At 39.6% G+C, this 576,716-nt stretch overlaps 1 protein-coding gene, 1 non-coding gene and 1 pseudogene across 3 annotated transcripts; 1 reads left to right on the forward strand and 2 right to left on the reverse strand.

The window, feature by feature from the left end:
- Window positions 1-2,463: 2,463 nt before the first annotated feature.
- Vwa8 (von Willebrand factor A domain containing 8) lies at window positions 2,464-465,705 on the reverse strand. Of its 2 annotated transcripts, XR_006636125.1 has the most exons (46): window positions 465,543-465,705; window positions 451,208-451,285; window positions 386,842-386,972; window positions 382,951-383,061; window positions 361,771-361,938; window positions 357,687-357,851; window positions 357,295-357,344; window positions 355,412-355,520; window positions 352,712-352,816; window positions 329,373-329,504; window positions 327,565-327,699; window positions 327,401-327,478; window positions 289,211-289,371; window positions 286,538-286,651; window positions 279,586-279,754; window positions 277,617-277,694; window positions 261,729-261,844; window positions 250,886-250,992; window positions 247,989-248,095; window positions 241,022-241,093; window positions 217,108-217,184; window positions 195,386-195,461; window positions 193,057-193,192; window positions 192,029-192,148; window positions 178,035-178,240; window positions 175,425-175,576; window positions 152,638-152,746; window positions 150,844-150,982; window positions 147,349-147,548; window positions 136,931-137,038; window positions 135,409-135,473; window positions 134,577-134,702; window positions 132,921-133,030; window positions 131,044-131,198; window positions 126,609-126,804; window positions 121,433-121,514; window positions 116,404-116,608; window positions 53,760-53,868; window positions 50,420-50,576; window positions 45,813-45,921; window positions 26,805-26,930; window positions 24,667-24,825; window positions 8,127-8,225; window positions 7,172-7,410; window positions 4,908-5,080; window positions 2,464-4,875 (listed from the first exon to the last, which is right to left on the reverse strand). XR_006636125.1 is itself a non-coding variant. In XM_004650767.3 (45 exons), the coding sequence occupies exons 1-45, from the start codon at window positions 465,703-465,705 to the stop codon at window positions 4,972-4,974; spliced, it is 5,718 nt and encodes a 1,905-aa protein (XP_004650824.2). In that variant the 3' UTR covers window positions 2,464-4,971. The 2 variants fall into 2 exon arrangements, 1 of the variants encoding a protein (XP_004650824.2); XM_004650767.3 differs by having other exon boundaries at window positions 2,464-5,080.
- On the reverse strand, window positions 109,547-109,653 carry LOC123459718. The gene has a single exon (XR_006636472.1). It is a non-coding gene; the product is annotated as a U6 spliceosomal RNA (small nuclear RNA).
- Window positions 344,164-344,667, forward strand: LOC105944513 (annotated as a pseudogene).
- Window positions 465,706-576,716: the final 111,011 nt, after the last annotated feature.

Genomic DNA, 576,716 nt, shown 5'->3' on the forward strand with positions numbered 1-576,716 from the left:
GTGTCACATGATTTTCAACCCAAGATGCTTGTTTGGCAAGCACATGGCCACATGCATCACTGCTCTCCATGGCACAGAGGTCAGGTTTCTGGGCATAGTAGTTTTCCATTTCCTGTTCCTTTTGATTCTCACTGTGATTGGCAGAAACATGATTTTTTTCTTCAAGGCAGCAAAAGCCAAGAATGAGACAATAGGTAGCAATCTTGTATCTGTTCAGTTTTAAGGGCAAGCCCCCTTTGTGTGATTCTAATGATGCTTACATAACTTTGGTATTCATATTCAGTCAGCAACATAATCAGGGAGGGGCACCTGACATAGGTGGCATGATCCTGTGTACCAGGAGATGGGCTACATTTGCTAAAATGGGGTTTTAAAGACACAAGTTACCCTGAAATAATGTGCCTCTTACAAGATACAACAGGGACCAAGTCACTTCCTATATGAAAGAGACACCAGAACATATTACTTGGTATTAAGTATCATTTTCCCCAGTCACTTTAATTCATTAGTTTAATTTGAATTAGTCCCAGTGAGTAGCTCGTGTGCATAGGTTAAAGCTGAACAGTATCTAGAGCCTCTCTGTACAGACTAATTGTACCTAGAGTTATACATTCTACTATCAGATGGAAAATTGGACTCCTTCCCAGTACCAGCAGTAGTTTTGCCATAACAAATCTTAGAAAAAGATAAAGGCAATTGGTGAACTTTACGACACAAACCCAGAAATTGAACTTCTCTTCCAGTTTTTAAAAAGCTATCTGGATTACTGGTTAGATTTAAAGTGGCCATTTTATTTCTTAATGAGAAGCTATGTAAATTTTCTACTAGCAGACATGATTACTGCAGAGATGCAATTCTACAAGCTGTCTAAGCAGGAGGGGCTGGCTTAGAATTTGTGAACTTTCTTCTGTAATTGCAATTGCTGAAAACAAATAGAAATGTAGCACGTAAGCAAAGCATTCATGGTGCTTCCCTCTCATGTGCCATATTGACTGAGAGGTTCCATTTCAGCTGACCAGACAGGCACAGGAGGGAGCCAGGTACGGAGAGTGTGAAAGCCTTTGGAGCTGGCCTTTTAGGAACTCTGACCACGCTGTGTTCAGCAAACCACTTCTAAATGGCCTTCAAAGCCTCAGAGTTTATATAGAGAAAAATTTGCTGGCATTGGTGGATTTCTTCTCCTCTGAGGGTTCCCAAGAAAGGGAGTGAAGAATTAAGCAATTCATTCCCAATCATCTGATGGACTCCCTTCAAGTCTTTCCTTGCTTGGACCCACTTTTGTGGCTGCACTCAAGCTGCCCCATCTGCGATGAGGTCATCTTGTTGGGGGTACACAAAAGATTCCAGGGGGAACACACATCATATACTGCAGCTATTCACAACATTCATTCCTCCTGGCTGCTCAGGGATAACAATGAGCCTTCTTAGTATTACATGTGCTCACTACGGAGACAGGGGTTAGATGCCTTTCAATGCACCAACCCTCCAGGCACACAGTGCATTTATTATAATGTCTTGGCCCTTAGAAGGGCCTGGGAACAGCTTGAAGTGGCCTATAATTAAGTGCATTTAATAATAAATGTGCATACTTCTTAGGTACTGTGAGAAGTGAAAATAAAACATTTTTTTACTCTCTCGTCTCCTCCCTCATCTCCTTTCTCTTTTACAAATAAGAAAAGTCAGGAGTTCTATTTTTTAAAATAACAATTGCAAAGGATGTCTGACTAGCCAGGAAAAGGAAATTAACTTACTTGAGAGCATTCTTTCCACATTAAAAAAAAAATGGCTTCTGGGACAGGAGAGATGGCTTAGCGGTTAAGGGACTTGCCTGCAAAGTCAAAGGACCTTGGTTTGATTCCCCAGTACCCATGTAAGCCAGATGCACAAGGTGGTACATGCATCTGGAGTTTGTTTGCAGTGGCTGGAAGCCCTGGCATGCCTATTCTCTCTCTCTCTTTCTTCCTCCTTCCCTCTCTCAAACAAATAAATAAAAATAAAATATTTTAAAAAATGGCTTCTGCCTATTCATGTAGTTATGTACGTGGAGGGTTTGTTAAAAGCCCACTCCTTTAATCACAAGTGGACTTCACTCCATAAACTTTCAGTGGCAGTAGCTACACCTTGGGGTTAAGTTTTCACTTGGTGGGCAGTGTTACTTAAATGGATGAGTGCACTGCTATACCCAGGAAGGAAGGAAAAGAAGTCACCCTAGACGTGCCCCATGTCCTGGTCCCCACACCTCTGAGTACCGGGATGTATATAGTATGGTTTCTGAGGACAAAGTAGAGACAGAGAGCTCTGTGAAATGTGGAAGACTGCAGAAGATGCCGAACTAGAAGTGAGGATGATGTCATCCAAGTTCAACAGAGGGGCAGTGTGAGCAGCACTTGCAATGTGGCTAAGGGGGCCCAGGCAGGCATCTGCAGACTGAGTAGTCTAGCCCAGAGACTATGGAGAACTGTCTTGAGCTTCTCCAAGGCTATGTGCATTTATTTGTAAATGAGATTTAATATAACAAATACAGTTACTCAAAAGTCTAAGATTAGGAATCAGTAAAGAGACAAGTTCTCTGATTCACATTTTACCTGTTAACACAAGGTAAAAAATGACTATCTTACATGCCTTTGCTGTGAAGACTCAATATAAGGCAAGAAATCATTTTTCATATCCCTGGTACACAGTAAATAATCAGCAAGAGCAAGTCATTATTATTAATACTATAATTACATTTTAAAGGCACTCAATGTATTGAATTATTTGCTTCATTGGATGAACTAGTTTAAAGTATGATGAAAACCATGGGTAGTACTACACTGGAGTCTGATTAGTTTTATTTCTTTGACAGTTGATGAGTAGGAGATGGGGTGATGGAACAGATAAGTGCTCCTTCCTCTTGTCCTATAATTAATAAAATTATGAACCTGTACATTTCCAATATATATATGTAAGGTAACATTATTAGGAAGTTAGGTTTCTTTTTCCAATTTACACTAAAAAAGTACACACATAATAGTATTCCCAGAATTCCTGACTTTAGCATCAACTGTAAAGAGAAGGCTGGATGTTGAAGAAAACCTGGCTTTTGTTGAAGTAGTCAATTTAAAAAATGTGAGGGGTGGGAATAATGTACACTTTGAAAGAAAAAAATGGGCTTGAAATAAAAGTAATCTTTTCTTTTCTTTTCTTTTTTTTAACAGCTTATAGAAATCTCCAATTAACATTTGATTCAGACATGCTGCTTTTAACTTTAATCTTTTCCCTTGAGAATTTCTTTTTATATTTCTATTAATTTGTATACATGTATTATGTATGTGCACATGCACACATGTGTGACTGCAGGCACACGTGGGTGTCAGAGACAACTTTTGGGTACATCTCACCTCCCATCTTGTTTGGAGGCAGCCAGCATCTCTCACTATTGATTACTATTCTGCCTGCAAACTTTCAGGAGAGTCTCTTGTCTCCACCTTCCTTCTTGTGTGGGGTTACAGAAGCCCGCTACAGCTTCCTGTTTTTTATGTGGGGTTGGAGATCTAACTTAAAGTACTAACTTAAGGTGTTATGCACAAATCACTTCATCCACTGAGCCATCGTTTTAGTTTCAACTTTAAGTAATTTTCATATGAATTTAGTCAAAAATAATCTTATGAACATTTGCTATTTTGAGCACTATATGTTGGACCCCAAAGTGGAGAAGCATTATGAAAGCAAAAAACCAGGAACCATACCAGGCAACACCATTAATCCCAGCACTCGGGAGGCAGAGGTAGGAGAATCACTGTGAGTTTGAAGCCACCCTGAGACTACATAGTGAATTCCAGGCAGGTCAGCCTGGGCTAGAGTGAGACCCTACCTCAAAAAAACAGAAATCAATCAAACAAACAAAAAACCCAGGAACCTTGAGGCAAAATATCTTGTTATTTTCTATGTATGAATGACATGTGTGTTATGCGTATGTGTGTGTTCACGTGTGAATGCAGCAGGTGCACATCTGCCAACACGTATACGGATGTCGGAGGCACCTTTTAGTTGTCGGTCCTTAGTCCTAGCCTTCCTTGTTGTTTACAGCAGGGCTTTTCACTGTTCACTGCTGCGTCCTCCAGGCTAGCTGGCCTGTGAGCTGCTGGGGACTCTCCTGTCTTCACCTCCCGTCTGTTGTAGTGCACGGAGGCTGCAGGTGCCTGCGCTGCAGGATGCGGCTCTGTGTGGGTTCTGAAGTCAGGTCTTCATGCTTGCACAGCAAGCACTTTCTCCATGGAGTCACCGCCCAGCCTAGGCAGAGTATCTTTATCTTTCAACTTAGGGATAGCAGGACATATGCTCATTATTTTTTTTTAAAGACCTTTTTAAAAAGACACAGGAAAGATCAAAAAGATTTTCTGATTCTTTTGGCTTGATCAAGAAAATGGAATCACTGAAAAAAAATCACAAAATACTATTGTTGAAAGTATTTTTCAGTGGGTTAAATGTTATAAAAGTGATGTTTGCTGGGCGACAGGTTGGGAGAAATCATTGCAGACAGGAATATGTTGGGTGGGGCTTGCAGACTTGCTCCTCAGGGTCAAAATATGGCCTCAGAGGCTCAGTTTGCTGGGGATGCTTTTCTTATCTTAGGTGACAGATGACACGCTAAGCCAAGAGCAGGGTCTTAATCCTCCTCGTTGTGGAAACAGGCTAAGCCCCACAGTCCTTCCACCACCTTCCTTTAACCCGACCTTTACAAAATGCAGGTCAACCCATTTCCTCCATCATGGGAGTAGATTTCCATTTTCTAGTCTCCTGGCTATTCTCAATTCTGAGCATGGAGTAAGTGTTTTCTACCCAGGAATGCTGGCATTTTCCAGCCATTGCATAGGTTTGTTTTGTTGATGTTTTCTCTTCAGAATTCTCTTTGTTCCTCTTTTAATCTCTTCAGAATTCTCTTTGTTCCTCTTTTAAGTCCTGGGACATCGTGGAGCTGCAATATACTTCTTAAACACTGGACAGCAGGGTAGAGGTGAAGATCTGTTGTAAAATCTGAGGGATGTCCTTGGTGTCCATAGCAATGAAAGACCTGCCAGCTGGTAACGTCTTCTGGAGCCTGCCAGGAGGGAACAGGAAAGATATCACCACTGCAAGTCAAGGCCCCCTCTCACCCTCACTCTTGCCCTTGCCCTTGGTAAGCCACTGCATTTAAATGGTTTCTTAGGAAAGGACATTTTTACTTTCTGATACCTTGCCCAGTGCCTGCAGTTGAATTGGCTGTCACTAAGCAATGAAAAGCCTGGAAAAGCATCAGGGAGAGACCCAAGTGAAAGCAGTGAACCACACAGAAGATCTTTGTAGGAAGAACGTTACTGAATATGAAACGAAAAAAACAAGTCTTCCTTTCATGAACATCATTTCCTAGTATTTTATATACCCTTAGTAGAAAAGGGCCCTAAGGACCCATCTAGAAATTTACTCACCTGAGTACAGCAAAATGTGCTGGCTTCATACTGTACTTCTAAATTCTTTTCCTTTCTTAGAGAACAGGCCTCCAAAATGTTACTCAGCCAAATCCCCAACAGGGTCTGTCTCTCGTCTCCTTCTTTCTCTCCACATCATATAATGTGAAACACGTCTGTCTTATCCAACTGCTGTTTTGACAATACTGAGGCTACACAAGCTTATGCTAATTTCTGAAATGCCAATTTATCATTTGGAACAAAAGGTAATTTTTAAAAGCAATAAAATTGCAAGACAGATGTACTCCAAAGAATGCCTCCTTTCATTGTGCCAACAAAGTTTGGTTTTGGAATGACATTTAATAAAAGTCAACCATCCTGTGTAGTATCAGACATTTGGCATGCTTAGTCGACAAGCTAATTCTGCAAGGTATCTTTTGCCAGTGGATGTTGGACTATTTCCCTAGGAAACCACAAGGGCATTATTGTGCTTCTTGAATATTCCAACAGGATCTGTTCACTAGAAAGACAGAAGAGCCGTTTCAACTCAAGCCATTTGTTGAGCTCACTGCCTGCCCAGTGCTGGGCTGGTGCAGAGACAATAAGGATAGCAAAGCCATGGCTTGCATTTGGAGAGAGGAAGATTCTAGAAGAGTAAGTGCTTACACATAAAACACAGAACAATGCAGTGAGTTGCAGTCAAGTGACTGTGAGTCTGTTCTTAATCTTACTCTACTCTGCAGCAAGGTAAGAAAATAGGAAGAGAAAAGGATGTCAGAAAAAAGGAGATGCTGAGATGTTCCCTGTGAATAGTGAGTCTGGCCCACAGTGTGTGGCATGTAGAAGAGGTAGGATAGCAAAGATAGGCCCTTGGCTTGTAGGGTAGAGTTTTTTTAAGGAGATATACTTTTAGGTTTTTTTTTTTTTGCTTTTTATGAGGATTTTAAGCATTGTCTGACAAAAGATTTCTCTAGTGAATATATAGCATATTCAGTGTAGCAGACAACCATATCTATTTTCTTTGTCTTCAAAGTGTTTCACTTAACCTGCCTGTCTCCCTAGTATGTATGTGTTTGTGTGTACAAGCATATGTATATGTAAACACACGCATGTGTACACATATATACTGTGTCTATACATGGGCATATACATGTATGCTTATACAGACACATATGTGTATACATATAAATATATGTATGTGTGTGTTTGTATGTGTATGTGTATGTGTGTGTATATAAAATCACTGTTGAAGAGGTAAATCTAGGGGAGATATATATATATATATATATATAAATTTATATGTGTTTACATATACTATATATAGACACATACATATAAATTAATATAGTTTTTATTATGCTAAGAAAATATAATGTGTTCACTAATTTGAATAAGATTTGATCATTAACTGATTGCATTGAGTTTGGGATCGTTATAACATTCCTATTGAATGTATAAAATATTGTTTCGTTTATTTGCAGAGAAGCCAATTTGGCATTATTTATTGTATTGTTGGGTTAAATAAAAACTGAAAAATAAATTAAAATTATGATTGCTTATTCAAGCAAGCTAAAATATTACATGAGCCTTCAACTACGTCATGAGTTCCTTGAGAGGAAAATCTCTAGATTCTGCTTCTTCCTCCATCCTCTGCCCCAACCTCTTATCATGTGAAACCCAACAAGCAATCCATGACACACCAGGTCATTACCTCTGCCCTTTGCTATGTTCTGTACAGCACTTACCTGGCTGCTTGATCCCCTAAAGATCCAATAAAAATGGCAAAGGCATTGACTTGAGGATCACTTGTTAGGGCCTGGGCAAACTTGGCAGGATGTATTCCATAGCGTGACAGATTTGCGTCACTTAAGACAATGACAAAGTACTCATCAGCTTCTTCCTTGACAATTTCCTTGATGGCATGTTTTGTCCCCTCTAGCGTGTTGTCCCCACTCATACAGAACTGAGAGTGGGCATGCATGGTCTAGGGGCAAGAGTGTACAAAAGCCATGGGTAAGAAACTGATTCTTAACAACCACAAAAGATTTGTTTTATTGACAGTGAGAATGCAGAAGTTCAGATTATTATAAGTGAGTATCTGAGTGAATTCCATTTGATTTATACATGGCAATGACAACAGGACACAGTGATATTTCTATTTAGTTAGAAACTTCTGTTAGAAACAGAAATACTCCAAAATTATCACAATTAACACTTTTAAAATCCAACCTTCTATTTAAAGTAAAACATGAAAGTGGTATCACCCTAAGGATGGATGAGATACAAGAGAAAAATAAGGAACGGATTGTGTTACTAGTAAACAAATTTATTCTACAGAACTAAATTGTACTCAGAAGCAATGGAAGAATCATATATGTGTTTCTACTAAATATTAAAATATGTGAAATTGAATTTATCACTCAAAAATACTAAGACACATAAAATTGGCAATATAGAATACTCTAGAAGGGGGCATTCTTTTCCAGGTTACCAAGTCCCAGTGAAACACTGAGTACTCTAAAATTACTCAGGGAAAAGTTCAAATTTGGGTAGCAGATAAAAGAATTTTGGGCACGATGACTATTTTCTATTTAATGCCCTACTATGAAATAGCAAAGTGTTTTTCTTTCCTGTTTCTATTTCTTTATGGACTCTTTATCCCATCTAATAGAATACAGAACTTACAATAAATTTACATACCTTCAGAATTTCTAGTCTCTGCTTATTGTCCTTGGGGATTTTGTTAATTGGAACTATGTCAATATTGTGGCTATCTCCAGAGTGTCCAGCGATATCATACTGTATGAAAGAGAGCCAGAGAATTAGAAAGTTTTGTACATTATAGGATGATCAATGGTCCTACAAATCTCTAACTCTTTGGACTGTTCCAGGGAAATCACACACCCAGTGATGGGCAGAATTCTCAGATGATTCTTAAGATTCTAGCCCTCACTGTGATGTTCTCTATATTCTACCCACAGATCCGGGCGAGAGCTGTAAATGTGATGGGATATCATTATTGGTTACATTAACTTATATGGCCAAAGGATTTTGCAGATGCAATTAAATTTTATGTTTATTTTTATTTATTTATTTGAGAGCGACAGACAGAGAAAGAAAGAGGGAGACAGTGAGAGAGAGAGATTGGGCACACCAGGGCCTCCAGCCACTGCAAACAAACTCCAGACATGTGTGTCCCCTAGTGCATCTGGCTAACATGGGTCCTGGGGAATCGAACGTCAAACCGGGGTCCTTAGGCTTCGCAGGCAAGTGCTTAACTGCTAAGCCATCTCTCCAGCCCCTGCAGATATAATTAAGTTTACATGACTCAGGGTTAATCAAAAGAGAGATTATCTGGTGGGCCAATCAAGAGATTTTAAAAGCAGAGAGTATTTTTCTTGACTTCTGATAGTCAGGGATGACATATTTGAAGCATGAGGGATATCTGACATTAGGAAGTTATCAATGGCTGAGATGGAGGGGACCACAAAGAGTCCAAGGGGCCTCCAGAAGTGGGGGTGGGTGGAGGATATCAGCAGGGAATTGGGAGCTTCTGCCCATGACTTTGGGATCTTTACCAAGCTCAGCCTGCAAGCAGATCCTTCCCCAGAGCCTCCAGGTAAGAACCAGCCTGCCTGACACCTAAACTTCCCTGAGCAGAGACCCCAGTTGGGCCAGCCTGGACTTCTGAACTATATAACTTTAACTTAACAGGAATTGCTGTAAGTTGCTGTGCTTATAGTAATTTGTAAGTAAAAGTATATGTGTATATTCCAAAAGTAAAACATACTCAATGTATAAATTATAGAAAAGCAATGAAAAAAGCAAAAATTATCCATAATTCCATTAAAAATAACTTCTGAAAATATTCTGTAACAAAAGATCTTAGGTTTTTACTTCCATCCAATTGTTCATGAAGAGATGGCCCATGCACATAAAAACACATCTGCAGGGACTTCTGGCCAAAATGGCAACCACCTAACTGCACTGCACATCCCCGGGAAAGAAAGGCAAGACATTAAGAGTTCACTGGGTCTTTTAGGGGAGAGCAATCTCCAACAGATTTTCAGTGGGAGGGCACAGAGGGGAAAAAATAGGGAATCGCAGATTCCCTCACTTGTGGGTAGCCCACCCCTCCCCCAAGCAGCCGCCTTACCAACAGTCCCAGCTTCAGGAAACTCCTGCACTTACTGTAGGAAAAGGGACCCAGGCCAACATGGTTCCACTTACCTCACTGCACAGGGGGGATCGCCCTGCTACCCCCGCCCACGAGTGACATTGGGCAGGCTCTGCCTGCTGGCCCGGAGCTCAGGCTCCTTTGATCAATTTGCCTGCCAAACGTTGCCAGCATGCTACCACTGATCCCTGCTTGTGCAAGCTTAGTGTGCTCGGCCCATTTGCTCACTTACTGCTCTGGCCACCACCACACATTCATGCATGAGCTCAGGCTGTCTCTCTGTCTCTTGCACCAGCTCAGGTGCCAGCCCCTCCCTGTCTGCCACGCTGGCCAACTGCCATTGACCTGTCGTGGGGGAGGGCAGACTGCTTCTGGGTTCCAGTGTTCCCCCATGCCAGAGTTCAGGCTGCTTCAGTGCTTGGTGCCTCAGTGTCCCTCCTAGCGTGAGTGCAGGCGCTTTGGTGCATTATTGCATGAGAGCTCAGGTAACTTTGGTGTCCCTGCCAGAAGGGAGCTCAGGCGGCTTTTGCAAGTGAGAGTCAAAGCCCAGGATGCTTGGCAACTGCCTCAGCGTCCCACTGTACTGGAGCCCAGGCTGCTCCACCCACCTATGTGCCCATACACTGTGATGGGCAGACCACAGCACGAAAGAAATAACATGAAAAATCAAATGCAAGAAAATCCAGTTAGCCTGCAAATATTTTCTCCCATTCTGTGGGTAATCTATTGGCTTTGCTTATTGTATGCTTGTCTGTAAAGAAACTCTTCAGCTTCATGTGCTCCTGGATGGATAGAATTAACATCATGAAGATGGCAATCCTACCAAAGGCAACTTACAGATTTAATGCAATTCCAATTAAAATTCCAACAGTGTTCTTCACAGAGATAGAAAAAAATGATCTCAAATTTCATATGGAAAGGCAGAAGGCCTCACATATCTAAACATATCCTCAGAAAAAGAAATACCTCTGGAGGCATCACCAAACCTGATCTAAAGCTATATTACAAAGCCTTGGTAATAATAAAAACAGCATGGTGCTGGCATAAAAACAGGAACATAGACCCATGGAATAGACTTGAGGACCTGGACTTTGGGTCAAGCAACTATAGCTACTTGATATTTCACAAAGGCCCTAACAATATAGGCTGGAAAAATGATAGCATCTTCAACAAATGGTGCTGGAAAAACTGAATAATCATATACAGGAAATTGAAACTTGATCGACACATTTTGCCATGTACTACACTCAAGTCCAAATGGATCAAAGACCTCAGTATAAGACCAGAAACCCAGCTACTGGAAGAAAATATAGGAAGAACTTTCCATAATATAGGAATGGAAAAAGACTTCCTGAACAAAACCCCAGTAGCTCACGAACTTAAACAGTCACTCAACCAATGGGATCACATGAAGCTGAAGAGTTTCTTTATAGACAAGCATACAATAAGCAAAGCCAATAGATTACCCACAGAATGGGAGAAAATATATGCTGGCTATCCAACTGACAGAGGCCTAATCTCTAGAATCTACAAAGACTTCAAAAACCTAAACAGAATATGAGTGATTTTGTTACTTGCTATTATTAAAGTTTTAATTCTTAAATACAGCTTCGTTTAATTCTTGAATGCGACTATATCAAGTCAAAAATGTTAGACAATTATTTCATAGGATAAATTTTGCCTAACTGACAATGTATGTAGTATACTGAAATTCCTTTCAGTAACATCATGAAAAAAAATTACTGTGGAGGAGACTATCATATGTTTTGTTAAATTTGTCTGAGCTCAGCACAATAAATATGATGAAAAACTTAGGCTAAGGTAAATATAATCCAGCATTAAAATGTCCAATAAGCTTTTATTTATTTATTTATTTAGTTATTTAAGAGTGAGAGAATGGGGATGCAAGGGCCTCTAGCCACTGCAAATGGACTCCAGATGCCTGTGCCACTTTGTGAATCTGGCTAATGTGGGTACTGGGGAACTAAACAAACTTGAGTCTTTAGGCTTCATAGGCGAGCACCTTTACTGCTAAGCCATCTCTCCAGCCCTAACTTTGTTTTTTAAATTTAATGTATACTTTTAATTTTTTAAATATTCTCCCTTAAATAGAAAAAATAAACTAAAAATCTCCAGCTTCAATTTTTAGAACATTTATGTTCTAATCAACACAAATTATTAATTTAAAATTAATTTTAATATCATGTTTGCAATTAAGATGAAATGCTACTACTTCTAATTATGTCAAAGCAATTCTGAACATTGTCACCACTGCTGTCATTAAATACTTGTTGTAAAGTGATTACCTAACTTTTTAATACAAAAACAATTGATTTTATCAAATAATTTCATATTAGAATGTTGTATGTTTTAAGTTTGTTTTTATTTTTTCCATTATAAATATAACTAAGCCATGTGTGGTGGATCACATATATAATTTAAACATGAATCATTGTGGTTTTGAGGCCAGCTTGCTCTGCAGAATTTCAGGTCACCTTAGGCTAGAAAAGTAGAAGAGTGATACAGCCTTAAAAAAATTATAAACTAATGAGCTCTTTGTGGATGTCCATTAATGTATCTGTGTGTGTTTGTGTGTGTGTGTGTGTGTGTGTGTGTATGCATGTGAGTGTGTACAAGCAGTTGCCACAATGACAAAGCTGTGGGAACCCTGCTGACTGATAGGCTCTGTGTGGAGGTACAGTTACCTCTTTAATCATTCTTGGACCATTTAGTCCACTAGTCTTAAAAAGAGTGAACATATCTGAGAAGTCAGAGATAGAAAATCAAAGGTAGGTCAACTCCTACCAAATCATAGAGCCAGAGCCTCAGAGGCCCCCAACACCTCATCACTGAAGCAGACCAAAAATGAACCCAACATGGCTCAGGGAAATTTTGCAGAAGAGGGGGCGGCAAGAATGTCAGAGCCACATGTTGGGTCAGGATATGCAGAGACATTTATCTTACCCATAACTGTGGGCTAACTCCACAATGCACAACCCACATACCTCAACAAGGAGGGGCCAATGGGGAGGGGGTAGGTCATGGATGAGCCTAATAATGGTACTAAACTGACTGTATCTGCTGAATACAAAACTAATTAATAAAAAATAAATTAAATAAAAAAACTCAATGTTAAAAAAAGAAAATCAAAGGTAGGATAAAAAAAAACAAAAACACCCTAAACAGTAAAAAGTCAAACAACCCACTCACAAAATGGGGCAAAGAGCTGAACAGGCAGTTCACAGAGGAAGAAATACAAATGGCAAACACACACTTAAGAACATGTTCATCATCCTTAATCATCAGGGAAATGCAAATTGAAACAACTATGAGATCCCACCTTACTCCAGTAAGGATAGCAAACATCAAAAAATCAGGTGAAAATAAATGCTGGCAAGGATGTGGAGAAGTAGGAACACTCATCCACTGTTGGTGGGAATGTAGGATGGTACAACTACTTTGGAATGCAATATGGAGACTCTGGAAAAAGCAGACTATAGAGATACCAACAGACCCAGTTATTCTCTTACTGGGAATCTACCCTAAAACCTTCAAACCACAGGCCAGAGAGGTTTGCTCAACCATGTTTGTAGCAGCTCAATTCGTAATAGCTAAGAGCTGGAATCAACCCAGATGTCCATCACTAGAAGAACGGATAAATAAGATATGGTATATCTACACAATGGAATTCTATATAGCAATAAGAAAAAATGACACAATGAAACTTGAGGAAAAATGGTCAAACCTGGAACAGATCATTCTCAGTGAACTTACCCAATCACAGAAAGAAAATCGCCACATAGTCTCACTCATCTACAGCACCTAATCTGAATCTACCCAAGATGCCTTACATACCCAGAAAGCATCTCATGGACTAGACACTGGGATGGATGGGGAGGGAGGGGAGGGCAAGGGAAGGGGTGGGAAACACAAACTGCAATGGTACCATAAAATTCTATATCCTAAAAGGCAGCCCAAATGGCTGAACCTTCACCAGGCCCTTAGACAAAACACCTGAGCCACAAGACACTGCAGAGGGTATGATAAAGACTGACCTTAATCTTCCTCAGCTTCTCTCTCTCCCTCCTCTCTCTCTTCTCTCTAACTCTTTTATATTAGTTATCTTTTTCTTCCTTTTCTTAGTGGGCATGGACCTGTAACTCCCAGTAGCAGCATGTGGCTATCATCCACAATGAGCTTTTGATCAGAGTTACCTACAATGTTTCCTAAAAGAAAGACAGATTTCTGTCAGAGTACTTGATGACCCACCAAAGGTTAGTGGTAAGACCCTACTGCTGAAGACACCTTATGCGGTTGAAATGTAACATGGGGTAACATGGCTGGAAGCTGGAAGAGAGTCTGTCCCCAGACAGTCAGCACATCTAGTGCCAGAAGGTGCTACATGGGTGACTGGGGGGAAAAGACCAATATCTGTCCAAGCAACTCATGGTCTAACCTACATAGCAGCAAATAACCTGTCATGATGCTCACACAAGTGCAACAGTGGCACACAGCCATGGTGGGAAAGTAGCTACTTTTGATTTGGCTAACTGATCCCCTCAGTGGTACGGGACTCATAGCTGGAGCTGGGAAACAAGTCAGAACCATATCCAAGCATAAGCCCGCTCTCCATTATCAAGCTACCAACAATTGTGGACTACAAGAGGGTCTACACCTGTTAAATTAAATTAAATTAAAGTAAGGGTTATCTCATTTGTCTTGTGCTAACTTACTCTCCATTGGAGAATCTACTTCCACTTTTCAGATAGATGTAGATCATAAGGAGAGAACCACCCCATCATACCTCAGATGGGCCCCGGCTGAAACTAAGAACAATTTGCGAAACAAGCAAGGGTGCTGTTTTCTTGGTGAACTGGGTACCAGAACAAGGGTGAAGGAGATCAACACAGAGAAAAATCAAATCCTACCAAATCAGAGATCCAGAGACCCAGCGGCCCCCAACACCTCATCACTAAAGCAGACCAAAAACGAACCCAACATGGCTCAGGGAAATTTTGCAGAAGAGGAGGTGGAAAGAATGTCAGAGCCATATGTTGGGTCATGATATGCAGAGACATCCTACCCATAACTTTGGGCTAACTCCAGAATGCATGACCCATATACCTCAAGGAGGGGCCAGGTGGAGGGGGTAGGACATGGATGAGCCTAACAATGGTACCAAATTGACTATATTCTCTGGGTACAAAACTAACATATGTATCTATATCGACATAATTTTCATTAAAATGGAAGACTGGCCATGTGACTGTGTAATATGCTTTCCACTTAATAGTGGATGACATATTTTTTCAATTTAGGAAGTACTTTTTCATTCCCTACTCACTGCATCCATGAAAAAGTGCTGACTATTATGAGAGGGACAGAGCGAGGAGTCAGGCCTAGCTCTTACAGGATCTGGAAAGACACTTGAGCTTCTTTCTGTGTTCTGGCAAAGGCCATTTCCTCCCATCATCCCAAGTTCCCTCTAACCCCACTAAAGCAACTTTGTGAGGCTGACAGGAAGGTTAGAGTAGATCTTAGGGCACCTGGACAATGGAGGCATCTGCAAAGGAAGTTCTAAGTGTGATTTGGGGATAAAGACTTTAAGATTTTGGGTACTTTGGATTATTTACCAACCCAATATCAATTAGCACCTATCCTCTGAACACATACCATGTAAAATACTACTTTAGTTGTTACAGGGAATGAAACCATTGGTTGGCATGTTTGTGCCTTTGAAAGGTCTTATTGGAGTCCTCTTTGCATTTTTAGTTATCTTCGACAGTATGCTTACTACGACAGGATGCTTACTGCAGAAATGCGTTGAGTTTGTAGTAATGTTGGAAAAATAAACCACTTTCCTTTTCTTGTGGCTATATTCTTTCACAAATAACCTATAAAAAGTCATATATCTTCCTAACTAGTAATCATGTGATAAATGGTAGCTAGCCTAAGACAGGTGACAAAAAGCAATCCATAACATAACTGAAATTGCTGCATTTGAAATGAAGAGTCAGAACCATATCCAAGCATAAGCCCGCTCTCCATTATCAAGCTACCAACAATCGTGGACTACAAGAAAAATTTCTGTTGAAATTGATACTGTGTCAAAATAAGAAGTGTGCTCTGCCAGGTGTATGCCTTTAATCCCAGTGCTCAGGAGGCTGAGGTAGGAGGACCGCTGTGGGTTCAAGGTTAGTCTGAGACTACATAGTGAATTCCAGTCAGCCTGAGCTGGAGCAGGACCCTACCTTGAAAAACAAAACCAAACTAACTACATAAATGGGAAGTGTGTGTGGGGAGGAGGGACAGTTATCTAGGAAGGAGGTGTGAGATGTGCACTGGGGAGAGACATGGCTGGAGATGAGACCTAGCCATCACCCCCAGGAAGGGGACATAACTGAAGGCCCATGTAGGATGTCTAAATCTTCAAGAGCTAGAAATATGGCAGCAAACTGTGAAATAAAACATGCTCATATCTCATACTTTGATAAAATATGCATCTTAATGACCTGAGAAACTGTCATCACAAAATGAATGCTTGGGTTCCTCAAAGCTCTATGCGGAACACAGCAGTGTGGAGAGTTCTTACCTTTGGCCCATCTGGCGCCCCAGGCCGTGATGTGCAATACTGCTAGACTATGAATTGATTTGGCTTTTTTTCCTCCCTTTTAAGTGATGGGTAGAATTCCTACTAATCAGGTAATGACAGATAAAATGATATAAATTTTTGATCATGTGATCTGTTCAAAGGGTCACCAAAATTGTCCCTTATAAGAGAAAAAGCCAATTACTAAACAGAAATCAGATGCACTGTTAGATATATGTTACTGCAACAAGACACTGGCTGATTAAAACCTTACAGCATCTTCCTTTGACTGGACTGTCTGACATGTCTATTTACCACTTACGTGTTGGAGGGCAAGGAAGCACACTGTACTTTTTCACTCAATGTGGTTATAAAAGTAAATTACAGATCTCCTTTTTTTCCCTTTCTCCCTTCTTCCTCCTTTTCTCATTTTCTATCTGTGGTAAGAGAAGTGCTATTTGCAGAAAGATCAGCTTTTGAGCCTAGGTTGTACTGTAGACTGCATAGACACTGTGCGGCAGGATGCAGCTCATAGAAGGGGTTGTAGGTCTAAGTTTCAAATCTTTCAGACAGGCTTGGGGATTATTCTGTGCCCAACACAAGTAAGGATCTCAAATGCATCCAAGTGTGAAGTGCTCTGGCATCTCTGTAGATCATTTTAAATTTTCATAAGAAACAATACTTCTTGCTGGGTGTGGTGGCACATACCTTTAATCCCAATGTGGAGAGGAGGCTAAGGTAGGAGGACTGCTAAGAATTTGAGGCCAGCCTGAGGCTACATAGAGAATTCCAGGACAGCCTGGGCTAGAGTGAGACTCTATCTCAAAAAACCAAAATAATAATAATAATAATAATAATAATAATAATAATACTTCTCTATCATAACTCTAGAATTTGCTATTCAAGGATCCTACTTTGTTTACAAATAGTAATCTTCTCAGCCTCAAAACTGTGTGGGTGGGCTGGATAGATAGCTTAGCAGTTCAGGAACTTGCCTGCAAAACCAAAGGACCCAGGTTCAATTTCCCAAGACCCACATAAACCAGATGTACAAGGTTGCACATGTTTGCAGTGACTGGATGCCTTGGCATGCCTATTCTGTCTCTCTCTCTTTTCTCTCTCCCTCTTTCTCTCTCTTTCAAACAGACAAATAAAAATTAAAAAATATTTTAAAAACTGTGTGGGTTCAAGGAAATGTATAAAACCTTAACCTTTTGGAGGAGGAGGGGGGGTAGGGTCTCACTATGTAGCCCAGGCTTGTCTTCAAACTTATGATTCTTTGTGTATACCACCATGTCTAGCTAAATTCATTAATTTCCATTTCACCCAGCCACCCAGCCTGGGCTCTGCCAGGACTCTCATGTAATCAGTCTGCACCTCATGTGTGCAGCCACAAAGCAGCCACAGAATTAGTAAAGAAGAGCCTCATTTAGGTCATACATTTTTCTAAGCAGCTCATCATTCTTATGATCATGATTTCCCTACTTTTCAAAGTATCCTGGATATGCTTGTGGAGTCTTGTTCTTAGCACTCACTGTAAATATTAATCCACAGCAGTTCAGAATTCCCCATGACAGTGGACTCCTTTTTAATGCTTCTTTGCTTTAGAAATTTGTTTAGATCCTTTTAGCTAGATTTGCTTGTGCAAATCTCATTACTTTGGAGAAAAGTATAACAAATAGAAACAAATACAGAGTTTTAGTCAAGGTGATTTGAAATACCCAAAATGCCAAGGGAGTACTTAAAGAACTATCAGCATTTTTATGAATGTGATTTAAATTTTTATCAAGAAGGTTAATCTGGTTTCAGAGAGGCCATGCTTTATTATATACCTGCTTTATGACTAGGTGTGACACAATCACAGGAGGCTATTTCTGAACACGGAGTGATGACATGTGAGAGTCCGTGTTCAAAAACCTAAACACAACATTCTAAAGTGGCGTTACTGACTGAGAGCAGCAGGGAATGGGAAGATGAATGAGGGGTGTAAAGGCTATGGGAAGTGCTCCCAATATCCTAAAATATCTTAGTTAATAACCTATAGTGTTACCTGGCTAACTTTTCTGCACATCATAGAAATCAATAGAAAAACAATAATGTTCTAAAAGGTCAAGATGCTAGACATGGCTTTGACATTAACAGGAATTTTGATTTAGAACAAGTTGCTTAACCTTTCCAAACCTCTTTTCCATCCTGTAAGTAAAGTTAGTTTAGGTGACCTCTACCACTGTGCACTTGTAAATCACCTGACCTCTATGAAAAATCAGAATAATCAATTCGACTTCCCAGAGTCGTTGAAGGTTAGGGCCATGCAGTGAAAGTGAAAGTGTTCAACACATGTGCAGTTCTCAGTGTGCACAGAGCCTTCAAATATCTCATCTAATTTCGATTCTTTGTAAACCTCTGTTGTAGGTGTCAACCTCATTTCATAAATGGAGACACTGATGCTGAGGACTAATGGACTTCCTAAGACAGACACAGTCTTGGTAAGGTGGAAGCCAAATTAATATGTCCTGATTAAGTTGAGTGTTATTACTATATAGACATAATATTTCCCAAGTCATTCCTTCACCTCTACTTAAACTTTGTGGCTGACCTAACCAATACTTCAACATCAATAATGTAGTTAATACTGAATATTCACTTAACTTTGCATCGACTTAGCAAAGTATGTATATCTCTTTGTTTTTGTCATATCTTTGGGTAACAATAAGCATATACGTGAGGGGCTGGAGACATGGCTCACTGGTTAAGGTGCTTGGATGTAAAGCTTAACACCTCGAGTTTGATTCCAGTACTCATGTAAAGCCATATGCACAAAGTGGCACATGTGTCTGAGTTCATCTGCAGTGGCTAGAGGTACTGTGTGCCCATTCTCTCTCTCTCTGCCTGGCTTGGTAGCACATGCCTTTAATTCTAGCACTTGGGAGGCTGAGGTGAGAAGATCACTGTTAGTTCAAGCCAGCCTCAGACTACATAGTAAATTCCAAATCAGCCTGGGTTGGAGTGAGACCCTACCTTGAAAAACCAAAATAAATAAATAAAATATATGATTATATTTGAGGGCTGGGAAGATATCTCACTTGGTAAAGTGCTTCCTGTACAAGCATGAGGACCTGAGTTTGATTCCTAGAACTCACATTTAAAAAAGTCAAGTAAAGTGGTGTGTGCTTGTAATCCCAGCACTGGGGAGATGGAGATAGGTCTCAATAGCTAGCCAGACTGGAGGTTCGAGGCCACTGAGAGATTGTTTCAAAAAATGATGGATGGAATTCCTGAGGAACAGCATCCAACGTTGTCTTCTGACCTCCACATGCACATGTATACATATAAACACAGCCACACACACACATGTTGCACTTTTACATACATGGATGGACAGATGGACGGACACACACACAAATAAACTTGAAGCCTGAGCCTGGCAGGATGACTGGTTTCCATGTCTAAACCCAAGAAACACTCATACAGCACTGGGAAAGAAATAACTGTAGATACTCCACTGAGTTTGTGATAGAATTTTCCTAGCAGTTGTTGGTTTGTGACTCACAATGTTCTATAACTTTCTTGGAATTAATCCAGGCTTTTCTGACCAAGATGTTTTTGAAGAAACCAGGTCTGTTACAATACCTCTCTATGGTGGAATGCAGAGAGTATGCAGAGATAAATATGGAAATGGCATCTTTACTCATGAATTAATTTTTACACAATACTCATTTGGCATGAATAAAATTGCTACAAGAAACAGGATGAAAACAACTAGGATTCCCAAAGTGGGACAAGTCCTTGCTTTTTATAGTCCATCTATGTGACCTTGGGGCAAGTATTTAGCCTCACTGACTCTTGGTTTTCTTATCTGTAGAAGAAAGGTTGGTGAAAATAATTCCCAAGGTAATTCCTACTCCCAGGGTTCTATGACCATTCAGTGGTATGCCTAAGAAATAGAATGACAATCTGGCTTTGTGTTTCCTTGTCAAGGGAGTAGTGAGTCATCCAAGTGAGAGTCAGTAGTACTTTTTAAGAAGAGAAACCCTCAGACTTGGCAAGAAATAATAATGTGTTATTAGTTCTAAAATGGCAGCCTTTTCCCTCTCCTCTCCTCTCCTCTCCTCTCCTCTCCTCTCCTCTCCTCTCCTCTCCTCTCCTCTCCTCTCCTCTCCTCTCCTCTCCTCTCTTTTCTCCTCTCCTCCCCTCCCCTTCTCTCCTTTCCTCTCTTCTCTTCTTTGTTTTCTTGCAGTGTTGGGATTAAACTCAAGGCCTTGCATATGCTAGGAAAGAAGTCTACCACTGAGCTACATTCCAAGTCCAAAGAATGGTTTTATAACTTTTTCTTACCTTAAAAAATATTTTTAGGGGCTGGAGAGATGGCTTAGAGGTTAAGCGCTTGCCTGTAAAGCCTAAGGACCCCGGTTCGAGGCTCGGTTCCCCAGGTCCCACGTTAGCCAGATGCACAAGGGGGTGCACGTGCCTGGAGTTCGTTTGCAGAGGCTGGAAGCCCTGGCGCGCCCATTCTCTCTCTCTCCCTCTATCTGTCTTTCTCTCTGTGTCTGTCGCTCTCAAATAAATAAATAAAAATTTTAAAAAAAAATCTTAAAAAAAATATTTTTAGGGACTGGAGCAATGGCTTAGTGGTTAAGGTACTTGCCTGCTAAGCCTAAGGAACTAGATTTGATTCCCCAGTGCCCACGTAAGCCAGATGCACATGGTAGTGTATGTGGGGGGAAAGAGAGACATTTTCTTCAGTGATGTAGCCACTAATAAGCTGGCCATGCTCCAGTAAAAATAGCCCTCCCCCACCACACATCATATTCAGGTAAGCAGCCCTAATTAAACTCATTTGTCAAAAAAGAGGAGGGAAAGCAGTTGCAAAGAGAATAGGGTTTGTGGTTCAGCAGAAGTAGGAAGGGGACAAGAAAGTAATGGGGATTGACTCTGATCAAAACACATTTTAGCTGGGTGTGGTAGTGTATGCCTTTAATCCCAGCACTGGGAAGGCAGAGGAGGATCACCATGAGTTCGAGGCCACTCTGAGACTACATAGTGAATTTCCTAGGTCAGCCTGGGTTACATTGAGACCCTACCTTTAAAAACCAAAAATAAAATTCATTATATATATGTATGAAATTATCAAAAAGTCAGTTAATTCAAAAAGGAAGTCCACCTTGCAAAATACCATGCAGTATCAATCCAAGTGGAATTGTTTCTACTGGACTAGATTGGAGGGGTTTGGGGGAAAAGTGCTGCCCATTCCTCTGCCCTCCAACAACTCCCTTCAGGGCCTCCTTTTATACTGTTGAAAAATGATGGCCTTGGAATACAGCTTACCTGCCTTCATTAAAAAGAATAATAATAATAATAATTGAGGCACTCTTTTGCCAAAGCTCAATTTATGAATAAGAGAATAAATTTATTTTATGGTGCCATCAGTATTTGAATGCTTAGTGGAAAACCAGTCACCAAACTTTTGGTGTGACTGAGTATTTTGAAAAAACAAATCAAGGCATTAAGAGCTTTTGCAAAGGTCTATTTTAAAATCACAGCAAAAACATCCCCAGGGGCCTGGCGAAATCATGAGGAACAAGTTGGAATTAAGATAAAGGGGAAAAATGCTTCCAGACTAAAAGATAATAGTTCATATAACCATTACCATTCCATCTTTAGCTGCACTGTTTAGATGCTGTAGGAAAAATAAAATTATACTAATTATCAGCCTAGAGGTGTCCATGCTGACAATAACCAAGTCATGTTGCTCTTGTCCTAAGCAACCTGTGAATGCTGTTCTGGGAGTAACTGGATTCACTTGATAGAACAATTATGACAAATTTTATTTAAAAAATCCAAATGGCTTAGCAATGTGCCTTGCCAGTGAATTACCTTGCTGTCTCAGTAATTCTTGCTCAAGGGTTCCTGTGGTTTGGCATGAGACATTCAAATGTGGAGGCAGACTTCAGGTGAGCCTCCCAAGTGCAGACTGTAATGACCCGGGATGCAGCACTGAGCCCCAGCCAAATACAACACAAGCAGATGCCAAGAGAGACCATCACACCAGCCCAGGCACTTCTGAGGATGGTAAAGCACAACAGATCAGATACTTTACAGACCAGGGTAACTGTGGGAAGACTACTTTAAGAATGGTCTGGAATTGGGGGTCTGTGGAATATAAAATTTTCACTGGGCTCCTCAAACCACACACACACACACACACACACACACACACATACACATATGTTTTGTGAGGTAGGGTCTCACTGTAGCCCAGGCTGACCTTGAATTCCCTATGTAGTCTCAGGGTGGCTTCAAACTCACAGCAATTCTCCTACCAGAGGCCTCCTGAGTGCTGGGATTAAGGGTGTGTGCCACCACAGTCAGATTTCATTTTTATATTTGAAGTAAAATATGTTATTTTGTGTGTGTGTGTGTTATATGAATGCATGTATGCATGTTGGTATGTGTGCTGATCTGGAAGCTAGAGGTTGACATTGGTGATTTTCCTCAGTCATTTTTCCATTTTATTTTTGAGATGGGGTCTCTTCCTGAACCTGGGACTCATTGATTAGCTAGCAAGCAAGTTACAGGACCCTTCTGTCTCTGCCTCCACAGGACTGGGATTTCTGGCAGGGAATAGGCAAAGACTTAACCTTTCCCCCTTCCCCTTCTACAACCTTACATTTAGACCATGGGCGACCATTACTTACACTCAAAAACATTTAATTTGAGACAGGAAAAGCTCTCACAGAATATAAGTAGCCCATCCTATCTCCTTCCTACCCTCTCCAGAGGCAACCAGGAAAGCCCCAGCAGAAAGTAGGTGGCCTGTGGCCATTCAAATCTCAGATGGGTGGCAGGAATATGATACAAAGTCTCCAGTGTGCCAGTGGTGGAAGAGCTTGGGAAATGAAAGAAATGTTGGGGCAGGTAAAAACTCAAGGCTTTTAAACCTTAGGTGGGATGTGGTCAACTATATCAAAAAGATGGATGCTGAGCCACAACTGGTTGTCTGTGGGCCACATGATTTAAGAATTATACTGTATACTAGAAAGGATCTAATCTTTTTTTAAAAAAACTTTTTTTGTTTTTTTTTTTTTTCAAGGTTGGGTCTCACTCTGGCTCAGGCTGACCTGGAATTCACTATGTAGTTTCAGGGTGGCCTCGAACTCTCGGTGATCCTCCTACCTCTGCCTCACAAGTGCTGGGATTGGATCTAATCTTTAAAAATAAATCTTTTCTATGTTTCCCTTGACCCATAAAATATAAAAAAGTAAAAAAACACAAAGACAGACTTACATATGAGTTAAGTGAGAGTCAAGGGAAGGAAAAAGCCATAATATAAAAGTAAAGAAGTCAGAGTTGGTCCTTAGATTTTGGCTCTTAGATTCCTGGCAGCTAGAACCAAGAAGAAATCTTGAACAGTCCCACAGTTTTCACTGGTCACAAGGGACATAGAACTCCTCGTCATGGGAAGTACACGTGTTCTTTGTATTTGAACCCTGTACCTTGCAACCCCACAGTACTCACTACAGAAAGCTGCTCTTTCCTTACCACTCAGTTCTCAAAGGACTTTCCTATAGCCTCATACAAGTGACTCTGGGGGAGAGTCAGTGGACTGGATCCTTAATAATGAGCCTAAATTAAATAACAAATCAATTTGCTTCTGTATGCAGTGTAACAGAGCTCCAGGAAGCAATCCTGAGATGAGATACAGGTGATATGTCAGGATAAATAGCAACTGATCTGAAATTACCTCTTCCTGAAGGGTCTGTTTGGCGCAGAATAAAATGCAGAGTACCTAGGGGCAGACTGCATGTTCTTTATACACATCAGAACATGTACCACTTCTTTCCACAGAACTTCCTGTATAACTACATGGTGTGAAATGGAGCTCAGCATTATTGGCTGTGGAACAGGTCCTTTCTATGGCTAAGAGCAGACTAGTAGGGTTATATCAGGTGGCAACTGGCAGTATGAGGGGATCCCTTCTCTGTGATTAGACCTCTGAAATGAAGGGTATGCAGAAAACTGAGCAATAGCATGCTAGAAATGGTTTCAACATGAAGCTGCTTCTCACCTAGAGGAGCATCACATTGTCACTGTCAGCTGTCAAGACATATGTCACTGTACAGTTGTCCATGTGGGAAGGAAAGGAAAGCAGAGACAGCAAGCTCTGACAATGCACTCAGACTCTGGCTGGTGATGGGGCAATAGTGCTAAGGGACTTTAGGGTGAAAGCAGGGTGCTTGGAGAAATTATTAAAATACAGAGCAATCTTCAGCAGTAACCAGAAGTCCTTTAAATTATGCTACTATTAGAGCATAAGAAACAAAAGGCTCGCTTTCCCTGCCGAATGGGCTGGTGAGAGGATGACTGTGTGCTGTGGAAGGAGTCTGGACCTACCTGTCCCTCTATCACTGTGCCCTAACTCACATCTGGGCAGTCAGTCAATGACGTTTCACAGTATTCTCAGTTCATGCTATTACCTTAAATTTTTCCTCGTAGCTCTCAAAGGCTTCCATGACCATGCACACAGCTTCCATTGAGCGCTCCAGCCGGCCATCCACCCCATTGAAGCGATACATACTGCCAGAAACATCCACTACCAGACGGAGACGCTTGGGTTTCTGCTGTGGGCTGCCCACCTGAGGAAGAAAAGGGCAGAAAAGCATCAGTATCTATTGTCTTGGGACTCTCAATGGCCCCATGGTGCCTGCCCAGAGGCAGAAAGATCAGTAGTAGGTTCAGCTCTGCACAAGGCAGTCCAGGCAGATGGAAAGGCTGAAGGTTTGCACTTCAATAATTGGAATTTCAGATTTCTGTTGCTATCCAGGACCATATGGAAAAGCTTTTCCTTTTGAGTATAGTTCTTTCAAAGCCCAATCTAGGCTAGTAAAACTGCCTCTGGAGGCTGGTGACTTACAAATAATTACCTGGAAAGATGTAAACCCCAACATGTCATTTTCATTCCAAGCTTCAGAACCAGTAATTCTGGCAAGAGTTTATCTTGTTTCAGAGGGAAGCCCACATCAATTTTACTTGTACTTGTTAGGCAGTCATCACTTGAAAATCATTTTCCACTGAGGATGAATACATGTCAGATTTCTAAAACAAGGTTATGTGACAGGAATGTGGCAAGAAATTAAGGAGAGTATTTAAAAAATATCTTCTGTCTTTAGTAAGCTTTTGAGTTCTCTTTACTTTAGTTACTGGACTACTGCTTTACTGTCCTTTTGTCCTTTCCTGGCAGTGAAAGTGGCACTGAGATGCTGCCTAGCAACAACTATTAACTAAGATGTGTAACCTTATGAGATCATTTTGATTCTTGACTCATATCTGCCAATGTGAATTTTTTTTAAGTTTGTCAGCTTTACTGACAAAAAATGACAAATTCTAGATTATTCTGCTATTATAGACTTGCTGACATGCATGAAAACAAATGACCAGAGCCTTTAATTACAAGAAAATACTGTGGGCATTAAAGGATAATGGTTTGAAGCAAATGCAATATATTCCTTAAGGAATTGTCGAGTCTGCCCAAAGGAACAACAGTGCCACGCATGCTTCCACAACAACTCATATTTCAGATTTCTCCAAATACATGTGTTGACCACAGTGAGTCAGTAAAGAAAGTAGTTGTTGACTCATGGCAATGGCACAGAAGAACTTCCAAATTACCTCCAGATTCTCTCTGAGTAAGCAGCCAAGGAGAGGCACTCCCTGCCCTGACAGTCGCATCCCTGCTGCTCCCAGGTGCTGCTCAGCAATTCAGGGCTAGGGGAACCCAAAATTTACTAAGGGATTCAGTATTCCACCCTGCTGCCATTGTATGGTAACAATTATGGCTTCAAACTTCACCTACTACAATTAGAGTCATTTAAGGGAGAATTCCTTATTTCCTAAGAATTTCTGAAGTCATACGATGGTCACAGCTCCCTAAAGTTAGAGAGCAGTAGGCAGCAACTAACATGCCTCTGTTTTTCTCATGTGAATGCCCTGGATTGTCAGGCACCAGAGCACCTCACTTTCTCCTCCAGAACACTGCTCTATATCTGGGGTTTGGCTCTATAGGGACCACATAGGTGGATAGTCTTGCTGCTGACTTCCAGAGAGTTCTGCTGATGGAAGACTGGCAAGTCAAAGTAATGGGTTGCAGTATTTATTCCCTCAGTTGCTTCTCTGCTGGTGTCTAGAGGTGGGGGAGGGGGAAGCAGTAGGGATACTGGCTCTCTTTCTCTACTGAAGGCCACAGTACCATGACCTACCTTCAACAGATTCATGAACTAGCATCTTCAGGGTCTAATTAATATCTACTTTCTTGCTCTGTCCTGTTAGACCTCCAGGCACACTATCCCTAAAATGCTGCTCTGAGTCCTCTGGGTTTGCTTAACCTTACCTTTGTGTATGTCAACAGTCTTTGTATTGATTTAAATTACCATGTGTTTTCTGTCTTTATGAGACCTTACTTGTTAGTAAGTAGTATAAGGCTTATATTTTTCTCATTCTTATGTATCTGTTTTACATGATGCTTTCTGTAGTTGCCATATTTTGGGTTAATGGCACACAGCTCTCTCCAAAAGGCTTACACATTTGTATCAGAGGCTCCTAGATCTCCATTACTTACTTGAGGTTCCAGATCACCCCGACGTTTGTAGATGGCTTTTTCTCCAGTCAGCCCATCAATAATCTTGGCATCGTCTAGTTCCCCAGTAGCCTGATGTCTGAGCCACTGTCTTTCTTTTCCTTTAGCCTACAATGACACGTACAAATATATGCATAAATCTTTATTTTAATTAGTTCTTCAGGGTCTTTGACACAACTTTGTGCCTGGATTATAGGAAACACACCAGGGATCTTTTCAATAAGTAGTGGTTCTGCTATACATAGTCACATGGTTTCTCTTCTGCTGACAGAGAAATGCTCTTTGTGAGGATTTTGTCAGTTTTAATTGCTTTAACATATGGAACAATAAAATGAACTCACTTGGAGGACACATGAATGGGAAGATAGTATACAAATGAACCTCTGGAGAAAAGTTCAGTATCTAGAAATATGATGATGTATTTCTCATGGATTTTCTGTTACAGTGCACCAAGAAAATTTGTTAGGTAAGAAAATAATCAGCTTGAATTTGTTAACATTGTAGCAGACAGAGAAAACATGATCTTCAGACCTCTTCCTTTTGGTTAGGAATTTGCTACTCAAGTTCTCATGACTCATTGTGCAAATGAAAAAAAGCTGAGAAAGATAGTACATGAACAGCAGTTTGCCACTGCAATTGCATCCTCATTTATATTCTAGCACTTGCTTTCCCAGCTGACTGTTCTGTGAGTCAGTCCTCACCAATGAAGGGCAGCATAGCTTCGAGAGCCATAGAATGTCAAGATTGAAAGGTACCTAAATAATCATCATAACATTTCCCAGAATAAATTATCCTGGAAGCCAAAGGAATTTCCCATTTCAGATACCAGAACAAATAAAACAAGAATGGTAGCAGAGGCCATTAAGCTAGAAAAGGGCTATGAGGGAGGGAGGAGAGGGGAGGACTCAATGGGATGGTATTGTGTGTGTATATATATATATATATATATATATATATATATATGTATGTATGTATGTATGTATGTATGTATGTATGTATGTATATATATATACATACATAGAAGAACAGATTACTGGGATTGTAATAGCTTAAGTGAGGCCAGGGGAAGAGATTGAGTAAAAGAAGGGTAGGGTGTGGGGGAGGTTAATCAAAATTCAAGATATTGTGAATAAGCCATATGAAAACTTACTTTTCTGGATAATGGCACACCCAAAAGCCACAGACTATTATTAGAAAAATATCAATGCCAGGAATGGGATATCTTCCAGGGAGTTGTTGGCCAGAGAGGCCTCTGTTGTCCCCCAAACATTACAGGTTACTGCCAAGGTTCTTGGTTTCCCACCAGAAATAGATGGTAAGACCCTCTTGCTGAAGACTCCACATGCCTGGGCTGCAAGGTCACTGAGAAATCCTGCTGGAGCTAAGCTGAGAACCTCCTCCCTGTAGACCAGCTGACAGAAAGCTGGAAAAAGCTGCACTGTACGCAGCCCTATGGGAGACAGAAGCCATCAGTGGTGAACACAGTGAAACAGTAGACATTGGAAACCTCAAGTTTGTCCAGCCAGGCCAAATGAATCAATGGGTGCAATAGTGGCATGCCTGTTATGGGGGAAACCAACTGCTCTCTAATTGGACTTGAGGCCTGCTCTGTGGGAGGGAATACATGCCTGGTACTGAAAATCTAATCAAAAGCCTATAGTGTGGGAGGTCATGAGCCTTAGGAGTGTAGTGCCTGCTCTTGTCTGGCTAAATGCATATATTATGCCTACCACATGTCCTGTAAGCACTTTACTTAATGTTCATTCCCATATATTAATGCTACTCTCACTTTTGGGTTAAGGAAGCTTTGCTTTACAGATGGTGTTCACCTCTGGGATGACCCAAAAGGCACCATAGTGCTGAGAAGTGACAGAGGAGTGTTCAGCACTTACACTTTCTAAGGCTCAGATTCCATTGTGGAAGAGGTAACAGAAAGAATGTAAGAGCCAAAGGAAGGATAGGATTCATTACAATGCAATTGTCCAAACAGAAACTGGCCTTGATATCCATGACCTCACAGTGCCTAGCACTACCTTCACAAGGCACTTATAGTAGTAGGAAAATATGATGACATCAAAATAAAAGAAAGACTAACACAGTGAGGGAGGGGATACGATGGAGAGTGGATTTGTGAGGGGAAAATGGGGGAGGGGAGGGAATTATTATGGTTTATTGTAAGTATGGAAGTTGTCAATAAAAAAATGCCCCCCCCCCGCTGTAAAAAAAAAAAAAAAACAGGAAAAGAAAAAGAACAGGCAAGAATGAAGGTGAGATCTAATCACTGGTAGCGGGAAGGCAGCATCAGAAGGATGCCTCTGTGGGCTCAAGGTTGCCTGTCTTAAAGATTCCTAGAAGACTATGCTTGCTCCCTTCTCCTACTACAGATATGTACCACACTAAACTTTATATGATATGCTCCATTTCCCTGAGCTTATGGGGTTTTGGCCAAGAACACATCTGCAAAGAACAGACTTCTCAAGGGCATATACCAGGTATAGTAGTTCTAGAAATTAACTGCCCACCACAATTAAAATCTTCATGCTAGGGATCTGGAAGTTCCCTCACATTACTTTACGGTTACATTGGTATATCATTATTCAAATAAGAATGTGCCAGAAAATCTCTTAAAAATCAACAATTAAAAAACAACCAAAAGAGGCCAGGCATGATGGCACATGCCTTTAATCTCAGCACATGGGAGGATGAGGATCACTGTGAGTTCAAGGGCAGGCTGAGACAAAAACAAAAACAAAAACACCAAGCAAACAAACAAACAAAAAAAACCAGCACACAAAAATCTTAAATAAATACATACTTCATTAAAGAAGCAATGTTGAACTACAGAAGAAGTGATGGATTAAGTATGAGTGCTGCTTTCAGTGCTAGCCTGAGAACCTCCTCCAGGGAGAAGGCAGTAGACATGGAGGACACTCAAAACTTATCAAAGCAGAAAATCAGAGGCTCAGAGATCTCCACACTAAGGGAGAATTTTAACATACCTTTTAATGCTCAGGGAACACTGTGGAAGAAGGAGCACAAAGAATGTAAGAGCAATAGGGTGGGAAGACACAGTTTGAGACATTGTCCCCTCTGTCAGAGACTGGTACACCCATGACTCCATGGTGATTATTGATAACTCCACTGAGGGGGGACCTCAGTGGAATGGGGGCAGGAAAAAGGGGACATGAGAGTATAATCGGATGGGACTATGACCAATATGCAGTATATTCATTCAACAAAGTTCCCAAAAAAAATGATGTAGAACAGGAATTGCTTAAAAATATAAAGCCATTTTTTAAAATAAAAAAAGAAGACATGCTGATGGCAAATGTGTATGTGAAAAGATACTTAACATACATCATTAGGGAATTGCAAATTAAAACAACTATGAGGAAGAGCTCTTTAAAAAGTTACTAAGGGCTGACTAGAAATATGATTTTGAGCTATGACTGAAAAGGCACCTGCAATTTGTGGGAATCATTGAAATACTTGTTGAAATAATGCTTCTATTGTATTTAAGTATATGCTTTAATAGTAACAAGAAACAAACATATTCTTTGTATCAATCTTATTTCACAAAAATATCCCTGTAAATATGTCCATCTATTTTGTATTATATAATACATTCATAATAATGAAAACCTATGATACAGAGAGCTTGGGGATATTAAATGTCTAAATTATATACATTTTTCCTATGAAAAACATATTTTTGCTTTCACATAAGAACTTAGACTAACTATAATGCTCAGAGAATGATATATTCTGGTTAATTCATTATCTGGGAGATCAGAGAATTCATGAATACATATGTACACACATCACACACATACACACTAAGAGAAAATATAAGAATAGATAAATAAATAAACTTGACTAAAACTAATTAGCTTGTGCTTTGTGATAGTATCATGATTTTAGTATGGAAAGCTTTCAGATTAATCTCAAGTCTACTTTTTAAAATTATTTATATTTATTTATTAGAGACAGAGAGAAGGAGAGAAAGAGAGAGTGAGAGAGAGTGAGATCAAGTCTACTTTTAAAGGTTTGGTTTAGTAAGAGTGAGTACCTTTAATTTTTAGTGTCAAGACAATTTTCTATTATTTCTTTAGAAGAGACTAAAAAGACTGAAAGAGCTTGGCATGGTGGTGCATACCTTTAGTCTAGCATTTGGGAGTCTGAAGTAGGTGGATCCACCCCAAGTTTGAGGGCAGCTATAGAGTGATTTCCAGACCAGCCTGAACTAGAGTGACCCTGTCTTCAAATGACAACAAATACTTAAGCAGTAATTTTTGTAGAAGTATAAACACATTTTACAGAATAAGACATTTGGCTGTCCATCAATAAATACTTGGTGGGTGCAATATTAATGTAAATATTAACTATAAAGGCTATTCAAGGATACCTAGGAACAGTGATTCTCTTGGTTAAAGGAATATTTAAAAAATTATCAACAGCTGGATATGGTGGCACACGCCTTTAATCTCAGCACTTGGGAGGCAGAGGTAGGTGGATTGCCATGTGTTCAAGGCCAACCTGAGACTACACAGTGAATTCCAGGCTAGCCTGGGCTAGAGTAAGACCCTAGCTTGAAAAAACAATTAAAAAATTTAAAAGAAGGACTTATTCCAGGTAAGATGGCAATGTAGGAACTACACCAAAGTAGCCTAGGGAGGGAAGAGAAAGAAAAATCTATTCTTCTACTGAAAGGTGAAGGTGTATAAGAAATCATCAACCACAGCAGAGAAATAGGAGAGATCCAGAGCATCTAGAGACCACAGAAGCAGGCAGAAGTGGCTCTAGCAGCAGCAGCACAAGGTTCATGCAACCATGGTTGCCAGGCTCGGCCTAAGCAGCAGGAAAAGCCAGGTGAGGGGTTTAGTCCACTCACACCAGCCTCCTCGCAAACTTAAGAAACCTGAAGGGGAGGACAGCAGGGGCAAGCTGAGCAGCTGGTGAGGAAGAGGATTGCTTGGACCAGTGGTACAACTTCAGCCACCATGCACAGCCTCCCCTTCCCCCACCACCAGTGCAAGTGTCAGCAAGCATTAGAGACCTGGGGAAGGGAATTCACCTACACAGCTCACAGCAAAGGTTATCAGAGCAGCAATCCACCGACCCAGCCAGCCTACCTGAGCCCACAGCACAGCACAGAGGGACCCAAGCAGGTGTGTAGCATAGCTGAGACTAAAGTCATCCCAAAAGGTAACAGGGAATACTTATACCAGTTCAGTACCCGCCACAAAACCTGGGATATAGATCTGTGTTGTAAGTGCTAAGTCCACCTTCCATACCAGGGTAGTTTATGTGTTATATCTGATAGGTGGTCAGATTTGCCATCCTTAAATAAGCTATATTTTGGGGTTATTATTTGTTGCTTCCTGATTTATAGTTTCTTTGTCTCCTCTTCTATCATTCATGGGGACAGGGTGTCAGTCAGTCACAAGCTGACCTTGGGGCTACAGAATGAATTCCAGTTCAGCCTGGGCTAGAGTGCGACCCTATCTTGAAAAATAACTTATTTATTAATTTGTGTGTGTATTTAGGCACACCAAGGCCTCTTGACACCAACCACTTTTTGTGTCTGGCTTACTTGAGTAGCCAGCAGCTTTTACAAACAAGTACCTTTAACCACTGAGCCATTTTCTTAGTCCCAGTTCCCATTATCTTAATGAACATATATTTTTTATGATAGTACTTTGTACCATTCAAACAAAATTAAATCTCTAGATGAAGAAAACTTTTCTTCAGTATTTACAAAATGACAAGTTGCTGTTTAGTGGAAGTTACAAATTATAAATTTTTACTTTGTTTTATACACATTAAAATTTCTCACCTAGTAGACTTCAAACAGTGGAAAAGTATGACACAGAGAAGAGAAGATACATATTTTCTCCCTAAGAATTTCTTTTCAGGAAGTAACATCTTATTGCTGGGGAAAATAGTGACTCATGCACTTAACCAAGATGATTCTCTCTAGAAGGACTAACACCCTTGGGTGCTAATGAGCTTCATCACTACTCTGGATGACAGGTTCCATCACTACTGCTTAGTTTATATGAATAAAAACAATTTTAAGCCTTTTCTTCAAGCATTGACTGTGCTGTACCTCAAAGGAGCTAGGAAGTGTACAGAAACAGATGCACTTCCATAATAGGCACCTTAAACGGAACAAGTTCAAAACTCGGGATTCAGCAACAACCTGATCTCTCTTTGTCTTCCCCACTCTTTCAGTTGTTGAGACTATATGCATAGGAAGCATCCTTTCACCCATATCCAACCCCCTGGCAAATCCTCTTAACTCCTGGCTATAGCTGACCCCCACTGCTATCTCCATGTTAGTCCCTAGTGCCAACAGCATGCGTTCCCACCAGAATCACTACTGTCTGCCCACCCACATCCCACCCCTCATTCACAGAGCACAGAAAGGCATCTTCATATCAAATGTAAGATACACTTTGATTTGTAAGAAAACATTTAAAAAGTACTAACATGATTAACATTAAGTCTTAAAAAACCCAGACAGAGGGCTGAGGATGTAGCTCACTTGGTAGAGTGCTTGCCTAGCATACATGAAACTCTGGGTTCAATCTTAGAGGCTGGGTGGCTCACAACTGTAATCCTAGCACTTAGGAGATGGAGGTGGGTAGATCAGAAGTTCAAGGTCATCCTTGGTTACACAGAGCTTGAGGCCAGCCTGAAGCCTTATTTTCTTAAAAGCAATACCCATATAAGATTTACATTTTTCTAATCTTCTAACCATTTGCAAGAATGAAAGTCTGGCTTTCCCATATGTAACATGAATTATCACACTTCTTCCCTCTATTCCTCCTCTGTACCAACTTAATGAAGCAAGCAGAATTGACCAAAAATGTTGGTGATTTTTATTTAATTTCTAAAATAATGAGAATCTAGGCTCTGGCTACTATTAAATTTATAGATTTTAATATTATGTATCCTTTAAAAAGAATTACTCTTGATATCCGAGTTTCTTCTTAAACTTACCTACTACAATTATTTGTACTAGATCATGGGCTTAGAAGTGTATTCAATGATCATTGCTGGCCTTTTCTATCATGAAGTTTCCACTCTTCACTTTTAAGGTACACATCATCATGCCTAGCCTTATTCTTAAGGAATTCTGATTCTTGCCTGGCTGTCATATTTATGTATATGTGTGAATACATAAGCATATGTATTTATTTCAAAATGAATTTTAGAATGGTTAAGTGACATATTTTTAGTTTCTGAATATCACCTTTGTCCTTTGGCTGAGAGTAGGATTTTGGGGCACATCCCCCCCCCCCTCAAATCCTGCAGACAGCCCTGGACTACCTGCTATAGTCACTGTTTTGTGGAGAACTGACATAGGGTTATTTTTTTTTTTCTTTCCGTGACAGTGGCTTGTTTTTATCTGCTTGTGTGTTTTCAGGACTTGCTTTTGATGCTTGAGATGTTCACTGCAAGAAGCTCTGGTGAGGTGCTTATCTCTGTATTATTTTCCCCTGGCAGTAATGTCTTGCTTGTGCGCACAGGCCAGTACAGGTTGCTATTACTTTATTATTTATGTGTCTCTTTGGTGGACACTCCTTTGGAACTATTTGTTCACTGAGCATGTGTTTACTGAGCTCGTGTACTGTACTACATACTGGGATGGTTCTTGAGTCTCTGTGTGCAAGCTTTCTAATCTACCTGTCAGCTTTCTTACAGCTTTTACCTCTTTATTCCCTTGTAGTCTGGAATAACTTCTCAGCTTTTCATTCACGTTTGTATTTAAGACTGGATTGAATTTGTTCTACTTTTCATGTTGTTTAGGATTTGGCATTTTATTTTCAATTTTCTTAGCCTTTCCTTAGTTCTGCTTGCTTTATAGACAGGTCCCTTTCAATCTATGTCTTATTTCACATAGTACAAGTTTCTAAAGAGAACAAATAGATGTTTTCTGATATGCTTATGTTTTCTGAGGAACTATTCTAGCCAAGTAACCCCACTTATGTACTGAGTGCCTACTACTCCACCCCAGTGAGGCCTTCATTTACCCTATGGCCAATTATTATTATTTTTTTTTGTGCCCTCATCCTCAAATGATGAAATGTCTACACAAAATTGTTCAGACCAGTAGGTTCTCCTTGTTTGTATGTACCTTTTGCTTTGTTTACTCTCAGAATTCTTGAGGATGGTAAACTGGTATTAGTAGCTGAACTGAAGCTGTACTATCAGCTTAAGAATTCAAGAACCAAATCAAGAAAGGAGCTAGAAATGTAGACAGTTCCAGCATGAGAACTTCATCTCCACATTACCCCTTATTTTGTTTGGAAAAGCCACTGCAGTGGCACCAACTTTCAGTATTCAGCATTTGTTGATTTAGTCTTCAAGCCAAGCACATGTTGAAACTGGTCTGGCCTCTTTCCCAGCACTGTTTCCTTTTAGCTTCTGCTTCTTTCAGCCGACACCTAGACCTCCCCACTGTCCCTCCCCCATGCACACTGCTGCTTTTAAATGCTGCTGCTTAGTATGGACAAAACACAGGTCTAGTGATGCACTTCTCAGTTCCAGGGCTGATTTCTGTTCCCTGTGGCTCCAGATGTGTCATGTGGATGAAATGCTCTTAGATTGAACACACACTTTCTTGCTAGTAATGCTATTTCTCAAGAAGGTTTTCAGTTGTCTTTCACAGGGGTGCCTGTAGTGGTTTAAATGTATGGCCCCATAGTCTCAGGCTTGAATCTGGAGTCTTCAGTGGGTGGAGCCCCATTGGGAAAGAGGTATGTCACTGAGATGGATCTTGGAGTCCAGCCCTAAGAGCAGTTGGAGCTCTGGTGGTTTGTGCTTGCTGGTGTTGGTGTTTGATGATGGTGTTTCTCTGCTTATGGAAGCGAACCAGCTTCTTCTGCCATCCATGATGGTCCCTGGAATTTGTAAGCCTATAATAAAGTCTTCCTTTCCATAAATTGTGTTTACTTGTGTGTTTGTCCCAGCAATGCAAAGCTGACTCAAACATTCTACTGCATTATATTTGACAAAAATTCTCAAAGCTTCCTGCATGTCATTAGCATTCTTCCCTAATCCTACTGTCACAAAGGCTTCCAGAATTTGTAGCTTTTTAGTATTTTAACCATTTTAATGGTCACCTGAAAAATACCAGATTAGACACTTATGAATCTATAGCCTAGAAATAAGGACTCTATTTTCAGGGTGAACTGGTTAAAATTGTCCTCTAAAAACCACTCACACCACTTGCTAAGATGAGCCACCGATGTGCTAAGAAAGGGGAATGTGCACTTTGCCTCCTCTTTGACACCCATTGGCATGGCTGTCTTCATTCTCCCTCTCTGCACTTTATACTTTCTCCATAGTTGACATATCACTCTTGGCTTACTGCTCTGTGCACAGACACCAACTTTCCTGTAGTTTTGATGTAGACTTAATCTTACTCACTAACTCCAGATTTACATCTTAAAAACTGCAAATATTGGGTTGGGGAGGTTGATCACTAGATAAAATGCTTGTCTTGTAAGCATGAGGAGCTGATTCAGAAAACAAGTACTCCTGTAGAAGCCATGCATGGTGGTGTGCAGCTGTAATCCCAGATTGAGGAGATGGAGGTAGGGTCCCCTAGGATGTGTTGTTTAGCTAGTCAAACTAAGTTGGTGAACACCAGGTTCAGTGAAACCCTGTCTCAAAAATTAGGTTTGGAGAGTGAATGAGGAAGTCACTTGATGCTGACCTCTTACCTTAATAAGTATGTGTACACCCTGCCAAACTCTTCAAATGTCATGTTTGACATTGTTATGTAGGTATGTCAGTAGAGAGAAAACACAGTAACATACAAAGAAAACATGTGATTTATTCACAAGTGTTTCCCCTTCATGTGTTCCCTACTCCCGTGACCTAGGGCTTGAGGCACCCCAACCCCCACAACTCAATTTTGCCAGTCACTATCTCCATGTTCTACCTCCAAACTGCTTGCATTTGCCTCACTTCTCCCATCTTCATGTTCATGTTAACTCTGCTTCGGATCCCTATTACTTCTCATCAGAATTATTGAAATAATTTCATGATTTGATTTCTGGCTTCCGCCTTCCTCCTGTCTGACTCTTTCTCCCTAACAGCTATGTCACATGCTGAAGAAGAGAGAACTGTACCTCCTTTACTCAAGTGTCTTCCTGGATCCTCATAGGACATGGGCCTCAGTCAGCCTCCTCAGCTTGGTATTCAAGATGGTTCAGGACTCATGCTCTCTCACATTTGTTCCCACTGCCTCATACTATGAGCCCTAGTCATTCTGTACGGTTTGCTAGTCTCCACACACAGCTTGGTAGTCAGATCCTTGTCCTCTGTTCAGATGTTCCTTCTGTCTAGACAATTGCTTCACAAAGTACTTTCAGTATGCAGGCATTTGTGACTAATCAATGATGTGACAAGTGATAGGAAGCATTTACAAACTAGCATGGAATTTGACAAAGATATTTTATGTTTATGTTTTGCACTTAAGACTTGGGAGTCTGAAGCTGGGTGTGGTGTAACATGCCTGAAATACAAGTACTTAGGAGGTGGACGCAGGAGGATGGCAAGTATGTGGCCAGTCTGAGCTTCACTGACCTTGTTTCAAAAAAAAAAAAAAAAAAAAGGAACTGAGCACATTTGGCCATAGAAAAATCAAACTGGAAGAGACCTGAAAAACCTACCTCCCTATAAAAAAGTTAGAGAGGAGAGAGAGAGAGACTGTAGAAGATTGAGGTCAGTCGTCTTCATCATATTCTCTCCAGTGTCTTGTGGCTCAGGTGTTCCCTCTAAGGGCCTGGTGAAGGTTCAGCCATTTGGTATGCCTTTTAGGATATAGAATTTTATGGTACCATTGCTGGCTGTTTGGGTCTAGATTTGTGTTTCCCACCCCCTCCATTGCCATCCCCTCCCTCCCCACTCATCCTATTGTCTAGTCCATGAGATGCTTGCTGGGTATGTAAGGCATCTTGGGTAGATTCAGGTTAGGTGCTGTAGATGAGTGAGACTATGTGGAGATTATTTTTCTGTGATTGGGTAAGTTCACTGAGAATGATTTGTTCCAGGTTCAACCATTTTTCCTCAAATTTCATTGTGTCATGTTTTCTTATTGCTGTATAGAATTCCATTGTGTAGATATACCACATCTTAGTTATCCATTCTTCTAGTGATGGACATCTGGGTTGACTGCTTATTGGTCTCGACCTCTGTCCTCTCTTCTACACTGGATCTGCTGTGCTTCCAGTGTATAACATCATGATTTTTAATATTCTCCATAGCCCAAGGTGCTTGCTGGTGATGTTAAAATTATTCACATTGTTGTTTTAATATTTCTCCCTTTGAAGAATTCATTGTCATTATCAAATTGTCAAGAAACATTTGCCAGGGCCTTATAAAGGTTTATAGCTATTGTGTTTTCATTGTGTTTATCACAGAAAACAAATAACTATATTTATCAAGAGTATTCAAGTTATACAAAAAATAATAAAACTTAAAAGAAAAAAAAAAAAACTACCTCCCTGATGGCTAGCTTTCCTAGTGCTGGAAGGTATTATGCAGACTGTGGAGGAGAAAAGTCATTCACAGTCTTACCTAGCTGTGGGCTCTACATGTCAGTCTACAACTAATCTGCCAGGCAAGATGTGCCAACTGGTGCAAAAATGGCATGAATGGGTTTGAGGCCTGCTCCACAGGAGGGAATTCATGACTGATAGTGTAGACCTTATTGAAAGCTCAAGGCTAGAGAGGTCAGAATCAGTGGGAAAGCTACTACTATTGTTTGTCTAAATGGATAAGCTGTGCCTATCAAACTGCCTATAAATGTTTCTATGTGTGCCCACTGATTAGTGTCTCTCAGCTTTGGTCAGAAAAGCTTCTTTATGTACTGGGTGGTAGTTACTGAAGAGACTCATAACTAATCAAGGTGCTGAGAATAAGAGGCTATTGAGAGCTCAGCCCTAAATGGAACATCTATGTCACCCTCACTAAGGCTCAGGGAGCATGCAGAAGAGGGAGCAGGAATATTATAAGACTGAGAAGACAGGAGTGCGGTAGCATGTGTCTTCTAGCTATGACATGGCTAATGCACTTGAGAACTCACAGCAGCTGTGCCTACTTTCACAGGGTCTGCAAAAGGGCATCAGTTACCTTCTCCTGGCTGGGAGAAGACACATGAACAGAAGCAGCAAATGGACGAATAAGGGCTTAAGTTTTCTAGAGGAGGTTTCGTGATGTGAGGGGAGATACAAAAGGCAAGAGCTGGAAGCCCAAGTCACGTCTCACTGGAGTCGGGAAGCAGATAGAACAGCAAGTAGGGTTGGACTATAAAATGTTAAGGCCATACCACCAGTGTCAAATTCCTCCAGCAAGGTTCCACCTCCTCAGGCTTTTACAACCTCCCCAAACAGTGCCATCAGTTGTGGATTAAAATACATTTTATATTCAAACCACCACAAGAATGGGCCTGTCAACATTCAGTCTAAGGCAAGAGGCTCACAAGATCCAACCCTCCCTGAGATTTATAGGTAGTTAATGGTTGCCAGATGGGAGGGGCTTTTGAGACCAAGCCCCTTCCTAAGAACTACTGGCAGTTAACTGTTACAGGGGAGGAAGAGACATTTTCTTCGGTGGCATAACTGTTGATAAATTGCCTGTGCTGTGGTAAATAACTCCTCACCCCTGCTCATGTAAGCAACGTAGTGAAATTCATCCCATCACCACCACCAGTAAGTGAGACAGGAAAGGAGAAGACGGACTAGTTGGAATGAAGAAAGGGATCAGTGGAAGTGGGAGGGGACAAAATAGGGTAATGGTCAAAATATTTCATATATATGTATCAAACTGTCAAAAACTGTATCTATATTTTGTATCCTTTTTTCTTTTCTTAGAATGGTCAATGCTTTGCTATTATCATCCAATATGCCTTTTGTTCTTCATGATTATTAAAGTGATACTTGAATATTGCAAAAAATTTGGAGAAATAAGTCAGCAAAGGAAGAGAAATCAGCAAAATAAGTTAATTATAGCACACACATATATGTGTACATATATATTACTATTAGTTTTAAATAGAAATATGCAGGTGATACACGTGTGTGTGTGTGTGTGTGTGTGTGTGTGTATCCTACACTTGACTTCCATATCTGTGAGTTCTACATCTGAATAACCAACCACCCTGGATTGAAAATATTTGAGAAAGAGAATTATGTGCAAACTTGTTTTCCTTGTTCGTATCTTCCAAATAATATACTGCTAGAAAACCATTTTCATAGCATTTATACTGTATTAGGCATTAGAAATAATGCAGAGATGATTTAAGATATAGGAAAAGATGTATGTTAGTTGTATACAAATACAATTTTATATATACGATTTTATGTAAGTGAGTTGAACATGCACAGATTTTGGTATCTATGGTGGGTCTTGGAACCAATGCCCAAACATATCAAACAACTACATTTGAATTCTATTTTCATATTTTCCTCTACAATTCATTTCTCTTGTATTTTACAAGTATTAGTTCATGCTGGATGGAAACAAATCTTCTCCACAGAAGCTTTGAGAAGTCCTGGCAACATTGTCTGTCCATCTCTATCCTTTGAAAGTGTTACCAATGGAAACCAGGCCCTACCCTCTTGCTCTAGCTTAAATGAGACTTTCTCTGTAAGTTTTTCCCCAGCTCAGAAGTGACTCACACTTATGCCTGCATAACCATAGCACTTTATTTTCCTTTCTGTGGCATTTACCATATTACATTTTCCATTGCCACTGCCTATCTGTCTTCTTTCCTAGAAGGTTAGTCATTGAGGGCAATAATCCTTAGGCAGAACAGAAATCCAATGAATGAGACAGACTGAATAAAAGGAATGGGGAGCATTCCTTGTGAGCAGAGTGGTGCTCAGAGTGAAGTCTGAGTTTCTAACCTCCCATCTTTCAATCTCTGTCCTTGTTTGCATTTTATACTGGGTGGCATCCTTCCTGCAGAGGGCTCTCATGTCATGTCCTGGTCTATGCTATGCCCTCTGCGATGCCATTGCCTTCACCCTTTTTTGCCTGGTTGTTACTACTGTGTCCTTCAAGATTCAGTTCATAAATCTTTCCTTGATGTCCACCTCTGCCTCACTTTCCTCTGGACTTCTTCATCTCTCTATCTAGGAACTTATCATGATAAACATAAATGATAGTCTGTTGTGTCTGTTCCTCTAAACTAAGACCTTATTAGAATAGGGTACATTACCTTACCAATCTTTATGCTCCTCAGAGCCAAGTACAGGGCATGCCATATGGTCAATGATCAAAAATACTACTTAAATGGATAAAAGGTCATTTTGAAACACTAGAGGAGAAAAGTAACATAATTATTGGATCACAGAGGTATGCTGGCCAAGGTAATTACAGAAAGACTAATTTAGTTTAGACTTGAGGGTAAAATTATATAGATTGAGATTAGAAAAACATTAGAGAGAAGATATGATGAAAACGGTGCCTTTTTGTGGAATTGATATTTTGTTTCATTCAGGAATGTTGCAATCAGAGACTAGATCTGAACCAAAGTACAACTGAAGTACTTACAGAATTGACCACCTGATGAGAAAATTCATTCTGTGGACTCACAAAAGGGAAAACATCCTATAAGCAGGACTGTGATTGTCCAGTTAAGGGCCATGAAAGGTCCCTGGTAATTCATTTCTTGAGAGGTACGTACTGTGCCATGGGCATACGATGGAGCAGATGTTAACATGGGTAAAATGCAACAGTCCAGCCACCTGAATCAGCGCATTGGCTTGAAGCTAGGCTTTGGAAAATCATCTTGAATGATGATTTGCTAGTTTCTGGCCACACTGTACATTCACCAAGGAAACACCCATGGTTACTGGGATTACACAGCAACCTCAAAACAGCTGGAAGATTTTAGTCACTCAGAGGTACACATGACTGGCAGAAAATGGCAGGAAGGGGACAAATCAAAGCCTTGCTTTGGTTACAATCTGAAGTTTCATATTCTACACATGTGTCTGTCCATTCTTAGCTGTGTTTTTAAGCAGTCCTATGTCCCTAAATTGAGGACCCACCTGAAAACAATCCTCCTATGGAATACATAAAGATTCAGTAAGGGAAACATTTGAAAATACTATATGGACATTTGGATAATGATGGAAAATGTCTTATGAGTATATATAGGAATTACATTTAGGGTGGTTGGAGAGATGGCTCAGTTGGTAAAGTGCATGAGGACATGAAGTGAACCCAAGAGCCCACATTAAAAACAGCTGGGCACAAGGCTGAGGAGATGGATAAGTGGGTAAGAATACTTGCTCTGAAAGCAAGAGGACCTAAATTCAGTCCCAGTACCCACATAAAAAGCTGGGTGTGGTTCTACATGCCTATAATCCCATGCCTGGGGTGGGGGGGAACAGAGTCAAAAGGCTAGCTGGGACTGAACTAGTCAATTCTCCTTTTGTCTCTTCACACACACACACACACACACACTGGCACCTGTAATACCAGTGCTGGGAAGGCAGAGACAGGTGGATTACTGGGGCCTGCTTCCTGGCCAGTCTGGCCCACTTGATGAGTTCAATGTCACTGAGAGGCCCTGTGTCAAAAATAAAATAGATGGACAGTACCTGGGGAATGACACCTGAGATTGTCCTCTGACCTCTACATGTGCACGTGTATGCACACACACACACACACTTGCATGTGCTCCTACACACATACAGGTACTATACTCAAACACACACACACATATACACACAATAATTATTAAGATGGTATTATGGAATTGGAAGAAGATACCAGAGACCTGACAGGTAATAGGAACCTGAATTTTGGGCTCAGATTCCTGCTTCACTGGCTATATAACTCAGAAAGTTTTATATTGTATGTCTAACCTACAGTTTTTTTTTTTAATTTTTTTTGGTTTATTTTTATTTATTTATTTGAGAGCAACAGACAGAGAACGAGGCAGAGAGAGAGAGAGAGAGAGAGAGAGAGAGAGAGAAGGAGAGAGACAGAGAGAGAATGGGCGTGCCAGGGCTACCAGCCACTGCAAACGAACTCCAGACGCGTGCGCCCCCTTGTGCATCTGGCTAACGTGGGACCTGGGGAACCGAGCCTCGAACCGGGGTCCTTAGGCTTCACAGGCAAGCGCTTAACCACTAAGCCATCTCTCCAGCCCTAACCTACAGTTTTCATCATTTATAAAGTATGAGAAAAATATCTCTATTTTAAAGGCTTATGGAAAGTGAGATGACTATCTCAGTTTCCCATCTAAGTGTAGAAAACACATCCAAGGGTAGTCATGATCAGCATTCAGATTGAACAGCACAACAAGTGTACTGACTGGGTATTTGTTTTATAGTCCAGGTCAATGAATACAGTACAGTGACAGTAAGGATGACACTGATCCTTCTGGGAGAAAGCTATCTGCTAGGCACTGAGGGATATCGATTGCCTGTACCTTCTGGAGAATTCACCACCCTTCCTACCTTACAGACCTTGGCTATCTGGCTCCTCCCGAGCTCCAGGGCTAATCTCCCGTGAGCCACTAAATGATGCTGCTGCTGATGGAGGGTATCTGGGTAACAGTGTTGACAATGTAAAGCACCCAACAGGATGCCTGGCACAAGGCAGATGCTCAGCATATGCTTGCTATTATTATAGTTCTGGGTATTATTTGTAAAGATATTAAATTCTTGAGATTATTTAAACCTGTTTTTCCTTTTTAAAAATTTTTAGGGGAGGGGCTGGAAAGATGGCTCTGAAATAATTACTCTATTTGAGAATAGTAACTTACTAAATCCTGTCTCCTAAGAATTTTAAAAATAGGTGCCAATCTTGGTTTTCATCTGTTTAACTTCACTTTTTCCTTTTCCATGAATCCTTCACAATCTTCTTTCATTTTCTCTTTTCTGATACTGGTCTCATGGCTCCGGTGTCTGGCATGGTCTGTGGTGTCCTTATGCTAACCGAGATCTTAGTCTACATGCAGGGTGCTACTGTGGTCGGTAGTCCTACTTCTATCTTTTGGACTTATCATAGAAACATAATGAATGCCATTTATTTTAAAGGGTTGATACAAGAGACTAAATGCAATGGCATGTATAAATTTAACCATAGAATGGTGCCCAGTGAATACCAAACAGTATGTTAGCTAGTATCAAGTACGAAATATAATTTCTTTAATTAAAAATGCTTTCTGAATTCCTTGTTAGTTGCAGAGCCTCTACTGGTCTCTGTTTCTCCACAGAGTGAGTCCAGTATTGTTTCCATGCTCTCATGACACTCAGGGCTCTTCATGGCCCTATACCCCAAACCCTGCCAACCTCCTCTCTTGCTCTAGTCTGCCACCCATTCATGGTCTTATCTGCCATGCTGTGAACTCTCCCTGATCCTGATCCCATTGTACCTGTACTTGCAGTTTCCTGTACGGAGTGCTAAACTTCCCATCTATGGGAAATCCTCAGCACCTGTCCAGAGCAAACTCAGTAGTCATGCCATTCTCCATAAAGACTTTCCTCATCTGTCCAGAGCATCTCTTGCCAACTTCTCCAAAGAACTTAGAAGACTTTATTTCCTTGAGTTCTTCCTTTGAAGGCAGCTCTGTTTGATTTTAATCCCAATGCCTGGTGTACTTAAAAAACTCAAGGAATGAACACATGATTGATGTAGTCATTCTTTAGTCTTAGTACAAGCACCATCGCCCATCACCCTTGCTTTCTCTGAACCGCTCATTTCTAACCCTTTAGTCAAGTATCCTGTCCAAAAACTCAGAGTGCACCTGGCAGCTGCCCAGCTGTCCTCAATACTAGGAAAAGCACTTGCTGAGTGGATGGCTATAGAAGAAAAGTCAGCCATTCAGTGTCATGTTCTTTCCATAAAATCTCCAGGTGTTTTGTATTAAATAACAACACTTTTAATTAAATAACACTTTTAATTAAATAACAACAAATATCTGATTCTTACATTCAAAGGTTTTGAAATTAGGCATCTTGTTAATTATTTGTGAAGATCTGTCATCCTGGAAATAATAGGATTTTCCTAATATCTTGACACAGTTTGGATTTTTCGGCCTTCTCAGAGTTTTGGGTCAAGACAATGAACTACACTTCCAATACTTAGAAAAATGATAATACTTCAAAAACAATTACAAACAAAAACCTAAGGAGGAAAGAATAAACCTAAGGCAATCAACTCCAAGAACTCCATGGAGAGGAAACACAATTTTGGAGCAGAGTGGCGAAGCATATTGAGGCTGGGATCCCAGCCCCTCCCCTGAGCCCCTGAGATGAATGAAGCTTTGCTCTCTCTCTCTCAGGACAAAGCAATCTGACTCTATGTGCCTTTTAGGGAACATTCAGCCCTTCCTTAATTATGTGTGCAATTTGAACTGAAAGAAACAGTTTCTGCTTAGCAAATACTGAAATGTCAAAATCACTATTTTTAGGAGTCACAGTTATATTTATGGCATCAAGAGTTTCTGTAGCATCAGAGTTTTATGAAACTGCAAAAAGTCAGAGCAATGCAGGGCAAGGGGAGAGCAAGAGGAGGGCAAGAGGAGGCAGGGGCACAGAGGCGGCACACCCCGGATGTTCTGATGAGTTCCTCAGTGTCTTCAATAATAGTAAGATGATTTATAGGGAGAAAATTCTACTTGTGAATTTCCAGGAGATATAAGATGCACATATATCTTCCCTGAGGGATGGCAGGAAGCTGGTGTTTTTAAGGGTTGCTGATAAAATTACTGCTTCCTGGACAGGAGGAAAGATGAGGTCAAATAATATTCCTTGGAGAACTTTACAAAAGCCATGGAGTGAGTCCACAGTTTTATGCAGACACCTTGCAACTGACTTTTTCTGACTGGCTGGTTAGGGTTCACATAACTTTCTCCAGTAGTTTTGGAATGAATACAGAGCCCATATTATTTTTTTGGTCCACAAAAAAAAAGAAAAAAGAGAAAAAAAGAAAAAAGAAAAAATATATTACCTGTAAATTATCTAAGATGATCCGGAGGGAATGCACCTGTCGCCGAACAGCACCTGAAAACCTTTCATAGGTTGCAGCATCATATTCACTCATTCGGATCTCCTTCAGCCTGGAGTCAGAGGGATGCAAGAAGATGCCCATTACAGCATCACATCCAGTTCATGTAGGCCTTTCATTTCCACTCAACTATGGTTAGAACTGTGATAACTTCCTTGGGAACTAAATTATATTGACTTTGAGGAGGAAAGACAAGAGGTAATATTTCCAGTGATGTCCTTAGATTCAAAGAAGAAAAATGCCCAGTGGTATACTAGCTAATTATTCACAAACTGCACTTCAGGATGCAAATGAAATGAAACGAAACAAGAACAACAACAAAACTTGCCCTGGTTTGTACTGTATATTTGATGACTTCCCACCATAACCACTGATTAAAGGTGCAGACCTTTAATCCGAGCACTCAGGAGGCAGAGGTAGGAGGTTCGCTGTGAGTTCAAGGCCAGCCTGGAACTACAGAATGGGTTCCAGGTTATCCTGGGCTAGAGTAAGACCCCAGCTCCAAAAAATAAAACCCAAAAAGCACCTATCCCACACAATCTTCTAGAAGTGTTTTGTGTACGTATGTGTGCTTGTGTGTATTCAGATGTAGAATCAAGATATATAGAAACTCTCTTTAAAATTTTTATTTTTATTTTTTTAAATTTTTATTTATTTATTTATTTGAGAGCGACAGACATAGAGAGAAAGACAGATAGAGGGAGCGAGAAAGAATGGGTGAGCCAGGGCTTCCAGCCTCTGCAAAAGAACTCCAGACGCGTGTGCCCCCTTGTGCATCTGGCTAACGTGGGACCTTGGGAACTGAGCCTCGAACCGGGGTCCTTAGGCTTCACAGGCAAGCGCTTAACTGCTAAGCCATCTCTCCAGCCCTAAAATTTTTATTTTAGAGTGAGTGAGGAGAGAGAGAGAGAGAGAGAGAGAGAGAGAGAGAGAGAGAGAGAATTGCTCAGAGTACCAGGGCCACTCCAGACACTTTTGCCACCTACTGGACATGTGCAACCTTGTGCTTGCTTCACCTTTGTGCATCTGGCTTATGTGGGATCTGGACACTTGAACAAGGGTCCTTAGGCTTTGCAGGCAAGTGCCTTAAAAGTAAACCATCTCTCCAGCCCTAGATAAAACGTGTATCTAAGGTACATTTGTCACTTTGGGTTGGGGAGGGGAAGCTTGAATGCTAACTCACTTCTATTTGTCACTCTCAGGCCAAGAGCTGGGGAAGAATCTAATCAGTGTGGGAGCTTTGAACTCTACATATGTATTTATATAGTAAGATCACATCTTATTTTTTTTCTTTGTGTCTCCAATACTTATCACAGTGCCTAGCACACAGTGGAACTCACTAAATGCTTTAACACTTTAAAAATACTGGCTGTCAAAAGGTATAGACAAGATTGGTTTAATATCCAAATAGTTGTTTCTTGAGGTGGCATGCCAATATGCCCTTCTAAATTTTATTAACTCTCTGTTCTGAAGAGAAGAATGGAATATGTGTACAGGACTTCACCTCTTGACAACACCTCTCCTGTTTAGTTGTGGCAATCTCTGAATTCTCTACAAATTTTATTAGATTAAATTATATCTCAAGTGTTAGGGTTGACAGAATCTGAGCACAATAAGTACTACAACGTGTGCCACCTACCACTACATATCTAGGCAGTTGATAAGCTCTTTCTCAAACAAAGCAGATTAGTACTGGCTGTAAAAAGTGTGGAAAGAGCTGTCCTGGATGAGGAGGGAACACACACAGAGAAGGAAGGAGTCAGGCAGCTGGTAAGTTACTTGAGCACAGCTATCTTTGGAGAGATAGGAATTAGCTCTAGTTATATAGGGCTGCCACTGGCACAAGCATTTTCTACCCCGAAGCATATCACATGCTATTTTAACTAAAAAGAAATCTGGAAATCATTATGTCAACTTTCACAAAAATCCACTTACAAGAAATTTAAAATGGATAACAAATTCTGAAAGATGAGGAATGAAGAAATAAGGAAATGTCAGTAGCCTTTGGACAAACCTCCATTGCTCATATTCTCAAGCCCACAATGCCAGTTTAAAATGTATCTTTCTGCTTCTGTATCTTAGACCAAAGTTGCAGGCACCATAGCTGCTTCACAGTGCAGCCATCAATGTGGACAAATTCCACAGTGTAAAGGTTATATTTATTGTTACATAAGAATCTAGAAAGTTAGGAATTTTAGTTCTTACCTTACTTTTTCCTTTCCTTTCCTTTCCTTTCTTTCTTTCTTTTTTTTTTTTTTTTTTTTTTTTTTGATTTTTTGAGGTAGGGTCTCACACTAGCCCAGACTGACCTGGAATTCACTATGTAGTCTCAGGGTGGCCTTGACCTCATGCTCTGCCTCCCAAGTGCTGGGATTAAAGGTGTGTGCCACCACACCCAGCTTTATCTTTCTTTCTTTTTTTTTAGAGGTTAGAATTAAACACTGTAATTTTGAATCAATTATCAGATGCATGTGCCACCTTATGCATCTGACTTTATGTGAATACTGTGGAATCGAAATCTGGGTTCTTAGGCTTTGCAGGCAAATGCCTTAACCACTGAGGCAGCTCTCCAAGCCCCTTCTCTGTTTTTAAAGCACTTTATGGTATTTTCTTTTATTTTTATTTATTTATTTGACAGAGAGAAAGAGGGAGGGAGGGATAGAGAGAGAATGGGCATGCCAGGGCCTCCAGCCATTGTAAATGAACTCCAGATGCAAGTGCCACCTTGTGCATTTGGCTAATGTGGGTCCTGGGGAATCAAACCTGGGTCCCTTGGCTTTGCAAGCAAGTGCCTTAAACCCTAAGTCATTCCTCCAGCCCATGGCATTCTCGTTTAAACTGAGAATCTTCTCTGCAGAATTTAAGAGAGGGGTTTGGCTTCCTCATGCATTTTGTTATCCAATTCTTATTTTTGTCCTACATCCACTAACTTCAGTTGTCTTAGTATCACAGATGACTCATGGCCACTTGCTCTTGTAGGAAGTCAATCACCATAACATTCCTAGGATCCTAGTCTAGTGTTAATCAGAGAAGAGCTGCAAACTGATCCTAGGTGCTACATGGCCTTTCTGTCTCCTTGTGAACACTCATGTTTTAGGACACTCTGCTTGTCCATGAATGCAAAGCTTAGATTGGATAATTACTTATCAGCGCTTGAGCAGGGCAATAACATCAACTCATTAATTAGAGGAGAAGAATGCATGTCTAATTGTTAGTTTTCCTCAAAGGAAACCTTTATTATTTGTATGAAATGTAGAGCAATATATTTTTTTAAATATATGCATTTAAAAATATTTTATTTTTATTACTGATTTATTTGGCAGAGAAAGGGGGAGAGACACAGAGAGAGAATGGGCATACCAGGGCCTCCAGCCACTGCAGACGAACTCCAGATGTGAGTGCCCCCTTGTGCATCTGGCTAACATGGGTCCTGGGGAATCAAACCTGGGTCCTTTGGGTTTGCAGGCAAATGCCTTAACTGCCAAGCCATCCCTTCAGCCAAGAGCAATATTTTGATTTGAATAAGACTCTGATTATTGCATACTTTGCCTCCCACTTTTTTTTTTGAGTAATTACAACTAACTTAATCCTTATAACCTCTTACAAAAGTTACTCATCCCTATAACCTCTCTGAGAAGATGCGAGAGGGAAACCCCCATCTGTGACCAGCAAAGTCAGTCAGAGTAAGGACAGGGAAGCCAACAGTGCAGCTGAACGCCACGTGTTCTCTGATGCAGAGCAGGTTATTTACCTGCTGGGCCCATGTGGGTCCTTTCCTGAGGGCGCGTAGGCCGGACCTGCGTTTTTGTTCTCTATTGTTCTGTACTGTTTACTTGCAGGATGTGAAAGCACAGCCTGTAACGTAATACCAGATGTTCTACGTGGGAGGAATTTCATAGCTCACACTTGAGTATGCTTTTTTTTTTTTTTCCTTAACTGCCCCTAGCTCCTTTCAGTGAACACAAAAATGTAAATCTGCTTCCCAAACCACCACCCTGTCCCTCAGTCCCGCAGTCTGAAAGGAGCTGCTGATTCTTTGGTATTTCTCACATTTTGCTAAAAACACATGTGGATGTCTGGTGAAAGTAGCAGGGCAGAGTCTTCTTTTTATAGATGGGGCCAAAGTGGTCCAAAGCAGCAGTGGAATGTCTGAAGACCACAGACTCACTGGCTTGATTTCCTGGCCACCACTTGCTAACAAGGCCTCCCTGAAACCCAACTTCCCTGCCCACCTCTCTCCTGCTCCCTTTGTTCCTGGCAGGCAAGCTGGTGCTCTCCACTACTGCCACTGCTCATTCTGCCCTGGTGCCTCTGCTCACTGAGCTTCTTCTTTCTGAAGTATTCTAGTGCTTTCCTTCTCATCTCTATATCCTGGCTGAGTGTTGGAACTATCTCATGTTCGTCGACTGACTTTGCCTTCCTCTATAAGGTCCAAAGACACAGCCTTTGCATTCTGCAACTTTAGCACTTACTGTGACTGTGTGTGTGTGTGTGTGTGTGTGTGTGTGTGTGTGGTCACCAGCACTGCTAAATACACAGGGTGCACTTACCTCTGCTGAAACGCTTTCTGTCCCATCTCTCTTGCAGCTCTCTTGACCTCCTCAGGAACTGCATCTTTCTCAGCTTCGGAGACCTGGTACACTGTATGGCCTGCATCCAGACGATAAGGACCTCCTTTGCCTCCAAGACCTGCAGTGTCTCTTCCCCCTGGAAGGAAAACATGGGAATCCAGCTGGTAAGTCTGGAACTGACCACAAATGGCTTTAAGACAGTCCTGAGAGGTATATTCATTGTATGTAACAGTAATTAAAACTTCAAAAGTTCCTATTTTTGCATGGGCTTCCTTTCACTGCACCCCCTCTCCAAATCCTACTCATCTTTTAAGGTTCAGTCCAAATTCTTCTGACACCTTATCTGAAGTCTCTACTTCATAGGGATCAATACTCTCATGTACTATTTATAGCTCTTTAATACTTTTTTTCTTTCCTCATTGACTATGTGATGGCTGGTGTCATATTTTTGTACCTCTGTCCCTGCATAAGCCGTGTGAATGTTCACTAATTTAATGAGCAACTCTTTTCTCTCCTGTTACATATCCTCCCTTAAAATATCAAGACAATTAAGCTATAAATAAAATTTCTTTTGTTTTGAAAATAATACAGATGCTGGGTATGGTGGCACATGCCTTTAATCCCAGCACTCAGGAGGCAGAGGTAGAAGGATTACCATGAGTTTGAGGCTATCCTGAGACTACATAGTTAATTCCAGGTCAGTCTGGACCAGAGTGAGACTGTACCTCAAAAAACCAAAAACAAACAAACAAACAAACAACAAAAAACAAAAAATAAAATAATACAGATGTTACTAAGGTCAAGTGACCTTTGTGTGACTTCCTATCACCTACTAAGTCAAGATTTGAAGTCAATAACTATATGGACTTTAACACCTAGCTTTGGATAATGGACAGGATATAAATATTATCAACTTTAGAACTGTCCTCCAATATAAACCCAAGTTTACAAGCTTTTAAATATAAGTCATAGAACATTGTATGAGTCATTTGTTAAAGATGAAATTTAAATACCTATAATGTCAAGTAGGTACTATTATAAGAAGTGGTAGAGAATTGGCTAACTACAAAGGAATTGTACATTCAAATTTTAACTATTTTAAAATATATTGACCAAAGAAGATATATCCATCTACTGGTTAGATTTGGCCTTTGGGCTACTGATTTAGTACTTTTGTTTTATGATAATTAGAATGCTAGCAACCAGTGTCCTTTGTTCGCTCACATATAACTTGGGAACTTCAGTGAGAATCCACTATTGGAGGGACAGTGGCAGTAATGGACAGTCTAGCACAGTGCTTATACTAGTTGCATAGTTAAGCTAGATGGCTCAATTTTAATCTGGTCAAGTCACTAGCTACATCTTTGAGGAAATCATTGAACTTCCCTGTCTCTGTTTCCAAATCTATAAAACAAGGACAGAGGTCGATACTTCATGACACTGTCATGAAGCCTAGAAAAGTATCTGGCATGTAATAAAAGTTATACAAGTGATTGCTCTTGAGAAACTTATTTGATTACTAGTACACAGAGTACAGTAATTTCTAGATTCATGTCACTGAAAATTTGAAATTAAGATATGTTACTCTTTTCTTTTGGGAGGCTTTAATTGGTCTAATAAACTGAGAATTAGAACTCAGCATGAACTCTTAGCAAAGTCCAGGTAGGTCATTTCCTTTTGGGAAACACCATGAGAATAGCTATTAATTATACTACTTCAATCCTTTGACTAGAGCACATCTTATTTAATTTCTATTGAGAAATAGGTGGTGGAAAAATTCCTTCTATAACCTGTGTGATTCCTGGCTCCCGCTCTGTTAGTCTGTGGCAGAGGGAAGCAGTAATTACCACAAGCTGCCAGAGGCAGTGACAAGGAGCAAAGCGTGTGTGCATCTGATGCTCACCCTTCCCGAGATTCTCCTTGGGTATGGACTGAGCATGACTCGCACTTCATACCTCTTAGGTTCTCAGAGATGTCATTATTTTGGTGAAAAGAGGAAAATATCCATGCCTGTTAGAGACAGGTGGCCCCTTGGGAAAGTCACCTGGGGTGGAGAGTACATGAGGAAAGAGGTCTTCTCTCCATTCCCTAGAGTTTTAAATTCCCACTATTTAAATGAAAAATATTTATAGTTAAATGTGAGCATGCCAAACCAACTCAAAAAATGGGTTGGGAAGCAAGGGAGACACTTAGATGATGCAAAAGGAACCAAATGACTTGTTGGGCCAGAGCACCTAAGGTAGAGCATTGTGAGAGGAAAATGACAAGACATAAAAGGCAAGATGAAAGCCAGGGGCCTTGGTCAATGGAAGCAAAGGCTGGGGCTGGGTGTTTGGTCTCAACAGATACTAGAGTTAGTGGAGTTACATTTAATGACAAGTAAGAACTTTCACTCTGGCGTAGTCACTGCTGGAAGCTGACATCCGGCCAGCTAGTTCCACAACACATTCCATATGGATTAAATATTGCTGGCTTGACACTAACTTCCAGATCAAAGGACACTTCTAAAAATAGACTTTCTTTAAAGCTTATGCTTAATGAATAAACAGAGAAGATAAGAAGTACCAAGGCCTATTTGATATTACATTGTCTCAGCACAGAAATCCATTTCCTGCCAAGGTCTTCCAGGCCAAGAGGCACAGACTTCTAGGGGAAGGTGATGTGCAGAGCTGTGCCAACACTCCTCACGGCTGAGATAAGCCCAGACAGTGCAGAGTCTAGCCCTATTCCTGAGGTCTAGCAGATGTGTCTCTTACAGCTGCTGGGAAGAAAAAGGAAGACGGCAGTCTTGAGAACAATGGTCTGGTCAGGCAGCCAAGAGGAAGGGATGGAGTGCAGCCACCATGCAAACTGTCCCTTCTTATTTCAAAACCTTGTATCCTCCACACACTTCTGAAATGTGGAAGACAAGGACTAATTCTTCCCAAAGCCAGTTGTTTAAGAAGGAATTTGCTCTTATACTCAGTGCTTTTAAGTCATGTTCAATTCCCTAATACACACGTAACCCAAATTAACAAGGTACATCAGTGCTTTAAAATCATAATCTCATTTACTCTTCACCATGATCTGTGATAAAGCAACTATGAGAGGGGAAATGTTTTAGGTCATAGAATAGTAGAATCTGAGGGACTCCAAAGGCCAGGTACTCTTCATGTCTTCATGTCATGCAGGAGCTGAGGCCAAGAACACATTGAATGGAGTGATGGGGGAGGCTGAGAATGACGGCTGGCCCCTGAGCCTTCTTAGGAGCGATGTACTGGCCTGATGGCCTCAGGAAGCTCTGGGAAGCCCTATTCAGCAGAACACACATGCTACTAACCTGTTCCGCCAGCCCAGGTATTGCCGCCCACATGAGGCTGGTTGTCTGGATCCTCCTTGCCATGCTTGGGGGAGCTCACATCCTTACCACTATCTCTTTCTATGGTTATCTGAAAGCAAAGAGTGGAAATGTGGTTACTATCCTGTGAACATCAGGAACTGCTTGGCAGAAAGAATTACTTTTTTTTAAGACTTTAAAGTATCTTTGAATCACAGGTTATAGGACATGACAGTTTGGGTCTGGAAAAAACAGCATCAAATTTAACTGGAAAGGAAGTAAAGTTTTTAAAAGAAATTCTTGAAAAGAAATAAAAAATAAAAGGGCTGGGGTGGTTCTCTTGGTATGGAACATGCTGTGAGCATTTACACAAGGCACAGAAGCACCAAAAACAGGGTCCTGGTGGCCTAAATGGGTCATTGACTCAGTGATTCAGCTGAGTTAATACATATACATATACCCATTTCAAATAAATTCCAGCTCTTTGAGCAATTGTGCTTTATATAAAATGTACAGAAAATAAAATCGGAAATGTACTTACATGTATCAGTAACCAATTCATCTTCTATACACCCATATATACTAAAAAGTGATTTTTTTTTCAGATCCACTGAAATGTTATTAAATTTTTCAGCTTTCCTAGTTTATCTGTATTTCAACACTGGATTTCAATTCAAATGGAATGGTACTTAGCCATACCCTGTGAGAGCTTGACCTGTTGGGTTTTCATACCTCTCTCAAAGTTTTTTCACTTGTGTTACAGTCAGGCAAACACCTAATCAAGAGCAACTTGTGGGAAAAAAGTGGTTTATTTTGGCTTACAGACTCAAGGGGAAGCTCCATGATGGCAGGGGAAAACAATGGCAGGAGGAAATGATGGCATGAAGAAAGGGTAGACACCACCTCCTCACCAACATCAGGTGGACAACAGCAACAGGAGAGTGTGACAAACACTGGCAAGGGGAAGCTGGCTATAATACCCATAAGCCCTTTCCCAACAATACACTGCCTCCAGGGGGATTCAATTCCCAAATTGCCATCAACTAGGGAATCTAAGAATTCAGAACACCTAAGTTTATGGGGATACCTAAATCAAACCACCACAGCTTATTTTCAAACAACATACCAACACACACACACACACACACACACACACACACACACACACACACACACGAGGAATGGCATCAGAACAGTTCTAATAAAACTGTTTCTGCTCAGATCATTTTTGAAACTTCCATTGCCATCCTGCTCAGCATTGACATGTGTTTTAGCATAACTGTTGGAGAGGTTTGAAAAACAAACTACGTTTAATTTAATTTATTTATTTGAGAAAGAGAAAGAGGCAGGTGAGAGAGAAAGACAGAAAGATAGTGAGAGAATGGACATATTAGGGCCTCTAGCTACTGCAAATGAACTCAAGATGCATGCACCACCTTGTGCATCTGGGCAATGAAACCTGGATCCTTAGGCTTTGCAGGCAAATGCCTTAACTGCTAAGCCATCTCTCTAGCCCCCCAAAGCAAATTCTTATGTGACTAGTGTTTTTCTTTTAATCAAACATTATTATTTCCTGGAGACACCACACACAGTCCAGTTAGTCTGCAGTAAGAGAACCACCTTGTAAGAATATGTACTAAAAACAATGGCATGAGGCAGAAGAAGAGCCCTAGAAGAGGTGCTGCTCCACTTTCCACAGGCAGCCCCACACCAATCCCTACATGAGATGTTTCAAGAGAGACTAATTCTGGACAAAAACAATCATTGGCTAAACCCTGACTTACATTACAGAAACACATACCATAAAATTCTAAGAATACTTTATTAAGAACAAAGCATCTGGGGAATTTATGTAATTTTGTGTCATCTTCCAAATGCCAGTGTAGTCACTTACAAGAACATGTTTTCATACATGTAAGGGAGGAGTGCATCTGCCATGGGGTTTTCAAAACCATTTTAGACTGTCTCTTCCAGGAGTTGATAATGATTCACAGAAGGTGTAAACCAGAAAGATTCAGAGACTCCAATTCAGGACACCAGGGAAGGCCTGTCAGTTGAGGAGACTCTGCAAAACGAGGTATGTCAAGGAGGCACTAGCCTTTCTGAAAGCACCCACGCTGCTGTCTGCTTTCATCATGTGTTAAGACAAGCTGGAAGGCATTTCCCTTGAGAACTGGTTTCATCTCCAAAAATCTCAAGAAAGTCACTTTAGTGACTGAAATAGATCATGTAAGGGAATCAAAAGTTTCCCCTGACCACAAAAGAGTCCCTTATAATGTTTTTTGGCATGTGTGTAGAGAATTTGTGGTATGGTGTAGTATGTGAGGTGGCGTGTGCCTGTGTGTGTGTAGCTTGTGCATATGTCTGTACAAATACATGTGCCTCATGCACAGGCAAGTGGAGGCCTGAGAAGAACACTGGGTGTCTTCCTCTGTTGCTCATTCACGTGGTTCCCTGAGATGGGGTCTTTCACACAACCTGGAGCCTCCATGCCATATTTTAGTCAGCGAGCTCCACATCTACCCACTGTGGACTGGGGTTGCACCAGCTTCTTATGTGTGTGTTGAGCAATCAACTCAGGTATTTTCAAGCCCTCATGATTAAGCTGCAAGTGCTCTTACCTGCTAAGTAATTTCCTAAGCCTCCCTTTTGATTTTTTTTTTTACATAACCTGAAACACATGCCCCTTGATGTGTTTTTCACAACAGACATCTTTGCTTCCTGTCAGACCAGTGTGCCACAATACTAAGAATGATTATATTCTTACATACGAATTAAATAGGGAAAAATATGGATCTTGTCAATTATAACTCATAAAAATGTCCCAGAGTAAAACAAGGAAAAGCCAGGCCAGTGAAGGAACATGACTCACTGTAGCCCTATAATTCTGAGCAAGGCTCATATATTTTAGGCTCCTTGTGCTCATGATTTTTAAAACACCATCAGTAAAACGCTATAAATAGCCAGAATATAGTTCTGGGAGAAAAGTTAGCTCTATGTGACTACACAGTTGATTACAATTTTCCCGACAGAGACTAGGTGTGGCACGGCAGACATTCCTTGCTGCCTATCCAACATCCATTCTCTCTTCTTTCTTTTAAACAGAAGCCAGAAAAATCATGGAGTTAAGCACAACATTCCCATTTGACTTTGCTGTACATAATCTGAGATGTCAGAGAAAGTATGTCTGTAGATTATTGGGAAAGATTTTCCTCCCAGGTAAAGATGAAAGGGTTGTAAAGAAAGCTTCTCATTACTTAAATGCACTGTTCTCACTGACACATGGGCGCATGCACACGCACACACACTCCCTGCCTTCAGTCCCAGTCGAATTTTCAATGTTTATGGTGTATCTACTACTCACTAGGATAAAGAGATATGTGAAACAGTAGCTTTTGCTTCTCACAAGACTCTGGATAAAGGGAGCAAAGTTTCAGTTCAGGGTAACACAGCCTGCAATGAGGCACTGACCACATCTCCCTAAAATGTATTACTGTTTTAGCTCATTCTTATCCACAGGTTAGACAGTCCTTTCATAGATATTAATATGATGAAAGTCACATTTGTCCCTAAGAATTATGATCTTTCATATGATGTTAGCTGGCCACCATCAGTTTTTCTTTTTAATAAATAAACTGGTTCCTCTACACTGATAATACATGACAAAAATGCCTTTGTTACACAGGTAGCTTCTCTGTGTCCCCAAAGTATATCTCTGGCAAAGCCTTCCATGTGAAATTCATCCTCAGTTCATGTCTGGGTTAGAGGTAGCATTTACTTTCAAGTATGCAATGACTTTCTTCCCTCTTTAACCCCTCAGCATCCTGAAAAAGCAGACTCTAACTTTGATCACTGGTAGCATTAAATTACATTGCAGCTGATACTCATAGTAAATAATGCCAGAAGGCATTCATATTTTAGTACCTTTATTACTAACCGAGAATTCAAGTTTTGCCTTCTGTGGCAGGAAGCAGTGGCTGGTTCCTGGTCTGTCCTAAATTCCAGGGTAGGAACTGCTCCTTACCTTTCTTGTGGGCTTCTTCAAGTGAGCCAGCAGCCCCTCCCTTTAGATTCTGAGCTAGACCCCTTAAAACACCCACCCCCTGCTCACTCCCCAAACTCACTACCTTGGCCTTCTTTCACCATCCCACTTGTGTTCTTCGAGAAGTGTTTTCACATTTTGAGGTTTGGCCCAAGTGATGTGCTTGATACAGATTTTAAAAATATTTGAAATTCATTTTCAAACACTTCCCTTCCTCTCTCTAGGTGGAATACATCCATAAATGAAGGCTGTGTCATTTCTGTATCTTAAGTTTAAAGACCGACAAAGAACTTGCTCACGGGGGGGGGCTTTCTTCACCAGATGCCATTTCTATACAACAAAAATACTCAGTTTTAATTAAAATAAACAAAATTTTATGGCTCCCAACAGATGTGGGCTAAGTGACAGCCAAATATCAATTTGTTAATATGTTATTTTATCTTTCATTATCAATAGTAGTGGTTGGCAAAGTGGCTTTGCATATAGTAGATGTTTAATGAGCTTGTATCATATATAAACTTTAATCTTTTGCATACAATCTTCCCCAAAGCAAGCTGTCATCTGAGTGGCTGATAGGGCTTTCTAGCTGTCTGCCAGCCCACAGTCATCTAATAGTAGGCCTGCTGGTCAGCATACACACCTTCTAACAGAAGCATACATGCTTGTTGTATCTCAGTTGTCCTTAAATTCAGATCCCGCATCACCTTCAGTGGGACTCTGATCACCACCAGGGCTCCAGCCCATTTAGTTTCTGCTAGACCTCCCACTGGTGGAGCTCCCAGCCATAGTGTGGAAGCCCATGAAGATGGTCTCTCTTTTTGCTCCCAGGCCCAGACAGAGGTATTTGAATTGCTGTCTAAAATTATATTAGTGGGTTGCAAAATCCATCCAAAGCAACTTCTTACTTTAGAGTACCTTACTCATTCTGTTCCTTCCTTTTAAATTTGAATCAAAACAAAAGATGAAGATTTTTAGAAAATCTGGAAATAGAGAATGTGACATGACGGAGCCAAAGGAAGGTTTAGTGAGTTCAGAAGCTATACTTCTCTCTCCCTCTCTTTCATCTGCCTCTTTCTCTTAAATAAATAAATAAAATAAATATTTTAAAAAGGCTCTCTTTCTATCTGCCTCTTTATCTCTCTCAAATAAGTAATAAATAAAATATTTTAAAACATTTTTTTAATTTATTTTATTTGAGAGCGACAGACATAGAGAGAAAGACAGATAGAGGGAGAGGGAGAGAATGGGCGCGCCAGGGCTTCCAGCCTCTGCAAACGAACTCCAGATGCGTGCGCCCCCTTGTGCATCTGGCTAAAGTGGGACCTGGGGAACCGAGCCTCGAACCGGGGTCCTTAGGCCTCACAGGCAAGCGCTTAACCGCTAAGCCATCTCTCCAGCCCAATAAATAAAATATTTTAAAAAGAAGTTATAAACAGACCATCATAGGAAACTAAATACTGTCACCATTGAGTGTTGGTGTCAAAAGCAATGTTAAAAACCCACAAAAAAGTGATAAGGCTACAATTCACTGGCACTGAAATGCTCCCCCTCTCATTTGGTGCCACCTCATAGTCCAAACACCCTTGCAAAAACAACTGCTAATTAAATCCTAATACAACAGGGTGGGGCAACCCATCAGTCAGGTCTTTATCTATCCCACCTTTTCTTGTTTTGTTTGTTATTTTTAAGAGCCTTCAGAAAGCTCACATTCAACACTGTTGGCCTCCAAAGCCAAGGAAAAGGCTGGTCTTGAAAAGCACACTAAGGTATGATAAAAGCCTGATTTTTGTAATATACAAGTGACTCCACCAACAGACCTTTCACACCTGTTGTTGTTTTTGTTGAAGCTAAATGATCTCTTAAGGCATTTCCTTCTCAGATGATTTCAGTTTTATAATCAAGTTTTGAGGTTTCTCCAAAACAGCTTACTTAGCTATTTTTAAAGCTGTTCTACTTCCCATGGCAATAGAGTTCTCTCAGGTGTTAAAAGATAGCAAGGATAAGAATGGGTGGGTGGAAAAGCCATTTCTACCAATACCTTGGGTAGAATCAAAAAGGGTTTTAAAATGACCCAAGCTCCAAAAGTTCGTAGAAGCACCACCACTGAATTTGCACAACTCAGGAGAGCATGCTGCATGGCTCAGGAGCTGAGTGCATTTATGGTTTTGTGCTAGGCTGCTCATGGTGTGAAACAATCTTCCAGGCTGCTGTACTGGCGCAAGCCAGTACTCAGGGCACGAGCAAAAGTCACACATTAAGCAAATGTAGTATATTTTTTATTAGAGTACATTTATGCAAGTGTATATGCCCAGAACATATACCCGCATATGCACACGTTTCTAAAGAAACTATTTCAGTAATAACACAGTATTGCTATGAATCAGCACTATGTGGACACAGGATGATATGATTGTCCATCAACATACTTGGGTTCTAAAAGTGAGCAGCAGGTTCTGTGGGTCATCACTTAATGTATTCCCATGCCCGTGTAGCACAGACCCTCAGTGAACGTTGCTGAGTAAGCCAATGACTATGGGACTAGCATGCCATGAGGCAACATCAAAGCTGCAGAATGGCTTCACTGGTACACATGCCACCAAGAATATTCAGAAACATAATGGTTGCTCTCTTGGAACTCGAGGCAAGTTGGAAAGAAGAAATCTCAGGGTAGAATTAAAAAAACAAAACAAAACATAACTAGACCATACTCAGTGGAGCACACTCTTAATGTTTGCTTGTGAAGACCCTTACTATGTAAAGGGCTAATTTATTACACTAAATACCAGTGAGTAAAGCCCTCTAATTCAATTAGGTCAAAGCTAATGTACTACAAACTTATGTCATGTACCACTGATGTTGCACTCCCAGTGATCAAAAACAAAGTGTGTCAGGGCTGTAATTAACAGCAGTTCATATCATCAAACCTAGGTGAATGGATCATCTTCTCTCTTGTTCAGTACTGTAGTTTCTTTTTCTTTTAAGATTTATTTTTATTTTATTTATTACACACACACACAGAGCAAGAGAGAGAGAGAGAGAGAGAGAGAGAGAGAGAGAGAATAGGTACACCAGGGCTTCTAGCCACTGCAAGCGAACTCCAGATGCATGCCCCACCTTGTGCATCTGGCTTATGTGGGACCTGGAGAATTGAACCTGGATCCTTAGCCTTCACAGGCAAATGCCTTAACCGCTAAGCCATCTCTCCAGCCTAGTTCTGTCATTTTTTATATGTTATGAATCTGTCAGCTTTCTACTTATACCTGGAAACCACCCTTTCCTTCAAAGAAGACTGAAGCCCTCATGCCATTCCAACATGATCCCTTGCCATGTCTCCTGTGTATTCAATCCTGTCCTGTCTTCTTCCACATGCTATGCCATTCAGCTGTCTCTGTCTCAGGATTCCTTCACTGGTGCAAGTCTTGGGAGGCCTGGGAGACTGCAGGCTTCAGGCAGCATAGATTTTCAGACAGGAAACTGGACATGTTTGGTCAAGGGTGCCAGGGCATATACACTGGCAATGACTGAGCTGTTACTGGGGAAGAGAACGCAGTGTACAGATTCTTAACCCAGAGCCTTGGGGTTGAACTGGGGTGAGTAGGGAAATAGGGAGACCTTCCTCTGAATCTTCCCAGGAACTGTACTGTCCTATAATTCTTTTTTTTTTTTTTCAAGGTATAATTCTTTTTTTCCTCATTATACCTTAAGTATTATTATTATTATTATTATTATTATTATTTATATTTTTACTCAGTGAATACAGTCAAGTTGGCACCATTGTTATCCTCCTCCCTGTCCTCCCCCTCCACGGGGACTCTCCCTGTTGGGGTATGTGGGTCATGCATTGTGGGGTTAGACATCAGTTTTGGGTAGGAGGAAATATCTCTGTGTATCATGACCCAATGTGTAGCACTAAGAATTCTTATAACACTCTATGGACACCAATGTACCCCAATACCTAACACTCTATATTCTCACAGTTGTATATCCAGGTGAGGCAGCTTAACAGAAGCATACTTTACACCCTTTGTAGAAGACAGCTCCAGATTTGCTGAGATGAACTTCCAGACCAGGCATAGTTATGGAGAAAGGGATTTATTGAAGCTTACAGATCCAGGGGAAGTTCCATAATGGCAGAAGAAGCTGCCTGCTTTCACAGGACCAAAGAGAGAGAGAAGCACAAGCCTAAAAGCCAAAAGCCACACAGCACAGCACACTTCAGGAACTCCAGCTAGGCACACTTTGCATATTTGTACATTGGAATCTGAAACCCACCTCCACACCTTAAGATCCACCCAATGAGACTGCCTCCAGCCAGGTGGCTGCAGATGCAAACGAAAAGCTAATAAAACACTGAATATATTGGGGACTATCTATTCAAACTACCACACCCTGCTCTCATAGTTTGACATGATTTGATATCATTTTTTTAGGTTTGACATAGAGAATTAGGGTAGGTGTTTGTCAGACACAAATGTTAAATTAGGAAAGTGGATGGACGGTAGTCCTAGTGCTGGAGAGGAAGGCGCTATGGCAGAGACAGCACTGTGCTGCCAGGTGAAATCTGAACTTCACCCAACAGGGCCCCTAACTTTCTGGGCGACCCTGGGGAGTAATCTATCTGGACCTTAGTTTTCTCATCTTCCCAACAGAAATTCAGACTAAATCTTTTCTGGCTCCAAATTCTCTACTTAGGTTCATATCTACATTTCTTTTAGTTCTAGTTTACAAGTCACAAAGGGTCAATTTGAGTAAAATAAAGTGATATTTAAAGGATATTTTGAGATTATTATGTAAAACTTTAGCTTTGCTCCAAATTGGTTCACTCATATTTAAATTTGTTTTTTAAGTAATTTTTTTTTGAGTGGCAAGCAAGGTTGACGTCATGGCAAAAACAGTTTACTAGGCATTACAAAACTGGACTTTTAAAAACTTTTACAAGCCAGGCGTGGTGGCGCATGCCTTTAATCCCAGCACTCGGGAGGCAGAGGTAGGAGGATCGCCATGAGTTTGAGGCCACCCTGAGACTACAGAGTGAATTCTAGGTCAGCCTGGGCCTGAGTAGGACCCAAACTCAAAAAAACCAAACCAAACAAAATAAAAAATAAAAACAAAACTTTTACAAAATGTTTATTTTATTTTGTTTGTGTATGTGGGGGGAAAGCGGTGTGTTGTGTGTATGTTAGGTGTCTTCCTTAGTCATTCTCCACACCTTTTTTTTTTTTGAGGCAAGGTTTCACTCTAGACCAGACTGACCTGGAATTCACTTTTTAGTCTTATTTTGGCCACAAACTCATAGAGATCCTCCTCTTGAGTCCTGAGATTAAAGGTATACACCACCATGCCCAGCTTCACCATACTGAGAGAAGGTCTCTCAGTGAGCCTACAGCTTACCAGTTCTGTTAACCTAGCTAGCAAGCAAGTCCTAGGGATCCTCCAGTGTTGGGAGCCGCGCTGGCTTCGTGAGGCTTTGCTGTGTCAGCTTGTTTATTGCTTTTGCATCCTAATCGTTTGCACATGAGCATATGACGTTATCCTAACATGGCTGCTCACCTATCCCGATTGGGTGATGCAAAGTCGTCTGATAAGACTTAAGCCAATCAGACGACGCTTCACATCCACATGACCACAAGTATATAAGCTTGGCGCTCCGTAGGGTCGGGGTCCTTCTCTCTATCAGCTAGGAGCTCCCAATAAAGTGTGCTTGAGAAGAATCCTGTTGTTGTCGTTCTTCCTGCTGGCGGGAGGGGCGCAACAAGTGGTGCCGAACCCCGGGACTTGTCAACAAACGGCCAATTGAGAGGACCCCCGAGGATACTTCCGAGGGAGGATTCAGAACTCAACACACGGAGCGGCGGTACCGGTAAGTTCCCCTGGATGTGCTATATGCTAAGTTTTGGCTTGTAACTGATCTGTAAGTCTGATATACATAAGTTAGTTGAGTGTCTCAAACATATATAAGGTTGTAGAATGGGACACCTCTACTCCACCTTTTTGGAGCTGCTAGGTAGGGAGGACAAATGTTGTGAAGAGGTGATCAGGGAAGGTCAACGCATATTAGCACATCATCAAGATAGCATGTCAGAGTTTGAAGAAAATAAAAGGGGAAAACAAAAAAAGGTTAAAATAAAAAGAGAACCTAGGTTTCAGATAGAACAGAATAAAAGTGCACAGAATAAAAGTGAAATGCAAAAGGGAGGGCCAAATTCAGGTCCAAAGCTATATCCAGATTTGACGGAACTTGTATATATAGAAAGTTCTAGTGAATCTGAGGGAGAAGAATTAACTCCAGAGGAAGAACAGGATTTTGAGGAAGTAGAGGCCGAGTGTGGTCGGGAATGTTCTAGACCCAGAAAAGATGGTGTCTTTGCTCCTCTGCCACCTTATGCCTGTACGAGCAACAGGTGTAAACAACAAGATGGTCTACTTCCACCCAAGGTGTGTGCTTCATCCTGATGTAGTTTGATAAAACCAGATACTTGGAGAAAGCTGGCTAGTGCTTATCCAGTTTTTGAGACTCATGATACACATGTTAGATATCATGAACCTATAGGGTATAAGGAGCTCAAGGATCTTGCAGAAGCCGCTAGAACTTATGGGATAAATGCTTCTTTTACTATGGCATTGTTAGAACGTCTTACCAATAGAGCTTTGACTCCAGCAGATTGGTTTGGAGTCTCTAAGACTTGTCTAAGCCTAGGACAATATTTAGACTGGAAATCTTTATACACTGACGCTGCCCAAAGTCAAGCCAGAACTAATGCAGCAAATGGTCAGCCTGTATGGAATTTTGATATGCTTATGGGACAAGGACAATGGCTTAATAATCAGATTGCCTTTCCTCTTGAAGTTTATACACAAATAAATAACATCGCTCTTAGAGCCTGGAGGGCATTGCCGAATAAAGGGGAAGTATCAGGCAACCTTACTAAAATTATTCAGGGAGCTACTGAACCATTTTCAGACTTTGTAGCTCGCATGATGGAAGCAGCTGGTCGTATTTTTGGTGATGCTGACCAAGCCATGCCACTTGTGGAACAACTAATTTATGAGCAATGCACTAAAGACTGTAGGAGGGCAATTACGCCCTGGAAGGGAAAAGGACTTCAGGCTTGGATGAAAGCCTGCAGAGAAGTTGGCGGTCCACTATGTAATGCAGGGCTTGCTGCAGCAGTCTTGGCTGCCACTAGGGTGCACAGAGGAACGTCTTCATGCTTTAAATGTGGGAAGACTGGACATTTTAGTAAACAATGCCTTTAGAATAATTCTAGAGTGCAGGGTCAGGTGTGCTTGCCTGGCTTATGTCCTAAGTGTAAAAAGAAAACGGCTGAACCAGTTTGGGTACCTCAGTGGCCCCTGTCCTTAGAAAAACTCCTAGCAGCTATTTTATTGTGCATTCTTGCTACGTCAGAAACTCCTATAGGAGTCTTATGGCAACAAGGTCCCTTGCTTTGGATACATTCTCATTCTTCTCCTAAAAAATGCATAGAGCATTATCCTACTATGGTAGCCACCCTTGCTCTTCAAGGTATAAAGTCATCTTTGATGTACTTTGGTGTGGCACCTGATTCTTTGATTACCCCTTATAACTCTGAACAGGTACGTATTTTAGCTGCTACTACTGATGATTGGGCCATATTGATGTGTTCCTTCTCTGGAAAATTGGATAATCATCTACCCAAAGATCCTTTATTACATTTTGTCTCGCTACACCCCATTGTGTTCCCTAAGATTACCTCGCAGTCACCTATTGCTGAAGCTTTAGATATCTATACTGATGGCTCTAAGACAGGCCTTGGAGCCTATGTAATTCAGGGACAACAACCAGTTACTGTACAATTTGAACCAAATACTCCTCAAATAGTGGAATGCCAAATTGTATGTCATGTGTTTGAACTTTTCAGTGAATCTTTTAATCTCATTTCTGATTCTCAGTATGTAGTTAATGCTATTAAAAATCTAGAAGTAGCAGGCCTCATTAAAGATTCTAGTCCTGTTGCTGTATATTTATCTAAATTGCAACGTTTAATTTGGTCTCGAACCAATCCATTTTTTATTCAACATATTAGAGCTCATTCTATGCTTTCTGGTCCCATGGCTGTTGGCAATGATTTTGCTGATAAAGCCGTGCGGGTTTTTTTCTCCTGTCCTTGGATAACTTGTCTAAGGCTCGGGATTTCCACAAATTGTATCATGTGTCCTCTGCAGTGCTGCGTAAAAAATTTAATGTATCTCGGGCCATGGCACGTGATATAATTGTCAACTGCCCTGCCTGTGTCCCTTTCTTGCACTCTCCTCATATTGGCATTAATCCCCGGGGACTGCGTCCGGGAGAGATTTGGCAAATGGATGTTATGCATATCCCATCTTTTGGCAAGTTGCAATATGTACATGTGTCTATCGATACCTGTTCAGGAATTATTTATGCTTCTCCTTTTGTTGGTGAACGTACTCAGCATGTTATTACTCATTGTTTAGAGGCCTGGGCAGCTTGGGGTAAGCCCCGGGCGTTGAAGACAGACAATGGACCTGCTTATACTGCAAAAGGTTTTCGCCAGTTTTGTGATGCTGTGGGTGTCGCTCATACCACTGGCCTTCCTTATAACCCGCAAGGACAAGACACTGTTAAACGAGCCCATCGTTCTATTAAAGAATGCTTACAAAAACAAAAAGGGGGAATAGGCCAAGGCCACACCCCCAAGAATAAATTATCTCTAGTACTTTTTACTTTGAATTTTCTGACGATTGATGCTGCGGGTCTAACGGCAGCTGATCGCCAGATGACCCAATCCCCTTCTTGTTATGAAGATGTAAAATGGAAGGATGTACTTGAAAATGTCTGGAAAGGCCCGGATCTGGTTATAGCCAGATCCAGGGGAGCTGTTTGTGTTTTTCCACAGGGCCAAGCTGATCCTATCTGGGTGCCAGAGCGGTTGACTCGAATTGTACGTCATGAGAAGACAAGGAATGACAACCTTCTTACTACTACTGATGAACCTGAGCCTGCTCCTGCCGATGATGATAAAGGGAATTAAGATGCAATTTTGGGCTGTGGCCAGAACATGGCCTGTCCCTATGCCAGTTCAGTCCTATCTATCTTCTGCATTTTCTTTCTTTAAGGAAAGGGTGGGGGTGGCTATGTTCGGAGCAGCCCTTCTGTGTGGTATGGTGTTCTGTCTCTGGCTTATCTGTCGAATCAGACGACAACGTCAGCAGGATAACGTAAAGATTGTTCAGGTACTTATGGTTTTGGATCAAAGAGCATCTCCACAAGTGTGGCTGGCAAGCCTGCGAGATGGTTAGTTCCATCCTGCCTATTGTAAGGCCTTTGCACACCAAGTGACCTTGTTGTCATTGCACCTTGGAAGGCTTGCATCCCTGCATGAGCAGCCTTTGCACCCCGAAGGGATTTTTCCCCTTGCACTCGGGAAGGTGCTTAAGCAGGCTTTTGGTCTTGGGCTCTACCCTCGATCGGACTGGCCATCATGAGGGGGCTGGTCCTGGATCGGGTATCCTGAGGTTCAAAACAATTTTTATAAGGGGGAACTGTTGGGAGCCGCACTGGCTTCGTGAGGCTTTGCTGTGTCAGCTTGTTTATTGCTTTTGCATCCTAATCGTTTGCACATGAGCATATGACGTTATCCTAACATGGCTGCTCACCTATCCCGATTGGGTGATGCAAAGTCGTCTGATAAGACTTAAGCCAATCAGACAACACTTCACATCCACATGACCACAAGTATATAAGCTTGGCGCTCCGTAGGGTCAGGGTCCTTCTCTCTATCAGCTAGGAGCTCCCAATAAAGTGTGCTTGAGAAGAATCCTGTTGTTGTCATTCTTCCTGCTGGCAGGAGGGGCGCAACACTCCAGTTCTCTGCTTCCCCAGTGCTAGGATTGTAGGTGTGTGCCCACATGCCTGGGTTTCAAGTGGGTGCTGGAGATTCCAGCTCAGGTGCTCATGCTTGCACAGCAAGCACTTCAGCACTTTACCCACCAACCTCTCTCCACACCCCCCTCCAACTGCTTCTGATTTTATTTCTGGCACTGAAGTATTTTGGCAAAAGTTCCGTAAGCTTTTATTAATTTTCTTCACATAGAAATTGAGGAGGATGGATGCCAAAATGTAAATCAAGCATGCTACATGGATCTGCTGCTAACTGGTCATGTTTCACATAGTTATTGCAGTGTGAAACTCACACATGGCTGTGCCAATGCCAGTATAAATTTACCAGGGAAAGTGTGTATCTTACAGTAGGAGCAGGAAAGTGAAAAGTCAAACCCTGAACTTCATGAATAAAGTTAAAGATGATGTCTTACAGGCTGGAGAGATGATTCAGTAGTTAAAGGCACTTGCTTGTAAAGCTTAACAGCACAGGTTCAATTCCCCAGTTTTCACAGAAAGCTGGATGAACAAAGTAGCGCATGCATATGGAGTTCGTTTGCAGTGGCAGAAGACCTATCGTGCCCATTATCTCTTCTTTCTCAAGTGAATAAATTTATGTATGTATGTATATATGTATATAATGCCTTAAGGTGGAAGCATCATGATAATATATCAGTGCACAATATGAAGGTTTGGGAGTGAGACAGAATTCAGTGAAAAAAACTGGAAGTGTTTTCTTTTGAGCTATATTACATAACAAGCCCTGCAGATTTCATGTTTAAAACTATGTAATTTATGTGCCTGGCTAGCTCAGTCTGTAGAGACTCTTAAAACTATGTAACTTATTTATACTTAGAGAGGGTTTCAATTGTCTCACTTTTTGTGCCTATCACAGCAGTCTGTCTTGATCTGTAGGGCCTGTGTTCTAGACCCAAATGAATGCCTAGAATCACAGGAAGTACCAACCCCTACATTCACTGTGCTTTTGTGATATACAAATAATGAGAAAGTTTATAAACTAGTCACAGTAACCAATACAAAACAGCAACCGTAACAAGCCACTGTAATGAAACTGTCAAAACCACTACTCCTGCACATTGGGACCATTATATATATTTAGCAAAATAAGGGTTCCTTGAACATAAACACTGTGAAAATGAAAGTCTCTCTGACAGGCAAGATGGCTACTAAGTGGCTAATGGGCAGGTAGTATATGTAGCATGGATTCATGCATATGCTGAACCAGGGCATGTCTTCTGTCGGACAATATAAAATTTCATCATGCTGCTCAGAACGGTGCAACATTCAAAACTTATTTCTGGAATTTGCATCTAATATTTCTGGATCATTGAAAGCTATAAGAAATGAAACCATAATAAAGAGGCCAGGGGACTACTGTAGTCTGTTTAATAAACACTAGCTATGAGTCAGTCACTCTGCTAAGATGCCAAGGATGGATATAAAGCCAAATGTAAGACCTGGTTTTGTACTTCATGAAGTTTTCAGATGGAGTGGGAATGACCTCTACTCAAAATCAGTTCAGAGAATGGGGAAAGTAACAGACCAGTGGGCAGCATAATACAAAGTCAGTGGAGTTAACTGGCTGGGGGTCAGGACATGTGTTAGGGAAAGCTTCTTGGAAGAGGCAAAGCCCAAGGGGATTTTTTATGGAGGGTAGACAATCCCAGCAGAAGGAGCCATAATGGGGTGCAGAGATTACAGTGTGCAGGAGAGTCTTTTGTCTGGGTTAATCCTGACCTGCTGTAACAGCCAGCATAGTCTACCTGCATAATATGTGTCCACAGGGGTTCAGGGTGAGGAGATGCCTCATCCCAACATCCATTCTGTTGAGTCAAGGTAGAATAAACCACTGAGAGTACACAGAGGCTCGTCACATTAAGTTTATTCTTAAATGGAGACATTTGGGAGAAGCATTTTTGTTGCTGGGCCACTGCTTTGGCAGCAATTGTTCTATGTACACTTACAACCCAGCTCAGTCTACACATGCGTGTGTACATACACACATAAGGAAAATTTGTAGTTTATTTGCAACAGTTCTAAAGTTTCAGAGAAGCAGTATGTTGCATGCCAAAGCCCAGAAACCAGGTGACCCTTGACTTCTTGCTCATACTTAATGAGCTATGGAACCTTGTACAAGATTCAAGCCATCAAAAGCTCAGTTTTCTCATCATTCATTTTTTAACCTTTGTACAATACTTCTTAAAATTTGTATATATTAATTAAACAAAACAATGAGGTTCATCAGACAATTTTCATGCAGGTATATAATGTATTTTGATCATTATTTTCACCTATTCCACTGTCTTCTCCCCATTCGTGGTAGTAGTAACAAATATATATGTCCTCATGGAGTTGTAAGGTTGAACTAAGACACAAACTAGAAGCCTAACATGGTGGCACACGCCTTTAATCCCAGTACTTGGGAGGCGGAGGTAGGAGGATTGCCATGAGTTTGCGGTCACCTTGAGACTACACAGTGAATTCCAGGTCAACCTGGGCTAGAATGAGACCCTATATACAAAAAAAAAAAAAAAAAAAAAAAAAGACATAAACCAGTTGTGTGACTCTAGGAAAACACTTAATCTCTTTCAACCTCAGCTAAAGCATGTACAGAATGTATAGGTTGTACTCACACATGATTTCTACAGCATTTCCAGCTTGAAACCTGTTTATATCCATGTAAGGATGGTTTTAAAATATGCGAGTATGGAGCTGGAGAGCTATTTCAGTGGTTCAGGTACTTTCTTATAAAGCCTGATGGCCTGGGTTCAATTCCCCACCACCGATGTAAAGCCAGATGCACAACGTGGTACATGCATCTGGAGTTTGTTTGCAGTAGCTAGAGGACCTGGCATGTTTATTCTCTGTGTGTGTGTGTCTCCTCATCTCCCTCTCTCTTTCTCACACTTGCAACAAATACTTTAAAAATGCATAGTAGCTAAGTATGTTGGTGCATGCCTTTAATCCCAGCATCCATGATGCAGATATAGGAGGATAGCCATGAGTTTGAGTCCAGCCTGGGACTACAAAATGAGTTCCAGGTCATCCTGGGTTAGAGTGAGATCCTACCCTAAGAAAAAGAACAAAAAAAAAAAAAAAGAAAGAAAGAAAGAAAGAAAGAAAGAAAAGCAAGGTAACATTCAAATATATAATACATTAAAGATATGAAATACAGCAGGAGGGAGAACTCTTCTTTGGTTTTAGTATTTATTTTTATAAATTCCTACAGGTTCAATGATTATTTTTATTTGTTCATGCTTTTATGACCACCTGAAACCACAAAAATGAATAAGCTGCTTGGAAAGAGGGAGTAGGGTAACAGCCAAGGAGAGAAATGACCCTGTGAAGGAGCCCAAGAGGGAATGGGCAGGAAAGGCAGAGAGCTGGGGCTATCATGGAAGCTGACAGAAGGCTAGCTTGCTGCAGAGTGCTGAATTCGGTCTGGAGGAGATGACGACTGAGTGGCCTATTGAACTTTGAAGTTCTGCAGGGGAAGTGGGGATGCATTCATAGCACGAGAGGCAAAGGGATGGAGGCCTGGCAATAGAGGCTGAGCAGGCAGACAGTGGTTGTTTTCAGAGGTTTTGGGAAAGGGCTCAGAATTATATATAGTTAGAGTAATAGAAAGCTTGCTCTATGGGGTCCAGAAAACAAAGAGCATATGCCTGTGCTACTGGGAAGGATCAAGAAGAAGCAAGGAGAGAGAAGAAGAGACAGGAAAAAGAATCCCTGAATGAAGCACAGTGCCTATGAAGCTGGAGGAGGGAGGCCCTTGAGAGGAGATGCTAAGGCACACATCCAAGTGGACCTGGGACTGTAAGATGGGGAAGCTGAAGGATTTTTTTGGTAACTTCTATATTTTTTTTTGAGGGGGGGGGATACAATTAGAATAGTGTCTGAGAATTTGAGATAGTGGTCTGATGTTATGAAGACTTTATGACACTCTTTACAGATTCATTTCAAAATAATTTCTAGACATGTTCCTTTAAATGGAAGTTCTTTAGAGCCCAACCATCTGTTTAGAGGTTACTGAGTGTAGACAGATGTGCTGGGTGTGAGAAAGAGATAAAGAGGTTAGAGCAGTGAAACCTGAAGCTATATTCTGGACCAATGCCAAGTCTTTGTGGAGAGGAAAATCCGCCTGTCAAGGACCTCTCCTGGAAGGTGACCCTGAGCTTCCTAAGCAGAAGATACTTTCCAGCCTCTGCACTCTTCCAACTTACCCTTATCACTGTTGTTTGGGCTACAGCCGTCTTATCCATCCAGGTAGGCTTTATCCACGGCTAACACCTGGGCACTGTAAAGGCAACTGCCACAGTCCACAGCTCAGCTGTGCAGTGTGCATTTCATGATGTGCAACTTTTGAGGTGATTTAAATCAAAAAAGAAACATTGCTTCATTTATACAGATTGATTGTGTAGATGCAGAGGAAAGAGGTCATGACTCGGAGTGAGTTATTTCTGCCAGAATAAAGGGTGCCCCAAAACAGAACATCATAACAAAGGGGTAAGCCATGCTCGTAGGCAATGCTCAGGCCCTTCGTGCAGACTGCATGCACAGCCATGTTTTACAACTTCAAGAGAGCCCTGGGTAACAACCAAGTAAAGAAAATTCAAGGAAATGGAACAAACCCCTGCCCCTGCTCCTATTCTTTTTAGATACAAAGGACAGATAATTATCTAAAGTATTTCTCAATATGAGCAAAATGGAAAAGTGACCTTTGCATCTGTGACACAGTCTGTTCACGTCAGTGATTTCAGCAGGAGTGAAGCAATGGCTAGGCTCAGCCAGTGTTCAAAGGAACCAGCTCTCTCTCCCTTTCACTTTACAAATGCCATAAATAAAGAGAACTAGTTTAACAGGGAGCAGTTACCCCAGGGAGTGGTAAAATTCTCTTGCTGGTAGACTTACATAAACCAAGACACAATGAATTTTTTAAGGATGCTCTGTGCTCAAGAAACCTGAGTGCTTTAAATGTGAAGGATGGCTAGACTAAGAAGGAAATACATCAACCCGGCAAGAGAAAGCGTATCACTCAGAGTGCTGGTAGATGAACTCAAACATCCAGGGCCTCAAATTCAGTCATTTAAAAACCACATGCTTGCCAGTTCAAAACCTCCACTTCTATTTTTATACCCAATTAGAAAACACACTGGGGGATATGTGGTGGCCAGAGAGGGTATACTGAGTATATGTGAATGTGATCAAAGTGCAGAATGAAATATTAAAATGAAGCTCACTAACCTGTATAAGTAATATATGCTAATAATACATGAGAAGAGCTTTATTAGCAATTTGGCTACTTACTGCTAAAACACTGTTAAGTTTGCTTATATTCAAAATAGATTATAGAGTAAATTTCAGAGCCCTACTTTTTTATGGACTTATCTGGGGTTAGATGACAACAATAAAGAAAAGCTCCTCACCAGATCATAAATCATCCAGCTGGTAATGAAAACTCAAGGAGATCTTTTCGGAAGTGGCTTTTCTAATTTATTGAAGCAAAATACTCAAATAACTGTTTTCTCCTATTTAAAAAGAAAAATATTCAAAGGAGAAAAGATAGTCAGAACCAGGAGGGAAAGCAGACAGGGGAATCTTGTGAGAAGTCCTCTTGTGGTGATGACTTCTGATGGCTAACAGGCAACCATGTTCTTCTCTTCTGGACAACCTTGTTTTTCTTGTCCACCACATGCATGCAGACTCAGTCTTCAAGCATATGCATGAGTGGAGGACTGACAGGGAACTACACTGTTATTTGTGGGGAAGAAACAGGCAGAAAACAGGCCAAAGGCATTTTCTGGGGAAAAGAATCTACTAGAAAAAAATACCTATAGTAAAAATAGCAAGTTAAAAAATATGAATTAAATTTTTAAAATCTGTGTGCATGAGTAATGTATGTGCACATATGATTACATGTATGTGGGTTCACATGTGTGGGGAGGCCCAGAGTTAATGCCAGGTATCTTCCTTGATCACTTTCCACCTGATTTATTGAAGCAGGATTTCTTACCTGAACCCAGTGCTCAGTGATTTGGCTACTCTATCTAGATAGCTTGCCCCATGGGGAAGGGATTCCCTACCTCCTCATGCTGGGATTACAGGTGGCCATGATACCCACCCAGCACTTACATGGATGCTAGAGATGTGAACTCTGGTTCTCATGCTTGTGTAGCAAGTGATTTATCCACTGAGCCTGCTCCTTCACCTCAAAATAGCAGTTTTTATAGGGAAAGGTAGTATTAAAAATCAATGAAATAGGGGCAGACACAGTGGTATGGAGTAAGTAGGCTAGACCCCTGTTTCCTGGCTCTTCCCAGTACCCTGGTGTGGGTTCCCTGTGGGGACAATGGCAGGCAGGCACAGCAATGTGGAGTGAGTAGGCCAGACTCCTGACTCCCAGATCCTCCAAGCTCCTCCCAGTCCCCTGGTCCTGGTAGATACCATTGTGCCTTGCTTGGGGAGGCCTGCTCCCTGAGTGAGTTGTGGAATCAGGTTTTTTGCTCTGGTATCCTCACTGGCCATTGGGTGGCAACATTCTTATTCCCCCAAGTCAGAGGGTGCACTAGCCAAAGGACAAAAACTTGGTTCCTCCTCAATAGAATAAAGTCTCCCTAAAATGAGTATTCAATGCAAAAAAGCCAACATAAGTTAAAAAACAGCAATCTCCACCAAGTATGCCTAGTCCTACAATGGAAGCCTCTAATGAAATCATAGAGAAATCAACAGAGATTCATTCCCTAAATGAACACACAATAACTAATGAGACCCTGATCAAAAAAAATTGCTGAACTGGAAGCAAGCCATCAAACAACCAAAAATCGTATCAATGAAATTGAACAGAATCGTCTCCTAGAGCATTCAGCTATTGACAGTAGGCTGAACTTAATGGAAGAAAATGTTAGACCCCTCCAAAGAGATATGAATACATTAAAAGTGAGCCAAGAAATGGAAGATCTCAATGACCAGTTGATTAAACTTAATGAAGATTTGATCAAATGCAAGAATGAATTCCAGGAAGCATCAAGAAAATAAGAACTTGCTGGGCATGGTGACACACACCTTTAATCCCAGCACTTGGGAGACAGAGGTAGGAGGACTGCCGAGAGTTTAAGGCCACCCTGAGACTAGATAGTGAATTGCAGGTTGAATTGCAGGTCAGCTTGGACTAGAGTGAAACTCTACCTCAAAAAATAAAATAAAATAAAATAAAATAAAATAAAATAAAATAAAATAAAATAAAATAAAATAAAATAAAATAAAATAAAGAAAATCAGAACTCAAATTGAAGTTGTACCTCAAAAAAGAGATATACACAATGCAAAAATAACACAACAGAAAACAAAAATCAAATAGAAATTATAAAAACCTCTCCAGAACCACTCACAAACAGTTACTCATGTGGAAGACAGAACTTCTGTCCTAGAAGACAAGACAGAAGTTGATCGGGAGTCCAAAAGCTTTGCTACATTCAAAAAATAAGTGAACAGAATACAAGGAACAGTGGGGATACCCTGAAATGACTAAACATCTGGATCATGGGTATACCAGAAGGAGAAGAAATCCAGGCCAGAGGAATAGAGAACAAATTTAACAAAATTATTGAAGAAAAATTTCCAAATCTTGCAGAAGAGAGGCCCATCCAGATACAGGAAGCCCACAGAACATAAAACAGATAGGATCAAAGTAGAAACTCTCCAAGACACATCATAGTTAAAACTCTCAACAACAAAAACAGAGAGTGTTAAAAAGAGGAAGAGAGAAACAACTCACAAAATACAAAGTCAATTCCACCAGAATTACATCAGAATTTTCAATGGAAACATTGAAAGCCAGAAGGCCCTGGAATGGAACACTTCAAAGTCTGAAAAACTATGGCATCCAACCAAAGCTGCACTACCCAGAAAACGTATCCCTCATAATAAATGGTGAAAGAAAAACTTTTCATGAAAAAAAGTCAACTCTATGATTATATGAACACAAAGGCAAACCTACAGAGAATACTTGAGGGAATATTCCACGCAGAACAGTCGAGCAACCAACTTCAAGAGCTAATAAGAAAATCACAATAACCAAAATAGACCAGGCAAAAAATAGCATAAAACCCAAGAAATCACCAAATCCCATAAAATCCCTCATCATGGCAGGGATTAATTCAAACATCACAGTAGTAACATAAAATACTAATGGTCTTAACTCACTCATCAAAAGACACAGGTTATCAGGATGGATCAAAGATGGACCCTTCTATCTGCTGTCTTCAAGAAACCCACCTCACTATTAAAGATAAGATACCTCCTCAGGGTGAAAGGTTGGAAAACGATATTCAAACCAAATGGAAATTAAAAAAACAACAAGTGGGTGTTGCTATATTAATTATCTGATAAAATAGACTTCAGACCAAGAGTAATCAAAATGGACAAAGCAGGCTACTTCTTACTCATCAAGGGAATGATCCAACATGAGCACATCACAATCATAAATATATATGCATCCAACACAGGGGCAACACAGTTTATAAAACAAAATCTATTTAACAATAGAACAGAAATAAACACCAACACCATCATAGTCAGAGACTTCAGTGCTCCACTATCATCAATAGACAGATAATCCAAGCAGAAAATCAACAGGGAAATAATAGAGTTCAACAACATCATAAATCAACTAGACTTAACAGATGTCTACAGAACTTTCCATCCCAACTCTACAGAATATACATACTGCTCAGCAGCCCAGAAACATCTCCAAAATTGACCATATATTAAGCCATAAAGTGTACCTCCATAAAGTCAGGAAAATTGAAGTAACTTCCTGTATCATGTCAGATCACAATGTGTTTGAGCTAAGAAATTAACAAGAGAAATCAAGAACTCCACCAGGACCTGGAGACTAAATAACACACTTTGAAATAATGAATCGGTCATGAGCAAAATCAAATGATCATCTCAACTGATGCAGAGAAGGCCTTTGACAAAACACCACTTTATGATCAAAACACTGGAAAGAACAGGCATGGAAGGTTTATATCTCAACACAATAAAGGTTACATATAAAGCTCCTAAAGCCCAAATAATACTTAATTGGGAAAAACTCAAGGAGTTCCCCCTGAGATCAGGAACAAGACAGGGGTGCCCACTCTCACCACTGCTCTTCAACATAGTACTAGAAGTACTAGCCCAAGAAATAACATAGGATAGAGAAATAAAAGAGATTCAAATTGAAAGGAAGAAGTCAAGTTATCCCTATTTGCAGATGATAGATCATATATATAAGTGACATTTAAATTCTCCATCTCAAAACTTCTAAAGGTGATAAATTCCTTCAGAAAAGTACCAGGGTATAAAATCAATGCAAAAAATCAGTAGCTTTTACTACAAAGCCATAGTAATAAAAACAACATGGTACTGGCATGAAAATAGGAACACAGATGAGTATGGTGAAGCATGCCTTTAATCCCAGCACTTGAGAGGCAGAGGTAGGAAGATTGCCATTAGTTCAAGGCCACCCTGAGATTCTACAGTGAATTCCAGGTGGGCGTGAGCTAGAGTGAAACCCTACCTTAAAAAACCTCCAAGGCTCCCCCACCAAAACAACAACAACAAACAGGAACATAGACCAATGGAACAGAATCAATGACCCAAACTTTGGGTCGAGTAACTACAGCTACTTGATATTTTACAGCGGCCCTAACAATATAAACTGGAAAAAAGACAGTATCTTCAACAAATGTTGCTGGACAAACTGGATAACCATATGCAGAAAAATGAAACTTGATTTACACATTTTACCATGCACAAAAAACAAGTCCAAAGGATAAAATATAATACTGGAAACTCTGCTACTACTAGAAGAAAAAAATAGGAAGAGCTTTCCATGACATAGGACTGGGAAAAGACTTCCTGAACAAAACCCCAGTAGCTCAGGAAATTAAACAATTACTCAACCATTGGGATCTCAGGAAGCCAAAAAGCTTTTTCACAGACAAACAAACTATAAGCAGAACCAATAGATTTCCCACAGAATAGGAGAAAATCTTTGCTGGATACACATCGGACAGAGGCCTAATTTCTATAAACTACAAAAAACTACAAACAATAAAATGTCAAACAACCCACTCCCAAAATGGGGCAAAGAACTGCAGAGGGAGTTCTCAGAGGAAGAGATACAAATGGCAAACACACACTTAAGAAAATGTTCAACATCCCTAATCATGAGGGAAATGCAAATTAAAACAACTATAAGATTCCACCTTATCCCAGTAAGGATAGCAAACATTAAAAAATCTAATGACAACAAATGCTGGTGAGGTTGTGGAGAAATAGGGACCCTCCTTCACTGTTGGTGGGAATGCAAGCTGGTACAACCACTATGGAAAGAAATATGGAGACTCCTAAAAAGGGATGACTATAGAGGTATCAACAAACCCAGTTATTCCCTTACTGGGCATTTATCCTAAAAGCTCCAAACCTGAGCTTAGAGATATTTGCTCAACCATATTTCTAGCTGCTCAATTCACAATAAAAAAAGCTGGAATCAACCCAGATGTCCATCATTAGACGAATGGATAACCAGGACATGGCATATCTAAATGATGGAATTCTACACAGCAGTAAGGAAAAATGATACAATGAAATGTGAAGAAAAATGGTCAAATTGGAACAGCTCATTCTCAGAAAAATCACCCAATCACAGAAAGATATACTTCTCATGCTGTCACTCATCTGTGGCTCCTAACCTAAATTTGTCAATGATGCTGACATACCTAATAAAAATCTCGAGGATTGGACAATAGGGATGGTGGGGTAGGAGGGGGAGTAAGGACAGGGAGGGGATGAAAAGTTGTACCCAAATGGAAATGGTACCATAAAATCCTACATCCTGAAAGACATAGTAAAAAGTCGAACCTTCATCAGGTGCTCAGAGAGAATACCTGATTCACAGAGGCCTGAAGAGGGTATGATAAAGACTATCTTCAATCTCCTCCTGTTTTTCTCTCTCTTTTCTTTCTCTTTTATATTACCTATATTTTTCTTCCTTCTTCTCCCTTGGCACTGACCTTTAACTCCCAGTACCAGCATGTGGGTTATATCCACAATGACCTGTTGACAGAATTCTGTCAGAGTACTTGATGACCCACCAATGGTAAATGCTAAGACCCTACTGCCAAAAACATCCTATGCTGTTATGATGGAACATGGAGCAACCTGGCTGGAATCTGGAAGAGAGTCAATCCCCAGACAGCTTGTCTAGTGCCAGAAGGCATTACATGAGCAACTGGGGAAAATGACCAACATCTGTCTAAGCAAATTGTGGTCTAAGCTACTCAACAGCAATCAACCTGATGTGATGCTCACACAAGTGCAATAGTGGCACACAGCCATGGTAGGTTACCAAATCCTCTTGAGTTAGCTAACGGAAATGCTCGGTGGAAGGGAACCCACATCTGGAATGGGGAACCAAGTCAGAACCATATCCAAAAACAAGTGCGTTCTCCAATATCAAGCTCCCACCAATTGTGGGCTACAAGAAGGCCTACACCTATTAAATTCTCTCTAAAATAGTAATGGGTATCCATGTATCTTGAACTGACCTCACTCTTCATTGGAGAATTTGCTTCTCTTTTTCAGATGGACACAGAACCTAAGGAGAGTATCAGCCCATCACACCCCAGCAGGGCACCAGCTAAAGCCATAGAGTTAGTGGGGCAATGAGCAAGAGATGCTTTCTCTGTGAACCTGGTATCAGCACAAAGGTGAAGGACACAGACACAGAGAATACTCAAATCCTACAAAATCAGATATCCAGAGACACAAAGACTCCAAAGACCTTCCGTCTGAAACAGAGCTATAATGAACCCAATATGACACAGGGAAATTTGCGTAGGAGGGGGTGGAAAGATTGTTAGAGCCATAAGTTGGGCCATAATGCATAGAGACATTGCCTTGCTCCCATAACTGATGGCCACCCCCACAATGCAACACCCACAATCTGCAGGGGGAACAACAGGTCTTTCTTGGTTAGTGTTATTCCAAGGTATTTAATTTTTTTGTTGCTATTGAAAATGGAATGGCCTCACTGATCTCTTTCTCTGTATATTTGTCCTTTGCAAATAGAAAAACGCCCTATCACTGACTGCTGCTCCCATAGTTCTTGGCTCACAATCCCCATGGGGCTGATTGCATCCCCAGTGAGGAATGCCTCTTCAGAAAAGGGGCAGGGAGGAGGGAAAGGATGGTACCAACATGTGTTGTTTACATACTAAGTATATCCATATCTAATAAAAATAAAATTTCAAAAGTCAATGAAATGGGAGCTGGGAAGATGGCTCTGTGATTAAAGGCATTTGTCTGCAAAGCCTGCTGGCCCATGTTCACTGATCAACCAGATCACCAGAAGTAAACTACTACAAAGTAGTGCAAGTATGTGGCATTTGTTTGCAATGGAAAGAGGCTCTGGTATGCCCACACACATAGGTACCTACACATGTGCAAGTAAATTTTAAAAAAGCAATGAAACAAAATAACTAAAGACTCCATTCTTTACTGTAGAGACATTTGCTCAGCCATGTTTATAGCTGCTCAATCCAAAATAGCAAAGAACTGCAATCAACCCAGATGCCCATTGTTTGATGAATGGATAATGAAGATGTGGTACATTTACACAATGGAATTCTACTCAGCAGTAATGAAAAATGATTTAATGAAATTTGTAGGAGAATGGATGGATTTGGAACAGATCATACTAAGCAAATTCACATAAGTACAGAAAGACAAATGGCACATGTTCTTCCTCATCTGTGGCTCCTAACCTGGAACAGCTTGCGTTATAGGCATTCCTGACAGACAAGACAAGGGGCACACAATAGGGATGGAAGGGAGGGGGAATAGGAGACTGGGGATAGATACACACAAAACAAAATACAAAATAAATTGATACCACAGAAACATTCCTCCTGGATAGCAAACTAAAAGTTATAACCCTCAATAGAAGCATGGAGGCATCATTTGGTAAGATGGGCCTTGGAGATTGTGAGATGAAGCCTAACCCTAAAACATTTAGCACTGGCTTATAACTCCCACTACCTGAAATCAGTTATAACTCACATTGAGCTGTTGATTGGAGAGACCTATTCAGTCTCCAAAACAACACAGGTTTCTGTCAAAGCACTTGATTACCAGCCAGAGGTAAAAGGGAAGACCCTATTGCTGAAGGCACCACATGCTGCCAACACAGAACATTGAGAGAGATCCAGCTGAACCTGGAAGGCAGCCAGTTCCCAGGTGGTTAGCCTGTATGGTACTAGACAGTGCTACATGAGCTGCTGGGAAAGTGATCAACAACATTTTGAGCAGGTAGGAGCACTGATATATGAAAACAACTAACCTGACAAGACGTACACACTTGTGAAATAGCGGCACTCAGCCTAAGTGGGTAACCAATGGCTTTCTGATTGGCTATGAGATCCACTCAGTGGTAAGGAACCCATAGCTAGAACAGGGAACCAAGTCAGAAACCTTTGGAGACCAAAATTATGGTCTCCAATGACAAGCTCTCAATAGTTTGTGGCCAAAAGAGTGGCCACACCCATCAAAATCTCTCTAAATTAACAATGTATATCCCCGTTAACCTATCCTGACCTCACTTTCTATTGGAGAATCTGTTTTTCTTTCTCAGAAGCAAGAACTGAAGACAACCAAAATATATCAACAAGATAAGAATTGATAGCTAACTCCCTGGCAGGAGATGAACCCCTCTTCACACATCAGCTAGTACCCAGGTGAAATCACAGAGGAATTTGGGAGATGAGCAAGAGTGTTGCTTCCAAGGCAAGCCTGACAACCTGTACCAAGGTGATGGAGACAGACCCTGAGGATACTCAAAACAGAAATCCAGAAGCTGAAGACAGTTCAACACTAAAGTAGATTTAAAAACAAACCCACCATGGCTAGGGGAATTTTGCAGAATAGGGAGCAGAATGACCGTAAGAGCCACAGATTGGGAGGGAATATCCAGAGGCATTTCCCCCACCCGAATAACTGAATGCTGCTCTCATAACTCATAATCCACAACCTCATGGTGAATACCAGCAATCCCACTGAGGAGGGCTCTCTGTGGAATGGGAGCAAGGAGGAAGAAAATGACAGTACTAACACATGATGTGTCCTTTGAAGGTTCTACTTAATTTAAAAAAAAAAGCACTGAAACAAAATAATACTGAAATATTAATCCTTTGAAGATAAATTCCAAAGCATTTACAGACTCACTGGCTTTGAAAAAAAAGTATTATAGTAGATTATTTCACTTTCAAATCTCTTATATATATAGCCTATCTGGAGTAGTTTGGGATTCAGATCTCCATATATATACTGACTCAGGTTTTGACAAAGATTTATTGCAATGTCTGCTTACTGGTAAGGGGCCAGCATTATGGTGTGACTGAATATTGCTCTTAGGATGGCTGTTCTGCCCTTTCTTTATTAAACAGGAGCAATTTACATCAATCTAGAAGACTTTGACCATGAGAATAATGTCTCCCCTGGTAACTAGGCTCTTAGGTGGTGAGATTCCCATTTGTGTTTACACGGTGTGGTGTTCCAGAACACATTATAACTTTATAATACAAATACATGTTATAAGAAGTACATGGAGAAGCAGGGAATATTTCTTCAGCATACATATGTTTTTACTTAATGATTCATTCTGAATTTACATTTCCAAAACACCAATGGGACTCTATAAAATGATCTGCTAAGTAAAACAAAATAAACAGAGGTCAAATGATTAATAACCAGTTGATCCTGTGTCCTGCTGTGCCTGGGACAGTCCCAGTTAATGTCTGTTTACCAGTGTAATTATTAAAAGTACTGTTTTCAGTCTTATAATAAGTGCATGATCACCCTATAATAATGGATACAATGCAGGCCCCTGGAGAGACAGGATGGCATTTTGGTATTGAATTAAACCTTGTTTCTTGGCAGCAATTACCACAGGCAACACTAGGTGATACACACTTCTCACTTCATAGAAGAAATCATACAGGTTTGCTTAGAAAATATGATCATTTAAAGCCCATAACAACAGCAATTTCTTAAAAGCATAACCTTTTGAATTTTGCGATAAAAATGTCAAAACTTGTAGTTTTGATGCCAAAATTCAAATCTTTTTTTTCTAGAATCTTTTTTATGTGTAATATTTGTGGTGGTGGTTGTGTGTGTGGTATATGCATATATATGTGTAGATGTGTATGCCTCTTGCATGTGCAGAAGCCAAAGAATATTAGATGCTCATTTCCATCACTTATCTGCTTATTTCTGTGAGATGGGTCTGTGTCTGGTACTGGAGATGCAGTTTGGGGGAGTTCCCATGATTAGCTGGTGTTTGCTCCCCAAAGGACTGTGGTTACAGGCATGCATGGCCACACCAAGCTGTTTACATGAGTGCTGAAGAGTTGAACTCAAACAGTCTCAGGCCCTCTAGGGCCTTATTCTTGTATGGCAAGCACTCTTAGCCATTGAGCCATTCCCGGAATCTGTTTTTACAGTTAATCTTTATTAAAAGTTAGAACACATAGGCAGTTGTGAAGCTTTTATTTATTTTTTACTGTATGTATGTGTGGTGTGTGTGTGTCTACATGTGTAGCGGCTAGAGGTTGATGTTGAGTGCCTTCTTCAGTTGCTCTGGCACCTTATTATTTTTTAAAATTTTTATTTATTTGAGAGAAAGAAAAAGTGGCGGGGGAGAGGGTGTACCAGGGCCTTTAGTCATTGCAAGTAAACTCCAGACACATGTGCCACCTTGTGCATCTGTATTATGTGGGCACTAGTGAATTGAACCTGGGTCCTTATGCTTTACAGGCAGCCACTTTAACCATTAAGCCATCTCTCCAGCAGAGCTAAACCTCCATCTAATCCAGTTTCATCCAAGATAATTACAAGCAATTCCTTAGCACCAGTGCTTCTTGCTTCTTTCTCCCCTCCTGAGTCAGCCCCTTGAGACCACAAACCAATCAGGCCTGAGTATAGTGAAAAATCTCATCCTAATCAGATGTTTGACCCATGTAAGTAGGTCTTCCATGTGCGTAATTTGTCTCTTGTGTATTCATTCTCCTGGTCCCTGCTTTGGTAAGCTCTTCCCCCTTCCCAGCCAGGCTGGGGAATTTCTTCTCATCTGGGCACTTTCCTGCCTTGGTTTGGGGTGCTTTCTCACCTTGTTACATGTAGAATTTTCCTCTAAGCTCTGGGTGAAGGGCTTGTGCTCCCATGCTCCACTCCCTGTGTGTGTGTGTGTGTGTGTGTGTGTGTGTGTGTGTGTGTGTGCATGCGTGCGTGCGTGCGCACGTGAGTGGGCATGTGTATGTTTCTTCTGAGTCTTTTGGCCTGGGCATCTATGTTTTGCCTCCTTTGTGTATGGCTATAGGAGCCTTTCCATGGGCTTCTCCCTTGGTGATTTCTCTATCTTGCCATTCTCCCCTCTGTGTGTGTGTGTGTGTGTGTGTGTGTGTGTGTGCGCGCGCGCGCGCGCCAAATGCTTTTTCCAGGAGAGTTCTCTGTGAAGATCTTTTCCATCTCCCCTCCCCTTTTCCAGCCGGGCAATTCCCTTCTGGCCTGCATCTTTCTAGCCTTCCCCTGGATACTAATTCTTCCTAAAGTAAGTTTCATAATTCATAATCTACCCCTCTTGGAGTCCGTTTTCTCAATTCCTTGTTAAATGGATAAGAGCCTATAAGTTTGGGTCACAGGCCTAGGGGCCCTCCAGATCCCCCAAATCTTGCAGCACTTCTACCATAGCTCTGGCTATCAGTGGCAGGAGTGTGGTTGAAATCCATATAATGCCAGCATGACAACATTAGGCTTGGGTAGGCAGCCTGAAGAAAGTAGCTTTTATTTTCCCCTTCTAACTGGCGTGTCCAGAAAGGACAGAATTTATAATCAGTCTCCCATTTGAGGGAGTCTTTTTTTTTCTTTTGGCATATGTGTGCATGTACATATGTGTATGTATGTGCACACGCATGTGAAAGTCAGAAGACAACCTCAGATGTTGTTCCTCAGGCGTCATCCATATTTTTTGAGATAGGGCGTCTCACTGGCCAGAATATGCCTTCCCAGCACTGAAACTGCAAACATATACCACCATGCCTGGCTTTGGGAAAACCTTTTTCTAATTTAATGCAGTGTTTATATGCACAGGAAAAGGCCCTGGTAAGATTCACATCCCACAAGGATACACTGTGAGTGAATTCTTGGCAAATACAGTTTTTAAGGAATAAGCATTGGAAAAGAATAAATCTATTTTAATCTTTCCTGCTTCTTATCACATGTAAAACCCAATAAATAAATAAAAATAAAATAAAATAAAAGTTATTTGGAAGTAAAAACAAATTTAAATTGTCACCTTGGATATATTTGTACTTATTTTCACATATTCCCTTAATATATGTTTACTAGGTGCCCAGTCAGTTTAAGACATCGTACTACCACATATGATGGTGAATAAAATAGCAGCTTACTAATACAGAAATATTATTCAAGGATTTCAGAGTGGACTCACCGAAGCCTAAGCTCACTGTGAAACCAGTCGCCATCAAGATAGTAAACTAGACATGTTTTAGAGAATCTACGCAGTTAGCAGAGAAGAGCTTTCCCAACACAATAGAAAAATGCCTTTGCTATGTCTGTAGCACAAGTCATATGCAGTGTCACATTTCCTGAGCCTGATTACTACTAATTATAAAAATTTTTAAAAAAGCTCCCATTTTAGTCTTGGATGAAATCCTACCTAAATAATTTTTAGAAGCTTGAAACTATGATATTTATGTGGTTCAGCTTTGAAAAATATTTCAGATTTTTTTCTGCCAACAATCAAGACCTCTTTTCTCATGGACAACAATCTTGATTTCTGAAATAGTTCTTCCCTTGACATTACTGGGGAGGTGGGCATTATTTCCCCAGAAAAGTAAACAAGGGAATAAAAACAAGGTGACTCAAAGGATGAGGAAGTATGTTTTTCTGGAGAACAAAGGATTCTTTCATAGTATGTCAAAGACATAACAGTGAACTTTCCTGAATGTAAACAGTGTCCAAATGGCAAAAGGAATTTCATCTATGTCTATAAAAGGTCTCAAACAATAGCTCTTGCTTGAGGCTACATTTAGCAGGCAGTAAAATAACCTTTTTCCTCAAATACTTTGCCTACAAACCCACAAAGTTTTTATCATCTTAGGCAATATAATAATAATTACTTTCACAGCAGTAATATAATATAGATCTAAATACAGGCTAAAGTAGTCATAAATGATAAGATGCCTCACTTATTATACCTGTGGTCTTCAGGAATAAAGAGATGTTTTCTCGGATAGGTTAAGATAGAAAACTTATGCCTTCCATTTAGTGTAAGAGTTTAAACTCCACAGAACCAGGCTTTCTTCTTCTGCTCTGCCTCTTCTGTGTGTGCCTCTGAGAGGGGAGGTCAGGTGAGATCTTCAGAATTTATGGCTCAAAGACCAGAGAAAGGATGCTCCAAGCCCAGCTTTGCCCTCTTGGGCTAAGTTTTCTTTCTCTGTTTTTACCACTCTTACACTGACATAAAATGAGGATTGGTTCATTTGCTAATAAATAAATACAAATATGTTGACACTGCATTGCATTTGGTCAATCTTCCTAAAGTTCTCTTGCTTTAGAATCTTGAGGAGAGAGAATGTAAGTGATAGGTAAAGCATTTCTAATCCTAGTTTATGTCATCTGACATCCTCAACACCTCAAATTGCTTATGACAGGAGATGTGGACTAGGAAGTTAAAAACTATCCACAAGGCCAGTTTGTCTCACCTCTGAATCCTACCATTTAAGGAATTAACAACAATTCTTTATATAATGTTGCAAATAAATAAATAAATAAAGGGTTAACTCTTCAACTGATTCTATAATACTGGTATTAGTTTGATGCCTAAACGAGAAAAAGATATACTTAATGAAATAAGCCAATATCTGTTTTTGAGTACAGATGTAAAAGTCCTCAACAAAACAATAGCAAACTGGCCCAAGCAATATATATATTAATGATGAAGTAGACATAAACCCAGAGAGGCAAGGTTGAGTTTACATGAAAATCTATTAATAAAATTCACATGAATAGACTGAAGAGTAAAAAAGCCCACAAGATCATCTTAAATAGATACATACAATGTATGACAAAATTCAGCACTCCTTCATGATAAAAATACTCAATAAACTAGTAATGGAAAGGAATTCATAAATTTAATAAAAATTATCTACAAAAACTCCCCACAGCTAATACCATGCCTAACACTGACTGATAGCTCTCCATACTGATGAAGAATAAATTGAGGAAGCTCAAGCTACACTCATTCAACACTGTACTGGAGAATCTAGCTAGGATATTTAGGCAAGAATGTAAAATAAGGGCTGGGCAGATGGCTTTGCAGGTAAGGTGCATGCCTGCGAAGTCTGAGGACTCATGTTGAATTCTCCAGGTCCCAATAAACCAGATGCACAAGTTTATGTGAGTGAACAAGGTTGCCTATGAGCACAAGCGGGTGCACAAGTCTGGAATCCAACTGCAATAGCTGGAGGGCCAGGTGTGCCAGTTTTCTTGCTTTCTCTCTTGCTCTATTATTCATATATATGTGTATGTATGTATATGTACATGAAACAGTGAAATAAAAATGAAATTGCAAAATTTCTAAAAATGAATGACAATGAGAACACATCCTACCATCCTACCAAAACTTATGGGACACAATGAAGGTGATCCTCAGGGGAAAATTCACAGCAATAAATGCCTTTATAACAAAGACAGGGAGAGCCCAAATCAATAACCTAACCATCCACCTCAAGGCACTCGAAACATCAAAAGAATCCAATCCAAAAAGCTCCAGACAGAAAGAAATAATTAAGATCACAGCAGAAATTAATGAATTGGAAACTAAGAAAACATTAAGAAAATTGATGAAACAGAGCTGGTTCTTTGAAAAAAAATAAACAAGATTTATCAATCTGGCCAATATGATCAAGTGAAAAAAAAAAGAGACCCTTCAAATTAGCAAAATTAGAAATGAAAATGGAGAGACCACAACAGACATAAGTGAAATTGAGACAATCATTAGAACTAATTTCAAAAACCTCTACTCCACAAAACTGGATAATATGGAGGAAATGGATGAATTCCTGGACACATAACACTTACCACAGCTAAAGTTAGAGCAGATTAATCTCCTAAACAAAGCTATCACACCCATTGAGATTGAAAATGTAATCAAAAACCTCCCCCAAAGGGAGAGTCCAGGACCAGACGGCTTCTCAGATGAATTCTATCAAACCTTCATGGAAGAACTGAAACCAGTTTTTCTCAAACTGTGCCACACAATTGGAGAACAGAAAAAAACTCCCCAACTCCTTCTATGAAGCAACTATTACCCTAATGCCAAAACCAGGCAGAGACGCCACAAGAAAAGAAAAATATAGGCCTATTTCTGTAATGAACTTAGTCACAAAGCTCCTGAACAAAATCATTGCAAACTGAATTCAACAACACAGCAAAAGCATTATCCACTTTGATCAAGTAGCCTTCATCCTAGGAATGCAGGGGTGGTTCAACATATGGAAATCTGTCAATGTAATATACCACAGGTGGTGGTTTGAATAGATGACCCCCAGTATATTCAGTTTTTTTAAATTTGTTTGTAGTTTGCATCTGTAGCCACCTGGCTGGAGGCAGTGTCACTGGGTGGGTTTTAAGGTGTGGTGGTGGGTTTCAGATTTCAATATAAAGATACACAAAGTGTGCCTAGCTGGAGTTCCTGAAGTGTGGCTTTTGGCTTTAGGCTTTTACCTCTCTCTGTCTGCTTGATCCTGTGAAGGCAGGTCAGCTTCTGCCATTATGGAACTTCTCCTGGATCTGTAAGCTTCAATAAATGTACCTTCCTCCATAATTGTGTCTGGTCTGGAAGTTCATCTCAGAGAACCTGAAGCTGTCTATTACAGAAGTTGGTACTGAGGTATGGACTGAGATGAACCTGATCATGTGGATGTTGATCTTTTGGAACCTTTTTTTTTGAGGAATAGGCATGGATTTGGTGCTTGTAACTGAAGATGCCTTCTGGAGTGGTAAGCCAAATTTTATGGACTATTTTGATCAGGGTTTGAGAATACTAAGTGCAGACAGTATTGAACTTGTAGGCTTGGCTTATGAGCTTTCTAAGGGGAAGGAAAGACTGCAGGTCTTAATATATTAAATTGGTCAAGACTGTGGGGACCTTTGAAATTGAACTGAGTACAATTTACAATGTGTGATGGTTATAAATCTATTGGGGGCCAGAGGTGGAATGTGGTGGTTTGAATAGATGGCCCCCAATATATTCAGTTGTTTATTTGTTTGTAGTTTGCATCTGCAGCCACCTGGCTGGAGGCAATGTCAGTGGGTGGATCTTTAGGTGTGGTGGTGGGTTTCAGATTTCAATCTAAAGATATGCAAAGTGTGCCTAGCTGGAGTTCCTGAAGTGTGGCTTTTGCCTTTCTGTCTTCTTGGTTCTGTGAAGGCAGGCCAGCTTCTTCTGCCATTATGGAACTTCTCCTGGATCTGTAAGCTTCAATAAATATCTCTTCCTCCATAACTGTTCCTGGTCTGGAAGTTCATCTCAGTGAATCTAAAGTTGTCTGCTATATAACATAAATAAGCTTAAACACATAAATCACATGATCATTTCAACAGATGCAGAAAAGGCCTTTGACAAAATATAACAGCACTTCATGATCAAAACATTGGAGAGAATAGAGATGGAAAGTTTATATCTCAATATAATAAAGCCTAAATATAAAGCTGCTAAAGCCAAAATAACACTTAATGGGAAGAGACTGAAGAAATTCCCATTGAGATTAGGAACAAAACAGGAGTGTCCACTCTCACCTCTGCTCTTCAACATAGTACTAGAAGTCCTAACTCAAGCATAAGATAGGAGAAAGAAATAAAAGGGATTCAAATTGGAAAGGAAGAAGTTAAGTTAGCCCTATTCACAGATGACATGATTCTATACATAAGAGACCCAAGAACCTTATCTCAAAACTCTTAAAGGTGATTAACTCCTTCAGCAAGGTAGCAGGATACAAAGCCAATGCACAAACATCAGTACCCTTTCTATAAGCAGATGGCAAAGATACAGAGAAAGAAATAAGTGACACTGTCCCATTTTCAATAGCAACAAAAAATAATAAAATACCTTGGAATAACATCAACCAGAGATGTGAAAGACCTCTACAATGAAAACATAAAAACACTCAAGAAAGAAATTGAGGAGGACTTGAGAAAATGGAAAGACCTCCCATGCACCTGGATAGGCAGAATTAACATTATGAAAATGGCAATCTTACTAGAGACAATATACAGATTTAATGAAATACTAATAAAATTCCAACATTTTTCTTCACAGAGATAGAAAAATGATTGCAAAATTCATATGAAATGGCAGAAGGCTTCAGATATCCAAACATGTCCTCAGCAAAAGAAACACCTCTGGAGGTACCACCCTACCTGATCTAAAGTTCTACTACAAAGCCATAGTAATTAAAAAAAAAACAAACCAACATGGTAGTAGCATAAAAACAGGATTGTAAACCAATGGAACAGAGTTGAGGACCTGGACTTTGGGTCAAACAACTACGGCTACTTGATATTGGACAAAGGCCCTAACAATGTAGGCGGGAAAAATGACAGCATCTTCAACAAATGGTGCTGGACAAACTGGATAACTATATGCAAATGAAAATAGATCCACACATCTCATCATGTATAAAGAATCAAGTCCAAATGGATCAAAGACCTGAATGTAAGACTGGAAACTCTGCTACTACTGGAAGAAAAATATAGGAGGAACTTTCCATGATATAGGAATGGGAAAAGACTTCCTGAACAAAACCCCAATTGCTCAGGAAATTAAATAATCACTCAACCACTAGGATCTCATGAAGCTGAAAAGTTTCTTCACAGATAAGCCTACACTAAGCAGTGCCAATAGATTACCCATAGAATGGGAGTAAATTTTTTCTGTCTACCAACTAACAGAGGCCTAATTTCTAGAATTTACAACAAACTCAAAAACCTAAACAATAAAAAGCCAAACAACCTACTCACAAAATGGGGCAAAGAACTGACAGGGAATTCTCAGAGAAAGAAAAGAAATGGCAAACACACACTTAAGAAAATGTTCAACATCCCTAATAATCAGGGAAATACAAATTGAAACAACTATGAGATTCCACCTTAACCCAGTAAGGATAGCAAACATTAAAAAATCAAATGAAAATAAATGCTGGTGAGGTTGTAGAGAAATAGGAACCCTCATTCACTGTTGGTGGGAATGTAAGCTTGTACAACCACTATGGAAAGAAATATGGAGCTTCCTAAAAAGGGTGACTTTAGAGTTACCACCAGACCCAGTTATTCCCTCACTGGGCATTTACCCTAAAAGCTCCACAGTTCAGAGATATTTGCTCAACCATGTTTATAGCTGCTCAATGCATAATAGCTAAGAGTTGGAATCAATACAGATGTCCATCAATAGATGAATGGATAACCAAGATGTGGTATATCTACACGATGGAATTCTACACAGCGGTAAGGAAAATGATTCAATGAATTTTGAAGAAGAATGGTTGAACCTGGAACAGATCATTCTTAGAAAACTCACTCAATTACAGAAAAATAATCATCGTATGGTCTAACTCATAGGTGGCTCCTAACCTGAATCTGCCCAAGATGTTGACATACCTAATAAGCATCTTGAAGACCGGACAATAGGGAGGGTTGGGCAGGAGGGGAGGGTGAAAGTGGGGTTAGGGACACAAAACTGGACCCAAATGGTAATGGGTCCATAAAATTCTACATCCTAAAAGGCAGTCTAAAGACAGTTGAACCTTCATCAGGTCCTTAGAGGGTACACCTGAATCACAGGGTGCTGGAGAGGGTATGATGAAGACTAACCTTAATCTTCTGCTGTTTTTTTTTCTCTCTCTCTCTCTTCTCTCTATCTCTTTTATATTACCTATCTTTTTCTTTCTTTGTTTCCTTGGCACCAGCCTGTAACTCCCAGTACCAGCATGTTGTTAACATCCACAATGAGCTGTTGATCAGAGGTCCCTACAAGGCTTCCCAAAAGCAGACAGATTTCTGTTAGAGTAATTGATGACCCACCAAAGGTTAGTGGTAAGACCCTACTGCCAAAGACACCATATGCTGTTGGTATGGAACATGGAGTGACTTGGCTGGAATCTGGATGAGAGTCAGTCCCCAGACAGTTAGCTCATCTAGTACCAGAAAGTACTACATGGATGTATGGGAGAAAATGACCAACATCTGTCCAAGCAACTTGTGGTCTAAGCTACTCAGCAGCAAACAACCTGACATGATGCTCACACAAGTGCAATAGTGGAACACACCCATGGTGGGTAAATAACTGCTCTTTATTTGGCTAACTGACCCACTCAGTGGAATGTAATTCATAGCTGTAGCTGGTAAACAAGTCAGAATCATATCCAAAAAATGAGCCTGCTCTCCAATATCAAGCTCCCACCAATTGGGCTACAAAAGGGTCTACACTTACTAAATTCCCTCTAAAATAATAATGGTTATCCCATTTATCTGGTGTTGAGTTCATTCTCTGTTGGAAAATTTGCGTTTTTTGTTGTTGTTTTTTTTCAGATGAACATAGATCCTGAGGACAGAATCAGCCCATCACACCTCACCAGGGCCCCAACTGAAACCAAGAATAGTTGAGGAAACAAGCAAGAGGGATGCTTTCTTGGTGATCCTGATACAAGTACGAGGGTGAAGGAGATAGACACAGAGAACACTGAACTCCTACAAAACCAGATGTCCAGAGACACAGAGGCTCCTAAGACCTCATCACTGAAGCAGACCTCAAATGAACCCATCATGGCTCAGGAAAATTTGTGGAAGAGGGGGAAGAAAGATTATTAGAGCTACATATTGGGACATTATGCACAGAGACATTGCCTCTTACCCATAACTGATGGCTAACCCCACAATGTATGACCCACATTCCCCAACGAGGAGGGTCCCTGTGGAGGGTTATGATAGGGAGGAAGCTAACAATGGTACCAACATGGATGTATACATACTGTGTATATAACTAATTAAAAATAATATGAAAATATAAAAACATATATATTAAACATACACACACACACACACACACACACACACACACACACACATATATTTGTGACCTTGTGTTGGGCACAGGTAAGGGCCCCGGGCCACTGAGGGTTAAAGTGCACCTGAGCTGCCAGGCACAGCTAAGGGTCTTGGGCTGGCCTAGACCCTGATAATTTCTGGTACCAAGGCTGGCAGAAGTGATTCTGCTCTCTCCCCCACCCTGGGACACCTGGATGTCCTGATGATAAGACTTAGGTTTTGCTTTCCCCAGAGCCTTGTGACCTCTTACCACTTGCCTGGTGCTTCCCTATATGTTAATGAGGAATCAGCCAACAGTCCTCACACAGCCAATCCCCCTACCACCTGTACCCTATACCTTTTTCCACCACTACTTAGACCCTATTACCATTTCCCACTCACCTGTAACATCACTACATGCTAATCAGGCATCAGGAGGACCTTTGAACTAACAATCCCCTTATGACCCATACTTCTTCCCACTCTTTCACAAATGCTTATCAACCCATTTGTAAGGCAAATAAACTAGCTGCTCTCTGAAGCTGTCTCCCCAGCGTTTCTTCCTGTCACAGTCACAGCCGCTCACAACCCTGCTCTGCAGTTGCCTGGACAATCCTGGGAGACTGGTGCACTGCTGCCTCAGGGCAGCCAGGAACCACAACCTTGGATTAGGCCATGGCGTCTTTGTTATAACACTAAAAGTATAAGTAACCAGAGAAAAATACAGATAACATTGGACATCTTCAAAATTAAAAGGAAAAGAAACCACATGCAAGCCTGGCAAGGGTTATTACATAACGAATTCTGAAAACAGAACAGTAAAGACAACCAGCTGAAAAAATGGGCAAAGGATTTGAACAGATATTTCTCAAAGATATACAAATAGCTGACAAGGACATGAAAAGATGTTCCCCAACATCATTAGCTATTGGGTAACTGCCAGTCAAAACCACAATGAGGTAGTGTTTCACATCCATTAGATAAATAGACAATAACAAGTGCCTGCAAAGATGTGAAGAAACTGAAGTCCTCACATCCTGATGGCAGAAATGTGAAACAGAACAGCTGCTTTGAAAAGTCTGGCAGTTCTTTAAATATGAAGTTGCCATATGACCCAGCCACTTCACTCCCAGGTGTATATGCAAAGTAAGTAAAAACATATGTTCATATAGAAACATATATTCAACTGTTCATGGAAGCATTAGTTATATAGCACCAAAGTCAAAACAACCCATGTCCATGCATAAACAAATAAAACGGGGTGTATCTATGTAATAGAATATTACTCAAAAAGAAGAAAATGAAGTAGTAATATATATTATAATACAGATATAGCCTGAAGACATTGTATGGTAGTGAATCCAGCCATTAAAAAAAACCACAAAGTGTAGATTTTCTTTCTTTTTTTTTTTTTTGCAAAATGTTCAGAATTGGCAAATCCATAGACAGAACTGCACTGTGACTACCTAGGGGAGGGGAGGGGAGAGTGAGGCACAACTGCCTAACGGTTCCAGAGTTTCTTTTTTGGAATTAGACAGTCATCACTGTCACACAAATCTATGACTATGCTACAACCATGCTTTAAATGGGTGAACTGTATCTGAAAAAAAGTTGTTGAATTGCTCCAATTTGTTTAAATTTCTAACACTAATCATTACTGGATAACTAGGCAGTTTAACTTTTTGGAAAAAAATTCATAAGCTTGCTAAATGTAATATGCACCATGGCTACAAAAAGTAAGTATGAAGAAAATATAGTCTCTGTAAAGTAAACTAAGACAATTCACTTGTAATTCAGGGTAGGTTGTGTTAAGTACCATAAAACATGCTAGACTGGTAGACCCAGCAAGGGGGAAAGGAGACATCCACTGGGGGCAAGGTGGGTGGGGAGGTAGCATTTAGGACCAATTTTTGAAACTGGATGGCTGTGACTGGCAGAAACAGGAAAAGGGGGAAGAAGGGAACAGACCACACATAGTATTAGCATGAGCAAAAGTGTAGGGCAGAGCCAGGGTGGGCTGTACTGGGGAGTAGAGAATGGTCTATCTTGGCTAGAGTGGAGGTGAGCTCTGGCCAGCTCAGGAATTCTGCATGGATCCTGAATGCTGACAAGAGTCCACTGCATCTCATGTAATAATTTCTGAAGGTTTTGATCAGGAGTATTAAGTTTAGTGCTACTATTTATAATGACTGAATTTAGCAGTCTATGTGGAACAGAATAGTAGAGGAATACTCTAGCCCTTGAAAATTTCCCTTTTAATGCAAGGTCTAGTCAAATATTCACAATAAACTACATTTATCTTTACTTACTTAAGAACATGTGGTTTGTCTAAAACCACGGGATTTGGTTGGTAAATCCCAGGGCCAGAATTGTGCCCCCCCCCCCCCCCCGACGCCAGTGAACTGATGATCAGGGAGACACATGAGGTTCCCAAAATAATACAGACCATTGTCAAAGCACTTGGTTACCTTCCAGAGCTAAAAGGTAAGATCTTATTGCTGAAGACACCACAGCCTTCAGTCATAGGACATAGAGAGACTGTGCTGAAACAGAGGGGAAACCAGTTCCTTCCAGCTGGAAAGTGCTATGGGAGCTGCTGGGGAATAAAGTTACCAAAAGAGTGAATAAGCAGGAGATCCTGCCAGATATGAAGTCAACCAGCTAAGCAAGAAGTACACACTTGTGCAATAGTGGCACATAACCAATGTGGGTAACCAACTGCTCTCTGATTGGATATGAAACCTGCTCAGTGGGGGAGAACTCATATCTAGTTCTGGGAACCAAGCCAGATTCCCTCAGATAGAAAACCAATAGACTCCAGAGAGAAACTTGACTGCTCTTTGGCTAAGAAGAGTGGCCATACATATCAATAAGTCTGTCTTAATAACTAGGCATATCCCCTTTAATTCAAACTGAGTTCACTTTTGGTTGGAGAAACTTATCTTACAGATGGTAGAGAATACTGGGGACAACCAGGACATATCAATACATCAAGAATAGATAGGTAACTGCCTACCATGATATTTGTCTCCTCCACCACATCTGCCGGGGCCCAGGAGTCATTGCAGAGGAAGTGGTGATACAAGTACTGCTCTGGATGCTAGCCTGAAACCAGTTCCAGGGAGATGGTGACAGACACTGTTATCACTCAAACCTCATAAAAACAGATCCAGAGACTACAGAGAACTCAACACTAAATCAGATCTCTAACTTGCCCACCAAGGATCAGGGAACATTTTGGAAGAAGGGGCAGAAAGACTGCAAGAGCCTCAGGGTGAATGGAAATAGCCTCAGGTACCATCTTCCCCACTCAAAAGAGAGTGACTGAGGCTGTTAGAACCCTACAATGAATAAAAATAACGCCACTGATGAGGCTTCTCAGTAGAATTAATAGAATGGGGGTGGGGGAGAAGGGATATAAGAGTATAATCTTTTTATTAAAAAAAATCAGTAAATAATTTTTTTTTTTTTTTTTTTTTTTGGTTTTTAAGGTAGGGTTTCATTCTAGCCCAGGTTGATCTGGAATTCACTATGTAGTCTCAGGGTGGCCTTGAACTCACCATGATCCTCCTACCTGTGCCTCCTGAGTGCTGGGATTAAAGGCGTACACCACCACGCCCGGCTAGTAAATAAATTTTTAAAAAGAACATGAGGTTGAGTAACCCTAATTTGAAAATTCAAAATCTAAAGTCGTCCAAAATATGAAAATTTTTGTGGGTAGACTTATTTATTGTCTTAGATGGAAATTTCCACACTATGCCTCATGTGACTAAGTCCTAATAAATACACAGGTACACTAAAAGTATTGTCTAAAATAACCTTCAGGAATTATATTTCACATTTAGACACGAGTTGCATCCCCATAATATTTCATCATGCATATATAAACTATAATCTCAGAGGACCTGAAATTTGAAATACTTTATGCCCCAAACATTTCAGATAAGGGATAGTCAATCTATATAATAAAACACAAAGGAACAAATAGCCTTTTTGTTATAATAGGTTAATATCCTGTGATATGCAAGTCTGATAGGGAATCATTTGTGTTTCTTGTGGAATATTTTTGTGTGTTTCTTGGTGAATATTTAGAATAAAGCAGATTTATTTCCATTAACAGTTTAAAAACTGTTCTTTTGGTATTGTTTAATTATGCTTACTATCTTTTTATTTCATTGTATAATTTCTGCACTTTATTGATATGGGATTGCTATTTTTTCTCCTGAAATGAACCTCTAACAGTACCCTTCTTTCAGTGGCAAAACAGAACTCAGGCTTATGTCAACACAGAACTTTAGAGTTGGAAGAAACTACATCAAATGCTTTATGCTCATCATGAACCACACAGCTCAGAAGGGTGACAGTCCACCACTAGAGATAGCTGATGCAAGTTAGAGACAAATGAAAATTATCACTGCAAAGAAAAGATGCTTTGCCTGTATAGAACTGGCTGGCACAGAAGTCTAATTGTTTGAGCTGTTCATTCTAATCTATGTTATCAATAAAATATTAATTTTCTTCAACAAGTTCCCAAAACTTTTAAATCTACTTCAATAACTGTGGATTTTTAGGTTCCCCATAGACTCTACTGTCTATGTACCAATTTATTATCATAAGCAGCATCACAAATCAATATACACAGTTCACAGTTAAGACAGCTCCTGAGCACACATGATCTTACTTGGTTTTATGACAATCCTATAAAGGAGCTGCTTTGGTGAGCCTCTTCATACAAATGAACAGAGAGATTACTTGATTCATTGTGGGTCACCAGAGAGAACTGGGAATCAAGTTTATTTTGTCCACCTGCTTCTTAGGGGTCTGTCTGTTCTGCAGACACAACCAGCCAGTGTAGGAAAGTAAAGAGTGGGGAACTAGTCACTAGCTTCTTAGCCACATGGAGTAAGTCAGCTGTGTCAACAGTGAACTCACAGAAACAGAAGATTTAACCATCTAGAAAACACTAAAGGATGGTCCAGCTCCTAGCATTCTTCTACACTGCAAACAAACTACACATGCATGTGCCATTTTGCGCATGTAGCTTTATGTAAGTACTAGGGAACAGAGCTCGGGTGATTAGACTTGCAGGCAAACTTTAACCACCGAGCTATCTCCCAAGCCCATGTAAATTTTTAAAAATATTTTTATGTATTTGCACACAGAGGGAGACAGAGAGAAGAGAGGAGAGAGAAAGAGAGAGAGAGAGAGAGAGAGAGAGAGAGAGAGAGAGAGAGAGAGAGAAACTGAATGAATGAATGAATGAATATGGGCATGCCAGGTCCTCCTGCCACTGCAAATAAACTCCAGATGCATGTGATGGTCTGGCTTTATGTGGCAACTGGGGAACTGAACCCAGGTTCTTAAGACTGCAATCAAACACCTTAACTGCTGATCCATCTCTCCAGCCCTTTAAAACTTTTTGTAAAAGCCAGCAAGTACCTATTTTAGGCTTGATGGGCCATGTGATCTATTGCAGCTTACTTAACATTGCCCTTGCAGTACAAAACCAAACAGTATAAGTATGGCTGTGTTCCAGTAAAACTTTCCTTATAGCTACCAAAATCTGTTTCATTTAATTTTCACATGCCACTTGATACAGTTCTTTTGATTTCTTAACTGCTTGAAATGTTAACAAAACAACAATAATATCATCCCTGACCTGGTTGGGCCTACAAAAAAATAGATGGCATAATTCTGATTTAAATATTTAATGTATTTAGGAGAACAGGTAAGAGTTCGCAGAGCAAGGAGGCAAATTCAGCAACATAGCAACTCAGAAAAGCTTGGAAGAAAACTAGGCTTTGTTTCCTGACCCTGTACTCATCTAGGTAAGAAGAGAAGCCAGTGAGACCTGGCATATGTTCTATTCTCCTGATTGAAAAATTCTGACGTTGCTCCCAAAATTTCAAATGAATGAGATTTCACTGGATTTTGATCTTCTCTTGAAAATGACAGGACAAGGCCAGATTGAGTGTTTATTTCATATGGCATATAGTTGTTTGAATGAAATGTCTCCCACTGCCTCATGTGTTTGAAATCCTTGATCCTCAGCTGGTGACAATTTGGGAACATTTAGGGGCCTTGGAGAGGTGGAGTCTTGCTGGAAGAGGTGTGCCTATGGGGTAGCTTTGGGCCAATAAAGCCCAGCTCCAAGCCCAGTACTTAGACTACTTTCTCCCAGAGCTGTTGTGACAAGATGTGGCATCCTGCTGTCTTCCTGGTGTCATGCTTTCCCTGCCAAGCTGAAACTTCCCCTTCAAAACTGTGAGCTGAAATAAACCCTTTCCTCCCATAAGCTGCTTCAGGTGTTTTGTCCCAGCAATGAGAAGGTAACTGATATATGACAATAGTTAAAAAGTCCTTGCTGGGCATGGTGGCGCATGCCTTTAATCCCAGCACTCGGGAGGCAGAGGTAGGTGGATCTCCATGAATTTGGGGCCACCCTGAGACTACATAGTGAATTCCAGGCCAGCATCGGCTAGAGTGATACCCTACCTCGAAAAACAAACAACAACAACAACAAAAGTCCTTCCTAGATGGTATACAACTTCCTGTTTGCCTGAAATCCTCATGGCCTGTGTCATACATCTACAGTACCTATACAAACCACATGCATGCAGTTAAAACTTTGTTGGGTAAGGAATGAACTTCAGTCTTCTCTAGGAGCACAACCTCCACTAAGACTAGTCTTTTGGCCCCAGGGAAGCCAAGTGGTGAAGAGCAATAAAAACAAGGGCTTCTGCATTAGAAGAGACCTAGGCTGAAATCTCAGCTTTTGTTCTTTGCTAGCAGGGTGACTTGGAAAATTCTTGAACTCCAGTCTTAAAATGAAAACAAAAACACACACAGCTGAAGTGGTGACTGTAATGACCTTGAGAGAATATGCCAGAATAAAATAAAATAAATATTTAAAAAAGAGAATGTGCCAGGACATCGCACGCTAAGCAGATAATTAAAGGACGAGAATAAAAAACTACTAGCATTGAGGAGGTTCTTGATACAATTTTAAACTTTAGACCTTGTCTTCATTGTTGCCTTCTGTGGAAGAGCCTGAAAGATCTACCTGGTTTTCCAGAAAAAGAAATTACGGCCCATAGAAGTAGAATGAACACTCAAAAACCACACATTAATGATGGTTCCCAAAGGAGGATTTCCATCCCTTAATTCTTGGCCTGAGGAAATTCCTCTGTACCATACCAACTCACTGACAACTGAGCTCTTCTCCTAAGAGACTTTCTATGGAAAGAATATTGATTAACGCTTTCTGTGTTGCCTACTGACTATACTTAGTACTTAAAAGTTCTTGTATTTACCAGAAATATTCCTATTCTAAGCTCTCTAACACCCTCCTGTGGTCAGTAGAAGTAACAATTCTAGTTAAATAAGTAAGAAAAATCTGAACAATTTAATATTTAATGCTTAAATACTATAGGATAAATGTCAAATATCCTCATATCCAATGTACACTTGGTAAGCACAGAATTCCTGGAATGCAGATGTCTCAAAGAAGCTGCTACCTGCACATGTCCAGTGGGTGGCTTATTAAGTTGAGTTGATTCAATGAAAATACATGAGAATATTTTTGTACTACCACATTGGTCTATGTCAATAGAAATAATTTGAACAAATAAGGGGGCCTGAGGAGATAGCTCAGTGGATAAGCACTTGAAGTGCAAGCCTAAGTACTAGAGTTTGGAACCTCAGCACCCGTATAAATGCCAGTGGGCATGGCAATCTGCCTGTAATCCCAGTGCTCTATCTGTAGAGACAGAAGATCCCCAGGGCAAGCTCGCTAGCTAGAGGAGCCGAATTGGCACTCTCTGGATTCAAGTGTGAGACCTTACCTCAGTAAATAAAGTGGAGAGTGATCAAGGAAGACACTTGAAGTCAACCTGTGGCCTCACACATATGTGAATATACATGTACCCACACACGAGTACACACACACACAAACATGCACATCACACACACACAAAATTAAAAATATAAGCAGGGCTGGAGAGATGGCTTAGCATTTAAGGATCCAGCCTAAGGACAAAACCTAAGGTCCCAGGCTTGATTCTCCAGTATGCACCCAGATGCACAAGATGGTGTATGCATCTGGAGTTTGTTTGCAGTGGCTGGAGGCCCTGGTGTGCCCATTCTCTTTGTCTCTCTAATGAATAAATGCTCTTGTTTTGAGGAGATAGTCATGGAAGCATGTAGAGGCAATGGGACATCATGTCTACAACTCTTATATAGTTCATGAAAAAATAAACATATACATTTATAGTACACATACAGATAAAATGTTTTTAAGGATATAATTGGGTTTTGTGAAGGAACAAAAAGGTTCAATCACCCAAAGCCAGAAATTATAAACAGAGCTTGATCTAAGGTTCTAATAATGAGATGCTTTTTACCATGTTTTATTATTTTTGTTATTTTAAAATATTTTATTTATTTATAAGACAGAAAGAGAGAGACAGAGAATGGGCACACCAGGGCCTCTAGCCATTGCAAATGAACTCCAGATGTGCATCTGGCTTATGTGGATACTGGGGAATTGAACCTGGATCCTTAGGCTTCACAGACAAGTGCCTTAACTGCTAAGCTATCTCTCCAGCTCATTATTATTATTATTATTATTATTATTATTATTATTATTATTGCTGTTTTGGTTTTTTTTGAGGCTGATCTGGAATTCACTATATAATCCCAGGCTGGTTTTGAACGCACAGCAACTCCTCTTACTTCTGCCTCCCTAGTGCTGGCATTAAAAAGGTATATGCCACCATGCCTGACTTCCCCCACCCCCACCCCCATTTTTATCAGCAGGTGCCACTGGTGAAGACTTCCCTTCAAACACATCAAAGATTAGGGCATATAGAGATAAATACAGAGGGTGAAAAATCAAGACCTATTTTGTAAAGGAAATTCTAGGGAGTTTTAGAAAAAATCTTTCCTTCCTTCCCTCCTTCCTCCTTTCCTCTTTCCCTCCCTCCCTCCATCCCTCCCTTCCACTAAAGCTGGGTGGCGAGTTATATTCAGTATCATGAAGCTAGCTCTTTTAAGAGCAATCCCAAACTCCTTTCACCATCAAGCCAGAGATAGGAGGTTGATTTTTAAATTTCTAAATTAATTATGGGCTATAAAAGATGACTAAGATAACCCCAGTTACCCTAATATGGATCCTAGCAATAATCCTATATTGTTCAGAGGTCTGTGGGCTAGCCCATACCAGACTATAACATAGGGGTTCATTTCTGATGGCATGTCAGTTTTCTTTTTCTGGCAATATCTATGTCAATATGAAGGCAGAGTGGTCGAGGCGTTGATGACTCACAATGGAGCACAGCACTTTCCTTTTGGGCACAAGACCTATTTAAGTCTCAGATTTTCCCACAGGGGTTTTACAGAGTGTGTTCTTCTTGAAAGGGATTATTCAACCCACACCATTAATTCAAAATATAAAATGTTTAACAGCTTGGTACTCACTTCTAAAAGAAAAAATAATGAAAATTACTCTGTAAACTCTTTCTTTTGGTGGAGAACGCCACTAAATCCAATGCCATCAGAGCACTGTCAAGACAGATTTGATAAATCTCATTCATAATCTTGGCAAAGTCTCATGAGAAGACTTAACCTGTGTATTTATTTCTGCCTCACATGTAGTTTAAAAGCCAAACCCATTTCTTTAGTCTCATTCCAGAAATAACATGGAAAATAAAAGAATGGATGTTAGTATCTATTATCCTAGTTACCATACTGCATTTGGTAATGATGATTTTTTTCATGCATGTTTCATTGACAGAAAAACAAAGAAAATAAATCTGATGACTGTTCTGATCTATAAGAAATCTGAATATAGAAGAAAGACCATGTCTTAGAAATATATATACATAGACCAATATATATAAAGACCATGCCATCCCTTAGAAGGAGCTGACTCTAATAGGCCAAGCTATGTGGGGGGATAGGCAGGGGAAAGACATGATATGGTCATTTTTTAAAAAGAATTGTCTGTGTTTCTTTAATTTATTGTATGACACCAAATGTATGTGTTTGAAAATATATTTATTGAGGGAAGTACAGAGCCAAGGAAAGGCATCCACGTGGCTAGAGACCCCACATGGAGGGTCTGGAAAAACTGTGGAAAGAAAAGACAGAAAAGCTCCATGTTTTTCACTTTCAGTATTATTATTATTTTTTTTTTTGCAGAGTTCCCCCCTCATCCCCATTTCCTAATTGTGGGTTTTACATGAGACTCATCTATTTCTCTCTCATCTCAAATTACGGGGACAAGGCTTAGGTCTGACGATAAGAGTATTGCATCCCTTTGGCCACGGCGGTGACTCAGAGATGAGCACATGATCTTATCAGCATACTGGAGTACTCCTGAGGCTCTGCTCCTTCTGCTGGAATCACCAGCTATGAGAATCATGCACTGCTGCTTAATGGGGAATGACTGAGAAGGAAACCACACTAGAGAGGGAGACAGATTAGGTCTCATGCTGAGCTGCACCTTAGGCTCTGGGACTCTGGTTCTGTAAGCTAGTAAACCCATTTTTGCAGCTTAGTGTGATTAGATTAGTGTGAAGTAAAACAGTATTGTTGGTAAATATTATTTTACATTCTTTGTTTATGAGACAAGATTTCATGTAGCCCAAAATGGCTTCAAACTCACTATTAGAAGAGGCTGGCTTTGGACTTCTGATCCCCTTTCTTATAACTCCAAAGTGATGGGATTATATGTGTAAAATACCATATCTTTTTGTATGTGTGTGTGTGGGGGGGGTAGTCTAGGTAGGCCTTGAACACACAATTCTCCTTTCTCAGTTTAGCAGGTGGTGGGATTAGACATGAACCACCATACCTGGATTTTGAGCCCTTAATAAATTTGGAATCACATGAATACCAGGTTTTCTCTTCAGAGGTCTAAGGGAAAGTGATTATTTTAACTAGCAGCATAGCCTTGTTATTCCAGATTTTTTAAAACCATACATGATATATAACCTGCCTATATCATGAATGAGAATTAGCACAAAGGTCTTATTTGAAGAGATCTGCTAATCAAAGTTCATGGTGAACTGGAGCAAAGAACATTTTATTGGTAACTTGCTTGTATATTTGTGTGTGTGTGGGAGTGTATAATGTATGTATATACAGATATATATATATATAACTTGCCTGCCTCCCTGTGGTTCTTTCCTAGCCTGCACCCTCTACCAGATCCACCTTCCTACTGCAGCTACTCAATGACACACAGCAACTCCCACTCAGAGAATCTGAAAACCTTCCTGGGTTTTCGTAGAGTCTTTTCTCCCGCACACCTGTCTTCTTACTACAGCACTTCACATGGATGTCATGTGCTTGAACTGAACTTGGCACACAACAAGCTTCAGGAAACCATCAGGCTAAACTAAAGTCTACATGGAAGGTGAGTTTTCTTTCCATTCCTTTAAAAATTTCTATGTCAGTAAGACTGTATGGAAAGTAACCCATACCCTGTCTTCTCAAATCCCCCAGTCCATTTGTTTCTGCTGGCTCTAAACCAGTCCCATCCTTACCCTTGCTCTCTTGTATACTCCTTGACTTCCTTGGGATAGTTGGTGTTGAACTTGGAGTCACCCTCTGGACTTTGTACTTAGCTGAGGCATTTGCTTCTGCACCTAATCATCCCTGGACTTGTGGTGATCCTATCCCAGGCACAGTTCTCTCTCTTACTATGCAAAAAGTCCACACTAATTCTTATATGAACACCTGTAGTCATGTTTTCTGAAAGTACCTGGAATGAATTTCTCTCTTAATTATTCAAGTACATCCTTTAAAGCCTGGGTTAGAGATGTGTTTGGTGAGACTTCTTGCCTAGCATGCATGAGGCTTTGGGTTTGATCTGTGGTAGCTCCCTAGCACTATGAACAACTACAAGAAATAACCAGGCTAAGCTCCAACTACTTCGTTTGTAAATTTCACCTATATAGACACATTTCCTTTGAACTACATGTGGTGGTGTGAATGTGATAGTGTAAATGTATGGCCCTACAGACTCAAATGTTTTATTGAGTTTGTAATTTAGCCCCTAGCAGACAGATTCCAGCTAGAGTGGGCGTGTCACTGGCAGATCTGCATCCAGCCTAAAACATATGCACAGAGCTGTTTGAGCTTGTGCAGTTCCTGCTTGCTGCTGCATGGTGTTTGCTTGCTGCAGTTGTTTCTTTCTGTTTGGATGTATGGAATTAAGCAGCTTCTTTTGCCATTGGTGGAACTTCTGATCTGTCAGCCTGAAACAAATCCCTTCCTCTATGATCTAGTTGGGTGTCCATTCCAGCACCATGGAGCTGCCCACAACACTACACACACTTCCCAGGACCCCAATTCCCTACTTCAAAATTGAAGGACACATTACTTGGCTTACTTGGCTACTTGCTACTGTTTCATGACAGATAGGCTCACTTCTCCAGCTACATAGAAGAAGACCGTAAGAATAAAAACTATGCCCCATATTTCGGTATCTGCCAGTAGCTCAATGTTAAGTGCTTCACCAGAACTAGCTTAGTGATTTTTTTTTTTAAAGAACTCACATATGCATTGTTTATCCACAACCCCTATAATTCAATAGTTGAAAAACTGCCAATGTCCCAGCTTGTATCATCATCATCTGCCTAGGAAATGGTGGTTTGTTGACCTTCCTGAAGTCAGGTTTGGATTGTAAACACTGTTGTTTTATGGTTATAAATAAACTGGAAGTATGGGGGGAGGGACCAACAGAATCTAAAGGATGAGATTCCAAGGAGAAACCATAAGATTGGAGATGTGGTGGCATCTCAGGGAACTTTTATTGATTGATTGATTGATTTTTTTTTTTTTTTGAGGTCGAGTATCACTCTAGCCAGGGTGACCTGGAATTCACTAGGTAGTCTCAGGGTGGCTTCCAACTCACAACAATCCTCCTACCTTGCCCTCCTGAGTGCTGGGATTAAAGCCATGTGTCACCATGCCCAACCATTAGGAAACTGTAAAAAAAATTATTTATTTTTATGTACTTATTTATGTGTATGTGTATACATGCATGTACATACACACAATAGGATCTCTTGTTGGTGCAAACAAATGACTGTATGGCTTTGGGACCTGGGCCCCAATGTTCATTCAAATGGAGTATTTTACTGATATATCTATCCAGTGTTTAATTGTTACTAGCAATAGAATTCTGACCTCGGTATAAACACAGGGATACTTAATTAGACCACAATAATAAGAATAGTTTTTTGCTAAAAGTTCTGAAACAAACTCAAACAGTGACTCCTAGAAACACTTTCATAAAAGAATACATCTGAAACTTTTAAAAGTCTTATGAGATATGGGATGTCAAATTTAACCGATGGAGCTCCAAAAGCTAAATCATCATCTTGGGTAAGCAAACAATGGAATGATCTAGGTTAACAAAACTACCATCTGTGGTGGTTTGAATGTGAAACCTGCCCTGAAACTTTCATGTATTTATGATTAACCTGATCCTCAGCTGCTGGCAGTCAGGGAGGCAGAGCCTTGCTAGAGGAGCAGTGTTCCTAGGGGCTTGCCTTGAGGTTTATTAGCCCAGTCACAAGCTCAGTACTTAGACTACTTCCACCCAGATATATGACAGTCCATGCCATGCTTTCCCTGCCACAATGAAGCTTTCCTTCCAGACTGTAAGCCTGAAATCAGCCCTTTCCTTCCATGAGCTGCTTCTGGCTGGGTGTTTAGTATCCACATCAAGAAGTTAACTGCTGGCTGGCTGTGGTGGCACACGCCTTTAATCTCAGCACTCGGGAGACAGAGGTAGGAGGACAGCTGTGAGTTTGAGGCCAACTTGAGACTCCATAGTGAATTCCAGGTCAGTGTGGGCCTAACTTGAAAAAACAAACAAACAAACAAAAAGAAGTTGACTGCAACACCACCATAAAGGAATGTTGGGGGTTCTCTTCTCTTCTTTGTGCAGCCTTGACTTCTGCTTATTTGGCACTCTGCTGCTTTTATCCTAAATAGCATTAGAATGACACCAAGGAAGGAAAAAGCTTGGGATCTAGGTTTCCTACAATCATGTGGACTTGTGGAGCCAACAATCACACTTCCTAAACCAAAGAGGCATCATTTTTCCTATAAGCACTCAACAGTGATTTGATTCAATGAATCCTCAGAGAGAAAGAGGTCCTAATTCCTATGTCCTGTGTATTAAGTAGGGACAAGCCCTCCTGTGAGGTAGCCATTGATTCTCGGCAAGCACTTGACATTCTTATAGTTGTTTAGGGGGGAGGTTGGGATACCTAGTAAAATTACCCCTATTTCAACTGTATTTCCTGTTACCACTTTCCTATCCACAGATGGGCTCTTCTAGAAACCAAGTTCAGATCCTGTCACCTTGCTCACTTGAATATGCTGGAAATGTTGCAACACCTTTACTTACTTACCAAAGAGAAGAGTGTCAGGGAGTTAAGAAATGTCCTAAGCATCACCGAGACTTGTGCTTGCTGTTATTACTGAAGGGCATCCACAAGCATTCTCAGTACTGATCACTCAGAGCTGTTGAGTGACGCCTGTCTCCTCAGATCATCCACTTCTGTAACTTAATGGCTGACACAGACACAAGCACCAAGTTCCTAGCTTCAACGGCATTTTCAGTTTTTTTCTGGCAGGGGGATATATTCTGGAATTCTGGGGTATATGACTAAATAGTGGGAGTTGCTTGACTGTGCTTGGATAACAGGGTAGGGTAGATCAAAAATACAGATCATGGGCTGGGGAGATGGCTTAGCAGTCAAGGCACTTGTCTGCAAAGCCAAAGGACCCAGGTTTGATTACCCAGGACCCAAATAAGCCAGATGAACAAGCTGGTACATGCATTTGGAGTTCGTTTGCAGTGACTGGAGACCCTGGGACACTCATTCTCTCCCTCTCTTGCTCTCTGCCTCTTTCTCATTCTCTCTTAAATAAACAAACAAATAAATAAATAAATACATATTATAAACCACTAGTCCTATCACAACTAGCTGTATGACCTCAAGCAGGTTAGTTAACCTCTTTGAGCCTCAGTTTCCCAATGTGTGAAATAAACACTTGAATTTCTCATTCCCAAGTTAACAGTAAAGGGATGAGACTTAAAAACAAACACACACACAAAAAAAACCCTTTAGTCAAATTGCTGTTTTAACTTTAAGAATTTTAAAGTACTAGCTGGAATAATTTTTTAAATTAGCTTCACATTCTACAGATAGTACTAGTAATGAATGAAAAATGGCATAGCAATATATCATTACTTCTGAAATGGCAGCTCTCAAGTAATTTTATTTATGCATTGTAAAATTTATTTTTCAATTGAGCTTCCTATTTGTTTTGCATATGGATGTCCAATTGTTCCAGCAGCCTGGCTGAAAACTAATTGGCAGTATGTCTCTGGTTTATTTCTGGACATTCTATTCTGTTTCATTGATTTGTTCTTTCATCCTTTTGCCAACATCACACTGTCTTGATAACTTAGTTTAGCAGTAAATCTTAAACTTGAGGTAATATGATTCTTCCAGCCTTGTTCTTTGTTTTAAAAGTGCTTTGCATATTTTCATTCCTTTGCCTTTTCCATGAAAAGTTTAAATTTGATTTGGGTTAGGAATCCAGCCTCTTGGGATGGTTTGTAAAGATATGTCCAGGAAGGAGTAAGTGAGGGGGGGAAAGACTTTTCCCAGAGTGGGCAGCTCTTCTGGTGACAACACATAGATCCCAGAAAAAAGCAGTGATCTTGCCTGCTTGCCTTTGCTGGTGTGTACCTTGCTGCTGCCATGTTTCTCTGACAACAGAACCTAGGTTGTTTTTCAAAAAAAAAAAAAAAAAAATTGAGAGGGACAGGGAGACAGAGAGAATATGAATGTGAATGTACAGGCCCTCTTGCTATTGCAAATAGACACATGTACCACACCGTGAATCTGGCCTTAGATGAGTGCTGGAGGATCAAACCCAGAAGAGCAGGATTTGCAGGTAAATGCCTTTAACTGCTGAGCCATCTCCCCAGCCCAGAACCTGTATTCTTAAATTCCCAATATGGATTAAAGACCAGTGGCTCTCAAGACTCCTCAGCATCATCGCATTGAGACTGCTGATGAATTTTATTCTATACTTAGAACCCTTGAGTCATTTAGAAGTGAAAAGAATTAAACAAGTTATTTAGTTCTATTGAGAATATATATATTCCTGAGAAACTATGTCAGGCCTATCCATATTCCTGTTTTCTACTCGATGAATTCTCAATTATTATTTTTAATAAGTTTTATCAAATTATAAATGTACGTAGTTTAATAACTCAAATAGTACTAGAAGACATGTAATAAAAATAGCAACTTTGGGTCTGGGGAAATGGCTCATTGTATAGGAGCGCAATTTGTTGCTTAGGCATGAAGGCCTGGGAGGGTTAAGTTCCCTAGACCTGCATAAAAAGTTAGGAGTGGCCATGTCTGTCTGTAACCTCAGTCTTGTGGGTGGAGATGGGGAGGCAGAGACTGCAGAATTGCTGGGGCTTACTGACCAAAACGTGGCAATCTCATGTCCTACTATCTGTCCTACCCCTGAGACCCTCAATCTTTAAAGGCAACTGATTCAGCCCTATTTACTGTGACTTCTGCCTTTTGTTTTTATTAATATGGAATTATTCACAAATTTGTGTGTCATACTTGCACAGGGACTATGCTAATTTTCTTTTCATCATTCTAATTTTAGTATATGTGCTGCTGAAGTGAGCATTGACTTCTGTTTTTTAAATCTCTGTATTTATTTTATTGTATTTATTACAGAGAGAGAGAGAGAGAGAGAAAGAACAGGAGCTCCAGGGCCTTCAGCCACTGTAAATGAACTCTAGATGCATGTGCCACCTTGTGCATCTGGCTTATGTAGGTCCTAAGGAATCAAAGCTGGGTCCTTTGGCTTCGCAGGCAAATACCTTAACCGCTACGCCATCTCTCCAGCCCTACCTCTGTATTTCTAAGTAATATATGTTTTTTACTTTTCCATTTTAGATATAGTGCATTGCCTTCCTAGTAGGAAGAGTAAGGTCTATTTCATCTCTTTTACTTCACATTTCTCCTCTCATCCTCCTATCAAACATCAGCATTGTTTTCTTTTTATTGCTATACGAATATGTTTCAATATGCTGTTTTATGTCACAACATATATCTATTATAATAGTACACATTACTTTATAGTTAACATGCTATCATATACCATTACTTTATTGCTGCTATACAAGAGCATGCCTTAGTATGTGCTATATTGTATTACTATACCTTACTATGCATCTGTTACAACAGTACATATTACTTTAGAATTAACATAATGCCATATACCATTACTTTGTTGCTACTATAAAGATCATGCTTTAGTATGTAATACATTACTATATTTTGCTATGTATATAAAAGTACTATTACTTTATAGTTAACATGCTATTGCTTTATTGCTACTATAAAGAACATTCTTTAGTATGTGCTGTGCTGTGTTGTCATTATACATTGCTCTGTATGTTATAATAGTGCATATTACTGCATAGTTAACATACTACTGGTTTATTACTTCTATGCAAGAATATGTTTTAGTATGTGCTGTGTTGCTATCATCACTATGTATTATTTATATGAGTACTATTACTTTATAGTTTAAATACTATTTTATAACATTACTTCTTAATTTTCTCACTAACTAATGTACTGCCTAAGTAGCCTTCGTTAAATATTAGCTCTGATTTATGGTCTATCACTAAATATTACATAAATTCTCCACCAGACTAGTCTACTCATATCACTGGACTATAACACAGTACTTCACAATTTTTAAAATTTTTAAAATTAATTATTTATTAGATAGAGAAAGAGAGGGAGAATGGGCACACCAGGGGCCTCCAGCCACTGCAAATGAACTCCAGACACATGTGCGACCATGTGCATCTGGCTTATGTGGGTTCTGGGGAGTCAAACCTGGGTCTTAGGCTTTGCAGGCAAGTATGTTAACTACTAAGCCATCTCTCCAGTCCTTACTTCATATTTTTATTTTGTTTGTCTCCCCAACCTCTTTCTTCTCTCTCTCCCTCCCTTCCTTCCTAGGGGGAGAAAGAGGTGACAGAAAGAAAGAATGGTCTACGACCATACCATCCTGGCTGCACTCCATCTCAGAAGCTAAGCAGGGCTGGGCCTGGTTAGTATTTGATGGGAGAGAAAGAGAATGGGCATGCTAGGGCCTCTAGCCATGTGTGCCACCTTGTGCATTTGGTTTTAATTGGGTACTGCGGAGTCAAACCTAAGTCCATTGGCTTTGCAGGCAAGTACATTAACCACTAAGCCATCTCTCCAGCCCCTATTTTCTTTTTAAGTGGTTGTTTTCAGGCCTTGAATACATTGCCACTCTGAGCATTCTGTCACTGTCTTTTAGGAATTAGTGGCCTTTGTCTTTTCCTTGACTAAAGCCACTTTCCACTCATGCCTTCTTTCTTGGTTTACTCTCCTTTTGGTGAGAATACAACATGTAGTAGCCTCCTGAGAAACAATCTAAGCCATTAAAGGTTCACACATTTTGACAGTGTCTTTCGGCCACCTGTACAATGCACTAATACAGTAGCTGTATATAAATTCTAGGTTGGAAATTATTTTCCCTCCTTTGATTTTTCTCTTCAGCTTCTAGTGCTGTTGTGAAGCCTGGTGACAACCTGTTCTCCACTTTTCCCAGTGGTTTCATTAAATATGGGGTTCTAAAATTTCAAATGGAGGGCTAGAGATGGCTCGGTGTTTATGGCACCTGTCTGCAAAGCCTAACAACCTAGGTTTGATTCCCTAGTACCCATGTAAAACCAGATGCACAAAGTGGCACATGTATCTGAGTTGTGTGCAGTGGCTAGAGGCACTGGCTTGCCCATTCTCTCTTCTTAAAAATAAATAATAAAATATTAATTTTTCCAAATGGATATACAGGTATGTATGTATTTTATATGTTATATTGTACACCTACTGTTTAGTTCAGTGAAACTTCCTTTACTTACATTTTGTGCCATTTCTTTCTCTCATTTTCTCTTTCTGGAATTTACACTAGATAAAACTTTATTGTTTTCTTTTGACATTTCTTTGTATTCTAGAAAAGTCCCAAAACTCCATTCCCTTCTACTAAACTTTTTATTTCTACTACCACTTTGTAGTTCCCATGGTCTTCCCACCCAACATTTTAATGCTAACCAGGAATGGTTTTGTTTCATTACTGTATTATCTCTTCTTTTTCTGAGACTAAAGGGATCTAACCTATTTCTGCTGATGGTTTCACTTTATGAATTTTTTTTCTATAATCTTCACGACCTCTACTTTTCAGCTTGTTTTTCTTTGCTTGTACATTTTGTTTCCCTCCTTTTGGAAGTGATTTATTAATACTTAGGAATAGAACAGTAAAAAGTGGGGACAGAGGGTGTATAAAGATGGGGCTTGCCAACAAGTGGATCTTTGTAAGATTCTCAGGGCTGCAGGTCTAGATGCTAGTATCATGAAGGTTCTTTTCTTGGCCATGTCATTTTCTAAGGAGGATTTTCCTAATTTTCTGTCCAAGTAATCTTTACTATGTAAAGGAAGTGGTCATTACTTCCTGTTGGTGTCTGGTCTCACTCCTGTCCTAGGCTATGTAAGTCTTCATTAAGTCTCCTGCCAGCTGCTAGAGCATGAATGGAGGAGAAAGCTGAGATGACTATATAGGCTTTCAATCCATCTTCCAAATTTTAGTGCAACCCCCACACAAATCTTCAGAGCTATATGGTATAGAGTCTTGAATCTGACAAAAGCTAAAGAAGAAGAAAAAAAAAACAGGAAAAGGAAAAGCTAAGACAGAGAGCTCCAATTGTGATGTGCTTGTCACAGTTCTCAGAACCTGGGTGCAGTGATGTATATTTTGCTGCATGTTTTTTGCTCTGGTTCTAATTTGTCTTTTGAATAACTCTAAACACTATAATCCTCTGCTGACAATTGTCCTATCATTGGCTTTCTGCTTTTCTTCAAGCTGACAGGCTTAAGCAGACACTGTTTTTTCAGTTCCTTTTTTGGATTTGACAAAACTTTTTCCAAGCAGGATTATAAACAAAGCTTACATTTTAACACTAAGATAGATGATAAATTTGAGAACTCACTGGGCCATGATTTAGGTTTGGGTAACACTATTTCATTTAAGCGTGGCTTTGTTTCCATATGAACATTAAATAATTCTGTAGCCCAATATTATTCAAATTCTAAGTTTCCAATTTTCATTATTTACCGAGTACTTACTCTGTGTCAGGCTTAAGTGTACTTTATTTTTACAATAACTTTGTAAGGTACCATGGCATTATATTTATAATAAGAAGATGAAGCTTTAAAAGAATAATTTCCCCAAAATCGCATGCAATGTTGAATAGAGATTTGAAGTTTACTCCAAGTATCGTGTTCTTAAACAATAAACTATGCTGCTTAAGAGTTAAAAAAGTATAATTCTTCAAAACATAATCGTCAGAAGGTTTATTTTTACAGCCATTGTGATGTATTTGTTATATTAAGTGTATTTTCAATAAGCTGTCATAAATATTCCAGAACAATGGACAGGTTGAAGATTTGACATCTTTTTTGGTGTATGTGTGTGCAGTGCATAGTGTGTGTACAAGCATTACTTTTGGAAGAGTGTAAAAAGTAACTGGCAAGTTTTTAATGAACTTGAATGTACATAGAAAGGCAGTCCCCAGACCAGAACCCATGAGGGCCTCCTTACTTGAGGACATAGTTCTTTCCAATTCTTAATGCAAATCAAATTATTGTTCAAGATAGGCATTGCTGGGCTAGAAATGTAGTTCAGTGGTAGAGCACTTGCCTAACATGCATGAGAATCTGGATTTAAGCCCCACCACTACAGAAAAAGAAGAGAACAAACCAATCTGTAGTTGTAACAACTATAGGTTTCTTGTTAGGGAGCATGACACCATCTTATGTATGCTGTCTGAACCCCTTTCCTTTTCTCTCCCTAACCACATATTCATTACTTCAGCCAGGAAAGATCTCTGTCTTCCACAACTGCCATAGTTCTCTTCAGAGAGTTGGTTGATAAAGAGAAATAAGCTAGTGGCATAACAGAGCCAAACTCTATCAGCTTATGAGAGATACTTGCTAAATATTCATGATTTTGCAAGAAGATTGTTAACCTCTGCTAGCATGAAATTAGCCCAGGAGGAAATGTTAACACCACCGAACTTGGCAAGCATTGTTAGCACCCCACCTCTCCCATCTCCTTGTCTCCTGAGAGCTGGTTGATCAGCATATTCCTGTGTATTGTTCTTTCCAGGGGATTTTTCATTCTCAGTAGGTTCTCCAGAAAACCTGAAACACATGAGGGCTGGATTTTTCTAACAGGACTAAGTGATAGAAAAGTCAATGGAAGTATTGCCCAAGAGTCAGCACAAATGCAAAGTGCAAGATCATATTGATAAAAACCTGGTCTACTGAAATGCCACCATGAGAGATGGCAGGGAATTCCCAAAGACATGGAACAACCTTACAAAGCATGAATCATTCCATAACTGTGAACCATGAACCAGGCTGCTTTCAGAGTTACTAATCAAAGAAACATGGAATGATCGTAGCAGTTACCTTTGTATAGCTGGGACAAAACCCCACCAGAAGCAGCTTATGGGAGAAAGGGTTTATTTCTGCTCACAGTTTCTAGGGGACTTTTCATCATGACAGGGAAAGCATTGACACACTGTGTTTGCCTGACCTTACTGCTGACTTAAAGGACGTTTTACCACCCAACAGGAGCTACCTTAAGACAGAACTGTGAAAACTTGCCAGCAGGCCTCAAAACTGCTGGAGTACAAAGGTCTTTTACTTTTAGTGATGTGCAGAAATCACATTTGGCCACTAGATGGCGATCAGGTCACTCAACCAGTGACAGGGAAAGATGCCTACAGTAATAGGTGGGTACCAAGAACTTGTCAGTTTTCATTACTTCTAGGAGAGGGATTTTCCATCACCCAAATCAGGAACAAACCTCTGTTGCATGAAGTGTCCATAAATGGGGCTGACGGATTGAACAGGAAGTGAATTGTATTAGACAAATATTATTACCTTGAATGACTCCATTTGGATTTGGTTGTGTAATCTACTTGTGAATAATAATGTAAGCAGTCCTAAATAAGACCACTTAAGTACACTGCCTCATTATTTACCAGGAGATTTGACAAAAAATTAAAACAGATCATATGGATAATTCATCCTGGCCACTTAACATGAAGGCATATACTCAAATATGTTCTTCAGTTTTTATTATTAACCAAAATGGCCCAAGGGATACTGAGGTAAAAGTAGAATGTTAGCCAATATCTAGTTCTCCAAATGAAACTACTATTTAATTCTTTATTACTGTTAGTATTTTGTTTTTTCGAGGTAGGATCTCGTTCTAGCCCACGATGACCTGGAATTCACTATGTAGTCTCAGGAGGGTCTCGAACTCACAGTGATCCTCCTACCTCTGCCTCCTGAGTGCTGGGACTAAAGGCATGCACCACCATGCCTGGCAGGTTATCCTATTTTAATTTGGAGTTTAAAAAACATTCTTATAAGTTTTTCAGGACCTAAAGGAAATATATGTTATTCATTAACAAATATACTTATTTTCTTTTCAGGAAAATCAGAATCACACAAAACAGTACTTAGTAGTAATGGAATAGTTAGTGGAGATTCTTATCTTGATCAGTTTTTAGTAGAGCAACAGCATGTAGGAACCTACCTTTTCTTTTGCTACATAAAAATGACATGTAAACAGAGAAGGTTTGTTCTGAAGATTTCAATACAAATTTAATTTAATACAAATTGATCCTTTTATGCTTAAGTAGAAGTTGATCTATGGCTTTCCTCATTCTAATTAGTTCTGAACACCAGCAAGCATAGGTGCTGAGTGGTTTCTGCAGTTTTTGGGTCTCCTTTAGCACTGGCAGGCTATTCCTCTACTTGTCTCCAGTGCAGGCTTGTGTCTACTCATTGTGACTGAGTTTGTACTGTCTGGAAACAGGCACTTGGTAAAACTCTACTGGATGCCTATGCAGCTAACTTTCTCTAGTCTAGAGGTTTGGCCTTCAAAGAGTCTGCTGTACACTGCATCTTCAGTGTTTCGGTTTCCCAGGTAGCTTCAGAGCTCCGAACAACCTTGCTAATAAGAGAGCAGATGGAAGGAGGAAGCTGGAACATGGTTATGCTTATGTTGAAGAAGTACAGGTTGACTGCGTCTGTATGTGGCGCTGTCAGTAGCCTGACCATTGAAGTCCTGACAGAAAACAAAAACACACTTTTACTTTTCACTAGATGGGTAGATAGGTCTTTCTTTGAGTCTAAGATGATTTTAGCTATTTGAACAACCATACTTGAGTTGTTAAACCAGAAATTTCCCTACTGTGGCACCTCGAACCAAATTTAGATCTGAAAGCACAATCTAAAGAAAGGTCAATTTAAGTGATACCTGCACATGTCTGTCACTGTCTTGCCCAATCATGTTTCTCCATTCCATCAGTGACTGCTGCAGTCGTTCAAGTCCAGTTTCCCAAAGCCTGACACGACCTCCCATATCAACAGTAACAATGCTGCTTTTGTCCCATTCAGCCACTAGAGCATCTGTGTCCGAAATAGCAGATATCCATGTTGTGTATGGTGAGAGGGAGTCGGAACTAGAAAAGGAACCAAAAGTATAGGTCAGAAACCATACAATCAAAGCACAATGGTGACACCTTCCTCTTGCAATGCTCTTCATTGCTGGAAAGGGAGGCTCCTTTGGCCTTGGCGGGCTGTTCCCACATTTCTCTCCTGTGCGGGATTGCACTATATTATACCTGCTCTTACCTATCTTGCAGCACACGAAGATCATGAGGCTATAGAAGTCAGGAGTGATAACATACTGAGTTTGTAAACATGAGGCAAGACAATCATGAATATAAAAACAAGGATATTTTGTTTTCAATGGCCTAGTCTGGTCTTGAACTTGCTGTGTATCCTGCTTGGCTTTGAACTCATGATCGTCCTGCCTCAGCCTCCCAAGAGCTGAGATATAGGAATGTGCCACCACAAGTTGAATAAATAAGTAGTATTTTAAGGAAGATATTATTATACTTATTTGAAGTATTTATTCTATTGATAGTCCAGGCAATGAAGCCGGTTTGAATTGACATTCCTAGAAAAAAAGCCACATCCATGTGAAGATTCCACAAGGCTGAATGACTGATTAGAACCCTGTGATTCTGCAGACATGGAATGCTGCAAGGTCAAAGTGATCTTGGATTAGATTTATCATCTTAATAGCCATGTAGCACCTATTTTCTAAATCAGACTTAACATCCTTTCACTTATCAGACATAACATTTAGAATGTATTAATTTAACAAACCACCAGTTTCCATTAATCCAAAAGTTAAGAAGGATATCAGACAGCATCTGAAACCTATAGCAGAGTTTTCTGTTTTGCTATAACCTCCCTTCTAGCTGTTCCAACCTATGAATTTGGTAAATGCATTGATTATGACTTTCTTTTGTTTTTTGACTATAAATGCTTATGTAAACACTTCCACAGTAGAACATGTCATTTCCAAGGCCATGGTCATTCATATTTAGTTCAGAAGAACCTATCTCTATTGTCTTTGAGGTAAGAGCTGTGTTTCACATAATTAGTAAATAGTTCTTAGATATAATTCATGAAATTCATTGTGGTGGTTTGATTCAGGTGTCCCCATAAATTTATCTGTCTGGATGCTAGGTCCCCAGCTTGTGGAACTTTGTGAACTGGAGCCTTCTTGAGGTGGTGTATTGTTGGGGATGAGCTTCTCCTTGTCAGTGTTTGGCATACTCTCCTGCTGCTATCCATCTGATGTTGGTCAGGAAGTGATGTCTATCCTCTGTTCACATTTTCTTCTGCCATTATAGAGCTTCTCCTTGAGTAATAAAAACAGCATGGTACTGGCATAAAAACAGGAGTATAGACCAATGGAATAGAATTGAGGACCTGGACTTTGGGTCAAGCAACACAGCTACTTGGTATTCGACAAAGGCCCTAGCAATATAGGCTGACAAAAAGACAGTATCTTCAACAAATGGTGCTGGACAAACTGGATAACCATATGCACAATATTGAAACTTGATCCACACATCTCACCATGTACAAAATCAAGTCCAAATGAATCAAGACCTCAATATAAGACCAGAAACTTGGCTACTACTGGGAGAACATATAGGAGGAACTTTCCATGATTTAGGAATGGAAAAAGACTTCCTCAACAAAACCTCAGTAGCATAGGATCTTGAACAATCACTCGACCAATGGGATCACATGAAGCTGAAGAGTTTCTTCACAGAAAAACATACAATAAGCATAGCCAATACATTACCCACAGAATGGGAGAAAATATTTGCTGAATATCCAACTGACAGAGGCCAAATCTCTAGAATCTATAAATAACTCAAAACCTAAACAATAAAAAGTCAAACAACCCACTCACAAAATGGAGCAAAGAGCTGGATGGGCAGTTCAAAGAGAAAGAAATACACATGGAAAGCACACACTTGAGAAAATGTTCATCATCCTCAATCATCAGGGAAATGCAAATTAAACCAATTATGAGATTCCACCTTCCCCCAGTAAGAATAGCAAACATCAAAAAATCAAATGAAAATAAATGCTGTCTAGGATGTGGAGGAATAGGAACCCTCATCCACTGTTGGTGGGAATGAAAGATGGTACATCCACTTTGGAAAGCAATATGGAGATTCCTAATAAAGCTGACTATAGATCTACCAACAGACCCAGTTATTCCCTTACTGGGCATGTACCCAAAAACCTTCAAACCTCAGTCCAGAGACATTTGCTCAACCATGTTTATAGCTGCTCAATTCGTAATAGCTAAGAGCTGGAAACAACCCAGATGTCCATCACTAGATGAATGGATAACTAAGATGTGGTATATCTACACAATGGAATTCTACACAGTAGTAAGAAAAAAATGACACAATGAAATTTGAAGAAGAATGGTTGAACCTGGAACAGATCATTCTCAGTGAACTTACCCAATCACAGAAAGATAATCACTGCATAATCTCACTCATCTACAGCACCTAACCTGAATCTACCCAAGATGCTGACATACTCAGCAAGCATCTTGAGGACCGGACAACAATGTGGGAGCAGAGGAAGGGAAGGGTAAGGCAGGGGCTGGGGGACACAAATCTGGACCCAAATGGCAATGGTACCATAAAATTCTATATCCTGAAAGGAAGACCAAATGGTTGAACCTTCACCAGGCTCTTAGAGGGAACACCTGAGGTACAAGGCACTGGAGAGGGTATGATGAAGACTGACCTTAATCTTCTACTGCTTCCTTCCTTCTCTCCCTCCCTCCCTTCCTCCCAACCCCCTCCCTCTTCTCTCTAACTCTTTTAAAAAGACTACTTATCTTTGCTTCCTTCTCTTCTTGGGCAGCAGGTGGCTATCATCCCCAATGAGCTTTTGATCAGAGAGACCTACAAGGTTTCCTAAAAGAACGACAGATTTCTGTCAGAGTAGTTGATGACCCACCAAAGGTTAATGGTAAGACCCTACTGCTGAAGACACCATATGCGGTTGAACTGTAACATGGCTGGAAGCTGAAAGAGAGTCAGTCCCCAGACAGTCAGTGCATCTAGTGCCAGAAGGTGCTACATGGGTGACTGGGGAAAATGACCAATTATCTGTCCAAGCAACTCATGGTCTAACCTACTTAGCAGCAAATAACCTGTCATGATGCTCACACAAATGCAATAGTGATGCATAGCCATGGTGGGAAACCAACTGCTCTTGATGTAGCTAAGTGATCTGCTTGGTGGAATGAAACCCATAGCTGAAGCTGGGAAACAAGTGAGAACCATATCCATAAATGAGCCCACTCTCCATTATCAAGCTACCATCAATCATGGGCTACAAGAGGGCCTACACCTATTAAAAAAATAAGGGTTATCCCATTTATCTGGTGCTAACTTTACTCTCTGTTGGAGAATCTGCTTCTCTTTTTCAGATAATTGTAGATCCTAAGGAAAGAGCCACTCCATCATACCTCAAAAGGGCCTCAGCTAAAACTAAGAATGATTGGCGAAACAAGTAAGGGTGCTGTTTTGTTGGTGAACCTGGTACCAACACAAGGGTGAAAGAGATCAACACAGAGAGAACAATCAACTCGTACCAAATCAGATATCCAGAGACATAGAGGCTCCCAAGACCTCATCACTGAAGCAGACCTTTAGACCCAACATGGCTCAGGAATATTTGCGGAAGAGGGCACTGAAAGAATGTCAGAGCTACATGTTGGGTCATGATACACAGAGACATTTCCTCCTACCCATAATTGAGGACCAACTTCACAATGCATGACCCATATACCTCAACAAGGAGGGGCCAGGGGGAGTGGGGAGGACAATGGTACCAACTTGACTATATTCACTGAGTATAAAACATACTCCCATATACATACACATAAACACACACACACACACACACACATAAACATGCTAAGAAATAAAATTGCTGCTGAGCTCTTCTGTACTGCATTCCTCTGGGGGTTGGAGGAAGGTAAAGAAAGGTGGCCTGGCACATTTTGCGTGACTGACTGGTTCTGCTGTCCCTGACCTCCCTCTAAGTTGGAAAGCTTTCCAGGCTTCTCTGTTTACTGTCCTGGAAAGAGTTCAGTCACATGTGACAAAGCACATTAGAGGAGGGGATGCGATCATAATCTACAGTAGAAAGATTAGAGGAAGGAGGCTTTGGCCTGAGAGACAGGGGAAGGACAAAGAAGGAGCCTAGGCTAAGCAGACTGCCCAGGTGAAAGCTGGGCTTGAGAGCAGAGAAATGGCAAGAACACACCAGAAGAGCACGGCTGCAGGGGAGTAGAGATGACTGCTTTTGTTTCTGCCTTATTTCTTGAGTCCAGCTGCTTGAAAGGCTTTGTTTCACTACTGGTCAATAAAAGAGCAGTGAATGGTAATGAGCTCCAAGCTAATCTCTGGCTGTAGTGAGGCTGTCATAACTACAGATGTGCAGCAGTATAGTTAGAACCAATATTAAACAAATGCTATTTAAAATCCCTTGACATTTGGAATGCATTTATTTCAGAAAACTAATATATAAAGTTCATAAGCATTAAAGTTTCTGCAACAGTATCAATGCTATTTCTGGTACAGAAGAGCTAGGTATTAGAACAGATCAAACAAGAGAGAATGAATGCTAGAAGTTGTTAGACTTATACCTATGTAAAATATTTTTAAATATTTTAATATTTTCCCAAAATGAAAATAAAAATGCCACAAAAGCATGCAGAAGAGCTGCAAGATATAAACCAACTATAACTATGGGGGTAAGAGCTTACTATTTAAGGAAGCAAAAAAAAAAAAAAACAAAAAAAAACACATTTGTTCAGAGTCTAGTAAAAACTCACTCATTTTTATGACACAACACAAAAAAGCAATGGTAAAATAGATTACCTGGGGATAGGGATGTATCGGAGTTTCTTTGATTGAAGATCAGTAACCTCTATGTAACCAGCTGTCTGTGGGGGAGTAACACCTGCAAATAAGTCACAACCTGAGTCAAGTATTAAATGGCTATTAAAACCAAAGCAGGACCCCAAGAATTCTTGAACACTATTGAATGTGGAATGATGTTCTCAAGAGCCAATGGTCAAGTCTAGCTCTCATGGCTGAAAATTATGTTTCCCTCAGAGATGGTCAAATGGAAGCACATAAGGCTGTTTTCTTTCCTGTCAGAAAACCTTTTTTTTTTTTCTTCCTGTCTTTGATAGTTTTCCAACATGGGTTAATATTTTAGCACTTAGAGTTTATTCAAAAATATTACATCATCTGAATTCTGTTTTGCCTCTGAAGGTGCACTGCTTAGCGGGAGACAGTGGGGCACAGCAGAATGAGCACCTATGTAACCCACTGACAGGCTGTCTGTCCTAGCCGTGATGTTTCCTAGCTGGTCACGTTATCGACCTGTCGTGGCCTGTTTTCCTCATTTGTAAAATGGGCACAACAGTAGCATGAGTATTATTCTGAGAATTAGATGCTGTGAGTAAATGCTGTAGGTGAAGTAAAGATGGGTAGAGCGGGGAGGACTCGGGATCATGAAGCTGTGAGAAGTTGGAGGAAAAAGACAAATAGGGGCTACAGCCTCTACCTCCCAATTCAAGGTTTATTTTCCCGAAAATTCTAGAGCTTGATAACTTCTATTCCTGTACCCCAAGTCCCATGAGCACTTTCAAAGCACTAGCTATTCCCATTATGTGCAGGAATTCCACGCAGTCTTTGGGTGATGCTCTTAATGCTTACAGCAGCATAGCCTCTGGCTCCTGCCTGGGTGATGTGCAAGCAGAGGCTCATAGAGGTTGTGTAACAGTGGGACTTGCTTGAAGCAGCCTAACTATCTATCTACCTACCTACCTACCTACCTATCCATCTACCATCATCATCTATCTTCTATCATCATTATTTATTATATCTTCAGATTAGAATAAGATGCTTAGGGGCTGAAGAGATGGCTCAATGGTCAAGATGCCTGCCTACAAAGCCTAAGGATCCAAGTTTGATTCCCTAGTACCCACATAAAGCCAGATGCACAAGGTGGCACAAGTATCTGGAGTTCGTTTGCTGTGGCTGGAGGCCCTGGCATGCCCATTCTCTCTCTCAAATAAAAAAAGAATAAGATGCTTAGGATGTCCACACTCTATTCACTGAATGTAGTTCACATAAACAAGAAACTTGGCATTTCTATTTTATGTTCGCCATTGAAGGCTTTTAAAATAGGCTGTCTAAAAAAAAATCTCTTATTTATTTATTTATTTATTTATTTATTTGAGAGCGACAGACAGAGTGAGAAAGGCAGATAGATAGATAGAGAGAGAGAATTGGTGTGCCAGGGCCTCCAGCCACTGTAAATGAACTCCAGACGTGTGCGCCCCCTTGTGCATCTGACTAACATGAGTCCTGGGGAATCAAGCCTTGAACCAGGGTCCTTAGGCTTCACAGGCAAACGCTTAACTGCTAAGCCATCTCTCCAGCCCAAAATCTCTTATTTATTAAATGGATAATAAATGACTTTACAAAAGACATGCTAACCAACACTGCAGGGAAGGAAGAAGAAAGGGATGTTTGTACTCACAGCATAAGGAGAAATACTACACGTTTTTCTTTTTTAAAATTTTATTTATTTATGGGGGGGGGGAGGAAGAGGGAGAGAGAGAACATGCAATAATGGGTGTACCAAGGCCTCCTGCCACTGCAAACAAATCTCAGATATATGGGCTACTTTGTGCATCTGGCTCTATGTGGATACGGAGGAACTGAACACAGGTTGTCAAATTTTGCAAGAAAGTATATTTAATCACTGAGCCTTCTCTCCAGCCCCTCTTTTTCTTTTCTTTTTAAGCCATTGTGAGCCTGTGGGAACTAGGAAAGGATTTGAGAGTGGGAATTACAGCTCTGGGGGCAGGTGTGAGGGCTGAAGAAGTAGGAAGAGGAGATTCTAGGTGGTGGTGGAGGTGGGTTGGGATCAGGCCAAAGGGGAGGTGCTGGACAGTGCAAAGAGGGATAAGAAAAGCGAGCTGCCATGTGATGTGTCTGCCCAGCTCGACTGGATGTTCCCCAGTGGCCATTTTGTATCAGAAATCACACACTACATTGTACTGCATGGAATATAAGGTCAGTTTTGGGTAAAGTTTTGTACCACATAGAATTTTTGACAATTCCTACTGCTAAAATATAGCTAAATTATGTCTAATTATAATAGGTAAGTTTCTTTGACAAAATGGCTACTAATTGAAGTCATTGGGTTGACCACAGCTGCCTAGTGAACTAGCCTAAATATTTTGGCTTACCACTTAAAGGGATATTTTTTAAATACATATTAGTTAGGTTCAGTTACTGCCAACAGAGCTTTTAGAGATCTGTGAGAATTATACAAGCCAACTTATTTTAAAATCTTTTTTTTACTACATCTTTCTTTTCTTTCACTGTGAAATTAATTCCAAAAATAATGTGGGACACAACTCAATAATAGCTATATCTTCTATTTCAACAATAGACAACAAGAATTTTACTCTTGACCTTAATAAATTTCATGCATCAGCAAAGAGAACTAGCAGCTAAAAAGTGCTTCAGAGACATATTAAGGGCACTGGTAGTGGTGGTAGTAGTGGTGAGCACTTAAAAAGAATGAAAATTAATGTTAATTGATCTAAAAATGAATTAGCTTGGAAGATAAGAATATTTACAAATACAGCCTCATGGCTATCCTTGAACATAATTCCTGAATGAACTAAGGAAATATAACTGTGGCCAACTTTTCCTCCAACCTTAGCCTTATTCATGAGTTCAAGGCCAGACTAGGATACAGAGTCAGCTTCAGGTAAAAACAACAACAACAAACCCAAACAGGAGACTGGAGAGATGGCTTAGCAGTTAAGACACTTGCTTATGAAGCCTAAGACCCATGTTCGACTCTTCAGATCCCACATAATCCATAAGTACAAGATGACACAAGCTCATAAGAGTTTAACTACAGTGGCTAGAGGCCCTGGCAATTATTTCCCTCTCCCCCTCTCTCTCTCTTGCAAAAAAAGCCAAATAATTTAAAAATGGGGAAAAGTTCTAAAGAGACATTTTAAACTGCAGTGAAATACTTGTAAAATTCTTAATATCATTACATGCTATGAAAAAATGCAAGGGTGAAGCTTATAATATTAAATACTGGAAGGGATACAGAGTAACTGGAATCAACATTTTCTACTAGTAGGAATCACCATGAAATCATTACTTTGGAAAGTAGTTTGGCAGTTTCACCATATGATACAAAAATGCCACTGCTAAGTATTTATCAAAGTGAGGCAAACACTTAGGTTGATTTGAAAATTTATGCACACATATTTATGAAAACCTTATACTACCACATTATAACAAAAAGAACAAAATACTGGGAACACAACATAAATGATTCTCAAATACATTATCCAGACACAGAAGATGATACTGTACACATCCATTAATATGGCATTTGATAATGTCAAATCTATAAGGATAAGAATTAAATCAGGGGTAGCAGGAGGTAGGTGGAGGGGTTGGACCACAGGTGGCAGGTGAAGAGGAATCTTCCATACTATGAGGATGGTTATGCAACTGTGTTTGACAAAGTCATAAAACTATATAGTAAAAAGAATAACTTTAATATACATAAAACAGGTCTTAATAGAAACAAATGTTAACATAAGAGTATCATTGTGTTGTACAGACGATAGGTAAGAACTAAAAGAACTGAAAGGTAACTCGGATGGGAGGCCATATCAAAATTCCACTGGTAGTGTGTTGGCAACAGAACTTGATATAACAGATATTAGTGAGGTTGCATTAAAGGGACAAGTTGAGTGACAGGTTAGATATGGTGGAGGAGGGAGAAGATGAAATAATGTGGGGCCAATATGTGGGGCATGAATGAAGGAGCATTGTGCTGAGGCTAGAAAAATACTGTGTAATTCTGTGCTTCCAAGGTCCTATACCCTCCACAAGAACTCTTTTTTTCCTCTTTCATCTGGTTGACTTCCACAGTCTTTTCAGTCACTTAACTGTCACTATATGAGTTATAAGCTTTTCCTGTGAGGTTATATATCATCTTGTAAAGATTCTTACCATATCACTTACTACACTGGACTACAAACTGTCAGCCTCTTCTTCCTCTGACTCTTCTACCATGAAGAAGTTTTTTAAGCAAATGTTGATTATTTTCCATTAGTTTCAGTTTGGAAGGAACTAAATTTAAAGTACCATAATTTAAACAGAACTTTACACACTTAGCAATAAATGATGGTGGTACATTTAGTATTATATCTATGAAGGCCAGACTCATATGATAAGCTAAAATACAGGATAACATATTACTACCACTTTGATGCAAAAAATAATAAATGGCACAATATTTAATTTTTGAAGATGATTATATATTGTGATGTGTGTCAGTGTAGTCAACAAGACCTAGAAGACCCTGGTAGAAATCTGGGCTCCTCTGGCCACTGGTGGGTGATCCTGAGCCAGTTAGTTCTCTCACTGAGTCAGAATTATGTTTGTGAAACAATGGTAATGTCTTAAAAGGCGAATTATATATAAGCTGTGATGAATGTAATATATGACATTTCAGTATTTTTCTATTTTCTTTCTTTTCTTCTAGTCACTCAGTGAAGTTTCGATGATTAAGTGAACTCCCACAAAAAGCAAGAAGCACTGCATTTTGAAACATTATACTGTAGTAACAGTTATTGGGAGATCACTGACAAGTGAGTCAGTCTGATACTATGCCTCTGACCTTCAGTCTCAGGAATTTCTATGCCTAATAAACTAATGACTTTCAATAGCTCTTCCAAGCCATGTTCCAGATAGAGTCGCTATACATATTACAGTGTGGATATGGTAAGCTAACTGCATGACCCACAAGTAGACACCATAGTGAGATGATGGAGAACTCTTAAAGCACACCAGGTATCTTTTGCTACTGCTAACCTGTCAGAACCATGTACATTTATAAATATGAAATGATACCAATAAATTAAACATGCCCCACCCAAAGCAAGCGTTGCCTAACTACCTTTTTAAGTGAGAAGTTGGTTACGTCTCTTACCTTTTGGGTAGATGTCTTTGAGTGGGACTTGTCCTGCAGGCACAATCCTGACTACCTGGTTAGTATCGATAAGAATCATACAATTGTTCTGCCTTGGTGTTCCACTTTTCTTCCTGTCTCCATAGAATGCTGTATCAGTAACACTTGGTTTTTCCAAGGGTGAAGACCTCTTCCAAGAATAAACTTCACTAGGTGACTGAAAAATAAATACATAAAAAGAAGCAACAGAAATTAAAGTGACAAGATAGCTTACAGTATTTTGGATATAACTCTTTTGATAGAAATGTAGTTTGCAAATATTTTTTTCCTAGCCTGTTGATATCTTGTTATTCTCATAACAATGTCCTTTATACAGTTGAAGTTTTGAAATTTGAGACAGTACAATTCATCATTTTTTACTTATGTAGCAGGTCTTGTCTGAGAGTATAATTTTGGTACAGGTAGTGATAGTGTATATCGTTATTTCTGTTTTTATTTGTGAGATAGGGTCTTGTCATGTAGCACAGTTGGTGTGGAACTTAGCTTCCTGGTTTGGTCTACTGAAGGTTGAGGTCATAAGTTTACCACCATACCTAGCTTCCTTATTTTATTTACTTTATTTTTTTAAAAATATTTTATTTATATATGTGATAGAGGGAGGGAACACAGAGATAAAGAGTGAGTATGCCAGGGCCTACAGCCACTGCAAATAAACTTCAGATGCATGCACCATCTTGTGCATCTGGCTATATGGGTCCTGGGGAATTGAGCTTGTGTCATTAGGCTTCACAGGCAAGCACCTTAATAACTAAGCCATCTCTCCAGCCCTCCTTATTTTATTTTTAGTAATAAAATGAATGCTTTGAGAATTTTTTGTAGGTTTTAAAAGTCACATAAGTTTTAATTTGTTGCCTCTGATAACTATAAAAAGTTAACAGAAGTAGATGATATATCTGTTTGTTGAGAGTTTTATGAATAAATACAAAGAAATTCACATAGTCACAGAAAGGAAATGTGAAATAGTAGAAATGGCATGGGTCAATCAAACCTGAGTGCAATCTGAGGTGCCTTACTTTCCATCTCTGTGGCAGAAGGGCGAGGATGTAAGCTCTCTGTTTTCACATTTGTAATATCTTGTAGAACTGTTATAAAAATGAGCTTTTAACATGATTACCTGCCTAAGACAAAAGTTAAGACCCTATTGCTGAAGATATATATTGCCGACACAGAGCACGGAGAGACCTGGCTGGAATCCAGAAGACAGGCCAATCCACAGATAGTTAGCCTGTCTAGTACTGGAGAGCACTACATGAGCTACTGGGGAAAGTGGCCAACGACGTTCTGAGCAACCAGACATCTTAGCTGCTCAGAAGCAAGAATCCTGACAGGATGTACATGTCAATGCAATAGAGGCACACAGCTTTGGTGAGTAACCAATAGCTTTCTGATTGGCTAAGAGATCTGCTTGGTGTAAAGGAAACCATATCTGGCATCGAGAACCAGATCAGAATCATATGGAGACAAAGATTATGCTCTCTGGTGTCAAGCTCTCACTAGTCTTTGACTAAAAGAGGATATATACATCAAATTCTCCCCAAACTAGTAACGCTTATCCAATTTAAACTATGCTGACTTCACTCTCTGTTGGGGAATCTGTTCTTCTTTTTCAGAAGGTAGCGAGACCTGAGGAGATAAACTACCCCTTGCATTTCAGCCAAGCCACAGCTGCATCCACAGAAGAATGGGGAGATGAACAAGAGTGCTGCTTCTATGCTGAACTGTGCAGGAGGCAGACCCTGAGGATACTCAATATCTACCAAATCAGAGATCCAGAGGCTCCTAAGAGCTCATCACTGAAGTAGACTTAAAACTCACACACTATTGCTCAGGGAATTTTGCAGAAGAGGGGAGTGGAAAGATTGTAAGAGAGACAGGTTGAGACATCATGCCCAGAGGCATTCCTTCCCTCTAAAAAACAATTGTCTGCTGCTCTCACAACACATAACTCACAAACCCATAGGGAATATGTGTAACCCCACTGAGGGTCCCCAGTGGAATGGAGGCAGGGACAAGGGAAAAGAGGATACCAACACATTATGTATGTATACGAAATATGTTGCTAATAATAATAAAAATGAGTGTTTATGTATGAAGCAGTAGAGTGCCTAAATTTTTGACTGCAATTAAGCTGCCTTGCTTATTGAAATCTTTAATTTAACAAATATTCATTGGGCATCTCCTACAGGGCAGGTACCACAGTAAATGCCAAGTGTACAGTTTTTAACAAGCTCACTAATCTTATGGGTGATAAGTGATTTCTACAGCATTAACAAAAACATTATTTTATGCTTAGCTTTTACTTTTTGGTCATTTTCATAGTAACATTACATTTCCATACCAACTTGATCTCTTTAGGAATCTACAGACATTCCTCCTAAGTGGGTCTTTGAGGTTGCTTCCAAGAAGGATTAACTAAAGGAGGAATCCTTCCCTTTTGCCCACAAAAGCAGCTCTGGGAAGAAAGGTATTCTCCTCCCCTCCCACATGGCTGCCTGTGCTGCTTGCTGCTTTCCAGTGTGGACCACCGCAGACCAGCATGGACTGAAGAGCAGCGTCTCTCCAGGAGCCTCCAAGCCTTAAGTGCCGGATTGGGACTGTTGAAGCATCCAGCACATAGGCTGAGCAGCTACCAGGTTCCTAGACTCACAGGCCTGCAATCTGCTATTATTGGACTGTCCTAAATGAATCCAATAAATTCCCTTTTAATATAATTCATTCTATCAGTTCTGTTCCTCTATAGAACCCTGACTAATACACATACTAATATCTTTAATCTGAGTATAGGGTTCAGATCAGTCTTTAGGTAGTTCATTCTACCTTCACAAAAAAATTCTTAATATTTTTTTTGTAAACATAGTAGTATACACTGTAGGTATATCAAACATATCTCTTTGGTTCCATCAAGGCTGCTGTAGACATTGTATTTCAATAACCCATTTCAAGTTTTCTTTTAAATATTATTTATCTGAGAGAAAGAGAGAGAGAGAGAGAGAGAGAGAGAGAGAAAGAGAGAGAGGAAGAGGCACAGAAAAAGAGAATGGGCATGCCAGGGTCTCCAGCCACTGCAAATGAACTCCAGAAACATGTGCCCCTTTGTGTATCTGGTTTATATGGGTCCTGGGGAACCAAACCAGGGTCCATAGGCTTCGCAGGCAAACACTTTAACTGCTAAGCCATTTCCCCAGCCCTCGTTTTGAGTTTTATAATATGATAGTAAATGCTTTTTAGTTGATAATTAGGAATGCATATGACAAAGTCCCAAGCTTCATATTACCCACTGAATTTTGGATTTCAAGTGTCATATATCCTGAAGCACTAACCATTCATTAATTACATTAAAATTTTGAGGCATATGAGATTAGAGGACTATCAAGCAAATGTTTTTTTTTAATTTTTTAAAAAATTTTGTTATTTTTATTTATTTATTTGAGAGCAACAGAGAGAGAAAGAGGCGGCGTGTGTGTGGGTGAGAATGGGCGCGCCAGGGCTTCCAGCCACTGCAAATGAACTCCAGACATGTGTGGCCCCTATGCATCTGGCTAACGTGGGTCCTGGGGAATTGAGCCTCGAACCAGGATCCTTAGGCTTCACAGGCAAGCACTTAACTGCTAAGCCATCTCTTCAGCCCAAAGCCCATGTTTTTAATCTTTAAATGATTCTGTGATCTCAGCTAAAAGCAACAAACGAAATTATTGAAATTAATTGTTTAATCAAAACACATGAAGCTACAAAGTTATTAGATGGCAACTTGTACTGAAATAACTCATATTTCTATCAGAGGAAGATGGTGCCTAGTTTCACCTGAAGTAAATTACAAATAGCCTTCCCTCTACAGATAACAGTAGACAACAAAAGGTCCCATTTAATAGAAAAGTTAAGTTGACCTTTTATAATTACAGTACCATCTAAGTATGCCAAAGATAATATAACCCAGGTGAATACTCAATGGAAAGGGAATTGGTGCCGATAAGTGCTAATAAATTTAACTTACAGGAAAGATATCACATTTAATTTAAAAATGCCTAGAAAACATACCAATTTATTAGTCTCAACTTTTTCCTTTAGCAGTCCATGAGTGCAAACTGAAGTTGTGTGATGAAACATCTTTTGTGGTATGGTAAGCACGAGCTGTGTCACATTAACTCCCACATATGGAAAACAAGCATTTTTCTTACTAAATTATATCGTCACATTACCCTTTAAGTATAGCTATCTATAGTAATAAAATTATATAAGGTAAAACATATATTTAGTGACTAATTTCAAATATAGACTTGATCTAAATTATTTACCAGAAAATAACCACATCTTTAATTACCCTTTAACGAGACTTAGATATTATAGGTCACTCTGAGAAAAAGAAATATTGACTTAATAATTTATAATTGGTGTTTACCATGAGATCTGGGAAGCCAATAACTATGGTAGCATAATTGTTTTCATCTGAGAGAATTCGGTTAGGAGAGGCAATCTTTTGTCCCACAGCTGTACTAAGATGTTCAGATGATAGCTGATCACTTGAAATTTTATGAGGGATGCTGAAGTTCACTTCTGAAAAATGTTGAACATTAGACATTACATATGCAAGATTTCATTCTAAACAACTTAAAGAACATAATAAAAATGAGTAAAGTTTAAATTACATTCACCAGCTTTAGTCCAAGAAAATGGTTTTAATAACCAAAGCATCTTCCCACAGTGATTCCAAGCACTTAACACAATTTAAAATTTTGTCATCAACAGGTATTATCATTAGTAAATAGCTCCCTGAAGAAGTAACATTTATCCAACCTAGTGTTGGCAATGGCCTACTTAGAATTGTTTTCATGTATACTAGTAATATGATGAATTTAAAAAAAAATTGATAGTTTGTGGGAAAAAAATTAACCTAAACTAGACTTAGAACCTAACCAGAACTAAAAAATATGGCTCATCAGTTTAAAAGTTTCATAGAAAGAGCTTCAGTGAGTTTCTAAATGAAGACTTAAAGGTGGTAGGTTCTAATTTTCTACATTTAAAAATATTTTATTTAGCCGGGCATGATGGCACATGCCTTTAATCCCAGCACTTGAGAGGCAGAGGTAGGAAGACTGCCCTGAGTTCAAGGCCAGTTCATGATTAAGAGTTTCAGATAGTTTTCTTGGGTCCATAAATCTGAAATCATTTTCAGATTTCTGTTCACATATACACTGTCCTGAGTTAGGAAATTACATATTTTTGTACAATTTTCACTTGGGCCTTTGACCTCAAAATGCTCAGAATCATTTACTTCCATTTTGATCCTCTGCTCAGCAAGTTGAAAATACTACCACTAGAGGTAACCATGTTAATCTCTTAGGCTTTAGAGCTAGTGAAAAAAAAGTCTACGAGTTTTACAACAAGATTCAGATGAACTAGTAAATGAGATATTCTGGCTTTTTTATGCATAAAGAGGGGGAAGGGAGTATTTATTTTCTAAGAATAACTGGGGAATGAGCAACTTAAAGTGGCTGTGCCTTCTGCCACATCCAAATTCTTGGCCCACTCAACATTTCTGCTGAGTCAACCCCAGGACAACAGGGACTGCAGAGTGAGTGCTAGGTCAGCCTGGGCTAGAGTAAGACCCTGCCTCAAAACCTATCTCCCCCCTGCAAAAAAATAACACACACACCCACATATATTTATTTATTTTAAAATATTTTATTTACGTGTCATTTATTTATTTATTTAAGAGAGACAGAGAAGGAGGCAGACACAGAAAGAGACTGGGTGCTCCAGGACATCCAGCCACTGCAAATTAACTCCAGATACATGCTGTACTTTGTGCAGCGGGTTATATGGGTCCTGGGGAATCGAACCTGGGTCCTTAGGCTTTGCAGGCAAGTACCTTAACCTTTAAACTATCTCTCTAGCCTAGAATATTTTATTTTTATTTATTTGAGAGGGGAAGGGAAGAGAAAGAAAGAGGCAGACACAGACACAGAGAGTAAGTATGGGCACACCAGGGCTTTTTGCCACTGCAAATGAACTCCAGACATATGCACTACTTAGTGCATCTGGCTTTAGGTGGGTACTGGAAAATCAAACCCAGGCAATCAAGCTTTGCAAGCAAGCATCTTAACCACTGAGCCATCTCTCCAGCCCTGACTTCCTACTTCTAATACAGTATTGAGCTTTTTCTTTTGGTGTGAACATCATGCGGGCTGACTTTACCATTCTCCAGTGAGCATGGAAGACAGTATGTGCACAAGCATGCACCCACACAGCCATAAACACAGACAACACAGTACTTACCTTGTGTAACTCCAAACCCTGCACTAGGCAGCTCCTCTTTCAGCACATACAATTGGCAGGCCCCAGGGTCCACAGAATCAATGTGTGCAGGTTTTGTTAATAGATATTTCCTATAAACAAGCAAGACATCCAACTTTAATGAGAGGTTTTGCTAATAATCATCAGAGCAAACAGCAAGGAAAATTACAATTTTTTATCCTAAAACCTTTTTAAAGATGATTTGAGCATAATTTGTAGTTGAACCATTTTGTTATGAACTAACAAAGAACTTTTCAACACTATATTATGTATGTACCTGATGACAATGCAATGATAAAGGTAAACCAAAAACCCAACACTTCATATAAGAAAAATGGCTGTTTAGAAAAGCAGTACAATGGGGAATTCCTTCCTTGTGATGACAGAACCCTCATTTCTTTCCATTTATTGTTTTTGAGACAGGCTAGGTAGCCCACAATGGTCTTGACCTGGTGATCCTGTGGACTCCATTTCCTGAGTGCTAGGACTGTAGGCAGGTACCACCACACTCAGCAATGCAGCCCCTCTTCATAGAAGTCTGTGACCAGGAACTAAGTGTGAACATGGCTTCTGACTTGTGACCAGATGAGGGACAGAAGTCCTTAAGACTACATACAGTCTCTTGAACTTGTAATTTTAAAATTTCTGGTATGTGGATTATCAGTAGCCAGATACTGTCTGCAGTGAGCCCCATCTGCCCATCAGCAGAAAGAGTGTACTTGTAGCTAGTGGCCATAGTACACAAGGGAGAGGCACTCACAATTTACCCTGCATTCTTTCCTAAGCCAAGTGCTTCATGCTGCCTGTCATCAGGACATGGAGGGCCCAATAAGAGGATGTACATACAGTATCACCAAATAAGAGCACACAGATGAAAAGTAAGTTCCAAGGTATGGATGTTGTCAAGCTACAGAGACAACAGTTCCAGGTTGGAGACTACGGCTCTTAGAAGAGAGGATACAGTAAAAAATTGCCTCAGTGTATCTCCCATTTGGTAAGAATTCTTTTTTGAAAAAACAAATTTTTATCTGCAGACATATGTGCCACCTTGTGCAACTGGCATCCTGAGTAATCAAATCTTGTTCCTTTGCCATTGTAGGCAGGCGTCTTAAGCACTAAGCCATCTCTCCAGCCCTTGGTAAGAATTCTTAATGTGACAACTGGGAAAACCCCAAACATACATGGGTCATATGTAAAAGTCATTATTTATGTATTTGAGAGAGGAGAAGGAGAGGCGTATAAAGAGGAAATGGGCATATCAGGGCCTTCAGCTCCTGCAAGCAAACTCCAGATCCACGTATTACCTTGTGCATCTGGCTGACATGGGTACTGGGGAACCAAACCTGGGTTCTTAGGCTTTGCAGGTAAATGCCTTAACTGCTAAGTTATCTCTCTAGCCCCAAAGTCATTATTTTTTACTGTCAATTTCCAAGTCATACTCAGAGAAGAGGCATTATAAATATAGTTTAACTTCTCCTTCCCTCCCTGTTTTCATAGGGCTCACCTATAGAGATGCTGCCAAACACAGACATTGATAAAAGAAAGACACAGAAGACAGAGAAGGGTTTGGAATAATGGACAGAGGAGGGTGGGTTGCAGCACAGTCCATGAAATATTCTGTATTACAGGTTTACCCACTGATTGGTCTTGCTCTCCACAAGAAGCCATTTGTCCTCTGCTACCAGGAAAACTGTCTTGAGGTTGATGGGGAGAGAGATGGTGTGAGTTCGTCCTTCTAAGACATCTAGTACAACTAAGCTGTTCCTGAAAAAAAAAAATCTTTGATAGGAGATCTTAAGGATAGTAGCCAAGTAACTGTGGCATAATTAATTATTTCATGAAATATTATGGAATTCTAAAAAGAAAGTTTTCCAGAGTAAGTAATAACACAGGAAAATGTTAATTAAGAAAACACATACACAGGGTTAGAAAGAAGGCTCAGTTCAGTGTTAACCTGTGCAAGAATGAAATCTCCCAATCCCATTTGAACAGCTGACTGTGGCCATGATACCCTCAGTACTGCAGGGGAGGCAGATAGCTCAGGATGTTGAGAATCCTTCAAGCTATGGAAGCAGTACAGCAGAAGAGCAATGGTGCCAGGCATCCAATATTCTGCCCTGGCTACCACAGCAAGCTCCATCCTTTCACCCCCACTGTCCCAGAGAGCTTGTGGGGCATCAAATCATAACACACACACACCACACCCCACAGGAAAACAGATATACAAAACGCTCAACTATGTTTGCATATGCCACATTATACTTAGTAATGGCTGTACTATGGAATCACAGCATTATCTTTTCTTATGTTTGTTTCTCAATGTTCTTTGATATGGGAGGAGTTACTTTTATATAAAAGTCTTTCTGATTTGATTATATTACTTTTATAGTTAAATAAGTATAATTAAAACAAGAAATTAATGAACAAAATACGGATTCCAATTTAAAATGTTCTACAATAAAGAGCTCACCCATTTTCTTTGTAGAATACAAGCCAGTTTTTGTGTGAAAATTCTTTACACATTTTATAAGTTTCCTAAACACAAAACAAAGCAAAATATTCACATTAGATGTATCAGATACAGTCACATCTACTTAAATTGCTTCCCACTAAATAAGGTATAAAGCATGTACCTCACAAAGAAATGTTTATTCATCTTAAGATTGTTCAGGGGCTGTAGAGATGGCTTAGCGGTTAAGCGCTTGCCTGTGAAGCCTAAGGACCCTGGTTCGAGGCTCGACTCCCCAGGACCCATGTTAGCCAGATGCACAAGGGGGCGCATGCGTCTGGAGTTCGTTTGCAGTGGCTGGAGGCCCTGGCGTGCCCATTCTCTCTCCCTCTCCCTATCTGCCTCTTTCTGTCCCTCTCTGTCTCTCTCAAATAAATAAAACAAAAATTACAAAAAAAATAAAAAAAAAGATTGTTCAGGTGACATGGAGTAAACTATTTCAAAATTTATTGTAAATAATAACACTCTTTAGGAATTTTCACTTGTTTGTTTTTGTTTTGCAGTACTAGGAACTCAACTCAGGACCTTATGATGCTAAGTAAGCACTCTATAAACTACACCCAACCCTCTTTTTAGAATATCTTTTTTTAAAAATAATGCCAAGTATTGCTTGGATAAAAGGTGATAACTAATGATTAATTGTGGAGTTTATGTAATAATGAAAACACATAGAAAATACTTTGTTTCTTAGCTCTCAATTTAATTTTTTAAACTTTTTGTTCATTGTTATTTATTTGAGAGCAGCAGAGAGAGAAAGAGGCAGGTAGAGAGAGAGAAAGAGAATGGGCGCGCCAGGGCTTCCCGCCACTGCATACGATGTGTGTGCCCCCTTGTGCATCTGGCTATCGTGGGTCCTGGGGAACTGAGCCTTGAACCAGGGTCCTCAGGCTTGACAGGCAAGTGCTTAACCACTAAGCTGTCTCTCCAGCCTCAATTTAATTTTTAAACAAATAATTGTTTTTCCAGTCTTTTAAGACCTAACCATGTTGTCTTGAAAAGACTGGATAAGCCTTATTTTAAATCTATCTGGCAGAAAAATTCCCCTGAGTTGGACTATATAGTTCCCTTTTGAGTTTAATTTAGTCAATAAAGTGAAAAGTTTATTTACCTAGAAGGGGCAATAATCAAATATTTTAAATCTAAAATACAACTATATAATTGGAAAATAGGTAAAGTAGACTGCATGATTAAGAATTGGTTAAGAATATCATCTGCAAATAGTCAAAATGCTCTCTTCTCATTAGTTCAGTCCTCGCAATTTTTATATCAGTATTTTGGATATCATAAGAGCCTACTGAAATTTACTTGTCTATTTGTCCTTATCTATATAGTTATAGCACATCAAAATCTTTTCATGTATAACAACTCCCGTTCATTATAGTGCTTTTTAAAAGGCACTGACAGTATAGGTTAGCGTGCACCTTTAAAGTTAAAAGTTCCAGAAATGCTATGAAACTTTCCAGACAAATCTAGAATTACTTACACCTTCCTCCTTGCTCCACCAGGAAGATTTCTTAGATGTTACTTCTAAAGGAAGGACAAGACGATGAAGGGCACGGCCAGTGGTATCCAACAAGAGGGTGACATTACTCTAGAAATAAATAACAAAGTGAAGTGGACTTGAAAGATTTGCTCTCTTTTTTTTTTTTTAAAGCAGCAGAAATAAGGAACCTGAGGGTGAAGATTACTGTGATAAACCAGCCAACAATATTGAAATACTTACCATGAAGACAATCAGCAGTCATCTAAAATATAGACCCTAAAGTTTAGTTGGGTTTATGAATATATTGCTACTTATGTAGTTATAGAACCTTCTCTTTGAAGAGTTTTTTTTAATTTTAAAATCATTCTAAATATAGGTGGCTAATCTACAATTCTCTTTTATTATATAGTAACAAGAAAAAATATGAAGATTACACCTAGAGACTGTTCTGTTGAAGGCTCTCGTATGACACATTGGCACATCTCACTTATTTTCATAGATCCAAGTTCAATTCAGAACAGAGACATGATTAAAAAAAATGGGTTAGCAAAAATACATGAAGGTCTCTAAGAACCTAACTAATAATGAATATTCATTATCTTGAGATTCACTAAGCTTGATGTAAGGCAGGGTGGAAAGACAAAGAACATTATGGGATGGGAAAATGGCAATTAAAAAATGAGACCTTCCCTCTGGAGTCTGGCTGAAGCCTTTTACCAATCTGCAGTGAAGAATTCCAGGACAATTACCAATATTTGCTAGGAATGTTGTTGACTTAAAGACAGTACTTCTTCTGTATAAAAATACTTCCAAGTAAAAATGTTAAAATAGTGATTCACCAGGTTGAAGGCCCAAGTGTATATAACCTTACTCCTCTCCTTAATACTTTCTGGGAATCTTATTAACAAGGCTGTTAACTTTTGTTTACAGTAAAGATACACTAACTTCCTGCATCTCTGGGAACTTATCATCAGATATACCTCAGACAAACCTGTAGTATTATTTAAATGCCTTAGCAACCTTTTAAAGATAATTGTTTCAAAACACACCAAAAGCCTAATATGGCTGGTGTAAACTCTCCTTTGAGAAGCCCACATCTATTCTTTGGTATGTCCTTGCTGTTTTCCCCAGCACATGCATCTCTTTCTCCTAAACCTGTGCTTCTATTAAAAATGTCGTTTAATAAAGTGTTTTGCATTGGCATGTCCTGAAGTTCTTCTCTGCAGCTGAGCCAAGGATATGGCTTTCCCTCTGAACTGGTCTCCTCAGGCTGCTTACTGCAGATGACAGAATAACTTTCATTTCTGGTATTGTAATAATAACACGCAAACAAGAGATTTCTTTAGCATTGTTAATCACAGTTTTGTTCTGAAGTAATAACTGCTCAACAATTAGTGTTTATTTTCAAGAAATGAACCTTAAGCCTTGAAATTATAAACTGAAACACATTAAATAAGATCTTAAAACTAAAAAAGCCAGAAAAGAATAAATATTTTAAAAGAATGCAAGGTTGGACTTTCTACATAAAACATAAAAGTATTTGAAGATGTAACTAAAAGCTTTTCAAAAAGATAACCACAAGTTGTATTAGGCCTCGTTGTTATGCATGAGTTTGGTCTTTCTTATTTCAGTTTTAACTGGGTTCCTCCAGTTATCCTAACCCTTAAAAGTACTTTGGAGAAAATAAAGTCACAAAGCATCCAAAGACAATACACACTTTGCAAAATGTATAAAACAATAAAGTATGAAATGATTGCTCAATTATTCTATAATAACAATTGGGCAGATTATATTTAAATGACAAAAGAGAAAACAATCATAGCCCTGTTCTTCATTACGTAACCTAGTTCAAGGGAAAAAAAATGCAACATATATATATTTTTTGTTTTTCAAGGCAGGGTCTCACTCTAACTCAGGCTGACCTGGAACTTACTCTGTAATCCAGGTTTGTCTCAAACTCACAGTGATCCTCCTACCTTTGCCTCCCAAATCCTGGGATTAAAGGCATGTACCACCACACCTGGCTCCACCTTTTTTAGACTGACCTAAAGTTCATCAATTAGGCTAGACTGACTGGTCAGTGAGCCCCAGAAAAAATCCTATCTCTGTCTCCCCAGGGCTATGATTGCAAGGGCTTGCCACCATACTAGTATTTTTTATGCAGGTTCTGGGGATCCAACTTAGATCCTCATGTTTGCAAGGCAAGCAGTTAGGTGACTGAGCTATCACTCCAGCCCTTAAAATATGTACTTTATAAGATAATTTTATTGAAGAGTTCAAAAATAAAACAATAAAAACAAAAAGAATTAAAAACACCAAGTTTACTGTACAAATATTTTGATTCTTGGCTGCACTGAATTTTTTATTTTTTACTCAGCACATTGACTAAACTTAATTTTTCTATAAATACCACCCGAAAATTGGACCATTCTGTATAATGTAGTAATGACCTATAAGAATGTATGTTTGGGGCTGGAGGAATGGCTTAGCAGTTAAGGCATTTGCCTGAAAAGCCAAAGGACCCAGGTTTGATTCCCCAGGACCACATTAGCCAGATGCACAAGGGGGTGCATGCATCTGGAGTTCATTTGCAGTGGCTGGAGGCCCTGGCACACCCATTCATTCTCTCTCTCCCTTTCTCTGTCAAATAAATAATTAAAAATAAAACATTTTAAGAATGTATGTTTTGCTCAGTGTCTAAAGGCACTTGCTTGCAAAGCCTGCTGGCCCAGGTTCAACTCCCCAGTGCCCACATAAAGCAAAACATATAAAGTGGTATATGCATCTGGAGTTTATTTACAGGGGCAAGAGGCCCTGGCATGCCCATTCTCATTCTCTTTGTCTGCTACAAATGAATAAAAATATGTATTAAAAAATATATGTTAGAAATGTTTTTAAAATTAACATCTAACACAAACAAGAAGTATTCACTAGTGTGTGAACATTTTGAAAAGGGTATTCCTTTTTATGCATGCATATGTACAAAGTGTGTACACGTTTGTGTGTATGCAGGTGCTGATGTGTGGAGGCCAGAGGACAGCCCTGTGTGTCATTCCTCAGGTGTCATCCACCTTTTGTAAGACAGGGCCACTCACTGGCCTGGAACTCACCAAGTAGCATAGACTGGTTGGCCAATTAGTCCCCCAGGGATATACTTGTCTGTCTACACCTCTCCAGTGCTGGGAGTTTAAATAAGTACAATCATGCCCAGCTTTTTTCTTTATTTGAAACATGGTTATGGAGAATGAGATGCAGATCCTCATCTTAACAAGGCCAGCACTTTACTGACTGAGTTATCACCTCAGACCCCAACCTTATGTTTTAAGAAACACAAAAGTTAAAATTTTTGTCACCATTTTAGATTGTCTTTCTTGAAATATATATATATATATATATGTATATATATATACACACACACACACACACACATATATATATACATATATGTGTGTGTGTGTGTGTGTGTGTGTGTGTGTGTGTTTTAGTGCAGAAAACTTTTTCTTGCATGGTAAATATGTGCAACATGGATAAGTGAAAACTAAGCAGATGATTACATAGATTTCTGTTTTACAGAAAACGAATACCATTTCCATTTGACTTCCTTTGAGGGTCTAAAATTATATCCTCATAACTAGGCATAAGTGAACTGGAAAGCTGTGTCTTTTCTAAATGACAGAAAACATACCTATAGTTCATAGTTCACATATGTACACACACACATATATGTATACATATATATTTAAAAAATACATTGCTATACTTGAAGTTAGTTTTATAAACAACTGGCAGCATGAAAGAGTTCTGTGGCTCCATCCTTTTAGATGTTAATGGTTTCCTTCTGTAAATGACTAATAATATATTCTGTCTGAGTATAAAAATAGAATTTCACGTCACACATGAGTACATGTAACTGTGGCTTTGGCTCTGCTTTAAGGGGGGCAGGGAGGAGCAGTGAGCGAGCAACTTTATTATGTTTCTATTTGACTGGGAGAAAAGTAACCTCTGGATGACCTCTGTGTCCCAAGTTTGAAATTCTAAACGTTGTGCAGATGTAATAAATAATCCCATGGAATCCCATGGAAGTGGGGGTCAGGGAGGTCTTTATTTTTAGTTTTCCTGTCCTCACTTGATTTTATTTTAGTAAAGAATTGAACAATTTCTTAAACTAACCAAAAGAACACATCTGTAGCAAAACTTTATAAACTACATGGGAAAGATGGACATGGCAGAAAACAATAATCCTAGCTCCTGGGAAGTGGAGGCAAATGGATCAGGAGTTCAAGGCCAGCATTGGCTACATAGCAAGAGTAAGGCCAGTTAGAACTATATAAGGCCTTGTCTCAAAAACAAACAAAACAAAGCCTATGAAAAGGGCTGGGTTTATTCACAGCAACATTCCCTGTACCATTTCAGCTTCAGTTTCAATTCTGGCAGAATGAGGAAGAGGGAACCGTGGGGAATCCATTCAGTTTTCCTTTCACAGATTTTTTTTTGTTTTGTTTTAATCAGCTATTAGATTTCAACTGTGTGCTGCTCAAATAGAAACAGTGATCTGACATCCTAACAGGACCATCTGACCACTGTTGACACTGTTGTAAGAGGGATGAATATGAGAATGCCAGGGGGCAAGAAGCTGGCTGTAAAAGTCAAGCAGAGCACCACCATGAAGACCATTTTCTTTTGATGAAAGTCACTGTCACTGAACAAAGTATTAGACCACAACATTACCAAATAATTTGATCTTTTCAGAAGATAAAAACGCTTGTTGAGGACCTACAAATCTCATGCTTTTACAAAATCTATATGTGTAAACTTAACAACTAAAGAATTTCACAGGAGTGTTTGAATAAACACCCCAAATTTTGATTCTCATCTAAATTTGATTAGCTTAATAAATTAAAATTCACCAAGATGTCATGTACTTTTTATGATACATTCTTCTGGCTAAGAACTCAAAACAGCAGCATTGATGTTTTGCTGGAAAATTATAAAGTAAGAGCTTTATTCCAGTTTACTAGACAGAAACTTTCATAGGGAATATCTGGATGAACTCTGCTTCCAGCAGAAAATGGTCAAAAAACCATGAAAAAAACAACTCAGGATTTATAGGAATTATTTAGATAAGAACTAAAGTTAAAGTTGATTTATTTACTCAGTGAACTATGGTTATGATACAGTCTTTTTAAAATATTTTATTTAGGGCTGGAGAGATGGCTTAGCAGTTAAGCGCTTGCCTGTGAAGCCTAAGGACCCCGGTTCGAGGCTCGGTTCCCCAGGTCCCACATTAGCCAGATGCACAAGGGGGCGCACGTGTCTGGAGTTCGTTTGCAGAGGCTGGAAGCCCTGGCGTGCCCATTCTCTCTCCCTCCCTCTATCTGTCTTTCTCTCTGTGTCTGTCGCTCTCAAATAAATAAATAAATAAATAGATAAAAAATTTTTTAAAATATTTTATTTAGTTGAGAGAGACAAGGAGAAACAGAGAGAGACAGAGTGAGAGAGAGATGAGGATGGGGGAGAGAAGAGGTATGCCAAGGCCTCTAGCCACTGCAAACAAACTCCAGATGCATGTGTTACCTTGTACATCTGGCTTACATGAGTTGTGGGGAATCAAACCTGGGTCCTTAGGCTTCACAGGCAAGTGCCTTAACTGCTAAGCTCTCTCTCCAGCCCTGATAGATCCTTGATTACATATAGTAAAAAAAGTATTGACTCAATAGTATTTATTTAATTTCTTCCTGTTATGAATTATCTTTGTTACGTGTGTGGGGTGATATGCCTGCCATAGCACACACATGGGGGGGGGGGCGGGGAAGGTCCAAGGATAACCTTGGGGTGTTGGTCATTTCCTCTCATGTTGTTTGAGATAGGGTTTCTCTTTGCCACTGGAAGCCAGACTAGCTGGCCTGCAAGCTTCAGGATTCTTCTGACTCCATCTCCCATTTCCATAGGCACACTGAGATTATTTACACATTTGTCACATTGTATCCAGGTTTCAGTGCTGGGGATATAAACTCCAGTTGACAGGCTGGCAGAGCAAGTGTCTTTAACTACTCAACCATCTCCCTAGCTCCATGAATTTTTTTTTAATTTTCAGACTACAATTTTGTTTTCTCCAAATACCCGTAGTGAAGGCTCAGACTGTGTGCTCAATGGCAGAATGCTGCCTCACATGCTCAAGGGCCTAGTAATATAAGAAAACAGATATACACAGTGAGTAAATGAAGTTCTGCTGGCAGATCCAATTTGGTTGGATCTCAGTCCTATAATGTGTTGACTGGGAAGGTGTGGTAATTTGAATAGATGTACCCCAAAAGATTCAGGAATTTATTAAAACTTGTAATTTAGATCTCCAGCCCTGACTGGAGGAGACGTTACTGGGAGCGGATCTGGAATTCTAGCCTAAAGGTATGTAGAGTGCTTGAGCTCTGCCTGGGTTCCTGGAGTGTGTGTGCTTCTGATGCTGGAGGTGTTTTTCCCCTCTGCTTAGACCTGTGAAAGGGGGTCAGCTTCTTCTGCCGTTATTATAGAACTTCCCCTGGATCTGTGAGCTTCAATAAATCCCGTTCCTCCCATAAACTGTACCTGGTTTGGAAGTTCATCCAAGCAACATAAAGCTGACTGCTACACAAGGTTACTTATACTCTTTAAATCTTGTTTTCTCCAACATAAATATGGCTAACAGTACTTCAGTGGGCACTGAGAGGAGCAGCGTGAGGATTAAGGGCATATGCATACTTCACATGACATGCTCTCATGGTTTAACCATCCTCTCATGTAGATCACGAACACATGCCTCACAGAATACCTCACTGCCTTATGTCTTTCCCAACTTCACTGTTCTCTCTTTCCGAGTCCTTGCTAGGGATTCTTTTTCATTTCTCAATATCTTAGCATTTTATTACCCTGGGGTTCAGTGTTATAACCTTTCTGCACCTACATTCATTTTCTTGGTAGCCTCTTTTAGTCTTATGACTTTAAACAGCATGCATATGCCAATGACTCACATTCAGAGTTCCTGTTTTTATCCCTCTACTGAAGTCAGCATTCATCATTCACTTGGATGTTTAAAGATATCTCAAACTGAATCAAATACATTCCCTTTTAAATTATTCCTTCCCCATTCCACTTAATAGGAGCTCCTCCAAAATGCTCAGCCTCTAATCTTGATGTTGCCTTAACTCTTCATACATCTGCTCTGATGGGAAGTCCTGTTGGCTCTTCCTTCAAAATATAACAAGGATCCATCATTATTTATGACTTAATCCTACAAACCATCAATATCCTGGTTGAATCAGTTAAAAAAAAAGAAAGAAAAAGAAAAAAGGGAAAAAAAAAAGCCATTAACCAGTCTCTGCTCTCCTGCCTCAGAGAAGCTAGAGAAACTCTTTAAAATGTGTCAGATCATGCTGCTCCTCTGCTCACACTCTAATGCCTTCCCATTTCACACATGGTAAGCATCTAAAGGCTCTACTTCACACTGCCCCTCTCTTCATCTCTACCACAACCCTACTGAGTAACTTTTTTTCTTTTTCTCTCACTCTTTCCCTTCCCTTCCCTTCCCTTCCCTTCCCTTCCCTTCCCTTCCCTTCCCTTCCCTTCCCTTCCCTTCCCTTCCCTTCCCTTCCCTTCCCTTCCCTTCCCTTCCCTTCCCTTCCCTTCCCTTCCCTTCCCTTCCCTTCCCTTCCCTTCCCTTCCCTTCCCTTCCCTTCCCTTCCCTTCCCTTCCCTTCCCTTCCCTTCCCTTCCCTTCCCTTCCCTTCCCTTCCCTTCCCTTCCCTTCCCTTCCCTTCCCTTCCCTTCCCTTCCCTTCCCTTCCCTTCCCTTCCCTTCCCTTCCCTTCCCTTCCCTTCCCTTCCCTTCCCTTCCCTTCCCTTCCCTTCCCTTCCCTTCCCTTCCCTTCCCTTCCCTTCCCTTCCCTTCCCTTCCCTTCCCTTCCCTTCCCTTCCCTTCCCTTCCCTTCTCTTCTCTTTTCCCTTCCCTTCCCTTCCCTTCCCTTCCCTTCCCTTCCCTTCCCTTCCCTTCCCTTCCCTTCCCTTCCCTTCCCTTCCCTTCCCTTCCCTTCTCTTCTCTTTTCCCTTCCCTTCTCTTCTCTTTTCCCTTCCCTTCCCTTCCCTTCCTTTCCTTTCTTTCCCCTTACTCTTATCCTTATTCAATGTTTAAAAAAGCACAGTCTAGGGCTGGAGAGATGGCTTAGTGGTTAAGACACTTGCATGTGAAGCCTAATGACTCATGTTCAACTCCTCAGATTCCACATAGTCCAGATTCACAAGGTGACACACATGTCTGGAGTTTGGTTACAGTGGCTAGAGGCCCTAGCATGCCAATTCTCTATCTCATTAAAAAAAAAAAAAAAAAAAAAAAAAAGACATGTGCTAGCCTCTGGATGTTTAACTTGTACTTTTCTTTCCTGAACATTCCTGTCCATTCTCCTGCTTATCTCCATGAGGTTAGTTGGGCAGTCCCTGTCCACCTTATTTTGAATCTTACTTTCAATCTCTTACTTCTTGCCATATATATTTTTTTTCAAGACAGGGTCTCACTTTATCACAGGCTGACCTAAAACTCACTCTAGAGTTCCAGACTGGTCTTGGCTCACAGTGATCCTTCTACCTCTACCTCCTGTTTATTACCTAAAAATCCAAGATATTATTTAATTAGTGACTCATTTTTGTTATTGTCTATATCAGACTGAGCTTTATGAGAATAATCTTTGTCATTTACCACAGTACTTCCAATAGTAAGCACAAGATTACACACACACACACACAGAGAGAGAGAGAGAGAGAGAGAGAGAGAGAGAGAGTGCTGGAGCGATGGCTCAGAGGTTAAAGCACTTGCTTGCAATGCCTAAGGACCCAGGTTCAATTTCTCAGTGCCCACTCAAAGCCAGATATACAAAGTAGCACATAAATCTGGAGTTTATTTGCAGTGGCTAGAGGCTCTGGAGGCACTGATTCTCTCTTCACAAGAAAAAAAATAAAATATTAAAAATGATTTATATATATGATTTATTCTATATATATACACACATAAATATACATATACACATTAATTTTTTAATTTTTTTATTTTTATTTATTTGAGAGCGACAGAGAGAGAGAGAATGGGCGCACCAGGGCCTCCAGCTGCTGCAAATTCGAGCTCCAGACACGTGTGCCTCCTTGTGCATCTGGCTAACGTGGGTCCTGGGAAATCAAGCCTTGAACCGGGGTCCTTAGGCTTCACAAACAAGTGCTTAACTGCTAAGCCATCTCTCCAACCCCATACATACATTTATATAGACAATATGCCTACTACCATACTGGTAGATGTTAGGTTGAAAATAGTTACTCAAAAACAGACTAGCCAGGTGTGGTGGCACACGCCTTTAATCTCAGCACTCGGGAGGCAGAGGTAGGAGGATCACCATGAGTTTGAGGCCACCCTGTGACTACATAGTGAATTCCAGGTCAGCTTGGGCTAGAGTGAAACCCTACCTCAAAAAAAAATTAGATTTCTTTCTATTGGTATAGTATAGATTAATTTAGACTTTTAGAATTTCTACTAGTTGCAACAAAGTCCATCTTCTGACCATCTGTTTGGAATTATTTGTAGCCTGACTCTGGGCATCTTCACTTTTCACTAGTGCAATCTTAATTTGCTAACTCATAAACATGATGGATGAACTTGGGCAACAGCAAATACTGAAGGATCCTATTGTATTTTATTCAGTGGCTTTATGTGGCTGTCTATAAAGAAAGAATATCAGGGGGCTGGAGAGATGGCTTAGCAGTTAAGGCACATGCCTGTGAAGCCCAAGTTCAATTCTCCAGGTCCCATGTAACCCAGATGCACATGGTGGCATATGCATCTGGAGTTCATTTGCAGTGGCTAGAGGCCCTGGCATGCCCATTCTCTCTCTCTCCCCCTCTGTCTCTAATAAATAAGTAACAAACATAAAATCCTAAAAAAGAAAGAATGTCAGTTACACTTTGGATAAAATATGGTCTCCTCAGTGGAGCTATCTTGGCACTCTCCTATCTTCCTACTCTACTCCTTCAGACACTGCCTTGCTTTTACACAACTTATCACAACTCAACAGTGGCATGTCTATTATTGCTTAGCTAGTTTGTTGTCTTACTCTTCAAACAGACTGCAAGCTTCACCACACATAATTATTTGGCTCAACTGTCAGTGGTGTTGAGGTTGAGAAACTATGACCTGTTTAGAGTTGCACAATGTGCTGAAGTCTCTACAGAGAGGTTAGTAGCTATTTTTTGGTACTGGTGCAACATAACTCCTGGCTTTTCCTCAGCCCTCTTCTTAATCTCTATGAAAACACAGATTTTCAGTTATGGGCTGGAAATCACTCTTGCCCATTCCTTCATGTAATTCATTATTCCCACAATTGCACCAAGTGAGTAGGCTTGTGTGTATTACCTGCTCCTCATGGAGAACAACTTGACCCTTCAGGGGACTTCCCAGTGGAGCCACTGTCACAAATGGTTGCCAAACTCCACTGGCCATTCTTGGGAAGACATTGAAAAAGTCCACAAAGAAGCCATTTTTCCCAGTCATATTCATAAAGTATAAGGAAATAGGATTGCATGTAGCCACATACAGAGTATTTTCACCATTTTCTGAAAGGACAAAAATGTGTTAATTGTGCAGCTTAAAACCATTTTTCTGTTAGGTTAAGAGGTCTAGGAAAAACTGAATCATGAGATGGAACAGAGGTGAAACTCAGTAGATATCTGTAGATTGATATAACAGGCTGGACAGACCATGGAAGCAACTCATCTTCTACCTCAAATGCTGACAGGGGACACCTGTATAGTAGAGGAAGGATCTGCTCTCCGTCAGAGAGCACAATAGCATGATGGTGATAGTGCTAGTAAGTATTTACCCATCATCAATGCCAAAATTCTTCCTATGTGACAGCAAAATATTTTGTGCTTTAAGGTTTTCCTTCTAACCACTATTCTTTCAGAGGAATAGAGGGAGACAGAAAGAGAGAGAGAGAAAGAGTTTTTATCTTTTCTAAAAGTAAATGTATTTTAGGATTTTCTTGCTACAAATAAGTATTCCAATTTAAAACAATGTTAGCTCTATGAGGGTTTTATTTTTTGTGGTAATGGAGACTGAACCCAGTGTAATGCACATTCTGTGCAAGAGCTCTATACTGAGGGGCTCTTCACCCCACCAAACCCTGTGGATCGTAACTGCCATGCTGTTCATATTGGAATGTTTCTTTTGCAATCTCTATATTTTCAACTTGGTACTAGCCTAAGGCCATTTTACAAATTTCTCATCAGTGATGCTGTACCTATGCATCATGTGCAGGCCTAAAGAAAATGCAGGTTCTGACTCAGCAGATCAGGGGCGGGCGTTCATATTCATATTCATATCCATATCCATATTCTGTCCTGCCAACAAACTCCCAGGTGGTTCTGCAGCTGCTGATTTAAGACCTGCATTTAGGTAAACAGGTTCAGAATTTCTTATGCAAACACCTTGAGACAAGGAACTAAACTGCCTTTGTCTTTCTTACTTACCAGCTATTTAAATGTTCATATTTTATGAACCTAAAATTAAGATACAGAGTACACAGCAGGATGCTTTTAAATTTGGAATAATCCTATGAAATCTGGACCACATATGTGTATTTGCTATATCTGTAATATATATATATATATATACACACACACATACAATTTATATCCATATCTATATATATATATGTCTATATATCTATTTATATCTATCTATCTATCTATCTATCTATCTATCTATCTATCTATCTATCTATCTATCCATCCTACAAATACTACATCTGGTCAAATTTAAAAACGAATTATCAGTTTATTTATTTTCTTTGTTCATTTTTATTTATTTACTTGAGAGTGACAGAGAGAGAAAGAGGCAGATAGAGAGAGAGAGAGAATGGGCGTGCCAGGGCTTCCAGCCACTGCAAACGAACTCCAGATGTGTGCGCCCCCTTGTGCATCTGCCTAACGTGGGTCCTGGAGGATCGAGCCTCGAACTAGAGTCCTTAGACTTCACAGGCAAGCGCTTAACCGCTAAGCCATCTCTCCAGCCCAGTTTATTTATTTTCATGTGTGTGTGTGTGCACATGTATGTACACCAGGGCCTATTTCCACTGTAAATGAATGTCAGACACTTGTACTACTTTTTGCATCTGCATCTGTCTTCAGTGGGGCGGCAGGCTTTATAAGCAAGCACCTTTAACTATAGAATCCTCTTCCTTAGCCCCGAGATATGGTAAATTTAAATAAGAATGCTAATAACAATAAGAAACACAGCAGTCAACAGAAGGAATGAAGAATACATATATTCTTCATATTATTATTTAGGAGATAAAATGATATGTATAGAACAGTTCCAAATATCAGACAGAATCATAGGATATATAATTTATGGGGCTTTTTACTGTACCAATTATAAATACAAGTAAGTTCAATTTAACATTTAGTGAGCATTTTCCTGTATACTAGAAGGCAATGGGGAATACGGTTAGAGTTTTGACAGAAATGTACACCACAAAATTATCAGCTGTTCTCTTGATTTGTTTAAACTTATTTTATTTATTTGAGAGGAAGAGACTGGGTGTGCAGGGACTTCATCCACCATCAACCAACTCCAGCTGTATGCACCACCTTCTGCATGTTGCTTATGTGAGTCCTGGAGAATTGAAGCTGGGTCCTTTGGCTCTGCAGGCAAGTGCCTTGACCACTAAGCTATCTCTCTAGTCCATTATTCTCTTTTATTAAAGGCATTAAGTGTCATTTGATTTTTGGCACACACATATAAATAAAATTAACTCCAATTCTAACCCAAGAAAATGCTCTTTTCTCTAACAAATATAGCATATATCAAAATAAAAAATAACAAGATAACCCTTAATTACAGAAACAGTTAATTCTGTGATGAAAGGATTAAATTTTATCAGAGAGCAGATAAGTTCATGTTTCAAGCCCATCTCTAACGGACTGGCTGGGACTACCTGGAATGTGTGCCAAGGACAGCAGAGGGTACGTGAGCAGGTTCAGAGAGAACAGTGCTGCCTGCCACAGGCTTGGGCAAAGACTCACAGCCCCCATAGGATGTTTAACTATGAGATAGGATGAGGCCCAAGGACCAAGGGAAATAGCTTCTCATGCTCACTCTTTATTAGTGACCATAACATACCACAATAAAAGCATCAACCTTGTACTAAAACTAACAAAATACACTCCCAAAATATTTGAAAACATACTTTTATTGGAAATAGCTGATTTATGGGCTAAATAGTATCTACAGATATTATTGGAACAGAAACATAATACTGATTTTTTCCCTCAGTAATTACCATCTTAGTCCCTTCTCCAGACACCACTGTGTATGGTCACATTAGTAACTGACATCAATTGAAGCACTTCTTCCCAAAGGTCCCCAGGGCCCCTGCATGAATCAGTAGGTATTGGCAACAGTTTGGAAGCTTATAGACCAACAGCACACCTTCTTTCTCTGTCATCCTTTACAATGAAAGGTTTATTGACCACAAGTCACTTAGCCCTGCTGTTGTGGTTCATACAATCACAAAACTGGATCCAATTCCAGGCAAAAAAATATCCCATGTATTTCTCTTTTCTTTTTCCCTTCTATTTTTAGCACATGCCTGGGTGTGTTTAACTTTGGGCTACAATTGTAATGAGAAACAGACATAGTCTACAAACTCAAGAGTGCTTATGTGGATTCCTCAACTGTATTTTGTTGGGTTGTTAGAGGAAATTAGTTCTAAATTACATATAATTGCTATACAATCTACTGACTCACCAAGCCTCTCATGGAATTCTTGATGCCTCAAGATTATTTTAATCCATCTTTTCTTAAATCATTGCAGGAAGAAAAGCTCTAGAGAAGAAACTGACATACCATGTGATACAGCAATGTCACAGATTATATTAACTTCCCCCAGTGGTAACCTCCAAGAGGCACATTCTTCAGTAAAGTTTAGGAATCTTCCTTCATGCCTTTCTATTGGATACTCTTCTATGTTTATAGACACTGGACCCTATAACAAGAAATCATCTGAGTTAAGTAAAATGTAGAAAAGACATGTCACCAAAATGAAGAAAAGCCAAAATTTTTCCAAAATATAGAATTGCTACTTATGTATTTAGTATCTTGATATACTCATTTTATTGCCTAGCATGTAATTATACCTATAGTAATAGCACATACTTAACTTACCTTCATAAATGCTTTCATATGTACTAACTTATTAAATTTCTCACTTAATTTTTGTTTTAATGAAATATAACATATATAAGGTCCTAAATTATTTCCCATTTCTTGCTAAACCCAATTCTGAACTCCAAATATTAAGACACAGAGTCATCCAAACTAGAAGAACAATTTATAATCTAATGAACAGGGCCCAATATGTTTCCATTGTGAAGACGTTTTAAATCATTATATAGAAGTATAATGGTTGAATGTTGGGTCTTTTAAATGAAATTTAAGAAATATGGTTTTGTACCTGTAGGGCTGGAAGACTAAAATCTGCATTTCTTACACTACTTTGGGAAATCAATTTTGGAAGCCACTTAGGTTCTCCCATCAGACACACTTGCTTGAGGTTTGGAAGACGTAAGAGAGAGGCAGTGGGTACTGCCCTTCCTGCTGCCATGGTAGACAAGAAGCTCTAAAAACTATGACAGACAATCAAAGCTCTACTGTGGGGCTGACAGACTAGGACCCACCCCTGGCTTTGTAAATAAAACTTATTGGAACATAGTCGTGTCTATTTGCTTACATGTTGCCACAACAGTTTTTGTGTTAGAATTTTGCAGTTACAGCAGAAACTGTATGACCACAAGCCTACAATATTTATCTTTTAGTCATTTACAGAAAAGGTTGCTGACCCTGTTTTCCTGCATAGCAACAGCAATGGCTTATGCAGAGACACTATCTTTGAAACTTAAAAGCAGTGTTGGTGCTGTCTTCTGTTCCTGCTGCCCTTTCTCATGATGTTATAAGCACTTAGTTGCCATTTCTGTTGAGATATACCTGGAGTAATTTTTGAGGGCAACTAATGACTAGTAATCATTTCTCTTTCACACAGAGCCAGTATGCATTAACAATATTGGGCTAAAGTGAGGTCAAACATTTAGAAGCATGAAGGTTTCTTTCTTTTTTTGTTTTGTTTTCTTTCTTTCTTTCTCTTTGGTTTTTTGAGGTAGGGTCTTGGTCTAGCCCAGGCTGATCTGGAATTAATCTCAGGCTGGCTTCAAATTCACAGGAATCCTCCTACCTCAGCCTTCCTAGTGCTGGGATCAAAGGCATGCACCACCATGCCTGACTCAAAAAGCAAAGTTTTATTATACAATATATCCCTGTATGAAAATTAAAAATTAAAAAATTGAATAAAAACCACAAAATTTTAATACTGTTGCCAACACAAAGACAAGTATCAAAGCATAACTCTCCTAAGAAAATATACAATACACCTGACTGACTCTTATGAAATACAGATTTGTTCTTAGAAGTTCTATATGACCAATTGCCTAGATTAGGTTCCTTAGAGGACAGATAATTTGAAAGCTAGAGCAGAAGCTAAAAAACTTACAAAATAAGTTATTTCTAAGATTATATGAATTTTATCTAGGTAAGATAAAAAAATTTGTAAGAATCAACATTTTAAGAGAAAACAATAAAGATATCAACCTTTACATCTATAGGATGAGTTTCTGCTGCACATAAGAACTTCTGCATCCCATTTCTTGCTTGACCAATTGTCCAGTAGCCCATGAATGTTTGCTCTGGCAGAGGCAACCTGTCAAAGATGAATGAAAAAGTGAGCATTTTTTCACATTATCAAATCTTCAGGGAAAATTAGCTATTGATTAACAGCCATACAAATACACTTGAAGAATGTGCTAGTTAGAAGTGTATTATACTTCATTTTGTTTCAAACTCAGTTTACAAAATCATGTTTAGCATGCACATTAAGATGAAAAAAAAAGATATCATTTCAGAAACTCAGAAGATAAGATTGTAATGCAATTTTACCTTAATGCCAAATAAATTAAGGCTAACAATTTTTTCCTGAATTGATAAAATATGCAGTAACTTTATAGTAAATTCCAGTTATAGTATAGGAAGACTGAGAACAAATTGGAGCAAACTATGAAAATTTCAGTCTATTCTTTTTTGTTTGTTTGTTTTTTTGAGGTAGAGTTTCACTCTAGCTCAGGCTGACCTGGAATTCACTATGTAGTCTCAAGGTGGCCTCAAAACTCATGGCAATCCTCCTACCTCTACCACCTGACTGCTGGAATTAAAGGCGTGTGCCACCACACCCGGCCAGTCTATTCTTTTAAATTTGAAATCAAATTTTTGTTTGTTTACTTGTTATGAGACAGGGTCATACTATGTACTCCAAGTTGACCTTGAATTCTTGATTCTCCTACTTTAGTCTCCCAAGTTCCAAGATTACAGGTGTGTACCACCTTGACTGACTAATGCAATTTTTATGGTTTTATTTTATTGGAGATAAGAGTCTCACTATGTACCCTGGATGTCCTGAAATGCATGGCAAACCTGTCATTTTTGTCTCCAAATCACTGGGATTACAGACATGCACAACCATATCCAGCTGAAACAATTTGTAAATAAAGTGATTTATTAGAGTAAATATGGCAACACAAAAATGTAAAACTTCAGACAAATCTGAGAATAAAGCCTTCACTTTATAATCATACTATGTTTATTAAAACATAGAACCAGTGACAACTCATTGTCACTTAACCCATTAGACATTTCTTTTTTTATTGGTGCTGTTTTTTTTTTTTTTTTGTTCATTTTTTATTTATTTATTTGAGAGTGACAGACAGAGAGAAAGACAGATAGAGGGAGAGAGAGAGAATGGGTGCGCCAGGGCTTCCAGCCACTGCAAACAAACTCCAGACAAGTGCGCCCTCTTGTGCATCTAGCTAACGTGGGTCCTGGGGAACCGAGCCTCGAACCGGGGTCCTTAGGCTTCACAGGGAAGCGCTTAACCGCTAAGCCATCTCTCCAGCCCAGATGCTGTTTTTTTTTTTTAAAGGTAGGGTCTCACTCTACCTCAGGCTAACCTGTAGTTCACTATGTAGTCTCAGGGTGGCCTTGCACTCATGGCGATCCTCCTACCTCTGCCTCCTGAGTGCTGGGATTAAACGCATGTGCCACCACGCCCAGCCCATTAAATATTTCTTATTCATCATATTCTAAGGGAAAAAAAAGGCTCACAGATATAAATTCTCTAAAAATGATACACATATGGGTATATATTAAAAGTATGTGTTTGCTGAGGACACTCAACATATATCAAAGCAGAAATGCAGAAATTACTGTAAGATCAGCACTAAAATAGCCTTGTAACATACTTGCCAGGGCTCTAGGAGCACTGCTGAAGAGGCAGCAGAAAGACTGGAAGAGTCACAGGGTGGGAAGGTGTCGGAAAGGCAGGGCCCTGGGTTAAAACAAACCTAAACTCTCTGACACCAAGGCCCCAGGCTATTGAGGGGTAGTAGCAGCCTAAACCACTGGTTATATCTCTACCAAAGAGGCAAGGGAGCTCCCCCCCCCCACATTCTTGGGTGTTGCAGTGAGCCTGGACCCCTGGACAAAATCTCGGACTGGGAATCAGCAGGAAGTAAGGCCACTCCCTCTACGAGCTCGGGATACCTGGACATTCAGATAAGACTTAGGCTTTGCCCATAACCCTGTGGCCTTTGGCCAGTTGCCTAGGAAACTCCTTATATAATATCAGCCAGCACCTTACACAGTCCCTCCCCCTGCCATTACCTACATGCTAGAATGAAGGTCCCCATATGCTAATTAGTTATCAGCAAGCAACCTTGTACAGCCTATCCCCTTAGGACCCTCTTCCCACCCTTAACTGCTTATAAACCCATTTCCCTGACAATAAACCAAGAGAAGTTCTCAGAAACTATCTCCTGAAAGTCTTTTCTTTCCTGTGCTCACCACCAGGGTTGCCTGGGAGCCTTTGGGGGAGTAACCCCAGCTGGAGGGAGGACCTAGGAACCCACAGAGAGCAGTATCCAAAGGTGTCCCCTCCCCCTCAAGCAACGCCTGTCTGCTGCTCTCACAACTCAAAAACCCCATGGTGAATACCAGTAACCCAATGAGGAGGGCCCTCAGTGGAATGGAGGCAGGGAAGTGGGGAATGGTACCAATACATGAGCTGTTCATACAAAGTCTCTACTTAATAAAAAAAAAAATATATGTGGGCATCACATCAGGTTATTTGTTTCTCAATAGTGGCACACAGCCATGGTGGGGAACCAGCTGCTCTTGATTTGGCTAACTGATCCCCTCAGTGGTAGGAGACCCATAGCTGGAGCTGGGAAACAAGTCAGAACCATACCCAAACATAAGTCCACTCTCCAATATCAAACTACCATCAATCAAGGGCTACAAGAGGGCCTACACCTATCAAACTCTCTATCAAAAAAGTAATTGTTATCTCAATTTTCCGGGTGCTAACTTACTCTCCGTTGGAGAATCTGCTTCTCTTTTTCAGATAGATGCAGATCCTAAGGAGAGAGCTGCCCCAACATACCTCAAAAGGGGCCCGACTGAAACTAAGGACAATTGGCGAAACAAGCAAGGGTGATGTTTTCCTGATGAACCGGATACCAGCACAAAGGGGAAGGGGACCAACACAGAGAAAAATCAACTCCTACCAAATCAGAGAGCCAGAGCCTCAGAGGCCCCCAACACCGCAGCACTGAAGCAGACCAAAAATGAACCCAACATGGCTCAGGGAAATTTTGCAGAAGAGGGGGCGGAAAGAATGTCAGAGTCACATGTTGGGTCATGATATTCAGAGACATTTATCGTACCAATAACCGTGGGCTAACTCCACAATGCACGACCCATTTACATCATCAAGGAGGGTCCAATGGGAGGGGGTAGATCATGGATGAGCCTAAACAATGGTACCAAACTGTCTGTATTTGCTGAAAAAAAAACTAATAAATTAAATTTTAAAAAAATGTGCTTGAAATGAGTGTAATAATTACTGAAAGATCCACATATATTTAGAAATTATTTTCAGTAAAGTTAGTCTGATATAAATTTCCATATGCTTAATAAGATGACACACACTTTGGCTCTTTTGCATAAGAATCTAAACATTCTGGTGAAATAGGCTTTTTGTCTCTTTCAAACATAAGGCAAAAGAAAAAGAAATTAAATTGAAATTCTTCCATGTCATATGATAATCTCCAAAGAACATGCTTTGTCTATTGCAAAAAATTTAAGTACCTGGATTATTTTGCTGTTATTAGTATTTGACTTGAAAAGAGTGTTGGGTGAGGAGAGTTGGGAGCAGTGTTGAATTAGAATACTATAATTGTTGTTCCTTAAAAAGGAATAAAAATGCATTTCTGTGTCAACAGGGCAGATCTAGATTGGGATCTCCTTTTTTTTTTTTTTTTTTCCTGTCTTAGTTAAGGGAGCAAACTATTCTTTACTTGTTCTCTTAAGTTCACTAAAGAAGAATTAAGTCTCCAAATGTAGAAAGAGAAAAATAAAGGAGACACACTAATTTTAACATACAAGTTATGATATAACGAAATGCAAAAAGATCTGGGTTTTATTTCTGTTTCTAGTAACCAGCTATACAAATTTGGGGAAGGAATGTCAGCTAATTCCTATGTACTAATGTCTTCATTTATAGTGAATTTTGATCAAGAAAATTATTTATGGCCGGGTGTAGTGGCGCATGTCTTGAATCCGAGCACCTGGGAGGCAGAGGTAGGAGGACCACCATGAGATCGAGGCCACCCTGAGATTACATAGTGAATTCCAGGTCAGCCTGAGCTAGAGTGAGACCCTACCTCAAAAACAAAACAAACACACACACACAAAAGAAAATTATTTATGGATTGGAGTTTATGTCAATCAAGGAATGATTTATTAATATATTACATATATAATGATTATTGTATATTTTATATATATACATGTATTATATATAATAATTTATTAAAGTATCCAAAAAGAAGTTTTAAGGACATTCCAAATATGTTCTTTAAGAAAACAAAAGAATATCTTGAAATCTGTTAATAGGCACAGTATTGCTTAATGAAATTACCCTTGATTGATATACAGTACAAAAAACAGATCTAGGGCTGAGGGCCTATCTCAGTGGTAGAGGCTTGCCTAACATCAGCAGGGTTCTTGGTGGATCCCTACCATTGCTAATAACAAACAAACAAACAAACAAACAAACAAACAACTAATGTAGCCACATATAGTTTTACAAATAACATTCAGATGCTAAGTAAGAAAAAAAAATCTAGTTGAGACAAAGCAACTTTATTCAACGTCCAGTTTCTACTGACAATACTAGGGTTATTCATTAAGTCTGTTCTGAACTTGCCAACTTATTCTGAATAATAGTCATGGAAATTTTAGGCTGCTTGGCTGTCTTCAAAAAGCACTGGCTGTTTTGTTGGCAGAGTATGGGAAGGGCCTTCAAGTACTCCACGTAGAATCTATCCTGTAACCACATTATTGGCAACAGCAGCTGTAACTGAAAGACACACGTGAAGAATATCCTGGGGTTTTCTGATAACATGAAGTGTGGTCTCTGGACTCTTACTGTGAACACTAGGCTGGCCAACTGGAGTAAACCAGAGTCCCTCATGTATTTTCCATTAATAAGCTCTCAGAAAGCTGTGAGAAAACTTGGCCATTCCTGACTTTCTCCCTTTTGGTAAGTGAGTACTCACTCAAGTGAGAGGTAAAACATTACACTCGGTTATATGAGCAAACATTTGGATAACCAGCAGTAATTTAGGGGTAATCCTAAACTAATAGTAAAAGGTCTTATTTTCCATTACTAAAACTGTCATCTAACACTGTCCAGACTTAAACTTTTATATCTGATTTTACTGAAAGAGTAACAGCATTTTCCCATAATTTTAAAGATTATGTCACTTATATTGTTTAACTGGGTTAATATCTTAGCTACAATGATGTCTGGATTTGATTTTAAGGGGAGAAAAGATGGAGTTAAGGCCTAAAACTAGCACTTTTGATTTTCAGTGTCATTCAAAAATTTATGTTTTCTGAAACAATGATGTATTTCAGCTCATTTGTAGTGATGTTTCTTAATCCCTTGGGGAAGTAATCATAAAGATCTGAGACTAAAAGTTTCAAGCAAAATAGGATGAATATCAAAATTATGACTTGGGTCAAATTATAGCACTTGAGAAAGTTATAGAAAGGAACAAGATATTCTTTATTTTAAACACACAGACAATTCATAACATGGCACATATGGACACCACAGCTAGGTAAAATTGTCTGGAGAATGTGCAAGACATTTGTCTCAGAAATGCTTCCATAAAGAAGTGAGCTGGGCTTTTTACAGAGTATGTTCTGGCAAATTTCTGCCTTCTTTGAACCTTTGCCAATACTATTTCTGGAATCTGAAAGAAAACACACGAAAAGATTTGGATCTTTCTAGGGGCATTATGCAATTGGAAGTTGTTGACATATCTATTATCAACAATTCCTAAAACATTTCCTTACCACAAGAACTACTAATTTTTATGGGAATAATGGAACCCTTCAGGGTAGTTCCAACAACTCAAAGTCTCAACAATTACTACCATCTTTTAGGAGAAAAAGAACAATACCAATCTTAGCAGGCCTCCCTCACTCCTAATGTTTTCTATGTAAACTCTGGCAAAAATTAAATCAGCTGTCCAGCTGAGTTCACTGGAGACTTTCACAGATTGTTCCTGACACACACTTCCAGCTTTGGCTTGTACCCCTTCCTTTTACTCTCCAGCCAACTTCTGCCTTAGTCCTACCTTTAACTGCTATGTGCTGTTCTTCACATGCTATGCCTTTGCATGTTCCCCCAAGGCCATGACATCTCCCTGTAATTCCTTTCTGCTATTATCTCTTTGGTAAGATATCTCTATGCCTGTCTCTCTCTCTCTCTCTATGTCTGTCTCTCTTCTGGCTGAGACAGTCTCATGTAAACCAGGCTGGCCTCAAATTCACCTTCAACTCCTGATCTTTTTGCCTTAACTCCCAAGTGCTGGGATTACATGAATGCATCACTATGCCTGCTTAGAACTCCTTCTCATTCTTAAGGTTCAATGCAAATATAACTTTCCTTTGCATTTTGTTCCATATCTCTTTCTGGACAAAATAAATCTCTTGCTCTTCTGGATTTCCATTTTAAGTTTATGCTTATAAAACTCTTAAAGAGTTCTATAGAATCTTTAATTTTCAAATTTAAGAGAGGAGAAATTAAATACCTTTAGAGGGAATAGGTCAGAAGTGAATCTTTGAAGTCTTTGATATATATTTTCCATTTATTATATGTATTATATATACTATATATTACTACATATATATTATGTATATTTATTATATATGCATACTGAAGGAAGAAAACACAAAGTCCTCCATAACCATATACAAAGAAGAAGGAAGTAATACTATTATTTTAATTCTGGCATTATTCTCCTTTGCTGAAAACTTCAGAACTTATTCCTTTGCTTTGCTAAAACTGACATATACATGAGTATGTTTGTTTGTTTTGCTCTTCTGTGCCTGGTCTGCATATAGTTATCACAGCTTTCATGGAAGACATGTGCCTGTGCCACTCAGATCCTTGCAGAGGTCACAGAAATGCAGTTATTTGGATACATGATGTGGAAAAGATTTGGGGAAAGTTGTCTTGGCTGGCATTTCTTAGCCACACTTCCTTATCCCTAGAGTGACACCATGCATTCTTGGTGCCTTATTCTGGGCCAAAGCAGATGTTGTCAGCTGGCTCACATGTCTCAGGTCTAACTTCCTTTACAGAGGTGTCCAGGAGCTTGGATTTCCTTTCCTTCTTTCACTACAACAACGCCTCCTCCTTTTTTGTTATTTGCTTTATTAACCACACTTCTGTGATTTCAAATCCCATGTTCCTTCCTTTACTAATCATCCACAGGGACAGCAGGGCCTGAAACTTGCCAACCTCCTCCACTGGAGGTACTATAAATTTCCTGTAGTTCTCACAGGATAGACTTTTAGAACAAAGCCTCAACTGAGAATGCAGCCCATTCAGTATAACTCTGCTGGCAGGTTTATACACTGTCCCTACAATGTTGGTCACTGAGAGTAAGGTGGAAGCCTTATTCATTTAAATAATTCATTTGAATTCACTTCAGGCCTATTGATTTTACCATCTTATTCTCTCACTGGTGTTCCAATGGAAAATTGTCACACAACATGGGTCCTCCTGTGTTGGCTCATGACTACAGCTGCTTCCGAATGGCCTTTCCATGGTTCAGTCTGACTATTACAGTCAGGTTCGTACTGCTACCAGAAATCACTTGACCATGTGCAGCTTGTGGGAAAAAAAGAGTTTATTTTGGCTTACACACTTGAGGGGAAGCTCCATGATGGTAGGGGAAAATGATGGCATGAGCAGAGGCTGAACATCACCTCCTCACCAAAATCAGATGGACAACAGCAACAGTAGAGTGTGCCAAACACTGGCAAAGGGAAACTGGCTATAATACCCATAAGCCTACCCCTAACAATATACTGCCTCCAGGAGATGTTAATTCCCAAATCTGCATCAGCTGGGACCCTAGCGTTCAGAACACCTAAATTTATGGGGGACACATGAATCAAACCACCACACTGCCATTCAATTTATCATACTTAGAAAATGAAAAGAGCCTTTTTAAAGTCATGAATCTGACCACTAGCCTCTGAGTCAGAACTCTTCTGACTCCTGGCTCTTGTCTCCTAGTAGGCCTTACCAGCCAGCATGCCCTCACTTCATCCTGAGTCTTCTTCACTTTACAGCTCTTGCTCCTTACCTACTGATCATCAGCTTAGTGCTTAGGAAGTGTCTGTTAAGTGAGTGAATATGTGGTTACACTAGAGCTGCCAGTACTTTGTCCAGCTTGTCTTCTCATCTCAGTGGCAAACATCACGGTACATCTTCCCTATTATGTTCTGACTACATGGCTTAACATTTCCTTCACTTTGAAGACTATGCAAATGATGCTGTCCATTTTACAGGCCTATCTGGAAAGGCTACTGTAAGGATTGGGAACCCCAGGTGACAGGCTTTTGTAAAGGAATTTCTATCCAGCCAGGTAATGAGGCTTTTTATAAAATCTATCTTACAAAAGCTTAAAGGATTAAAAATAATTCTGCAAGACTGAAGATACATTTGTATAAAATTTATGCACTGTTGTTCTGGGGAGATGGCACAGTGGTTAAGGTGGTTGCCTGCAAAGCCTAACGACCAGGCTTCAATTCACCAGTACCCATGTAAAGCCAGATGCACAAAGTGGCACATGCTTCTGGAGTTCATTTGCAGTGGCACTATGCCCTGCTGTGGCTATTGTCTGTCTCTCTCTCTCTTTCCTTTCAAATAAATAAATAGATTTATAATTATTTGCAGTCAGCTTTCATTGCTGAACAAACACTTTATCAGAGCTGTTTATAGAAGAAAAGGGTTTATTTCAGGCCTACAGAATCCAGGGAAAACACCATCAATGGCAGAAGAAATTGGCTTACTTCCATAGATCCAACAAGAGAGACATTACCAGACAGCTATCAAACGCTAACAGCCAGAGCTCCAAACTACTCTCCACACACCTTAGGGTGTAACTCAAGATGTCTCCTCCCTGCCCCCCGTGACATCTCCTCCAGCTCTGTTGCTCAAGTGACTCAATCAAAAAAAAAGTTCTCTATATACTGGGTATACTTATTTTATTTTTCATTAAAATAAAGGGATTGAAATGGCTGTGAAGCTACTCCACAATATAGCAAGAGAATGCAGGCAGAGTTCATGAAAATAATACTATTCTGCTTATAATAGTTCCAAGGTATCATCATACAGACCTTATTACTTTTGAAAACTAAGAAATCTTTCATGAAGTGAAAATAAATCATTATGTAGGGTGGACTTGCATAACCTAAAATGTCATGACCTTATTTATAAAAATTATCACTATGAAAATACAGTTACAGGCTGGAGAAATGGCTTAGTGGTTAAGCACTTGCCTGTGAAGCCTAAGGACCCTTGTTCTAGGCTCGATTCCCCAGGACCCACATTAGCCAGATGCACAAGGGGGCACATGCATCTGGAGTTCATTTGCAGTGGCTGGAGGTCCTGGCATGCCCATTCTCTCTGTCTCTCTCTGTCACTGTCAAATAAATAAACAAAAAATAATTTTAAAAAAGACAGTTACAGGCCAGGTGTGGTGGTACATACCTTTAATCCTAGCACTCAGGAGGCAGAGGTAAGAGGATAGTGTGAGTTCAAGGCCATCCTGAGACTACATAGTGAAAACCAGGTCAGCTTAGGCTAGAGTGAGACCCTACCTTGGAAAACAACAACAACAAAAACAAAACAAAACAAAAAAAAAGAGACAGTTACAGTATTTAGTAGTTTAGAGAAAGGGAAGAGAGGCTCAAATCTTATACAGACAACATTTTACTTTAATGAGAAAAATTAGTAAATAACCATTGCCACTCTTGAATAGAAATCTAATAAAATTCCTCTGAAGAAACCCTGGCTGGGGGTGTTCTTTTTAATGTTTTTGGGACTTTAAAGACTCCCTAGAATTGCTCTTTATTAGATAAAAAAACAGTTGCTATTGATAGCCCAACCACACAGGGAGTCTTTAAAGCAGAAAATCAATTTTAGACACATATCTTTTCAAAGACAACTTCAAAAGAGATGAAGCTTTCTGTCTGCCAACACATACACCTAGCCCTATTCTATAAAGAAGAGAGAGGCTGAACACAATCCTGTCACATACAGTGGCACAGAAAGGTATTCACAACACGAAAACATGCTGGGCCACCTTCACTAGGAGCATTACTAACATATTCTGGGGTGGCTGGTCAAGTAACTGATGGTTACTGATTCAGGGGGAGGAGTTACTACTATTCAGTTTACCTTATTCAATTAAGGAAGGACAGAAAATCACAGAAATTAAGAGTTGGGATAAATAAGGACTACTTAATTAATTCAATGTTCCAAGTCTGAATTCCCTCAATTATCTCCCCAGTAAGGTTTGTCCAGATGTGTCTGAACCCAAATGGAAGAAGGAACAGTTTTTTCTCCTGGTCCATTCTATCCTTGACCCAGGAACCATGAGCCCCAAGAGACAGACCAACCCTCTGAGTTGTAGTGAGTTAGAAGCAACTCACAGGGGTAGAGACAATATTAAAAAAAAAAACCAAAAAAAAAAAAAACTTATCCTTGTTTTGAACAATTTGTGAATGCCAAGACATTTTTTTTTTTTAAATCTTGATTTCAGGAGAAAAGATAGAAGAGAATTTGTTTGCATATTCTGGGAAGGATATTTTTAGTTACTTTTGGAAGTATTAATTTGAAAGAACATTAGTTTGAAAGAAATAGTCTAGCCATTAATATAAATGTGCTATATACATTTTGTTTGATATATGTTTCAAAATGGTAGGGAACAGACTTTGAAAGACAAGTGTAAGGTTACCAAAATCTTTGAAATTTTGACATCCCTTGTGGTAAATCCCCTCCTGCTACTTATTGGCTATATAATTTATTGCATTATTTAATGTCTCCTGAGCCTTCTACATTTCTAAAGTGTAGTCACACATAACAGTCATTTGTAGAGGTATGTTTTGTCTAGTAAGAACATTTGTATATGCCTGAAAGCAAAATGACATTTGGACATGCCCATAAAGGCTCAGGGCACTGATGCTACTGTCTCAGTCCTTAGGAGAATGTCTCTATGCTTTGTGACTCTGCTTGCTGTGATCAGAATCAATAGCCAAGTGTAAAATCCAAGGAACAAAGGAAGAAATGGGAGAGAAGTGTTACACAAAATCATATCTCACTCATTTAGACAACTCTGTTTTTCAACAAAGAAGCTTGAGAATGAAGCATTTTAAAAATGATCCCACCTTAGGAACATGTGTCCTATTAAGATGAAAACCATAAAAAAAGTAAAGTAGGATTTGGAAATAGCTATTTCTCAGTGCATGTACTAGCAAATGTAATCATAAAAGGTCCAGAAGGACTTTCAACATTTATTTCTGGATAAAATTATAAGAGTTTTCAGTTTCTTTTTATATAAGAAATAAATGGGTTATCATTCCTTATTTAGTCAATGTGTTATAAAAAGCCATATATTAAACACATATATGTATATGTATATACATATATACACATACATACATACACACACATATATACATATACACATACACACACATACATACACATATGAGAGAAAGAGGAAAGAGAGAGATAGAATGAGAGAGTGAGAATATGGGTGTGTCAGGGCCTCTAGCCACTGCAAACAAACTCCAGACATATGAGACACCTTATGCATATGGCTTATGTGGGTACTGAGGAACTGAGTCTGGGTCCTTAGACTTCTCAGGCAAGTGCCTTAATCACTACACCATCTCTCCAGCCCCACATATAAAGCTTTTTAATTTCTTTAAATTTTAAATTCTACTTCACTGATACAAGTGAAAGCCTATAGTTAGTCTGCTAGTGAAAAACTAATTATAAGTGCTTCTGTAGAAAAAAAAAAAGTGGCTTAAGAATATACTAAGAGGGGTGGCTGGAGGGATGGAGTAGAGGTTAAGGCACTTGCCTGCGAATCCTAAGGATCCAGGTTCAATTCCCCTGTACCCACATAAGCCAGATGCACAAGGGGACACAAGTGTCTGGAGTTCTTTTTCAGTGGCTAGAAGCCCTGGCATGCCCATTCTCTATCTGCCTCTTTCTTTCTCTCTCTGTCAAATTAAAAATAAAAAAATTAAGGAATACACTAAGTGTCACTAAAAATCAAAGTGAGAGGCATGGGCAAAAAATTTGGAACAACAGAAATACAGTTTAAAGATTTGTGTATCACACAGGGAAGACTGAGAGGGAAAAACATGAAGATAGCTGCGAAGGATGGAGATAATTTCTCTTTGTACTGAATTCATTTTAAAATGACCACAGTCTTTTAGAAAAAAATACATCTTATGCTCCAAGTAAGGAGGGAACAAAGGCTAGTGTACCTCTTATATATGGTAGGCATACCAAGTTTCCTAGAATTCTTAACTTTTTAAAGTGAATTATTCTGAGTCTCATTTCAAGATCCTTCATTATGTCACAATAAAGGAAAACTTAAATAGGAATGAAGAGGTCTCTAAAATGATCCTTGTTGGGCCAGAATTCTATACTAATATGCCTTTTGTCTAACTTCATTTTGGAATATGGCCAAAAGCCAATAATGTGAATGTATTTTATCAGAACTAAAGGGATGGGGAAGATGGCTCAGCAAGGCACTTGCTTGCAAAGAAAGCCTGACAACTTGCGTTTCTTACTCTCTTTCTCTTTGTTTTTCAAGGTAGGGTCTCACTCTAGCCCAGGATGATCTGGAATTCACCATGTAGCCTCAGGGTGGCTTTAAACTAATGGTGATCCTCCTACCTCTGCTTCCCAAGTGCTAGGATTAAAGGCATGCACCACCATACCCAGCACAGGTCCAATTCTTCAGTACCAATGTAAAATCAGATGCACAAAGTGGTACATGCTCTTAGAGTTTGTTTGCAACAGCAAAACTCTCTGGTGCACTCATATTCTTTCTCTCTCTGTCTTTCTCTCAAATAATTAAAAATATTTTTAAAAAGTAAAGTAAAAATTTGTGGGAAGAGCCTGACATATGTTTTTCCCACCCCTGCAGAGATTGACTGAAGTCTCTTGGTCCCCACAATGAGTACAAATAACTCCACAAAAGACCCTCAGAATTGGGGTGGGGAAGAGGGGGTCTATGTGTGCAACCTTATAAAAAAACAATAAATTTTTAAAAAGAATTCATGATATGTGTGTGTGCATGTGTGTTTGTATGATATCAAGGTCAATGATAATTTCTGCATTGATTTCATATAATCCTAAGGTGCTTTTTTAAAGTTTTATTTATTTATTTATTTACTGGAGAGTGAGAGAGGGAAAGCAGCAGAGAGGAGAGAGAGAGAGAGAGAGAGAGAGAGAGAGACACAGAGAGAAAATGGGTGTGTCAGGGCCTCCAGCCACTGTAAACGAACTCCAGATGCACGTGCCCCCCTTGTGCATCTGGCTTAAGTGGGTCCTAGGGAATCGAAATGGGGTCCTTTAGCTTTGCAGGCAAACATCTTAACCACTAAGCCATATCTTCAGGCCCTAACGTCCTTTTAAGCAAAAACAATCATCAATTTTCAGGATCCAAATAACTCTGCTTCAGAAACTGTTATTAATCCTTAGCATTACCATTAACAGTCTATCATCTATCTGTCACCTATCTATCTAACTCATCTCTGTAACTCATCTATCTTTTATTTTTTTGTAGGGGAGAGGAAATGATTTATTTTAGGCTTGTAGAATCCAGAGGAAGTTCCATCATGGTAGAAGAAGCTGGTTCACTCCAGCATGCATTCAAAGCACAGAAAAAAAAATCACAAAAAAAGTTGCACAGGAAGGGGTCAAACTGGCTCCTTACATATCTAGAAAGGCTAAATTTAAGATCCACTCTACTCCCAGTAACATGCCTCCTTCAGCAGTTTCTGGACACTTAAATAGGAAGGTATAACTTAAATATTCCTGAGGCTATGGAGGGCATACATTTTCATTCAGACCATCATATTCTGCCCTTATACCCATAGACTCATGATCATCTCGCAAGGCAAACTATACTCAGTTTAACTTACAAAGTTCCCATAGTCTTCACCATCTTTAACATTATCCAAAAGTTCAGTTGGGCTGGAGAGATGGCTTAGCAGTTAAGCACTTGCCTGTGAAGCCTAAGGACCCCGGTTCGAGGTTTGATTCTCCAGGACCCACATTAGCCAGATGCACAAGGGGGCACATGCGTCTGGAGTTCATTTGCAGTGGCTGGAAGCCCTGGCGCGCCCATTCTCACTCTCTCTCTCTCTGTATTTGCCTCTTTTTCTCTCTGTCACTTTCAAATAAATAAATAAAAATGTACAAAATTCAAAGTTCATCTGAGATTCAAGATTGTTTCTTACTATGAGCCCTTTAAAAATCAAAATCAGCCGGGCGTGGTGGCGCATGCCTTTAATCCCAGCACTTGGGAGGCAGAGGTAGGAGGATTGCCATGAGTTCAAGGCCACCCTGAGATGACAGAGTTAATTCCAGGTCAGCCTGGACCAGAGTGAGACCCTACCTCCAAAAAAAAAAAAAAAAACCAAAAAAAAAAAAAATCAAAATCACAGTTACATAATCTAACACATAAATTAATAGAGTGAACATTTCCACAGTAAAAAAAAAAAAAGAACCATTATAAGGAGGGACTAAACTAATGTAAAATTAACCAGTAGGCAAACATTCCACATGTACAGGTCCAATTCTTACATCCATATCCAGAGATGACGTCTGTGATTTTTCAGTTTTGCCCTTCCAGCTGGGTGGATCAACCAAGGGAAAACTTCAGCCTAAGCCAGCAGCTCTTTTTAGCAGCCCTTACACATGCCTAATATATCTAAAACACTGGGTCTTCACTGAAAACCACAGTTCATCTTCACAGCTTGATACAGAGGCTACACATAGCCTCCAAACAGGGATTTCAACTTTGATTCACTTCTCACACCTCTGTAGCACCTGGAACAACCTCACCTTCATAAAATGGCATTACTAGGCCTCAACATAGGAATTTCAACCCTGCTTCACATGCAGCCTATACACCTCCTCGAAGCAGTTCATCTTTGTCATCTACCTCTTACTGATAATTGACTTATCCATCTATCATCTACTTACCTACTTCTTCAGTTTTGTCCCTACTTTTCAACATAGGGAAGTACATAATGTCTAAAAATACATTTTTGTTTATGTATACATACATGTACATTATAGGTTTATTGTGAAAATTATTTAAATCCACGTATTGAAAATGTCAAGAAATGTACTTGCCACATAGTTACCCATAAGTGTTTCTGTTGCCAACATCATTATTATTTCATTGTATTTTTTACAATATTTTACAACATATATTTAAAATTATATTTACAAGTAGGTTATTTACATTCTACTAGAGATGTATGAAATAACAATTCTTTTATTTTGAGAACTATTAAATATAAAATAGTATATATCACTTAAAATGAAAGTTGAGAAAATAGTATTGATTTTCTTCCTTTAAAACAAAGGTCTCCAGCATGGTAGATCTCATAAATTATTCTGAAAATCATCTTTTAATTTGGAAGTATTAATATAACAGCATATTTATTCTTAAAAGGAATTATGGGCGGGCTGGAGAGATGGCTTAGTGGTTAAGGTGCATGTCTGCGAAGACTAGGACCCAGGTTTGATTCTCCAGTCCCATGTAAGCTAGATGCATATAGTGGTACATGTGTCTGGAGTTCGTTTGCAGTGGCTAGAGGCCCTGGCATGCCCATTCTCCCTCTATCTCTCTCTGCCTCTAATACATAAATAAATAAAAGTAAATCTTTAAAAAAGAAAAGAAATTATAGGGGGCAAGGAGTTGGCTCAGTAGATAATGTGTTCCTTGCCTAAGCCAAAGTATCTAAGTCTGATGCCCAGACCCCATGTAAAATGCCAGATGCCTGTGTGGCTTCTGTAACCCCAGCACTCTTAGATGTGGGGGGAAACAGGGAGCAGAGATATTTACTGAAAGATCTCCTAGAGCACAGCAAGGAACAGTAGAGACAGAAACTCTGTCTCAAATGAAATACAGGAATGACCCAACACATTCACAAACATTAACACACACACACACACACACACACACACACACACACAACTTGAGAAATAAAAGCTAACGTGAGAGAAAATTAAACAAACCTTACTTAGAAAATGTATCTATTACTAACTAGCTTATATTAAACTATGGTTAACTATATTTATAGGAGATAATTATATGCTTTTGGTAGGATACAAATACAACCATGGTTATCTCAGCTGGTTATTTCTTTATAGAACAGACAACACAGAATTCAATTCAAATCCCAAAACCCTCAGGAAATCCAAGTAGAAAGGGACAGATGCAGTGTTGAGGTCTAGGCAATCAATTCTGATTCCAGTATTAAGATCCGGGAATACATTTGGAGCAGAGGAAGAAGAACTACATTATGATCACATCCAACAAAATAAAATGATCACCAAACAAAACTCACTCTAAAAATAACAGGTTTGGTAAAGATTCATTAAGTCAGTCAAGTTAAATTCTCATTACAATGGACACATAAAACCTTGTCAGAGATCTAGAGATAGGTAACAACCCTGCACTATTTAGGAGAACATATGAGAAAAGGACAGAATCTCTCTTTGGGGAAATTCACCACTCCTAAACACTCAGAGTACATTCTGATCTCAACTGTAGAACCGTACACCAATAATGGCTTAGTGTCATCTTTGTGCCATGCAAATGTTCCCAACACATCTATCTTATTTCCTTTTTAGCTACATGCAGTAGGTAGCCAAACTATGCTTCCATACACTTCTTGAGTGTGGTCATACTCATCTTGCTATAGACTCAATGTAATTTTGCTTCTTTCTAATACAGATGATGGTTAAATCGCAGAACAAAATAATTAACTGATTATAACAGGCATTTTCCACTCATGGTAAAAAGATATTAAATAGTCACTAAAACTTTATTTATTATTATTGTTAGTGGTTTTTTTGTTGTTGTTTTGGTTTTTTGTTTTTCGAGATAGGGTCTTGTTCTTGTCCAGGCTGACCTGGAATTTACTACGAAGTCTATGGCTGGCCTCTAACTCACAGTGATCCTCCTACCTCTGCCTCCTGAGTGTTAGGATTAAGGGCATGTGCCACCACACTTGGAATACTGAACCATTTTTACTCTTCTTCCTTAAGAATCAGGATCCAGTGAGATTTTTCAATAAATAAACATAGTCCCTATCCAGCCAAGTAGATGCAGCTACAACTCATTTAGCCAGAAGTCTAGTAGAAAGACACCTAGCAAAAGGCCTAGAAGAGCTAAAACCAAATCTTGGACTGTATGGGATAACTTTGAATCTTCAGAAGTCGATATAACTATTATTAGCATGTGGTTCCCTAGTGGAGGAAAGGAAGTAAAGGTTGAGAATCCTTCATCTGAGATGCCTGGGAACAAAGACATTTATTTTCATTAAAAAATATATATATATATATAGGGCTGGAGAGATGGCTTAGCGGTTAAGTGCTTGCCTATGAAGCCTAACGACCCTGGTTCGAGGCTCAATTCCCCAGGACCCACGTTAGCCAGATGCACAAGGGGTGCATGCGTCTGGAGTTCGTTTGCAGTGGCTGGAAGTCCTGGCGTGCCCATTCTCTCTCTCTCTGCCTCTTTCTCTTTGTCTGTTGCTCTCAAATAGATAAATAAAATAAATAAAAAAAATAAAAATATATATATATATATATATGTATGTGTGTGTGTGTGTGTGTGTGTGTGTGTGTATATATATATATATATATATATATAAAATGTGTGTATACATACATACATATATAATACATATTTTGGGGCTGAAGCCCAATTCCAATTGTTATATTCATTTGTTTACTATATAATTTATATATATGTATGTATATATGCATACATACATAATATGTACTTTGAAGATGAAGCTTAGCTCTATATATTAATTAGTTTCCTATATAATTTTTTAAAATAACCTGAAGGTAATTGTATTGTTATTGTTGTTTTGAGACAGGGTCTTATGTAGCCCCTGGCCTCAAGCTTACTATGTAGCCAAGAATGGCTTTGAACCCCTTGATCCTCCTTCACCTCTCAATTGCTGGGACTATATACCCAGTGTCCGAATGTGATATTATGGTCTTCAGTACAACATTGATTGGACTACAGCTCATCACATTAGTTCAGGTATAGAATGCTCTACCCATGGCATCATTTCTTGGCATTCAAAAGCTTCAAAGTTTGGGACATTTGGATTTTCAGATTAGGAATGCTCAACCTGTATGGCTTCTTATAGAATGCTTGTGCTGCTTTGGCAGACAAGAGAAACATCAAGAGTATGGTAAAGTGCGAAAGATGGTAGGTAAGCAGGAGACCAATGGATGGGCTGCAATGAAGATAACTCCACGTTCTATACTGGAGCAGGACAAAATTAGTCACATCTCTTTTCACAAAGTTATTTCAATGGCTCCCCTTCCCCTAAAATATCCTGATTTAGGTAGCAAATTATATGATGACGTTACCTATAATAAAATGTTCTCATTTTACCAGCAGGAATTCCATTTAGTTAGGTAACTTATCCAAATTCAAATGACCAAGGTGGAACTTTGTACTCTATAAAGGCAGGGCTCTGACTTTTCATCTGTCTCCCTATGTTTGACTCAAGTATATAGTTTAAACATTTGATTAGCTATCAAATTCCAAGGCCATTATCTTGTTCACTTTTTTTTTTTTTTTCCCCTGAGTACAAGGCTGGTAATTTGATGAAAATAGTCCTATGGAACCTTCTGATTTCACTGAAGGGCAGTAAAACATCACTACTTTTGAGCTGCTGAAGTTTTTGGAATTTGCATATTAAGAAAAAATGCCTTGAATGATTATGAAAATTATTGCCTGCTATCGCCACCCCACAGGAAAATTCACTCATCCTCCACATCTGTTATGAGTTCATTTTTAGCTACATATAGTGAATGGACAACCAGTTGTTCCAACCCCGTTTTAAGCATGAGTTCAACCATCTTGTTTCTAGGCTCAGCATACTTTTTGCCTCTACTCACAAGTACTAGGGTTAGAGTTAATTTTCCATGGCAAATATTAATATGCCATGACAAGAACATTTTAGTTCATAACTGAGGAGGATAGTAAGTAAGTTAACACACTAAGCTATCATCCTTGGAAAATGGTCTTACCAACTAATATATGTTTTGATTTTTAAAGTTGTATAAGAATACTGAAAATTTATTTTTGAATCATAAGCCTGATTTCCATGAAGCCAAAATTCTAATTATCTAAATTTTTTAACCCCATCTTATTTCCAACTGAAAACAAAGACAGTTGATAAGAACAAACTAGAGAACATGAATAGTAATGGAAGCTTGCATGTTGAGGACATACTGTAGATTTCTTTAATGTAAGATGTTATAATATCCTAAGTTACTGATTAAGTTTCATAATGTCAATAAGGATTACTGATCAAACACTAAAATAGTATTTTATAGAAAAATGTATATATTAGCAACTGACACTTTCTGACAAAAGATTTCTCATTAATAATATGAAATTTGAGGGAAAATGGTTGAACCTGGAACAGATCATTCTCAGTGAACTTACCCAATCACAGAAAAAAATTCGACACATAGTCTCACTCATCTACAACACCTAACCTGAATCTACCCAAGATACCTTACATACCCAGCAAGCACCTCATGGACTAGACAATAGGATGGATGGGGAGGGCGGGGAGGGCATTGAAGGGTAGAAAACAGTAATCTGGACCCAAACGGCAATGGTACCATAAAATTCTACTTCCTAAAAGACAGACCAAATAGCTGAACCTTCACTAGACCCTTACAGGAAACACCTGAACCACAAGACACTGGAGAGGGTAGGATCAAGACTAACCTAAATCTTCTACATCTTCCCTCCCTCCCTCTCCCTTTCGCCCCTCTATCTCTCTCCTCTCTAACTCTTGTATATTAGTTATGTTTTTCCTCAATTTCTTAGTGGGCACTGACCTATAGCCCCCACTATCAGCTTGGGGCTACCATCCACAATGAGCTTTTGATCAGAGAAACCTACAAGGTTTCCCAAAACAATGACAGACTTCTGTCAGAGTACTTGATGACCCACCAAAGACCAGTGGTAAGACCCTATTGCTGAAGACTCCATACGCAGCTGACACGTAAAATGGAATGGCATAGCTAGAAGGCAGGAGAGAGTCAGTCCCCAGACAGTCAGTGTGTCTAGTGCCAGAAGGCGCTACATGGGCGACTGGGGGAAATGACCAATATCTGTCCAAGCAACTTGTTGTCTAACCTAATTAGCAACAAATAACCTGATGCGATGCCCACACAAGTGCTATAGTAGCACACAGCCATGGTGGGGAACCAACTGCTCTTGATTTGGCTAACTGATCCCCTCAGTGGTACAAGACCCATAGCTGGAGCTGGGAAACAAGTCAGAACCATACCCAAACATAAGCCCACTCTCCAATATCAAGCTACCATCAATCATGGGCTACAAGAGGGCCTACACCTATCAAACTCTCTATCAAAAAAGTGATTGTTATCTCAATTTTCCGGGTGCTAACTTACTCTCCGTTGGAGAATCTGCTTCTCTTTTTCAGATAGATGCAGATCCTAAGTAGAGAGCTGCCCCAACATACCTCAAAAGGGGCCCGACTGAAACTAAGGACAATTGGTGAAACAAGCAAGGGTGATGTTTTCCTGTGAGCCGGATACCAGCACAAAGGGGAAGGAGACCAACACAGAGAAAAATCAACTCCTACCAAATCAGAGAGCCAGAGCCTCAGAGGCCCCCAACACCGTAGCACTGAAGCAGACCAAAAATGAACCCAACATAGCTCAGGGAAATTTTGCGGAAGAGGGGGCGGAGAGAATGTCAGAGTCGCATGTTGGGTCATGATATGCAGAGACATTTATCGTACCAATAACTGTGGGCTAACTCTACAATGCATGACCCATTTACATCAACAAGAAGGGTCCAATGGGAGGGGGTAGATCATAGATGAGCCTAAACAATGGTACCAAACTGCCTATATTTGCTGAAAAGAAAACTAATAAATTAAATTTTAAAAAAATCTAAAAAAAAATAATAATATATACCAGTGCACGGATTTTTAATTTTTTAAAATTTTTATTTATTTATTGGAGAGCAACAGACAGAGAAAGAAAGAGGCAGATAGAGAGAGAGAAAGAATGGGCATGCCAGGAACTTCAGCCACTGCAAATGAACTCCAGATGCATTTGCCACCTTGTGCATCTGGCTTACTTGGGTTCTGGGGAATCGATCCTCGAACCAGGGTCCTTAGGCTTCACAAGCAAGCTCTTAACCACTAAGCCATCTCTCCAGCTCCCCCCCCACCACCTTTTTCTTTTCTTTTTTTTTTTTTTTTGAGGTAGGGTCTCACTCTAGCTCAGGCTGACCTGGAATTCACTATGTAGTCTCAGGGTGGCCTCAAACTCATAGTGATGCTTCTACCTCTGCCTACCAAATGCTGGGATTAAAGGTGTGTGCCATCATTCCTGCCTGCACTGATCATTTTGTGCTTTTATCACAAAAAGGAAATATTTGTTTCTATTTAAGAAATTCTTCATATTATTGACATTTTAATATTTTTGGCTTCTATTTTTAAATAGAAATTTCTATTATGAAGTTTCTATAATGACTTCAAAGAATATATGCACTTGAGAAAAATAAGTAGACTCATCAATTTATGTTGAACAACTATATTCTAAGTACTGTCTCCTATCAGAGAATAAAGCCGAATAATAATTTAGCTTAAGAGTAATGAATACTCCTTGTGAATTTATAATTTATTATATTTCTAGACAAAGACAGCAATAGATGCAATGTCAGTAAATTATGCATTTAACAAATCACTTCCCAATGAACTTGCCATGACTTAAGTATTTCTAGTAAACTCTGTCAACTATCTTCTGATAAATGACACATTCAGCTTGGGCTTATAAAAGGTAGATCAGCCCACATGAAATGAATGTTTTTTCTCACTACCACTTTCAACTATGAAATGAAAGTTAGTACCCTTGGGTTGGAGAGATGGCTTAGCAGTTAAGGCACTTGCCTGCAAAGCCTAAACTTGCCTGAAAAGCCTATGAACTAGTGTTTGAATCTCCAGGTCCTATGTGAACTAGACACACAGTGACACAAGGGTGCTCATGCATCTGGAGCTCATTTGCAGTGGCTGAAGGCCCTGGCACACCCATTATTTCTCTATCTCTCTCAAATATTTTATTTTAAAGTTAAAAAAGAAAGTATCTTCAAATGTACATTAATATGATTATAAATTTAGAAAGCTATCATAAAGGAAATCTAAATGGTGACAGAAACAAGAACATCTTAGCAAAATATACATTATCTTCTTAAAGTTTCCATGTTTGTGCACTGACCTTGCATTGGATTATCAAATAATGAGACCCATAATAACTCAACAAAAGGACAGAGACTATTATGGAAACAAATATTTCCCTTTATTTGATTGTAGTACATCTACTCATGGGATGCTCATAATATTTAAAATTATCAATTTACAGGACTATATTTTATGTTATTTAGCTGAAATCCAGCCAACAAATATTGGTATATATTTGAAGAGCTCTACTCATGATGAAGAGTGATTTCCACACCAACTCAGTTTAGAGTAGAGTATAACAGAAGATTAGAAATCAGCACTTAAGAATCAGAACAATGTTCAAGATTATATATCAAAAGGGGATTTCTTACTCCTTTGCCAGCTGCACATTGGTAGGCTTTGCTCCCATAGGTATCCCATATTTGTGTAAAGTGTTGATTAAAATCTCCCTCATGTCGTTGTTATAGGAATCAAAGTCAAACACATTCCGAACCACACTGGCGAGGCCTTCCGTAGGAAATTTCTGTATTGAAAAAATGTTCTTTATTACATGAGATAAAGTACACAACATCATACAGATTTAGAAAACTGACAGAGCATACTGCACAAATGAACATTAGCAGAAGTGTACTAGTCTTGTGAGATAACTAGGTAGTAGGGATATGTCCATTTTTCTATTTTTATTTATTTATTTATTTATTTGACAGAGAAAGAGAGAGAGACTGAGAACGGGCATGCCAGGGCCTCCAGCCACTGTAAACAAACTTCAGACACGAGTACCCCCTTGTGCATCTGGCTAACATGGGTATTGGGGATTCGAACCTAGGTCCTTTGGCTTTGAAGGCAAATGCCTTAATTGCTAAGCCATCCCTCCAGCCCCATTTTTCTATTTTCATGGTTACTGAAATAACAAAAATATTTTCATTTTAAAATTAATACTAGAAATGGAGGAGGAGTTCTTTCTTTCAGAGGTTAGGGCAGGCTCAGTTCCTGCTGTGCAGTAACTGAGTGCTCCTGCCTGCAGAACCTCCTGCTGACTGCTGCTGTATTTACCATAGCCAGGCTATGGAAACCAGCATAGATGCCCGCCAACAGATGAATGGATAAAAACATGTGGTACATACACCCAATGGGGACTTTATACAGACAAAAGGATAATTGAAATGATGTCTCATGCAGGAAAATACACAAAACTGGAGATCACCATGTCATGTGAAATGTTAGAATTGTATGTTTTTGTGTATTTGTATTTAAGTTTAGATTCTACATATGAGGACATTAAAATAGAAGGACGAAAAGAAGGGACAGAAAGAAGTTAGAAGGGAGAGAAAGTCATGGGGGAAATAAAGACAAAATACCACATCTTCTCTCATACAGAACCAAGATATACACACACATATATGACAGGAAAGAAAGATAGCAACTACGTGGGGGTGGGGGGAAAGGAGAGGATCAGAGAAAGAGGAGATGAATGATGGGGAGGGAAATGGGAGCAAGTAAGAGTGACATACAATGATATCTCTGTATGAAAATCTCATAATGAATCTCATTGTTCTGCACTCTAACTTAAGAAAATAATTTTAAAAAGGAACATCAGATGGACCAACTTAAAATACTAAGTAAAAGAGTGACTATCAACACAGGTATCTCTGGAAAATCCGTACTTTAGGCACAAATGAAAAAAATAAGACAAAAGAACAAGAAACATCAGGAAGGAGAGCATAAGTAGTGTTGGAAATAGAGAACTAGGGAACAATGGAGATAAGGAAAGCTAGAGCCACTGCAGCTAAACATACACTGGGCTAGTTCCTGAATGGTGTTTTCCTGAGGTGCTGGTGTCCAAGTTGGTTCACTGGGCTTATCATAGTTTTATAGGTAGAATGAGGCTTTCTTCTCTCAGTTATATTATATGCATATATGTGTGTGTGTATGTATTTATAATATACATTTGTCTATATATAGCATATATATATATATATAGACAAATAACAACTGTATAGATTAATAGAATAAAATGAGGTATTCCTACATTATATGATATATCTATCACTTTGCATGTTTATTTTCTTATGAGAATGCACATTTAAAATATAATCTATTAGCCACTTTGAATATATCTGTATATATTATATATAATGTACCATATTATATACCATATATATTATGTACATATAACATAATGTATATATTATATATATAATATGTGTGTATAGATACACACACATTATTACTACTATAGTTTATGTATAACAGAACTCAAAAACTTACTCTTCTTTGTATAATCAAACTTTGAACCTTTTTAAAAAAACTTCCTCATTTTGCCTTCCACCACCAGAATTCTAGTTGTTCTTCTAGAGTCTTTTTGGAGGGAAATGATGGGGAAGAAGTCAAGAGTCAAAGGTTGTGATCATTAGTGGAGACCAACATATATTATTTAGATAGAGTTTATAGGATTTTTTTGTTTACTTTACCAAGTGTGTTACACATTGTACATGGTTACACAAAATTTCAATTTTCCTTCCCAATTACTGTACCTTGTGTAACTTTATTACAGTATTTATAGGTTTTATAAATACTGTCAGTTCTTGCTCTCTCTTTTTTTTAATCTTTATTCACTTGTTTCAAAAACAAAAATACTTTCTTCCCAGATTATACATTCTGGTTGTAAAAAGCCAACAACAGAATGAGAAGGTTTCTTCACTGTCTTATTCTTTGCCCTCCCTAACACCCCACAAAAAACCTCACCAAATTTCCTAGCTGCTTTATAATGGTCATGGCACAGAGCCTTTTCAAAGCCAATTCAAAGGCTAAACTGATAAGATTTATTGGTCTTCCATATTTATTACTTCGATTACAGGCACTTCACATCAGGTCACCTAATTGGTTATTTATAGAAACTGAAACAAAAGTTTAAAGTTGTATAGTCTGAAAAAGAGATCAACGGCATCTTCTAAACCTCTGTGCAAAGGTATGTGCCATACCTGCAAATGTTTGACAATGTTCACAACTTCCCTGGTGGAATAAGGATAGTTGATAACACCCTGGTCAGCCAAATTCCTCAGCTCTCCAAAGGCAGCCACAAGCTTCTGAAGGATGGGTTCAGGCACGTTTGGTCCGTACTGTTTAAGCATTTCCAGCTCTGAGTGGGGTTTTGGGTTGTCAATGGCATGGCAGCTAAAAATGTCTCCTATGGGAAGGAGAGAGAAGATTCATATTTAGCATGCAACTAATCCATTATAATGCCAATAATAGGGTTATAGAGAAGAAAGCACATGACTGAACCAAGAGAAAACTAAGTGGTGTGTGGTTTATTCTGCATGTTTATTTCTGCTGAAAGTTAAATAACACATGAATACATGCATCCTGGGAGATATTAAGAGACAAATGACTGCTAATGTCACTCCCTTCCCAAAAAGTACTCAGTGATAATAGTTCAATTTGGTTCTTTTTGTCAGACCTGCAGTAGTACATTTAAAAATGCACTTAAGAGCTGGCGAGAAGGCGTAGTGGTTAAGGTGACTGCTTGCAAAGCCTAAGGACCCCAGGTTCAACTCCCCAGAACCCATGTTAGCCAGATGCACATGGTGTCGCAGGTATCTGGATTTATTTTTGCAGTGGCTGGAAACCCTGGCATGCCCATTGTTTACCTCTCTCTAATAAAAAAAAATAAAAATGCACTTAAGCAAGCAGATAAAGTTTTAGTGATTCATTTCTTTGCCTATTAATAGACATATAGTTCTGAGATTGCCTTAAAAAGATTATTTATCTGTTTGTTTTTGTGTTGGCGCAGGGAAAGGCACATGACATAGTGTGAATATAGACATCAGAGGACAACTCTGAAGTCTGCCCTTACCATTCCAGTTTTCTAAGACAAGATGTCACTGGACTTCACTCTGCTATTTTACTTTTTGTTGTGTTGGTAGAAAGTCTTTAGGAAATTCTCCTGTCTTCACCTCTCATCTTTTTGTCAATGTACTAGGATTACAGAAGCCCACCAAGGTTTCCAGCTTTTTACATAGGGTCTGTGGAGTATCAAACTCAGGTACTGTGGCTTGACTGAATATTTTCCACTGAGCCATCTCCCCAGCCTGACACTGCCTTATATACATGAGAGATTATATACATGCAGCTTCCATGAATTCCTTTATATATATATATTAAAAGGAGAATTACTATCACCACAGTAGAATCAAGTTTTATCTTATCTTGTGTACAGTGAGCTTAGTTTTAGAAAATGAAACCTGTGGAAACACTGCCCAAAGTAAGTTCAAGAAAAAGAATAGAGAAAATATTTCATTTGTAATTTAAAAGAATTTTTTTTATGAGAGAGAGAGAAAGAGAGAGAGAGAGAGAGAGAGAGAGAGAGAGAGAGAGAGAAAGAATTGGAGTGCTAAGGCCTTTAGCCACTGTAATAGGACACCAGATGCATGTGTCACCTTGTGTGCATGAGTGAATTTGTGCAATTGTGTCACATTGTGCGTCTGGCTTTTGTAGGACTTAGATAGTAGAACATGAGTCTTTAGGCTTTGTAGGTAAGTGCCTTAACCACTAAGCCATCTCTCCAGCCCCTCATTTGTAATTTTGACAACTAAGAATGTACTAGAGAAATACATTTTAGTTTAGTATTTTATTTATTTATTTGAGAGGGAGAGACAGAAGCAGAGAGTGGGCATGGGTGTGCTAGGGTCTCCTACCGCTTCAAATAAATTTCAGACATATGTGCTACTTTGTGCATCTAGCTTCTTACAGATACTGGGGAATTGAACCCAGGCCACCCAGCATTTCAAGCAAGTGTGTTTAACTGCTCAGTCATTTTTCCTGCCCTACAATTTAGTTTAAAGGACGAATTTCTAATGTTTAGTTTGTATAATCTGCTGATTCATAATCTAAGAGAATAGGCACCAAAGGAAGTTAAAGTAAATAGATTTACATTATTAATAAGTTTGTTTTAGAAAAAAAGGACATCTAGACAGGTAACAATAGGATCTTATGATTTAGAAGTCATATGAGTAGACAGTTATTCCATATGTGCATATGTGTACATGATTGTGTATATTTAAAAGTAACTGAATAAAATGATAGTATAACTTCAATTTTCATAGACTATTTTAAATACAATCATGTAGAACATCTGCCTTTCTGCTGAAAGTGAAAGTTAACACTAATCTAAAAAGATAATTGGTCACTTTTTCATTCAGTCATCAAATCAAACATCTTCTATATGCCATGTACAAATCTAGGTGCATTATATATAAATGAACAAAAAAATCCCTGTCCATGGGAGTTTATATTTTGGCACATGAAGATAAATGATAATGACACATATTAAAAGGATATGTTCCAAAGAAAAAAGAAGAAAGACATGGTATAGGACATAGACTTGGTGATGGTAGGAGAGGTCTGTCATGTGTCCATTAAAAAGTAACATCTGCAGCTGAAAAGATGGCTTAGCAGTTAAGGTGCTTCCCTGCAAAGCCAAAGGACAGAGGTTCCATTTCCCCAGTACACATAAAACGAGATGCACAAGGTGGCACATTTGCCTGGAGTTTGTTTGCAGTGGCTGGAGTGCCCACTCTCTCTCTCTCTCTCTCTCAAAATAAAGAAATAAAATAAAATAAATTTTTTAAAAAAGTAACATCTGAGCAAATATAGGAAGATCATCAGAGGTGGTAGACACAGCTAAGGCAAAGTATTGAGGAATAAAGCAGAAGAGCATAGGGTCTGGAATAGAATGAGTGATGGGAGGAACAATCCTGAGCAGAACAGTACATGATGCCAGAGAAATGAGATGTGGAAGACAATTACATAAGACACTGCAAAATGTTGAGCTTAATTTTAAGAGTTGAGCTTATATTCAAAGTGAATTGAGAAGCTAGAAAAGATTTCTCCCCACCTTCCCGAGGGGTGAACTCCTATGCTGAGGACAGAGGAGACAAATGTACATGGTATGCAGCACTAATGCTCATCATGTTAGCATGGACGCTGACTGCTGCTTTTCAGTAATAAGTCTCTTCCTTTGTCTCTGACCCAGGAATCTGTATCTTTTGACACAAAATTGTGGCAAGTTACCTTACTAGATGAAAGGTTAGGTAAAGTCTTAGCTCCTTCACAGATTAAAAAAAAAAAAAAAATGGAGGCAGATAGACTTATTAGGAGTTTAACACAAGTAATCGAGATAAGACAAGGTGGTGTCTCAGAATGATGGCCTACAGTGGAGATGGTAATTCTGCTTATATTTTGAGAGCCAATAAGATTTCCCAGTGGATAATAAGAAATATAAAAGAGAAGCCGGGCATGGTGGTGCATGCCTTTAATCCCTTGGGAGGCAGAGGTAGGAGGACTGCTGTGAGTTCAAGGCCACCCTGAGACTACATAGTGAATTCCAGGTCAGTCTGGACTAGAGTGTGACCCTACCTTGATAAACCAAAATAAATAAATAAATAAATAAATAAATAAATAAATAAATAATATGTGTGTGTGTATGTGTGTGTGTATATATATATATATATATATATATATATATATAGAGAGAGAGAGAGAGAGAGAGAGAGAGAGAGAGAAACTCAAGAAATATTTTTGGATGAAGAATGATGGAGTTATTATGAAGGCAACAAAAGCCAGACAAATCAATCAGGATTAAGAAGAAAAATAGGCCTGGGGAGATGATTCAGTGGATAAATACCTGGTGCACAAGCATGGTGCCTGAATTTGGATCCTTAGAAATCATGTAAAAAGCTGGATGCTGTTTTGGGTACCAGTAATTCTAGCTCTTCCGTGGGGAAATATGAGGTGGAGAGAGCAAAATCACCCACAAACTCACAGGCCAGCTAGTCTGGCAAATGCAGAAATGACTGATGAGAGACTTCCTCAAACAAGGTAGATGGTGAGGACTGACATCCGAGGTTGTGCTCTGATTTCTGTGTGCATACTGGGGCATGTGCTCATCTGCACATGTATGTGTATGTGCACATGCTCTCATACATAAACACCCACCAAAACTGTTTTAAAAGGAAGAAAAATAAATTTGTTGTGGAAATGTTAGGTTCAAAATAATGAGACACAGGGAAGTGCCAGTACCCCAGCTGGGCACGTGGGGAAGAGAAGTGCAGGAAAGGTTCCCACACCATCTGTGTTAGGACAGACTCACAAACATGAATCTGCCTGCAATCATCAATTTCAGACAGCCTCCACAAATGTCTGACCCAGGCAGGTCCCATAATAAGGATGACTGAGATTCCATCCCCCCGCCCCCAAGTGGGATATCTGCTATCCCCTCATGTACCTGCCACAAGTGGCCACTAGCCAAGCCAAACACAAAGAAGCAGGAAGGGAGTACCAGAGAGACATCAAGACCCTGCTTTTCAATGAGTTGGCCAGGTATTCCATGGTCCCACCCAGAATTCCCAAGAGAGTGAATACACAAGACAGACCTGGATCAGGCTTAAGAGCACCCAGCCAAAACCTGTGAATATACCACCTTCTTACTCCTACCTTGACCAAACCTGAATAAGGTAATCAACACATACTCCACAAGAAATACTAATTGTTACAGTCCCAGCAAAACAAGACAATTACCTCAAATTGGGCAAATCTCTATGCAAAACAAAGAACACAAGAGATATAGCCAAAAGATCTTCACCAAGGACACCTAGCCCCATAATGGAAGCCTGCATTGCAAATCTAGAGGAAGTTATAGCCACAGAACCCCAAAATGAAGCTAAGACAAGTATATTCAACAAATTTAATGAAGTCACTAACAAAAGGATGGAAAAATTAGTTGAATAATTAGAACCTAAATAAACAACTTACAAAAGAATTTAAAGCACGGTTGAATGAAGAAAATCAACAAAAAGAATGCAAGAATGAACTAAAACCTGGCTGAAGGAAATGGAAATAAACCAGCGAAAAGAACTCCATACATGTCTGAAAAAAACTGAAGAGAGGGCTGGAGAGATGGCTTAGCGGTTAAGCGCTTGCCTGTGAAGCCTAAGGACCCCGGTTTGAGGCTCGGTTCCCCAGGTCCCACGTTAGTCAGATGCACAAGGGGGCGCACACGTCTGGAGTTCGTTTGCAGAGGCTGGAAGCCCTGGCGTGCCCATTCTCTCTCTCTCCCTCTATCTGTCTTTCTCTCTGTGTCTGTCGCTCTCAAATAAATAAATAAAAATTTTAAAAAAAAACTGAAGAGAATCAAGAATATCTTGATAAAAGAAAAAGGAAATGGAGAAAAACCAAAAAAATAATAAAATGATCTCAATGGGCAGTGGATAAAACTCAACAAAGATATTATCAAGTGCAGGATTGAACTCCACCAAATAATAAGGAAATATAATCAAGAAATGAAAATGGAATTCCACGAAGAGATGGAGATGCTGAAAAAAACCATGTAATAGACAACTACAATGAAATAACTAAATTTTATTTTCTATATGTTATAGCAATTAACACTATTACCCCTTCACCCCAACTCCCAATACCCTGGAGGCTCTCCTCAGTGGGGTTATGGTAATCATTGTAGGGTCATGAAGACCTCAGTGAGTCCCTATCATCGGGACTGTGCCTCAGAGTATTCCCACCCACTCTGTGGCTCTTACAAACTTTCCGCCCCATTTTCTGCAATGTTCCCTAGCCATGGCAGGCCTGTTGGCAATCTGATTTAGTAATGAGTTCTTTGTAGCCTTGACTATTGAAGAAAAATTTCCAAACCTCATAAAAGAGAGCCTAGTCAAAGTATAAGAGCTGCTCATAACACCAAACAGACAGGACCAGAGAAGAAACTCTCAACACTTAAAGCAAATAAAAGTTTCTAAAAGTTGCAACAGAAAAACAGCTTGTTACTTATGAAGGTAAAGCTATCAGAACTACTTCTGAGTTTTCAATGAAACTCTAAAAGCCAGAAGGGATTGGAATGGAGTATTTCAAATCCTAAAATACCATGGCTCCCATCACCAAATACTATATACTGCAAAATTGTCCCTCATAACTGAAGGCCAAAGAAAAACTTTCCATGATAAAATCCAGTTATGTGATCATATGAGCACTAAGTGAATCCTGCAAAGAATGTTGTATAGAATAACCCAAACTGAAAAGACAAACCATCACACCCAAGAGTTTATGGGAGAGAAAAATAAAAACCATAAGTAGAACTGACATGAAAACTTATTAAGTCCAAGAAGACATCAAACTCCACAAAACCTTCAACATGACAGGGATTAAGTTGCACATCACAGTTATAACTCCTCAATAGTATGAATACCCCAATCAAGACACAGGCTTAAAAGCTTCATTGGGCAGGATGTGGTGGCACATGCATTTAATCCCAGAATTTGGGAGGCAGAGGTAGGAGAATCACCATGAGTTCAAGGCCACCTTGTGACCACATAGTGAGTTCCAGGTCAGCTTGGGCTACAGTGAAACCCTAACCCCCACCGCCCTCCCCCCAAAAAAAGTTGGATCTGAAAAAATGGACCCATCTATTTGCTCTTCACAGGAAACCTACCTTACCAATAAAGATACATACTACCTTAGGGCAAAAGGATGGAAAAAGATATTCCAAGCTAATGGAACTAAGAAACAAGCATGGGGGGATATACTGATATCAGACAAAATAGACTTCAAACCATAAGTAATTAAGAGATTTTTTTAAAAAGGCTACTTAATACTTATCAAAGGAACAATACAACAAGGGGATATTACAAACATAAAACTATATTCACAACAGTGTTTGGCACATTCTCCTGTTACTGTTGTTCACCTGATGTTGGTGAGGAGATCCACCTGGTTAGGAGGTGATCCACCCTCTGCTCATGCCTTCATTTTCCCCTGCCATCACGGAGCTTCCCCTTGAATCTCTAAGCCAAAATAAACCTTTTGTTCCCACAAGCTTCTCTTGGTCAGGTGTTTTCTACCAGCAATGAGAACCTGGCTACAATAATATGATAAATGCTTTCAGCAAAGTAGCAGGATATAAAATCAACACACAGAAATAACTACCCTTCATATATATCAATGAGAACAACATGGAAAAAGAAATCAGAGAATCTGTCCCATTTACAGTAGCTACAAAAAAAAAAAAAAAAAAAAACCAAAATACCTTTAAATTTTCCTAACCAAAGAGTTAAAAATCCATACAATGAAAACATCGAAACATTGAAAAAATAACTGGAGGAAGACATGAGAAGATGGAATGACGTATGCTCATAGATTGAAAGAATCAATATTGTTAAAATGGCCACCCTACCAAACACAATATACAGATTCAATGTAATTCCAATCAAAATCCCAGCAACCTTCTTCCCAGTTATAAAAAATAAGAATATAAATTTATATGGAAGCACTAAAGGCCACATTAAAAAAAAAATGTACTCAGCAAGAAGAACACTTCTGGTGGCATCACCAAACCTTATTTCATATTATACTATAAGGCTATAGTAATAAAAAAAGAATGGTGCTGGCATAAAAACAAGCACATAGATCAATGGTATAGAACTGAAGACCCCAGTATGAGTTTGAGTGACTACAGTTATCTGATCTTTGACAAAGCCAAAAATGCTCACTGGAGCAAAGATAGTATCTTAAGCAAATGGTACTGGAGGAACGGGATAGCTACATGTATAAGATTGAAGTTGGAAGCCAGGCGTGGTGGCGCACGCCTTTAATCCCAGCACTCGGGAGGCAGAGGTAGGAGGATTGCCATGAGTTCAAGGCCACCCTGAGACTACAGAGTTAATTCCAGGTCAGCCTGGACCAGAGTGAGACCCTACCTCGAAAAACAAAAAAAAAACAAACAAACAAAAAAAAAGATTGAAGTTGGACCCCTTCCTCTCACCTTGCACAAAAGATAACTGCAAATATATCAATATAAGACCTGAAACTCTAAATCTACTAGAAGAAAAAGTAGGGAGAGCACTACAAGATATAGGCATAGGAAAAGACTTTCTCAATAAGACTCTAGTAGCCCAGGAAATTAGGAAAATAACTGAGAATTCATGAAAATAAAAAGCTTTTGTACCAATAAGCAAACCATCCACAGGGTCAATAGACAACCTGTTCAGTGGGAGAAAATCTTCACCAGCTATACCTCTGGCAAAGGTTTCAATTCTAAAATATAAGTATAACTCAAAATCCTAAGCAAGGGCTAGAGAGATTGCTTAGTGGTTAAGGAGTTTGCCTGCAAAGCCTAAGGACCTAGGTTTAATTCCCCAGTACCCATGTAAACCAGATTCATAAGATGGTACATGTTTCTGGAGTTTGCAGTGGCTGAAGGCCCTGAGATGCCCAGTCATTCTCTCTGTCTATCTCTCTCAGTCTTTCTCTTTCAAATAAATAAATAAAAACAAAAGCATTTATAGAAAAACCCAAACAATAAAAAAAATCAAGAACCCCACTCAAAAAATGGAACAGGGAATTGAACAGAGAGTTTTCAAAGGAAGAAATACAAATGACCATTAAACACCTAGAGTGGTGCTCAAAATTTCTACTCATCAGGGAAATGCAAATTAAAATGACTATGAGATTCCATTTCACTCCAGTCAGAATGGTAACCATTAAAAAAAAAAAATCAAATGACAGCACATGTTGGCAGAGATGTGGGGAAAAGGGAAGCTTCATTCACTGCTGGTGGGAGTGCAAACTTGTACAGCCACTAGGGAAATCAATATGGAGATTCCTCAACATGCTGAAAATAGAACTACTAGTAGATCCAGCTGTACCTCTTTTAGACATACATCCTAAAGACTCTACCATACACCACAGAAACACATGATCAACCATTTTTTCTCTGCTCTATTCACAATAGCCAGGAAATGGATTCAGCTGAGATACCCACCAACACACAAATGGGTAATGAAGATGGGGTACACATACACAGTGAAATTCTACTCAGCAGTAAGAAAATAAAATAATCAAATTTTCAGGAAAATGCAGGGACTTGGAAAAATCATGCTAAGCAAGGTCACATAAGCACAGAAAGACAGATGCAAGATGGCCTCTCTCATATATGGGTCCTAACTGGCATTAATTGGAGAAGAGTGCAAATAGTAGTAAGCACCAGAAATATGGGCATGAAACTAGAATTAGGCCAGTAGAGAGAAGAAACAGGGAGAGATGAGTTGCCTGATACTTTAGGGGAGGGACAATTATCAGGGGCAGGAGGCACCTTGATGAGTAGATGGCAGGGAGAGTGGGGAGGGAATCACATAAAACTTAAGACAACATGAATCAGCTCCATAGAAACCCTCATTCTGATTAGTATAATCACCAATAAGGGGAGAAGGGGCACCATCTGGACAGAACGTGGACAAAGTTTTACCTTAAGACTATGCACTCTGACCAGTAAATTCCAGCATCAGAACTGGGTTACCTCTTATGGTGAGCTACTGGCCAGGGAGACCCATGAGATTTCCACAACACTGTGCAATTGCCAAAACGCTTGATTACTTGCCAGAGCTAAAATGTAAGACCTTATTGCTGAAGACACCACAGGCTGAATCATGGGACATTGAAACATTTGCTGGAGAGTAGTATGGGAGCCACTGGAGGACATGAATAAGCAGGGGACCCTGTAGACCATGAAATCAACTAGCCAGACAAGAAGTACACACTTGTGCAATAGTGGCATGCAGCCTCTGTGGGTAACAAACTATTCTCTGACTGGACAAGAGGCCCGCTGAGTAGAAGAGAACTCATGTAAGGTACTGGAAACTAAATTAGAATCCCATGGTCAGAAAACTCAAATCATCAGAGAGAAGCCCCTACTGCTCTCTGGAGAATAAGAGTAGGCTTACACACCAAAAATCTCAAATAACTGCATACCCCCTTTAACCTAAGCTGCTCTTACTCTTGGTTGGAGAGTCTGTTTTATTGTACAGATGGCAAAAAAAAATAGAGAAGATTTTCACATATCCATGAAACTAGAAGACAGCTGACTGCTCACCACAAGATTTGTTGCCTCTACCACATTTGCCAGGGCCCAGGAGAAACTGCAGAGGAAGCAGCTATATGAATACTGCTTTTACTGCTAACCCAACAGTTCTAGGGTGATGGTGACAGACATGGTTATCAATGAAAACCTATCTAAGCAGAAAGACAGAGGCTCCTGAGATCTGAACACTAATGCAGACTTCCAATAGGCCTGTTATAGCTCAGGAAACATTGCAGAAGACGGAGCAGAAAGATTGTAAGAGCCACAGAGTAGGAAGGAATACCCTGAGACATGGTCCCCCCCACACACTACCTCACAGGGCTTCATGAGCCCACAGTTAATACCATAACCTCACTGAAAAGGGCCCCCAGGATTATAGGAGCTGGGATGAGGGGATAAGAGTATAACATTCTGTGGTGGTTTGATTCAGGTGTTACCCATAAACTTAAGGTGTTCTGAATGGTAGGTCCTCAGCTGATGGCAAGTTGGGAATTAATGCCTCCTGGAGGAGTGCATTGTTGGAGCAGGCTTAGCCAGCTTCCCCTTGCCAATGTTTGACACACTCCCCTGTTGTGGCTGTCCATCTGATGGATGCCCTGAAAGTGATGTCCACCCTCTGCTTATGCCATAGTTTTTCCCTGCCATCATGGACCTTCCCTTGAGTCTGTAAGCCAAAATAAACTTTTTTTCCCACAAGTTGCTCTTTGTTGGGTGTTTTCTGCCAGCAATGCAAGCCTGACTGAAACACCTGTTATATATAAAATATAATTTAAAAAAGATACAGGAGCCAATGAATGAATAGGTAGTTGGATACGAGTCTGGTGTTCCGAAGAGTGGTCTGGGCTAAAGATTTGGCAGCAAAAGGTAGTTATATGGTATTTTAAGATGACATCCTGTGTTTATTTTACCAAGAGAAATAGTATAGTCAGGCAAAAGAGGATCAGAACATTCTATCAAGAATTCAACAAGTAGGCAGAAAAAGAATGGCCACTGATGCAGGTGGAAGCCAAGAAGGCATTTGAAGGGTACTAGAAGTGCAAGGATGTGCACCAAGAAAAGGAGAGTGATTAGTCAGACCAGCTATACCACGTGCTGCTGATGAGTTAAGTGATGATAAGGACTATGAACTGATAGCTGGACTTAGCCACAGAACAGTCCCTCAGGACTAGATGGGAATTTTTTCCCAAGACCCCCTTTGGAACAATTTAAGTAAAAATCTGATTCAAATAGACTGAGGAGAATGGTAAAGAAAAAATGGAGATAACAACTATAGTCAACTCCTCTGAACACAAATAGCTGATGTGAGCAGTTCTGCTATGAACATGCATGAGAATCTATGAGTTACTGGCAAAACAAATTAGGGCTAAGAAGGCCTTTTTTCAGTTGGACATGGTGGCACTTATAACACTAGCACTTGGAAGACTAAGGCATGAGAATCATACATTTGAAGCTATCCTGGGTTACATAGATAGTTCAAAACCAGTCTGGGCTATATAAACCTTGTCTCAAAATGAAAAGTTTTTTTTTGTTTGTTTGTTTGTTTTTAGGTTTTAAGCTAGATGGTTTGCTGATGAGATAACCTGAGAGGGAATTGCTGGTGTAAAAGTGGGAGGGCAGAACATCTAAACAGTACTTTAAAAATATTTTGTATGTGTTATACTGGGTGTGTGTGCATATTCTCATGTGTGTGAGTGCTAGCATGTGTGGCAATTGCAGGGATCAGTGGTCCTCTCCTTCCACTTCGTTTGAGGTAGTGACTTGTTGTTTGCCACTGTATATGTCAGGGTATCTCTCTGTCTCTTATTTGACCATAGGTGAAGTGGGTTTATAGAGAATTTGCTACCATGTGCAGCTTTACACAGACCTGGGGATCCAAACTCAGCTGAACATGCTTGTGCAACAAGCTTTTACCTACTGAGTCACCTGCCCCTCCAGCCCCATAAAATAATATTCTTGAGAATGTGGGACCCAATGCTTCTCTGGAGGAACTGGCTCTAGATGAGAGTGTAGACAGTTTAACTGTGTCAAGTGGGAAAGCAGAGTACTGTGGATGTAAGATTTGGTGGTAGACATATATGAATGTTAATTTATTCCCATGTTTTTTAGTGCAGTAGGAAGTGAGGGTGGGAGGAAGGTCAGGTCTGAAAGAAAGTAAATTGAATCCTAGTTCAATAAAGAGGGGAGAAAGCAGGGCTGGAGGGACAGTGAAGGATTTCCCTCTGAAGTACAGATGAATGCCTCTATACCTCCATTTCTCACAATGAGTAGTGATATATTGTATAATTTTAAAACCGACAAAAAAAAAAACAAGCAGCAGTGTTAGAGTCGCAAGGAAGGGGGAGACCTGGAACACTTGTCTAAGAGAACAGGAAAGTGAAAGGGCCAGTTCGGAATAGGGAGGGATGCTGGAAGGCCATGGTCAAGAACTGACGTAAGATGGCCATAGCGGTTTTGTGCTTTACCTAACTACATTTAACTGCCCATACGGAGGCTCAGGGTTGTCAAGACAGTTGGCAGCAAGCAGTGCCAAGGAGCTGCAAGTGCATAAGACAAGCTCAGAGAGAGACAAGGAAGCTGACGATGTAGCAAAATATGTTTCCAGCTTCTACTCCAAGAAGAGGAGGAGGGCTGGACTGCATGGCAAGCAAAGAGGAGAGAGCCACAGGTGGTGCAGACATCAGTAGTAGTTGAACCTGGGCAATCTGATGGCAAGAATGTGAAGCTGTACAACTGTTTCAGGAGGAGACCTTGACTTTCTCTAGGCCCAATGGGTGAGGGAAACAACCACTGTCACTCCCCCAACCAAACAAAAATCACCACTGCTTATAAAGACTTCAGTGGGAGGAAGGAACTCAGGAGAGGGCCAGAATTTCATCAGAGTAATTCAGACAGCAGATCTCAGGATGTGGGGTGGGGGTAGATGACAGATGGAGACAGAATCAGGAATGAGTATCCTTATAGATATGAAAATTGATGTAATGAGAACAAGTCTGGGGTAAACGTGACCCACAAAGAACCTAAACAAAGAGAACTAACTAGCGATGGGCTGGAGAGATGACTTAGCAGTTAAGGCAATTGCCTGCAAAGCCAAAGGACCCTGGTTCTATTCCCCAGTAACCAGGTAAGCCAGATGCACCAGGTTGCACATGAGTTTGGAGTTCATTTACAGTATCTGGAGGCCCTAGAGTGCCCATATTCTCATTCTCTCATTCTCTCTTTCTGTTTCTAATCAATAAAATTAAAAAATTAAACAGGAGAACCTAGCCTTTTCACACTAGAAACAATCTCAGATTGGCTTTGGTGTGTTTACATTACTGTATCTGTTGGAGAATCAGTAATTAATGAATCAAGGACTTCCAAAGTAAGAGCTGTATACACTAGCAACTGCAAAAATACTATATTGTGTTATTTTTGCTCTCTAGTGCAAACCTCCTACTTTTTACTGATTCTGTACTCTTTAGTTAAAAACTATGCATGCATATATAATACACAATGTACAAATATATGCCTCTTATTTTAAGAATACATATAATACACTATTACAACTATTTTTATAACTTCTTGCTTCAAATAATATTTCAAGGATTATTTTATTTCAGCCCAAGTATCGCTTATTTCATTCTTTTTAAATATTTGCACAGTATTTTATTGTGTGGATAAAAAAAATTTCTTTATGGGCATTTGAATTGTTTTTGCTCTTGCTGCTATAAACAATGCTGCATTGCCTATCCTTGAACCTATATCACTAAATACAGGTAAATCCCTTGGATAAATCCCTTGATGTGGAATTGCCAGACTCAAAATCCTAATAGAACAATGGGACATTGACATTTATTTAAGGGCTTGCTAATCAGCATGAATGTTTCCTCAGAGCTGGACTCAGCCTTTTCAAAGTTAGGGGGATGTGATAAAACCAGACACTAAAAATTACTGGTTATTTTCTCCCAAGAAGCACTAAACCACAAAGTATAGTACAACTGTTTAAGAAGGCAAGCTCTGACAGTCATTACAGCACTGTTATTGACATTATTATTGTTACTGCTCTTGTTGACATACCTAAGGTGCCAAAGAAATCATTGCCTAAGAAAGGAAATCCAGGTCTGTTGGCCAGAACAATCATTCTAAAATCAGGATGAATTACGATAACATTTTCTCTTCCACTCACATTAGCAGAATCTGAAAAACAAAATTTATCTTTATTCTTTAGTTACATATAATAATTCTTAAGGGTATCAAGTTATAGACATTTAAAATAACCTAAATAGACATGTTCAATTATGAAAAATACCCTAAGATATTGGACTGGGATAACTGGTTTACTACAAATGTATGGGTATACATAAATTCATATATAGGAATTAAATATGCAATGGTTTTTCCAATTATAGTAAGATGATAATAAAATAATACTAATACTGTCAGCAATAGAAAAAGCCAGAGACTTAAAATTCCAGGTATCAGTTAAATTTAAAAATTCACACACAAATAATAAAGGAAAAAGTATAAAGATTCTATGTTGACACTTTCAGAGTAGAAAAGTATAGAATTGATTTGTCCTATTTCTAGCTACTGAAATTTTCAAAGATGCTCTGGTTATAAAAATTTAAACAATGGGTTGTAGATATAGATAATCAGTAGGCACATGGTCACATACCTGAGGCACTGGTTCAACCTTCAGCTCCAAAAATAAACAAAACTAAAACTAACAAAGGTACATTTAGATATTATTTATTTATTTATGTTATTTGAAAGAGAGATAGAGATAGAGAGAAAAAAAGCAGAATGAACATGCCAGGGCCTTCAGCTGCTGCAAACAAACTCCAGATGCATGTGCCACAATGTGTATCTGGCTTATATGGGTCATAGGGAATTGAACCTGGGTCCTTTGACTTTGCACGCAAGTGCCTTAACAAATAAGTTATCTCTCTAGCTCTAGATATTAATTTGTATTGTTGCTTATCAATACAATTTAATTTGTATCAAACTTATGCTTATTGCCTATAGTAGGGAGGCAGTTAAATCTGTGCTTTGCTGTCAGAGATTAAAAATTACATGTAATAGAGGAAATGTTTTTCAGTACTCACTTGCAATAATGCGTCTTCCATCTGCTAGAATCATTTCTCCATTTTCTACGAGTGTTTTCAAAATACAGGTGACATTTGTTGGGGCTTTGTCTGCTTCATCTACTACTAGAACGTGACCCAGTTTTACTGCTTTAACCTTGAAGACAGAAATTTATAATAAACTAAAAAATTATTAATTCTTTACAACTTACTCCTTTGGATTCATTGCAGTGGGTTTTAAATTGTGGGCACAGTACCATACATATGACATCTTTATCAAAAGTTTTACAGAGTTAAAACTACAGTAATCTTGTCATTTCACCTCAGCATTAGAATTACCCCTATAGTGGTCATTCCCTACATTTCGTACCCTGTATAGGGGAGATGTAAAACCAATGTAATAAATAAGAGAAACTAAAGTGCTACAGAGGTAAAGAGGAGAAAGACATCACCATTATTGTGGGCATCAGAACACTGCACTTGCTGTGGCTCTTCCCTTTGGGTAAAGCTTTACAGACCTGAAAAGATGCTGCTGAAAGGTAGTTATTTAAGGCAAAGAGAATGAGTAGTCAAAATCTTGGGGTATATTTGGAGAAGAGTGAAGATGGACAAACTATGTTGGTTGAACATAGAGGTTAAATGTAAGAAAAGACTCAGTTGTCAGACCAAGAAATATGTACTTTACTTATCAATCAATAGGATATGTGGCTGTTTGATTCAGGTGTCCCCCATAAATGTAGGTGTTCTGATTGCTATGTTCCCAGCTGATGGAGATTTGGGAATTAAAGCCTCCTGGAGGCAGCATGTTGTTGGGGTGCAGGCCTAAGAGGATTATAGCTAGTTTCCCCTTGCCAGTGTTTGGTACACTCTCCTGTTGCTATTGTCCACCTTACGTTGGCTGGGGGGGGTGATGTCCACCCTATGCTCATGCCATCGTTTTCCCCTGCCATCACAGAGCTTCTCCTCAAGTCTGTAAGCCAAAATGAACTTTTTTTTTTTTTTCCCTAAAAGCTGCTCTTGGTTGCTGATTTCTGCCAGCAACGTGAATCTGACTGCAACATGATACAACTTAGTATCTATGAGTTCAGACATGACAAAATGGAGCATGGAACTATACTTCAGAATACTTAATGTGGCAGCCATATATGCAAAATAGGATTGGTTAAATGCAGTTTGAGAAACAGATCGAAGTAGGTATGAAAATATAGAAACAAAAAGAATTAGCATGATCTTTTATAGGGTACAAATGTACAGAATTGTTAGGAAGAGAGGAAGGAAAAGCAAGTGTGCCAGACCTTGGGCCACTATGTGAATGACAACATCATAAAAAGAAAGATTAAAACTAAAAACTCTTTAAAAAATTGTTTTACTTATTTGTGGGTGCACTCATGTGTGAGGGGCGCATGCCAGGATCTCTTGCTTTTCCAAACAAACACAAAACACTTGCCATTTTCTGTCTAGCCTACGTGGGCAGCTTGGGAATTGGACCTCATCAGCTGGCTTTAAAAGCAAGTACCTTTAACCACTCAGTCATCATTCTAGCCTTAAAAACTAAATCTCTTAAAGCATTTTTAAGGGGATAGACAGGAGGAGATAATAAGTAAATAATCAATGTATACCTACAATTTCTTTTTGAAAAGATAGTAATACCTCATAAAATAATGGGTTTTATCATAAATATTTCTGACCTGTTTTGGCTAATAATTAAGAGAAATACAAATCAATAAGGGATGTTTCCTTGTAACACAAATATTTTGCCCCATATTCTCAAAAAATAGTAATAATTTTTAATGTTAGGGTGAAAAAACCTAAATTTTAGAAAAGAAAAACAGTTACTAATCCAACCCATCTGTTCAGGGAAAAGTTGGATCCAAAAAAACATGTTCTAGTAGAGATCTTAGAACCCCCAGTCCCCAGAGAGCTATTTAATTTGTATCACTGTTCTACCTGGAATGGAATTACTTTGAGTCTGAAGTGGAAACTGGAACTTCCCAGCTTCTGGGAAGGTTTCTTAACTTCAAACTCTGTCCATTTAAGGACAGCAATACACTTATAATTGACCTTAGCCAACAGATAGAGAAATAATAACAGTAAACTTTAAAAACAATTCTGAATAAGAAATCAATAGAGGATTTGTGTCATTCCCCAAATCTCTCACTCTGCAAAGCAGAATTAGAAACTGCTATTTCCTGCAACAATCTACATTTAAATATCCAAATATAAAATGATATGCTCCAATCAGACTGAAATGCACTATAATCTGTGAGAGATTCCCTCTACCCAGTCATAAACTGAAATATAACTTTTATTCAAAAACACTTTAAAATGTTTGTATCATTGGCTTACTCACCAAAGGCGAGTCTTCATATACAATTAATCCATCTTTAACTGAAGGCTGAAGGGTAAGAGTTTGTACTGTAGTATCCCTGTAGTTAAAACAAATATTTCATAGTTAGGAAGGAAATAAGCTAATGTTTGGTTATGAATAACAAATCAAAACCAAAGTGCTTATTTTAAATTTTTGTTTGTCATCCTGCTTTTCCTAAAAAAATCAAAAAGTAAAAGTAAAACATAAACTTTCATCCAACAATACTATTCTTTTGACTTAATATAAATTATGAGAGTTTGGAAATTAATACAGGTTTTTCCAAATTCTGCACAATTGACTGATTCCTCCACTTTGTAAATAACACATTGCAAAGAATTATTCTTCTGTCTTCACTAAAACCTACATAAAAATGCCAAGAAATAAAGCTTTAGGGGATGAAGAGATGGCTTAGTGGTTATGTGCTTGCCTGTGAAGCCTCAGGACCCCGGTTCAAGGCTCAATTCCCCAGGACCCACGTTAGCCAGATGCACATGGGGATGCATGCATCTGGAGTTTGTTTGAAGTGGGTGGAAGCCCTGGCGGGCCCATTCTCTCTCTCTCTCTCTCTCTCTATCTCTATCTGCCTTTCTTTCAGTGTCTGTCACTTTCAAATAAATAAATAAAAATAAAACAAAAAATGAAAAATGAAGAAATAAAAGCTTTGGGAAATATAAATAAAAGTAAAAATATGCTAGGACAATTTGTTAATGCCTTTCAACTTTGGTTATGAATAATATGCTTCTTGTATAACATTATGTTACAGTCATAAACTCATTTTCTGTACTCACACGTCATATACTTACTGTCAGACATACTTTACACTATCTCTTGCTGGCAAATTAATTATTAGTTCTTAAAAATATTTTACTTTTATTATTTATTAGGGAGAAAGAGAAATAGAGAGAGAATGGGTACAACAGGGCTTCTGGTGACTGCCAATGAAGTCCAGACACATATGCTGCCTTGTATATCTGGCTTATGTGGGTTCTGAGGAGTTGAAGGCAAATGCATTACCTGCTAAGCTATGTCTCCAGTCCCTGATTTTTTAGTTTAGTTTAGTGCTGTCTTTTGGTTTTTTAAGGTAGGGTCTTGCTGTAGCCCAGGCTGACCTGAAATTCACTATGTAGTCTTAGGCTGGCCTCAAACTCATAGCAATCCTCCTACCTCTGCCTACCAAGTCCTAGGATTAAAGGTATGTGCCACCTGGCCCAGCCTAATTTTTAGTTTTTAACAAACTAAGCACAAGTTAATTAGCTTACTTAAATTCACTGTTAATATTCTATCAATAGAGAATAGGGTGTGAGAGGAAGAGATGAAGTGTTCACACAGATTTTTATAGTACTGTAATGAATTTCTCACCTCAGATCTCATATTCTTAAGAGGCAACAACATGACACCTTTTAGCACCAAGAAGAGAAAGAAACTCTTGCATCATTGTCAGTCAGAAGGAAATTCAGTTGTTGTTTCAATAATAATTATAGTGCTTCATAGCAGATTTAAAACAGTAAACTCAAGCTGAATTCTAATTTAAAAAGGGAAATGAAACACTGTAACACCTGAATTCTGACAGTATAAAACTTATCAGGTTAGATTGTTTAAAGACTTGGTGGTAGTAGAAATTTAAAAAAACACATATTTGGGGGCTGGTTAGAGGGCTTAGCAGTTAAGGTACTTGACTACAAAGCCTAAAGACCCAGGTTCAATTCCTCTGTACCCACATAAAGACAGATGCACAAAGTGGCACATGCGTCTGGAGTTCATTTATAGTGGCTAGAGGCCCACATACCTATACTCTCATTCTTTCTCTCTATCTCTGCTTGCAAGTAAATAAACAAAAATTACTTAAAAAATTTAAAACACTAATTAAGCTAATTAACTTGTGCTTAGTTTGTTAAAAAACTAAAAATTATTTTAAAAAATTAAAAACACACATTTGGGCTGAAGAGATGACTCAGAGATTAAGGCACTTGTTGCCATGGCTAACAGCCCAGGTTCAATATCCTAGTACACACGTAAAGCCAGATGCACAAAGTGGCACATGTGTCTGGAGTTTATAGCCACTAGAGGCCCTGGCATACCCATTTTTCTCTCTGTCTCTCTTCCTTTCTGCCTATATAAATTTGTATTTATACAAATAAATATCTTTTAAAAAAACCCATGCATTTGAAAGAACACATCAGATGATTTTCAAGAGACTAAGATGAGGATAAATACGAATGAGAAATACGACTTTCAAAGTATTTTTTGTTTTGTTCTTATTATTGGTACTTTCCTCTCGTTCATCAAAGGAAAAGGAAAGGCTAGTAAAATATGTAAAATGGTATTGAGCGTAAACAATTGTCTGACTTGAACTCTGGACAGGCACCCTGCTGATATAGGGGGAAATCAGTGTACTAAGCTCTTCATGGTACTTAATGCACTAAGAAGAAAGCTTGATTTTGCAAACATCCTATAAGAAGAGGAACTTCAACACAGTGAATAGGCAGTTAAAGGGGCTGAAGATAATATATGAAGGGACTCCTAATGAGAGCATAATGATGTTTGCAGAGTATGTGATTAAAATCATTGCTCTATTTTTATAATCACTTTGGATCAAAGATATTAATTCTCCACATACAAAGCAATGATCCTAAGAGACTACTTTATTATGATTTCAAAACTATTTTGACTTGTTCCTTTCCAAAACAGCTTTGAAATAGAAGCTAATAAAAGCTAAGAGTCAATAATTTCAGTGATATTGTACAGAAGAAAAGTTAAACACTTCCTAGCCCCAGTTTCTTTAGCACAGAGTTTGAGATGGCTTTTTTTTTTTAATTAAGAACATAATTTGTATGGGTACATCTGTGTTGGTACCATCTTTTTCCTCTTTCCTGACCCATTCTGCAGGGTCCTTCCTCAGTGGAGTTGTTGGCATTCCTCATTGGGTTGTGGGTTATGCATTGTGGGAGCAGCACTCGGTTATTGTGGGGAGGCAATACCTCTAGGCATGATGTCCCAACCTGTGGCTCTTATAATTTTTCCACCCCCTCTTCCACAAAATTTTGAGCCTTGGTGATGTGTTTTAAGTCTACTTCAGTGATGAGCTCTTAGGAGCCTCTGGATTTCTGCTTTGGTAGGTGTTAAGCATCCTCAGCATCTGTCTCCTTGACCCTAGTGCTGATTGTCAGGCTCACCATGGAAGCAGCAAGGAGATGGCTTCTTAGTTAGTAGTAATGCTTCATGAATTAATTAGAATGTTGAGCTAATTGTTGACATTTGTTATCACTAATTGTTCTCACTTCTTAGTAGTTTACACAACCCAGCTGTCTATCAAATCTTTTGTCAAGAGGTGGCTTGCTCTAAGAAATATTGTGCCAAACTATTTTTAACTCTGAGATTTAAATCCTTTCTTTCAATCTGAACTGTTCAACAGTAACTTAAAAATGATTCCAGATGCAGTAGAAGTAATTAAGTTATGTAAAGACCACACTTTGCTAAAATAGGAAATAAAACTGTCTGCTAGAGAGCAAGAGTAAGCTGTTCTGAACAGCTGCTTACAAAGATGTGAAGCTGTCTTCTAGTACTTCTAATGTATTGTCAAGCAAAAAAGTATCAAAATATAAATCCAGGCATGGTGGCACATGTCATTAATCCTAGCACTTGGGAGGAAGAGGTAGGAGGATAATCGTGAGTTTGAGGCCACCCTGAGACTACATAGTGAATTCCAGGTAAGCCCAGCCTACAGTGAGATCTTGCCTTGAAAAAAAACAAAATAAATAAATAAATAAGTAAATAAAAATAAAAATAGTGGTGCTTATTTTGAGGATGATATTTTAATGAGTTGCATTTTTATAGATCTGGATTAGTTTTCTTTTAGAAAAACAATAGTCAAGCATAAGAGCAGAGGCATTGCAGTCAGATTCACATTGCTAGTAGACTTCACCCAACCAAGAGGAGCTTGTGGGAAAAAAAGAGGTTTATTTTGGCTCCAACCCCAGGCTCCAAAAGGGACATTTCAATGCAGAGGAGAGAGAATGTATACTTCACCCCAAAACATTAGAAGATAAAGGAGTAAAGCAACCAGTTAGGCACGTGTCTCTAGCACATTATGTTTTATCTTACAATTTCAGCATCGAATCTGTTTTCTTTTCTGGTATCTCACATTATTTTTTGAACCCCAAATGAAGAAAAAAAAAAAAAACCAACCAAAAACAAAGTAAGTGGAAGCAGTGACAGCATTCTCTGTCAGGGTTGACAGTGTACACAGGTCCAGAAGGAGGCTGAAAAGAACACATTCTGCTGGTAGTGGCCAACAACTGTGCCTTGTCATCATGTCACACAGCTTGTTCATTCTGGGACTGAAGAGTCCTGCTAGTCTCCCAGACAATGACTCCTATATTTACATGATGAATGTGATGAGGTGCTTCATTTATCCTGTTTTCTCATATAAGTTTAGGTACCATTGATATTTGTCTAAGGTTAGTTGCAACAGCTTGAAAACCACATGAAAAGCAAAAAACAAAAGGAAGTACTTTATACACAGATAAAACAAACACATCTGTTTATAATGGAAAAGAAAAAACTAGAACAAGATTACTCTCCAGTGTTACTTGGCATTTGTTTGCTCAATGAGTCACCTTTCATGTTATTTTTCCCCATAAAATATATCACCACATAAATAGTGCATATTTTAATTATCTATTCTCTCTGTTGCCTGCTGAAAGCTTGGGTATTCACATGAAGCCTGAACATTTTAGTGCTCTTATTCACCAATGAGTTTAGAAAAATAACAAGTACACAGTTGGCCTGTAATAATGCTTGCCAAAATAGATGTATTTCTACTATTTCAATTATATATATGCTGGGGTCAGAGTGGAAGTTCAAAGGAAATTTCCTGAAACCCTGTATGTATTTTTTGTCTTCTGGAAAGTTTTCTCTTCACTTCTTTCCTTGCCTGACAAACTGTTAATGCCCATTCCTTAAATGCTCAGATCACATGCCTAATAAAGCATGATAATGCAGATGTACACACCTGTGCACATGCATGTACAGGCCAGAGAAGAACATGGAGGGTCCTCTTGTGCTGCTCTCTGCCTTATTTCTTTGAGATGAAATCTCTTTCTAAACTTGGAGCTGTGGTTTTTCAGGCAGAGTCCTGACCAGTATGTCCCAGGAATCTTCCTGACTCCAATCCCCTGAGCACCGGGGTCAGAAGAATGTGTGGCCATTCCTGGATTTTTACATGGGTGCTGGGGATGAAACTCGGTTCCTAATGCTTGCTACAGTGCTCTTACCCACTGAACCATCGCTCCAGTCCCATGCTTATCACTACAGACGTACTGTATAAGCATGAAGTACACATTTGCACAAAGAATGAATGACTACATGAGTGGATTAAATATGTGTTTCTAATATATAAAGCAGATGATAGCTGAATGTGGTAGTATACCTTTAATTCTACTACTAAAGAGGCTGAGGCACGAGGACTTCTGTGAGTTCAAAGCCAGCCTAAATCACATCATCAGTTCCATGCCAGCCTATGCAAAAGAGATCTGTTTCCAAACCGAGAAACAAAGAAACAAAAGGTAGACTATTAGACATGAAGGACACTGCAAGAATGATTCAGAGACCCTGTTCTCAGGAGGGAACATAACAAGGGAGAGAGACATAGGACAATTAAATGTAATTCATGTCAGAGGTGAACAGAGTTCACTAGAAACTCAGAAAAGGAAATAATTAATTCTTTTCACTTGAAAATAAATAAAAATAAAAAACTTTAAAAATTTTGTATTATTAGCCAAAAAAAGAGTAATTTTAAAGTATTGTTTTTCAGTATTAGCTCACTATTTTTTGTTTCTATTTTCTAAATATTTCAGAATGTGTTTCGATATAAGTTTATGGCCACTGACCTAGAATAGCTTATGTTAGTGTCCCTGTCATTCTTTATCACAATTACATGTTTCCATTGCTGTCTTGTGATAGTGAGCTCTCCTAAGGGCAGGGTATGTATTAGCTGCCTACTTCCAGCTTGCTGTCTCAAAAAGGCCAGTGTTCCAGAAATATTTGTTAACAAATGAGAAAATGCAGTGTCTCTTCCTGCCTACCCTTCTTTGTGAGATCCATTTGGAAAGTCCTCCCTCTGAACTAGATCAGGTATGGTATTTACAATTCTATAATATAAATAAAATCCCTGCCTGTCTAGCTTGCCTACCTCCACAATCCTGCAGACATGCTGGAGATCTAGTATTCCTGAAACTTCTCTTTATTTTTCCAATATATTTTTAATTTTTTTTTTTACTGCAACCAGAAAGAGAGAGAGAGAGAGAGAGAGAGAGAGAGAGAGAGAGAGAGAGAGACAGAGACAGAGACAGAGAGAGGAGAGAGAGAGGATGGGTGGGCCAGGGCCTCTACCCACTGCAAACAAACTTCAGACACATGGGCCCCTTGTGGCTTACATAGGTCCTGAGGAATTGAACCTGAGTTCTTTGGCTTGGCAGGCAAGCACCTTAACCACTAAGCCATTGCTCCAGCCCTATTTTTCTAATATTTTATTTAGTTATTTGAAAGCAGAAAAGGATAGAAGTGAGGAAGACAGAGAGAAAAAGTATGCTAGGGCCTCCAACCACTGTAAATGAAAGGCAGGTGCATGCACTACTTTGCGCATCTGGCTTTACATGGGTACTAGGGAATCAAACCCAGGATGTTAGGCTTTGCAGGCAAGCACCTTAATTGCTGAGCCATCTCCCCAGCTGCAGAAAAACGTTTTGTTCTCATGAAAACTTAAAGAATGCTATTTTTAGGAAAACAATGTAGTTGACACACTATGTTATTTATGCAATTTAAAAATCTAGTCCCAAATTCAATTTATTTCAATATTTGAAACACAGCATACAAAGACATGGACATCAACCCAAAAGTAAGAAACTCAGTACCAACTGCACTCCTGAGAGTCGGTGTGTTTTTCAACCTCCCTTATAAGACTAGAAAGCTTTCTTCATTTCCCACAGTAGAAAATGCTTTGGGCTAAAAGGGGTCCAAAGGACAGAAACACTTGTGAAAGACACAGTGAATGAAAACTAAGAAAATTTCCTTCTGAACTAAAACTTCTGTGCTAAGATGCACATATGAGAGAGCAAGTGGTGTCCATCTTTCTGGACCTTAGTCATTTCCATATCTATCCATATTCCTGAGATTGTCATAATTTCATTTTTCCTCACAACTGAATACAATTTTATGGTGTATGCACCATATCATACAATTTTATGGTGTATGCACCATATCATCATTATCCATTCACCAGCTGATGGACATATAGGCTGATTTCATTTCCCAGCTAGTGTGAACAGAGAAGCAACCAATATGAATGAGCAAGTATTTCAGAGGTAGACTATAGTTTTTAGGGTATATGACAAGACGTGGTATAGTTGGGTCAAATGATAGACCTATTTGTAGAATTTTAAGACACCTGCGTACTGATTTCCATAGTTTCTATACCACATTGCACTGCCACCAACAGTGGATGAGATTTCCATACCACACTCTCACAAGCCTTTGTCGTAATTTGATACTTTGAAGATAGTCATTCTGACTGGAATGAAATAGAATATCAAAGTTGCTTTAATTTTCATTTCTCCAATGGCAAAGATGTTGAATGTTCATTTAGATGTTTGTTGATCATTGGCATTTTTTTAAATTTATTTTTGTTTATTTATTTGACAGCAACAGACAAAGAGAGAAAGAGACAGAAACACAGAGAGAATGGGTGCACCAGGGCCTCCAGCCACTGCAAACAAACTCCAGATGCATGTGACACCTTGTGCATCTGGCTTACATGGGTACTGGGGAATCGAGCCTTGAGCCAGGGTCCTTAGGCTTCATAAGCAAGCACTTAACCACTAAGCCGTCTCTCCAGCCCCACGTTTGTATTTTTTGAGAACTATTTTAATATTTATTTATTTGAGGGGGGCGAGAGATAATACACGTGTAAGGGTTTCCAGCTACTGCAAACAAATTCCAGATGCATGTGCTACCTTGTGCATCTGGCTTACATGAGTCCTGGGGAATCAAACTGAGGTCCTCTGGCTTTGGAGGCAAATGCCTTAACTGCTAGGCCATCTCTCCAGCCCTTTTTTTTGAGAACTCTTCATTCAGTTCCCAGTGCCCGACCCCCCCCCCCCTTTTTTTTTTTTTTTTTTTTTTTTTTAGTTTTTCAAGGTAAGTTCTCACTCTAGCCCAGGGTGACTTGGAATTCACTATGTAATCTCAGGGTGGTCTCAAATTCACAGCGTTCCACCTACCTCTGCCTCCCAAGTGCTAGGATTAAAGACATGTGCCACCATACCTGGCCCAGCCCTATTTTTTTGAGTGGATTTATTGACTTTCTTATTGCTTATGTTTTGAATCCTTTGTATATTCTAGGTATTTCATTTATTTATTTATTTATTTATTTATTTATTTATTTATTTATTTATGAGCGAGAAAGAAGCAGAGAGAGGGAGAAAGAGAATGGGTGCACCAGGGCCTCCAGCTACTACAAATGAACTCCAGACACATGCGTCATCATGTGCATCTGGCTTATGTGGGTTCTAGGGAATTAAACTTGGGTCTACGGGCTTTGTAGGCAAGCACCTTAACCACTAAGCCATCTCTCCAGCCCTCTATGCTAAGCTTCTGTGGGATGTATAGCTGGCTAAGATTTTCTGCTAATTTGTAAGTTATTGACTGACTCAGCTGCTCATTTGTTTAGCTGTACAACAGCTTTTGAGTTTCATGAGATCCTAATGGTTGAGAGTTTGTCTAATTCCTTGGGTTAATGGAGTTTCAATTCAGAAAGTCTTTCCCTACACCCATGTATTCAGAGTGCTCTTCCTACTCTACCACCTAGTTGTTTCAGAGTTTCAGGTCTTTGATACATAGATTTAACTTTTGTATAAGGTGAGAAAGAAGGTCTAGATTCCTTCATCTACATATAGTCATCCTGTTTCCCCAAAACCATTTGTTGAAATTGCTGTTTTTACTCCAATGTTGGCCTCTTTGTCAAAGATCACATGGTTGTAGCTACTTGAACTTAGACCTGGATCTTCAGGTCTATTCCACTGATCACTGATCTATGTGTCTGTTTTGTGCCAGTACCATGCTGTTTTTATCCCTATAGCTTTGTAGCATAACTTGTAATCAGGTATGGTGATACCATTAGCAGTATTTCTTCTCCTCCTCCTCCTCCTCCTTTTCCTTCTTTTATTTTTCTTCCTCCTCCTCCTCTTCTTCTTTTTTTTTTTTTTTTGCTGAGGAAATTTTTGGCTATCCAAGGCTTTTTTATGCTTCTGTATGAACTTTAAGATTTTTTTTTTCTGTTTTTATGAAGAATGGTGCTAGAATTTGAATGGAATTGCATTGGGTCTGCATACTGTGTTTAGTAGGATGGCCATTTTCATATGAATTTTTCTAACCCATGAACATGGGAGTTCTTTCTACTTTCTCATTCCTTCCTTAATTTCTTTCTTCAGTTTTTAAATGTTTTCACTGTATAAGTCTTTCACTTACTTGCTTAGGGATATTCCCAGATATTTAATTTATTGTTGCTATTGTTAATTGGACTGCTTCTCTGATTTCTGTCTCAGTGTGTTTTTCACTGACATATAAGAAGGATACTGAGTTTTATGTGTTAATTTTATATCCTGCTACTTTGCTGAAAGAATTTATCAGCTCAAGAAGTATTTTGGTTGAGGCTCTAGGGTATTTTAACTCAAGAATAGTATTATCTAATAATAAGGCTATTTTAACCTCTTCCTTTCTACTTTGTATTCCTTTTAGTTATTTCTCTTGTCTCATTCCTCTAGCTAAGACTTCAAGTACTATGCTAAACACCGGTGGTAATAATGGACAACCTCCTCTTGTTCCAGATTTTAGTGGGAATGCTTCACATTTCCTCTATTTACTATGATACCAACATTAGGTTTGTCAAGTTTAGCCTTTATTATGTTGAGATATGATCCATCAAACCCTATACTTGCTAATGTTTAATCATAAAGGAATGCTGTCTTGTGTCATAGACCCTTTCTGTATCTATTGAGATTATCATGTGGTTTCTGTCCTTAAGTCTATTATGTGATTATAACATTTACTGATTACTATACGTTGAACAATCCCTGGGATAAAACCTATTTGATCAAGGTGGACTATATTTTTAATGCATTCTTAAATTTGATTTGCAAGAATTTGATTGAAAACTTTGGCGTCTAGTTTCATCAGGAATATGGGTTTGAAATCTTTTTTGTTATTGTGCATCTGTCAGGTTTTGCTATTCATGTAATGCTGGTTTCATTGAAGGAGAAAGGTATCTTTCTCTTGAGTTTTGTGAAGTAACAGAACAAATGGGTTCATTTCTTCTAGAAAGGTCTGGAAGAATTCAGCAGTCTGCTGTTGGTCTGGGTGTTTTTTGGGTGTTAAATTTTTAACTAAAACTTCAATTTTGTTGCTTGTTATAGCTTTATTTAAATTATTTCTCTCTTGTGGGTTTAAATGTGATTGAACATACATACCAAGAAATTCATCCACTTCTTCCATATTTTCTAATCTGGTAGAAATAGATTTTTGAAATATATTGTTATGATTCAATTTAATTGCAGTTCATTGTAATACCTCCTGCTTTTTATTTTATTTTATTGATTACAGTCTTCTCTATTTCTTATTCTGGCTAGGGGTCTAGCTCTCTTGTTGACCTTTTCAAAAATCCAACACTTAGTTCCATCAATTTTTAAAATTGTTTATTTCATTTCTAATTCATTAGTTTCTGTCCTGGTCTTGATTATTTCTATCCATCTGGAACATCTGGGTTTGGATTATCCATGTTTTTCCAAGCCTTGGATGGATCATTTAGTTACTTATTTGAGATTTCTCTACTTTTGTATTATAGGTACTTAGAGTTAAAAAATTTTCCCATAGGACAGCCTTCATTGTGTTCCATAGGTTTGGGTATGTTGTATTTTTATTTTCCTTCAGCTCTAGGATTACTTTTATTTAGTTCTTTTTTTATTTTAACCCCACCAATCCATTCATTGTTCAATATCCAGGAATTTGGTTACTTTCTGTTTTTCTCTTGTTGCTTATTTTCTGAATTTGTGGAGACTTGGTTGGTGTCTAAATATGTAGTACATTTTAGAGAAAAGCCTATAAGCGTCATTCTATAGAAATTAGAAGTCTGTCACATTCATTGATATGTGGTGTTATTTACCTCTATTGCATATGTATTTTCTGTTTAGATGGTTTATCTATTGTTGATAGTGGGGTACTGAGTTCACCCACTATTATTGTGTTGGCATTTATATCTGGCTTTATGTCTAGTAAATTTTGCTTTATAAAATTTTATGCACTTATGTCTGATGCATATATGTTTATGGTTATAATACCCTCTTGCAGAATTGTTCCCTTGATCAGTATGAAGTGTCCTTATTTATCTCTTCTGATTGCTTTTGGTTTAAAGTCTACTTTTTTAGATATTAATATTGCTATACCTGTTTTTATCCTATTTTTATTTACTTGAAATATCTTTTCCATACTTTTACCCTAAGATGGTGCTTGTCTCTGACATTAAGGTGGGTTTCTTGACGATAGCAAGAAGATGCATCCTATTTCCTGATCCAAACTGTTAATCTGTATCTTTTTTTTTTAATTATTTATTTATTTATTTGAGAGCGACAGACACAGAGAGAAAGACAGATAAAGGGAGAGAGAGAGAGAGAATGGGAGAGAGAGAATGGGCGCGCCAGGGCTTCCAGCCTCTGCAAACGAACTCCAGATGCGTGCGCCCCCTTGTGCATCTGGCTAACGTGGGACCTGGGGAACCGAGCCTCAAACCGGGGTCCTTAGGCTTCACAGGCAAGCGCTTAACTGCTAAGCCATCTCTCCAGCCCAATCTGTATCTTTTGATTGGAGAGTTGAATACATTGATATTTAGAGATATTACTGGAAAGTTTAGTTAATCCTTGTCATGTTGATGATTTTGTGGAGTTTGGTTATTTTTTTGTCTTTATTTGTTTTAACAAATGTTATAGTTTTCATTATTGCTTTTTCTCTTCTGTAGCTATTAGGGGAAAGTGGCCAACTATGACATGAGCAAGCAGGTGTCTAAGGTACTCAGAAGCAACCAGTCTGACAAGAAGTACACACCAGTGCAATGGAGTGCCACAGCCTTGGTGGGTAACTAATGGCTTTCTGATTGGCTAAGTGATCCACTCAGTGGAAAAGAACCCATATCTAGAACTGGGAACTGGGTCTGAATCCTATGGAGACAAAGATTATGCTCTCTAATGTCAAGCTCCTACTAGTCTTTGATGGAGAAAGAGGGGGTACATCTGTCAAACTGTCCCTAAATTAGTAACACGCAATTTAACCTGCACTGACTTCACTCTCCATTGAAGAGTCTGTTTTTCTTTTTCAGAAGGAAGACCTGAGGAGATAAATGACCCCTCTTACTTCAGTCAAGGCTCAAGCAAAACCACAGAGGAAGTAGGGAGATAAGCAAGAGTGCTGCTTCCACGGTGACCCTGATAAACAAGGCCAGGATGAAGGAGACAGATACTGAGGATACTCAACACCTATCAAAGCACAGATTCAGAGGTTTCGAAAAGCTCATCACTGAAGTGGAGTTGGAATACATCCACCAAGACTCAGGGAATTTTGCTGAAGAGGGGCTGAAGATATTTTAAGAGCCACAGGATAACCTGTCATGCCCAGAGGCACTGCCTCCCACCAATAACTGACTGCTGCTCCCGTAACACATAACCCACAACCCTGTGGGGAATGCCAGCAACCTCACTGAGGAGGAACCCCTGCAAAATAGGAGCAAGGAGGAAGGAAAAGATGGTATCAACACATGATCTAGCCATACAAAGTATGTTCTTCTTTAAAAAAAAATTATTTATTTATTTGAAAAACAGAAAGGGGGGAGAGAGAGAGAGAGAGAGAGGCCAGGAACTCTAGCTAATGCAAATGAATTCCAGATATATATATATACATAGGTCCTGGAGAATTGAACCTGAGTCCTTTGGCTTTGCAGGCAAATGCCTTAACTACTAAGCCATCTCTCCAGCCCCATAGTAATTTCTTAATTTAAAAAAAAAGTATCATTTTAAAAAAGACTTAAGAAAAAAGATTTTTTTTTTTTTCTAGAGAAATTCTTGTGGCATGTGGAATTGCTACTTGGAATGGAGTAACTGAAGGGTGCTAGGCAAGAAAGTAAATGATCAACTTTTTTGGTGGTAACAGTGAGATGTGGAAAGGAGAGGTGAGAGATTCAGCTTTTAACTGGGAGGAAACTATAACACGTTAGGCAAGAGAGGGATGAGCTCATTTCTATATTAACATCAATGACTATTCCCCCCAGCATTTTATCATAGCTAGTTCTGTTACCTTCTCCTATCAGCTTGGACCCTGAAATTGTCATGAGCAGAAGTTCTTATAACCCTCTATAAGAGGGGCTGGTTATTATTTCTCTTAACAGATTCATTCTATATTGGGTCAACATGCCTAATTAAGTCTAGCACAAAGTTGCTGAAATGCCAGAATAACTTCACCATAATTATGAAGATGGTCATTTATTAACAGACTTCTCACTGTTTGTGTTCTATTCTTCAGTTAGTCTCTACTTACTCTCAATCACATTGTCCATTAAAATTCTGTATATCATTTTCCTTTTGTGCATGTATGTATATGCATGTGCATGTGGAGGCCAGAGAACAAACTCAGGTGTTAGTCCTTTGAAATGCTGGTTGGTTGGTTGGTTGCTTGGTTGGTTGGTTGGTTAGTTAGTTAGTTAGTTTGTTTGTTTTTCAAGGTAGGGTCTCACTCTAGCCCAGTCTACATAGTGGAATTCACTATGTAGTCTCAGCATGGCCTGAAACTCATAGTGATCCTCCTACCTCTGCCTCCCAAGTGCTGGGATTAAAAGCATGTGCCACCACACCCAGCTAGTTTTTTTTGTTGTTGTTGTTGTTGTTGTTGTTTTCTGTTTTTAAGTCAGGTTTTTACACTGAGCTACAGCTTGCCAATTAGGCTAGGCTGGCTATCCTAGGAGCCCTAAAGAGTCATCTGTCTTTACCTTCCCAGTGCTGGGATTACAGGCACATGCCACAATGCCAAAAAATTTTAAGTGGGTACTGAAGGGCAGGGGTACTGAACTCGGGTTCTAATGTGGTTTAGAACTTTAACCACTTAGCTATCTCCCCATCCCCAACATTTTCAATTTAGCCTTAATTTTCCTGCCTATTAATTTATTTTTTATTTTTTATCTTTAAGCACTAGAAAATAAGTGTAATAATAGCAGTGACTTGGGCTTTGGTTCTCAAGGTTTATAACAATGCAAAGACATAACAGGAACTCAATGAAAAGGTTGAGGTAGCAGATGCTATTTTATTAAAACATTTTATTGACAGTTTTCCTACAAAAGCTCCTGACCAGTGGCTATGACATACAAGCCTCTGAAAGCTTACAGATAAAAACATTCCTATCTCTGGCTCTGTTTCAAAAGAACATGACCCAAGGTATTTGTTGACCGTGTGAATTAACAAATGAGTAATTATAGTTAAATGTAGCAATAAATTTTAAGTTTTCAGCAATACTTTCAATTCTTCGTGTATGAAAAATTACACAAGAACCTTGGTTAAAAGAATTTCCTTACCAAAATTTTGTGCCCTGAGAAATCCCAACTTATTGGCTGAATTTAAGCATCTTTGTTCATTTTGTCACTGTTGGCACCACCTGAACAGTTTGACTACAGCAGTATCTGCCTTAAAAGAAATAGCACTTAACAAATATCAACCAAAATAGTCGCCCTAAATGAATAAAAGAAAGTTGGAATGCATTAGGTACTGACAAAGTTCCTTCTCCACTGTGCAGACACTGCAAAAAGCCTGCAGCTGGCACTGAGTGGAAGGAGATGTAGGTAGGGGGATAAAGAAGGTAGTGGGAGGAGATTATGATCAAAAAACATTACATCACTGTAGGAAAACTCAATAAAATGTTTTTTAAGTAAATCTTTTTATTTGGATGAGGGAGACCATGTCTCATAGAGGAAGAAGGCAAGCACCAATATCCTGAAGTTGTCCTCTGACCTACACATGTGCACTGTGGCACATGCAAATATTCTCACACATATGCACTCACACACATGAACACACACATATCATGTACACACATTCATACACACCAAAAACTAATAATGACAAACCTATACATCTTCACGGAACAACCTGAGGCACTAGCATAATCTGTTTTGTAAAATGAAGGTAGCAGTTGGTATTTTTAATGGGAAATATACTGAGGCAGGAGCACCTAGATATTCTGAGCAGCAGCTTCCATTTGACTTAGACTTTGCCTTTTGCTATTTTCTAGAAATACTTTTATCTGGCCTCTGAGACTTGTGGAGTTTCACACTGTCACTTTCAATTTCCCTCAGCCCAAGTCATGCCTCATATTTGCAAAACATGTCATTCACTCTAGAACATTTTGTTTTAAGAGCGGCAAGAGTAGTCCTGCACTTAATTTGTCACAAATTACATTTCAATTGGTTTCACAATGGGAAAATATAAAAATAGAGGAAGAAGAAAATGGCTAAAACATAATTATATGCAATATTTTCACTACCTGGTCGGCTAGCACAATCACATAAGACAGTCACTGGTCTTATGCATGTGTACACAAGAACCTCACTCAATTCTGAAATAGCCATTGATGTCTCCAGGTAAGGACAATGATCTAAGGAAGTATGAACAGGAAGGTCCAGATGAAATTAGCACAAAGCAAGTCATTTCAGTAAGGAAGCACCAGCACCCAGTGCATACTGAGAACCACCTCGAGTGCTGGCCTCAGGACTGCAACCATACACAAGGCAGTTGCTCTGAACTTCTTTACCCCATCTCCCTCCACATAGTTATCAAGGATTCTAAAGTTAGCCATTTAAACATATTTCAATGTGTGACTTCTTTCCTTTCTCATCACCAATAGGTTTCGTTAGCCCCAATAATTTTATCTGGTTTCCTGAAATCACCCTTTAGTGTTTTCTGTAATTCAAGTCCCATCTGACTGATCCACCCACAGACTATGATCAACATAACCTTGTTTCAATTCTGTCACATCACATTCAGGATTTAATTTAGCTCCAAAAGGGCCTATGAGCCCCAGGAAGTGCATGTCTTTTCCTGCCATTAACTCTTGCACCTATATAAATACACACATACTCAGCTACTCCAAGGTGTCCCTCTTTCTGAAATTTTTAGGTAGCCCTTCTTCAATTACCACAATGCCTCTTTTCTTTCTCTACACTTCTTTCTTAACACTTTGCTTTTGTCCCACCTTCTCTAGATCCTATCCACTGTATTACAGATCTGCCATGAGAGGGTCAAGAACTTCTCTGGGTACCTGCAGCCCTACACAACCTTGTTCATATGGTGGGATCAGCACTGATGTACTCTCATCACAAACAACCAGAAAGTACCTCTACAGCATCAATACTGTCACCCATGCACCATTAATGCCTAAGAGCCTCTGATAACGGAAGACATTTAGTAAACACATATTAGATGCACGTGTTAACTTATAATGAATAAAGCAGGTTTCTGCACTCTCCAAACTTCCTATTTAGTTGGGGAGTTCGGGCAGGGGAAAGCAATGAGGTATTAGAATTACTCTAGGTCAAATACCCTTCACCTGAAATCCTTGGGACCACAGTGCTTCACATTTTGAGTCAGTTTTTTTCATTCTGGAATATTTGCATAGGTCTTAGCAGGCAAGCATTCGTAATCCAAAAACACTGAGACATAACATGCTTTAAAATCTAAATGTTTTTGAGCATCATGTCACTTTTCAAAATATTTTGGATTCTGGAGCATAAGGAATGCTCCACCTGCAAAATGCAAATCAGAGTTACATATGTAAGATAATTGGCAGAAAAAGTAACAAGTAACTACAACAAATAAAAACCCTAATTCATGTTAATGTTTTCCTAAATACTTGGATATCTACAAGTATCTGGCCCTGTAGTTAGTCCATCACAGATAGTCTCTCATTCATCTGCACAACCTCTTTTATATGTAAGGAAACTGGGACTCAGGAAGTTCAAGAACTCACAAACAATAATTAAGACAGGATTTGATCTCTAAAACCCTTATCCTTTCTGTAACAATGGTACAAAATTCACTAGTATGGGATTCAGAGGAGGGAGAAGTTGTACTCAGAATAATAATACCTTAGAAAGGTTCCAAGTAGAGTTAACCATGGGCTGAACTCTGAAAGATTTAGAGAATAGAGACATGCATGACTCAAGTACAGAATTTGTAAGTAAGGCACAGAATAATGCAGTCAAGAATAAGTTGATCATAGGTGAGGAAAATCCTACTGAAAGAGAAAGTCAGGGCTCTGCTGGGAAACTTAGGACATCTGTTACACATGGGTACTATGTTCAGGAAAACAGCATAGCTCAGCTGATGCTAGTGTGCCCCTGTAACCTCATCTTTATGTCTGGAGGTAGCAAGCAACATACAACCTGGTAATTTGTCCTAAGATAATTCTGATTTTAATACAAACATATATTGTTATGAAAGGAGGAAATGTAGCTACAGAAGTTAGTCAAATGTCTTCTGTTACTTCTAATTAACATAATATCATAGAAAAATGAGTATATAGATAAAACTTCACAAATGTATGTGTGTACAAATGATAATCATGTAGTGTCTTCTGTTTGGAAAAGAACTACAACCAAAAGTAATCATACCCATAAATGTTTTAAATTTCCTACATCATACTCTTAAGAAAACATCTCGGTTTTAACTGACTAAATGAGTTTCCCAGCTTGTTCATTTTACAAAATATGATCTGCAAAACACAAGATCATAAGACCATACTTGAAAGTAACACACTTGTGTGTTTTATTCATATGTCTTTAGTGACAGTTTTACTTATACTTGAACCTAATCTTGTTCAAATGACATCCAAATTGCAGGGGATTAACTTAGATGATAACATCACTAAGCTATTAGAAAGAACCAAAAAAAAAAAAAAAAAAAAAAAAAAAAGTAAAGACCTAAGTGGATCATCTACAGATCAAAGAAGTCCTAAACATGTTTCTCAGATGGCAATTTTTAGGTATTTTAAACATGTTTCTATTAAAGCAACTGTATGAGCTTAAATTCTATGACAAATATAGCCCCAAATCTGCATAAGAAAGAAAAAGATCTTCACATTGAAATTCATGGGAATGGGTACTTAATTAGTGAAAACTCTTTAAAATTATATATTTTAAATTGAACCTTTCACTTCCAACTTTACATAATAAGTATTCAATATTATCACACAGAGATATTTAGGCCACATTAAAATGAATAGGCATTTATTTATAACATGTTTATCAGTCAATAATATAGCAACAGCAAGACTGACAGCCTGTGCCAGGGTGATGGAGACAGACACCAAGGATTCTCAAAATGTGCCAAGACCAGAAGCTGCTGAGAGCTCTACACTAAAGTCGACTTAAAACACACCGATCAAGGGCTGGAGGAATGGCTTAGTGGTTAAGGCATTTGCCTGTAAAGCTAAAGGACCCAGGTTTGATTCCCCAGAACCCAATTTAGCCAGATGTTCAAGGGGGTGCACACATCTGGAGTTTGTCTGCAGAGGCTGGAGGTCCTGATGTGCCCATTCTCTCTCTCTCTCAAATAAATAAAAAATATATTTTAAAAACATACCCATCAAGCAAGAGTCAGGGAATTTTTCAGAAAGGGGGCAGAAAAATGGTAAGAGGCACAGGGTGGGAGAGCATATCCACAGGTATCCCCCCCTTCAATGACTGACTACTGCTCTACTGAGGAATTCCTCAGTGGAATGGGGACAGTGAGAAAGAAAATGATGGTATCAACAATAATGTGTTCATATAAAGTTTCTACTTAATAAAAATAATTAATTACCTTAAAAATACTTATATAACAAATGGCACTATTAAAATACAGGCATCAAGCTTTATAATTTTTGAATTTGGAAAACTTACCACGGAGATATATCTGCACATGTAATTAGCAGTGTTGGAATTACCACAGAATATAAACCAGAAGGAGGCAACTCTTCACTGTTTTATGAATCACTTGTTACTTTATAACAAAACATTGGTACTAAAGACATTCAAAGTGGGAAATTAAGGCATGCTCTCTCTAATTCTTTAAACTAAAAGCAACTTGAATATCATCTTTACTAGGTAAAGAAATCTACTATACGAAATCTACTTATTGGTTTTAAATTTTTTATTTATTTGTGCATGTGTGCATGCACAAGAGCGGGGTGAGTTGGAGGGAGAGAGACTGGGCATGCCAGGGCCTTCTGTCACTGCAAGCAAACTTTAGACACATGCTCTACTTTGCACATCTGGCTTTACCTGATGTGGTAGCTTGAAAAGATGGCCCCCAATCTATTCAGTGTTTTATTACTTTGTAGTTTGCATCTGCAGCCACCTGGCTGGAGGAGGTATCATTGAGCAGATCTTAAGGTGTGGTGGTAGGTTTGAGATTTCAATCAAAAGATATGCAAAGTGTACCTAGCTGGAGTTCCTGAAGTGTGCTGTGCTGTGTGGCTTTTGGCTTTTGACTTTTAGGGTTGTGCTTCTGTCTGTGTGTTTGGTCCTGTGAAAGCAGGCCAGCTTCTTCTGCCATTATGGAGCTTCCCCTGGATCTGTAAGCTTCAATAAATATCCCTTCCTCCATAACTGTGCCTGGTCTGCAAGTTCATCTCAGCAAACCTGAAACTGTCTGATACACCCGGGTACTGGGGAATTGGAATTGAAGCCCAGGCTGCCAGGCTTGGCAAGCAAGCACCTTTAACAACTGAGCTATCTCCCCAACCTGGTAAAGATATTTAAACATCAAACGAAACTAGAGATATCATAAATAGCCCCAGTTTTCTTACTTAGAGGTGAAAAACCTAAGGTCCAGAAACTCAAAGATAGCCTCAAATGCATATAATATGATTTAAAGGCTAAAAACAATGATTTAGGCATTCATATCAGAAAAGTTAACATGTAAGAGCATATTAAGTCCAAAGAAAACAAAAGACAAAATCAGAAATTCCTGATATGGAAAATAAATAAATAAAATATAAAAGTTTCTTTGAACAAGACAAGACTATCAATAATCCCTGGGTACACTGTTTGAGATGGCAGAAAGTCAATTCCAAGAATAAAAGTGGGCCACCAGTACCTTACATTCCTAGGATAAAATCCACATGGTTATGGTATATTAACTTTTTATTAAATTTATTTATTTGAGAAAAAGAAAGAGGCGGAAATAGAGAGAGAGAGAGAGAACGCGAGCAAGTGAGAACATGCCAGGGCATCCAGCCCCTGCAAACAAACTCCAGATGTATGCACCACCTTGTGCATCTGGCTTATGTGGATTCTGGGGAATCAAACCTGGGTTTTTTGGCTTTGCAGGCAAGTGCCTTAACCACCAAGTCATCTCTCCAGCCCCTATATTAACTTTTTACATGTGGCTAGACTTAATTTGTTAATCCTTGCTAAGAATGTTTGCGTCAATATTTGTAGAAGATACTGAACTGTGATTTCCTCTTATTATGAAGGTATGTTGATGAAAAATACTCTACATGTTTGTCTGTAAATATCTTTATTTTGCCTACATATATAAAAAGGTTTTTGCTGAATGTGCTATGCTAAATAGACATATTTTTTTTCCATTAAATGTAAAGCAACCTTTTCATTGAATCATGTTTAGTGTTCTCTCTTGGAAGAAGTCAACAGTCATCTCAATCACTGTTGCACTATGTATATGCTTTCCTTTCACCTCTGGTGGTTCTGAAGACTTTTACTATGTTTTCAGACATTTGTTTACAATGTGGCATGTTGTGTTTTTCTATTTGTCATAGTTGGGATTTATCGAGCTTCCTGAGTTGGTGACTGTGGTTTGAATGTACAATGTCCCTCTTATACTCATGTGTTTAAATACTTAATTCCCAGCTGGTGGCACTGTTCTAAAAGGTCATGTAATCTTTAGGAGATGGAGCCTTGCTGGAAGGAATGTGTCAATAGGGGGATGGACTTTGAGGTATTACAGCATGGTACAGCTTGCTGGTGTTTCTCTTTATATTTGGTATATCCCCCACCCCCCAATGAATCAATATTTAGTATCCAGTAGATCCACTTATATTTAACTTTTTAAAAATTAGAACATGTTCACTGATGTAGAAATGCATATTAAGAAAATTTACTTGCTTATAAGCTATTCCTGAACCAATAATGTGACTACAAAAAACTACAGAATCCACAACTGTTACCAAGGCAGGAGACACTAACATCTTTTTCCACACTTTTGCGCCCCTTGCCTCACACAAGCCTGAGTTCCATGAGTTCACTGTTTGTCCCTGTAAGCTGTTAGCTTCTTGTAAGAAGAAAAAACTTAGGCTCTCCATCTTCCCCTTCTAACTTAAGCCCTAGAATGTAATATGCATCACTCTATCTACAAAATATCTATTAACTCATGTTTATAAGTATTAGTCATTTTATAAATAAATGTTGCATGGACTTGCTGCCTTTTAAGGAAAAGAGAGATACAAGCAGGAGGAATAGGAATGAAAATGGTTTATAAAATAGAATTTGGACAAAGCAAATCTAATTCCTATTAGGAAAAAGATTAGCAATTTATTCAAATAAGATCTCATATATCCAATTCTCTTACCTGTGAAGCTGGATATATTCACGTGGTCTGTTGAGCAGGTGAAGGAATCTGTCAACAACCTTGTTTTTGCCTACACCCTGTAATTACACAGACAGCTTTAATACAAAGAAACTTTGGTTTGGAAGTATGTTGCTGTCACACTGGAAGACTGTTCTGCCAAACCTACTTTGTCACAATTGTATTGTTCTTGTTTACTATTAGTGAAAATCAAATAAGCAAACACAGATAGCACATGCCTATGACATAAAAGTCTTTGCATGGTCTTACTCCTGAACATGGTGGGTCTAAAATAGTCTCACTTAAAATGAAATCCATGTTAGCATCCTACCTATTGATGTTTTTGTTTTATAATTTTATACTTAAGTCTAAAGGTAGTCCAGAATCCTGGACTAGCGCAGGTTTAAAGAAAGATATCAAAAATGATCAAGTATGTATAAGGACTGATTTTTCTTAATAGTTCTTCAAAAGTATGTTTTTCAGTTATAGTAAAAAATAATGTAACACTTTACTTTTTTCCTGCTTTAATCCTGCATTTTTTAGGATGTTAAACTTCTATAAATTAAAGTTAGGTACGTCAATAACAAGTATATGTGCTCTTTTTAAGACATGTCATATTTCCTCACTCACTGATGCTGAAGACAGACAAAGCCCTTATACAATCTTACTCCATGAAAGTTCTCTCTCAAAAATGGAGTACTAATAAAGGAATGTAAATCTACCAGTTAGGTTGCATGAAGACAGCAGAACTAGTTAAAAACCCGAATTCCAAATTATAGGTGATAAAAACAATAATAACTTTTGTTAGGTTCTATGTTAAGTATTTTCGCGTGTTATTTAACCATCACACTAAGATGCCATGAGATAGGACTCAAAATTGTTTCAATATTACAAATTAGGAAACCAAGGCCTAGAGAACTTAACAGTGTGTAAACAACCACACAGCTAGTGTAGCCAGGACTCAAATCTAGGTGTGTAGAATACAAATGCTCAAGCTTTGAGCTCCTACACAATGAACTGTATGTCTTTCAGTTTGAAATTTGTTTGTGCAATCTGAAGTTTAAATTACCTTTATTCTCACTTTAAGAGTCATGAAAATAGTAATTATTATTATTAGGTTGATCAGGTCAATGTGCGGTGTCCTAGAAAAAGCAGAAGCCCAGCAGAGAAGGTACTATTACTGGTATTTTCGCTACATAGTAGAATATGGAGAAAAGTGCCCTAAAACCACCAATGATAGAAATCCAAAGTACTTCAGTAGTGTGTACTGAGTTTTAGGGGAGGCAGTGCCCTTCCTTGCATGTTTTCTATGATTGTATTTGCTTACCTCAGAGCAGCACCTGACATAAGCAATACATTCAAAGACATATTTGCCAAATGAATGAATGAATACAGAAACCTTGGAAAGCAATAGATAAGGGGTATAAATCCTAGTAAAATATGAACAGTGATTACTGAATAATGGACCTTGGGGGAGTTATGGACTTGGAAAAGCTGTGCAGATTTGTGAATAATATAATTTATTTCACCTATTAAAGAGTCAGTATTATCATGGTTGAATGATGAACTAAATAATTCACTAAATCAAGAAGAATGGGCCTTTTACCTCTTAAGAATCACTTTAGTATTTAGCTGGATTTCACCCAAAATAATTTTAATCCTACCATAGTAGCATAAAGAAGAAAAATCATATTTGTACATTTATGTGTTTAATTACAATAGCTATGTAGTTTTAAAGGACATAAAATCAGTTGACTAGTATGTTTGTGTTAAATTTTTAGGTCTTTTAAATTCAGTAATTCTAGAGAAAAGCAAAATCATAAATGCATCATAATATCATAAACAGAAATATTTCCTGAAAACTGTGAATAATGACAAGCTATAAACAGGGGTTATCATCCTCCCACCTCTAATGTTACTGAATCAGCCATCCTTTGTAAAATTCCTCTTGAGCAAAGCACCCATCAGGAGGTAACAGTTCCCACAGATGAAGGATGAGATTCCTAGATGAACTTAGAAGCTATTTGGGGGTATCTTTTTAAATGGCAGGGTCTCTAGAACTCCAACCTCAGCTGCTTTCTTGCTCCACATGGTCTGGGAAATCTCACCCACTCCCAGGCCTTGCATCATCACATACTGCGCTCACAGTTCTCTCTTACACTCCATTTGAAATCCTTAATTCCTGTCCACTGAACTTTCGTGCCAGATGTTCACACGGAAGTCATTAAACTCCCACCCAGACCTACCTGTCTTCCTTTCTCACCCCAGTATGACTTGCTGCTATGTATCCCCCTGCTAAATGAAAGAACATTAGAATATCTTTTATATTTTCCCAAAACTTATTCAGAATATCACCAGGGATTTTTGCAATTCCAGTCTAAAGAACTCAATTTTTTTTTCTCCCATACTCTCCTTCCTGTTTCTCTTTCCTCTCTCTTCCTTTCCCTTCTTGCACCCTCATTTCTACACTCCTTTTTCCCTTCTTCTCCAATTCTTCAATTTAATGAGTACCTACAGTGACAGCACCAACCTAGCTGACCTAATTATGATGGTATAAATATAAACCTTGATAACTATATATAACAGCTATAGCAACTAGCAACACTTTAGCCTACAGTCTAGTAGGAAACACAGATAAGACAATGTTACATCACGAGTGACATCACGTGAGGCAGCCAAGACACTTGAAGATTTAACTTAGGGCTTTGGAAGGTCTGTGACACAGATTTATTAAAATTGAGATATCATGGCATTAGAAGGTATGGGGAAAGGGCAGAAAGAAAAGTGTTCCAGGTCTACAGAGCAGTGTGTAGGGAGACTTTTGGATAACAATGACCTATGAAGGAAGAGTTGGAAGGGACAGGGATGGTATGGCAGGGGGTCTTCCTCTGGCATAACCTTGAAATCAAAGGTTTGCACTCTTCCCAAGAGCAACCATAGAGGTTGGTGAGAAACAAGATCTAATTTTCACTTCTGAAAACACATACTGGTAAAGTGGTCTGGTAGAGAGAAAAAAAAGTGTTACCAAAGAGAAGCTGTTCAGAAACTAAAAAGTTTCAGTGGAACATGATGGTGACCTAAACAAAGGAAGAGAGAAATATACTTGAGAGATATTTAGGAAAAGAATCTAACAGACTCAGTGATGGAGCAGGTGAAAAATGAGGAGGTGAAGAATCAGTCTGTGTTGTGGGCAGTGAGGTGATACAGCCAACCATTTACTGAGAGAAGTGGATTTGCCGGGGGGGGGGGGGTGCAGTTGAGTTTAAAGGTGGTGTAATTTTGGACGTGTTTTTTTTGAACTGCATGCTTCCCAAATCTGCTCCTTCCTCTACGTTCACTGTCATTCTGCTCATCCAGGCTGTCGGCAAAGGTCCCACTTGCTTGCCCTCCACTCTCACATGCACAGACTACAATTTGTTTAGTGACTATCCCATCAAGTCACTTCCTATTTCATTTCCAGGAGGTTTCACAGTTCCTTTGAAGAAATGGTAAAAGAATAATCTAAGAAGGAATTTCTCTAAATACCCTGAGCAGAACAAAGCCGTTGTAGTGGTTTGTTCCAATTACAGTTTCTGCCTGGAACAGAAAATCCTCAGGATTGCTGTAATTGAATAAGTACATAAATAATGTCATTTTCCATTATGGAAATTATATACCCATTTTTCTCACTAGGAAACTCAGAAAAAAAAAACAGTATTTAATGTAGAAATATTAAAAAAAAAATAGAGACTGGAGAGATGGCTTAGCAGTTAAGGTGCTTGCTTACAAAGCCAAAAAGACCCATGTAAGCCACATGTTGTGGTGGTTCATGTGTCTGGAGTTTGTTTGCAGGGCTAGAGGCCCTTGTGCACCTATTCTTTCTCTCTCTCTCTCTCTCTCTCTCTCTCCCCCACTCCCCCCATCTGCTTCTCTCTCTCCCCCAAATAAATAAATATTTTTAAAAAATCTGCTAATATTTTCATTTTATTACTGTTATTATCTTTACTTACTAGTCATCATTCTGTAAATAACTTGTATATTAATAAAATCAAAATGAAATAAACTGTTACTAGATACCTAGTGAATGAAAGTTTTTGAAGTTTTTTAATGTTTCTTTTTGCTTAATTATGTTTTATTACTGAATAATTTGCTAGTTATCTTCATCTTTTACAAGAGTATAAGGAAGGATAGGTTGTTTGCCAAGTCTGCCGGGCTCAAGTTCAATTCCTTCTCACAGTACGTTCCCCCTCACTCAGCAAAATGGAGCATTATCTGGAGTTCTTTTGCAGAGGCACCAGGCCCTACCTACAGTGCCCATTCTCATTCTGTTTGCATATAAATAAGATTAAGAGGTAGTGGTAGGAAGATTGCTGTGAGCCAGCCTATGACAACAAAGCAAGTTCCAGGTTAGCCTGGGCTACAGTGAGATCCTACCTCAAATGAGGAAAAAAAACAACAACAACAACAACAAAATAAACAAAGGTTAAGGTAACTATGCTTAGTGGCAAATACTCCCAGAAGACTGAGACAGGCTGGTCACATTGTTGGAAACAAGTCTGACTTACAAAGTGAGACTTAACCCAGAACACCAAAATGTACTCACCCTAAAACAGTCACTAAATGTTCTGTTCAACGCAAAGCCGGAGGCTCGCTTTTTTAAACTAAATTTTTTGAGAGAGAATGAAGGGCTGCACCAGGGCCTTAGGTCACTGCATGTTAGTTAACTCCAGATTTGTGTGACCCATCGTGCACAGTTGTGACATTGCTTGCTTGTGTCACTGTACCTGGCTACAGTGGTTCCTGGAGATCCAAACATGAGTTCTCAGGCTCACTCCTAACTGCTAAGCCATCTCTCCAGCCCTTTTGGGGGTAGGGTCTCACTCTAGCCCAGAATGACCTGTAATTCATTACGTAATCTCTAGGTGGCCTCAAACTCACTGAGATCCTCCTACCTTTGCCTCCAGAATGCTCAGATAAAGGGCATGTGCCACCATATCAGGCTCAAGAATCTTATTTTTTTATACATTTATTTATTTGAGAGCAACAGACACAGAGAGAAAGACAGATAGAGGGAGAGAGAGAGAATGGGTGCGCCAGGGCTTACAGCCTCTGCAAACAACTCCAGACGTGTGCACCCCTTGTGCATCTGGCTAACATGGGACCTGGGGAACCGAGCCTTGAACTGGGGTCCTTAGGCTTCACAGGCAAGCGCTTAACCGCTAAGCCATCTCTCCAGCCCAAGAATCTTATTTTTGAAGAACATCAGAGATTTCCAACTCAACGCCCATAGGTAAATTCTATTCTGCTATCTTTGTCAATTGCCAACAGAAAGTTGAACTCCAGGTGCATGCACCACCTTGTCCATCTGGCTGGGGAAATGAAACCTAGGTCCTTAGGCAATGTCATCAAGAACTTTAACTGCTAAGCCATCTCTCCAAATCACAAATATTTGAGAGAATGAAGCAAACAGAAAGAATGTATTACCAGGCCCTCTAGCCATTGCAAACAAACTCCAGACACATGCATCACCATATGCATCTGACTTCTGTAGGTATTAAGGAACTGAACTTTGATCCTTGGACTTTCCAGGCAAGTTCCTTAACCACTATGCCATCTCTCCAGCCCAAGAATGTTTTTGAAAACAGGTAAATGGGATGGCTACGAGGTCTGAGGCACTTGCCTGTAAATGTAACATCTGGCAGTCTGGGTTGATTCCCCAGTACCCAGGACAGCCCGATGCATCAAGTGGTACATACTCCTGGAGTTGTAAGCATTCTTCTCTAGAATCTGGTTGAGTATCTGTTCTTTCCGTATGATTTGATATAGTACATTACATGGTGTGACAAAAGTGTCAGAGATCTGATTTTCTGATGGAGACAGGTTTCGCGTTCAGGCGAGGGCATCTGAAGCCAGTTGCAATGCTATGCTATGTTCTTTCTTCTGGTGGGTCAAGAATACCCTATTTTCAAGCCATCCTGGACTTCGCCCACGTGCTCCACTCGGGAGCTCCTTGGGATGCTGCTTGCCAGCCAGGTGCTACAGCTGAAAAGCAGTTTTTGAAGTTTTTAAAGGAATAGAAATCAGTGGAGAGATCCTAAACACACACACACACACACACACACACACACACTTTATTGTAAGGGTCCAAGAATCGCTGAAGAAAGACCCCAGAGTCAAATAGTATGTAAAAGCAAAGCGTGTTTATTCTGCAGAATGTGGAGCACGCAGGGGTCAACCATTAATACAAAACGGTGACCAAGAGGAGCCCACAGACTCCTTTTAAGCACAGATAAGGGAACTTTGGCAGGCTTAGTCTTTTCTAACATGATTGGCTAATTTGAACAGTAATTGTACTTGTATCTTTTTGATTGGTTCTAAGGATCTGGCCGGCTAGGTGTAGGAGAATTCCAGGCGGGTGAGGTAATCTTTTGTAATGATTGGCTAGGTAAGCAGCAGTTACAGTTGTATATTTCTGATTGGGGGGGGGGGAGGCACAAAAGGGACAGGTTGGGGCTTGTTTGGACACATCTCCAGGAACTGACTCCGCCCTTTGTTTGTGGTTTTCCCCAGAAGTCCTGTCTGCTTCTCCAGGAAACTGAAACATAGGCCTAGTTAGGGATAGCACTTACTGAAGCCTGTCATGGCACCAGTTTGGTCCCTTCAATTACCTCATGAAACTCACCCCAATATTTTTTTGTTCTGTTTTTCAAGGCAGAGTCTCTCTAGCTCAGGCTGACCTGGAATTCACTCTGCAGTCTCAGGGTGACCTTAAACTCATGGTGATCCTCTGCCTGTGGAGTGCTGGGATTAAAGGTGTGCACCGCCACATTCAGCCAATTTTTAACATTATTGTCTTGTTCTGTTAAATTTTTCATGACAATGCACTGAAAAGAGGGTCCTTAATAGGGGCAAAAATCAAAAAGCCCAGGGTTTGGAACAATAGAGATACAGGAAGTCCCACAGGTAAGAATCAAGCTGAGAAAGCAATATGGAGACTCCTAAAAAAGCTGACTACAGAAACACCAACAGAACCAGTTATACCCTTACTGGGCATCTACCCTAAAACCTTCAAACCACAGGCCAGAGAGATTTGCTCAACCATGTTTGTAGCAGCTCAATTCATAATAGCTAAAAGCTAGAATCAACCCAGATGTCCATTGTTAGAAGAATGGATAACGAAGATGTGGTATATCTACACAATGGAATTCTATACAACAGTAAGAAAAAATGACACAAAGAAATTTGAGGAAAAATGGTTGAACCTGGAACAGATCATTCTCAGTGAACTTGCCCAATCACAGAAAAAAAATCGACACATAGTCTCACTCATCTACAGCACCTAACCTGAATCTACCCAAGATGCCTTACATACCCAGCAAGCACCTCATGGACTAGACAATAGGATGAGTGGGGAGGGAGGGGATGGCAATGGAGGGGGTGGGAAACACAAATCTAGACCCAAACAGCAATGGTACCATAAAATTCTACTTCCTAAAAGACAGACCAAATGGCTGAACCTTCACTAGACCCTTACAGGAAACACCTCAACCACAAGACACTGGAGAGGGTAGAATCAAGACTAACCTAAATCTTCTACATCTTCCCACCCTCCCTCTCCCTCTCTCCCCCCCCTCTCTCTCTCCTCTCTATATTAGTTATGTTTTTCCTCAATTTCTTAGTGGGCACTGACCTGTAACCCCCACTACCAGCTTGGGGCTACCATCCACAATGAGCTTTTGATCAGAGAAACCTACAAGGTTTCCCAAAACAATGACAGACTTCTGTCAGAGTACTTGACGACCCACCAAAGGCCAGTGGTAAGACCCTATTGCTGAAGACTCCATATGCAGCTGACACATAAAATGGAATTGCATGGCTGGAAGCCAGGAGAGAGTCAGTCCCCAGACAGTCAGTGTGTCTAGTGCCAGAAGGTGCTACATGGGTGACTGGGGGAAACAACCAATATCTGTCCAAGCAACTCTTTGTCTAACCTAATTAGCAACAAATAACTTGATGCGATGCCCACACAAGTGCAATAGTGGCACACAGCCATGGTGGGGAACCAACTGCTCTTGATTTGGCTAACTGATCCCCTCAGTGGTACAAGACCCATAGCTGGAGCTGGGAAACAAGTCAGAACCATACCCAAACATAAGCCCACTCTCCAATATCAAGCTACTATCAATCATGGGCTACAAGAGGGCCTACGCCTATCAAACTCTCTATAAAAAAAGTGATTGTTATCTCAATTTCCCGGGTGCTAACTTACTCTCGTTGGAGAATCTGCTTCTCTTTTTCAGATAGATGCAGATCCTAAGGGGAGAGCTACCCCAACATACCTCAAAAGGGGCCCAACTGAAACTAAGGACAATTGGCGAAACAAGCGAGGGTGATGTTTTCCTGATGAACTGGATACCAGCACAAAGGGGAAGGAGACCAACACAGAGAAAAATCAACTCCTACCAAATCAGAGAGCCAGAGCCTCAGAGGCCCCCAACACCTCAGCACTGAAGCAGACCAAAAATGAACCCAACATGGCTCAGGGAAATTTTGCAGAAGAGGGGGCGGAAAGAATGTCAGAGTCACATGTTGGGTCATGATATGCAGAGACATTTATCGTACCAATAACTGTGGGCTAACTCCACAATGCATGACCTATTTCATCAACAAGGAGGGTCCAATGGGAGGGGGTAGATTATGGATGAGCCTAAACAATGGTACCAAACTGCCTGTATTTGCTGAAAAGAAAACTAATAAATTAAGTTTGAAAAAAAAGAATCAAGCTGAGGGCAAGAAGTAATGTATTTCTAGTTCCTTTGAAAGGAAGGCTCAGGGACACAACTTAAGATTCTAGACCTCTCAGTTTTCTTATATGTACTATTTTAGGTATCCTGTTTCCTTGGAGACTTTGGCAGTATAATCCTTTACAGAAAAGAGGAAGACTTTGGGCTTGTCTTTCTGGACAAGAATAAAATACACTGTTTATATGGTTCCAGTTGTATTCTATCAAGGAAGAAACAGGGGCGAGGAAGAAAAAACATGGAAGAAAGTGGTAAAGAGAATGGAAAGCAAACAAAGGTAAAGTAATCTATGAATGTGCTTTGGGCTAAGAGCAACTGCCTGGAATTTAAATATTTAACGATTAATGACCAGCCTTAAAGTGACCCCATGGCAGCAGGTAAACCCACATGCTTGTTCCTGTCAGCCAACTGTCTCCATAATAATATCCTCACATTTCTAGGTCATGTTATTTCTTCTGACTAAAACAGCCCACCCTTCCTCTCTATCATCTTTCTCCCACCCCCTAATTTCCAGAATATGACCTCAGCTTCTTTACAGTTCTGTCTGACCAGTTGTTTTCTCTCTTATAGCCTTCAGCTCCAGAATGACCTCCCCATGAGTGTACTCCAGCCACGTGTCAGGTACTCAACAAGTAGGCACTCTACTGAGGACAGGTTCATCCAGTCCCCCTAGTTAGGCACCCCTCATCACTGGTGACGCACATATAACCTGCAGAAATTAACTAATAAAACTGGAGCAAAAGAAAGAAGAAAAGAAAGTCATATGATTTGCTTTTGCCAAAGGGGATAGTAATCTCTCCCAGAAATATTTTCTTTTTGTACAAAGAAAGAGAAGAGAACTAACGTTTTTGGAACTGTCTTCTATATGCATAAATGCCCGGTGAGTGTAAAATGAAGAACGTTTGCCCTAGCCTCCTGAGTGGGCAGTAATAATGTGCTTGTTTAGGAGACAGGCAAGCTTAGGTTCTAAGAAGAGAAGAACCTTGCATATGTGGTGTTTTGAACACAAATCCACTGTGTTTTAGCAGTATAGGCTATACTGTTTTATATTTCTTTATACAAACTGAAAGTCAGGAGGTAAATTTCCTGACTCATTTTCAGGAAGTTTATATCTTGATGGCAACAAGTCAAAGATCAGTGAATCCAAGGGTATAAAATCAACTAAGCTAAGTGTCTAGAAATGTCTTTGGGAAAGCTAAGATGTAGGGTGGGTGCCTGGTGAGGAAGACAATCCAGTGTATTCTTCTGCCGTAGTTTTTAGTTGGGCTCTGGGACAGTTTGCCACTTTCCCTCATGCTCTGTGAAAGAGTTGTTTTGGCCTTCATTCCAGCTTCCCCCAATTCTTGAATAACTTTGGAAAGTTGTTTCAGTTTATGTAACATTTAGAAATGTTTTCTTAACAGTGTCCTAAATTCATTTTAGAAAAGTAATTGTGCAAGAATCATTAAGATATAACAAGTATAATAAACAAAAACAAAATAAACTAGTATAATGGCAGCAAAAATAAATTCTACCTGAGTTTTAAAATTTCAAATTTTGAAAATATATCATATTGGGAATTGGAGACTTGGGCTATAATCCTTACTCAATCTCATATGGGGGTTTCTTCCCCTTATGTGAGCATACATTTGTTCATTTCAATGGGAAGTACCTAGTAAATTGATCTCTGAACATTATCATAAAATAATATTCTGTAACTTTGTAACCTTATAGGGGATTGCTACTATGTGGCCACTGGTAATTTCTTACTTCTCAAGTTCTCTCAATGAATATACATTACTTATGTAATCAGAATACAATATAATACTATTAATATATAGAAAATATAAATACTGCTAAAATTAACTAGCAAATAGTCCTAAACATTTGGGATCCTGTAACACAGCTAAAAATTACTACTCAAAAGCCAGATGAGGGATGGAGAAATGGCTTAGTTTTTAAGGCGTTTGCCTGAGAAGCCTAATTCGAATCTCCAGGTCCTACATAGCCAGATGCACAGTGATGTAAGCACACAATGTCATACATGTGCACAAGGGGGCACAAGCATCTGGAGTTTATTCACAGTGGCACAGTCTCTCTCTCAATATATATATATATTTAAAGCCAGATAAGAAGATACACAGTTTAAACACCTGGCTCCCAAACAACTAACTTAGGAAGCTTTTATCAAAGTCATAACCTTCTCTTGATGCAGGAATAATAAAAATCCATACTTCTGACATTTCCCTTTAAAATATTGTGTCATCCTCAGCACTGAAGCAGACCAAACATGAACTCAACATGGCTCAGGGAAATTTTGCGGAAGAGGGGGCGGAAAGAATGTCAGAGTCACATGTTGGGTCATGATTTGCAGAGACATTTAGCATACCAATAACTGGGGGCTAACGCCACAATGCACGACCCATTTTTATTAACAAGGAGGGTCTAATGGGAGGGGGTAGATCATAGATGAGCCTAAATAATGGTACCAAACTGCCTGTATTTGATGAAAAGAAAACTAATAAATCAAATTAAAAAATAAAATAAAATAAAATATTGTGTCATTATCAGTAGCAAAGATACAGTTTTGCATAGTGTCATTAATCACTAGATATCACTAACCAACTATGCAGTTTAGGGACTGAATCAATATGTCTGTAAGAACAACATACAAATTGAAAATAAATATGAAAAATGATTAACAAAGAAACACCAGAGATTCCTTTTGGGGTTGGGGTTTATGGAATACCAGCAACCCCACTAAAGAGGATTCCCAACAGAATGGGGACAGGGATGAAGGAAAAGAGAGTGCCAACACATGATGTACCTACAATGAAATATGTTGTCAATAAAGAAAGAAGAAAAGAAGAATGAGGAGGAAGGAGAGAGGGGGAGGAGGAGGAAGAGGAGAAGGAGAAGAAGAAGAAGAAATATAAAAGTAGAAGAGATATGATCTAAGGGAAGAAAAGGGAAAAGTAAGAAGAGGGAATGAGGAGAAAAAGGAAGGAAGTTAATACAGTTATAGTTCCTGGCCTATTTGTATGAAACCCATCACTAGGTACAATTAACACACATCAGTAAAATATTTTTAAGGTGGACTTAGGGGCAAAAAAAGAAATACTGGAGAGTCGAACTATATTGTGGAAAGAATGTAGAAGAATGACAAAAACTTTTCAGACTGTAAGTCAGGTAGCTTCACTTACCAAAAGGTTTGGAAAGGAAACCAAAAATCAGATAACATAAACATGAGCATCAATCAGTGTAACTGATGAAAGCAACTATTTCCTAGCCTTGGGACCCTACGATGGGGCTATTAGAAGCAAAGCATCCTTACATATCTAGCTCCCTGCTGTCACTGCCAACTGGGAACAAAGACAAGAAAATTTCTGGACAAAATGTTCAGTCCCTCTACAAACATTAGATAATTATGCTAGCATAAGCAACATGATATATTTTTACTTATTTAAATTTTATTTATTTGAGAGACAGAATGAGAGAAAGAAGGTAGATGTGTGTGTGTGTGTGTGTGCATGTAGAACTGTGATTATTAAAGGGAAGATACAAAGAATACAATGACAATGCTCATAGAATCCTTAGTTTAGTTGACACTTGAGTATTTGATGGCTTTTACAATGTATAATAGATTCTAAAAATGAAATTTAAGAAAATAGTTATTTCTAACCTAGAAAAATTGGATAAGTTTTAACTTCACATGCAAATTAACCCCAAAATTAAACTGGCTTATTGAAGTCTATTCTAAGGATTTTTTTCTCAATGGAAATTCATCAATTCTGGTATAATGCTATATAAAATGTTTATACTTATAAAAGTGAGCTAATACGTCCCAGGATAAGAATGCTGAGCTCAGTCTCTCTTAGAGAATCTGAAATCACAGAGGACTTGGTGAGATGAGCAAGATTGCTCCTTCAATGGTGAGCCTGACAACCATCATCAGGGTGATGGAGACAAACCCAGAAGGTATTCAATATGTACCAAAGCAGAAACCCAGAGGCTGCTAAGAGCACAACGCTAAAGTAGACTTAAAACACTCCCACCAAGGCCCAGAGAATTTTGAGGAAAGATTGTAACAGTCACAGAGTAGAGGGAATGTTCAGAGGCACTGCTCCTCTACCCCATCCCTTAAAATGAATGTCTGCTGCTCTCACATCTTATAACCCACAACCCCATGATGAATACAAGTAATTCCACTGAGAAGGGCCCTCAGTGGAATGGGTACAGGGAAGAATGAAATGATGGTACCAACATATTATATGTCCATACACAGTGTTTATGTAATTAAAAAAGAAAGAATAAGCAAGCATGCCTTTTTCCTTTGTTATGATTTAGACATGAATTATTCCCCACAGCTCATGTGTTTAAAGTTTGGTCCCCAGCTGGTGGCACTATTGTGAAGCCATTGCATCATGAGGAATTAAATGTCCATAGGTAAATGGGTAATTAGGAGGTCAGGCCTAGCACTGGGCCTGTGCTTTTGGTTTTGGCTTATCCTTAAACCCTTCCTCCTTCTCTTTCTCTGTTTTACTGCTACTATTACATGACTAGCTTTCCTATGTAATGGCCTTCAACTATGCTGTTTCAGCTTGCCTCAGGCCCACAGCAGTGAAGCCAGCCAATCATAGGTTAAATCTTCCTTTAAATTATTACTTTTCAGCCAGGCGTGGTGGCGCACACCTTTAATCCCAGCACTTGGTAGGCAGAGGTAGGTGGATCGCTGTGAGTTCAAGGCCACCCTGAGAATACATAGTGAATTCCAGGTCAGCCTGGGCTAGAGTGAAACCCTACCTCGAAAAACAAAAACAAAAACAAAAACAAAAACAAAAACAAAAAAATTATTACTTTCAGGTGTTTGTCCCAATAAGGAACAGATGACCCACACCGTCTCACGGCATATCAAATGCAATGGTCGGGTTGTGATTGGATGCTGACTGGAACAAGTTGACTGTACAAGAACACAACTGAAACAACTGAAAGAACTGAGGACAATGTTACAAGGTTATAGGAAGGGATCATTGGTAATTTGTTAGGTCTAACAATAATAATAATAATAATAATAATAATAAGACTGTTATTCTTTAACATATAAATATGAAGAAATCTGAAAGAGGGGTTATGTCTTAAAAAATGAAAACTAAAAAGTGTTGGGGAAATAGATATAATAAGATAGTCAAAATTCTACTGATTATTGAACCTGGGTAATGGTTCAGGGTAAAAGGGTAAATTAATCCACATTTTATAGGCTATATGAACATTCTTATATAAAAGAAAAACTTAAATAACATTTACTCTGCATGCAAAGCATAGTCTCTATTAAAGGCAATTATACTCTGCCAAGAAACATTAGCTGTTATATTCTTGTTTTCTTCCATTTTACTAGTTATACAAGAATTGGTGTCATATGGTAAAAATGTATGCAATTTGAAGATCTGTTTTCTAACTGTGCCATTAACTAGCTATGTGATCTTGGAAAAATTTACAAATTTGTGTATTTGTTGGTAAAATGTGGGAAATATTTTTTTCTGATAGGGTTGTTGAATTAAGCAGAATGATACAAAAAGACACTGGCAATAATGAAAATATTTATATTTTAACCTTGATCATAAGACCATAAGAAATTTATAATTCAATTATATATGAAATTAAACACATATCATAACTTAAAAAAAGTTGAGCCAAAATAGTGAGGAAATAGTATGAAAGTTCAGAGGATAAGAAGATCCTATTTCACTCTGGAGACAACTAGAAAAGTCTTCACAAAGGACAAAGCATCGGAGCTCTAGAAGGGGAACCTTTTCACAGGCAAATATGCAGGGAAATGGCACCATGCAAAGAACACACACTGGCAAATGGCCAGGAGAGTAGATGGGCATGACACCATCAGTACATGGAGGATACCATACTTTGAAAGACTGGAACTAGAAAAGGGTATTGAACCAGATGGTGTGGGGGTGGTTTGGGATGTCTCCCAAAGTACATTAGATCTGGAAGGCAAGGTAGACCAGTTTTTGAGTTTTAGCAGGAACATCAGGGCATTTTCCACAATTTTCTTGCTGCTTACAGATTAAGCCCAGCAATGGAACTGAACAAAATGCCTAAAGAATTAGTAGTGTAAAACATGAACATGAAAGGCAGAGACAGACAGCATCATATAGAAAAATGAGCTAGTACCGGCTTTTTATATGACAAAGATGATGTAAAGGAGCTGGACAGATAGCTCAGTGATTAAGGTGCTTGCTTGCAAACTTGACAGTCTGGGTTCAATTCTCCAGTACCACATAAAACCAGAGGCACAAAGTGATGCATGCCATCTGGAGTTCACAGTGGCAAGAGGACCTGGCAGGCCCATTCTCATTCTCTCTCTCTCCTTGCAAATAAGTAAATAAATATTAAAAAATATGATATAAGGGCTGGCAAGATTGATTAGTGGTTAAGGCACTTGCCTGTAAAACCAAAGAACCCAGGTTTGATTCCCCAGTACCCACATAAACCAGATGCACAAGATGGTACATGCATCTGGAGTTTGCAGTGGCTGATGGCTTTGTGCACTCAGTCTTTCTCTCTTTCTATCTGCCTCTTCCTCTCTCTAAATAAATAAAGAAAATATTCTTTAAAAGATGATTTAAGATTAAAATTTTGGCAAGGAAAAAATATGCATTATGGACAAAAAAGGAACTTAAGTAGAAAAATTTCAGCAGATAACTATGATTTGTTAGAATGATTTTTTTTTAAAGTCTGGCTTAAAATGGGGGATAAAAAGTTGTCACACCCTAGCAAGTGATTTCAGCAGACTTAAGTCCAGTTGGAGTGATTGCGAATGATTACTCATGCCTCATTAAGTAGAAATTAAATTTTGATGACTTCCTTTGAAGTTTTGTCTAATACCAAAACCAAATGACATTATTTATATAGCAGATTAAATTTTCATTTTTAAAAACAAAACATCAGATTTTAAAATAGTGTTCTTATGTCAGGGTATCTGAGCATTTTAGAACATCATATTACAAAACATTTTCCCCTCCAAATGTCTAATAAAGTGCAAATGCAACTGTTTCTCAAAACTTAAGCATTCTTACCCCAAAACAAGCTTTTTTCGGAGGGACATTTTAACCAAAAAAAGATAATTTTATAGACTGATTCTGTAAACTCAAATTTTCACTAAAAGTATTTAGAGTATAAAATATACTATGGCTCTAACAAACAAACAAACAAAACAAAATAAAAGACAGTGAGAAAGTCATGAAGTATATTCTTTAGCTAGAGGTAGGAGCAAAATTAACCGTTTTTGGCTTTCTAGCAGGTACAGAGTCTTGTGTAATACTATAGATTCTTAGAAATGGTGATATTATCTACAAAGGTAAGATTTGGTTTAATAAAGTTGATAAACTTTGAGATATCTCAAAGTCAACACCCATTTCCTCTAATTTCTCCTTATGTAAAAATTGTTTCTGGCAGCAGAACAATCTTCTGAAAGGCCTCTAGTTATAATATCAACTACGGAAGACAACTACTGGACTTTAGCCAGCTTATAGTTTGCAAATAGAAGGCTGTGTCACCTGTTTTTAGCTATAGTAGTTTATATTAAGAGAATTCATTAACTTTGTTACATAGTAATGTCAACTCTCTGTTGGCTTCTCTGTCAATAAATACTTAATCCCCAAAGCTGCTCTTCTAATGGACTCCTTTTTTCTGAGTAGTGATCAGTGTTTTAGAAAAAGAACCATCAGTTGCCACAAAAGGTTCACTTGGTTTCAAAATAAACCATGTGGTGAAAATTGGCATTTTCCCAAATGGCTGTCACTTTGTATTTCAGTGAACCACAAGCTACACCCCACTGTGCGAGCTGAAAGCCAATAGCCCTCAGTGGAGCACTGCTTTTGCACTTGTCTTTTGTTCAGCCATGCTTTACAAAGCAGAGATGAGGTGAAGGCGAGAAGATGTATAAAATATTGAGAGGTGGTAAATACTACTGATCAACAAAACAAGAATTATCCTGACTGAAAAAGCACATAATCCTGAAATTAAAAAGCTCTTAGGATGAGTAGGACTCAGAAGAGAGGAGAGAAAGGGAAGATACAGCTATTGCCCATTTCTTTGCAAAGCAAGCTCTTCAGGGTCTTCATTCTACATACTGCAGGTGGCTCAGCACTTCCTCACACCTCCCAAACAGAAGCAGATACAAGCCTAACCATAGAATTTTGCCCAGTTCTAAACAATAGCTACTGAAACCAAGTGTGAAGGAAACAGGTTAATAAAGATTTCAAAAAGTCCTATTTATAGTTTTATTTTTTTATTGTTAGGTATGTATTTGTTGAGAGAGAGAGGGGGGCAGAGACAGAGAGAGAGAATGGGCATGTTAGAGCCTTTAGCCACTGAAAACGAGCTCCAGAAGTATGCATCACCATGGGTATCTGGCTTACGTGAGTCCTGGGAAATCAAACCTGGACCCTTACTCTTCACAAATAAGCACCTTAACCAGTACACCATCTCTCCAGCCCTCTATTAGATTTAAGCCAGCCATATTGGTCCAATTTCTACTTACTGATTTGGTGCATTAACATGAGCAGTTGCTCCTTATTTTATTATCTACATACTACTCAGCTCTTAATTATTATCAGAAATTTTGCAATTACTGTTCAGGTCTGGTGACAATGCTGCCAGCCTCTGTTCCTGTGGGCATGGAGCTGCTGTGGTTTGAACATATAGGTTCATGGGTTGGAATACTTGGTCCCCAGATGGTGGCACTGTTTGGAAAGGAGGAAGAACCTTTAGAAGGTGGAATATTGCTAAAGGAAGAGGCTTACTGGGTGTGGGTCTTGTAGATTCATAACATGGTGACACTTCCTGTCCGCTCTCGGTTTTCTGATTGTAGACTCAGCTTCATCCTCCTGCTGCCATGAGGTGTCCCCTTCAAGTTGTAAGACAAAATAACCCTTCCCTTTCTTAATTTCCTTCTAATTGAGTATTCTGCGCTAGCAATGAGAAAGTAAGTGATACTGGAGCCATAATCAGTAGAGTGGGCCACTTATTTATTTACTTTCCTCAGTGGGTAGTTATTCAGGTCTAGCTGATCCACTTGCACTCCTTTACTCTGTAGTGGCAAGTTTACAGAAGTTCTAAATGTTCTTATGAGAATTTAAGTTTTAAATACATATTAGTTCTATATCACTGATTGCTCAAAAGGAATTGATTTTATGATACTCTAAAATTCAGTTACAATTATCAAATGCTTATTGAATGTTTTCTGTATGAAAGACATCAGAGAACACCAAAATAACCAAGAGTCTCCTTAAAGGTTTTCTCTCTTTTGTAGAGAGATGACAAGTAAATGTGTAAATCTAACAGAAAAATAATAACTATCTATAAATGGCCTGCTACATCACTTCCAGGGAATACTGTCAAGCCTTCAGGATGAAGTGTTCCAGCACACCTTGTTAAAGAAGTGTAGTACAGAAGACAGCCAAAGCAATCTCAGAAAATACCCATTCCAATCATAATTTGATAGAAAGAAAATAAAAGGACAGTGATTTACTCAATTACACATGAAAGCTAAGAATCTTGACATATAGGTAGGCTTCTGAACTCTCAGCTTACTTCATCTTCACAATAACACACTGCTACTCTGAGGATGAAAGTATTGGGATAAGCAAGAGTACAGGGAAAAAAGAGCATGCTAGTGAAGGTGAGAGCACTGGTTTAAAAAATAAGTTTAGGGCTAAAGAGATGGCTTAGCATTTAAGTGGCTTGCCTACAAAGCCTAAGGACTCAGGTTCAATTCCCCAGTAGCCACGTAAGCCAGATGCACATGGTGGCACATGCATCTGGAGTTCGTTTGCAGTGGCTGGAGGCCCTGCCATGCCCATTCTCTCTCTCTCTCTCTCTGTTTCTTTCTCTTTCTCTCTCAAATATGTGTGTGTGTGTGTGTGTGTGTGTGTGTGTGTGTGTGTGTATGAAGTTTATTTGGAAAGCACACTTCTTATTCTTATTCAAGGACAAACATCTGAGGGAAAAATGAGATGCCAGACTGAAAACAGAGACTGGGAGATATCATTTGGCAGTCTGCAAGAGACTATTTCATTAGATAACAGGAAGCAGAAATTACTTATATAAGTGACCCTTCACCGTCGGTTTCACAGTTTACACTGATGAACTTGGGAGTTTTATAGTCATATAGCTGAAAAATTTCCTGAACTAAAAAAGGGTAAGGATAAAAATCAAAGTTATACTGACTACCTTTTCCATAATACTTCTTTCTCCAAAGTGAAAATGTCAGAGTAGGGAAAAAAGCAGAAGAGTGTGATCTGTTGACCTTAGATGGGGTTGTGACAGGACCACCATATGACTCCCTACATCTTCCCATTGTTCTTCCTGGGGATCTTTAACTGGAGGTTCTGGTAAGAGCCTGAGCTGACTATCTGTAAGAGACTCAGTGGGATTGCACATGCTTACCAGATGCTGAGGCCCAACCATGTGCTCCTCTTCCCTCTGCTCCACCCACCCACTGCCCTTGGGTATGGTGTCTTATTCTTTTTTTTTAGGACTGGGAACAGGTGAAAGATAGCATGGTAGACTTTATATCACCATTTGTATAGCACTCCACCACAATTTCAAAATGTAATCACAGCCTCTGTTTCACTAATCAGAAAGCTGAAATGAACCCCTGCTCAGCCTCACCTTGCTTGGCTCTCCCTAGTTCTTCAAAGATTAGAATACTCTCTGACTGCTTGACAGATGCCAACATCCACACTGAACAAAGAGGACTTTATTATCAGCTCAATTTAAACACACAAAATCACTTTTCCCGTGTGTGTGTGTGTGTGTGTGTGTGTGTGTGTGTGTGTGTGTGTATGTGCATGCATGCACACGCGCACGTGCGCATGCACCCCGTGCACACTGGGGATCAAACCTAATGACTTGTACACACTAAGACAAGTGCTCTACCACTGAGCAACAACTCCAGCACATAAAAATTGTTTTTGCTAAGAAGATGCGATTACATGCCACACAATAAACCTTTAGGACATCAGCACCAACTGGGATGCTTTAATACAACCTGTATATCATGTTTAGATCTCTAAGGACCTTCCTTGTGCATACCTGCTCCTCAGAAAAGATGTACCTCAAACTCCAGCTTTGTGTATTCAAAGTCTTCTCTTTGCTGTGCTGATCTGTTGGTGCTGAGATGCCAGTAGCTGTGTTCAAGGACACTCACTGATGTTACATTGTAAAAGGGACACACCAAGTGCACCAGTTTAAATGACAGGGTCTATAAAGCATTCTGGGATGTGTGAACTTAAAAGTGAACAACAGTGGGGCTAGGGATACAGTTCAGAGTTTGAGTGCTTGCTGCACTCAATGAAGGCCCGAGAAGGCCTAAGACTGTCTGAAGAGAGGTCAGAGGTTAAGAGTACTTGCTGTGAAAGTATGAGGGCTTGTGAGGAACTGAAATGCTGAGTTCAGTTTCCCAGCATCCATGTAAACAGCAGGGTGTGACCATACATGCCTCTAACTCTAGCACTGTGGACAGCAGCAACTGAAGCATCACTGGGACTGAGAAAACTAGAGCACCATGTTAGAGAGACATTCCATCTCAAGGAAACATGAAGATGGGTAATAGAGGAAGACATCTGGTAATCTACTCTGATTCCATGTGTTCCTGGGAAGCGCATATCTGTACACATACACAAGTACATATGCTATACCATAAATACTACATATAGCAAAAAATAATAATAGAAGTGCAGTGTTTTTCATAAAGAGAGGATAATTTGACTTCCATGTTGTCAACATCAAAGACCAAATACAATCACCTCATTCTCCTTCTCTGAACAAAAATTTATTAGAAATCATGATTTTCCAATAAGAAAAAGTAGATAGGACTTTTAAGAGAAAAAGTATCCATCAACAATCTATTGTTTTATGTTTAATTCTTTCTTAGGAAAAATGAACCAAGAAAATACTAAAGTATTTTCTTTTTAAACTTTCCAGAAAATATATGGCCTTTATTTTATTTTGTTTCTTCAAAGGGAATGGCAATTTATTTTGGAGCCAACCATGAATGATCATGGTCCAGAAACACAGATTTAGGTTATCCCAAATTTCATGTTCTAGCACATTTGCAATTTCATGAAATTTTTACAGTTACAGAGCATCAGATCATAAACCAGCACTTTTCAATTAATGGCGACATCAGGTAGCAAGTTACAACCAAGTAGTCAATCTCTGCTGTAGACTTCATTTTTTTTTTTAATTTTATTTATTTATTTATTTGAGAGTGACAGACACAGAGAGAAAGACAGATAAGAGGGAGAGAGAGAATGGGCGCGCCAGGGCTTCCAGCCTCTGCAAACGAACTCCAGACGCGTGCGCCCCCTTGTGCATCTGGCTAACGTGGGACCTGGGGAACCGAGCCTTGAACCGGGGTCCTTAGGCTTCACAGGCAAGCGCTTAACCGCTAAGCCATCTCTCCAGCCCTCTGCTGTAGACTTCAAATGCTATCTGACGACAGTCTTGGCCTCTGTGTTGGTAGAAACTGGTAGACAGTATATTCCAAAATGGTTTCACCTGTCTACCTGATAGTCACAAGGATGTTAAGTCAGACACAGAGGCAGATAATACATGACTAGTAAGGGGCTAAAGATAGCTCAAGATAAACTGGCTTTGACTCGACATTCCATCTTCCCACAATCACAGAAGTACTATCAGTCCATTCAGTCTTGTACAAGGTAGATGTGATGCTTTCTGGGAACTCAATTGGTCATTTCCTCAAGCCATCTTAGTGTGTCCAATTCTGTGCTCCCTTCAGCCAGGACCTTTGCTATTTAAACCTAAACCCACGGTTGGATGTGGTTGTGCAGGTATTTAATCTCAGCACTTGGGAGACAGAGGTAAAAAACAAATCTCACAGCTTGCCTCACCTTGTGTCTAGACTAGAACGTGTTTTAGTAATTAAATAAAAGATGAAAGGCCAACCATGGTGGCATATGCCTTTAATCTCAGCATGAGAAGCAGAGATAGGAAGATCACTGTGAGCTTGAGGCCACCCTGAGAATACATAGTGAATTCCAGGTCAGCCTGGGCTACAGTGAGACCCTACCTCAAAAAACAAACTGTTGGCCAGGGAGATCCCTGATACCCCCACAACATTACAGGCCAGTGCCAAGACCCTTGGTTTCCCACCAGGAATAGATAGTAAGACCCTGGTTCTGAAGACTCCACATACTTGGGCTGCAAAGGCACTGAGAAATCCTGCTGGATTGAGCTGAAAACCTCCTCCATGTAGACCAGCTAACAGCTGAAAAAAGTTATGCTGCATGCAGTTCAATGGGAGAGAGAGAAATCATCAGGGAGGACACTCAACAGTGGACACTGCAAGCTTTACATTTGGCCAGCTAGGTCAAATGAGCCAACAGGTGCAATAGTGGCATGTCTGTTATGAGGGAAACCAACTGCCCTCTAATTGGACTGGTGGCCTGCTCTATGGGAGGAAATACATTCCTGATACTGAAAACCTACAACAGGGGTAGTCATGAGCCCTAGAAGTATAATGTCTGCTGGTGTCTGGCTGAATGCATGTACTAAAAACAAACAAAAACATGAAAAGAAACACTAAATCAGACTACCAATAAACCTGACATGACTCAAGGAACATTGAGAAAGATGGGCAGAAAGATTGTAAGATGGCCTTTATTTTTAGATGGTAGAACTGAACCCAGTGTGAATACTTTCTGAGTATTATCATGTGGCACCCTTATATTAGCCCAGCAGAATATGCACTACTTTTATTTTCAGGTTAGCCATCAGGAAGCTGAGCCTCAGTAAGATAAGAAATTTGTCCAGAGTCATAGCCACATGTGGGAGAGCTGCTATTAGACTTTTAATTGTTGAATTCCAAGCCTATGTCCTCAGCAGGTGAGCCACTCAATTAACTCATTTTTGTTTAAAGTTTGGGAGGCTACATATATAAGCAATATGTGTAATTTTTCTAAGTACAAAAAAAAGGGCTGGAGAGATGGCTTAGCGGTTAAGCGCTTGCCTGTGAAGCCTAAGGACCCCGGTTCGAGGCTTGGTTCCCCAGGTCCCACGTTAGCCAGATGCACAAGGGGGCGCTCGCATCTGGAGTTCGTTTGCAGTGGCTGGAAGCCCTGATGCGCCCATTCTCTCTTTCTCCTTCTATCTGTCTTTCTCTCTGTGTCTGTCGCTCTCAAATAAATAAATAAAATATTTAAAAAAAAAAAAAAGACCAAGAGGCACAACTTCTTGTTACTCGTAGGACCAAGTGTTTAAAAAACCAAAAGTATTATTTATTTTGGGTCTGATAATCCAGTTGTGAAAAATTATCAGGACTTTCTAAATATTGAATACCCATCCATTCCCTCCAAGAGTATATTTTGAGTATGTCTCTCCTATGAAGTAGTACTGTACTATGAACTCAGGACAGAAATGAATAGGAGAAACATGGTGTTTGTTCTTGGGGAATACACAGAGAAACTGGGAGGACACTCACTCTACAGCACCATAGGATCAGTGAGAGAAAGGGGAAGACCTTCCTTGCAGGGTTAGGGAGGACATTGTGAAGGGACCAGGGATGTTCCCAGTAGAAGGATAAGCATGTACCAAGGACCAGAGTAGAGGTGCGAAGTGGACAACAGTTCAGAGTGGCCAAAGCAACACAGACTGAGAGTGCCTGGGCTGGAAAGGAGGGCAGAAGTGGGAACCTGCGAACCATGTGGCATGCTGAAGACTCAAACTGTACGAGGGCAACAGGAAATGAACCAAAAGTGGAAACAGTCACATTTCACCTGTACCAGTGTCAATGTGGCTGCAGAGTGGAGAGCAGCTCCATGTGCACTTAGGATAGCTATAGTAGAAATTACTGATGTAATGCAGGTGACTGGTGATGTAGTAGGGCTAGGTGGCAGGCCTGAGATAGTGTAGCCCCTTATGAAGCAGAATAGACAAGATGATGGTATCTGAATGAAAACTTATGTAAGCTGTGAGGTAATTCTAAGGCTTAGAAGGTACAGAATTTCATTTTTTACTTTAAATCCATTAGTTTATTATAAGAGCCAAATCCTTATTCTAAAAAGAACTTAGTGCTTCTAAATCATTCCCATTTCCTCATGGTTCCTGCAATAACTCACCTGGTTACCAACCAGTAGTAAATGTTCTCCAAGGACAAAGTCTTTCAGCATGTCTTCCATCACCACCATGTGCTGGAGGGAAAAGTCCAGAGGTTATCTACACTTGGCACAATCAAGGTCAAATGAGAAAGATAGCTACATAGACATAATTTTAGAATGTAGAACATCTATTATAATAGAAAACTTAATTGGTTTGAGTTAAAAAATGCAATGATGTGGATATAAATAAGTTATATAACCATGTAGGTTGCTGATACTAAAAACTTCAAAGGGCCCATTGAAGCAAGATCAAGCCAGTTACCAAGATTTTTATGACTAGGTTCAAACATTTTAATTGAAACTCTGTGGAATCTACTTATAACTTAATATTATATTTAAATCAACACCTGCTATTATAAATATACAATGGCCACCAAAAATAATCAGAGACATACATTTTAGTCTGACGATCTTAACCATTACCTTTAGAGACATGTATAAGTTTAGAATGAAGAAATACCTTCCACAGTCTTTCATTTGAATTATGATACAATATAATGAAAAAGCAAGATTAAAGTTGCTCACAATAGCCACAGAGGAAATTACATTGCTCTTTTGTGTCTTGAAAAATAGGACACCCATAAGTAGGTTACACAGACTCATCAGAGGCTGGAGGAAGATCTACATCCCAGCATAATTAATACCTGTTTCTTCCTCTTGGTTTTGTGCATGAAATCAATAACAGCCTCATAATAGCTCCAGTTATTGAAGTTATCTATTTTTAAAAAGGCAAGTTAACCTTTTGCATTATATACACTCTATACTTTTCTAGTATGTTTCTTGTTTTTCTTATTTGATGTTTTTGGCAACCACAATATTTTTTACTTGTCAAATTCAACAATATTTTCTTTCAGAATCTTTGTTAAAACAAAAAACTAAGAAAATTTCTTTCCCTTCTTCAAGGGGGAATATCTTTGCAGTTCTTCTTCTTTTTTTTTTTTTAATTAGAAACACCTTAGAACTAAAGTTTGGGGTTTTTTAAATATGTTATTTATTTATTTGAGAGGGGTGAAGAGAAAGGGTGGGGGGAGAATGGGCATACCAGGCCCTCTAAGCACTGCAAACAAATTCCAGATGCATGTGCTACCTTGTGTATCTGGCTTATTTGGGTACTGTGGAACTGAACCTTAGTCCTTAAGCTTTCCAGGCAAGTGCCTTAACTGGTAAGCCATCTCTCTAAAATTAAAGTCTTAACAGTGTTTAAAGTGAGTATATTCACTTGTCATTCTGAAATATGTTTCTAAAATAAAAGAGACACAATGAGTAACTGTGCTAGGTCAACAAATGTTAAGAGAGATTATCTTAATTGATAGATATATATGGTCACTCTCTAGTAGTCCTAGAAAATTGTTTCACATGGGGCTCTGGTAGCACACAGATTAGACATTGCTTCCTTTGAACTAAGTGGAAAAGTCAGTGTCAACTTGTAGGCAATGCTAAATTTTTCCTGTGACAAGAGAGCTAATCAACATAAAGAATGGGTTAAAAATCAGAATGAGAACCTGTACAACCAGGTAACAATGAAGGATCAACCCAACCAGTTTATATTCTGAACTTCTTTATTATTCTGTCTACATATAACTAGATTATCCATTTTAAGACACTAGCTAAGGCTGACATCATTACCAACATGATTCTTCTCCTTTTAGCACTGCAGACAATTTCTCTCTCTTCCTTTCCTCTCTTCCTCTTTCCTTTCCTCTTTCCTCACTCCCCTCCTCCCTTCTCATTGTGTAGCTCAGGCCTTCTAAGTGATGAGATTATAGGCACAAACCCTGATTATAGGCACAGTCTGACAACTTGTCTTCTCTCCTAGTTGTGTCTTTCCTGACTTCTCCATAACAATTTTCTCCATAGTCACTGGATGCAGTCATTTTGTTGTAGAAATTCTTTTGATATCACTTTTCCTGTAGTTTTCTTTTCTCCTTTTATTTTTGTGTGTTTGCTCTTGGTTTTTTGAGGTAGGGTCTCACGCTAGCCCAGGATGACCTACAACTCACTCTGTAGTCCCAGAATGGCCTCAAACTCACAGCAATCCTCCTACCTCTTCACCACTGAGTCCTGCATGCTAGGATTAAAGGTGTATGCCACCATGCATTGCTTGTCCTTTTCCTCATTACCTTTTTACTCACTTTGGACTGGAGGACTCACCTGAGGGCCAGATGAGGGCTGTGTGCAAGTTGTTAAATTCAATTACATCTAACTAGATTATATGAATCAACAAACACTGGCTAAAGCTAAAATCACTGCCAGCACAATTCTCTCAACCTCTTACTCCTTGATTCATTACTTCCTCTTCAATTTCCTTCTTTCAACATCCTGTGTCACGTTCTACCTCCTGACCAAACCCTAGCATCATCATGATCACCCTGCCCACTATGTTCTTCTCCTATTGAGATACAACTAAAGAACAACTCGTAGTTATGATGCCACCAAAAGAAAACAACAACAACAAAAAAGTGCCGGGCGTGGTGGTGCACGCCTTTAGTCCCAGCACTTGGGAGGCAGAGGTAGGAGGGTTGCCATGAGTTCGAGGCCACCCTGAGACTCCATAGTGAATTCCAGGTCAGCCTGGGCTAGAGTGAGACCCTACCTCAGGAAAAAAAAAAAAAAAAAAAGTATCTGTTCTTCCTTTTCTATTGCCATAGCTTGGATCTGGGTCTATAACATTTCTAATCTAGATTTTCATCAGCAACTTTTTAAGCTTCTGGAAATTCAGTGTCTCCCAGAGCAAATGTGTTCCCTATGGTATTGATACAGTTTCTTTGTTCAAAATCTTGCCACTCATTTCTCAAAGCTCCCTAATTGATTTAATTTCAGAGTGATGGTTACTCTCATGCTCTGATCAAGGCTCAGCTTCCTCTCTTACAATTCAGAATAACTTTCTGTTTACCCGAGTTTACTTTTCCACCCTATGAAGTACTCCCTGAGGGAGAATGTTATCTCTTATCTAGCACAAAATTTTCAGGACTTCTACCACCTAAATAATCCTATAATATGTCTACTCTATACTGTCTCCACTGTCACCGTCTTATTTCAGATTCTCCTTAACATTCACCAGGACTGTTTCCATTACCACTGAACTAGTCTCTGTATCTTATTTCTAACTCCCAGACAACATTAAAGAGTTAATAAAAAGTTGGCAAAAGTACAAATGTGTTTAAAATTTTTCCCTATTCCTTACCAGCGAGTATGATCCCAAGCCCTCATATTAGCAACACCCATTTGATCCCATCCATTCCTTTCCCATCAGCCTCACCTCTTGATGGTTTTTCACCTGGAACTTTAGCTCTGTGCCACTATAATCAAGTGTATGACTCTCATATAACAAGGCTGTAGCCTGCATATACCTCTGTTGCACTGCATAGTAACCAGGTGTCTTTGCTTGTGCCCTTCATTCGATTAAAAGCAATTTGAAGCTGTTTAATCCCAGCACTTGGGAGACTGACGTTAAGGGATTACTGTGAGCTAGAGGCCAGCCTGGATTACATAGGGAGATTCAGGTCAGACTCGGTTAGAGTGAGGCTACCTTAAAAAAAAAAAAAAGCAACAAAAAGCAATTTGAACCCTGAATGTGCAGTGCATGTGCTATGTGTGTCTCTGTATCCTGTCACCTTAGGGTAAAACCTGACACACAGTATTTGAATGTTTTAAGCCGAAATCTCCTTGGGCTTCTTAAGAAGCTACTAATCTTCCTCTCCTAAGATTTCTTCTGCTTATGCTATGAGTACATTATTCCTTAATGAATGGTTTAATGAACTAATCCTCAAAATTTTACTCACCCACTTTAACCCCCTTAACACTTATTTACTCAGCAGATACCATGTACTATGCACTTTCCTATTTGCTGGAGATACAAGATGAAGGAAGCATAAGATGTTGTCTCAGTGATATGAAAGAACACAGTCAGATGAGATCGGACATACTCAGGACTTTATGGCCATAGAAAATGAATACATTCCAAAAACCAGTTCAACATAAAGGATCAAAGGAACAGCAATACATAGGAGAAAAAAATGCTATAGATGTACCTAAATTGTGAGATAACTTAAGGCTACTGCCTCAGAGGCAAAATGCAGTCTCAAGAAACAGTAATGCCTAAAACAAAAGCAAATTTCATCAAGCTCCTGTCTGTAGAATTGGTACAGCTAAAAATTTTCATTAATGGTAGATTAATTGTGCTTTGAGAGAGGAGGAACATTTGGTGCTAGGTCACACAAAGTCCTTCAGGGCCTCTGTCCTCTATGTCACAAACACCATGGCAACAGACACTGTGCACCACATCTTCCTTTCTACTGAAATTCTTATATGCTATGAAGTCTTTTCAACCCTAGCTACTTTGGGGCTTCTCAACTGTCATAACAGTTTCCTGATTCTTTTCTCCTTTCCTGTCCAATACATGGACAAAGTGTGATACCATCAATGCTGAGAAATAATTTTCCTTCCAATCAAGTTTTTGATAAGAAAGATTTGCCCCCTGAATGTAAATAACATTATTTTCTGTACCTTGACAATTGATTATGCAAGAATACTAACTTTCAAAATGAAAAATAAATCCTACATTAGTTAACTGGCTATAAAATAAAAACATAATGGGGTTACACCTTCTCCTGTGTGAGAAATTGTAATTATTATTGATACTTAAAAATTTTAGGGCTGGAGAGATGACTTGGCAGTTAAGTGTTTGCCCATGAAGCCTAAGGACCCCAACTCGAGACTTGATTCCCCAGAACCCATGTAAGCCCAGATGCACACTGTGGTGCATACATCTGGAGTTTGTTTTCAGTGGCTGGAGGCCCTGGTGTACCCATTCTCTCCCCCGCCCCTTTCTCACCCTCTCTCTTTCTGTCGCTCTCAAATAAATAAATAAGTTTAAACCAAGATTTTTATTGAGAAAGAAAAATTTACCTAGATACTTTCTATACTGTTAATGTCACTTAGGGTTATAAATTATGATACTCACTGAATAACAAATAAGATTAGGAAAGAAATTTTACTTTAATATTGCTATCTCCCTAATATGATGAAGCAGCAAGGTTCTAACAGATTTTGTAAATGTTATTATTCATGTGTATGTTTATGAATAAGTATTACAGAAAAATTAAAGTATGTTTCTATTATAAAAGAAACTCACTTGAAAGAAAACTGAGAAATTTCTAGTTTGAAATTTCTTTTGCCATCAATAAGAAATTTACTTTAAAAATGCAAAACGCTGGAATTGTCCAGAAAAATTTAACACGTTTATTTATAATTGTTATAAAGTCGAACTGTTGAAACTTGTTCACTGAAACATTTTGACTTGCATTAATGCTTTACATCCAGCATTTATATTAAACAGCCACACACTAATGAAAACGAAGAAACTGCCAATACCTGGTTCCTGCCCCCTAGTTTTCCACTCGCAATCATATACTTAGGTACCTTCCAACCCCATGGAAAAAAATATCTAACATTCTGCACTACTGATAATAGGAAGAGAAAAAAATATTTTTTTAAGAATGAAATGTTTATCCTCACAGTGGACTCTTAAGCACACTCTCCATGTATGTGGCGTGCTAGTTGGATGTCTTTTGGCATAATTGTTACACTTTTGGCATGAATAGCACACAGGTTGGTATCTTCAAAAAGGCCAACCAGACAGGCCTCACTAGCCTCCTGCAAAGCACCAATAGCTGCACTTTGAAAGTGCAGATCTGTTTTGAAGTCCTGAGCAGTTTCTCCTACCAGAGGCTGGAAGGGGAGTTTCCAGTTCATTGGACTTTTGATAGTCTCATTTCACAAGAGTGCCACAGTACCAGGCCTGTAACAATGAGGTTTCTTCACCCCTCCAGTAGAGGGCGCACTCTTGTGAGCCACTTTTGTAGCCAGTTGTTCCCAGGGTGCTTTTTCACCAGTGGATTTGTGGGCAGTTTGCTTTGTATGAACCATGCTATAGAGACATCCTCACCTACCCCCTTCTACGGCTGCAAGCTCCTGGAGCTAGAAGGTGGTGATGGCATTAGAGAGCAACTGCTACAGTACGGCAGCGGCTGTGAACACCGAGTTTGAGAATTCTTCATTTACTGAAATGTGCCTCTATAATAAAGATGTTCAAGACACAAGCTTCACAAGCTCACTTCTATCTTAGTGGGCAGTCCATGGATACTGATTAGAAGTGGGGATGTCTCAACCATACTTCCTTAAAAAAAAAAAAAAAAGGAAAGGAAAGGGGTAGGCATGGAGGCTTATATCTTCCTGTACTCAGGAAGCACAGGTAGGAGGACCACTATGGTTTGAGGCCAGCCTGCAACTACAGAGTGAGTTCCAGGTCACCTTGCGCTAGAATGAATAATAAAACAAAAGGAAAGCATTAAAAATAAAAAGGAAACGAGGAAAAGAATGTCTAGGGTACGTTCTTTTTTCCAAGTACTGAAAGGATTTAAAAAGCAAAAGAAGCTGGTTGTGGTGGAGCAGGCCTTTAATCCCAGAACTTGGGAGGCAGAGGGAGGAGGATCATTGTGAGTTTGAGGCCACCCTGAGACTACATAGTGAATTCCAGGTCAGCCTGGACTATAGTAAAACCCTACCTCGAAAAAGAAAAAAGAAAAGATGAGTAGCTCTGTTTGTTTTCACTTTAATAATGTATTTATCTGATTAACCTGAAGTCATATCTGCGTATGTGTATAAAGCTTATTTACAGATAGATATAGATACAGAGGAGATTGATAGATGATGAACAGACAGATACCATCATGGCAGCAACTCCTCTAATTTTGAAGTACCTTTGGATAGATTTTTCTATCATGCTTTAATTAAAGATATATTGCCATTTCAATTTTACTCACTTGAATTGAATTTAGGAAGTTATAGCTTTAATTCCATACCAATGGATCAGAGATAAATATTATAACATGCTGATTTATCCAAGAACACATAACAATGTCCTTACCTGAACGTTGTCATAGAAGAGAACATCAGGTACTTTCATTTTTTCATGGACATTATATATTGGTGCACTGACAGTGCCAATCCTCAGAGATCCAGACACGATTTCACCTTAACATTTTGTATAAGACAGAATTGGTCTTAGCAATTTCCCACAAACATCCAGACAAGCTATGCACACCAATATATTATGCAAGCAAGCTTCTCTACCACCTATAAAATTTTCAGAGATTTTATTTCATCACTATATTGTATGTGTGTGTGTAAGAGAGAGAGAAAGAGAGAGAGCGCATATATATAGTGTGTATGTGTATACACATGCATGTGGAGGCCCAAGGACAACCTTGGGTATCATACTATAGTGCTGTGATATCAATGATCATCATGATAAGAGATAATATTTACTTAGGAATTTTCGTGTTCCAGGTATCAAAACAGAAGTTTTATCATATTTTTCTCATATAATTTAAAATAACTCAATAGTGAGACAGAAATCATGAGGAAAGTTAAAAACCATAAATTAAATAATTTGCATAAAATCACCCAACTAGTATATCTGTAAGTAGAACTTAGTTCAATCCGACATTCTTCAAGTCCAGTGCATTCAACATTTCCTTCTAAATAATATTCCATCCTGTGGAAATACCCAAACCTGACCAGCAGACATACACTTACAGTCCATTAAACAATTCACTAGTCTTTTTTATGTTTTAAATATGAAAATTATAATTTGTTTTATCATGAGAAAGCTATTTTGTGCTAAGGGATTTTAAAAGACAAGGAACAAAAGTAACATTTGCTTCTCTGACGAACTATGAGTAATGCTAAACTAAAAATTATACTGCTGCCTTGTTTATTCTCTTCTGACTGCTACACATTTGCCAGAGCACAGCAGATTTTAAATTGTCCTGTCAATTGATCCTTACCATTCCCCTTTAATTACAAGTTCTATAAGGAAGGAAGCCACATTTGTCAACCTGAGAATTGACAATTTCTATACTAATATCAGACATTTGAAGTAGACCCAAAATAAATTCATAAAGGAAAAGAGCAGAAAAGGAGGAGTGAATCAATTCATGCATGATACACATAACGTCAGGTTCAATAGCATCTATTCTATTCATGGCTTTAGGACAATTCAACTCCCTTAACCTATATTTCCTGATAAAATTTCAACTACAAAGGAAAACACTAGGAGAAAAGCAGGCTAGCTGTCTTCTAACTACTCTTATAGGATGGTGTTCTTTTGTAAGTATGCCATGACCCTTAGCCTGATAGGTTCAAAACTTGATCCTGTCATTACACCTAAAGGCAAATCTAACTTTAGGGAGAATATGAAATAAATAATAAATAAATTTATATATCTGGAATTATAAAACATGACATTGCACTGTAAAGTGTAACTCATATTGTTTATGCTACTCTATTGTCATAATCACATTTAATTAGAGAGATCTGCATGGAAAGCCAAGTAAGCATGGATCCTTAACAAGAGGGGCATTTAAATGAATTCTTAAGAGTGGTGGCTTTAAAAATAAATGAAGCCAGTCAAGTGAAAAATCTGCTCACCTAGGTCCCATACCCTACAGGAAGCTTAGATAGACACTGGTGACAATGGCCATCTGGCTGTGTCATCACTGTGGCGTCTAAAACTCCCCAGGTTATTCTGTCTTGGAGTTGCCTCTGCATATATATTCAGATAAATCAGAATATCAAATTCATATTTTTCCTTCAACAGAACCTTCCAATACTCTCAATACTAACTTCTGGGTTTAGTGCAACCCCAATTATTAAAAACACTTTCTACAAACGCACTCACTACTTTTTCTTGTAGAGTGGTCACAATGGATGTTTTTATGAGATAAGTAACTACATTTAAGAAATAAATTGTACTGTGCTCTAACTGAAAAATAGAAATATTGCTAAATTTCTGCAAAATTAAAACTTCCACTTATGGCTATCTAGAAGAAAAGTAGCAAAATGATAACAAAGGAGGAAATGTGAGGAGAATGAAGGTATGGAATAGTATTCTGATTGTTTCAGTCTCTATCAACCTTTGAAACTTACCCAAACATGCTCCATGAGACACATTAGTGTCAACTGTGACTCTTGGGAGTAGGGAGAACTGTTTTAATATTTACTGAACTAAAGTAAATATTCAAAGGTTTAACTTATTATTGGATTTCAAGCTTTAAACAATCACCAGATTCATTTCTTCAATGCAATACATAAAGCAAAAATGGATCAACAAAAATGGTTTCATTGAGGGGTTGGGGAGATGGCTCAGTAGTTAATGGCACTTGCTTGCAAAGCCTATCAGGCCAGGTTCAACTCCCCTGTACCCACATGAAGTCAGATGCACAATGGCACAGATATCTGTGACTCTAACCGTTATGAGGCAGAGCCAGGAGAATCTGAAGCTCATGGGTTAGTTAGGCTGACATTCATTTGGAGTCTGGCAGCTTGTTTGTAGTGGCAAGAGACCATGTCTCAAATAAGGTGGGACACAGACACCATAAAGTTGTCCTCTGACCTCTACATACACTTCTTGGCAAGTACATACACACACACAATAAAAATATTAAAAAGATGATTTTGTTGAAACTGAAGTAACAAATAGGGGCCGGAGAGAGGGCTTAGCAGTTATGGTATTTGCCTGCGACATCATAGGACCCAGGTTTGATTCCTCAGTACCCACATAACGCAGATACACAAGGAAACACATATGTCTGGAGTTTATTTACAGTGGGTGAAGGCCCTGGTGCACCCATTCTCTCCTCTCTCCCTCTCTCTCTCTCTCTCTCAAATAAAATAAAAATTTAAAAAGATTAAAATAATAAATAGCATGAACTGTATGATAATTGTCACTTCATTTAAAAATGAGCCATGTAAAATACTTACATTTGTAATTCTCCAGTTCTGGTTCCAGATTGTCATCTGTATTGATTTCTATTGCAGCATCTGCCAGAGTTTTCTGCAATGCAGACCTAGCAAGGCTAGGTAAGAACCTAATAGGGGTCGAGAAGGGAGGGGGTAATGATAGAGTGAAAACATTCTTTGATGTGTATACATACAAATATATATATATATATATATATATATATATATATATATACACACACACACACACACACACACACATACACACACACAAACACATATATATGTATGTATGTACGTATTGTATATGTATCACACACATATACCTCAAATAATTACAAATAACTGGTGATAAGCAGTCTGGATCTATAAAATCCAAAGTACATAAAATTTTAGTATAAATAAAAACTATGTGTGAATTACAAATCTTTAAAACCTCCTTTAATAACTAAGTAAAGCTCATTTTTAGTTAGCAATACTCATTTAGGTACAACAGTGATCAGAATATGACAAAACTATTTGCTTTCATAGGTGTATTTAGTATTCCTCATAACCTTGTCTATATGGCCTCTCACATTCTCTTAGGTAGGTAAGAAGCACTACTGCAGCCTACTCTAAGATGGAAATCACAAACTCAAGTCAGTGGAGGTGAATTAACAAGATTTTCTTTACTAACACAAATTATTGAAGGAAAAATGATCCAGCTTGATTTTAGCCTCTATTAAATACATCCCTACCTCTTCTATAAATATGTTGGGTGATCTGGAGAGTGACAGAGACATTTTTCAACCCCAGACATATTGTGAGCAGTGAGCACCATGTGTTTGAAATATGAAAGTTTCCCTTCCACACAAAGTCATATGTAGAATTTATGATCCTAAGAAAGCCCAGAGAAATATCTCTAATCAAGGATTACTGTCCTCTGCTGGTATAAAACAAACCACAGTATGCTCCAAAGTTCCAAATAATTATACAGAGAACATACCATTCTACTTTAGGTTTCACAGCACTGAATTTTGGTGATGGTTTCCTCAGGCTTGAGTATAAACTTTTTTAAACATTACTTTATTTATTTTCCAAGCAAAGAGAGATAGAGAGAAGAGAGACAGACAGCATGGGCATACCAGGCATCTAGCTGCTGCAAACGAACTTCAGATGTGCCACTGTGTGCATCTGGCTTTACTTGGGTAATGGGCAAACAGAAGCAGGGTCTTTAGGTTTTGCAGGTAAGCACCTTAAAAGAAGAAGCATCTCTCCAGCCTGCGTATAAACTCTTAGTAGAGGGGCTTGCATGAGCCAGAATGTACATCAATAAAAGTGTAAAGAATTATCCCTATAAGATTCCAAACCACATCTGGCAGTGTCTTATCGACAATATCATAGAGGAATTATAAGCATCTATGCTCAGAGCTCATCAGTTCAGCATCATGTCTGACTTTCTTGTTACTCATTGGTGACTTGGTATCACTGTATTTGTCTTTGACTGTTTTTGTCTGTTTGCTTGAGATGGTTTCCCTACAGAGCCCAGGTTTGCCTCAGCCTCAAGTGTTGGGGTTACAAATACAGACACAACATAGGGATTAACATCATAGTTCTAAGATTATAGCATTGTTGTTCAAAGGCAAACTGACATTTTATTTCTAAACTCAATCCTGAGCCCTTGTCCTGACATCCTGCCCAACCTTCTTCTAACTGTTCTCCCACATTCTGAAATATCAAGCAAGCCTTTTATTCATTTGTGTGCATGAGTATATGTATGTATGTATGTGGCACATGCATGTGTGCAGGTGAGTGTGTAATGTGTAGAGGCCTGGAGGTCAATATTGGGTATCTTCCTCAGTCACTCACCAGTGACTTTAATTTTAAGGGTTTGAGAGACCTTATGAAATAAAGTGAAGGAAAGAAGAGAAAGTACATAGAACTCCTGCCCATGAGAAGATGAGAGGGGATAAAGCCCTTGCATTAAAAAAAAATATTTCATTTATTTATTTATTCGAGAGAGGGAGAGAGAGAGACAGATGGAGAGAGACAGATAGAGAGAATGGGCACATTAGGAACTCTAGCCATTGCAAACAAACCTCATGTACCACCTTGCACATCTGACTTATGTGGGAGTTGAACTTGGGTCCCTAAGCTTCGCACGCACCACTAAGCCATCTCTCCACCCCTCCCCATTTTATTTTTTGAGACAAGGTCTGTCAACAAACATGATTTGACTAGACCACCTAGCCAGCAAGATGCATGGATACATCTATCTCCACCATCCCAGCAACAAACAGGATTACAGGTATGTGCCACCATACTTGCCTGTTACCTGGTTGCTAGGAATTCAAACTCAGGTCCTGATGTGGGCAGAGCAAACACTTTACTGACAGAACCATCTCTCAACCCATTAGATAGTATTCATATTATATCATAAGGGACTTTTGAAAAATACCTATCATTGAGGTCTAGGTTACTGGAACATATTACTTTACTTTCAAAAACAGTTAATCTTCATTTCTGATTAAAATCTTATAGCTCTGTCCAAATTTTAGGCTAATAGATTCACCCCTCAAATTTACAGAAGTAAATAAATTTATGGACTACTAAATAATTGAATGAACTAGGACTCTATAAGAAACTCTATTTCTTCTGTAATAAAAAATATTTTTGGAAGGCTGGAGAAAGGGCTTAGTGGTTAAGGCACTTGCCTGCAAAGCCCAGGGATCCAGGTTCAATTCTCCAAGTCCCATGTCAGCCAGATATACAAGGTGGTGTATGCATCTGGAGTTCATTTGCAGTGGCTAGAGGACCTGGCACACTCATTTTTTCTCTCTCATAAATAAATAAGTAAATAAATGTTTAAAAAATATTTTTAGCCGGGCGTGGTGGCGCATGTCTTTAATCCCAGCACTCGGGAGGCAGAGGTAGGAGGATCACCATGAGTTCAAGGCCACCCTGAGACTACATAGTTAATTCCAGGTCAGCCTGGACCAGGGTAAGACCCTACCTCGAAAAACCAAAAAATATATATATATATATTTTTAGAAAGCAAAACTTAAAAATTCCCCTAAGCTTCTAAATTTTCTTTGCTGTAACCTACAGGCTTTCAAATATCCAGAATATAAATTGCTGTGCATGGTAGAGGCTGTAAGAATGTGGTGCTTAGGAAGTTAGTACTTCAGATGTAAAAATAAAATTAGAATATAAATAGCTTGACCAATGTTAGGCTAGTTTCTCTTGATTTTATCTGCTTAATAAAATACTCATGAGTATTTTATAAAATTCTGTTCATTTGTCTGAAAATTTCAATGAAACTCAGTTCTTTTTTAGTGCCAGAATAAGAAAAGAAGTTATTACAAACAAAATACCTCACTTCATGAACCAATAACTTTTTTGGTTCTTTCCTGCTATTGTGCTATCCTGAAAAGATAAGTAACAAGCCTTTGGAGTGCAGCTTTGAAAAGTCAACAGATGTTGCATAAACAAGATAGCTGCCTTAGTATTTTTTTCTACTTCCAAAGGGTTCTAAGGTAATTTTTAATACATGTTTTATTATTGTCTGTTGATAACACTAGAAAAATTAGCTATCTGACATAGTAGCATATTAAAGAAAACAAAATTCATGTTAGTACTATGAGATATTTCAGTATCTCAGAAAAAAGTAGGAATATTATAGAAAAATGTTTTTATAAGTGAAAGTTCTAATATTGTAAAATGTTAAGTTTTATTTCAAACTCTATTTCCCTGATCAGGAATGAGTTTCAAATGGACTTTAGAATTAGTCATTCTGCTTTTGTTGTTGTTGTTGTTGTTGTTGCTGTTATTGTTTTGTTTTGTTTGTTTGTTTGTTTTGAGGCAGGGTCTCTCTCTATCCCAGGCTGACCTGGAATTCACTGTAGTCTCAAACTGGCTCTCAAACTCACATCCATCATCCTACCTTAGCCTCTCAAGAATGCTAGAATTAAAAACATGCATCACTGCCCAGCAGAGAAACAGAGAGAAAAAGCAAGAGAATGGCCATGCAAGGGTCTAAGCCATAGCAATCAAACTCCAGAAACATGTGCCACTTTGTGCATCTGGCTTTCCGTGGGTACTAAGGAACTGAACCCAGGTCATTAAGCTTTGCAGGAAAACGCCTTAACTGCTGAGCCAACTCTCCAGCCAAAAATTATTTCCTATTAATGTATAGCCCCAAAATACTAATCCTTCCATAATTAATAATCTTGTAAAATGCATTTTCCTAATATGTAGCCTTTTGACTTATAGAGTAGCTTCTTTTGTCCTATAGCCAGACTTCAATTTTATGTATACATTGGAAAATATTTAATTTTAAGCATTTGCTGGCATGCCTATCCATTTTCACATCTCTAACAGTGCAACTGCTACCATGTGTCTGTGTCTGTTTCTAGATTCCATTGTGTTCTCTAACAGTCTTTCCTTGAGCCAATGCTGCATGTTTACAGTGAATACAGCTTTGCAATAGAGCTTGGCATCTGATTAACTTCCACAATTTTCTTCACATTTCCCTTAGCCATATTTAGAACTTTATACTTTCATGCCGATTTGAGATCAGACTGTCAAATTCACTATAGCCTTGGATATTTTGATGACACATATGTAAACTGGGAGTTATAATAACAAATCTCTTCCATACAAGCATACGTTCCCATTTACAGGTGTCAACAGATTTGTACTTTTCTCCACAGAAGCATGTCATTTAATTTATTTGCTAAAATAAAAGAATGTTACTAATATTAATATATAAAAAAGTCATTAGACTCGATTTGGCATATATAGATATATATGCCTTGGGAATTTTTAGAATAACCAATCATATAATCCTGGGCAAATGCACTGCTGAAAGTGTAGAAAGATGGCATTTTGTTTTATTACTGACTCTAAAGGAATTGTGCCAACTATTTTGCATATTTATGGTAAATTTATAATAAAAACTTAATTAGGCTAAAGAACTTTATTCTTATTATGATTTATTAAGACTATTTTTGGGTTAGTAAGAGTTTGGTTTTTTTATTTTGGTGATTGGACTTATAAAATCTCTATTCCTTATTTATGAACAGATTTTTCCCACTAATATTACAGTGAATTTTAAAAAGTTGTCTCATATTCTTAAGATAATTCCAAATTCTCATGATTTAAAATAAAATATATTTATTTGAAATAAAACAAAGGTGGCAAATTTAAATAAGGGTAAAGTAACCAAAAAAAAAAAAAAAAAGCCCTTGGAAATAAGGTTGAATTTCTGTATAGATTGAGTGTTTGTGGACCTTTGAACATTTCTACCTTGAAATCCTAATTGATATTTTGAGTAAATTTCCTCTATTTACTTATTTCCAACTTTCCTGGATCAACACTGTTCTTGTGGTTCTACAAAATTTGTAGATATGCACTTGAATTAACAAAGTTTAAGTAATTCAATACTTTCTTCTATGTAATTACTTCTATATCATTTGTGGAAATTAGAGGACCGCAGTTTATCACTTTTTCCAATTTCTATATTTTCCTGCTTAGTTTTATAGTTTTACTCTATTACCCATATTTGTATTCACTTGTATTAGCTTGAATTTGTGTATTTTTTCTTCAAGGTAGCTTTTCACTGTAGCCCAAGCTGACCTGGAACTCGCTCCATAGGCCTAGGCTGGCCTCACACTCATAAGGCTCCTCCTGCCTCAGCCTCTGGAGTGCTGGGACGAAGGACATGGACCACCATGCAGGGCTTGCTTTGCTCTTAATAGTACATTTTATTCACCTATTTGCTTGTTTCTATGATTTTTGATGACCGGGGCTCTCTATGTAGCCCAGACTAGTCTGGAATTCACTGTGTAGCCCAGAGAAGCCTCAAACACATGATTGTCCTGCCTTTGCTTTCCAAGTGCTGGGATTCTAGGCATGTGCTGTTCTCATCAATCCTCTGAAAAATTTACTATTTTCTTTGTCACCATTGTCTCTAGCATCCAGTCCTTCCTTCTGGACAGGACTCCTCCTTATGTGGTAGACTTACACTTCTTCTGAAAAAGTGTATAGCTGGCAAAGCCTTTTGAGGTCTCTGAGGGTTACTTTTCCTTAATATTTTAAGGAGATTGATGAACCCGTCAGAAATCTACTGCTGGTAATCTGAAATTGTCAGTTTGATATTTGTTCCCCAGATGGGCAGATGGCTCAGTAGTTAAAAGCACACACTTGCAAGCCTGCCAGCTAAGTTCAATTCCACAGTACCCACTTAAGCTAGATGCAAAGTGGTGCATGTATTTGTGATCCCATTGTGCCTTATGGCAATGGGAGCCAGAACCAGGAGAGTGGCAGCTCAAATGCCAGCTAGACTGATGCACATGCAACAGGAAAATTTCAAAAAGGAGGCAGATGAGGATAAGCACCTTGAGGTTGTTCTCTGGCCTCCACAACTGCACTATGGCATGCACGGCCATGCACACATACACATAATATAAAAATATTTATTTCTTTATAACCTTTTCTTCTCAAAATTTTTAGATTTTTTTCCTTACTGTCATGTCATATCATTACAATATGTTGATTTATTTTAATTTGTCCTAACTCCTGAGCTAGTATCTCTTTTCTGCTATTCTCAATCCCTCTTAAAACTTTATTAGGGATTAGTGTAGTCTTGCCTAGCCAAGCAGAAGGCCCTGGGCTCAATCTCTAACCAAATAACAAACACACACACACACACACACACACACACACACACACACACACACACACACAAAACTATTAGATTTTGTCTTTTTTTTCCCCCTCCACATAGGGCCTTGCTCTAGCCCAGGCTGACCTGGAATTCACTATATAGTCTCGGGGTGCCCTCAAACTCTCAACGATCCTCCTACCTCTACCTCCCCTGTGCTGGAATTAATGGACTGCACAAAAAACACACACCTGGATCAATATTTTGCCATTTTATCCTACATTTCCTTTTCTTCTCTGTTTTTGATGTGCCCATGTATGCAGGAGGGCACACACATGTGTGGAGGTCAGAGGACAACTTTTGGGTATTGGTCCTTATCTTCCACTTCTTTTGCACCAGTGTCCTGTTGTTCACCACTGCTTTTTTGCCAAGTTAGCTAGCCCCCTGAGATTCCAATGGATTCTTCTGTCTCTGCCTGCATTCTTGTCTTTGTGGCTAGGATTACAAACACCTGCCACAGTGTCTTGCCTTGTGAGTGCTGGGGATAGAACTTTGGCACTCATGCTTATGCAGCAAGCACTTCATCCACTAAGCAATCTCCTAGGTCTCTATCCTACATATGCATTAATAGCATTTCATGATGTTCATCCCCTTAGCCTGCAGCGCCACTCAAGGCTATTTCCCTCCATGCTATTGTTTCTTCAGCTGTATCTCTCTGGCTAGTTGTCCAGTCAATTTTTTATTTACATATTTTCTTCATCTTAAGACGATTTTTTTTTCCAAATCCACTAGCTCCTGTTCTCTATCCCAGCCGTCAGCTCTTAATTTCACCTATTGTTCATATCATGTTAAGCTTATGTGATGGTTTGAATAAAATGTCCGTTATGGGCTCTTCTGTTCTCAATCCTTGGTCTTCAGCTAATGGCAATTTAGGAAAGTTGTGGGGCCTTTGGGAGGTGGGACTTCGCTGGAAGAGGTATGTCACTGTGGGGGCAGACACTGAGGTTTATTATTCCAGCCCTACTGGGTGTTGCAAACTAGCTTACTCAGACTACTTCCTCCTGAAGATGTAGAAATGTGACCCAAGCTTACTGCTCTGATTTATCATGCTTTCCCTGCCATGATGAAAGATCCTCTCAAAATTGTAAGCCAAAATAAACCCTTTCTTCCCAGAAGCTGCTTCTGGTTGTGTGTTTTTGCCTAGCAATGAAAAGATAACTTCTACAGTATACTTATTGTATAATCTCAAACTGTTCTATTTTTTTTTTCATTTTATTTTATTTGCAAGCAGAAAGAGATACAGAGAGAAAGACAGAAAGTGTCAGGGCATTTAACCACTGCAAACAAACTCTTAGATGCATGTGTTATTTTGTGAGTCTGGCTTTACATGGGTACTGGAAATCGACCTCAGGTCATTAGGGTTTATAGGCAAGAAACTTAACCACTGAGCAATCTCACCAGCCCTGTTATTTTTAATTATTATAAAGCTCTAGTTCTGAATGTCATAGCTGCAAAATTCCCTTTATATTTGTTTCCTAAATGTGGGTTATCATTTTCATTGCAACCTCATATTCAGGGGGAATATGTACTATTCTGGCTGTGAAAGTGTTGCTACACACTTGTTTTCAGGGTCAATCTTCTCTTAAAGCTTTCAGGCAGTTTATTGATTCTGAGGGAGGTTTTCATGTTAACATCAGCTCAAGGGCACCACCCTTTCAGATAGTGTCCACATGGACCCTCACACTTGCAATACCTGAGAATTTCATTTCCCAGAAGGAACTGTTTCTTTCCCATCCCAAGTTCCAAAGAGGTGGTAAGCTTTCTTATCATTTCTTTGAGAAAAAATATTTTAGTCAAAAAGGACAGAGACTATGTCAGCTGTACTGTTTACGTTAGGAACCTCAGGGTACCCCTCTGCCACACATATGACTAGAATCACATCTCTTGGTTATAGACACCCTTGGCAGCTATGATAATCAGCTTATCCCTATTCTGATGTTACTTTCTTACTGTATTTTACCTCTTTTTTGATATTATCTCTATTGAAATAAAATTACCTATAAAACTCATCTTCCTAAATTGTATAATTGGATCATTAATGCTTAGAAGTGAATAGCTACCACATCAATCAACTTGACATTTTACTTCCTTACAAGAAGATGCTGTCCCCATTAACAGCCACTGTTAATTTCCCACTGCACACTACCCCAAGCCATAGTCAACTACAATCATACTTGTCTTGATGACTTGCCCTACTCTGGACAGTTCATGACAACACAATCATACAATATATGGTCCTTTGTGCCTGGCTTCTCTCACTTAGCATGATGTTTTCAAGGTATCAGTGCTTTATCTGCTTTTACTATTCAATAATATTCCATTGTATAGATGAGCCCTATTTTATTTGTAGTACTTGATGGACATTCAGTAGTACTTGATGGACATCTGAGTTATTTCTACTTTTCCTATTGTTAATTGTGCTCTAAATGTACATATAAGCTTTTACAAAGACCTTTTGACTTCTCTGAGATAGTCAGATATGTAAGGGTAGAAGCTCCAGGTCTGCTTCATGTCTGGTTCTAATGATACTTTTCCTATTTCATGTTTGGGTAACAATAAACAACTCTTGATCATATTTTATCTAGAATTTCTAAGTTGGGGGAAGAATGGGTGAATATTTACCTCAGCAATAGTCTTATTTTCTATATCCTTGCTATATCCTCTAGTTTTGTATTTTGAAAATACTTGTGTTTGTGAAGTGATAATTAATTTCTATCCCAAATAGGAAAAATATGGAATGATTCTGAAATACTTCTTTTTATGTTGTTCTAAATAACTAACCAAAGGAGATACTAGAACACCTGACAAAAATTCCTCATGTAACTCTTTTCTGACCCTTACTAAAAATGTGCTTAGATCTTTAGGTAGGCTGTGTGATGGAATTAGTAATGAATTCAGTGTCTCATTTAGCATTTGAAATGCTTGGGGCTTCTTTATATGGATTCTTCAAATTGAATCACCATTGTATATTTCTTTGATCAATTCTCATTATTTGATTAATTTTTATTTCAAAAAATAAGAAAACTAAAAACTGTTCAACTAACAGCATATGTGCTATAGGTTGTAGAATGCTCTGGGCATGATTATTTCATTCTAATGTGTCCGAGATATTGTTTTCCCGTAAGTTCCAAAACTCTCTACTTTGCTCAGCACTGATTTACACCTATTATCTCCTATCTAACAGTAAATCACGTTTAAGCTAGAATACAGTGTAAGTAATGATGCTACCACTCCATATTTTCTTCATTTTCTAAGAATTATCATGTAGAGGTTTTCTTCTTCAAATTTAACTTGGAAGTTTAATATTTTTCTATTTGAAAAATTAGAAAATGTTATTTCTTATCATAATTAGTTGTTCCAATGATTACTCTAATGCAATGGGAGTCACAGTTCAGCTAGAAACACAGCAGGGACAGCAAATTCCTCTTAATAAGAAATGAACAGTAACATAGCCACCATAAAAATAATCATATGAAAAGAATCTAAGCTATGAAAGTATTACATTATATGAAAAATATCTTTAAAAAACCCTCTGGGACTAATGGGAATTATTCTTAATCTTTTCCAAAATAGTTTTATGCAAATATCATTTTACAAGGAAAACTTGTAAGCTAATGTTTTATAATCACTTATCAACTGGTTTAAAAGTTATCAGCATTGACTGAAAAGATATTCTTCTTGTTAAATTTAGATAAAGTGTCAGTACTATCAAGTATGGAAAATTCTAGTGCCAATTTGGGAGGTAGTGGAATATAATACCTAAAAATTCTAGCTCATTAGACAAATGAACCAGTATTCAAATGTCAAACACACTATTTATGACTGTGTGACTTAAGTTAGTGATTTAAATTGTTTTCTCATTTATAAAATACGAATGAAAAGTTTAAAGTGTTGTTATTATTTTAGCTTAGTTTTTATGGCTAGGGCTCAGACCTAGTACCTTGCACATGCAAAACATTAGTTCTACCATTGAACTTTACTCCCCAGTCTTAAAACTGCTTCTATATGTAAATGTGACATTATATTGTACTAAGTAAATTTTACTTACTGAATGCAAAAATTTTACTTACTTTTGGAAGACCCACAAATATAGACTATCAATTAAACGTAGCAAAGGCTTACCAAGCACAGACTTGAAGTCTGGCAGGAGAGTATAGTTACCTGGCAAGACAGGCTTTCATTACAGCTCCGTGAAGATTTTCATTAGGATACCGCGACAGCCGACGAGAAATCCGCAAGAGTTGTCGGGTAGAAAGAGATGCTGCCAAGGACTGTGCCTGTCAAGGGGGAAAAACAGCCTTCTAAGACTCTTGCTTCAACTTCCTAATGTCCCTTAGATGAGTATGATAACAAAATTCATTATTTTTTAATGTAATTTATTAATTTTTTCAAATTTCATTACCTTAGAACAAGTTCCTGTAAAATTTTTATCATGTCTTATGAAAACACTTCAACATTATATTGTAGCCATTTTGAGGGACTATAATGACCTCAGTTGTTCTTAAGGCTCATGGAATGGCATCATTATTGAAAGCAGTTTCTAAATTTTTATAGAATCATACTCAGATAAGAAGATTAATTGGGCTGCTGAACTCATTATTTCTGAGGGTCAAGTTTCAAATTTAAATATTTGCCAGTAATAAAGTGTAAATAAAAATAAACAAAGGGCTAGGGAGATGACTCAGTAGTTAAAGGCACTTGCATGTAAAGCCTGCTGGTCCAGGTTTGAGTCTCCAGTACTCACATAAATCCAGATACACAAAGTGGTACATGTATCAGAGTCCATTTCCAGCAGCAACAGGCCCTAGAATGCCTAGGCACGTGGGTACACACATGCGCGTGTACACACACACACACACACACACACACACACACACACTCTTTCCCTTATTCTTTCTCCCCCTCTCTCATGTAAATAAATAAAAATTTTTAAAAAATTCAAAAACTATTTTCCACCTAAAATATCTATGAAGATAGTATTTTAAAATATAAATTATAAAGCTATAAAAAGTATTTGTCAATTAAATTTCATTGTAATATTTTAATTGTGCTAAGAGCACTGGGGTAGAGGTAGGATGGGGGAGTGTAAAATAATACAGGATCACAACTACCTTACAAATAACCCTTATAGACAATAGTCTATTCATTTTCCTCTTCTTTACACACCTCATTGTTAAAGTATTAAGCAAGCATGTGGTTTCTGAAATAGAAAAGGAATTGCAGACCATTTAAGCTGCTGACCATAATGGTATTAATTAGTTTGCCACTTGAGTAGCAGCTTACTGTTTAGAACCCTTGCTTACAGTATCAGAATAATGTCATTTTGTTTTCCTACATGACTCTACAAATTCCACAGATATGGTTACTGATACAGAACTCAGGACAGGGTAAGTACTTGACTAAATATGTGCTAACATAAATCTGAAATCTCTTGGCTGGCAGAACACTGTTATGGTAAAGCTGATAGGCTTTAAATAAACCAGATTGTCATTAGTCACATGACTTTGACAAATTACTTAATTCCTCCAAGCCTTAGTTTTTTCATCTTTGAAATTATAGTAATAATTACCTTACCTATAAAGATGTTCTGAGGACTAAATGGTAACATGATTCTGAAGCATTTATCCCAGAAAAATATGGGTGCCTAACAAATGGCAGAACTGACTCAAACAGCTTCTTCAAAATGAAAATAATTAGAAGCAGGAAAAGGATGGGATAATGACACAATTTTAATGAATCAGATTACAACAGGGATAATTTGCAACCCATATCAGCAGGATCAAGGAAAGCCAAGAGCACAACAAGCAAGGGTGAAATGTCAGAAGTAACAAAGATAGCCAAGTGGCCTTGGGTATCTAAGGGGCAAGGTGAAGAGATTCTACAAAAATTTACAAAGGGTTCAGGACAAATGAGGGAAAAATATCAAACACATATTTGGTTAAGGTATCTTTGTAAACCCCATAGAAGAAAAAAATGAATTGCTACCTCCTTTTTTTTTTTTTTTTGAGAGGGTGGTCTGCTATTATTACTATTATGTTTTAGCCACAACATGAGCTACACAACCCTCTGGGGACTTGGATGGGGACATGACTTCCATCTATGCCATATCCTTTTTCTGCTGCAAAATTATAAGTTTCAAAGCACATATTTTCAAGCCTTTAGCATATCTTTGTTTTCAATAAATTTGCATTCTAGACATAGAAACAATATTTAAATATAAGGAACCATAAATTACAATTCAAACTAGCATATAATGTAATTCTAAGAAAAGTAGAAGTGTTAACAACTACTACCATGGTTTAAAATGTTTGAGTGGTCAGGAGAAATGTTATGAAGAAAGGCATGAAATCAAAAGGAATATAAACTCATGCAGCATGTGAGAGTGTCTGCTCAGATCTATGGCATCCTACCAGAAGGCTTGCTCTCAAATAACAAAGATTTGTCAATAACTTTCTGAGGAATATGGTCTTAATAAAAAAGCCATTTTGCTATATACAATATAGTAGGATTATTCTAGAATCAAAGTATTACTATCCTAATTTCTGAACAAAGTCAGCAATAGTATGAATTAAAAGACAAGGGGGATGAAAGGGAAGAAGTAAGAGGAAGGCTAAAAAAAAGGAAATTAAGGACGTTAGGCTTGAGAGATGGCTCAGTGCTTAAAGGTGCTTGCTTGCAAAGTCTGATATAGAGGTTTCAATTCCCCAATTCCCATGTAAGCTAGATGTGCTAAGTGGCTCATGCATCTGGAGTCTGTTTACAGTGGCAACAAGCCCTCGTATGCCCCTACTCACTCTCTTTGTCTGCCTCATTCTGTCTCTCACTCTCCCTTCCTCACTTGCTCAAATACATAAATATTTTTTAAATTAAAGATGTTATGTCAAGCCATATGAAAACTACATCATTAGTTGAAAATATACATATATTTAAAAAAGAGGGTTTAGGAGCTGGAGGGATGGCTTAGTGGTTAAGGCATATGCCTGTGAAGCCTCAGGACCCAGGTTCAATTCCACAGGACCCACGTAAGCAAAATACACAAGGTGGCGCATGCATCTGGAGTTCATTTGCAGCGGCTAGAGGCCCTGGCACCCCATTCTCTCTCTCTCCCTCTCTCTCTGTCAGCCTCTTTCTTTCTCAAAATAAAATAAAATAGTATGAGAGTTTGGTAGAAGTAGCCTGTGGAAGTGAATAATGGTATGGTCATAAGCTAAAATGTTGCACAACAATTTCAGTGCTGGGGGTGGGATAACTCCCAGTGATTTGTTAATCAGAAAGGCCATGGATGCTCCCAAAATAATACAGGCTATTGCCAAGGCTCTTGATTGCCCACCAGAACTAGATGGTAAGATCCTACTGTGAATATACTACAGCATAAGCTACAGGACACTGAGAAATTAAGCTGTAGCTGATCTGGAAGCTTCCTCCCTGTTGACTGGCTGACACAGTGCTGAGAACTGTCCTGTAGCCTTTGGGAGAGAAAAGTCACCAACAGTCTTAACAAGCTCTGCACCTTTGGCAAGCTACAAAATCAGCTAACTAGGTAACATGTGCCCACTGATTTAATAATGGTATGTCTGTTATAGAGGTAACCAATGGCTCTGAATTTGACACCTATTTCATGGGAGGGAATTCAAGCCTGGAACTAAAACGTAGTCCAAAGCCTGTAGCTATGGAGTTCATAAGCCCTAAGGGGAAAGCTACTACTGTTGTTTGGCTAAATGGATACATTATGCCCACCAAACTTCCCTCTAAATTTTTATGTTTGTGCCTATACATTAACACTACTCTCACTTTAGGTTAGAGAGTCTTCCCTTTTCAGTCAAGGTGAGGACTGGGGCTTTGGAGTGACAATGAAGTGTTCAGTACTGAGACATCTCCATCACGCCCTCCATGGTTCAAGGGCTATTGCAGAAGATGTGGAAAGAATGTAATGTAAGAGCCAAATAATGGGAGATGTGCTTTGGAATGCTGTCTTCCAGATACAAAGTAGCCATTGCATTTATGACCTCACAATAGCTGTTGCTACCTAAACAGGACCTGCATAATAGGAGGGGAAAACATGATGACATCAAAACAGAAGAGGGACTAGTTGGAAAGGAAAAGGGTTTCATTCAATGGAGGGGAAGTGAGGAAGGGGGAACATAGGAGAGTGGAGGGAGAGGATTATGATCAGGGTGCATTATATACATGGAGGTTGCTGAACAAATGTGTTGTTTTTAATTTGAAGGACTGAGAGAGCTAAGAATGCAAACAGAAGGCTACTTAATTCATCTGCTTATAAAAAGATATTCATACAATAAGATTAAGGCACTACAAATGAAGAGAAAGGAAATAGCAAATGACTCAAAGAACTTGCCAATTAATTACCCATGAGGAAGAAGGCAGAATTATAGGTAGGATTTTGCTGGTAGGATTAAAAGTATCAGGTTAAAGAAGACTCTGAAAATCCTATCCTTAATATCTATGATCATAAAAAAAATCCTATTTTAATTACAAAAAATGTTTGACAATTGGGTGTGTTGGCACACACCTTTAATCCCAGCACTTGGGAGGCAGAGGTAGGAGGATCACCATGAGTTCGAGGCCACACTGAGACTAGATAATGAATTCCAGGTCAGCTTGGGCTAGTGAGGCCCTACCTCAAATCCTACCTCCCCAAAAAAGTTTGATGAATGGCTCCACATAAAGGATTCTCATAACAGAATCTTAGTAAACAAAGGTAGCTTTCTAGAACACAATATCCCAACCTCATCTTCAACTAACACTAAATTCAGTGTTCACATTTCACCCCAGCAATCCATGAGGATTTCCCATGAAGTTGAAAAACAGCTCCTGTTTCAGTTTATACCATTAATTTTTTTTTAATATTATACAGTGGGCTGGAGAGATGGCTTAGCAGTGAACTTCCCTGTGAAACATAAGGAACCCAGTTTGATGCTCAATTCCCCAGTACCCATGTAAGCCAGATGCACAAGGTAATGCATGTATCTGGAGTTTGTTTTCAGTGACTGGAGGCCTTGGTGTGTCCATTCTCTCATGCTCACGCTCTCTCTCTCTCTCTCTCTCTCTCTCTCTCTCTGTCTGTCTGTCATTCTCAAATAAATAAATAATAAAATTTTAAAAAATATTATCCAGTACCTTAAAAAACAATCAGAAGTAACCTTTGTGCTAAACCATTTAAGTGTTAGTAAAAAGACTTGGTAATTTGGTAATTGCTACTCTCCCATTATCAAAACTTTCTGTAATGGGCAATAATAATTAATGCAGAGACTCATACCTGGAAATAAGTAATTGTTCAATGCTCAAACCTATATCAGACATCTATATTCTCTCCTCCAAGACTTAGGAAACACAGCAGGAGAGATTACAGAAAGGGTGTAAGAGCTGGAGGATAAGATGGAATTTGTAAAATCCTATTGTCTAGAGGCATGGCCACTGCACTCATAAGCTCACAGAGCTGTGGTCATCTGAAAGAGACAGTCAGTGCCACTGAACAACTAGTTGTGAATGGGGTTCATGGAACTTCAGACCTGTCTAAGAAGCTAAGAAATAAACTACAATTGAAAAGCAATACGTCAGTGTCAAAAGAATATGTCAGTGTCAATAAAGCAGATTCGTGATTGAGATAACTTCTATGTATGGGGACTAAGAGAAACCTGGCAGAACAGGGACCCTAACGGACAAGTAGATAGAGGGAAACGCACACTCCATACGTTTTCTAAAATAGAGACATTCAAGTGTGTGCTAGAGTTAAAAAGAAGCAGAAAGCTACATGTGAGCAGAGCTGAGCAGCTTCAGCAAGGTTGTAATAAACAAGTCAGGCAATTCAGCCTGTGGGAATTGGGAGCTTGTAGTGATTGGTTCATATGTTTGTGATTAAAACTCATATTTAATTCCCAGATGATGGAGCCATTGGAGGATGAAGTCTTTCTGGAGGTGTGTTAATGGGGACAGGCCTTGTGATTTTATAATCTAGTCCTGCTTGCCAATGCTCTAGATAGCTCACTCCTGATGATTCTTCCCTGCTGGTGTGACAGAATGAAATGCCCATCTGTTTGCTCCTGCCATGCTTTCTTGATATAATGAAACTTTCCCTTGAAATTGTAAGCTAGAAATAAACCCTTTCCTTCTATAAGCATCTGCTCAGGTGTATTGTCCCAGCAGTGAGAAAGTAATTATAAGAGAAAATTGGTACCAACAATTGAGGTCTTTCTTCTATAAGTATCTGCTCAGGTGTTTTGTCCAGAGTAACTATAAGAGAAAATTGGTACCAACAACTGAAGTCATAATTATGAAAAACCTGGACATGTAGTTTTCAGTCATTTGGAACTAGCTTACCAGAGTAGTACAGAAGAATTTGAAACTTTGGACAAGATGTGTGTTACAAAGTAATAAGCAAAACTAAATAGCCTATTCTTGTGAGCACTTTGAAGTACAAAGAGAAGTGCAGACTATGGGGGCTCAGCTTATGAGGTTTCAGAGGGAAAGAAAGATTTAGGTAGGAAGTAGGCTAGAGGCCGTTTGTTTGATGTTCCAGTGGAGAAGCTGGCTGCATTTTGCCCATGTCCTGAAAATGTAAGTAAAATTGAATTTAGAAGTAGTGGACTGGTATGTTTGGCAGAGGAAGTACAATAGCAATAGCAGCATGATATGAAAACTACAAAGTTTTACAAGGGATGAAATCTGAACAGGTTTCAGAATCTAGAGTCTTTACCCTCTCTAGCTGTACTGTTTAAGAGATTACCACGATTAAAAATGGACCAACTGTTTCATATTGAGACTCAGTTTACTGAAGGCTTGGCTTTAGGAGTGCCAATTCTTTTCAAAGAAGGTACAGGGTACTAAAGGCAGAATGCCGAAGGTGTTTCCTGCTCTTCAAAGTCAGGATTCTTCCCCACCCAAGGATAAACAAATTTGGTAACATTGCCAACATGGTACTGGTTTGGAAAGTATGAAAAATGCAGGTAAAAGAGGGTGATGGTTCCAGAGATGGCTGCTGAGGCTGGGCAATATGAGGAGGAGTCTAAGTCCTTGTATGGAGGAAAAGAGGGAGCCATGGCATGGAGCTGTGAGGATGAAAAGGCAACAAATCTCTGAAAATAAACTGAAAAAGAATACATCAAGGGCAATATGGAAGACTCATGCATTCATTAATTTAACAGATATTTGTTGAATGTTTACTGTGTAGCTAGCAAAGTTCTTGATCCTACATATTCACAGGAAACAAAACACACAGAAACTCCTGTCACTGTGGATCAAAACCTAAGTGTGGGCAAATAGACAACAAAGAGTAAGAGAGGGCTGCAGAGATGGCTTAAGTGGTTAAGCGCTTGCCTGTGAAGCCTAAGGACCCCAGTTTGAGGCTCAATTACCCAGGACCCACATTAGCCAGATGCACAAGGGAGTGCACGCATCTGGAGTTCGTTTACAGTGGCTGGAGGCCCTGGTGCACCCATTCTCTCTCTCTCTCTCTCTCTCTCTCTCTCTCTCTCTCTGCCTCTTTCTCTGTCACTCTAAAATAAATAAAACTGTAGTGAAAATGGCCATGAGTCAAGCAGCAGTATGCCCAAAGAATAGTGAACAACGTGGCTGAAAAAAATGAGGGGGAAAGGTAAGATGACATCCCTGAGTTAATTAGCAGAACTATAAACAGTATAAAGTGGCCACATGCTCCCTCACCAAACTCTCAGATACACACACACACACACACACACACACACACACACACACACACACACCATGATTGCTGCACTCTATAAACATTACTTTCTGTGACAAGGTATAAAAGCTGCTTATTTCCATGGATCCAAGCACAGAGAACTGCAGCAAGCAAGCACCAACAACAGCAAGCCTGAACTGCCAGAGCTCCAACTGTTCTCCACACAGCGAATAGGGCTGGACTGACATCCATCCCCAGACACACATGAGGGCTGGACTCCAAGATCTGACCCCACTGATATGCTCCCTGTAGCAGGGATCTCCCTGATAGAGGCTTAAATAGGAAGTCTAATAAAATATGACTGAGTCTATGGGGCCATACATTCAAAGTACAACAGGGGGATAAGAGAAAGATCTGACACAGATATACAGGAAAAGGTAATAGGAAGATGGAGCAGGATTGACAAAACAAGGCCCAAATCAGAATACTGGCAGTTACCCAAAACAGTAAGGAGTGCATTCTTCTGGAGCCTTCCTGGGAATGCAGTTGTGCTAACACTTGGATTTTGGATCAGTGATACTGATTAGAAACTTTTATTGTCAAGAAAGACAAATTTCTGTTCCCTTATGCCACCAAATTATTCAACAAACAATGGGAACTTGTTAAAACAGCTTTGTGAAACTTATCAGAAACCCAGGTGGTAAGTGAATTATTGGGGAAGACAGAATTGAAGAAGAAATAGCAATATCCTAGGGATAAAGATTATGACATCTGACACAAGACAATTACTGGCAGCAGATAAGAGAACAAATGCGACCTCAAGATACGAAATTGGGCTTTCCTGACTGAATGGACCCTGGGTCCCCAACAGCCGATTCCACTGCTCCGGATGGTGCATCTGCAGAAACATCACAGAAGATCCTCCAAGGACAATTACTTGCTTCCCCCCTTAATAAAATAAAACATTTCCCAAGATGTGTAGGATCAGAACACATAAACACACACACACACACACACACACACACACACACACACACACAACAAACCAAAGTCAGAAAACAGAGATCTCTACCAAGGATGTTGTAGTGGTTTGATTCAGGTGTCCCCCATAAACTTAGGTTTTCTTAATGCTAGGTTCCCAGCTGATGGAGATTTGGGAATTAACACCTCCTGGAGGGAGTGTATTATTGGGGGCAGGCTTATGGGTGTTATAGCCAGTTTCCCCATGCCAGTATGGTCCACCTTAAGTTGGCCAGGGGGTGATGTCCATCCTCTGCTCATACCATCGTTTCCCCCTGCCATCATGGAGCTTCCCCTCGAGCCTGTAAGCCAAAATAAATCTCTTTTTCCCAGAAGCTGCTCTTGGTTGGGTGATTTCTACCAGCAATGGGAACCGGACTGCAACAGTAAAGTGGTACTGAGGAGTGCAATTGCTTCTGACACCTGACTGTGTGGCTTTGGCCTTTTGGAGGTGATTTTCAAGAGGAATGTGGAAGGATTTGAAACCTTGAGCTAAGAAATGCCTTGCAGTGCTGTAAGCACAGCTTGATGGACTATTCTGGTCTGAGCTGCAAGACCTGAATGCAGTAAGAACTATGGACTGTGAGGTTTGGCTTATGAGGGTGAGAAAGAGCTTTGCCTGGACTGGGCTAGCAGTTTGTGTGAGAAGCTTGTTCTTATGCCCATGTCCTGAGAAGTTGTGCAGGGTTGCTTTGCGTAGAAATGAACTGGTGTGAGCAGAGGGATATGGCACAGAAAGAAAAATCTTTGGGTGAACTGTTGCCCGTTCAGCTGCAATTGAGAGATTACAACCTTTGAGACTGGGCTAGCTGACCTGCGCTGGGGCAACAGAAAGAATGTCAATTCTTTTGAAGGGGACTGAGTGCTCAAGGAATGTCCTGTTCTTCAAAGTCTGCTTTATTCCCCCCTGGATTAACAAACTGGCACCCTACCTGGTATTGTAGAGTATAAGAAATGCAGGAAAGAGAGGGACTTTGAGTTTGCAACACGGTCTTATGTTCTGGAAATGGCCATGGGCAGTGTGAAGCAGGTTTACTGGTAGCCTGCATGGGGACCCCATGGGGCCATGAGAATGAACCACGAATTGCCATGGAGACCCAGTGGAGATGCCGAGACCACGAAGTGGCTGCTCAGGAAAGGTGCCAGCCCCAATGAAGTTTTCCAGGACTGTGAGTAGCCTAGCTGGAGGGGCAGAATTGAAATGCCAGAGACTTGTTGCTGGTTAGAATTATCAGTCTTGGAGATTTGTCACTGGCTATAGTTGTTGGACTTGAAGCTACAGAGTTTGATGTTTGCCCTGGTTGTTTTAAATTTTGTATTGGTTGAATGTTTCTTTGCTATGCCCAATGCCATCTTTTGCAGTGTGAATATTTATTCTGTGCCATTATGGGCTTGGGGGGGTTATTTTTTGGTATTATGGCTCAGTTAAAAGATCTTGGACTATGGGGATATTTGAACATCATTGGGATTGATAAAAACTATGGGAACTTTTAAAGTTGGACTAAATGCACTGTATTTTACATCACATATGGATATCAGTATATGGGGGCCAGGGGAGGAATATGGTGGTTTGATTCAGGTGTCCCCCATAAACTTAGGTGTTCTGAATGCTAGGTTCCCAGGTGATGGATATTTGGGAATTAACGCCTCCTGGAGGGAGTGTATTGTTGGGGATGGGCTTATGGGTGTTATAACCAGTTTCCCCATGCCATTGTTTGGCACACTCTCCTGTTGCTGTGGTCCACCTTAAGTTGGCCAGGCGGTGATGTCCACCCTCTGCTCATGCCATTATTTTCCCTGCCATCATGGAACTTCCCCTTGAGCCTTTAAGCCAAAATAAATCTCTTTTTCCCAAAAGCTGCTCTTGGTTGGGTGATTTCTACCAGCAATATGAACTGGACTGCAACAGATGTCTACTCCTACAATGAAATTGTAGAGAAGTCAACAAAAATCTAATCCCAAAATGAAAACTCAACAAGCAATTTGGCCCTGATTTAAAAAAAAAAAAATGCCAAATTGGAAGGAAGCCACCAAAAAACAACAACTGCATAAATGAAATTGATCAGAAATGTCTCTTAGAGCACTCAGCTTTGCTACTAAGCTTAACTTAATTAAGCTTAAGGAAGACTTCACCAAATGCAACAAAGATTTACAGGAAGCATCAGGAAAATCAGACCTTGACTAGTACCTCAAAAAAGTGATGGACACAATGAAAAGTAACAGAACAGAAAACAAAAATCAAATAAGAGCTTTTAAAATCCTCCCTAGAACCCCTCATTAACAGATTTATTCATGTGGAAGAAAGAACCTCTGAACTGGAAGACAAGACAGAAGAAATTGATTGGGAGTCCAAAGAGTTTGCTAAATTCAAAAAATTATATGAACAGAATACAAGGGAACAGGGGGATGTCCTAAAACAACCAAACATCAAGATCATGGGTATACCAGAAGGAGAGGAAATCCAGACCAGAGGCATAGAGAATATATTCAACAAAAATACTGAAGAAAAATTTCCCATCCTCACAAAAGAAAGACCCAGATATAAGAAGTCTCAACAAAATCAGAAATGAAAAGGGAGAAGTCACAACAGACACCAATGAAATTTGAAGAATCATCAGGATATACTTCCCAAACCTCTACTCCACAAAATTAAATAATCCGAAAGAAATGGATGAATTCCTAGACACATACCACCTTGGAACAAAATAATCTCCTAAACAAACCTATCACATCCATCAATATTGAAAAGGTAATCAAAAACCTCCCTAAAAATAAAAGTACAGGGCTGGATAGCTTCTCAGTTGAATTGTATGAAACCTTCATCCAAAAAAAAAAAAAAAATACCAATTTTCCTCAAACTGTTTCACATAACTGGAGAACAGGGAATCCTCCCCAACTCCTTTTATGAAGCTAGCATCACCATAATACCACAACCAGACAGAAATACAAGAAAACTATGGGCCTGTATCCCTGATGAATTTACATGCAAAGATACTGAACAAAATCCTCATAAACCAAATGTAACAACATATCAAAAGCATTATCCACCTTGATCCAGTAGGCTTCATCCCAGGGATGCAGGGATAGTTTAACACAGGGAAATCAGACAACTTAATATACCACATAAATAAGTTTAATCACAAACACCTCATGATCATCTCAATTGATGCAGAGAAGGCCTTTGACAAAATACAACTCAACTTCATGATCATAACACTGGTGTGACTAGGCACATAGGTTTATATCTCAACACAATTAAGGCTATATATGAAGCACCCAAACCCAAATAATACTTAATGGGAAAAGACTCAAGAAAAAAATCAAGGAAGACTTGAGAAGATGCAAAGACTTCCCATACTCCTTGGATAGGCAGAATTAATACTTTGAAAATGGCAATTCTACCAAAAGCAATATACATATTTAATACAATACCAATAAAAAAATTCCAATATCATTCTTCACAGAGATATAAAAAATGACCACAAAATTCATATGGAATCACAGCAGAACTCAGATATCCAAACACATTCTCAGCAAAAAACACCTCTGGTGATATCACTATACCTGATCTCAAGCTATATTACAAAGCCAGTGCAACAAAACAGCATGATTCTGGCATAAAAAACAGAAATATACATCAATGGAACAGAATTGAAGACCTGGATCTTAACTCAAGTAACTACAACTACTTGATCTTTGACAAAGGTGCCAATAATATATCCTGGAGAAAAAGTAGCATCTTCCATAAATGGTGCTGAACAAATAAGATAACAATATACAGAAAACTGAAACTAGACCCACTCCACCATACACAAAAATCAAGTTCAAATGGATGAAAGACCTCAATATAAGACCTGAAACTCTTCTCCTTCTGGAAGAAAAAAACAGGAGGAACTCTCCATTATATAGGAATAGGGAAGGTCTTCCTGAACAAAACCCCAGTATCCCAGGAAATTAAACAATAACTCAACCAATGGGATCTCATGAAGCTAAAAAGCTTTCATACAGACAAACATACCCTAAACAGAGCCAATATATTACCCACTGAATGGGAGAAAATTTTTGCCAGCTATACCACTGACAGAAGCCTAATGTCTAGAATCAACAAAGAATTCAAAAAACTAAACAATAATAAAAAATCAAATAACCCACTCCAAAACTGGGACAGAGAATTGAATAGGGAGTTCTCAGAGGAAGAAATACAAATGGCTAACACACTTAAGGAAATGTTCAGTATCCCTAACCATTAGGAAAATGCAAATTAAAACAACTATGAGATTCTACCTTACTCCAGTAAGGATGGCAATCATTAAAAAATCAAACATTAGCTGGAGGGATGGCTTACCAGTTAAAGTGCTTGCACACAAAGCCAAAAAAACCTAGTTTCAATTCTCCAGGACCCACATAAAGCCAGATGCACAAGATGGTACATGTGTCTGGGCTTCATTTGCAGTGACTAGAGGCCCTGGAACACCCCTTCTCTCTGTGTCTCTCTCTCAAACAAATAAATAAGAATTTTAAAATAAATTTAAAAATCAATAACAAATGTTGGTGAAGATATGGGGAAAGAGGAACCCTCATCCACTGTGGTTGGGATTGTAAACTTGTACAACCATTATAGAATCAATATGGACATTCCTGAAAAGGATGAATATAGAGCTACCAACAGACCCAGCTATTCCCTTACTGGGCATTATCCTAAATGCTCCATGCTTTATTATAGAGATATTTGCTCAACCATGTTTATAGCTGCTGAATTTATTATACCTAAGAACTGGAATCAACCCAAGTGCCTATCATTGGATGAACAGATAACGAATTTGTGGTACATTTTCACAATGGAATTCTACTCAGCAGTAAGAAAAAAAAATGATAGAATGAAATTTGTAGAGAAATGGACAGATTTAGAACAGATCATACTCAGCAAACTCACAATCACAGAAAGGCAAACACCACATGGTCTCACTTATCTGCAGTTCATAACTTGAACCAGCTTGAATTTCTGACATACCTGATAGGCAACTCAGATGGGCCCAGAAAATAGGGATGGAAGCATTTAGGGGAACGAAAGAGTGAGGATAAACAAACTCAAAACTAAATCCAAAATAACTACCACAGAAACTTTTATCCTTAGAGACAGACTAAATAATATAACCCTCAACAGGAGTAAGGGAGGAGTGCTTGAAAAGAAGTGCCCTGGAGAAGGTGGGATGAAACCTAAGCTCTAAAAAACATCATCATCATCATCATCATCATTATTATTATTATTATTATTATTATGGTCTCTGGTCTGTAACTCCCAGAATCATAGATTGGTTGCTACCCACAATGAGCTGTTGATCAGAGGCCTAAAAGGTCCCCAAAACAGGACATGTTTCTGTCAATGCACTTGATTACCTGCCTGAGGCAAAAAGGCAAGGACCTATTGCTGAAGACACCATACGCTGCCAACACAGAACATGGAGAGACCTGGCTGGAATCTGGAAGACAGCCAGTCCCCAGACAGTTAGCCTGTCTAGGGCTGTCAAGTGCTACATGAGTTACTGGAGGAAAGTGCCCAACAATGGTCTGAGCTACTCTGAAGCAAACACCCTGACATGATGTACATGCCAGTGCAACAGTAGCACACAGCCTTGGGGGGTAACCAGTAGACTTCTTATTGGCTAAGAGATCTGTTTGGTGTAAAGGAACCCATATCTGGAATTGGGAACCAGAGCAGAATCCAATGGAGACAAAGATTATGCTCTCCAGTGTCAAACTCTCACTAGTCTTTGGCTAAAAGAGGGGTCGTCATATACATCAAATTCTCCCTAAATTAGTAATTCTTATTCCATTTAAACTATGCTGACTTCACTCTTCATTGGAGAATCTGTTCTTCTTTTTCGGAGATTAGAGGAGATAAACTGCCCCTCGCACTTCAGCCAAGCCACAGCTAAATCCACAAAGAAATTGGTGAAAAGAGCAAAAGTGCTGCTTCCATGCTGTTCCTGATAAGCAATGCCAGGGTAAAGGAGGATACTCAACATGTCCCAAAGCAGAGATCTAGAGGCTCCTAAGAGGTCATCACGGAAGTAGACTCAAAACTCACCCACCATGGCTCAAGAAATTTTGTGGAAGAGGGAGCGGAAAGATTATGAGAGCCACAAAGGTATTCCCCTGCCCCCAAAACCTGGCTGCTATGCCCACAGCACATAACCCACAGCCCAATTGGAATACCTGCAACCCCACTGAGTAGGGTCCCCAGTGGAAAGGGGATTTTTAGGGACAGGGGAAAAGAGGGTATCAACACATGATGTATCCATACAAAATATGTTGTAATAGAAATTAAAAAATGAAAAAAATATGCAAAATTGGAGAGATTTTGTTTTCAGAGTAAGTGAAGATGTCAGGAAACAAGGAAATCAATACTGATGGCAAAGTTTCTAAGTTATGTAATTCGAGAGATATTAGCAAAAGCAGGAAATTAAATCAAGACCATGAATAAATTTTAGGAAGAAAGTTAGCTTAGTTATAGATTTTGAAATTATGTTCTCAAAATACCCAGTTGAAAAGTGAAAAAAGTTGACATTTATTAAGCAAATACAAAGGCTGTGATTTTTAACATACAGTGGGCATGTATGTTTGTGTGTCTAAGAGCATGCACACATGCATGCATGGTGCATGTGGAGGTCAGAGGGCAGCCTTGGGTGTGCCCCTGCTGTCCACCTTGTTTGAGGCAGAGCTGCTCAGTGTTCACTGCAGCGTTGGCCATGCTAGCTGGTCCTGAAGCTTCCAGGGGATGTTCCTGTCCTCCTCCCGTCTCACTGTAGGCATCCTGAGATTCAAGACATTTATGCTACCATATGCAGCTATGCATGGTTTCTAGTGTTACCAGCTCAAGTACTCATGTGTTTGTGGGAAGCATTTCATCCAATGAGCCACCTCTCCAGCCCCTTCAAATGTATTTCTGTGTTGAATCACTGCAACCTTCTTCTGAGGTAGATGGCACTGATTCTATTTTACATATAAGAACAACCTTCACAGAGGCAGTGACTGCTCTTTATCTTTCTAATATGCCACTCTGACATGAAAATATAGATAATCCATCAGCAAGCAAAAGTTAGACCCTCAAGACAAAGTCACAGACATTAACTCAGAGATGGGACTTAAAGCTGTAAGCATAGAGAATGCAGCTCAGCAAATAAGATGAAAGGAGCAGAGCAGAATCTCCAGGTGTTCCTCTGAAGCCAATAGTTGTTCTCTATGACACGATCCATGAAAAACTGGAAGAAATGCTATCTTAAAATGTCAAATCTTAAATGTCATCTTTAAATCAGCTTTTACAGAAGCATGTCAACAATAGAAAATCTGTGGGAAAAACCCATACTTACTGTTGGATCCTGGGTACTTCTGAGTTTGTGTGTAAATGATAACAATTTCTCCAAAGCTTCCTGAGGTATATTTGGAACCTATTTTATGACAAAATTGAGGGAAAACAGGAAGAATAAATTGGAATATCTGATCAGTAACTTAGAGATGGTGAATACATAGCCAATATTGAGTTATATTTTTAGAAAGCCCCTGATTATTGGGTGTACTTTTAAATCATGAATATAGTTGCCTATTCAATTTCACAAGATATACCTAAGCCCTTACTTCTCTTAAAGATCCAGGAAAATAAACCCAAGCCCCTCTTCTCCACAGTAATTTAAACAGAAAAAAAAAAAAAAAAAAAAAAACTGAAGGGAGGCTCTAACTCAATTCATAACACATATTTAGTATAGTCATAAAAACTGACCTATTCCTTGTTTTGATGGCTTTAGCATGATGCTTTAAGATCCAGTTTAGGCATTTTGTTATTGATAAGTATTCTTTTATTTAGTAAACTACTAATACAAACATATATACATTTATAATTTTATTTATATAACTTATATACATACACATTATATCTGTAAACATAAGATCACTAAGTATCCTAAGGTACTCTTGTATGTAGACTGTTTTTGTTTTGTTTATTTTTATTTGTATGAGAGTGACAGAGAGAAAAAGGCAGAAAGAGAGAGAGGGAGAATGGGTACATCAGGGCCTCCAGCCACTGCAAATGAACTCCCAATGCATGCACCACCTTGTGCATCTGGCTTATGTGGGTACTGGGTAATCAAGCCTTGAACCAGGATCATTAGGCTTCACAGGCAAGCACTTAACTACTAAGCCATCTCTCCAGCCCTATAGAATGTTTTCTTTTCTTTTTTTTTGTTTTCCTACCCAGGCTGATCTAGAAAAAATTCTGAAAACAATCCTGTTCTCAAACTCTGTAATCCTCCTACCTCAACTTTACAACTGCAGGTATTAAAGCTGTGTCCTACCACACCAAGTTTTTCTCAAGGACTTTTCAAACTTGCTGGGCATGGTGGCTCATGCCTATAATTCCAGTATTCAGGAGGCTGAGACAGGAGTACCAGGCTATCCTGGGTTACATCATGAGTTCTAGGCTAGCCTGGGCTACAGAATGAGGACCTAACTCAAAAGAAAAGACATACTTGAGGATCAAGAACTCAATAAGCTCTGAAGAGAAGTTGCCCAAATAACACACATTTAACTACAACAACCCTAATGTAATTAAATGTATAATTTAAATTAAATTGTAAATCATTAACCTTAAGAAATAATACATTCTAAATTTTAATTAAAAATACTCAAAAGGAGATGTTAAAACAATGACTAGTATAAAGTAACTATTTTGAAAGAATATTGTTCATGTTTTCTTAGTCATTAAATGAAATTTTTAAAAATTCTGAATTCTATTCTACACATACATATTGCTTGCTTTTGAAATAACTTATGCAATGTAGAAAGCAGTATTTTCACTTTCAGATGAAGAAATTATGACTGAATCAGAACAAAAGGATCAACATTAAAGCTTATGCCTTCAAAATCATGGTTAGTGACCTAAAATCTATCAAATAATTCTAATATTTCAAGGGAAATGGGTTGACTTATGTGAAACAGTTATTACTAGTGATCAAGAATAACACTGTACAATAGAACTTTCTATGATTACAGAATTTTTCTTTTTCGGTGTGGCCTAATCCAATAGCCAAAAAGGCCCCAACTGGCTAATGAACACCTGAAATGTACTAATAGGCTGGTTTTTAAATTTCTTTGATGGGAATAGAGATGTTCATTGAATAGTATAAATTTAGAACTCCAAGACAGGTAAACACAAGGCTTAGTTACATCAAAAATTGTAACCATGGATGCTACACAAAAGTAGGTACCAGAAGACTAGCCAGGTGAGTATAAGACTTATTACAGTCCTGAGGGACAATACTAGGCTAGAGACTACCTCACTCTTACCATTTCTTTAATCACTTTGATTTCTTCATTTTTAGCAAGTGGTTTCATGTGATGAAAAAAAAACATGGTCAAGAATTCTGGTCCCAGCCATTGCTGTGCTGAACTTCCAATAACAGGGGGTTCTGCCAAGGCAATGATTCTGAAGGAGGGGTGAACTGGAAAAATGGATCTAATAGGGAAAATAAACAAAGAAAGAAAACATATTTTTAACATTAAAATGAGATCATAAGAGTTGAAGCCTGGGCAAAGATAAGCCTGTCATTCCATTAACAATGTCATAGCCGGACATAGTGGTGCACACCTTTAATCACAGCACTCAGGAGGCAGAGGTAGGAGGATCATTGTGAGCTTGAGGCCACCTTGAGACTACATAATGAATTCCAGATCAGCCTGAGTTAGAGTAGGCCCCTATTTCAAAAACAAAATAATGTGGGCTGGGGAAATGGCTTAGTGGTTAAAAGGTGTTTCCCTATGAAGCCTAAGGATCCCAGTTTGATTCCTCAGGACCAATGTTACCCAGATGCACAACAGGGTGCACACATCTCAAGTTCATTTGCAGGCTGGAGACCTTGGAACACCCATTCTCTCTTTTTCTCTGTCTCTTCTCTCTCTCACATAAAGAAGAAAGAAAGAAAGAAAGAAAGAAAGAAAGAAAGAAAGAAAGAAAGAAAGAAAGAAGGAAGGAAGGAAGGAAGGAAGGAAGGAAGGAAGGAAGGAAGGAAGGAAGGAAAGAAGGAAGAAAATTTTTAAAATGATGTTAAAGTTGTGATGCAAAGAATGGGCTTTAAAAAGTCAGGATATCCCAAGATCCTAGGAAAATGAGAATGAAGTAATTACTATGGTAGTATACGTAGTATGTATTTAAGAAGCTCCAACCATCCCATAAAGCACTGCTTTTGATATATTGCTAAACTTTTAATAATTATTCCACATTGTCACTTGAAATAAAATCACATCCAGTTCATATTCATTACATAGATCCTCTTTATTTTTTATTTAAAAAACTTTGAAAATCTCCTGTTTTCAAGGACCCCATTCTAGATCAGTAATATACCAAAAATAAATAAATAAATAAATAAAATAAAATCATTCAGGAATGGGAAGACTTTTTTAAAGGACAAAAATTTAGGCAACATATGAAGTTGTACTAAATTTATTAGAACTGCAAAAGAATACTTATATCTTTAAAGGGTGAAGATAATTAAACCTTTACAAGCTTACATAATTTTCTCTTTTGTCATTGGTATAAAAATATTAGAGTTTATAAAACAGTTTCTGTAAGCAAATCTCTGCTCAGAAATCCGAGAAAGCACAAGAGTATCATGGACACTTAGGGGTAAAGAAACACTTCCCATAGGTGACATAGTAACCGGAGAGGTGGGAGGGTGTAAAAGAGTAAAAATGTCCCATTATGATATAATAGCATGCATGATATTGTCAGTTTTTATTAATTCTACTTAGTAACCCAGCATAAATATGTCTTTAGAAGGTAATGTAATTGTTGCTGAAAGAAAAAAGGGATAAAAAAATCAGATACTTGCCAAAGTATTCAGGAAAACAAATATAAAGGTATATAACTGGCATTTCACCATAAACAATTACCCTAGAACACATTAGTTCCATGATTAAGTAGCTAGATCATGAGGAGATGGACATGTGTGAAATTACGACAACTCTGAAGAGCCTAGATAAGAGAAAGCTGCATCAAGAGAGAGGGCAGGTACTCAGTGCCTGACTGCATGATATTTCATTTTAGAAGCCACATTGTAATTTCTAAGGTTGGGGGAAGAAGCAATTTTAGAAATGGTAATATGAAAGATCTGAAATAATTCCTAAAAACTAAAATATTTCACTTCTCTAGTTTTTAAAAAATGGCTTTTTATATTTTAGCAGAGCCTTGGAAATGGTCTGTCCCAAAAGGTTATTCTGGGAAAACCGAAGTGCAGCAACATGGATAGTGCCTTGGGGTTGATGGTGGGTTAGACACTAGCATTAGCAGACACTGGACACAGAGTCCTAACATTGGAAAGCTAAAGAGGTGGGTTTAGACACTTTCTACTTTAGCTATGTGATTTGCTACAGACCAGATAACTGCCTCAAGGCCCAGAAATAGATGCTGGGTTCCTCACTGAACATGCTGATTCCTGATAAGGAAAAAGAAGGTGAGAGGCACAGAGCCTGGTCTGGCTACAGAAAACTCAAGATGCAAATGTAATTTCTCACTTAAGTCCATGAAGAACAGCAAATCAAGGAATAAACAAAGTCAGAATGCAACAGGCAAGTTAAAAGGGGAAGTCCAATGTATAGCTTAAACCAAGAGAGCAGGAAGCAGGTGGCACAGCTGAGCTGTAAAGCTGGCACTGGAAGAGCAACAGGAATGAGAGAAAATGGACAGTGTGAATTTACATACAGTGCCAGTTATGGCCTGGGACATACATGTCTACAGCTTGCTTCTTAGTATTAGATCTCACAAGGAACCTGAATGATCTGGACAATTTAAAGAGGACAGTTTCAAATACAGCTGATGGGATGTGTTGGGCAGATAGATCCTTGCTGACGATAAAAACAGTCACCTTTCTACTGAATAACAGGATGAAAAGGACCCTTTTGTTTTCTATGTTCTCCCTGAAGGCTTCCTTGTATACAAATAGGTCATATGGAAAGTCATTTCCTGACACTAAGTTCCCTAAGTTGGAAAGTTAGAGAATAGAAACATTAGGATGAATGATACTGAGGCTGAAGAAGTACACAATTACACATTAGGAAACAAGTACTATGAACATTTAAAGTCCAGCTATTGTTAGTTTTATTGTTTCAGAAAAATCTGTGTTTAAGTCAGTAAGAACTCTAAGCATCACTGGGAGAGGTAGACCATTTTTTTACACTAGTGAGACAAAGTGAGTTCCATGCTCTCAAAGTTTTTGGCGCCCAATTAAGATAAGCCTGTGTCTTTCATAGGTGTTTTTTTTTTTTTTTTTTTTTTTTTTTTTTGGCAGGCAGTTTTACATCACCTTGGGTTTTTTACAATATTGGTAAGCTACAAGTTTCTAAGGCAATGTAAAGGGGGAGTTAGTTGAACTTAAATAATCAGGGACATTCCTAAGAGAGCTGGTCAGTTGTCCTTAGGGTGACTGATATAATTCAAACTTAGCTAAGTAATATGTAGCCTCCTATCCTGCTAACTCCAGCTGTCTGTGCCATGAAGAGCTTATCTATAGTTATCCCTATAGTTTCTAGGAGCAGGGGAGCTCTCCTTAAATCTCCCAGGCTGTTGAACCTCTGGTTCCCCTGACTGATCAGCCTTCCAGGGAGAGGGTCTTACAGAAACTATTTTGATTGCGACTCCCCCTGACACCATCAGAATTTAATAATGGCAACAAAATAACAAAGGCAATTAAAGCTGTCCTTCCTTTCAGATAAACAGGTATGATTTCCAGGATTAGAAGTTTAGAAAAATTTTTAAAATAGTGTTAACACAAACACAGGGTTAAAAACTATTTTTTTGAGGATAGAAATATTCAGGATTATTTTCAAAATCAGAATTTCCTTAAGATTTCTTGCTTTTAGAAATAAACCCAGATACTTGACTGTACAATCCTGGATCAATTGTGATTTTTTTTAAAGAAATCAACATGGGCTAATTTGTTAAAAAAGATGCTGAAATTTCTGGGAAGGTTTAAGGTAATGTTTGAATTATAATTGTCTTAAAACTTGGTAAGAGTCAAAGCAAAAGGTCCCAGAAAATATAATCTATTAAGAATTCTTCTCAAATGTCCAACTATGGTTCATCACTAATCTATAAGAATTGAGAAAATGTAAGCTGTTTTCATTATTCAATAGTACACAATAAAAATAAAACATTCAATGAAAATTTTAAGAAAGATACATATAACCAAGAATAGGCCATTAATCTTTATGGCTTCTCTGATTTAGCCACCAGCAGGAAGGGACATACTTAGTAACCTATAGTGTTTGTGCTCCCTCATTTTCCCCAATAAATTCTTTCGTTAAAGGAAGCAGCTCTAAACCGGGTATGGTGGTACACGCCTTTAATCCCAGCACTGGGAAGGCAGAGGCAGGAGGATCACCAGGAGTTTGAGGCCACCCTGAGACTACATAGTGAATTCCAAGTCAGCCTGGGCTAGAGCGAGACCCTACCTCAAAAAAATAAACAACCAAAAAGAAAGAAAGAAAGAAAGAAAGAAAGAAAGGAAGGAAGGAAGGAAGGAAGGAAGGAAGGAAGGAAGGAAGGAAGGAAGGAAGGAAGGAAGGAAGGAAGGAAGGAAGGAAGGAAGGAAGGGAGGGAAAGAGGAAGCAGCTCTATTTTGCTCCTTGTTTTCTGCAAGAAATACATACATGGTTGGTACTGATTGTGTAGCCACTGCACTATTTCTAACCACCATGTTCATGCATTCCTGGTGTCCTGCAACAAAAGAAGTTTCTAAAATTTTAAACGGGTGTTAGGCAAAGAATGAAAACCCTGTAGAATACTCCAGAAATGATATAGGTGTATGATCTTGGAGTAGAATTAGTAAGTAAACAATGAAGGCTGACAAATGAATCAAAAATAATTGTTTCACACCCGATGTTGAAAGACTCTGTCCATAGCCAATGCTATTAACATGCTATCAGAACTAATATGCTACAGAAGTGTCACTGAAAGGGGTTAAAGAATTCCTTAACTAATAGATTCATATAAGGAAACTTACTAACTCAAAAATTAACCCAAAATGCATATAATGCCTGAAGGAACTACTTATGAGTTGAAAGTGGTAGCTTCTTGGAGTAAGAAGCAGAAAGTGAGAGCTACTCAAAGAATTTATGACAGAGGATTACTGGATTCATAAAATGCTTGAAAAAATTCCATCTGGCTCAAGTTTCATGCATGTTTAAACTTAGTAAATAGCATATAATTTAAAGAAAGTTATCTCACTTTTTCAGATGATTTTTGGAGGTAGAGATGAACTGGTGTACATTTGTAAGAAAGACACAAACTGCTGGTGATCAAGGTGGGAAAATTTGAGAAGGATGGAGTCATGACTGTGTGCCAAACCTTAAGCATGAAGCTCAAAGCCAATCTGTTCCAGAGAGTGCTTTTATTTGCAAAACTGCTTGTGACTATTAGGGAGAACATAGGTCTTTTTCACAGAAAAGGGTTGTCATTTCCTGGATATTTTGCACAAGTACAATGTTCCTAATGTCCTAAGGAAAATGGCCAGGCAGGCTTGTAAGCTATTGCCCAACTGCTTGTATTCATCTGTTTGAAAACAGTAACTCCTCCCTGAGCAGTGATTCACATGCAATTAATGTACAAAAGCTGAGTGTTATGAATTGAAAGTATGAAGTAAAAGGGAACTCTAACTTGCCTCTCTAAATACTTAACCAAACACTTTTCTGGGCTAGAACAATTTGATAATGTAAGCCTTAGAATTAGCAGTTTTGTAATCCTGTAAAATTCTTAACTTAGAGGGAATTTAACATTTCTCTTCCAACAAACTGAATATTTTCCATTCATGGCACATATGCAAGAAATTTTTAAAGCAAAAAATTTGCTGAAAATGTACACTTAATCCAATACATTATCATTTATAGGATTTTCTTATTTTAAATATGGCATCAAGCTCTTTGGGGGAAAGGCTACGCTTCAATTAAATGAGGTCAGATTAAGTGAGGAGGCATTCCATAATGTACCAGTCTATGTTAAAATCCACTGAATTGTAATGATGTAAGGAGAAGTATTAATATTCCTAATTTACTTATTCTTCCTATTTTTCTTCAAATGTTTTTATTTTGAAAAATTTCAAAGATATAGAAACTTTAAAAGAATATATACAAACACTCATCTTGATTTTTTTTCAACTGTTAAGATTTTACCAATTTATATCCTTGCTCTCACTTGATTATTCTTTTTCTGGTGTGCTTTCTTTCTTGAAACTTTTGGAAGTTTAATTTATCCCTTAGATACCTCAAAAAGCTCCTCGTAAGAATGGGAATACTTTATAATCATAACACCATCATGATACTTAAGAAAATAAATATTAATTTAATATTGTATAAGATATACAGAGTCTATAGTTAACTTTTTCCAATTGTCTTTTGTAACTATTTTCAATTTGTTTCTTGTTCTAGAATCCAATCAAATCTCACACATCACATTTGATTGCTCTACCTCTAGGAGGAGGTGTAAGAAACAATGGATAATGCTGCCTCAGAAGATACCCTTATTAATATTGATGATTTCGTAGAAAGATTGGCCCAACTAATAGTGGGTCCAGCTTTTATTTTTTGGAGGGATACAATACTATAATACCAAAGTGGAATTGACAGTGCAACAGATGAGGGCTTACTTTCTTAAAACCAAGGTTTTGACATTTATTTGAAACCCAAGTTGAGAGCTTGGATACAACTTTAGGTTTTAGAAATTTTCAGACTATTATTATGCTCAGAATCATGAATTAAGCCATTCAAAGTTACATTTGCTTAAAAATACAAGCAGTACTACTTTCAACTTAGCAATAAGTTAACAATAAAAATAATGTTGCCGGGTGTGGTGGCACACGTCTTTAATCCCAGCACTCAGCAGTCAGAGGTAGGAGGATCGCTGTGAGTTTGAGGCCACCCTCGGACTACATAGTTAATTCCAGATCAGCCTGGTCTAGAGCAAGACCCTGCCTTGAAAAACCAATAATAATAATAATAAATAAATAAAAGAATAATGTACTCAGGACTGGAAGGATGGCTTAGCAGTTAAGGCACTTGCCTGCAAATCAAAGGACCCAGGGTCAATTCCCCAGGACTCATATAAGCCAGATGCACAAGTGGCACATGCATCTGGAGTTCGTTGGAAAGGCTGGAGACCCTGCTGTGCCCATTCTCTCCTTCCCCCCACCCACTCACATTAAATAAATAAATAAAATATTTATTAACAAAAGAATAATGTACTCAAAATCACCTCTGCTGTAGCTGCTCATCAGACATTTGTAGCTCCTCTTTTAAACGCATGTATCTGTCTTCTCTCAGCAGCCTAGATCCATCATAGAGGCTGAGCTCCCGGTCATGGATTAATCTAATAGGAAAGGAGAATGTTGGGAAACAACAGAGATTATAAGAGGTAGGATCACTCAGTATACATTTAATTAATCATACCAATTATTGCCCACAGTTGAGCCTAATAATTTTGTGAAATGTGCCTTTTAAAAGTTTAAGTTGGTGAGTAAACTTGGCAGCAGTGCTGGGCTCTGTGCTGGAAAGTAGCCATCATGAACAGTAGGTGTCAACAAGAAAGGAGGAGGGTCGTGGAAAGGGTAAGAAGTGCAGGGGACAAGAAACAGCTGAATGAGTGTCTCAGAATACCAGTGGGTACCTATTAATGAGCAAGGAGCTGGCACAAAGATATCTGAGTCTAATGTAACTTTTTAAGGGAAAGTATAATCAACATATCCCTAACTTTGGAATTACAGGATTTAACATATCAAAACCCATCACAATAAAATAACTTCTTGTAGTTAGCTTCATGTTTCTAGTACAATGCAGCTGACCAACAGCAGCTTGTGGGAAAAAAAATAAAAGGGTTTATTTTGGCTTAAAGACTCAAGGGGAAGCTCCATGATGGCAGGGGAAAACATGGCATGCACATAGGCTGAACATCACCTTCTGGTCAGTATCAGGTAGACAACAGTGGCAGGTGAGGATTCCAAACACTGGCAAGGGGAAGCTACCTAACTATAATATGCCATAAACCCACTCCCAACAATACACCTCATTCATCAAAAATTCAATTTCCAAATTGCCCTCAGCTAGATATAAAGCATTCAAAACATCAGTTTATTGAGGGACACCTAACTCAATCCACACAACTCCACTGCCATTCCATATAGCAACTTTAATGGTGATGGGGCTCTTGGACCCCAGCAGCACTGCCTGCTAGGTGCTCAGAGGTAGAAGAGCAGCAGCCACTAAAGCTACAGATGCACAAGTGGGAGCTTGCCCGCCAGCCTGCCTGTTATACCACCCGAGGGAAGAGGGGAGACCACTGCCGAGGTTATGGGTACAAGCAGGGGGTCAGCCAGACTTAAATTCAATTCCAGATCTAAATCCTACTTCCCTAGTTAACTGGGGTGAAGAGTACCATTCCATCTCTCTAAACTTTTATCTACTACACAATTAATGCAATAATACCAACCTCATAGAGTTGCTATAAAAATTAAAGTAAGTGTGAAATACACACTTATTATAGTTCACTTCCATCTTGACTAGACAGTGGAAAGTGTTTGAATTTGCCAGTTTAAAAAGGCATTTTTTAAACCTCAGCCTGGATCAATTACATCAGAATTTGTGGAAATGAAGGTCAAGTATTGTTTTTTTTTAAATCCTCATCTTGAAAGGTGACACCAAGGTTTGGAACTTGAAAATTACAGGTTTAACATGACACCCAGCACATTGCTGCTGTTTATACTGTACTGTTTATACTTGGCCAAACATCTGAGACACAGGCAATAAGGGCAAATATGTGCTAATGTATTTTGTGTCTACATTAGTCTGTTTGTCAGAAAAAATATTCTACACCTATGATATGTTTATGATAAATCAATAAATATTTAAGATTATTATTTTAAACCTGGTCAAATCAAACAAAAATACAAAGTCTCTGAATCTTTATACCCAGTATCTGCAGTGTGTCAAGGATGAGAACTTTTTTTTAAAAATTTATTTATTTGAGAGCAACAGACACAGAGAGAAAGACAGAGGGAGAGAGAGAGAATGGGTACGCCAGGGCTTCCAGCCTCTGCAAACGAACTCCAGATGCATGCGCCCCCTTGTGCATCTGGCTAACGTGGGACCTGGGGAACTGAGCCTCGAACTGGGGTCATTAGGCTTCACAGGCAAGCGCTTAACCGCTAAGCCGTCTCTCCAGCCCAAGGATGAGAACTTTGAATAGCTAGTTGAAGAAATGGCTTATTCCACTCACTTGATGCTTTCCAATAAGTTAAAAAAATAAAAGCCATAAAACAAAAAAGAGATAAAAATATGAGCAATCTCCTAAAATGTCAGTGGCTGGGAATATTTTCCACAAAAGTCATACATACAGAGTCTTCCCTGAACACTGATTTCTAGAGAAGTTTTAGAAATGTGTAATATTTATTTACCACCTAAAATAATAAACCAATAGTTACAAAAATGTTCAAGTCTACACCAAAAAAGTGAACAATCAAATCAAATAGCTATTACATATACAATTACTCTTTCAAAAAGGATTCCAACCAGATCAACCAGTACTATAGCTCTACAAGGAATTTTCAGACAGTGCATCTAAGAGAGACAAAAATGTGGACATCTGAGCTGCACAATTTGGTATGGGCATAAATCTGCAGGTATAACACCCTTCCAAATTACAAGTGGAAAGTTGTCTTTATATCAGCTGTTACATAGCCAGTTCTGCTATGGCAGAGAGATATGGAACTTTATTTTAATGGCTTTATAACAATCAATAATTATCATTCTAGCAGGATATAAACTTTTATAAATTTTTCACAATCTACATAATGCAGTTTTTAAAAGAAGACCAAGAATTTTCCATGACATGGTGTGTGAGTATGCACGTGTGACCTGTGTGACTTCTACAAACCTCTGTAGTACAGCAAGTGTGCCAGCGTTGACCCGATGGATGCCGTCCAAGAGGACCAGCTTGCCTTCCAGAGCAGCAGTTACAAGGGGTGAGGAACGCCAGGCAGTGTCTCCACTTGGAAGAGTGTATCTCTGCTGCAGCAGATCACGTGCTGTCATATCCTAACACAACCAAGGGCCCAGCAAGGAAAACAAAGAGTTGACTTTAACACACATTTCATGTTTCTATAGCTTCACTGTCACTTGTCTCTGCACATGTATTTCTCTTTGAACTCAATATTTCCTATAATTACTAGTAAGTCATCTCAAATCCACCAGTGAGGAAGACCTTCAGAAAATTTAACATTCTATTCCTATTACACATCCATGTAGTATAGTGAGACCCAGGGACTCTCCTCCTTCCCTTTCTCCTTCTATTCTGCATTTTCCTCCTCTTTTAACATGTTCATTTACATAATCTCAATAATTTCCACCTGACTTTAATGAAATCAAACGCAATCAGCTCTACTCCTGGCGGGAGCATATGTGTTGGTTGCATTTTAAAATGAGAAGGCATTCAATCTCAGTACTCAGAGATGCTTATCAAGAGCACACATTTATCCTGAAAAGCCCTCAGAGGGCCATCGCCAAGGCTCCTTAGGCTCACAGAGGCTCAGTAATGAGGAAATAGAGGCGGACAGTCATCAGATGAGGCACAGGAACTGGGAAACAATAGCACAGCACTTACAAATCAAGAGCTTGCACACAATGTACTAACACTAAAACAGACTTAAAACAGACTTAGCAAACTATTAATAGTTGTGGTATATGGAACTAGTCTAACAATCTGGTGGCACAGAATATGAACAGAAGATGGGCTGGAGAGAAGGCTTAGTGGTTAAGGTACTTGCCTGTAAAGTCAAAGGACCTCAGCTCGATTCCCCAGGACCCACACAAGCCAGATGCACAATGTGACGCATATATCTGGAGTTCATTTGCAGTGGCTAGAGGCCCTTGTGTGCCCATTATATATCTATCTACCTCTCTCTCTCTCTCTCTTTCTCTTTCTCAAATAAATAAAAATAAAAAAATTAAAAGATATAACACTATAAAAAGAATATAAACATGTGTTATATGTGTTACACATATAACACATATGTTATATGTGTTAATGTTGAAGATAATGATGTCTTTAATTAGATTCAGATATATTTTAGAGTATTTACATCAAAAAATAAATGCTAAACCTCTGTAGCAGAGAAAGTAAAACAGGGTAGCATGTGCTTATAATTCTAGGGCTGTGGAGGCAGAGATAGGTGGATCTCTTGGGGCTTGCTGGCCAACCAGTCTAGCCTACTTGGTGAGTTCAAGCTGTCTCAAAAAAGGTGGGTGGACTGAGAGCTCATGAAATTACAAAGATTTTGTACTGCAAAGGACACTGTGAATAAAGCAAAGAGGCAACCTACAGAATGTCAAAAACTCTTTGCCAGCTATATATCTGATAGAGGATTAATATCTAGGATATACAAAGAATTCAAAAAGTTAAATAATAAGAAATCAAACAAGACAATTAAAAATTGGGCTATGGAGCTAAATACAGAGTTCTCAACAGAAGAAACACAGATGGCATATAAGCATCTAAAAAAATGTTCTACATCTCTAGTGATCAGGGAAATGCAGATTAAAAGTACATTGAGATTCCATCTCACACCTGTCAGATTGGCTAGCATCATGAAAACAAATGATCATAAATGCTGGCAGAGATGTGGAAAAAGAGGAACCCTTTTACACTGTTGGTGGGAATGTAATCTGGTCCAGCCATTGTGGAAATCAGTGTGGAGGTTCCTAAGACAGCTAAAAATTGATCTACCATATGACCCAGCTATAGCACTCCTATGCATATATCCTAAGGACTCATCCCATTTCCTTAGAAGTGCATGCTCACCCAAGTTTATTGCTGCTCAATTCATAATAGCTGGGAAATGGAACCAGCCTAGATGTCCCTCAACTGATGAGTAGATAATGAAGATATGGCACATTTGTACAATGGAGTTCTACTCAGAGGTAAAGAAAAATGAACTTATGAAATTTGCAGAAAAATGGATGGATCTGGAAAGGATTATACTAAGTGTGGTAACCCAGGCCCAGAAAGCCAAGTGCCACATGTTCTCCTTCATATGTGGATCCTAGCTATAGAAGATTGGGCTTCTGTGTGAGAAGGAAAAAACTCAGTATCAGAGGCCAGTAAGTTAAAAAGGAGATATAAAGAAAAGAGAAGGGAAGGGAGGAGGGTACTTAATAGGTTGGTATTGTATGTAAGTAGAAGAATAGATTAACGGGGGTGAAAAGGCCCAAAGTGAGGTCAGGGGAAGAGATTGAGTAAAGGAAAGGTGGAGGGAAGGCTAATCAAAATCTAAGAGGATGGAAATAAATCATATGGAATCCTCCAGTTTTGGACAATGGAACACTAGGAGCCATAGATCGTTGTTAGAAAGTTTTCAGTGCCAGGGATGGGATATCTCCAGTGAGTTGCTGGCCAGGGAGGTCCCGGATGTCCCCCAAACACCATGATATCATATATTTTCCTAGAAATGTAACCAAAAGCATGCTTAAGCATACTTACTCAAAATCAAAATGAACTTCAGTGGCTGGAGCGATGGCTAAGAAATTAAGCCCTTGCCTTTGAAGCCTAAGGACCCCAGTTCGAGGCTCAATTCCCTAGAACCCATATTAGCCAGATGCACAAGGGAGTGAACACACCTGGAGTTCATTTGCAGTGGCTGGAGGCCCTGGCATGCCCATTCTCTCTTTCTCTCTCTCTCTCTCTCTCTCTCTCTCTCTCTCTCTCTCTCTCTCTCCCTCTCCCTCTCCCTCTCCCTCTCCCTCTCCCTCTCCCTCTCCCTCCCTCCCTCCCTCCCTCTTTCTCTGTCTGTCACTTTCAAATAAATAAAACCACAAGACAACAAGAAAAAATGTACTTCACAAGTATCTTGGGAGCTTTTTTGTTGGGAACTTTTTTGTTTCTTTCTTTCTTTCTTTCTTTCTTTCTTTCTTTCTTTCTTTCTTTCTTTCTTTCTTTCTTTCCTTTTTGTTTGTTCAAGGTAGGGTTTTGCTCTAGCTCAGGATGACCTGAAATTCACTATGTAGTCTCAGCATGGCCTCGATCTCAAAGTGATCCTCCTACCTCTGCCTCTGGAATTAAAGGCGTACACCACCACACCCGGATCTTGGGAACTTTTTTTGTTGTTTTTGTTCATTTTTATTTATTTGAGAGTGACAGAGAGAGGGAGAAAGAGAGAGAGAGAGAGAGAGAATGGGCACGCCAGGGCTTCCAGCCACTGCAAACGAACTCCAGACACATGCGCCCCCTTGTGCATCTGGCTAACGTGGGTCCTGGGGAATCAAGCCTCGAACCAAGGTCCTTAGGCTTCACAGGCAAGTGCTTAATTGCTAAGCCATCTCTCCAGCCTGATCTTGGGAACTTTTAAAGAACACATAAGCTTAGACACAACCACCCCAAAGATTCCAACTGAGAAGGTCTAACCTATGTATTTTTATTAACATTAAATAAGTTGCTCAGACAAGATGTACACATGTGCAACAGTGGCACACAGTCTTTGGGGGTAATCAATGGCTCTCTGATTGAATAAGAGGCCCAGTCAGGGGGAGAAAACTCATATCTGTTACAGAGAACCAAGTTGCAATCCTATGGATATGATGGTCATAGACTCCAGAAAGAACCTGGATAGGCTTTGGCTAAGAGGGGTGCCTACACCCATCAAAATGTGTCTCAACTGTCATTCCCTTCAATTTAAGCTCTTTTCACTCTTGGTTGGAGAACCTGTTTTTCTTACAGATAGAAATGAAAAATGGGAGAATCAAGATTCAGCAATATGACAAAAAAAGACAGCCAACTCTAGCACACCTGCCAGGCCTAGGAGACACCACAGAGGAAATGGAAACTAAACATGAGTGCTGCTCTCACTGCCAGCCTGACAACCTGCTCCAGGGAGAGGGCAGTAGAGACTGAGAATGTGCAAACCTCATCAGAGCAGAAATCCAAAGGTTGCAGAGAGCTCAAGATTAAAGTAAACTTAGAACATACCCGCCAAGGCTCAGGGAACATTGCAGAAGATGGGGAAAGGGGAGGGGAGGGGAGGGGAGGGGAGGGGAGGGGAGGGGAGGGGAGGGGAGAGGAGAGGAGAGGAGAGGAGAGGAGAGGAGAGGAGAGGAGAGGAGAGGAGAGGAGAGGAGAGGAGAGGAGAGGAGAGGAGAGGAGAGGAGAGGAGAGGAGAGGAGAGGAGAGGAGAGGAGAGGAGAGGAGAGAGGAGAGGAGAGGAGAGGAGAGGAAAAAAGAAAGGAGAAAGGAAAGGAGAAAGGAAAGGAGAAAGGAAAGGAGAAAGGAAAGGAGAAAGGAAAGGAGAAAGGAAAGGGAAAAGGAAAGGAAAGGAAAGGAAAGGAAAGGAAAGGAAAGGAAAGGAAAGGAAAGGAAAGGAAAGGAAAGGAAAGGAAAGGAAAGGAAAGGAAAGGAAAGGAAAGGAAAGGAAAGGAAAGGAAAGGAAAAAGGAAAGAGAAAGGCTACAGGGTGGGAAGGAGTGCCTTGAGGCATTGCTCACCCTCCCCCACCACACAAACAGAGATTGACTGACACATTCAAGACCCCATAGTAAACACCAATAACTCCAATGAGAGCCCTCAGTGAAACAGTGTCCATTTGCAGTGGCCAGAAGAATCTCTCTTGTGCGCGCTTTCGCTCTCTCTCTATCTCCTTGGTAAGACATGAAGTTAACATGAACATGTAGGTTTTGTTTCTTTTAATATGTCTACTGGTGGGTTGGGAGTGTTGTTCAGTTGGGAGAGTGCTTATTCAGCATGCATAAATCCCTTGGTTAAACCCCAGCACCATATAAACCAGGTATGGTGGAACATGCCTATAAGTCTAGCATTTAGGAGGCAGAGGCAAAAGAATCAACAGGGGTTCAAGGCCATCCTTGGCTACATAGTGAGATTGAATCCACCCTAGGTTATGTGAGAACTTGTCCCAAAAATAACACAACATTGCACCTTGGATGGTGGAGGGACACATGAGACCCCCACTCTGCCCAGAGAAGCTAATGGTTGCTGAGGAAGAGGATGTCCTATTCTTCAGTGTCATCAGTACTAAGTTGCCTAGAATCCAGTTAAACTCTGCAGGTCACAAAAAAAAAAAAAAAAAAAAGACATGAGGGCTAGAGGGGACTAATTGGGAAGAAGAGGTTTAGCAGGACTGGGAGGGAGATAAGTGGGGGTAATGAGAGGTGAATATGATCAAAATACATATATGAAATTGTTAAAAATAAAATGGAAGAAAAATAAAGAGAAGTTACCCAGATGTTCATTTTGAAAATCCTAGGACCAGAATGACAACTGGTGATACCCTGGCCCAAGTAAGCTCTAGACTTTTATTTTGATTTGAAAAGGAAGGAAGAAATGCAATGGGTTTGGCATAAGAAGTTCAGAGTCCAGAGAGCTGAAGCAACTTGCTAATGCTATCATTTTTAATACAGAGAATGCTTCATTCTCAAGTCAATGTGCTCTGAAACACAATTCTGTGCATGATATGAAAAACCACTACTGGGCTAAGGAGATAACTCAGTGGTTAAAGGCATTTGCCTGTAAAACCTGCTGGTCCAGGTTTGATTCCTCTGTACCCACTTAAGGCCAGAGGCATAAAGTGGATCCTTTGCAGTGAGAAGAGCTGTAGTGAAACTATTTTCTCCCTGTCTGTCTGTTGGTATGTCTCTCTCTCTCTCTCTCTTTACAATAAAAAGGTAAAAAGCAAAAGTGCTAATTAATATGATCATGATTCCAAAAATCTTTAGCATCATGTTAACTCACACAATTTTTACAGTGCTTACCTCACTAAAGGAATAAATATTTACTAAAAGTGATGAGAAAGAAGTTAGTATACTGGGCTCACCAATTCCAACCTAGCAGCAGGAGACTCCCTTATATTTACTGAAGTAAAATGAACTAACTATTTGTTACTAACATAACAAAACAAGCAGCAACAGATGAATGCAGCCTAAAGTCATTAATGCCAATAAAGACTTCAAACCAGAAATTTTCTTCCTTTATTCAACCTTTAGAGTAGAGAAAAATGTAAAATACTTTGCATTTTGTAGAACATAGTGTCAGAGTTCAGTTTTGTCACATAAACTCTATACACATTCATGAAAGCTATTCTTCATTTCTTATATATCTTGGCTCTATTTTTTTAAAACACTAAGAAAGCAGTCACCTTAATGTTGTTTCATAAATAAGTTCCTACACTGAAAGATAAAATTCCAACTTTTCCTTCAAGAGATATTTGGCCATATTTATTCCAATATTGGTCAAAATCAAAAGGTATTTTCAGCTGTATGAGAAAGAAAGAACATCAAACTAAGCATTCATAGAATTAGATATAATCAAATCCAATTAAGAAAATTTTTTTTAAAAAACTTAATTTCTGGTGACATGTTAATCTTTAAAACAGAATACCACCATTTTCAAATGCTTATGGCTGTAAGCTATTTGAGTTTTAATTCCAGAGTATCATACATTTGTATATGTGTGAGTATAAATACTACTTATTCTTCTTACCTATGTTCACATCGGTATTAAATTAGAAGGCTTTTATGTGACATTGAAAGCACAATAATAAATCAAGAAAGATGAAATGTCCCCATTTTTGTATATATTTTTTCTTGTCCCAGAAACCTTTGAACTTCAGAAATAAAAATAGCACTAATGATATCATAGAGCCAACAATTTCCTCTTTCTGCATTTCCTTAAAAAATTTTAAGACAACAGGACATGACATGAAATCTAGTTCCTTTAAAGCTACCATTGTTTAATTTCAATATATCTCTTTCATTCAAATCCCAGGAAACCATCTATATACTCCCAGGACTATGTCATACCAAACTATACTCTTTTCTTTTGGAACAGAGAAATCCTACTGAAAAGTAAATGTCCTAATAAAATGAGAAGCACAACTACATAAATATATCAAAGGATGTACATTTGAACTTTAAAGCAATAATATTTCTTGGATGTTTTACGAGTTTTGAATTGTGTAAATTAATTTTCTGGAAATTCTCTCAAGAAATCCAAATAGTTATTATCTCAATAAAATAAATGTACATAGTGGTTGTATATATTAGAATTAGAATAGAAGTAGTTTCAAGTTACAATGTCATTCAGAATAAAAGCAAACATACTACTAACAAATTCCTACATTTTTACTATCTCTCTCTAAAAAATAAATGCTGAAGGAGCTGGAGAGATTGCTTAGTGGTTAAGGCTGCAAAGCCAATGGACCCAGGTTCTATTCCCCAGAAGTCATGTAAGCCAGATGTACAAGTGGTGCACAAATCTGGAGTTCGCTTGCAGTGGCTGGAGACACTGGTAAGCCCATTCTCCCATCCCTACCTCTCTCTACCTGCCTCTTTCTCTCTCTCTCAAGTAAATAAATCAAAAATATTTTTAAAAATAAATGTGTATATACAAGTACAGTTTCACATTATAACACATATGAATTTTTGATAAGAAACTAAAGTGGTTTTGGCAAAAGTAGAGTATCAAAGTATGTATAGGATATGACATCAGCCAAGTTTAAATAATATACATTTTTACCACATATAAGAACTCAGAAAAGTGGGCTGGAGAGATGGCTTAGCGATTAAGCGCTTGCCTGTGAAGCCTAAGGACCCCGGTTTGAGGCTCGGTTCCCCATGTCCCACGTTAGCCAGATGCACAAGGGGGTGCACGCATCTGGAATTCGTTTGCAGTGGCTGGAAGCCCTAGCACGCCCATTCTCTCTCTCTCCCTTTGTCTGTCTTTCTCACTGTGTCTATTGCTCTCAAATATATAAATAAAAAATGAACAAAAAAAATATTAAAAAAAAGAACTCAGAAAGTGTCATAAAGTAATTAAGTTGGCTTGCAAAAATATGCTCAATATAATGGTTTTATTTGTTTGTTTGTTTTGGTCGAGGTAGGGTCTTACTCTAGCTCAGGCTGACCTGGAATTCACTAAGTAGTCTCAGGGTGGCCTCAAACTCACAGCAATCCTCCTGACTCTGTGTCCCAGTGCTGGAATTAAAGGGACATGCCGCCATGACCAGCCACATACTGTTTTATAAAATTAAATGTAAGTACATAAAAAGTAAATATGAGGACTGAAGAGATGGGTTAGCAGGTAAGGCGCTTGCCTGTGAAACGTAATGACCCATGTTCCACTCCCGAGATCCCACATAAGTGAGACGCACAAAGGTGAGACAAGCACAAGGACACACATGTCCACTAGGTGGAATTTAATATCAGTGGCTGAGGCCCTGGGATATCATGAAAACAAATGACCATAAATGCTGGTGAGGATGTGAGAAGAAGCGGAACCCTTCTACTCTGTTTGTGGGAATGCAATCTGGTCCAGCGATTGTGGAAATCAGTGTGGAGGTCCCTAAGACAGCTAAAAATTGATCTACCATATAACCCAGCTATTAGCACTCCTAGGCACATATCCTAAGGACTCATCCCATTTCCTTAGAAGTACATGCTCAACCATGTTTATTGCCGCTCAATTCACAATAGCTGGGAAATGGAACCAGCCTAGATGTCCCTCAACTGATGAGTGGATAATGAAGATATGGCACAATTATGCAATGGAGTTCTACTCAGCGGTAAAGAAAAATGAAGTTACGAAATTTGCAGGAAAATAGATGTATCTGGAAAGGATTATACTAAGCGAGGTAATCCAAGCCCAGAAAGCCAAGCTTTGCATGTTCTCTCTCATATGTGGATCTTAGCTACAGGCGATTGGACTTCTGTGTGAGTAGGGAAAAAAAAATTCAGTAGCAAAAGCCAGTAAACTAGAAAAGAGATATAAAGGGAAGAGAAAGGAAGGGAGGGGGATTACTTAATAGGATGGCATTCTGTATAGTAGAAGAATAGATTAATGGGGGTGAAAAGCCCCAAAGAGGGGTGAGGGGAAGAGATTGAGTAAAGGAAAGGTGGAGGGAGGGCTAATCAAAATCAAAGAGGATATAAATAAATCATATAGAAGGCTATTTTTTTGGACAATGGAACACTCAGGAGCCATAGATTGTTGCTAGCAAATTTTCAGTGCCAGAGATGGGATACCTTCCAGTAACTTCTTTGCCTGGGAGGTCTCTGATACCCCCAAAACATTATATGCCATTGTCGAGGCTCTTGGTTTCCCATCAGGAATAGATGGTAAGACCCTATTGCTGAAGACTCCACATACTTGGGCTGCAAGGCCACTGAGAAATCCTGCTGGAACTGAGTTGAAAACCTCCTCCATGTAGGTAAGCTGACAAAAAGCTGGAAGAAGCCATTCTACATGCAGTTCACTGGGAGAGATATCACCAGTGAAGATACTCAACAGTGGACACTGCAAGCCTTAGATTTGGCCAGTCAGGCCAAATGAGCCAACAGGTGCAATAGTGGCATGTCTGTCATGGTGGAAACCAACTGCCCTCTAATTGGACTGGAGGCCCACTCCATGGGAGGGAATACATCCCTTATACTGAAAACTTAAAACAGAGGTAGTCATGAGCCCTACGGGTGTAATGGCTTCTGTTCTCTGGTTAAATGAATGTACTATCCTTATCAAAATGCCCAGTAAGCAATTCTCTTAATGTTTATACCCTTATATTAATACTACTTTCACTTTTGGTCGAGCATCATCTCTTTTCAGATGGCAGTGACCTTGGGATGACTCAGAAGGCATTATGGTGCAGGAAAGAAGTGACAGGAGTGCTCCATACTGCAATATCTCTATCACACCTTTCAAAGGTGAGGGTCTATTGCGGAAGCGGTGGCAGAAAGAATGTAAGAGCCTAAGGAAGGGTAGGGCTTCTTACCACATACTCTCTACATACACAAAATGGCCTAGATATCCATGACCTCGCAGTGCCGGACACTACCTACACACCACCATCATAATAGGAAGAAAAGATCATGACATCAAAATAAAAGAGAGACTGATTGAGATGGGGAGGGGGATAAGGGAATGGAGTTTCAAAGGGGAAACTGGGGGGAGGGAGGGTATTACCATGGGATATTTTTTATAATCATGGAAGTTGTTAATTAAAAAAATTGAAAAGAAACTTAAATAAATAAATCCCTATCAGCCATATAAATATTGAAAAAATCTGAAATTTAAGCAAATAAAAAAATAACCTAAGATGGGCTGGAGAGATGGCTTGGCAGTTAGGCACTTGCTTTTGAAGCCTAAGGACCCCAGTTCAAGGCTTGATTCCCCAGGACCCACATAAACCAAATGCACAAGGTGGCACATGCATCTGGAGTTTGGCACATGCATCTGTAGGCCCTTGTGCACCCATTCTCTATCTATCTGCCTCTTTATCTCTCTGTCTGTCACTCTCAAATAAATAAATAAAAATAAACAAAAAATTTTTAAAAAACAAGATGAGCTGATATAAACTACCAACTTTGCAATAAAAGATCAATTATGTTCATATATATCAGTTGTAGAATATTACAGAAATATTATATAAACATATACTTAATAATTTTCAGGTCTTAGAATAGAAAAAAAAAAAAGCCATTACTTACAGAGTCTAAGTATGCTCAAAGAACAGAACACAGGGCATGCTGCCAACATTCCTCGGTGTCATTTATGTTTAATCTTAGAAAAGGCCTCTCTTTTTACATCTATTATAAAGTCATTTGTAAACTCTCCCATGTTTCTTCCTCATGTTATTTAAAGAACTACTTTTAGCCTGTCACATATTTTTTAAAAAATGTTCCCTTTAATGTCTAAGATGAGGTGTTGACATTATAAGTCTTCCATAATTGTTTTAAGTTGCTGCGTTATGGGTGGGAAGTTAATTTTGAGTCATTTATAGCTCTATTCATTGTAATCATTAGGATCTATTCCAAGATGATCTGCTCTACAATTTAGTTAATGAACATAAAATTCTTTGGTTGAAGCTAACCAACAGTCAAATCCAACATCTTATTAACAGCAACTGGACTAAAGGAAATACCACTAATGCCTCAAAATGAGATAACCAGTGTCAGGGTTGGGTACAAATAATGTAAGATAATAAAACACATTCCCTCCTGCTATCCTTCCTATAGCAGCAGGTGAGAAAGACTGAAACACCATTTCTTAATGCCTCTGCAACTAGTGATCTGTAGGTGACCCACATTCTACCAAGCATCCTCACATCACAGAGAAGGGAAGATGTCACTGAAGGATGATATGCTCAAAGTAGCAGCCAACACAAAGAGAGGTTCTAGGACAGCTGAGGTTGAAATTCTCTAGGCTCTGTAATTTCAGAATAAAGACCCTAAGTCTCCTAAAACTCTGTAACCTAGTTAATATCCTGTAAGACATCTCTCTTAGTATTAGACAGCCGAAATGAATGCTATTGTCCATAAAGAGCCAAAATTTAGGGAAAACATTTACAAAGTCAATCTTGAAGCATGGGAAGAGCCATACTTTATTCAAATGGTGTTGCAAACCTTCCGGCATTTGATTAGATTGTGTTGTAGAAGAAAAGGTAGGAAAGTACCAACAAATTCCAGTTTAATTTTTACTACAGTACTTGATCTATAATAAATTCATCTGTAAAAGAAAATAATAAGTAAGATATTAAATCAAAATGGTATAAGTACTGATTACCTACTTGTTATTCAATATAGACATCTGGAACAGATATATCATTTGACCAAATTCCATACCACTTAAGTCCCTGCTACTTAGCCAGTATGAAAAGTAGCATATATGGAAGAACAGAAACTTCGAATTACATTATTTTGGGTCAGGCTTGGTTTTATTATTACAGGTTTTCATTTAGAATTAAGTAAGAGAATATGTAGCACCTGGTAGGTATTTAAAAATGACAGTTAAGGGCTGGAGAGATGGCTTAGAGGTTAAGCACTTGCCTGTGAAGCCTAAGGATCCAGTTTTGAGGCTTGATTCCCCAGGACCCACGTTAGCCAGATGCACAAAGGGGTGCATGCGTCTGGAGTTCATTTGCAGTGGCTAGAGGCCCTGGCATGCCCATTCTCTCTCTCTCTCTCTCTCTCTCTCTCTCTCTCTCTCTCTCTCTCTCTCTCTCTCTCTGTCTGTTGCTCTCAAATAAATAAAAATAAAATTCTGATTTAAAAATGACAGTTAACTATGAATTAACCACAGAAATAAAATACAAACACATGACAAATTGAATACATTATACTGATGTTTAACAATGGAGATATGTTCTGAAAATGTGTCATTTCACTATTTCTTTTCACAAACATTGTCAAATATGCTTATACAAACTTACAAATGAAAGGCGTACTGAGCACCTGGCCTAAATGTAGTCTAGAGTTTGTACTTATACTCCAAGGGCATAGCATTCAAAACAGCATGAAATTAATATAGACATTACTAAGCATTATGTATATAGTTGTATCTGCTGTACTTTAAAAGAACATTCTGGGCTGGAGATATGGTGTAGCGGTTAAGCACTTGGGCTTAGAAGCCTAAGTATCCCGGTTTGAGGCTCAGTTCCCCAGGATCCACATTAGCTAGATGCACAAGGAGACACATGTGTCTGGAGTTCATTTGCAGTGACTGGAAGCCCTAGCATGTACATTCCCTCCCTCCCCCCCCCCGTGTGTGTGTGTGTGTGTGTGTGTCTCCATGTGATAAATAAATAAAATATTATCTTTAAAAAATTAAGTACCCACCTCATATTACATTGGAAAAGAACAAGACAAAGAGTAAGGAAAAAAGACAAAGAGGGAAGAGGCATAAATGAGAAAATACCACTTACCAGTGCCACACAGAAAATGGAAATGTGATAGTAAATGCCTTGGTGGGTCAAGGATGCTTTCTCTAAGGATATTCAGACTGAGTCACTTTCAAGAGTAAATGAGAAGACCAGGGGGAGGGTATCCAAGGCAAAGAAACAGCCTCTGGAAACACCTTGAAGCACAAACAAGCCAGACAGATTTAAAAGACTGAAAGTAGCCAATAAAACTGAAGACAATCAGCAGAGGGCCCAGCAGGGAGGGAGAAGGCTGGAAAGGTGTGTCAGATCACATAGGTTCTCAACCTTGGCTGCCTGTTAGAGTCTATTTAAGAGAGAGGGGGGCAGATATATATAGAGAGTGGACATGAAAAGACCTCTACCCACTGCAAACAAACTCCAGATACATGTACCACCATGTACATCTGGCTTATATGGGTACTGGGGAATCAAACCTGGTCTTACGTGCCTTAACTGCTAAGCCATCTCTCCAGTCCTAGAATCTTAAAATACTGAAATCTATGCCTTACCTCATGCCAGTTACCTAACAAACTGATAATAGGGGCTGGGCAGGAAAGTTTTTCAAAGATCTTTGAGTGTACTATGGCAGGCTTGGGAATAAGAGTAAAGAGTTTATTATTCTGTTCTAAGTACAATGGAAAACCACTGGCAGCCTCTAAGCAGGGAAATGACAAGGTCTTGTTTACATTCTTATAAGGTCAATCTCAATGGCTAGGGAGTGAGCTTTGTTGGTAAAGTGCTTAGCTTGCAAGCATGAGTACCCAATTTTGATCTTTAGAACCCACATAAAAATGCCAGGCATGGTGGTGTACACCTGCAATACCAGTACTGGAGAGGTAGAGAAAGGAGGATCCTTGGAGTTCACTGGGTGATCAGTCTAGCCTAATTGGTGAGCTCCAGGCCTAAAAGAAATCTTGACTCAAGAAAAAAGGTAGAAAATGTTCCTGAGGAATGACTTCTGAGTTTGTCATCTTCCTTCTATAGGTACACATATGCGCACATACATACATACATTTTTTTAAGTAACTCACTATTCCCTAGTAAATGGTTATGGAGTACAACATATTCCAATTAGATATGTTCCACTGACATAAACAATGTACTTTTCAAACTTATAAATTCAAATTCCATGTACCAAATACATTTTGCCCCTAAGAATCAATAAGGAGCACAAAGATGTGTGATGCAATTACAGAAGATGTCTCTGGTTTTATTGGATTCTGAAAACAACAGATAACTGTATGTGGAGAGCAGAAGGGATGAGAAAAGCTGTGTGTCATGGCTTCAATATTTGACAAAGCATCCTTTTGCCACCTTCCTCACAAAACCAAAGCTTCCTGCCAGAACTGCTCCTCCAGCGGAGATGAGACAGGAAGCCAAACATCTGTTCAGTGGTGTGGGGGGGGGGGGGAGGGACTGGAAAGTGTTGGTGGACTCTGGGAGTCATTAAGGAGAAAAGTGGAGACTCTTACCTGAAGAAGCACAGAATGTGCTAGCTAAGATTTAAAAAAAAAAAAAAAAAAAAGATCAAAAGCCCCATGCTGGTACTGGGAGCTACAGGTCAGTGTCCCCTAAGAAAATGAGGAAAAAAGGTAACTAATATATAGGAGTTAGAGAGGAGAGGGGGGGGGAGGGGGGGGGAGGGAGGGAGGGAGGGAAGATGTAGAGGATTTAGGTTAGACTTGATCCTACCCTCTCCAGTGTCTTGTGGTTCAGGTGTTTCCTGTAAGGGCCTGGTGAAGGTTCAGCCATTTGGTCTGCCTTTTAGGAAGTAGAATTTTATGGTACCATTGCTATTTGGGTCTAGTTTAGTGTTTCCCACCCCAGATTTCTGTCAGAGTACTTGATGACCCACCAAAGGTTTGTAGTAAGACCCTATTGCTGAAGACACCATATGCAGCAGACACGTAAAATGGAACGGCATGGCTGGAAGCCAGGAGAGAGTCAGTCCCCAGACAGTCAGTGCATCCAGTGCCAGAAGGTGCTACATGGGCGACTGGGGGAAACAACCAATATCTGTCCAAGCAACTCATGGTCCAACCTACTTAGCAGCAAATAACTTGGTGTGATGCCCACACAAGGGCAATAGTTGCACACAGCCATGGTGGGGAACTAACTGCTCTTGATTCGGCTAACTGATCCCCTCAGTGGTATGACACCCATAGCTGGAGCTGGGAAACATGTAAGAACCACATCCAAACATAAGACCAGTCTCCAATGTCAAGCTACCATCAATCAAGGGCTACAAGAGGGCCTACACCTATTAAACTCTCTATAAAAAAAGTAAAAGCTATCTTATTTGTCCTGGTGCTAACTTACTCTCCATTGGAGAATCTGCTTCTCTTTTGCAGATGGATACAGATCCTAAGGAGAGAGCCACCCCATCATACCTCAAAAGGGCCCAGCTGAAACTAAGAAAAATTGGTGAAACAAGCAAGGGTGCTGTTTTCCTAATGAACCGGATACCAGCACAAGGGGGAAGGAGACCAACACAGAGAAAAATCAACGCCTACCAAATCAGAGAGCCAGAGCCCCAGAGGCCCCCAACACCTCATCACTGAAGCAGACCAAAACTGAACCCAACATGGCTCAGGGAAATTTTGCAGAAGTGGGGGCAGAAAGAATGTCAGAGCCACATGTTGGGTCAGGATATGCAGAGACATTTATCCTACCCATAACTGTGAGCTAACTCCACAATGCACGACCCATATACCTCAACAAGGAGGGGCCAATGGGGAGGGGGTAGGTCACAGATGAGCCTAATAATGGTACCAAACTTCCTGTACTTGTGGAATATAAAACTAATAATAATAAAAAAATGAAGTGGTTGAGCAGGGCAACCATTTTTACCTACCCACCTCATCTTCCTACCTGTCTGTCAGGGTACTAGACATCAAGCCTCCCCTTGCCAGAGGCTGCCTGACTACCACTACCTAAGTCAGGGAGAGCTTAAGGAAACCACAGGACTGAGCAGGAAACATGATGGGGGCTGTGCTGCTCAAGGCCCCTTTTCAGGTTATTTTCATGGCACTCCATGTAAACCAGGATGGTGCAGCATCCACCACCTCAAATCTCCAGATAGTGCCATTCCAAGTTCCCTGAAACACAGATAGAGTTCATAAGCATTGCACTTTCCTTTCTGTGCCCTTCTTGGCTCTGATTTGCAAATATGCAATAGAATTATACTTAAAAAGTAGTATAAATCTCAAATAAATGATTATTACAATTGAATACAAAATGGGAAACAAAGCATTGAGAAATCATAAAAGATGACTAGGTGATAAACTTGAGATGGACGCATGTACTTATCTTCAGAAATGGAGTATGTTCACAAAATAAGTGTACAATTAAAGTCAAAAGCTATATCCTTCATTATTTTCTATTTCAGTATATTGCCCATGAGAATAGATTTTTACTTTAATTACAGAGACAAAGTTTTGCTATACACTTCAGGCTGACTTAGAACTCAGGGTGGATTCTATACATATATAATTTCAGTAACCTCACAAAATTTGGAAAACTCCTTACCCTTATAATGGTCTTCAATGACTACAAAATACTGAAGAGCATTAAGAAATTTCCCTAAGACCACTTGAAGATTGCTATGAAGGAAATTTAAAGCAAAGGTATTGACCAAGGGCAATTATCAAGCAGACTCACTGTTAATTACTAATAAGGAGGCAACTTCATCAAATGCTTAGAATCACTCCACAAAGAATCTCAAAATTTGAAGGTCCTTTCCTCTGCAAACTGTGTATCAACATGAATATAACAAGACCATCCAACTAGGGGTTTCATACTTAGAAATACCTGTCACTTTGCTTTTGTTTTTTCCTTCCTTGGACTAATAATTTGAATTCACTGAATTTTTTAATATATGCATGTCCCAAAGCCTCCTAATGTGTTTTTATACAATGAAAAAAGTACCTAATGATAATTAAATTTGTTAAATCAACATAAAGATGTTACATATCACTTAAAAAATAGCTTATGTAAGGAGTCATGTACACATATTAAAAGTAAGTGGAAATTCTGACACCAGGCTCATCCAACAGAGTCCTAGCACCAGGCTAGCCTCCAGACTCAGGACTGGGTCCTTTCCCATGGATCCAGACCCCAGAGGCTGACTCAGTCAAAAGATGGACCTTGCAGGCTGAGGCTCAAAGTCTGCTACAGCACCATGTCATTTCTCATACCAGGATCCAATCTCACTCCCCTGCTGACTCAAGCACCAGGCCAGACCCCATAAATATTCCAATATTATGTTTGCCAAAAACCTCAGTAGATGGCTTACCCAGAATCTGTGGCTGAGATAACTGCTTGAAAGGCTTTCTCTGCCAAAGTCAGTCTGTAAAAACTGAAGGGGTGCCAGCTTCTTAAAATGGGCATATACTTTTTTGCACAAGACCAAACAATCAAAATCAAAGAAACTACTAAAATGTGGTACATCTATATGATGGAATTCTACACAGCAGTAAGGAAAAATGACACAATGAAATTTGAAGAAAAATGGTCAAGCCTGGAACAGATCATTCCAGTGAACTCACCCAATCACAGAAAGATAATCGCTGCATAGTCCCACTCATCGACAGCTCCTACCCTGACTCTATCCAAGTTGCCAACATAACTAGCAAGGACCAGACAACAGGAAGGGTAGGGAGGGAGGGGAGAGTGAGGAAGGGGTCAGGGAACACAAAACCACACCAAACAGCAATGGTACCATAAAACCCTACATCCTAAATGACAAACCAAATAGTTGAACCTTCACCAGGCCCTTAGAAGGAACACAGGACTCGCAAGGCCCTGGAGAGGGTATGATGAAAAGTGACCATTATCTCCTCCTGTTCTCCTGTTTCTGATTCTCATTCTCTCTCTCTCTCCCTCCCTCCCTCCCTGCCTCCCTCCATCCATCTCTTCCTCTTCTCTCTCATCCCTATATCTCTTTTATATCACTTATCCTTTTCTTCCTTCTCTTCTTGGGTACTGACCTGTAACTCCTGGTACCAGCAGGCAGATATCATCCACAATGAGGTTTTGAACAGACAGACCTACAAGGTCTCCCAAAAGAACATAAATTTATTTCTGAGCACTTGATGACCCACCAAAGGTTAGTGGTAAGACCCTACTGCTGAAGACACCATACACTGCTAGCATGTATCATGGGGCGACCTGGCTGGAAGCTGGAAGAGAGTCAGTCCCCAGACAGCATGTATAGTGCCAGAAGATGCTACATGAGCAACTGGGGAAAAATGACCAATATCTCTCCAAGCAATGCATGGTCTAACCTACTTAGTGGCAAACAACCTGATGTGATCCTCATACAAGTGCAATAGTGGTACATAGCCATGGTGGGAAACCAACTGCTCTCAATTTGGCTAACTTACCTGCTCTGTGGAACGGAACCCATAGCTGGAGCTGGGAAACAAGTCAGAACTATATCCAACAATGAGCCTGCTCTCCATTAAACTCTCTCTAAAAAATAATGGTTATCACATTTACTTGGTGCTAACTTTACTCTCCATTTTAAGAATATGCTTCTCTTTTTCAGATAGATGCATATCCAAAGGAGAAAACCACCCTATCACACCTCAAAAGGGCCCCAGCTGAAACTAAGAATAATTGGGGAAACACACAAGAATGCTGTTTTCTTGGTGAACCCGGAACCAGCACAATGGTAAAGGAGATAGACACAGAGAACAATCAATCCCTACCAAACCAGAGACACAGAGGTTCCCAAGATCTCAACATGAAAGCAGACCTAATATGAACCCAACATGGCTCAGGGAAATTTGAGGAAGGTGGGGGAAAGAATGTCAGAGCCACATGTTGGGTCATGACACCCAAAGACATTTCCTCCTACCCCAAACTAAAGGCTAACCCCACAATGCACAACCCATATATCCTAACAAGGAGGGTCTGTGTGAAGGGGGGAAGACAGGGAGGAGGCTAACAATGGTACCAACTTGACCTGTATTCCCTGAATACAAAAAAAAAAAAAAAAAAAAAAAAAACAAAGAAACCAGAGGACAAATATCCAGTTTATCAAGACTGAATTGTGAAGAGATAAAAAGGGTCAACAGAAACAGTCAGATCAAACAAATACTGGGTAAGAAGATTGACTCAGGGACCAAAATCCTGTCAACAGAGAGAAGTCCAGGCTCTAATGACCTAACTTACTTATATTTTCATTTTTAAAGAAGAATTAAAGCCAACTCATTCGTAAAGTCTTCCAAAAAACTGGAGGACAGGAAGTGCTACTCTAAATTTATTTTACAAGTATAGCATTTCCCAGACAATTAAACCAGAAAATAACAGTACAAGAAAAGTAAATCATAGGCCAATATCCCTGATGAAAATAATAGCAAAAATCCTTATCAAAATACTAGTAAGCTATAACTAACATGTCATAAAAATATTATACAATATGATCAAAGCAAGTTTATCCCAGAAATGCAAGGATGGATCACTATATACAAGTCAATAAATATGACACCTTATACTAGTAGAATAAAAATAGAAATCACCTGATGACCTCAATAGATGCTAAAAAATCATGCAACAAAATTCAGTACAAGGGAAACATAATTCAATATAATATAGGCTTTATATGACTAGCCCACATCTATCATTCTCAATGGCAAAAAGATGAAAACTTTTTCTCTAAATGAGAACAAAATAATTATCCTCATTTTTATCCCTCTATTTAATGAGTACCAGAAGTCCTAGCCTGAGCAATCAGACAAGGCAAATAAAAGGCATCTAGATCTTGAAAGGAAGAAGTAAGATTGCCACTGTTTCTAGATGACATGAACTTACATCCAGAAAAAACCCCAAGATTTCATATCTCCCTAAAATAAACCCTGCTAAGACCAATACTCAAAATCAACTTCCAAACCAATAATACATTATTTGATATAGTCTTATCTGCATTAGTATCAAAAGCAATAGCAGAAGTAAATTTAAGCAAATTTAAGAGCTTTAAAAAATCATATATTGGAAACTATAAAACATTTGTGAAAGAAACTGAAGCAGATACAAATAAAGGGAAAAATAAGCTTATCAAGACTTAATATTGTTAAAATGCCCATACAACCCAAAGTGATCTACAGATTCAATGCAGTCCCTATCAAAATCCCAGGTGTGGTGGCACATGCTTTAAATCCCAGCACTTGGGAAACAGAGATATGAGGAGGATCACTGTAAGTCTGAGGCCACCCTGAGACTATATAGTGAATTCCAGGTCAGCCTGGATTAGAGTAAAATCATATCTCAAAAAACCAAAAAAGAAAAAAGCCAGTGACATCTTTCAGAATGAGAAAACACAATTCCAAAATTCATATGGAATTACATATAAAACTAATTAACTAAAGTGATTTTGAACAAAATAAAAAAAAACTGGAGGCACAAACTACTTGATTTCAAAATATATCAGGAAGTTATAGTCATTAAAACAACATGATGTTGCAATAAATACACAACGGCAAATAGAATCAGAGATTCTAGACATGTACAGATTTATGGCCAAGGTCTTCAACAATGGCACCAAGAACATTCAATAAAGAATGCATAGTTTCTTGGATAAGTGGTACATGGAAAATTATATATGCACATGGCATATCTCACATAATATACAAAAAACAAAATCTCAAAACTAGTTAACAACATAAATTCAAGACTTGAAAGTGTAAGGCTACTAGAAGAAAACAATTGGCAAGTATTCTTTGTATTTACATGGACAATAATTTTCAACGTACCTCAAAAGTAAAGGCAACTAAAGTAAAACTAAATAAATGGAATTTGTGTTGAAGTAAAAAAAAAAAAATGTTCAACAATGGAGACAACAGAGTCAACAGGTAACCTACATATATCATGATGAGGGATTAAATACCTAAATTTACAATAAACTCAACCCAATAGCAAGAGAACAAGTAACACAAGTAAAAAGAAACTAGGCAAAGAATCAGAATACATATTTCTCACAAGAAGATATACAGGGCTGGGAAGATAGCTCAGTGGCTAAATACATTTGCTTGTAAAGTGTTCTGGCCAGGGTTTAATTCTGCAGTGACTAAGAAAAGCCAGATCCAAAGTGATACATAAGTCTGTGATTCTAACATGGCTGTTATGAGAATGGGAAGTGGAACCAGAAGGATCTGGAGCTTGTGGTACTGTTAGTCTGATACTGGCTGCAGCAAGAGAGAGACTCTGTCCAAAAAATATTGGAGCACAGACACCTTAAGGTTGTTCTGTAACCTAACACACACACACACACACACACACACGCAAATAATTCTGAATAAAAGAATATATACTATAGCAACCAGGTATGATCAGTGGTCAACATCATTAAACATGAGGGAAATGAAAATCAAAGCCTCAAAGAAACATTGTCTCATGTTTGTAACAATTACTAATATAAGAAAGATAAGTTATGAAGGATGTATAAAGAAAAATACGTATTGTAAATTATACTTGGGAAAGTAAATTAAGACATATATTATGGAAAATGCCATGGAGGTTCATAATGAAAGAAAAATGGGCAAGGAAAAATAATAAAATTCTTGCTTTAATAAAATTCCTGAAATAGTGAAAAAAAGAAAAAACAGAATTACCACAAAATATAGCAATCATACTTCTAAACGCATACCCACAGTTAATTAAATAAAAAACTCAAAGGGATATCTATACGCCTCTGTTCATTATAGCATTAATCATAATAGCCAAGATATATAATGAACTTTAGTGTCCATAAAAAGACAAATAAAGAAATTATGGTACGTATGCACATACATAGCAATGAACTACTTAGCCTTTAAAAAAGCAGGAAATTCTGTCATACAGGAATAAACTGGGAGGAACTGAAATTACTAAGAACAGGCCATAAATGTTTCTGTCACAAAAAATATAACTATGTAAGGTGGTAGATACGTTAACTAGCTTAGTTGTGGTAATCATAACAGAATGTATACATTCACTGAAACATTATATTACATACTATGAATATGTGCAATTTTTATCTGTCAATTATATTTCTAAGCTAGTAGGAAAAGGTCCTCATGCTTTATGGCAAGCACTTTTAAAACTGAGCTATCCTCCAAGCCCCTTACTGCCTTTTAAATGGAAAATTTTATAACACAGGAAAAACCAATCAAAATAAACATTTATGACATGTTACAAAAGTTAAATTTATCAAGTTAAATTACCAAGTGTCCTGCCTTTTAAATGTACACCTTCATACTATGTCCTATAATAGAAACAACCCACGTAGTTATATGGAAAGTTTCCAAAAATGTCATTACATGTACTTTTTGAGAGTTTCTCTCACTCAGCAGGAGAGCACAAGATGCCATACAAAAAGGTCCAATAAAAAACAAGACACTCCTAAAATTGACTGCAATCATTTAAAAATTATCATTAATCAATGGACACTCCTCTATTCCTTTATTTTACTGTTTTGGTTTTTTACAGTTAACAACTACACAACCAGCACATATTGAAAAACAAGCTGTAATGTGATGAGAACACTAACATTGATTGTAAAGCTTGGTTAGGCCAAGGTAAAAGAATCCACAAGTAAACCCATGGCACTAGTCAGGGTGCAACACTAGTACTTCTTAGTTGAAGAGACCCTAGATACTGGTCATAGTTTGTAAAAATGGACAATCTAGTTCTCCAGTGAGGGCTGCTTTGAGGAAATTACAGACAAAGAATTCTAAAACGCAATTTTAACAACTATATCCAGTGATCTTAATGTGAACATGGATAAATGGCTGAATGAGACAGAAGACAATCAACATACAGAATGCAATAGATAGCAGTTTGAATTGAAATAATGCAAAGAGGACATGATCAAATGCCTGAATGGATACAGAGATAACAGGCTATCAGCTCAATGCAATGAGAAAGTCAAAGAAAGGAACATGGAACACAATAAAGAATAGAGATGCTGAAAGAAAATCTGGTGGAAATCACAAATGATATAACTGAATCAAAAGACTCCCAAGAATGCTTCAGCAACAGAATAAACCATGTGGAGGACAGAATATCAGGAATTAAGGACAAGGTAAAGAAAACAGATAAAGAGACAAAAATCAATGACAACTTCAAAAATGTATCAATAAAATGTAAGCAAAAGGTGGGACACCTTAAAAGACCAAATTACGGGGCTGGTGCAATGGCTCAGCAATTAGGGGTACTTGCTTGCTAGGCCTGGAAGCCTAAGTTTGATTCCCCAGTACCTACATAAAGCCAGATGCACTAAGTGGCAGTAGCAGGAGTCCCTGGAATGCCCACTCATCCTCGCTCTCTAATAAATAAATAAAAATATTTTTAAGAAAGACCAAATATTCAAATCATAGCCATATAAGAACTATAGTCAAGGACATAGAAAATATTTTCAATAAAATTATACAGGGAACATTTCCAAATCTTACAGAAGTGAAGCACATAAAGGTAGAAAAGGCATACAGAATGTCAAATAGACAGGTCCAGAAAAGAAATTCCTTGAACACATAATAGCTAAAGCACTATACACAGAAAACAAAGAATACTAAAAACTGCAAGAAAGAAACAGCTCATCATATACAAAAGCTGATCATAACATCTGATTTTTCAATGAGAACTCTAAAATCCAAAATGACTTTAAATGGAGTATTTCAAATATTGAAAGACCACAGCTACTACTATACCAAGCAAAATCATCCCTTATACTAGAAAAAAGAAAAAATTTCCACAATAACAACATGTGAATGCTAAACCAGCCTATTAGAAAAATACTGGGTGGAACATTTCTCATCTAAAAAATGATTAAACTGGTAATTTACAAACTAACCAACAAGAGTTCTAGCACCTATAAGTTAAAAGGAAATATCCAAAATGAGTAAGATTAAGAAAATGTGAGGGATTCTATCAGAACTAAAAATGAATTATGTAGAATTGGACAAAACCCCATATCAAAGAAAAGACTGTTATTTGTAACATAAAACCTAGAGAATTTAGCCAGGCATGGTGATGCACACCTTTAATCCCAGCACTTGGGAGGCAGAGGTAAGAGGATAGCCATGAGTTCGAGGCCACCCTGAGACTACATAGTGAATTCCAGAATAACTTGAACTAGAGTGAGACCATACCTTGAAACAACAACAAACTTAGAGAATTCCATACTAGATTAAAATGCTCATTTGTAAAGACACTCTCTCTTCCCAAGACTGCACAGCCATGCTCAGGCATGCTTTCACTCTCCCTGTGAGTGTCTCTTCCTTTGCCTAACTCTCCTGTTTAAGCTCATAAAAATTTTCAACTCTATTTTGTACTAGTTCGTTCTGGAATTCCATAAATCCTAGACAGAACAGGAGTTGAGATCCCTGAAAATCTAGGGAAACTCCTCGGGCTTATAAAGATGACAATGTGGAGCTAAATCTCAGTCCCCTTGCTGCTGACATTTTGGGGGCTCACAAAAGATCCATTATAAACATTGTGGGTTAGTCTTGATAACTACTGCTCTCAACTATATTCTTATTTATTTAAGAGAGAAAGACACAGATAAAGAAAGAAAGCAAATGGGCACACCAGAGTCTGCCTCCAGCCATTGCAAATGCACTCCAGACACATGCACCACCTTGTGCATCTGGCTTACATGGGTCCTGGGGAATTGAACCCAGGTCCTTAGGCTTCACAGGCAAGTGCTTTAACCACTAAGCCATCTCTCCAGCCCTCAAATATATTCTTGGATTGTATGATATCTTGGTTTCTTTAATCTTTTTTTGTTTGTTTGTTTGTTTTCCAAAACCTCATATAGTGTTTAATAAGTACAACAGCCACCAAGGGTAAAAATCCCCTAGACATCTATACCCCACTCCTGCGTCAGATAAAACAGTGCATGGCTGTTCCAGTGGGTGGCACATAAGGGTTGATCCCCCAGTTGTCCTAAGCCACTCTCTTGTCTCCAAGACAGCACTTTGAGACACAGGGACAAACCTGCTGCTAAAAACAGCACATTCTGAATCCTAAACACACGAAATGGCCACTTCTCTCTTAAACTTTTCCAGCCTGTCTCATTGCTCCCATCTTACCTGCTCTATGAAACTAATAGCATCAAAGAAACTATCCCTAAATGCTGTATTACCAGTCTTTCATTTAAAGAAACATATAGCTAGCCTTTCTTCTTATGAGCCTGAACCATCACCTGTCATTACATTTATATCATTGCTAGATGATAATTTTTTGAGTTTCCCTAGCTTTCAAGACAAAAAAATATATTTTTAAATATTTTATTAGAGAGAAGAACAGGGAGAAGATAGAAAGAAAGGAAGAGAGGGAGAGATGGAGGGGGGGAGAGAGAATGGGTGTGTCAGGGCCTCTAGCCACTAAAAAATGAACTCCAAACGCATGTGCCACTTTGCGTACCTGACTTATGTGAGTACTGAAGAATTGAACCTGGGTCCATAAGCTTTGCAGGCAAGCACCTTAACCGCTAAGCCATCTCTCCAGCCCTAAAAATATATAATTGTAACAAGAAAATGACATTTCCATCTATAAAAAACTTTCCTCCCATGTTAGCTATCAAAAACAAACAGGATTCCATTGTGTACCTATACCACTTCTTTGTTATCCATTCTTCTAGTGATGGACATCTGGATTGATTCCAGCTCTTAGCTATTATGAATTGAGCTGCTACAAACATGGTTGAACAAATCTCTCTGGCCTGTGGTTTGAAGGTTTTAGGGTAGATGTCCAGTAAGGGAATAACTAGGTCTGTTGGTATTTCTATAGTCAGCTTTTTCAGGAGTCTCCATATTGCTTTCCAAAGTGGTTGTACCATCCTGCATTCCTACCAACAGTGGATGAGTATTCCTACTTCTCCACATCTTTGCCAGCATTTATTTTCATTTGATTTTTTGATGTTTGCTATCCTTATTGGGGTAAGGTGGCATCTCATAGTTTTTTTAATTTGCATTTCTCTGATGATTAGGGATGATGAACATTTTCTTAAGGGTGTATTTGCCACATGTATTTCTTCCTCTGTGAACTGCCTGTTCGCTCTTTGCCCAATTTTGTGACTGGAGTGTTTGACTTCTTACTGTTATACAGCAGTTAAAAAAAAAAAAAGTGACACAATGAAATTTGAGGAAAAATGGTTGAACCTGGAACATATCATTCTCAGTGAACTTACCCAATCACAGAAAAAAATCGTCACATAGTCTCACTCATCTGCAACACCTAACCTGAATCTACCCAAGATACTTTACATACCCAGTAAGCATCTCATGGATTAGACACTAGCATGGATGGGGAGGGAGGAGAGGGGTGGGAAACAGTAATCTAGACCCAAATGGCAATGATACCATAAAATTCTACTTCCTAAAAGGCAGACCAAATGGCTGAACCTTCACCAGGCCCTTACAGGAAACACCTGAACCACAAGACACTGGAGAGGGTAGGATCAAGTCTAACCTACATCTTCTACTTCTTCCCTCCCTGTCCCTCTCTCTCTCTTCTCTCTAACTCTTGTAGATTAGTTATCTTTTTCCTCATTTTCTTAGTGGGCACTGACCTGTAACTCCCAGTACCAGCATGGGGCTATCATCCACAATGAGGTTTTGATCAGAAACACCTACAAGGTTCCCTAAAAGAATGACAGATTTCTTTCAGAGTACTTGATGACCCACCAAAGGCTAGTGGTAAGACCATATTGCTAAAGACACCATATGCAGCTGACACGTAAAATGGAACGGCATGGCTGGAAGTCAGGAGAGAGTCAGGCACTCAGCGTGTCTAGTGCCAGAAGGTGCTACATGGGCGACTGGGGGAAATGACCAATATCTGTCCAAGCAACTCATGGTCTAACCTACTTAGCAGCAAATAACCAGTTGTGATGCCCACACAAGTGTAATAGTGGCACACAGCCATGGTGGGGAACCAACTGCTCTTGATTTGTCTAACTGATCCCCTCAGTGGGACGAGACCCATCGCTGGAGCTGGGAAACAAGTCAGAACCATATCCAAGCATAAGCCCACTCTCCATTATCAAGCTACCACCAACTGTGGGCTACAAGAGGGCCGACACCTATTAAATTCTCATTAAAAATTAAGGGTTATCTCATTTGTCTGGTGCTAACTCACTCTCCGTTGGAGAATCTGCTTCTCTTTTGCAGATAGATGCAGATCCTAAGGAGAGAGCCACCCCATCATACCTCAAAAGGGCCCAGCTGAAACTAAGAAAAATTGGTGAAACAAGCAAGGGTGCTGTTTTCCTGATGAACCGGATACCAGCATAAGGGGGAAGGATACCAACACAGAGAAAAATCAACTCCTCCCAAATCAGAGAGCCAGAGCCTTAGAGGTCCCCAATACATCATCACTGAAGCAGACCAAAAATGAACCTAACTTGGCTCAGGGAAATTTTGCGGAAGAGGGGGCGGGGAGAATGTTATAGCCACATGTTAAGTCCTGATATGCAGAGACATTTATCATACCAATAACTGTGGGCTAACTCCACAATGTATGACCCATATACCTCAACAAGAAGGGACCAATGGGGTGGGGGTAGGTCACAGATGACCCTAATAATGGTACCAAACTGCCTGTATTTGCTGAATACAAAACTAATTAAAAAACAAACAAACAGGAATGATTATCCGCTATAGATCTGCATAACAACCTTCACCTGTGAAAGTACGTGTTACTCTTCATCTCATAGTAAAAGGATATAAACATTTTACTCAATTTTGCTTTCTTGGGGTACACCTAAAATTTATATGTTTCTGTCATGTTTGTCCATGATCTTTTGTTTACTTTTGTGTGTTTTGTTCAAAAAAATGACAATATAAAACTCTAAATATATATAACTTGTGCCCACTTCTTTTTCATTATTTTTAACTTTTGCTTTTAATACATTTTTGGTATACTAACATAAAGTGAGAGTGTTGTGTGAATGTAAATGTTTTGACGATCTATTAAAAGGTCTATAAGTACATATTCTTAACCTTAAGTACTTTTAACTTCTTAAAACCTGTAAAATGTTAGCTTTACATTTACGAAATGTTCACAAAAACTTAAGTGCTACTTGTTTAGGTGATATAATTTTCCTTAGGTTATAGAGGATACATAAGTTTTGATAATTTCCTTCCAAAAGTAATTTAACAATTCTATTTAATTATTTTTCAATTGTCATAAAAACACCAAAATACCTCAACATATATACTAAAGGTCCTTTATTTAGATTGATTATAATGATTTCTTTTGCAGAATTGATACACAAGTATCAAATACAAAATCTTTCATTTTATGCACCTAATTCTGTTTCCAACAACAAATTTCTTAGGTATTTACAACACTTTTACTAACATACATTACATGGTTTACAAAAAAAATTTTAATTGCCTGTGTTCCATTAAAGTAAGTCCTTACTTTGTTTACTAAATAACATCTACTTGCACACCCATAACAAGGTTTCTTAAATATTCTGGTTTTCAGGTGTAGTCATGAGCCCTAGCGGTGTAACATCTGATGCTGTCTGGCTAAATGTATATACTATGCTTATCAAACTGCCCTGTAAGCACTTCTCTTAATGTTCATACCCTTATATTAAAGCTACTTCCACTTTTGGTAGAGAATCTTCTCTTTTCTGATGGCAGTGACCTTGGGATGACTCAGAAGGTATGATGGTGCTGGAAAGAAGTGACCGGAGTGCTCAGTACTATAATATCTCTATCACAACTTCCACAGTACAGGGTCTATTGAGGAAGAGGTGGTGGAAAGAACGTAAGAGCCAAAGGAAGGGTAGGACTTGTTACAATGTGCTCCCCCCAGACACAAAATGGTCTGGATATCCATGATCTCACAGTGCCTGACACTACCTACACAAGACCATCATAAGAGGAGGACATATAAAAATAAAGGAGAAAGCTGGGTGTGGTGGCGCACGCCTTTAATCCCAGCACTTGGGAGGCAGAGGTAGGAGGATCGCCATGAGTTCGAGGCCACCCTGAGACTACATAGTGAATTCCAGGTCAGCCTGAGCCAAAGTGAGACCCTACCTTGAAAAACAAAACAAAACAAAACAAAAATAAAGGAGAGACTGGTTGAGATGGTCACATATATGATGGAGAATGGCGTTTCAAAGGTGAAAGTGGGGGGAGGGAGGATATTAGCATGAGATATATTTTATAATCATGGAAGTTGTTAATAAAAATTTGAAAAAAAATTCTGTTTTTACCAATGTTTATAAAAGTAGCTTAGCATGGCATCATGGCACATATCTTTAATCCCAGCACTCAGAAGGCATAGGTAGGAGGATCGCAGTGAGGTCAAGACCACCCTGACACTACATAGTGAATTCCAGGTCAGCCTGGGCAAGAGGGAGACCCCACTTAAAAACAAACAAACACAAAAAATGTAGCTTATAAGGATTTAGTGTTTTTTCCTTCCACTAATAAAGCCTCTAATAACCTGTGGTTAAATTACATCTAAATGCTAAGTTTATATGCTTTCCCATTTAGATAAGCCTTCATTTATTAGATTAAACCTTAGTTTAATAAATAAATTTTAAAGTTATTTATAAAATTTAAATTATTATAAATTTATTTTTAATTTAATCCTCAAGAGTACTTGTTAAATAAACAAATGATGTTGATAGTTTGTCAAAACTGAACAAACCATTTGGTTTCCTTAAAACATTACTGTTTAGTTCCTCTAAATCTAGCTTATGAAGTAAGTATAGAACACCCTATAAACATTAAATATATATGTAAATACATAATAAATATATGCCATCACTAAAAATATTTTTAAGTATTTTTAAATAATAACTAAAAACCAAGATTGCTTACAGTCTTTCCATAATTAGCTACTAGGAAATTGAAAACAAAAAACAAAAAAACTTCTGCCTACAAAATAAGGACTCTCTTAAGTAATTCTAACCAACTTCTAGGCTATAAAATTTCAAGAGATAAACTCTCAGATGCATGTTTCTTTCTTCAAACATCTAAACATCCATATGGACTTTAAAAATACTGTCTGACACTAATCTTCAATTACATCAACAATTAAGTACTCCAAGTAACTAACCATGTCTCTTTTTTTTAATTTTATTTTTAGAGAAAGTGAGAGCAAGAGACAGAGAGAGAGAACTGGCCAGTGCAACCAAAGTCCAGAAGCTTGCACCTCCTAGTGGGCATGTGTGACCTTGAGCTTGCCTCACCTTCGTGTGTCTGGTTTATGTGGCATCTGGAGAGTCTGAGTCCTTAGGCTTTGCAGACAAGCGCCTTAACTGCTAAGCCTTCTCTTTAGCCCTCTAAAACTCTTATTTTTGTATTTTGTAAATCCTTTTACATAAAACATTTTTTAAAATTTGTCTAAAATATTTGAATTTTTCTTTGGTATATTTTAAATGATAAAGTTAATGTTGGTTTTAGTACACTACAAATAAAGATGATATTATGCTCTTTCATTAATTGTTTTTATTATTATAAGTGTTTGCTTATACAAACTGCTATCTTACTTAAACAAAGGCTATATAAATTTTTTTAAAAATCAAGTTTCTCTCATTATTTAGTATAATTTGGATACAAAAATAGCTCCTACCTTGAAATTAACAAAGTTTTACTTTTAACCATAAAAATAAGAAGATTCTGGGCTTCCAATGTTTTTATTATAATTTTTATTAACATTTTCCATGACTATAAAAAAATATCCCATGGTAATACTCTCCCTTCCCCCCCCCACATTTTCCCCTTTGAAATTCCAATCTCCATCATCTTACCTCCCCATCTCAATCACTGTACTTGCATATATACAATACCAACCTATTAAGTACCCTCCTCCCTTCCTTTCTCTTCCTTTTATATCTCCTTTTTAACTTACTGGCCTCTGCTACTAAGTATTTTCCTTCTCACGCAGAAGCCCAATCATCTGTAGCTAGGATCCACATATGAGGGAGAACATGTGGTGCTTCACTTTCTGGGCCTGGGTTACCTCACTTAGTATAATCCTTTCCTGAGCCATCCATTTTTCTGCAAATTTCATAACTTCATTTTTCTTTACCGCTGAGTAGAACTCCATTGTATAAAATGTGCCACATCTTCATTATCCACTCATCAGTTGAGGGACATCTAGGCTGGTTCCATTTCCCAGCTATTATAAATTGAGCAGCAATAAATATGGTTGAGCATGTACTTCTAAGGAAATGAGATGAGTCCTTAGGATATATGCCTAGGAGTGCTATAGCTGGGTCATATGGTAGATCAATCTTTTTCTTTTAATTTTTATTTATTTATTAGAGAGCGACAGACACAGAGAGAAAGACAGATAGAGGGAGAGAGAGAGAGAATGGGTGCGCCGGGGCTTCCAGCCTCTGCAAACGAACTCCAGATGCGTGCGCCCCCTTGTGCATCTGGCTAACATGGGACCTGGGGAACCGAGCCTCGAACCGGGGTCCTTAGGCTTCACAGGCAAATGCTTAACTGCTAAGCCATCTCTCCAGCCCGGTAGATCAATCTTTTTTTTTTTTTTTTTTTGATTGAAAACAAACTTTACTTTACTCAAAGTTACAGAAAAATTTCAGTTCCAGGGTTGGGATACCTCCCCAAACAATTCAGACCATTGCCAAGGCTGTTGCCCACCAGAACTAGATGGTAAGACCCAGCTGTGGAAGACACCCCATCCTTCGGTTGCAGGACCTCTTTCATCATTAGAAGTCCCAGTGCTGGAAGCTGCTATGTGGGCAGCCAGTGGACCCTGAAAACCACAGAGCTGGCTGCTTAGGCAAGATGTGCCTGCTAGAGCTAATTTGGGAGAGTTGGAGCTGAGGGTGGCCCTGGCAGACTGTTGTGGGGCAGGAAGAAATATGGAAATTAAAACCAATGGGAGTTACCTGGGTTTGCTTTCACCACTGAGTGTTAACACAGAAATATTTGTGATGGCTTTTAATTGCCTTGTCTTTTTGTGGCCTTGAAAAGCAAGTTACAACGAAGTGTAGGTTTGAAACCAATTGGCTCAGCAGTTCAGACACTTAGCTACAAAGCCTCAGGACCGGGGTTCGGTTCCATTCATAAAGTGGTGCTCTTGGAATTTGTCTGCAGTGGCTAGAGGCCCCGCCATGCGTATGCTCTATCTGCCTTTTTTATCTCTCAAGTAAATGAAATATTTAAAAAAAGGAAGAAAAATAAAAAGGCCAGGCATTGGTGGTGCACCCCTTTAATCTAAGCACTCAAGAGGCTGAGATAGGATGATCGCTATGAGTGTGCAGCCACCCCAAAACTACAGAGTGAATTCCAAATCAGCCTGACCTAGAGTGAGAGCCTAGCTGGGGGAAAAAAAAAATTATGAAATTCCTCTATACTCATGATCCTCTTGCCTGAGCCTCCTAACTGCTGGGATCATAGGCATGTGCCATCACACCTGACAGGTGGCATTGTTTTTCCAAGCCTGGGTTCCAAGTCACTGAATACAAAGTCAGGCACAGGAAGGCCTCTCCTGCCACAGTCTGTGGCAGCCCGGCTGGGACCCCTCTCTATGTCCAAGGAAATTTTCTGTCAACGAAACTCTCACTTCCACTTTGTTACACCTGTCTTCCTGACTCCTAGTTCTTTTTTTTTTTTTTTAAATTTTTATTAACATTTTCCATGCTTATAAAATATATCCCATGGTAATTCCCTCCCTCCCCACCCCCACACTTTCCCGTTTGAAATTCCATTCTCAATCATATTACCTCCCCATTACAATCATTGTAATTACATATATACAATATCAACCTATTAAGTATCCTCCTCCCTTCCTTTCTCCACCCTTTATGTCTCCTTTTCAACTTACTGGCCTCTGCTACTAAGTATTTTCATTCTCACACAGAAGCCCAGTCATCTGTAGCTAGGATCCCCATATGAGGGAGAACATGTGGCGTTTGGCTTTCTGGGCCTGGATTACCTGACTTAGTATAATACTTTCCAGGTCCATCCATTTTTCTGCAAATTTCATAACTTCATTTTTCTTTACCGCTGAGTAGAACTCCATTGTATAAATGTACCACATCTTCATTATCCACTCAACTGTTGAGGGACATCTAGGCTGGTTCCATTTCCCAGCTATTATAAATTGAGCAGCAATAAACATGGTTGAGCATGTACTTCTAAGGAAATGAGATGAGTCCTTTGGATATATGCCTAGGAGTGCTATAGCTGGGTCATATGGTAGATCAATCTCTAGCTGCTTTAGGAACCTCCACACTGTTTTCCACAATGGCTGGACCAGATTGCATTCCCACCAGCAGTGCAGAAGGGTTCCTTTTTTTCCACATCCCCGCCAACATTTATGATCATTTGTTTTCATGATGGTGGCCAATCTGACAGGAGTGAGATGGAATCTCAATGTAGTTTTAATCTGCATTTCCCTGATGACTAGTGACGTAGAGCATTTTTTTAGATGCTTATATGCCATTCATATTTCTTCCTTTGAGAACTCTCTATTTAGCTCCTTAGCCCATTTTTTGATTGGCTTGTTTGATTCCTTATTAGTTAACTTTTTGAGTTCTTTGTATATCCTAGATATTAATCCTCTATCAGATATATAGCTGGCGAAGATTTTTTCCCATTCTGTAGGTTGCCTCTTTGCTTTTTTCACTGTGTCCTTTGCGTTGCAAAATCTTTGTAATTTCATTAGGTCCCAGTGGTTAATCTGTGGTTTTATTGCCTGAGCAATTGGGGTTGTATTCAGAAAGTCTTTGCCAAGACCAATATGTTGAAGGGTTTCCCCTACTTTTTCCTCTAGCAGTTTCAAAGTTTCCGGTCTGATGTTAAGGTCTTTAATCCATTTGGACTTAATTCTTGTGCATGGCGAGAGAGAAGAATCTATTTTCATCCTTCTGCAGATATTTATCCAGTTTTCAAAACACCATTTGCTGAAGAGGCTGTCTTTTCTCCAATGAGTATTTTTGACATTTTTATCGAATATCAGGTGGCTATAGCTACTTGGGCTTACATTTGGGTAGATCAATCTTTATCAGTAAGGAAAAATGACACAATGAAATTTGAAGAAAAATGGTCGAACCTGGAATAGATCATTCTCAGCAAACTCACCCAGTCACAGAAAGGTAATCATCGCATGGTCTCACTCATCTGTGGCTCCTAACCCAAATGCTGAGGTGCTGCCATACCTAATAAGCATCGAGGACCAGACAGTAAGGAGGGTGGGGCGGGAAGGGAGGGTAAGTGTGGGTGTGTGAGGGACACAAAACTGGACCCAAATGGCAATGGTACCATAAAATTCTATATCCTAAAAGACAGACTAAATGGTTGAACCATCATCAGGTCCTTAGAGGGACCACCTGAATTACAGGGCCCCAGAGATGGTATGATGAAGACTAACCTTAATCTTCTCCTGTTTCTCTCTCCCTCTTCTCTCTATCTCTTTTATATTAACTATCTCTTTCTTCATCTTTTCTTTTTCTTTTTGTGTGTGTGGTTTTTCAAGGTAGGGTCTCACTCTGGCCCAGGCTGACCTAGAATTAGTCTCAGGGTGGCCTCAAACTCATGGTGATCCCCCTACCTCTGCCTCCCGAGTGCTGGGATTAAAGGCATGCACCACCACGCCTGGCTCTTTCTTCCTTCTTTTCCTTGGCACTGGCCTGTAACTCCCAGGACCAGCATGTGGTTTACATCCACAACAAGCTATTGATCAAAGAGACCTACAAGGTTTCCCAAAAGAAGACAGATTTCTGTCAGAGTACTTGATGACCCACCAAAGGTTAGTGGTAAGACCCTATTGCTGAAGACACCACATGCTGTTGGTATGGAACATGGAGTGGCCAGGCTGGAATCTGGAAGAGAGCCAGTCCCCAGACAGTTAGCTTGTGTAGTGCCAGAAGGTGCTTCATTAGTGACTGCGGGAAAACAGCCCACATCTGTCTAAGCAACTCATGGTCTAAGCTACTCAGCAGAAAACAGCCTGACATGATGCTCACACAGTGCTGTAGAGGCACACAGCCATGGTGGGTAACCAACTGCTCTTGATTTGGCTAACTGATCTGCTCAGTGGAACAGAACCCCCATAGCTGGAGCTGGGAAACAAGTCACAGCCATATCTAAATAACAAGCTGGCTCTCCATTATCAAGTTCCCACCAATCATGGGCTACAAGAGGGCCTACACCTACTAAATTCTCTCTAAAATAATAATAGCAATCACATTTATCTGGTGCTGACTTCACTCTCCTTTGGAGAGTTTGCCTCTCTTTTTCAAATGGATGCAGGACCTGAAGAGAGAATCAGCTCATCACACCTCACCAGGGCCCCAGCTGAAATTGGGAGTAATTGGGGGAATGAGCAAGAGTGCTGCTTTCTTGGTGAACCTGGTACCAGCACAATGGTGAAAAAGATAGACACAGAGAATACTCAGCTCCTACCAAGCCAGATATCCAGAGACACAGAGGCTCCCAAGACCTCATCACTGAGGTAGACTTAAAAAGAACCCAACATGTCTCAGGGAAATTTGTGGAAGAGGGAGTGGAAAGATTGTTAGAGCCACATGTTGGGACATTATACACAGAGACATTGCCTCTTGCTCATAACTGATGGCTCACCCCACAATGCACCACCCACATTCCCCAATGAGGAGGGTCCCTCTGGAAGGGGGAGGACAGGGAGGAGGCTAACAATGGTGCCAAAATGGCTGTACACACACTGTGTACATAACTAATAAAAAACTAATGCCTCAAAAATTTTACAAAAAAAAATTAACAAAGTTTTACTTTTAACCATAAAAATAAAAAGATTCTGGGCTTCCAATGTTTTAAAATCCAAATTCTTAGAGCAAAACCAGGTATTTTTCTGTATATATATATACACATACATATATATATGTATATTCCAAATACATGTATTATTTAGATCTAACCAATTAGATTACTATGTTTACACATGTAAGAAAATAATTACAGACTGTCAAAGACCCTATGATATATTCAAACTCTAACAACTTTGATGTAATTTTAATTTTATTTACTCATAAAAAGACAGAAGGATTTGGGTTAACTCTTTGTATCCAAATTATACAAAACACAACAATCTCCAACAATACCAATATTAATGGTGTTTCATAATTTAACTGCTGATATTTCTTAATATTTTAGGTATCCTACAATACAATTAATTGAAGTTAACAGTAACTTCTATTAGAATCCCATTTTCCTTCTCTGACTATAAAGTAATTATGTCCACAAAACCTACAAATCCTAATTTGCAACAAATCTAACTTTTCATTTCAATTCCAGTCACTAAAATGTTTTGTCCAAAAAAACCAATTATTATAAATTATTATGTTGTTATATGATTTCTTCCGTGATTTGACTATCCATATATTTCCCTAAATGGGGACCTGGTATAATACTAAGATAATAGTGCAGTTCAAGTTATTACCTACAAATAAAAGTTATAAGAATTTGTATGTTTAAAACTAATTTCTTCTAAAATTAGAGCTAGCCACTTCACAAAAGTTCACAAACATGAAAGCAAACTATCCCCTCCCCCAAAATTAAAAGATAATAAACTATCTTAAATATTATAAACTTGAAATTAAATAAAGCATTTCAAAAAATACAAATACCTTTACTCACTGAGGGAACATATGGTCAATCTAATTTTAAATATATAATGTCTCATTGGTTAAAAATGTCTACTTCCCTCATCTGCTGCCTTGTTTGTTAGGCCAAATTTATTCTTTATTATATTTAACTTTAAATATAACATTCCCATTATACATCATGTGTACATGTTATATCAGACACAAAGGACAATCAAAAAAATAAATAAAGTATGCCTGTATCATGATGGCTAATAGATTTAACATGATCCAAGTGTTTCTTCCTTAATAGCTTCGATAGCAACTCCTCTCTCCTGAGGATGATTTTCCTGCCTACTACTCAGTCTCATCTGTACTAGGTCCTAGGAATGAGCCTTCCTAGCTACGTGGGACATATTTTCATTATAATTGGCTTCTGCATGCACAATCTGTGATGCTCGGCCAATGGGGGAACTGGGAACTAAAGTTCCCAGAAAACAGCTGTATCTGCTGCACCTACTTCCAGCAAGGCTGAATAGACCGATAAAAAGTGCCTGTGGTCACAAGAGCGATGGAGTGTAGCAAGTCAGAGCCAAATTACTTTGAGCTACCTTTAGCTCCTTACTGGCTACTTACTGCCCACCTCTGTGTCTGAACTAACATCCTGGTGACTACCAGCTGATCAGGTGTAATCCTTTCTGGAATGTAAGAACAGACCCACAGCTTGGACCAACCCAAGTGCTAAGAATGTCAGCATCCGAGGCCTATGGTGGAGATTTCCCTGCTTTGCTATAACTGCCGATGTGATGCTCAGCCAATGTATTTGAAAAATGCCTTGATTTATGGCTTTCTTTTGTTCTGTAACTATAAAACATTCACGAAAATTTTAACACATGGGAATATGGAATTTGAAGTAACCAAAATCTGTGTTCCTAAGCCATGATCACTCATATTTGGCTCCAAAATAAACTATCTTTTATCTCCTTTGAGGTGAGCTATGACTTTTGCATTGATACCACCTACATCTATCTTGGTGAACTAGAGTTTAATTGTGGTTACTTACTAGAGCATGAGTGAGAGGTCGTCTACAGGAATGAACAGTTTATGAGCAGCTATTACACAAAAGACAATGTATTAACACCCCTAGCAACCATTAACCACCTAGAAAAAGAGAGGAGGGGTAAGGCCTCATGAATTACTGGTAAAGCACTCATGCACTGCCTTATGAGCCGTCCCTACCCTCCATAGAGAATTTTTATGGTCTCCTGGGAGAGTCTACTGGGAGAAATCGTGGTGACTCTGATTTCAAGACAGCAACAGCCATATTATGCCCAGGAGAGTTCCACAGATATTAGGAATACCCAATTTTCCGATTCCTAAGTTACTAGTAAATGTACTCTGTATGAATTGATGTGTGCCCTTATAATGAATAGTTCTTAAAAAATAGACCCTGGTATGTTGTGCATATCAGAGATCCTAGAACAGGCCTTCCAAAGCTCCAAATAAATACAATTGTTCTCTGATTGCTGTTGCAGTTACTTATCTACATCAAAAGTCCAACAAGTCAAAAGCGCTGATGGGCCATATGTGGAGGTTAAAAATAAATATTGTAGGGACTGAGAGATGGCTTAGCAGTTAACAAGCACTTGCTTACAAAGCTGATGGCCAAGGTTCAATTCCCCAGTATCCACATAAAGTCAGATGCATAACGTGGCACATGTGTCTGATGTTTGTTTGCAGTGGCAGGAGGCCACTGGGGCATCCAAACTCTCTCTGTCTGCCAATTTCTCTCAAATAAATAATAACTAATATTTAAAACTAAATAAACATTGTACCTGGTAGAGCATAATGGGCTCTATGTTATATCCCAATATATCAGCAAAGTTCTTTGTAATGACTGTTTTTCCGCAGCCCTACAAAGGGAAACAAAATCAGTTAATTGAAGAATAAAAACATCCAAGAACTAGGAGCAAAAGTTTACAATGAAGATACCATTTACCTTTCCTCCAATTAAACATATGTCCTTCACCATATGAGACTGCATCATTTCAGCCAACAACTGCTTATGACTTAGAGTCTGTATGAACTTGTCTGATGTACAAGGTTGACTTAATGGCCTAGTCCCAGCTGGCACCTATCATTAAAGATAAATAAAATATGTACATGTTTTTCTCAAAGCATTAGTAATTCAAAGCTAGAAATGTCACTTAATAGCCCTTTGTTAATTCCTTGTTCAACTCAATCTTCGAGTTTTGGACATTTCAACAGAGCAGCAAATGTTTTCTCCCCCACAGGCCTCATGACTCTTATCAAATCTCCACATTAATAACTCCTCTAAAATAAAAGTCCCAGTGTTGCGTCATTTTCTAGATTCCTGCTTCCAGTCACTCCCCTGCAGTCCTTACTCTTTAGCCTATAACCTAGACTACAAGAGGCATTTATCTGAAGGAGACACAGGTGTGTTGTGCCAAGTGACCCTGTCCAAAAACCCCAGCAAAGCCACCACTGCCTACTTAATGCTCATGGATAAATCAATCAGTCACTATACATCTCAGCTGTCGAATCTGTAAGATGGCCATAATAAAATTCACGTCCAAGACTACTGGAAGATTTAAAGGTACAATATACAGAAGGAGATAAATACCTACATACTAAATGTATGTATGTACATAGTAAATAACGAGTAACTAATTGCAGATGGTCTGACTCATGACAGACATAATTGATTACTTCAATGAATGAATAAGTACTGTTACATGAATGCTATTAATATCCACATGAAATAAAATTTTATCATAGAATTCTGCCCTGTCACATCATAAAATAGCAAGTATTTACTCTTTCTTACTTTTATTTCAAGCTGTGTTTCCTAGGTTCTTGGAGTCCTCAAAGAAACAGTTAGAAAAAATATATGAAATAGAAAAGGCAGATGGAGTTCTATAAGCAAATATCATTCCCCTCAACCATAGCAGCTCATATTATAATTGTTTTATATAGCTGAAAAAAGAATTACTAGAAAGTAGGGTTCTCTAGCAGCTAAACTATATTCAAAAGAACGATTTCTTTTCTTTTCACTATGTAGTCTAAGGGTGGCCTAGAATTCATAAAGATCCTCCTACCTCTGCCTCCCAAGGGCTGGGATTAAAGGCATGTGCTTCCATGCCCAGCTTAAGAGCACTATTTCTTTTTTGTTTTGTTTTGTTTTCCGAGGTAGAGTTTCACTCTAGCCCAGGCTGACCTGTAATTCACTATGTAGTCTCAGGGTGGCCTTGAACTCATGGCGATCCTCCTACCTCGGCCTCCCAAGTGCTGGGATTAAAGGCATGAGTCACCACACCTGGTTTAGAGCACTATTTCTTAACAAAGACTCCTGGCACAAAATGTTTTCATTAATGAACACTTGGTTTTCCTGGTTTCTTCTGAACTTCTCCTCTGACAAAGCCATTGACTCTGGATATACAGATCCACAGAGACAGATGCACAAAGGCTGTACTGCACAGCCAAGGACAAGGAGGGGATCATACCTTACTTACGTCACAAAAACAGAACAAAATATGCCTGCCATTCTTGTTCATTTTTATTCATTTATTTTTGAGAGTGACAGAGAAAGAAGCAGATAGGGAGAGAGAGAGAATGGGCGCACCAGGGCTTCCAGCCACTGCAAATGAACTCCAGACGTGTGTGGCCACTTGTGCATCTGGCTAACATGGGACCTGGGGAACTGAGCCTCGAACCGGGGTCCTTAGGCTTCACAGGCAAGCGCTTAACCACTAAGCCATCTCTCCAGCCCTGCCTGCCATTCTTTACCTTAATGGTGACCTCTTTTCCAGCCACTTGTATGGTCACGTGAGCTTGAGAGACGTGGTTGTCAATAGTCCTTTCTATTCTTACAATCTCTTTAGGAAGCAGGGAGCTCTCAGTGTCTTGGAGCTCAAAGCGCTGTAAAATTACAAGGAAGTTATAAGATTTACCATTTAATTCAGAATTAATGCCAGATATATAGAAAGTTCTACATAATGAAAAGTAAAACTTATAGATCTATGACAAGCAGAGGCTTAATTAAAGAGAATTGGGAAATTCATTTTATACTTTCTACCAATACCATTCTACTTAAACCAATTATTACAGATAATATAAAAATAGTTCTTCAAATATATTAAATCAAAATGCTGAATTTCCAACCTGGTAGGAATGCCTAGCCCACATTTCTTGATAATCAAACAATGCAATTTGCAAGAAAGGGATAACAGAATTATTGAAAACACTGAAGCAAAACAGGAGGACAGTGCCAGCTGATTCCTGAAATCATCATGAAATAATGTTACCTAAATTAAGTAAAGCGAAACTACTGGGACACCACCCTACTACTCACTTATGTGAATAACTTAATTCATTAAAATGAATTATAACAATCTTATACAGCATCTGACACAGTGCTCTTGGCACTGTACCATTCTCAGTATTTGTGGAACTGGTAATTCCACAACCATTGGTTCTTTTTTGATGTGGCCAATCAACATTCTAACATTGACTTTACATCCCCTCATACCAGCTACTATTTTTAAAGACGCACACATAGAGCACACACAAGTATGTTAAAAACAGAAATACAAAGTGAAAATTAATTAAAACATTTATTTAGTTTATATTATTTTCAGTATGAAAAACTGAGGAGCTTTCTTTTTTTTATTATTAAATAGACAGAAATGACCACTTAAAAATCTTACACTACTCTTTGGAATATTATTGCCATAGTTAAAGAGTTATAATTCAATGGAAGAACAGGTCACCAAATATTCAACAGATTTGAAAAAACTCTATTAAATATTTTTCAGAAAAAAATCATGCCCACCTCAACATTTAAAATTCAACATCCCAGCTAAAGTGTTCACTTTAGAGCCAAAAATAGTCAAAGCAACCATTCTTTTCCTTAAATATAAGAATATTTATCTATTTGTGCTATCTTAAACAAAATAATTCTATACTTTACACAATGTATATATGCAAGTTCTCATAGCATATATCAGTTTGGGAAATCTTCCCATGTTATAGACAATGTTATTGGCATGTTAATTCTATGAAAAAGAGTGCTATACTAATTTTAAGGGAGATTTAATAGACAAAGAATGTTGCAGTCAGCTCCATGTTGCTGAAAAAAGAACACAACCAAGAGCAGCTTGTGGGAGGAAAGGGTTTATTTTGGCTTTCAGGCTCAAGGAGAAGCTCCATGATGGCAAGGAAAAAGTGACATGAGCAGAGGGTGGACATCACCGCCTGAACAACATCGGGTGGACAACAGCAGGAGAATGTGACAAATACTACCAAGAGAAATCTGGTTACATTACCCACAAGCCCGCCCCCAGTATACATTGCCTCCAGGACAATCCAAATCTCAAATTGCCACCAGCTGGGAACCTAGCATTCAGAACACATAAGCTTATGGGGACGACTGAATCAAACCACATTCTACACCTGGCTCCCATAAACTGATAACCATGCATTCCATCCAACTTTAAAAGTCACAGTTATTTATCAATCCCAATGATGTTCCAATAAAAATAATTTAAAAAATCAAATGCCACAGAATAAATATTCACACTACAAAAGATGGCATTGGGCATAGCAAAAAAAAATATTCAACCAAATAAGATTTTAAACAATCAGAGCAAAATATCAGACTTTGTAGCTCCAAGTCCCACAACACTACTCTGTAACAAGTCTGATACTTCAAACTAATAATAAAGTCTCTGCAGTTCTAATTTCACCCACCAGCTAGGCTACTCACTTTCCCAGAAAACTTCATCTGGTGCCAGCACCACTCCTTGGCAGCCATCCCATAGTCTGGGCATTTCCACTAGGTCTCTACAGCAACCCATGGTTCATCCTCATGACTCCAGCAAGCATCCACATAGATTAACCAACAAACCAACCTCACACTTCCCATGACGATTTTGAAAATACAAAACCGTGTGGTAAATTCAATGACCCTCTCTTTCCTGCATATGTTGTACTCCATAATACCAAGTGGGCTACCAATTTGCTAATCAAGCAGACTTTGAAGAACAGGACACTCTGTCAGCACTGAGGCTCCTTCAAAAGAGTCTGCATTCTTCCTGTTGTACCAAAATGCAGAGCAGCTGGCCCAACCTCAATGGTTGTAATCTTTCCAACAATTGCCACTGAACTGGCTACAGTTTTGGCCCAATGATTTCATTTCTTTCTGTGCCATATCCCTCTGCTTACACCAGTCCAGTTCTATGCAATACAATCCTGCACAAGTTCTCAGGACACAGGCAGACAGAATGCAGCAAGCCTCTCAAACAAATTGCTTCTAGGCCAGCCCTGACAAAGTTCTTTTTCACCTTCATAAGCCAAACCTCACAGTCCATAGTTCTTATTGCATTTAGATCTTTCAACTCTGACCAGAATAGTCCATCAAGCTGTACTTAAGCACTGCAAGGCATTTCATCTCTTAGGCCAAGGTCAAATTCTTCCACATTCCTCCCTCAAACCAGTTCCAACTGACCAAAGCATAATTAGGATTCTAACAGCAACAATCCCACTTCTTGGTACCAATTTTATTATTGCAGTTAATTTCATGTTGTTGGCACAAAGAACCAAAACAAGAGCAGCTAATGGGGGGAAAGGGTTTATTTTGCTTATAGGATTGAAGGGAAGCTGCATGATGGCAGAGGAAAATGATGGCATGAGCAGAGGGTGGACATCTCCTTCTGGGCAACATCAGATACACAACAACAGCAGGAGACTGGGCGAAACACTGGTAAGAGGATGCTCACTATATCACCCATGAGCCCTCCCCAACAATACACTGCTTTCAGGAGGATCCAAAACTCAAAGTGCCACCAGCTGGGGACCTAGCATTCAGAACACATAAGTTTATGATGGACACCTAAATCAAACCACCACAAGAAGTAAGGCTGGGGCTGGAGAAATGGCCTAGTAGTACTTGGTGCACATGCATGAGGACCTGAGTTTGGGTACCTAGGAACCATGTAAACTGTAGAGCATGGTGGCCCATGCTTATAGTTCCAGTGCTAAGGCAGTGGAGCCAGGGCCTTGCTGAATAGCTTGTCTAGCTAAATCAGTGTGTCTGTGTTCAATGGGAGACCATGAAAAATAAGGCACAGAAGCTGGAGAGATAGCTAAGTGGTTAAGGCACTTGACACATGCGACTAGAGTATGTATGCAGTGACTAGAGGCCCAAGCACATCCATTCTCTCATTGAGTCTCTCTCTCTCTCTAATTCTCTAATATATAAATAAAAATTAAAAATATATAAAATGACAAAATAAAGCACAGATGCAATAGAGAAAGACAGCTGACATGAACCTCAAGCCTCCACATATATGGACACATTTATATGGCCATCTTCACACAGATACATCCACATTCATATGAACACACAGACACACATGCACACAGAAGGGGAGCAAGGCTTAGTCAAGTAATTAAATTCATTAGAACTTATATCAAACAATCATTAATTTCTAGGAAAACAAATAAGTAAGCTTAAAGGTGTGTTTTTGCCCCAACTATAGTAATATTATTCTATGTTAATTAAGGATTTATGTGAGAATACTCATATTCCAGCAATGAACACAAATGCATTTGCTATACAGGTAATTTATAAATAATGCAAGGTAAAATATTTCGGTAGAATAAAAACAGCCTAGATTATACTAATATATTAAAAGAACTCAAAGTACAAGGTAAACTATCATTTGCTGGAATAAGAAATTTAGGATTACAAACAATATATATAATTCAGGTTATACTCTATAAAGAGTTCACTTATTACATGTCATGATTTTTGAATTCTTGAATTTCAATTAAATAAATGGAATTATTCCTAATAATACTGTCTAAAATACTTTCTTTAGGATTATATTGTTTGAACATTGCTTTATAATTAAATGTATCACATAGATAATGGTCTGTAAGTTTATACACACACACACATATACACACACATGTGCACACATATATTCATCCTCTAATGCCCTCTTATATCCCACTACACTGTCTTCTTTCCTCCTACCTTTTTCTATGTTATGAAGTACTCAAACTAAAATTATCTAGACCATGTTGACTGATGACTACTATAATAAATACATGGCCCTAGTCCCTCCAGGGCTCTTTTTCCTGCAGCAACTAATCAAACCACTCCTGTTCTCCTACAGAGCCAATGTGACCTCATTTATATGATCTTGATCAGCAATCTAGATATCTCCTCTAACAGCAGAGCCATCACCCCATACTCCTATACTCATTACTAGAGAATTTCCTATGGGAAAATATCAAATATATCTATTTATCTCACTTCAAAATCTCCAGTGCCTAGAATCACGTGTGATATACTCAGTAGTCAATAAAAGTGAGTTAAATGAATAAACAAATAAAAAAATGTTCCAGGGATGGAGAGATGGTTTAGCGCTCAAGGCGCTTGCCTGCAAAACCTAAGGACCCATGCTCAACTCTCCAGATCCCACATAAGCTAGCATATAAGATTTCACATGCTCACTAGATGGCACAGCGTCTGGAATTTATCTGCAGGAGCAAGGGTCCTGGAGCACCAATTCCCTCTCCCTCCTTCTTTCCCTCCCTCCCTCCCTCTCACTTTCTCAAAAATAAAAGTAAAAATAATTATTTTAAATTTATTCCTTTATCCTCCAGCTTACCTATATTTAAAACAATCTTCTTTTCACACTACTCCAAAAAGAACTTCTATTTTATGTATGTATGACAGAAGGCCATCAGAAACTTTTCTCATTTCAAATTATCACATTTTTAAAATATTTTATTTATTTGAAAGATAAGGCAGACACAGAGAGAGAAAGAGAGTGGGCACACCAGGTGCTCTAGCCACTGCAAACAAACTTCAGATGCATGTGCCAGTGGTTTAAATGGGTCCAGGGGAGTTGAACCTGGGTCTTTAGGTTTCACAGACAAGTGTCTTAACTAACAAGGCATCTCTCTCCAGCATGTTCATTATTCCAGTTAGGGTAGAAAGCATGTTCATTAAAAAAATTACATATATATATTATAAATAAATGTATATACATACATATATACATATATACACACACACATACACATATATACACACACACAATCAGAGAGAGAAGAGAGACAGAAAGAATGAAAATGGGCACATGAGGGCCTCCAGCCACTGCAAACAAACTCCAGACACATGTGCCCCCTTATGCATCTATCTTACGTGGGTACTGGGGAATTGAACCTGGGTCCTTAAGCTTCCTAGGCAAGTCCCTGAATCATTAAGCCATTTCTCCAGCCCTAAAGCTTGTTCTTATATCATTCCAAACCAAAGGACCATGCTACTCATGCAGTGTACTTTCTCTTGTAACTCAAGCCATATTCCATGTACTACATCAGTGTTGCTCCTCCTCCTCTAAAGTTATTTGTTGGCCAGGTATGGCAGCACATGTCTTTAATCCCAGCACTCAGGAGGCAGAGGCAGGAGGAGCAATGAGAGTTTGAGACCAGCCTGACATTACATAGGGAATTCCAGCTCAGCCTGGGCTAGAGAGAGACTCTTAAAAAAATAAATAAATAAATAAAAAGGCTTCCACCTTCTCTGGTGGTCAGGGTGTCAGCATGCTCAGCTGTCTGGAGTGAGTAGGCTGGACCCATTTCTGGACTCTCCCACCTCCAGGGATTGAGTGCCTTGTACAGTCAGTGTATGGGCAGGTGCTGTGGTCTGGAGTGAGTAGGCTGGATGCATTTCTTGGCTTATCCCATCTCCCTGTTCAGAGTTCTGCAGTGTGTGGGTGGGTATGGCAATCTGGAGTGAGTAGGCCTGAACCATTTCTGGACTCCTCCCACCTCCTCCAAGATCTGAGCTCCTTCCAAGGTCAGTGTGTGAGCAGGCATGGTGGTCAGGAATGAGTAGGCCAGACCCACGTCTGGGCTCCTCCCACTTCTAGGGTCTGAGTTCCTTGTAGTCAGTGTGTAGGCAGGCTCAGCAGACTGGAGTTAGTAGGCCAGGCACATGTCTGGGCGCTTCCCATTTCCCTGTCCAGAGTTCCTAGCTGGGACAGTGTGTGGGCAGGTGTGGTTGTCTGAAGTGAGTAGTCCAGACTCATTTCTGGGCTTTTCCCACCCCAGTGTCTCAGTTCCTTGCAAGGTGAGTGTGTATGCAGGCATGAGGTCTGGAGTGAGAAGGCCAGACCCATTTCTGGACTCCTCCTGCCTCCCCAGTCTGGGTTGCTTACACTGGTGTGTGTCCTGGAGGGCACAGCACAAAGTAGGCCAGATCCCTATTCCCTTGCTCCTCCTGGTCCCCTGGTCCTGGTAGGTCCCACTGTGCCTTGCTTAGGGAGGCCTGGCCCCTCTGTGAGCTGTGGACTTTTGCTCTGGTATCCTGAATGGCCACTAGGTACCAACATCCCTGTTTACCTCAAAGGGTGAACTGACCAAAGGACAAAAATATGCTTCTTTCTCAATAAAATAAAGAATCTTCCTAAAATGGGTAGACAACAACCCAAAAAAAGCCCACAAAAATCAGAAACCTGAGAGATCTCTACCAAGCATGCCTACTCCCACTATGGAAGCCTCCAATGAAATCATAGAGATATCAACACAAATTAATTCCCAAAATAAAAACACAACATCCAATGAGAACTTGATTTAAAAAAAACAAAATCACTGAACTTGAAGCAAACTATCAAAGAACCAAGAATCGTATCAATGAAAATGAACAGAATTGTCTCCTAGAGCATTTAGCCTTTGACAGTAGGCTGAACTTGATTGAAAAAAAAAAAAAATGGTACAACCCTTCAAAGAAATATGAATAAACTGAAGGCAAGTCAAGAAATGGAAGACCTCAACAACCCGTCGATTAAGCTTAATGAAGACTTCATCAAATGAAAGAATGAACAACAGGAAGCATCAAGAAACTCAAATTGAAATCATACCTCAAAAAAAAAAAATGATGAACACAGGCAGGAGAGATGGCTTAGTGGTTAAGCATTTGCCTGTGAATCCTAAGGACCCTGGTTCAAGGCTCGATTCCCCAGGACCCACGTTAGCCAGATGCACAAGGGGGCACATGCATCTAAAGTTCATTTGCAGTGGCTGGAGGACCTGGTGTGCGCCCATTCTCATTCTCTCTCTGTGTGTTGCTCTCAAGTAAATAAATATAATATGAACAAAAAATTTAAAAAGAAAGATGGACATGATAGAAATTAACACAACAGAAAACAAAAATCAAATAGAAATTATAAAAACCTCTCTAGAGCCACTCACAGAGTTACTCATGTGGAAGACAGAACATCTGACTGGGATTATGAGAGAAGAAATTGATGGGAATGTCACAAACTTTGCTTAAAAAAATCAAGTGAAAAGAGTACGAAGGCTTATGGGTGTTATAGGCAGTTTCCCCATGCCAGTGTTTGGCACATTCTCTTGTTACTATTGCCCACTTTATGTTGGCCAGGGGGTGATATCCACCCTCTGCTCATGCCCTCATTTTCCCTGCCATTGTGGAGCTTCCCTGCAAACCTGTAAGCCAAATAAACCTTTTTTCCACTAAAAAAATAAAAATAATTTTAAAAAAAGAGTATGAAGGAACTGTGGGACACCCTAAAATGACCAAACATCTGGATCATGGGTATACCAGAATGAGAGGAAATCCACACCAGAGGCATAGAGAACATACTCAACAAAATCATTGAAGAAAATTCTCCTCATCTTGCAAAAGAAAGGCCCAGCCAAATACAAGAAGCCCAAAGAACACCAAACAGACAGGACCAAAGAAGAAACTCTCCAAGACATATCATTGCTAAAACTCTTAACAATAAAATCAAAGACAGAGTGTTAAAACCAGCAAGAGAGAAAGAACTCAAAATAAAAAGTCAATTCCATCAGAATTACACCAGATTTCTCAATGGAAACCCTGATAGCCAAAAGGCCATATAATGGAACACTTCAAAGTTTGAAAAACTATGACATCCAACCCAAGCTACACTAACCAGCAAAAGCACCCCTCATAATAAATGGTGAAAGAAAAATTTTTCATGAAAAAAGTCAACTCTATGATTATATGAACATAAAGGCAAGTGGATTAAAGAGTTCAACATAAGGCCTGAAACTACTAGAAAAAAAATATAGGAAGCACACTCCATGATATAGGGCTGGGAAAAGGCTTCCTGAACAAAACCCTAGTAGCCAAGGAAATTAAATAAGCACTCAACCAATGGGATCTCATGAAGCTTAAAAAAAAAAAAAAAGCCAATAGCTTTTACACAGACAAACATACCATAAGCCATAAGCAGAAACAATAGATTACACACTGAAAGGGAAAAAATCTTTGCCAGCTATACTACTGACAGAAACCTAATATCTAGAATCTACAAAGAACTCAAAAAACTAAGCAATAAAAAAATTACAAAAAAAAAAAAAACTATTCCAAAAGTGAGCCAGAGAACTAAATAGGGAGTTCTCAGAGGAAAAATCACAAATGGCTAACACACCCTGAAAAAATATTCAACATCCCTAACAATCAGGGAAATGCAAATTAGAACAACAATGAGATTCCACCTTACCCCAGTAAGGATACCAAAAATTAAAAAATCAAATGTAAAAAAATGTTGGAGAGGCTGTGGAGAAATAGAAACACTCATTTACTGTTGGTAGGAATGTAAGCTGGTACAACCACTGTGGAAATCAATCTGCAGACTCCTGAAAAGGTTGAATACAGAGTTACCAACTGTTGCAGTCAGGTACACATTGTTGGTAGAAATCACTCAACCAAGATCAGCTTGTGGGAAAAATAGGTTTATTTTGGCTTACAAGATCAAGGGGAAGCTCCATGATGGCAGGGGGAAATGATGGTATGAGCATAGGGTGGGCATCACCCCCTGGCCAACATAAGGTAGACAATAGCAACAGGAAAGTGTGCCAAACACTCGCATGGGGAAACTGGCTATTGCACCCATAAGCCTACTCCCAACAGTACACCGCCTCCAGGAGGTGTTAATTCCCAATTGTCATCAGCTGAGGAGACTAGCATTCAGAATACCAAAGTTTATGGGGGACACCTCAATCAAACCACCACACCAACAGACCTTGTTACTTCTTTACTGGGCATTTACCCTAAAGCTCCACATCTCAGTTCAGAAATATTTGCTCAACTATGTTTATAGCTGCTCAATTCATAATAGCTAAAAACTGGAATCAACCCAGGTGCCAATCATTGGATGAATTGATAACCAAGATGAGGTATTGTCTACATGATGGAATTCTACTCAGCAGTAAGGAAAAATGACACATTGAAACTTGTAGAAATGTGGTCAAACTTGGACCAGATAATTCTAACTGAACTCACACAATCACAGAAAAACGACTGCCGCATGATCTCATTCATCTGCAGTTCCTAACCTGGACCAGCTTGAGTTGCCAACATAACTGAAGAGCATCTTGAGGCTTGGATAATAGGTGGGTATGACTTGGGAGAAGGGAAAGGGTGGTGGGAAACAAAACTGAACCCAAATTGAACTGGTACCATAAAATCCTATATCCTGGAACTCAGACTAAAAGGTGGAACCCTCAAAAGGACCTTAGAGAGAGCAACTGAATTGAAGGGCCCTGGAGAGAGTGACACGAAACCTAACCTCAAATTCTTCTGTTTCTCTTTCTTCTCTGGCTTTTTCTTTTTTCTTTTCTCTTGGTGCTGGCCAGTAACTTTCTGTATCAGGATGTGGTCCTCAACCACAATGAGCTGTTGATCAGAGAGACTTACTTAATCTCCCACAATACACAAGACAGACTTCTGACAGAGCACTTGATTCCCCACCAAAGGTTAATGGTAATACCCTACTGCTGAAGACATCAAATGCTGTTGGCACAGACCATGAAATCTGGAGGACAGCCAGTCCCCAGACAATTAGCCCATCTAATGCTGGAAAGTGCTACATGAGCTACAAGGGGAAAGAGGCTAACATCTGTCCAAGCAACTCAAAGTCTATGTGACTCAGAAGCAAATAATTTGATGTGATGCTCACACAAGTACAATAGTGGCACACAGCCATGGTGGGTAACCAACAGCTCTTGGATTGGCTAACAGATCCTTTCAGTGGAAACAAGTCAGAATCATATCCAGATAATGATTCTGCTTTCCAGTGTTAAGTTCCAACTAACCTTAGACTGTAAAAGTGTCCAAAACCTTTTAATTCTCTCTAAATTAGCAACAGTTATCCCATTTAACCGGTATTGACTTGATTCTCTGTTGGTGAATCTGCTTCTCTTTTTCAGTTGGGAGCTAGACCTAAGGACATAAATGACCCAGGGTACTCCACACTGGCTCCAGCTGAAACCACAGAGGAATTGGGGAAATGAGCAAGAATGCTGCTTTCTTTCTTTCCTTTTTTTTTTAATTTTTGTTTTATTTTTATTTATTTATTTGAGTGTGACAGAGAGAGAGAATGGGCGCGCCAGGGCTTCCAGCCACTGATAACAAACTCCAGATGGGTGCGCCCCCTTGTGCATCTGGCTAACATGGGTCCTGGGAAAATCGAGCCTCGAACTGGGATCCTTAGCCTTCATAGGCAAGCACTTAACCGCTAAGCCACCTCTCCAGCCCAAGAATGCTGCTTTCTTAGTTAAGCTGATATCAGCACAAGAGTGATGGAGAAAGATACTGAAGTCACTCAACACCTACCAAACTAGAGATCCACATGTTCATAAGTGTCCATCACTGAAGTAGACTTAAATGCTCCCAGCATGGCTCAGGGAATTTTGCGGAAGAGGGGGCAAAAAGATTGTTAGAGCCACAAGTTGGGACATTTTTCACACAGACATTGCCTCTTGCCCCCATACCATACACGCAATGCATGACCCACAATCCCCATGGAGTTGACCTGCATTACCAGTGAGGAAGACCACTTCAGAAAAGGGGTAAGGAGGAGGAGAAGGATGGTACCAACAGGTGATGTTTACATACTCAATATGTACAGAACTAATAATAAGTAAATAAATAAATAAAAATAAATTTAAAATAGAAAAGAGGCTAGTTGGAAAAAAGAAGAGATTCAATGGTGGGGCATTTAGGAAGGAAAAAAGAGCGAGGCTGTGGAGGGGAATATGATTGTGGTATGCTGTCTTTATGTAGAGGTGCTGTCAATAAAATGTTTTTTGAAAGTAAAATAAAAATTACGAGTTCATAATTTACTTTGATCTTGAAATATTCTCCTAAAATTGTTTCACATCTTTTATTTTAGCATATATGTGAAGGAATATTAACGTCCCATATTCACACATATGTGTTGCACATTGGCAAACTCAATGTCCCTCTGTTGTGTTTATCAGTGAACACATACAATACATATTTACCCAAATAAAATTTTATCTGAAGGGGAAAAAAGGCAGCAAAAGAAAAGGAATAAAGACATTTGTTTCTTCCATTAGGAAAAACATTTTTAAATATATATCATACTTGGGTGACCCATCATCATGTTGCTTCAGCTCATCATCAAACTTATTTTACAAGTACTATATACTATTTCATCATCCTTATCTCTGATTTTCCCTTAGACTTCTGATTTCTGACATATATTCCTACTTACTAACACTGCTCTTGGTAAGTCTGCCAATAATTGCCAATTTAGTAACTTCATTGTCTTCCTATTTTTCTAGTTCTTCTCAGGTTCTTTTGGAACTTCGTCATCTTCTCAATCACTCTATGATAAGGTACCGCAGAAGGGCACCATTTGATAGACATTAATAATTGATGGTATTCTAGGATGGGTGAGGGCCAGGAAAGAAAGTAATGAATCAAGAATGTACCCTAACTTGAAAAACCTGACAAGACAGAGCTGAAAGGAGTAGATGATGCTTAGGTGAGGTTTCCAGGAGAATTTAGGTGTGTTTTCTTTCTGTTCATTTTTCATTGATTTCTTCTAGATACAGAATTTTACAAATGATCTGTATGCTCATGACTTCTGTTTTTCTCTATCTGATCTATCCTAAATTGCTAACTTATACACACATTTGGATAGCTAATATGCATGTCTAATTAAACATGCCCAACCTTTAGGATGATCTTTCCTCCGTAGTCTTCCTCCAATTTTAATATCCCTCAATGTAAAACTCTTAAAATTACCCTTGCCTCCTTGACTGAACCCTGTATCCACTACTACAGAGCATATTGAATACACAAACATAACTCAAATTGGGTACTTCTAACCTCAGAGCTGATCAAAACCACCATAATCTACTGTATTATCACAACAATCTACTAATTTTTATTTTTCTTCCTAATCCTCCACAGACTTTTCAATATTCAGTACACATACAAATACACACACATAAATCTATACAGCTATATATAGCATCATTATGCTATTGTGCTATAAAATTATGTATCAAAGTAATTATTAAATGTCTTATGCTACATTCTGACTGTAAATTATCTAAGAGTGGAAAATCAAATAGCATCTGTTTCTGTATTCCTAGATTTTGGCATGTATATCATTATTTGCCAAATAACAAATGCTCAATTAATGTTTGTTGAACTGGATGAAAACACTAAATGCAAGATCTTTCCAAGTTTCACAGCAAAAGCTATGGTTTACATCATATTATCAATGAACAAGTGGCAGTACATCCTTCCTAAATCACCAAGGAAACATACTGATTTGGCCACTGCTCTAGAGGAGTCCTACTTAAGTAGGACTGAGAGCCAAGACACATAATAAGCCTGGCTGTATCTGTTACTAAACTGCAAGCAAATATACCACCCCTAAATCATGGCAGGTTGAGAATGAGAAAAGGCTAGAAGTGACTTTCAAGACAACAGGATGTGTTTTTAGAGAAAGAATATCACATGATAAGCACCATCTGGAGCATGAAAGTCATTCCAGCCTCTTTTATAGCCAATTCAGAAACAAGACAGGTATTCTGAGTTTTAGCTGACTGCATTTTTTTATTAGTAATATACACAGTGTATATACAGTCATGTTGGTAGCACTGTAAGCCTCCTCCCTGTCCTCCCCACTCCATAGGGACCCTCCTTGTTGGGGAATGTGGGTCATGAATTGTGGGGTTAGCTATTGGTTATGGAAGGCAATGTCTCTGTGCATAATTACCCAACATGTGGCTCTAACAATCTTTCTGTCCCCTCTTCCACAAATTGCCCTGAGCCATGATGGGTTTGTTTTAGATCTACTTCAGTGGCAAGGTCTTGGGAGCCTCTGTGTCTCTGCATATCTGGTTTGGTGGGAGTTGAGTGTTCTCTGTGTCTATCTCCTTCACCCTTGTGCTGGTACCAGGTTCACCAAGAAAGTAAAAGTTTTGCTCATTTCCCTAATTACTCTTGGTTTCAGCTGGGGCCCTGTTGAGGTGTGATGGACTAATTCTTTCATCAGGATCTGCATCCATCTGAAAAAGAGAAGGAAATTCTCCAGTGGAGAGTGAAGTCAGCACCAGATAAATAGGATAACCATTATTATGTTAGAAAGAATTTAATAGGTGTAAGCCCTTTCATGGCCCACAATTGGTGGGAGCTTGATGATGGAGAGTGGGCTTGTTTTTTGGATATGGTTCTGACTTGTTTCCCAACTCCAGCTATGGGTTCCATTCCACTGAGTGGATCAGTTAGTCAAATCAAGAGCAGCTGGTTACCCACCATGGCTGTGTGCCACTATTGTACTTGTGTGAGCATCACAAGCTGATTGCATTTTTAGTGAGAATTATTTTTCTTTAAAGATGTGGTCTAATTAAGTGATTGCATTAAAATACAAATGGATGTATAGGTCAAATGAAACTATTCATTAATAGCTTTTACAACCTATAAGATAAAACACATTCCTTCTTGACTTGTTCTATAATAATAAATAGTTCTACTTCATTATAAACATTTTTCTAACTTTAATAATTTCACTAATTTTTACCTATCTTTTTTTTAAAATTTTTTTTGTTCATTTTTATTTATTTGAGAGTGACAGAGATGGAAAGAGGCAGATAGAGAGAGAGAAAGAATGGGCACACCAGGGCTTCCAGCCCCTGCAAACGAACTCCAGACACGTGCGCCCTCTCGTGCATCTGGCTAACATGGGTCCTGGAAAATTGAGCCTCGAACCAGGGTCCTTTGGCTTCACAGGCAAGCACTTAGCCGCTAAGCCATTTCTCCAGCCATAATTTTTACCTATCTTATTAAAACTACTTGAGGTTATTGTGTATCTATGAACATTATCTTAAGATGGCTCAATAGATAATGCTGTGCAATTATCTGAGGCCCCAGCACCCACAGAAAGGCAGCCCCATCTCCTGTAATTCCAGCACTCGGGAGACAGAGGTAGAAGATTCCTCAGGACAAGCGAGCTCATTAGACTAGCTGAATTGCTGAACTCTGAGTTCAAGGTAGAGTTCAATAAATAAGGTAGAAAGCAACTGAGGAAGTCACCCAACATCAACTTCTGACCTGCACACATGTGTGAACCTACATACGCATGCACAGTCACACCAAACACATGCAAAAAAAAAAAAGTGCTTAAAAATATAGAGTTAGCAGGGGCCAGATAACTGGGTCCTGCTGGGAACAGGACTTCTAAAAAGCATAAATATGTCTGGGAGGCTCTGGTGCAAGGCCATTTTTGCTGGCTATAAGCGGGGTCTCCAGAACCAAAGGGAGCACACAGCACTTCTTAAAAGTGAAGGTGTTTATGCCCGACATGAAACCGAACTTTACTTGGGCAAGAAATGTGCTTATGTGTACAAAGTAGAAAACTATACAGTGACTCCTGGTGGCAAACCTAATAAAACAAGAGTCAGCCGGGCATGGTGGTGCACGCCTTTAATCCCAGCACTCGGGAGGCAGAGGTAGGAGGATCACCATGAGTTCGAGGCCACCCTGAGACTACAGAGTTAATTCCAGGTCAGCCTGGACCAGAGTGAGACCCTACCTTGAAAAACCAAAAAAAAACAAGAGTCATCTGGGGAATGGTAACTCTAGCCCATGGAAACAGTGGCATGGTACGAGCCAAATTCTGAAGCAACCTTCCTGCCAAGGCCATTGGACACAGAATATGTGTGATGCTGTACCCTTCAAGGATTTAAGAAAAGTCAATAAATAAAAAGTGTATTTGTGCTCTTGTGTTTTTAAGTGCCTTAAAAAACTTTCTGTCCTTGGGCCTTGGGCTGGAGAAATAGCGCAGCAGTAAGGCCCTTGCCTGCCAAGCCTGAAGGCCTGGGTTCAGTTTCCTAGTACCCAAGTAAAGCCAGATACACAAAGTAAAAAAAAATATATATATATATATATATATATATATGTATGTATATGTATATATATATATGTATATGTGTGTGTGTGTGTGTGTGTATATATATATATATATATATATATATATATATATATATATATATATGGAGAGAGAGAGAGAGTTGGACATGGTGGTAAACATCACTAATCCCCCACGCACTCAGGCAGAAGTAGGAGGATCACTATTAGTTTGAGGTGAGCCTGGTACTGCAGAGTGAGTTCTAGGTCAGCCTGAGCTAGAGTGAGAGCCTACCTGGGGGGGGGGGGGAGGTGGATATAGATATAGATATAGATATAGATTATAGATATAGATATAGATATATATGTGTGTGTGTGTGTGTGTGTGTATATATATATATAGATAGGTAGATAGATAGATTTAGATTTAGATTTATATATTTATAGATTTATATATATGTATATGTATGTGTACAATATATGTTTATATATAACACACATTATATATATTATATATATTTATACATATATGAAAGTTACAGGCTGAAAAGATGGCTTAGCAGTTAAGGCACTTGCCTATGAAATCTAAGGACTCATGTTCAATTCCCCAGATTCCATATAAGCCAGACGCACAAAGGTGAGGCAAACACAAGATCGCACATGCCCACTAGGTGGCACAAGCATCTGGAATCTGTTTGCAATGGCTGAGGCCCTAGCTCACCAATTCTCTCTGTCAAAAAAAAAAAGAAATAGAAATAGAAAATTAGAATAAGAAGCCATAGCATACCTCAAAACAGTATGAATTATACCAGTAAGCAGACCATTCTACTCTTTTTTAAAAATGTTTTAATTTTAATTTATTTATTTGAAAGAAAGAAAGAGGCAGAGAGAGAGAGAGAGAATGGGCATGCCAGGGCCTGCAGCCACTACAAACTCCAGACACATGCACCTACTTGTGCATCTGGGTTATGTGGGTACTGGGGAATTGAACTGAGGTCCTTTGACTTTGCAGGTAAGTGCCTTAACTGCTAAGCCATCTCTCCAGTCCCCCAATCTACTCTTAATGAAAGATGTTTAATATTCTTACATATATACTTAAGTATGAATCAATAATGAATTATCTTAGGAAAAGAAAGTTCTTTAGATTCAAATTAGTTAGATTTATGCATCAACTTGCACTTAAGATATTTAAGGTAGGAAACAGTCAGTTTTTCTTCTCTTACCTAAGAATGTCAACCACCTTTTCCATTTTTAAAAACAACTAAAATAAAATTTTAAATCATTTATGTTTATAATATAAACTTTTATTTATTTTTGTTTAATTGTGAAGGTAAAATTAAAGGGCAAATAACATGAAGCAGCAATAGGTATTTTCTCAAGAAAAGAAACTCTTTAAAAGTATTCTACATGTTATATAATTTGAGTGATTAGTTTTAAAATTACAGGCTAGAAGCACTTCAAAGTGGTTTCTTCATAAAAGTAAAGACTTATTCATAAATGATTTGTCCATACAGTGAATATTTCCATTTTATCAAAACTTCCATGACAGTCTTCCTCCCTGAGGATGCTGCCTTGTTCCCAAGGCACAGGGGCTGTGTTGAAGGAAACTGGGAAGCTGGTCTGGAGTTGAGAAAGCCTTTAATTCTGAATCAGCTGCTCTGCTTCAGTGACCAATGACAAGTTAACTGCAGTGTTGATTCAAACACAAGTTCTAGTTCTGTTTCTTTCAAGCCCTACAATAAACCTAAAAGCAAACTATGCAAATCTCCCAAACTCTTGAGCCAATGAATACATTTCCCAATTTCAAATGTTTTAATAGCCTCTCTCATCTTTCTCTTCTTTCTTCTTGCTGATGGTGCTTCTCCCACCTTCTCCCTCTCTCCCACACCTTCCCTCCCACTCCATCTGTCTTCCTCTCTCCCAGGCTCTGATTCTCTCTCATACATAAAAACATAACAGATGTCCACTCTCTCACTAGTGTCTACTACTTCATTCTGCTGTTTCTTCTACTTTCCCTTCTTCCTAGTGCTCTTTATGTGTGCTTATTCCATGCGTAATTACAGTTCTCATTACCCTCGAGAATAATTTGCTTTTAAATTTTTATTATTTTTAGTGATATCACCAATCAACAAAAATATTGTTTCTTTGCTTAGCTAATCTAGAAAAATCTCCCATTGAAGCAACTAGAACTCCATCCTTCTAAATTCTCACAGCAATTAGGTGTATAATATACAGGATGCTCCTTTATTCTCAAGGACAGCATGTGGTTGAGGATCAGGAAGAAACAAATAACATTCCAGACATTTAAGGCTGCTAATTCCTGGCCTCCATAAAATGAAGGGTCTCTATACAATGTTCACATTCTGTCTACTCCAGAAAAATCTTTATCTTTAGCCAAACAGTGTTAAAAAAAATTCCTCTGGGCTGGAGAGATGGCTTAGTGGTTTAGTGCTTGCCTATGAAGCCTAAGGACCCCGGTTCGAGGCTCGGTTCCCCAGGTCCCACGTTAGCCAGATGCACAAGGGGGTGCACGCGTCTGGAGTTCGTTTGCAGAGGCTGGAAGCCCTGGCGCACCCATTCTCTCTCTCTACCTCTACCTGTCTTTCTCTCTGTGTCAGTCGCTCTCAAATAAATAAATAAAAAATTAAAAAAATATATTTTAAAAAAAAATTCCTCTGATTTTTTTTTTCAGAAAAATTTGAGATGATGGCCCATAACCTTAAACATGCTCGTTCTCAATTACAGAAAAACAAGAACTCTAGCCAATTGAATCACCACACAAACTTCTAAATCAGGAAACCAACCTATCACAATCATACTGTCCAATTCACAGATCCTGTAAGTTTTACCAGTTGTGCCAACAATGTTATTTGTTCCTACCTGACCCAACATCAGTGCAGGAAGAAATGCTCCATTTAGCTATGATAGCTCTTCCATCTCCTTCAGCCTGAGGCAGATCTTCAGTTCTTTCTCATTTTTCATGGTCTGTACTGCTTTAAAAAATATAAGCCTTGGGCTGGAGAGATGTCTTAGCGGTTAAGCGCTTCCTGTGAAGCCTGAGGACCCTGGTTCGAGGCTCGATTCCCCAGGACCCACGTTAGCCAGATGCACAGGGGGGCGCAGGCATCTGGAGTTCGTTTGCAGTGGCTGGAGGCCCTGGCGCGCCCATTCTCTCTCTCTCCTTCTATCTGTCTTTCTCTCTATCACTCTCAAATAAATAAATAAAAATGAACAAAAAAAATATATAAGCCTTTCTTCCCTCAATTTAGGATTATACTGTGTTTCCTCATGTCTAAACTCACATCCAGAATGCAACAGGAACTCTGAAGAAACAGCACTCTTCTCAGTACCCTTGGGAGGTACAAAATGTTAATTTGGTCCCACCTGGTTAAGTTGCTGATAACTATAAAAATACCATTTTCCTTCCCTGTATTCAGTTGAAGATTTGCAGAAAAATATTAACAGATTATATCAAGATCCAACTCCTCTAAGAGGCTTTACTCACCAGCTTTAATATGATTGAGTGGCATCTTCCCAAGTCACCCTACAATCTGATGGTTGACAAATAGTGATTTTTCTATTTTAACAACTTCTTCTGTATTTATTAGTGAGCATTCTATACTAACAAAAGGATTTTTGCTCCCCCTTCATATTTTACATATTTTAGTCATATGGTCACATGAATTCCTATTTTATTTAATGAGTTATAATCAATTATGATCTATTTTATTTATATTTATTTATGTGCAAGCAGATAAATAGATGACAGATAAATAAATAGATAGATAGATAATACAAATATGAGAATGGCCATGTCAGGACCTAACAACATTACAAACTCCAGACACATGAGCCAGTTTATGTATCTGGCTTTATGTGGGTAGTGGAAAATCAAAGGCAGACCATCAGACTTTGTAAGCAAGTCCCTTTAATCCCTAAACCATCTACTCAGCATCTAATCTATTTATTTTTAATGTTCAAATTATCAAGTTGGCTCTTCTTGTCATTGTGACATGCCAACATCATTTTTTGAACATTTCTTTGTTCTAGTACAGGTTCATCTTGGATGTGTCCTGGTTTATGTTCAGTCAGCCAAACATCCAAAGAAGTTGGTTACCATTAAGGGACTTTGGTATTTTTAAAAATCAATATCCCAGCATGTGCTGTGTTCTTTAGTTTAGGCTTTCTCAGGACAAAAAAACAGAGAGGTGTGATGGTTTTGAGACACTATAGGAGGTACACAATTTCCCTTGGCTAGGCAGACAGAAAGGGAAAAGAAAGGCCTTCTGCAAAGAAGATAAGAGGATAATCCCACTTCCTCCTCCTTCCCAGCCTAAATGAATTTTCCCAGCTTGCTGGTTTAGGGGGCTTTCTGGGAACTGCACAGTACTGGATACATCATGGACCAATCAGCACCTTCATCTTTATTTAGGATGACCAGCCATTGATTCTAGATGGGTAGGATTCCCTCATTCTATAAAAGTCCAATTCTCATTGGGGTGGCAGATTTTCCAACTCTGAAATCCCTTTCTCCATGAGGAGCCTGTTCTCTCTGCTTTCTAAACCTCTTAATTTGAAATAGACTTTATTCTTTTAAACCCTTTCCTTCCTTTAATTCTTAAATCAGCTGAGAAAACAAACCAAACACCCCTAGATGCTACCAGTTTAAATGTAGAAACGACCCCCATAGCCTCAAGTGTTTGTGATTAAACAGCCTACTTAGTCAGCTGGTGAGCCTTTGAGAGGTGAAGCCTTGCTGGAGGAGGTGTGTCACTGAGGGAGGACCCTGAGGTTTATTAGCCCAACCACCAGGTGTTCAGAGCCAGCTTGCATTTGCTGGTCTAGCTCTCTGTGGCTGATATATGAAGATGCATGCCAGTTACCATGCTTTCTCCACCCAAATGAAACTTCTTTCAAAATTGTAACCCTGAAATTAACCCTTTCCTTCCATGAACTATTTCTGGTTGGGTGTTTTGTTCCAGTAACAAGAAGGGAACTGCTATAAGAATATATGAATGCATAAGCATACACACAGTACATTACTATGTCTATTTATATGTATGTGTTGAAATCTGTCCTCTTGACTAGACATGGCCATTGCCTTCTTGATGTCAGAGCAGTTATGGTTACCTGCATGAGATCCTTACAAGATTGGGCTCATAATCATTCCCTTTGGAAGGGAAGGGGGCTCAGGAAGCAGCATACAAACAACTCATGAGGTAGTACATGAGGGATTCATGAGACAGTGATCAAACACTCATGAGCAGCATGCTAGACACAAATATTCTACCCCTTCCTGTGTTAAGCAGTTAATAGTTGCTGGGAGGGGTAATCTTCTCAGGTAATGTAGTTACCCATAAGTTTTCTGTTCTCCCCCAGTTAAACTCATTGGTTCACTAAGCTAGACATGGGTGGAATCATTTCTATGGTCAGTCATGGTGATCTTTCTGGGGCAAGTATAAATTTATATCTTCCCAAGAAAAGGTAATACAACATTTAATGCCCAATGTGGGGCGTGAAGGAACCAAAGATGAATTATGAAAGAGCACTTGCATCGTCTCAGCTTTTGGTGAGGAGACATGCGACTGAAGTTATGTTGTCTGAAGGTGGACTGGTGACAAGGGCAATCCTAATATGGCCATCCTTCTCCATATAGTGTATATATATATAAACTGGCATACCTTTTTCTTATAGTATCAGTTGCACTATTGTTGTTACAGGAGAAAAGCAATTAAGTTTAGTCCATTTAAAGACAGAGTGTCCTTTTGTGATAGTTAAGTTTGTGTCAACTTGATCTGTTTAGAAATCCACAGACATTTCTCTTAAGTGGGTCTCCGAGGTTGCTTCCAGGAAGGATTAAATAGAGGAGGAATCCTTCCCCCAGAGTGGGCAGCCCCTCTGGGGGGGGGGGGCTTTATCTAAAGAAGCTCTGAGAAAGTATCCCCTCCTCCCACCTGGCTGCCAGTGCTACTTGCTGCTTTCCAGTGTGAACTAACAACCAGCATGGACTGAAGAGCAATATCTCTTCAGGACACCCCCAGGCCTTTAGTGCAGGATTGAGACTTCTGAGGAATCCAGCCTCCAGGACTGAGCAGCTACCAGGTTCTTTGACTCTCAGGTCTGTGACCTGCTATTGTTGGACTGCCATAAACTAATGTAACTTCCCTTTTAATACAATTCATTCTATTTGTTTTGTTCATCTAGAGAACACTGACTAATACACCTTTGTAGGGAATCCTAGGGTATCTGATGTCTTCCAAGTGGTATGGAGTGCCTCTTTGATGAATGAGGTGATGCCACATGAAAATCCCTACATCCACCCCCCTAGCAAGTATGGAATGGAATCATAAGCAGGGTGTCATATTAGTTGCATGTTCCTTGCCCTGGGACGTAAGACATAAAACTGAGGTTGAGCTCTTTGCCAGAAAGAACTTGCTTACATAAAGGGAGGAATTACAATGAGGATTCTCCTCATAATCACTGACTCATGAATCCCTCACGTACTACCTCATGAGCTATTTGTATGCTACTTCCTGAGCCCCCATCCCTTTCACAAGGGAATAATAATGGGCCCAATCTTGTGAGGATCTCATGCAGGTAACCATAACTGCTTTGACATCAAGAAGGCAATGGCCATGTCAAGTCAAGAGGACAGAGTTCAACATATATAAATTACATGTAGATGCTATCCTCCACACTCTCCTCTGAATTGGAACAAAAAAAAACCTGCAAAAGGAGGATAACAGTAAGTGCTGACTTGCCATTTCTTAAGCCCAAAGGGCCAGAAGGGAAAGGTAGTACAAATTAAATCTGTGCTAAATAGTCCCTCCTGTGACCCAAAAATTTGTAGAACATGGGTAAAATCAGACAGTGAGGAGAGAAAGTAAGAAAAAACTGACAGACAATACTTTTCAGGTACAAATTTAAACACAGAGGAAGGGAAAAATTCATGGTACAACAATTAGATTACGCCCTTAATGACCCACTAAAGTAAAGAAAACTATGGTAATATGTCTGAATTCAAGAAGATTTTTAAACAAAAAATGAAAGAGCCTCTCACAGGCTCGGATCAGTCTAAGTACCATGGAAGTAGCGAAAATGAGTAATATAATTTCTCATCTTTTATTGAGACAAAGGCTGCATAAACTAAGGCAATATGAGAAAAATAAGTTCCTGATGGTCTGGCTCATATAAGTTACTAAGGACACTTGGTGTGACAATTAATCTCTGGCTGTCAACCAAGAGTATTTAGAATCACCATGGAAACAAATCTCTGGTCATGTTTGTGAGGGAATTACTTGAGATGAGAGGAGCCATCCTAACTGTGGCACCATCCCCTGATCCAGGTTCTCGAAATACATCAAGAGGAGAAAGTAACTCCAACTAACAAGCCAGTCTTGGATAGTTATTTCTTTAATATCTTGCTCATGCCCTATTTGGGGTGAGTAGGCATTTGTTCATGCCTTCCCACTGAAAAGAAATAAACAATATGATTTATATCCACGTCTCCAGCTCAAATTCAACACCTCAGGGTTCTTTCATATTTATCTCCTGCCCTTGTTAATAAGTCCTGTCTCCAACAATGAGAGGCCAGGCGCTCATGATCCTCAACACATTCACTCATCTGTTGAATAAAATTTGCTTACTTGCTCAATGTGACAAATCTTCTAACCACGTAAATCCCTTGGTACTTACTTCCCTAATACTTCTTTCTTGTTATAGGAATCCAATGTCTCCAAGCCTGGAAAAGAAGAGAAGGAAAGAAAAAGAGAAAAAAAAGATAGGGAAAGAAAAATGGAAGAGATAGGAAAAGGAGAAATGAAAAGATGGGAAGGAAAGTGAAAGCAAAAAAAGGGAAATGAAGAAAAGGAATTAAAGAGAAGCAGATACTCACTTTTAAAACTCCTTCCACAGCCATCTTCCCTTCGTGTCCTAGTAAAAGAGTATATGGATACAGCCACTGGATTATACGTTGGATTGACATCACTGGAAAGGAATCCTATGTAGGAGCAGAAATATAAAGGGATCTCAACCACAGAAAATGTTATCTGAGATAATGTATATCTATATGTAGATATAGATATATGTAATATCTATATTCCAGAAGCATCAATATTAAAACAATAATTATTTCTTCTTCTCTTCCTGTTCCATATACCATCTCTGGGTGTTATCATTTGCTCCTACCTATCACCTATGTTGATGGTTCCCAAGTTTCTAGGTCTCATCTTTATCTCTTTCTTGAGCTCAAAAACTGAACCTTCAGTTATCTATCACATGACACTGTAGTATATGAATTAATACATGTGCAACAGTACACATACTCAACCAAAGTGCCTCATTTTCCTCCTTTATTCCTCACCTGAGTTAATCTCATCCACATCTACCTAGTTTCACAATAATAACTACAAAAGAGAAAGTGTTTGTGATCTTCAAAACCTTCCTCCCAAATTAAACCGCACACTCAAATCTGTTCAGCTCAATTTAATAAATGTTTTCATTTACTTATTTGCCAACAGAGAGAGAAGTGAGAGTGAGAGACAAAGAGAAAGAAAGAATGAGAATAGATGCACCCTGGCCTCTAGCCACTGCAAATAAACTCCAGATGCACGTGCCACTTTGTGCTTTTAGCTTTACATGGGTTCTAGGGAATTGAACCTAGGTCATTGGGCTTTGTAGGCAAGTGCATTAACTGCTAGGTTATTTCTCCAACCCCTGGTCAGTTCCATTTAAGGAGCCTTACTGACAGGAACAAACACACAAAGTATGGAATGTCTATTAGATGATTTTATTTTATTACTGCTAATACATTATGGAGTGTTATGGTGGTCTAAATGAAATAACCACATAGATGCATGTGTTTTGAATATTTGATCTCCAGTTGGTGGCAGTTAAGGAAAGTTGTTGGAGATGGAGCCTTACTGGAAAAGGCATGTAGCTAGGGGTGGGCTTTGGGGTGATATAGCCTAGCTCCAAGCTTAGAAGAGAGCCTACTTACTTCCTGCTAGTGTGGAAATGTGATTGAGGGTTCTTGCTCAGGCCTTTCATGCTTTCCCCATCAGGAAGAAACTGATCCTTAATACTATAAGCCCTTCCCTTCCATAAGGAGATTATTTTCTTTGCATTTGTCTTAGCAATGAAAAGGCAGCTGATAAAAGTGTGGTAACAGTGTTCAGGGTGTGAAGAGCATTCTAATTCTAAGAAGTCAGACATTAATATTTAAGAGAGCACTGCAGTGTATTTCCAAATGGTCAGGGAAAAAAAAAGAGAAAATAGGTACATACACAAGTAAACATAACAATACATTAACACATTAATACATTATCTTCGAGGTGAAGAGACTGTGGGTGTTTATTTTGCTATTTTATTACATTTTTATATTTGTGAATTTTCAACGTAATATTACCAAGCAAAAACAAAAAATGCAATGTATATAATTTGGTAACCAAGAAGAGAAATGCTACTCAGGCTGCCTAGAACAATGTAGACAATACCTGGGAAACCTAACTGCCTTGCTCACTTTAGCCTTCACACATAAATGCACACATGTGCAAGTATACTTCCATACACATGCACGTACACTCACATATGAACATTCATGCACATTCACATACATGCAATCCAAACACATATATACATAAAATTAAATAAATAAAAATAAGAGTTTCATTAAAAATGAAGAGTGTAAGGCAGTATTCCTATTATTTCAGATGAGGCTTTCCTCAGCAGGGTCTTGCTGAATGTTGTAACAGCTTCCTGCTCATGCCCATGTTCCCCGGGCTTTCCTATTCCTGACTGACAACAAAGGTGTCTTCCTCTAACATACATCATAGCATTTCACACCCACCCACTCTGTAATGTCTGATGGGCCTTTCCTCACCATAACTTCCAGGTATAAAGCAAAATACTTCACAATAGAGTTCTACCCTCAGTCTATATTACATGTATGTGCTCTAGGAATAACTTGTTTTTTTTTTCCAAACATACTAAGCCTTTCTGTGACTGAACACTTTTGCATGTGTCCTCCACCCAAAAGGCTTTTTATCTCTCTACCAAGTCCTTTGAGAAGATCAAGTGGACAATGTCTATGTTCTACCCAATCCAGTCAGGTCTGCTCACATCCTTTCTATGTGTGTTCCACATTTCCTATCCCACAGCCAACCGCTATAGGTCTTTCTAAGCCCTTGAGCTCCTATAGTCAGCTTTTCTCACAAGCTGGGAGATCGGCTAGTGCCTAGGAACCTGTGTCTCTTGAGAAAACTATTAGCCAGTGACTGCTGTGTGCTAGGTGGGAAAGCTCAGCACCCCTGCCTCAGATTGGGGCAGCACTAAGCCTTCCTTCTCTGCAGTCTACCACTTACTTGATCTGCCTGAAGCCTGCCTTTCCTCTGTAGAACCTTCACCAAGATTGCACCTCTAATTCAGGCATTTCCTCAGTCTGTACACTGTTATAGCAGTGTACAACACATCAATCTCAGACTTTTTCTAGAAAAGTATGATGAGAAAGCTGACAGTGACTGACCCACAAGGAGTAACTCACAATGTGTCTTTGCTAGTTTTGAGTGTACCAGTCATTAACTTATTTTATACATACCAGGATCTGAACAGCAGCAGATAAACTATCTATAGGAAAATCTGGAAGTCCAAGTGTAGAAGATTCTTGGGAACAGAGAGTTGTGGCAAAAGATAAAAGCTGAGAAATTCTAGGAGAAAAAGCATTATTTTTTTTCAAAGAGTTTTAAAACATTAAACATTTATTAAAATAAAACAGTTGGGTCAATTTAATTAATCTAAAAAGATGACATCCACCAGTAATTCATAAAAACAATTTATGTATAACATATTCTATTAAAAACTCCAGCCAAGTATGGTGACATGTGCCTTTAATCTCAGAACTTGGGAGGCAGAGGTCGGAGGATCACTGTGAGTTTACGGCTACTCTAAGACTACATAGTGAATTCCAGGTCAGCCTGGGCTAGAGCAAAACCCAACCTTGGGGAAAAAAAAAAAAAGTCACTTCAGAAGCTGATGAGCTATATATGCATATTTTCAAATCTATGAGGTTTTTACAACCTGGTCTAAATCTACCATGTTGGTCTTATCGCTCACCTTTCTTAATCCCAAAATTAAGGTCTATATACTAGAAGCTTCTTCTATACTAAAAAAATTTTTTTTAAAAAAAAGCACAAATTCCCCTGTCCCATTTTTTAAAAATATATTAGAATCCCTGATTCATTCTGTCTGGCAAAGGCCTACTCACACTGTAGTGCTCAATTCAATTTCAGTGCTTTGTGAAGTGTTTATAAAGTCTGAACTACAAATAATCCCAGTATTTTGAAATGATGGCATTTAACTACACTATGTTGTTATTCACAACAAAATTTTCTCATTTTGGTGTATGTGCAGATGTACATGCTCCATGCATAGGCATGCTGAGACCAGAGGATGATTTCAGGTGTTCCCATCCATCATTGTCCTACTTTATTTTCTCCAGACAAAATTTCTCACTAAACATGAATTCAACATTTTTCAGTTAGAACGGCTGATCAGTGAGTCCAGTGATCCTTGAGTGTCTAGGGCAGGAATTAGAGTTGGGCATGGCCATTTCTGGCTTCTTATGTGGGTTCTAGAGATTTAACTCAAGTCCCCAACCATGATTGGTAATAGCCAAAAACTGGAAACCATTCCATTGCCCATCAACATGCGAAGGGATAAGCCATGGCACAGCCATAAATGGACTAGTATTTAGCAGTAAGAAAGAATGGACTACTGATACATAATAACAGTATCACAACATCAATGAATCGTGAGATCTTCATGCTGAATGAAAGAAGCCAGCTAAAAAGAGTATAAACTATATGATTAAATTCATATCAAACCATAGAAATTACAAGTGATCTATAGTGACAGAAAGCAGACTAGTGAGTGCTTTAGGAGAGAACACAGAGATATGGAAAAGGGATTATATGGGTGTTAAAAGAAAACATTTGGTAATGATAGTATGTTCACTATCTTGACTATGGTGATGATTTCAAAGGCAAATATGTGTAAAATTGAAGATCCCTTTACATATCTTCCAATTCCACTAGAACTTGAACATCTTGCTACCAAAGATTATATCATCAATTAATTTTCTTACCAGCACTGTTAATACTGCAAAATTATTCAAAGAATAGTTGTGGGGCTGGACAGATGGCTTAGCAGTTAAAGCACTTGCCTGCAAAGCCAAAGGACCCAGGTTTGATTCTCTAGGACCTACATAAGTCAGATGCACTAGGTGGTGAATGCATCTGGAGTCGTTTGCAGTGGCTGAAGGTCCTGGCGTGCCCATTCTCTATCTGCCCCCTCCACCAAATAAATAAGTAATATTTTTAATTAAAAAAAACAATAGTTGTGAAATGAATAAATTCAGCAGTCAACAATGAACAGATAAAACAAATCAATCTAAGTGTCCAGTATTTATAAAAGTATACTTACTTTTCAGTAGAAACATTGGCTCCAACTGAATATAATAATTTAAGTTGGTCCTAAAATGGCATAGAAACATATAATAAGTAAATGATTAATACAATAGATTAAATACAAATGTTTCATAAACAAAAACCTTTTTAAGTTGACACTAAGTAATTAATAGCAGAACAATCACTTCTTATTCTATTTTGTTAACAAAAAGTCAGCCTCTTCAAAGAACCTTTCAAGTAACACAATATTTCTTCCTAGTTTCCAGAATGTTCCCTTACCTTAAATCCATTTTTCTTTCCATTCACTAATGAGGAGGACATTTTAAAATATACTAACATTGCTATAGAACTGAATTTCTTGTTATAGACAAAAATTGTTTAAGAAATGATATCCTTGATCATACTTGCCTTGAAGGGTAGAAAATAAATATCTCTGGCTTGAAATCGAGAACGGAGAGGAGGGTCTAATGGATTCCCAAAGTACCTGGGCACTGGCAAGCCCAAAGCAATCACTCGGAAATTTTCACTAACTCGGACAATCTTCCAGGCATCCAATTCTTCTTTAGTATGATCCTACAAAAGTAAGAGACCAAAACACTACAGAATAAGTAATTCAGATTTCAGCTGCAAGAGTAAGTGGCATAGTTTTCAAAAGCAAGAGCTTCTAGGACAAAGAATTAGGCCCCAGATGTTGAGAGAACCATATTGAGACACTTCCAAACCAAGCTAGTAAAGAAACAGAGCAAAGTGAATCAGGGTCAAGATGCCAAAGAAAGCTCACAGCTTGAAGACTGGTGTTAGAAAGGAAATGTAACTCACACACCCAGGAGGAAAGGATCCTGGGTCACATCTCCAAGCTTTAGTCCATAACTGAATAACAGGAATAGGAAGGTAAAAGAAATATATGACTAGAGGTTATAAAAATCATAGTCCTAAAAGGACACACAGACTAACAGCAAAGTAAAGATCCCCCATAGAACTGAAATACATAATTATATTGGAGAGTCTATTTCTAAAAAGGCATATTACTTCTAATAACTAACATGTTCTGAAAACTTACCACATGGTATGTACTTTCCATTGTATTTTCTCATGTAACATTCCTTAAATTTCTCACTTAACTAATGGCAATCCAGATAGACCCAATCTTATTATGTGAATGAACAAAGGGGCTATATAATGTGTCCATGGTTCTGTATATAATATGTTAAGAGAGTACAATATAAGGGCTGAAGTCACAAATCCAAGCTCAACTTTTCTAGTGAAACACCAACAGCATATCATTTCAACCTTAGAGTCTCAACCCTCTTACCTACAACGTGGAACTAATTATGCATGCTCTGAAATGTAAGTGTAAGAAAGTATGTGAGTGTCCGTAACAGACACATTCGCTCCTGTCTAATTCTACCAATGGCTCTTCATGGGGCTTACAAAAATATGTGCACAGTACATTCTGAAAAAAAGTCCTCAGCTTTCAGCAAATCTTCGGAGGGCCCAGCCCAGAGGATGGTGCAGAAATTTTCACCATGGCACTAAACATTTTTCCTGGCAGCATTTGTATGTGACTCTCCCAGTCTCAGCAACTCCTCCCTTTTTTGACCTTGTGGCTTCAACCAATTTCCCAAAAAACTGAAGTTCTGCAAAGACAGCATGCTTCACCAGCACTGCCGGAAAGTGGACCAAATATGCAAGTTCAGCAGCAAAACATCACCATCATAAAATGGTCCCTTTTCTGATTGCCTCTCCTCATTAGTGTCCCTTCACTATGTCCTTCTACAAGCTTCTGTTACTTTACATTTGTATATTTACTTCTACACACAATTATCTCAAGCTAAATCCAAGCTCTCACAGATTCATTGCTTCTAGTTTGATAACATGAAAAGTACATTGACTGCTGACATGAATTAAGTTTAAAAATAAACAACCTTAATCCTATTGAAATAACAAATCATACATTAATAGAGACGATACTAGAAAACAAGATTTAGCCCTATCTGAGAAACCAAGAGCATCATCTTCAAAGAACTGAATATTTCTCTTTTTAATGTAAAAAATCATAACCAGGATATGAATTTATAGATCATTTCTATATAAAAAAATATATTATATAATATCATCACAAGACCCTCATAATAGGAGAAAAAGACAATGACATCAAAATAAAAGAGGGAGTAATGGAGAGAGGAAGGTGGATATGGTGGAGAGTGGAGTTGTGAAGGGGAAAGTGGGGGAGGGGAGGGAATTATCATGGCTTATTGTAAGTCAATAAAAAAATTTAATCTAATATAGTACCTAAATGAAACCAGAAAAACCCTTATGAAATTAAAATTTAGTATACTGAACCTATCTAGGAAAAGACAGACTTAAATTATGGCAATTATGAATCTTTTGAACCACAGGAAGGGTCCTAAAATGAAAGTGTTTTATGAAGGGATTTTGTATATAGTCATTATGAATTCAGAATTATGAATTGGTCTTATAAATTAAGAAATAAAATTCTCCAATAAGATGTATACATTTAGCTAGGAGTGGTGGCACAGGTCTTTAATCCCAGCACTCAGGAGACTGAGGTATGAGGATCTACTCAGTTCAAGACCAGCCTGGAATAGCAAGGTGATTTCCAGATCAGCCTGGACTAGAGTAAGAAAAAAAATTATGCATTTATACCAATATTTTACTTTGTGTAAAAAAAAAATAGAGAGAGAAGATGGTTCTCACTTACTAACAATATGTATTCCTAGTGAACTAAATAAAATCCTTTTAAGCTCCCATGTCCCAAATTTCTATCAAACTATTATGTTCACTAAATTTGCCCATAATTCTATTCTTTTCCTAATCAGTTACTAAAACTGATTATTGTAATCTCTAGTGATAGTTATTTTATAATTAGAAAGTATCTAAAAATATGCACCACCTTTAAAGGCAAATAATGTAATTGCTTTCACATCACCAAATGACTGAGAACATGAAAGAATGAATATAACTTTATGCTACTGCTTAAATCTTCAACCACTCTCTTCTAGTTATACTAGGAGGAGATACTCTTTAGATGTACCTAGAAGAAAATGACTAGTGAAGAAGAAAAACACCATCTAGATAAACCCACAGAATATAACACATTGTTCATGGAACGCAAGACAGGTAATGGACAGAAAATTATTTGTCCCAGAGGAATCAGAAAAAGAAGCTCCTGACCCTGCCCACAAATGAGCATCAGTCAAATCGGACCAGCTGGCAATAACATCTACTGTTCAGTTCCTAGTGGTCAGGCCTTTTCTGAGCATCCTCAGAGCAACACCAAGAAGTATAAAGTCTAGATCTTCAGCCATCTACAACAGATCTTGGGTAGTAAAATTAGCACATGTGTATCTGCACAGAACACGTTGGAGAAAGACTCCATGTCCTGGAGTGTCCGTGCGGATCAATCAGCTGTAAAAGGTTGTACTAGCTGCAGACAGCTTTAGCTTCTCAAAGTGCCAATATGGTACAGTTTAAGGAGGGGGGCAGACAATGAACTAATACCTAAGTAAGCCATACAGGGTGTTAGGAGACAACATGGTAAAAATGAAGCAGGGTAAGAGTAAGTAGGGGTGGAAGGCACATTGTAATTTTAAACAGGAGCACCAGAACAAGCTTCACTGATAATGTAACACTTAAGCAAAGACTTGGAGAAGGTTTAAGAATGAGCCAAGCAAGTACCTAGGAGAAAGCCATTCCAGGAAGAAATACGTATGCAAAGCCTAGAAGCCAGGAGATTGCCTAATGAGCAGGTAGGTATGGGGTAAAGAGAACACTAAGATCAGGACAGGTAGAAGAGGAGAAAGAAGGAAGGAGATGAGGCAGGAGGGAGTGAAGGTACTGGGCTCCACTTAAAGGACTCTAGGTTTTAATCTGAGTACAGCAAGAGGACCCTGGGGTCAGAGCACAGGAGGGACTCAGCATGATTCATATTTTTTGATTAACTGCTTGATTGCTTTTATTATTTATTGGTGTTTCTAAAACAGGGTCTTAAGTAGCCCAGGCTGGCCTACAACTCATTAGTAGCCAAGGATAAGCCCGAACTCAAGCTGGTGGCTTGGACCATCAGGGTATCATTTAAATATCAGCATTCACTTCTGTCCATATCTGTTAGGCTTTGAGTTTTCTGAGGCTTCTAAGAAGTGGAATTTATTCAGCTTGGTATTTCTGATGCCCAGTACTACCTAAAAGTAATTAGGCTTTATAATGCTGTTAAAGAAGGAAGGAAAAAGAAGAAAATGGCTAGGAGGAGAATAGTTATTAAATACCCAAGAAAAAGGAAGACAGTAGAAATCTGGGAGGTCTTCCAGTATGGTTTGCAAATCGAATAGCCTTATAAAACTGCTAACTCACAATTTATTGATAAGAACTATTTTAAACACTTGTCCTAATTCCAATAAAACCATATTTCACATAAGATGGCAACAACCAAACTTTGACACCAAAGGCAAAACAACTGATTTTCTTTTCTTACTTGAAGAAGTTTGTCATATCGCTCAGCAGACATTAGGAAGCGTCCATCTTCAAGTTGCATTTCCCTGTTTTCCAGCAAGTTGTTCAATACAGGGAGCACATTCCTTTCTGCCTTTTCCAAGCCTTCCAAAATGAGAGTTCTGCCCTCTGTGGCGGCGCGAACTGCACACTATTTCCAAGAGATACAAAGACAACGTGAGAATGCTAAAGGAAGCAGCACGTGGCCTGATTTTACTTGTTCTACGAACTATACTTGCTTCTTCTTATTGAGACTTGAAATTAGAACAGATGGAGTAAATCTTAATTTTATTTTCTCTGGCTCTCTAATCTTAAGCAAATGATTTTACCTCATTGGGCCTATTTATTCATTTGTAAAATGACGAGATCCAAAGAGACAATCTCTAGGGTCCCTCTTAGCATAACATTATAGATTATATACCCAGTGAAATAAAAAATAACATCTATGAACAGGTAACACAATTTTAAAAATGTATTATTTAATTAGAAAACAGAAAGAAAGATAACAAGCTAGTGGCCTATCTATTCCATAAGCTTCTTGTAAGAATCAAAAAGCTAGGTAAACTGGGAATGGTGGCACATGCTTTTTATCACTGCACTCAGGAGGCTAGAAGCAGGAGGACCACCATAAGTTCAATGTCAGTCTGTGCTACAGAATGAGTTCCAGGTCAGCTGAGCTAAAGTGAGACCCTGCCTGAAAAAAAAAAAAATTAATTTAGAGCTAGAAAGATGGCTTAGCAGTTAAGGTGCTTGCCTGAGATGCCAAAGGACCCAGGTTCAATTCCTCAGAACCCACTTAAGCCAGATGCACATGGTAGCACATGCAAGTGGAGTTTGTTTGCAGTGGCTAGAGGCCCTGGCCCACCCATTCTCTCTCTCTCTCTAATAAATAAATAAATGAATAATAAATAAATAAAATATTGAAAATAGTCAAGATCAAAAGCTTTAGAACTCAAACAAATTCTACAAAACTGCAAAGCACAAAATCAATATACTAACTTCAATTCTGTTTTTATACAGTGAACAATCCAGAAAGGGAATTAAAAGAAACATTTCCATGTAAAATAACATCCAAATAATATTTAGGAAAAAGTATTTTTTAAAAAGAAAATAACTGTCAGGCATGGTGGCATATGCCTTTAATCCCAGCACTTGAGAGGCAGAGGTAGGAGGATTGCCATGAGTTCAAGGACACCCTGAGACTACATAGTTAATTCCAGGGCAGCATGGACAAGAATGAGACCCTACCTTGGAAAAAAAAAAATTTTTTTAAAGCTAGGCAAGGGCTGGAGAGATGGTTTAGCGGTTAAGCGCTTGCCTGTGAAGCCTAAGGACCCCGGTTCGAGGCTCGGTTCCCCAGGTCCCACGTTAGCCAGATGCACAAGGGGGCGCACGCATCTGGAGTTCGTTTGCAGAGGCTGGAAGCCCTGGTGCGCCCATTCTCTCTCTCTCCCTCTATCAGTCTTTCTCTCTGTGTCTGTCGCTCTCAAATAAGTAAATAAAAAATAATAATAATAATAATAATAAAATTAAATTAAATTTAAAAAGCTAGGCAAGAAGGCTTATAGACTATAATGTTTGTAAATGAAATGTTATCAAAATGAATTCTGATTTAAAAGAACGCTTAATACTGACATCATTATACATTTGGAAAAATGAAGAGGCAGGTCTCACAGGGGCCCATGACAGACTGATTTTGCCAGTACTATAAAAATACCTATAAATTTAAGAAAAATGATAATGGAGGAAAATGGGAAGCAAATGATAAGAGACAGAAAATCTATAAAACCTTTCCTTTGAATGACAGGTCCAAAACCATTACAAACAGCTGTTTCATCAGAATCCCTGAAATTGGCTTGATGGGAAAATAGCTCACATTTATCCTGTGCAACAGCAGACAGGGTTAGTGGTGCTGCAGGTATATGACAACCCACTCCCTCCCAGTCTTCTTTGGCTTCATGACACTGCATCCTCTTAGCACAGAACTTTCTCTTCTTGCGCCTAATCATTAAATGTAGGTACTTTCCAGAACTGCATCCTTAGCCACAGTTCTTACTCTGTGATGGAAGAGAGTGCTTTCTTCTTTCCCACATAGTCCCAAATTCCACTTCTATGCTAATAGCTCTCCAATCCAAGCTCTCCCAGTCTTCAGAACTCTAGGGTTCTTTGCATGGATATCTGCAATCAGACCCCATAGTATCTCAGGACCCCTATGGAACTCATCCCATATTCTCCAAAACTCTCTTCTTACATTTTCTATTCATGGTAGGAATATCATTTAGCCATGTCAGGATCCTTGAGTTCTAGCTCATTTCTTATATTCAATTTATCTACTTATTCTGATTATTTAACTTCCTTAATATTTCTTGAATTCACCTGACATGGTAGCACAGCCCTGGCATCCCAGTACTAAGGAGGCTGAGACAGAAGGATGATAAATTGAGGCCAGTTTGCCTCCAAAAAAAAAGACTGTACTACACTTAATGTTCATATTCATATATTAATGCTAATCTCACTTCTGGTTAGAGAAGCGTTTCTTTTCAGATGGTGATAACCACTGGTACAACCCAAAAGGCAACACAGTGCTGAAAAGCAGGGACAGAAGAGTGTCCATCACTGAAACATCTCACACTCTCCAAGGCTCAGGGTGCATTGTGGAAGAGGTGGCAGAAAGACTGTAAAAGCCAAAGGAAGGGTACCACTCCTTATATACAACTGTCTGAACAGAAATTTGCCTCAGTATCCATGACCTCGCAGTGCCTAGCAACACCTACACAAGACCCTCATAATAGGAGAAAAGATGATAACAAATTAAAAGAGAAACTAATGGAGAGAGGGAGAGGATGTGATGGAGAGCAGAGTTATGAAGGGGAAACCAGGTGAGGGGAGGGAAATAACATGGTTTGTTGTCTGTATGCATAGAAATTGTCAATAATTTATATATGTGTGTGTGTGTATATATATATATACACACACACACACACATACATACATATATATACACACATACATATATATATACATACATACATATACATATATACACATACATACATACATATATATATATGTGTGTGTATATATATATATATATATAACCTCAACATTTCTTGAACTCATACTTTGCTATACCCCCCCTTCTCTAGTTCAAGTGATCCTATCTTCCAAGATCCCCTGCCTAGTTTAAACTGTACCAGCTACAATGCAACATCATTGCCTGGCATCATTTGTCACACAGGAGGTCTTTCAAGTGACGAAGAATTGGTTAAATCCCCCAGGAATGTACATACCACAGTACACTGCCAGCAAATCTACTAGAGTAGAGCACATACAGTGTGGATTTCACGTCAAAAACATTTATTACTCAAAAATAACTGAAGGAGGCCTTCAGCCATTTGAAAAAATTATTGAAATAGTAATGGTAGGCAAGAACTACGATGGATGAAAAAATTGTGGAAAAAGGTCTGAGGAAAAACTATCTAGGCATATAGGATCAAATTATCTTCTCACATGCCACCATTAATGAAAAAATTAAAAACAATACAACACTGGAAAATCTGTAATGGCCCACTTTATCCATGTGGTCAAAATTTGTTAGCACCAGCAAGGAACCCCATTAATTTTACATACCAGACTTCCAGAATGAGCACAAAATCACTTCTATGTATTCTTGCTAAAACCACATTATTTCAAAACATGAAGACACATCTGACAACTCAAAGTCAGCAACATCTTATAAAATAGCTGAGCATGAAGAGAAGGAAGAAGAGTGATGTAGAAACTGGGCTAGGTACCATGTGAATGGTGCTGGTGATTTTTAATTTATTTAAGAGACAATAAAAGAGAGAAAGAGGCAAACAAACAGACAAAGAGAGAGGATGGGCATACCAGGCCTTCCAGTCACTGCAAGTAAACTTCAGATGTGTGTACCACCTTAGGGATCCAGCTTACATGGGTACTAGGAAATAGAATTCGGATCCTTAGGCTTTGGCAGGCCAGCACGTTACCCGCTGAGCCATTTGCCCAGCCGCTGGTCATTTTTTTAATGATTCAAAACATTGGCATGTTGGAGCAAGGAGAAGAAGACTAGACAAATACAGAAAAGAGGGTGAATGATTACAGAAATAAAACTGAGGGGCTGGAGAGATGGCATAGTGGTTAAGTGCTTGCCTGTGAAGCCTAAGGACCCCGGTTCGAGGCTCATTTCTCCAGGACCCATGTTAGCCAGATGCACAAGGGGGCGCACACATCTGGAGTTCGTTTGCAGTGGCTAGAAGCCCTGGCGCGCTCATTCCCTCTCTATCTGTCTCTTTCTCTCCCTCTCTCTGTCACTTTCAAATAAATAAATAAATAAACGAACAAAAAAAAATTAAAAAAAAAACTGAGGAGGCTGCTCCTTGCTGTTGAAGCAAGCATATGTAAAGTATCTTTCAACAATAAGATCCATGAATATATGACTTAGATCAGCTTATTAAGAATATGAATAATAGGGCTGTGAGGATAGCATAGCAGTTAAAGCACTTGCCTGCGAAGCCTAAGGAGCCAGGTTCAATTCCCCAGAACCCATGTAAACCAGATGCACAGGGTAATGCATGTGTCTGGAGTTTGTTTGCAATGGCTAGAGGCCCTGGCACTCACATTCTAATGAATAAATAAAAATAAGACATTAAATTATTTTTAAATGAATATAAAAATAAAAACTATAGACCACATGTGGTGGCTCACGCCTTTAATCCCAGCATTTGGGAGGCAGAGGTAAGAGGATTGTCGTGAGTTCAAGGCCACTCTGAGATGACATAGGGAATTCCAGGTCAGCCTGGGCCAGAGTGTGACCCCATCTTGAAAAACTAAAATAAATAAATAAAAGTAAATAGGGGGATTGCCAGCCAAGAAGGGGTGGACTTCCAGCCAAGATGGTGACCGCCTAGCTGCACTGCAAATCCTGGGAAAAGGCAAGACATTAAGGGTTTTCTGGGTCTTCTTATCAGTGCAAGGGCGGGGGTGGGGGACAGGGAATCGTGGATCCCCTCACGGGCAGGTAGACCACCCCTAACATCAAATAGCCATCATGGCCTGCCACTGTGGCCCCATGCCCCACCGCCACTCCGATCACATGCCGATCCTTGTGTGCGGAAGCTTAAACTGCTCTTGCACACTTGCCCACATTACTGCTCAGCGAGCCCAGTCCCACAGCAACTGCCACACAAGCCCAGACTGTGTCTCTCGCTTGCACCAGCTCAGTTGCCCTCCCCTACCTGTCTGCTGCGCCCACCATCCCACATTCTCCTGTGGCAGGGGAGTGCAGACTGTTTCCAGGTCCCAGTGTTCCTAACCAGAGGTTAGGCTGCTTCAGTGCTTGGTACCTCAGACCCCCTCCAAGCTCAAAAACAGGCAGTTTTGGTGCATTACCACTTAAGAATTCAGGCAGTAGTTAGGCGGCTTTAGCAAGTGGGAGCCAAAGACCAGGCTGCTTGGCAACTGCCCCAGGCTACCTCAGATTCCCATTGCACTAGAGCACACGCTGATCCACCCACCTACCTATACACTGTCATGGGCAGACCACAGCACAAAAGAAATAACATGAAAAATCAAATGCAAGAAAACCCAGTTAGACCACCCAGTCCTACAATGAATGCATCAAACCAAAACATAGAAGAGTTATTAGGATCAGAACATCAAATTGAAGCTATGAGCAATGCAACCCTGACCAAACTACTGCTAGAACTTGCAGGAAAGCAACAAAGGACCAACAATCATGTGGATGCTACCATCACTAAGCTAGAACAATTTGATAAGATATTGGAAGGAGTTCAAAGAGAGCTAAGAGTTTTGAGGGAGAGTGAAAAAAAAAGAGGACCTTACAAAGCTGCTGGCCATACTAAATGAAGACATAAAGAAATGCAAGGATGAATTCCAAGAATCATCAAGAAAATCAGAACATGATGTGAAAAGGGAGCTTGACAGAGCGATAGAAATGAAACATAGAAAAGTAGTAGAAAATGCAAACTTAATCGAAAAAGTCCAAAACCTTCTAGAGGCTCTCAAGAATAGAGTCAGCAAAGTGCAGGATAGAAACTCTGATCTGGAAGACAAGACAGAAGAAACAGCTCAAGAGTTCAAAAACTTCAGTGAGTTCAAAAGTTCCTGCAAACAGAACATGAGGGAATTGTGGGATACACTTAAACGTCCTAATATCAGAATCACTGAAATACCAGAAGGAGAAGAATTTCAGACCAAAGGCTTGGAGAACTTATTTAACAAAATAATTGAACAAAACTTCCCCAGTCTCTTAAAAGAAAGGCCCATCGAGATACAAGAAGCGAACAGAACTCCAAATAGACTGGACCAAAGGAGAAACTTTCCAAGACATATTATCATTAAGACTCTAAACATTGACACCAAAGAGAAAATCCTAAAAGCAGCTAGGGAAAAACAGCACACAACTTTCAATGGTAACCCCATCAGAATTACTTCAGACTTCTCAATGGAAACCCTGAAATCTAGAAGGGCCTGGAGTGAAACTCTCCAAAGTCTAAGAACCTATGGATTCCAACCCAAACTACTCTAACCGGCAAAAGTATACTTCATAATAGATGGTGAAAGAAAAACTTCCCATGGCAAAACTCAGCTTTACAATTACATGAACACAAAACCAATCCTACAGAGAGTATTTCAGGAAATTCTCCAAAAGAAGAAAAAAATAACCAAACTCAAATGCCTACAAGTAGCAGATCACAACAACCAAACCCAGAGTAGGCACAAAAAACTTCAAAGCCCATGAAAACACCAACACACATCTAACACCACAATATGGCAGGGACCAAATCAAATCTCACAGTCATTACCCTAAATATTAATGGCCTTAATTCACCCATCAAGAGACACAAGCTAACAGGATGGATCAAAAAATTAGACCCCTCAATCCGTTCCCTTCAAGAAACCCACCTCACCACTAAAGACAGAAACCTCCTCAGGGTAAAGGGGTGGAAGACAATATTCCAAGCAAATGGGAATAAGAAACAATCAGGGATAGCTATATTAATATTGGATAAAATAGACTTCAAACCAAAAATAATCAAAAAAGACAAAGAAGGCTACTTCTTACTCATCAAGGGAACAATCCATCAAGAGGATATTACAATCATAAATTTGAATGCACCAAACACAGGGGCACCGCAGTTCATAAAACAAAACCTACTTGACAATAAAATAAAAATAACCACCAACACCATCATAGCTGGGGACTTCAATACACCATTATCAGTAATAGACAGATCATCCGAACAGAAACTCAACAGGGAAGTAAGAGAGCTCAACAAAACGATACAGCACTTAGACCTAACGGACATCTACGAAACTTTACATCCCAAATCCATAGACTACACATTCTTCTCAGCAGCCCATGGAACATTCTCTAAAACAGACCATATACTGGGTCACAAAGACTGCCTCCACATATTTAGGAAAATTGACATAATTCCCTGCATGATACCAGATCACAATGCTATATTGCTAGAAATCAACAACAAAAGACCAACTAAGAATCCCAACGGCACCTGGAAACTGAACAGCACACTTTTAAACAACAAATGGACAGTGGATGAAATAAAAGATGAAATTGAAAATTTCTGGAATTGAATGACAATGAGAACACATCATACCAAAACTTATGGGACACAATGAAGGCAGTCCTCAGGGAAAAATTCATAGCACTCAATACCTTCATAAAAAAAAGACAGAAAGATCCCAAATCAATAAACTAACCATCTACCTAAAGACACTGGAAAGACAAGAAAAATCCAACCCAAAGAGCTCCAGAAGGAAAGAAATAATTAAAATTAGAGCAGAAATTAATGAATTGGAAACCAAGGAAACAATTAAGACAATTGACAAAACAAAGAGCTGGTTCTTTGAAAAACTAAACAAGATTGACAAACCCCTGGCCAATTTGATCAAGCAAAAAAAGGAGAAGCTTCAAATTAACAAAATTTAAAATGAAAAAGGAGAGATCACAACAGACATAAGTGAAACTGGGAGGATCATCAGGACTTATTTCAAAAACCTCTATTCCACAAAACTAGATAATGTGGAGGAGATGGATAAATTCCTGGACACATACCATCTATCAAAGCTAAACTCAGAACAGATTAATCACCTCAATGAACCCATCACGCTCATGGAAATTTAAAAAGTAATAAGAAAAACCTCCCCAAAAAGAAGAGCCCAAGACTGGTGCCTTCTCAGCTGAATTATATCAAACCTTCATGGAAGAACTCAAACCAATCTTCCTTAAACTGTGCCACAACTGAAGAACAGGGAAAGCTACACAACTCTTATTATGAAGCTAATATCACCCTAGTTCCAAAACCAGGCAGAGATGCCACAAGAAAAGAAAACTACCAGCCTATTTCCCTAATGAACTTAGATGCAATCATCCTGAACAAAATCCTCGCAAACAAAATCCAACAACACATCAAAAGCATTATCCACCTTGACCAAGTGGGATTTATCCCAGGAACACAAGGGTGGTTCAACATACGGAAATCGGTCAATGTAATACCCCACATAAACAATATTAAACATAAAAAGCACATGATCATTTCAATAGATGCAGAAAAGGCTTTGGACAAGATACATCACTTCATGATCAAAACATTGGAGAGAATTAGAATGGTTGGTTCATATCTTAACATAATAAAGGCAATATAAAAAGCTCCAAAGGCCCAAATAATACTTAATGAAGAGAGACTGGAAGAATTCCCATTAAAATCAGGAATAAGACAGGGTTGTCCTCTCTTGCCTCTGCTTTTCAATATAGTACTGGAAGTCCTAACTCAAGCAATAAGGCAGGGGAAGGAAATAAAAGGGATACAATTTGGAAAGAAAGAATTAAGTTAGTTCTATTCACTGATGACATGATTGTATATGTAAGAGACCCGAGACACTCCATCCCAAAACGTCTGAAGGTGATTAACTCCAATAGCAAAGTAGCAGGATACAAAATCAATGCACAAAAATCAGTAGCATTTCTATATGCAAATGACAAAAGTACAGAGAAAGAAATAAAGGACATAGTCCCATTTTCAATAGCAACAAAAAAAATAAAATACCTTGGAATAACGTTAACCAAGGAAGTAAAGGATCTATACAAAGAAAACATAAACACACTCAAAAAAGAAATTGAGGAGGACTTGAGAAAATGGAAAGACCTCCCATGCTCCTGGATAGTCAGAATTAACATTGTGAAGATGACAATCCTACCAAAGGCAATATATACATTTAATGCAATTGCAATTAAAATCCCTACAGTGTTCTTCACAGAGATAGAAAAAATGACCTCAAATTTCATATGCAAAGGCAGAAGGCCTCACATATCCAAACATATCCTCAGCAAAAGAAATACCTCTGATGGCATCACAATACCTGATCTAAAGCTATATTATAAAGCCATAGTAATAAAAAACAGCATGGTACTAACATAAAAACAGGAGTATAGACCAATGGAATAGACTTGAGGACCCGGGCTTTGGGTCAAGCAACTATAGCTACTTGATATTTAACAAAGGCCCAAACAATATAGGCTGGAAAAAAGACAGCATCTTCAACAAATGATGCTGGACAAACTAGATAACCACATGCAGGAAACTGAAACCTGATCCACACATTTTACCATGCACTACACTCAAATCCAAATGAATCAAAGACCTCAATATAAGACCAGAAACTCGAATACTACTGGAAGAAAATTTAGGAAGTACTTTCCATGATATAGGAATGGGAAAAGACTTCCTGAAAAAAAACCCAGTAGCTCACGATCTTAAACAGTCACTCAACCAATGGGATCACATGAAGCTGAAGAGTGTCTTTACAGACAAGCATACAATAAGCAAAGCCAATAGATTACCCACAGAATGGGAGAAAATATTTGCAGGTTATTCAACTGATAGAGGCCTAATCTCTACAATGTACAAAGAACTCAAAAAACAGCAGGAAAACAGCAGGAAGTCAAAAACACACAAAATGGGGCAAAGAGCTAACAGGCAGTTCACAGAGGAAGAAACACAAATGGCAAACACACACTTAAGAAAATGTTCATCATCCCTAATCATCAGAGAAATGCAAATTAAAACAACTATGAGATTCCACCTTACCCCCATAAGGATAGCAAACATCAAAAAATAAAACGAAAATAAATGCTGGCAAGGATGTGGAAAAGTGGGAACACTCATCCACTGTTGGTGGGAATGTAGGATGGTACAACCACTTTGGAAAGCAATATGGAGACTCCTGAAAAAGCTGACTATAGAGATAACAACAGACCCATTTATTCCCTTACTGGGCATCTACCCTAAACCCTTCAAACCACAGGCCAGAGAGATTTGTTCAATCATGTTTGTAGTGCTCAATTCTTAATAGCTAAGAGCTGGAATCAATCCAGATGTCCTTCACTAGAAGAATGGATAACTATGATGTGGTATATCTACACAATGGAATTCTACACAGCAATAAGAAAAAAATGACACAATGAAATTTGAGGAAAAATGGGTGAACCTGGAACAGTTCATACTCAGTGAACTTACCCAATCACAGAAAAAAAAAAATCGCTACATAGTCTCACTCATCTATAGCACCTAACCTGATACCTTACATACCCAGCAAGCATCTCATAGAAGAGACACTAGGATGGACTGGGAGGGAGAAGAGGGCATCGAAGGGGTGGGAAACACTAATCTAGACCGAAACAGCAATGGTACCATAAAAATCTACTTCCTAAAAGGCAGACCAAATGGTTGAACCTTTAACAGGCCATTACAGGAAACACCTGAACCACAAGACACTGGAGAGGGTAGGATCAAGTTTAACCTAAACCTTCTACATCTTCCCTCCCTCCCTTTCCTTCCCCCCCCCCATCCTTCTCTCTCCTCTCTAACTCTTGTATATTAGTTATATTTTTCCACATTTTCTTAGTGGGCACTGACCTGTAACTTCCAGTACCAGCATGGGGCTATCATCCACAATGAGCTTTTGATCAGAAACACCTACAACGTTCCCTAAAAGAATGACAGATTTCTGTCAGAGCACTTGATGACCCACCAAAGGTTAGTGGTAAGACCCTACTGCTGAAGACACCATATGCAGCTGACACGTAAAATGGAACAGCATGGCTGGAAGTCAGGAGAGAGTCAGTCCCCAAACAGTCAGCGTATTTTGTGCCAGAAGGTGCTACATGGGCAACTGGGGAAATGACCAATATCTGTCCAAGCAATGCATGGTCTAAACTACTTAGCAACAAATAACCAGTTATGATGTCCACACAAATGCAATAGTCACACACAGCCATGGTGGGGAACCAACTGCTCTTGATTTGGCTAAATGATCCCCTCAGTGGTACGGGACCCATAGCTGGAGCTGGGAAACAAGTCAGAATCATATCCAAACATAAGGCCACTCTCCAATATCAAGCTAACATCAATCATGGGGTACAAGAGGGCCTACACCTATTAAACTCTCTGTAAAAATAAAAAAGTAAGGGTTATTTCATTTGTCTTGGAGCTAACTTACTCTCCATTGGAGAATCTGCTTCTCTTTTGCAGATAGATGCAGATCCTAAGGAGAGAGCCACCCCATCATACCTCAAAAAGGCCACGGGTGAAACTAAGGAAAATTGGTGAAACAAGCAAGGGTACTGTTTTCCTGATGAACCGGATACCAGCACAAGGGGAAAGGAGACCAACACAGAGAAAAATCAACTCCTACCAAATCAGAGAGCCAGAGCCTCGGAGGCCACCAACACCTCATCACTGAAGCAGTCCAAAAATGAACCCACCATGGCTCAGGGAAATTTTGTGGAAGAGGGGGCAGAAAGAATGTCAGAGCCACATGTTGGGTTATGATATGCAGAGACATTTATCTTACCAATAACTGTGGGATAACTCCACAATCATGACCCATATACCTCAGCAAGGAGGGGCCAATGGGGAGGGGTAGGTCATGGATGAGCCTAATAAGGGTACCAAACTGCCTGTATTTGCCGAATAGAAAACTAATAAAAAATATGTAAATAAAAAAAGAAATAAAATGTAATAAAAATAAATAAAAACTATAAATATTCCCTACCTCTATTCTCATTAATTCATTATCAGTTATTTATTAAATACTATCTTATTTGTTATTATTTATTATATATATTATATATTTTATATATATACTATTGGATCCTATTATGCAGATAGAAAAAGGAAATTTACAAACTTTAAAGAATTGTTAATTTATAGGGAAGGCAAAAAAAATATTGATAGAGAATGAAGAATTTTAGCCTTTCTGACCATCTGCCCTGTGGGTCTGTGGCTGTAGACGCAGAGCATGTGCAAATTAAATGTTTTCAATGTAATAGACAGAAACATTGAAAGAAGAGAAACCTTCAGCAGAGGCTCTCTGGTAACAAAATCTGAAGTACTCCATTTATAGGGCAATACCTCTGAGTTATTTCAGTATCAACTTGCTCCCTAATTCATTCTTAAAAATAGTCTAGGGCTGGAGAGATGGCTTAGCAGTTAAGGTACTTTTCTACAACACCAATGGACCCTGGTTAAACTCTCTAGGACTCATGTAAGCCAGATGCACAAGGTGATGCCTGTGACTGGAGTTCATTTTCAGGGGCTGGACGCCCTGGTGCATCCATTCTCTTTCTATCTGCCTCTCTCTCTCCCAAATAAATAAATAAGAATATATTTTTAAAATAAAATTAAAATTAAAATAGTGTACAAATTATAGAAATGTTTGAATCTGTGCTTTCAAATTTCATTTAATCTGATTGTGTTTTCAGAGAAGAAAATAAAATTTAAAAGCAACTGAATAGAGTAAACAGTAATTTCATTAAGTAATCTATTTATCAAATGGTGTGGCATATTATACCACTCTAAAGTTTAAATTTGTTTGAGAGAAAAATTCTTACAAATTTTGTGCCTAATAGAGACCTAAGCATTTTACCCTCTTGCAATGATGCTCCCTTTGCCTGTGTTTGCTCACTGTTTGGGTACGAAGGTATAACACTAAATATTCCCTGTTCTCATATGTGTCTCATCCCAAGCAGGATTCTTGAGTCCTCAAAGGATGAGAGCTCTGTCTTTTATGGCATGCTAGTATAAAACTAGATCACAGTAGGCTACTAGAATTTGTAGGATAAAAATGTAACTATTCAGTTAAAAGATATTGATATGTAAGAAGGATTTTTAGATGAGAGTCAATAGTAATCTATGTCCACACTTGGTTTCAGGATAGAACATAAAAAGTTTAACTATCAGATTGAGAAAATTAGTCTAGACGTTTTGAAATTGTCCTATATAAATGGATAAAGAACTCTTATCTCTTATTTGTGCATATATGTACATGTGTCTTTGCAATATGTATGTATAAAGGTGCACTAAAGTGGCAGCATATGTGTGGAGGTCAGAAAATAACATGAGAGTGTTAGTTCTTTTGATTCACAGTTTTTCTGAGACAAGGTCTCTCATTGTTTTGCTGCTGGAGAGGCCAAATTAGCCAGCCTGCATGCTTCCAGATTATCCTGACTCTGTCTGTCTCCCATTACTATTGGCACATTGGTATTATAGACACTGCACCACGGCACATGAGCCACTAAGCATAGTGCTTTACATGGGTGCTAGAGATCCCTAGCCATATCCCCAGCCCTCTTTTGAGATTCTTAAAAAAATAAAATAAAATAAAATAAAATAAAATAAAATAAAATAAAATAAAATAAAATAAAATAAAATAGCAATGCACCTATGTTTTTATGTGGAATGATTGCTAGCTGTGAGGGTTCAATGAAGTACAAAGAAGACCAACTTTAAATATTCTTTTTGTCCATCAAGCTACAGAACTTTAGAGTCCTAATTTTTCTCAAATGAAAATCACCTAATCCAGCCACCTCATATCTCAGCTTTAATAACCCATTACATGGACATGAAGGATTTCAAGGTAAAAGCAGGGGCATGACCTGAAATGAAAAACCCAAGTCCCTGATCTAGATTTGCTTCCAATTTGATACAAAACCTCAGGCAAATAATTAATCTGGATGTCTGTGGCCTCATTAACTAAATGAGAATATCCTCAAGGGGCATCTAGAATGTAACAATTTAAGACTCAAAGCAGTACTAGGGAAAAAAAGTAATGCTATTTAATTTATAAAATGTAAATTACTACTAATACTGCCATTATTTAAAGAAAATAGGTTCCTAAGAGCTTTACATTTACTCAAAAGAGCTAAAAGTATAAAGTACTGAGGAGACTAAGAAAAATTTATATGTTAAGTTCTTTATTTTAAAATACCAGAATAAGATAGATTATTTTGTTTCCTGCTATAGTTTTGATGCATCCTTCAAAAATCATGTTAGGGGGCTGGAGAGATGGCTTAGTGGTTAAGCGCTTGCCTGTGAAGCCTAAGGACCCCAGTTCGAGGCTCGGTTCCCCAGGTCCCACGTTAGCCAGATGCACAAGGGGGCGCACGCGTCTGGAGTTCGTTTGCAGAGGCTGGAAGCCCTGGCGCGCCCATTCTCTCTCTCTCCCTCTATCTGTCTTTCTCTCTGTGTCTGTCGCTCTCAAATAAATTTTAAAAAAATGAACAAAAAAAAAAATCATGTTAGGAAGCTGGGCATAGTGGTCCATACCATTAATCCCAGCACTCAGAGACAGAGGTAGGAGGATTGCCATGAGTTTGAGAGCAGTGAAACTACATAGTGAATTCCAGGTCAGCCTGGGCTAAAGTGAGACCCTACCTCAAAAATCCCCCCCAAAAAATTATGCTATGAACTTAATCTTAATCCCCAGTATAACACCTTTAAAAGGTATTCAGTTAAAAAGACTCTGTCCCATTAGTAGATTGATGTCATTGTCTTGGGAATGGCATCTTCATAAAAAGATAAGTTTGGATGATCGCCTCTCTCACCTCTCCTCTTTCTCATGCTCCTCTTCTTTCCTCCTACCCTTCTTCCATGTTCTTTTGCTTTTGTATTCCTCTATCATGGGATGAAAACTGAAAGAAAGCCTTCCTATAGGCCCCAAAAACTTGGACTTCCCAACTTCAAGAAGCAGAGAGCAGGAAGGAATTACAAAACCTCAAGGCCCCCACACTTGGGCTTTCTGCTACACACATTCTTTCTGCACTCATCTTCCAAGGTTTTGTGAGCCTTGGAGGGAGTGATATCCTATTTAGGGTTGAGTGTTCAACAGTAACTTATGTTCAGCATGATAACCAGAAATGGTAGGTGGACAAGAGAAGACAATGGTATCAAATATGATTTTAAAAATTACATGGTATTCATGTATAAAATTATCAAAATGTTAATAACTTTTAAAAGAGTAGACTCCTACCATTTATAAAAACAATGATCAAAACTAGAAGTCATTGGAATAATTGAAATAGTCAGGCATGGAAAAGACAAATACCACACTATCCTGACTCAAGTGTGGCATCTAAAAAACTGGAACTTAATAGAAACTAAGAGTAGAACAGTAGCTACTAGAGCAAGATGGGGATGGCATGCTCAGGATTCTGAACATTTTCAACATCAACGAACAGAAATCATCTCACTTACTGCTGTCATGGCTGTATCTGGGGGGAGAATAGGAATGTGTATGTTAATGGGCACTATTACTAATGTGTGCTGAACAAAGCTTTCCTTTTTGGTTTTTTAAGGCAGGGTTTGACTCTAGTCCAGGCTAACCTGGAGCTCACTATGTAGTCTTAGGGTGGCCTCAAACTCATGGTGATCCTTCCACCTCTGCTTCCCAAGTGCTGGGATTAAAGGTGTGTGCCACCATGCCTGCCCACAAAGCTCCTTTCTTTCAAAAAAAAAAAGGGGGGGAGGGGGGATAACGAGACAAAGTCAGGGTTGTTTTGTAGCAAGAAGGCTTCTAAGGACAATACTAGCCTGCACATACATGAACCCTTAGGTCTTAGCCTCATTAGAATTGTAACCCAATCAACTGTGTTACCTGACCTAGTTTTAGAAATTCAAAGCACATTTCACTGTGCCTTGATTATAATATCTGACCCAAATAAACTATAAATACATAATTATGTAGTACTGACATTCAGTTATAGCTATGATCTATATGAAAAAAAATCCAAGTTTATTTTCTTTTTAAAAATTAGCTGCTTGCAACTGGGCATGGTGATGCACGCCTTTAATCCCAGTACTTGGGAGGCAGAGGTAGGAGGATCGCTGTGAGTTTGAGACCACCCTGAGATTCCATAGTGAATTCCAGGTCAGCTTGGGCTAGAGTGAGACCCTACCTCGAAAAAAAAAAAAAATTAGCTGCTTGGACTAGAGAGATGGCTTAGAGCTTATGGTATTTACTGGCAAAGCCAAAGGACCCAAGTTCTATTCCCCAGTATCCACATAAAGCCAGATACACAAGTTGATGCATGCATTTGGAATTTGTTTATAGTGGCTAGAGGCCTGGCATATCCATTTCGCCAGCCCCTCCCCCTGCCTCTTTCTCTCTCTCAAATAAATAAAGAAAATATTTTGAAAATAAAACAATTAGCTGCTGTTGTGAGCATCATCAGTGTCACTGGCCACTGCTGTGGCCCATGAGATATTGGGATCACCATCACTGCTTCTTAGGGAAGTAGCAGAATACAGTGCAGGAACGTGAGCTTTGGAGTTGTACAGAGCTGGCTCAACTCCTACCTCTGATACTTTTCAGTTATGTAACTGCAGCCATGTAAGCTTTCATTGCCTCATCTATAAGATGGGGAAGTAATCGCCATCCTAAGGAGGTTCTGAGGATTAGATGCTTTAGCACCAAGCAAAAATGTGCTTCTTCAATAAGTCCTCTCATTTCCCCATGATTGTTTTTTAACTGATCTTTATAAATGTGCCCAAACAGATCAAATTACACAGGTAGATAGAGTTACCCCTCAGTAGGACAGCAACACAATTAGGAGTCAAGGCCTGAGCTCCGACTGTCTCAATGCCAGAGTAAACATTTCAGTCTCCAGCTGTGATAATTAGAACACAGAATGGTACTGTTGTCTCCAACAGATCTGGTTCAAGTACAAAACTCAGTCACTCCTTATAACCGTGTTTCTATGTGGAAACGGTTTCTAAATTCCAAATACTTCATTCATGAGTGAACTTCTAAATACAACAGTGTTATTTCAACACTAGCTACATATGGAAAGATAAAGTAGCTTTAGCATCCATAGTGAAATCAAGATTATAAGTAAATATTTTTCCTTATCTGCTGAAGTCAATAAAAGGCATTTAGACAAGATAAATATCTTAATTTCTTATTGATATCATTATGTTATTCAATTTATTAAGAAATTTTTTGTGATCTATAGCTCTTAAGTAATGCTTTTTTGTTTTTGTTTGACTTTCAGTCTAGATTTTTTTCTTTTATAATGAGAACCAAGAATAATCTAAAGTAGAAGAGAATATATAAAAGTATTACATAATTGCTTAAGATGTATTTTATGCTTCAAAATAAATTATATTTAATATACTACCAAATACAAATTCACATAAAAGAAATTAAGATGAATATAAAGATTTCCTACCTTAGAAAAAGTTAAAAGAAAGTCACTCAAACATTTCCATCTTGCAAGCTAACTTGTAGTGCTTTGTAGTTGAGTAATGCAAGTGATTGTAAATTGACTTAAAAGCCTTCTTTCCCAGCTCATTGGAGTCATGTGACAATACACAGTATAAATGACAATGTAAACATGTTCATAAAAAAGGCTAAATTTAATATGTCAATTATTTAAGGATTGTTTAGGTTATTTTATCTTCTAGGACAAATGATAGTTGACAGCAAAATATCTTGGTTAGTTTCTACTTCTCTTTGGGTACTGCAATACTACCAGTAAATTTTCACTATTTTGCTTTTTAACTAATTCTTTGAAAAGCCTATCTTATAAATTACATAGCAAGGGAATTCCATAAAATAATGAAAGTATCTTCATAAGAAGTAGAGGACTTGAGGCAAACATTTACACAGATGAGAAGGGTGTCCATTTCAACACCGTCTTCATGGGCTACAGCTTATTATGTCAGCACTTCTCTCTCCAACGTCACTACTGATTGACATCTTATAGTAACAAGAGCCAATAAATAAAAAGGAAACAGTATACTTAATAATTTTGAATACAAAGTGAAGCCTATCAGTTTATCCAAGTATACAGAGACACTCATCACTGACAAGATTCCATGAGATAATCATCCACATGGCACTGGTGAGAAAATAAGTATGCTTTCCTTACCTGGAAAGCAATTTGGCTATAAATAGCAAGGTTCTTATAAATGTCTATATTTTTCTACTAATAATGGTACTTTCAGGATTCAAGTCTAAAACACTCATCAGATCATAGTAAGACAGAAGGCCCAGGCATGGTGGCGCACCCCTTTAATCCCAGCACTCGAGAGGCAGAGGTAGGAGGATCACCAAGAGTTCAAGGCCACCCTGAGACTACATAGTGAATTCCAGGTCAGCCTGAGCTAGAGTAAAACCCTACCTCAAAAAAAAAAAAAAAAAAAAAAAAAGAAAGAAGAGAAGAGAAGAGAAGAGAAGAGAAGAGAAGAGAAGAGAAGAGAAGAGAAGAGAAGAGAAGAGAAAAGAGAAAAGAAAAAATGCTAGGAGTGGTAGCACACACCTTTAGTTCCATCACTCAAGAGGCAGAGGTAGGCAGATCACCATGAGTTCTCGGCCACCCTAAGACTACATAGTGAATTCCAGGTCAGCCTCAGCTAGAGTGAGACCCTACCACAAAAACAAAACAAAAAAAGATAGAAGGACAATAATGCTCATAAAATGCTATTTGTAAAAGTGAAAAGTGAGAAAGAATCTGAATGAGTAGCAACATGAGAATAGTACACAAAACAGGAATGTTAGCATCATTACAATTTGGTAAAATATTGGACAGACATAAAAAAATCATGTTTTTCAGAAATAGTTAATATCTTTTGAAAAATAGCAATAACAAAATGCTTTAAATTTTATATATATATAGCATATTACTTTTGTTAAAAGTACTCATCACATGATAATAAGACACACATATAGGCAGAAAACTATAAAACATATTCATATTATAGGTCTTTTAAAAGTCTCTATGTCATTACCATTTTCTCTTTTATACTATCCTTCTTTACTGCTAATGTCTTTCTAACTAAACATGGGCTCTATAATGACAGAGATTCTGTTTCCTTTGTTTAGTGCATTTAAACAGTGCCTGGCACAGATGAGTCATCTAGTATGTTGTTAATAAATAAATTCATATGCACATGCATCTTTAGAATGATTTTCATAAGAAAAATGAATATGACTGTGAAAGAAAGTACATATTCCCTAGTCTATACTACTAGTAACCTAATTTGGACCTTCAAAGGGAGCAGTTTAGTTCAATTTTTCTTAATCAACCATCCTTAGTCCTTCAAGAGAATGAGGGACAAATCAGAAGTTTTTTTTTTTTTTTTTTTTTTTGGTTTTTCAAGGTAGGGTCTCACTCTGGTCCAGGCTGACCTGGAATTAACTCTGTCATCTCAGGGTGGCCTTGAACTTATGGCAATCCTCCTACCTCTGCCTCCCGAGTGCTGGGATTAAAGGCGTGCGCCACCACGCCCGGCTTCAAATCAGAAGTTTTAACTAAGGGTTTGAATGTTTTGTTATATTGTCCAATAGGAATGACAATTGGGAATAACATGTATATCAGTATAATATTAGCTACAGTAATACTCCCAAATTTTCTCCCAATCCTCAGAGAAAAACTTCAGGTATGATTTCACCTATGTTGATTCGCCTACAGTGCAAGTGTTACCAGATGGTAATTAAAGATATAATCTCTTAGGGCTGGAAAAATGTTGCTTCCTCATCCCCTCTTCTTTATCAATAGCGGGTATTAGAATTTAAAGAACTCTTTAAATTTACCTATTTTTGTTTTATTTTTATGTTTACAAACAAGAAAATCATGTATCTCCCTATAAGTTTGTTGTATATTTGAAATTGTTTCTGTATATATTGATTACTTGTAGTCTCCATCCTATTTTCAGTGAGGTATTTTTTGTTGTTGTTGTTGTTGTTTTTATTTTTACTAATTTATTTGAGAGCAACAGACAGAGAGAGAAAGAGGCAGAGAGAGAGAGAGAGAGGGAGGGAGAATGGGCACACCAGGGCCTCTAGCCACTGCAAACGAACTCCAGACGCGTGTGTCCCATTGTGCATCTGGCTAATGTGGGTCCTGGGGAATTGAGCCTCGAACCAGGGTCCTTAGGCTTCACAGGCAAGTGCTAAACTGCTAAGCCGTCTCTCCAGCCCTCAGTGAGGTATTTTAAAGAGCAATATTTAACATTTAAGCAAAATGCTTAAAGAAAGGAATTATAGTAAGCATCCTTCAAAAACTATAGTTCTAGGAAGTATTTAATGTCATACACTTTAATTCAAATTTTCTTTTTCTTTTTTTTTTTTTTATTTGAGAGCGACAGACACAGAGAGAAAGACAGATAGAGGGAGAGAGAGAGAATGGGCACGCCAGGGCTTCCAGCCTCTGCAAACGAACTCCAGACGCGTGCGCCCCCTTGTGCATCTGGCTAACGTGGGACCTGGGGAACCGAGCCTCGAACCGGGGTCCTTAGGCTTCACAGGCAAGTGCTAAACTGCTAAGCCATCTCTCCAGCCCTCAGTGAGGTATTTTAAAGAGCAATATTTAACATTTTAAGCAAAATGCTTAAAGAAAGGAATTATAGTAAGCATCCTTCAAAAACTATAGTTCTAGGAAGTATTTAATGTCATACACTTTAATTCAAATTTTCCCAGCTGACCTTTAGATTGAGAATAATTATGTTGAAATATCCTTGATTTTTCTGTCTAGAAAATCAGATTTTTAAAACAAGGGATAGGAAGCAATTAACAATGAAGAGCTGAGCCCACCGATCTTTGCTGGTATATTAGAACCATCATTTCACCTGGGATTTCTCCTTCACAACTAAATCAAGAAGACATTTCCAAGAACAGGGAAACCAAAATATCTAAATTAAATCTGTCTAGAGAGAATAAAGGACATCTATCTTACAGTGATACATAAGCTACTCTCTTTCCACTTTAAAAATCAATTTCATACAGCTAGAAGTCAGCCACAGGCAGGAGGATGAGAGCTTGCCTGGTCAATGTAAAAGGCTGTGCCTGCACGGATCTCTCGTCTCTGCTTGAGGTCGGTTTCAGTGGTGTCCCTAGACAAGGCGATATATTCTACCTCTCGTTTAGTAAGTTCCTGTAGAACAGAGAAGAAAGTTAGTCAAAACCCAAATCAAAGTTTCAGCAAGTTATTCAACAATGCTGCTTCCTAGGAGAAAAGCAATATCAATGTAATTCTTGATTCAAATTTTTTCCGTTTTGAGTTTAAGAAAATTACAATGAATTGGATCATATATATGTATATGCATACATATATATAATATCCCTAGTTTTATTTATGCTGTACTGAATCCTATTTTATATATTTTATTTATTTATTTGAGGGAGAAAGAGAAAGAGGAAAAGAGACAGAGAGAGAATGGGTGTGTCAGGGCCTCTAACCATTGCAAATGAACTTCAGATGCATGTGCCACCTTGGGCATCTGGCATACATGGGTAGTGGGAAATCAAACCCAGGACTTTAGGCTTTGCAGGCAAACACCTTAACTATTAAGCCATCTCTCCAGCCCTGAATTAATAGAATTCGGTAACAATACTCAAAATTTAGATTTTAATTTATCCTATAGAATTTTCAAATATCATCATTAGTAAGTGGGTAATAAGCCTTATTTGGTCTTCCCCAAAATAATAAAAAGTTCTATATGTAATATTCATCTTCTTTAAAAAACCGTGATACAAGGGCTGGAGGGATGGTTTAGTGCTTAATGCATTTGTCTACAAAGCCATAGGACCCTGGCTCAATTCTCCAGGACGCACAAGGGGGCGCACACATCTGGAGTTAGTTTGCAGTGGCTGGAGGCCCTGGCATGCCCATTCTCTCTCTCTCTTTCTGTCTCTCTCTCTCTCTCACTCCCTCCCTCTTTCTCTGTCAAATAAATAAATAAATAAAAATAGTTTTTTAAAGTGTGATACAATTAGTTTATTCCATTGACCCAAACTATACAATATTTTAAATATCATACCACATGTAAAAATTAAAAGTTAAAGACCAACAGTGAGGTCATCAAAAGAGTTATACACAGGCATAGCTAAAGGAAACAAAAGAGAGGAGTAGGAAATTAAAGGGGCAAAAAGAGGGAGAGATTAAAAAAATGTCCCCCCAAAGTCATTTGATCTGAATGAGAAAATATCAGAATCTACTTTTCCAAAATAATTTATCTATTCTTTTTTTAAAAAATATTTTTTGTTTATTTATTTATTTGAGAGCGACAGACACAGAGAGAAAGACAGATAGAGGGAGAGAAAGAGAATGGGCGCGCCAGGGCTTCCAGCCTCTGCAAACGAACTCCAGACGTGTGCGCCCCCTTGTGCATCTGGCTAACGTGGGACCTGGGGAACTGAGCCTCGAACCGGGGTCCTTAGGCTTCACAGGCAAGTGCTTAACCACTAAGCCATCTCTCCAGCCCAATTTATCTATTCTTAATGTTATTTTGCCCTATATAACAGCTATGTTTTAAACAAATTAAATATTACTTGGGTCCATTGTGGAAGAGGTGGCCGAAAGAATGTAAGAGCCAAAGGAAGGGTACGACTCCTTACAATGCAACTGTCCACACAGAAATTGGTCTCAATACCCATAATCTTACAGTGCCTAGCAGTACCTTCAAAAAACCCTCATAATAGGAGAAAAAAGATGATGACATCAAAATAAAAGAGAGACTAACAGAGAGAGGGAGGGGATATGATGGAGAGTGGAATCGTGAAGGGGAAAGTCGGGGACGGGAAGGAATTATCATGGTTTATTGTCTGTAAGTACAGAAGTTGTCAATAAAAAAATTATACATTAACAAATAAATAAATATAGCCTTGGGGAAAAAATTCAACATTACTCTTGTTTTTAAATTTTTGAAGTCAGAATGACATTATCTAACCAAATCAGGCATACAGTAAGTTTTTATTAAACAGAACAAATTAACTTACTGGAGTATGTAGGAAAAAGTTAAGAGAACATGCCATTACTAAAGAACAAGGTTCCCCCCCACAAGGAAATCATTTTTCTTTTCACCCTAAGCTCTACTTCATACTGATAACTTTTTTATTGTTATTCTTTGTATTGTCTGCTGGTTTCAGGATGCCCTATCTTTACAAATAAATGGAAAGAAGGAAGAATTTTTAGAGACTAAAAATAATGGTGACCTTGTGATAATACCAAGCAATGCTGTTCTAAATACAAATGAATTCTGTGTGAGGACCAAATTTGGAGTAAAGTAGAAATTTCTCCTTCTAGCAAATGCCCTCCTTCTTCCTTCTGGGACAAATCACTAATACCTTCATGCCTGCTTTGTCTGGTGAGTGTTCCTTCCCTTCCTGAAAACTGGCATTCACAGTGATTGACAAATGTGTGTTTCTTTGTATTAAACTGCACCAGAGGTAAAGCTCCCAAATGGAAAGTAAGGTTATAATTCTTCCCAGTCTTGACAAGTTCTTTGATTCTTCATCAGCCAAGAGAAGTACTGGTCTCCTCCCTCGTGCACTGGCTCATGATGAAGGAGTGAGCAAGCTCAAATTCAGTACCAGAAGAAGGGAGCAGTGGTCAGCTGAATTTTGATAAATAATCTATAATCATCATCACATAAGATAAATACCAAACAAAAACAACTATCAAATTACCTCTAATTTCTTGTTGATTCAGTTGGCTTGCCCCAAAATTTCTACATTTAAGGAATGACATTATCAGCTCTGGATTTTATTAAGTCAATGTTGTTATAGACTAGTGTAAGTAACAACAGTGTTCATTGTAGAGCTTACAGGGTAGCTTGGGCTCATACTGTGTGTGGTGGTTTGAATAAAATAGATGGCCCCCAATATATTCAGTTGTTTATTTGTTTGTAGTTTGCATCTACAGCCACCTGGCTGGAGGCAATATCACTGGGTGGATCTTAAGGTGTGGTGGTGGGTTTCAGGTTTCAATCTAAAGATATGCAAAGTGTGCCTAGAAGGAGTTCCTGAAGTGTGCTGTGTGGCTTTTGGTTTTTGGCTTTTGGCTTGTACTTTTCTCTCTGCTTGGTCCTGTGAAGGCAGGCCAGCTTCTTCTGCCATTTATGACACTTCCCCTGGATCTGTAAGCTTCAATAAATATCCCTTCCTCCATAACTGTGCCTGGTTTGGATGTTTATCTCAGTGAACCTGAATCTGTCTGCTACAATGTATTTTCATATATGTGTATTTCCATAGCCCACAGATGCACAGCTGCATTTCAGTTGCATTTCAGTTTCAATTTTAGTTAAGGTTACTATAGAGGTTGCTTCTAAAGATACAGACTTCATTCCTACAAACCAATGCTGCTTTTATTTATTTATTTATGTTTTGCTTTATTTTTTAAGGTAGGGGTCTTGTTCTAGCCCAGGCTGACTTGGAATTCACTATGGAGTCTCAGGCTGGCCTTGAAATCACAGTGATTCTCCTATATCTGCCTCCTAAGGATTAAGAACACACCCAGCCTTATGCTTTGAACTAAGCCCTTATGATCTCCTAACTCCTCTCACTTTACAACTCTAACAAACTTCAATCTTGTCAGAAACAAAATCTCAATGAGACAGTATGGTCTCTGAAGGGGAGGGGAGGGGAGGGGAGGGGAGGGGAGGGGAGGGGAGGGGAGGGGAGGGGAGGGGAGGGGAGGAAAAAGAAGAGAAAGGAAGGGAAAGAAGAAAATAAAAAAGAAAAGCCTACTGAAGCTATACAAGATAAATGTGAATATGATTCCCAAATAAATGTTGCCAAACCATTTACAAACAAGTCATCTTTTGATGATAGCATTTATTTCAATTAGTGACTACTTCTGGTATTTTTATAAATTCTTAATCTTCATTTAATCAAAGTTAAGGCTCTTAGAAATTGACAAGAATCTATTGCTTACCAAATACTGCATAGCAAGAGAGCGTCGAAAAGGCCCAGGAGGTCCTATTAGAAAGACATCTTGTCCCAAAAGATCCTTCTGCATTATCCATCTTAGATGCTGGACCACGGACTGAGCTGGAGATTCTGAAACTTTACAGAGGAAAAAGAGAAAATGAAAGACAAATCAGACTATAACAACACAACTCTCCAAACAATGCAGACTATGTATTAAAAATACACATTTCCATACATATGACCTACAACACTGAGAGACTATACATACTGGTGACTTTTTACTTTTTTCTTTTTTTTTAATTTTAAATCTTTAAATATTTTATTTACTTACTTATTTGTTTGTCTATTTGAGAGAGAGAGAGATGAATAGATGATAGAAAATGAGTGCACCAGGGCCTCCAGCCACTGCAAATAGACTCCAGATGCATGTGCCACCTTGTACATCTGGCTTATGTGAGTACTGGGGAATTGAACCTAGGTCTTTAGGCTTTACAAGTGAGCACCTTAACCACTTAGTCATCTCTCCAACCCCAAGTTTTCACTTTCAATGCTGTTTCACAATGAAACTATTATCAACACTAAGCAGAACAAATATCAAACACATATCAAAACAGTGTCATACCCTACGTTTTAAAACTTGAAAGAACAATTGAATAATTATCTGGAAGTGTCCTTTCTCTACTGCACAACAACTACCTCTTCACTCTGATAGCAAAATGCAATAAAAACTCAAGTTTTTTCTTTAAATTTTCACAAATATCAGCTTCATCTGCCCACAAGCCTACCTTACATACTCTGCTTCTTGTTTGTATCCAGTTTTGGCAATGCGCCTGACCTTCCATTTCCTGGGCTATTTAAATTTTACACTGTGAAAAGTCTAGAACATAAAGTCAAGTTAGTCTCTTCTACTTCCTCTCACCATACTGTTTATAACTACTGGTAACTATTCATGATAACAGGGTCTCAGCTTAGTTATCTATAGTTCCAGTCCATTTTAAATGTCTTGACATTGGCACTATTTTCATTTTCAAAGTGTTTAAAAATCCAATGCAGTTAATCAATATGGGATTTTCCCCTCACAAGTTTCTACTTTCAGAAATAATTTAGTTTATGGATAACTTATCTCTATTAAGTAAACTGGAGTAAAATCAAAACTGTACCTATGCGGGGCTTCTTCCCGCACAGGTAGTGCCAAGGGAAGGACCAGGCCTGCTGGTTCCTCCCTAGGGGTTGAGGGGATGATGAGCGTCGGACGACTCAGAAACCTCTCCTGGCCACCTGAGACAAACCACACTGAGTCGGGAGTCTTTTCCATGCAGAAACAACTCGCTTTATTACTCTGAGCAGTTGCTTATATCATGTTGGGGATGAAGGTGGGGATTTTAGGATGGGGGCAGAGGTAAGGGCCAATAGTAAACTTTAACTATTGAAATAGTAATTACAATTGCCATGCGGATGTAGCAGGCCAGAAGCCATTAGGCATCCTGCTGAGTCATAGCTGGCCAGAGACAGGTCGCCAAACTTCAGCTAGGCTCAGGAAGTTCCACTAGGCCTCACACCTGGGCCTTTCGGGGCCCAACATCCCTACAATAATAGAGCAATGTGCACACCAATGTTCTTTCTTAAGGGAGAAAGACATGAAGTTATTTAAAGCTAGAGCCCTAGGAATTGCATGTAGTCCTGTGAATGCTCATGGGAGTGCCTTCCACTTCAGCATGTTGCTCAGCTGACAGTTCTCAGCAGTGCCTTCCTTTCTTCTTATCACTCTATAGTTCTCAAACAGGGACAGCACCATCATCACCCTAGATGGCCAGAGGGCACTTAGAAATGCTTTAAGTTGTTGAAAAGATTTGGGGAATAAGGTATAAGTAGGTACACTAATAGTGATACTAACTTTAATGTCTAAGAGTCCCCTCCTGCCCAGTAGATCAATGGTACTCCTACTGAGAAATGTTATATGGATATTTCTTTTTCTCAAGGCCTCTTTTGCTAAAATATGATAAAATATAAGTTATATTTCATAAGTCTCAATTCAACATAAAAATAGGTGCTTTCAGGAGGATGTAAGAATTCAATGCCAGCCTAGACTACACAGTTAGTTCCAGGCCAGCCTGGACTATACAGAGACTCTATGTCAAAAGGCCTTAATTAATTACATGTCATAACTTACTGCATTAATACTATGTGCTAAGCAAAAATAGATATGATTTATTAATACCGTATGACTTGGATCTCACAGCAAGCCTAGGAGGCAGCAGACAACAGTATGTAAGGACAAATATTCAAGACAGACTGGGTTCAGTTTACAACACAGTTGTTTATTAGTTGTCAAAACCTAATCAAGTCATTTAAGCCCTCAATGCTCAGCTCCCAATCTATTTAACAGATAACTGTACTTGTATATTGGTTGTAAGGATTATATAACAAGCTCTAGCAAAAATAAATGCTGTGCTTGTAAATATTCCTTGTTCCCATTTTTTTTTAATTTTATTTATTTATTTGCAAGTGACAGACAGAGAGAAAGAGGCAGTTAGACAGAGAGAGAATGGGCACGCCAGGGCCTCCAGCCACTGCAAATGAACTCCAGATGCGTGTGCCCCTTGCGCATCTGGCTAACGTGGGTCCTGGGGAATCGAGCCTCGAACCAGGGTCCTTAGGCTTCACAGGCAAGCGCTTAACGACTAAGCTATTTCTCCAGCCCGCCTTGTTCCCATTTTAAAGTGAGAAAATAAAAGCAGGAGAGGTTGTACCATTTGTCTAAGGTTAGTAAGTCCATATACCAATATCAAACATCAGTCCTGTGTACCCAAGCTTACATTCTAGGCCTCATGACTATTGGCCCTTTTAAAAGCTTTATGAGGTCTGGAGAGATGGTTTAGCACTTAAGCGCTTGCCTGTGAAGCCTAAGGACCCCGGTTCGAGGCTCGGTTCCCCAGGTCCCACGTTAGCCAGATGCACAAGGGGGCGCACGCATCTGGAGTTCGTTTGCAGAGGCTGGAAGCCCTGGCGCGCCCATTCTCTCTCTCTCCCTCTATCTGTCTTTCTCTCTGTGTCTGTCGCTCTCAAATAAATAAATAAAAAATTTTAAAAAAAATTTTAAAAAAAGCTTTATGACTCCTACCACACCAGTGATAGAGAGATACAGAAGCTCCTAAGAGTCCATCACCAAAGTAGGCCTAAAACAATCCCAACATGGCTCAGGGAAATTCAAAGAAGAGGGTACAGAAAGATTGTTAGAGCCACAAGTTGGGACATTATGCACATTGCCTCTCCCCCATAACTGATGGCTATCCCCACAATGCATGACCCATAATTCCCATGGGGATAACCAGCATCCCCAACAAGGAGGGTCCCTTTGGAGGGGGGCAGGGATGAGCATAAGGATGGTACCAACATGTGCTGCTTACATACTGATTATGTCCATAACTAATAATAAAAAAACAGCTTTATAACACCACATACCTCCAGATTCAAGATTTTCCCTACAGGTAGAGACCCCACAGGGCTACATCAAATTTAGCAGATTTGCTATTCTGGTCATACATTCTATTTATCTTTTCTTGTGACATTATTGATATGTTTTATTCTTTCTATTAAGGTTTCAAAGTTATTTTAAGTAATTCTGTCATCAGAGAACACAGTTTTTGATAAAACACTACTTTCTTTATTCATGTTTTTAGTAAAGTGTATTTTTAACAAGAACTTCCATATTTAATTGATCAGGAAATTACATTACACTACTGAAAGAATGCATTATGTATGCTGTGATGCCTGTGGTGTATTTTACATTAATGTCTGAAACTAACGGTATTTTTAGGATAGCCTCAAGAACACATGAATCATACTTAAAAGCATGCCAGAAATAGAAGCAAGATTTAAGACTGTACATTACAAACATCTGCAAAACAAGCTGCCAAACTGCCATGCATAATCTAATGTAAACAGAGCCAGCACATGGGAGAAAGCCCCATCTCCGACTTTACACAAAGATGCTACTTTCCAGGACGCCACTAATAATAAACTGATGTCAAAACAATATCAAAGAGCTTGACCTGGCATTCTATGATTTCCTTTACTGTGTAAAAATAAAACATCTGGATCATGCTGAGTTCAATTCTACTAAATTCCTAGGCAAAATTTGTCCTCTTAAAAGAGTATTTACTATTTTTGTTCAGTCATATTCAAAGGCTTTAAAAATATTCAAATTAGGAGCTGAAGAGATGGCTTAGCAGTTAAGGTGCTTGCCTGCAAAGCCTAAGAACTCATGATCAAATCTCCAGATCCACGGTAGCCAGATGCACAATGACACAAGCATGCAATGTCATTCATGAGTCACAAGAGGGCACACACATCTCGAGTTCTTTCACAGCAGCTGAAGGACCTGGCACTGCCATTCATTCATACTTTCTCTCTCTCTCTTTCTCTCTCTCTCTTTCTCTCAAAATAAATTTTTAAAATGTAGGGTATTCATAATTATAATTTTCAAGATTCTACTTTATCATGTATGCAAAAATTAAAATTAAAATCCTAGGAAATCAAGCATAGTTCAAATTCCCTTATAATAAATCCTGGAAGTCTACTAATGTTTTTGAATAAAAGACAGGTATGATTTGAAAAAGCATTTATGGGCTGTAGAGATTTCTCAGTGGTTAAAGGCACTTGTTTGAAAAGCCTGCAAGCCCAGGTTCAATTCACCAGATGCACAAAGTGGCACATAAATCTGAAGTTATTTTGCAGTGGCAAAAGGCCCTGGGATGTCCATTCTCTATCTCCTTTCTGCCCTCCCTACCCCCCCAACCCTGCTAATTTTTGTTTTTCTCTTTCAAGGTAGGGTGTCACTTTACAACAGGCTGACCTGAAATTCACTATGTAATCTCAGGCTGGCCTTGAACTCACAGTTATCTTCCTACCTATACTTCCTAGGTGCTGGGATCAAAGGTATGTGCCCAGTCAAAATATTTTTTAAAAAGAAAAGGCATTTCAAACCAAACAAGTAGCATTTTTTTCACCCTGCCCTTTGTCAGTGTCCTTGGACAAGAGCTTTGACTCTTCTGGATCTAAGCTTGCTCATTTTTTGTCAGTAACATCTTTCAAGTATGGTTATTATAGCTATGGTCTCTCCTCACCTACAAAGTCCTCTTTCTGCTGTGCCCTGGGTGGTAGGTTGCAATTGGCATACCAGGTAGAGATGAACTGGGTCCTAAGTTTATACTCAAATAACCTGCTAGGCCAAATGCCCACCCTCAAAGAATAGAGGAAGGGACACAGAACTCACCACAGCCTGATCTATAGAACCTGTGTTAGGTATTTTCCAATGACATTTCATTTTATTCACCACAACTACCCACAAAATCACTGAGGGACATAAACCCAGGTCTATCACTCCCATGGATTTGACATTTTACATTACAAATCAAGATTTCTAAAGAAGCATAGCTAATCTCCTCACTGAAATTACAGCCTCCTAAAGTCTCATCTACCATCCTCCCGTGTACGCTGGAATAGGTGGAAGCAGTGACAGCAAAGGGACAAAAGGACAGGATGCACTGTATTTAAGTCTAAAATCATCATTATGCACATTCACTAAATGAGCTAAAGAATGAAAGCATTCACACAGCTATATGGATCCAGGGCCTACCATATGCTCAGGACCAAGAACAGAAAGATGAGTAGATAGAGGCCTAAAAGATGTTACAGAAAAACACACACAAACAAACCTCAGTTTGTATAAAGCTAGCCATCTATGAAATGTGCACATCAGCACAAAGTACTTGGTTTTTTCTTAAAATTAGGAAAATTCATCAATATAGATTAAATAAATCATATCCACATGTAATGAATGAGTCACACTGTGCACTCTATATATTTGTTAGTGTTTGTTCAGAAGATAAAAAGAAACCATGAAAGCTAATGACATGGGAAATAATGTGAAAGGAAGCAAAGTAAAAGTATGATTTCTCAATATGTACCTTTTTATGTTTTTTTTTTTTTTTAACTTTGAGGCCATATAAATATCTTATACAAATGTTACTTTAGAGGGGCTAGAGAGAAGGATCAGTGGTTAAAGGCTTGCCTGCAAAGTCTAATAACCCAAGTCCAACTCCACAGTACCTACATAAAGCCACATGCACAGTGGCACATGCATCTGGAATTCGTGTGTAGTAGCCACAAGCCCTGGCATGCCCATTCTCCCCATATCCCCGCCGTCTCTCTTCTATCTCTGTTTACTTGCAAATAAATAAACAAAATATTTTATATTTCAAAAAAATTTAAAGTAACATTTTATATTATTTATTTATTTATTTATTGGTACACAGAGAGATGCAGTGTGAGAGAGTGTTATGTATGGGCACACCAGGACCTCCAGTTACTGTAAAAGAATACCAGATACATGCACCACTCTGTGCATCTGACTTATGTGGGTACGGGGAATTGTACTCAGGTGCTTAAGCTTGGTAGGCAAGTGCCTTAACCACTGGACAATCTCTCCAGCCCAAAAAGTTACTTTTTAAAGTTGAGTTGTAGAAAATATTGAGATATAAGAAAATTTCCACAATATTTTGCCTTGTAAAAAGGAGTCACAAAGTAAATAATTGCAGAATATTTTTTTTGTTTTGGTACTACACAAAATAGTGTGTTTCATTATGACATTTTCATACATATAGATCATTGTATCTTCCCTTCCTTCCTCCTCCATCCCTCTTCTTTCTGGTCCTCTTCCTCCTCCTAAGTAATCCCTGTTCTTTCCTGTCCCATACACACACACACACACACACATGCACGCACACATAGACACACACACACTACATGCGTACACACATGCACAAACATATGCACACATATGCGGTGGTTTGATTCAGGTGTCCCCCATAAACTTAAGTGTTCTGAACGCTACGTCCCCAGCTGATGGCAAATTGGGAATTAAAGCCTCCTAAAGGCAGTCTATTGTTGGGGGCAGGCTTTGGGTATTATAGCCAATATCACCTTGCCAGTGTTTGCACACTCTCCTGTTCCTGTTGTCCACCTAATGTTGTCCAGGGGGTAGGGGGAGATGTCCACCCTCTCACATAACATCATTTTACAATGCCATCATGGACCTTCCCCTTGAGTCTGTAAGCCAAAATAAACCCTTTTTTTCCCATAAGCTGCTCTTGGTTGGGTGTATTCTGCCAGCAATGTAAAGCTGACAGCAACAATATATATAATATGCATGTATATTTTTATAAGTCTAGACTTTTACATGAGAGGAAATGTGTGATACTTGTCTTACTGAAACTGACTTATTTTGCTTAACATGTTCCATGCATTTTTCTGTAAATAACATTTCACTCTAATTTGAGTAAATTTACACTGCATAAATATAAAACATTTTTAAATCTATTCGTCTGTTGGTGAACATCTAGGCTAGCTCAATTCCTTAGCTATGGTGACTAGGGCTGTAAACATGGATTAGCAAGTATCTCTGGGATGTCCCTCAGACTCCTTCAGATGTTTACCCAGTAGTGGCATAGCTGAATCATAAGATAGCTCTATTTTTATTTTTCTGAAGAACCTCCACATTAGTTTGCATAGTGGTTGCAACAGTTTATATTTGCACCAGCAGCATATAAGCAGTTCTCTTTTCCCACATCCTTGCCAACAGTTGTATGCTTTCTTGGTGATAGCCATTCTAACAAGGCTAACTTGCAATCTCAACACAATTTTAATTTGCATTTCCCTGATGTTTAAGGATGTTGAACATTTTCAAATATCTACTTACCATTTATATATATTTTTTTTTCCTTTAACAATTGTCTCTTCAGGGCTGGAAAGATGGCTTAGCAGTTAAGGTACTTGCCTGCAAAGCCTAAGGACCCAGGTTTGATTCTCCAGGACCCCCGTAAACCAGATGCACAAGGTGGCAAATATATCTGTAGTTCATTTGCAATGGCTAGAGGCCCTGGCACACCCATTCTTCCTCTATCTGCCCACTCGCTTTCTAATAAATAAATGTAATATTTTTGTAAAAAAGAATTCTGTCTTCAATTTTCCATAACATATTGCTTTCTGAAAATGGCCACAAAATAATATACATAGGTTCTTTTTGTCCAATGCTAGAGTATGGCAGTTTGAATGTGAAATGTCCCCATAGCCTCATGTGTTTTGAATACTTGGTCCACAGCTAATGGCAAATGGGGAGGTCATGCACTGATGTAGGAGGTGTGTTGCTAGGGAAGAGTTTAGGGGTATTATAGCAGCTCCCTTTGCCAGTAGGAGTTCAGCTCACTCTTACTGCTTCCTGAAAGCTACAATGGTAAGATGTTGATGCACAGCCTCTGCAATCCTTTCCCTACCATGATGAAACACAACACTGTAAGCCAAGATAAACTCTCTCCTCCCATCAGCCACTTTTGGTAGAGTGTTTTATCCTAGCAACAGGGATTAAACCTAGTGTTTTACATATGTTAGGCAAATACTCTACCACTGAGCTATAACCACAGAAGTCGTTTTGTAAGTACATATTTTGAAACAAAGTCTCTAACTAAGTGGCTTGAGTTAGCTTTGAACTCACTCCATAGTCCAGAAAGTCCTTGAAATAATTTTCTTGCCTCATTCTCCTGTGTAGTTAAGATTATAGGACTGCCCAGATATTTTTTCTTAAATGAGAATGCATATAAATTCATTTGTAAAATTCTATATACATTTACAAGAATAGGTGCAATTCATATTCTCTGACCAAAATTGAATTCAAAATTAAAATGCTATTTAGAAATCCTGTTCAATCTCTCTGCATGTCCCATATAAGCCAGACACACAAAGGTGAGGCAAGCACAAGGTCACACATGCACACTAGCTGGTGCAAGTGGCTGAGACCATGGCATGCCAATTCTCTTCCTCCCTCCCTCCCTCCTTCCCTCTTTCTCTTTCACTCACTAAAAAAAAATAATAATAATAGATAATTGAATAGATAACTGAAAATACCACATGGAGTCACTGGCAAGTGACATCAGTAAAATGGCCAATTAGGTCAACTGGAAGTTTTTAGTTCTTTCCACCAAATATCAAAAAGAAATGCACAAGTCGGAATAAAACTCAGTAGCAGAGGACAGTATGCTAAAAGAGGCTATAATGGAGGGAGGAGAGGGGAGGACTTAAGGAGTTGATACTGTATATATGTTAAGTAGAAGAACAAATTACTTGGGGTAGGAAGGACTAAGTAGAGTAAGGGAAAGAGACTGAGTACAGGAATGGGGGGGGGGATTACTCAAAATTGACAAGGGTATGAACAAGTCATATGGAAACCTACTTTTTTGGGACAATGGTGCATCCCAAAGCCAAAGATTGTTACTAGAAAATGTGCAGTGACAGAGACGGAATACCTTCCAGTGAGTTATTGGCCAGGGAGAACCTTGATGCCCCTACAACATGACAGGCCATTGCTGAGGCTCTTGGTTTCCTATCAGGAATAGATGGTAAGACCCTATTGCTGGAGATAGGGGCTGCAAGGTCACTGAGAAATCAAGCTGGAGCTAAGCTGAAAACCTCCTCCCTATAGACCAGCTGACAGAAAGATGGAAAACGCTACACTGAATGCAGCTCTATGAGAGAGAGAGAAATTATCAGTGGAGATAAATAACAGTGGACACTGCAAGCCTTTACTTAGGCCAGACAGGCCAAATGAGCCAATGGGTACAATAGTGGCATGTTTGTTATGGGGGAAACCAACTGCTCTCTAATTAGACTGGAAGCCCCATGGGAGGGAATACATCACTGATACTAAAAACCTATGATGAGCGAATTCATGAGCCCTAGAGGTGTAATGCCTGCTGGTGTCTGGTTAAATCTACATATTATGCTCACCAAACTGCCAGGTAAGCACTTATCTTAACGTCCATATCCATATATAAATGCTACTCTCACTGTTGGTTAGAGACGCTTCTCTTTTCAGATGGCAGTGACCTCTGGAATGAATCAAAAGGCACTACAGTGCTGAGAAGAAGTGACAGAGGAGTGTTCAGCACTGAAACATCACTATCACACCTTCCAAGCTCAGGGTCCATTGCAGAAGAGGTGGCAGAAAAAATACAAGAGGCAAAGGAAGGCTAAGGCTCCTTACAATACACTCTTCCAGATGCCTATCCATGACCCTGCAGTGGCTGACACTACCTACATAAGACCATCAAGATAGAAGGAAAAGATGATAACATCAAAATAAAAGAGAGACTGATTGAGAGGGGAAGGGCATATGATGGAGAGTGGAGTTGTGAAGGTGAAAGTGAGGGGGGAGGAAATTATCATGGTTTATTGTCTATAATTATAGAAGTTATCAATAACAAAAAAATTTTAGAACTCACAAACCAAATAAACAATTACATTTTGACCAAAATAAGTACAGGAAAGCAGCTGAGGGAATTCCCAAGAGTTCACTTGCTCTGCTGCCCTAAAAGAAAGCAACACTGGCCTGGTTGCCCAGCCCACATCTTCCACTACCTTATGCAGCTGACTGAAACTGTTACTGGGCTGCACCATCATGGAACAAGGCCACGACTGGAGCACAACTTGCTCCAGTGGTAAGCAGCCATTGTTTCCCACAATACTATAGGCTTTCATGGCACTACACCAATTCTACCAAATAGCCTAGCACTCCTGAGCTCAGCTACAGCTGTATCTACCCTCTGAGGACCAGCTATATTGGTGTCATATAATACCCCAATCCCAATCATTGTTATACCTCACCCTTTCTCACAGCCTTGAACTAATGAAGCTCTCTCATTCCCTGGGTCTGAGGTCAACAAGATATCCTACACTCTGGAAATGTCCTAGCCCTCTAACCCACCAGAGTAGCTGCACCCTGAGTGTTATATCTGAAACAGCACCTTCCCTTGTGAAACCAGTTTCCTCTTACCTTTGTAGTCATGGTTTTTTTTTTGTTTTGTTTTGTTTTGTTTTGTTTTGTTTTGTTTTTGTTTTTTTGTTTTTTTTTTTTTTACACCAAGGTTACAGCACCTACAAACAAACTCAGAATGATTCCTGAAAGTATCATCTTGATGTGGTACCTACATCACAGGGAATCACAGCCTCGATGTGCTATGCAATCCCATCCTCCAGTAGATGCCTCCTTCTGGAAACTAAAATAAGCAGCCACACTATTTGCTAAACTACTCCTACCTTCCAAAGGGGTGAAGTCCTCATTACACTGCTTATCATCCTCCAAAGCCCATGCCAGAGATGTATCTTGTCACTACTGGGCCCTTATTGTTAGTTCACCTAGACAAATGGAGCCACAGCCACTACTGATTCCAACATTTCAGGGTTAAGTCACTACTGTATGGACCCTCATTGTGTTTTCCAGGGCCCAAGATTTTAGGTCACTCCTTCTTCCCCAGAGGAATGCCAGTATTGTGTGCTTCTCCCCAAGGCCAAAGTCACAGCCATACATCACTACCTCCTAGACCCAAGCTGCTGGGGTATGTCCTAGAGAAAGGTCCCTCAAATCTATGCTGCCTACAAGAAACTCCTCCAGCTTTAAGGTTACACACAGGCTGAAAATGAAGGGAAGGATCAATGTGTCCTAAAACAATAATTATCAAAGGAGAAAACTTAAAAGTTGTCAAAAGAGGGCTGGAGAGATGGCTTAGCGGTTAAGCGCTTGCCTGTGAAGCCTAAGGACCCCGGTCCGAGGCGCACGCGTCTGGAGTTCGTTTGCAGAGGCTGGAAGCCCTGGCGCGCCCATTCTCTCTCTCCCTCTATCTGTCTTTCTCTCTGTGTCTGTTGCTCTCAAATAAATAAATAAAATTTTTTTTAAAAAAAGTTGTCAAAAGAGATAAACAGAGGGACTAAAGAGATGGGTCTGCAGTTAAGAGTACTTCCTGTGCAAGCAAGGGGGCCTAAGGAGGCCTGAGAGACCACTCCAGTTCAATCTTCAGGACCCACATAAACAGCTGGGCATGGCCATGTGCATACCGGTCCTGTAGGGAGCAAAGGCCATAGAACTGCCAAATTGCCAGGGCTCATGAGAAAAAAACTGCTAGGCTCTGGGATGAATGGGTAGAAGATAGATAGAGGGTGAAACATAACATTCCTCTCTGGCCAATGCAGGCAAGTGCACCCCACAGCAGGTGAGCACAGGTGCACATGCATTTATTACACATATCACACCACATTACACACACAAACAAAAAAAAAAAAGAAAGAAAAATCATTACTTAATAGTAACAGGGTCAGTTCATCAAGAGGATGAGATCTGTAAATATGCATGTGCCCAACATTGGAGCACATAAAACTAATAAAAATGGACATGAAGGGAGAAAACAGATAACAATACTGAAATAACATAGGGCTTCAACACAATATTTTCAACAATGGATATATCAACCAGATAGAAAGTCAGTGAGAAATACAAGGTACATGGACCTTTAATAAAACATATACAGAACTTCTCATTCAAAGCTGTAGAATACTAATTTTTTTGTTTTAATTTTTATTTTTTTGTTGTTTTTGAGGTCGGGTCTCACTCTAACCCAGACTGACCTGGAATGCACTATGTAGTCTCAGAGTGGCCTTGAACTCACAAGGTCCTCCTACCTCTGATTCCCAAGTTCTGAGATTAAAAGCAAGTGCCACTACGCCCAGTTGAATACTTATTTTTTTCTACACACATGGAACATTTTGCAATGCAGCCCATATGTCAGGTCAAAATCAAGCTCAAAAAATTAAAAACAACTAAAATCACACTATGTCATTTCAGACCACAACTATACAAAAACAGAAATAAATAAAATGAAAGATTTTGGAAATCTCACAGAGATGTAGAACTTGAACATGCTCCTGAGCAAGCAACAGGTCAAAGAAGTAATCAAATGGAAAATTTCAAATATCTCCAGCTGGTTGTGGTGGCACACCCTGTACTCCCAACACTCAAAAGACTAAGACAGGCAGATCAGGAATTCAAGGCCAGCTTAAATACATAGTGAGTTCAAGACTAACTTGGACTACATGTCTGAAGAAAAAAAAACAAAACTTGAAACAAACAGCAGTGCAAACAATATACCACAACCTATGGTATTAAGCAAAAGTAAAAGGGAAGTTTATAGAAATAAATGCCTACATTTTACAAACAAAGTCAATGGCTGGGGAAATGGCTCAGTGATTAAAGGTACTTGCTTGCAAAACCTGCCAACCTCAGAACGATTCTCCAGTACTCACATAAAATCAGAATGGAGCATATATCTGGAGTGCATTTGCAGTACTAAGAGTCCCTGGCACGTACATACCCACTATTGTGTTCTCTCTCTCTCTCTCTCTCTCTCTCTCTCTCTCTCTCTCTCTCTCCATCTCTATCTCTATCTCTATCTCTATTTCTAGCTCTACCTTTACAAATAAATAAATACATTTTTTAAAAACAAGTAATGATCTCAAACAAGTTGTCCAACATTATGCTACATGAACTAGAAAAATAATATACTAACCCCAAACTAAGCAGGAGGAAATTTAAAAAGTGTAAAATATAAATTAATAGGGAATAGGAAAACTAAGTTTTTTGGATTTTTTAAAATAAAAACAAAGAAAAATTCAGGGGTTGGGGAAGTAGCCTAATGAAAAAAAAATCTGCTTAAATCTTGGAACCCAGGGGCTGGTGAGATGGCTTAGCAGTTAAGCACTTGCCTGTGAAGCCTAAGGACCCTGGTTTGAGGCTCACTTCCCCAGGACCCAGGTTAGCCAGATGCACAAGGGGGCACACGCGTCTGGAGTTCATTTCCAGTGGCTGGAGGCCCTGGCGTGCCCATTTTCTCTCTCTCTCTCTCTCTCTCTCTCTCCCCCACCCCCTCTCTACCTCTTTCTCTTTGTCTGTCGCTATCAAGTAAATAAATAAATAATAAACAACAACAAGAAAAAGTCTTGGAACCCTAGCATGAAAGAAGGAAGAGAACATAAGGAAGGGAGAGAAAAAGGGAATGGGAGGAGAGAGTACCAGAAAACCCTTAGCTAGACTTTTTATTCTCTAAGCTGCCTAAGGCATGAAAAGGACCACAAGGAACTATTATGAACCAATAACTGAATAATCTACAGGAAATGGATAAGTTCCCAGAGGAAAACAAACAAAACTGAATCAGGAAGAAACATGAAGCCTGAACAGATCAATAACAAGAGATTGAGGAAGTAATCAAACCCATCCAACAAAGAAAAAAACAGGACTGGATGGATTTATGGCCAAATTCTAGCAAACATTCAAGGACAAATTAGTACTAATACTTCTCAAACTTTGCAAAACAACAACCATACTACAGAGAATAATTCTAAACATGTTTTATGAGGTTAGTATTGCCTTGAAAGCCAAAGACATCAGCGGAAAAGTATATAGTATATAGAAAAGTATATAGGCAACTTCTTTGAAGATTAAGGCAAAAATTCTCAATAAAATATTACTAAACTGAATCCATTAAGACCTCCAAAGACTACACATCATTGTCTATGGCCATACCAGCCTGAATGCACCAATCTCATCTGATTATGCATCAGTCCCAAGTAGGACTTTTATCACTAGCATACAAAACTGATTTAACATACGAAAATTTATGTGACACATCACCTGAAAAGATAAAACTACATGATCATTTTCAACTGATATACAAAAAAATAAATTCAAATCCTATCTTGATAATAACTCCAGTTTAGGAAAGAATTTCAACATATTAAAGGCTCTGTGTTGAAAATCTATAGCTAAAAAAAACCTAAAAGATTCTGTACTAAGATCTGGCATAAACCAAGTGTGGTGGTTTGGATCAGATGTCCCCAATAAACTATAAATGTTGTGAATGTTAGGTCCCCAGCTGATGGCCATTTGGGAAGTGGAGGCTTCCTGCAGGACGTATGTTGCTAGGGGCAGACTTTGAGGTATTATAACTAAATCCACCTGCCCAGAGCTTGCCTCACTCTCCTGCTGCTGTTTCCACCTGTGGCAGAGGTGATGTCCAGCCTATGCTCCTGCCATGCTTTCCCCTAACATCATGAAGCTTCCCCTAGAAGGCTGTTAGCCAAAATAAAACACTTTCCTCCCATTGGCTGTTTTCCTTTGAGAGCTTCATCCCAGCAATGAGAAGGTGATTACAAGGATGCCCACTCTCATCATTTTGATTTAATCTAGTTACTGGGAAGAACAATCAGGCAAGAAAACTATCTATTCCAAAAGAAAGAAGTACCATCACCTCTACATGTAGGAGATGTGGTCCCAACAAACCACAAGTATTCCACGTACAAACACAAAAATCCTGCTGTTACTAATAAATAAATTCAGTAAACCTGTATCATTCAAAATCAACATACAAAAATTATCACTTTTATATGAAATGAAAAAAATTTAAATATCTCATTTATGTTAAAGGAAATACCCATAAATTTAACCAAGGAGTTAAAAGATATAGATACTGAAAACTATAACATTAATTTAAGAAACAGAAGGTGGCACAAAAAATAGGAAGATATCCCATTAGTAAAATATCTATGCTATAAAAAACAATAAGAAGATTCAATGCAATTCCTGTTTCATATTGAACCATAGAATAACCCAGAATAGCCAAAACAATTCTGAGGCTGAAAAAGCTGAAGCCATCACAATCTTCAGGTTAAAATTATATTGTAATGCTATAGAAATCAAAATAATATGGTGCTGGTAAAAAACAGACACATAGGTCAAACAAGACAGAAATAAATCCAAACATATATGATAAACTATTTGTAACAAGGCCACCAAAAGGATAAAATATTGGAAAAGATAATCATTTCAAAAAAAAAAAACCAAAACCTAATTCTCATGCAAAAAAATTTAAATTGGACCTGTATCTTATAGCCTATACAGAAATAAATTCAAAACTAACAAAAGACATAAATGTAAGACTTGACGACAGAAGAGGGAAAGTTCTGAAACAATGGCCTTGGCAATGGTTTTTGTTTTGTTTTGTTTTGTTTTTGGTGTCACATTAAAACTTGAGTTACGAAACTGAAAATAAAATATATATATATATAATTGAATCAAATGAAAAGAATTCTAAATGGAGGAAAGAAACGTAACAAAATGAAAGGGCAACCTACAGATGGGGGAAAATATGTCATAGATAAAGATATACAGATGTCCTAGCTTTATTTCTAAAATCCTCAAAATGGCCATAACCCAAATGTCTATGATCAGGCAGATAGACAAAAAAATTTCAACATATCCAAATAGTTGAGAACTTCTCAGTAAAAATATTTTAAAAACAGAAATGAAATATTGAAACAAAAACCATGGGATAACTTCAAAATAACTATGCTAAGTAACACAAGATAGGCAAAAATGGTTCATCTAGTATAATTCCATGTACAAGAAATCAAAAAAAAAATCACACAAGCTTTTGAGGGTGACAAATGTATTCATCAATAGTCTGATTACAGTATGTTTTTTGGTTATACAAATGTATCAAAGCCTAGTAAGATATACTTTTTAAATATATAAACATGTGATATTATACTTAGTATAATGTTTTTGAAAGGAGAATATCACATATTAAAATGTTATAGGTGCTTATGATCAGGTTCATAGGATGATATGGGTTTATACTGTGTGTTTTCGAGGATTTGTGTTGATATTGCACTTTTTGATAGTTTATTTATTTATTTATTTATTTGCAAGGACAGAGAGAGAGGGAGAGGGAGAAGGTTAATGGGCATGCCAGCGCCTCCTACCATTGGCAAGGAACTGCAGAAGCATTCACCACTTGTACATCTAGCTTTACATGAGCACTGGGGAATCAAACCTAGGTCCTTAGGCTTTGTAGACAAGCACCTTAACCACTAATCCATCTCTCCAGCCCCCTGATATTGAATAAGAGTAACACAGAAGGTTGGAGAGATGGCTTAGCTGTTAAGGCACTTGCCTGCGAAGCCTAAGGACCCAGGTTCAATTCCCCATTATCTACATAAGCCAAAAGCATAAGGGGGTACATGCTTCTGGAGTTTGTTTGCAATGGCTAGAGGTCCAGGTATGCCTATTCCCCCAATGCCACCCCCACACACATTCATTCTCCATCCTTCTCTCTCAAATAAATACATATAATATTTTAAAAATATATAAAAGAGTAACAGAGACATATATATTTATTTTTAAACTGTATCTTAAAGTTATGGTAGCTATAATGGAAGTAAAGAAAAGTGATAATGCAGAAAAAAGTAACAAGACAACAACTGACATAAATCAAAATACTTTCATCACAGTTGAATATTCAGCTTCAATTAACAACTCATGCCCCTAAAGTGCTTATCTGCAATGTGTTGTCAAATTGTGATCATTTAAAGGAGACAGCTTTATTGGTATTAGTTCAAGTAGTCATATTCAAGACAAAACAACAATCACCAAAAACATAAAAGAATGACCTCTAGTTATAAGCACATCTCAGAAGAACCAAGAACTTTCAAATCAAACCCAAATTTTCTAAATAGAAAGCATATAACTTATGACTCAGGTTAAAAAAGAAGTAGAGGACTGAAAAGATGGTTCAGTGGGTAAAATGTTTGCTACACAAGCATTAGAACCTGAGTTCACATCCCCAGCACCCAGGTAAAAAGCTAGACAGAGTGGGACCCATGTAATCCCAATGCTGGGGACATAAAGACAAGAATATCCCTGGAGATTGCTGACCAGCTAGTCTAGCCCATATGGTAAGCTCCAAGCTCATGAGAGACCTGCCTCAAAAAAAAAAAAAAAAAAAATTCAGGATTGAGAGTAATTGAGAAAGGGACCTGATATTGACCTCTAGCCTCTATACACACACATGCATGCATACTCATACACATATATACAGGCAAACACACATGCATATCACACATACATACACATGCCAATAAACAAGCACTTAGAACATAGGGTGGATCTATTCATTTTAATAAAAAGTTTCACTTTCAACATGGGCTTGGAACATAGTCCCATTTTCAATAGCAACAAAAATAAATAAATAAAATGCCTTGGAATAAGGTTAATCAAGGAAGTGAAAGATCTATACAATGAAAACATAAAAACACTCAAAAAAGAAATTGAGGAGGACTTGGGAAAATGGAAAGACCTCCCATGCTCCTGGATAGGCAGAATTAACATTGTGAAGATGACAATCCTACCAAAGGCAATATATAGATTTAATGCAATTCAATTAAAATCCCTACAGTGCTCTTCACAGAGATAGAAAAAATGATCTCAAATTTCATATGCAAAGGCAGAAGGCCTCGCATATCCAAACACACCCTCAGCAAAAGAAATACCTCTGGAGGCATCACCATACCTGATCTAAAGCTATATTACAAAGCCATAGTAATAAAAACAGCATGGTACTGGCATAAAAACAGGAGTATAGACCAATGGAATAGACTTGAGGACCCAGACTTTGGGTCAAGCAACTATAGCTACTTGATATACGACAAAGGGCCGAGCAATATAGGTTGGAAAAAAGACAGCATCTTCAACAAATGGTGGTGGACAAACTGGATAACTATACGCAGGAAACTGAAACTTGATCCACACATTTCACCATGCACTACACTCAAAACCAAATGGATCAAAGACCTCAACATAGGACCAAAAACTCAAATACTACTAGAAGAAAATTTAATATCCATTTTGATGCATACCTATAGTCCAAGCATTATGAAAGTTAAGGCAGGAGGATCTGATTCCAAGGTACCCTGGATGATAAAGAAAAACCCTGCCTTAAAAAAAAAAAAAAGTCAGCACATGCTTACAAAAAAAAAAGAAAGAAAGAACAAAAAACCTCAAGCATGTAAAAATTGTTTCTTGACTTTCATTCCCAATCTTACTCTTGTGCTGGCTGTAGTTTTTAACAATGTATTATATACTTGAAAACTTCTATGAGAATAGATTCTAAGGGCTGGAGATCTGCCTTAGAGGTATGGCACATACCTGCAAAACCAAAGGACCCAGGTTTATTCCCCAGGACACAAGTAAGCCAGATGCACAAGGTGGTGAATGCATCTGGAGTTAATTTGCAATGGCTAGAGGCCCTGGTGTGCCCATTCTCTCTATCTGCCCCTTTGTCTCTCTCTTTCTCAAATAAATAAATATATAAATAACAATTTTATAAAGAATAGATAACAGATATTCTCTCTATAAAAGATGTATGTGAGGCCACTGATGTTAATTAGTTTGACTTTTCTCATTAAACACATATATCGAAATGTCATATTGTATATCACAGAATTTTATTAATTAAAAATACATCAATAGCCAGGCATGGTGGCGCACACCTTTAATCCCAGCACTCGGGAGGCAGAGGTAGGAGGATCCCCATGAGTTCAAGGCCACCCTGAGACTACAGAGTTAATTCCAGGTCAGCCTCAACCAGAGTGAGACCCTACCTTGAAAAACCAAAAAAATAAATAAATAAATACATCAATAGAGTGTGGCATGGTGGCACACGCTTTTAATCCCAACACTCAGGAGGCAGAGGTACAAGGATTACTATAAATTCAAAACCACCCTGAGACTACATAGGAATTCCAGGTCAGCCTGGGCTAGAAAAAGACCCTACCTGGAAAAAAAACAAATGGCTTAGAGAGATGGCTTAGCAATTAAAGCACTTGCCAGCAAAGCCTAAGGACCCAGGTTCAACTCCCCAGAACCCATGCAAACCTGATGCACAAGGTGGCAGTGGCTGGAGGCCCTAGTTTGGCCATGTTCTCTCTCTTTATCTGACTCTTTCTCTGCCTTTCTCTCTCTCAACTAAACAAATTACTTTTAAAAAACTTTTTAAAAGTGCATTAATAGGGCTGAAGAGATGGCTTAGCAGTTAAGACACTTGCTGGCAAAGCCAAATGACCCAGGTTCAATGCCCTAGTACCTACCTAAAGACAGATGCACAAGGTGATGCATGCATCTGGAGTTAGTTTGCAGTGATTAGAGGCCCTGACATGCCCATTCTCTACCTATCTGTCTCTCTCACTCTCACACTTCATCCTTTCCTCCCTCCCTCTAATAAGTAAATAAACAAATATTTTTAAAAATACATTCATACTTGGGCATGGTGGCTGACTGCTGTAATCCCAGCACTTAGGAGGATGAGGTAGGAGGACTGCTATAAATTCAACGACAGCCTGAACTAGAGTAAGATGCTGCCTCAAGAAACCAAAAGTATTAGACTGGAGGAGATGGCTTAGCACTTTAGGTGCTTGCCTGCAAAGCCAAAAGACCTAGGTTCAGTTACCCAGGACCCACGTAAAACGGTTGCAGAAGGTGGTACATACATTTGGGAGTTCATTTGCAACAGCTGGAGGCACTGGTATGTCCATTCTCCCTCTCCCTCTCCCTCTCCCTCTCCCTCTCCCTCTCCCTCTCCCTCTCCCTCTCCCTCTCCCTCTCCCTCTCCCTCTCCCTCTCCCTCTCCCTCTCCCTCTCCCTCTCCCTCTCCCTCTCCCTCTCCCTCTCCCTCTCCCTCTCCCTCTCCCTCTCCCTCTCCCTCTCCCTCTCCCTCTCCCTCTCCCTCTCCCTCTCCCTCTCCCTCTCCCTCTCCCTCTCCCTCTCCCTCTCCCTCTCCCTCTCCCTCTCCCTCTCCCTCTCCCTCTCCCTCTCCCTCTCCCTCTCCCTCTCCCTCTCCCTCTCCCTCTCCCTCTCCCTCTCCCTCTCCCTCTCCCTCTCCCTCTCCCTCTCCTCTCCCTCTCCCTCTCCCTCTCCCTCTCCCTCTCCCTCTCCCTCTCCCTCTCCCTCTCCCTCTCCCTCTCCCTCTCCCTCTCCCTCTCCCTCTCCCTCTCCCTCTCCCTCTCCCTCTCCCTCTCCCTCTCCCTCTCCCTCTCCCTCTCCCTCTCCCTCTCCCTCTCCCTCTCCCTCTCCCTCTCCCTCTCCCTCTCCCTCTCCCTCTCCCTCTCCCTCTCCCTCTCCCTCTCCCTCTCCCTCTCCCTCTCCCTCTCCCTCTCCCTCTCCCTCTCCCTCTCCCTCTCCCTCTCCCTCTCCCTCTCCCTCTCCCTCTCCCTCTCCCTCTCCCTCTCCCTCTCCCTCTCCCTCTCCCTCTCCCTCTCCCTCTCCCTCTCCCTCTCCCTCTCCCTCTCCCTCTCCCTCTCCCTCTCCCTCTCCCTCTCCCTCTCCCTCTCCCTCTCCCTCTCCCTCTCCCTCTCCCTCTCCCTCTCCCTCTCCCTCTCCCTCTCCCTCTCCCTCTCCCTCTCCCTCTCCCTCTCCCTCTCCCTCTCCCTCTCCCTCTCCCTCTCCCTCTCCCTCTCCCTCTCCCTCTCCCTCTCCCTCTCCCTCTCCCTCTCCCTCTCCCTCTCCCTCTCCCTCTCCCTCTCCCTCTCCCTCTCCCTCTCCCTCTCCCTCTCCCTCTCCCTCTCCCTCTCCCTCTCCCTCTCCCTCTCCCTCTCCCTCTCCCTCTCCCTCTCCCTCTCCCTCTCCCTCTCCCTCTCCCTCTCCCTCTCCCTCTCCCTCTCCCTCTCCCTCTCCCTCTCCCTCTCCCTCTCCCTCTCCCTCTCCCTCTCCCTCTCCCTCTCCCTCTCCCTCTCCCTCTCCCTCTCCCTCTCCCTCTCCCTCTCCCTCTCCCTCTCCCTCTCCCTCTCCCTCTCCCTCTCCCTCTCCCTCTCCCTCTCCCTCTCCCTCTCCCTCTCCCTCTCCCTCTCCCTCTCCCTCTCCCTCTCCCTCTCCCTCTCCCTCTCCCTCTCCCTCTCCCTCTCCCTCTCCCTCTCCCTCTCCCTCTCCCTCTCCCTCTCCCTCTCCCTCTCCCTCTCCCTCTCCCTCTCCCTCTCCCTCTCCCTCTCCCTCTCCCTCTCCCTCTCCCTCTCCCTCTCCCTCTCCCTCTCCCTCTCCCTCTCCCTCTCCCTCTCCCTCTCCCTCTCCCTCTCCCTCTCCCTCTCCCTCTCCCTCTCCCTCTCCCTCTCCCTCTCCCTCTCCCTCTCCCTCTCCCTCTCCCTCTCCCTCTCCCTCTCCCTCTCCCTCTCCCTCTCCCTCTCCCTCTCCCTCTCCCTCTCCCTCTCCCTCTCCCTCTCCCTCTCCCTCTCCCTCTCCCTCTCCCTCTCCCTCTCCCTCTCCCTCTCCCTCTCCCTCTCCCTCTCCCTCTCCCTCTCCCTCTCCCTCTCCCTCTCCCTCTCCCTCTCCCTCTCCCTCTCCTCTCCCTCTCCCTCTCCCTCTCCCTCTCCCTCTCCCTCTCCCTCTCCCTCTCCCTCTCCCTCTCCCTCTCCCTCTCCCTCTCCCTCTCCCTCTCCCTCTCCCTCTCCCTCTCCCTCTCCCTCTCCCTCTCCCTCTCCCTCTCCCTCTCCCTCTCCCTCTCCCTCTCCCTCTCCCTCTCCCTCTCCCTCTCCCTCTCCCTCTCCCTCTCCCTCTCCCTCTCCCTCTCCCTCTCCCTCTCCCTCTCCCTCTCCCTCTCCCTCTCCCTCTCCTCTCCCTCTCCCTCTCCCTCTCCCTCTCCCTCTCCCTCTCCCTCTCCCTCTCCCTCTCCCTCTCCCTCTCCCTCTCCCTCTCCCTCTCCCTCTCCCTCTCCCTCTCCCTCTCCCTCTCCCTCTCCCTCTCCCTCTCCCTCTCCCTCTCCCTCTCCCTCTCCCTCCCCCTCCCCTCCCCCTCCCCCTCCCCCTCCCCCTCCCCTCCCCCTCCCCCTCCCCCTCCCCCTCCCCCTCCCCCTCCCCCTCCCCCTCCGCCTCCCCCTCCCCCTCCCCCTCCCCCTCCCCCCCCCCCTCCCCCTCCCCCTCCCCCTCCCCCTCCCCCTCCCCCTCCCCCTCCCCCCTCCCCCTCCCCCTCCCCCTCCCCCTCCCCCTCCCCCTCCCCCTCCCCCCTCCCCCTCCCCCTCCCCCTCCCCCTCCCCCTCCCCCTCCCCCTCCCCCTCCCCCTCCCCCTCCCCCTCCCCCTCCCCCTCCCCCTCCCCCTCCCCCTCCCCCTCCCCCTCCCCCTCCCCCTCCCCCTCCCCCTCCCCCTCCCCCTCCCCCTCCCCCTCCCCCTCCCCCTCCCCCTCCCCCTCCCCCTCCCCCTCCCCCTCCCCCTCCCCCTCTCCCTCTCCCTCTCCCTCTCCCTCTCTCTCTCTCTCTCTCTCTCTCCTTCTCCCTCTCTCTCTCTGCTTCTGACTCAAATAAATATAAAAAAGTACATTAATGAATTATTAAAATTACAATACTTCTGCAATAAAAGTTGGAGAAAGCAACAAGAACAATTAAATGGAAAATAAAAAGCAATAAAATATATGAAAAAATCCCTCTCAAAGAAGATTTTTAAAAATTAGGCACTGAATAGAATTATTTATACAGACTCTAGGAGAAATTTTAGAACACATTCAAAGCTTAAAATGTTGGTGAGAATCTTCCTTTTCAGGGTCTAGAGTTAAAAATAAATCTAAACGGTCAGACATTGTGGTTCACACCTTTAATCCTATCACCTGGGAGGCAGAGGTAGGAGGATTGCCATCAGCTCAAGGTCACCCTGAGACTACATAGTGAATTCCAGCTCAGCTGGGGCTAGGGCAAGAACCTACCTCTAAAAACAAAAATAAAACAAAACAAAAAGAAAAATAAGTCTAAAGGGGTGGGAGAGATGGCTTTGAGGTCAAGGTGCTTGCCTGCAAAGCCTAAGGACTCATGTTCAACTCTCCAGATCCCACATAAGCCAGACACAAAAGGTGAGGCAAGCTCACAAAGTCACACATGTGCACAAAATGGTGCACGTGTCTGGAGTCCTATTGCAGTAACTGGAGGCACTGATGCACCAATTCTCTCTCTCTCTCTCACTCACTTTCTACTCTCTCATTTAAAAAAGTTAATAAAAAATACATCTAAAGAAGTTTCCAAAGAATCTCAACTTCTTACATAAGAAGCAGCAATTGGTGCAATATTAAAAAGAAGGCAATTTTAAGTAGTAGAGGCCTTGCTTCCCTTGCTTTTCTTTCAGGCCTGACGCTATTTAGTCAGAGAACTTGAGGTAATACTTCCCCAGAAGCTATGACGTGACCTTAGACTAATCCACTAACCTGGGAAAACAGCTGTAATGACTGCCCTATGTTATCTACATTTACACAGAAATCACTCAGTTTTCGATGTTGTGCTGTCATTTATGACGCTAATAAATTTCTCAAATATACAAATCTTTTATAAACTAAAGGAGGGGAAGAAAACCTCTCACCTTCTGTGATCCATTTTAAGAGCATAATATAATTCTTGCAGAAAATCTTTGTAGGCCCTAATTGCTGGGATAAAAGTTCATTCAGTGTGTCTAGTAAACCTTAAATGATCCCATGTATAGCTGGCTACTGGCTAGAACATGAAGACCATATTAGGAAGCAGAATATACCTCCGAGGACAGGTTTGGAGTTATCTCTTAAAAACCTGTTAGCCTAGAGCACTACCTCATAATCCATGAAAGAAATGTCTTCTTTGATACATTTTAACTTCAAGCACAAAAATATGGGGAAAAAAAGTCTTTTTTAAAAACCTGTCAACTTAATCTAAGCCTTGAGATTCAGTTTTCACACAAAACAGCAAAATAATCTTCAATTACCCACTTCAATACCTGCAGGTGAGAGACTTGGGGCTAAGATGATAGATGGGAGTGATAATGGTAAAGGCAGAAGCTGACAAGACCTACATAATAAAATACTGAAGAGCAATCCAATTCCTGCGTGTATGATGTGCCAGGCACTGGGCTAGATGCTGGAACTAGAAAGATGTCCTGTTGAGCCCAACACTGTGAAGTCAACAACTGACTAAAGCCTAGAAACACTCATTATCACAGCTGGACAGGGAAAAAAAGCAATTTTACTTTGATGAGGTACCTCTGCTTTCATGAAGTCTGTCACTGAGTTTTTGACTTCCATTTAACAATGCTTCTATACTATACCACCTGCCAGTTACCAGGACTTCTATCATTGTATTAAATACATGTTACATATGAACATTAGGGCTTGTATTTCAACATTATGACTTGTACTTCTTCACTACTGTAATGATTGTCAATGCACTAAAAACTTTGGTAAAGACAGAAATAAAACAGCACTTTCATGCCTCAACTAACTCAGGAATTCTTGATCTTTCACACGTTCAAATGTCAAAGGAATTTGCTAATATACCACTCTTCTTTCTGTTACAGAATTAAATTGAAGGAAAACCAAATGTACCTTATAGGTAAGTACTACAGACAGTGTGGCAGGCTAAAAATTGAATAGGAGAGTGAAGCCAGGAAACCAGGGCTTTGCAGTTCAGTAATTAGTCTTCTGACATCTTTCTGGTGCTCTTACTTTCCTAGCTATTAAATAAAGTTTCAGAGAAAATAATAATTAAGTTCCTTTCTTCAACATAAGTCCATCATTTTATGTTTCATTTGAAAATATTAAATACAAAAGTTTTTTAGAATGAGCTTGCCTGAAGCATAAGTATAGGGGGGAAAAGTAATAAGGTATCAAACATGAAAAATAATCCAAAATATTACAGAATATTTTTGAATGTGTATGGTTATGCATGGAGGTGCATATGTGCATGAGAGCACATGTGTGTAGAAGCCAGACTTCGACATCCCATGTCCTCAGTTACTATCTACCTCACTCTTTGAGATAAGGTATCTCACTGACCAGCTTACTGGTTCAGCTAGATTAACTAGCCAGCCTGTGTACCCCAGAGATCCACCCATCTTCATCTCCCTAGCACTAAGATTAAAGATAAGCACTATCACACTGGGCATTTTACATGGGTGCTAGGGATCCAAATTCAAGACTTCACACTTATACAGCAAATGCTTTTCCCACTAAGCCATCTCCTCAGCTTCTAGAATATTTTTTAAATACCAAAAGGAAAAAACATACATCAGAATTCCCTTAGAAATAGAAGACCTAGACAGGCATAGTGGCTCACAACTTCAATCCCAGAACTTGGGAGGCAGACATAGGAGAATCACTGTGAGTTTGAAGCCACCCTGAGACTACATAGTGAATTCCAGATCAGACTGGGCTAGAGCAACACCCTATCTCAAAAAACAAAAACAAAAATAAGAGGAAGAAAGAAAAAGAAATAGAAAAAAGGAAAAGCCATAATCTCTACTTAATCATGTAATAGTAAAAATGAAACCAAAGAACTACAATTTCCCCAAAATTTTGGTAATACTCCCCTAAAAAGGGAGAAAAGTTTATAAATAAAATGTGTGAACACAATACCATAAGTAGATACATGGAAACATATTGAATAATGCAATACGCATTTTCTGTTCAAACAACATGTAGCAACCATATGATGCCTATGTAGACACTTAACATATGGCTGATAGCCAAAATTCTTTACAAGTTAACTCCTGTTGCAGTCAGGTTTGCATTGCTGGCAGAAATCACCCAACAAAGAGCAGCTTATGGGAAAAAGAAGTTTATTTTTGCTTATGAACTCAAGGGGAAGCTCCATGATGGCAGGGGAAAAGATTGACATCAGCAGAGGGTGGGCATCACCTCCTGGCCAACATCAGATGGATAACAGCAGGAGTATGTGCCAAACATAGCAAGGGGAAACTGGCTATAACACCTATAAGCCCATGCCCCAACAATATACTACCTCCAGGAGGCATTAATTCCCAAATCTCCAATAGATGGGAACCTAGCATTCAGAACACCTAAGTTTATGAGGGACACCTGAATCAAACCACTACAACTTCTAACAACTATTTTTCTTAAAAGTGAATATGGGGCTGTAGAGATGGCTTAGCAGTTAAGGTGCTTGCCTGCAAAGCCTAAGGACCCAGGTTCAATTCCCTGGTACCCACATAAGACAAATGGACAAGGGGGCGCATACATAGGGAGTTTATATGCAGTGTTGAGGCTGTGGCATGCCCATTCTCTTTTGTCTCAATCTGCCTCCCTCTCTCTCTCATAAATAAATATTAAATGAGAATATGGTTATTCATAAGATAAGGTAATAGACAAGTAACAATTTGTCTTGGGTAAAAACTCTCACCATCTTCTTGATATACAAAAGGTCATCAGTAAGAGTACTGGGAGTACAGAGGAAATAATGTTGAAGAGGTAGCAAGCACATAAAATGCAAATTGAAATCTAAAGACTAATTTAATTTTAGCATAAATTCTTCAAGTAAAGTTGGTTGATACACGCTTTATGGAAATACGTATGGAGGTTTCTCCAAGACCTAAAAGCACTGGTAGGGCATTAATGGTATAGTATTGAGCACAGCTACCTTTCAAACAAAAAACAGATATACCACATGATGCAGCTATACCACGCCTGAATATATACCCTAAAGTTTCTGCATTTTACTACAGAGAAACTTGCTCAGCCATGTATATTACTGCTCTATTCTTAATACCTAGAAAATGGAATCAACCTTGATACCCATCAACTGATGAATGGTAAGGAAAAATTAAATTTACAGGAAAATGGATGGATCTGGGAAAAATATGTCCTAAGTAAGATTAAAAGGCTCAGAAAAAGAAATACTGCATGTATGGATAGTTTGATTTGTTTACAAATTGTATTAAGAGTCACTAGTACTGGTCAGAATGCTAAAATGAGGCTTGAAGAGAGGAGAAACAATGAGGGATTAGAGGAGGAGTATAGTAGACAGAAAAGTATAGGGACAAAATACAGAGGATGGAAAGGTCTGAGTGGGGTACAGGGGAAAGGGAGTGTGAGGAAGGGAGAGAGATACACAAAACTGAAGACAGTTGAATAAGTACTACAGAAACCTAATTCTTTGTTACCTAATAAAGATATAATTTTTAAGTGAGTGAGTGAGAGAGAATTTGGGAGGAAGTACCCTGCTAGGGTGGAAGAAGTTTTACCTCAAAGTGATAGATTGTTGCAAGTAAATCCTAGTGCTGGAGATTAATCACCCCCACATAGTGAGCAGTTAGTCAGGGAGGCCCATGAGGCCCCCAAAACAATGTAGGCTATTGCCAAAACATATGGTTACGCACTTGAAGTAGATGGTAAGACTGTATTGCTGAAGACATTACAAGTATTGGTCACAGAACATTAAGAATATAACTGAAACTGATAAAAACAGGCCAGCTAATGTAGTGCTGGGAAGTACTTGGCAAGCTGCTGGAATATAAAAGTCTTCAACAGTGTGAACAAACAGTAGACCTGGCCACAAAATCTACCAGCCAGGCTACTCATGTCTAAGACAGTGGTTATGGAGGTAATGCACTGCTTTCCAGTTGGGTATAGCTCACTCCACAGGAAGAAGGAAATTCATATCTGGTACTGAGAACTGAATCAAAAGCCTAGAGCTTGGAAGGCCATATACCCTTGAGGGAAGTTTCCGTTGTGGGTAAAAGGAGACATTATGCTCATCAAAGGCCTTGCCAACGTATGTGAAGGGACCAAACTGACACCATGGCAGGCTTCAGTAAGGTGCCACCCTAACTAGGCCTAAGTTCTAGTTTCCTAGAGAGGCAGGCAGGACTTCTGAGAAAGGGCAGGTTGTTACTGAACAGTGATCCTGACATGTGGCCGGAGAAGATAACCACCCAGGATCTGAATCAGTTCCTGGAGACATGACCATTTTGCACCTTCCACAACGCTTTTGCCCCAACCAATTAGAGGTGCACAACTGTGATTGCTGCTTGCCTAGCCAATCATTTCAAAATTTACCTAACCTGCCTGAAATTCCCCTAGACCTAGCCTGCCAAAACCTTAGGACCAATCAAAAGAATGCAAGTACAGCTACTGTTCAAATTAGCCAATCATGTTAAAAAAAAAAAAGACTAAGCCTGCCAAAATTCCTCTATCTGTGCTCAAAAGGAGCCTGAGAGCTCCTCTCGTGGTAGCCATTTTGCATGAAGGGTTGACCTCTGCAGGCTGGCTGATTCTACAGAATAAACGCTCTTTGCTTTTACATACTATTTGAGTCTAGGGTCTTTCTTCAGTGATTCTCAGACCCTTACATTTGGGGGCTCATCCAGGATAGCTGGGGACAACCTAGATTCAATAGTGGAGCATTTCCAGGACAGCATTTGGTTCTCTACTGACCACTGAGTCGGAGCGCCCCTCTGTACTATGTGTCTTTAGTCTGTTCTGTTCTTTGTTTCATTTTCAGTAAATCTGGCATCCGAGCTCAATCCCAAGGCCCACAGAGTTGATGAGCCAGTAATTACCTTGTGGTCACAGGGTTTCAAGTATGCTCCAGATCCCCTTCTGGTGGAGCAAGAGAGCTCCAATTTAACAGAGCCCATTCATGGGATAGGCCCCCATCTGGTGGAGCTGGAAAGCTCCAATCTGGTGGAGCCTGAGAGTCCAGTCTTACTCTGGTTTTGGTAAACGCTGATGGGACACACCCGTTTGGCAGAGCCCATTTACAGGATAGGCCGCCATCTGCAGCATTTCGGTTTTTCACTTTCCAGGAAATTTGTTTTTGTGTCTGTGTATCTGTGTCTTGTTTGGCCTTTCTGGTTTCTTGTAAGTTTTATTGAAAGGTACTATGGGACAGGCAACCAGTTCCACCCCACTGGACCAAGTCCAGTCACATTTCAAGGACTTCAGATGGCTGACGGACAATCTAGATTTAACAGTATGGTCGGGGAAACTAACCATCTTTTGCAGGAATGAATGGCCGACTTTATATGTGGGATGGCCAGAGGAATACACCTTCTACCTCCCCACCATTTATATAGTTAAAGGTATCATGTATGGGAATCCTGACCAGGTCCATATATCACAGCCTGGAAATACCTGGTAAAAATCCACCCTCCTTGGTTGAGCCCCTTTTTGCTGCCAGCCCCAGCCATCCTGCCTGTTGAGGAATCTAAAATGCTGGAGGATCATGAGCTGGCAGTCGCGCCCCCCCCACCCACCCCCAAGAAGGACCTCTACCCACCTCCCTATATACCTGCCCCTGCACCAAAACCCATACCACCAGCGGTAGCTGCCAATCAGAGCCCCGGGGAAGAGAGAGGAAACATGATCAGTTCTCCCATACTGTTGGGCCCTGAAAGGCCTGGGCTTCAGGCCTAGTGGAACTTCCTGAGCCTAGCTAAAGTTTGGCGACCTGTCTCTGGACAGCTAGGACTCAGCAAGACACCTAATGGTTTCTGGCCTGCTACTTCCACACAGGAGTTGGAATTATCATTTACTATTTACTAGTTTACTAGTTTACTATTGGCCCTTACCTTTCTCCCCATCCTAAAACCCCCACCTTCATCCCCAACATTTTATAGGCAACTGCTTGTAACAATAAAGTGAGTTCCTGTGAGTTCCTGCTTCCACAATACTCCTGACTCAGTGTGGTTTTTCTCCCATGACTAGGAGAGATTCTGGGTCATCTGACATCCACCCTCTCCCTCAACCCCTTGGGAGGAACCAGCAGGCCTGGTCCTTCCTCAGCACTACCTGCCCACCAGCGGAGCCTGGCACCATACAAAAGCCCTGACTGCGGGACAGGCAGACCCCACCACAGTTGCACTGCCCTTACAAGCAACAGGCAACCCTGATCAGCATAGCCAACAGTTCATGGCCCATATCCCTTTCTCCACTAGTGACCTGTATAATTGTACCTGTATAAGATGCAGAATCCAAAGTTTCCAGAAAAAAACCTCTCAGACTTGTTAGATTCTATAATGATAACTCACCAGCCCACTAGAGATGACTGTCATCAGCTTTTACAGATTCTCCTTATAAGAGAGGAAAGGGAACAGATTCTAGTCACTAGCTGCAAGCTAGTTCCGGGACCTAATGGGCAACCCACAATTGTACAGGCTGTCATGCATGCAGCCTTCCCCTTAGCCTGTACTGACTGGGACCCCTAACAGCCCTGAAGGTAAGGACAGACTCAAAGCCTACCACCAGATTCTGAGGGGGGCCTCCAAGAGGCTGCTAGCAAGCTCACAAATTTATCTAAGGTAGAACAGGTTATACAAGGTAAGGAGGGAAGCCCAGGGGCCTTTTTAGAGAGGCCACTAGAAGCCTACCAGACTTATATGCCTCTGGACCTAGAAGCAAGAAAAAAACAGTCTGCCATAAACATGGCTTTTGTCAACCAGGCGGTGCCAGGCATCCGTAGAAAACTCCAATGACCGGACGGTTTGGGGGGTAAGCAGATATCAGAACTTGTAGCAATAGGAGAAAAAGTTAATATTAATAGAGAGACTCCAGAAGATAAAGAAACTAGAGGCCTGGCCAAAATACTACAGGCTATCAGGGGAAAATCTGACCCAAGGGAATTAAAAAATATGGCTTATAGCAGAAACAGGGGCAAACCAGCCCACAATTGAGAGGGGAAGAGAAACACTGACTCCTGTCTCCAAAAACACCAATGTGCTGATTACAAAGAGATGGGACATTGGAAAAAGGAATGTCCACCAAGACAAAGGTACAAAAATCCTAAAATCCTGGAGATAGGAGAACTCAGTGACTAAGGGTATCAAGGCTCATGTCCCCTCCATGAGCCCTGGGTAACCTTGAAGGTGAAGGGGAAACCAGTAGACATTCTAGTCGACACTGGGGCTCATCCTCCAGTCATGAAACAGCCCATGGGACCACTGTCCACCAAAAGGACATGGGCCCAGGTAGCCACTGGGACACATCAATATCCATGGCCTACCCGAAGAGAAGTGGACTTAGGAATGGGACAGGTAACCCATTCCTTCATGGTCATTCCTGAGTGCCCATATCCACTCTTGGGGCAAGACCTTTTGACTAAAATGGGGAAACAAATCCATTTCAGCCCCAAGGAAGTACAGGTACTCAATCAGAATGGTCCTGTACACGTGTTAACTGTGTCACTGGAGTTAGAATATAAACTCTGTATCTCTCTCTCCCAAGCCACCCCTGAAAGCCCATATCTGAGGGAGCCATGGGAAAGGATTCCAGTTGTATGGGCAGAAAGAAATCAGACTGGGATGACCAAGCATTGGCCCCAATCATGGATGGACTAACTGAGGACTAATGCCAGCCCAATCTGAGTCTGCCAATACCCCATGCCCCGACAGGCCAAACTGGGAATAACACCTCACATAAACCGACTTTGGGACCAAGGATATTAGTCCCTTGTCAGTCCACCTGCCAGTCTCCTGCCAGTAAAGAAGCCCCGTTCCAATGACTACCAGCCTGTACAGGAGCTGAGGGAAATTAATAAATGGGTGGAAGACATCCACCCCACAGTGCCAAACCCGTACACTCTGCTAAGCACTCTGTCACCTAAATGCAGTGTGTACATGGTGCTGGACCTCAAGGACGCATTCTTCAATCTGCCACTGGCCCTGGCCAGTCAACCTCTGTTTGCATTTCAATGGAGTGATACAGAATGTGGATTCAATGGACAATTGACTTGGACTAGATTGCCACAAGGATTTAAAAATTCACCCACTATCTTTGATGAGGCAATCCATGAAGATCTGGGTGAGTACCACCAGGCCCATCCACAAAAGACCCTCTTGCAGTACATAGATGACCTTCTCATAGCAGCCTCAGATGAAGAAGCCTGCTGCTCAGCCACAGAGGCCTGGATGAGAGAACTGGACCATATGGGATATCAAGTTTCAGCCAGAAAGGTGTAGCTCTGCCTGAGGGAAGTAACTTACCTTGGGTACATACTCAAGGGGGGCCAACACCTGTTCTCTCAAGCCTGCAAAGAGACATCCTCAACATTCCCCACCCCAGAACCTGGCAACAGGCACATGAGTTCTTGGGGTCAGCGGGGTTTTGTAGACTCTGGATACCCAGATTCATAGAGATTGCCAAACCTCTCTATGAGACCAGGAGGGGACAGGAAAATTCCTTTGAATGGACCGCAGAAAGGAAAAAGGCCTTCCTCCAGTTGAAAAAGGTTCTCCTTGAAGCCCCAGCATTAGCTTTGTCAGACATCCACAAACCTTTCCATCCTTACATTGATGAAAACAAAGGCACAGCTAAAGGGGTACTGACTCAAATTCTCAGACCTTAGAACAGTCCAACTGCTTACTATCCAAGAAATTAGACCCAATGGCAACGGGATGGCCCCCATGCCTCCAAATAATATCAGCAACCGCCTTATTGGTCAAAGACTCAGATAAACTGACTTTGGGCCAAACCTTGAGAGTGACTACTCCTCATGCTATTGAAGGAGTGCTAAAGCAGCCCCCTGACAGGTGGCTGGCCAATGACAGACTGACTCATTATCAGGCTCTTCTTCTTAACCCCCCACTGGTCCAATTTGTTACCAGTCAGGCCCTCAATCCTGCAACACTATTACCTGACCCAGATTTGGACAGTTCCATACATGACTGCTCAGAGATCTTGAGCAGTTTACAAGAGACTCAACCAGATCTCAAGGACGTTCCCCTTAAAGGGGCAGAACTGACCTGGTATACAGATGGAAGCAGCTTCCTTAAGAATGGTGTCCTGGAAAGGATTATACTAAGTGGGGTAACCCAGGCCCAGAAAGCCAAGCGCCATATGTTCTCCCTCATATGTGGATCCTACAGATGATTGGGCTTCTGCATGAGAAGGAAAATACTTAGTAGCAGAGCCCAGTAAGTTAAAAAGGAAACATAAAGGGAAGAGAAAGGAAGGGAGGAGGGTACTCAATAGGTTGGTATTATATATATGTAAGTACAATGATTAAGATGGGAGGTAATATGATAGAGATAGAATTTTAAAGGGGAAAGTGTGGAGTGGGAGGGAGGGAATTACCATGGGATATGTTTTTTTTTTTATGCAAACTGCAAGAGGATTTTATTCCAAGCGTGCTAGGGCCCACAGTCGTACACCACGCAGGGGTAGAGGACTGCAGATCCCCAAATACAGGAACGGGACAGTTTTTATAGGATTTCCAACAAAGCCTGTGCATTTGACCAATCATTTTTTAACATTAGGAGCCCGTGGGGAGCGAGCCAGTCAGTTTGTGCCACTCCATAGTTTCTAAGCCAATTAGTTTAAATTGCTCAAGCCCCCGTGGACCAATCAGTTTCCTATGACCTCGGTGGTCAGCATTTGCGCAGGTCCTTGGGTGGGGGTAGCAAAGTGTGGTCTAAGGCAGGCTGCTACGGCTTATAGTGCAGGCTACTAAGGCTTTCGGTGTGGGCTATTAAGGCTTATATTGCAGGCTATTTACAGAAACCAAATAAGCAGTTTACTTCATTACTCATTTCCCATCCTTGAGGGCTATCTCATGCCCTTTTTACCTACTTTTATATTAGAAGCAGGCACAGATGTAATGAGAAGAGGGATTGATTTTTTTTTAATTAATTTATTTTTTTAATTTTCATTAACATCCATGATTATAAAATATATCCCATGGTAATTCCCTCCCCTCCCACGCCCACACTTTCCAATTTAAAATTCCATTATCCATCATATTACCTCCCCATCACAATCATTGTAATTATATATATACAATACCAACCTATTAAGGATCCTCCTCCCCTTCCTTTCTCTTCCCTTTATGTCTCCTTTTTAACTTACTGGCCTCTGCTACCAAGTATTTTCCTTCTCACACAGAAGCTCAATCATCTGTAGCTAAGATCCACATATGAGAGAGAACATGTGGCGCTTGGCTTTCTGGGCCTGGGTTACCCCACTTAGTATAATCCTTTCCAGGTCCATATTTTTCTGCAAATTTCATAAATTCATTTTTCTTTACCGCTGAGTAGAACTTCATTGTAAAAATGTGCCACATCTTCATTATCCACTCATCAGTTGAGGGTCATCTAGGCTGGTTCCATTTCCCAGCTATTATAAATTGAGCAGCAATAAACATGGTTGAGCACGTACTTCTAAGGAAATGAGATGAATCCTTTGGATGTATGCCTAGGAGTGCTATAGCTGGGTCATATGGTACAGCAATCTTTAGCTGTTTTAGGAACCTCCACACTGTTTGGCACAATGGCTGGACAAGATTGCATTCCCACCAGCAGTGTAGAAGGGTTCCTCTTTTGCCACATCCCCGCCAACATTTATGATCATTTGTTTTCATGATGGTGGCCAATCTGACAGGAGTGAGATGAAATCTCAATGTAGTTTTAATCTGCATTTCACTGATGACTAGTAACATTGAACATCTTTTCAGATGCTTATTTGCCATTCGTATTTCTTCCTTTGAGAATGCTCTATTTAGCTTGAAGGACATTTTTTATTGGCTTGTTTGATTCCTTATTATTTAACTTTTTGAGTTCTTTGTATATCCTAGATATTAATCCTCTATCAGATATATAGCTGGCAAAGATTTTTTCCCATTCTGTAGGTTGCCTCTTTGCTTTTTTCACTGTGTCCTTTGCACTGAAAAATCTTAGTAATTTCATGAGGTCCCAGTGATTAATCTGTGGTTCTATTGCCTGAGCAATTGGGGTTAAATTCAGAAAGTCTTTGCCAAGACCAATATGTTGAAGGGTTTCTCCTACTTTTTCCTCTAGCAGTTTCAGAGTTTCAGGTCTGATGTTAAGGTCTTTAATCCATTTGGACTTAATTCTTGTGCATGGCAAGAGAGAAGAATCTATTTTCATCCTTCTGCAGATATATATCCAGTTTTCAAAACACCATTTGCTGAAGAGGCTGTCTTTTCTCCAATGAGTATTTTTGGCATTTTAATCAAATATCAGGTGGCTATAGCTACTTGGGCTTACATCTGGGTCCTCTATTCTGTTCCACTGATCTACATGTCTGTTTTTGTGCCAGTACCATGCTGATTTTGTTACTATGGCTCTGTAGTATAGGTTAAAATCAGGTATGATAATACCACCACCCTCATTTTTGTTGCTAAGTATTATTTTAGGTTGTTTATGATTCCAAATGAATTTTTGGATTGTTTTTTCTATTTCCATGAAGAAAGCCTTTGGAATTTTGATAGGGATTGCATTAAATGTGTAGATTGCTTTAGGTAAGATTGCCATTTTCATAATATTGATTCTTCCCATCCAGGAACAAGGGATGTTTCTCCACTTTCTAGTGTCTTCTGCAATTTCTCGCATGAGCGTTTTAAAGTTCTCATTGTAGAGATTCTTTACATCCTTGGTTAGGTTTATTCCAAGGTACTTTATTTTTTTTGATGCAATTGTGAATGGGAGTGATTCTCTGATTTCATCCTCTGTGTGTTGGTTGTTAGCATATATGAAGGCCACTGATTTCTGTGTATTTATTTTGTATCCTGCTACATTGCTGTAGGTTTTGATCAGTTCTAGCAGTTTGCTAGTAGAGCCTATAGGATCCTTTATGTATAGAATCATGTCATCTGCAAATAATGATAACTTGATCTCTTCCTTTCCAATTTGTATCCCTTTTATGTGTGTCTCTTGCCTTATTGCTATGGCTAAGACTTCCAAAACTATATTAAATAAAAGTGGGGAGAGTGGGCACCCTTGTCTTGTTCCTGATTTTAGTGGAAAAGCTTCCAGTTTTTCCCCCATTTAGTAATATGTTGGCTGTAGGCTTGTCATAAATAGCCTTTATTATATTGAGATATGTTCCTTCTATTCCCAGTCTCTGTAGGACTTTTATCATGAAGGGATGTTGGATTTTGTCAAATGCTTTCTCTGCATCTAATGAGATGATCATGTGATTTTTGTCCTTCAACCCGTTTATGTAATGTATTACATTTATAGATTTGCTTATGTTGAACCATGCCTGCATCTCTGGGATAAAGCCTACTTGGTCAGGGGGAATGATCTTTTTGATATACTCTTGTATTCTGTTTGTCAATATTTTGTTGAGAATTTTCGCATCTATGTTCATGAGGGAGATTGGTCTGTAATTTTCTTTTTTTGTTCTATCTTTGCCTGGTTTTGGTATCAGGGTGATGCTGGCCTCAGAGAAGGAGTTTGGTAGAATTCCTTCTTTTTCTATTTCCTGGAAAAGCATAAGAAACAATGGTGTTAGCTCTTCTTTAAAAGTCTGGTAAAATTCAGTAGTGAATCCATCAGGGCCTGGGCTTTTTTTAGTTGGGAGATTACTGATAACTGTTCGGATCTCCATGTCTGTTATAGATCTATTTAAGTGATTAATCTCATTTTGATTTAATTTAGGTAGGTCATATAGATCAAGGAAATCATCCTTTCATCAAGGAAATCATTTCTTTCAGATTTTCATACTTTGTGGAGTATACACTTTTATAGTATGTCCCTATGATTTTTTGAATTTCTCTGGAATCTGTTGTGATGTTACCTTATTCGTCTCTGATTTTATTAATTTGTGTCTCTTCTCTCTTTCTTTTGGTCAGATTTGCTAAGGGTTTATCAATCTTGTTTATCCTTTCAAAGAACCAACTCTTTGTTTCATTAATTCTTTGGATTGTTCTTTTTGTTTTTATTCCATTAATTTCTGCCCTAATCTTTATTATTTCTTCCCATCTACTGATTTTTGGTTTGCTTTGTTCTCCTTTTTCCAAGGCTTTAAGGTGAAGCATTAGGTCGTTTACTTGTGACCTTTCTAATTTCGTAATATAGGCACTTAAAGCTATAAATTTACCTATTAGAAATGCCTTCATTGTGTCCCAGAGATTTTGGTATGTTGTGTTCTCATTATCATTTGACTCTATAAATTTTTTGATTTCCTTCTTGATTTCTTCATGGACCCATTCATCATTTAGTAGTGTATTGTTTAGTTTCCATGATCTTGTGTATGCTCTGTAGCCTTTCTTGCTACTGATTTGTAGTTTAATTCCATTGTGGTCAGATAGAATGCAAGGAATTATTTCAATTTTCCTGAATTTGTTAAGATTTGCTTTGTGTCCTAATATATGGTCTACTTTACAGAATGTTCCATGTGCTGCTGAAAAGAATGTATATTCTGCAGCCTTTGGATGAAATGTCCTGTGTATATCTGTTAGGTCCATTCCTTCTATGACCTCATTTAGTCCAGATGCCTCTCTGTTTATTTTTTCCAGGGATGACCTGTCAATGGATGAGAGTGGGGTGTTAAAGTCACCCACCACCACTGTGTTTGGTGTTATCTGTGACCTTAGTTCTAATAGGGTTTGTTTGATGAATTTGGGAGCCCTCATGTTAGGTGCATATATGTTTAGGATTATAATGTCCTCTTGTTGGTGTGTGCCCTTAATCAATATAAAGTGACCTTCCTTATCTTTCTTGACTAACGTTGGACTAAAGTCTACCTTGTCCAATATTAGGATAGCAACCCCTGCTTGTTTTCTAGGCCCATTTGCTTGAAACACCGTCTTCCAACCTTTCACCCTAAGATAATGTCTATCCTTTGTAGAAAGGTGAGTTTCTTGGAGACAACAAATTGTAGGATCCTGCTTTTTAACCCAGTCTGCAAACCTATGTCTTTTCGTTGGGGCACTGAGGCCATTGATATTAAGAGATATTATTGAAAGGTGTGTATTTATGTTTTCCTTTTTTTTTTCCTTTTCTTTTTTTTTTGGTTCCAGTTCTACCTGTGCTCTCTTCTGTTAACTAGTATTTGAGTATTGCTTGTTTTTTCTAGGTTCCTTATATGTGTGCTTTTCCTTTTCTTCAGCATGGAGGATTCTATCAAGTATTTTCTGTAGAGCTGGTTTTGTCTTCAAATACTCCTTTAGCCTGCTTTTGTCATGGAATGTCCTTCTTTCTCCGTCTATTTGAATGAATAACTTTGCAGGATAAAGTAACCTTGGTTGACAGTTGTTATCTTTCAGAACTTGGAATATATCACCCCAAGCCCTTCTGGCTTTAAAAGTTTGTGTTGAATAATCTGCTCTAATCCTGATGGGCTTGCTTTTGTAGGTAACTTGATTTTTCTCTCTAACTGCTTTCAATATTTTTTCTTTGGTGTGTGTGTTTGGAAGTTTCATTATAATATGATGAAGAGAGGTTCTTCCTAGGTTTTGTCTGGCTGGGGTTCTAAAGGCTTCCTGTATCTGCATTGGCACCTCTTTCCCAATTTGGGGGAAATTTTCTTCTATGATTTTGTTGAAGACGCCTACTATGCCTTTGAAGTGGAATTCTTCTCCTTCTACTATGCCCTGAATTCTTATACTTGATCTTTTCATAGTGTCCCGAATATCTTGAAATTCCCACTCATACTTTTCTATAAGTTTGTCTTTCTCTTTGTTGGACTGCATTAGGTCTGCCACCTGGTCTTCTAGCTTAGATATTTGTCCTCTACCTCATCCATCCTACTGGTGAGATTTTCTACAGACTTTTTTATTTCATTAACTGTGTTCTTCATTGCTAGTAATTCTGACTGGTTTTTCTTTATTGTTTCTATTTCCTTATTTATGTCTTGTATTGCCTTCTTTATTTCATTAAATTGGTGTCCTGCATCTTCTTTGATTCCTTTGATTTTCTCTTTGATTTCTTCTTTGATTCTTTTGATTTGTTCTTTGACCTCTTTGAACATATTTACCATCATTCTTTTGAACTCTTTCTCAGGCATTTCCTCTAACTCGTTCTCACTGGAGGACATTTCTGATGCATCAATACTTTTAGGTGGATTTATATTTTCTTGCTTTTTAGTGTTTCTTGTGTTATAATGTATATATTTTTGCATCTTGGACTAAGTTAATGCTTGGATTTTCTAGCTAGCTGGGTATTCTTAGCTGTATCAATTGATTTGATGTTATATATTTTCAGGGTAGGAGCTTAAGGTGTTAGGTGTGGCTCTCAAGAGTATCTACAAAGGTGTTCCTAGGGGTTGAGTTTCCCTGCTATGGGAGTATTCAAGCAGGCTGATTGGAATAAAATACAGGTAGATTCTAAAATTGAACTAAACACCATACACATTCAATCAAAAACAGCCCCGAGTGTGTATGCAAGGGTAGTTATTATAACGACCAGATCCTCTATCAACAAAGAGGATAAGATTTCTGGTCTGTTGAGGGATCCAAGTCAGCTTGCGACCAAGTGAGACCCTTCCCTGGTGTAATCCCAGTTACTTTGGATGATTTTGGTCTCAGTCAAGTTGCTGCCTGGGTCGTCGGGCTGCTGTTCTGATTTCTGGAGCTGGGCACTGGCTTTTCCTGCAGGGCAAACCGAGCCTGGCAAGTGTAGCCCTGCAGATCAGCACCCCTGCTGCTGGAACTGCTGCTGCTCAAGCTTCTGCTGCTGGGTCTATAGCCGCTGCTGCTGAACCTGCTGCTGCTGGACCCACCACTGCTGCTGCCTCTGCTGCTGCTGTAGCTGCCACTGCTGGAGCCACCACTGCTGCTGAAGCTGCTGCTGCTGTGTCCACTGCTGCTGTTGCCACTGAAGCTGCTGCTCCTGGGTCTGCTGCTGCTGGGTCTGCCGCTGCTTCCGAGACTGGGGCTTCTACTGCTGGGGCCGCTGTTACCAGTGCCGGAACCACTGATGTTGCTGCCAAACTCTGTTCCTGCTTGGGTCCCGCTGTTGGCTCAAGTTGGCGTGGCCGGGTCCCAGAACCGCTGCTCTGTTCGCCGGAGCTGGGCTCAGGCAGTGGGGGAGGGGAGGGAGCCGCAGCTGCTCCGGTTCTCTCGCTGTTCCACATGTTCTTCTACCTCGTGGTCTGCTCCTCCATTGCTCACTGCCACTCTCCCTTCACATTTCCTGAGATGCGGAGAGCGCTGGTTTGAGGGGAAGCTCCCGCACCTGGCTTTTCCTGCAGCTGGAGCCAAGCCTGGCGGCTTTCTGGTGCGCTGCCACCGCCATGGTTGGCCGAGCTGCCGGAGCCGCTTTTGCTGGCCTGTGCGGGCTCTAGATGCTCTGGATCTCTTCTACTTCTCTGCTGCCACTTCAATTTCCTATACACCTCACTTTTTAGTAAAAGTGTGTATTTTGCTGAGTTTTTTTGGTTTTCTCCCCCCCAGGCTGCTTTGGCGTGGTACCTATGCCGCCATCTTAACCGGAAGTCGGGATATTTTTTATAATCATGGAAAATGTTAATAAAAATTGTGAAAAGAAAAAAATAATTAAAAAAAGAATGAAGAAAAAAAGAGTGGGGTCCAGTATGCAGGAACTGCAGGGACAACAGAAGAAACAACTGTATGGTCAGAAGCCCTCCCTCCAGGTATGTCTGCCTAGAAAGCTGAATTGATAGCCCTGACCAACGCCTTACTACTAGGCCAAGGAAAGAGACTTAATATCTATCCTGATAGCCGTTATGCTTTTGCAATGGTACATGTTCATGGAGACATTTATAAAGAAAGGGGACTATTGACAGCAGAAGGGAAAACCATTAAAGAGATTTTGGACCTCCTGTGGCCTATATGGCTCCCCAAAGAGATAACAATCATGCACTGCCCTGGTCACCAGAAAGGGGAGGATCCTACTTCTAAAAGGAACAACAGCGCTAACAAGGCAGCACAAGAGGCAGCCCTCCAGGTTGTTACTATCCTGGTGGCAAAATTGCCTCCAATGGTGGCACCAACTTTGCCAGAGACACCAAACTACACTGATTCAGAACTATGGAGGATTAAGACCTGCACAGCAGCCTATAAGGAACAAGGATGGTATAAGACTCGTGATTGAAGGATCATCCTCCGAAAGGACTTTGCTAGCCAATTCATTAGACAAATACAACAGAGTGCTCATCTAGGACAACAGAAGATTGAGGACTTACTTAGACAGACCCACCTTAAAGTTTTTAACTTGAGACAAAAGGCAGCAGAAGCCATAGCCCATTGCCATGCCTGCCACCTGATAAATGCAAAAAGAAGAGTTTCTAGGTCAAGAATCAGGGAAAGAGGAACCCAACCAGGAGTAAATTGGTAAATTGACTTTACAGAGATAAAATTTGGTTTATATGGATACAGGTATTTACTAGTATTTATAGATACCTTTTTAGGATAGACTGAGGCTTTTCAAATAAGAATGAGACTGCCACAACTGTGGCCAAGAAACTGTTATAAGACATCATTCCAAGGTACGGTTTACCTGTTCTTTTGGGGTCAGACAATGGACCAGCCTCCATCTCACAAGTAACCCAGGCTATAGTTAAAATTGTGGGGACAAATTGGAAACTTCATTGTGTGTATCGTCCCCAGAGTTCAGGTCAGGTAGAAAGGATGAATTGGACCCTAAAGGAGATCCTAACTAAATTAACCTTTTAAACTGGCAGTGACTGGGTGGCTCTCTTTCCCTTGGCCCTCTTCCAAGTTCAAATTCCCCATATACCATGGGGCTAACCCTTTTTTGACATCATATATGCAAGACCCCCACTCTTGTTGCCCAATATAAAAGCAGAAATGTTAACTAAATTTGATAATGAAAGATTCCTCTCCTCTCTACAAGCTTTATTTCAGGAGCAAGAACATCTCTAGCCTCAGCTGCAGGCCATCTATGAGAAGGCATCTCCACCCCCCATGTGGTCAGGCCAGGAGATCTAATGCTTATCAAAAGACACCAAAAACAAGCCAGGCATGGTGGTGCACGCCTTTAATCCCAGCACTTGGGGGGCAGAGGTAGGAGGACCACCGTGAGTTCAAGGCCACTCTGAGAATACAGAGTGAATTCCAGGTTAGCCTAGATTAGGGTGAGACCCTACCTCGAAAAACCAAAAAAAAAAAAAAAGACATCAAAAAGATACTCTTGAACCCCGCTGGAAGAAACCCTTCACTGTGATTCTGACCACCCCAATTGCTATTAAGGTGGATGGCATCCCCACTTGGGTACATCACTCCCACGTGAAGTCTGTTGACCCTCACGTGCGTCCAGATGACTATACACCTGAACGACTACACACCTGAAGAGAAGCCAGGACTGTGGCGAGCCATTGCACACCCACAGGAGCCACTCAAACTGGGGAATCATAAGCTAGAGACTCAGCATTGAAGCTAAGGATGTTTATGATAATGTTTCTTACTATGTTTGCTTGCTGTTCAGAACTCTGGGCATCCCCCATGAACCTCACCACCCCACCAACACAACACACATGAGCCTTATAATCTCTCCTGTATAATCTCTAACCCCACCACTGGGACTATTCTTAACTGTATCTCCTGGCTGGCCCCACCGTATACCTGATGGCTAGAACTCACGATAGACTTATGCGATATTTTTGAAGGGGAGTGAGAACCCAGTGACCAACAACCCTTTCCCCCTTTTGGGTGCACTTACCAGGCTAGGAGACAACAAAATTAATCCTTAACTATCTATGTTTGTCCCAGGCATAGCCTGACAAGAAAAAAATATATATGCAGGGGCCCTAGGCAGTACTACTGCGCCTCCTGGGGATGTGAAACAACTGGCACTTTTACATGGGCATCTGCCAACAAAGTCACAGATTTAATGACACTAGAGAGGGCCACAGGGGGGAAAGACATAGGAGAACACCTTATAAACAGAGCATGTAAGAAAAAACAATGCAAACCCCTAACATCATATTTACAGAAAAGGGGAAAAAGACTTGAAATTGGACCTATGGTAGGATATGGAGACTCAAACTATACACAATGGGGACAGATCCTGGTGCTCTATTCACTATTCGACTGGCAGTTGATCCAATGCCCTCCCAGACTACTAGGGCCCAACAAAGTGTTGGCCCTGCCTCAAAGGCCACCTCAAAGAACCACAGCCCCTTTCCTAATCGCTCAAACTTCTAGAGCCCCATCCTCATTCCCCAACATGGAACCAGAGATTCATGTTGTCTCTCCACTCAACACTGGGCCACTGGAACTATTGGAGGCAACTTATAAGGTCCTCAACTCCTCTAGGCCTGAACTTACTAAGGCCTGCTGATTGTGTCTCAACCCACAACCCCCTTTCTACAAAGGTATAGCAATACCAGAAAATTATTCTATGGCTGCAGAGGCAATGGCCTGCCATTGGCAACAATCAGGAAAAGGAAAAATAACCCTCCAGTCAGTGACAGGAAAGGGACTCTGCACTGGAGATCAGACCCCCCAAGCCTACTCTCATCTATGTAACCAAACCCAATTTCCCACTGCCTCCAGGTACTTAATTCCCCCAGAAGACAGATGGTGGGCTTATACTACAGGATTAACCCCGTGTCCATGCCCAGGTTGTCAACCACACAAACGACTCCTGTGTGTTAGTACAGCTAACCCCCAGGATAGTCTACTACCCCGACCAAGATGTTCCTTCACAATCAGAGCCAATGGGATGGGAAAAACAAGAAATCGTTACTGCTGTTTTGTTGTCTTCTCTTCTAGGCCTTGGTTTAGCTGGGGCAATAGGCAGTAGCACCTCCGCTCTGGTGCTTCAAGACAAAAACTACAAAGACCTAAGGTCATCATTGATGCAAATTAGAAAAATCAATCACCCACTTACAGGCCTCTCTCTCCTCCCTAGCTGAGGTAGTACTGCAGAACAGATGGGGACTAGACCTCCTATTCCTCCAACAAAGTGGTCTCAGTGCCACCTTAAAGGAAGAATGTTGTTTCTATATTAATCACTCTGGTGTTATAAAAGAATCCATGGCCATACTTAGAAAAAGACTACATGAAAGAAAATTAGAAAAAGAACAATCTCAAGGATGGTATGAGTCCATATTCAATTGGTCCCCTTGCTTAATGGCTTTAATTTCTGCCCTAACTGGTCCCCTTATCCATTTACTGCTTGCCCTCACCTGTGGACCTTGTATCATTAATGCTTTGGTCAAATTTGTTAAGGACTGCATAGCCACAGTACAACTAGTAGTTCTGAAACAACAACACCAACCTTTAGATACATCTCAAGGATTCGACATGGGACCATACTCAAGGGGGGAATGAAGGGACCAACCTGATGCCATGACAGACTTCAGTAAGGTGCTACCCTAGACACCTTACCAGGCCTAAGTTCCAGTTTCCCGGAGAGGCAGGCAAGACTTCTGAGAAAGGGTGGGCTGTTACTCAACAGTGATCCTGACATGTGGCCAGAAAAGATAACTGCCCAGGGGCTGAGTCAGTTCCTGGAGACATGGCCCTTTTACACCTTCCACAACCCTTCTGCCCCAACCATTCAGAGATGAACAACTGTAATTGCTGCTTGCCTAGCCAATCATTTAAAAAATTACCTAACCTGCCTGAAATTCTCCTAAATCTAGCCCACCAAAACCTTAGGACCAATCAAAAGAGTGCAAGTACAGCTACTGTTCAAATTAGCCAAACAAGTTAGAAAAGACTAAGCCTGCCAAAGTTCCTCTAGCTGTGCTTAAAAGGAGCCCGCCAGTTCCTCTCAGGGTCACCATTTTGCATGAGTGGCTGGTTGATTCTGCAGAATAAACACTCTTTGCTTTTACATACTATTTGAGGCTTGGGTCTTTCGTCAGCGATTCTTGGACCCTTACATATGTTTATGTTCTTTGATCAATATTGTTCTAAATTTTGGTTAGAGAACCTTCTTCTTACAGATAGCAATGAATACTGATGAACACTGGGAGACTCAAGACCCATCAAAATGACAAGAAGAGAAAGCCCAGGGTTTAGCATCTCTATCATACTTTCCAGGGCTCAGGAAACACTGCAGAGAAAGTAGCAGGATGAATAAGAGTACTTTTCTGCTGGGTGTGGTGGCACTTGCCTTTAATCCCAGCACTTAGGAGGCAGAGGTAGGAGGACTGTTGGGAGTTTGAGGCCACACTGAGACTACATAGTGAATTCCAGGTCAGCCTGGGACAGAGTAAGACACTACCTCGGAAAACCCAAAAACAAAATAAATAAATGTTCTTGGCTCTCACTTTTAGTTAGCAAGAAGAGAGCTGCAAGTGAATTTCACTTCCAGTCTAACAACCAGAACAAAACAGTTAACCTATAAAAATCACAGTTTCCTGAAACTCAGCACACACCAAAGAATAAAAGAAAGCTAAAGAAGCTTTCCGAATTCTGGAAGGTGTTGAGGCTTTTGATGGGAAGACAAGCCCTACAGCTTACTCTCATTCCTGGTAGAATGGCAAGAGGAGAAAGAACCAGCTTCAGATGGATCAAGAGTGACAAACCGAAATTCCAAACAGCTTACAAATGGCCACACAGGAGCTAGCTTGAAGAATTAACCTAATCCTACAAAAGTGGATAATGCTATACCCAGAAGCCATAGATTTTTACTAGAAAAACTTCAGAGCCAGGGATGGGATACTGTTGCAGTCAGGTTCACATTGCTGGCAGAAAACACTCAACCAAGATCAGCTTGTGGAGAAAAAAAAAAATAATAATGCACCTATTTTGACTTACAAACTCAAGGGGAAGATCCATGATGGCAGGGGAAAACGATGACATAAGCAATGGGTGGACAGCACCTCCTAGCCAATATCAGGTGGACAATCACAACAGGAGAATGTGGCAAACACTGGCAATGGGAAGCTGACAATAACACCCATAAGCCTGCCCCCAACAATTCACTGCCTCCAGGAGGTTTAATTCCCAAATTACCATCAGCTGGGGACTTAACATTCAGAATACATAAGTTTATGGGGGACATCTGAATCAAACCACCACATTCTGTCTCTGGCCTCCATAAACTGATAGCCTTACATAAAATAAAATGCAATGCATTAAGTCCAACTTAATAAGTATCATAGTTTGTATCAATCACAATGATGTTCAAACATCCCCATAGCTCAAGGTCTTTTAACTGAGCTATAATACAAAAAAAAAAAAAACTCCATAATGGCACAGAATAAACATTCACACTGCAAAAGATGGCATTGGGCATAGCAAAGAAATATTCAACCATTCAAGATTTAAAACAGGACAAACATGAAACTCTGTAGCTCCAAGTCGAACAACTGTAGTCAGCGACAAGCCTCCAAGTCCAGTAGTTGTAACCAATGAGAAGTCTGTGGAATTCTACTTCCATCCCTCCAGGTAGGTTACTGGCAGTCAAGCAAAATTCCATCTGGTGCCAGCACCTCTCCATGGCAGCCATCCCATAGTCCTGGCATCTCCATTGGGTCTCTGTTGCAACCCATAGTTCATCTAATGGCTCCATGAGATCTCCACACAGGTATTCCAACAAGCCTGTTTCACACCACCTATGGCCATTTTCAAAATACAAAGTCATGATGCAAATTCAAAGACTCTCTCTTTTCTGCATTTGTTATACTCCATAATACCAAATGGGCTACCAACTTGTTAATAAAAGGAGAAAATAAATCCGACTTTGAAGAACAGGACTCTCCTTCAGCATTCTTCTGCATTCTTTCTCTTGTCCCAGATCAGCTAATCCAATTTCAATGGCTGTAATCTCTCAAATAATTGCAGCTTAATGGACATAAGTTTCAGCCCAAAGATTTCATTTTGGTGCCATATCCCTCTGCTGACACCAATCTATTTCTATGCAATGCAACCCTGCACACGTTCTAAGGACATGGGCATAACAAGTCTCTCACACAAAATGCTTCTAGCCAGTCCAGGCAAAGTTCTTTCTCACCCTCATAAGCCAAACTCTGACCAGAATAGTCAAGTTGTACTTACAGTTCTGCAAGGCATTTCTTAGGCCAACATTTCAAATGTTTCCACATTCCTCCCTCAAACCAGTTCCAAAAGGTTAAAATCCACAGTCAGGTTTCTAGCAGCAAGGATCCCACTCCTTGGTACCAAATTTACTGTTGCAGTCAGGTTTGTACTGATGGCAAAAAAACCCAACCAAGAGCAGCTTGTGGGGGGAAAAGGGCTTATTTTGGCTTACAGACTTGAGGGGCAGTGCCATGATGGCAGGGGGAAAATGATAGCAGGAGCAGAGTGTGAACATCAGCTCCTGGCCAACATCAGATGGACAACAGTAACAGGAGAGTGTGCCAAACACAGGCAAGGCAAAGCTGACTAGACACCCATAACCCTGCCCCTAACAATACAATGCCTCCAGGAGAGTTTAATTACCAAATTGCCATCATCTGGGGACCTAGCACTGAGGACACATAACTTTATGGCAGACATCTGAATCAAACCACCATAGATACCTTCCAGCAAGTTGTTAGCCACAGAGGCATGATGTGTCCCAAAACATTACAGGGTATTATTTCCATGGCTCTTGTTTCCCACCAGAAGTAGAGAGTGAGACCCTGTTTCTAAAGACAACACATGCTTGGGCTGCAGGTCACTGAGAAATCAAGCTGGAGTGAATTGGAAGCCTCCGCTCTGTTGACAATAAGCTTTCAAGACATTGGAAAGACCTATGTAGCCTATTAGGGGAGAAAAGTCATCAGTAATCTTAACCAGAAGTGGATCCTGCAAGATTTATAGCTAGCCAGCCAGGCAAAATGTACAACTGGTACAATGATAGTATGTCTTTTAATGGGGGAAACAACTGCTCTCTGATTGGGCTTGTGGCCTTCTCCACAGGAGGGAATTCTTGCCTACTACTGAAAACCAAATCAAAAGTCTATGGCTGGGGAGGACATAAGCTCCAGGGGAGTAATGACTACTGTCATCTGGCTAAATGGATATATGGTATCCATCAAACTGTCCTCAACTACTTATGTTTATGTCCATATATTAATACTAATCTCACTTTTGTTTATAGAGGGTCTTCTATTTTCAGATGGTGGTGACCACTGGGGTGAGTAAAAACTGACCAAAGTGCTAAGAAGTGACATTGGAGTATTTAGCACTGAGACGTCTGTATCATACCATCCAAGACTGAGGGACTATTATGGAAAAAGTACCAGGAATAATATAAGAGCCAATGGAAGGGGAAGAGTATTTATAATACTGTCTTGTGGCCTTCATATTCATGACCTCACAGTCGCTAATGCCAGCTACATAAGACCTGCATAAAAAGAAGGGGAAAAATGATGACATCAAAACAGAAGAGAGACTAGTTGGAAAGAAGAAGGGATTCAGTGGAGGGGTAAAGAGAGAGTGGTGGGAAGAGATTGTGATCATGGTATATTGTCTATATTTATGGAAGTTTTTGATATAAAGTAAAAATGAAAATGAAAAAATGAAAAAACAAGAATCAATCTACTCAATCATCCCAGCCACAGAGAAAGAAGCTCACGCCCACTTAACTCTATCCCACCAGACATCACCAAGTGCAAACGCACAGAGCAGCAGACTGAAAAACAGACACCATGTAGTAGCTGAGAGATACCCTTCCAGGAGCATGCTGGATCTTTTCTAGTATAAGACAATAGCCCACTAAGGTCACAGAGGGCCAGAAGACATGATAATAATCCCACCCAGTTCCTCTGGTTTTCATCTGGTGCAAAGTGGATGCTCATTAAGGATGATGATCTTTGAGAGGAAACTGAAGATGAGTGGATAGCTATGGCCTACAACCATTTGTCATTCTTCAAACAACCTGTTTTTGTCTATAATTATGGAAGTTGTCAATTTAAAAAAACAGCCTGAAAGCAAGTTCCAGATCAATCTAGATGAATGAATATCAGAACTGATGTATAAGCAAGGTGTTGTACATCCCTCTTGACTTTTCCTAAGTAGCCTCTGGAGGTACAGTGACTAGAAAAAGGGTTCCAGGGTTAAAATGTACAGAACAGCACAGCATGCTCAGTGACAAAGACAACTCCCCAGCAATCCAAAACTTTGGACACTGCAAAGCAAAAACTAACTGTGGTTTGCTATGATTCTTAGAGCTAGAGTTAGAAAAGAAACTGAACTAAAAGTACAGAAATAATAAAGCTTAGAATGCATTCAAATAACAAATGTACAATAGAGAAAAATGAAGTCAAAAGCAGTTTCTTTAGAAAGTTAATATAACTGGTGAATATCATAAGACTAATAAAAAATATAAGTACAAACTTTCAGTATTAGGAATAAGAGAATGAACATCAGTACGAGTTCTACAAATATTTAAAAAATAAGGAAGTCTATCTTACAGAAAAAAATAAAAAGGTATGCTGGCTGAGGTGATGATGTACATATGTAGCTCCTGATACCAGAGAGCTTGTGTGAGTGGCACACTTGAGCCTGGGAATTAGGGCATCATGAACAACCTAATAGAACCCCATTTTCAAAAATACAAAAACATTATAATCATGGCATATTACTTATCTGTATGAAGGTTACCAATTTTAAAAGTTTAAAAAATACAAAAACAAAAGGCATGCCAAAGAATTTACAAACAGACGAAATGAACTTACTCTTTCAAACTAAATTAAAAGGGGCTGAGGAGATGGCTAAGAGGGTAAACCACTTGGTGCACAAGCATGAGGACCTGAGTTAGGATCCCTAGTACCCATGTAAAATACTGGGCGTGGCAGTATGAGCCTGTAATCCCAGCAAGAGGGAGGTAGACATAGGTGGATCCTAGGTTTTACTGGGTAGCTTGTCTATCCAAATTGGTAAGCTGTAGCCTAGGTTCAATGAAAGACCCTGTCTCAAAAATAAGGTGGAGGGCTGAAGAGATGATTCAGAGATTAAGGTGCTTGACTGCAATGCCTAAAGACCCAGCTTTGGTTCCCCAGTACCCATATAAAGCCAAATGCACAAAGTGATGCATGCATCTGGAATTTGATGGTGGCTAGAGGCCCTGGTACCCTCATTCTCAATCTTTCTCTCTCTCTCCCATTCTCACTCTCTCTGTTAATAAATAAATAAATTATATTTTAAAAAAATAAGGTGGAAAGCAACTGGAGAGAACACCCACTGTCAACCTCAGGCCTATAAACACACACACACATACACAAAGCACTCTTACAGACACATATATGCTCCCACATGCATATGAATGTGTACATGTGTGCATGTGTGTGTGCACATGTGCACTTTACCATACATTTACAAAAAATAAACAAGTAAGAACTATATATTTCAGGGAAAAATATGTAGAATATCATCATAAATACAATGAGCACTAAGCATAAAATAAATAAAAATCAATAAATATAATGTAATCAAAACTTCTACCAATCTGCTGGGCGTGGTGGCGCACACCTTTAATTCCAGCACTTGGGAGGCAGAGTAGGAGGATCGCCATGAGCTCAAGGCCACCATGAGAATACGGAGTGAATTCCAGGTCAGCCTGGGCTAAAGTGAGTGAGACCCTACCTCGGGGGGGGGGGGGGGTACTCTACCAATCAATAAAATGAGGAAATGAATATGTAAAAAGACTGAGAAAAAGTATTTATAATACACATCTGTGCATGTGTGTATAAAATAAACGACCTAAATTCATAGCATAAGTATCTGAAAATTTGGTAGACAATAAAATACAAATAACTCAATATTTTTTAAAATGGCTTTAACAAACATTTCATAAGTGAAAATATACTAATTGTCAGTGAGGGTAAGAAAATAACATGTACATCATTACTCCTCAGAGAAAAACCAACTAAAACCACAAGATCACAACAGGTATTACTGGAATAACAGGGAAGGGATCTCTGAAAATTTCATTGCTCCATTAAAGAAAATGAGAATACTGCAAAAATTGTGCAAGGCAACTTTTTCAGAACTCTTAGAAATTAACAAAAGGATTTCAATAATCTGACAAGTATTATCTAAGAAAAATGTGAGCACCTCAGTAAGACCATGAGTTTGGGGCTTAACTTGCCTTAATTCCATCCCAATCACTACTCTGTGACTGCCTTATACACCAACTACCCACTGTGAAAGTGTACATCAGCAGCCTAGAAGATACTGAAGAGGACAGAACAGGTTGAAGGGCTCCAAAAAGCTGTATCCCTAGAGAACTATCCCAGCTTGGCTGGTCTGGCAGCTCTATGAAATGCTCCATTTGGAGCCTTTGTCTTTATTTAGCCTACTCAGATCTCACTGTGTGCAAACAGCACTGCCCCAAGGTATATGTCCATAAAAATCAACTACAATTGTTCAACATCACAGCTGCCTGAAGCACAGAAGCCAGATGGAGCTAACAAGAGATGATCAAAACACTGAGAGGCAGATAATCACATGAGACTTAAAGAGCTCCAATGTAGGCCTGGGAGTATTGAAGGCCATGCCCATGTTGAGGAAAGAACTGAGAAGGTTCTATTTCTTACTGCTGGCTGACCCTGAGGGTCCACATAAGCAGAAGGTGGGGATACAACTACAAGCTTCCTAGGGAGTGCAAGAGTATGGAACTCATGTCCCAAGATGCATACATGCCTAGAGCTCAGCAGAGGTGTCGAGAGCAGTCTGTGCCCAAATTATTCTGTACTGTAGCTTTCAAGCCCTGTCCTGCCTTGTGTAACTCTAATTTACAGAATGTTTTACAAGAAAAGGTTGCTCCATTCTGAGTGCAATTGGTGAGATAGAAATGACTGCTATTGTTTGTTTAAGTATATAACCACCATCTGTCTTGTATTACAATGGCACAAACTGACAGCTCACATTCACACAAATATTACCACCTATGAACTTACCAAATTAAAGCAGGAACACATGGGCATATGAAAATAATATCAGAAACACCAACCACCTGAGTATATCAATTGTGGGTTCCTGGGTCCTTGCTCCAGGGGCTGGCCACAGTCCCCGCTGAGGCGCCCAGGCAACCGGGGTGGGTGTGCGCAAAAGAGAAGGACTTTTGGTGAACACCTCAGTTTATTGTCAGTGAAATGGGTTTATAAGCATCTGAGGACCCTAAGGGGACTGGATGTACCAAGTTAATTTCTGATGCCTAATTAGCATATGGCGACATTCATTCTAGCACATAGGCAATGGGGAGGGGGGTTCAGATGATCAAGGGTCTCAGGACTGTGTGAAGGCTGCTGGCTGATAAGGAGTTTCCTAAACTGGCCAAAGGTCACAGGGCTATGAGCAAAGCCTTCCTTCGGGTGTTCCAGGTTTGGAGAGGGAGTGGCCTCCTGTTGCCTTGGGTTTCTTAGCCATGCCTAGCAGCTCAGGCCCCTCTCCTGAAGGCTCCAGCCTGTGCCTGGCAGTGCCTGACATATCAATCAGCACAGATAACCTCCTGAGTTGGGAACAGAAAAGGAGATCCCAAGACTGAGATTTAGCAGGCACACTGACAAGCCTCCCCCAGGAGAAATGCTATAGCAAAAGACCTTCACCTCTGTCTCCACACTACAACCCAAGCAGTTTCTCCTGCCCATGACAAAGTCCACTTCAAACTGACATTCAAAACCACCTGCTCAAGACTTTATGCTGTCTTGTCTTTCCCTGGCAGTTTTCTAGGTCAAAATAATTGGCTTACATTGGTTGATAAAAATATTGTTTTCAGGACTAACAACATGTTCTGTCTGTACTTACAGCTATTAGCTATTTAAAGTATAAGATGTGCCTACTGTACATGCTTCAGATATGGCCTACACTGTCACAGGATAATTATACTCAGATATTAGACAAAATGACTTTAAATTTTTGAGCCATTCTTTAACTAGATCTGTTTTACTAATCAGATGTACCATATATGTACATCCTTCAAGGCAAGTATAATTTCCTTTCTAAGTGTTTTAATAACCTATGAAAAGCCAAATACAACTGGATTCACTGAACTAAAAAGGCCAATATTTTGGTCTCTGCTCCCAGGTCATAAGGCCACAGGAGATGATGGGACACTTCTAACTGGCCCTCTAGTAGCTCACCTGTCTTCCTGATCAGGAGGACATGAAGACCTGGAAACAAAAAATTGATGTACAGTCTAAAACAAGAGAGTCACAACCAAGGAAAAATCAATCCTCCAGACTTTCCAGAAGGAAAGCAACTTGGTTAGCATTTCACCAGCACTGAAGAAGCCATAGTGCTCCTCCCAGGTCCCTAAAGTCTCTGTTGGAGAGCCATTAGCAACCTCCAAAAGTGCATCCTTGATTAAATTTTGGCCACCTGCTTGGTCTTAAACACTCAAGAGAAACATATAACCAAAAATAAAGGGATGCCTCAAATATTATCTGGATGGCCTATTAAGTCTACCTGAGAAAACCAGGGACACAAGAGCTTTCGAAAAAGGAGAAAGAGACAAGGCCTTAAGGCATGTCAGCCCCCTCTCTAGTGGTGCTAATTCTACAATAAGAGAACAACCACAGATGTCAGGATGGTTATTTTCAAATCTATACATATGGATGACTCTGACCAAAGGTCACTTAGGTCAAAAGACTTCCTTCTACTGGGAACAATGATGAGTCCCTTCTAACTTATGCCAAATATACTCCAAACCATGAGAATGGTTTGCCAGTAAATTCGTCTTGAGAACAGAAACATACTGGAAGCCCCTAGTGGAACCTACTGGTTCTGTGGTACCAACCTTTGGCCCTGGCTAGCCTAAGGATGGATTTAAAAGGTACACACTGGGATTTCCTTGGACACAAGAATAACAAACATAAAACTTTACCATAACCAGCCAATTTACTGGTTTTAAAACACCAATAGATTAATAATATTTTTCAATGGTATGATCATTTAGTCTCTTTTTAGTCCATTTATCAGCTTAAAAGATGTTATATGATACAAAAACCCAAAGGCTTTAAATGACACAGCTGAGGAATTTTCTCTTCTAAATATTGAGGTTCGAATGATGAAGAAAGACTATTTACAAAATATTGTGTATTTACCATTATCAAGGTTAAATGTTGTATATGTATTCCAGATAACTCTGTTAATAACTCATCTGCTTTACAAACCATTCAGACCATGTCAGACACCATTGTGCTATTCAGTGAACAGTTCTGAGAGAGAATCTCAGTCATCTCACACTCAGATGGTCCTAAGACAACCTAACTCCATCCACCTGGGTTCCCTAGAATGCTCTCCAAAGCCCAGAAGCCTATAGGAATGGAAATTCTAAAGGTGACAGTTTGCTGTGTGCCCACTTCCCCTTAACTCCTTCCTTTTATTCTTTCTCCCCAACATTTTCTTCTAACTATCTTCCTGCATTCCACCAATATACTGGCAGAGTCCCTTAGATAATTCCCCCACAGATGGGAAGAGACTCTAACTGTAATTACTCTATGACTATGTTCAGCTGAAAGCTGTTAAAGACTGGCCAGTCACTGTCCTCTTTCCTCTAACAGCAGTTAGAGTGTCTTCTCAAGAGAAGAGAATGAGAATGAGTAAGAGTAAGCTTTGTTAGGTAGTTTAGGGTGACTGGGCCCCTGAAAGTAAAAAGCAGGAATGGATTTGGGCCTATCATGGTAGTTTCCACTTTGCTATAGATCAAAGTATGACATCACTTATCTCTTCTGTAGATCTATTTTTCCCCAAACAACCTGAGCCCCTCCTGGGAGGGAGGTCCCCTTTCCAGAATATAAATCTAATCCTGACATTGTGGTTGGTCAAGTTCAGCCCCCAGAATTTGGTGCCATGGCTAGCCTATTCCAAAGCCAACCTCTATGCATACCAATCAGCTGTCTCTCTGGCTTACCTGAGCCAGAAGGTATGGCCCAGCATCATAAGGTTAGAAATAAGTTAACCAGGGGAAGGCAAGTTCTCTTGGCCAGCACCTGAACTTCAAGGTTACAGTAAACTTCCCTCATCTCAGCATGGCTTGCTGCCACACCCCCTTACTCCCACATTGGCTTTTTACCCCCTCCTGCCCTCCACATGGCAGGAGCTCTTGGTACTTTCTTTTCCTTTATACTGTGCTTCCATGCCCACCACTTGGGCTCTCAAATCATGTGGGTATATCTGTTTTCCTTCTCTTGCTTTTGTACTTCCCTAAATATGTATAATAATTTTTTAAAAAAACTGCCTGCCAGCCAGACCTAAATTTGACAACTCTATGCCCTGATCAACATTGTGACTGCAATTTGCAACATTTTGTCTGGTTCCTACAAGATTTTTCTCATGGGTTTGCCTCTGCCTGCTGTGCAGCCTCTATACAACTGTATGAAATATAAAGTATAATGTGTGATCAACTTAAATAAAAGAACCCATGATTGCCATCACTACAACCAAAAAAAAAAAAAAAAAAAAAGATAGCCAACTACCTAGCATGAGACTATGTATCTCTATCACATCAACCAGGCCCCAGTAGACATTACAGAAGTGGTAACTTAAACACAAGTGCTGCTCTCACTGCTAGCCTGACAACCTCCACGAGAGAGAAGGCAGTAGACACTGAGGAGGCTCAAAACTTATCAAAGCAGAAATTCAGAGGATGCAGAAAGCTTAACACTAAAAGACATTTTTAATATACCTGCTGAGGCTCAGGGAATATTTCAAAGAAGGGGTGGAAAGATTGTAAGAGCCACAGGGTAGAAAGGAGTATCCCAAGTTACTGTCCCACCCCCAGAGACTAGCTGGTACACTCAATGACCACACAGTGAATACTCAAACCCCACTGAGGAAGGCCCTCAGTGGAAGAGTGTTCGGGCAAAGGGAATATAAGAGTATAATACAGGCTGGGCATGGTGGCGCATACCTTTAATCCCAGCACTGGGGAGGCAGACATAGGAGGATCAACATGAGTTCGAGGCCACCCTGAGACTACATAGTTAATTCCAAGTCAGCCTGGACCAGAGTGAGACCCTACCTCAAAAAAAAAAAAAAAAAAAAGAGTATAACACAATGGGAATATAACCGATATGTGATATGTTCATGGCAGTAAAGCCCATAATTATTTAAAAATAAATAAAACCATTCTCAAAGAAACTAACTCAGTCCTCAAAACCAACATCAATCCCTTCTGAGAGATATGCCCCCAATGATCTACCATGTTTTTATTTTTTCCAATGCTGGGAATTGAACTCAGGGCCTTGTGCATATTAGGCAAAGAAACTGAGTTGCATCCTCAGGTAAGGTTCAGTTATTCCCCCAGGACAATCATACTGGAGATTAAGCTTCTAGGACATGAACTTTTATGGGACAAACCACCAAAATCAAATCATTAAAAGCCAAAGCAGATGTTTACAACATGACTCATCATAGAGAGGACCATTGATAAAATTAGTAACTGACCCATAAACAATCTGAGTCCCTCCCTGGGAAGAAGTTCCCATTTCCTAAAATTAAGGTTTATGGGGGTGGGGAGTGAGTTAGAGTCTCACTTTGGCCCAGGCTGACCTGGAACTCACTCTGTAGTCCCAGGATAGCCTCAAACTCACAGTGATCCTTCTACCTCTGCCCCTGAGTGTTGATCAAAGGCATGTACCATCATGCCCATCTAAAATTAAGGTTTAAATCTGATTCTGACATTGTGGTTGGTGAAGCTTATGGCTGGCTACTTCCTGAGCCAGGCCCCAAGACCAAACAAACCAGCTGTCTCTCAGACTCAGCTAGACCAGAGGGTAAAGCCAACCACAATAAGATTATAAACAGATGCTTATCAGGTGGGCAGACCTCATTTTTTGGCTTTTCACCTGTCTTGAAAACCCAGGTCCCTGCTCTGGTAAGCCTCCCATCAAAGCCTGACAGGGCTGAAATGTTGGGGAGTGAGACCATTTACTCCCACAAGTACTCTTCTCTCCCCTACCTTCCATATGGCAGAAGCTATCTGTACATTGTACTCTTTTCTTCTCTTAATCCAATGGAGTCTCATTAAACCTTTAAAAAAAAGTAGTAACTGACTTCTCATCAGAAACTGGAAACCAGAAACAGAAAGATGACATATTTAAAACCCTGAAAGAGGGCGCACGCGTCTGGAGTTTGTTTGCAGAGGCTGGAAGCCCTGGCGCGCCCATTCTCTCTCTCTCCCTCTATCTGTCTTTCTCTCTATGTCTGTTGCTCTCAAATAAATAAATAAATAAAATTTAAAAAAAATAAAACCCTGAAAGAAACTTTCAATCAAGATTTCTACATCCATGGGCTGAAGAGGTAGCTAGGCAGTTAAGATGCTTGCCTGTGAAGCCTAAAAACCTAGGTTCAATTCCTCCGTACTCATATAAGCTAGATGCACAAGTTGGCACGCACATATAGATTAGTTTGCAGTGGCTGGAGGCCCTGGCATGCGCCTCTCTCTCCCTCTCTCCCTCCCTCTCCCTCTCCCTCCCTCCCTCCCTCTCTCTCTCTCTCTCCCCCTCTTCCCCCCCCCGCCTTTATGGCTCTCTCTAATAAATAAATAAATGTTTTAAAGAATTTTTAAAAAGAACTCTACATCCAGTAAAATTATCCTTCAAAATACAACGAAATTGGGCTAGAAAGATGGCTTAGCTGTTAAGGCATTTGCCTGCGAAGTCAAAGGACCCAGGTTTGATTCCCCAGGTGCCACATAAGCCAGATGCACAATGGGCACATGCATCTAGAGTTCATTTGCAGTGGCTACAGGCCTTGGCACTCCCATTCTCTCTTTGTCTGTTTCTCTTTCTCTCTCCTTCTCTGCCTGCAAATAAATAATTTTTTAAAAATAATCAAAAATAAATAAATTTTTAAGCAACTCTTTAAAACAATACAAAGAAATTAAGACATTGCAGATGAACAAAATCTGAGAGAATTCAACAGCAGAACTATCCTAAAAGAAGTAAGTGTGCTCTTCCTTCCAGCTGAAATACAAGTACCCTAGACAGTAACTCAAATTCACCCAAACAGAGTGTTATGTAAAAGAAAGAAGACAGTTAAACATAAAGACAACATGAACATGTTTTTGTCCATCTTTCTATTTAACTTACAAAATAATACTAAAAGCAATGACTACAAAACTGTGTCAGTGGACTTTTAACATGTAAATGTGTCATTCATGATAATAGCACAGAAAACAGAGGTGGTAAAAGACTGACAGTATTTTGGATGCTGCAGCAAAGTTTCTTATATTACTAAAATTAAGTAAGCACTGATCTGAACAAATTGTTCTAGGGTGTTACTTGTGGGGACTAAGAAGCAGCTCAGTCAGTACAGTGCCTGCCTCACAAGCATGAGAACATGCATTCTATCCCAGAGCGACATAAAAAAGCAAGGTGTGGTGGTATTTACTTGTAATCCCAGTACAAGGAAGAAAAGACAGGTAGGTCCCTAGGGCTCACTGGTTGGCCAATCCAGCCAAATAGGCAAGTTCAAGGCTATTAAGAGACCTTGTCTCAAAAAAAGGTGCTCAAGGCTATTAAAAGACCTTGTCTCAAAAAAAAGGTGAATAGGGCTGGAGAGATGATCTTAGCGGTTAAGGTACTTGCCCGCAGAACCTAAGGATTCAGGTTCGATTCCCCACTACCCATGTAAGCCAGATGCACGGAGGCACATGTGTCTGGAGTTTGTTTACAGTGGCTAGAGGCCACAGGCCCATTCTCTCTTAATTAAATAAATAAATGGGATTTAAAAAATTAAAAATAGAATACATCAGATCTTTAAAAAAAAAGTGAATGATGCTACTAAGAAATGACACCAGTTTGTCCAATGCCTACACACACATGCATGCAGACACACGCACATGCACGCATGCGTGCACACGCACTCATACATACACAGAGACACATATATTTAAAATAAATGTTAGTTATGGACTGGAGAGATGGCTTAGCAGTTAAACGCTTGCCTGTGAAGCCTAAGGACCCCAGTTCGAGGATCAATTCCCCAGGACACACACTGGTCAGATGCACAAGGGGGTGCATGCATCTGGAGTTCATTTGCAGTGGCTGGAAGGCCCTGGTGCACAGATTCTCTCTCTTTCTATCTGCCTCCTTCTCTCTGTCTTTCTCAAATTAAAAAAAATGAACAAAAAAATTTAAAAAATAAAAGTTATAATGCCTATTATGAGCACCAAGAAAATAACTGGAACCTAAACCAAACTACCTAAAACCTAGTAAAAAAAAAAAAGCTAAATGTCGTATGTTCTCTCTCATATGTGGATCATATCTACAGATAATTGGATTTCTGTGTGAGTAGGAAAAAAAACTCAGTGGCAGAGGCCATTAAGCTAGAAAGGAGATACAAAGGGAATAGAAAGGAAGGGAGGGGGGGACTTAAAAGGATGGTGTTGCATATATGTAAATAGAAGAACAGATTAATGGGCGTGAAAAGGCCTAAGTGAGGTCAGGGAAAGAGATTCAGTAAATTAAAGGAATGGTGGAGGGGCGGGCTAATCAAAATCTAAGAGGATATAAACAAATCATATGGAAACCTACTTTTTTGGACAAAGGAACACTCAGGAGCCATGGATTGTTACTAGAATTTTTCAGTGCCAGGGATGGGATACCTTCCAGTGAGTTGTTGGCCAGGGAGGTCTCTGATGCCCCCAAAGCATTACAGGCCATTGCCGAGGCCCTTGGTTTCCCACCAGGAACAGATGGTAAGACCCTATTGCTAAAGACTCCACATACTTGGGCTGCACAGCCACTGAGAAATCCTGCTGGACCTGAGCTGAAAACCTCCTCCATGTAGACCAGCTAACAGAAAGCTGGAAGAAGCCATGCTGCACCCACTCTCCATTATCATGCTACCAACAATCGTGGGCTACAAGAGGGCCTATACCTATTAAATTCTCTATAAAAAAAATAAGGGTTATCCCATTTGTCTGGTGCTAACCTTACTCTCTGTTGTAGAACCTGCTTCTCTTTTTCAGACAGATGCAGATCCTAAGGAGAGAACCACCCCATCATACCTCAAAAGGGCCCCAGCTGAAACTAAGAATAATTGGCAAAACAAGCAAGGGTGCTGTTTTCTTGGCAAACCAGGTACCAGCACAAGGGTGAAGGAGACTGACACAGAAAATAATCAACTCCTACCAAATCAGATATCCAGAGACCCAGAGGCCCCCAACACCTCAGCACTGAAGCAGACCAAAAATGAACCCAATATGGCTCAAGGAAATTTTGCAGAAGAGGGGGCAGAAAGAATGTCAGAGCCACACAATGGGTCATGATACACAGAGACATTTCTCCTATCCATAACTATAGGCCAACTCCACAATGCATAACCCATATACCTCAACAAGGAGGGGCTAGGAGGAAGAGACAGGACATGGATGAGCCTAACAATGGTACCAACTTGACTATATTCACTGAGTACAAAACTAACCAATTTAAAAAATAAAAACGATAAAACACAGTTACTAAACTTGTGAACCATTTTCATTGAATGTCACCATATCATGTATTTGTGGATCACAGTCCCAAGGTACATGCAGTTTGTGAACTGTCCTGTAACTGAAAGCCCCAGAGTGCTGGGACTAAAGGTGTGTGCCATCAGCATGGCTTGTGGTTTTTTTCTTCATTTCTTTCTTTTCAAGACAGAGTCTCATACAGCCCAGGTTGACCTCAAACAAGTCACATAGGCAAGAATGACTTTGAATTTCTGTTCCTTTTTCCTCTGTCATGTTATTTAAAATTTAATAACCTCTCCTAGAATACTCACATCACACATTGTGATATAATTTTTTACATAATTTGTATAATTTTGTACAATTGTCTATGTCATAAACTTTGTAACCAGTTGAATATTGATACGCAATTGAGACAGTCTAATCCTGTCATAAAATGCTACAACAAATTTAAAAAAAAAAAAAAAAGCCAGGCTGCATGCAGCTCAATGGGAGAGAGAGAAATCACCAGTGAAAATACTCAACAGTGGACACTGCAAGCCTTCTCATTTGGCTAACCAGGCCAAATGAACCAACAGGTACAACAGTGGCACATCTGTTATAGGGGAAACTAACCGCCCTCTAATTGGACTGGAGGCCCATTCCATTGGAGGGAATGCATCACTGATACTGAAAACCTACAACAGGGGTAGTCATGAGCCCTAGGGGTATAACATCTGTTGTTGTCTGGCTAAATGTACATACTGTGTTCATCAAACTGTCCAATAAGCACTTCTCTTAACATTCATACCCATATATTAATGCTACTCTCACTTTTTCTTCAGAGAACTTTCTCTTTTCAGGTGGCAGGTACCTTGGGATGATTCAAAAGGCATCACAGTGCTGAGAAGTGACAGAAGAGTGCTCAGCACTGCAATGTCTCCATCACACCTTCTAAGGCTAATGGTCCATTGAGGAAGAAGTGGCAGAAAGAATGCAAGAGCCAAAGGAAGGGTAGGACTCCTTACAATGTGCTCCTCCACACACAAAATGGCCTGGTATCCATGACCTCACAGTGCCTGACACTACCTATACAAGACCATCATAATAGGAGGAAAAGAAAAGATGATGACATCAAAATAAAAGAGAAACTGATTGAGAGAGGGAGGGGATATGATGGAGAGTAGAGTTTCAAAGGGGAAAATGAAAGGAGGGAGGGAATTAGCATGGGATATTGTTAATTATAAAAAATTTGAAAATTCCCAGTAGAAAGGAGGAAAAAAATGAAGAGGACAGATTACAAAGCCATTTAGAAGGTAGAGTTAGTGGAACTTTGCGTTAGATGAAAGAAAAATCTTTCTTCAGCCAGTCAGACATAGGAGGATTGCTGTGAGTCTAAGACCAGCCTGAAACTACATAGTGAATTGCAGGTCAACCAGGGCTAAAGAGAGACCCTACCTTGAAAAACCTAAAAAAAAAAAAAAAAAAAAAGAAAGAAAGAAATCTTTCTTCAAAGAGTACACAGCCTAGTAGAAGAGTCAACAGTAAAAAATAAAAATATGGGGCTGGAGAAATGGCTTAGCGGTTAAGCGCTTGCCTGTGAAGCCTAAGGACCCCGGTTCAAGGCTCGGTTCCCCAGGTCCCACGTTAGCCAGATGCACAAGGGGGCGCACGCGTCTGGAGTTCGTTTGCAGAGGCTGGAAGCCCTGGCACGCCCATTCTCTCTCTCTCTCTCCCTCTATCTGTCTTTCTCTCTGTGTCTGTCGCTCTCAAATAAATAAATAAAAAATATTTTAAAAAAATTAAAAAAAAAAAATATGTATATTCATCAGTGTACCTAGTGAATGGAAGTTAGAACAGGAAAGTAGCATGAGCTTGGGCTAAGACCAGGTCAAAATAGCTAAAGACTGACTTATCAGAATTAATGTTTACAAGAGATTCTCTGAAGGAAAAAAAAATGGAATAAGATTTAGAAAAGACGAGACTGAAGTCATTAAAGAAAGGCAAATTAAAATTACAACAAAATACTTCACATGTACAACAATGACAATAACAAAAAGTAGCTGGGCCTCATGATACAGCCATAAGATATAGCTACTTGGGAAGGGCTGAGGCAGGAAGATTACAAATTCAAGGAATCCTGAACTACAGAGTGAGTCTAAAGCTTGTCTTGAACAACTCAGTGAGACCCTGGTATCAAATTTTAAGAAATTAAAAGAACTCTGCATGCAGCTCAATGGTAGACTGCTTGCCTACTCTTAAGGTTCTAGGTTCAATACCCAGGGCCAAATATATTTATATATATAATCAAAAAAGACTGTAATTTTAAAAAGGTTATACCAAATGTTAGTGAGGGTATAGTAAAATTATAAACCTGATACATTGCTAAAGGGGATGTAAAATGGTGCAATACTTTACAAATCATTTTGGCAATTCTACAAAGTTTTAAACAGGGTTACTATATAATCCAGAAGTAGACCAAAACTGGAGATATGCAGAATGAGAAAAAAGGAAGAATATCCATGCAATGGAATATTATTGAGTCATAAAATCAATTAAGTAGTAACACATGTTAAAGTGTCAATGAACCCTGAAAACATTACACATTAAGTGAAATAAGCCAGATCCAGAGGCCATATATTATATGACCCCACTGAATATGACATGTTCAGAATAGTTAAATACATGGAAACATTAAGTATAATAGTCACTGCCCAAAGCTGGGCATGAGAAGAAGAAAATGAAGAGTGAGCATTAATGGAATGAGGATTCTTTTCAGAGGTGATAAAGTGTTCTTAAGTTAGACAGTGGTGATTGTTGTACAGCTCTGTGGACATACTAGGACTTACTGGACTGTACTCTTCAAAAAGGTGAACTTTGCAGTATATGAATTAAATCTCATAAAACATTGGATAGGATCAATAACATGGATGAACCTCAAATTCACACACACAGGCATGTGCTGGCATGCACACACACACCACCCCATATGATGTTATTTTCATAAAGCTGAAGAATAGGCAAAACTGATCTATCATGGCAAAAGAAAGAATAGCCGTTTCTAGGGTAGGGAAAGGGAGAAGAGACACTGATAATTCAAGTAATCTTGGTGGTCATACAGTTTTATAAAGTTGTTTAATCAAATGAACACAAAATCTGTGCATTTCATTACATGTAGAGTTCATCTCAAGAAACAGTATGTGAGCCCTTGGGAAAATGCCTCAGTGGGTAAAGGCACTTGCTTACAAAGTACACCAGCCTGGGTTTGATTTCCCAGTAGCCACTAAAGCCAAATGTACAAAGTGGCACATGCATCTAGAGCTTGACTGCAGTGGCTAGAAACCCTGGGCCCCCATACTTATTTACTTTCTCTCTCTATCTCTCTCTCTCTTTCTCTTTTTCACCTCACAAAATAAATAAATGAATGAAATAGTATGTGATTTAAAAAATAAGTTTTATACTAAAAACAAGTGAAGTAAAAGGATGTCTGGAGTCGATTTTAAATACAATAAAAGAAAGAAATGAGTACCAATTCTTAGGTAGGTTGACCTAGTCTTAAGAAGGACAAAAAATTGGTATAATACTGTTAAGTGTTGAAATTGAATAACATTGTGGGTTTATATTATTTTCTATATAGATTTATGTACTTCCAAAAATTACCACAGTAAAAATTAAATGTATTCACTCAAACATAAAAATTTCTGCTGGGCGCGGTGGCGCATGCCTTTAATCCCAGCACTCGAGAGGCAGAGGTAGGAGGATCACCGTGAGTTCGAGGCCACCATGAGACTACATAGGGAATTCTAGGTCAGCCTGAGCTAAAGTGAGACCCTACCTCAAAAGACCAAAAAATAAAAATAAAAATAAAATTTCTTACTGTAGTTCTGTGGCACAAGTTCCGGACTCTTCGGAGTTTTCAATTTGTAGAATACATCTCCAATACTAACTGTATCACCTACAACGAGAGTAAACAAACACAATCATTATAGAAGGCAAGCAGCACAGTACTCTTCTAATAACAATAATTCTCCTAAGCTGTAGAGAGGGACATGACACAAATATACTGGACATGGGTCTGTAAGCTGTAATCTAAAACTTCTACCCACAGTTTAAGTGGTATCAGAGAGAAATGAGGTATTGACAAAATTCACATTTCAAGTTCTAGGTTGATAAAAATGATGAAGTACAATAAAATATATTAACTAGCTTTACTTTTCATTAATGGTAATGCTAATATAAGCAAAAGCAATTCAGAAGAATGTATTATGTATATAATCACTGTTATGGTTAGAACACAAAATGGCCATAAGGTCATGATTTGAACACACAGACCCTAAGAATTATTTCAAGAGGTTCTGGAAACTTTATGAGGTGAGGAATAGGTTGAGAAAGTGGGTCACAAACTGCCCTGTAAGAACTATACTTAATGTTCATATTCATATATTAATGCTACTCTCATTGTTGGTAAGAGAAGCTTCTCTTTTCAGATGGCGGTGATCACTGGGCTGACCCAAAAGGCAAGACAGTTCTCAGAAAAAGTGACAGAGGGGTATCCAGCACTGAAACATCTCTATCACATCCTCCAAGGCTCAGGAGTCCATTGCTGAAGAGGTGGCAGAAAGAATGTAAGAGCCAAAGGAAGAGTACCACTCTTTACAATGAAACTGTTCAGATTGAAATTTGCCTTGATATATCCAAGACTTCTCAGTGACAAACAATACCTTCTCAAGACCCTCATAATAGGAGGAAAAGATGATGACATCAAAATAAAAGAGACACAGAAAGAGAGAGGGGATATTTGGACAGTGGAGTTGTGAAGGGGAAAGTGGTGGAGGGAATTATCATTGCATATTGTCTGTAAGTAGAGAAGTTGTCAACAAAAAATTATACATTAAAAAAAAAACGGGCTTCATCCAGGCATGGTGGTGCATGCCTTTAATCCCAGCACTTGGGAGGCAGAGGTAGGAGGGTCGCCGTGAGTTCGAGGCCACCCTGAGACTCCATAGTAAATCCCAGTCAGCCTGGTCTAGAGTGAGACCCTACCTCAAAGAAAAAGAAAAAAAAAAAGGCTTCATGATTGAATGATCTATGGGTTCCCACCTCCCTAATCCCCTTCTCTGGAGGATGCATACACAAAGTGATTAGACCAGAGCTCTCAGTTCCTTCTCCATTTCCCAATGGTCTGGTCTTGATACATATCACCTACCAAAACTAAACTCAAAGCACATTAATCTCCTAAACAAACCTATCATATACACTGAGATTGAAAAAATGATCAGAAACCTGCCCAAATGGGCTGGAGAGAAAGTCACTTGCCTGCAAAGCCTAAGGACCCATGGTCTACTCTTCAGATCCCACATTAGCCAGATGCACAACAGTGAGGCAAGTGTAAGGTCGCACATGCTCATTAAGTGGCACAAGCATTTGGATTTTGATTACAGTGGCTGAGACCCTGGCATACCAATTCTCTCTCTCTCTCTCTCACTCGCTCTCTCACTCTCTGTCTCTCACTCTAAAATAATATTTTTTTTAAACCCTCCAAAAAGAAAAGCCCAGGACTGGATGGCTTCTCAGCCAAATTCTATCAAACCTTCATTGAAGAAGTGAAACCCACAGTTTTTCTCAAACTGTTCACATAACCAAAGAACAGGGTATCCTCCCCAACTCCTTTTATGAAGGTAGCATCACCATAAGACCAAAACCATGGATAGAACAAGAAAAGAATACTATAGGCCTATATCCCTGATGAACTTAGATGGAAAGATACTGAATAAAATCCTTACAAACAGAATTCAACAATAAACCAAAAGCATTATCTGACTTCATCAAGAGGATTCATCCACGAATGCAGGGATGGTTCAAGATAATACTCACTTTTTTTTTTCCAAATAAATACTTAATCACAATGACCACATGATAATTTAAATAGATGCAGAGAAGACCTTTGACAAAATACATCACTTCATGATCAAAATGCTAGAGAAGGGGCATGGACAGTTTATATCTCAACACAGTTAAGTCTATAATAAGCATCTAAAGCCCAAATAATACTTAATGGGGAAAAACTGAAGGAGTTTCCATTGAGATCAGGAACAAGGCAGAGATGCCCACTCTCACCACTGCTCTTAAACATAGTACTAGTGGACTGGAGAGATGCCTTAGTGGTTAAGGTGCTTGCCTGCGAAGCCTAAGAACCCAGGTTTGACTCCCCAGAACCCACGTAAGCCAGATGCACATGGTGGCACAGGCATCTAGAGTTAGTTTGCAGTGGCTAGAGGCCCTGGTGCACCTCTCACATAAATAATTAAAGAAAAATAAAGAAAAAAAAATAACCATAGTACTATAGGTACTAGTCCAAGCAATAAGACAGGGGAAAGAAATAAAGGGAATACAAATTGGAAAGGAAGAAGTCAAATTAGCCCTATTTGCAGATGATATGATCCTTTACATAAGTGTCTGGAAAGTCTCTATCTCTAAGATTCTAAAGTTGATTAATTCTTTCAGCAAAGTGGAAGGATACAAAATCAACACACAAAAATCATTACCCTATCTATATGCAGACAAGAAATATACACAGAAAGAAATTGTCTAGGCTGTTCCATTTTCAATAGCAAAAAGAAAAAAAAAAAATACCTTGGACTAACACTAAAAGAGGACATCAAAGACCTATATAATGAAAACATAAAAACACTCAGGAATTGAGGAAGACTTGAGAAGATAGAAAGAACCCCCATGCTCCTGGTTAGGTACAATTAATATTGTGAAAATGGTCATTCTACCAAAAGCAATAAACAGACTTATGCAATACCAATAAAAATTCCAGCATCATTCTTCAGAGATAGAAAGCACGAAGCCCTTTCTCAGATGTTACATCTTTAAAACTTCTCAGATGTTACATCTTCCAAATTCAGTAACACTGAATAGGGTAAGAAACACTAGTCCAATATACCACTGATGGAAGTATAAGTCAGTGCAACCACTTTGGGGGGGATTTCTAATACTCATTATACCCTATCTATTTATGTATCCTAGGAGGCACATACAAGAGTGTGTCCCTTTAGTATTCCTTGGTATGGCTTCAATATCTATGTCACAATAAAATTCCTATGTTGAAATCCTAACCTCCAAGGTATTAGGAGGTAGGGTCTTTGCAAAATGGTTAAGTCATAAGAATAGAGCCCTCACAAATGAAATTAATGCCTTCATTAAAGAGCCTCAAGATAACCCTTTGTTCCTTTTACAATCTAAATATGGAGGTAGATGATGTCATCAATGAACTAGAAAGTAGGACATGGGATGCAGAGATGGTTTAGCAGTTAAGGCATGTGGTACTTTGAATAGATGGCCCCCAATGTATTCAGTGTTTTAGTACTTTGTAGTTTGCATGTGAAGCCATCTAGCTGGAGGCATTTTCACTGGGCAGATCTTAAGGTGTAGTGGTGGGTTTGAGATTTCAATCTAAAAATAGACAAAGTATGCTCCTGGAGTTCCCGAAGTGTGCTGTCCTTTGTGGCTTTTGACTTTTTGGCTTGTGCATTTCTTTCTTTCTTTCTCTCTCTCTCTCTCTCTCTTTCTCTTTCTCCCTCTCTCTCTCTCTCTCTCTCTCTCTCTCTCTCCCCCGCCCCCCCACCCCGCCTTGGTCCTGTGAAAAAAGCAGGCCAGCTTCTTCTGCCATTATGGAACTTTCCCTAGATGTGTCAACTTCAATAAATCCCTTCCTCCGTAACTGTGCTTGGTCTGGAAGTTCACCTCAGCAAAACCTAAAGCTGTCTGCTACAAGGCACTTGCCTCCAAAGTCAAAGGACCCAGGTTTGATTCCACAGAACCCATGTAAGCCACATGCACAAGGTGGCACATGCATCTGGATTTTGTTTGCAATGGCTGGAGACCTTGACATATCCATTTTCTCTCTCTCTTTTCTTTCTTTCTTTCTCCCTCTCCCTCTCTCCCTTCCTCCCTCCCTCCCTCTTTCTAATATCTAAAAAAGTAGGACCTCATTAAACATAAAATCAGACAGAGTCTGGCCACTTAGCTCAGAGTGGCTTCATACTCCATCTCCTGGGTGCTGGCTCACTGCCCTTTGTTAGATACTCATGGATCCATATGAAGACAAAGGCAGAGTTTAGAAAAAAAACAACAAGCTCGTCCTGGCCCTAGCAATAACACAAAGTCATCGCCACCTCAGGGCATGAAGATGCCAAGGGAGAAAGCACACGGAACTATGGGGTGACAAAGCCAGGAGGGAGCTGGATAACAAGTAGAAAGAGCATAATTAAAAGGAGAAGCAGACAGAGCCACAACCATACCTGGATAATTTAAGAAACTGTTCTCTACCACTTGTGGAAGAAGCTGGGTGATAAAAGATAGAAGCTTAAGAGACTACTTCTTGGTCTTTTGGCCACAATGAAATCTGAAGGTAAGAACACAGAAGATCTGAAATTACTCATGCCTACTTAACCCATGTGACACTGTTGGAATATACCAAATAAAAGCATAATACAGATTTTAAAATATATACGGAATATTGACCAAAATATATCATGGGCTGGACCATAAGGCGAGCCTCAATAAATTTCAAACAAGTAAAATCATAAAGTATGCTTCCTGATCACAATGCAATTAAATTAGAAATCACTAAAAAAAAAAAAAAAAAAAATGCCTAAACATTTACAGATCAAACAAGACTCTTTTAAAAAATAGAGAGAAAGAAACCACAATGAAAACTGGGATCATAAAGAAATAGGATAGTGATCAATCAGCCATGTCTGTTATAGACAAAGGAGAGGACATGCAGATGGACCAGGCATTTACTATTCCTGCCTTAAAATGAATGTCCTTGGCCATCTTCTGCTATAGTGCTAGAATCCCATGTGTCATCTAATCTATACCAAGACTGACTTCTATACAACTCTTACGTTCCTATTTTGGCTCAGAACTGACTCCTGAATTGCATACCTCAGTGGTCTACCACACACTTCGCTTGAATATTCTAGTCATCTTAACTTCAGCATGAGAAAATGGAATTCTGTTCCCTGTGTGCCCAGCCACCTCCAACCAGCTCCATGTCTTCACCTATTTCTTTTTTTTTTTTTTTTTTTTGGTTTTTCGAGGTAGGGTCTCACTCTGGTCCCGGCTGACCTGGAATTAACTCTGTCATCTCAGGGTGGCCTTGAACTCATGGCAATCCTCCTACCTCTGCCTCCCGAGTGCTGGGATTAAAGGCGTGCGCCACCACGCCCGGCTTGTCTTCACCTATTTCTTCAGTCTAAATAGCTTCTACATCTTCCTCATACCACTTTCATTTCATATAACTACTGAATCTTCCCCATCTTTTCCTCTGGCACAATATCTCCCTCCCTCAAGAAATTATCTGTTTCGGTAAGCATAGAATCCAATTCATACTTTTTTTTAAACTTTCATTTATTTGAGAGAAAAAGACAGAAAGAGGCAGACAGAGAGAATGGGCGTGCCAGCATCTTCGGCAGCTACAAACTCAAGGCACATGCATCTTGTGCATCTTGCTTTATGTGGGTACTTGGGAACCTATCCAGGGTTCTCAGCTTTTCAGGAAAGCACCTTAACCACTGAGCCATCTCTTTAGCCCCAATTTATACTTTCATGATTCATTTCTCAGGCTGTATAACAATTATTTGGTTGTGCTTTCTGTAAAACAGTGTCCCTTGAGTAATGGAATATGAACACTCATAGAGCAGGACAGTCTTCCAAAATTGGTTTTCAGACCTCCACTTCCATGTGGATCTGAATAGAAACTGACCCTGCAGGTTGTCTACTTTCATGTGCCCTTTCAGAGCAGGCCCCTCCCCACTGATACTACTGCACTGCTCCAGCATATCAACTAAAGAGACATATAAGCTCATGCTTAGAAGCAAGCAGCCTTCAATTATTCAAATCAATGCAAATAAAACTGTCTAGGAATCTTAATATTTTTATTAAAAGCAAAGATTTCCTTTAAAGCTACTGCAGTATAGGCTGGCTTGTGTCCGAAACAGCATTCTGCATAGTGGGAAAAACTGAGTCTAATCAAAGGAGACAAAGGGAAAGGTAGCGAACAACCACAGGAAGCTTCAACAACTAGCTGTGCACACACTTAGAGATAAGCTAATTTTCAGCTTCTCAATTCTTGAGATCATGCTATATTGCTTTTCATAAAAGTCCCACTTAGGATTGAAGAAATGGCTCAGCAGTTAAGGCATCTGCCTGCAAAGCTTAAGTGTGGGGGGTGCCAGAACAGGCAGTTAGATTAATCAGGCAGGATGATGAAGGCCCTTAAAGGGAGGGGCCTTAGGAAACCACACCTATCTCAGCTTGCCCCACCCGTACCAATCCTGGAATTTAGTGTTTATTTATCCCACCCAATAAGATCCCTCTCAAGTGCACACCCTGCCCAGGTATGGGTGGATTTCTCCTCTAAACCCAAGGCAGATTGGCTGGGACACGTGGTATAGGTCTGCCAAGGTGGGATGACACAGGTGCTACATCCCCCCAGGATCCACAGTGAGAAGGCCCATGTTTTTCCTCTCAGAAGCTGGCAGTAGTGTTTTTTGATCGTCAGACAAGAACTCCTTCCCGTGGGGGCAGCCATGCCAGAGTGAGAAGAGACACCTTTTTCTCTTCTATTACTATCTTCAATTTTCAATCCTTCTTGAAAACGCACTTTATTATTAAAATTCCCCCTCACGGCCTGGCATGGTAGTGCACACATTTAATCCCAGCACTCGGGAGGCAGAGGTTGGAGGATCACTGAGAGTTCAAAGCCACCCTGGGACTATATAATTAATTCCAGATCAGCCTGGACCACAGTGAGACCCTACCTTGAAAAACCAAAAAAAAAAAAAAAAAACTCCCCTCACATTTTTTTCTAAAATCTGTATCTGATCACATGGCTCATGAGCTACACATGGACCACATGGGCTTTTGGGCTCCACATGGTATACTTCTCCCTAGGTATTTAGTAAATCTTTGAGAAATAAACAAACAAATGCTTACTTTAAGGATACTTGCTTGCAAAGCCTGACAGCCAGAATTAACAGCCAGAATTTGTTTTTAAGCTCTAGTTAATGATTTTCTGTATCTTCTGAACACTGCCCATGAGCATGCTCAAAAATCAAGCCACTGCTCAGGTCAGGGCTCCGTGATGCCTCAGTCAGTAAAGACCTGTCATGCCAGCATGGGGACCTGAGTTCAGATACCCAGATATGGATCCCTGAGGCAAGCTGGCTAGCTAGACTAGCCCAATAAATGAGCTCTGGGTTCAGTGAGGGACACTGCCCCAATAATAAGGCAGGGAATGATTGAGGAAAACATTCAGCATCAACTTCTGGCCTCCAAGCACATATATACATGTGTACCTACATTCATACAAACACATACACAGGGTGGGGGGGAATATAGAACACTTGAACCCTGAATCCTTACAAACTTTCACTAATGATATCCCCTGCAATCATATGCTTTCCTTCATGGCCTATTAGCATGGGCAGAACCAGAAACCTTCTATTTCTCAATGTTTAATCAATAAGAAAGTTTGCAATGGACAGCTTTGGCAGTTTTATTTTGTATTGATATCTTCTATTAATTCTTTAAAGCACTGGTACAGCTGATAGTTTCATTGTTTGCTAACTTCTGGGAAATTTGTATATTCCCCCCAGATATTTCAAGAACTCCACCAATCTCAAAACTGCTCTGTATATACTCCATGCACCTCTATGGGCTCTTTTTCTGAACTGCTCTTAATCCCTTCTGATCACAGACTATGTATTCTGTTAATGAATATACTGTTACGACATTTGGCATGCAGCTCTAGGAAATGTGCTCAAAATATAATGACTTGTCATGTTCAAGTAAACTTGGCCTGAGGATACCTTTGATCCCTAACATGATGAAAACCAACCTAGTATGCTTTTTGTAACAAGTGAGTGTCAACTAGTTACAGTAGCAGAGCTACAGTCAATCAGAGGCTACCAAAAGATCAGACCACATTCAAATAAGGCAATCACTGAGCTATAATCATCAAGCTATTTCAGTACCTAATTTCTGTGGTCTGTAAATGCTGCTTGCCCACACTGCTCAGCAGATCTCTCTGAACCTCTTCTGGCTCAAGAGCTGCCCAACTTGGCAATCATTCCTAATTCAATTAAACTCTATTAAAATTGATGTGTCTGAAGATTTTAAGAGCAGTTACAACAAGTTGGTTCAGTTCTAGAGTTTCTCAACAGTGAATGGCTGACATTTGGGGCTGGATATATCCTTGCTTTGAGATGTTCTTCCTTGCATTGTGGAATGTTTAGCAGTACCACAGGCCTCTACCCACTGATGCCAGCAGCACCCCTCTCTCCTGGCACATTTCCAAACACTGTTAAATGTCCCAGAGTGGGTGGAATCATCTCAGGACAAGAACCAGTGGCTTAGTGACATCGCTTTGCCCTTTTTATATTTTAAATTGAAGACCGAATGTAGGGCTTTGCATATGCTAGACATGCACTCGAACACTAAGCCAAATCACTAGCCCATATCACTTTTTTAATATACAAAACTTAGAGAAAAAAATAAATGTATTACCAAATTCCATCTTCATCTAGGAGCTCTTGATATGATCTTCCTAATGATGTATAAAATGACAACTATTCTGGGATCTTATTGTTAATTTACTTGGTGGACAAGGTCAGGAGATTCTCAGAGTCAAGAAGACCTTGTTGCAGGATCAAAATAGTTAATATATTCCAAAAGGCTCAATACCTAGTAAATACAGAGATAAGACTATACCATAACATTTCTCAATTTTTTTTTCAGTTGAAGCCAAAGTCACGAATTTTCCCTCCCCAAAGTCTAAATATTTCTATTTAAGCCCAATGATACAATGTTTAAATCACACAAAAATGTACACAGGGCTGATGAGATGGCTTAGTAGTTAAGGCACTTGCTTGCAAAGCCTAAGGAGCCAGGTTCAATTCCCCAGTACTCATGTAAGCCAGATGTACAAGGTAGTACATGTGTCTGGAGTTCATTTGCAGTGACTAGAGGCCCTGGTGTAGCCATTCCCTCTCTCTCTATGTGCCTCTTTCTCTCAATCTCTCTCTCAAGTTAAGAAATAAATAATAAATAAAATATTTTTAAATGTACACAGATAGGTATTTATGTCATTGTTTTGTATATTTCAAAATAGGCACCCTAAGTATCCAAATAAGGATCAGCAGAGAATGACAGAGAGGACAGATCTCCAGTGTTCTGCTCTGGCCACCCAGGTGAGCACACCCTGCTGCAGGTTAGCACATGGGGTGCTGCATATACATTAAACACCCACAAAATACAAGCAAAACAAATTATATGGGCAAATGTCAGAACTTAATATATAGTTTAAATGATTTTAGGGGCTGAGGAGATGGTTCAGTGGTTAAAAGTGCTTGCTTGCAAAGCATGCCAGCCTGAGTTTACAGTACCCATGTAAAGCCAGACACAAAGTGGCAAATGCTCAAAAGTTCATTTGCAGTGGCAAGAGATCCTAGTGTGTGTGGGTGGGTGTGTACACATATATATTTTAAGCTTTAAAAAGAAAAATGTTTAGGATGCTATTATATTAATATGTTCCCAAAAATACATGTGATAATAAATTACACAGTATATTATCCTATTTTCGAAACTAAATATGAATTTTTGTACAAATATTACATTTATATGCATAATTGAATTTATCTGCATGGTTGAATAGATGTTATTTGGTAGGATAGCCAAAAAATTGGAAATTATGGATTTGGTGAGATTATATTTTTAGGGGTTTGTCTGTATTTTTTTCAGTTTGCTACACATAATATAGATTGTCTTTGCAAAAATATTTTAGGGGTTAGAGAGATGACTTAGCGGTTTTAAGGCACTTGCCTGTGAAGCTTACGGACCCAGGTTCAATTTTCAGGTCCCACATAAGCCAGATGCACAAGGTGGCACATGTGTCTGGAGTTAGTCTGCAATGGCTAGAGGCCCTGGCACTTCCATTCTCTGTCTCTCTCTCTCTCTCTCTCCCTCCCTCCCTTTGTCTCTAATAAGTAAATAAAAATAAAAGTTTTTTTAAAATTTGGAATGTTTCCATAAACAGATTTACTTCATACACAAATGTCATAAAAAATAGTGGTAACAGAAAGCACTAAATGTCATGGTGGATTTATATAATTATGCTTCTAAGTTTATCATTTTATGACATCAGAGCTCTACTGAACCAACACGCATGTGAAAATGCCACAAATATCTGTACTGAAACTTGTGCAGCAAATAACCTCTTTATTACCTCTTTACTTATAAAATGAATTAAGTGTAAAGAAATAAAGGATTAACAAAGCATAGATAACATACAGTCTAATAGAAAAGGAAAAACCAGTAGACTTTGAAAAGGCTGAGGGGCTGGTTTTGTTCCATTTTTACTTTTTAACATACATGACCTCTCTTCCTTCTTATTGTTAGGTAGGGACAGGCTCTCAAAATGGAGTCACTAAGGACAGCAGGAAGGCAACAGAGACATAAGGAAGTAGGTCATCCACATTGCTCAAGAAACAGCCCAGCCATTATCCCTTCCTTGCCTAACAATGCCCCAAGTCATGGTTTCCTGCTCCCTGCTCACTGTTCTGGTCCTACACCCTAGCTACTTAAAATGGCTAATGTAAAGAAGAAAGGAGTTCTTTTCGCTTCCTTACCTTCCCCCAACAGAAGAAGCCCTATAAAGCCATTATCTATAATCTCAGGTTGGCTGTGTTCTGCTCTTGAGTGTCAGTCCTGACAGCTCATGTTTTTCCTAAATAAAAACTTTCATCTTTGCCTCATAGTGGTTTGCATAGTCTTAGTCCCTCCTGAACATTACATTCATCAAAGCTTAATAAAGGTCCTATTTTGAAAACCAATAAAGCATTGCAGCCTATCAGTCATTCTCTACATGAACTTTAACCTAGTAAGCACTGAATACTAATTAGGTGCAAAGTGTTGACAAGCACCAAAGGAATGGACAGTTAAGAAAGTCATATAATCCAGAAGTACAAAAACATAAATAATGTGAATCTGTTACTTATGTACTTTTTTGCTTATCTTTCAAACTGTTCAGAAAAATGTCAGTTCAACCAGAGGACATAGGGAGTCTTGCCACACATACAAATGCAGCTGAGGGCCTCTTTCCAGCACAAACACGAATCCACTATAGTTGACCACTTTTTGTGATATATACTTGTCTATGTTTAACCTCTGGATCGAAATGGGCTGCTCGACCTTGAAGGCCTTATCCTTGTGTAACGGTAGCTCAGAGCTTGCCTTTTATTTACCTGACCCATAACTGCTCTGACTTGAGCCCAGATCTCTGGTGAATGCACAGCTCCATTTATCCACACTCATCATACCAGTGTTTTATATAGCAAGAACTTAGGTTATTATAATTCACCTGTGATCTGACCTGTGAGCATCAACACTTGACTGCAGGTAGTATGCCTCCATGTGTCCATGACTGACACTTGAAACAATGCCCATACTGATTTGGTGAACATAAGACAAAGACTGAGGGCATTTACAACTAACCACTACTGCCTATATAATATACTTTTAAAACCCACACTCAAGTGTGTTTCTACTTTCTCTTTATTTATTTGTACATGTGTTGAGCACACACACTAAAGTCTATTACCACTGCAAACTCCAAACACATGGGCCACTCTTTTTTTTTTTTTTAAGAGCTAGAGAGAGAGAGAATAGGCACATCAGGGCCTTCAGCCACCATAAACAAACTCCAGATGCATGTGCCACCTGGTGCATCTGGTTTACATGGGTCCTGGAGAATCGAACCTGGGTCCTTCTCAGGCAAATGCTTTAACCTCTAAGCTATTTCTGTTGGGAGCTATGAACCAAACCTTGGCCATGTTACCAGAAACCGCCATATAGCAAGTTAAGTTTCTACTTCCTCACCTAATACTCAACTACCAGAAATAATGGGATCGTACACCTGACTAAACACTCCCCCACCCTGCTGGTAGCTGATGGAAGAAACAAAGGCATTGCGGTTTAACCAGTAACTCTGCGATCTTTGCCCTAACTACATCCCCTTCCCCCTACAACTCCTTGCCCTGACCACATCCCCTTTCCCCTACAACCCTATATAAACCTATGTGGAAAAAATAAACTCTCCAGGCCTTGACAAACACCTAGCATGGTTTCCTTCTTGTGTATGTTTGCCTTTTCCCATCCAGGTTAGCTTCTCCTCGAGTCCTTGTTCAACTCCCCGCTAGCCAGGGCAATTTCTCCAGCCCATGGGGCACTCTTGTATCCAGCTTTACATGGGTGCTGGAGCACTGAACCCAGGCCAGCAAGCTTAGCAAGCAAGTGCCTTTAACCACTGAGCCATCTCTCAATCCCTCACATGTGTTTCTGCTGTTTGTACAGACAACATGTATTATTAAACTACAGGCAACAACATTCACTTTTTAAAAAGGTCTTGTCAATTAAATGTTCCATCTGCCTATCCAGATAGTTCTAAACCTACAAAGAAACTGTTTTTATTTCTTCTAAATCCATGTAAGCAGAATAACTCTCACATAACAGAAAGCATAACTATGAAGAAAAGATGCTAATTTTATTGAATATGTTCCATGGGTTATACTAATTGCCTTCTCTTAACAACAGTTCCAGAAAATACTCTTCTTATCCTTACAGTGAAGAAAACTGGGATAAAGTTAAGTAACCTACCCAGAAGTCTTCACAGTTAGTACAAAAGTGAATTCCAACCAAAACTGCTCAGCTCCAAAATCTAAGCTTCTAACCTTGACCACTGCCTTCTAGAATGTGTGAGAGTTTGGATATGAAGTACCCTCCTAAAGTCTCATATGTTGAAAGCTTGGTCCCCAAGTGACAAATCCAATCATTGAGAGATGATAAAATTAGTAGGGCTTTGACCTATCAATAGATCAAATCTTTGAGGGTTTCATAACCTGATTATGGGGAAGTGGTAGAAACAAGGATGTGAGACCTGGCTAGGCAAGCTATGTAGAGCATGGTTGTATCCTTGAAGGATATGTCTTATCCCTAGCCTTTCTCTCTGTTTGCTTCCTGGACACCATGAAGTGAGCAGCTTCGTTCTGCCAAACCCACCTGCCACCATGAATTTCTGCCTTAACACAGGTCCATAACAATGAAGCCAGAGGCAATGGCCTGAAACCTTTGAAACCACGAGCTAAAATAAATCTTTCTTTCTTTTAAGTTGTTTTCTGTATTTTAGCACATGGAGGAAAAGTGGCTACAGAGGTCACACAGAGGAAAGTCAAAATTCTGCATTGCAATTTTTCAAGGAGAACATTTGTTCACTGATCAAATGAAGAATGAATGAATAAATGGTAAATTCATTCTCATTTCTTGAGAAGATAGTCATTGGATGAGAGTCATGAGAAATAATGAATCATTCATAGTGAAAACCTTCACTATAGTAAGCAAAAATGACATTGACAAAACCTTGCTAGCAACACATCATTCAAAAGCAGCAACAATCTAGTGCTCCTCCCTAACCCATCCCAAACACTCAAACCCCAACACACGACAAAAAGGACTCTGAAATGTTGTGCAGGTAGAGGGGAAAGTTCCAAACTGAGACATTTTGTTTTGATTCTAATGTAATCTCTAGCTGTGCGATCCCCAGCAAGTCACTTTCCGATTCTCGGTCACTCCAAATGCTGTCAAGGGTTTTAACTAAACTTCACTTTCAGTTCTAGGGGTGCTTTAAACTTTGTGTCTCCCGTTAAACTTGTTTAAGCTCGTGGATGCAGTCAGAACACCATCAGCTCTGGGTTCTTTGGAGACAATGTGCGTACATCCATGCTGTCAGCAGCCCTGGATGGAACAAGGCACTGTCCGGTTTCCAGGCCTTTCGGAGATCTGAGCAAGGTCAAGCACGGGACTCAATAACCCTGAGGGCTGCTGCGTTTCCCCGGGTGTAGTCCAGTCTGAGAATTCCTGGCGAGAAAGCGCTGGTGGAGAAGGAAGAAAACACTATCCCAAGTCCTCAGGACCCTTAGTCCATCCAGACCCTCGGGTTACACTGGAGCCCAGAGAGTGCAAGCGCTTTGCCCGACCCCACACAGCAGCTAGCGGCGAGCTCGGGGCTAGGACGTCGGCCTCCCGGCTCGGCGCGCAGACAGGCGGCGGGGAGGGAGGCAGGGGAGGACGGCGGGGTGCGCGGTTACCTGAGTCCGCCCCCGCCCCGGCGTGCAGCAGTCTGACCTCCGGCTGCTGCGCGTCCCCGCCCGGCCGGCCCCTCACCACCTGCCGCAGGAGCAGCCGCACTCGCCGCGAGGCCGCGCCGGAGCGGCCGCCCGGGGCTCCGAGGAGCAGGAGGCGGGACTGCATGGGGCCGGTGGGGTCGCCGGAGAGAGCGGCGTCCTGGGGGAGCAGCGTGAGCCGGCGCGGCGAGGGAGACCGGAAGCGGCGCCGCGGAGAGTCCGCCGGAAACTCCCTCCCCCGGCTGCCGCGGCCGCCCGGCGGCCTGGGTCCGCCCCCCGAGCGCCCGCCCGCAGAGCCCGGACCCGCCAAGCGTGCGGGCGGACGCCGTCACCCCGCAGACTCCCAGCAGCTAGGCAAGTGCCCGCGGCGGTACTGTGAATGGACGGTGAGCGCTTCGAATACTCGCACCTTTCATTTCGTGGTGAATGGCCGCCGCTCTGCGTACAGGCTGCTCCAGTTCTGCCTCTGTCCCTTGCGGGATTGAGAAACCAGGCATGATGATGGGACCTTTCACCTACATCCATCATTGTGACCTTACCAGTGTTTCCACACAGCCTGAAAGCCTGCTTCACCAGTGTTCCTGTTTTATTACCGCTTTCGAAACTCAAAGTGGAAATTTTTATGGTATAAGTAAAACGCTGAAGGATCCAAATCAGCCATGTTCTAGTCATACTGCAATGCAAGAGTTATGTAAACATAATGTATGTCTGTAGTGAGCAAAACGTACGGTGGTGAGGACAGCTGCTTCCCTTTCATCAGTTCCAAATGGAGAAGCTAGTCTACCATGAGGCAAACTAAGCCTAATTTAATTCCATTGCATCCTCAAAATGTCAAGAGTGAATTGACCAGGGCAAAACGTTCAAACGACAATGAAATTGGATAATGCCGATTTCACTCTCAGCGGATGGCCTTGCCAAGTGTAGAGCCACTCTTATTTTTAAATCCACATGTTAGGGACTAGAGATGGCTCATTGGTTAAGGTGCTTGCCTGCAAACCTAACCACTGGGGTTCAATTCCCACATAAAGCTGGATGCACAAGTGGTGCATGAATGCATATTTGAGCACCTCCCTCCAAAGGGCATAACTCTAAGCTAGGTGCTAAAAAAAAAAGCAATCAAGAAGAGGCTGTAGGTCTGGAGAAATGGCTTAGTGGTTAGGCACTTGCCTGCGAAGCCTAAGGACCCAGGTTTGATTCCCCAGTACCCATGTAAGCTTGATGCACAAGGTGACATCATGACAAGGTCTGAAGTTCGTTTACAATGGCTGGAAGCCCTGGTGCACCTGTTCTTCCCACACACACAATCTATTTGCCCCCCCCCCCATAAACAAATTAAAAGAAGAGGCTGTAAAAGAGAAGCTAGGCTTCAGAACTTGGACTTGAGGGATAAAGGCTGACTTATTAGAAAGTGAAAATAAAGATAGAAAATTTTGCATGATATAAAACCTGGTTTCACAGGTATGGTCTCATTTACCTTTCACAACAATTCTAGGAGACAGCTAGGGGAACTGACATCAATGTAAGATATAAACTTGCAAAAAGCCAGGGATTGTGCTAAGTGCTTTAATAAACAATCTCATTTTATACAATTGAGGTACTGTTACCCAGATCTTACAGATGAAGACACTGAGACTGGAAGAGTTAAAAAAAAAAAAAAAAAAAGACATGGTCAAGGTATCTCCATCAAATCTCGCCAGAGCTCAGTACATACCTGAAAGAATGAAAGAAAAATCTAATGGAATTTAGGAAAGTGACTGATATAAGCAATAAAAGCTGTTGGAGTTAGGACAATGAGAATGAACCAGGCTAGAGTATTCATTCATTCAATACTGGAGCAAGTACTGTATAAACAGTTCCTGGGCTAGGTACTATGAAACAGTGGGCTCACATCAAGTATAAAACCGAGATACAGGGCTGATGAAATGCCTTAGCAGTTAAGGCATTTGCCTGCAAAGCCTAAGGACCCTAGTTCAATTCCCCAGGACCCATGTAAGCCAGATGCACAAGGGGGTGCATATGTCTGGAGTTCATTTGCAGTGGCTAAAGGCCCTGGCATACCCCTTCTCTCTTTCTTTCTATCTGCCTCTCCCTCTCTCTCTCTCTCTCTCTTTCTCTCAAATAAATAAATTAATTAAATATTTTAAAACAGAAACATACAAAAAATTACACAATGAAGCAATATGTGGGAGCTTGAAGTTCAGGTACTGGAAGGTACAGTGCTGCACCTAGGAATGGCCAGTGAGGCTTTCACAGAGATTATGATGTTTGAAATGGTTCTTCCAAGATATGCATGAGTAGATCAGTTGAACAACTTGTCTCTTCAGTTGTATTGAATTGAAGAATTTGACCTTGTAAACATGCCAAAATATACAAAAACCAAAAGATACACTACATACTAAAAATCCAAAACACATACTGAAACCAAAACATGTTGTTTAAAAATGCAAGAAGAGGAAATATCATGTTAGTTAACTGGGAAGAAACTCACAGCAGAAATGAAAGCATCTTTCCACATAGAGAGCCACACAAATTTAACCAGTTATCAGCCCAACATATTACTATAAACTCCTCTCATTGTCTTACACTTATAAATGGGAAAACCTAGGATTAGTGAGGATAAATAACTTATTTATGTGTACATAATGTGAAATGCTAGCAGCCTTAATGGTGATAAAAGAATTTTAGATCCAAACACCACTGAAAAAGATTAATTATCAAGCGGCTAAAAGTAAGTGAAAATCAGAGGAGAAAGAAGATCCAGAGCTAGTTTAAGGCTATTATTCAAAGAAAACCTGATTTTTCATATATCAATAACCAGAAAAGAAGAGGGATGTCACTTTAAGAAAATATGATTTCGAAACAAAAGCATTTAAGCTTAAAATATGAGTGGAAAAGAATGAGTGGAGAAAGAAGGATAACTCAGGAGGTTAATCTAGTTAATGCCTTACTTTCCTCATAAATAAAATGGGAATAAAGATATCTAGCTCAACAGGCATAATATGAGGGCAAAAAAAAAAAAAAAAGAAAAGAGAGAGACAGAGATAACATCCAAACAGAAAAGGGACTACGTGAAACTAAGAAGGGGCTCAGTGAATGAAGGGGGGTTAAGGAATAGGGACAAAGATGAGTAGGGGGTGGTATTATGATCAGGTTACATTGTATATATGGAAGGCAGTTATGCTCACCACTGTATCACCAAGGGGGCACTGTATATATGAACTACAATTGTCAATAAAAAGTCTTTAAAAAAAAAAAAAGACATCTAGCTCAGAGAACTAGTGATCATAGCTATTCCAGCTAGCTGTCCAGTACCATCAGATTCTCAATAAACAATAGATTCCTTCTCCTTATTGTTAGGTAAGGAAGAAAATTGATCAAAATTGACCCAAAATAGTTCTCCATGCTCAAAATTGACACTACTTCTTAAGATCATTTTACAAACTCAGTGGTATCTGAGTTTGCAAAAATAGCCAGGTGTTTTGGTGGCACGCACCTTTAATTCCAGCACTTGAGAGACAAAAAAGTAAGAAGATTACTGTGAGCTCAAGGCCAGCCTGGGACTACAGAGTAAGTTCCAGGTCAGCTTGGGCTAGAGTGAGACCCTACCGTGAAAAAGAAAAGAAATATCACAATATGTTAGATTCTATGGCTGATAGCTAAGGATTACTGGAGGAGCACAGTCTCAATGTGTAATAATTTTATCACAGAATTCAGTGTATATTAGAACAGTGCAAAAAAATAGTATTTATGTTTAATATTTATACTCATAAATACTTAAATGAAATTTAAAAGCTAAGCATTGTGACATATGCCTATATTCCTAGAACTCAGAAGGCAGAGGCAAGAAGGTTGAAAATTAAGGGCTAGCCTGAGTGTATTAGTTACTTTCCCCCTCATTGTAACAAAATACCCAACATTTTTTAAAAAAGGATTTTTTTAGGTCATCATCTCAGAGGAATAAGTCCATCAGAATGTGGTAAGACATAGAATTTCACAATACATCAGATCCAATAATCATACACAGGGTGGTATAACACAGAAAGGACAAGATATAGTCCTTAAGGACACTCCCCCACCCCAGTGACATATTTCCTGCAATTAGGCCCTACCTTCTATTTTTCAAACATCATATCATATTGTGAATCCATCAAAGGAATAATCCATTCATCAGTTCAGAGCTTTCATAACCTAAGCATCTCTAGAAAGAAACCTATCACAGTTACACCCAGAGGTATACTTTACTAACCTTCTAGTCATGTTCTCAATCCACTCAAATTGACAAAGAAGATTATCCATCAATAGGGGGTGGTGGCACAAGCTTGAAATCCTAGCAGTCAGAGGAGTAAATAGGAAGCTATATGGTAAGACTAGCAAACATGTCAAGTCCTAGACCCAGATAATTACATGCAGGTAGTTACATCACTTACATGAATGAGCAGGAAAACACTGAAGTTAGGTGCAGAAAAGATTGTGGTAAGAGACCACTTGTACACTGCATGTCTTTTAGCATTACTGGTCCCTGACCATTAAATGCCAGGAATGAATACCCACAAATTCCTGAACTTGGCTCTGTAAGGAACCACTATGCCTGCTGAGAACTACTGCCCCCCAGAGATACCCTTTATGACATGTTGGCCTAGGGAAAAGAGCATAGGTCTAATTTACCTAAGTATAATTATGATCCCCTCCCTAGCACTCACCTCTTAGAAAATGCCTGACAGCACAAATTGTAGTGCCCAACTAAGATGAAAAACATTACTGGTACACAGCAGACAGGCAATAGCAAAAAATAAATAAAGTGCTTCAATAACAAAGATGAGAGCACAGTAGGAGGATCATCTTGAGATTGGAAAGATGGTTCAGCAATTAAATGTTAAATGCAATTGTTTATAAAGCCTATAGGTCCAAGCCACCCAGATAAGCTGGAAGAAAAAAAAAAAAGTGGTGCAAACATCTGGCATTTGTTTGCAGTGGCAAAAGTTCTTGGCATACACACCCAACACCCCCATACAAACAGGCACATGCATGGAACTAAATATATAAAATTTTAGAAAGAAGAGGATCATCTTATATGCTGCTGACCATGGATAGAGGAAGGGATGCAGTTATTTTTGGATATAATATGGCAATGTATATCAGAGGCCTAGAAATATTTCTGGCTCTAGCTTGAGGAAATAAGATGATATCAACTATTTGAGGTGAGGATGTTTTCTGCAGCATTACTTATAATACTAAAGTACTGGGTTGGGGGTGGTTCAGCTGGGAAAGTGCTTGGATTTACTATGAGGCAAGCATGAAGACCCGAGGTCAACCCCAGTACCCATGTGAAAATACTGGACATGGCGGCACACATCTGCAATCCTATCGCTGGGCAGGTGGAGACAGGAAGATACTTGGGTCTTGCTGACCAGCAGTCTAGTTTTAATGGTGAGCTCCAGGTAGTGAGAGACCATGTCTCAAAAAAACTGAACAGGACAGGACATGCCTTTAATCCCAGCACTAGGGAGGCAGAGACAGGAGGATTGCTATGATTCCAAGGCCAACCTGGGACTACAGAGTGAATTCCAGGTAACCTTGGGCTAGAGTGAGACAAATTGTGTCCTAGAAAGTGACACCTCAGGTTGTCCTCTGACTTCCACATGCAAGTGCATACAAGTGCATGTACACACACATGTAATGCACATACACTACACACACATGCACATACATATACATACACGTATACATATACCTATGCATAAAAAGTACTGAAATTCAGAAGTATTCACTAGAAATTATCTGAATTTTTTTAAAATTATTTATTTATTTATTTACTTGAGAACAACAGACACAGAGAGAAAGACAGATAGAGGGAGAGAGAGAATGGGCGCGCCAGGGCTTCCAGCCTCTGCAAACGAACTCCAGACGCATGTGCCCCCTTGTGCATCTGGCTGACGTGGGACCTGGGGAACCGAACCTCGAACTGGGGTCCTTAGGCTTCACAGGCAAGCGTCTGGAGTTCGTTTGCAGAGGCTGGAAGCCCTGGCACGCCCATTCTCTCTCTCTTTCCCTCTATCTTCCTTTCTCTCTGTGTCTGTCGCTCTCAAATAAATAAATAAATAAATAAATAAATAAAGAATTTGACAGCAGTTTCGACCCCATATGCATGTTAAAGGGCTGGAGAGATGGCTTGGCGGTTAAGTGCTTGCCTGTGAAGCCTAAGGACCCCGGTTCGAGGCTCGGTCCCCCAGGTCCCACGTTAGCCAGATGCACAAGGGGGTGCACACGTCTGGAGTTCGTTTGCAATGGCTGGAGGCCCTGGCGTGCCCATTCTCTCTCTCTCCCTCTATCTGTCTTTCTCTCTGTGTCTGTCACTCTCAAATAAAGAAAGAAAGAAAGAAAGAAAGAAAGAAAGAAAGAAAGAAAGAAAGAACATATGCATGTTAAAGAACTAGTATCTTGCACTGGAGATATGGCTTAGCAATTAAAGTGCTTGTCTATGAAGCCTAAGGATCTAGGTTCCAATTCCCAGTACCCATGGAAGCCAGATACACAAGGTGGCGTATGCAGTGGCTGGGGTCCCTGGTGTGCCCATTTTCTCTCTCTCTCTCTCTTTCATAAATAAATAAATAAATAAATAGATGTATAAATAAATAAAATACAAGAGAAAAAAAAAAGAAGAAGAAGAAAGAACTGGCACCTTTAATGGGATCCTGAAAAGAACATGCAAATATCCCGCTGAGCTGACTGGGTTTTTCATCCTAGCCTGTTAATCTGCCTATTACAGGAGTCTAGAGCTTTGGAGAAAGTCTGTGCTGAGATGGAAATATGCATATCAATTGCTATGTGTGACAGTTTAAAGCAGGAGAACAAGCTCCATCTAAACCAGTGACACTGATCAGGGAGCAGTCTTGTCCCCGAAGAACATTTGGTAACGTCTGGAATATTTTTGATGTTCGTGACCGGGCATGTGATGCTTCAGTCTCCCAATGGGCTGAGGTCAGAGTCACTTTTAAGCACCTTGAAATGAACAGGACAAGCCCTTGCCACGATGAATTACCTGGTCAAAAAATGTTGATAGTGGCTACATTGAGACTAACCTAACTTACAGGATGTACAGCTAATTTGAAAGCAAAATGGAACTCATCCTTTGTCCTTCAAAATTTATTATTCCAGCACTCGGGAGGTTGGGGTGGGAGAACCAAGTCAGTTGAAGGTCAACCCTGGCTACAGATTGAGTCCCAGGTCTGCATGGGCTGGAGTGAGAATTTCCCTAAAAAAAAAACAAAAAACAGCTGGGCATGGTGACACATGCCTTTAATCTCAGCACTTGAGAGGCAAAGGTAGGAGAATCACCAGAGTTCAAGGCCACCCTGAGACTACATAGTGAATTCTAGGTCAGCCTGGGCTAGAGTGAAATGCTACCTTGAAAAACGAGGAAAAAAGAAAATCATAAACTTCTTTCTCCTCACAAGTCCCTATCCCTGTCCTTACTAACACATTTTAAGTCAGGTATGGAAACACATACCTATAATCCCAGCACATAAGAGGCTGAGACAGGAAAATTGCTGTAAGTTTGAGGCTATATAGCAAGTGCCAGGGCAGCCAGAACTGAATAGTGAGACCCTATCTCAAAACAAAGTAACCTAGTTTAATCTGTCCATCAAATTAGAACAGTTGGCCTTCCTTTAACCTTGTCATATTTCTATTAAAATAGACAAACCCCATCAAATACATCTTTCACATCTACATAATCCCTCTTCTCGAGCTGTCATTCCTGTTGAGAACTTACTCATAACTCCTGATGATTTCCTTGTCAGTCTCTGACCTCTTCTCCCCATCACTCACACTTTATTCTCCATGAAATCTTAGACTCAGTTCAATTAATCCTTAATATCAATTCACAGCTCCTTATCCATTAAATAGGCTCCATCATGATCTGGCATTCTCCCATCTCTCACTCTACTATGTCATAAACTATCTTCTTTGGATATTCCACCTCTCTGGATCGACTTTGGTCTCCATAAGGCAATATCAGTACTGAATCTCTGGACCTCCCTGACTTGCCCAGACCCAGTTTGTATTTGTTAAATTAGCAAAGGCAATCACTCTGAATGTGCAGGACAGAGAACCTGGGACAGAATCCCACACTATCAGGACAGGTGTATCAAATCTGAGGGCTGGAAAGCTTTGGGAAATACAGAACCAGGACAGCATCAAGTTATCGATGCCAAAAATACAGTAGATCACTTGAAGGAAAATGGAGCTACTGAAGATCAAAAAGAGAAGTCAGGGCTGGAGAGATGGCTTAGCAGTTAAATGTTTGCCTGTGAAGCCTAAGGACCCTAGTTTGAGGCTCGATTCCCCAGAACCCACATAATCCAGATGCACAAGGTGGCACATGCTTCTGGAGTTTGTTTGCAGTGGCTGGAGGCCCTGGCATACCTCTCTGTCTGTGCCTCTCTCTCTCTCTTTCTCTGCCTCTTTCTCTGTCTGTTACTCTCAAATAAATAAATTTTAAAAAATTAAAAGAGAAGTCAGTTGAGAGGAAAACTAAAAATAGAAAAACATAAGAGCTGGAGAATGAATTAACAGTTAAGGCACTTGCCTGTGAAGCCAAAGGACCCATGTTTGAGTCCCCAGACCCACAAGGTGACACATGCTCAAGGTCACACATGCACACAAGGTTGTGTACTTGTCTGGAGTTGGATTACAGTAGCCGGAGGCCCTGGCAGCATACCAATTCTCTCTCTCTCTCTCTCTCTCTCTCTCTCTCTCTATCTATCTATCTATCTCTATCTCTCTCTCTGTGTGTGTGTGTGTGTGTGTGTGTGTGTGTGTGTGTGTGTGTTTTGCTCTCTCTCTCTTGCTCTGTTTCATTAAAAAAAAAAAAAAAGGCCAATCTCTTGGGCTTGCCTCAAAAAAAAAAAAAGCAAAGCTTGAGAAAATATAGTAACTGTTGAAGCTTTCCTGACACGCCCCTTAATGTTATAGGGGTCCGCAGTCAAGGACTTGGTGCCTGGTTAGAGAGGATTGGTGAGCCAGACCGGCAGTTGGGAAAATGAGCAGGGCACAGGACAAAAAAAAAAGTGCTGATTCCTTCCACAGCCAGCTCTTAGCATGTCTGACCATCATAACCTTTCAAAAGTATTGGCTTCTGCTTTATTTCTGAATTCCAGAATTATTCTTCCAGTCAGATCTAACCTAGAACCACAGAGCAATAGGGATTTCGAGAAACATGACCTCAGCTCTGGGTGTGTGGTTCAGTTGATAGAGTTCTTGTGGAGCATACATAAAACCTTGGGCTCAGTCCCCAGCACTGAATAAAACAGGTGTGGTATATCCCTTGTAATCTCAGCACGGAGGAGGATCAGAGGTTCAAGATCATCCTCAACTACATAGTGGGTGTTTGGCTTACTTGAGATACATGAGATCCTGTTACAGAAAGAAAGAATGAAGGAAGGAAGGAGAGGGAGGGAAGGAAGGGAGGATGGAAGGAAGGAAGAAGAGGGAGGGAAGAAGGAAGGATATGGGAAGAAGGGAAGGGAGGAAGGGAAGAAGGAAGGAGAAAGAAGGGAGGGAGGGAGGAAAGAGGAAGGGAAGGGAATCTCAAAGGGGCACCATCCCTTTGTTAAACATTATAAGAAAAAAATGCAGTTGTGGTAGCAAGCTCCACTAAGGAAGCAAAGGCAACAGGCTGGCAAGTTCCAGGTAACCTGGGCTTCCATAGCAAGCTCCTGTCTCAAAAGATAATTTATTTATTTATTTTTGTTTTGTTTTGTTTTCGAGGTAGGGTCTCACTGTGGTCCAGGCTGACCTGGAATTAACTCTGTAGTCTCAGGGTGGCCTTGAACTCACGGCAATCCTCCTACCTCTCCCTCCGAGTGCTGGGATTAAAAGCGTGTGCCACCACGCCCGGCTCAAAAGATAATTTTTAAAGAAAGAACTAAATATATATATTTAGTAATCTGCCAATGGTATTCCTTACCCACCTCTTCCTTCCTTAAGCTCAGCTAGAATCTGTGCTGCTCCAGGTGGCTTTTCTTTTTTTATTATTTTAAATATTATATATATATATAATATATTATATATATGGGTATATATATATTATATATAATATATATATTATATACATATATTATGTATATATGTATATTATATATAATATATATTATATATATTATGTATATATGTATATTATATATATATTATGTATATATATATTATGTATATATGTATATTATATATACACCATATATATATATATATATATACATATATATATATATGGTGTATGTGTGTGTGTATGCACCAGGGTCTCTTGCCATGCCTGCCAGACACATACAACACTTTTACAGGTGCCTATACATGGTTGCTGAAGTCAAATACCTATGGATGTGCATGGGTTGAACCTGGGTCTATACACTTTGCAAGCAAGTGCCTTTAACCGTGAACCCATCTCCTCAGCCCACCATTATAGCTTCCTAAATGCACTGTGTGTCCTCTTGAAGTTCCTGTGGCTTCAGGAATATTGTGGTGGTTTCTTTCATTGGAGCTGGAGGTGGGTGGGTCTTGGACCTCAACCACCAGCACCAAGGTATGGAGTTGCTGCTGTGCCCCAGGGGCTGGGTGAATATGCATGGTTCTAGGGAACTTATTAGAACAGCTTTAATGTTACTTCCCCAGTTTTATTGGCAAATCAACAAACAAAAGATTCCAGGATCACTATAACTAGGAACTCTGACCAGTAGGAATGAGGTCCCTTAGGTCACTGCCTAAGAAAGCCACCTGGGCTGGAGAGATGGCTTAGTGGTTAAGGTGTGTGCCTGCGAAGGCTAAGGACCAAGCTTTGATTTCCCAGAGCCCATGTAAGCCAGGTGCACATGGTGGTACACGTGTCTAGAGTTCATTTGCAGTGGGAAGAGGCCCTGGTGCATCCATTCTCTCTCTTCCTCCCTCTCTCTATCTCTCATAAATAAATAAATATATATATAAATAAATAAAATATTTAAAACAATAAAAAAAAAAGAAAAGCCACCTGGAGCAGCACAGATTGTAGCTGAGATTAAAGAAGGAAGAGGTGGGTAATGAATATCAATGGTAGATTACAGATCAACTGTGTAGCCAGTGGGGGAAGCGGAGTGTTTGCTGATATGTTTCCCAGGACACAGGGCCAACTAGAATCCTGGACAGGCTGCTTCCATATGAACTATTAAAATACACATAAATACAAATGAGAACAGTAGTGGGCACTGCAATGTTATGCTTTGATACCTCCCCCAAACATCCATGCTAGAGGTGCTGAAAACATTGGCTGCTGATGGCTCCCAGCTGTGTGCCTCATAGGAGCATGCTCTCTGTGTCCTTCCTCCTGGAAAACATCTTATTCCTAATGACTAGCTACTGCTGTTATATATATGTATTTTTTTTTCCCCTAAGGAAACAAAGCAAGTACTACATGTGTGTGCTTCTAAAATTAATTTGTATTGAAGTAACTTTGCCTTTAGAAGTTTCTCAGAATGCAGTTTGAGGGGGCTTCCTGTCTCAGAAACACCTGGAGACAAATTAAAGCTATGGATTCCAGGACCCCAGGCCATATTCAGAGAATCAGAAGCTCTGGGAGGCAGAACCTATATGTTCAACAAGCTTTTACAACTATTTCCAAACTGTTGAACAGGTCTGGAATACTTTTGAAGCTGATAAAAATTTCCTGGATTTAATGGTGATGGCTAAACAGCACTATGACTGCACTAAGGTCCACTCACTTATATATTTACAATTGCTAAGCTCATACATCTTATGTTATGTGAAGGTTGTCTCAACTAAAAAAAAAAAAAAAAAACAAAAAAAAACATGGTGGCACATGCCTTTAATATATATATTTTTTTAATTTTTTATTTATTTGAGAGTGACAGACACAGAGAGAAAGACAGATAGAGGGAGAGAGAGAGAATGGGCTCGCCAGGACTTCCAGCCTCTGCAAACGAACTCCAGACGCATGCGCCCCCTTGTGCATCTGGCTAACGTGGGACCTGGGGAACCGAGCCTCGAACCGGGGTCCTTAGGCTTCACAGGCAAGCACTTAACCACTAAGCCATCTCTCCAGCCCGGCACATGCCTTTAATCCAAGCACTCAAGAGGCACAGCTAGGAGGGTTGCAGCAAGTTCAAGGCCACCCTTGACTACATAGTGAATTACAGGTCAGCCTGGGCTAGAGTAAGACCCTACCTCAAAATAAATAAATAAATAAATAAATAAACTATAGGGACTAAAATTTCACTCTCTGTTGCCAGGGCCAGACTATGTAGACCATGTGTAATTTGGGGAGATGATGGAAATTTTATACCTTTTTATTGTATCAGTGTACACACGGTGACCATGACTTATAGGACTATATACCTAAAAAGAAATTTTTACTAGTGTTAATTATTTCTAAACATTTCTCCATAAATCTAGCTAAATACTTGCACATCTTAACATTAATCCCCATAGGATTCTTGGTAATGTAAAGTTTGAACACTGCTCTAAATTATACATCCTAAATTCTTTTTAACATTTTATTGACAATTTTCATATATGTAGATAATATATTTAGTCATAATCCCCTCCCATTGCTTTATTCTATACCCCTCCCTCATCCCCTTCCACTGAACCTTCATTTTTCTTCCCTACTAGACTCTATTCTCTCTTTTAAAAAATTTTTTTTGTTCATTTTTATTTATTTATTTGAGAGTGACAGAGACAGAAAGAGGCAGTTAGAGAGAGAAAGAGAATGGGCGCGCCAGGGCCTCCAGCCACTGCAAACGAAACTCCAGACGTGTGTGGCCACTTGTGCATCTGGCTAACATGGGTCCTGGAGAATCGAGCCTCGAACCAGGGTCCTTAGGCTTCACAGGCAAGCACTTAACTGCTAAGCCATCTCTCCAGCCCTCTATTCTCTCTTAAAAAAATCATTCATTTATTAGCACGCATGCTGCAAGAGGGGAGAGAGAAAGAGATAGAGAGAGAATGAGAGAATGGCCATGCCAGGGCTTCTTGCCACTGCACATGAGCTCCAGACACATAGATGACTTTGTCCATCTGGCTGTACATGGGTGCTAGGAAGTCGAACTCAGGCTGACAAGCTTTGCAAGCAAGTGCCTTTAACCACTGAGCAATCTCTCCATTCCCCCCTATTCTCTCTTTATGTCTGTTTGTTTTTGGTCTTCTTCTGTCATCCATAAAGATAAAAGGGCAAACATCTGGGGATAGATGTAGAAAGAAAATAGTAGGAATACTATTTATATTTTTATGTTAAAAATGAGAAAGAAATTATACTTCCCTAACATTTGGAAATCCATCTGAAAGGCTTGACTAATACTTCTCTATAGGATGACATTGTCGCCCCCACACCATCTGTGTCCCATTAAGCACACAGTGTTCCCTGGGGGAGAACAGAACTGCGTAATGAATTGGTTGCCTTTTCTGACCTCATTTGCTTGTTTTCAGCACATTAATACAGTCTACATGAATTAATGGGTTATAATACCATTTTTTAAATTTTTATTTATTTATTTGCAAGAGAGAGAGAAATAGGCAAAGGAGAGAGAGAGAGAGAGAGAGAGAGAGAGAGAGAGGGAATTTGCACAATAGGGCCTCCAGTTACTGCAAATGAACTCCAGATGCCTGTGCCCCTTGTTTATCTGGCTTACACGGGTCCTGGGGAATTGAACCTGGGCCCTTTGCCTTTGCAGGCAAGTGCTTTAACCACTAAGCCATCTCTCCTATAATATCATTTTAAATAAAATAATCCTCAAAACGTAAACAAAAGGTTTTGTAAATCTCTGCAAAGAAAATACTGATTGAAATTAACACTAATAGCCCCAGTCAAAGTAATATGAACTAAGGAAGCTGGTATTCTAGAAAGTTCTGCCACCAACCATCACAGGGGAAAAAAAAAAATCTCTGTACTCTTCAAAACTGCATTCTTACACCTCACGTTGAACCATCTGGCCCACAATGGTGGTCCAGTCAGATCTGAACTGAAGACAGCCAGGGAGTGAGACAGTGGTTAATTGCTTTTCCGGAGAAGTCTGTGTGGAAGGAGCATTTTGAAAAATAGAAACTTTGGCAGTGATCCCATTCTTACGTGATTTTGTTGCCTAATCAATATACAGAACACCCACTGAAACTGCTATGTCTACACACCTGAAAAACTTGGGGGAAAAAACACTTTAAACCAATTTTCAGGTCTTCACAATGAGAGTTTGAATGGAACTTGAGTCCGTTAATTACAAGTTTAAAAATCAAGCTGGATGTGATGGTTCACTCCTATAATCCTAGCATTTAGGAGGCTGAGGTAGGAGGATCACTGTGAGTTAGATGCCAGCCTGGCTACAAAGTGAGTTCAGGTCAACTCAGTGTGGCCCTGTCTCCAAATATTTTTTGTGTGTGAGAATATAGCTTTTAGCCTGCTATGGTGGGTAAATACCTGTGATCCCAGAATTTGTGAGGCTAAAGGCAAGAGGATTGCCTATGATCTGAGGGAGCCTGGACTATATAGTAAGTTCAAGGCCAACCTGGTTACATATAAAATCTTGTCTCAAAAACCCTCTAAAATATAAAAATAATAATAAGTAATATAAACACAATAGTTTCCTATAAGTTTGCAATGACCACCAATTAACATGAGGGAAGACAGAAATCAACCATCTGGGTTTCCACAAAAACATTTGCATAATTAATGCATAAGAGAGAAATTGGAGAGCTGCTTGGTGAGTGCCACCAATGATGCAATTGATTCTGTGTATCTTTGTTAGATAATGTACCATTAAAACAAAGTATAGTGATAAGTCAAATTAGAATAGAAATTACATCTGGGCCAATAGATCTGAAGGAGAACAGGAGCAAAATAACTTTTTCTAGGCAGTCAGCCAAGGACAGAGGCCTAAGGAGATGCCACCTTGCCTGCCCTGGCAGGTCTAGAACCCACACCTGTCCCAGTCTTGTCCAAGATGGCTACAAGCAGCATTCCCCAGAAGCAATTTCTCACTTCTTCCTTAGCTAGCACACCTGTGGGCTGGCTTGAGTCCACCAATCAAATCTTTCCCTTACATACCTGAGTCTGATGACAAGACATCCCAATTCGATGCCTGGCCCATATAAAGAAGCCCAGCCACATCTGGAAGTTTCATGGTCTCTCTTTCTTTCACTTGGTCCTTGCTTTGGTAAGCTCTTTCTTTTCCATTGGGACATTTTTCTGCATGTTTTCCACATGTGTGCTGTTGTGGGTGCTCCCTTGCCTAACTACATGGGGATATCCCTCTCTTGGCATTCTTCACGCTCCTGGGCTTTGCTTCCTAACCCTGTTGGTCAGCTCTCCCCCTTTACATCCTGGTTGGAAACGGGGAGAATTTCCTTTTGCCTGGATATTTTCCTGCTTGCTTTCTACGTGTATTCTGGAAACTTTCCTATTTTACTACACATACAATCTCACTTTAAACTCTATATCCTTTACTTCTTCTTAGTCTTATCCAGCCCCCTCCCTATGTGAGTGTGAGTGTGAAGGTGGAGTGGATCTTGTGGCTTGGGCTGTCATGCTCTGCTTTCTGTGTGTGTGTGTTTTCAGACTTTTCTCTATGTGAGGAAAACTTTCTCCATCTCCCCACCTTCATGGGAGAACCCCCTTTCTGGCTTGAACCTTTCAGCTAGCTTTCCCTTTGAATCCTAATTTTCCCTAAAATAAACCTCATAATTCATAATTTACCTTTCTCACAGTCTGTTTTTCAATTCTTTGCTAACGCAGAGAAAAATCCAAAACTTGGGTTCTTCAAGCCTGGATCTCCTGTATCTTTACAGAATTTAATCCCTCTCTTGACCCCAAATCCTGCATCAGATCACAAAATGGCAAACTAAAATATTACAAAATAATGTAACATCTCACTGGTTTCACTTAAAAAAATAATTCATCACTGTATTTCAGTGAAGGTACTCTACCATTTACTTGTGACATCTGTCTTCATCCTACATCAATCAGTTCGTTCCTGTTGCTCTGGTAGTCATATCTAAGTTCCTAGTTATAAATATTTTAATTCCTTTCCTTGAGCCTCAACCTTGGCTCTAATCTGTACCTTGTTCTTCTACAGGTCTTTCAAGAGTAAAATGTTCAAACCAATGATAGAACTTCCTCCTTCCCTAACGCCATTCCTCTCTTGAGTTCCTCATCTGGGTTAAACCACCTTCTACTGAGGACCAACTTTCTTATTGTCTTCCAACCTCTTTAGCATTTTGACACCTCATATCCTGTCAACCACCAAAGCTAAATCTTGCTACTTTTTTGGACTTGACTTTTGTCTTGTCTTTTCATTTGCATGTTGAGTTTCACACATGTTTATCTTTAGATCTTTCTGCCATTTTATTCTCTATCCTTTCTCCTTCCTGCCTCTTATCTCCTGATTTCCCCATCATCAAAAGACAGAGCAAAAATATGTTTGTTTGCTATACTTATTAAATATTTATTGTACTACAGCATCAAATAGAACACTTCTATTTCTCTTTTTAAAACCTATATTAAATCAAACATTTATGTAGACCTTGATTGATTTTGTTGTTTTTGCCAGTCATCATGTTTGAATAGGGGAAAACAACAAAAATGGCTAATCCAGAATTAGTAAATTAGTATTTTCCTTGTGACCTCATTTAGTTAAAGTGTAGCTATCTCTAACTCCCAGTGAATAAAACTTCCTAGACAAGCATTCATTTTACCAGGAATCTGAGGTTTTATTGCTATTATCAAAAGTGTTAGCTTTTGTTTTTGTTTGTGCAGAGACAGGGTCTGGATGGCCTGGAACTTGCTAGGTAGGCCAGGCTGGCCTCAAACTTGTGGCCTTTACCTTCTCCCACCTCTACCTTATGAATGTTGGGGTTACAGGTATGCACTAACATAGCCAGCTTAAAGGTTTTATTGTTAAGGACAAGAATTGACTGGAAGAAAGGTTTGTAGATTGAAATAACTTCAAAGCAAAAGACAAACTTAAAAAGAAATCGGGGTGGAGAGATGGCTTTGCTGTTAAGGTGCTTGCCAGTATAACCAAAGGACCCAGGTTCAACTCCCCAGGACCCACATAAGCCAGATGCACAAGGAGGCTCATGCATCTGAAGTTCATTTGCAGTGGCTGGAGGCCCTAGCATGCCCATTCTCTCTCTCTCTCTCTCTCTCTCTCTCAAGTAAATAAATAAAATATTTTAAAAACTATTTTTATCCATTTATTTGAGAGAGAGATACAGAGATAGGCAAGAAGAGAGAGAGAGAGAGAGAGAGAGAGAGAGAAAGAGAGAGAAGAGTTAGATAGAAAGAGAGAGAATGGGCACTCCATGTTCTCTAGCCATTGTAAATGAATTCCAGACATCTGCACCACCTTGTGGTGCTGGGAAATTAAACCTGGGTCCTTTGGTTATACTGGCAAGCACCTTAACCACTAAGCAATCTCTCTAGCCTACAAAATATAATCTTAATTTGTCTGCCATGGTAACAATCACTTGCAACAGGATTTGTCTCAGAATATACATTTTATAGAGATGTACATTTGATATATAGTATCTATGCTACATATACTGGATTCAGCCAAGGATCCTATGAATTTTATCTCAAAAAAACATTTGCACTGCAAAACTGTTTGTTGGTTTGTTGTAGGCAGTGTCTCATTCTGGCTGAGGCTGACCTGGAATTCACCTGTATCCCAGGCTGGCCTCAAATTTATGGTGATCCTCTCCCTCAGCCTCCTGAGTACTGGAATTAAAGGTATGTGCCACCACACCAGGTTCAAAAGAGGGTTTTGTTGTTGTTGTTTTAAAGCAAGTTAGCGGTGGGGTAATGGCTCAGTGGATCAAGCGCTTACCATGGAAGCTGGAAGACCAGAGTTTGGATTCCTGGCTCCCATGTAAATGTGTGATATGGTAACGTGTGGCTATAATCCCAGTATGCCTACAGTGAGATGAGAGGTAGGAACAGGAAAAATCAGAGGCCTATGGATCAGGAAAATGCACCAGTGAACAATAGAGAGACCCTGCCTCAAACAAGGAGTGAGGCCCAAAACCCAATGTTGTTTTCTGATTCCTATGCGTGGCCCGTGGCACCCACACATTCATACACACACCCACACACCCACACACACACACAAAGACTTTTTAACTGCAAATTATATATTTAACAGTCATTTCCAGTGGACCTTGTTAGACTAAAGCATTGGAGCTGTAACAGTGAGTTTTGGTGTTGCTTTTGGTTATGTGATGATGTACTGAGAAAACTACAGGACACTCCTGGCTCACGTGTACTGAATTTAGGCCTGGTTCCTCGTCAGTGGCATGGTAAAGCTACTCTGAAGTGTCCTTGTTTTTCCCCCCAGGCTGACCTGGAATTCACTATGCAGTAGGGTAGCCTTGAACTCACAATGATCCTCTACCTCTGCCTCCCAAGTGCTGGGATGAAAGGCATGTGCCACCACACCCAGCTATGTCCTTCTTTTGTGTCAGCTGTAGAGCTTGTCCCTTGTCCCCTCTTGGGCTGCTAATACAGATCCTCTGCTGCCGCAGCACAGCACCTCTGTCACTCAAGCTGCTGTCCTCACCACATGTCATTCCCAGTCACTCTTCCTGTGCCAGCAACATTGTCCCGCTCTACTTGTCACTGAGCCTAAAACTGGTTTTGTAATGGCCTTATTCTTCAGTCGCCTACTGCAGATGAGAAACATCGTGTCTGCCCTGAGAGCACTCACAGTCCGACAGGAGATAGGGAAGATGACCGGTGAAATTACTAAGTGAAAAGAATCCACGGAGGCCTGAAGAAGGCCTGCACCAAACAGGTGAAGGTCCAGGAAAGAATCAAGCAGAGGAGACAGACAGAACAGTGGCAAGGAGACGAGGCTCAAGAGGCAGGCAGGAACCAGATGTATGAAGCTTAGATTTCATCTTTAAGGAATCACAGTCCTCAACTAGGAGAGACCTAGAGAACCCAGGATAATACAGCTAGGCAAGCATGTGCCACCACACCTAGCTGACACTACAATTTTATGGGGGATATGACAGTAGATAGTATAGTATAAAAATAAGTATATAATTTTTCTTAATTTTTGGCTTTCACCCATTTTATGATGGTAATTTCTGTTGGAAAAACTCAAGTAAATAGGCAATCTCTTTAAAATGTATCTCGATAATTTAAAGGAAAATTTAAGGTTAAAACCACTTGTTCTATAATTCTAAACTTTTTAATATATTTATTTATTTGTTTGTCTATTGGAGAGAGAGATACAGAAATAGGCAGGTAGGGAGAGAAAGAGAGAATTGGTGCGCTAGGGCCTCCAGCAATAGCAAATGAACTCCAGATTCGTGCGCCCCCTTGTGCATCTGGCTTACGTGGGTCCTGGGGAATCGAACAGGGATCCTTTGGCTTTGCAGGCAAGTGCATTAACTGCTAAGCCATCTCTCCAGCCCCAATTCTAAACATTTAAAAATGTATTTGTTTGCATTCTTTTGATCCATGTAGTTCCTCTTTTACTGTGTGAGTTTTCTTCTCAACATCAATATTTCTAGCATCTATTTTTCTTACAAATATTCCTTTATGCTTTTTCCTTTCTCATCAATTTCTTATAAGTATTGCCCCTGTGACTCTCATTTTCCATTCCCTTTTACCTCCCTTTTCTTGCTAACTTCCTTATCTTAATTTTCTCTTTTTTTGTACTAGCAATTTTTACCATATACGATAAAGCTGGACATGGTGGTGCTTATCTGTAATCCTAACACTTGAAGGGCTTAGGCAGGAAAATTGCTGTGCATTTGAGATCATCTGGGGCTACATAGTGAGTTTAGGCAAGCCTGAGCTACAGAGTAAGATTCTGTTTCAAAATGAAGATAAAGGAGGAGAAAGAAGGAAGAGAAAGGAAAGGGAAAGAGGAGTGTGAAGGAGAAGAGAAAGAGAAAAGGAGGGGAAAAGGAAGGGAGAGGAAGGAGGAGAAAGAAGAAGAAAGGGTATTTTCTTCTAAGCCATGGTCATAGTAGCTCATGCTCTGCGTTTTGCTTTTAAATATTGTATTTTCTTTGGTTTTTTACTAAGTTTTCTTGGGATTCTTTTTTTTCCTGTCCCCACATCATATACAAAAATGAAAATAAGTTTTAATCTAATTCTACTTTTATTTCAACCAGTCAGCCCTTCCCATAGGAGTGAAATCACCAGATTCTTTATTATTCATTTATCTGGCATAACTTCTCAGCTGCCCTGGGCAAGTGCCTAAGTGGTCATTGTTTTACAACAGTAGAATAATTGCCCTCCAGTTTCTTTTTCATGCTCACTTTTCTTTGGGACTTTATTTCTCAGCTTTGTGTGTTTCCTAAGGGAAAAGAACAATGATTTTACAGAGCTTCCTTGTGCTTCAAGCTCTTTACTATAAGCCCTGTGTCTGAGGGAATTTTTCTTCTCTTTGGCTGTACCACAGGCCAGGATTATTTTTTAATTTAAAAAAAAAAATTATCTTGATGGTGCCAGGGATTTAACCCAGGGCATAGCACATGCAAGGCAAGCACTCTAGCAGTGATGTACCCCCAGACCTACAGGAAATATTTTACCCAGCGTTTCCTAGAACTTTTATTCTCTAGCTGTTATGTCGTGGGAACAATTTAGCAACTCCTTTCTACCTGTCATGACCACACGAGAAGAATGGAGTACCATTGCTGTATTGAGCATATTTGTAGCTAGCCTGGGCAGCTGAGAGGAAAGATTCCCATTGAATTTTATCGGACTTGCCTATTTAATACATGACAGGAAGAGTTGTATATGAAATGTTTCTTTCTGAGTTGTATAATGTTGTCTTTACTGGCATACCAAGACCTTTTTATCTCCTTACTACTCAGCACTATTGGTATAATAACTTCTACCAAGGGACTATATTTCATTTTTGTTGCGTTTGCTTTTGAGATACAATCTTACTTGGTGCAGCCCAGTTTGACCCAAAGTTTCACTTCTGCTAAGAGCTATGATTACAGTGTGTGCCACCTGCTTGGCTTTTTTTGTTTGTGTGTTTCTTTTTGGGTAGCTACATTAAAATACAATGTAATATGACTATTGAAATTTTTGACAAAGTTTCATTGGGTTGAAAAAAGCCTTTCCATTGAAAACTATCTTTTCAAAAATAAAAGCAAGCAATACGTACATGTGTAAAGTAAAATGCCATAACTAAACCTATTTCTTTGCATGCTAACATAAAATGGCAAATGCAACGTGAAAGCAGAGTGGAAATTATGGTATGGGGAGGGCACAGGGGGAGAGGGAGGGAAAGAAAAACAAATTTTATTATCAGTATATATATTGATAGAATTACAAAGTTTAGACAAGAAAAAACGTATAATTAGTATAACTACTCATAGTATACTTGTTATGGGATTTTTGAAGTATAGGGTTATTCCTCACCTGGCCTGTGAACCCCAACTTTCAGATTCTTGCCTGATCCAACAAAGAATTGAGGAAACAAACTGAGCAGGGTAAATGATTATGAGGATTATCTGGGGGAAATTGGTATTCCATGAACGGCTGTAATGGGTACACACACACACACACACACACACACACACACACACACACACACTCACACTCACACGGCAAGTGGGGCGTGAGAAGCCTGGCACCCACACGTGTGGTGGCAGGACCTGAGAGGCCATTTGGGAAGAGGAACATGGGAATGAAAAGATGTGAAACAGAGATTTTCAAGGGAATTGGAAATGGGTCAGAATTTAGAGAAGGGTAATAAAATAAGAGGGAAGAAATTCTCCTTCCCTCATCTTAATGGAACACACGTACACCCATGCGGGCGTAAGCCTTTTGCCTTCACATTAAGAAAAAAATATAAATACTGAGAGATCAATTAATAAAGATTCCGTAGCGTAGAAGGGAGTAGCAAAACCAAGAGGGAGAAAGTTCCTTACCCTGCATCTTAGCCAGGCTGAGATGGGGGAAGGGCTTAGCGGAAAGGGACCTTGACATTCAGGCTTCAGGAGGAAAATAAACAGCCAAGACCTTGCCCACATGGCAAGCATTTTTTTAATTTTTTTTTTTTTTTTTTTTTTTGAGAGCGACAGACACAGAGAGAAAGACAGATAGAAGGAGAGAGAGAGAATGGGCTCGCCAGGGCTTCCAGCCTCTGCAAACGAACTCCAGACGCGTGCGCCCCCTTGTGCATCTGGCTAACGTGGGACCTGGGGAACTGAGCCTCGAACCGGGGTCCTTAGGCTTCACAGGCAAGCGTTTAACCACTAAGCCATCTCTCCAGCCCATGGCAAGCATTTTTATAGCTCCATGGGATGGACTTTACCATCAGACTCAGGTGAGTAAGGACGAGAGCTGACTGCAGTTTTGTGGACTCAAGTGGCTGGTCCAAGAGGGACCAGCACACCTAGGTATGTCGGACTGGGGAAGAAGTAAGGAGCGATGTTGTTGACAGGTTGTTCATCTAAGGTGAGACTGGGTCAGATTCTGAGTTCCGGCTTTTGTTAGCTTTGCCAGGACAAGTGAGGTAGCCTATCTGCGGTCCCTCTCTCTGGACTTTTATCCCTGTCTCTCCGTTTAACTAACCCTGCTTGCTCCTGTTTCCCCTTCATGCTGAATTCTCTCTAACCACATTAGTGAGAAACACAGTTTTGTTTCTATTTGAATGCCTCCATTTTAGAGGACACTTAAGAAAGTTCATCTTTTTGCTGAACAAATCCAAGATTTTAAAAAGTCATTTAGGGCTGGGGAGATGACTCAGTAGTTAATGCAAAAGTTGCTGGCCCTAGTTTTATTCCCCAGTACCTACATAAAGCCAGATGCAGAACATGGCACATGCATATGGAGTTCATTTGCTATAGTATAGAGTACTTGATATGCCCATAATTTCTCTGTCATGCAAATGAATAAATAATTTTTTAAACAACTAAAAAGTCATTTGAAGCTCAGTGTGGTGGTACATGCCTTTAATCTTAGCACTCATACTTGGGAGGCAGAGGTAGGAGTATCACTGTGAGTTCAAGGTCAGTCAGGGACTACATAGTGAATTCCATTCAGGTTAATCTGGCCTAGAGTGAGATCCTACCTCAAAAAAAGTCATGTGATTTGGTCATGAATCTGTCTAACAACTTCCACTCGTTGCCTCTTGTAGACAGCTCCGCAATGCTGGGATGATCATCCACCCAAACACAGTTTATGGGAGGAAGGGGTGGATTTCAGGCTAACAGATCCAGGGGATGTTCTATCAATGGTGGAAGAAGCTGGCTTCCTTTAACAGATCCAAGCAGAGAGAACAGTGGCAGCAGGGAAAACACTAGCAGCACACACAAACACACCAGAGCACAGACTGCTCATACCTTAGGGCTGAACTCCAGGATCGGCCCCCAGTGACACCTCCTCCAGCCAGGTGGCTGCAGATCCAAATTACAAGTCTAATTTTAACACGTGAGTCAAATCAGGACATATATTCAAAGTACCACCCTGCCCATTATTTTTCTTTTTGGAGTACCTCATATCATGTCTTCTTTGTCCTATTGTATTAGTTACTTTTTGTTGCTGTGACAAAAATACCTGACAAAAGCAATTTAAGGAAGGAAGGGCCTATTTTGGCTGATGGTTTAAGAGGGGATCTAGTCTACCATCAGGAAGGCACTGCAACAGGGCTGTGAGATATTGTGTCCATAGTCAGGGAGCATGGAGAGATGCATGCTGGTGCTCAGCTCTCTTCCTCGTTTTTATTAATCCAAGACCTGAGCCCATTGGGATGGTGCTACCCACATTCAGGGTAAGTCTTCTCTCCTCAATTAAACCTCTCTGGAAACACCCTCATAGAAAAACCCTGATGTAAGTTTTTACAGTGATTTTAAATGTTACCCAGTTGACCACCACAGCAGGTCTATTTATATTAAACAATTATGACTAGTGGGAAAGTAGAAGGGATTCAGTGGAGGGGGAAAATGGAGGGGAGGTCAAAGAAAGGTGGTGGGAGGGGACTATGTTTGGTGGTGCCTTGTGTATATGTATAGAGGTTGCCAATAAGAAGATTTAAGGGCTGGAGAGATGGCTTAGCGGTTAAGCGCTTGCCTGTGAAGCCTAAGGACCCCGGTTCGAGGCTCAGTTCCCCAGGTCCCACGTTAGCCAGATGCACAAGGGGGCGCACGCGTCTGGAGTTTGTTTGCAGAGGCTGGAAGCCCTGGCGCGCCCATTCTCTCTCTCTCCCTCTATCTGTCTTTCTCCCTGTGTCTGTCACTCTCAAATAAATAAATAAAAAATGAACAAAAAAAACGATTTAAAAAAATCAGGGCACACATGTCTTCAACTTTTCTTCTCTATTGATTAAACATTGATACTTCCTCCAGCTATAACTAGCTCACAGAATGAGATAACACATTTGTAAAGCTTACATGCAATAAGAGACCTATGTCCTGAATATACACATAATGCGGGCAACTTGACATAAAAGCAAATTATCCAGTCAAAAGATGGGAAAGTCTGGACAGATGGCCCTGTGGTCTTATAAGTGCACTTCCTGGAGAAGCATGAGGGCCTAAGACTGTGGAGTTATAGTCTCCAGAATCCATGCTAACAGTGAGTGCAGTCATGCCACCTATAATCCTAGACCACCAGGCAAAGAGATACCTGGGAATCATTAGAAAGAAAACAGTAAAAATAGCAAGCTCTGGGATAGTGAAGAAACTTGAGCACAAAAGTGAAGAGGCAGAGAGCAACAGAGCAGAACACTGCCAGTTCCTCTCTGGCCATGGCAGGTAAGCACAGTGGTGAGGACAGTGCATGGGGCACTGCAAGGGTACCTACAAGTGCAAACACTACACACACACCATGACAAACACACACACACACACACACACACACACACACATAAGCAAATATATATGCAAAAAAAGTAAATAGACATTTCTCCATAGAAGATATGCAAAAGAACAAAACAAAACCAAGAAAATCCCATCAGTCACTAGGGAAATGCAAATCCAAGTTATAAGTGAGAAAACTCTCCATTCTTACTAGGATGGCTATAATAACAAAGATGACTAAACAAGTGTTAGCAAGAATGTAGAGAAATTAGAGCTCTCTTACATCACTGGTAATAAAGAAGGAGAGACCTCTGTAGGATTAGAATTCCCACGCCAGCTGAAAACGCAGACTTAGAAGAGGGTAAATTATGAGATATATTTTAGGAAGAATTAAGATAAGAGGGAAAGCAAAGCAGGAAAGAAGTCTAAGCCCAAAGAAATTCTCCTCCTGAAAGGGGGAGAAGAAAAATATCCCTCACATAGGGAAGTAGAGCATTACACACTTGGTTCAGGCCCATTTATATGAGTCAGACTTCCAATTAGAATAAACCTCATCACCAGGCCCGGGTGTGTACAGAGGTACTTAATGGGTTGGTGGGTCTCAGAACATTCACTTAGAAAGTGTCCACTCATGGGGGCTAAGCCAGAGAAATTGAGGAAGAAACAGGCAGTTGTTGCCTACAACCATCTTGGATGAAATTGAATCACATGTTAGCTCTAGTCCTGCTAGGGTAAGCAAGGTGGCTTCCATGTTTCTGTGGGCCTGTCCCTAGCTGACCTCCCATCAAGAAGAAGCTACCTTGCTCCCCACCCATATCAGAAGAAATGTAACAAGACATTTATAATAACCCCTTTCGAAAACAGTTTGGCCATTCATGAAAAGCAAAAGAAGCCCCCTTGACTGAGCAGGGTAGAGTGGCCAGGTCTCCCACAGAACTGTGGGACAGGTAATGGTTTTTGTCACTCTTTCTCTGTGGCAGATCAAGTGCATCTTTCAAAATACACCTGGTTAGGGCACTTCACAGCCTAAGGACCTATGGTCAACTCTCTTGATCCCACATTAGACAGACACACAAAGGTGAGGCATGCATAAGGTCACACATGCCCAATTGCAATGGCTAAGGTCCTGGCATGCCAATTCTCTCTCTCTCTCTTTCTCTCTCTCTCTCTCTCTCTCTCTCTCTCTCTCTCTCTCTCTCTCTCTGTCTCTCACTCTCTCTAAAAAAATAAATAAATAAACAGGATTACATGTGAACTCTAGAGATAGAAATCTGACAAGGTTAAGGAGAACTCACTTAGTAGACTGAAGGGGAGAAAAGCTCTGACTTTCTTTTAGTTCTAGAAGGGAAAAAATATTTGTTAACTACAAAAACAACCAAATGTGTGCTCACTTCAGCAGCACATATACTAAAACAATGACATTTATTTCCATTTTCCACTTAAGTTCTCACCAGCTGCCGTTGTCCTCCTACAGCAGGCAAAGGGTTTCCTGTTGACGTGTGCTCTTGCTCAGCACACTCCGTTCAAATAGATGAGAGCTCAGCCCCCTGGCACGGCTACAGGCCTTATAGAGGTAGAAACCTTTGTCAACTGTGTAAACATGGCCTGTGTGTGTCAACAAACAGACTTCAAGGCAGAAGCCTACTGATGACCTATTTCCTTTCTTCCCTTTTTCTCCCTCCCTCCATTTTCGGGCCTTGGAAATACTGGAAGAGAGCCTGGAAGCACAGGTGGTGCGATGGCTCAGCAGGTAAAGCCTAGAGAAAGCCTGGAAGGGGGCACGGAGTCTCCTTCCCTCCTTGGCACCTGAACTCCCCTACTTAGGAACAAGCCACCACATTCTCACTGACTTGAGAGAGAGAGAAACCAAACCATCCTTGGTATATCCCCTTTGCTTTCTTTTTTAGTCTATAGCAATTTGTATATTTTAAACTTGGCTTTTTCATCTGAGCAAGGCTTGACTTAGGTGCCTGCGCATAGCTTATAGTTGTGAGCAGGCCGCCTGTCCACAACCACTGTTACCACTAATAAACACTTTTTTTTGAGACATGATCTTGCTATGTAACTCTCAGACTCACTATGCAGCCCAGGCTGGCCTTGAACTCTTAGCAATCCACCAGTTTCAGCCTCCCAAGTGCTAGTATTACAGACATGCACCACGTGGAATTACTAACAAACCCTGATTGAATAGCTGCTGTGTTCTAGGGACTCTAGTGAGTATCCCCTACATAATGTCAATTAACTCTCAACATTGTGAGGCAAGATCCATTGTTGTTTGTATCCACTTTATAATGTTAATGTATACTTGAATAAGACCTTTCACATAGCAAACAGTGAAGGCCTAGTTTGCACCTAAGTCTAGGTATTCATACAGACTTGACTCATAGCTCCCATGCAATTGCTGCTTTTCCTTGTCAGAACTCTTTGAAACCTTAGGTTTAGAACTAATATGTTCCTGGGGCTAAAATATGCATAACATTAAATTTACAATTTTAACCATTATTAAGTGTGTGATTCAGTGTCATTAAGTACAATGTTACACAACCATCCCAATATCCATTTGCAGAATTTTTTCCTCATCCCAAACAGAAAATCTGTACGGAACAAGTAGTAACTATTCCCCAATCGCCAGAAACCACTATTCTACTATAAATATTGGTCCAAGAGCTGCTGCTGAGACACGGCATATAGACAGGGTGTGATGATCCTTGTGAATAGGCTGGAAAAGCCTTTGGAAGATGGGCTGTGGTTTGCATGGAGACTCAAAGATGTTCTGATATACCAGGACTGTGCACGGGCTGCCATGGAGGCTGATGGCTAAGCATGGCAGTTCTCCCTGGCTGCTCAGCTGGAGGGGCGGACTTGGAAAATCCAGAGACTGCCAGTCACTGGACTTGAACTGCAGAAGTCTGATGTTTGCTTGATGGTGATTGAGTTTGCTTTGTTCTAGTCTCTCCTTGCTATGTCTTATACCAGTTGAAAATGTTTATTCTGTGTCTTTATATGTTGAAAGTATATAACTTGTTTGATTTTCCAGGACTCATAGCTAAGACAATTTTAAATCTCAGATGAGACTTGTGACTTTGGAACTATCTTAAGTTGGTCAAGACTGTGGGGACCTTTGAAATTGGACTGAATACAATTTGTAGTGTGTGATGGTTTCCACTCTACTGGGGAGCCAAGGATGGAATGTGGTAATTTGAATAGATGGTCCCCAATATATTCAGTGTTTATTAGTTTGTAGTTTGCATCTTCAGCCACCTGGCTAGAGGAGGTGTCACTGGCAGGATCTTAAGGTCTGGTGGCAGGTTTGAAATTCCAATATAAAGATATGCAAAGTGCCTAGTTCCCTCTGGAGTTCCTGAAGTGTGCGATGTGGCTTTTGGGATTTGGCTTGTGGCCTCTCCTCTCTGCTTGGACCTATGAAAGCAGGCCAGCTTCTTCTGCCATTATGCAACTTCCCCTGCATCTGTAAGCTTCAATAAATATCCCTTCCGGGCTGGAGGGATGGCTTAGTGGTTAAGCACTTGCCTGTGAAGCCTAAGGACCCCGGTTCGAGGCTCGGTTCCCCAGGTCCCACGTTAGCCAGATACACAAGGGGGCACATGTGTCTGGAGTTTGTTTGCAGAGGCTGGAAGCCCTGGCGCTCCCATTCTCTCTCTCTCTCCCTCTATCTGTCTTTCTCTCTGTGTCTGTCGCTCTCAAATAAATAAATAAATAAAAATTAAAAAAATATATATCCCTTCCTCCATAACTGTGCCTGGTTTGGAAGTTCATCTCAGAGAACCTGAAGCTGTCTGCTACAGTGTTAAAATATGCATAACATTAAATTTGCAATTTTAGCCATTATTACATGTGTAACTCAGTGCAATCAAGTATAATGCTACATAACCATCCCAAGATCATCATCCCAAACAGAAAATCTGTAATAAACAGTGACTAATCCCGTGTCCAGAAACCACTATTCTACTATAAATTTGCATAGTCTATATATCTCACCTATATGAACTCATATCTGTCCTTTTGTTGCACTTATACCTTTCTTTATTTATTTGCAAAGAGAGAAAATGGGTGTCCCAGGCTTCTAGCCACTGCAAATGAATTCCAGATACATGTTCCACTTTGTGCATCTGGCTTAAAGTGCTTACTTAGGAATCAAACCAGGGTTTTTAGGCTTTTCAGGCAAGTGCCTTAACTGCTGAGCCATCTCTTCAGCCCTACTACATTTGTTTGCAGACTAAAAGAATGAATGCTTCCATCCTTGCTGTGGTGGTTTCATTCAGGTGTCCCCCAGAAACTTAGGTGTTCTGAATGCTAGGTTCCCAGCTGATGGAGATTTGGGAATTAACACCTCCTGGAGGCAGTGTATTGTTGGGGATGGGCTTATGTGTATTACAGTCAGCTTCCCCTTGCAAGTGTTGTCCTACTGGTGTTGTCCACTTGAGGTTGGCAAGTAGGTGATGTCCACCCTCTGCTCATGCTATCATTTTCCCCCTGCCATCATGGAGCTTCCTCTTGAGCCTGTAAGCCAAAATAAACCTTTTTCTCCCACAAGCTGCTCTTAGTCGGGTGATTTCTGCCAGCAGTGTGAACCTGACTGTGGCACTAACTAAACCACTTGAAGTCCTGGTCTTAACTGGATAGTCAGGCTTCCTTATTATGACTAGTCAACTTGTCCTACCCAGTCCTGAGCACTGGCTTGGACTTAGTTATGGTCTTTCTAGTTGGAGCACCTATCCCTGCCCCAAGTTCTGGCCTCTTGTGCACACTCTTCAGATGCTATCATACTCTGGATATAATATAGATACTTTGGGTACGATAATACAGCTATGTAGCTTTATTTTGCATGTATCTTAACTGTTCCTCACGGTATCCTTATGAGATAGACCATGCAGCATTTTACCAGTAGGGAAATTACAAATAGAAGCTAGGGTGACAGACTCACATTCAGGTGACCTGAGCTCGCAGGCTTCTGCATGCAGCCTTTTGTCCTCTCTCCAGTGTTTGGTTCTTTCACTCCTTTTTAAGAACTTCTATCTCTGAGTAGGTTATGGAAAGTCTCTCTCTGTCTTTCTCCTTTCATGTGTGTGTATATGTATGTGTTAGGAGAAGACATTTGGAGGAGGAAGAAATACAGCAAGCTCAGTTTTGCTCCCATTTAAGCTTCCAGTTTATAGTTACGTTTTTTCTAGTCAATCTGTTCAGATCAATCCGATCAATTGCCTCTTGCTATGCTAAGGAATGATACATGTCAAACACTCTCCTACTTTCTTCCCTGCATCTTGACCTGCTTCCCCATCCCCTTGACCTTATAGAGAATACAGATGGCTATGTAATCAGGATAGTCTTCCTATGGCCTGTAGTGAGCAGTCTCCTTCTCAATTCCACTCTCTTTATCCTCACTGTTTCCCCTTTAAATTCTAGAAGTAAAGGTGATGCTTAAGATGGAACACACAATCATGTCATATTCATCAAGAAAAACACAAGGGAACAGAAGCAGCTTTCTTAATCCTACCATTTTTCTAGCCAGCTGGCTACCTCATCTGCTCTGCAGAGCCCTTCCTAGGAGAACTTGTATGAAGGATTGAAAGTTGACTGTGTGGCTAACACTTCACTGTCTGTAAGGCAAATGAGTGCAGGTGTGTAGATGTAGATGGGGTTATGCGAATAACATTTACCCAAGTTCCTATGGGCACATGGAGTTTGCCTCATCCAACATATCTTGAGTCCACCTGTACAAGATTTCTCAAGATACTTCTAGGAATCTCCTAGGAAAATCTTACATGCCCTTGCAAAAAAAAATGGACTTTCTCTATTGGTCACCACCCTCTCACCCCTGGGACATCAGCACCTCCACAGCAGCTGATGCATAGAGCTTTGTGACATGCCCAATTATTGTACCATTGTGTAACAAAGTAGGAGAGACAGTCTCCTATGTGTGACACACTTTAGAGAGGGTGAAATGCTGAGTTTATCTTGCGAGGTTATACAAACTTAGATATCTGCTTTAATTTTTTTATGGACCCTGCTTCCTCTCACTTACCCAACATTGCATTAAATAATTCATTGGACTCAATCAGGAAAAAAATTTGGATATCAAAATTTAACATTATATATTTGAATATCAGTGATGTTGCTATAGTATGCTATCCTCCTCCAACTCTTCAAGCTTTGTTTCCGAGTGCAGCTCTTACAACACCTAACATCTGCTTTCTACAGAAGTCTGAAGAAAGCTTCTTAGGGCTCAGGAAACTGCTTCTGGAAAGTTCATCCTACTGACTTGTGAACTATGTTTAGACACATCTGATTTTCAGCTTATCTGTTGCATAAATGTATTATTTCCATGGTGGCTCTTTCCCAATGGAGACAGAGTACTGGTTTGGTTAAGAAGGGCTCCAGCTGCAAATGACACAGTCTGACTAATGATAGCTTAAACAAATAGTTTCATTTGTGTCTCATAGCAAAACATTCAGAGTGAACCAATCCAGGGCCCATGTGTGGCTTCGGGAATCTGTCAGAAGCCAGGCATGCTCTGTCCTCATGCGTTGTCATTCTTAGCCCATCTACTTTTGCTTTAATGCTTATCTCCTGGTCTCCACGTAGCTGCTGCAATGCTCACTTGTAGGTCAGTAATGTATGCAAAGGAACAAAGAAAGAGCATGCCACAGGCTTCCCCTTCCGTCTCCTCCTCTAGACTACAGGATTCACAGTGCCCTAGCTAGTGTGTATATGTGTATGTGTGTGTCTTCCATTAGATTCCCAGAATTCTCGCTGCCACAAACACTGTGTGTGTTGTGTGTTTGGGCCAAGCTGAAAACAGATATCCCACTGTGCATTAGATATTCTCCTGTTGAAGCTGCTGTAATAGAGTCTACTCACTTTGTAACCCACCTCCAGAATGGGCCAAGCACTTTTCACATCACACCATCTTAGTCTACATAATAACATGATCTAAACATTTAAAAAATGGACAATTTGAGTTTGGCAGCACATACCTGCAATCCTAGTACTTGAGAGGCAGAGGCAGAGGCAGAGGCAGGAGAATCCCTACAAGTTTGAGGCCAGCCTGGACTACACAGTGAGCTCCAAGCTAGCTAGGGCTACATAGTCAAAGACTATCTTAAAAAACAAATAACTTGGGTATGGTGGTGCCTGCCTTTAATCCCAACACTTGGGAGACCATAAGTTTGAGGCCAGCCTGGGCTACAGACTGAGTTCCACATTTACCTGGGCTAGAGTGAGACCCTGACTTGAAAGAACTAAAACCAAGTAAACAAACAGATAAATAAATAATAATTTGGTCAAAAGAGAACTATCATAAAATCCAGTATATTTATATATACTGGATCTTGTGTGTGTGTGTGTGTGTGTGTGTGTGTGTGTGTGTACGCAAAATCTCCAAAAAAAACACTCCAAAAAAGACACTTGAATTTCCATGTTTATCACAGCATCATTCACAATAGTGAAAATGCGGAATCAACTGGAACATTCAACCATAATTGAATTTATAAATATTTATGTTTATATAACAAACTACAATCCAGCCATAAAACATTATGAAATCCTCCTATTTGCAGCAACAAAAGTGAAAGTGGAGATCATTATGTTACATGAAGCAAGTCAGACACAGAAAGACAAATATCACATATTCTTACTTATGAAAACCAGTAGGTCAAGTTTATAGAAGTAAGGAATTGAATAGTAGTCACTAGAAACGGGGAAAGGCTAAGTAAGAGGGGACAGAAAGACACTGTGAGGGACTTTTTGGGACTCGGAAGAATGGTCGGAGAGAGGCAGGGAAGTTGAGAGTAGAAGATAAATGAATGGATGGGATCAGTGCACACTATATGCAACTACAGAAATTGTATGGGGAATCCTAAAATTTGTGTAGTTAGTATGTGTCAATAATTTTAATAATAAAAATACAAATTTTTCTTGGTGTATTCTAATTATACATATCAATGGGTTTCATCATGATATTTCCCCACATGCACACAATGTATTTTTACCACATTTCTGCCTTACTCTTTCCTGTTCCCCTCCAACTCCCACTGCTCCCTTCCCTCTTCCAACCAATCCTCCTATCTCTCTTTTCTCTCTCTCTCTCTCTCTTCCTTCCTCTTTCTCACTCTTATTGCCCACAGGATTCTTGATAAGGGATTATTTACAGGTACATGGGCTCCTTACCAGTGGTATATGGCCAAGAAATGATCCATTTTCTTCCCTCCCCCAGAGGCCAGTCACTGCCTAGAGATAAGGAGAGAGGGCTGGGGCCTCACAGACCCTTTATTCCCTATAACACAGTGTTGACAAGCCCAGCCTTGTACAGGTGTGTGCTACTGATTCATCCTAATCACAATGGCCATGAGCTCAAGGGTGAAGCAGCAGTGTCATGCTCTGAAGACAGCATCCCACCTCACTCCAATCCTTCTTCTGGTTCTTATATTCTTTCTACCCAGCAATGCTTTTAATGAAAGTTTCCGGTGTGGGCCCTTAAAAGCCATTAAAATGTTTCATTTAGGACATTAATTCATTTCACTTTATACCATGCCAGCCTGTTATCCATGTCAAGTGTTCATCTGTTTCAGTATTTCTCAAACTGTGTCTTATATAGCACAAGCTCTATAAGACATTCTGAAACTGGCACACACACGCACATGCTAGAAATGACACATGTTATGTCTGACTCTGAGGGCTATATGATTCATGTTGACATTGTTAAGGTTCTTAAAAGTCATACCATAGCCCTGGAGCAAAAATTTTCATCTCACAGAAACCAGATGACAGTGATAACAGCTTATCTGACCACTTTCTGGGATCAGAGCCATGATGGGGTTTGAGGGAGACTGGTTTTGACCAGGACTGCTTGATTATACATACCTCTTGCCTCTGTCCCAATTCATTCTCTACTGAAACCTAAAGGTCAAGTCAAATAAACTTGAAAGTCCCTCTTTTCAATGTTTGCATTGATTAAATCTCCTTTCTCTACTTTCTTTTTTATTTTTTATTTTCACAATTTTTATTAACATTTTCCATAATTATAAAAAAAAATCCCATGGTAATACCTCCCCCCTCTGCACTTTCCCCTTTGAAATTCCATTCTTTATCATATTACCTCCCCATCTGTACTTACATATATACAATACAAACCTATTAAGTACCCTCCTCCCTTCCTTTCTCTTCCATTTATATCTCCTTTTTAACTTACTGGCCTCTGCTACTAAGTATTTTCCTTCTCACGCAGAAGCCCAATCATCTGTAGCTAGGATCCACATATGACGGAGAATATGTGGCGCTTGGTTTCTGGGCTTGGGTTACCTCACTTAGTATAATCCTTTCCAGATCCATCCATTTTTCTGCAAATTTCATAACTTCATTTTTCTTTACCGCTGAGTAGAACTCCATTGTATAAATGTGCCACATCTTCATTATCCACTCATCAGTTGAGGGACATCTAGGCTGGTTCCATTTCCCAGCTATTATAAATTGAGCAGCAATAAACATGATTGAGCACATACTTCTAAGGAAATGAGATGACTCTTTAGGATATATGCCTAGGAGTGCTATAGCTGGGTCATATGGAAGATCAATCTTTAGCTGTTTTAGGAATCTCCACAATGATTTCCACAATGGCTGGACCAGACTGCATTCCCACCACCAGTGTAGAAGGGTTCCTCTTTTTTCACATTCCTGCCAGCATTTATAATCATTTGTTTTCATGATGGTGGCCAATCTGACAGGAGTGAGATGGAATCTCAATGTAGTTTTAATCTACATTTCCCTAATGACTACTGACATTGAACATCTCTTTAGATGCTTATATGCCATTCGTATTTTTCCTTTGAGAATTCTCTATTTAGCTCCACAGCCCATTTTTGATTGGCTTGTTTAATTCCTTATTATTAAACTTTTTGAGTTCTTTGTATATCCTAGATATTAATCCTCTATCAGATAGCTGGCAAAGATTTTTTCCCGTTCTGTAGGTTGCCTCTTTGCTTTTTTTTTTTTTCTTTTTTTGGTTTTTCCAGGGAGGGTCTCACTCTGGTCCAGGCTGACCTGGAACTCACTCTGTAGCTCCAGGGTGGCCTTGAACTCACAGTGATCCTCCCACCTCTGCCTCCCCAGTGCTGGGATTAAAGGCATGCGCCACCACGCCCGGCCCTCTTTGCTTTTTTCACTGTGTCCTTTGTGATGCAAAATCTTTGTAATTTCATGAGGTCCTAGTGTTTAAACTATGGTTTTATTGCCTGAGCAGTTGGGGTTGTATTCAGAAAGTCTTTGCCAAGACCAATATGTTGAAGGGTTTTCCCTACTTTTTCCTCTAGCAGTTTCAGAGTTTCAGGTCTGATGTTAAGGTCTTTAATGTACTTGGACTTAATTCTTGTGCAAGGGGAGAGACTAGAATCTATTTTCATCCTTCTACAGATATATATCCAGTTTTCCCAACACCATTTTCTGAAGAGGCTGTCTTTTCTTCAATGAGTATTTTTGGCATTTTTATCGAATATCAGGCGGCTATAGCTACCTGGACTTAAATCTGGGTCCTCCTCTATTCTGTTCCACTGATCTACATGTCTGTTTTTGTGCCAGTACCATGCTGTTTTTGTTACTATGGCTCTGTAGTAAAGGTTAAAATCAGGTATGGTGATACCACCAGCCTTACTTTTGTTACTCAGTATTATTTTAGATATTCAAGTTTTTTTTGGTGATTCCAAATGAATTTTTGGAGTGTTTTTTCTATTTCCATGAAGAATGCCTTTGGAATTTTGGTAGGGACTGCATTAAATGTGTAGATTGCTTTTGGTAAGATTGCCATTTTCACAATATTGATTCTTCCCATCCAGGAACAAGGGATGTTTCTCCACTTTCTAGTGTCTTCTGCAATTTCTCGCTTTAGTGTTTTAAAGGTCTCATTGTAGAGATTCTTCACTTCCTTGGTTAGTTTTATTCCAAGGTACTTTTTTTGTTGTTGTTGCAATTGTGAATGGGAGTGATTCTCTGATCTCATCCTATGTGTGTTTGTTGTTAGCATATATGAAGGCTACTGATTTCTGTGTATTTATTTCGTATCCTGCTACATGGCTGTAGGTTTTTATCAGCTCTAACAGTTTGATAGCAGAGTCTTTAGGGTCCTTTATGTATATAATCGTGTCATCTGCAAATAATGATAACTTGATCTCTTCCTTTCCAATTAGTATCCCTTTCATGTGTGTCTCTTGCCTTATTGCTATGGCTAAGACTTCCAGAACTATATTAAATAAAAGTGGGGACAGTGGGCACCCTTGTCTTGTTCCTGATTTTAGTGGAAAAGCTTCCAGTTTTTCCCCATTTAGTAATATGTTGGCTGTAGGCTTGTCATAAGTAGCTTTTATTATATTGAGATATATTCCTTCTGTTCCCAGTCTCTGTAGGACTTTTTTCATAATGGAATGCTGTATTTTGTCAAACACTTTCTCTGTGTCTAATGAGATAATCATGTGATTTTTGTCCTTCAACCCATTTATATAATGTATTACATTTATAGATTTGTGTATATTGAGCCATCCCTGCATCTCTGGTATAAAGCCTACTTGGTCAGGGTGAATGATCTTTTTGATATATTCTTGTATTCTGTTTGCCAATATTTATTGAGAAATTTTGAGTCTATGTTCATGAGGGAGAATGTTATGTAATTTCCTTTTTTTGTTCTATCTTTGCTTGGTTTTGGTACCAGGGTGATTCTGGTTTCATAGAAGGAGTTTGGTAGAATTCCTTCTTTTTCTATTTCCTGGAAAAGCTTAAGAAACAATGGTGTTAGTTCTTCTTTAAAGGTATGGTAAAATTCAGCAGTGAATCCATCTGGGCCTGGGCTTTTTTTAGTTGGGAGATTATTGATAACTGTTCAGATCTCCAGGGCTGTTATAGGTCTATTTGAGTGATTAATCTCATCTTGATTTAATATAGGTAGGTCATATAAATCAAGGAAATCATCCATTTCTTTTAGATTTTCATACTTTGTGCAATATATGCTTTTATAGTAAGTCCCCTATGATATTTTTTAATTTCCGTGGCATCTGTTGTGATGTTTCCTTTTTCATCTCTGATTTTATTAATTTGTGTCTCTTCTCTCGTTCTTTTGGTCAGATTTGCTAAGGGTTTATCAATCTTGTTTATCTTTTCAAAGAACCAACTCTATGTCTCATTAATTCTTTGGATTGTTCTTTTTGTTTCTATTTCATTAATTTCTGCCCTAATCTTTATTATTTCTTCCTGTCTACTGATTTTTGCTTTGACTTGTTCTTCTTTTTCCAAGGCTTTAATGTGAAGCATTGGGTCGTTTACTTGTGACCTTTCTACTTTCTTAATATAGGGGCTTAAGGCTAGAAATTTACCTCTTAGAACTACCTTCATTGTGTCCCAGAGATTTTGATATGTTTTGTTCTCATCATTTGACTCTATAAATTTTTTGATCTCTTTCTTGATTTCTTCACTGACCCATTCATCATTTAGTAGGCTATTGTTTAGTTTCCATGATTTTGTGTATGCTCTAGAGCCTTTCTTGCTACTGATTTGTAGTTTAATTCCATTGTGGTCAGATAGAATGCAAGGAATTATTTCACTTTTCCTGAATTTGTTAAGATTTGCTTTGTGTCCTAATATATGGCCTATTTTACAGAATGTTCCATGTGCTGCTGAAAAGAATGTATATTCTGCAGCCTTTGGATGAAATGTCCTGTATATATCTGTTAGGTCCATTCCTTCTATGACCTCATTTAGTCCAGATGCCTCTCTTTTTCCCAGGATGACCTGTCAATTGATGAGAGTGGGGTGTTAAAGTCACCCACCACCACTGTGTTTGGTGTTATCTGTGACCTTAGTTCTAATAGTGTTTGTTTGATGAATTTGGGAGCCCCCATGTTAGGTGCATATATGTTCAGGATAGTAATGCCCTCCTGCTGAAGTGTGCCCTTAATCAATATAAAGTGACCTTCCATATCTTTTTTGACTAACGTTGGACTGAAGTCTACCTTGTCAGATATGACGATAGCAACCCCTACTTGTTTTCTAAGCCCATGTACTTGAAATACCGTTTTCCAACCTTTCACCCTAAGATAATGTCCATCCTTTGTAGAAAGGTGAGTTTCTTGGAGACAACCAATTGTTGGATCCTGCTTTTTAACCCAGTCTGCAAACTATGTCTTTCGGTTGGGGCATTGAGGCCATTGATATTAAGAGATATTATTGAAAGGTGTGTATTTATGTTTGCCTTTTTTTTTTTTTTTTTTTGTGGTTCTGGTTCTATCTTTTCTCTCTTCTGTTAACTAGTATTTGAGTATTGCTTGTTTTTTCCAGGTTCCTTATATGTGTGCTTTTCTTTTTCTTCAGCATGGAGGATTCTTTCAAGTATTTTCTGTAGAGCTGGTTTTGTCTTCAAATACTCTTTTAACCTGATTTTGTCATGGAATGTCCTTATTTCTATTTGAATGGGTAGGTTTGCAAGATAAAGTAACCCTGGTTGACAGTTGTTATCTTTCAGAACTTGAGATATATAACTCCAAGCCCTTCTGGCTTTTAAAGTTTGTGTTGAATAATCTGCTATAATCCTGATGGATTTGCCTTTGCAGGTAACTTGATTTTTCTCTCTAACTGCTTTCAATATTTTTTCCTTGGTTTGTTGTGTTTGTTAGTTTGATTATAATATGATGAGGAGAGGTTCTTTCCAGGTTTTGTCTGGCTGGGGTTCTAAAGGCTTCCTGTATCTGCATTGGCACCTCTTTCCCAATTTGGGGGACGTTTTCTTCTATGATTTTGTTGAAGATGCCTACTATGCCTTTGGAGTGGAATTCTTCTCCTTCTACTATGCCCTGAATTCTTATATTTGATCTTTTCATAGTATCCCGAATATCTTGAAGTTCCCACTCATACTTTTCTATAAGTTTGTCTTTCTCTTTGTTGGCCTGTATTAGTTCTGCCACCTGGTCTTCTAGCTTAGATATTCTGTCCTCTCCTTCATCCATCCTACTGGTAAGATTTTCTACAGACTTTTTTAATTTCATTAACTGTGTTCTTCATTGCTAATAATTCTGACTGGTTTTTCTTTATTATTTCTATTTCCTTATTTATGTCTTGTATTGCCTTCTTTATTTCATGAAATTGGTGTCCTGCGTCTCTTTGATTCCTTTGATTTCCTCTTTAAGTTCCTCTTTGACTCCTTTGATTTGTTCTCTGACTTCTTTGAACATATTTACAATCATTCTTTTGAAATCTTTCTCAGGCATTTCCTCTAACTCGTTCTCACTGGAGGTCATTTCTGTCACATTAATACTGTTAGGTTTATTTATATTGTCTTGCTTTTTAGTGTTTCTTGTATTATAATGTATATATTTTTGCATCTTGGATTAAGTTAATGCTTGGTTTTTCTAGCTAGCTAGGCATTCTTAGCTGTACCAATTGATTTGATGTTATATATCTTCAGGATAGGAGCTTAAGGTATTAGGTGTGGCTCTTAAGACTCTCAGAGTATCTACAAAGGTGTTCCTAGGGGTTGAGTTTCCCTGCTATGGGAGTATTCAAGCAGGCAGAGTGGAATAAAATACAGGTAGATTCTAAAATTGAACTAAACACTGTACACATTCAATCAAAATCAACACTGAATATTTATGCAAGAGTAGTTATTATAACAACCAGATCCTCTATCAACAAGGAGGTTAAGATTTCTGGTCTGTTGAGGGATCCAATTCATCTTCTGACCAAGTGAGACCCTTCCCTGGTGCAATCAATCCCAGTTACCTGTTTGGATGATTTTGGTGTCAGTCAAGTTGCTGCCTGGGTCGTTGGGCTGCTGTCCTGATTTCTGGAGCTGGGCACTGCCTTTTCCTGTGGGGCAAACCAAGGCTGGCAACTGTGGCCCTGTAGATCAGCACCCCCGCTGTTGGAACCGCTACTGCCGCTGCTGGATCTGTCGCTGCTGCTGCTGAAGCTGCTGCTGCTGCTGTAGCTGCCACTGCTGGTTCCACCACTTCTGCCTCTGAAGCTGCCACTGCTGCCTCTGAAGCTGCCGCTGCTGGATCTGCTGCTGCTGCCTCTGAAGCTGCCCCTACTTGATCCGCCACTGCTGGAGCTGCTATTGCTGGTGCCAGAGCTGTTGATGTTGCTGCCAGACCCTGCTCCTGCTTGGGTCCTGCTGTCGCCTCAAGTTGGCATGGCCAGGTCCCGGGATACTGCTCTGTTTGCTGTAGCTGGTCTCAGGCAGTGGGGGAGGGGAAGGAGCTGCAGCTGCTCTAGTTCTTTCGCTGTTCCATGTGTTCTTCTACCTCATGGTCTGCTCCTCTGTTGTTCACTGCTGCTCTCCCTTCACGGTTCTAGAGTTGCGGAGAGCTCTGGTGTGAGTGGAAGCTCCACTCACCTTGCTTTTCCTGCTGCTCCAGCCGAGCCTGGTGGCTCTAGTTGGCGGACCTGCCGGGGCGCTTTTGCCGGCCTGTGCGGGCTCTGGATGCTCTCAATTTCTTCTACTTCTCCCTTGCCATTTCAATTTCCTATACACCTCACTTTTTAGTAAAAGTGTGTATTTTGCTGAATTTTTTTGGTGTTTCCCCCCCCCCCTAGGCTGCTTTGGCATGGTATCTACACCACCATATTAATCAGAAGTCCTCCTTTCTCTACTTTCTACTCAAGTCATACCATAGACTTGTTTTCTTTTCTTACCTGCTTCCCTCATCTTTTCTTTTTCTTTTTCCTTTTGGATAAAAGAATTCCTTGAACTAGGAATAGTGGTGCATGCCTTTAATCCCAGCTTTTGGGAGGCAGAGGTAGTGAGTTCATGAGTCAGAGTCCAGTCTGAGACTACATATAAATTCTAGGCCAGTGACGGCTAAAGCAAGACCCTACCTGGGTGGGGTGGGGGGAGAACTCCTGGAGACATAGGAAGTAGGAACATTTTATAGACTAAGGGTTCTATGGAACACATTTGGCGACTATTGACCCAATCTGTTTCTTATTTCAAACATGAAAAATCAATATATAACATATATACAGTGACATATTAGAATATTAACAATTTCATATGCTCTTAATGAGTACTTTTCCCCTTTTAAGTCAAGTGTATATGTTTAAGCATTGAAAATAATATGAAAAGGCTAAACAGCAGCATGTAGAAGATATTAAAGATAAGACTACAAAAAATATATGCCACAACTAGCAGGAAATAACCAAACTATAATTCTACAGCCACAAGTAAAACTAAAAATAAATCAGTAGCTTGGATATATAGCCGAGGGGAAAAGTAAAAACAAAAAACAAAAAACAAAAGACAAAAAACCTAGCAGATTGTAACTAATGACAATGTTCTATGAAGGCAAACAATGCTGAGGGGTCAAATAATTATTAAAATTTGTGGTCAGTGCACATTTTGCCCACAGGACATAAAGAAATCCTGCAGGAGCTGAGCTGGCTATTTCTGGAAGAAGCTATAAGGCTTCTGGGGAAGAACTATCATCAACAGTCTGTTTTCAGTGGTAGGTCCTCTTTTTTACACTATTGACTAGCCGGGTATGATGTGCCCACTGTTGAAGTAATTGCAGGATTGTTATAAGAGTAACCAACCACTTTCTGATTGGATATGAGGCCCACTCTACAGTAGGGAACTCATGTCTGGTTATAGACTTGATCAAAAGACCATGGCTAAGGAGGTCATATGTCCTAGTGAGGAAATTAGTGCTGTTGACTTGCTATCTCAACCTGATGTCCCTGTCAAATCACCTTCTATGTTCCTGTCCTTAGATTAGTGCCACTGTCAGCTATGGTCAGAGAGGCTTCTTTCTGCCGTTGGCAGTACTCACTACAGATGCTCGTAAGTGGTTAAAGGGCCAAGACTTTTGAAAGTGCTGACTATTGGAAGCCAAGACTAAATAAGTCATCTGTGTCACTCCCTCCAAGACTCAGGGACCATCACTGAAGAGGCGGCAAAAAGAATGTGAAAGCCTGAGCGGAAACGAGTGTGGAGGGCTTTCCTCTAGACATAACGTGGCCATTGCACTACTGAACTCACAGCACTGCTCACTGTCAGCACATGACCTGCATAAGATTAGGCCCTGCCAGCATTCTGTCAAGGAGTGGGAGGAACTCATAAGGCTCCAACCCTGCCTGAAGATAAATAGGAAGTCAAGTGGGGGGGCACTCATGTAAAACTCCACTCCTCCCTGAGGATCTTTAGGCTGCTGATGGTTGCTGGGGGAGGGAGGGACATTTTCTTTCCTGGTATAGAGCCATTGGTAAGGTGGCCATACTCCTAAAAGTAAACACAGAAAGGAAGGAAGGAGAAAGGGAGGAAGGAAGGGAGGGATGGATGGATAGGGGCATAGAGGGAGAAAGGGGAAGAGGGAGGGAAGAAGGGAGAGAGGGAGGAGGGAAAGAAATAGAGAGGGAGAGAAATGGGTTGTAGCATTGATGTACTGTTCCTTCTCAGGTTATGGAGTTGGTGCAACTTACTGTGATGACCAGAAGGTCCATGGAAGGATGATATGCACAAAATGTGAAAAAAAAAAAAAAAAACCTTCATAGGTTATCACTCTAGGTACATGGAAATAATGCAATGTGGGGAATACCATAGGAAGTTGTAAGAGAATACAATAAAAATGAAGCTTTGACTTAAAAAAAAAAAAAAAGAAGCCCGATTTGATCCACATGGACTGAATAAGTTCTCCATTTGCAGAATTTATAAAAGTTTGTATACCAATCCGGTTCCCATCACTGTTAGAGCTGTGCTTACAAACAAAGGCATCTGTGTGATAAAGGTTCAGACACCAAAAGCTCCAAGCAGATGTCTGTGAAATGTTCTGGGGACACTTCTGGCTTTCTGTAATTTTACTTTCTGCTTTGCACTTTTTAGGCACAGCATAGCTGATTCTCTTACAAAATAACCTGTTTCAAGACATATGATTAAGTTTAAACTAGGGAAGTTGATCAGTATTCTATTCTTTGGCTCCCAAGAAGTTCAGAACAGTAATGAGGTAACTAGTCTTCTGCATTATGTCTATTTTAATTATGGGCATTTTATTGAATTAGCAAAAATGACAAAATTAATGGAAAAAATATTCTTGAGTTCTGTGTGCACTTTTTATTTAACATTTTTCATATAATTCATATCTGTGTATTTTATTTATACATACTTCAAAAGTGAGATTATTTTACTGTGAACTTGACATCCAGACCTAGAATTCCTCTCTCACACTCTTTATTAATGTCACAGTTCTTAGAATCAGCAGTCTTTAATTAATTTCAGTTTAATTGCTTATTCAAATATTTGAAGCTATTGTTTGTGAATGGTTCCTTAGGGCTTTTTGTTTGATTTGATGTTGTGGTAGCTTGAATGGTTGCCTCCCCCTCCCCCCCAATAGATTCAGGAGTTTATTAAAGCTTGTAACTTAGATCTCCAGCCTGGCTGGAGGAGATGTCACTGTGGGCAGGTCCTAGGATCTAGCCTAAGGTGTGTTTGGGGGCAGATCAGGAATTCCAGACTAACGTATGCAGAGAGCAGTCTGAGTTCTGCTGAGGTTTTCTGGAATGTGCTTTCTTATGGTCCTAGTGGTGGTCTTTCTCTGGATGCACCTGCATAAAGGGGCTGGCTTCTTCCACAATTATGGAACTCCTCCAAATCTGTAAGCTTCAAATAAATGCCATTCTTCCCATAAACTGTGCCTAGTTTGGAAGTTCATCCCAGAAACTTGAAGTTGACTGTGACAGGTGGAATGGGAACTAAGCCAGGGCTTAGTGAATGCCAGGTAAGCAGTCAGCCACTGAGCTGTATCACTGGGCCCTGCGTGTTTCTTTGGTAATTAGTCCAGACCCAAATCAAAGACAAGTGGTGTTTCTAAAGGTTTTCTAGATTTGCTCCTGAAGCCAAAGTGCCCATTCCTTTCATAGTTGAATGAGAGCAAATGGAACACTCATTTGTGTAAATGAGCCTACTGGCTTCCAGAAAATCATGTACATATAGTCTGGACTTTAAGTTGTCTTGAAAGCCAAGAGAACATTGTTTATCTTGTCTGTCACAGTCAGCTTCATGTTGCTGGGTTGAACCTCCAAACCAGGCACAGTTTATAGGAGTAATGAATTTTATTTGATGCCTACATATCCAGGGGAAGTTCCATAATGGTGAAAGAAGCTGGCCCTCTTTACCAGATCCATGCAAAGAGAAATAGCACCACCAGCACTACCAGAAAATACACTCCAGGAACCACAAGCAGAGCTCAAGCACTCTGTATACCTTTAGGCTGGAATTCAGATCCTCCCCCCCAAACACATCTTAGGACTAGACTCCATGATCTACCCACAGTGACACCTTCTCCAGATAGGTGGCTGAAAATCCAAGCTTCAAGTTTTAAGAAACTTCTGAATCTGTCAGGCAATATCTATTCAAACTACCACATTCAGCTTTTCCCCCCAACAGATTCATAACCATCTCACATTGTAAATTGTATTCAGTCCAACTGCAAGAGTCCCATATTCTTTACAAACTTAAGACTGTTCCAAAGTTCCAAGGCTCATCTGAGATTTAAGATTGTCTCTTAACTGTTAGTACTGTAAAATAAAAACAAGTTATATACTTTCAACATATAAAGGAACAGAATAAATATTTCAAATTGCTAAAAGGTATAACAAGGAGAGACCTGAACAATACAAACTCAATAACCATCAAACAAACATCAAACATCTACAGTCAAAGTCTGATGTCATAACCAGTGACTGACAGTTTCTGGATTTTCCAATTCTACCCCTCAGGCTGAGTTGAGTAGTTAGAGAAACTTCTATCCCACGCCAACAGCACTCCATGCTGGCCCTTTCATAGTCCTGGTATATCTGAAGCAACTTTGGGTCTCCATGCAAACCAAGGTCTATCTTCCAATGGCTTCACTGGCCTCTTTTATCAGGGTCAACATGCCCTGCCTTGTGCCACATCTCAGCAGTGGCTTGGGGAACCATGTGACACAACCATATTCATCTATTATTCATCATCTATCTATCTATCTATCTATCTATCTATCTATCTATCTATCTATCTATCTATCTATCTATCTATTTGTTTATTTGTGAGAGACAGAGAAAGAGACAGATAAAGAGAGAGAGAGAATGGGCATGCCAGGGCCTCCAGCCACTGCAAATGAACTCAAAACCCATGTACCACCTGTGCATCTGTCATACATGGGTCCTGGGGAATCAAACTGGGGCCCTTTACTTTGCAAGCAAGGACCTTAACCACTAAGCCATCTCTTCAGGCCCAGAACCATATTCTCAATTCAGTGATAAAATGTATCTTGACCTTGAAGAGTAGGTTCCTCCCTTTCTAACGAGTTTGCATTTCTATCATTTAGTCTTTCTGGAGTGAAATCACCTCAGCTATCTTTCCACTGTTTCAATGTAAAGTTGTTGGGTTATCTTCTTTCCAAATGCTAATGTATTTGACAATAGTGACTTCAGTAACCTAAAACCAGTCTCTGCACTTATAAATTTTAAACTTGTTTGAATTTCTCCAAATTAAAATCTTCTGTCTCTCAGTTCCATATATTTAGCCAAGCACATCAGTCCATTGCAGATTTAACCTTGATCAAACATTCTGGGAATGGGCAAGCTTGTGAACTTTCAAAGGGGAAGGAAAGACTGCAGAGAACTTTGTCAGATCTTGGCTACTGGCATAAGGGCTAGCTGCATTCTACTGCCCATTCCCAGATCATGATAGGCCCCAATAGATCCCAGAGGCATTAGAAATTAGGTTGAGAAGCTAGAGAGATGATGTAGCACTTAAGGAACTTGCCTGCGAAGCCTAAGGACTCATGTTCCACTCTTCAGGTCTCATGTAAGCCAGACGCACAAGGTGATGCAAGTGTGCAAGCTTGCACATGTGCACAAGATGGTGCATGTGCCTGTAGTTTGACTGCAGTGGCTAGAGATCTTGGCATGCCAATGTTCTCTCGCATGCGCTCTCACTTTCACTCTCTAGCATAAAAAAGAGGGCAGTCTGTTGGGCTTGCCTCAAAAAATATTGGGTTGATTAACTTTGATAAAAGTATACTTCTCAGAGTTAGCCTAGGCCCTGGACTTGCACAACTCATCTTTTATACTTATACTTTGAGTAGCTCCCTTCTTTGCCTTTGTCCAGTGACCAGATTTGGGTTTCTTTGCAGAGATTTCTTTGATATAAGTCTTCGTAGAAGAATAGAAGTATTAATAGTCTTCATGTTATTTAATAATACTATGACTCATGGGCTGTAGAGATGGCTTAGCAGTTAAGGCTCTTGAATGCAAAGCCAAAGGATCCAGGTTCAATTTCCCATGTAAGCCAGATCCACAAGGTGGTGCATGCATCTGGAGTTTGTAGTGGCTCAAGGCCATAGCATGCCCATTCTCTATCTGCCTCTCTCTCTCAAATAAATAAAAGAAATAATACTATGACTGATATGATTAATAAATTGAGTGAATGTAGTGACTAGATGACAGTCTACAAACAGCACATGAACATAAAATACTTTTTAAGGGGTGGAGAGATGGCTCAGTAATTAAGGCACTTGCTTGCAAAACCTAAGGACCCAGGTTCAATTCCCCAATACCATCACAGAGCCAGACACACAGGGTGGTGCATGTGTCATTTACAGTGGCTAGTGGCCCTGGCATCCCCATTCTCTCTCTCTCTTTCAAATAAATAAATTAATTAAATATTTTTAAAAAATACTTTTGAAAAGGAAAGCATAAAAACAAGCTATCACAAAATAAGTTATCAAAATTAAAGCGAAACATGACTTTTATCAAAGTTAATGTAAAGGGGTGAAAACCAGCAGAATGTATCAGTATAAAATGATATAATTACACATGTGTGCAAAAGTTGGTACGTGTGCATGTGTGTATAAAAATTAGAAGGCTTGGTACTGTTTTTTTGTTAGAGAGACTTAAACATTTCCATTCTTGTGCCAACCTCCTCATGGTTTTGAGTGCCTAGTTCCCTCACTTAGGGGAATAGGGACAGTCATAGAAAGTACCCTATAAATATATATTTATATACATACACACATTAGTTTCATTGTTATGCACTTAGTAGTTTTTATGTTTCCCATATTTGCTTTATCATTTTCTATTTCTATTCCTTTTTCCTTTGACACATTTGAGAGTATAGTAGTACACATGTACTTCATAAGAATAAGCATACAGTCTTATCTAAGAATAGTTAGTAAATCAGGAAATTAACATTTATACATTTCTGTCAATTGACAGGTTATATTCCAATTTCATTTGTCCCATTGGCAAATTCTTTTCAGCTGCAGGATCCAGTCCAGGATTGCATATTGTCTGTCATGACTCACTTCGTCAAAAGCTTCTTTGCCCTTCTGTGTCTTCTGCAGTATTGATGCATTTGAACAATAAGGGAAAGCTAGAGACTAGAATAGCTTTCAACTGGGGATTTTCTGTTGTTGCCTCATGGTTAAATTTAGATTTGATGGATGGTGATACTGTTAAGAGATGTGTCCCTAGATATCATATCTAGATACACATAATGTCCCCTATTGGTGATGTTAATAATGATCTCATGAGTATGATATTGTCCACTTTCTAAACTGTACAGTTTCTGTTTTTCTTTTAACAGTGAGGAGAAACTTTGAGTTCTTGTTGATAATTCTATTCCTTACCACACCTGCCCCCTCCTAGATTTAACAGCTCTTGATGATTCTTTTTTGTTTGTTTTTTGGTCATTTTGAGGTAGGGTCTCACTCTAACCAAGGCTGACCTGGAATTCACTATCACTGTGTAGTCTCAGGTTGGTCTTGAACTCACAGAAGTTCTCTTACCTCTGCCTCCTGAGTGCTAGCATTAAAGATTTGCACAACCACTCCTGGCTCTTGATGATTCTTAACTGAATAATTTTTATTAGAATTTTTGTTAAATTGCCATTTTAAAAACATCCCCATCCTTTCTGTGTTTATTATTATTTAAGGAAGATGTTTCCCTTTATTTGTCCTAAGTATAGAAAAAATTCTCTTTTATGAAGAAAGAAAAAAAGAAGGAAAGAAATGTAATGGGGTGCTAAGGGTTCAGGAAAGTCTTTGCACCCCAATTTGCTTCTATTTTTTTTTTTTTTTTTTTTTTTTTTTTTGGTTTTTCAAGGTAGGGTCTCACTCTGGCTCAGGCTGACCTGTAATTCACTATGTAGTCTCAGGGTGGCCTCGAACTCACCGCAATCCTCCTACCTCTGCCTCCTGAGTGCTGGGATTAAAGGCGCGGCTGCTTCTAATTTTTAATCAAAGAATTGGATAAAAAAGACTGAGAATAATTATTAAATTATTTTATTTATTGAAGGAGCATACAGCCAAGGTAAAGCACCCACATGGCTAGAGATCCCACATGGAGGGCCTGGAAAGGAAGAGAAAGAAATTTAAGGAGTCCTGCCATGTGGGGAGCTGGAGGGGATAAAGAGCCTATGTGGAGAACAAGGAATTGGGGGGGGGGGTGCTCCTGGATGGAGCCAGCCCAGGTCCAGCTGAGGGAAAACCTCACCCACAGCTTGAAGTTCCCAAGTGATCAGGGAGCCTGCCCTCCCCTTGCAAAGGTATTTTAGTGCGGGTGGGCTGTCTTGTGCTCAGGTGAACCAAAGAGACAGCTGGTTGATGAGGGATAGGGGCTGTCTCAGAAAGTGGTTAGCCCTGACACCAAGGTCTGGGGGCTGAACTTGACCAACAATGTTTAAATCCTATGAAAGACCTCCCTGGGGGGCGGGGGGATCCTTGTTGCTTGGGGAAAAACAGGTCTCTAGGGAACTAGGCAAGAGATAAGAACTCAGATCATCTTTGATTTCTAGAAAGTACAAACTTTCCTGCCCTTTTTGCCTTCAGGGGTCCAGTACCCTAACTCTACCCCCCCCTATAAGGAAGAAGGAAGGAAGTAAAGAAAATAAGAAAGAAGGAAAGAAAGAAAAAAGAGATTAAAACAAAAAAACTGGTTGGAAAGAGCAAAGGGGTTGGCATGAGTGAGAGGGACTAAGAGAGAGCTATAGGAGTGAGTATGAACAAGAAACACCACATATGGGCTGGAGAGATGGCCTAGTGGTTAAGCGCTTGCCTGTGAAGCCTAAAGACCCTGGTTCGAGGCCCCAGGTTAGCCAGATGCACAAGGGGGCACACACGTCTGGAGTTTGTTTGCAGTGGCTGGAAGCCCTGGTGCACCCATTCTCTCTCTCTCCCTCTATCTGTCTTTCTCTCTGTGTCTGTCGCTCTCAAATAAATAAAAAATGAACAAAAATTATTTAAAAAAAAATAAAGAAACACCACATATAAGTAGGCCTGATGGTTTGTATTTTTAATCCCAGCAACAGGGAGGCTGAGGTAGGAGTATTGACATGACTTCAAGTTAGCCTGGGTTAGAGTGAGACTCTCTCTAAAAAAACCACATACATATATGAAAATGTTATAATGAAACCCATATAATTAGTATGCTAATAAAAGAAGAGAAATTGTGGTCAGTGAACAGACATTCTAAAGTGCCTCCAGCCTGGATTAATTTGCAGTCGTGTCCATACACAATCATGCAGAGTCATAGTGATGAAATACCCAATGGAGATAACAGCAGATGCAGCAACCTCAGGATGATGTTGGAGAAGCATGAGGTTGTAGCCTTGAAACTCACAATGTGGACCTGGTAGAAGTGACAAATATAGCACACAGTGGCACCTGTGGCAATGCTGTTCACATTTTTGCAACTAATCCCATTATTACATTAGCTCATAGAAGGTAATCTTTCTGAGTTAAGGATGATGATTAAGTAGTTTCTATGATAGGATTAGACATGAGCCCAAATAAACAGAAAATGTATGGCTAATGCCTACCTCAGAAACAAATCCAGGCATATGGTTATACATAAAATTTTTACTAAATTTTAAAACAATATTTTATTTATTTATCTTCAAGCAGACAGAGAAAGGAGACAGACAGAGAAAGTGGGCACGCCATGGTTTTTAGCTTTTGCAAATGGAACGTCAGGTGCATGCGCCACATGTGCATAGGCTTTATGTGGGTACTGGGGAATCAAACTTTGGTAAATAGGCTTTTCAGGCAAGAATCTTAACCTCTAAGCCATGTCTTCAGCCTTCATATTTTTTTAAACATATATTCTATTTTTTTTCCTGAATTTTGAAAGACACTTGCATCTAGATCCTTCACACAGAGCAAAATTTCACTTATACTTCTTATACCTTCTAATTAGTACAACAAAATACTGGTATTATCTTGTTACCATTATTTAAAAATAAACATTGTGCTGTAATCCATTGAAATGAGAATTTTTAATAAAATATTCAAAGTGTAGCAAAGATAAATGTGGGAACAGAATAAGGGAATTTCAGTCTATGAATTCAGACCTCATATTAGTGAGTTTTCTGGTGGCCATGAGAAAATAACCTCATAAGAACCAACATAAGCAGGAAAGGTGTAGTTCAATTTTCAGTTGAAGAAGGGATACAGTCTAGTCATGGGGCAGGAGTGTGAGGCAACTAGTTATATGTTATCCTCAGTCACAGAGCAGAGAAATGAACATGGAAGTGTAGCTTGCTTCCTCATTTGTATTGTTGGGACCCCAACTCATGGGATGGTGCCATACACATTTAGACTGGGTCTTCCCACCTCAACTAATCCAATCTAGAAACACCCTCATACAATTCTCAGAGATGTGACTCCCAGGTGATTCTAGCTCCTGCTTAGTTGACAATCACTATTAACCATCACAGACTTCTTCAAGAAGGAAGCCACAAATACTATGCTAAGGGAAATTTGTCAATGCTCCAAAATTTCCCCATGGAAATTCCCCAGAATTAGAATAACTAGGTTTTTCCTACACTGAAACTTTCCACCCCACTTGTTTCATCCTCATAGTATCAATGATAGCCACCCCTCCACCACCCTTCTACTAATGTGATCAATAACAGCCACTCTCATTTCCTACTCTATGGGATTGGCTAGGTGCAAACTCTTCACTCTGGTCATCTCAATTCCTTCCTCATAAGAACCCATACCTATTCAAGTCCACAGAAAGAATATCGGCTCTGGGCCCTTTACTAGAGAACCCCTTCCACAGGTGTTTACCCCAAATAAACCTTGTGCTGTTATGGAGCCACTCTCCCTTGCCTTTTTTTCTGGGTTAAATATATACCTCACAACCTCCAGTCAAGGGTCCACTTAATAATCTGTATCAGACAAATAAAATAAATGAATTTGTGGCCAGGCATGGTGGAGCACACCTTTAATCCCAGAACTCAGGAGCCAGAGGTAGGAGGATAACTGAATTTGAGACCATTCTGGGACTACAGAGTGAATTCCAGGTCAGCCTGGGCTCTAGTGAGACACTATCTCAAAAAAAAAAAAAATGAATTTGCTAACATATACTACATTGTAATTAAATACGTATTTCCAATTTGAATCCTGTGACTAAAACATTGAGGTGGTTGTTGTTTGTTTATTTATTTATTTATTTTCATTATTAGATATGGACATATTTTGTATGTAAACATCACCAGCTGGTACCATCCTTTTCCTACTCCCTGACCCTTTTCTGAAGAGGCCTTCCTTGTTGGGGATGCAGGTCAACCCCATAAAGATTGTGGGGCATGCATTATGGGGCAGCAGTCAATTACAGGGGAGAGACAAAGTCTCTGTGCAAAATGTCCCCACTTCTGGCTCTAACAATCTTTCTGCCCCCTCTTCTGCAAAATTCCTTGAGCCATGCTGGGAGCATTTTAAGTCTACTTCAGTGATGGACACTTAGAAGCATCTGGATCTCTGGTTTGGTAGGTGTAGAGTGTCCTCAGTATCTTTCTCCATCACCTTTGTGCTAATATCAGCTTAACTAAGAAAGCAGAATGCTTATTCATTTCCCCAATTCCTCTGTGGTTTCATCTGGGGCTGAGGTGGAGTGTGCTGGATTGTTTATCTCCTCAGGTCCAGTTCACATCTGAAAAAGATAAGCAGATTCTCCAATGGAGAGTGAAGTCAGTGCTGGTTAAATGGATAACCATTATTAATTTAGAGAGAATTAAAAGGGTTTGGGCACTCTTCTGGTCTAAGGTTAGTGGGAACTTGACAATGGAAAGCAGAGTCATTCTCTGGGTATTATTCTGACTTGTTTCCCAGTTCTAGATATGGTTTCCTTTCCACTGAGTGGATCTTTTACCAAATACAAGAGCAGTTGGTTACCCACCATGGCTGTGTGCCACTATTGCACTTGTGTGAGCATCACATCAGGTTGTTTGCTTCTGAGTCATTAGACTTTCAGTTGCTTGGACAGACGTTAACCACCTTCCCCTGGTAGCTCATGTAGTGCCTTTCAGCACTAGATGGGCTAATTGTCTGGGGACTGGCTCTTCTCTGGATTCCAGTCAGATCTCTCCATGGTCTGTGCTAACAGTGTTTGATGTCTTCAGCAGTAGGGTATTACCATTAACCATTGGTGGGTAATCAAGTACTCTGACAGAAGTCTGTCTTGTTTTGGGAGAGCTAGTAGGTCGCCCTGATCAACAGCTCAGTGTAGATATAGACCACATCCTGGTACTGAGAATTACAGGCCAGCACCAAGGAAAAAGAAAAAAGAAAAAGCCAGAAAAGAAAGAGAAACAGGAGAAATTTGAGGTTAGGTTTAATCTCACTCTCTGCAGGGCACTTCAATTCAGGTGCTCCCTCTAAGGTCCTCTTGAGGGTTTGATATTTTAGTCTGAGTTTCAGGATATAGGATTCTATGATACCAGTTCAATTTTGATTCAGTTTTGTGTCCCCCTCACCCTTTCCTTCCCCCAAGCCCTACCCTTCCTATTGTTCAAGCCTCAAGATGCTATTCAGTTATGTCAGCAACTTGGACTGATCCAAGTTAGGAATTGCAGATGAGTGAGATCATGCAACAGTTATATTTCTGTGATTGTGTGAGTTCACTTAGAATGATCTGTTCCAAGTTCAACCATTTTGTTACAAATTTCAATGTGCCTTTTATTTTTATTTATTTATTTATTTTTACTGCTGAGTAGAATTCCATCGTGTGGATACACCACATCTTGGTTATCCATTCATCCAATGATTGGCACCTGGGTTGATTCCAGTTTTTAGTTATTATGAATTGAGCAGCTATAAACATGGTTGAGCAAATATTTCTGAACTGAGATGTGGAGCTTTTAGGGTAAATGCCCAGTAAGGGAATAACAGGGTCTGCTGGTAACTCTATGTTCATCCTTTTCAGGAGTCTCCAAATTGATTTCCACAGTGATTGTACCAGGTTACATTCCCACCAACATTGAATGAGTGTTCCTAATTCTTCTCAGCCTCACCAACATTTGTTTCATTTGATTTTTTAATGTTTTATATCCTTACTGGGGTAAGGTGGAATCTCATAGTTGTTTTAATTTGCATTTCCTTAATGGCTAGGTATGTTGAAGATTTTCTTAAGTGTGTGTTAACCATTTGTAATTTTTCTTTTAAGAACTCCCTATTTAGGGCTGGAGAGATGGCTTAGTGGTTAAGCACTTGTCTGTGAGGCCTGAGGACCCCGGTTCAAGGCTCGATTCCCCAGGACCCAAGGTTGCCAGATGCACAAGGGGGCACACACATCTGGAGTTCCTTTGCAGTGGCTAGAAGCCCTGGCATGCCCATTCTCTCTCTCTATCTACCTCATTCTTTCTCTGTCTGTCACTCTCAAATAAATAAATAAATAATATAACTATTAAAAAAAAAGAACTCCCTATTTAGTTCTCTGCTCCAATTTGGAGTAGGTTGGATTTTTTTTATTGTTTTGTTTTTTGAATTCTTTGTAGATTCTAGTCAGTAGTACAGCTGGCAAAGATATTTTTTTTCCCCATTCAGTGGGTAATCTATTGGCTCTGCTTAGGGTATGTTTGTCTGTGCAAAAGCTTTTCAGCTTCATGAAATCTCATTGGTTGGGTGCTTGTTTAGTTTCCTTGGCTACTGGAGTTATGTTCAGGAAGTCTTTTCCCAGTCCTATGCCATGGAAAGTGCTTCCTATTTTTTCTTCCATTAATTGAAGAGTTTCTGGTCTTATATTGATGTCTTTAATCCATGTGGACTTGATTTTTGTATATGGTGAAATGGGTGGGTCTGGTTTCATTTTTCTACATATGGTCATCCAATTTGTCCAACACAATTTGTTGAAGATGATGTCTTTTCTTCAGTCTATATTATTGACACCTTGGTCAAAGTTTAAGAAGCTATAGTTGCTTGCCATAAAGTCTGGGTCTTCAATTCTGTTCCATTGGTCTATGTTTCTGTTTTTATTACAGTAACATGCTGTTTTTGTCATTGTGGCTTTGGAATATAGCTTTAGATCAGGTATGGTGATACCATCAGAGGTATTTATTTTGCTGAGGATATGTTTGGATATATGAGGCCTTCTGCCATTCCATATGAATTTTGAGAATAAATTTTCAATCTCTGTGAAAAATGATGCTGGTATTTTTATTGGTATTGCATTAAATCTGTATATTGCTTTGGTGGAATTGCCATTTTCATAATATTAATTTTACCTATCCATGAGCATTGGAGGTCTTTACATATTCTCAGATCCTCCTCTATTTCTTTCTTAAGTGTTTTTATGTTTTCATTATATAGGTCTTTCACATCTAAGTTTATTATGAATATAGGCCTATAATTTTCTTTCCTTGTTGCATCTCTGTCTGGTTTTGGCATTGGGTTGATGCTAGCTTCATAAAAGGAGTCAGGGAATATTCCCTGGTCTCTGGTTATGTGTAACAGTTTGAGAAAAATTGGTTTCAGTTCTTCTATGAAGGTGGTTTCAGTTCTTCTATGAAGATTTGATAGAATTCAGCTGAGAAGCCATTCTGTCCTGGACTTTTCATTTTGGGTAGGTTTTTGGTTACCTTTTCAATCTCTATAGATGTGATAGGTTTGTATAGGAGATTAATCTTCTCTGGGTTTAGTTTTGGTAGGTGGTATATGTCTAGGAATTCATCCATTTCTTCCAGGTTATTTAACTTTTCGAGTAGAGGTTTTGGAAGTATGCCCTGATGATTCTTCCAATTTCATTGATGTCTGTAGTGATGTCTCCTTTTTCATTTCTGATTTTGTTAGTTTGGGACTTTTTTTTTTTTTTTTTGCTTGCTCAGTTTGGCCAGGGGTTTGGGAATCTTGTTTATTTTTTTCAAAGAACCAGCTCTTCTTTGCATCAATTTTTAAATTGTTTTCTTTATTTAATTAAAAAATGTTTTCTTCTTTTTATTAATTTCTGTCCTAATCTTGATTATTTCTTTCCATCTGGAGCTCTTTGGGTTGGATTCTTCTTGTTTTCCAGTGTGTTTAGGTGGACAGTCAGGTTATTGAACTATAATCTATCTGTCTTTGTAATGAAGGGATATAGGGCTATTAATTTTCCCCTTATGGCTGCCTACATTGAGTCCCATAGTTTTGGTAGGTTGTGTTTCCATTGTCATTCAAATCTAGGAAATTTACAATTTCTTTTTTGATTTCTTTCATGAACCAATCATTGTTTGAAAGTGTGTTGTTTAGTCTCCAGCAGTTAGTGGAGTTCTTGATGTGTCTCTTGTTAATTTCTAGCTTTAAAGCACTGTGGTCTGACATTATGCAGGAAGTTACTTCAATGTTCCAGTCTTTATGAAGGCATGCTTTAGGGCCTAATATATGGGCAATTTTGGAGAGGGTTCTGTGGGTTTCTGAGAAGAATGTGTATTCTTTAGAGTTGGGGTGGAATGTTCTCTAGATTTCTGTTAGGCTTAGATGATCTATGATATTGTTGAGCTCTGTTATTTCCCTGTTGATTTTCTGCTTGGATGATGTGTCTATTGATGGTAGTGGAGTATTGAAGTCTCCTACTATGATAGGGTTGGTGTTTATCTCTCTTTTATTGTCGAGTACATTTTGTTTTTTTTTAAATTTTTTAAATTTTTATTTGAATTTACCATGATTATAAAAAAAAAATCCCATGGTAATTCCCTCCCTCCCAACCCCTCACACTTTCCCCTTTGAAATTCCATTCTCCATCATATTACCTCACCATCATAATCATTGTACTTACATATATATAATATCAACCTATTAAGTACCCTCCTCCCTTCCGTTCTCTTCCCTTTATGTCTACTTTTTAACTTACTGGCGTCTGCTACTAAGTATTTTCATTCTCACGCAGAAGCTACATCTGTAGCTAGTATCCACATATGAGAGAGAACATGTGGCGCTTGGCTTTCTGGGCCTGGGTTACCTCACTTAGTATAATCCTTTCCAGATCCATCCATTTTTCTGCAAATTTCATAACTTCATTTTTCATTACCACTGAGAAGAACTCCATTGCATAAATGTGCCACATCTTCATTATCCACTCATCAGTTGAGGGGCATTTAGGCTGGTTCCATTTCGCAGCTATTATAAATTGAGCAGCAATAAACATGGATGAGCATGTATTTCTAAGGAAATGAGATGAGTCCTTTGGATATATGCCTAGGAGTGCTATAGCTGGGTCATATGGTAGATCAATCTTCAGCTGTTTTAGGAACCTCCACGCTGATTTCCACAATGGCTGAACCAGATTGCATTCCCACCAGCAATGTAGAAGGGTTCCTATTTTTCCACATCCCTGCCAACATTTATGGTCATTTGTTTTCATGATGGTGGCCAATCTGACAGGAGTGAGATGGTATCTCAATGTACTTTGAATCTGCATTTCCCTGATGGCTAGTGACGTAGAACATTTTTTTAGATGCTTATATGCCATTCGTATTTCCTCCTTTGAGAATGCTCTATTTAGCTCCATAGCCCATTTTTTGATTGGCTTGTTTGATTCCTTATTATTTAACTTTTTGAGTTCTTTGTATATCCTAGATATTAATCCTCTATCAGATATATAGCTGGCGAAGATTTTTTTCCCATTCTGTAGGTTGCCTCTTTGCTTTTTTCACTGTGTCCTTTGCAGAGCAAAATCTTTGTAATTTCATGAGGTCCCATTGATTAATCTGTGGTTTTATTGCCTGAGCAATTGGGGTTGTATTCAGAAAGTCTTTGCCAAGACCAACATGTTGAAGGGTTTCCCCTACTTTTTCCTCTAGCAGTTTCAGAGTTTCAGGTCTGATGTTAAGGTCTTTAATCCATTTGGACTTAATTCTTGTGCATGGTGAGAGAGAAGAATCTATTTTCATCCTTCTGCAGATATATATCCAGTTTTCCCAACACCATTTTCTGAAGAGGCTGTCTTTTCTCCAATGAATATTTTTGGCATTTTTATAGAATATCAGGTGGCTATAGCTACTTGGGCTTACATCTGGATCCTCTATTCTGTTCCATTGATCTACATGTCTGTTTTTGTGCCAGTACCATGCTGTTTTTGTTACTATGGCTCTGTAGTAAAGGTTAAAATCAGGTATGGTGATACCACCAGCCTTATTTTTGTTGCTCAGTATTATTTTAGATATTCGAGGTTTTTTTGTGATTCCAAGTGAATTTTTAGATTGTTTTTCTATTTCCATGAAGAATGCTTTTGGAATTTTGATAGGGATTGCATTAAAAGTGTACATTGCTTTTGGTAAGATTGCCATTTTCACAATATTGTTTCTTCTAATCCAGGAACAAGGGATGTTTTTCCACTTTCTAGTGTCTTCTGCAATTTCTCGCTTGAGTGTTTTAAAGTTCTCATTGTAGAGATTCTTTACTTCCTTGGTTAGGTTTATTCCAAGGTACTTTATTTATTTATTTGATGCAATTGTGAATGGGAGTGATTCTCTGATTTCATCCTCTGTGTGCTTGTTGTTAGCATATATGAAAGCTACTGATTACTGTGTATTTATTTTGTATCCTGCTACATGGCTGTAGGTTTTTATCAGCTCTAACAGTTTGCTAGTAGAGTTTTTAGGGTCCTTTATGTATAGAATTATGTCATCTGCAAATAATGATAACTTGATCTCTTCCTTTCCAATTAGTATCCCTTTTATGTGTGTCTCTTGCCTTATTGCTATGGCTAAGACTTCCAGAACTATATTAAATAAAAGTGGGGACAGTGGGCACCCTTGTCTTGTTCCTGATTTTAGTGGAAAAGCTTCCAGTTTTTCCCCATTTAGTAATATGTTGGCTGTAGGCTTGTCATAAATATCTTTTGTTATATTGAGATATGTTCCTTCTAATCCCAGTCTCTGTAGGACTTTTATCATGAAGGGATGTTGGATTTTGTCAAATGCTTTCTCTGCGTCCAATAAGATGATCATGTGATTTTTGTCCTTCAACTGATTTATATAACGTATTACATTTATAGATTTGCTTATGTTGAACCATGCCTGCATCTCTGGGATAAAGCCTACTTGGTCAGGGGGAATGATCTTTTTGATATACTCTTGTATTCTGTTTGCCAATATTTTGTTGAGAATTTTTGCATCTATGTTCATGAAAGAGATTGGTCTGTAATTTTCTGTTTTGTTCTGTCTTTGCCTGGTTTTGGTATCAGGGTGATGCTGGCCTCATAGAGGGAGTTTGGTAGAATTCCTTCTTTTTCTATTTCCTGGAAAAGCTTAAGAAGCAATGGTGTTAGATCTTCCTTAAAGGTCTGGTAAAATTCAGCAGTGAATCCATCTGGACCTAGGCTGTTTTTAGTTGGGAGATTATTGATATCTGTTCGGATATCCATGTTTGTTATAGGTCTATTTAAGTGATTAATCTCATTCTGATTTAATTTAGGTAGGTCATATACATCAAGGAAATCATCCATTTCTTTCAGATTTTCATACTTTGTGGAGTATATGCTTTTATAGTATGTCCCTATGATTTTTTGAATTTCTCTGGAATCTGTTGTGATGTTACCTGGTTCGTCTCTGATTTTATTAATTTGTGTCTCTTCTCTCTTTCTTTTGGTCAGATTTGCTAAGGGTTTATCAATCTTGTTTATCCTTTCAAAGAACCAACTCTTTGTTTCATTAATTCTTTGGATTTATTTTTTGTTTCTATTTCATTAATTTCTGCCCTAATCTTTATTATTTTTTCCCACCTACTGATTTTTGGTTTGCCTTGTTCTTCTTTTTCCAAGGCTTTAAGGTGAAGCATTGGGTCGTTTACTTGTGACCTTTCTAATTTCTTAATATAGGCAGTTAAGGCTATGAATTTACCTCTTAGAACTGCCTTCATTGTATCCCAGAGATTTTGATATGTTGTGTTCTCATTATCGTTTGACTTTATGAATTTTTTTATTTCCTTCTTGATTTCTTCATTGACCCATTCATCATTTAGTAGTGTACTGTTTATTTTCCATGATTTTGTGTATGCTCTATACCCTTTCTTGCCACTGATTTGTAGTTTAATTCCATTGTGGTCAGAGAATGCAAGGAATTATTTCAATTGTCCTGAATTTGTTAACATTTGCTTTGTGTCCTAATATATGTCTATTTTACAGAATGTTCCATGTGCTACTGAAAAGAATGTATATTCTGCAGCCTTTGGATGAAATGTCCGATAGATATCTGTTAGGTCCATTCCTTCTATGAGCTCATTTAGTCCAGATGCCTCTCTGTTTATTTTTTCCCGGGATGACCTGTCAACTGATGAGAGTGGGGTGTTAAAGTCACCCACTACCACTGTGTTTGATGTTATCTGTGACCTTAGTTCTAATAGTGCTTGTTTGATGAATTTGGGAGCCCCCATGTTAGGTGCATATATGTTTAGGATTGTAATGTCCTCCTGTTGGAGTGTGCCCTTAATCAATATAAAGTGACCTTCCTTATCTTTCTTGACTAACATTGGACTAAAGTCTACCTTATCAGATATTAGGATAGCAACCCCTGATTGTTTTCTAGGCCCATTTTCTTCAAACACCATCTTCCAACCTTTCACCCTAAGGTAATGTCTATCCTTTGTAGAAAGGTGAGTTTCTTGGAGACAACAAATTGTAGGATCCTGCTTTTTAACCCAGTCTGCAAACCTATGTCTTTTCATTGGGGCATTGAGGCCATTGATATTAAGAGATATTATTGAAAGGTGTGTATTTATGTTTGCCTTTTTTTTTTTTTTTTTTTTTTGGTGGTTCTGGTTGTACCTGTGCTCCCTTAACTAGTATTTGAGTATTGCTTGTTTTTTCTAGGTTCCTTATATGTGTGTTTTTCCTTTTCTTCAGCATGGAGGATTCTATCAAGTACTTTCTGTAGAGCTGGTTTTGTCTTAAAATACTCCTTTAACCTGCTTTTGTCATGGAATGTCCTTATTTCTCCATCTATTTGAATGGATAACTTTGCAGGATAAAGTAACCTTGGTTGACAGTTATTATCTTTAAGAACTTGGATTATATCACTCCAAGTCCTTCTGGCTTTGAAAGTTGTGTTGAATAATCTGCTGTAATCCTGATGGGCTTACTTTTATAGCTAAGTTGATTTTTCTCTCTAACTGCTTTCAATATTTTTTCTTTGGTGTGTGTGTTTGGAAGTTGATTACATTATGAAGAGGGGAGGTTCTTTCCAGGTTTTGTCTGGCTGGGGTTCTAAAGGCTTCCTGTATCTGCATTGGCACCCCTTACCAAATTTGGGGGAAGTTTTCTTCTATGATTTTGTTGAAGACACCTACTATGACTTTGGATTCGAATTCTTCTCCTTCTACTATGCCCTGAATTCTAATATTTGATCTTTTCATAGTGCCCTGAATATCTTGAAATTCCCACTCATACTTTTCTATAAGTTTGTCTTTCTTTGTTGGACTGTATTAGATCTGCCACCTGGTATTCTAGCTTAGATATTCTGTCCTCTCCTTCATCCATTCTACTGGTGAGATTTTCTACAGAGTTTTTTATTTCATTAACTGTGTTCTTCATTGCTAGTAATTCTGATTGGTTTTTCTTTATTATTTCTATTTCCTTATTTATGTCTTGTATTGCCTTCTTTATTTCATGAAATTGGTGTCCTGCGTCTCTTTGATTCCTTTGATTTCCTCTTTAAGTTCCTCTTTGACTCCTTTGATTTGTTCTCTGACTTACTTGAAAATATTTACAATCATTCTTTTGAAATCTTTCTCAGGCATTTCCTCTAACTCATTCTCACTGGAGATCATTTCTGATGCATTAATACTTTTACGTGGATTTATATCGTCTTGCTTTTTCACGTTTCTTGTGTTATAATGCATATATTTTTGCTAAGTTAATGCTTGGATTTTCTAGCTAGCTGGGTATTCTTAGCTGTATCAATTGATTTGATGTTATACATTTTTAGGGTAGGAGCTTTAGGTGTTAGATGTGGCTCTTAAGACTCTGAGAGTATCTACAAAGGTGCTCCTAGGGGTTGAGTTTCCCTGCTATGTGGGTATTCAAGTAGGCTGAGTGGAATAAATAAATAAATACAGGTAGATTCTAAAAGTTAACTAAATACTCTACCCATTCAGTCAAAAATAGCCCCAAATATGTATGCCAGAGTAGTTATTATAACAACCAGATCGTCTATCAACATAGAGGTTAAGATTTCTGGTCTGTTGAGTGATCCAAATCAGCTTGTGACCAAGTGAGACCCTTCCCTGGTGCAAACCCAGTTACCTTGGGTGAGTTTGTTCTCAGTCAAGTTGCTGCCTGGGTCGTTGGGCTGCTGTTCTGATTTCTGGAGCTGGGCACTGGCTTTTCCTGTGGGGCAAACCAAGCCTGGCAACTGTGGCCCTGCAGATCAGCACCCCTGCTGCTAGAACTGCTGCTGTGAAAGCTGCCTCTGGTGGGTCTGTCAGCAGCTGAAGCTGCTGCTGCTGGGCCCACTGCTGCAGCCTCTGCTGCTGCTGCTGTAGCTTCCACTTCTGCAGCCACTGCTGCTGCTGAAGCTGCTGCTGCTGGGTGGGCTGTTGTTGCTGCTCCTGGGTCTGCTGCTGCTGGGTCTGCCGCTGCTGCCACTCCTGGGTGTGCTGCTGCTGGGGTCGCTGTTACTGGTGCCGGAGCCGCTGATGTTGCTCCCGGACTCTGTTCCTGGTTGTGTCCTGCTGTTGGCTCAAGTTGGCGTGGCCGGGTCCTGGGACCGCTGCTCTGGTCGCTGGAGCTGGGCTCAGGCAGTGGGGGAGGGGAGGGAGCCGCAGCTGCTCTGGTTCTCTCACTGTTCCACACATTCTTCTACCTCATGGTCTCCTCCTCCGTTGCTCAGCGCCGCTCTCCCTTCATGTTTCCTGAGTTGCGGAGAGCACCAGTGTGAGGGGAACCTCCCACACCTGGCTTTTCCTGAGGCTGGAGCTGAGCCTGGCGGCTTTCTGGTGCGCCGCTGCCGCCGCAGCTGGCAGAGCTGCCGGGGCTGCTTTCACGGCCTGTGTGGGCTCTGGAAGCTCTGGAACTCTCCTACTTCTCCACTGCTGCTTCAGTTTCCTATACACCTCACTTTTTAGTAAAAGTGTGTATTCTGCTGAGTTTTTTTTTTTTTTTTTTGGTCTTTTTTTCCCCCCAGGCTGCTTTGGTGTGGTACCTACGCCGCCATCTTAACTGGAAGTCCACTAGGTTTTGTTTTATAAACCGTGGTGGCCCCATGTTTGGCGCATATATATTTATGATTGTGATGGTCATGTTGGATAATTCACTTGATGAGTAAGAAGTGGCCTTCTTTGTCCTTTTTGATTACTTTTGGTTTGAAGTCTATTTTATCAAATATTAATATAGCAACACCTGCTTGTTTTTTATTTCCATGTACTTGAAAATCATTTTCCAACCTTTTACCCTGAGGAGGTGTCTCTATCTTTAGTGGTGATGTGGGTTTCTTGAAGACAGCAGATATATGGACCCAGGTTTTTGATCCATCCTGATAACCTGTGTCCTGTGATGGGTGTGTTAAAACCATTATAATAATATTTCAGTTTGTTACTGTGAGGTTTGAATTAATCTCTGCCATGATAAGGTGTTTTATGGGGTTTGGTGCTCTCTTGTGTTATGTACTGTTTTGAGCCTGGTTTATTTCGGTTATTGTGATCTTCTTGTTGGCCCTTGAGACTGGTTGTTTGACTATTATGTGTGGAATATTCTCTCAATTATTCTCTGTAGTTTTGGCTTTGTGTTCATAAAATCATGGAGTTGACTTTTTTCATGGAAAGTTTTTCTTTCACCATCTATTATGAGGGATAGTTTTTCTGGGTAAAGTAACTTGGGTTGACAGCCAGTTTTTTAGACTTTGAAGTGTTCCATTTCATGCCCTTCTGGTTTTCAGGGTTTTCATTGGAAATCTGATGTTATTATAATGGGATTGCCTTTGTAAGTTGTGAATTGCTTCTCTCTTGCTGCTTTTTCATTGTTAAGAGTTTTAACTATGATGTGTCTTGAAGAGTTTCTTCTTTGCTCCTGCCTGTTTGGTGTTCCGTGGTCTTCTTGTATCTGGATGGGCCTCTCTTTTGCAAGATTAGGAAAGTTTTCTTCAATAATTGTGTTGACTATGTTCTCTATGCCTCTGGTCTGGATTTTCTCTCCTTCTGATATATCCATGATACAGATATGTGGCCATTTTAGGGTATCCCAAAGTTCTCTTGTATTCTGTTCACTTTATTTTTTGAACTTAGCAAAGTTTTTGGCCTCCTGATCAAGTTTTTCTGTCCAATCTTCCAGGTCAGAGGTTCTGTCTTCCACATGAGTAACTCTGTTTTGGTGAGTTGTTCTAGAGAGGTTTTCATAATTTCTATTTGATTTTTGTTTTCTGTTGTGTTATTTTGTATTGTATCCATCTCTTTTTTTGAGGTATGATATCAGTTTGAGTTCTAATTTTCCTGATGCTTCCTATAGTTCTTTCTTGCATTTGATCAAGTCTTCAATAAGCTTAATCAACCAGTTGTGCTCTTCCATTTCTTGACTTCACTCCAATTTATTCATAGCTCTTTGGCGGGTTATAATGATTTCTTCAATCAAGTTAAGCCTACTGTCAAAGGCTGAATGCTATATGAGATGATTCTGTTCAATTTTATTGATACGATTATTGGTTCTTTGATAACTTGCTTCAAGTTCAGCAGGGGTTTTTTAAACAGGGAGGTGGTTGTTGTGTTTTCATTTTGGGAATGAATTTTTGTTGATTTCTCTATGATTTCATTGGAGGCTACTATAGTATGACTAGGTATCCTTGGTGGAGATCTCTTAGTTTTCTGACTTGTATTGGCTTTTTTGTGTTGTTGTTTACCCATTTTAGGAAGACTGTTTATTTTATTGAGGAAGAAGTAAGTTTTTGTTCTTTGGCCCACTCACCCTCTGACTCAGGTGAACAGGATGTTAGTACCTAGTGGCCAGTGTGGATACCAGAGCAAAAGTCCTGATTCCGTAGCACACACAGGGGCCAGGCCTCCCAGAGCAAGACACAATGGGACCTACCAGGACCAGGGGTCTAGGAGGAACAAGGGAACATGGATCTGGCTTACTTCAAGCTGTGACCTCCAAGACACAGACCAGTGCAAGCAACCAAGACTGGGAAGGTAGGAGGAGCCCAGATACAGGGGTCTTGTCTACTCACTCCAGACTGCCATGCATGCCCACACACTGTCCATGCAAGGACCTCCTGGTTGTTGTTGTTGTTTGTATTATGTTTTGTTTGAGACAGAGTCTTACTATGCATCTCAGGCTGGCTTTAAGTTTACTATGTCACTGGAACTACTTGCAATCCTCCTGCTTTAAGCTTCCCCACTTGCTTGATTTATAGATATCTGCCATTATACCTATCTTGAGTTATTAAAATCTTTAACGTGATTTGGAAATTGTGGGGTTTTTTTTTTCCAGAAAAATGTTACCTGTATGAGATGACAGGAATCCCCAGGGAAAGAACACATGACAGGGCCCTCATACTTTTTTCTCCATACACTCTCCCTCAACAAATTTCTAGTTGTGGTAAAATATATTTACTATAAGATTTAACATCTTAAGCATATTTAAGTGTAGTGTGCTAATGTGATATCAGACATTCACACAAGGTACACCATGAATATAATATATGTACATTATGTATATATAATATATATGTATAAACACCAGCACCATCCTTCTTCAGAATCTTCATCTCACCAAGTTGACAATTTCTATTAAATATTAGCTTCCTAGATCCCTCTTCCCACTCTCCCTGGCAAGTGCCATTTCTACTTTCCTATCTATAACCTTAACTGTTTTGCATAATATAATAACTATCCTATTTTGAGTGGTTTAACTTATCAGTGTCTGAGAGGTTCATTCATGTTGTACTATATGTCTATAGTCTCCCATTTTAGGGGCTACATCAACTCCTTCATCTTATGTGCATGTACTATTTCATATCAATCAACTTCATCTTCTTTTATCTATATATTTCACATAAAACTACTTTAAATGCTTCAGCTGTGCCTCAGTGTGATTTGAATCCCCTGTAAGAGAAATTCACAAGCACATAGCAATGATCACAGAGATGGCAGTAGTAGGGGTGGAAGGAAGGGTGATGCCCATCTGCCAGACTATCAGAGGTTCTAGATCCACACATCTAGGGGAGGTTCAAGAATCAATATTTACGAGACTTTTCTTAAAAAACACAAAGAACTGGACGGGACTGGTCCTGCCTGTGACTTCCACCCTGTAAGTGGCTATGCAAAGAAGGCGAACCCATCCTCTTTGATAGCCTTTCATCATTTGCATTTGCTACCTCTTTTTGAGATAAAACACCCAAGTTTACTTTATTCAATGACTTCTGGTCCTGTAGACATCCCTACTAAATAAGACACCCACACTTCTCCCTGTCACTGTCACTTGCTAAAATTCTGCATATGGTAAGCAGTATGCTAAAGATAACAGATGGAGGCAGGAGCTAAACAATTAACAGGAAGAAAGATTAGATTTATCTAACCTTACCACATGAGCCCTTTAAAAGAGGAGGAAATTTTTCTTGATGGTTGCAAGAAGAGAAATCAGGAAGGGTTTAATTGAGTGGAAGTGTTATACTTACTTTCATTGGGGAGACATGAACAAGCATCTATTCATCCCAAATAAGGCACCTGACAACAGACCAAAATAATGATTACACCAAAGTCCAACTTGGTAACCAAGTGAGTTTTCTGGGTTCCTTACATGAGCATGGATTACTCAGAAGGCAGCTACATCACTGAAGAGCCCAGACTCATGGAAGCTGCTTCTCTGGTGCTCACTCCCTACCTTGCAGGCAGCTCAGCTGGTAGGAGAGCCTTTTCTCCCTAGCAGTCCTTATGCATGATATGACCTTGGAAAAGGTCTTGTGAATATTTTATTTTTATTTATTTATTTATTTATTTTTGAGGTAGGGTCTCACTCTAGCCCAGGCTGACCTGGAATTCACTATGGAGTCTCAGGGTGGCCTCGAATTCACAGCACTCCTCCTACCTCTGCCTCCTGAGTGCTAGGATTTAAGGTGTGCACCACCACACCCAGCTTATTTTTATTTGTTTAATTTTGATTTTATTTAACTTTTTGTGTATCTTTTAAGTTTCAGGAGCTTCCTGAGACTTGTCAGGCATAAGCCTTATTGATTTTCTGTACTTCAGCATGGAACCTGGGGCTTCATGTAGTCTAGGCCAGTAGTGGACCACTGAACTACTCCCCAGCCCATCAGTGAACTTTGAGATTTTATAGAAAGAAAATAGGTTTTGAGAACTGAAATTGGAAATGAATGCATAAAAGTCCTCATAAATATTTTTACATTCTATAAAGAAATAGAAGCAATTTGCCAGGTGCAGGCAGTCACAATAACATTCTGTATATCACATTATCAATAATCAAAAATCTGTTGTTTTTAATTTTCCAGTCTTTTTTAAGTAGATATTTTTAAGGATTTCCTTTCTCTGGAGTTTTGGTAAAATGGTGATAAAACCCTCCTGTTGCTTCAAGAGGTGTGTTTCCATGTGTATGCTGCATGTGCACACATGTATGCACATGTGTTTGTGGCCCCTGCTAAGTATGCTGTGATTTTTAATACCATCTGCTATTGTTTATTGGGACAAAATTTCACCTTATAGATCAAGCTAGGCTCAAACTCAAATTTTTCCTCCCTCTGTCTCCTGAGTGCTACAATTACAGGTGTACACTAAACCAGTTCAACACAGAGGGTTTACCCCCACTTTGGTTTTTTTGAAACCCAGAATGACTTGAAATTAGTTTCAGAGTAGCCTCAAACTCATGGAGATCCTCGTACCTCTCCCTCCCAAATGTTGGGATTGAAGGCATGCACCACCATGCCCACAACACTGAAGTTTGTTTTTGTTTTGTTTTGTTTTGTTTCTTTCTTTCTTTCTTTCTTTCTTTCTTTCTTTCTTTCTTTCTTTCTTTCTTTCATTCATTCTTTCTGTTTTCTGAGGTAGGGTCTCACTCAAGGGATTAAAGGCATGCGCCACCATGCCCAGCGATGCACACATTTTTAATCCCAGCACTCAGGAGGCAGAGGTAGGAGGATTGCCATGAGTTCTAGGCCACTGTGAGACTCCATAGTGAATTCCAGGTGAGCCTGGGCTAGAGTGAGAAACCTACCTCGAAAAAAAAAAAAAAAGTGCACCATGCCTGGCTTAACACTGAGGTATTGATTCTTCTTCTTCTTGTCTTATGGATTCTGAGACGTTGTAATATAGAATTCTGACATAGAGAACAATAATTGCTTCTCGAGTCTCTCTCCCAGAACCAAGAGTTGGAGCCTTTCATACCAACCACAACCATGCTCTCTCCTCCTAACACAAGCACTCCCTTTCCCCTGATTCTAATATATGGATATAAATATTAATATATGGATATAAGCACTTAAATGACACTCAGAATCTATTTCTGTTCTCCCCTTTAACCCCTTTTCTCTTCCAATAATAAATTCTTTTTTTCTAATTTCAGTATATCATTTGCATTCCTAAATTTGTTATTATTTTTGATCTTACTTTGACTATCATTGATAACCTTCTGATGCACAAATACATCATACCATGTATCAAGCTGCTATGTGGTAAAGGCCCTGAGGCTACAAAAAGCAATCTTATGTAATTCTGTCTATGCTTTCAGGAAATTCATGCTATACAGAATCTACCTGCCAGTTAAAACAGGACCTAGAAATCCAGGCAACAAATGGAAGTGGATGTGAATAGTAACAGTGATATTCAGTACTTACAGTACAGCAGGTGATCTGAAGCACTGAAACTATAACCAATGTATGGGAATTACCTCAAGCCCAAGCAGGCATCAGAAGAGCCTACAGGTAAGTGGCAAGGTGGTAGTGAACATAGAAGGAGCTCAGATCCATGATTTTACTTTTTCTTTTTTTAAAAAAATGTTCATTTATTTATTTGAGAGAGAGAAGGGGCACACCAGGGACTCTAGCCACTGCAAAGGAACTCCAGACACATGCACCACCTTGTGCATCTGGCTTTACATGTGTACTGGGGAATCGAACTTGGGTCTTTGGCTTTGCTGGCAAGTGCCTGAAGTGCCAAGCCATCTCTCCAGCCCCAATTTTACTTTCTTGGAGGAAATAATCAAAACAAAACTTCAGTTCTCTGAAGAGCAGACTACCAGTGAAAGAAAGACAATGGTTTTCATATGGAAAATAACATCTCTGATCCATTACCAGGAGCAGGGCTTACGTCTTTGATACAAATTCTGAATCTTGAGGAAGCCAGAAATTCCATGTTATGCTACAACTTTTTTTTTTTGAGCAAGCATGCAAATATACATACAGTCTGTCAATCCAGCATTATAAGTGATATTGAAAAACAGAAATAAATAAATGCTGTAAGTGGAATCCTGATTACATAAATGTAGAAGTGCATGAAGCACAAAGTTCCAAAATATATTATTAGTTGAAAGAAACTGAGATATATGACAATGTAAATGGTTTAATTTCATCATGTGAAACAATGAGATAGGGCTGGAAAGATGGCTTAGCTCTTAAGGCACTTGTATGCAAAGCCAAAGGACCCAGGTTTAATTCCCTAGAACCCACACCAACCAGATGCACAAGGTAACATGTGCATCTGGAGTTTGTTTGCATTGGCTGGAGGCCTTGGTGTGCCCCTTCTCTCTCTCTCTTTATGTCTTTTGGTCATTTTAGGGTATCCCATAGTTCCCTCATATTCTGTTAGCATGATTTTTTTTCACTTAGCAAAGTTTTCAGATTCCTGATCAATTTATTTTGTCTTGTTTTCCAGCTCAGAGATTTTGTCTTCCACATGAGTGACTCTTTTCATAAGGGGTTCTAGAGAGGTTTTTAAAAGCTCTATTTCATTTTTGTTTTCTTTTGTGTTATTTTGAATCATGTCCATCACTTTTTTGAGGTACAATTTCAGTAAATGTTCTAATTTTCTTGATGCTTCCTAGAATTCATTCTTGAATTTGATCAAGTCTTCAGTAAGCTTATTCAACTGGTTGAGATCTTCCATTTGTTGACTCACCTTCAATTCATTTCTATCTCTTTTGAGGCTTCTAACATTTTCTTCAATTAAGTTAAGCCTAGTATCAAAAGCTGAGTGCTCTAGGAGACAATTCTGCTCAATTTCATTGATGTGATTGTTGGTTTTTTGACGGTTTGCTTCCAGCTCAGCAATTCTTTTGATTAAGGTCACATTGGTTGTTGTGTTTCCATTTTGGGACTGAATTTCTGTTGCTGTCTCTATGAAATCATTGGAGGCTTCCATTGTTGGATTAGGCATCCTTGGTAGAGATCCCTCAGTTTTCTGTCTTTCATTGTTTTCTTTGCATTATGGTCTACCCACCTTGGGGAAACATTTTACTCTATTGAGGGGGAAGCGAGTATTTGTCCTTGTAAGGATCTTCAGTGAGTGTTCTGTTTTAAATGTGAACCAGCGGGGCATGGTGGCACACGCCTTTAATCTCAGCACTAGGGAGGCAGAGGTAGGAGGATCGCCTTGAGTTCGAGGCCACCCTGAGACTACATAGTGAATTCCAGGTCAGCCTGGGCCAGAGTGAGACCCTACCTCAAAAAACAAAAAAAAAAATATATATATATATAAATGTGAACCAGATTGGTGGATGATGAGGTCATAGCTGCAGATGCACAGATTGTGGAGATTGCAAGTACATCAAGGGACCTGGAGAACTGGGAGGCTGGGACCTGTGAGCTCTGGCTTACTCACTCCACTTGCACATACTCTTCAGCACACAGAGGATCATGGGTTGGGGAACAAGGAGCTGGGAAGCTTGAGAGCCAGGGTCAAGAGGCCAGCTTCTAAAGTGGCCTGTGTACCCTCTGGCTCAGGGGAGTAGGGATTTGGGTACCCAGGGGCCAGTCTGGAAACCAGAGCAAAAAGCTTGCATTCAAAGTCCACATGCAGGAACCAGGATGTCCCAGGGCAGCAGCAGGGGAACTGTGACCAAGGAACTGGGAAGTGGGGAACCAATCAGGAGCTCTGGTCTACTCACTGGGGCACACACTGGAGCAGAGGCTCCAGGAGTTGGGGATCCAGGGGCCATTCAATCACGAAGGCAGAGCAAAGGGCCTACTTAGGCAGCAAGCTTGCAGGGTCCAGTCAGCCCCACCAGGGAACTGGGAGGAGGGTGGGAGACAGGAAGATCTGGCTGTCTCCAGGCATACACCCTCTGGAGTAGGGGAATCTGTGAGTTGGGTACCTAGGGGCACTTCAATCAGGAAGCTGTTATATATTTTAAGGAGATGAGCATGTAACTTCTCTAGGATTTAATAGAGTCAGGTTCTCTGAGCCTCACCCATTTCTTATTCCAGTTCCTCCCATGGCAACTCTGTGTGTGCAGGCTCTAGTTTCCTGTAAACTCAATCCACAGTATCTGTCCTTTGACCATGGCGGGCTCAGGTTTTTCAGCTTCGCTGTTGATAGGGAGGCTGGGTATAATAAAAACTGATTGGTACACAACCTCCCGTGGGGACAGAGCCAAACTCATGGTGGATTGCAGCTTATGGACAAAGGGCTTGCCCCTCCCTTTTTGCCTGAGAAGGGGAGCCCTGACTTTTATAAGGCTATTGAGATTCCTTGCTCACCACACTCCTGTGTCTACTCCTTCCTGAATCACAGTCCTCCTCATTCTTAAATGCATTTGCTTCAGGTACTGCTGGATGGGGAAACTTGGCCCAGACTCTCTCCAGCATAGGATACTATGGTTCTAATGAAGGTACAATTCAAAGAAAAAAATGTGCATTGAAAATAATGCCATCAAATGTCACAATGTTGAAACCAGAGCTCAATGATTTTATTACCATTTCCATGGAATATAGCAAAATGTGAAAATCCACAGGTAGAAGAGACAATTAGTACTTCGAATCCTACCAGCACTTCATCTGTATCTCTCATCTACTTGTTTTTCTTCTATTTTGTCTTTGCAGAGTTTCATCTTCTACTCTAGTTCACCTGGAAACAAAATGCTCGGGCTGGGTGAAAGGGGGCTCATACCTTTTCCTCAGGTTTCCATGTGGTAGTATCTCCATTAAGGATTACTCCCTTCTTCTGAGCCCTGCTCCCCAAGATTTCCATAGATAAAGTTTATCTGATTTGTGATTTTTGCAGAAACTATATATGAATTGATTATATCCTTCCTCTTCTCTTTCTGAGCTCAGTCTACTTGTAGATAACAGATTTTCCACTCCTCCAAGCAAGAAGTTTCAGAGTCAGATACTTACTGGAGAGAGACAGCATTTATATAACTGTGCCAAGACTGGTGGATAATTCAGAGGTGTAATATAATCAGCCTACATATCATATTCCACACAGGCTGTGATTAGCAAGAAATACGACAGCTTGATCTCCTCTTCTTTGAGCCCTGCATCCCAATTTACTCAAAGCTTGGATACTGTGTCGGTTAGACTATAAAATGTCCCTTATGGGCTCATGTGTTTGAATGCTTAGGTGTTTGCCCTGCTGAGTTTGTTTTTGGTTTTGTCCATTCTTTCCTTACTATGCCTCCATTCCTACCCTTGTGTCATATGTAAGAAGTTTGTAACTTGTGTTTTGATGTTACAAGGCTCACAGTTAAGAGAGTGCCTTGAAACTCAGATGACACTTTAGGATTGGGATTACTAAAGAGTATGGGTCTACAATTATAGAAGTTGCCAATAAAAAAATTATAAAAATGACTATAGGGACTTTTAAAGTTGAGCTGAATGCATTTTGCATTATGAGATGACCATGAGTCTGGGGATTAGGGTCCGAATATGTTGGTTTAAATGTAACATGAATGAACCCTACAGGCTCAAGCCCAGGCTCATGTGTTTGGATGCTTAATTATTAGTTGGTGGCACGCTGATAAAGAGAAAGTGGGCTTATCTGGGCCTCCAGCTACCGCAAATGAACTCCAGATGCATATGCCACCTTGTGCATCTGGTTTATGTGGGTACTAGGGAATTGAACCTGGGTCCTTAGGCTTCACAGGCAAGCATCTTAACCACTGAGCCATCTCTCCAGCCTGCCCTTTCCTTTCTTAAGCTACTTCTGGTCAGGTATTTTGTCTTAGCAATGAAAAAATAATTGATATAGATATATGTTAGTGTATTTTATATTAATGTACATTTGACCCTATGTATAGTATCTCATGGTAAATAAATGTGCTACTGGAACTGAACATTTGATATTCTGTATACATAATGTCCACACTATGAAACTCGCCAATGTTTTATGTTTTAAGAGATTATATCTGACATCCAGGTATGGTGATTCACATTTTTAATCCTAGCACTTAGAAGGTCAAGGTAACAGGATCATTGTGATTTCAAAGCTAGCTTCAAAACAGCAGCAACAACAAAAAGATGTTAACTGTACTGAACATGTACTGATTATTCACTTGTTACTACCCCTGTAATAACACAGTACAAAAACTATATAGTGTTTACATTGTAATATATAAGTAATCTACAGGTAATTTCAAGTATGTGGAAAGTATACATATATTATATGCAAATACTCCAGCATTTTAGACTAGGGACTTAAACATCTATAGATTTTGGTATCTACATAGGGGTCCTAGATAATCCCACATATATGGGACACTGACTGCATATTGATAAATACAATGTGGATTTATACACTGACCCTCTGAATATACTGCAGCCACCAACATCCTCCAGGCTTTCTTGTTTCCTTACAATCCTTATATCCTTCTCAATTCCACTTTCAAAATTCCTTGGAAATGACTCCAATAGGCATGGAATAACTTATGTCTAATACAAGGATGTAGAATTGGCTAAACTTTGTCAGGGACCCACTGATGAACCAAACACTTGTGACCAAAAGGCAAAGCCAATTTGTAACATAGCATGTCTCACCATACTGCCACCAGCCATATGAAGCACATCAGGCTCACCAAGGTTCTGGGTAGGACTATCTACCAGGGACAGTGTGTGTAGTTCATGGGCTAGATACTCCATCATACACAACAGGAAAGATTCTGGATAGGAGAACACAAGGTTTACCCCACTGGGATGAGGACCAAGACCCACGGTGCCACAGAGCCTACCGCTTAGAGCTGGATAAGTAAATCATTTGACCATAGGAATGACGTAGACCCATATATTACTATCAATTTTTGTTAGAGAAGCTTCTCTTTGCAGATGATGGTGACCACTGGGTGACTTAAAAATGGTCAAAGTTGATGGGAGGGGATTATGGTCATGGTATGTTGTCTTTATGGAAATTGTCAATAAAACGTTAAAAAATCAAAAGTAATTTTTAAAAACCCACAAAAAAGAGACTCTAGAGGCTTCACTCATGCTTTGCCTCAAAGTGAGTACCAGAAGACTGAAAACACTACTAATAACAGAACAGAGCAATTAAATGAGAATGGACACCCAGCACCTTGCCCAGGGCTGGTATGAAACAGTTAACTGTAGCCTCTTAGCATTCTAGAACCACCAACCAATCCCTGGTTAGGGAATGTGAGGCATTCTTTTCACTTTCATCTTCCTTGACCTTCATATGGCAGCTAACATTGACGCCTCTTAACAGTCTTTTTTTCTTGATTTTCACTAATGTGGTGGTTTGATTAAGGTAAGGTGTCCCCCATAAACTTAGGTGTTCTGAATGTGCTAGGTTCCCAGCTGATACAGATTTGGAAATTTAAAAAATAATAATAATAAAGATTTGGAAATTAATGCCTCCTGGAGGGAGTATATTGTTGGGGGCAAGCTTATGGGTTTTATAGCCAGTTTCCCTTTGCCAGTGTTTGGCATGCTCTCCTGTTGCTATTGTCTACTTTATGTTGGCCAGGGGGTTATGTCTACTCTCTGCTCATGCCATCATTTTCCCCTGCCATTGTGGAGCTTCCCCTCAAGCCTGTAAGCCAAAATAAACCTCTTTTTCCCACGAGCTGCTCTTAGTTGGTTGATTTCTACCAGCAATGCGAACCTGACTGCAACAGTAAAGTGGTACCAGGAGTGGGGTTTTTTCTAGACACCTAACTGTGACTTTGTCCTTTTGGAGCTGATTTTCAAGAGGAAATGTGGAAAGATTTGAAACCTTGGCCTAAGAGGTGCCTTGCAGTGCTGTAAGTACAGCTTGATGGACTATTCTGGCCAGAGTTGAAAGAATGCAGTATGAGTAGCTTATGAGGGTGAGAAAGAGCTTTGCTTGGACTGGGCTAGCAGTTTATGTGAGAAACTTTCTGTTATGCCCGTGTCCTGAGAAGTTCTAAGGGCTGCTTTGCATACAAATGAACTGGTGTAAGCAGAGGGATATGGCACAAAAAGAAAAATTTTTCAGTGAATTGCTGCCCACTTAGCTGCAGTTAAGAGTTTACAACCCTTGAGATTGGGCTATATGACCTGCATTGGGGCAAGAATGTAGATTCTCTTGAAGAAGACTGAGTGTGCAATGAGTGTTCTGTTCTTCAAAGTCTGCTTTATTCCCCCCTGGATTGACAAATTGGCACCATATCTGGTATTATAGAGTATAAAAACTGCAGGAAAGAGAGGGTTATTGAGTTTGCAATGTGGTCTTGTGTTTTGGAAATGGCTATGGGCAGCGTGAAGCAAGTTTGCTGGATGCCTGCATGGAGACCCCATGGGGCCATGAGGATAAACTGTGGCTTACAGTGGATATACAGTGGAGATGCCAGGACCATGAGATGTCTGCTAAGGAAAGCTGCCAGCCCCAGTGAAGTTTTCCAGGACTTTGAGTAGTCTAGGTGGAGGGGCGAAATTGGAATACCAGAAACTTGTTACTGGTTAGAATTATCAGATTGGTGATTTGTCATTAACTAGAGAGCTACAGAGGTTGATGTTTGCCCTGTTTAAATCTTGTATTGGTTGAATATTTCTTTGCTATGCTCAATGCCATCTTTTGCAGTGTGAATGTTTATTCTGGGCCATTATGGGTTTGTTTTGAGGGTTTTTTTTTGGTATTATGACTCAGTTAGTAGATCTTGGGTTATGGGGATGTATAAAGATCATTGGAGTTGATAAAAAATATGGGGACTTTCAAAATATATTTTATTTTTATTTATTTATTTGACAGAGAAAGAGGGAAAGAGAGAGAGAGAGAGAGAGAATGGGCACGTCAGGGTCACCAGCCACTGCAAATGAACTTCAGATGCATGTGCCCCCCCCCCGTGCATCTGGCTAACGTGGGTCCTGGAGAATCGAACCTGGGCCCCTTGGCTTTGCAGGAAAATGCCTTAATCACTAAGCCATCTCTCCAGACCTTATGGGAGCTTTTAAAGTTGGACTGAATGCATTGTATTTTACATTATGTATGGATATCATTTTATGGGGGCCAAGGGTGGAATATGGTGGTTTGATTCAGGTGTTCCCCCATAAACTTAGGTGTTCTGAATGCTGGGTTCCCAGCTGATGGAGATTTGGGAATTAATGTCTCCTGGAGGTAGTGTATTATTGGGGGCGGGCTTATGGGTGTTATAGACAGTTTCCCCATGCCAGTGTTTGGCACACTCTCCTGTCTCTGTTGTCCACCTGATGTGGGCCAGGGGGTGATGACCACCCTCTGCTCATGCCATCATTTTCCCTGCCATCATGGATCTTCCCCCTTGAGCCTGTAAGCCAAAATAAACCTCTTTTTTTCCCCACAAGCTGCTCTTGGTTGGGTGATTTCTACAAGCAATGTGAGCCTGGCTGCAACACCTACTATTTATTTAAGTATTTTCAAGGGTCTTACTCCAGCCTAGGCTGACCTGAATCTTACTCTGTACTCCCAAGCTGGCCTTGAACTCACAGTACTCCTCCTAGTCCTGCCTCCTGAGTGATGCTATTAAGGGCATCTACCACCAAACTTGGCCATTTCCCTCCTTTTACTTGGCTTTCATTCTATTCCTCCAACCATACCATTTCTACATCTATCATGGACTTCCCTTTCTTTCCTTGCTATTTAGACAAAGGGGCTCAGATCTCCACTCTGTCTTGCCTCATGTTATATGCCTGTTTGAGTTCACCTCTACCTGTGTCCTTGAGTAGCCCCTTAGAGTGGGCTTATGTAAATCTACATTTCTAGACCTCACTCGCCTCTTCCCTAATCCCTAAGACATTTTGTGCATAGTCAGATGTACCAGTGTTTTGAATAGGTAGCTTAGAATGTTTTTAGCAATGTATGAAGGCAGGGATCTGATGGTTCATGCTTTTGCCTTCCAATTACCCATGGAATTTGACCACCTGCACATTCTTCAGTCACCGTGGACAATCTGTGTGCACAGTCCTCTGCCAGAGACATGAGTTCTCCACTTTTTCACCTGTATCGACCAATTGTGCCCCCTCATCAAAATTTGTCTCCCCCACCCTACCTCACTACTATTGAAACACCATGTGTCTTTCATAGGTCCTCCTAGTCTCCCTCCTAAATACCCCTTGGCTCCTCCTCTTTCTGTTCTTTTCACTGGGTCACACCTGGCCTATTTGTATATAACCTTTCCAAAAGTGTCATTGCCCCTTGTTCATATCACTCTGTGTATTAGAATTCTGTCTCCTCAGCCTCCTCGTTCTCTTTTCTGGAGCTTTAGGTTAGCATTTGTTTCCTCTAGGAAACCTCTGCTTTTTCCCACAAGATCAAATTAGGAGCCCTTTGATCCTGTAGCAAATACTTGTGATGTGCCAGGTCACAACTTCCTAGTCACCTGGGCAGAGTCCCGTGTGTTTTGCAGGCTACCCACCTCAAGTCCTCTCTCAAGTATCCCTGCTGCCTTGCTGCTGTCCCTGAAGCCCTGGGAAGATGTTCAGCATGGCTGCAGAAGTAAGAGAAGTGTGGAGGAAGCTAAACCCCTGGAGGTGAGTGCCAAGTACCAGAGGAAGATGTCATGGGATCCTTATGTAGTGGGGTGGTGAGACTCACTCTTCACTGCTTCTGCAGCACGTGGGGTGGGGGGTGGGGGGTGGTCATGCCCCAGGCTCCTGGGTGCTCACTGCTATCCTTTAGTATTTTTTTTCTCTATTTCTCTCACTCTCCACACTTTCTCTGCTTCCTGGAAGGAACATCCAAACAATGTCCCTGTTCCTAAACATTTTTCTCAGGCTCCAATTTCAGCGGGTGGGATGACAAAACTGAGGCATGCTCTAGTCAGTGTATACCATGGCCATAGCATTTTTTCTAGTTAATTATCATTGCTACTCTCCGGTACTCATCCTTGTATCTTTTGTACTTAGTGCCTGCTCTAAGGACTTGATATTTATTGTGTAAAATATTAGCAAGTAGAAAAAAAGATGATGGAGGAAGGGGCTGGAGAGATGGTTCAATGGTTAAAGGCACTTGCTTGCAATGCCTGATAGCCTGGGTTTGATTCCCCAGTACCTACACAGAGCCAAATGCCCAAAGTGGTGAATGTATCTGGAGCTTCTTTACAGCAGCAGGAGACCCTGGTTTATCCATATTCTTTCTCTTTGTCTCCCTCTCTCATTCTCCCTTAACTCTTCTCTCTCCCTCTCTCCCTCTACCTCTGTCTTGTTCCCTCTGTCTCTCTCTGTCTCAAGTAAATAAAATTTAAAAGATTATGGGGGAAGGAAGAGAAAAGAAAAGATACCTTTGGCCAGCATCACTGTTCCTTGGTGCAATCTGTTCTGTTAGGCTTTCACTTTCTGATGATATAGCATTTGGATAATGCACAGTATTATCAGAAAATGACCTGCTAAGTGAGACATCCTTTGAGCTTTTGTTTGTTGGTTCATTATAAGTTGACTATGAGGGTTAGCTACATACACTGTTAACTGTGATGCACTGCCTTGAATTCGCAGTGAACAAATGACTGACAAGCCATGAAACAGTGGTTCTTTGGAGGATACAATAGAAACAAAACACCTGCAGAGGAGACGATCATAAAGGGTGTGTCAGAAGCACTGTCACTGAGACTTCAGCTTCCTCAGGGAGTTTGCAAAGCGAGATGGAGGATCAGAGTGGTAAGCCTCAGCAGTCTGAGGCTGAGTGGATGACTTAAAAACAAACAAAACTTTTGAGATTTATACTGGGATATCAGAGACCATTTCTTCAAAAACAATATCAAACATGAGCGTGTTTCACTAGTGAATGATATGACACCTGGCACATAATTATTTATGAAGTTTCTATCACAGTGGCAGCAAAACACTTCAGAGATGGCTGTTGTTTGGCCTAGATGCACCCAGAGCTTTATTACCCAGGGTGCATTCATAAATGGAATAATGACAGATGTCTAATGGATTCAGGGAACAGCAACACAAAAAGCCAGCCCACTGCCAAGGCATTTGCACATGTCTGATTGTTTCACATACCCGAATGTCATACTCAGGAGAAATACACAGCACAAATAAGTGGGCTGAAGTTCTGGGTCTCAGTGCTGGGAAATAAAACAGTGATTTAGGAAAAGTAAAAATTAGTCATAACAGACTCATACAGTTCTCCTTTGATTCATGTTTTATTTCCCTTTCTTCTCCCACTTTAATTTTCTTTTTATTATTCTGTCATTTTTTTCCCTAGAAGTTCTGTTTGTTTATATTCAGAAAACCTAGATAATCAGGGATCCTTGCTGAAAAAAGAAAAAGAAAAACTTCTTTTTAAAAAGATCTGTGTGGTTTCTGATAAGTCTTTCCTTGTCTATTTCACTAAGGCATGAACTATCTGTAGAGAAGGAATTTCACACAAATAGAATGTTTTTAAATCTTAAAACACAGCTATATTTGGATCTGTGAGCTATAAGCTTTAGGGAATCTACCAAATTCTAAGCCTGCTATTCCCTTCTTCACTGTTTTACAAAGATCTGTGCATTCCACCTTCAGAAGCTCTCTCCAGTCTCCCAGTTCAGGAAAATGTACCTTTAACATGGCAAGCAGCCTTTGGGCTTTTCTGACTTTACCCACAGATGTCATCCAGAAAGTGATGCACACCACTCAGTTCCATTTTGCACTGTTACACAAAAGGGACTCTCCTTGGAAACCTTTTCTACACTTCTGAGACATAATAGCATTTCAAAGAAATGTGTTCTTTTTAAGATAATAACTGCTGTTAACTCCCCCACTAGTCTTGCTGAAGTATTTGACAATTAACCCAGCTTACCACTGGCTTGAAATGATTTGACAATCATTTAACTCTTTGGGGAAATGCTTTTCTTGAACTTATTACTAAGCATGTGCCTCCTTTTCAATGCATTTAAACTTCATGTCAAGTCTTTCTCTATGTTTATCCCTTGAAATAGGAATCCATTGTTTTTGTGATGTGTATTTGTGTTTCTTAAAAGCCCACCAAATTATTGTGCTATATAAGCTGAATCATGTACTCCAAAATTAGCGTGTAAAAGCCCCAGTATTCAGTACTTGAATACAGAATATGCTTTGGAAATGGGGCCTTTGAAGAAGGAGGAGGTTAAGATGAGGTGTTAAGGTGTGCCCTAATTCAATATGCAGGCTGGCATTATGAGAAGAGATTTGGACACACAAGGACACCATGCAGAGAGGAAAGGCCAAGTGGGGATACAACAAGAAGGCTGTCATCTACAAGCCAAGGAGAGAGAACTTGGGAGAAACCAAACCTGCTCACACTTTAACCTCTAGAACTGTGCGAAAAGGGCTTCTTGTGGTATTCTGTTATGTCAGCCTGCGCTTAGTACACATGAACTCTTCATTGGCCTTGGTCCAAAGCTCCCTTATCAGAATGTGCCATTCCATGCTTTCCATTCTCTTGGGGATCTAAAGTGCTTGCTGTGTTCTAGGGCTTCCTGCAGGGGTCCCACTCTCTGAAACAACACCGTGGTGCCACGTGATCTCTACAGAAGCCCAGTGCTTTCAGAATAAAATTACAGGGAGTTGATTAAAAATGGCCTCAGAGGTTGAGGAGTAAGTACTTGCTGCTCAGACATGAGGGAATGGGTTTGGATCCCTGTACCCATGTAAAAATGTTAGATGTTGCCATATACACGTGCAATGCCAGTACTGGGGAGGTAGAGATAGGAAGATCCCTAGGGCTTGCTGGATAGCTAGTCTAGCTGAATCAGTGTGATCTAGGTACGGTGCAAAGCCCTGCTGCAAAGAAACATGGTGAGGAGCAACTGATAAAGACATCCTATGTCAGCCTCTGGCCTCCCATACACATGGACACGTGCACCACATACACATGCATCCACATACACATCCTCACTACAAACATGTATACACACAAGCACACATACAAACATGTGCAAAACCTGGTCTTAAATTACTGAACATCCACGCAGCTCCGAAGCTCTGTTTCTTTATCCATATGCCCCTTGTTGCTAAATCCAAACTCCACGTCTCCAGCACCTTCCCTTAATCTGTGTAGCCTTACCTATCATTGTGCTGGTTTTCCCACCTATACTTTTCATAATTACCACCAGAAAGTGGTTATTTTATGAACACTGGAGGGGGTAAAATATATGGAGGACTAATCACCCACCTGACACCACCCTCGCCTTTTTATGTGGTGACATTAAATTTTACTGAACAATAAGCCTGCCCTTTAAAAGAGGGAACAAGACACCCAGGGGCATTTAGATGCCCCACATGGAGAACACAAACCCCTTTCTTGTGCAGTGTGTTGCACTAGCTTCCTAGCAAGGCTCCATGCTTCCGACCTCATCACACTACAGGATTCAGTCATAGCAGCCCAGTGGCGATTGAAGTTCTGCATCATATTTGCACAGCCCTGCCCCCTCCCCAGCTTTTCATTAGACTCAGGGTAGATCCCAAATCCTCACAGTGGCCAGGAAGGACGGCATGCCCAGGCACCCGGTGAGCTCTTTGTCACCTACTACTCACTCCCAGCTCATGCCTTGGCAGCTTGCTGCTGTCAGCATCCCCAGACTTTCCCATGGTGCCTTTTGTCCTTAATACTCCCGCATTTCTCCCAGATAGTTGCCGGAACCTTACTCAGTTTTTCTCTTTCCATCCTCTCCCAGGCCTAATAATGATAAGAAAAATGTTGATTATAGTAATACTCGAAGTAGGTCCCAGGAAGAAGGCTCAGGGGGTAAGAGCACTTGCTATTTTGCTGGGCAAACATGAGACTTGAGTTCAGATCCCCAGAACCCACACAGAAAGACAAATGTGGTCACATGCACAGCTATGATCCCAGTCAGGGGGTGGAAAGACAAACAGACAGACACAAAGAACCACCAGGGTAGTTAATTATGAGCTCCAGGTTCAGTGAGAGACCCTGTCCCACAGGAATTGGGTGAAGAAGCAGGAGTGGAGAAGCCTTGATGCCCTCCTCTGATCTCTGCACACAGGCATACACCACACACATACACACACACACACACACACACACACACACTGCTAATAATATAAACAAAGGGCTGGAGAGATGGCTCAGCAGTTTAGACGCTTGCCTGCAAGGCCTAACAGCTGGGGTTTGATTCCCCAGTCCCCCATGTAAAGCCAGGTGCACAAGGTGGCTCATATGTCTGGAGTTCATTTGCTGTAGCTAGAGGCCCTGGCATGACCATTCTCTCTCTCTCTATATATATATATATATCTGTTTTGCTCTCTCTCTCTCTCTCTCTCACACACACAAATAAATAAATAAATTAAATCATTTTAGAAAAAGGATAGGAATAAAAACAGTCTTTCTGTTTCCGCTCTAGGGAGAGGTGCACAGTAAAGGCTGTAGGTGTAGTTGCTGAGGCCACAGACGTTCTTCACCGTCATGCACCCCCCTAGCAAACTGGGATGCTAAAAGTATTCAAGGAGCTGAGCGTGGTGGCGCACACCTTTAATCCCAGCACTCGGGAGGCAGAGGTAGGAGGATGGCCATGAGTTCGAGGTCACCCTGAGACTACATAGTAATTCCAGGTCAGCAGCCTGAGCTGGAGTGAGACCTTACCTTTAAAAAAATAAGCTAATTGGGCTGGAGAGATGGCTTAGCGGTTAAGCGCTTGCCTGTGAAGCCTAAGGACCCCGGTTCGAGGCTCGGTTCCCCAGGTCCCACGTTAGCCAGATGCACAAGGGGGCGCACGCATCTGGAGTTCGTTTGCAGAGGCTGGAAGCCCTGGCGCGCCCATTCTCTCTCTCTCCCCCTATCTGTCTTTCTGTGTCTGTTGCTCTCAAATAAATAAATTTTAAAAAATTAAAAAAAAAAAAAGCGAATCAATTTCTCTTTTGGTGCTTATTTGCAAAGTGAGTTCCAATCAGATTTTTTTTTTTTTTTTTTTTTTTTTTTTTTTTTTGGTTTTCTAAGGTAGGGTCTCACTGTAGCTCAAGCTGACCTGGAATTCACTATGTATTCTCAGGGTGGCCTCAAACTCTTGATGATCCTCCTACCTCTGCCTTCCAAGTGCTGGGATTAAAGGTGTGCACCACCATGCCCGGCTTTCCAATCAGATTTTTGAAAAATGTTCCACTTGCTGGCTTTTCATGGATTATCAAGGAGGGGATGAATTAAATTAATGCTCAGTGTCTATTTCTTTTCTTCCTAGATCTAGTTCATAAATTGAATTCCTTGTTTTCTTCCTAGAAAATGGTCGTTGTACTGCAGAGTCACCATTTCCTCAGTGACTGAGTTCTCCAGGATCATCTGAAGCATTCTTGATAGAGGGTGTTTTCAGTGGACACTGCCTCTCAGAAGCTCCCCTGAGCCCTAATGTAGCCACCTGGAAGGGACACTTGTCCTGCCTCACTTGTGCTTCATTAGACATTTAACTGGAGCGTGCCTCAGAGTCCACTGCAAGTTTTTATTTGTCTATCTTTCTCCACATCCCCTGTGCTCTTTAAGGACAAGGACTTTAATAATTACTGTAATATTAATCATGCTGAAAATACACAAGTTGCACAAGTGAAAAGTTCCTCTCAACCCCACCTTTCCACATCTTACCCACAGGGTGTCCCGCTGTTAAATTTCTGAACCACCTTCCTTTTTTAAAAAAATTATTTGAGAGAAATAGAGAGAAAGAGGCAGAGGGAGAAAGAGAGAGAGAGAGAGAGAGAATGAGAGAGAGGGAGGGAGAAGGGGTGCACCAGGGCCTTCAGCTACTGCAGATGAACTCTAGACCCATGCAATACCTTGTGCATCTGGCTTAGGTGGGTCCTGGGGAATTGAACACGGGTGCTTTGGCTTTGCAGGCAAGCGCCTTAACAGCTAAGTCATCTCTCCAACCCTGAATACCAATTTTCTTTCTTTTTAAAAAATTTTCTTTGAGAGAGAGCAAGCGAAATGCCTTCCTGAATTGCTCTATAAACGAATATCTTTACATAGCAGGCATAGTGGTTTTTAGGACACCCCATTTAGGAGTGCAAAACTGTAGTTGTTCAAAAATAACATCTTAATCTCTATTTTGACCCCCAGTTCTATCAAGAGGCAGAAACATAGTGTTTATCAGGTATTTCAGATGTTCTCAGTCAACTGGCAACTTCCCCTCTGCAGCACTGCCTGAGACTGTAGTCACCATTGCCCTTGTCTCATCTTAGGCTCAGGGGTGTGGTGGGAGCATGCCCACGGGCTGAGATCTGCAGATAGTGGCATCAACTGTAGTGGCACTGCCACATTTGTCTCTGAGTGCTGCTGCTCACTGGCCTTCCATACTGGCATCTGACATGGACCTTGTGATGGTTAATCTTGTCCACTTGACAGGATCTAGAATCATGTAGGAAACAAGCCTCTGGGCATATCTGCAAGGAATTTTCTAGATTATGTAAACTGAGGTAGAATCTCGTTCTAGCCCAGGCTGACCTGGAATTCACTATGTAGTCTCAGAGTGGCCTTGAGCTCACAACGATCCTCCTACCTCTGCCTCCTGAGTGCTGGGATTAAAGGTGTGTGGCATCACACTTGGCTTGCCCTTTTGTTTCATCCAATAAAGCATTTATGGGTAGATGTTTTTCCAAATCGTTACTTGTTTTGTCTCCTCATACCTTTTCACAGTTGAGTAATATGTACTTGTCCCCACATACAATTATTTTTGGTCCACTGTTGCTGGGCATTCAGGGGTGTCAGGTGTCTGCTTTGGAAACAAAATAGCAACAGTGAGCATCCTTGCCAACACAGATTTTTTGGTCTATGTGACTATCCATAGTATACTTTGAAAGAATTAGAAACACTAGATCACAGAATATATGTCTCCACTTTACATTTTGACTTTTACTGTCACATTATCCCTAAAAATGTATACCAATTTCTCTTCTCCCCACTTTATCTCCCCTGACCTCTCAACCTTCACCTTTCTGCATTTCTTTGTAAAATCTAAATAAAATGTGGTATTTTAAAAATCATTCTCGGGCTGGAAAGATGGCTTAGCGGTTAACTGCTTGCCTGTGAAGCCTAAGGACCCCGGTTCGAGGCTCGGTTCCCCAGGTCCCACGTTAGCCAGATGCACAAGGGGGCGCATGCGTCTGGAGTTTGTTTGCAGAGGCTGGAAGCCCTGGCGTGCCCATTCTCTCCCTCTCCCTCTATCTGTCTTTCTCTCTGTGTCTGTCGCTCTCAAATAAATAAATTTTTTAAAAAAATCATTCTCTAAAATCTGGAATTGCCAAATCTTTGGTTAGTTTGCAGATATAAACTCAGGGCTTTGGGTCCCTAGAGCCCTAGAAATTAGGAATATTTGTCAGTGTAGAGTGGTTTTGTTGTTGAGACAATGTCTTACTATGTAGCTCTGGCCAGCTGGCCTGGAACTTGCTATGTAGACTGGACCTCAAACTTCCAGCCATGCTGCTTCTGCCTCTGGGTGCTGGGTTAATGATATGACCCACCATGCCAGGTGGAGGTGCTCTCCTAGTATGATTTACTTACTTGTTTCCTCAAGCAATTTTTTTTTCTAGTAAACACGTGTAGTTTTTGATGTATCCAAGGTTTTTCTAGGGTCTGAGGAGATAGTTCAGCGGGGAAGAGCTCTTTTCATGCAAGCATGAGGGCCTGAGAAGCCTGATTCCACCTTGAGCTCAATTCCCCAGAACTCATGTAAATAGCTAGGCATGGCCAGGCATGCCTGTAGCCCTAGTCCTGTGGGGAGCAGAGATTAGAAAATCACTGGGATTTGCTGATCAGTCAGTCTAGTAGAAAAAACAATAGCAGCTCTGGGTTCCTTGAGAGACTCTGTCTCAAGAAAATAGATGCATGAGTAAATAGAAGGGCAAACTTTCCCTCTGGCCTTCACACCTGGGTGCACAAGTCCCACAGATCTGTACACACATACAACACCATCACACAACACGCTACACACACTATACAGAGAGACAGAGAGAGAAGGAAAATAATCTCTAGTTATTTTTCCTAATTTGATTTGCTTTAAACTTTCTTTAAAACTTAAATCAGTTCCAGAAGACTGAAAAGCACATGGTCAGGTTTACTGCACAAACAACCTCATACTAATTCTCTTCTCATGCTGGAACAAAGTGAACGGGGGTAGAGTTAGGGTGACTGGATCCCTGAAGGTAAAAAGGGAAGGAACATTTTTCTTATCTCTTGCCTAGTTCCAAAGAACTGTTTTTCCACAAACAGTCAGGACCCCTCACAAGAGGGAGGTCTTTCATAGGATTTAAACATTGTGGTTGGTCAAGTTAAGCTAATCTCTTCCTGCCTCAGCTCCTAGACTTAACCAACCAGCTGGCCCTCTGGTTCACCTGGGCCAAAAGACAGCCCACCACCCTAAGGTTATAAACACCATTGCAAGGGAGGGCAGGCTCTTGCTCTCTGATCACTTGGGAACATCCCTTAGTGGGGCCTGGGCTCCTCTAGCTCACCACATGGCAGGAGCTCCTTGAACTTTCTTTTCTCTTTTCTTTCCATGGCTTTTCCCCAGGTCCTTCTGGTCACATGGACTCCTGAGCTACATACACATGACCCACATGGGCTTTTGGGATCCACATGGCTGTACCATATGTGTGCCTTAGTTACTCCTAATGAAAGCATTTCCCAGTGTTTTAGAGGTATTAATAAAGATTATCCCCAAAACAGTTGTTATGTTTTGCCTGTATTCATAGATTTATAACTTAAAAGTGTGTTTCATGGAATTTAAAGGAGACATCTCAAATCAATAGATTATATAAAATCTATAGGTATATATACTGGTATTATTAAAGAAGGCTGGTTGTAAAGTAAAGATTTTTGGTGACATAAGTACTAAGGAAGTTGTAAGTTTTTCTACCAAGGCTGTTTCTCTACAAATTTCTAACAATAAAGTGGTTAACTCGTTGAAGCTAGACTACTTGCTTCTTTGTCCGTAAGTAATAGGATTAATCAATTTGGTGTAGTTTTTCTTAATAGTCTTATAAGAAAGATGGTTAATTATGGGATGAGATGAGTTTATTGAAGGAACTGGGAAGGAATTTTTCAATATTGGACATAAAATGCTTATTAAAAATGCTTTTTGAGGGCTGCAGAGATGGCTTAGTGGTTAAGGTGCTTGCCTGCAAAGCCTAAGGACCTCGGTTCAACTCCCCAGGACCCATATAAGCCAGATGCACAACATGGTGCATGCATGTAGACTTTGTTTGCAGTGGCTGGAAGCCCTGCCATGCCCATTCTCTCTCTTTCTTTTTTTTCACTCTGCCTCTTTCCCTCTCTCAAATAAACAAACAAAAATAAAATATTTTGGGCTGGAGAGATGGCTTAGTGGTTAAGCGCTTGCCTGTGAAGCCTAAGGACCCCAGTTCGAGGCTCGGTTCCCCAGGTCCCACGTTAGCCAGATGCACAAGGGGGCGCACGCATCTGGAGTTCGTTTGCAGAGGCTGGAAGCCCTGGCGCGCCCATTCTCTCTCTCTCTCCCTCTATCTGTCTTTCTCTCTGTGTCTGTCACTCTCAAATAAATAAATAAAAAATGAACAAAAAATATAAAAAAAAATATTTTTTAAAAATGCTTTTTGAGTGAACCTTAGATCAAAATGTATGTGGATGAAGGTACATGTATGTAGGAAAGATATAGGAGATCTAAAAAGACCAAATTTTGCTTAAAATTAATTTCCTTTTATTTTAGTTATTTATTTTTTTATGAAATAGAGTCAGAGAGAGAGCAAGAGTGAGGATGAGCACACCAGGACTTCCAGCCACTGCAACCAAACTCCCCCCCTTGGGCATCTAGCTAACATGAGTCCTGCGGAATTGAACCTAGGCCCTTTGGCTTTGCAGGCAAGTGCTTTAACTACTAAGCCATCCATCCAATCCTAATTTCCTTTAATAAGCAACAGAAAGCTAATTTTCAAGCTAAACTTAGATGAATACCATCCTTAAAATTAAAGATTTTTCAACAGTTTACAAACTGTTTACAAATGCTCTAAAACATTTATATAGGGACATAGACTTAATGAAAATACAGCTTACATTAGACACAGGTGATGTCCTAAGCTAGGTGGGTCACAAAGTCATAAGCACAGATGTAATTCATATTCTTTGGAGGTCTAACCAGGTTAGAAATAGACAAGACCCTATCACCTTGTGTATTGTAAATGGGTAAAATAAATTATCTACATAAAAACAAACAACTTCAGAGTTGGCCTCTGCTACTAAGTACTTTCCTTCTCACACAGAAGCCCAATCATCTGTAGCTAGGATCCACATATGAGGGAGAACATGTGACACTTGGCTTTCTGGGCTTGGGTTACCTCACTTAGTATAATCCTTTCCAGATCCATCCATTTTTCTGCAAATTTCATAAATTCATTTTTCTTTACCACTGAGTAGAACTCCATTGTATAAATGTGCCACATTTTCATTATCCACTCATCAGTTGAGGGACATCTAGGCTGGTTCCATTTCCCAGCTATTATAAATTAAGCAGCAATAAACATGGTTGAGCACATACTTCTAAGGAAATGAGATGAGTCCTTAGGATATATGCCTAGGAGTGCTATAGCTGGGTCATATGGTAGATCAATCTTTAGCTGTTTTAGGAACCTCCACACTGATTTCCACAATGGCTAGACCAGATTGCATTCCCACCAGCAGTGTAGAAGGGTTCCTCTTTTTCCACATCCCCGCCAACATTTATGGTCATTTGTTTTCATGATGGTGGCCAATCTGACAGGAATGAGATGGAACCTCAATGTAGTTTTAATCTGCATTTCCCTGATGACTAGTGACATAGAACATTTTTTAGATGCTTATATGCCATTCGTATTTCTTCCTTTGAGAAGGCTCTATTTAGCTCCAAAGCCCATTTTTTGATTGGCTTGTTTGATTCCTGATTATTTAACTTTTTGAGTTCTTTGTATATCCTAGATATTAATCCTCTATCAGATATATAGCTGGCAAAGATTTTTTCCCATTCTGTAGGTTGCCTCTTTGCTTTTTTCACTGTGACCTTTAGTAGTGCAAAATCTTTGTAATTTCACGAGGTCCCAGTGATTAATTGGTAGTTTTATTGCCTGAGCAATTGGGGTTGTATTCAGAAAGTTTTTGCCAAGACCAATATGTTTTTCCTCTAGCAGCTTCAGAGTTTCAGGTCTGATGTTAAGGTCTTTAATCCATTTGGACTTAATTCTTGTGCATGGCGAGAGAGAAGAATCTATTTTCATCCTTCTGCAGATATATATCCAGTTTTCCCAACACCATTTCCTGAAGAGGCTTTCTTTTCTCCAGTGAGTATTTTTGGCACTTTTATCAAATATCAGGTGGCTATAGCTACCTGGACTTACATCTGGGTCCTCTATTCTGTTCCACTGATCCACATGTCTGTTTTTGGGCCAGTACCATGATGTTTTTGTTACTATGGCTCTGTAGTATAGGTTAAAATCAAGTATGGGGATACCACCAGCCTTATTTTTGTTGCTCAGTATTATTTTAGATATTTGAGGTTTTTTCTGATTCCAAATGAATTTTTGTATTGTTTTTTTCTATTTCCATGAAGAATGCCTTTGGAATTTTGATAGGGATTGCATTAAATGTGTAGATTGCTTTTGGTAAGATTGCTATTTTCACAATATTGATTCTTCCCATCCAGAAACAAGGGATGTTTCTCCACTTTCTACTGTCTTCTGCAATTTCTCACTTGAGTGTTTTAAAGTTCTCATTGTAGAGATTCTTCACTTCCTTGGTTAGGTTTATTCCAAGGTACTTTATTTTTTTTGTTGCAATTGTGAATGGGAGTGATTCTCTGATTTCATCCTCTGTGTGTTTGTTGTTAGCATATATGAAGGCTACTGATTTCTGTGTATTTATTTTGTATCCTGCTACATGGCTGTAGGTTTTTTTCAGCTCTAACAGTTTGCTAGTAGAGTCTTTAGGATCCATTATGTATAGAATCATGTCATCTCCAAATAATGATACCTTGATCTCTTCCTTTCCAATTTGTATCCCTTTTATGTGTGTCTCTTGCCTTATTGCTGTGGCTAAGACTTCCAAAACTATGTTAAATACAAGTGGGGACAGTGGACATCCTTGTCTTGTTCCTCATTTTAGTGGAAAAGCGTCCAGTTTTTCCCCATTTAGTAATATGTTGGCTGTAGGCTTGTCATAAATAGCTTTTATTATATTGAGATATGTTCCTTCTATTCCCAGTCTCTGTAGGACTTTTATCATGAAGGGATGTTTGATTTTTTTCAAAAACTTTTTCTGCGTCTAATGAGATGATCATGTGATTTTTGTCCTTCAACTCTTTTATATAATGTATTACATTTATAGATTTGCGTATATTGAACCATCCCTGCATCTCTGGTATAAAGCCTACTTGGTCAGGGTGAATGATCTTTCTGATATATTCTTATCTTCTGTTTGCCAATATTTTGTTGAGAACTTTTGTATCTATGCTCATGAGAGTGATTGGTCTATAATTTTCTTTTTTTGTTCTATCTTTGCCTGGATTTTGTATCAGGGTGATGCTGGCCTCATAGAGGGAGTTTGGTAGAATTCCTTCTTTTTCTATTTGCTGGAAAACCTTAAGAAACAATGGTGGTAGTTCTTCTTTAAAGGTCTGGTAAAATTCAGCAGTGAATCCATCTGGGCCTGGGCTTTTTTAGTTGGGAGATTATTGATAACTGTTCAGATTTCCATGTTTATTATAGGTATACTTAAGTAATTAATCTCATTTTGATTAAATTTAGATAGGTCATATAAATCAAGGAAATCATCCATTTATTTCAGATTTTCATACTTTGTGGAGTATATGCTTTTATAGTATGTCCCTATGATTTTTTTGAATTTCTCTGGAATCTGTTGTGATGTTACCTTTTTCATCTCTGATTTTATTAATTTGTGTCTCTCTTTCTTTTGGTCAGATTTGCTAAGGGTTTATCAATCTTGTTTATCCTTTCAAAGAACCAACTCTTTGTTTCATTAATTGTTTGGATTTTTTTTTTTGTTTGTTTGTTTCTATTTCATTAATTTCTGCCCTAGTCTTTGATATTTCTTCCTGTCTACTGATTTCTGGTTTGCCCTGTTCTTCTTTTTCCAAGGCTTTCAGGTGAAGCATTAGGTCATTTACTTGCGACCTTTCTAATTTCTTAATATAGGCACTTAAAGCTATAAATTTACCTCTTAGAACTGCATTCATTGGGTCCCAGATATTTTGATATGTTGTGTTCTCATTATCGTTTGACTCTATAAATTTTTTCATTTCCTTCTTGATTTCTTCATTGACCCATTCATCATTTAGTAGGGTATTGTTTAGTTTCCATGATTTTGTGTATGCTCTGTAGCCTCTCTTGCTACTGATTTGTAGTTTAATTCCATTGTGGTCAGAGAGAATGCAAGGAATTATTTCAATTTTCCTGAATTTGTTAAGATTTGCTTTGTATCCTAATATATGGTCTATTTTGGAGAATGTTCCATGTGCTGCTGAAAAGAATGTATATTCTGCAGTATTTGGATGAAATGTCCTGTATATATCTGTTAGGTCCATTCCTTCTACGACCTCATTTAGTCCAGATGCTTCTCTGTTTATTTTTTCTAGGGATGACCTGTCAATTGATGAGAGTGGGGTGTTAAAGTCACCCACCACCACTGTGTTTGGTGTTATCTGTGACCTTAGTTCTAATAGTGTTTGTTTGATGAATTTGGGAGCTCCCATGTTAGGTGGATATATGTTTAGGATTGTAATGTCCTCCTGTTGGAGTGTGCCCTTAATCAATATAAAGTGACCTTCGTCATCTTTCTTGGCTAACGTTGGACTAAAGTCTACCCTGTCTGATATTAGGATAGCAACCCCTGCTTGTTTTCTAGGCCCATTTGCTTGAAACACCGTCTTCCAACCTTTCACCCTAAGATAATGTCTATCCTTTCTAGAAAGGTGAGTTTCTTGGAGACAACTAATTGTAGGATCCGGCTTTTTAACCCAATCTGCTAACCTATGTCTTTTGGATGGGGCATTGAGGCTGTTGATATTAAGAGATATTATTGAAAGGTGTATTTATGTTTGCCATTTTTTTTTTTTTGTTTTGTTTTGTGGTTCAGGTTCTACCTTGGTTTTCTTGTCTTAACTAGTATTTAGTATTGCTTGTTTTTTCCAGGTTCCTTATATGTGTGCTTTTCCTTTTCTTCAGCATGGAGGATCCTATAAAGTATTTTCTGTAGAGATGGTTTTGTCTTCATATACTCCTTTAACCTGCTTTTGTCATGGAATGTCCTTATTTCTCCGTCTATTTGAATGGATAACTTTGCAGAATAAAGTAACCTTGGTTGACAGTTGTTATCTTTTAGAACTTGGAATATATCACTCCAAGCCCTTCTAGCTTTTAAAGTTTGTGTTGAATAATCTGCTGTAATCCTGATGGGCTTGCCTTTGTAGGTAACTTGATTTTTCGCTCTAACTGCTTTCAATATTTTTTCCTTGGTTTGTGTGTTTGGTTGTTTGATTATAATATGATGAGGAGAGGTTCTTTCCATTTTTGTCTAGCTGGGGTTCTAAAGGCTTCCGGTATCTGCATTGGCACCTCTTTTCCAATTTGGGAGAAGTTTTCTTCTATGATTTTGTTGAAGACACCTACTATGCCTTTGGCGTGGAATTCTTCTCCTTCTACTATGCCCTGAATTCTTATATTTGATCTTTTCATAGTGTCCTGAATACCTTGAAGTTCCCACTCATACTTTTCTATAAGTTTGTCTCTCTCTTTGTTGTATTAGATCTGCCACCTGGTCTTCTAGCTTAGATATTCTGTCCTCACTTTCGTCCATTCTACTGGTGAGATTTTCTACAGAGTTTTTTATTTCATTAACTGTGTTCTTCATTGCTAGTAATTCTGATTGGTTTTTCTTTATTATTTCTATTTCCTTATTTATGTCTTGTATTGACTTCTTTATTTCATGAAATTGGTGTCCTGTGTCTTCTTTGATTCCTTTGATTTCCTCTTAAAGTTCCTCTTGACTCCTTTGATTTGTTCTCTGACGTCTTTGAACATATTTACAATCATTCTTTTGAAATCTTTCTCAGGCATTTCCTCTAACTGGAGGTCATTTTGATGTATTAATATGGTTGGGTGTATTTATATTGTCTTGCTTTTTAGTGTTTCTTATATTATAATGTATATATTTTTGCATCTTGGATTAAGTTAATGCTTGAGTTTTCTAGCTAGCTAGGTATTCTTAGCTGTATCAATTGATTTGATGTTATATATCTTCAGGATAAGAGCTTAAGATGTTACGTGTGGCTGTTAAGGCTCTCAGAGTATCTACAAAGGTGTTCCTAGGGGTTGAGTTTCCTTGCTATGGGAGTATTCAAGTAGGATGAGTGGAATCAAATACAGGTAGATTCTAAAATTGAACTAAACACTGTACATCTTCTATCAAAGTCAGCACCGAATATTTATGCAAGAGTAGTTATTATAACAACCAGATCCTCTATCAACAAGGAGGTTAAGATTTCTGGTCTGTTGAGGGATCCATGTCAGTTTGTGACCAAGTGAGACCCTTCCCTGGTGCAACCAATCCCAGTTACCTTTTTGGATGATTTTGGTCTCAGTCAAGATGCTGGCTGGGTCGTTCCTTTCTTTAAAAAAAAATATTTTATTTTTATTTATTCATTTATTTGACAGAGAAAGGGGAGGACAGGTACGAATGGGCACACCAGGGCCTCCAACCATGGCAAACAAACTCCAGATGCATGAGCCCCCTTGTGCCTCTGGCTAACGTAGGTCCTGGGGAATTGAATGTGGGTCCTTAGGCTTCTGCAGGTAAACACCTTAACTGCTAACCCATCCCTCCAGTCCATTTCCTCTCTTTTGAACACCTAAAGTCATGTCTATGAAATGTGATTGCTCACTAGAATAAATTGGTCAAATGGGTAAACTGAGTCAAGACACTTGATCAGGTTAGAAAGTCCTTACATAAGACAAACATGAGACATACCTAAAATGTCTATCAGGGTATAAACAAATGATAAAAAAAAAAAATCAAGTAGATGATGGCTTAACAGTTAAGGTGCTTGTCTGGGAAGCCTAAGAACCTTGGTTTGATTCCCCAGAACCCACCTAAACCAAATACAAAAGGTGGTACATGTGTCGTAAGTTTGGTTGCAGCAGCTACAAACCCTGACACTCACACTCATTCATTTCTCTCAATTTCTCTCTCTGTGTCTCTTTCTCTCTCTCTCTCATAATAACAAAGAGTAGTATTCCTATGTTTAAGGTGATAAAACCAAGGATTACCTTTAAAGTAATTCCCTTTAGTTCATAGACCATTCTGAAATATTCACAAATGGGGTGGGGTTCCCATATCCCAGGCTCCCACAGAACAGAGAAGGAAGAAGTCCTAAGAAACATTTTCCCCCAGCAGGACATGTAGACACATAGAAAGGAATTAATGAAGAGGTCTTCACACTTGGGCCCATCCTGTCCATGGCACTGCTTATGTGCTCTGACGTAAGACATGGGCATGGCTGGGGGTACTCGGGCTTGGGATCAGTCCAGGAGGATGAGCATGGCAAGCCTGTCCTGGACCTTCCTTGCTCCTGGAGACACATAGACCACATATGTGTCCCTGTTTGGGGAGAAAAAAGAAATTCTGGGTGAGGACTCGACTCCTATAAAGCCCTAATTTCCTCTCCCACATCTGGTCAGAGGCATGCCCCTTTTTCAAGAAGATGTGAGCCAGGATTGGGCATAACCTGGCTCTAGACACTTCTTCTCACTTTCTTCCACTTTGTTTCAGATGGGACAATTGGCTTCCAAGACAGCCCAAAGGTCTCTGCTAGCCTGTCTCCTAAAAAAAACAAAACAAAAAAAAAAAAAACCAAAAACAAAAAACCCAAAACTGGGCTCATTTAGGTAATATAGGGGAGGACAGGAATTTTCCATTACTTCTCTCCAGAAGTAAAGAGACAATTAAAAAACATACCAACATAACTTCAGACACCATGGAGGAGAAAATTCTTCTTATAAATTCTTAACTCAATCAACATCTGATATTTATAATAAATTACAAAAATTGGTAACTAAGCCAGATAAGAACTTTAAACCAGTTGCTCCAGGTGACAACCTCTGTTTTATTATAAGGAAGAAGCCAAGAGATAAAAGAGAGAGAGGGTGGGGAGAGAGAGAGAGAGAGAGAGAGAGAGAGAGAGAGAGAGAGAGAGAATGAGAGAGAGAGACTACAGAGGGAGAAAAAAAAAGGATAAATGTTACCAGGACATCATAATAGTAATAAAAGTTGTTGTGGGAAGGAAATTTAATTGGATAAAATCTAAAATACACTTACCTGATGCCAAGGTTTTAATCAGAGAAACTGAATCTTATAATTAAGGCCTCACTCATTAACAGTTAACTCACTGATGCTAATTTGTTATGTTTTGAAAGTTGTAAATACTGGCTTTAAGACTCTCAGTAAAGTAAATTAGGTTCCTCCACTCATCAAGGTTTTAACTATTGGAGAAACTAAGTCTTAAGATAAAGGTTCATTTATGAATGTTTAATTTCCAAAGATACGATACTCACAGCTAAAGATATTGTGACTTTAAAGGTAGCTTCTGTTTTATTCTAATTCTATCAAACGGTCATCACTAGGTTTAATCAGTGAGGTTTAAGTGATTTAATTTCAGTTACTATAACCTATATGCTCTTTTTAAGTAAAACATGTAAAACACATTGGTTGTCAAATGGTGTTTTCTTTTTCAAAACAGATTTGTCAAGGGTTGTATTAGAGCTTAGTTGTTTTGGCTCAAGAAAGACTAGATTCTGCTCTATTGTATGTAAAATAACTGTCTCATTGCTGACATCTCAAGTCCAGTGCCTATAACAAAATTAATTCTTAAGACATATTTCCTATTTTAGGGAACATCCTCATGCTCAAACAATGGTCCTCATCTGAGAGAAATAATTTTATTTCTGTGGTTCTATTTCCAGTGTTTCCTGGTTAACTGGTACCCACACAGGTATCTAAACTCATTAAAGATTTTTCAAACACAGGTTCTAAGACTTTATACTATCTCACTTGTGTCCTTTTCTGACAAATTCTAGTGTCGGACATAGGTAGGGCCCTAGGTTAAAGCAAACCTAAGCTGTCTGACATGAAGGCCACAGCCTATGGGGTAGCAGCAGCCTGAACCACTGGTCATATCTTGAGGACCTGACTGGCAGGGAGCTCCCCCCATTATTGGGGATTGCAGTGAGCCTGGACCACAGGCAAAATGTCAGACCCCAAGATTGGCAGGAAGTAAGGCCACTCCCTCTCCAAGCATGGGATACCTAGACATTTAGATAAGACTTAGGCTTTGCCCATAACCCTGTGCCTTTGGCCAATTTCCTAGGAAACTCCTTAATATGGTATCAGCCAGCAACTTTGAAAAGCCCATCCCCCTGCCATTGCTTATGTGCTGGAAGGAATATGCTAATTAGGCATCAGCAAGCAACCTTATACATCCAATCCCCTTAGGACCCTCTTCCCACCCTCAGCTGCTTATAAATCCATTTCCCTGACAATAAACCGAGAGCTGTTCACCAAAACTGTCTCCTGGGAGTGATTCTTTCTCTCATCATGCACACACAACCTTGGTGACCATGGTTACCTGGGACACCTTTGGGGAAACCATGGCCAGGCCCTGGAGGACCCAGGAACCCACATTCGAGGTTAAATTAATTGCTTTAGATTTGTATTGTTTTCAAAACTGATAACAGGTTTGGCCTATATTTATAACTATTAGTTATTTAAAGGGTAAGATCTGTTTACTTTCTATGGCTTATGCTGCAACAGGATAACTAAATTTTAAAGGGTTGGACAAAATGACTTTAAGCTCTTGTACCATTCTTTAAATTTATTTCAGTAATCAAATGTACTGTATATGTACATGCATCCAGGTTGGTGTAACTTTCTTTCTAAGTATATTAATCACCTATGTAAAAACAAAAGCCAATTTAAATCATGGGAAGAAAAAGGCCAATATTTTTGTCTGTGTTACCAGGTCATGAGGCCACTAGAGATGATGGGACCCTTCTACACTAGCCCCCTGGTAAGTCATCTGTCTTCCTGATTAGGGAGAATACAGAGATTCCCCCCCCCCCAAAAAAAAATCAGTGTACAGTCTGAAACAAGATAGTCACAACTGAAGAGCAATCAGTCCTCCTGGCTTCCCAAAGAACGGAAAACTACTTGGCCAGCATGGCCCTGACTCATCCTAACAGACAGAAATACCAGTAAGCTATAGAGCTACTCCTGGGTCCCTAAATTCTCCTTCAGAGAGCCATTAGTGACCTCTAAAATTAATGCTTGATTAAATTTTGGCTATCTGCTTGGTATTAAACACTCAGAAAGAAATGTATAACCAAAGATAAAGGGATACCTCAAATATATAAATGGACTATTAAGTCATATAACAAGAACTTCCCAAGAGGAAAAACAAGTCTTAAGTCATGCTGTCCCCCCTCTCTAACAGTATTAATTCTATAATAAGGTAAAACAACCATAAATGTCAAAAGGGTTATTTTCAAATCTGGAATATAGATAGATAGATAGATAGATAGATAGATAGATAGATAGATAGATAGATAGATGACTCTGACCAAAGATCACTTAATTCAAAAGACTCTTATACTGAAAACAACAGTAAATCTCTTCTAACTTGTGCCAGGACATCCTTAAGTAAGTCCTGAGATCAGTTCAAAAATATATTTGTGGGCTGGGGAGATGGCTTAGCAGTTGAGGCACTTGCCTGTAAAGCCAAAGGTCCCAGGTTTGACTCCCCAGGACCCATGTAAGCCAGATGCACAAGGGGGTGCATGCATCTGGAGTTTGTTTGCAGTGGCTGGAGACCCTGGCACACCCTTTCTCTCTCTCTCTCTACCTGCCTATTTCTGTATTCTTCTCTCTCAAATAAATAAAAAATTATATATATATATATATATTTACATATTTACATTTACATATATATATGTAAATGTCTAGATATATATATATATATATATATATATATATATATATATATATATATATACACACACATACATACCTAGACATTTAATTTCCCCATTACAAAAGCGCCTGGGTAAAAGCAGAATATGGAAGGAAAGGATTTATTCTGGGCTTACAGTTTCAAGGAGTAGTGTTATCATGGCAGGAAAAGAATGTCATAAGCAGGAAGCTGTCACATATCTGTGTGGAAGCACTCTTCAGTACTGGGCTTGGCGCTGGCATAATAAACCTCCGGTCTGTCCCCAGTGACAAACCTCCTCTGACAAAGCTCACTTCCCATAGGGTCTCCCATCTGGGGATTGAGTACAAGGTTCAATCACAAACACACCAGGCTATGGGGGCCATTTTACATCCAAACTACCATATCAGAAAGAAATTATGGGACGTTCCAGACTCAGGAAAGGATGTAGCTTCCTCACTTGAACTTCATAAAGAAGTGGATATCTAGCAATATGATGGTGTTGGCTTCTACCCACCTGTCATCTGACCACTGCTGTTTGCATCAAGGAACTCTCAAATGTTCTAGAAGCTTCTGTGTGTATCTATCCCAGATGTTGATGCTGTCTACTTGATTGCTATCTGCCTCTTCACTCATCTGGGCCTGTCATCCATCTGTCCTTCCACTTATCCAGACCCAGTTCTGCCCTAGACTTCACCTCTGATCCTGCCTCCTGAAGGCTCCTCCAGTTTCCTTTGTTGCATTGGTCTCATCTGTACAGGGACTCATTCATTTCCATTAGTTTCAAAAATCTGGCTCTTCAGGCCTCTTTGAAAGACTTTTACTTTTATTTTCTTTGCCAGCTATAAATCTGACAGAGTATTAATATCCAGAATATGTAAAGAACTCAAAAAACACAACAATAAGAAATCAAACATCCCAATTAAAAAATGGGCTATGGAACTAAATAGGAAGTTCTCACCAGAAGAAATACAGATGGCATATAACCATATAAAAAAGTGTTCTACATCCTTAGCTGTCAGGGAAATGCAAATTAAAACTACCTTGAGATTCCATCTCTCTCCCATCAGAATGGCTACCATTAAGAAAACAAATGACAATAAATGTTGGTGAGGATGCAGAAAAACGGGAACCCTTATACACTATTGGTGTGAATGTAGTCTGGTACAGCCATTGTGGAAATAGGCTTGGAGGTTCTTGAACAGCTAAAAATAGATTTACCATGTGTTCCAGCTATTTCACTCCTAGGCATGTAATCTAACGGCTCCTCTCATTACCTTAGAGATACTTGCACAACGATGTTTATTGCTACTCTATTCACAGTAGCTAGGAAATGGAACAAGCCTAGATGTCCCCTGACAGATGAATTGATAGTAAAGATGTGGTATATTTATACAATGGAGTTCTATTCAGAAGTAAAGAAAAATAAAATGAAATTATGCAATATTCAGGGAAAATGATGGATCTGGAAAGGATTATACTAAGTGAGGTAATCCAGGCCCAGAAAGCTAAACGTCATATGTTCTCTCTCATATGTGGATCCTAGCTAAAAGTGTTAGACTTGTGTGTGAGCTGGAACCAAAAAACAGTGGCAGAAGCCAGCAAGGTAGAAAGAGGGCTATAACGGAGTGAAGAGAGGGAAGGAATTAAGGGGATGGTATTGTATGTATGAAGAACAGATTACAGAGAGTGGAATGGCCTAAATGAGGCCAGGGAAGAGATTGAGTAACAGATGGGTCAGGGGAGGGTCAATCAAAACTTCAAAGTATTGGGGGCTGGAGAGATTGCTTAGTGGTTAAGGCATTTGCCTGCAAAGCCAAAGGATGTAGATTCGATTCCCCAGGACCCACATAAGCCAAATGCACAAGGGGCACATGCATTTGGAGTTTGTTTGCAGTGGCTACAGGCCCTGGTGTGCCCATTCTCTGTCTGTTTCTCTTCTTTCTCTCTCTCTATGCTTGCAAATAAATAAATAAGAGTAAAAAAGTTTTTAAATTAAAAATATTCTGAATAAAACATATGAAAGCCTACTTTTTTGGATAATGGCACATCCAGAAGCCATAGATTGATACTAGGAAATGTTCAATGCCAGGGATGGGATACCTTCCAGTGAGTTGTTGGCCTGGGAGGTTCCTGTTCCCTCCAAAACATTACAGACTATTGCCAAGGCTCTTGGTTTCTCATGAGAAACAGATGGCAAGACCCTATTGCTGAAGACCTCATATGCATGTACATCAATGTCACTGAGAAGTTAAACTGGTGCCAAGCTGAAAACCTTCTCCCTGTAGACCAGCCAACTGAAAGCTGGAAAAAGCTGCACTGTATGCAGGTCTATGGGAGACAGAAGTCATCGGTGATGAAAACAGTGGATACTGGAAGCCTCAAGTTTGTCCAGACAGGCCAAATTACCAAATGGGTGAAATAGTGGCATGTCTGCTTAGGGGAAACCAACTGTTTTATAATTGAAGTGGAGGCCTGCTCTGTGGGAGGGACTATATGCCTAGTACTGAAAACCTAATAAAAGCCTATGGCAGGGGAGGTCATGAGCCTTAGGGGTATAAAGCCTGCTCTTATCTGGATAAATTTATATATTATTCTCACCAAACTTCCCTGTAAGTACTACACTTACTGTTCATATTCATATATTAATGCTACTCTCAATTTTGGTTAGAGAAGCTTCTCTTTTCTGATGGTGGTGACTACTGGGATGACCCAAAAGGCAACATAGTGCTGAGAAGAAGTGACAGACAAGTGTCCAGCACTGAACCATCTCTGTCACACCCTCCAAGGCTCAGGGTCCATTGTGGAAGAGGTGGTGGAAAGAATGTAAAGTGTACACCTCCTTACATGCAACTATCCAGACAGAAATAGGCCTCAATATCCATGACCTCACAGTGCCTAGAAATACCTTCCCAAGACCCTCATAATAGAAGAAAAAGACAATGACATCAAAATAAAAGAAAGACTAATACAGAAAAGAAGGGATATGATGGGGAGTGGAGTTGTGAAGGAGAAGGTGGGGGAGGGGAGTGAATTATCATGGCTTATTGTCTGTAAGTATAGAAGTTGTCAATAAAAAATTTTTTTAAACACTTTGCCTTTTGTTATTTTTGTTTTGTTTTGGGGTTTTTTGTTTGTTTGTTTGTTGAGGTAGGGTTTCACTCTAGTCCATGCTGACCTGGAATTCACTATATAGTCTTGGGGTGGCCTTGAACTTATGGTGTTCCTACTACCTCTGCTTCCCAAATGCTGGGATTAAAGGTGTGTGCCACCATGCCCAGCTTAGATTTTGCCTTTTAAAAAATTCTTTTAAAAATATTTTTATTTATTTATATGATAGAGAGACATAAAGTGACAGTATGGGCACACCAGGGCATCCTGCCACTGCAAATGAACTCCAGATGCATGTGCCACTTTGTGCATCTGGCTTTACCTGGGCACTGGGGAATTGAACCTGAGTCATTAGGTTTTTCAAGCAAGTTCCTTTAACGCTTGAGACATCTCTTCAACACCATCTTTGCCTTCAAAAAATATTAATCTCCAGGTGTGGTGGTGTACTCCTTTAATCCTAGCACTTGGGAGGCAGAGGTAGAAGGATCGCCATGAGTTTGAGGTTATCCTGTGACTACATAGTGACTTTCTCAGCCTGGACTAGAATAAGACCGTACCTTGAAAGACTAAAACAAACAATATGATTTATTTACAAGAACAGAGAGAAAGAAAACCCATGAAAGGACTTCTTGATGCTGCAAACGAACTCCAGACACATGCAAGTTTATGCATTTAGCTTTACATGAATACTGAAGAACTGAACCCGCCATCAGGATTTGTAAGAAAGCTTCTTTAACTATTGAGCCATCTCTTCAGCCTAACACTTTGACTTTTTAACTCTTTTTAGTTATTCTATACTCTACATATGTGCAGAAATAGATATACTTACTATGTGATGTATAATGTATAACTTGAGATTGGAATGAAAGCACCTATGTTAACCTCGTCCAGATCAATCAAGGAAAGTGATAGTATCTAGCAAGCCATTGTCATTGAAACAACTGTACCTTGTGAATTTATTGTTATCCACCACATTATGACATGGTGGAAAGACACAAGTGTGGCCATCCACACTTCTGACACAGTGTCCTCATGACACAGGTTTTGAGTCAAGTCAACAGATGGGGAGGCCTTATCTCCTCCTTCATAAGACTGACAGTAACCCAAGCTCAGCTCGGAGTTCCCTCCCTGAAAACACCAGACACATCAGGTTAACAGGAACCTAATAAATGTTGCACGAATGCTTGAAGGTGAGAAGTGCTGTGGAAAAAAGCAAAGCACAGTTGGTGTGGCTGGGAGGAGGTGCAGGGTGCAACTGCAGGCTGTTATTCAGAGGAGGCCCCCATGAAGAAGTGACCTTCCAGAAAAGAAAGATTGGGCAAGGAAGAGGACACGAGTCATGAGGTTTTCTGAGGGAAAACATTCCAGGAAAAGGAGTGAGCCATGTGAAGATCTGAGGGGTGGGTTGGGGTGATTTCCTGAGGCAAAGAAATACAAACAAGAAGATAGCAGCTTGAGTTTGGAGTTAGGAGTGAAGGAGAAAAGACCAGACATAAGAAACACGAGTGGGCGCATATTGTCCAGGACCTTTCAAGTCTAATTTCAAATTATGTAGCCATAGCACCTCGTTTTTATTTATTTTTTTACTCATAGTCCAAATGACTATATATGTTCACAATCCAAGGTAGCATTCAAGTAAGCTGGGCTTGCTGACATACCATAAACCCAGCAGTAGGCCAAGCCAGGAGGACCATTAGCTTTGCCAGCAAAGATTGAGACACAGCTCCACACTGTCACCCTCAGAAGCCTGAGGCATTCCCCGGGGCCTTTAGGGACCTCAACTCAGGCAAATTCAGGATTCAACTTCAATGCAGGAAAGGATTCCAAGAAAAACTAGTATAGAGTTGAAGATTTTATGAATGATATGAGGGTTAGAGAAAGAAGGTATGCTCAGAAAGTGGCTGAGGCAAACCTGAGACTGTGGTAGGTTGTGGACCCCTCTGAGAGACAGTCACTCAGGAAAGTATAAGACATAGTGACATGTGTATATGGGTGTCTCAAGGGAGAGTTGCCCTCAAGAGTTTGTAAAGTGAGCAAAATGTTATATTTCTCTACATTTCTTTATACCTGATTTAGAAAAAAATAGAAGTCACTTCCTTGTAGGAGGTCATAAAAGAAGGGAATGAAACACTAAGCAGATGGGGATGGTAGATAAACAGGAGGCCCTACTGATGGTAGATAAACAGGAGGCTCTGCTGGTCTGAATAGCATTGCTGGGGGCCTGCATTGTTGAGCAAAATCATTAAGGACAGATAAGTGGGACATTGGCAGACTCCTGGTCACAGGCCCATCTCACACCCCCCAGGGACTTCCTGTAACTGATTTATGGTTTAACTCCCACCCTGTTTTTTTTTTTAATAAGCATCATGTGTTTTTGAACAGTTTGGGGCTGCACCCTAAGATTCTGACCTCTGGCTGGGGTACAGACTTGGTATTCCATACTTTCTTCTTTTTCTTTTGTTTATTTTCACCCAATAACACTTTGCCTCACATTCTGTGAGTCGATGGTCTTACTTGTGTGACACCAGACCTCATAACAGGTTCTGGTGGTAATTTGTATATACGTTTCTAGAAGCCTTTTGTTTGAATTAGTTTTTTGTTTGTTTGTTTGTTTGTTTGTTTTTTCCTGAGGTAGGTTTTCTCTCTAGCTCAGGCTGACCTAGAAGTCACTGTGCAGTCTCAGGGTAGCCTCAAACTCACTGTGATCCTCCTACCTGTCTCCCAAGTGCTCAGATTAAAGGCGTGCTCTACCATACCTGGCTCTAGAAGCCTTTTGGAATTTCTTTTTTCAGAGGGCTCCCCTCTTCTATCTGTTTTCCTCCTTGATAATTGAGATTATAGGGTGGATCAGAGATGCCACAATATGATAAACCAAGAGCCATTAGGCTCACTGTACATGAGGCTCTGGGTGAGATTACTGGACAATTGTAGGTTTACAGCTGAGAAAGAGAGAGAGTCCTTAAACAGTTGTGAAAGTTTTCTTAAGCAAATCATACAAGATCAGTCAAATTGACAACATTTTTAATACAAAATAGAAGAAGTTGAGTGTGGTGGTGCACACCTTTATTCTTAGCACTCCAGAGGCAGAGGTAGGAGGATCGCCATGAGTTCAAGCCCACCCTGAGACTACATAGTGAATTACAGAGCATCCTGGGCTAGTGCAAGACCCTATCTCAAAAAAACAAAACAAACAAACAAACAAAAGAACAGATATTAAAAACAAGATAATACAAGTATATTAAAATATAACATATTGTTACACACACACACACATACACACATGCAAAATTGTCCCTCAGGATCTTTGGGGATTTGTTCCAGGACCCTCTGTGGATACTAAAATATGTATATATTTAAGTTCCTTTTATAAAATGTCATAATATTTGCAAATAACCTATGCACATATTCCTGTATATTTTAAATAAATATCACTTGCAATTCCAAATACAATGTAAATAGTACTATACGGTATTATTTATGGAATAATTAAAAGAATGAAAAACTACATGTTCAGTACAGGTATAATTTTTTTCTAAATATTTTCGATTTACAGTTTGTTAAATTCACTGAGATGGAACACATGAATATGAAAGGTAGACAGTATATATTGTATATAATACGTACATACATATAATAAAAATGTGATCTATGCATATGTAACATAGATTACAAAATACATAAGTCAGGGATTGGAGAGATGGCTCAGTGGTTAAGATGCTTTCCTCCAAAGCCTAACAACCTGAGTTTGATTCCCCAGTGCCCATATAAAGCCAGATGCACTAAGTGGTGATGCGTCTGGAGTTCTTTTGCAATGGCTAAAAGATCTGGTATGCCCATTCTCAGCAGCCCATAGGACAGCTAGCTTTGTGTCTATAGTGGTGAACAGGAAGAAGAGAACTGCCTCAAACAAGGAAAAGAAGAGAGCTGGTATCAGGGTGTCCATTGACTTCCCTGTGGCATGTGTACCCCTGTGCTCTCTCACACACATACACCCTCAAACACAAAAAAAGGTAAAAAAAGAGAATATGTTATTGAATCATTGACTATAAATTTACTTCAGTTATTTGGTAATAAACATTCACTTGAATATGTTTAACTGATGGGGATTTTTTGAGGTACAGTCTTGCTCTAGCCCAGGTTGACCTGAAACTCACTATATAGTTTCAGGCTGGCCTCAAACTGACAGCTATCCCCCTACCTCTGCCTCCTTAGTACTGGGATTAAAGGCGTGAGGTTGTTTGTGGTGGCCAGGCTGGGCTAGAGACCCTACCTCAAAAGAAAAGAAGATTTTAATATTAAAATAAAATGTATCTATTATGTGTAAAAACTATTCATGGTTTAAACATGAGTTTATTTTTATTTTTAACATATTTTTATCTATTTATTTGAGAGAGAGAGAGCAAGTGTTTGGGCTCACCAAGGCCTCTTGCCACTGCAAAGAACTCCAGATGCATGCACCACTATATGTGCATGGCTGTATGTGGGCACTGGGTTGTCAGGCTTTGTAAGCAAGTGACTTGGCTGCTACTGAGCCATCTCCCCACCTTGTGAATTTATTTTCTAACATATAAGGACTCCTCAGTCCTTAGGCTTTATAGGCAAATGCCTTCACTACTAATCTACCTCTCCAGCCCTGGTTTCATTTTTCTACATGCGGTTGTCATGCAATTTCTCTACCACCATTTGTTGCAAATTCTGTCTTTACTCCAGAGTGTGTTGTTGGCTACTTTGTAGGTCCTTGAACTAAGGCCTGGATATTCTGTTCTGTTCCAGTGATCTGTATGTATGTTTTATGCTAGTACCATACTGTTTTTATTACTATGGTTTTATAGCATAACTTGAAATCAGGTATGGTCATATCTCCACTGGTGTTGCTTTTGTTGAGGATAGTTTTGGATATCCAAGGCCTTCTGTAGTTCCATATTAATTTTGTGTCTTTTTATATGTCTGTGAAAAATGCTGCTGGATTTTTTATTGCTACTGTGTTAAATTTTTATATTGTTTTGGTAGGCTGGACATTTTCATAATCACTTCTACCATACATCCACAAGCATGGAAGATCTATCCATTTTCTCATGTCCTATTCAATTTCTTTCTTCAGTGTTTTTATGTTTTCATGGTATAGCTCTTTCACTTCCTTGGTTAGTGATATTCCAAGATATTTAATTTTGGTGGGAAGCTATTGAAAATGGGACAGCCTCACTGATCTCTTTCTCTGTATATTTGTCTTTGGCCTATAGGGAGGCCACTCATTTTTGTGTGGTGATTTTTTTTTTGTTTATTTTTATTTATTTATTTGAGAGTGACAGAGGGAGAAAGAGGCAGAGAGAGAGAGAGAGAGAGAGAGAGAGAGAGAGGGCACGCCAGGGCCTCCAGCCACTGCAAGTGAACTCCAGCTGCATGCACCCCCTTGTGCATCTGGCTAACTTGGGTCCTGGGGAATTCGAGTCTCAAACCTGGGTCCTTAGGCTTCACAGGCGAGCACTTAATGGCTAAGCCATCTCTCCAGCCCTGTGTGGTGATTTTTGTGTCCTTCCACTTTGCTGAAAGAATTTGTCACCTTTAGAAGTTTTTTTTTTTTTTTTGGTAGTTTTATGGGCCACATGTATAGAATCATGTTGTCTAGAAATAGAGCTAGTTTGACTACTTCCTTTCCAATTTGTATACCCTTTATTTATTTTGTCTTGTCTTATTGCTTACATTAGGACTTCTAATACTATGTTGAAGAGGAGTCATAAGAGTGGGCACCCTTGTGTTGTCCTCAATCCTAATGGGATTGCGTTGAGTCTTTCCACATTTAGTATGATTTGGGTCTTAGGAACTTTATATGTACAGCCTTTATTATGTTGACATATATTCCCTTTATCTGTAGTCTCTCCAGTGTTTTGATCATGAAGTGATGCTGTATTTTGTCAAAGGCCTTTTCTGCATCTATTGAAATGATCATGTGGTTCTTGTGTTGAAGTTTATTTATGTGATTGAAGAAGACAGTTCTAATATTGCTGGGACAAATATCCAACCAGACAGTTTATGGAAGGAACAGGATTTATTTCAGGCTTACAGATTCAAGGGAAGCTCAGTCAATGGTGCAGTAATGCTGACTTCCTAGAATGAGTTTGGAGGCATTTTGTTTTTTCCAATTTTGTGAAATAACTTGAGAAAAAAGTGGTTGTAGTTCTTTGATGAAGGTTCAGTAGAATTTGGCTGAGAATTTTTAATTATGTACTTAAGGTTTTTAAATTACATTTAATTCTTATTGGATATAATAAGTTTGTTTAGGACATTTTTCTGTTCTGGGTTTAGTTTTTTTTTTTTTAATTTTTTTTTTGTTAATTTGAGAGCGACAGACACAGAGAGAAAGACAGATAAAGGGAGAGAGAGAGAATGGGTGCGCCAGGGCTTCCAGCCTCTGCAAACGAACTCCAGACGCGTGCGCCCCCTTGTGCATCTGGCTAACGTGGGACCTGGGGAACCGAGCCTCGAACCAGGGTCCTTAGGCTTCACAGGCAAGCGCTTAACCACTAAGCCATCTCTCCAGCCCCTGGGTTTAGTTTTGATAGGTGGTATGAGTCAATTGTCCACTTTTGTGGATTAGAAGTTTGGGAAATATGTCCTGATGATTCTTCTGATTTCATTGGTGTCAGTTGCTACCTCTGTATTTTCATTTCTAATCTTGTTAATTTGAGAATTCTCTTTTTTTTCCTTTTGATCAAATTGGCAGGGTTTGTCAATCTTGTATTTTTCCAGAAGACCAGGTCTTCTTTTTGTCAAGTTTTAAAATTGATTTCTGAATTTCTAATTCCTTAAGTTTTTCTCTGATCTTGATTACTTATTTGCATTTGGACCTCTTAGCATTGGATTGTTCATATTTTTCCATTGCCTTTGGGTGGATGGTTATTAATTTGTAATACCTTTGTCTTTGTTATGAAGGCATTAATGCTATAAAGTTTCCCCTTCAGCCTCTCTTGTGTTCAATAAGTGCTGGTATGTTGTGTTTTCATCATCATTCAGTTTTAGAAATTTTACAATTTCCTTTTTTATTTCTTCCATGACCCATTTACGTTTAATAGCATGTTTTTCAGTCTCTAGAGCTGGTATGATTTCTGGCATTTCTCTTATTGTTAATATCTAGCTTTAATACATTATGGTCAGATAATGCAGGAAGTTATGCCAATTTTCTTGATTTTTTTGAGATATATCTTATGACCTAATATATGATCTATTTTAGAGAAGCTTCCATGAGGTGTTGAGAAGAATTTCTATTCTGTGGAATTAGGGTGGAATGTTATGTAAATGTCTATTATATCTAATTGGTCTATGATATTGTTAAGCTCCATTATTTCCTTATTAACTTTCTGCTTGGATGGTCTGTCTATTGGTAATAGTAGGGTATTGAAGTTCCCTACTATGACAGTATTGGAATTTATTTCTGGTTTGTTATCAGGTATAATTTGTTTTACAGAAATGTAGTGCATCTGTGTTTAGTCCATATAAGTTTATGCATGTGATATCCTTTTGTTGGATATTTCCCTTAATGTATAAAAGGTGGACTTCATTGTTTCTGTTAATTATATTTGGTTTGAAGTATATTTTGTTATATATTAGTATAGCCATACCTGACTATTTCTATTTTTTTTTCAAATTTTTATTAACAACTTCCATGATTATAAAAAATATCCCACGGTAATACCCTCCCTTCCCCCACTTTCCCTTTTGAAACTCCATTCTCCATCATATTCCCTCCCCATCTCAATCAGTCTCTCTTTCATTTTGATGTCATGATCTTTTCTTCCTATTATGATGGTCTTCTGTAAGTAGTGTCAGACGTTGTGAGGTCTGTAATTTCTGTTTAGTTGGAAAATCATTTTTTCTCCTTTTACCCTGAGGAAGTATCTATCCTTAATGGTATGGTGGGTTTCTTGAGGATAGCAGATAAAGTGACCCATTTTTCTTATCCACCATATTAACCTTTGTATTTTATTTATTTATTTATTTAGTTAGGATCTTGCCCTAGCCCAGGCTGACCTGGGATTCACTATGTAGTATCAGGCTGGCTTCCAAATCACAGCAGTTCTCCCACCTCTGTCTACTGAGTACTGGGATTAAAGGTGTGCACCGCCATGCCTGGCACCTGAGACTGTTGATTGGGGAATTGAGAGCTTTGATGTTTGTAGTTATAACTGTGATGTTTGATTTAATCCCTGTCCTGCTGAAGACTGTGTGGGGTTTGGTGCTTTCTTGAGCTTTGTACGTATTCATGTCTGTTTTAGTTTTGGACATTGTTTTTTCCCTTTTTAAGGCAGTTGAGGTTGGTTGTTCAACTCTTCTGTGGTGAGTATTCCCAAAAATGTTCTCTGCAGGGTTGGCTTTGTGTTCATATATCCAAAGGTCTGGCTTTTATCCTGGAAAGTTTTTCTTTCACCTTGTGCTACGAGGGATGCACTTGCTGGGTACAATAGTTTGGGTTGGCAGCCATAGTCTTTTTTTTTGTCACTGTTGTTTTTACTCTTATTTATTTTTATAGTTTTCTTCGATTTATTATTTTTTATTAACAACTTCCATGATTGTAAACAATATCAAATGGTAACGCCCTCCCTCCCCCCACTTTCCCTTTTGAAACTACATTCTCCATCATATCCCCTCCTCCTTTCAATCAATCTCTTTTAATTTGATGTCATGATCTTTTCTTCATATTATGATGATCTTGTGTAAGTAGTGTCAGCAGGCACTGTGAGGTCATGGATACCCAGGCCATTTTGTGTCTAGAATACCACATTGTAAGGAGTCCTACCCTTTTTTGGCTCTTATATTCTTTCTGCTACCTCTTCCACAATGGGCCCTGAGCCTTAGAAGGTGTGATAGAGATATTGCAGTGCAGAGCACTCCTGTCATTTCTTCCCAGCACCATGATGCCTTCTGAGTCATGCCAAGGTCACTGCCATCTGAAAAGAGAAGGTTCTCTACCAAAAGTGAGAGTAGCATTAATATATGGGTGTGAACATTAAGAGAAGTGCTTACAAGGCAGTTTGATGAGCATAATATATACATTTAGCCAGACAGCAACAGATGTTACATCCCTAGGTCTCTTGACTACCCCTATTTTAGGTTTTCAGGATTAGGGATATATTCCCTCCCATGGAGCAGGCCTCCAGTCCAATTAGAGGGCAGTTGGTTTCCAACATGACAGATGTGCCATTATTATACTCCTTGGCTCATTTGGCCTGACTGGCTACATACAAGGCTTGCAGTGTCCACTGCTGAGTATCTTCACTGTGATTTCTCTCTCTCCCATTGAACTGCATGTAGAATGGCTTCTTCCAGCTTTCTGTCAGCTGGACTACATGGAGGAGGCTATCATCTCAGTTCTAGCAGGATTTCTCATTGGTCTTGCAGCCCAAGTATGTGTAATCTTCAGCAATATGGTCTTACCATCTATTCCTGATGGGAAACCAAGGGCCTTGACACTGGTCTGTAATGTTTTGAGGGTATTAGGGACCTCCCTGGCCAAAACCTTACTAGAAGGTATCCCATCCCTGGCACTGAAAATTTTCTAGTAACAATCTATGGCTCCTGAGTGTTCCATTGCCCAAAAAAAGTAGGTTTCCATATGATTTGTTTATATCCTCTTAGATTTGATAGGCCCTCCCTCCACCTTTCTTTACTCAATCTCTTCCCCTGACTTCATTTAGGCTTTTTCACCCCCCTTAATCTATTCTTCTACTTACATATATACAATACCGTCCCATTAAGTATACCCTCCCTTCCTTTCTCTTCCCTTTATATCTCTTTTCTAGCTTACTGGCCTTTCCTGCTTAGTTTTCTTCCTACTCACACAGAAGTCCAATCATCTGTAGCTAGGATCCACATATGAGAGAGAACATGTGATGTTTGGTTTTCTGGGCTTGGGTTACCTCACTTAGTATAACCATTTCCAGATCCATCCATTTTCCTGCACCTTTCATAACTTCATTTTTCTTTACTGCTGAGTAGAACTCCATTGTATAAATGTGCCATATCTTCATTATCCACTCATCAGTTGAGGGACATCTACGCTGGTTCCATTTCCCAGCTATTGTGAATTGAGCAGCAATAAACATGGTTGAGCAAGCATCTCTAAGGTAATGAAATAAGTCCTTAGTACATATGCCTAGGAGTGCTATAGCTGGGTCATATGGTAGATCTATTTTTAGCTGTCTTAGGAACATCCACATGGATTTCCACAATGGCTGACCAGATTGGATTCCTACCAATAGTGTAGAAGGGATCCTCTTTTTCCGCATCCTCACCAGGATTTATGGTCATTTGTTTTCATGATGGTAGCCAATTTGACAGGAGTGAGATGGAATCTCCTAGTAGTTTTAATTTGCATTTCCCTGATGACTAGGGATGTAGAACAGTTTTTTAGATGCCTATATGCCATCCATATTTCTTCTTTTGAGAACTCTATATTTAGTTCCATAGCCCATGTTTGAATTGGCTTGTTTGATTTCTTATTATTTAATTTTTTGAGTTCTTTGTTTATCCTAGATATTAATCCTCTATCAGATGTATAACTGGCAAAGACTTTTTCCCCCATTCTGTAAGTTGCCTCTTTCTTTATTCACAGTGTCCTTTGCAGTACAAAATTTTTGTAATTTCATGAGGTCCCAATGGTTAATCTTCAGTTTTATTGCCTGAACAACT

Source organism: Jaculus jaculus, chromosome 3 (assembly GCF_020740685.1).
Source record: "Jaculus jaculus isolate mJacJac1 chromosome 3, mJacJac1.mat.Y.cur, whole genome shotgun sequence".
Lineage (NCBI taxonomy): Eukaryota > Metazoa > Chordata > Mammalia > Rodentia > Dipodidae > Jaculus > Jaculus jaculus.

Coding starts and splice junctions, on each gene's coding strand:
- Vwa8 (XM_004650767.3), bottom strand. CDS start 465,705: ATGCAGTCCCGCCTCCTGCTCCTCGGAGCCCCGGGCGGCCGCTCCGGC. Junction 193,193..195,385: donor TATATGAAGACTCGCCTTTG/GTGAGTAAGCCA, acceptor TCTGTCTTCAAG/GTTAAAGCAGTAAAACTGGG. Junction 192,149..193,056: donor TGGAAGACGCATTATTGCAA/GTGAGTACTGAA, acceptor TTTGTTTTTCAG/ATTCTGCTAATGTGAGTGGA.